Below are 576,716 nucleotides of genomic sequence, written 5' to 3' on the forward strand. Positions count from 1 at the left end.
TCAGAAGTTTAACAGAAACCCTTTTGTTCTTTCATTTCTGGGGATTGAGAAGGAGTTGGGGGAGCTGAGGTAGCAGAGGATACTCTATGTTTGAGCAAAATGGTTCTGACCTGAAGGAGCAAAACACTCAACAAAAAACTATGACGATTATTGGCCTCACATAGAGATAACTCAAGAGACAGGTCAAGTCCAAGATGGGTCCAGAGACTCTGCCATGTGACTGAGGATCTGAGCTTTTACCATCTTTCCCTCTCAGTATATCGGCTTCATCCTTAAGCCATCTTGGTTACAGGTGGCAGACGCAGTTTCAGGTGTCACATGAAGACACAACAGCATCTAGCCAAAAACTAGGGGCATCTTTCCTAACGCCACTTCTTATTAAGGAGGAAATCCTTTCTCAGATGACTCAGACTGATCCTGAAGTCCTATTGGTCAGAATTGGGTCACATGTTCACATTCTAGCTGGAAGGGACCCTGGGAAAGTGTTGGCAGTTTGGGCCTTTCTATAGGAAAGCAGACACTGTCAACATGGAAACAGCCGCGGGAAGGAATAAGTGTGGGAAAGAAAGCCCCATCAGCAGTATCTGCTGCAGATAGCACCTGAAAGTACCCATCTCTGACTAAAAGTGCTCAAACAATAAAACCGTCTGTTATCTCACTTAAAATGTCCGGAGGAAGGCAATTCCAGGGTTGCTTCAAAGGCTCACTGGTGTTATCGAGAACCTACTCATTCTGTCTCTTAATCCTGCCATGCTCAGCGTCTACAGTCTCTACCTTCTTGGTTACAAGATGGCTGCCATGGTTCCGAGCTTTATGTTCACACAATATTTCCAAAGCCAGAAAGGAACGGTAGCTTCTCCTACATGTCAGTATGTGTTTATTGTGGAACTCCATCTTTCCAAGACACACTCAGCCCACTTCTCCTAAACCAATCACTGACAAATGAAATGGCCCTGATAAACTTAGCTCACTCAGACATCCTCTGCCAGGGCTGGGAGTGGATAGTATAGCAACTGGACACATGGCATTCTCTGTCCTCTGGTTCAAGCTATATGAAGGGCATTTTAAAGGACAGGGCCCCACCCCAAAAGAGGGTCAACCTCAAGTTGGCTCTTCAGCACCACCTTTAAGAGGCCTTTAAGAGTTTCATCAGGCAGGGATGCCTGGGTGGCTCAGTTGGTTGGACGACTGCCTTCGGCTCAGGTCATGATCCCAGAGTCCTGGGATGGAGTCCCGCATTGGGCTCTCAGCTCCACAGGGAGTCTGCTTCTCCCTCTGACCTTCTCCTCGTTCATGCTCTCTCTCAGTCTCCCTCTCAAATAAGTAAATAAGATTTTTTTTAAAAAAGAGTTTCATCAGGCAGAGGGTACTTGGCTAGTTCAGTGGGTAGAGCATCAACTTTTGATCTCAGAGTCATGAATCAAGACCCACATTTAGTGTAAATTTTCCTTTAAAAAAAGAAAACGTTTTATCGGTACTTATGTACTTATGGAGAATGAAGTATCATGACAGGACCCATGGATCCTGTAGTCACAGGCTTGTCATTGCTACTCTGCCATAAGATGAGTCCCTTGATGGCAGAACCATATTATGTAAGATCCCACCATAGCAAATTAGACAGTCTCTGAGCCCTCAGATTGTGGTGCTGCCAAGACTCAGTGGGCAAGACTAGCATATCCATACACAGACTTTGTATCAGCCCCAGTATAGTCCAGTAACTGCCCTACCCACTGGTAGGAAGAAAGCCCTGGGGTGGAAGATTCCCATTTGCATACACTGCATACATATGAATGATATGATATGTTCAGGGCACCAGTAGCAGCTACTACAGGTGGGCAATCAATTGTCTGCCACTTATCCTTTTGCTAAAAAAAAAAAAACTGGAATGTATTTCAAGGAATTTTCCAGTTACTGAATTTCAAGGAAAGAATCAGGAGAATTCTAGGAGGTCTTATAGTCCTGTCTTTGCAAAGGAAGCCCTTCTTTGCAACACCGATATCAGATGTGGAAGGAATGTGCGTGGTAATTACAGGGTCAGATATCACAGTGGGATACCCTCAAACCCACTCTAGACTGTAAAGATCTCTAAGGATTAAGATTTTTAATGTCTGTGTCCTCAGCGACACTGGATTTCATCACCACTATCAGCACATTCTTTCTTCAATGTAAACTAATTTAATTTTGTTTCACTTTAATGATTAAGAACCTACCACTTTCCTTGTGCTTCATATTCATGAGATAAGTTAAAGTCCTCTTTTACTTTTTATTTTCGAGACTGAACAATCTTTTCTTTTCTTTTTTTTCCCAAACGCCCTATCTCTATCCCTTTTATCATTTTTATTGTTCTTATCCATTCTTCATCATTTGGGGAACAAAACATAATACCTAAACTTTAATGAGGGCCTGACAATTGTAAAATACACTGAAAGAATCAATCTCCAGCCCTTACTCACCAGAATCCATTAAAATAGGCTAAAATTAATTAGCCTTTTAAAGGAACAACACAGGGGCGCCTGGGTGGCTCAGTGGGTTAAAGCCTCTGCCTTTGGCTCAGGTCATGATCCCAGGGTTCTGGGATAGAGCCACGCATCGGGCTCTCTGCTTAGCGGGAAGCCTGCTTTCACCTCTCTCTCTGCCTGCCCCTCTGCCTACTTGTGATCTCTGTCTGTCAAATAAATAAAATCTTAAAAAAAAAAAAAAAAAAAAAAGAATGCAGGAGCTTATTAAAAAAATAAAGTAACAACACATACTTTCTCATTCCTAGCTCATTTTGATTAATGATAGTTTCTAGTTAAAGCAGTTAACATTTATTAGCTACACATTTGTATATGTCTAAAAGTCTCTTCAAATACATTCTTGGGCTTGACTGCTGCTCTGCATGGGTGTCTTTGCATAGATAGTTTTAAATATATTTTTTAAACAGTTTATCTTTTTATTTGAGAGAGAGAATGAGAGAAAGAGGGAGAGAACATGAGAGAGGGGAGAGTCAGAGGGGGAAGAAGACCCCCTACTGAGCAAGGAGCCGGATGCGGGACTCCATCCCAGGACCCCAGGATCATGATCCAAGCTAAAGGCAGTCTCTCAACCAAATGAGCCACCCATGCACCCTAGTCTTTTACATTATCTTTATTAAACTTTTTCCGTAATCTATCAATTCTCTTGAATCTCTGTTCCATTTTATATATGTAAACAAGATAATTGCAGAGTCAAAGGTGCTCTTCAGACCTTTGTAGGATAACTGGAAGAAAAGAGGAAGAGAGACACTTTTGGATGGAGAGATCAGGAAGACAACTCTTGGGAGGTGACACCTAAGCCCTAATGAGGAAATACCTGATATTTTTGGCAGAAAAATAATCTTCCTATCTACCAGAGCTCTTCTACCAGAGACTAGGAATACATTCTTATATCCCGCGGACTTGACCTGGCCTTTTTAGAAATCCTGTCCAGTTTGCAGAGTCAATAAATATAACATGGAACACAGTCCTATCATCTAAAGGTTCATTAGATCTTGCTTTGTCATTTAAGGTATTTAACTTAAATGTCAAGTGTTCTGTGAGGCTCTCAAGCGAAATTACCTGTCCCATTTTCTGTGTTTTGTGTGTGCCATTGGTTTGTCAGGTAGGCCTCTTTGGGTTCCAAAGAATAAGAAATGGAAATTAAACTTGCTTACGCAAATGGAATTTATTGGCCTACAAAATTAAAGGGAATTTATTCTGCCCTCAGGGACAGCTTGATAAGGAACTCAAAAGAAATCAGAAAGAGCAAGTTTGACTCTCGATTTGGCAAGTCGGCTTGGGTGGTAACCATGTTTGAGGACCCTGGGGCAGCAAGATGGCTGGAGACCCTGCAGACTCCCGGCCCACTGAAAATTCAGCCTCTTCGCAAAAAATCTCATTTCCTCTTGAGGTACTAGGTGTCCCTCCCTGCCCAAGCTGCGTGCCCGGAACACTCTGCTCTGGCCTAACCCCCCTGACTTGTCCCACCCTGGGATCCTGGAGTGGAGTTCACCAGTCCACACCTCAGAAGCACTGAAGTAGTGTGATGGGGAGACGGATGGAGATTCTCCACAGGGAAATCAGAGTGCGGCTACTAGTATAGACGAAAAGAGACCAAGAACACCACCAGCAGCTTAGTGCCTCTTGGTTCAATGTATGGCCAGTTGTGTCTTCCTCTTTCTCTGACTCCATGATGAGCTGTTTGAGAAGAAACACATCTTCAGCTTTCAATCCCCAAAATCTACCCAATGTGTTGGTAGATAGAACCAACCACGCTAGCCACGTTAGCTTGGTAAATACATGTTGAATTCGACTATTGAATACCATACACGCATGCATACGTTTGGAGGGCTCTGTACACAATGCTAGTTTACAGTACCTTTAAATTTCTCACAAAAATTCAAACTATTTCTTAGCAGTTTGATGGATAGACTAGCTTCACACTACATTTACTTCCATTATTTCATTTGTGACAGCTTGCATTTATCTTAGGTTTCATTCTTTCCTTCATGAATTCATACCTATGCATTTTTTTTCCTACATTTCAATCCACATTTGATTGACCATTTCATAAGCCTTTTAATCCCTTCCAGTCTACCCCAAGGGTACTGTATGCAAAGGCGAGGAGCTCAAAAGAAATGCAAAATCTCAAGCCCCAGCCTGGACGGACTAGAACCAGATCTTCATTTTAACAAGATTTTTCTTGTTAAATCTTCATTTTAACAAGATTTTTCAGGAGATTCACAGACACATGAAAAATTGAGAGTCACTGGTCTTCTACTCTAACTAGTGCCTTCCACTGGAGATCTAATGGAAGCCACATATGTGATTTTATATTTTCTGGTAACCACACTTTAAAAGTACCAAGAAAACAGCCAAATTAATTTTAGCAACAGACTTTATATAGCTCAATCTGTCCCACCATATCACCATTTCATCTTATAATCAATATAAAAAATTATTAATGAAATACTTTTAGAGGGTGCTCTTTTATTTTTTTTTAAAGATTTTATTTATTTATTTATTTATTTGAGAGAGAGAGAGAGAGAGAGCATCAGAGTAGAGAGGTCAGCAGGAGAGCAGACTCCCCGCCAAGCAAGGAGCCCGATGTGGGACTCGATCCCGGGACTCCAGGATCATGACCTGAGCCGAAAGCAGTTGCTTAACTGCTTTAACCGCCACCCAGGCACCCAGGGGGGGTGCTCTTTTAAACCGGGTGTTCATTTTATACTTAGAGTTGACCTCAATTTGGTTTAGCCACCTTTCAGCTACTCAATAGCCACATATGGTTAGTGGCTACTGTATTGATCAGCAGAGCTCTGGAGGGTTAGATGTATGAAAACAATACACCATGTCTGTTTCACTCCCCCACTGTATTCCAGGACCTAGCCCAGTGCCTGACAGGGAGGAGACATCCAGTGTTTGCTAAATTAATCAACTGACAGGACAGATATTTAAAATATTTAACAGCATGGCAAAAGCACTGACCAAACATTATAGGTCCCTGTACCAATAAAAACCAACACAGGATGTGTCATCCAGTCTACTACATTGGTGGGAACTGATACACTATCAGCCAAGAGTAGATGACCTGGTCCAAATCGTTCATATCTCAAATGAGAACACAGCGTCCAAAAAGGTTAAGCGATTTGTGCATAGTCATACATTCTTTATTGCAAAGACTAGGACTAGACAACCAGGTCTCAACTTCCCACCAAGAAAGGCTTCTGTGATAGTCATTCATTAGTAAGCACCTACTGTGTGCAAAAACACCATGTTGGGCCCAGTGGGAGAAGAAACATAAAGAAGAATGATATTCATGTGCTTCCAAGAACACCCCAGCCAATTAAGATCATTTTCATTTTCAGTGGGCCAGATACTTTAACTCAAGCTAATTTAAATTTAAAAAGGCATTGATTCAGTCCTGTCATTGAAACCCCTAGAGTTTCCTTTTCTTGCAGCTTCATCCAGACTCAGTTGTCAGCAGGCTCTTCAGTTTTCCTGCCCCTCTGGGCTGTCTTCCTTCATGGGTTGACTTCACTAGCTCTAAACTACCCTTCCTCAAATTGCCAAATTAAGCCCAACAAAAACCAACTACCTTCTCCAGAAATCCTGGGAAACATCTCACATTGTATTGGCTGTGATAAGACTAGTCTGCTATCATTACCTCAAAAACAGCTCTGTGTATAGGGAGATAAAATATTCTTGCTTGAGTTAGTCTGGGTCCATCCCCAGGGCTAAGTGTGGGGCCACCAGTGGTCGGCAGCACGTAGTCTTAAAGTCAGGAAGAACTTGGAGTGAACTTACCTCACACGGGGAAGAGAATGCTGATGTGCAAGACACAGCAATGCCTACTCCAGAACCTGTTTTTTAATTTAATTACCCCATTTTCAAAATGGGAGAAGTCAATCTGAAATGCCCCTTCTCTCTCTTATTTCTCTCCTCTCCATTTTTCTTGCCTTTCTTCTTCTCATTCATTCTATCTTTTTTCAAGATTTTACTTATATATTTACTGAGAGCGAGAGAGAGAGAGAGAGAAGGGAGGGTAGACAGAGGGAGAGGGAGAGAGATAAAATCTCAAGCAGTGGGGCACCTGGGTGGCTCAGCGCGTTAAGCCTCTGCCTTTGGCCCAGGTCATGATCTCAGGGTCCTGGGATTGAGCCCCGCATCAGGTTCTCTGCTTGGCAGGGAGCCTGCTTCCCCTTCTCTCTCTGCCTGCCTCTCTGCCTACTTGTGATCTCTGTCTGTCAAATAAATAAATAAAATCTTTAAAAAAAAAAAAAAAGAATCTCAAGCAGTCACCACACCAAGCATAGAGCCCAATTCCAGACTCAGTCTCACGACCCTGAAATCACGACCTGAACCAAAATCAAGGGTCAGATGCTTAACCAACTGAACCACCCAGGCGTCCCTCTTTCATTCTCTTCAAGGCAGAAACACCAGGCAGACAGAATTGAGAGCTACAATTGAAATCAAAACAGAGAAATCATTTTAGTGTTTCTTCTTTGCTCTTTCAGATCTTGACTTGAAAACCTTTATTATTCGTATTTGTCTTATTATACTAGAGTTTTAGTCCAGTAGGCAATGCCATACATCTGACTTAAAAAAAGAAAAACTACACTTGATGATTGTCTATTTGCACTTTGCTAGTTTATTCCTGTTCACACCAGATCCCTAATGATCTTGTATACATTTCTAGGCTCCATAAACAAATCTGAAAACATTTTATATGTTTTATATTTTATGTTACATTTCTATTTTATCTGATATATTTATCTTTCTATGTAATTTCTAAGCCACCAGACTCTAGTATTGATTATAATATCACACCTTGCCTTAAAGCTTTTTTCTTAAACTGATGTAATTTGTGAACGTAGCAAAAGTTAACTAAAAGTATAGTGAGTATACCTAATTTATTTAGGAAAGCCTACCCGTGACCTTAAGACCTTGTTATTTAAAGTGTGTTTCTATGGGCTGGCAATACCAACAACATCTGGGAGTTTCGTAGCAATGCAGACTCTCTGGCTCCTCCCCAGACCTACTGAATCTGAATCTGCATTTTAACAAGATCCCTCTTTAACAAGATCCTGTGAGTTTGAGAAGCACTGATTCACCACTGGCATCAACTTATCCACCACCAGTTGTAGATAACACTTGCCACTGAGCTGGGCACCAAAAGAAGAAAACCATTGGCCGGGAGAACAGATGGAGCCTCTCTGATTTCTAGTGCTTTGGCCCTCTAAACAGGGACATAATGGAGCTTTCCACAGATGAAGGAAGAGCTGACATAAAGAAAATGGAAGGACAGACCTGAAATTTATCATGGTCGTTTGCTATTCATCCAAAAAGCAAGAGTTCCCAAACCCCCTGAGCTGCATTAAGGGGGATGTTTGAAAGAACCATGTTTCTCCAAAAGTGACCCAGAGCTTTCTTAAAGACAGCCTTCCTGACTCCCATGACGGCACGGGCCTGAGTGATGCTAGCAAACACCCACAATGTCAGAACATGTTTCCCAACCTCATTTTATACCAGTGTTGTTAATTCAAGAAACTCAATGTGATCTACCACACCTGTGTTTTAACTACAAAAATTACAAATTGTCATTTACCCACTTTTCAATCAGCTACTTCTGGCGAGGGCAGAAAGAAGTGAACCACCACATGGACAATTAGGGAGCATTTTTTGCATTTGATAAGCTATCCTAATATAGCCACTTTTTAAATAACATTAAATATTATTTTTTTATTAATCTCTATGCCCAATGTGGGACTTGAACTCATGAGGGCAAGTCACAAGAGTCATAAGCTCTACTGACTGAGCCAGCCAGGGCTCCATCCAATGTAGTTCTTCTTATTGCCACTATCAAAGCAACTCTGAAAAAGAATAGTTTCCCTCAATACTTTGGGATATTTAGGTAATGATGTGACAAGCATACTCTTACAGGGGTTAAAGACCTCCATACATAAAATGTCAATGCTCTATTTTAATCTACAGGATCGCAGTAAAATTCTAGCTAGATACTAACAAAAGATTACCCCTAGCACAAACATTTGTCATCTCCTCTTCCCAGCAGCCCTTCCTTTCTAATAAAAGCCACCACCTCCCGTTGGGAAAGGGCTCCATCCCACTGTGTTTCTGGCCACAGGGCTTGTCACCAAGCCTTCCCTACACTGGCCACAGTCGGGACTACAAAACCCAACCTGCCAATCAGAACAACCTGTCGCTCAAGCCATAGGTATTGGCTCAAGAGCAGTCACGTGATACAGGGAGGCCCAATCAGAGTCCATCCCTAGCATTTTTTTTTTTCCAGCTTTATCCGGGGAAAGAGGCTGAATTGGGATGGGTTGTGCCTAGAGTTTACCAAGTCTCCGTCGAGTCTCTCTCAGAAGCCATGAGGCCAACACAGCTTAGGGAAGAGATGGGGTTGAGAAACCCCAAATCTGGTGGGTTTTGAGGTCAGCTCCTGCCCACCACTGTTTTGGCTGGTAAAATGAGTCTCTGTGTGTGTGCGTGTACGTGTGTGTGTTTGTGTGTGTGTTTGTGTAAGTTAGTTTGGGTTCATTCACAACTCAGACGCCCTAGTATACAAACAAGAAAATGATAGGAGGACTTTAAAATGAAATGTATTGAAGCTTAAGAAGGTAGCTTGTTCCTGTGGCGAAACTGAGGTTGTATCTTTAGTCAACAGAGTCGTTCAGCCTTTACCAGGAGTCTGCATACCTTCTATCTCCCCATCTCTATACAGCAGGAATCCTATTTCCAGGGCTTCCTTTTCTTCCTGCACTAGGTCAGGCCAGCTCAGGTTTCTGAGTCAACACAGCAAAAAAGAAGAGGAAAGCAGTGTTTCCTTTTAGGCAGATCTACCTGAATCACTCTCTCTTCTATCCTGGTTAACTGGATGAATGGTGTGAAATTTCCATGGACTACTCTCTAAATCAAAATGTTGAGATGGAAAGATAGCATTTGTGTATTGAATCAGTGTTTTAATGTACATATTCCTTTAATTTTTAAAATAAATACCCCGATGGCACTAACACAGCCATCCTCCCCAGCCACAGGATTTGAGCAGCAGGGTGGAAAACCTGGGAAGTCAGTGTGACATGGCCCACTGAGTGCTTTGTCCCACAAAAACTCTCAACACCCTGGCAGCTCAACCCTCCCTATTCAGGCTTGGTGTACGAAGATTTCCTGCCCCTCCTCGCCCTTTGAAACTTGCCTAGCCTGTATCTCGTTACCTGCAGGCATAGTCTCTGTTTTTGTCATCACTTAATCCTTTAATCTTATGACAGACATGGAAAAGTTTCTAAAATATATTGCTGTTTTGTAAGACACATAATGAAAATGCAGAGAAAAGGACTGGGAATGTATACCACATAATGAGGGGAGGGAATGGAATGGGGAGATTGTGGGACGAGGGCAGATTTTCAACTTTTGTTCCTTCTATTTCTGTGTTTTTTAATCTTTTACATGAAACCCATGTTTGTATATTAGTTACATAGCTTTTAAAAAGTGAGTGGGGGGAGGAAACAGAAAAGCTATAGTTTTGTTCCCATTTTCACCTTTTCACTTTCATTCCCTTTTTCACCTTCTTTTTTTTTTTTTTTTTAAAGATTTTATTATTTGAGAGAGAGCGCACATACAATCAAGGGGGGACAGGGAGGACAGTCTGGAGGAGCAGAGGGGGAGGGACAAGTAGACTGCACTGAGCAGCAGGGCCTGACTCAGGCCCAATGTGGGGCACGATCCCATAACCCTGAGATCAGGACCTGAGCTGAAATCAAGAGTCGGATGCTTAACCGGCTAAGCCACCCAGGCGCCCCATCAATAGTGACCTTTTGGAGAAGATTGCTGAGCACATAGAAGGTTCAATTTCAGAGATACCTCGGATTAGGTGAGAAGGGACGTGTTTCTGAAGTTGGAACTTAACCTTTAGTGCAGATGTGGGCAGACCCTATGTAATCACAGTCACTATCCCCCATATAGCCAACATGCAAAAGAACGCACGCTGAATAAAGGTAGCCTCTGGAGGGGAAGGGTCAAGTCAAAATCAGGGGACTTTTTGTCTTTTCTCTAATATTTCCATTTCTATAAGAAGAATGTATTAGTAATTAAAATTAATATAAGACAAAGTCAATTTTGAAACATTTTTTGGTGAGTGAGAATGGGATGGGGACTAGATATGCCCCATCTAAGTGGGCCATAGTTTGAAACCCACCCCTCCCTCATGGGTATTCTTTCCTCTGCTACATGCCCAGAGGGTCAATGACCTTAAGCCCCAAGGGTCACTGGGTGGAATGATTTGGGTGGGAGGAAACACATCCTTGTCCTAGGACCACAGAACCAGGGGCCTGTCTACTCACTTTTTTCTCTCTCTATTTGCTAACCATCCTGATGGATGTCAGTACTAATAAAGCCTTTTCAGGTTGAAAGCGACAGAGAACCAAATGGAATTACCCTTTCCAAAAAGGAGAATTTATTTTATCATGAGAAACAAAACAAAACAGGCTTGGCTTCACACAAAGTTGGATTTGGCACTCAAACATTATCAATTTGCTTTTCTGCTTTGCAGCTCTTCCTCCTTTTGCCTGGGCTTCATTCTCAAGTCTTTTCCCTCATGGAGACCACACTGGTAACCAGCCATGCAGGTTTATAATTCTTCCTTATATTTGCATGAAGTAACCTCACTAAATACAGAAAATCTCAGTTTGGCTCCGGAGAAGATCCAGGTGTTAAGTGTCACTGATCTGAACCAATATGCCGGGGAAAAGAAATGGAATGCTCTGACTGGACAGGCTGAGGGCATGTGTCTACCAATGGTGTGGAAGCCTGGGATCAGCCCCATCTAAACCACAGGGATTGAGTTGGTGGAGAGGGGTTGGTGTCCCAAAAGACACACCAAGGTACAAAGGGAAAAACATTGCTGGAAAGCAAAAACAAGGAATGTCTCCTAGTTTCCCTGACAAGTAGTCCCACAGAGTAATCTAGTTTCATTATCATTACTCTCTTTTTAATATCTCTAATGTCTGTCTAATATGCTCTGATTTGGGGTTCTCAACCAATTCATCTTTTCTTTCCAAGTCTCAAGGAGCTCTTAGGGCACTGCTGTTAATGCCCAGAAGGATTGCCTACTAACCCTCTATGATTTGGACCGAGAAAGAGTAGTTTTCCTGGCGAGGAGCATTCATTCAACATGTCTTTCATTCCTTCTATGTATCAAATTGCTTGACCCAGTTCCTACCTATAATAAGGAGCCTCAGGATGGTGCTATCCAAGAAAATCAGTACTAAGACAGCATGATAAGGATTAGAGTTCTGTACCCTACTGATAAAGCTGATAAAAGAAGGCTATGAAGGAGAAGCTTCAAAATCAGCACACAGCCATCAGGACGTGCTTCTAAAAGAAGATATGCAAACTATTTCCCTAAGGACTTAGACAGGTTCAGCAGAGAGGTGAAGGGTGAGGGGGTACGTGGACATTCTGTGTGGAGAGAACAGTACGTGTCAAAGCACAAAGGCAAGTTGGGCCATGATGCATTTTTGGAATTATAAACTGGCCAGGATGACCACAGCTCAGGGAGTATGTAGCAAACTGGCCTGAAACAAGGCAGTAAAAAACACAAATGAACTTGTCACCCATGTCAAGCCTGGATGTTTGAAAATTATCTTGCAAACAATCATTAGCCACTGAAAACTTTAAGGCAGAAGAAAATTATGACCAAATGTGGTTTTGTTTGTCTACTTTCTGGAGAACAGATTGCAGAGGAGTAAGCCTGGGGGCAGAAAGACAACTGGTCCGGGTAGGTTTTGATAAGGAGGAATTAAGCAAAGCACAATGGGATAAAGAAGATAGGGAATGAGACAGAAAAACTAGAAGAAAGGGAGAAGAAGAGAGAAGAAAAGGGGAGTGTCCAAGAGAGTTCCCAGGTTTCTAACTTGGGTGACTGGCTGGTGGATGCTGTCATTCCAACAGAAATGAAGGTTCCAGAAGAAGATGATGGATACAGTTGGGGACATCCAGTTGGAGTTGTATAATGAGTCTAAGAGTTGTCAGGACTGGAAATGGAGATATCATCAGGGACTGGGGGTAGTGAAACCATGTTTCTGAATGCGTCAAAGGGGTGTATAATATGAAAAGGGAAGTGGGAAGAACAGAATCCCAGGTATCACCACCATTTAAAAGTCCAATAGAGGGGCGCTTGGGTGGCTCAGTGGGTTAAGCCACTGCCTTCGGCTCAGGTCATGATCTCAGGGTCCTGGGATCGAGTCCCGCATCGGGCTCTCTGCTCAGCAGGAGCCTGCTTCCTCCTCTCTCTTTCTGCCTGCCTCTCTGCCTACTTGTGATCTCTCTCTGTAAAATAAATAAATAAAATCTTTAAAATAAAATAAAATAAAATAAAAGTCCAATAGATGAAGAGGAGTCAAAAAGAAGACCAAGGGGAAAGGACTAGACATGGAAGTTGCAGTAAGGATGCTGCTCCCCAGGAAGGGCATATTCCCTTCTTGATAACCATTTGTAATTTTCTTTAAGAAAACTACCCCATCTCCTCCCCACTCCACCTCTTCACTGCTAAAGCTATAGATTGGGGCTGAAGATAAGAAAAGGCTTTGGGGTACCTGACTGGCTCAGTCAGTAGAGCATACAACTCTTGGTCTCGGGGTTGTGAGTTCAAGTCACACGTTGGGTGTAGAGATTACTTAAAAGCTTTTTTAAAAAATGCAGAAGCGCTGCAGCCTCAACACTACACCCAGCTTAGTACTATAACATCATTTTACTCACTTCTGTCCTCCCATGTGTTAACAGGTAATTTTTGCTCACTTCTGGATTTTTGGCTCTCTCTGGATGACTGAGGTGGCAAATACATGAATCATTCCATTGACATTTTCAAGGCACAAATTACCTTCACAAATAATCAGCTGGACTGGAGAAAACCCTACTTAGTTTCCCTTCAGAACCAGGAAATTCTCCTTTACGGGACGCATAGGCCCTTTTCCCTGCTATCCTGGATCTGCTGCTAGAAAGAATGGATGTCAGTGTCTGGGTTATCTTGGTAGACCACAGATAAGAGAATCCGTGTATTGTTTGTTTAGCTCCAGGGAAGGACTAAGACTTGAATCCCAGCCCAGCTCTGTCAGTTAGTAGCTATTGACCATGACTAACCCCCTGAGCCTTACTTTCCTTAATTGTCAAATGGAGATAATAATTTTTATGTCATAACGCTGTGTGAAGATGAAGATGACACGAGATCATCGAACGGGTAGAGCTCCTTGTTTCATGTCCCAGGTTCCATGTGAAAAAAATAGAATAATTATAAAACAGATTTTTCTTTTTTTTTTTTTTTTAAAGATTTTATTTATTTATTTGACAGAGAGAAATCACAAGTAGGCAGAGAGAGAGAGAGGAGGAAGCAGGCTCCCTGCTGAGCAGAGAGCCCAATGCGGGACTCGATCCCAGGACCCTGAGATCATGACCTGAGCCGAAGGCAGCGGCTTAACCCACTGAGCCACCCAGGCGCCCCAGATTTTTCTTTTTATTTTACTGTAGTAAAATACAGACACCATAAGATTTGCCACTGTTACGTGTGCAATTCAGTGGTCTAATTACATGCACAGTGTTGTAGAACCACCATAACCATCCATTTCCAGAACCTTTCTATCACTCCAAATAGAAACTCGGTACCCATCAAGCAACTCCCATTCTCGTCTACCCCCCAGCCCTTGGCAACGTCAAATCTACTTTTTGAACCTATAAATTTGCTTATTCTAGATTATTTCATGTAAGTGGGATCATATATGTGCCCTTTGTTGTGTGTGGCTCATTTCAGTTAGTACAATGCTTTCAAGGTTAATCCATGTCATAGCATGCATCAGAACATCATTCCTTTTCATGGTTGAGTAACATTCCGTGTTCAAATAGAGGGTTTTGTTCATCCATTCATCTATTGATGGACACAGGGGTTGCTTCCAACTTGTGGATATTGTGAATGATGCTGCTATGAACATTGGTGCACAAGTATCTCTTTGAATCCTTGATTCCAGTTCTTTGGGATAGATACTTAGGACTGAAACTCCTGGGTCTTTAATAATTTTATGTTAAACTTTTCTGAGGAATCACCAAACTTTTTCACAGCACCAGCAATGTACAAGGATTCCAGTTTCTCCATTGCCTCACCAACACTTGCCATTTATCTTTTTTTTTTTTTTTAATTATAGCTATCCTAGTAGTTGTGAAGTGGTATCTCACTGTGGTTTAATCAGGATTATCTCTTCCAATGAGTGAAAAAAGTTCAAATAATGAAATCAAGCCAATGGTCCAAAGATTACCTACATGAAGTGTTGTAGTGTTTCAGTATTATTTGAAGGAGTCTGTGTCACACAAGCCAAGGATAATTATCTGGTTTTAAAAATACATTGAAAAGAATAAAGGCCCTTTCTCCTTTTCACTGCCATCCTGCTGTGTGTGGCTGATTGTTCCTTGCCATGTCTTCTCACAAGACTCAGAATCAAGCAATGCGTGGCCAAGAAACAAAAGCAGAATCATCCCATTCCCAGTGGATTCAGATGAAAACTGATAACAGAATCAGGTAAGACTCCAAGAGGAGGCTCTAGAAAAGAACCAAGCTGGGTCTCTAAGGCATCACACATCATGAGATGATGCACCTAATTGGCACACATATTTAAGCTGCATGAAGATCATATGTTCCTATCCTATCACTCTGTAAACATCCCTTCTACCTGACCTATAAACATGTTTTATCAGGGAAATTATTTTTCTCTGTCACTATGCCTCTCCAACAGTAGGTTCATTCAGTAATAAATGTGAGACCTTTCAGCTGAAAAATAGATATTAAATGAAAATAATTTAATAACCTAACAAAATACCCTATGTACATATATGGCTCAAAAGAGGCTAGAAGCTGGTCACTGGCTGTGACCCTCACTGCTAATTAATCTACAGTGGCCCCAGGTTGATCCACTATGGCATGTCAAGATAGGCTGAGTGCTGGTTCTATGGTTGTTGTCTTTCTGGTTTATGACTTCTTCAATACATAAAGTTAATTATTTTGTTTCAAGAGACTTAACAGGGTGTCTGGGTGGCTCAGTCATTAACCATCTGCCTTCGGCTTGGGTCACAATTCCAGGGTCCTGGGATGGAGACCTGCATTGGGCTCCCTGCTCAGCGGGAAACCTGCTTTCCCTCTTCCACTCCCCCTGCTTGTATTCTCTCTCCTCACTATTTCTCTCTCTCTGTCAAACAAACAAAAGAAGGAGACTTAACAGTTTCAATCATTGAGACTTGAAAAGTAATAGCAGCAATATTAATAACATGAACTAAGGAACAGAGGAAGTAATGCTGAATTTGAATCTGTAAGGGGCATAAAATTTACAAGGATTGGACTGACCCTGACCACCAACAGATTCATAAGCATTTTTGGGGAAGATAGCCAATTAGACTTATGTGATGCTCTTGAATTTATAACACCTAGAAAGGAAGGATCTTATTTATTTTAGCTCATTTAATAGTCAAAAGAACTCTACAGTAGGTATTACTAATGTCCTTGTTTTACATGATGAAAAAATAGTGTTGGAGAAATTAAGTTACTTGCTCAAATGATTGAACCAAAATCAAGTCAATTTGACTTCTGAGCTGCCTTCATGGAAGAAGGAAACATGTGCTGAAGGGAGAAGGTGCTGTTGGAGTAGCTGTGTTGGTTTTCTGGGGCCACAGTAACATGGTACCATCAACTATACAGCAGAAACAACAGAAATTCATTATCTCTCAGTTCCGGAGACCAGAAGTCCAAAATCAAGGGGTCAGCATGGTTGGTTCTCTCAAGGGCTGTTTGGGATCTTCTGTCCTAGCTTCTGGTGGCCTTGGGCATTCCTTGGCTTGTAGATGGCATTCTCCTTGCATCTTCACTTCAATATCCCTCTATGTCTTTTTTTCTCTATGACCCTAACTGTCCTTTTTATGAGAACACCAGACATGTTGGATTACAGCCCACCCTGATGATCTCATTTTTACTTGACTACCTCTGGAAAGATTTGATCTCCTACGAAAGTCACACCCTGAGGTACTAGGGGTTAGGACATCAGTATATTTTCTTTGGGGAGTTGGGGAAGTTACACAACTCAACCCTTAACAATGACTTACTATTGAGTTGTTCATACCTCCAAATGGGCTTGCACTCCGGTCTTCTTGTAAGTTTATAGTGTCCGAAGGACATGTTAATGTATTTTAAGTTATAAAATATACGAATGTATTTTTAAGTTCGGGGGTGGGGGGGAGTGTATAAGTTTCTAACTGGGAGCCTGCAGAGTATTCCCTTAGTTACTTAAGAACCTCACCACATACTTTAAGACATCTGTTGTTACAATCTTTTCAAACTATGAACTCTTAAGTTTGGTTCACAGTGCCTGTGGGCCTGCTTAACTTTTAGCATAGGTTCAAAAGGAAAGTCCTCTTTTTTTTCCAATTGCTTCAAGGTTTATTTTGGGGGAAAAAAAAGTTTCTATTTCCTGTGGAATTCACAAAGTTTAGGGTATCTGGAAAAGAATGCCTTAGGTTTCAGGAATATATTTTGGAACATAGACTTATGTTTCATTTACCCCAAACAAAAATGGTTTGATGTTTCAATTCTTGTTTTGTCAGCGAATAGGACCACCTTGTGTCACAATTTTTGTAGGGTTTTTGTTTTGGAGGGGGGTTGCTTGTTTTTTAAGATGTAGCTGAGTCTTTGATTTTCACCTGGAAAAGCTGTAGACAGAGGCTAGGGCCGAGGACTTGCAGGATGGCTGGTGAAGAAGGAGGGATTGTGGGGGATGCGCTGTGCTCCCCAGATCCCTCCCCCACTCCCTCAGGGATGAGGGATTTGTTTCCTCAGCTGCTGGAAATGTTGGCAGCCCACAGCCCTCAGCTGTCAGCCGTCTTTAGAAATTGGCTGGACTGAGTCAAAGCCCAGGGACTATCTCCTCCAGAGCAGCCAGCACCCAGTGACCGGCCCGCAAGGAGATAATCAGGGCTGACTCAACTCAGGAGGACTCCGAAGAGCTTTCTCCACGTCAGGACTCTCTGTGGGCTGAGGCCTTGTTGCCTCAGCATGACAACCCACCTTCTCCCTCTGCCCGCTTGCCCATTCCCTCCCCACAAACCCAGATGTTGATCTCAAGGACGTTCCCTAAGAAAATTTACCGTGTGATAATCTCAATGTCTGCTTCTGAGGAACTCAGCCTGAGACAGGGCCCCGAGTACTCAGACTCTGAGGAAACGAGGCAACCGTGGGAATAAAAAAGGAGCCGGATTCCAGGCAGTGGCTTCAGTGAGAGAGGAAAAGCCATGTGGGAAGCTGCTTCCAAAGGGATTGTCTCATCCAGCACCTCAAGGAATATTTCTGGAACCTAAATGGGGAAAAATATATACATATTCCTCCAAAAACCCAAAGAGAACTCAATAGCAATACCCCAAACAAAAGAATGGTGAGGGAAGGTGATCCAGGAAAAACTTAACAGGCCAGGATGCAGAAATAAAGCAAATGGCTAAAACACGAAAAGGATAGCAGTAAGCATCAGAAAGGATTGTTTCACGGCTCAAGGTTGGGGTAAGCCAACGGAGAACTTGGAACGGTATTTGTAATTCAGCTCAACAAAGACCTTAACATTGTCTCACTGGGTGAGGAGATGTCTTGCACTTGAACCAGCTGTTGAGTTTAGTAAACGAGACGAGTTCAGAATATAGCTGGGAAAGCCCAGGCGGTGAGAAAAGGCCAGCAGTCAGGGACCTGGCTTTGATGCGGACGTGGTCTGTCTTTATGCCCTTAGGCGGTGACAGTGAAACCTGGTCAGAGGCCATAACCAGAAGCCTGACATATGTGCGTGACAGTGTATATGTATCTATGTGTACGTGTGTGTATGTGCACGTGCTTGATTGTGTGTCTGTGTGAGCATATGTGTGCCTGTGTATATGCATGTGCACACGTGTGGGGAGGTGTGGGTGTAACATGTGTTGTGTATGGGCATGGGTTCGGATGGGATCACCTACCACCGGGAAGGAGGAGTCTGCTCCTTCTAGATAAAGTTGTATCGTCCTTTGTCATTACCTTGGTTTGGGTCTCTCCGAAGACAGAAGCAGGGTTTGAGGGCAGGTAGTTTGATTGAGAGGCGATCCCTGGAAGCAGGAGTGAAGGACAGAGACAGGAAAAGAGGAAATGCCAGTAAGAGAGTAGACTTCTGTGGGATAAAAGGGATCAGTTCCCCTTGGACCTGTTGAGCAGTATTGTAAATGCCTCCCGGCATTACCCACGCAGGGGTGCTGGGCGGCTCGTTCAGTTTAGCACCTGCCTTCAGACCCCAGGTCCTGGGATCTGAGCCTTGTATTGGGCTCCCTGCTCGGTGGGGGGTCTGCTTCTCCTCCCTCTCCTTTTGCCTCTCATCCTACCCCACTCCTACCACACCTGCTTTCTCTCTCTCTCTCTGTCTCTCTCTCAAATAAATAAATAAAATCTTCTTTAAAAAGAAAAGAAAAGGACTGGCCACCTAAAGGACGGACATCCGGAGCATTTCTTCATAGGTTTGGCTCCTTCCTTGCCTGAGGGTTGCCCCTGTGGGCACGGACTCCCCGACCATCGCAGGCTGTACTTGCCGGCTGGGTGAGCAGCCTCCCGGCCTGGGAGAGGGCTGTGGGGCACAAAATGAATGACACAGGGTACCTGCCTGAGGTGGTAGGGTTTGATCCACCTTGGCTGTGGCTGAAGTCATCAGGGGTGGAGGGCAGTGATGTAGGCTGCCAAGCACTTCTATCCCGCAGTCATAAACTGCCAAGGGCCCTCGGAGAAGCAGTCACATGTTTTAAAAAGGACATCTCGATAAATCATTGCTGAGCACTTACAATGCAAATTGCAATATTAATGAAGATGTTTTACGCTGAGTTTCTTTGACGTGGTAGTAAGCCACGGGGGTTGCTGAATTTTAAGTAAAGAAGGTTATGGACGCTTTGTATCTGGGGAATTTTAAGATGTCAGTAAATAAAAACACCTCTTTCTTTCCTTACGGAATTCTGAAGCATCTGGGAAATGAGACATGGGAGACTAAGGGTTGAAGGGGAAAGTGGCAGCTGATTGCAGAATATGGACTTATACCTGCAGCCAAAATCCGGCAGAGCTGGCTAATGATCTGTACGCATACCATGTGTGAACTGTGGAGTCGAGCCCCTGAGCAGATCCACTCCTTCTGAATCACTGCCTTGCTCTGGCCGGGCAGGGGAAGAGGGAAGAGCGTCGATCTTTGGTGCTTTGCACCCTGGCAGATTTGAAATAGATTATTTTTACCCCATGAAGGAACACGCACCATTTATCGTGGGATCCGTGTCATTCACCGATTAGAAAACTCATTTCTAATACAGGCCCATTACTCTGATGGGAGTTCCTCCATGTGGAACAATGAAGCAGGGCTAAAAAAGATTTCTCCAAACAATGGTAAAAAGAAAAAGGAATCGTTGGAAGAGCCTGCACTCCAGTAGTTCGACTACTCCTGAATTCTCATGGTTGACCGCATTGCATTTGACATTCAACTGTGTTTGTATAATTTGCTTTGATGACCAAGGATAGAGATGTCTTCTATGAATCTTGTTCCCCAACTGTAATGTGGACTCAGGAAGGGTCTATGTCATTCATTCTTTCATGGGATCCAGAAAAGAACTCTGGGCTGGGGATCAGGTCAACCTAAGTTCTACTCCCAGGCCCCCAGTAAAACACAGTTCCATCACATGGCACTGTAGACCCATTCCAGGTCCCGACATCAGTTTCAGAATAACTTACAAATTGAACTGAATAGACACTGATATGATGAATGGCGTTAAATGTGACCTAAGAATGAAAATAAGACTTGATGTTTGCTAACAGGGTGTACCTATGGAAGAGAGAAGCCCTTGGAATAAGCATGGCTTTGGCATTGGACAGATCCGGGTTTACATACTGGTTCTGTCACTTTATATCTTGAGAAACTTAGTTTGCCTCTCTATGATTTCATTTTTTCATGGGTAAAATCGTAATTCCTACCTTGGAGGTTTGTTGCAAAGACTTAATAAAATAAGGTAAGGAACATAAATAACACACTGTCTGCTAGGTGTTCCAATAAACGACAGTGGTTACATTGTTATCTAGAAAAGAATTTTAAAGTACCATGGAAAGACCCTTAGTTTGAAAATTGGGGCTTCCCAAGGATTATCTTTGAATAGCTAACAACCTTGAAAACCCCCAGGCATTTCTAGATAAGGGTGAGTAGAGTTATAAGCCCATTAAGCAGAACTTAGCAGCTTTCATATGAGCAAGAAAATTTTCTCACAGTTTTCTTCTCTGCTCCCATAACCTCTAAGCATCCTACGTACATGGGCTCAGCTCTTCCAACTAGGCCCAGCACCTTCCTTCTGTCCTAATAGAAGAGAGGGTGGAAAAGCACAGTATCTGGCGCATAAATATATACTGGATGAGCAAAGGAATGAATAAAGTAATGAACTGTTGGCTGAATAAAATACATCAACAAGAAAGAGCACAGACATCTTTTTTTGCCCTATGGAAATGGCTGGAGAGAGCAAGCTACCCTGGATGACTCCCCATTGAAAAGCAGTCAAATAGGCTGTCATGTTATGGGGAGCTTTTTTCTACATCTATGTGTCTCCTACTAAAAGGCTTCGGGAAAGAAGAGTGGAGAGGAAGGGCATCACTTGCATCTGATGATTGCCACTTCTGCTTCCATTAGCCCATCTCCTACCATCAGGGATTTCACCCCCACCCCAGGGATCAGTCTCATCCCTGGGAAGGAGAGGGGTCATTTAAGACTGTGCACATGTTTCATACCCTTGGCTGCAGAGAGTGGTTCGGGGGTGGACATGTTGCATGATTTTGGTCAAAGATTGTGCATTTGACAGCTTACTAAGGAGCTAGTTACCCTGGAAGGCGTGAAGAGGTGAGATCTTAACAATGCTGCCTCCACATTGCCACCTGGAGCTCCTGGGGTGGGGGGAGTGGGACGCCCTGGAGAACCAACGGGAAGATGATTTCCTTCCGGTGACATTGTTTGAATTGTCAGCTCAAACCTTGTCTGAATATTACGTATCTTAAGACTTTTAATGTGAGTCAATAAATCCTTTTCATTGTTGAAATTAGTTAGAGGTGTTCTTCTGTCACTTACAAAAACTTCTAAAGAATACAAAGAACCTTCTTCCCAGGGCACCTGGGTGGCTCGGTGGGTTAAAGCCTCTGCCTTGGGCTCAGGTCACGATCCCAGGGTCCTGGGATCGAGCCCCGCATCGGGCTCTCTGCTCAGCAGGGAGTCTGCTTCCCCCCCTCTCTCTGCCTGCTGCTCTGCCTACATGTTACCTCTATCAAATAAATAAATAAAATCTTTAAAAAAAAAATCTTCTTCCCTCCATGCTGGATGACATGGTACTTATGTGCTGACTCCAACAGAAAATCCAACTGAAGTCAACGTCTGAGGACACCCCATTTTGAAAGAGCTTGGTTAAGGTAGACTAAGTTGCCAGGGACACAAGTTCTATTCGAAGAGGGTTTCCTGCAAAATCCTATGGAAATTTCTTAGTCTGACTGGTTCATTACTTAATAAATACTTAACAAATCACTAGAAATTGTATATAAAGTATTCGGAACTACACACGTGGTATTTCCCAGTGTTTTATACTACATCGAAATCTAGAGACATGTACATAAAAGCAATATGTACATTTCAAACAACTGTTTAATTCTGGAAACCCAAAAGGAGATTCCATAAATGACTAGAAACAGAATGTCTTTGTTCCCATAAAGAAGATTTTAAGTCAAAAGCTACAGAAGAAAATAACTTCCAGCTCTGACGATTATAGAGTACAAGCATAAATATTAGGAGGAAAAATAAAAACCAGACATGTTTTTTTAGGAAAATATATTTAAAAGCTCCTACCATGAAGATGCAGGATCTAAAAACTTCATATTCAGTGGGAAGAAAACTAAAGAGGTTTTTTGGTTTATTTGATTTTATTTGATTCAGATATTAAATTTACATCTGATTATGATCAAACTACCAAGGTTTACAGAGCATGAGGGAAATAATCAAATTGTAAACCATCTGCAACAAATTCATATTATTTCTTACGGAATTTTCATAAGATCACTTAGATTTGATTCATAATTTTCTTCCAAGAGAGCCTTTGAAGTTGAATAAGGATTTCAAAAACACAGGAAGTTAAATTATGAGAAATGGAAAGTTAAGAGCTATTTTTTGGCTGTATGTACCATGAAATATACATTTTAAAGCCATAAAGGTAGCCCCATTCTTTGTTCATGAGTTAATGAGTAATATTAAAACATTCCTTCATCCCGAGATATAGATAATAGACCCACAAGCTTGGAAGAAAGTAATGGTGTACAGGAAAGTGTACAATGATAAACTGGTCTTGAACTCCTCTGGGGTGCTTTGTATCTTGTTTCACCGCTCAGTACCGAATTTAAATTTACCTAAAGAGATGGCCATTCAAGTAATGTTGGTTCCCTCTCATCCTAGATGGTAGTAGTAAATCAATCCAGAGCTTATTTTCTTCATTTAAGGAAGCATTGCTTTTTCATTTTTGTTTGAAGTTGTTTTGTTTTCGGCCTACCGAAGTATGTTTCTCCTGTACTCCATGGTATCTTGAGGAGAAGGTGGGTCAATGTCCATGAAAACCTGGCAGCTTTTGGAAACATGGAGAGGCTCACAGTTCCTACTTTTGGGGGGTTCTTATCTCCCTGAGGGACTGGAATGGTATGCAAGGGGAATCTGCCAAGAAGGAAAGGGCAAAATTGCCTAGACTTCCTAAGCCCAGTATCAGGGCTTTGGAAAAGTCTTGGCATTAAACATTATCATGGACCAAAATGTGCCATACTAATGATAAGCATTTAGCACAATTTGAGACTGAAATTTAGTACAACACTATGTTCTAGATCGGTCAGTCTTAACAGTTTGCCTGCTGTATTTGTAGTAACCATTTTCCTCTGGACTGTTCAAGCAAAAAAGGTAACTAACTCCTTCATTGCCTTTGCACTTACTTGGAAATTTTAGTTATAGTGTTTAACTGGCATGTATTGGTAGAGTTGGAGTTTTATTTTTAAGAAAAATTCACAAGCTAACTTCCACTTAATCCATTACCCTTTATTTTATTGAAAATGTATAGTTAAATTAACTGAAGAAAAGATTCTTGGGAGTATGTTGTCATAACATTTTAAAAGGTTTCCCTTCATTTAAGTGACTGTTTTCTGTCGATCTGCTTATTTCTGTGTACTTGTCATGACAGTGCTTGCATCCTATTTGGTGTACTGAGCAAATAAACTTTCCATTTTAAACAAAAAAAAAAAGAGCTTTTCCAGCAGAATGAATGGCTAGTCCTGGCAAGAAAGATGTGCTTTGGGAACTACAGCTGAACATATATATGTATAAACCAGGGGCATTCATAGAAGCAACAACCACAAAAAATGTGAGAGCCATCAGTGGACTAATCGTATTCTTCAGATTCTGTAGGCAAGATGTTTGGAAGCAGGACCGGTCCAGCAGGGCTGTGGAACCTGTTGGTCTTCTCGAGAGAGGACCCCAAGGGAGAAAGTGGACTCCTTGCACAAGCCAGCAAATAGGGCCCCATTGATTAAAGGGAGATGTGACCCTAGCTGAACCTTGAACATGATAGAGCAGGTTATACAATAGCAAGTAATACAATGCTATGATCTCAGTGGATGCTGGATACTCTGCAGCTATTATCATGTTAGATCCATAAATGACCAAATGGCTATGTTTGTTTCAACACCACTGTCCTGTCTGTATTTATGGCCAGACTACAATAGAAGGTAGTTAACCTTTTAACACACATAGACGTGTCCAAAGATAAATAAGTTACTAACCTAAATTAGTATACTTCCATTTGTTTCTTTTTAACTCTAATAAAGACATGATATATGCCGTCTTTATATACTACTTAAATACCTTAATATTTCTCCCTCCTTAATGTTTTTTACTATTTCAACTAAATGTTTTTAAGTTTGAAGTTTTTGCTAAGACAAACTTTTTTTTTTTTTTTAAGATTTTATTTATTTATTTGACAGAGAGCAATCACAAGTAGATGGAGAGGCAGGCAGAGAGAGAGAGGGAAGCAGGCTCTCTGCTCAGCAGAGAGCCCGATGCGGGATTCGATCCCAGGACTCTGAGATCATGACCTGAGCCGAAGGCAGCGGCTTAACCCACTGAGCCACCCAGGCACCCCTGCTAAGACAAACTTTAAAAAGGCAACCACTTCATATCTTATTTCTTTCTTTTTTTTAATTTTATTTATTTATTTGACAGAGATCACAAGTAGGCAGAGAGGCAGGCAGAGAGAGGAGGGGGAAGCAGGCTCCCTGCTGAGCAGAGAGCCCGATGCAGGGCTCGATCCCAGGACCCTGGGATCATGACCCGAGCCGAAGGCAGCGGCTTAACCCACTGAGCCACCCAGGCGCCCCCATGTCTTAATTCTTTAAAGCGATTTATTTAAACTCTTAGCCCTTTTGCATAGAAACTTCTAGAACCTTCTTCCTGTAGGATAAAACTGTATATTAATCTTTTAAAAAGTAGCGCTAATGTATTTCTAATCACAATGAGTTAAAAGTATAAAGGATACGTTAAATTTTATTAATGTGATACATTAATGGAACAAACTCATGTAACTATATAGTAGCATCATTAAGTAAAAAATCAGTTTATTTAATAGTTTTAATCAATTTTCCCTCTGGTCTCCTATATCTATTATTCTGTAAGTTGTTACATTGTTAATATTTTCCAGTATTTGGAGTAAATTTTTAAAAATGTTAAATGCTTTTTCTTTTTTAGATTTTATTTTTATGCAATCTCTACACCAACGTGGGGCTCAAGCTCACAATCCGTAGATTCAAGAGTCGTGCATTCCACGGACTGAACCAGGCAAGTACCCCTAAATGCTCTCTTGTTAAATTTGTACATTTAGTTAATTCTTCAGGTAAAACTGCATTACACAATTTTTATTTCCCCTCATTTTTTTTTTAAGAGGTTATTTATTTGACACAGAGAGAGAGACAGCAAGAGAGGGAACACAAGCAGGGGGAGTGGGAGAGAGAGAAGCAGACTCTCTGCCCAGGAGGGAGCCTGATGCAATGATGCGGGAATTCATCCCAGGACCCGGGGATCCTGACCCGAGCCAAAGGCAGATGCCTAACAACTGAGTCACCTGAAATGCCAGGCGCTTTTGCTTTGTCCTCAGCCAGCCTCCTGCTCCTTTATCACCCAGACACTCCTCTCCTCAATTTAAACTTTGGTGAAAAGATGCTTCAGTTGATAACATTAGATTATCAGGGTAACAAATTCATTTTGAATGATAATTGGGCTTTTTTGTTATAAAGCAAAGTTACAACTTTTCTCTTTCTCAATTACTTTTTGTAGTCAAAACATTACTTTTCTTGAAATGATTCAGTCACAAGTTTGATCTCCCAGGAGATGACTTCCTGTGGGAATACCAGTATGTGTCTGAACTCACTTGTCATTAATATTTCATTTCCAATTCAGGCAAAGTGTAACCAATTTACCCAAGGGGGTTTATAACTGAGTTCTTATTGTATTTTACAAAGAAAACCAATGTTGGGTTAGGGAGATATTTAGACAGATAATAGAAAGACAGAAGTCCTTCAGCAAAATACCAAAGGTCATATTCAGTGCTTTGAGGCTGCAGCTGGGGAGAGGAGTAGGCAAGTGAAAATGGAAACTCAAGGAAGACAGGATGAAAAGAATATTCTGCTGGATGCTTCACTTTCCCGCATGAGTCAGCTGCAGGTCCAAGCATCTCACCAAAATGTCAGTTTAGATGACAGGGCAACAAGTCATTCTCTCCTTTGTCAAAAGAGGCACTCTAATCTCACTGCAGTATGGTTCATTAGCAAAACAAAGACTCTGCCTTTGTGACCTTAAGGTCTAGTATATACACGTGAATGTATAAAAAAAGATAAGGTTGGGACGCCTGGGTGGCTCAGTTGGTTAAGCAGCTGCCTTCGGCTCAGGTCATGATCCCAGCGTCCTGGGATCGAGTCCCACTTCGGGCTCCTTGCTCCTCAGGGAGCCTGCTTCTCCCTCTGACTCTGCCTTCCACTCTGTCTGCCTGTGCTCACTTTCGCTCGCGCTCTCTCTCTGACAAATAAATAAATAAAATCTTTAAAAAAAAAAAAAAAAAGATAAGGAGCGAAAATTTCGGAGAGGTTTAGCCTGGGTGGGGTGCGTGCAGGGCAGTCCGCTTGGAGAAGGTGACTTTCAAGCCAAGAGAAAAAGGAGGCAAGATTCCAAGCCAAGAATTAAGTCCAGAAACCCAAGCAGGCAGAAGCCTGTATTTCTTTGCCAGCATTAGTATCTTCCATCCAATCTTTCGGGCTTCCCTTAAGGACCTGTCCTCCCTACTTTTCCCTCCCTTTAGCTCCACTGAAAAATGAAAGAGTAAGGCAATTACATATCTAAAATGAGTCATAATTTTAGCTAGAAGAGAATGAGGTAAGAACCACCATGAGCTCCATTCATCCCGGAAAAAGTGACTGTTACGTAAGGCTGCAGAGAAAAGCAGGACCCATTTCTCTCCCATGCCAGACCAAATGAAGGCAAATGTCCCCAAATCCCTCCTGTAATGATCTCTATGTAGTCACTGTGGTGATTTCTTTTTGTTTGTTTGTTTGTTTTTTGTTTTTTTTTATTTTTCTTTTACTGTGGTCCTTTCTTGATGGTTTCTCTGGTCTCCTTGTCATCTCCGACTTCTTGAAATCAAGCCTCTGGAAACTGGTTTCTGATGGGCTTTGCCATGGAGGGCGTTTTCTGTTTAGTTGTGGGACGTGTGCAAGTGTTGATCCGATCCTAAGGGGAAAGGTCTTCTACCCACACAGGTTTTGTCGGGTTCTAGGTCAGTGTTCATTGTATCAGAGATTTGGTCTTTCCCAGGGTAACCTCGCTAAAAGGCTCTTCCGCACTTGAACTTGTGAGATCTATAGATTGTAAATTGCACAATTAAGCAAAGTTGCCAGAGACGGCAGAGATAGATGAAGGTGGCAAGTCCCACTTCAAGGAACGGGAACTTTCAGAAGACCGGCTTTTACGGCTTTTGACCCTGTTTATACAGCTGTTTTTCTTGTTTGTTTCTACTGAGGTATAGAAGGCAAATCTGGTGAAGATGTGGTTAAAAATGTCTGCCATGATAATCCTGTAGAAAATAAAAGGACATGAAAATCGATCACATAGATAAAACCAATGTGCTAAATTTGAAATTCAGTAGTTTACGTGGTGAAATAGAAATTACCTAACGAAGAACAAAGGGATTCACACACACACACACACACACACACACGTGTATATTAAGTATTAATTATATATATAAAGTGTTAACTGTGATCCAGCCTATATTAATAATGCAAGTAATTCCATAAAAAGAACATCATTCTATATGCTTGGGACTCCTTCCTCTTACTTTTTCTAAGCAAAAAACTTAAACTGCTTTGCTTAAAGGAGAGTACCCAAAAAACCTTTATTGAGCGAAATAAGTCATCAGAGAAAGACAACTATCATATGATCTCCCTGATATGAGGAAGTAGAGATGCAACATGGGGGGTTAAGTGGGTAGGAGAAGAATCAATGAAACAAGATGGGATTGGGAGGGAGACAAACCATAAGTGACGCTTAATCTCACAAAACAAACTGAGGGTGGGGGGAGGTTGGGAGAGGGGGGGTGGGATTATAGACTTGGGGAGGGTATATGCTATGGTGAGTGCTGTGAAGTGTGTAAACCTGGCGATTCACAGACCTGTACCCTTGGGGATAAAAATACATTATATGTTTATTTAAAAAAAATAAAATAAAATAAACTATATTGCTTTGCTAAAATAAGAAGACTGATAATGGAAATACCATTTATCCATCTTAGGCAAGTGTAATGATTCAAGATATGAGAAATAATATCAAACACCAAAAGCACAGTTAAGGGGCACCTGGGTGGCTCAATGGGTTAAGCCTCTGCCTTCAGCTCAGGTCATGATCTCAGGGTCCTGGGACTGAGCCTGGCATTGGAACCGGCACCGGCTCTCTTCTCAGTGGGGAGTCTGTTCCCCTTCCTCTCTCTCTCTCTGCCTGCCTCTCTGCCTACTTGTGATATCTCTCTGTCAAATAAGTAAAACCTTAAAAAAAAAAAAAAAGCACAGTTAAAAGACTGGATCAGGAGACATCCTTGGTGTCATACTTTGTGTTTTGAAGCAAACTTTAAGCCTGATCAATATCAGCAATAAATTATAACAAAACATTGGAAAACAAGAGTATCCTCAATAAACCACAAAAGTTGAAGAATCACCGACAAATGGCCCTAAGGGTCAGCACTATGGATTAATGAACAAAGGAAACAAAGTTTAATGTTGGAAGCAATCCCAGAAGAGCTCCTTGCTCAGAGGCAATGGATGTGAGGAGCCACAAACACCGAGGTTGATGAATGCGGGGGTGAAGCGGGATCTCCAATATGATTTCTCCAATCCACTCTCATGGCTCCCCAGAACATGAGATATGACTGGTAGGTGGCCAGAAATTTTCAGTACAAGATCAACAGAAACCAAGTATCATCAAGTTTTTAGGAAGAAACACTTCCATAAAAAGATACCAAATTGAATAAAAATAGAATAAATACCTCAAGAAGTTCTGTTATAAAATTCTGTTATAAAAATTAACATCCTCAGAAAGATTGGAGAGGATATCTTGGAAATTTTAAACATAATAGATAAGTATTGGCAAAAGGACTGAATACAAAAAACTAAAAAGGGAATATGTATGAAGGAATGAAAATCTAGTCTGCAATAAACTTGCAATGCTAATTGGTGTTGGCCTTCAAGGGTATGGTACATTCCCTCCCTTCATTTACATCACTTACCTCTTTCAGTTAAAACTTGTAGTTTTCTTTTAAAATATAAAACAATAGAAGAAAATAACAAGAGAATGATTTTATAATACAAACTTCTTTCCTATTCTGGGGCTTTACCAAAGATATCAGTGGTGACTTGCAAACGTTTGAACCATAACCCACAGAAAAAGATGTGTGCAACCCAGTGCATATATCCACAGATGTACAAAGGTTTCATAAAACACCTATTTTCCATTTTACTCTATTTTCTAAAAGCCTTGAGGGTTGCTTGTTTGTTTGTTTTTTTTTTTTTTAAGATTTTAATTATTGATTTGAGAGTGAGAGAACACACAAGCAGGGGAGATGGTCAGGGGGAGAAGCAGACTCCGGCCTGAGCAAGAAGCCCGATATAGGACTCGATTCCAGGACCCTGGGATCACGACCTGAGCTGAAGGCAGGTTAACCGAAGGAGCCACCCAGGTGCCCTGGTTTCACTCTTTATGCCTTTTAGATTTTGAGTTATCCGTGGCTTTTTATGAATCTGCGAAGACCGTATACCATAGCAACATTCATTTATGATACCAGGAAGCTCGTCCCTGGATCTCAGTCCTCTGCGTTGGAACAGTGAGCTAGCCTGAACAGGAAGCCTGCCCCTTAACACAGGTTTTCTTCTCCCACTCAATATGCAGCTCTCCATAACCCTCCTATTCTAGTGCTACTAGAAAGAGGAGGTCGTATAAATTGGTGCAGCCTTAACACAAGCGAACTGCTACTTCGGCAACTAGCTATGGCAAGGCGCACGGCATCATTTCTCTAGGCCAGCAATTGCATTCATGCATCCATTGGTTACGCCCAGAGAAAAGAAGCATGCTATGTGATCTAGGGTTTTTTCACCTCAGCAATCATAAAGGTGTTTTGCTGATATCCTTATTAGAATTAATAAAAACCTGGATCCTTCAAATTCCTATGTATTGCCTAATTCTTGGAATTGCCAGCATATTGTCCTAATTCAGGACAGGGCAGTGGTATCCGGGACTAGAACTGCCCGCCAGAGGTCCATGTGAATAAAGGGTGGGGGGGCCTCCCCCTGAGAAAGTCTCTACTAAGGGAAGAGGGAGCCACGCCTAAGAGGCTTAACCCAGGGGCGCCTGGGTGGCTCAGTCCATTAAGCATCTGCCTTCAGATCAGGTCATGATCCCGGCGTCCTGGGATCCAGCCTTGTGTCGGGCTCCCTGCTCAGCAAGGAGCCTGCTTCTCCATCTTCCTCTGCCTGCTGCTCCCCCTTCTTGTGCTCTCTCTCTCTCTCTGTCAAATAAATAAATAAAATCTTAAAAAAAAAGAGGCTTAACCCAGGAGCAAAGTCCTCAACCCAGGAGAGAAGGAGAAGAATGCTTCCTGGGAAAGCACCAAGCCTCTTGCTCACATCTTGGTCTGGTGCAGTCTCCATGGTGACAATCCATCTTACAGAGTCAGGGAGGAAGGGGTGGGGTAGAGAGGGGCTGTAAGTTAAATACAAAACAGGTAGTTCAGTAAAACTTCCTCGAGATAAAGAGGCAACACACTGTCGGGTAATTCTGGTTTTAAACCCCAAAATACCAGTACAATCACATACTAGTTTCAGAACTTCATCAAGCTGATTTAAACCTCCTATGCCTCAGTTTCTTCATCTGCCAAGAAGTGTTAGTAATCGTACCTGCCTTGTTGCTTATGACTAAATGAGATATGAAAAACAAGTATTTAACCTAGTGCCTGACACAGAAAATCATTTAGGAGGTCGAATCTGTCATGATTAAGAATTGTACGCACTGTTTGTACGGGAGCTTTGTCACCTCAAGGTCCCTGTCTGCAACAGGAGACAAGCAAATAGGGTCCAGGAGAAGGAAGAGACGAGGTATGAGATGAAATTCAGTTGTCATTAAAATATAAGATCCATAAGGAGGGTTGTGTTATTCAAAACTGTATCTACATACAGCATCCCAGGGACTCAGAAAGTGCTTGTTAGATAAACAAATGAGTGTCTAGGGGCACCTGCAGTGTTCAGTTAAGCTGGCTCAGGTCGTGATCCCAGAGTCCTGGGATCGAGCCCCACATTGGGTCAAGCTCTCTGCTTAGTGGGGAGTCTGCTTCTCCCTCGCCTTCTGCTACTCCCCCTGCTTGAGTGCTCTCTTTCTCTCTCAGTCTGTCAGATAAATAAATTAAAAATCTTTAAAAATAAATGAGTGCCTAGGGGAATGAACCAATGGATGAATGAAAAGTCTGAGACAAGCTGTGGCCGGGAGCACGTGTGAAAGCCATCCTGCAACTTGGGGGGCGCTCTGGAGGGAGCTGGTGTTGAGTGGCAGCTAAGGGGCTAATACTGCTTGTGGAGCAGGAACAGTACCAGTGATTACAACAGCAACGACTTCACATTTTTATGCCCGGCCTTTAATCTCAGGTGTGTACGCCATCTTCAGCATCAACATCAATCATCGGCATCGACACTTCTTTGAGGTTACCTTGGTGGGTAATTTTACTATCCTTTTTATGGACTGAGAAGCTACAACACAAGTGTAGTGACTTGCCCAGGGTCATGCAACAAATTAGAGACTAAATCCAAGACTCCTAAATCATTCTTTCAGGCTTGTAGGCATTCATCCTCCTGCCAGTTAATACTAGGGACATTCAGGTCATGGAGCATATTTGATTAGGTTAGCATTTATGGACCCTCATAAACATCTTTTTTTTTTGTTAAGACAATGGGTTCATTAAAATTAAAATTTAAACAGCCAATGTATGCTTTTTCAATATGGATAATCATGTGCTGTCTGTAACATTTTACTACCTTCTTTTTTTTTTTTTTAATACTTTCTATCCACCTTTTCTTTTCTTTTTTTTTCTAAAATTTTATTTATTTGTCAGAGAGAGCATGAGCAGAGGGAGAGGGAGGGACAGAGGCAGAAGCAGGCTCCCCACGGATCAGGGAGCCTAGTGCAGAACTCAATCCCAGGACGCTGGGATCACCACCAGAGCCAAGGGCAGGCGCTTATCCACCTGAGGCACCCAGGCATCCTCATTTTCTTACATTCTATCCTCATGTTCATTTCATTTTTAGTTGGTAACAGAACCTCTGTAACTAATGATATCAGCACATGATATAACAAGGAGGAAGAAGGCAGAGGAAGAGGCAGCCTGTAATTGAAGAAAAATGTACTTAGGGGGCTTTGAGCTGAGCCACAAGAAGAATGGCTTCCTCCTTGAACCAGGATCTCCCCTTCACCCTTTTTCCCTTCCTTCTGTTCTTCCTTCTAGTCAAGAGGCAGCCTATGAACTGCTGGGTTCTTTAGTGTGTTTTATTTCAAGAGAACTGAGGTATGGGCAAAAAAAGCCTCAGCTGGGCAAGACATGTAAGTTCTTGGGGGCTTCAGTGTCTCCAACTTTAAGATGACAAGGCTGGTGGGTTGATGTCAGGGGTCCCTCTGAGCTTGGCCAACCCAAGATTCTACCTCCCTTTACCTCTTCTTGACATCCACTTACGTCCCATGCTTTGAAAGAAAGGCGTGTTTTATCCCTGTCAACAAAGATACTTTGCCTGTGTATTTATTTGAATGTTCCTTGAGACCAAAACTGTCTGATGGCCCAGGATTTACTTAATTTTCACTTGTTTATCTCTCTCTTTATTTCCCTTGTTCATAGAATTCCAACAGTCTAAGAATTCAGTAATCAAGACTCTTCTCAGATGTCTGCATTGTACCTAGGTTATATGAAATATATTCAAATAGGACTTTTTATGTGAAATAATAGAGGGGTCAAAAGAGACTGGTTTCAGGGGTGCCTGGGTGGCTCAGTGGGTTAAGCCTCTGCCTTTGGCTCAGGTCCTGACCTTGGGGTCCTGGGATCGAGCCCCACATCAGGCTTTCTGCTCAGTGGGGAGCTTGTTTCCCCTTCTCTCTCTGCCTGCCTCTCTGTGATCTCTGTCAAATAAGGAAATAAAATCTTTAAAAAAGAGAGAAAGAGAGACTGGTTTCCTCCAGGGCCATCATCCTTAATTTTGTCATGTTCCAGACTGTTTCCCTCCAAGAATATTCTTACAAATGTCACAACCAACTTTCCTTCTTTCGCATTAGGATTAACCGCCTCCCTCCTGTAATACTTTCTAGTGATTCTCAAAGAGCAGTATAATCATGGATTTCTTTTTATATAAAACAAATTATAGGAAGTGACGTCTTTGTAATCAATCCTGATGCAAAACTGTGAATGGCTTAAACAAAAGCACATCTCATTCAGATTGTTTTAAGTAACTTGTAGAGGTACAAAAAGTTTCCATCCAGCATGTTAATTACCTCAAACTCCTGCTGCTCTCTACTCTCTCACCGAAGAGGCTATAGCATTTCTGGGTTCCTTTCAAGTGCCCTTTTGAAGGTTTATTGTGAAACTGCAGACTTTTATGTGAAATCTGTACGGATTTTTGTTGGCGACATACTTAGTTAATGTTCTAAATCCGCCTAACACCGTGCATTAGTTATGTAAACAGAATTAATGTTAAAACAATGTTCATTTCGGTAGACACCAATTATATTTCTTCTTTTTAGATAGTAACCATTGCAATCATTTTATTTTATTTCTGCAAGGTGTTGTGTTTGTTTTTTTGTTTTCGGTTTCCACACTGGCATCTCTAAAATGCCTTTAAATCTGTAAACAGGGATGCTTGTGCTGAATTTTGGAGGACACCTAATTGTCCAGGAATAGATAAAATGTATCAAGCAGGTTTGTGTTTTATGTAAACTCTAGGGGGGGGGGGGCAGGAGCTGAAGGGCTTAGGCTTTGTTCTCTAATCTATTTCAGGATCATTTTTAGGAGAGCCAATGACCTCTATCACAAAACATGGCAGTGATTGAAACGCGGACCATTTGGACGGGAAAATGCAGAGCATCCTGGGTCTGGTGGAAAGGACAGGGAGAAGGGTGTAGAAGACTGTTTATGGGAGGCAGTGAACTTCTGAGTGAGACAAACCTGTTCTTTGTTCAACAGTGCCAAGAGGAACACGAGCTTCCGAAACAGTGACTTGAGTTAGTTCCTGGAACCGAAAGAAAGATGTTTTACAAACTGTATTGCTAAGTCATGGGTACCCCTAGCTGCAGACTCCCACTGTACACGGACCTGCTGCGTTCCCTTTCTCCCCAGTGGTGAGGCCAGGGAGAGGACCTCAGCCTTCCGCCCTCTTTGTTTTTCTTTCGGTCCAGATGAAGTCAAGGGCGGTGCTGGCAGCCCCAGGAAGCAGGCAAGCCAGTGGTCGGCTTGGTGTAGGAGCCTTTCTGAAATGTTATAAAAGCGGGTCTGACTCAAAGGCTCTGACAAAGAGATGAACCACCCAAAACAGGTGGGACTTGTTTTTCCGTGCATGGCCCAGCAGGTAGGAATTCGGTTTAGGAACCCAGTGCGTGTATCAATTTATTTCATGGAAAACAAACACCTTCTTATGTGTCACAGTCCTTCTTCGGAACAGTTTCCTGTGAATTAATGTCACTCTCGTGGGCGCTTTTCCCTTTTCAAGCTGTGTTGGGATTAGCAACACCCATGCTGCATAGAAAGCAGCGTGAAATAATTCGGAGAGGTACAAAGAAGGAAATAAAAAATTGCCTTTACTATTCTCACACAGAAATAACCACTGGAGGCCCTTGGGCTTGTTTTCTTTCTGATTTATTCTGACTTCTTTAAAGGCTTCCTACAGTTTAACTTCAGAACATTCTCTCGAATGTACTTAGGTCAGGAATTATGTCTATTTCACTGATAAGGAAACTGAGGCCCAGTGAAATCCCATGACCTGGCTAGTGGGGCCACAGAATCCGGCCAGAGAGTGTAGGTTGGCCCCACAAAGCCCCACAATGTCCCTCGGGCCACTCTCCTTGCTTCTGTGGTGGGTTGTGTTCCTCACGTGGAGAGAGGACATCTTTTTTTCATCAGTGATGACAATTACACTTACTCCTCAGTATTCACAGGTTCCCTACTTGCTAAAATTTACTCTAACCCCCCAGTCAATATTTGCCGTGTTTGACCTACTCGTGGACAGGCAGCCAAAAATTCAGAGTCACTCTTTGCACACATTGTCAGCTGAGCTCAGACCAGGGGACACTCTGCTTTCTTGTTTCAGCTCTCAGACTGGAAACAAGTGTTCTTTCCGTGGTCCATTTAGTGCCACCTCGTTTGAAGTTTTGGGCTTTTGTTATTGATTTTGCTTAAATGGCCACCGAGTGTGGTGCTGAAGAGCTCCTGAGGGTCCCTAACACGGAGAGGACCCCTGTGTTAGATGTGGTTCAATCAGGCATGGAGCTCTGGACTGTGAGTTCACGCGTAAAACCAGTCGCATACTGATTGGTTGAAAGAAATCTTACCAGAAGCTCATAGGAATATAACCACATATCACACCTGAGCGTAGTGGTTCAGGATTTGCTAACACAAAGTTTACAGTGACTTTGTAGAACCACCATGAATAAGTAGAAACAGCTGTATTATTATTGTGGCTACTGCGGTCATGGCCTGATAATAAATGCTGTGGCCTCTCAGAGAATTCCAGCTTCCTTTTCAGCCTTCCACAAGAGGGTCAGACCTTCCGTTTATACTTCTTCCTGCCGAGGATGCTGGGGAGCTACCATTCCACCATTAGCACCGTCAAGAGGATTCCTGGCCCCTGCTAGCAATTCATCATGGTTCCAAGCTCTGACACCTGACAACTGAGGTGCTCCTGTCTCATGCCTGGTCTTCCGGAAGCACCAGGCCGGCCCACTTACAAGTTCAGGCAGGCTTGCTCCTGCTTTTGCTTTGAGAGCGGTTCACGTCAGAGCCCTGAGGGCCTGGCCATCAATCCTACTTTCATCACTGCTCCTCTCAGGAGATCTAGGGTCACCCGCACAGATGTCCCTCAGGCGGATATGCTGGTTAGACCTCAAGCCGACAGTGGTCTTTAAGAGATCAATAGCCCACTGCCGATGATGTGGATGGAACTAGAGGGTGTCCTGCTAAGCGAAATAAGTCAGGGAAAGACAAATACCAGATGATCTCACTCATAAGCGGAATTTAAGAAACAAAACAGGTGAACATAAGGAAAGGGAAGGAAAAATCAAATAAGACAAAAACAGGGAGGAAGGCAAATCATAAAAGACTTTTTTAAAAAGATTTTATTTCTTTGAGAGACAAAGTGAGTGAGAAAGAGAGCACAAGCAGGGGGAGCGGCAGGCAGAGGGAGAAGCCGGTTCCCCACTGAGCAGGGAGTCTGATGCCGGTCTCAGTCCCCGGACTCTGGGATCATGACCAGAGCCAAAGGCAGATGCTGAACCAACTGAGCCACCCAGGAGCCCTGACTCTTAACTCTAGGACACAAACAGAGGGTTGCTGGAGGAGTGGGGGGTGGGGGTGGGGGGATGGGGTAACTGGGTGACGGGCATGAAGGAGGGCACTTGAAGTAATGAGCACTGGGTGTCACATGCAACTGATGAATCACTAAATTCTACCCCTGAAGCTAATAATATACTATATGTTAATTAAATTGAATTTAAATTTTAAAAAAGGGAAAAAAATACATCAACTTGTACACAGGTCTCAGAACTCCAGTATATTACATGTTAAACAAATGAAAACATGGATACCTTTTCTTGCCCTTTAAAGAAACCTTAGTTCTAAATGGAAAAATTCAATTGGTAAAATATCTAACGAAAAGGGGAGACTATTCAGAGAAACAGCTTTTCTTCCCCTCAGGAAATACTAGACTCTATTTTTTTCAGAGAAATTCCAAATGGGGCTGGTGATGGGCATCTAACATAGAATGAAGTAATTCAATTGGTTATAAATAGATGTTTTGTCTTTATTTCATGTGACTTCCAGTTTCACGATAAGGACAGTCATGTTGCTCACCAAAATAACCATCGCTAGTGAAAGATAATTTCTTATTCAGTTAATCTAAAAAAAAAAGCAAACTAATTTGGAAATAAATTACAGTCCTCTTGATATGTCTATTTTAAAGATAATTACTTAGGCTTAAAATATATGTATCTTTATGATAACCATGAGTACTAAAATGACCAGATCCTTGTGGCAAAATACAAAATATGTGAAAAGCAAACCTTTGTAGGAAGCCACTCTAGTCATCCCTCTGATGAAGCCAAAAGAATCCAGTTTAATGAGGAAATCATAAGAGCTGTCAACATATACGGATATCAGTCTTAACCATGGTAAGAACGATGTGAATAAAAACCGTACAGAGATGAACTTTTTTTTTTTAAACCCACCAAACTGGCAAAAACTCACAAGTTTGACAGCCTGCTCTGCTGGTAAGGCGATGAGGGATTAGCTTCTCAGACATCGCTGGTGGGAGTGTGGTAGAGTAAGTTAGCAATATTTAACAAAATTACAGTTGGATTTACTATCCGCTCCAGAATTCCCACTTCTGAGAACGTGTCATATGTAAGTGCCAGCAGACTTAGGAAGTGACATATATTTGAGGCTACTGGCTGTAGCATTGCTTGAAAAAGCAAAGACTGGGAGAACCCATGCTTCTGGTAGGGGAATGATGTCACAAATAATGGTATGTCTGCACAAGAGAATACTATGCAGCTATAAAAAAGAACAATGGTATGGAGCGCCTGGGTGGCTCAGTGGGTTAAAGCCTCTACTTTCAGCTCAGGTCATGGTCTCGGGGTCCTGGGATCGAGCCCCGCATCGGGCTCTCTGCTCAGCAGGGAGCCTGCTTCCTCCCTCTCTCTACCTGCCTCTCTGCCTACTTGTGATCTCTGCCTGTCAAATAAATAAATAAAATCTTTAAAAAAAAAAAAAAAGAACAATGGTACAACATGGGTGAACCTTGAAAACCTCATGTTACAAGGAAGAAGCCAGTCACAAAGAACCACGTATTCTATGATTCCATTTGTAGGAAATGCCCAGAAGAGAGAGAGACAGAAAATAGGTGAGTGGTTGCCTTTGGTAAGGGGATGCGTGGGAAGTTTGGTGAGTATCAGCTAAGGAGTGTAAGATTTCTTTGTGGGGAGTAATAAAAATGTTATAAAAATTGGTTGTAGTGGGGCGCCTGGGTGGCTCAGTGGGTTAAGCCGCTGCCTTCGGCTCAGGTCATGATTTCAGGGTCCTGGGATCGAATCCCGCATCGGGCTCTCTGCTCACCGGGGAGCCTGCTTCCTCCTCTCTCTCTCTGCCTGCCTCTCTGCCTACTTGTGATCTCTCTTTCTGTCAAATAAATAAATAAATAATAAAAAATAAAAAAAATTGGTTGTAGTGATGGATGCACAACATTGTGACTATACTAAGAGCCATTGAATTGTACACTTCAAATGGGTGAATTGTGTGGTATGTGAATTCTATCTCGATAAAGCTGTTTTTAACAAAGAACAAGGATATTCTCCTTATACTGAGGGTTCCATGTGGATGGAATAAAAGACCAAAGTGCTGTATTATTATACATTATTATTATTCAATATATCATATATTTTGAACTTATTATATATATATATTATTATATATTATCCAACTTATTATTATATATTACTTTGAGAAGGAAAGTGGGAAAATAAAAATGTCTCCTTTTCTTCTGTACATAAAGAAATGATGAAAGGTTTACACAAAATTGATAAAAAGCTCTCACTAACGGGGAGGAGCTGTGCTGAAGGTTTAGAAGAGTCAAGTGCCCATATATTTGTCACTGAATTTCTTGGCTGAGGATATTAACTTGATGTCATTTGTTTAGCCGACATGCACATTCACTGCTATTTTTTTTTTTTTTATTTGAGAGAGAGAGAATAAAAGAGTGAGCATGAGAGGGGGAAGGTCAGAGGGAGAAGGAAACCACCTGCTGAGCAGGGAGGCCAGTGCAGGACTCGATCTCGGGATTCCAGGATCATGACCTGAGCTGAAGGCAGTCATCGCTCAACCAACTGAGCAACCCAAGTGACTGACTACTATTTTTTTTTATTATTATTATTTTTAATGTAAGCTCTATACCCAACATGGGGCTTGAACTCAGGACCATGAGATCGTCGACTGAGCCAGCCAGGAGCCCCAATTCACCACTACATTTTAATCTTGGGACCATATTTGATTTTATTTCATTTATTTATTTTTTATTTTTATTTATTTTGAGAGAGCTCACAGGTGGAGTAAGGAGCAGAGGAAGAAGCAGACTCCAGTGAGATGAGGGGCAGAGAGGGAAGGAGAAGCAGACTCTTCACTGAGCCGGGAGCCCAACACCTGGTTCCATCCTGGGACTCGGGGTTATGACCTGAGCTGAGTGTATTTTATTTTATTATTTTATTTTTATATTTTAAAGATTGTATTTATTTATTTGACGGAGAGAGACACAGCGAGAGAGGGAACACAAGCAGCAGAGCAGCCGAGGGAGTGGGAGAAGCAGGCTTCCCGCTGAGCAGGGCATCTGATGAGAGGCTCCATCCCAGAATCCTGGGATCCTGACCTGAGCTGAAGGCAGATGCTTAATGACTGAGCCACCTGGAAACCTTCCCCCCCCACACACTCCGCCCGGGGCCATATTTTAAATTATGCAGATATATAACACATTATTCTTCCAAAACAGCTTGTTGTAGCAAACTGCCCTGATTGTGCCCTTGTTTATTCTGTTAGGAAATCACTTGGCACTTGGATTTATCAAAATGGCAGTAAATGTCACAACCAAAAACACAGGAGATGCGCTGGGTGTGAATGAATTGATGAGCTATTTGCAAGGAGCACCTGTCCCCGAGCTCCAACGAGGGTGGCATTCAGCCTCCATTGTGACACCTGGGCTGTGTGCACGGAATCCCTCAGAAGAGCCCCGCGAGGATCCTCAGCCCCCGCACACTGTCACCCACATGTCTGCTGCTGTGACCTGGAAGGCAGACAAGGGCATGACACAGGGAACAGATCCACCCGCTGATAGTGCTTTAAGGCAACAACAGCTCTGAGTTCTGCCTCCTTCCACACTTCCCGAAGAGTTATATTTCACAGATTTCGAAATATTAATACAATCTTGGCTCTTTCAACGGATTCTAATCCATCTCCATCACAGGGACAATGAGAAGCCGGCACTGCATGCTGTCACAGCCCCTAGCTGGTGAGAGGCATGCATGGCGTCAGACCACTAGCTGCGGAGGGCATCTCCACAGTTAACGTGGACGATGACCCATGAGTTATATTTTGGTGTGTCTCTCTAGGACTCTCTGTCTTCAAAGACACTAACTTGGAATGCCAAAACTTGTCATTCCTCTTCAGCCACTCAGTAAATTGTCTAATCCACAAGGTTGGGATACAATAAAAACAAATTCAAAAGAATTTTAATAGTAATAACCTCTTTTTTTTCTTTTTTAAAATTTTTTCTTAAATAGGAAAAAATTCTCCACATCCAACATGGTCAAACTCATGACCCTGAGATCGAGTCACAGGCTGCACAGACTGACTCACCCAGGCACCCCAATAACATCTTTTATATTTTTAAAAAACCCATTGTAAGTGCCAGAAAACTAAATATATAAAATCAACCCTCATATCAAAACTCACTTGTACCCTAATGCTTTTGCGGGAAAGAAAAGAAGCTCTAGGACAAAGACCTTATTGTCATTTTTAATTTATTCATTCTGCTTTATCCAAACTATACTACAGGGTCTGAGAAAAATCCACCACTCTTAGATTAAGGAAAATCAACATTAATTTTGCTCTTATATTTTTTCATGTTACTGTGTCTAAAACATTTTCCTGCCTACCTTCATCTCAAAGGTCAAAATATTGCCCATAATCTGAGTGTTGCAGAATAATTTAGGGTGATGCATCTATTCCAGACAAAATTGACCCAGAAAATTTTCAAATGAAAAAGGTATTATGTTGGGACGCCCTGGTGGCTCTGTCAGTCAGTTAAGCCACTCCCTTTGCCTCAGGTCATGATCCCACTGTCCTGGGATCAAGTCCTACAACCAGCTCTTTGCTCAGCAGGGAACCTGCTTCTCCTTCCCCCTGCTTGCACTCTCTTTCACAAATACAGAAAATCTTAAAAAAAGAAAAAAGCACTATGTTATTTTTAAAAAGCATGATTTTTGTTATGCTTGGAAAAAAGACTAGAAGGAAAGCATATATCCAAGTCTTACCAGTGATTACCTTTGGGGATAGAATAATTTAACTTTTATTCCACTTATCTGCATTTTTATAGTTAGGATAATTCTTTCTATAGTCTTAAGAAATCATATTTTATTTTAGAAAACAGACCGGAAATGTAAGAAAAAGTAGGCTGATGAGTATTAATGCAAAACTGAATTTCTCTTTCTAGGTCTTTCCGTAAAAATGGTAGTCATGCATGAGTGAAATAGATAGTGAGGCATGGCACGCTGATGACTGATTTCTTGTCATTATTTCTAAAGAGCAGTTTCAAGAAATCAATTGATTGCATTCTGATACACAGCAAAGATAACTGACAGTTGGGCAGTTCTCAGAATAAAAATAATTAAATGAAAAATTTACGAAAGTATTTCCCAGGACTTGTATCTTAACATTTGCATAACACCACAAAATTTCTTAGTAGTTTACATTTCCCTAGTTGCATTTAAAATCTTAGTACTTTGTATTCTAGATTACAAACACTCCATTGGAAATACTTAATTGTTTTCTTAGGTAAAAGAAAATAATGTTTATCCAAACCTAATCTTTGTTCTGTCTCCTTGGTTAATGTGCATTAAGTACATTAACCTCCTAAGGTTCTAGAAAAATCTATTTTTAAAAGGAAGACTTTTTTATGGCTTAAGGGGAAAATGTTTACTAAAATTGAAGTGAATTTTCTAGTGGCTGTGATTTAAGTGCAGCAAGAATATATGTCTAATCATTTATGTTTGGCCTAAGAAACAAGAATGCCATGCTGTCCTTGATGAAGAGCACGAAAGACTCTATCAGTTCATGATGTACTCTTCCATTATTCACTCACCCAGTCAGCTGTTGAGCACCTGTTCTTGCCTGGCCTTGGAGCTAGAGTGGTGAGCAAAACTCTTCTTGTCCCTTGACTTTGAAGTAAGCCATCCCTGTGGACTCTTGGGTCCAAGTCCTTTTCCTGCAGCTGGTTGGGATACAGACCCTGAATTGGCTCCATGTGTCCAACCTTGCAGTCAAGGGTAAGGATTCAGGTGAGGGAATCCTCGCTTGGGCTTCTACACCCCAAGCAGTACCTATGGCAAGAGCTTGCGCTGGTGAGAAAAGGCATTGAAACTGACTAGCTATTTTATTACCATTCATTTGAGGGCATTTAGGAAGCCCTAGGAGGAGTTCTGGAGGGGACAGGTTTGAGGTTATCTTTGGATAAACCTCACTCCCATCCCCCTTACTGATCGGGGCCTTATCATCATTACCGTCTTTAATGGTGTTTAACTTCACTCCAGTTGGATCAAAAGCTTTAAGAGGGCAAAGGCTACGCCTCATATTTCTTTGTCAAGAGCTTACTTAGTACATGGCTTTCGCATAGCAAGGGTACAACGAATGTTTGTCTATGTGATTTGCCTTCTTTCAGAAAGATAAAAGGCATGTCAGGCAAGATCAGCCAGCTGCATGAGTTAAGGGTCAGAATCATGCAGATAAGTCTAAGGAGACTTGTATTTCATCCTACTGGAGTTGACTGCCTGAGCACTGAATTGTACTTAACCTCCTCTGTGCACCTCTCTCATAATCCACACCCCCCCATGCAATACACACAGACACACAGATACACACACAACTCTCAGCGGATCTAAGAAAACAGTACAAGTTCAAATTTCTAGGTTAGATCCTTTCTAACAAGCTCGTTATACTGTTAAAGATACAACATTTAAGAAAATATTTGTTATTTCCCCTTAAATAAACTTCTTTTTTTTTTTTAATTTACTTATTTGAGAGGGAAAGAGAGTGAGGGAGAGAGAGAGCAGAAGCCAGGGGGGAGCAGCAGAGGGAGAGGGAGAAGCAGACACCCTGCTGAGCAGGGAGCTCAATGCAGGGCTCGATCCCAGGACCCTGGGATCATGAAGTGAGCCTAAGGTAGATGCTTCACTGACTGAGACATCCAGGTGCCCCTTAAATAAATTTAAGCCTTTCTTGAATAATGAAAATAACTAGTTTCTCTTTATTAACATGACAACCACCTCAAGAAAGTAATCACAAAATGGCACACAGGTAATAACCTGTAAGACCTGAAAAAAAATGTCCTCCCTATTAAGAATGCAATCATCTGGGTGCCTGGGTGGCTCAGTGGGTTAAGCCACTGCCTTTGGCTCAGGTCATGATCTCAGGGTCTTGGGATCGAGTCCCGAATCGGGCTCTCTGCTCAGCAGGGAGCCTGCTTCCCTTCCTCTCTCTCTGCCTGCCTCACTGCCTGCGTGTGATCTCTCTCTGTCAAATAAATAAGTAAAATATTTTAAAAAATAAAAAGAATGCAATCATTTGATATAATGATATGATTTCCAAAATTACATTCTCATTGTCAGGCAATAAAATGAAGTCACATCTTACTAAATTAATTCTTAGATCACTGGATGTACAGCAGTATGATTATCTGAGTTTAGAAAAGGGAAAGCCTGAATTGTGTGGTAGAAAAACACTTTTCCACGGACAACAATTTGCCAGTAACTTCAGAAGGGTATGCAGAGCTTTTATTTCCAGAACACAGTAACAGGGTTTCCTTTACATTGCTTGTCTACATTTGAATATGAAAGGCTTTTGCAAGCCCTTGACTCTAGAATGAAGGCCAACAGGCTCTGTGAGGACATGGACCTGTGCTGCCCAACATCCAAATCCCTCAGCACATCAGAGGCTCTTGGATAGGGATTGGGACTGGACACAGTGGCACCCCTCTGAGAGATTCCCACTATGGAATCAAGTGCCTTCCTGCTGCCATGTTCTTCAACCAAGTGGTAGGTCAGTTCTGAAAGGAGCAGTTACATGAAGTGACGGAGCACTTTGGTCCAATGGGCTACACCCTGGCCCAACCTACACCCCCAGGCTTGCTGGGGATCCCAAAGCTCCTGGTGACTCAGTACAGATGAAGCAGATGGAACACTAAATCCCCCGACACCATGTTGAGTCACCTCCTAGGGGAGCAACTCTAAAGAACTGGCTGGGCAGTAGACAGGTTGGGATTTTCAGGGGACCCAATAGAATATCAATCCACCCCATTTTTTGCATATTGTTTAGAAAATTGGAATAATAGAAAAGAAAAGGAGGAATTGCATTTCTGTCCAAGTGCCACTCAGAAAAAGTTTCCAGTGTTTTAGTCACTAGAATTAAATTAAGTCATCAATCATCCTGTTTCTAACCTAAGCCTACTTGTCTTTAAGAATTACGATTATTTTTAAAGCAAATAAATGGCAGAGATAAATAGGCAGAGAGTTAGTCACCAAACCACTAGAGTTTAGAGTTCTGTGTCTGTGTGTGTGTGGTTTTTTTTTTTTCTTAAGGTTTTATTTATTTACTTGACAGAGAGATCACAAGTAGGCAGAGAGGCAGGCAGAGAGAGAGAGGGAAGCAGGCTCTCCACTGAGCAGAGAGCCCAATGCAGGGCTTGATCCCGGACCCTGAGATCATGACCTGAGCCAAAGGCAGAGGCTTAACCCACTGAGCCACCCAGGCACCTTGTGTGTGTATTTTAACAAGGCCAAAAATTGCTAGCTTTTAGAACTTTCAAATAATTCCTTTCAAAAGCAGTATTTGGACAATTCTTTGCAGAAGGCAGAAAGCAGATGGCACTAAGTTCAAAAGGAAGAAAGACTTCAGTGGGAGCGTTTGCCTCCTGGAGCCCAAGAAGATAAGCTTTGGGCAAGACTGTTTTGGGGGAGAAAGAAGCTCAGGGGAACGATGATGACTGTCTTATACATTCAAGGTAGCATTAACTTGAGCCATCTGCAGTTCCTTGCTGAGCTTTCAGAAAACTTCGCAGCAGTCACAGAAATCCATTCTAACGAAATGAAGCATTCTTGAAAATGATCTCTGAAGCCTGGGTCCTCAGCTTCCCATTAGGTAAAGGAACTGCTTATCAGTCGGGTTCTTATTTTAATACGTTTTTGTTAAAATTTTCCCAACCAGAAAAAAACAAGGCCTTTGACACATTAAAAGCAGATTTCAAAGCTGAGGTTCCCCTACGGAGTTTCCAGAGGCTCTCCAGAGTCTGATTACCCAACACTGCAGGAGCAAGGCTCTCGATTTCCAGCTCAGCTCCTTATGCCCCTGCCCGTGGGTCCAGGACGACAAGCACAGCAAGGATCCCACAGGCCCTGGGCCTCACACCCCGGAGAGCATCTAGCATAGAGGCTGCACTCAGTAAATATTTATTGAATGACAAAAGAATGAACATCTGCTCTTGGGCAGCCTGGAGCCACTTCTGAGCTATCTGGTTCAGTATCTACACTGCCTTTCCCTGATGTTTCTTCATGTCTATGTGTCAAGGACGGCAGTGCCAGTGCGGCAAAGATATCCTTCCCCAGAGCAGTTCTCACATCTGATGGTGTAACTCATGCCTCACCGTGGGTGTTTTGGCAGTGGAACACCACACCTTCTTGTCCCTAGGCAATTTTCCTAAATGGCAAAGCTGATGTTTTCACGGTCATTTATGGTGCAGACGGGAGAAAGTGGTCGGGACCTCCTTCTTAGACTGAAAACTTTGGCGCCGTGAAAGGAAGTCTCTCTAGTGTCATCATCAAGGTAATCCAGGTAGTTTGTCATTACAAGGCCAAGGAGTGCCTGGAATTTTCATATTACACAAAGCCCAGAAAGGAAAATACAACACTTGGTGCATATCAAAGATCACGTGGGGCGCCTGGGCGGCTCAGCGGGTTAAAGCCTCTGCCTTCGGCTCAGGTCATGATCCCAGCATCCTGGGATCAAGCCCCGCATCGGGCTCTCTGCTCAGCGGGGAGCCTGCTTCCTCTTCTCTCTCTGCCTGCCTCTCTGCCTACTTGTGCTCTCTGTCTGTCAAATAAATAAATAAAATCTTAAAAAAAAAATCACGTAAAAAAATGGCTTTTTTTTTTTTTTTTTTTAAGTTAAAGCACTAATTATCCTTTGGATTTATACTCAGAGCCAAGTTCTGCTTATACGACAAATATTGATTCTAGTAACAATGAGCACAGCGGGATATTGGACCAAAGAATGCTATGAGAAATGAGACTTTGTTGCAGAAGTGGAGGATGCATCCAGATAGCCCAAATGTGATAGCAAATTCACTGATAATAAAATATTCCCTTTTTTCTCAGGACAAGGTGACATTGGGGGAAGCATGGTAGAGGTTGGGCTAAGCCAGGCTGCTTTTTAATCTTTAATGAAAGTTCCTTGAACTGGGGACTAGCTCCAGGTTGCTTCTAGATAACGCTGACTGATGGATGGAAAGTTTCATATATTGTCCCGTAGATACGCTGAGCCCCTGACGGCCAGGAGACAGCAATGTTCGTAAGCCATAACTGTCAAAAGTGAAGGCTGCTTTCTTGAGTACATGCTAACACCGCCCTGAATCAGAGGGAGAACAGAAGAAAAAGAGAAGAGGGAAAATGGGAACATGAACACAAGAAGAAAACAAAGATAGGAGAGAGAATGAGGAGCATTTGGAACAAAACAGGAGCTCTTGGGAAGTAGCTGAAAGAATGGATTTAGCCTAGAAGTGCAGTGTTCAGAGAGCATGAGTTTGGTGTTTGGTATTTCATGATGGATAGTCAGGCTGGAGTCCAAGACCCAAGATTGGATCAAACAAACGTGTAAGCTGCACCAGGAGCAGGAGTAGCACATAGCTGATCTGGACAGCCAGTGGTGGTCAAGTTCATGGATGGAGGCAAAGGACCCCAGAGACCCAGCGAGGTCTTAGTTTGGGCCCCATGCAAAGACCTGGATTCAGAAACATTGCAGTACTGTCAGATATGAGCCAGGGTGGGTAGTGAGGAAGGCCCTTGCACCAAGGTCTGGGTCAGCTCTGAAAGGAGGCAGCAGGTACATCAATCTCGGTCCTCAGCCAGCCTCTTCCATGGCCAGCAAGTAAGTCCACTGTGGATGTGATGGAACACACTCCAAGGTTCACTGAGATGGAGAAATATGGAGACCCTCTGTGGATAGCTCCTGCGGAAATGGCCAAGAGACAAAATACTGTTGAGTCAGGCAGAGGTGGTTTCCAGTCCCTTATCCACCATTTGCCAGCTGTATGAGCTTGTATATAATCTGCTTAATCTCTCCAAATCTCCCCTTTTTCACCTGAGCAATGGAATTTGGGGGGCTCCTCCTCAGCCCTCAGACACTGGAACGTTGTTTATGGTCAGTGTTCATTATGATTGATCAGCACTCAAACCCTACCAATCGTTATGTATTTTGAGTATTACCCTGGGAGTAATAATGCTACCTTGTGGAGTTATTTTGACAACCATAAATAAGACACATAGAGCAAGCTATATATTGCCCAACACATAGTAGATACTTAAAAAGTCACTGCTATTATTTCATTAAAAAAAGTTATCACCATTGCTAATGGTCCACCAACATTATGTTTCACCCCAAATTCATGTTGAAACCCTCACCTCCAATGCGACTGTATTTATAGATAGAGCCTTTAAGGAAGTAATTAAGGTTAAATGTGGACATAAGGGTAGGGCCCAAATCTGATAAGGATGGTGCCCTTACAAGAAGGGAAAGAGATATCAGGGCTCTCTCGCTCGCTCGCTCGCTCGCTCTCTCTCTGCCCTCATACCGGAGAAAGACCAGGATGAAAGCAGAAATCTACAAGCCAGGAAGAGAGGCCTCACTAGAAACCAACCCTGCCATTTTATTTGAAAAAAATAAGAAATCCATGTCTACTGTTTAAGCCACCCAGCCTGTGCTATTCTGTTACAGCAATCCAACTGACTAATTAATGCACGGGCTGATTGATTCACATTTGTAGACCAACGATGACCTCCTTATAATTGCTGCCGGCAAAATCCCTGACTGGTTTGTGCCTCACGATTTAGAGCAGGAAATACTCTGAATAGATTTTATTTTATTGTGTCTAACCTCAGCAGGGATGGAGTGTGTCTTTTCATCTATGGATCATAAAGACTATCCTTCTGTAGAGAACTCTACACGGATCAGAAAATCTTGGAGGGAGCCTCACGATCTCACATAATCCACATAATGACCACTTCTTTCTCCTTGGGCACAACGAGGATGGTCTTTTACTGGGGTGTAAATCTCGTTTTGTTTTTGCGGGGCTCAACCCAATGTTCAGAATACAGTCATATATAGGAAATCTCTGGACGTATATGCAAGAAACTAGTAATAGTACCTTTCTTCAGAGGGGGAATTGAAGGCAGGGTGAAATTTTTTTATTATATGTCTATACTTTACGCTTTAAGGAGAGTACTTTGGCATTTTAATCTCAGTAAGTTTTTTTTTATTAAAGTCTAATTGATACACATTGTATTAGTTTCAGGTATGCAACATAATGATTTGGTATTTGAACGTATTGCAAAGTGATCACCATGATCAATCTGGTTAACATCCTTGTAACATACTATTTTACAGTATTTCTTTTTTTGTAATAGATTTTTTAAAAATATTTATTTATTTGACAGAGATCACAAGTAGGCAGAGAGGCAGGCAGCGAGAGAGGGGGAAGCAGGCTCCCCGCTGAGCAGAGAGCCCGATTCGGGACTCGATCCCAGGACCCTGAGACCATGACCTCTGCCGAAGGCAGAGGCTCAACCCACTGAGCCACCCAGGTGCCCCTATAGTATTTCTTTTTATACCTCTTGAACATTGGCCATATCCAGAAATAACATTTTACTGAAGAAGGAGAAGGAGGAGGAGGAGGAGGAAGGGAAGGGGGAGGGGAAGAGGAGGGGGAGGGGAGGAAGAGAGGGAAAAGAAGCGGAGGAGGAGAAGAACGAGGAGGACGGAGGACGGAGAGGGGAAGGGGGCGGGGGAAACGTTATCTTGGAAATAAAGAGAAAAAGAGGGTTTTCCAAAGAGTGATACAGCAATTTTTGCCCTGGGTGCACATTTTTCACATAAGGGGATTCTTCCCCCTTATTAGGGAATCTTTTTGGGAAGAGCAACAGATTTTGAAAGAAGACAAACGCAGCTGGCTGTGTGTTCCATGGATGACCTGCTTTCCGGCCCCTGCTCAGACCCCCGAGTCTCCCTCGCCCACTAACCCTTCAAGAATCCTCACGCCATCTTCATCAGCTTGACATGTTCCACCCCAAGAGTCATTCTTTTTCACATTTACATATCTCCGGGGGAACCTGGTGCTGAATCCACACATTCTCCACCCGAAGGCAAACAGGCTGTATTCAGAAAAGGCGGAGGGACTGTCACCGACCAGAGAAATCCTCCGGTCAAGGCCACGGCCGGGCTTGCTGGTATAGAATCGGCTTCCAGAGGTGGGCGGAGTGGCCTGTGGACAAGGAACAAGGGCTTAGAAACTCCCCTTTTCAGTTGTTAATACAGTTTGGCCTTGATTCCAATCCTTGTCAGGAAAGCCATGTGATAAATTAAGTTATTGCAAATAGAAGTTGTGGGCATTAGGAATTTGTGTTTAATTGGCTGCAAGTGTTCAAGACTTGGCCGACACTTCCACGGGCAGCGAATGGAACTGTGCACAGTCGGGAGCACACAGTGTCCAGGCACCATGGCCCCGGTCAAAGGCAGCAGTTTTGTTGTTCACAATTCCCCTGGAATGAGGAGACAGGGCTTAGGCACCCGCTGTCCTACTTACAGTGATGAGGGGAATGGCCCCAGGGCCCAACAAAGAGAAAGGGCGGTCCTAGCCCAGGACTCGCCACTTTTGTCCCATTTCCCTCCAAATCATGTCCCTGTTAGGAAAGATTCATGAGGAAACTCCTTGTCTCCCTTTGAAAATTGAACATAGAAAATAGAACATAAACAGGGAACAAAAGAATAGCTTCTGCTCAAATATCAATGGTAGGGAAATAGTTCTGAAGTTGATTTCAAGTGACTTTTTTTTTTTTTCTTTAAGTGGGGTCATAGGATCTTTCATTTTTACTGAATGGGAGATTGAATAAAAGCAGAATTCTGTAAGGCTGACTTTGGTATCGAAATATGTTATACTTCATAAATTCGGAACAAATTGTGCTAACTAATTTCATTTTGAAGCCAACAGGGAAATACAGTTTATTAGGTTATGAGGTGATACCCAAACACATGTTTTTTCAGATTTTATTTATTTGAGAGAGTGTGTAGGAGAAAGAGAGCATGAGCAAAGGGAGGGGCAGAGGGAGAGGGAGAAGCAGACTCCCTGCTGAGCAGGGAGCCCACGTGGGACTCGATTCCAGGACCCTGAGATCATGACCTGAGCCAGAGGCAAATGTTTAACTTACTGAGCCACCCAAGCACCCACAAACACATCTTGAGCTGCTATCCACCTTACCCGTGTTTATAAAGTTCAGGTACATATCCCTGTTTGGAACAGGATTCTGGGCTCTGGCTGTTCCTGTTCCGCAGCTCTAACATGCTCTGGTGAGGTGATCTCTGGCAGGTCCTTTAACTTTCTCAGACTTCATTCTCCTCTGTAGAATAAGGAAAATAATACACTAATAGGATCATTGTAGATTCCCTGAAACAATGCTTGGAAGCCCCAGTTTCTTATGGGATGCGAACTATTACCAAAAACAGCAACTCAGGCTCACGCTTCCCAAGAAGGCTCAGGAAATGTAGCCTTGACCCATGGCTTTTTGAAGCATCTGCCTTGAGTATGTCCAGCTTTCCTTCAGAGTTGGAATTCGTGGTAACTCAGAGAAAGCCCGTCTCCGTTTGAAGGACGGCCCCGCATGAACAAACGGAGGAAAATCATCAAAGCAAGGAACAGAAGAGGATTTGGCATTGTGAAGTCCAATCCTAAACAACCAAGACGCAAACCTGCGTGGACAGATTATGGACATGTATTAAGGGGGGGTGTCAGGGGGATGTGACATTAGGGGGTGAAGTACCCAAGTCAAGCCAAGCTCTCGGCTGCTACTCATGTAAAGATTTGCCTGTTCTGGATGTCTCATATAAACGGAATCAGATGGTATTTGTCCTTGGTATTTGTCTTATTTCACAATGCGTGTTTTCAAGATTCGTCCATGTTGTGGAATATGTCAGTACTTCATTCCTTTTTAGAGCTGAATAATATTCCATTACATGGATACACTACAATTGGTCTATCCATTAATCAGTTGATGGGCATTTGGATTATTTCCACCTTTGAGCTATGATGAATAATGCTGTTATAAATATTTGTGTACAAGGTTTTGTGTGGACACATATTCCCTTCTCTCGAGTATATATACTTGGGCGTGGAATTGCTGGGTTATATGATAAATCTATGTTGAAGCTTTTGAGAAACTGACAGACTATGTTTCTTCTAGGGTCTCTTGTCTAGGGTAGTAATCCCACTCATGAGGGTTCTGCCCTTATGCCCTAATCACCTCCCAAACACCCATTTTCAAATACCCTCACTCTGGGGATTAGGTTTCAGCATATGAATTTTGGGAGGACACAAGCCTTCCATCCATACTAGGAGCCAAAGCAGGAGATGAAAGTTTTACTCACCGATGAGCACCACGGGTGAGTCTGATGCGGGACACAATCCCAGAACCCTGGGATATGACCTTAACTGACTGAGCCACCCAGGCACACAAAACCAGTGAATCTTATAGTCCAATAAAAGCTTGCAGTCCAGTGCTTATGGTTTTTAATCAGAAATAACTTCAGTTCTTCTCATCAGCCCCATCTACAGACCACAGTAAATTTTAAAAGACCTGAGACTATGTCATCCTTGGTGGCAGAACCCAACCAACCCAGTGCGGCTTCCATCAGAGGTGGATCACCTAGGAGCGTCCTTAAGATCTCTTTGTTTTCCAGCATGACTCTATTTTGTAAGAGTACTCTAAAAACAATATGTATTCAATCAGAACTTTTTATCCTCTCCCCCTTATTTTTTTTTTAAGATTTTATTTATTTGATAGACACAGATCAAAAGCAGACAGAGAGGCAGGCACAAGCAGGCTCCCTACTGAGCAGAAAGCCCGATGTAGGGCTTCGTCCCAGAATCCTGAGATCACAATCCAAGTGGAAGGCAGAGGCTTAACCCACTGAGCCACCCAGGCGCCCCTCCCTCTCCCTTCTTTTAAAAGATTTTATTTATCTACTTATGCACAAGCAAAAGCAGGGAAGTGGAAGGCAGAGGGAGAAGCAGGCTCCCCACTGTGCAAGGAGCTCAATGTGGGACTTGATTCCAGAGCCCTGGGATCATAACCCAAGCCAAAGGCAAACACCCAACTGACTGAGCCACCCAGGCATCCCTTTATTCCCTTCAGAATAGAGGGGAATAACAGAATCTTTCTGTTCAACAGAATCTTTCCCCTCTAGAACCAGCATCTGTCAGTTGGTTTCAGTAAATTCTTTCCCCTTCTTCTCCCTCCCCCTTGCTCTCAGCCGTTTGCACTCTCTCTCTCTCTCTTTCTCTCTAAAATAAATAAATAATCTCAAAAATAAATAAATGGATTTTTTAAAAAAAGAACAAAAAACAGAATTTGTATCAGATTGAAAGGAGGAATGTTGAAACCAATGATCAAAACTATGGAAATGGAGCTAAAGAATGTTCCAGAAAATGAATTACTATCGATGAGAAAGAAGGAAATAAGAGCAGCAAAGGAACAAACAATTCTTTCACTGAATAAAGTATGAACACTTCTGTGAGCCAAAAGAGCAATAGGAAACCAGAACATGTCATTCCCAAATCAGGACACATTTGTTTAATTAATATTGGTCGATGCCCTGAATCACTTCGCTTCCTGTTAGTTTAATCATAGAAATGAAACAGGATACGAAATGTTCTGAAGACTCTATTATTCAAATTAAGTATTTATCTAGGCAGTGAGCCTCTTAATCAGTGGCATTCAAACATTATTTGACCCTCAGCCACAGTAAGAGATGTATTTTACATCAAAAGCTCCCTCTCTCTCACCCCCCCCCACACACACACAAAAGCTTCACATTGCCTTTACTATAGGCAATGTGCTCTGAAATTTTCTTCCTGGTCTACTTTATTTTATTCTATGTCTTGTTTTTAAAATGCTGTCAGAGCCCCACTATGTTTATTTCATGATGCGGTCGTGGGTTGCAGTTCACAGTCTGAGAAGTATTTATCAAATCAGCCTGGTCTACAATGTCCCAGTTTCTTAGGACAACCTGGGACCGCTGCTGCTGAGAACCTCAGACCTGCCTTACAAAGGCAGCTTTCTCCAGCTCAAACCCACAGCCAGAGTCCCTGGAACATGAACCGGACTTCCCAGCGACATTTCCAGTGCTTTTCTCCCATCTCTTACGGGGATGTGGTTTATGTCCCTCCTCTAAATTGCCTGTGAAGCCAGTGCTCTCACCAAAGCAAGACGGCACCCTCAGGATAACTGTCCCTTCTCTTCACCCATCTTCCTTTGGTGTTGTTGCCCTTAGACACTACCAAGACACAAGGATGGTGTCTGCATCCACGTGTGGTAGAAATTGACCTTAGCCTTGGTTCCATTCTATCAGAATTGCTCCCTCTGGTTCCAGCGCTGACCCAGGCATCCCTGCTTCCCCAGGACACCCTTCCCAGTAGCCCCAGTGTGGCATTCCCTCTCCCCCCTGGTCTAATACATGTGTTGACAGAAATGTGTGGGATCTATTGCAAATCCCCCAAACCCTCTTCACAGGTCCTGGACCAAGGAACATAAGCCCTAGTATGCCATGAGCAGTGAGCATTTGGAACAAATATGGATCTGGGTATAAAAGGCCATTAGTTGCAAAATTGCATTAGAATTGCTACATAAAACTGATTTACAAATAAAACCATCTTTCCTTACAATAGCATTGTTGAGAGATTCTAGTGTACTGTTGAACTCTTGGTGCAAAGTTAGAGGTTTTGATAATCTACATATACATGGTGTGTTTATTTGTTTTGTTTTATTTTGTTGTTTTTGTTTATGATTTGATTTTTTTTTTTAAGAATTTGTGTATGTATTTGAGAGAGAGAGAAAGAGCGCAACCAAAATGAGGGGGAGCAGCAGAAGGAGAATGAGAAGCAGATTCCCCACTGAGCAGGGAACCTGATGCAGGACTGGCTCCCAACACCCTGAGATCATGACCTGAGCCCAAGGCAGTTGCTTAAACGACTGAGCCACCCAGGTCCCTCATAGAGTGTTTAATTTTAACATACCACCATCTACATAGTGAGTACTCAGAAGGATACTTATTGATTAAATACAGAAAAATTTGAGAATATTAAGCTAGCTTCTGGACTTAAAAAATCTTGGGGTGCCTGGGTGGCTCAGTGGGTTAAAGCCTCTGCCTTCAGCTCAGGTCATGATCTCAGTGTCCTGGGATCGGGATCGTCCTGCTTGGCAGGGAGCCTGCTTCCTCCTCTCTCTGCCTTCCTCTCTGCCTACTTCTGATCTGTCTCTGTCAAAGGAATAAATAAAATCTTTAAAAAAAAAAATCTTAAGGTTGGAGTGACTCTAGAGTTAATCTAATTTGCTTCCATTGTTATTTGCATTCCACATTTCTAGATTAGTTAGGAGTGCATGTGGCTGAAAATAACAGAAAAGTTGACTGCTGTGGCTTGAACAAATGAACAAGGATGCATCTTTCTCCCCTAGTAGGGTATCTGGAGGCAAGCAGTTGCTGACTGGTTTAGCAGTTCAGCAATGTCAGGCCAATTCTCCCAGAGTCTCTTGGCTTCTTTCTTATAATTTCAAGACAGCTTCTGCAGCTCTTAACATCACGTCAGCATTCAAGACAGAAGGAAGGGTGGAGGCGGCCACCAGCCTTAAGTGTTGTTCCTTCTTACTAGGAAATCAGATCTCACCCAAATGCCCCAGCGGGAATTTCTCCAAGGTCTAAAGTACTGTAAGGTTAGAACTGGGTCACCTGCTCACCTCCAGGTAAAACTGACGTGTGGTTAGAAAGGAGGAAGTTCAGGGTGGGTATTAAGTAAGCGATTGGGAGTGATGGCCAACGGCCACTTGTCCTTGCTTGAACATCTTTGTCCCATTTTGGTAGTTCTAGAATGCTTTTTTTTTTTTTTTTTGAACCAGAATTTGCTTTTTTGTAACTTGTCCTTATGGCTTCTGGTTCTGCCCCATGGAACTCTGAAGACAAACTCGAGTACTTCTTCTTGGTGACAGCCAAGGGTTCTTTCTAAGGCAGCTCAAGTTTGTAATCTCTTCTATGCACTGTGCTCCTGCTGGTGATTCAGCCAAACAAAGACCATAAATCTTTTCCACCTTTCTTCTTCCTTTCCTGATTCATGTGCACTAGGGATCATAGGGCAGGATTAAATTTATTATATATGGCATTAATAGCATTTGCTCTGACTTGTATTTCTAGTTTATTGGGTCTACCTCAGATTTCAATTCTATGATCCAAGGCATCAGTAACTCCTCCCAGAATCACACTATCTGCAAGTGAGATGAATTTATGTTCTTCTGAACTCCATTTAAATCTCCATTAAGTACGTCGAACAAGAAAGTCAGGATAGACTCTTCCAACCTGCCACCACTGAATTCTTTCTCAAGCGGAGCTGACCGCCCCTTAGCTGGGGCCCTTCAGCACATGGTGAATTCTCCTCGTGATCATTCTGTCCACACATCATCTTTTGTCTTAAAGATATCATGAGATCCTCTTTCAAAGACTGCAAAACTTCTGATCTGTGAAAGCAGTCTCCCCTATCAAATGATATCAAGTGAAGTTTATAATCAAGAACTTCTACCAATGAATCCATAGTAGCCCCTAGAGGCCACTAGCTGCCCTTCTGAGCTCCTCAGATTAACCCTTATATACTCTGGTCTAGAACACTTTATGACCATATTGCCTTTTTTTCAAGATTTTATTTATTTATTTGATAGGAAGAGAGACAGCGAGAAAGGGAACACAAGCAGGGGGAGTGGAAGAGAGAGCAGCAGGCTTCCCAGCTCCAATGTGGAGCTCGATCCCAGGACCCTGGGATCATGACCTGAGCCAAAGGCAGCTGCTTAATGACGGAGCCACCCAGGTGCCCCACCATATTGCCTTTCTTGTACTGAAATCTGATGCAAAATTTGGAGCTGAATTGTAACACCAGCTATGAAATTTCCCATTAAACCAGGGGTTAGCAAGAGGGCAAAAAGTGTGTGTCATTAGTCTTTGAAAATCTCTTTGTGACTCACAAAGACGAGTGTGCATGGTGCGCTTTGTATAGTAAGCCTTCCCTGCAGCAAAGCTTGAGCACTACTGAGTTCCACTAATGAACGGTACTCAAGGAGGCCCATCATCAAATATTTTAGCAAATCCATCTCTCACAGTGAATGAAGGAAGATTAGAAGAATCTGAAGCACACTGCTTATCAGCAAGTTTAATTAGTGCTATTTTCATATTAACCTCTTATGGTCTTAATGTACAGTGATAAATTGTTTTGTTGGTATGAGGATTAGAGTAATTATGAAATTATCTAAAGTCATTGTCTATGAAATTATCTAGTACAGGGTCTGACACCTAGTACATTTGAATCTAAATCATTTTGAGTAAATACTAAATAAACTATCGTTTGAAAGTTTGGAGAGAAGACCTTGGCCACTGACATTTATTTTTCCAAAGCAGCGCCTCTCTTCCATGACCTTAGGCATTGATCCTATGATGATCTCTTACTGTAAGTTGATCCATGTGATTAATGCCTATAATAATGAATTTGTGGAGGTGAAAGGTGGACTTTGTTTTAAAAATGGCAGTTAGCTCCCCCACCCTCTGAAAAAAAAAAAGTGGGGAGCATCTGGGTGGCGTAGTGGGTGAAGTGCCTGATTCTTGATTCCAGCTCAGGTCATGATCTCAGGGTTGTGAGGTTGAGCCCCGAGTCAGGCTCCGTGCTAGGCATGGAGCCTGTTTAAGGTTCTTTCCCTTGTGGCACTTGGTGGCTCAGTTGGTTAAGTGTCTGCCTTTGGCTTGGGTCATGATCTCAGGGTCCTGGGATAGAGTCCTTCATTGGGCTCCCTGCTCAGTGGGGAGCCTGCTCCCTCTGCCTTTGCCCCTCTCCCCTGACTCCCCACTATGCTTTCTGCTCTCTCTCTCAAATAAATATATACAATCTTTTGAAAAATAATTTTCTCCCTCTCCCTCTGTCTCTAACCTCTCGGTCCCCTTCTCTAAAAATAAATAAATAAATAAAATGACAGTTTGTTGGCATGACTGACTTCATCATTTTTTAGTTAAATGACCTTGTGGACTTATTTTCCTCTCCTCAGGAAAGGTTATTGATAACTGTGTCAACAATTTAAGTCCTATGTGTAAAGTACCCAGGTGTCTATGTTATCTATCAAAGTCATGTTTCAGGAAGAGACTGTTCATTTCAAAGAATTAGAAAGGGAAATAACTCTACAAGCATTAATATAAAAAGTCCATATAGGGACCGAGCCTCCCAGGGGCTTAACCGACTGAGTCACACTAACTAACCATACTTAACCAACTGAGCCACCAGGTGCCCAGTACTGGTTTTGTTTTTGTTTTTGTTTTTTAAAGATTTTATTTTATTTGTTTGACAGAGAGAGACCCAGAGAGAGAGGGAACACAAGCGGGGGAGTGGGAGAGGGAGACGCAAGTTTCCCGCATGGGAGGAAGCCCGATGCAGGACTCAGTCCCAGGACCCCAGGATCAGGACCGGAGCCGAAGGCAGATGCTTAATGCCTGAGACGCCCCAGGCACCCCCCCCCCACCAAGTACTGTTTTTAAATTAGATATTTTTTGTCTTTTCGAAGCTTAAAAGCACTTTAACATCATATAGATTTTTAAAGTAGTAATACGGTGATTGGCTAACACTGATTCTGTCTTTGATCTTTTTTTTCATGTTTTTCCATTCTCAGCCCACACTCCTTGTATGAAGGCAGGAGAAAAGATCCACAGGTTAAGCATCTGCCTTCAGTTCAGGTCATGATTCCAGGGTCCTGGGCTCGAGGGCCACATCAGGCTCTTTCTTCAGCATATGCTTGCGCTCTCTCTCACACCAAATAAATAATTTTTTTTTTTCAAAAAGTAAAAGTCCATATAGGTAACCAGAAACCCAGCATTTAGTTCTTTTAGTTCTTTGTATCCATTAACATTGTCCCTAAGTAACAGTTTAAATAAGCAACCGTTTAAAATGAATTACATATATAATAAAAAGTAATGAAGTGTTTTGTGTAATCATCCTTTGCTTTAAAATTCTGACTTGGGGTGCACTCATTTCCAAGGGCTGCCCTAACAAAGTACCAAAAACGGGGTGGCTGCAAACAACAGAAATATGTTGTCTTCTAGTTCCGGAGGTTACAAGTCTGAAGCCACGCAATAGGCAGGGCCATGCTCTCCCCCATGCCTCTAGAAGAGGATCCTTCCTTACCTTTTCTAGATTCTGGTGTTTGCCAGTGACCTTGGCCTCGCTCCGCTTGCAGGCCATCACTCCAGGCACATGGTTATGTGTCCTCTCCTCTCTGCCCTCTGTGTGTCTGTCTCTGCATCCAGATCGTCCATTCTTATAAGGACATTGGTCATATTGGATGAGTTATCCTTACACTTCATTACCTTTGTAAAGATCCTATTTCCAGTGAAGGTCATATTCTGAGGTACTGCCCTGGGGGTGCGGTAAGGGGCTAGAACTTCCACACATCTTTTTTGGGGGACAAAATTCAACACATTGCATTGGACTTGAGTGAAGAATTCTGGCATTGTATCACCTGCATGAACACGGATAATGGCCACAGAAGCTGCCTTCAGGAGGTGGACACTGGGCAGACGGGGAAGGTAGAAAGAAAGAATTTCCCATGCCCACTTTGGCTCACACGATGTTTGTAGGGGAACATGGAAATGCTCATGGAGGCTGAGAAGTGGCAGCTTTTTTAAAGCCTTTCAGTCTTGTCATGTTTTACCCGTTCCATAGTAAAGAAGTCTTCAAGTGTGCATTGCTTTTTTTTTTTTATGAATCTCAGTGTTTATATAAATTACAAGAAATAAGACTTAGTATATCTTTTCTAGCCAGAGTCACAGCATAACCAAGCACTGATTTATATGTGTTCATAAATTACCAAAGGAAGTGGATTGGAACATATAACGGTTTGACGGGTAATGAGCACGTACGCCAATACTCCATGAGTGTTATTTCTCTCCCTTCTGTTGACTGTCAGCTCCTCAAAAGATAATTTTATTAGATTTAGCATAGCAAGAAAAACACTATTTTTTTTTTTTTAGATTTTATTCATTCATTTCACAGACAGAGATCACAAGTAGGCAAAGAGGCAGGAAGGAGGGGAGGGAAGCAGGCTCCCCCTGGAGCAGAGAGCCCAATGCAGGACTCAATCCCAGGACCCTGGGATCATGACCTGAGCCCAAGGCAGAGGCTTAAACCACTGAGCCACCAAGGCGCCCCAACAATACCTTTTTTAAAAAAATATTTTATTTATTTAGTTGACATAGAGAGACACAGTGAGAGAGGAAACACAGCAGGAGGAGTGGGAGAGGGGAAGCAGGCTTCCCACAGAGCAGGGAGCCCAATGTGGGGCTTGATCTCAGGACCCTGGGCTCATGACCTGAGCCAAAGGCAGACACTTAACGACGGAGCCACCCAGGCACCTCAGAAAAACACCACCTTAATAAAATACACAGTGTTTCAGAAGGAAGATACCAATGAAGGCTATTTATAGGATCTGGGTTTGAGTTGGGGCTCTAATGTATAGGAATTATTTTTCAATACAGGGAGCCAAGTTATAGTAGGCATAGTTTATAACATAATAGTTTAGGATTGGTGGACACAGCAAGGTCAGGGTTTTGATGAGTAAGTTGTTGCCTAATAGGTATGCTCTTTTTCACAGGTGAGCATTCTATTTCTTGATAGGAGAGCCCTTTTCCAAGATAAGCAAACTATTTTCGTGGATAAATCAGTTTGTAGGAATCTCCTGAAGCAAAGAGTTATTTACTGGTTTACACTAACTTATCTTCCTGTGCAATAATTTCCAGAACATATTAACACGGGGGTTGCCTCTTCTCTCCTCCCTCATATTCTTGGACACAACCCCCAAACTATCATATTTGTAGAACTTAAATTCAGTAATCTGTAAGGGGTAAAATGATTAGTGTTCTTTAAAAAAAAAAATGTATTTATTTATTTATTTGAGAAAGAGAGAGAGCACATGCATATTAGTGAGAGCACCAGTCTGGGGGGCTAGGGGGACAGAGGGAGAAAGAGAAGCAGACTCCACAACTGAGCAGGAAGCCCAATGTGGGGCTCCTTCCCAGCACCCCAGGATCATGTCCTAAGCCGAAGGCAGATGCTTCACCAACTGAACCACCCAAGTGCCCCTGATTAGTATTCTTTAGAGAAGTATTTTCAGTAGGGAAGAGAAGTTGCCTCTTTTTGTGATAGAAAGACCACAGACATACCTATAGGCCTACTTGAAGAGACATAATCGTGTGGCCAGTACATGGTGCTAAGCCATCATGGTCGTAGCTGGGCAGGCCAGGGAAACTTTTGCTGTTTTATGACTCTCATTATGGCTATAACCCCAATTTTTCATTATGAATGCCATTAATCACAAGAGACCAAATGAAAGAGATGAAAGAATTATTGAATGAGGAAAGTCTATCTCCATAATTATAAACAAAGATCACAGTACATAGCCTCCCAAGAGGCATTTCTTAAAAGCTTAGCATATTGCCCAAAAAGCCAATATTATTTCTCAACTGCTGTCAAGGTTTACTGTAGACCGTGTAAGTCAACTGAGTTCAGAAATATTAATAGATGGCATTGAAAGAAATCTCCATTATTGGTCCCAGATATCACAATTGAAGTATGTGGGAAGCAGGGCTAAAAGACAGGTGTGAAGCTGCCAACTTAGGGAACTTTTCTCTAAATAAACAGATGATGCTGAAACTGCAACTTTCCCCCGATAGCAGATCAGCATTTCTTCAAATCCCACTGCCGTATTCTCTGCAATAGTGCTCCCTGCTTTGATGACAAGCATCCTTCCTGGTTCTCATTTTGAGAGGAGTTATATTCCACTGGAAAATTTCTAGCAGGGGAGTGTATGTTTGGTCTAATATTTTGTTGCCACTGAGACTGACAATAAAGACCAAAGAAAACCAAAGTCTCTCTGGAAAGAATCGTAGCAATGCTACCTCACAGCTTTCAGGAAATCTCTTACAGAGCATCCTCAAAAGCTTCATTTTCATATAATCACCTCTTTAAAGGCTTAATGTTCAAGTGTGGTTAGGTTCTCAGGTCCTGGGGGTTAGGATTTCAACGTGAGGATTTGGAGAGGAATCCTAGACTTTTCGGCAACAGAGTCCAAGGCCAGATGCTGTAACTGGGAAGACCAGTTTCTGCATGAAACACACGCGGAGAGGTGAAGGGCAAAGGGCACTGAGCATCGAGGCATGTGGCCAGGACAATCCAGAGAAGCCCAGGCAGGGTCTGCAGCAAGAAGAGGTAGAATAATGATGAGCAAACTCTGCCTTGAGTTTCAGACGTGCAATGTGTGCAGGAGGATAGCTCAGCCGCCGACAGGAACTGGGCACAAAGTGACGGTCCGAGGGTCTATCCTTATAGACGCTGAGGCTCCTGGAGCCTCAGACTGTAAGTCATCCATCGTGGCATCCCCAGGGTCCAGGGGCTGGAAACAGGGAAGGAACACAGCAAAGCTTGTTAAAGGAATCGATGAGCCTCTTCATGGAGATGTGGAAGGAATTTTCAAATCATCTGTGAACTGGGTCACTTTGTAGGTGGTTGATGGCATCTGTTGTATTTTTCTCTTGTTCTCCAAGTCAGGTTCCTGTTCCCACCCCCACCCCCAGGTGTGCATGTGTGTGTATACACGCACGCTCACACACTTACAACAGTTCTCCGGCTAGAGTGAGAAAGAGTGGCAGAATCTTCACAGGGTGGTACACACCTGTTTGTCTGAAGGTAGGTCAAGTCAAAATCTCCATTGGCCTATGAGCTTTTGTTTATGAGAGTTGTTAATACCAACGGGTTATACTCTTACCTGAAAAACCCCATGCTTATTCTGCCCTTTCTTCCTACCTTCCCTACCGCTCCTTTGCCTCAACAACTGCAGAGGGTTTGGGAGGTGGCCATCTTGGCTACTCTCAGGACCTGTGTGCGGATCATGCTCTGTGTGTTTCAGGCACCACTTCCTGGCTCACTGTGTTAACTAATCACAGATTTCCATTTTTTCAGCCAATAGAATCGGTTCTTAACACACACTGCATACATGGTGTAGCCAGAACATAGGATCAAAAGTCATCAGATGGGAATGTCAAGATGAACTCTTTTAATTATGATTGCTGGGATGATAGAATGACTTGAGAGGAAACATGGTATCCAAATGAAGTGGGCAGGAGGAGGGACAGTTGGCTGGTCATGTTTGGCAGGGTGTTCCCTCTCACGTCTATACTGTGGAGGCCGACAGCCAATCAGGTAGCCAGCCAATCATCACACTGTCCTGGAGTGCAAATTATTGCTTGTGAAGACCTCCGGTCACAGGGGGAAAGAACAGTGTCTTCACAGGTGTAATATCCTCAGTTCTTAATGCTTTGACCTTTACAATTATATAGCTTAGACCCTTATAATCCCAATGTGTATCCTCTCAACAGTACCTAGAGACAGGAAAACAAATATCATAATCCCCATGAGTGTGGGCTAAATGGTGTCCTCTCACCCCAACTCCCACGTTGAAGTCTCAAACCCTAGTCCCTCAAAATATAACGGGGTTTAGAGAGATGGCCTTTTAAGAGGCAACTAAGGTAATGAGATCATTAGGGTGGGTATTAATCCAATCTGATTGCGCGCTTGTGAGAAAAGGCAATGAGAACACACACACAACGTGGAGAACGGGAAGAAACACTGGGAATGTGGGCGCTCAGAGAAAAGGCCCTGTGGGGACAGAGGGAGAAGGTGGCCATCCAAAAGGCAAGAAGAGAGCCTTCAGGAGAAACCCAGGCTACCAACCCTTTGCTTTTGGCCGCCTAGACTCAAGAACAGAGATAAATTTCTGTTATTGAAGTCACTCAGTCTGTGGTATTTTGTCATTAGAGCGCTAACAAACTAATACACTTCATTTTACAGTAAGTGATTGCCCAAGGTCCCAGAGCAAGTCAGACTTGGCCCAAGAACATTAGACGTTAAATTTTGTTATTTGGCCTCAATCTATTACCCCCTTCTGCTTTTCAATGGTAAAAAAGAAACATAGACATTTTGTGTAACATTTACAAAGTAACCTTTATTACTTTCTTATTTTACTGCAAATGTAACCATTGTAGAAAATATTAACTTTAGACTCGTTAGGATCACTGGAAAGAAGAAAATAGAATCTATCTGTAATCCCATCACCCTAAGGTTATAGCCACCGTTCACGTATTGGGACTCCCTTTCCCTGTTGGTAGGAACTCCTGTTATCTGTGGACAAAAATTGTCCCCTGCTGAATGGTCCCCTAGCATTTCTGTATTTATATCCCCTGTGCCCAGAAGCAAACCTCTCACACTCTTTCTTTCCTTTGCATGCCACCCTGCTGATGAGCTTTGTGAAATCATTTAGCTAGCACTGTGTCCAGCAACCCCCTCCCGCCAGCAGCCTCCCCAACCACGCCCCCATCCACTGCACCCACCTGTCTGGTATCTGATTGGTGGAGGAGGGGCCGTGGGGGGCGGGGGAGGACACAGCACTGTATTCCAACAGGAGGCTTTGCTGCAAACAGACACTCTGACCTTTTCCTAACCCACCCACATCTCCTGAAACATAGAGACCATTATGCGACATTAAACAGAAAGGATGAAGAGAAAGCACAACATTGAGAATGATTTACAACTCTTGTTCTCACACGTCACACCTAAGTATCTTCAGAATTGTCAGCTTTGAGGCATTTGAGCAGGACTTGGGATCTTGGAGGGGACTGGGGAAGAAATGGGGGTGGGGGGGTGGTTCTCTTCATATAGTGTGGGGACATCAACTGAAATGGGAAAAAATACCATCTGTGTTTACAGTAACTTCTAAATATAATTTATATTGCTTTTCAAATATCACGTAGACAACAAATCGAAGCAGAATTAGCAGTGTCTGTCACTTTGTCATTAACAGAAATCACGGACATTTTCATACCAAATTAAAGTTGTAGATACCACTAGATGCCATTTACTTTGATCACTTTGAAATAACAGTAACTATTAGACCCATCGCTAAGTCTTGTTATCTCCTGCAGTAAAAGGTATGCCCATTTCTTTACCACCAATTTGCTTTTTAAAAATATATTAATAACTATGTTAATAAAGTAGGTTTCTTTTGTAATCTTATGTATTTTACTCCATGCATCAAAAAAAAAAAAAAAAAAGTTTTTCTGAGAAGTCATCCACAGGCTTCACCAGAGTGCCAAAGGGGCCTGGCATGAAGAAGGGTTGGGTCCCCACTGCAGAGTGAAGGGGCTGAGTCCCTTGAGAAGCAAGAGAAGAGGCACAAGATGGGGACACTCCAGTGACTGCCACCCAGAGTGTTGCCTAGGGGCACACGTTTGGATGCTGATTTGGGACTCATGGAAATAACTGGATTATAAGTAGGATTCAAGTTTTTCATGGGGCTGGTGTGGGACTTCCCATCCATCGTGGTTTGGCATAAGTGAATATGCCGAAAGTTGTTTCTTTTTTCTCACACGTGGGGCAAACTTGCGTCAGCCCTGGCAGGGTCTTCGAAAGCCTGCCTTTGCAAATCTGGCACATCTGGTCCACCAGATTTTTTTTTTTTTTTTTTTTTTTTTTAAGGAAGAAGGGAAAGCTAAAAGGTGTTGGGGGGCGACTGGGTGGCTGAGTGGGTTAAAGCCTTTGCTTTCAGCTCAGGTCATGGTCTCAGGGTCCTGGGATAAGCCCTGCATTGGGCCTCTCTGCTCAGCGGGGAGTCTGCTTCTCCCTCTCTCTCTCTGCCTGCCTCTCTGCTTACTTGTGATCTCTCTGTCCAATAAATAAATAAAATTTTTTTAAAGGGGTGGGGGTAGGCAGGTGATGAGCATGCTCTTGGGGACAGAATGAGAGATGAGAGGCGGGCAGGAAGGGAAGGGAGACACAGATACCTCTGAGAAGGAAGTTCTGAGATACTTCTGAGTATTCTGAGATACTTCCTGAGAAAGAAGCACAGATACTTCTCAACTACAATGTCTTCTCTGGAAACAACTGTCCTTCAGGATGCTCGGTAGGGTTGGTGGTGGAGCAAGTAACCCAGAGGATGCTGGTCCATTTGGGGGGAAGGGCTCCCCAGGTGGGACTCTGCCCCTAGGGAGATCTCACCTTTGTTTGTTCCCTTGCTCCTCTAACCACGTGGTGGGGAGAGGGTTTGGGAGGCAGACAGAGAGGCCCACCCCACCTACAGGATAAGCCGGCGCAGGGCGGGGAGGGAGGTGGGTAGAGAGAACACGGTCAGGGCTGAGTGGCAGCAGCCCAGGATCTGAAAGAGGAAGAACGAGAGACTGGGGAGCAGACGAAGCCCTGAGGCAGGGGAACGTGGTCGCAGGTTGGATTTCCTTCCCTGCTCTTCGCTGGATGGAACAAGATAGTGAAACTGGGTTTTTGTTACTTTCAGGTCCTGACTTGTGGTTCAGTAATGTGAACTTTTTTTTTTTTTTAAGATTTTATTTATTTGAGAGACAGGGGGGGTGGGCAGTACAAGCAGGGGGAAGGAGGAGCAGGAGAGGGAGAAACAAGCTCCCTCTGAGCAGGGAGCCCAACCTGGGGCTCCATCCCGGGACCCAAGGATTATGACCTGAGCCAAAGGCAGCTGCTTAACCAACGGAGCCACCCAGGTGCCCCATGACTGGTCCTTTTTAATGTGAATCTGCATGTAGCCTGAACCACAGAAAACCTTTCGCTGAAGTGGGTAAATGGTATGATCAATACACATAAAAGAAAAGATTACTTGCTAATATTTTAAAAATATAAATCAAGATGAGATGCTCAGTTCATCAACCAGATTGACCCAGCAAGGATGTAGGGAAATGACCCTTCACAGACATTACTGGTTCATAATCTTGTGGGGATCAATTAGGATTATTCACCTTTCCAAAGGCCTTAAAAGTCTGTATATCATTTTATTGCTTCGGTAGTCCCTTATGTCGAAATTTATCATAAGAAATGTATCAGTGATGAAGGCAAAAATGTACCACTAAGTGTCTCTATTATAAAAATGAAAAAGAATTTTTTAAATCCAGAAACAACTTAATTCCTGCACACAAGGTATTAAATAAATAAATTATGGTATAACGATATAAAAGAAAAAGCCATTTAAATGATGCTAAAAGCATCATGTCAGTATCATGTCTCAGAGGATGCCTGGGACCTGGTGTAAGGAGAGGGAATGAATGCTTAGGAACCAGAGCAGAGAACTTTTTAAGGCGAGGAACTATCCTATTTCTTGTGCATGGTGACAGTTATAAGACTGTACACAATTACCCGAAGTCATCAAACTTCACACTTACAGTTGGCTAATTTTATTTTACATGATTAGTGCTTTAAAAAATGAAACAGAAAAAATTGACGCTTTAGAATAGCTCATGGAAAGAAAAGATATCAGTAACCTATTAAGTCTGAAAAATTAAATTTTAAACCAGTTTGTACAGCATGATTTCACTTTTATGTTAAAATTCTCATATATAAAGGGAAATAATATGAGTTAATATGAAAAGTGTTCACTAAAACGCTAACAGTTGTTATTGCTAAATGGATGAAACTAGAGAGGAGTTTTGTTTTTTAAATTTTGTGTATTTAGGGACACCTGGGTGGCTCAGTTGGTTAAGCAGCTGCCTTCGGCTCAGGTCATGATCCCAGCATCCTGGGATCGAGTCCCACATCGGGCTCCTTGCTTGGCAGGGAGCCTGCTTCTCCCTCTGCCTCTGCCTGCCACTCTGTCTGCCTGTGCTTGCTCTCACTTCTCTCTCTATGACAAATAAATAAATAAAATCTTTAAAAAAAAATTGTGTATTTATTTTTTTAAATCAACATGTCACATATTATGTATTATTTGTTTAGGGGTTTTATTTTTTATCACAAAATTTTTTCTATATTTTTCATTGTTGATCTTTTTTTTCTTTTTTTAAGATGTTATCTATCTGAGAAAGAGAGCACAGGTGGGGGGAGCCGCAGACTGAGAGGGAGAAACAGAATTCCCGCTGAGCAGGGACCGCCCCCCCTCCATGTGGGACTGGATCCCAGGACCCTGAGATCGTGACCTGTCCTGAAGGCAGACATTTACCCGACTGAGCCACCGAGGTGCCCCCAGTTGTTTCTTTCTTTCTTTTTTTTAAAGATTTTATTTATTTTTAAAGATTTTATTTATTTATTTGACAGACAGAGATCACAAGTAGGCAGAGAGGCAGCCAAGAGAGAGAGAGAGAGAGAGAGAGAAAGGGAAGCAGGCTCCCCGCTGAGCAGAGAGCCCGACTCGGGGCTCAATCACAGGACTTTGGGATCATGACCTGAGCTGAAGGCAGAGGCTTTAACCCACTGAACCACCCAGGAGCCCCCAGTTGTTTCTTTTTTAAAGTTCAGTGCAGAAAAATTCCCTTAGTAACATAGAAGGTTTAGTAACTGGCACAGCCTCTGTTTTTCAACCCGAAGAAAATTTTCTGAATATGGGAAATACAATCAGGAAAAAGTAGCTGAACGCTTTGAGCCAGCTCTGCTTCTCATTCAGCCGCGACAATCCCCATTTGTCTCTGAGAGCAGCAGGCTGGTCGAGACAGTGAGTGTGACAAAGATTATTGGTTTCCTTCCCCCGCTTGTCCTCCTTTCTCACGTACTAACCGAATCTTTGTTTTTCACTTGGACACATGATATCATCCATTATTCTTGGGTAGGTATGGTGACGTGACTAATTTCAGAATGTAAGGGCCTATTTAGCCAGAGACGCTCCATCTCCGTTGAACAGCCATTTTGTTGTTTATGCAGTAAAACTTAAACTGATCCTGCCCCCACCCCCACCCCCAGGGGACTTACTTAAAAGCAAGTCCCGGAAACTAGTAAAATAGTCCCAGGTAACAGAGCCCAAATACAAGGGCGGGTCAGGCCAGGTGGAGATAACAGCCCAAATGCAGGGTTGAGTCGGGTCAGGTGGAGACATCCGATCAGTGGGGGTGCATACTGTCTCCCTAGCTACTAAGGAGTGTGGGCCCTGCCTTTTGGGCGCCAGTTCTGACCAAGGTGTAGGCTAGTTCAAATAGACTATGAGGTGAATAGTAATTCAATTCATCACCCGTCTGGGACCTAGCATGGCTGTGCAGCTTTCTCTGTGTGTTATAATCTCATTGGCCACCTGTGTGTGGCCAGGCTCAACCACATTGCCTTTGCCCTTTAAAAGTTAGTCTGTAAGGCTGGAAGGGGTTGCCCTCTCTGTAAGAGGTGGCCCTGACGGGTCGGTTTGATTCTCGATGCTTGGCGCAAAATAAAGCTTTGCTTGACCTTTGCTTTGTATCGGTCTCGCTCCTTTGATCATGGACCTATCATAGAACAGTGAGACACAGTAAAAGCGACTTCAGAAGATTCCTAGTCATGCCCTTGAAGGAGTTATTGCTGTGTTTCCTATTTCTCTCCCACGGGTTGGGATTGTTGGAGCTGGAGTAGCCATCTTGGACCATGGATTGGAAGCCTCATGTTACAAAGAGCAGAGCAACAAGGTAGAAGGAGGCCAGTTCCTGGAGATTATGGAGTCACCATGTTGTGTATGTAGTCCGTGGATTGTATATCCTAACTTTTATGTGAGAGAGAGGAAAAAAACATTTGTCTTATTTACTCACCAGTCTGACAGTGTCTGGTACAGCATTAGAATCAATATGCCCAACCAAACCTTCATTCAATCAGAATCAATTGAAAACATAGAAATGTATTAATTGAAGGTCCTTAGAGTTCAAGATCTAGGAGAATTCATTCCAAAGAATTTCAGAGTATCATCTAGATTTTTTTTAAAAGATGTTATTTATTTATTTGATAGAGATCACAGGTAGGCAGAGAGAGAGGGAGAAGCAAGCTCTCTGCTGAGCAGAGAGCCCAATGTGGGGCTCAATCCCAGAGCCCTGGGATCATGACCTGAGCTAAAGGCAGAGGCTTTAACCCACTGAGCCACCCAGGCACCCCTATCCTCTAGCTTCTTAAGGAAGGTTCTTATTGATAGAGAGTGACATCCCATTGCTTATTTCCAGAGATCTGATTTTTAAAAATTAGCTTCCTTTAATCTTGTTTTTCATTATTGAGTTTCTCTAGAACCTCAAGTCCAGGTCTACGATGGGCAAGCCTGTGGCTTCTCCAGGGGACCCAATGAACTCTGGAAAGATTCAGACCTGACTCAGGATATCCAGAACTTTTACTAATATATTATTATTTTTAAAGATTTTATTTATTTATTTTACCGAGAGAGAGAGAGAGATCACAAGTAGGCAGAGAGGCAGGCAGAGAGAGAGGGGGAAGCAGGCTCCTCGCCGAGCAAAGAGTCCGATGCGATGCGGGGCTCGATCCCAGGACCCTGAGATCATGACCTGAGCTGAAGGCAGAGGCTTAACCCACTGAGCCACCCAGCTGCCCCTTAGTAATATATTATGATGCATGTGATATGGAGCTATCCTAATTGCAAATATTTATTGAGATCATAGATGTGCAAATGTTGTGCTAAATGTTCTTATGTAATAACTCACTTAATCCCAAAACATCCTTGGGAATGGGCTGGTACTTAAACTATTCTGTCTTTTTTTATTGAAAAAAACTGAGACTCAAATAAGTGAAATCCCTGACTCAGGGTCCTACTGAAGGAGTCTGTCTCCAAAGCTCTGTTCCTAAAAAGTTCTAGAAGCCACCTTGGCCCAGGGGCAGCCCTCACCTAGCACAGAATCCAAAGGCCTGACCAAGTAGGGCAAGGAAATCAGCTTTTGCCCAAATTCAAATCCCATCCTCAAACTGCCCCTTGGAATCTGACTGGGAAGGAAAAACAAGCAGCAATTTGTCCCATTTTTGTTGAAATGTAATCGAAATGGCTCATTGGGTTTTTTTTATATCTGAGTCCCCCTGCGAGCTAACAAATTGCTAGCTCACAATTGAAAGCAGTAGTAATGCAAGGACGGAGAAGTTTGCATGATAATAAGATGGAACAGTGGCTGGTAGGAAGGATTTAGAGGGCAGTCTTGCAATCTTAATTGTCAATAACGATAATGAGTTCACACAAGGACATCGCCTTGCTCAGAACCCCGCATTCGTTTTCTCTTCTGAATCTCTCAATTACCTATTTACTTGCTGGTATTTTACCATTTCCTTTAAAAAAAAAAAAAGAATAGGATTTCAGTAGATTAACTATTTTCTTTAAAATATTAAATATTGTGTACGTCGAACTGCTATATTTTGCTATCGCTATTCAGCATCATTAATGCTCCAGATAAGAAATGGGAAAATGCATGGAAGTTCTAGTTCTCTTGGCCAAAGTTAGTTATTAATAATAAAGTTTAGAAGTCTTCCCATCCCTCCCCTGTAGTGCTCCTGCTGTGAATTTTGGAGTATCTTTAAAACTAAAGCATAGTCCAGCATCCCTCCCAGCCACCCAGCTGTGCCACGGAGAAGCACTTGCATGTGATGGGCACTGAGGGGGGTTTGGAGTAGTTTGCTGGGAGGCTGTGGTATGGAAGGGGAGCAGAGGGCCTTCCAGCCAGGAGGACCTATATAAACCGAAGCATGAGTTCAGGGCAGGGCCTTATGTGTGCCTATTCCCTTGGCCATACTGGTAGGAAATACAGAAATATGATTCTGGTTACCTCTTAGCTGTGGAATCAGGGACAAATCAATTTCATCTCACCATGCACCATCTTTTCTTAGGTATACAAATAGACTGCTGCATTTTTTAAAAATTAAATTTATTTATTTTCAGCATAACAGAATTCATTATTTTTGCATCACACCCGGTGCTCCATGCAATCCGTGCCCTCTCTAATACCCACCACCTGGTACCCCAACCTCTCCCCCCCACTTCAAAACCCTCAGATTGTTTTTCAGAGTCCGTAGTCTCTCATGATTTTTTTTTAATAAGGAAAAATCACTTTTTAAAAAGTGCATGGCATTTTGGGGAACATGGATAGAAAGTGAAGGGGTCAAGATGAGGAGGAGGGGCAATAAGCCTGAAAAGGAAGCTTGGGCAGGATGGCCTCAGACTCCTCCCTGAGTTAAGGAGATTGACCTATATCTGAGCGCAGAGGTTCTCAACCCCAGCTGAGGAGCTTGGAACTTACTGACGCCCAGGCCACGCCCAGAGCAGTGCACGGTAAATGTCTGGGGTGGGATTCAGACCTCAGTAAACTGGGCAAGATACGGCCAGACCCAGAGAGTCCTGACTCAGTGCACCAGGGGGTAGATCTTGGAGGCTGTGAGACCAGGAGGGAGAGGGGGAGCCCCAGGAGGGCAGTGCCCACCGACATTTTAGGGTTAGGAGGGGGAGGACTATGACAGACGAAGGAGAGGGGAAAGAGCATTACCTCAGAGCCTGGAGCATTTGGAAGAGGCAGGAAGCAAACTTGCGATTAGAACAAGGTGCCGACAGGGAAGCTTGATGATGGTGGGTTTAACTTACTTAACAATATCTTTTCCATGAAACCCTTGGCTTCTTATGCAATAGGTGGTGATTTTTTTGTTTATTTGTGCCACGAATCTATTGTGTACATGACTATTGAATTATTGATGTTTATAATTTTTTTTAGATTTTTATTTGTTTATTTGACAGAGATCACAAGCAGGCAGAGAGAGAGGGGAAGCAGCAGGCTCCCCGCTGAGCAGAGAGCCTGATGTGGGGCTTGATCCCAGGACCCTGAGCTGAAGGCAGAGGCTTCACCCACTGAGCCACCCAGGTGCCCCAAATTATTGATTTTTAAATAATTGCATCTTCCATGCTTCTGATACATGGAGTCTGGTGGTGAGTTCTAACTGACAATGTTTGTAAGATACGGTTTGCTTTATTACACATAATTATGTTATCATTTTAAACTCTAGAGTCTAGGATGCCTGGGTGGCTCAGTTGGCTGAGCGACTGCCTTCAGCTCAGGTCATGATCCTGGAATCCTGGGATCAAGTCCTGCCCTGGGCTTCCTGCTCATCGAGATAGGGAGATGCTTGCTTCTCCCTCTGACCTTCCCCCTGTCATGCTCAATCTCTCTCATTCTCTCTCTCTCTCTCTCTCTCTCAAGTAAATAAATGAAATCTTAAGGGGGAAAACAAAAACAAAACAAAAACCTGTAGGGTCTATTGGGTTAGAGCAAATTCTCCACCTCAGCACTATTGACTTTTTAAACTGAATCCTTCTTTTTTTTTTTTTTTCTTTTCTAAGATTTTATTTATTTGAGAGAGAGAGAGAAAGAGAGAGCATGAGAGTCAGGTGGGGCCAGAGGCAGAAGCAGACTCCCTGCTGAGCAGGGAGCCTGTGAGGCTCAATGAGGGGCTGGATCCTGGGACTCTGCGATCATGCCCTAAGCCGAAGGTAGACACTTAACCGACAGAGCCAGCCAGGTGCCCCTGGGCTGCATCATCCTTTCTCGGTGTTCCCAGCCTCTACCCACTAGCTGCCAGTAAAATCCCCACCTCCTCACCCTCCCCAGGTGTGACAATCAAAAGTGGCTCTAATCTTTGCCAAATGTCCCTTGGGAAGTAAAGTCGTACCCCATACCTTACCCCGAGGTGCAAACCACTAGTCTAGAGTCTGATTCCAGACCCGTTCTTCTCAAATTCTGTGTGTGTGCGCACGCACGTATGAATCCCCCAGGGATTCTTGTTAAAATGCAGGCCTGGATTCCGTGGGACTGGGGTACAGAGCCTGACATTTTGCATTTGTAACAAGTTTTGGTGCTGCTGCTCTAGGAACAAAGCTTTTGAGAAACCTGGCTTTAAACCCTGCAAGTAGCAAGTGCTAAAGTTAAGTGCTGATTTCAATGGGAAATGGCAGCTTTCCATTGATGCATTTGAGAATTGGCTGTGACCCCTGAGTATTTACGGGATCACTTTATACCATTTTATAGAATTCATGAACATGGGGGTGCACAGATATATGGAATGCCATGATCTTGAAGCCTGCACCCTGCATTACTCTTGGTGGTAGTTTTATTCACCTGGAAAGCTTTTTCTTTAATTGCCACATTGTTAATCATTTCAATTGCAAGAAATGCCATTGTAATTTGATCTTCACTGGAAGCCAATGCTTCATGCCATCATGTGATACCATTATGGCCATTACATTCTTTTTTTTCTTTTTTTAAGATTTTTATTTATTTATTTGACAGAGAGAGATCACAAGTAGGCAGAGAGGCAGGCAGAGAGAGAAAGGGGGGAGCAGGCTCCCTGCTGAGCAGAGAGCCCCATGCAGGGCTGGATCCCAGGACCCTGGGACCTCGACCTGAGCCGAAGGCAGAGGCTTTAACCCACTGAGCCACCCAGGCGCCCCTGGCCATCACATTCTATTCTCCAATCAAAGTCCCTTTTTTGGATCATGGGTAAAGTGTCCCTTTAAATAGCCTAGGAGTCTATCTAAGAGCCATGCATATGCAAATCGTCCACCCAGATGAGCCTCCCGTGATGGAACAGATGTGATGCAGAAGAGTTGAACTGGAAAACACGGTTCTCAAAATTAAATATTTTCTCCCATGTACATAATTGGAAGTATATTTCCCTTGAAATCATACCCTTCAAAGACAATGTCCAGGAGAGTGTCACTGCTAAGAATCTGTCCCCCAGTCCACAGATACCTACCTACTGATCCCCTTCATGGGGGCAGACAATTGCAGGAGCTGGTGGGAATGGTTCAGCAGATCCCTGGAAGGAAAACAGTGATGTGATGATAACATAGGGGAGGGTCACACAAGAGGGAGACGGCCCCGCGGAGATCCAGAGAAGGGACATTTCGGAGGGAGGCAAAGCCAGGAGATATAAGAACAGCGGACTAGAATTCAGGGAGAGCCAAGTGCCAAGTCGAGAGGCAGAAGCGATGGGCCCTTATGCAAAGGGACTGACAATAATCCCCAGGTGATTCTAACGTGCACAGTAGCTGGAGGGCCCTGAACCAGATTACAGGTGAGGTTCCATCCCACTCCCGCCACCCGCAGATGTAGGACCAAACCCCTGGTGATGTTAAGTGACCACAACTTGTCCCGGCTCCCTGGGCCTCTGTGTCTCCAGCTGCTGGATGTAGGCAGCTGACCTGGATTTCTCTCTCTCCTTTCGTGTTTTTATTATTCTATGACATGGTTAGATTGTTTGCTTACTTAACCATAGGGCTGAAATCCCATCTTGGGCCAGCCGTCTTTTTCCCAGCTGGAGGGGGTAATGTGATATTCCCAGGAGGGTTTCTTTCTGTCTCTTCGCCTCTGCAAAGCAAATGTACTTTTCCATCCCTTTTGGCTTGCGCTTGAAAAGGGGACTACAGTCATTACAGGCGTTTTTCTTTATAAGTGGAAGCTCTCAGCTCACTCCTCAGGTAAACTCGGGGCAGATGTAGAAATCTCAAACGTGGCCCGACATTTAACAAAATGGAGTGAGGATAGGTCTATTTTGTTCCTTGACTATTTCATCCCTGTCCTTTTTTAAAATTCCGTAAGATATAATCCAAAAAGACAGGTAGTGTTTTCAAAGGCCAAGCTCCCTAAAGGGTTTAAGTCTGTTAATGACCGAGGCCGCTAATTTCCCGCTAAAGCAGATTAGCCACGTTAAGTGTGTGGTATTAGGGTCCGCTCTAACCCCCGGGCCCACAGAGAAGCTGTCAGCCCTCCTTCCACAAATCCTCCTTAAACTCCCAGTAATAGCAACTTAATCTATGAAGAGAGCAACAAAGAAGAGATCTAAGTACAGCCTGGGCTGCTGAGCCGTCCTCTAGAAACAGAATGTGAGCCACGCACGTCGGGTAATTGAAATTCTCCCTTAGCCACATTCAACAGGTAGAAAGGACGAGAGGGAATTAATTTTAATTAATACTTAATTTTACATCATATGGCCATAAAATCAGTTCAACACATGACCAATATAACAACTTCATTAATGAAATGTTATCCTCTTCTTAGCAAGTTTCCAAAATACCATTTGTATTTTATAGCCCATCTCAAGTCAGACTAGATTGGTTTTAAGCGTCAGTGGGGCCCCAGAGGTGTCCATGTGTTCCAGCAAGGGGGCAGCAGGAAGGACAGGTTAGAGGCGGGAACCCAAGAAACAATTTTTTTTTTTTTTTTTTTAAGGTAAGCTCCACACCCAACCTGGGGCTTGAACTCATGACCCTGAGACCAAGAGTCAGCACACTCTTCTGACAGAGCCAGCCTAGCAATGCTCCCTCACCCTGTATATATTTCTTTAAATAAATATGAGACCTAGGATCCTATCCAGGAAAACATGGTGTCAAAGTTATTTCTTTGTTGCAGAGGTGGTGTGGTGAGCTGAAACGAAAGAAAAAAAGAAAAAGGCATTGGGGTAAATGGATCCAGGTTCCAATTCTACCTGTTGAAGTTAAAGTCGTGATTTTAGGCCAGCTGTTTACCTTTCTGGCCCTTGATTTCCCCAACTGTAGAATGAGGGAAATCCCTCCTTATCTGACTCAGACGAGAAGCTATGAAAACAACCAGCAGAGCCCCATTCACAAATATGTCCTGGCTCGTAACTGGTCTGAGTTTGTTGAGCTCCCTCTAAAATTGTGGTGTGAACAGAAGCACCAGCTAACGCTTCTTACTAATAGAAAACTCGGGAGCCTTCGGTCATACATGTGGAAATAAACCTAAATGCTGTTCATCTCTACGTGCTTTTCTGTAACTTCTCTGCCTTTCATACAGGAACTACTACTTGGAGCAAGTTGCCACATCCATTGTTAACATGGCTCCAAGATTTTAGTGAATTTTTCTTTAAATTTTTACTTCAGTTTTGCTTTTGCATGATCTGTCTTTACTAACCCAGAAGGCTGTCCTTTTCTTATCTCTTAGGGTTGAAGAAAACCAACCTTCCTCCACCGGAAAGTCCCCTGATCCTTCTGAGAGCCCAGTGTGCTGAGCCCTGTGGACCGGTGGAGAATGGAAAAACGTGAAAAAAGATCAAAGACAGAATCCGTGATAGTGAATCACCGTGTTACTACTTATAAATCTGTATGATATTAAAATGCTTTTTTAAGTTTCAAAAAGACAAAATATATCTAATTTAGTAACAGTGCTTGGGTCGTGATCCCAGGGTTGGAGAATCGAGCCCCATGTTGGGCTCCCTGCTCCTCGGGGACCTTGCTTCTCCCTCTCCCTCTGCCTGCCACTCCCCCTGTTCATGCTCTCTCGCTCTGTGTCAAATAAATAAATAAATAATCTTTTTTAAAAAAAATAAATAAAAGATAACAGTACTGGACGCCTGGGTGGCTCAGGGGGTTAAGTGTCTGCCTTCAGCTCAGGTCATGATCTCAGTGTTTTGGAATCGAGTCCCTCATTGGACTCTCATCAGTCCCTCAGCGGGGAGTCTGCTTCTCCCTCTTGGTCTGCTGCTCCCTCGACTCTCTCTCTCTCTCTCTGTCAAATAAACAAAATCTCTAAAAAAGTAAAATTAAGGGACACCTGGGTGGCTCAATGGGTTAAGCCTCTGCCGTAGGCTCAGGTCATGATCTCAGGGTCCTGGGATGGAGCCCTGCATTGGGGGGGCGGGGTCTCTGCTCAGCAGGGAGCCTGCTTCCCACCCACCCCCACCCCCTGCCTCTCTGCCTACTTATGATCTCTGTCTGCCAAATAAAAGAATAAAAAATCCTTTTAAAAAAGTAAAATTAAAATTAAGGAATAAAAACAGTATTGGCAGTGGGGTCATTGATGGTGAGGGAGACCATGCCTAAGGGTGGGGGGGACTAGGGGGTACATGGGAATCTCCTGTACTTTCTGCTCAATTTTGCTGTGAAACTGAAGATGCTCTAAAAAATAAAGTTCATTTAAAAGAAAGAAAAAAAACAGTAGGTAAAAAGTAAGATCGTAGGTAAAAAGCCAGAATATAAACATAGAATAATACAATAGCCACTATGTTACATGTGTCATTTCTTTCTTTTTTTCTTGTTTTTAGCCATAGTGAGACTAAGCAAGAAAGGGGCTTCCAAGAAATCAGACAGCTTAAACTAAAGGGACACAGAGGCAAAGCTTAATGAAGAATTGCAATTAGCAAGTCAATAACATTCGGGTGTCAGCTTGTATAGCTGTGGTTTGGCCAGACTTAGAGCTAGCAGGCTGGAAAACAAGACTAATTCAGTGTGTCCGTGCAAACCGGTCAGGGTATGATCTCCAATGCCTGGATCCTCATATTGATTTAGTAGCTAATAAGACGGACAAGCCACCAGAGTTAAACTGTAGAGAGTCCTACTTTTAGGCTCCCTCAAAGCAGAAGCCGAGACAACTTAGGGCAAGTACTTTCTTGGGGAGGTGCTTTCTGTTAAGTGCCAAGGAGGGAGCAGGAAAGACAGAAAAGCCCATAGATACATGGCATGGACCCGAGCAGCTTTCTTCTGGGGACCCTCTGAGGACTCACATGGAAGCTTCTCAGAAGGGTGCCACCGAGAGGGCAAGCTGGGTGTGTATCCACGGGCTCCTTGCCCTCCTCCGCTGAGGGCTGCCCCTGAGCTCAAGTTCCTGAGTATTCCTGGCCTCCCTCTGAGCACACAAACAGAACTGACCAAAAAAACCCCTTTGTGCGAGAGAGAAACTTCCGACAGAAAAGCAGAGGGTGCCCCCCTCCCTGTGGGAGCTCCTCAGTGTGTTAGAAACTGTCCACCGAAGCCGCCAGCAAACTCCAGGGGCAGAGACACGATGGGGAGGACAGGGTGGGGAGGGAGGAGGAAGTCGGTCCCTAGCATGTCTGTTTAGTAAACACTTGCCAATAGGTGCATTTTGTTAATTTATAACGATGCCCTGGCACTTTTTGTTGTGATTTGATTTCCTCTCTTCCTCTCCTCTTCCCTTCCCTTCCCCTTCCCCTCCCTCTCCCTCTCTTTCTCCCTCTCCCCCTCCCTCGTCTCTTCTCTTCTCTTTTTTTCCTAAGTAAAAAACTCTTGAGCTTTGTCAGACCCTCCTACTTCCCTGGGCAAAGCCTACGCATCCAAATTGGCTCATCACCACCTGGTGGCAGCTTCTGGGATTGCAGGCAAAGAGCTTGGTATGTTAACAGCCTGGGTACCATCAATTTAAACCTAATTTATTTCCTTGAAGAGAAAGGCTGCTGAAAAGAAAGATGAAAATAAAGGCTTTTGTTATGGAACGATACTTTGTGTGGTTACAGGAATTTTTCTATCCTTTTAATACCTCGAGTTTCCTGATCTGTAAAATGATACCACACAGGAAGATGAATGAATTCAATGATGGCAGCATCATAAAAAATAATCCTCTATTGAAGAGGATTAATTTTGAGGGCCATGAAGAAATGGAACTGAAGTGAAATGGAATATTTTATAGATCCAGGGCAAATGCCGCAGCAGCACTCCTACTGAGAAAATCGAAAAACGTCTCTTTTATTATGGGACTTGGATGTTGTATTGGGAACTTGTGGGCAGGGAATTTGGTTTGCAGGTTTCCAAGGATTGACAGTGAGGTCAGTCAACAACTCCTTACCGATGGTCTTTATGTCACTATCTGGGCATACCTGGCCTATAAAATGCCTAGAATACATTTGAAGCAAATATTTTCTTTGCTTTATGAAATGATAGAAAAGTTCAAAATAGGCGTCTAATCTTATATCTGCAGATATGTGTGTGTGTATTTTTTTTTTTAAGTAAGCTCTACCCCCAAAGGGGGGCTCAAGCTCATGGCCCTGAAAGCAAGAATCACATGCTCTACCAACTGAGACAGCCAAGCCCTCTTATTTCTGCTTATATTTTTAAAAAGAGTAATCATTTTTTAAGATAAATAAAGTACACTTGTTTGCTCAAATTTTACTGTTGCTTTGCAGGTTTTATTTTTTATTCTTTGTGATTTTTAGAAACCATACAAATAGGCTAGATTGAAACTTGTCAACCAGTGATTGATAAACTGTTTGGGCTTGACTTTTTCACTTGCGTTTAGCATTTTTCATCTCACCAAATCTTAATATAATATCATTCTTTCTACACAATCTAACCACCTCATTTTGGATTTGAAAAGAGAAGAATAATTGAAGTCCTAGGTTTTATTTTTTTAAAAGACTTATTTATTGATATAAATATGTAATAATGGGGCGTCTGGGTGGTTCAGTGGGTTAAAGCCTCTGCCTTCAGCTCATGTCGTGTTCCCAGGGTCCGGGGATGGAGCCATGCATCAGACTCTCTGCTCAGTGGGGAGCCTGCTTCCTCCTTGCTCTCTCTGCCTGCCTCTCTGCCTGCTTGTGATCTCTGTCAAATTAAAAAAATTCATCATCATTACTTAAATATATATATAATATTTATAATATATAAAATATATATTATATATATTTATTTAAATAAATAAACATTTATTTATTTATTTTAGAGAAGGGGGAGAGGCAGCAGGTACAGGGAGAGAGAGAATCTCAAGCAGGCTCCCCACTGAGCACAGAGCCCGATGTGGGGGCTCCATCTCATTACCCTGGGACCATGACTGAAACCAAAAGTCAAATGCCTGCACCCCCCAGGCACCCCTGGACTTCTGTTTCTTACAAGTAGTGGAATCTATACTTAGCCATGGTCTTACCTCTTTAATTTCAGAGGCTTTTGAGAGGGAAAGAATTGGGTCATAGGGTTTTTGCTGGTGTAGATTGGGTCCCCATTTACATAGGTGAAATTAGACCTAAATGAATTTGTCTTTCACAAGTTTATTATTAGAAAAATAGCAGTTTTAAAAAAGAAATAAGGGGGTGCCTGGGTGGTTCAATGGGTTAAAGCCTCTGCCTTCGGCTCAGGTCATGATCCCAGGGTGCTGGGATTGAGACCCACATCGAGCTCTCCGCTCAGCGGGGAGTCTGCTTCCTCCTCTCTCTCTGCTTGCCTCTCTGCCTACTTGTCATCTCTGTCAAATAAATAAATAAAATCTTATGAAAAAAAAATAAAAAAGAAAGAAAGAAGTTAGGGTACTGAACTATACACTTAAAAGCAATAAAAATGGAAAATTTTATGTTATGTATATTTAACCAGAATAAAATTTTAAAGAAAGGTGATAGATATTAAAGACAGAAATTTTAAAACGTTTAAAAAGTTGCTAGAAGCCATGAACTATCCAAACATATCAAATTTCACTTCCTTTAATGCTATCGTACTTCTAACATCTTAGAGGGGATTCGTTTACTCTCTTTCTTCAGGAAAAGATGTTCTAATAATCCAGTAAACCAAATCAGAGAGACTGTCACATTGCTAGATTCAGAGAAGACAAGTACTTTGTAAACATGCTGACTGGTTAGTATTTCCATCTATTCGTCATGCCTTGAGAATTCACTTTTAAAATGTCAAGTGGTTATTAATCACCCTGTCAACTGCTGATCAAGGGGAATGAAGCTTGTTTTGATATGTGTGCCTAAAAGCAGGCCCACTGATAGAGCAATAATTTATTTTAATGTCCAAAATCCATGGGCATGAGATTGATTGATTGATCACATTGGCTGGAGAAAATGAAAGTCCTGTTTCGGGAACTATCCAGCCTGGCCTAATTTCCCTGTGGAGCCGGAAGCTGGGAGAGTCGGCTTGGTACAATGCCCTAGTGTTGTGCTGGGGAAGTTCAAGGGCTGGGGAAATTCCCCAGAGGTGTGACAAGAGAATGGGCGCGGGAGTCAGGGAGCCCAGCTCTGATGCCCTGAATGGCCTCCGACTAACATCACTAAGTCATTGTTCGTGATCCAGAAAGGACGGACCATTGTTGAAGATCAAACGAGACCCCAGGAGAACTTTAGTCTCAGTCATTCGGAGAGCCACCTGTCTGAACAATAGCTACAATTGGGGCTCCTGGGTGTCTGTCAGTTAAGCGTCTGACTCTTGATTTCAATTCTGGGTGGCAATCTCAGGGTCGAGGGATGGAGCCGCATGCCTGGCTCTATGCTCAGTGCCGAGTCAGCTTGAGATTCTCTCTCCCTCTCTGAGACTCAGCTCCTCCCCACATCCCACTCTCTCTTTCTCTCTCTCTCATAAGTAAATAGATCTTTTTTTTTTCTTTAAAGATTTTATTTATTTATTTGACAGAGAGAGATCACAAGCAGGCAAAGAGGCAGGCAGAGAGAGAGAGAGAGAGGAGGAAGCAGGCTCCCTGCTGAGCAGAGAGTCCGATGTGGGGCTCAATCCCAGGACCCTGAGATCATGACCTGAGCCGAAGGCAGCGGCTTAACCCACTGAGCCACCCAGGCGCCCCGTAAATAGATCTTTTAAAAAATGGTTACTATTATCATTGTCAAACAATTCTCTACCGGTCCTCAGCCTGCACACTCAGATTTGCATGGCTTTAAGCAGACTTGTACCTCGAAGACTCTGTTGTGATCCTCTTCCAGAACTTTCATCCTGCTTTGTGCAATGACCCATGGCAAAGAGGAATTTACAGTCTGTCTCCGTCGCCATCAGACTTATATATATTCGATATGTATCTCACCGGCGCTTCCCATTTTTGTTCAGAAGGACCTGCTGATTGCGCATGTGAGTGAAGCCGTTCTCCTCAGTCAGGCCAACAACTAAATTCAGCTTTGTTTCAAACTGCTATATGGTGATCTTTGTTTCTTTCTTTTCCTCACCGCACAATATCAGGATACCTAGTGTGGAATCAAAGACTAGCTACTGTCATTGTTTCAGGGGCACTTAAACAAGTGGTTGCAAACTCACATGCCTTCAGGGACCAGGCTGGGAACAGAGACAAGACAAGAGGCAGCCGCAGTACCAAGGGGATGGAGGGCACTGGACACAACATGCTACGTGGGGACCTCTCCTAACGAGGAAGCGGATTTTCAGCTTCAAGAATTGTGGCCCGGGGCGCCTGGGTGGCTCAGTGGGTTAAAGCCTCTGCCTTCGGCTCAGGTCATGATCTCGGGGTCCTGGGATCGAGCCCTGCATTGGGCTCTCTGCTCGGCGGGGAGCCTGCTTCCCCCTCTCTCTCTCTCTGCCTGCCTCTCTGCCTCCTTGTGATCTCTGTCTGTCAAATAAATAAATAAAATCTTAAAAAAAAAAAAAGAATTGCAGCCCCTGCTAACATGGCGTGTTAGTCTTCCGCTGGACCATCCTATGACGCTTCCAGAGAAGCTGTGACTCTCCGTTAATGTCAACATTCTCAGTGTTTAAAATAGCTAAATAAGACACAGCCATAGGCCAAGCAAGGTGTGTGTTTCAGGCTTAGCATGTTTTAGACACTGTATTGGGCAGTTCCCATAACAGAAAAACTTGTAGCCTACAGAGGAAACCAAAATGCAGGTGTTAAGGAATAAGGTAAAATGCCGCAATAAAGAACTGTTTGAAGTTAACAAGAGGCCCAGAGGATTAGGAACCCTGATAAGATCTAACCCTGTTTCATCTCAACTTTGCAACAGGTGTCAGAGTGTTGATTAGAAACTTGAAGGTGTGGTGGCGCCTGGGTGGCTCAGTGGGTTAAAGCCTCTGCCTTCAGCTCAGGTCATGATCTCAGGTTCCTGAGATCGAGCCCCACATCAGGCTCTCTGCTCAGCAGGGAGCCTGCTTCCCTTCCTCTCTCTCTGCCTGCCTCTCTGCCTACTTGTGATCTCTGTCAAATAAATAAATAAAATCTTTAAAAAAAAAAAAAAGAAAGAAACTTGAAGGTGTGCAGGCTGGATGCAGGTGGACAACATTAGTACAGGAATAAAGAGTCCCAGGGACACCATCCTCTAGTCCCGTCCTGTTTCCCACTAGCACGTTCACCTTGTTGGCCTTTCGTCCCCCGTGAGCAAAGTCGACTCTGCTAAAGATATAACACAGTGAAAAAAAAAAAAAAAAGATATAACACAGTGCTCCTCCACCGGGGACGATTTCTGCTTCCCAGGGGGACACATGGTGATGCCCAGAGACATTTATGGTTGTCACAACAGATGGAAGGGGAAGACGCTGCTGGTGTCTGGTGGTCAGAGGCCAGGGACGGCACTCACCCCACCCTAGCACACAGGACAGCCCCCCTCCGCAAACAAATATGTGGCCTAAAATGTCCGTAGCGCCAAGGGTGAGAAACTTTGGCCTAGAATTTTACTATGTCGTTTCCTTAGAGCAAATATTACTACGTCGTTTCCACCTGCACCTTGAGGTACCGCGGCTGGCGGCTGTCGCTCTCTCTCTCCTTCCTCCAGCAGTGCCCCACCTTGCCTGGTCCCTTCTTTCTTTCTTTCTTTCTTTCTTTCTTTCTTTCTTTCTTTTTTTTTTAAGATTTTATTTATTTATTTGACAGAGAGACAGTGAGAGAGAGCATGAGAGAGGAGAAGGTCAGAGGGAGAAGCAGACTCCCCGTGGAGAGGGAGCCCGATGTGGGACTCGATTCCAGGACTCTGGGATCATGACCTGAGCTGAAGGCAGTTGTTTAACCCACTGAGCCACCCTGGCGCCCCCCGCCCCTTCTATTACATGGAGAAATTCTCCTTTCCTCTTGCTTCTACTCTCAGGCTGACACACACAAACCAATTCATAGCTCAGCGGCACCGCTGGCCTCCTGTTAACAGAATTCGGGCACCATAAGAGGCAGCTGACAGACGTTATTATAGCTACTTAGTAGTATTCGTGGGATCGCATCCTCCCAGCCCAAGGTGTTTATCAAAATCTTTCTTTCCAATAAACAAGGTGCTTTCCCAAGAGGAATTTTGATGAATATGATTTTTTTTTAAGATTTTATTTATTTATTTGACAGACAGAGACCACAAGTAGGCAGAGAGACAGGAGGAAGCAGGCTCCCTGCCAAGCAGAGAGCCCGATGCGGGGCTCAATCCCAGGACCCTGGGATCATGACCCGAGCTGAAGGCAGAGGCCTTAACCCACTGAGCCACCCAGGCGCCCCTGAATATGATTTTTTAAAAATATTTTATTTACTTGAGAGAGAGAGAATGAGCAGGGGGAAAGAAGAGGCAGAGGTAGAAGCAGAATCCCTGCTGAGCAGAGAGCCCGATGTAGGGCTCGATCCCAGGACACTGGGATCATGACTTGAACTCAAGGCAGATGCTTAACTGACAGAGCCACCCAGGCACCCCCTGATAACAAGATTTTCTTTGACTTCTCACTGGTTGTTTCAAGAGACTTTTGTAAACTTTGAAGTCATATTTAACATAAAATGTAGCCTATCATTGTGTGGACCTTTTGTCAAAAAGTGGGGCACCTGGGTGGCTCAGTTGTTAAGCATCTGCCTTCAGCTCAGATCATGACCTGGGGATTCTAGGATCGAGACCCACATCAGGCTCCCTGCTCAGCGAGAAGTTTGCTTCTCCCTCTCCCACTCCCCCTGCCTGTGTTCCCTCTCTCTCTCTCTGTCAAATAAATAAATAAAATCTTAAAAAAAAAAAAAAACTGTTACGAAATTCTGATTTCGTTATTTTTAAATTTAGGAATTTCAATATATAAAACATATTGTAAGAATGAAACAGCTCACACAACTACCCATCAGACTAAAGTGAACAAATGTGCTATTTTTCCCTGTTTCTAAACAATGCAGAGTCTTGTGAAGCTGCCCCAGTTTTTCTCATTGCTCCTCGTTAGTTTTTGACTAAGGGGAGGTTAGAAGGATGTGGGCAAGATAGGGACCGTGTGTGTGTGTGTGTGTGTGTGTGTGTGTGTGAGTTTTCTGACAGAAGAGAGATAAGACCCATTACCTTCATGGCTGACAAGACAGAACACTGGGCATATAGTTCATACAATATTAAAAGAAAGCATTCACAAGTTAGAATTCAAGCAAAAAGTCCAGAAGTTCATCCTGATCTAGGTTTAGAGAACTGGCCTGAAGGGTTACAACTGCCAACTCACAGCTCATTCATCACCTGTCCTTACATCCCTCCTTTTCCCGTGGTGACTTTCACTCAGTGAATCTGTGATATGAAAGTACAGACTCTTCCCTCCTCACTTGTGAGGACGGAAACCGACGGGATTTCTGGTGCCTGTGTTAAATAATACCGGGATGGGGCATATTGTCCCCATGGCAAGAACTATTTTATCTACATGTTGCAGTTAATAAATACTTGCTTCTGGAAGATAAGACTATGAGCTAACTAGAAGAGCTTACTTAGCAAGACCAGTAGTTTTTGTTTTTGTTTTAAGATTTTATTTATTTAACAGAGATCACAAGTAGGCAGAGGCAGGTAGAGAGAGGAGGAAGCAGGCTCCCTGCTGAGCAGAGAGCCCGATGCGGGGCTCGATCCCAGGACCCTGGGATCATGACCTGAGCCGAAGGCAGAGGCTTTAACCCACTGAGCCACCCAGGTGCCCCAAGACCAGTAGTTTTTTTAAGAAGACCAGCTTCAAGATGGTCACTTCACTGTGCTCAACGATCCAAAGTTATCAATGCCAACCAGTGACTCAGCTTCCAAGACCTGCCTTAAAGTCGCCAAGACCAGGCATATCCACTGACTTTCCCTTTCCAGGACTCTGTTAAAACCTTTAAAGATATAGTAATCTATCTTTCTGTGATAGACTTTGTAAAATTGCTTTGATTGGTCAACAGGTCTCTCTGGTCGTTTTTTGGTTGTTTTTAAATTTTTTTTTTTAATTTATTTGACAGAGAGAAATCACAAGTAGGCAGAGAGGCAGGCAGAGAGAGAGGGGGAAGCCAGCTCCTCGCTAAGCAGAGAGCCTGATGCGGGGCTCGATCTCAGGACCCTGAGATCATGATCTGAGCAGAAGGCAGAGGCCCAACCCACTGAGCCACCCAGACACCCCTCTGGTCGTCTTTTGAAAAGCCAACAGACATGTACTTCTTCTTCTTCTTTTTTTTTTTAGATTTTATTTTATATTTATTTTTGAGAGAGAGTAAGAGAGAGAAAGTTGGAGGGGGGAAGGGGCAGAGACAGAGGGAGAAGCAAACCCCCCTGAGTGCGAAGCCTGATGCGGGACTGGATCATGGGACTTCCAGATCATCATCTGAGCTGAAGGCAGATGCTTAACTGGCTGAGCCACCCAGATATCCTAGAAAGCCAAGAGTGTCATGTACTTCTTAAGAAAAATGGGGAAGAAGAATGAAGTAAATACAGTTCTCTTCTGGTTGAATATGATTGGTTGTTCAAAGTTCAGAGATAGGAATGTAAAATGATGTGGTCACCATGGAAAACAGTTTGTGGTTCCTTAAAAAGCTAAACTTAGGGGGCGCCTGGGTGGCTCAGTGCGTTAAAGCCTCTGCCTTCAGCTCAGGTCGTGATCCCAGGGTCCTGGGATCGAGCCCCGCATTGGGCTCTCTGCTCAACATGGAACCTGCTTCCTCTTCTGTCTGTCTGCCTCTCTGCCTACTTGTGATCTCTGTCTGTCAAGTAAAGATATAAAATCTTGAAAAAAAAAAAAAAGAAGCTAAACTTAGAAATGCCATGTGATCCACAAGACCATCCCTAGATATATATCCTAAGGGATTGAAAGAGACTTGAACAGATCTCTGTGCACCTGTGTTCAAAGCTGTACTAGTCACAAGCGCCAAAAAGTGGAAGCAACCCAGGTGACCATTGATGGGTGAATGGATAAACAAAATGTGTTATATCAGTTCAATAACATTTTATTCAGCCATAAAAAGGAATGAAGTATGGATACCTGCTACAACACAGAAACACCTTGAAAACATTCTGCTAAGTAAAATAAGCCAGACACAGAAGGGAAGACATTGTGGGATCACACTTATATGAGGTACCTAAAATAGGCAAATTCATAGGGACAGAAAGCGGACTGGAGGTTACCAGAAGCTGAGTAAATGGGAAGAAATGGGGAGTTCCTCTCAATGGGCACAGAGTTTCTATTTAGGCGAGGGAAAAGTTTTGGAAATATAGTGGTGATGGCTGTACAACACTGTGAATATAATAAATGCCACTGAATTGTACACGTAGAAATGGTTAAATAGCGATTTTTGTGTTGCGTATATTTTACCCCAACTAACAAGAAGCCTAGAGGGGCACGTGGGTGGCTCAGTTGGTTAAACCTCTGCCTTCGGCTCAGGTCATGTTCCCAGGAGTCCTGGGATCCAGCCCCACTTCCAGTTTCCTTAGCAGGGAGTCTGCTTCTCCCTCTCCCTCTCCCCTCATGCATGCTTTCACACTGTCAAATAAATAAATAAAATCTTACCAAAAAAAAAAAAAAATAAATAAGAGGCCTAGAGTGCCTTCTCTCTTGACCTGCTTTTTGTCTATACCCCTACCTTCATAGTCCTGCAGGTCAGCCTTTAGGGACAGGAGAACACTGATCTCCTGAGCCCAGACACTTTCAGGGGACCAGACAAGTACCAAATAAGTGACATCAGCCAAGTGTTTACAACAGGACGTAGCAGGGATGGGGGTAAAGTAGAGAACGTAAGTGCCCTTTCTAGGAAGCACACCTACGACCCATCTCCGGAAAACTGTTGTCATGCAGAAATGTGGACCCAGCGTTGCCAGGTTTTCTCATTTTTCAAGAGACACTAGGAATTGGGATTTATATGAACAAGTTTCCATATAAAACCCTCCTGCCGGGACGCCTGGGTGGCTCAGTTGGTTAAGCAGCTGCCTTCGGCTCAGGTCATGATCCCAGCGTCCTGGGATCCAGTCCCACATCGGGCTCCTTGCTCGGCAGGGAGCGTGCTTCTCCCTCTGCCTCTGCCTGCCATTCTGTCAGCCTGTGCTCATGCTCTCTCTCTCTCTCTGATAAATAAATAAAACCTTTAAAAAAAATAAAATAAAACCCTCCTGCCACGTAGAGCTGGTCCATGGGGCAGATCTAAAGGGAGACCACCTGTTTGCTACTTCTGCTGGCTGACCCGACCCTCAGCGGGCAGCTGGTCCCCACATTAGAGGATCATCCGAGCCGGGGAAGTGTATTTTTCTGAACTGCATATATCAAGTTACCAAACTGGATGACAGGGAGCTCCTTGTATTTTTTAACAGCCCTCATTCTTGTTTCCTCTTGGGCTTTGCAGATGAAATGGTCAGGTTGGGTCCTGTTCTGTGTCCACCATCTTTCCTGACAGAAATCTACAGCTGTGTTTCACAAGTGATGTGAAGGAAAGTGCTGTGCCGCCCGTGGCAGAGGCCGGTCAGAAGGAAAACGGAAAAGGGGAACACGGAAAAGGAAAAGGGGAACACAGTGGAGGGAGAGAAAGAAGAGAAGGGGGGAAAGAGAGATGGAAAAAGACAAAAAGGGAAAGAACTAGAAGAATCTGGATTAGAGAGTGAACATGGCTCCCAGATAAAGACCTTTCACAGACATGGTCTCAATCGTTACAGAGCCTTGGGAAGCAGAACTTCTCATCTTCAGTTTGCAGATGGAGCAAGAGAAGCCCCTGGAAGTTTCCTCTATGGTCCAGCACTTAGTGGGTGGACAAAAGGGTCCCTAGGTGCATGCCCCACAGAAGATGTATAAGAGCAAGAGAGAAAGAAAGTCTGAGGATGGAAAGGTGGAAAAGGAAGTACATATTTGTTGGAAGCTGGGGAGCCTGCCACCAACCATTGCTTTCAGAGCCTAAAGGGCAAAGGGCTATTGACCAACTTCTGTAGTATAATGGTTCCTGCCTATGAATACTTCTCTACCAGCTTAGCTTTCCTAATTACGTGAGTCTTGATGCCATTGGTGGGACCACACAGCAAAAACACGGTTTCAGAGACTCTTAAGATTAAATACACAGTTGAAACTGCAAAGGGTGTGGGCAGTGTGCTGGGTTTCACACAGCTCTTTGGCAGTCAGGGTCCTCGGAAGACGTTCTCCACGACAAATGAACATCAAGAATCACATGGAGTGAGGCGCCTGGGTGGCTCAGTGGATTAAGCCTCTGCCTTCTGCTCAGGTCATGGTCTCAGAGTCATGGGATCGAGCCCCGCATAGGGCTCTCTGCTCGGCGGGGAGTCTGCTTCCTCCTCTCTCTCTGCCTGCCTCTCTGCCTACTTGTGATCTCTCTCTCTGTCAAATAAATAAATAAAATCTTAAAAAAAAAAAAAGAATCACATGGAGCACTGGATGTGGTACATAAACAATGAATTCTGGAATTCTGAAAAGAAAAAATAAATAAAAACTTAAAAAAAAAAAAGAATCACTATTCTCTTCTGCCAAGAGGCATACAGGGAATGGTTCATAATATCAATGTGGGACGAAGAGTGAGTTTTCACATTCCTTAATGTTAGAAGTCTCAGAAGGAGAGGCGGAGGAAGGACATGGAAGGTGGTAAGTAACTACACTAAGTGCCTGCTACGTGCCAGGCATCCTTGCAGACTTGGGAATGTTTACGTGGCAGAGATTTTTATAAAAAAAGAAAAGGCTGGGGCACCTGGGTGGCTCAGTGGGTTAAAGCCTCTGCCTTCAGCTCAGGTCATGATCTCGGGGTCGTGGGATCGAGCCCCGCGTCGGGCTCTCTGTTCGGCAGGGGGTCTGCTCCCACCCCCCACCCCCCACCTGCCGCTCTGCCTACTTGTGATCTCTGTCTGTCAAATAAATAAATAAATAAATCTTTAAAGAAAAACCCATGGGAAAAAAATAAAAGAAAAGGCTTTTTTGACTCTCCCTCTGTGTGCTTTATTATTTTTTTTAAGATTTTATTTTATTTATTTATTTGACAGACAGAGATCACAAGTAGGCAGAGAGGCAGGCAGAGAGAGAGGAGGAAGCAGGCTCCCCACTGAGCAGAGAGCCCAATGTGGGGCTTGATCCCAGGACCTTGGGATCATGACCTGAGCCGAAGGCAGAGGCTTTCACCCACTGAGCCACCCAGGCACCCCTATTATTATTATTATTTTTAAAGATTTATTTATTTCAGAGAGAGAGAGCATGGGGTGAGGGGCAGAGAGAGGGAGAGAGAATGTCAAGCAGACTCCCTGCTGAGCACAGAGCCCACCATGGAGACTCGATCCCATGACCCTGAGATCATGACCTGAGCTGAAACCTAGAGTGGGATGCTTAACAGACTGAGCCACCCAGGCGCCCCTCTCCTTGTGTTTTCATCCTCTTTTACAAGTTGCTGTAGGGATCCCATTTCAGGGAATGGAGCTGAATGGTTGGATGCTTTTTATGCCTCATCTCAATTTGGTCTGCATCTTTGCCTCATTTTGCTGCAGCCACCTGATACCTAGGCTCAACCACATCATGCCTTTCCTGCTTTCTATCCCAGCTTCTCTGCTCCTTTTCTGGCCATGGGACTCCTGCTGGAGCTCACTTGCCAGTTCTGGTGCATGAACAAAACTGGAAGTGTGAGAGTGTGTGAAAATTATCACTTTCTGGTATAGTCCTTGACCAACTGAGGGTGTTGGTAATTTCCCCCTTTTCAGTTGGACAACACAGAGGCCCAGCCTACAAGGTTCCCCAAAAAGTTCTCCATGGGATGAGCAGCTCAATGATGCACCCTTGCATTAACTTTCGTCTTCTTCATGCTCCTGTTCCCTGAGGTCACATTCCAAAATAAACTATCTGCATGCAAGTCCTTGTCTCAAGCTCTGTTGGGCGCAGACTGGACCAAAAGAGGGCCAATTAAGGTACTTCTTCACAGCCGATATTAAAAGAGGGTAATCATGTCCCTTGATAACCTTTTTTCAGTCACAGTCAGGTGTTTTAGATTCTTATTATGTCCCCATAAAAAGAAAAAAAAAAATCACCCAAAGAGAGCTGGTTCTTAAACTTGAGCACACGCCTCCAGAGTCAACTTGAGGGTTTATTCACAGACCCTACTGGGCTCCAATACCAGACTTGCTAGGTCAGTAGATCTGTGGTGGGACCTGAGAATATGCATGAGAAGCCACTTCCCAAGTGGCCCTTGGATCTCCTGAGGAACCACTGATCTAGATTAACATTATCCAGTAGAACTTTCTGTGATGGTGAAAATGGTTTATATCTGGGCCATCCAGGATGGTAGACACTAGTCACATGTGTTTATCAAGCACCTGAAACATAGCCAATGAGACTAAGGAAATTAATTCGTTTATGTAATTGAATCTTCATTCATAATGAATGAACATATCCACATGAACAAGTGCCTACGGTGTTGGACAGCACAGGGTATGGTAAAGCCTGCTACTCCTAGATGTGCTCTTGGACCAGCACTGGCACTATCAGTAGTGCATTAGAAACGCATATTCTCGGGACCTCCTCTCAGACCCACTGAATGAGAAACCACGCTTTAATGAGAGGTTCAGGAGACATGTATCTGAACTAATTTAAGAAATAGTGGCTTGGCAGTCAATATTTTCCCAGTGCTGCACCAACCGTTCCAACCGTTAGGGGTTAAGTGACGTCCCCTTCCCTTAGTCTCCCCATCCCCGGCCTCAAATATCGTGAAACCCTAATTCCTGTACCTGTGAATGTGATGTTTGGGGGCGTGGGGACTTTGCCGATGTATCCAAGTGAAGATGAGGTCATTAAGTCATCCAGTGAGGTCATCCAATATGACTGGCATCCTTATGAGAAGAAGGAAATCCAGACAGAGGCACACAGGAAGAAGAGCATGTGATGACAGGCAGAAATCAGACGGATGTCACCACAGGTTAAGGAGAACTGAGGGTTGCTGGTCACCCACAGAAGCCCGAAGAAGCCAGGCTCCAGAGGGAGCAAAGCCCTGTCCACACCTCGATTTTGGACTTCTCTCCTCCAGAACTGGGAAACAATGAAATGCATTGTTTGAAGGCACTCAGTTGTGTGGCACTTTGTCATGGCAGTCCTAGGAAACCAACACAGTGACCTGGAGTCTATCCCTTAGCTTTTCTGAGCCCAAAGATTTCTATCTGTGCCAAAGTTGGGCATTCTTTAGTTATCTACTAAAGGAGATGCTGCAAGTTTCAAAAAGAACATCAGTGATCCCTGGAGAAACGATCTCCAAGGGTTGTTAAAATTTGACAGAGAATATGGAATCGGAATATACCACTCTGACTTGAATGCACGAATTCAGCAGCTAAGAGGCTGCTCAACCACAAGCCACAACTTTCCTCGTGTTTTCAGCTTCATTTCCTAGTTTTCTAGGATGTGCAGTTGTGGCAGGTGCAGGTCCGAAGAAATGGTAAATGCACAGTAACCACGGCCAATAAAGAGAAATAGACTTTTCCCTAAACTCTTTCTGTTCCTTGATAATCTGACCTTTCCCCTCATGCTAGCTAGTCCCAGCAACTCATGAATTCCCTACTGTTCTGGTCATCTCAAGTTCAGCCAATAGCCGGCTTAGCTCCCAAATCCTTCCTCACTGGCAATTGGAGGAGCAGTTGCAACAGATGGTTTGCCTGACCAATAGGCACACGAGCCCGCTTGGAGGGACGGCCTTCCGGTATTAAAGAACTGATGTGATGAGAACCAGAAGAACTGTTACTTACGGTGCCGACTGAGGAAGGGGGGCGGTGATTCAAGTCACTTCTGCGTCTCGATCACAATGGGGGAGAGTTCCCTAAAAGGGGATGGGTAGTGTTTTCCACTAGAGAATATATCATTTGTGCAGTACTGATGGAGAAAAGAGATGCTTTCCTGGGCACAGTCTGGAGGAAGAGTATTACGTTAATAGATAAATAAAAGCTAAACAATGCCATCTAATAAAGTAACAGATAATCCTGGAAATAAGCCATTTAAGAGGTTATAGAACTCAGCAAAATGAGAGATGGAAAACATGTCTGGGGAAAAGTGGAACACTGATAACATATTTATTTATTTATTTATTTATTCTACTACCCTCTACCTCTACAAAATGATTTTTAAGAGTGGGAGGATCCCTGACATTGCAAAAGCCATGTTAGGAAAGGCCTAGAATATGTATTTTGAGTGCCTGGATAGTGGAGCTGCCTGCCCTTATACACAAACACCTTTTTTTCCCCTTAAAAATCAAACACTCCCTCGAGTTAAATGATGGGTGGTTGGGTCATTACTTCTATTTTCAGCAAGTTCACAGAAAGAAGTCAGTTGAGGTGATCAGGAAGGGACAGAAATGTCAGGTGGATATTAAGTCCTTTAAGAAGTGCTCCAGCGTGGGGCACCTGGGTGGCCCAGAGGGTAGAGCCTCTGCCTTCAGCTCAGGTCACAGATCTCGGGGTCCTGGGATTTAGCCTGCATTAGGCTCTCTGCTCCGCAAGGAGCCTGCTTCCCCCTCTTTCTCTCCACCTGCCTCTCTGCCTCCTTGTGACCTCTCTCTCTGTGTCAAATAAATAAATAAAATATATTTTTTTAAAGTGCTCCAGAAAAAGTATATTGGCTGAAAGTCAATAGTAACCTAACGCTGCGAATGTCCAAGTGCCTACATCATTCCCATGACTTTATCTTATCAGGTAACCTTTTCTCATCTCATACCATCACAAGAAGGATGAGTACAAGACAATAAGACATTTTGAGAGAAAGAGAGGCCACAATCACATAACTTGTATTATAATATATTGTTATAATTGTTCTGTTTTATTACTACTTATGTGGTTAATCTCTTACTACGCCTAAGTTATAAATTAAACCGTAAAGGAAAAAACAGTGTATATATAGGGTTTGGTACTATCTGTGCCTTCTGGAATCCACTGCAGGTCTTGGAACATATACCCTCAGGGTGAGGGGTTGCTACTATATAACCTATTAGTTCTGTTTCTCTGGAGAACCCTGACATCTATATATATGAAATCTCTCTGGAAGGGCACACACCAGGTCGGTGGCTGAAAGTAGAGACAGAGTTTTCACTGAATGTCCTTTAATATTTAAAATTTTGGATGTTAGAAATATACCACCTGCTCAAAAAAAATGTAAATTTAATAAAATTTGCTATGTTCAGTTATTAGTTACTATTCTGCATTATGATCCCATAAAGAATGCATTGTTAAAATATGCATTTCTGAAAATACAAAAAACCTAAAAAACCAAGCCATTTTTTTTCCTTTTTCAATTTTTTATTTAAATTCCAGTTACTTAACATACAGTGTAATACTAGTTTCAGGAGCAGAGTTTAGTGACTCAGCACTTACATACAACACCAGTGCCCATTACAAGTGCCCTCCTGAATCCCCATCCCATCCCCCACCCACCTCCCCTCCAGTAACCCTCGGGTTGTCTTCCATAGTGAAGAGTCTATGTTCTGGTTTGCCTCTCTTTCCCGCCCTCCCATGCTCATCTGTTTTGCTTCTTACATTCCACATATGAGTGAAATCATATGATGTTTGTCTTCTCTGACTTATTTCACTCAGCATAATACCTTCTAGTTCCATCTATGTCATTGCAAATGGCAAGATTACATTCTTTTTTTTAAAAAAAAAATTATTTATTTATTTGACAGATAGAGATCACAAGTAGGCAGAGAGGCAGGCAGAGAGAGAGGAGGAATCAGGCTCCCCGCTCAGCAGAGAGCCTGTTGCTGGGCTTGATCCCAGGACCCTGGGACCTGAGCCGAAGGCAGTGGCTTTCACCCACTGAACCACCGAGGTGCCCCTACATTCTTTTTTATGGTTGAGTAATATTCCATTATACATATCTATACCACATCTTCTTTATCCATTCATCAGTTACTGGACACTGGGCTCGTTTCACAGTTTGGCTATTGTTGAAATTCTATATCAAGCCAATTTTTAAAATTTTTAAACTTTTTATTTTGAGATCATTTTAGACATAGAGAAAAGCCACCAAAAAAATGGAGAATTCCTGTGTGTCCATCATGCATCCTCCACTTACAATGACATTGTACATAAATGGAGTATTGTTACCAATGCCAGAAAATTAATACTGATACAATATCACTAACTAAACTTTTAGCCAAAAGTATTAACCTTGATGCCCCTCTAAACATTTAGAAATTTCTTTGCTGATGACAAAAAAAAAAAAAAAAGTCCAGAATTTAAAAAATCAACTAGAAAGTTTCTAAAAGCATCTCTCTCTTTTTTTCCCCCATAGTAACACTCAGATAAATTTCTGTAATTGTCTAGGTAGGAGAAGAGAGCATTATGATAATCAACTGCACTCTCTTTTTTGTTCCCCCACTGTTCTTAGTCCTCCAGCTTCTCTGATTTCTTGTTCACTCCTCAGTACATGTGCTTCCATGATTTCAGTCCTCAGTTTGTTTCCAGCAGAACCCAGGCAAAGTGGTTCACCTTCGCCTTCTCTCTCCCACCTTTTTTATTCTGTGACTTTCCAGTCTAAGCTCCATCTAGGCATGCCGCCTTCTTAGGGAAGTCTCAGGGTGGATGGTTCTGCGGTCCACCTAGACCCACCCTGTTCCCCCGCTTCTACACACCCTTCCAAGTCAGTCTGGCCTAGCCTCCATCTCTGATGAATAAATCTGTGATAAAATGTTGGTGCTGGCTTAATGTGCTGCTCCAAGAGGAATCCACTTGCCATAAAGAAATTCTAGAGACAGCATGATATGCTGAGACAGTGCTCACGGGGGAGGGTGGTGGCCATAAGGAAACCTGAATGTCTGCAGAGCTGTCACTAATCAGCTGTGTGGCCTTGGCCGTATCACTCAACCGTTCCAAGTCCCATTTTCCTGTAAAACAAGGGAATGAAGCTTATATGCATTTTTAAAAAATATTCTTGACATTAAAGGTAGCTTTGAAAATCTGATAAAATAAATAGACCATACCCTCAGAAAAGTAAACATCGTGCCTACATATTTTTTAATATCTCAAAGGGACAATGATATGATAAAACAGGAGGTCACAGACTTTCCTCATTTCACACTCCAAAGAAAACAAGAGTGTCTGTTATACTTTTCTTGGGACCTTCGTCATACAGATCAGGCTAAAGTGTAGAAAGAAGAATTGGAAGTAACAAGAGAAACTAGATTGACTTACCTAAGGGTCAAGGTGCTAATGGGGAAGATAAATAAGAATAGATCTGGCTAGATAAAATGTACTTCACTGGGGCACCTGGGTGGCTCAATTGTTGAGTGTTTGCCTTCCGCTCAGGTCATGGTCCCAGGGTCGAGCCCCGAATCTCAGGCTCCTTGCTGGGCAGGGAGCCTCCTTCTCCCTCTCCCACTACCCCCTGCTTATGTTCCCTCTTTTGCTGTGTCTCTCTCTGTCAAATAAATAAAATCTTAAAACAAAATGTACTTTACACAACTACAAACTTTTTTCCTTGCAAAGACATCATCAAGAAAGTGAAAAACAGCCTACGGAATTGGAGTAAATATTTGCAAATCATCTCTCCGACAAAGGACTTGTACTCAGAGTATATGAAAAACTCTCTCCATTTAACAATAAAAAGTCAAACAACCTGATTTAAAAATGGGCAGGAGACTTGACTAGAAAAATCCCTAACAAGGGTATGCCTAACAAGAAGATGCTCAGTATCATTAGTCATCAAGGAAATGCAAATCAAAACAAGCATGAAATACCACCTGACACCCACTAGGGTGGCCATGATTTAAGAAAAAAAAAAAAAAAAAAGTGGGCAACAGCCACTGTTGGCACAGATGTGGAGAAATCTGAAAGTATTTACACTGATGGTGAAAATGCAAATGTGTTTCAGCAGCTATGGAAAAAAATTTAGGAGGAGATTTCTCATGTCCAGCAATTCCACTCTTAGGTATAGTCTCCAAGAAAATTGAAAACACAGAAAAAGCTGTTCACAGAAAGGTTTGTGTATGAATATTCATAGTAGCATTGTTTCTAATAGTCAAGGAGAAGAAACAACCCAAGTGGCCATCCTCTCATGAACGGATAAGAAAAATATTCCATACAATGGAATATTCTTCAGCCATAAAAAGGAATGAAGGATTGATACGTGCTATCATACATATGAACCTTGAGGATGTCACACCGAGCAAAAGAAGCCAGCCACAAAAGGCCACATAACGTATGATTGTATTTGTGCAAAATGTCCAGAAGGGGCAAATCCAGAGAGAGTCAAGAGGTAACTGGCTGTGGCGGGGGGGGGGGGGGTGTGAGGGAAGGGATAATGGGAAATGACCCCTAGCGGGTACCAGTTTTTATAGGGTAAGGAGAATGTTCTGGAAATTAGTGGTGATGCTTGTACAACCTTGCTAATATGCAAAAACTCACTGAACTGTATACCCTTTAAAATAGTGAATTTTATTGTGTGAGAATTATATCTCATTATTTTTTTTAAAAGAATAGGCCAGGGATTAGAGGCAGGAGAGAAGAAATGAGGACGAAAGGGAAGCTGTATGGGTCAGAGTTTGGGCAAAAAAGAGAAAAGAAAGTTCAAGACCCCTGCCTTGTATAAAATGTGGGACAGATGAATGGGTTAAGAGGGTTTTGGGAAAGTTTGATGTGTATTTGGGAAATATCCCACTCTCTTTTGTTGCAATCTTCAGAAATTATATATTTTTTAAAGAATTTGGAATTGGATTTGTGGATTTAGGGATGGGATGGTGAATTGAGATTTGTTCCAAAATAATCTGCTTAGTTTTAGTTTACACATTTATTCAGTTGACTAATGTTTATTGAGCAACTGCTGAGTGCCAGGCCCCTTTCTGGGGACACTGGGGTGCATTGGTGAACAAGACAGAATGAGGTGCTCTCCTCCTGGAGCTTTATACTCTAGAGGTGTGTGTGTGTGTGTGTGTGTGTGTGTGTGTGTGTGCACGGGCACACATGTGTGCAGCTCAGGCATAAGCTTGATGAAAAAAATAAAAATGTGCTACCTTTTCACTAACTCCTTCAATTTAGTCAAAGATGTTTCCTGAAGGTCCACTGTGCCTGAGACACTGAGACAGACACAGAGAGCCCCACATTTGTCGGACGCTAAAACTGGAAGGATCTTCAGTGATGACCTAATGTTGACTTCAATCTCTTCATTGTATAGAGCAGGAAACTGATATGCAGAGGCTCAAGTAACTTGGCAAAGTTCCCCCAGTTTGCTAGTCACAGAGCTGGGATTACAGTCCCGATGTCCTAATTCCAGGTTTAGTCAGGAGCTTTCACTTAAAAATAATGGATATGTTAATGGAAGATTGTCTATTTACTCAGTCAAGGACCTATAGTTCCTTCTGACACAATTTATTGTTCTTAATGCTGCCCCTACCAGTTAACAATAATGAAACACCATTTTGTTTGTTGGTCTTTATCCATTCATTCACTTCTCAATGAAACAATGCATCCCTTCTTAATTCTGTTTTATCGGTTAACAATGATAGATTTTTTTCATTCATTCACTAAGCATAATCTTAGGCACCATGGGGAATGGCAACATTATTCAGAGAGAGCCCTGACCTCAGAAAGCTAAAAATCTAGATGAGGAAATAAGACAGAGTCACAGATAATTATGATGTGGGGTAGATCTTGGTGACACTATTACATATCATGAGGTTTCAGAGGAGGGAAGTCATGTCTGCTTGAGAAAAAGGAAAGCAGAAAAATATATTCTGACTTCACAAAGCTTAAGAGGAAGAACTTCTGGAGTTCATGGAAATTGTTCAAGACTTGAAATGCAAGTTTTCTGTTTATTTAAAAAATAAACTATAGGGGCGCCTGGGTGGCTCAGTGGGTTAAAGCCTCTGCCTTCGGCTCAGGTCATGATCTCAGGGTCCTGGGATAGAGCCCCGCATCGAGCTCTCTGCTCAGCAGAGAGCCTGCTTCCCTTCCTCTCTCTCTGCCTGCCTCTCTGCCTACTTGTGATCTCTGTCTGTCAAATAAATAAATAAAAATCTTTAAATAAATAAATAAAATAAACTATAATGGAAAATCAGCAGTTTCCGGAATTAGGTTTTGTTGATTACTTAACCCATCCTTGGGCAAATATATACAGCTGTACCCACACTGCCCTCAGTTGGTTCCTACGTACAGTAAGATTAAAGTGCTTAAATTCTGTTCTAACTGGATACCTTTATCCTTCATGTTTTAAGGCCCCTGTAACTGTGCAAGGGCCTTTTTTAAATGATAGGGTTATAGGATTTTAATGAGACTTGATAGTTTGAAATGAATAAAAGCCTTTTAAAAAAAACAACTTAGGTTTAGTAAGTTATAATTTAGGTGTAATAAAAATCACACTCTTTCAGTATGTAATTTCCATGATTTTTGACAAATGGGATGCTTTTTATTGTGAGTCCCACAGTTAGGTTAGCACAGTAAGGAGAGCCAGAACTGAATGGAAAGAAGCAGTATAAATGAAAAGCAAACATTTCCAGCATTCTCTTTACATGCATAACCTCAGCTATGTTTCCTATCCCTGTAGAAAACGTGCTTTTCTAATCTCTACAGATAGGAACGTTGCATTTTGGAGATGCCAAGTTTCTTGGCCAGAATCACAGGCCGAGGAGGTAGCGGCTCCCCAGGAGGGGCAACTTCTGGCCTCTGTCATTCATTAGTTTAGGGATTTGGGGAAATTCCTTGGGCCCTTTAGGGCTTTGTTTTTCTCATGTGTATAAAGGGACTTCTGGATGGACCTTCTGGTCCCCCGAACCCCTCTCATGGAGCCCCACCATCTTGGTTCACCAGTAGAAATAAAATGTCTGGCCAGCCGTGGCCCCAGGCCTGAGGGACTCAGACAAACAGCCTCAGAAGTTAAGGAAACAAGTAGAAATAACGCACACGCTTGGACGGAGCCCAGCTTTCCCCCACAGACGCTTCCCCCTTTTCTTGCCAGAAGCACCTGGCACAGCGGACAAGCACAATGCCATCTAGAGGAGTTCAGGAGGCCAAAGAAACAAATGGTGAGGAAGCACGTGGGCCCTCGGTCCCGCAGAACAATGTGGTCACTGTCTTCCGTGCTGGCTTCTCTGGTCTCGTCACATCTCCCCGGCCCACAAATAAAGAGATTGAAGCTGGCCGAACCACCCTCCTGTCAGCTTCCAGCTCTGTGGTTGCCAAAGCGTTCTTCCATCACATCATCCCATTCGCTTCCTCCCCCCACACCCCCTCTGAGCAATCAAAGCTCATTATTGTCCAGTAGATTCAGAGGGAAGTGTAAAATAAGACTGGAGAGCTGGGGGTAATAAATACGCCTCTTCTGTCTGCAGCACAGAGTCAGGGAAGACCCAGCTCCAAATTCTGACTCTGCCGCCAAATGGCCGTGTGACTTGGGACACGCTACGTAAATTTTTTTTTTTTTTTTAAGTTAGGACTAAAGTCAAGAAGTAAACTTTATTTTCTGTATAATAATGTTCTCTTGGGGGGTCCCAATGCTGAAAGACCTGGGGAGGAGGATTACGTCTTTCTGGCCATTTAACACCCCCGTACTTTAATCACTATTTAAAGCAGCCTTTACCCATGTGAACCAACAGGATATCATGCCAGGGTGATGGGTCCCGTGTAGGAAGAGCTTAGAGGCCATCCTAATAGGCTTAACCCTTTTCTCATTTTTGCCTATTTCTGGCCTGTTTTGGGGGGGATTTCAGTTGACATGTTCTTCCCTTAAGCCTTTAAATACATAATAGGTACTCAGCAAATGCTTGCTGACCATTTGTCAAGGAATCAACAGATAAAGCAAAAATGGCCCAAACCTAGAATGGGTGACTAAAATTTAAAAATCAAGTTGTATAGGGCAAAGTTCTTTTTGGAGTGGTGCAATGTCTGACTTTTTTTAATCCCCAAATATCTAACTTATCCAGACACTCGGTGTCTACTGAGGCTGAGGATTTGAAGGATGAGATTCATAATAAGGCCACAATGTTCCTGCAAAAACCAAGAGAGCAGGTGCACGTAAACGCAATGTGTAAATCCTAAAGCATGGTTTCCGGGCACCTTCTACCCAATGGCACTCAGAGTGAAGGATTATATTTGTAGAGGGCATTGAGGGCAAATCGATAAGGCAGCCAAGAAGGGGTTCTCAACTGCCCCAAGGACGCCAGCAGCCCTAGAAATGCCTACCATTCCAGGCCCTCTAAGCTACCCGGAGGGCTGAGGGAGTCCAGAAGTCATCACAACTGCAATATCTGTGTGTCAAGCCACACTTCTTGAAAAGCTGTTTTAAAGTTTCATACAAGTGTACAAATGTCACAGAATGATCGTGCTGATGTGAGTCCATCATTTTACTTTCCTTCACTCAATTACAACGGGGGACACTGCCCTATAGTAATCGGGGCACTGCCCTATAGTAATTAAGGCAGTGCCTTATCATATAGCAGACCCTGAGATAGTGATATTATTTATAAAAATAATATGATGACATATTTGGACCAATAATGAAAACAGGAATGATTCTGTAGCGCAAAATAGAAAACTTGCTTTTTTAATTCTTGCATAACAAGGAGGCATGAGTTTGTTGTTGGTATTGGTTTAACATTTATTGCTGCCCCAGCTTTGGATCAGTGCCTTCAGAAATTCCTCTGGCCTTGCCCTTGTGGTTTCAAGATGGCCACAAAGAGCTCCAAAATGACATCCCTTTGTCTAAAGGCATCACGTGGAATCTCTCTTTCAATGCACCAACTCCTTATCAGGAAGAAAAACACTTGCCAGAGGTCCCTGACCAAGACCCTCATATATTTCATTGACCAGAACTGGAACACGTGGGAACTCTTAGCTCAGAGTAAGACTGAGGAAGCAAGTATCTGACCCGTTGAGCAGTGCAGTGAGCGGGTGTCAGTGAGCGAGACAGGGTTTTGAGAAGCTGATCAGTAGAAATGCTCTGCAAAGCATTTCTGCTTATAGCTCAACAGGAAAACCACGTCATCATTTCCCAAAATTATCCAAACAAAGTGACTTCCTATTATTAAAATATATGAACAATGGAAAAAAAAAAACCAGAGCATCTATGATTTTTATAACATCTCCCAACTCTCTGTAGATATTTGGCAGCTTGGTCTATAATGGTTTGCTCAGATATCTTTTTTTTTTTTAATTTAATTTATTTATTTGACAGACAGAGATCACAAGTAGGCAGAGAGGCAGGCAGAGAGAGAGGAGGAAGCAGACTCCCCGCCGAGCAGAGAGCCCGATTTGGGGTTCGATCCCAGAACCCTGAGACCATAAGACCATGACCTGAGCCGAAGGCAGAGGCCCAACCCACTGAGCCACTCAGGTGCCCCTGCTCAGATTTCTTAAAATGCGAATTCTCACTTTCCCTCCTGAAAGTTCCTGGACTCTCAAATGCCTTCATGTCTTAAGTCTGCAAAAGTCCCTCATAAACTTCCTCTTCTCCCTGGTCCATCTGTGAATCTTCTCACTAATTCACATAGAAGCTTCTCATGCATTTCTATCTCAACATCTTGTGAAGAAGTACCCTTGTGATATGAGATATTAACATTATAAAATATTTTAAGGTATATATAAACTATTTTAGAATAGTATTAAAACCAATAAAAGTCTTAGAATGTATTTCACTGTTACAGGCATGGATTCGCAAATCCAATCAGCAAGCCAAGTAAATGGCTCATAAGGAAAAGCAGCCGTCTCCCCCCTCAGCTCCCCCCACCCTCCTCTCCCACTTCTGGAGTCAATCATTTTCAGCTCATTTACCTTTTCCTTTATGTATTTATATCTACATTCTAAATTACATGCCTTTTACAATTTTTAATTTTTTTTTAAGATTTCCTTTCTTTATTTGACAGACAAGAGATCACAAGTAGGCAGAGAGGCAGGCAGAGAGAAAGGAGGAAGCAGGTTCCCCGTGGAGCAGAGAGCCCGATGTGGGACTCGATCCCAGGACCCCGAGATCATGACCTGAGCCAAAGGCAGAGGCTTTAACCCACGGAGCCACCCAGGTGCCCTGCCTTTTATAATTTTAAAAAGATTTTATTTATAGATTTATTTGAGAGAGAGAGAGCAGGATAGTGGGAGGTGCAGAGGGAGAGGGAGATGCAGTCTCCCCACTGAGCAACTCCCCCCACAACTGGGGGGTCCATGAGGGCTCAATCCCAGAACTCTGCGATCATGACCCGAGCTGAAGGTGGGCGCTTAAGTAACTGAACTACCCAGGCGCCCTTCTCTTCAGTGTGAGGATCTGGCTCCCTCATACATTCTTGTGCCTATTTTTGTCCTGCCCCCGTCACGCTCTATAGTTACGTCACTTTGTTTTTCTACACACTCTTCTTGGCATAGCATTCTGTTCTTGTTTTATTGTTACAAAATGGTCTCATCTCTCTAAAGGTATAAATTACCATTTTCTGAAGTTTCCTTCCCCTGGTTCCCTCTCTCTCACATTCCTCATTTGTTCGGTCTCCCGTTGAAGCCCTTCTTGAAAACTGTGGTGATTGTTCAATGTCCTTTACTGACACCAGAAAACTGACCAGTGGCTCTGTGAAAGTAGTTTATTCATTGGTAGACCTCAGTAGATCATGGCAGATGGAGACTCCCCCAAATTAGAATCTGTCGGTTGGTGGGTTTCCCCAGAGAGGAATCATCCATTCTCCTGTTGGGGCGATAGAAAGCTGGCTGCTGAGGATTGTAGGAACACGGTGTGGGAAGGGGGAAGGATGGGAATTACCATTCAAAATGGAGGCTGTCACTCAACCGGCTTTAGAGTCGCCTCACCACCTCCATCCCTCTCTTTGAGCCTGGCATGCCAGTTGAGCTTCTCTAGAATTTCCAAGAGCAAAACTCTTGTGCTCTGCTCAGGTATGCACAAGCTGCTCGAGTTAGGGCAGGCAACCTGAGAGTCTGCTCAGACACCACACGTGGTGGCCTCCGTGCCCAGCCTTCCTGAGATGATCCTGCGGCCACAGCCACTTGCTTCCGACAGGACCCTCTCCCTCCCGCACTCTTTCCGGCAGACGGTTTCTGCTTCTTCTGTGCTGCCAACTCACTCACCACTTGTCCATCTGTTTTTCATTTTGCAGAATAGTGTTGACGTCACTTTCTCCTCTTACTCCTCCCTGTTCTCTTTGGCTTTTCACCACTTTTATTCCTTTATTCTCACTTCAGAGGAGTTTCGTGAAGAAGTCAAGATTAATGCGATTCAACTTGTCACGTTTAACGGAAAGCTGTGGATGTTTCATTTGTAGGTGTCCGATGGGAGCTGGGCACACACCCACCCAGCCACTGATGTAGAGATGGGGGGGTGTTTTTAGAAACAAGAAAAATATATATATTGATATCTCTTTTTCTTTTTTAAGATTTTATTTGTTTGACAGAGAGATAGCGTGAGAGAGAACACAAGCACCGGGAGTGGGAGAAGGAGACACAAACCTCCCCCAGAGCAGGGAAACCGATGGGCAACTGGATCCCTGGACCCTTGGGATCCTGACCTGAGCCGAAGGAAGCCGCTTCACTGACTGAGATACCAGGTACCCCTATATACTGATATCTTAGGTGAGAGAAAGACTACACTTCCCAGCTTCCCTTGCACTTGCTGTGCCACGTGACTAAGTTCAGACCAATATAAAGAAAGCAGAAATGCCGTGTGCATTCTGGAGCCTCAGCCTTCAGGACTCAGGGCTTCTCCACCCTCCTCATTCTGTTCTCCCCGGGGGGCTAGCATGTGGAGGTGCAGCGGCCAGCTTCAACTGTGCAGACAAGGACAACACCAGAGGGGGGATGGCCCATGACAAGTGGAAGGAACTTTGCTTTTGAATAAACACGGTCACCATCCTGGACTGTTCACCTCCAAACTATAATGTGAGACAGAAATCAATTTCTTCCCATCTCCGTGGTTTGCGGTCTCCCTGCTACAGTAGCTTAGCCCCTGCTCTAAGGCAACCTCCTTTGGTAGCTCCCAAAGCAAGTCTATGCATAAGAGGCAGATCTTCCATGTGGGGTGGTTTACAAAGATAACAGAATCCCAGACCACGTTTCCCCAGATTCTGCTTCAGCCCGTCTGGTGTAAGGTGCAGAAGTCTGTTTCATTGTTTGTTTTTTAACCACTTTGATTTTTCTGATACATCGCCAAGATTATGAACCACTGACCCTGCCCGGTTTACATAAAACACTTTCCTCACATTCCCATGGTTTTCCCATTTCTCATTTATTTCCTTTGAGTCTCCATATTCTCTTCCTGACTCCTTTGTTAAAAGTCAAATGTGAATGTTATCGTACCGGACAATTATTTTTGTCTTCCCGGAATCCATTCACCCTGATTTCCTTTGGGGAACCACTTATCCTTTATTCTCTGTCCATGTGGTTCAGAAAGCCAGTGGCTCCACAATCTCCCCATCTCTAGGGCAGAGGCCCTTAACCACAGAGCCCAGGCGAGTCAGCATATTCCAACCTCTTGACCACAAGGATGTGTTCAGGGATTGGACACATGATCCAAGTCAGTTCAGTAAGACCCAATTCTAGGGAAAAGAGCAGTTCTTTTTCCTTTGGGAGTGCTGACCTAGTAGGATGTGTGCCGGCAGCTGCTGGTGCCTGTCTGACACCAGGAAGGTGAAGGGAGTTGGACAGTGAAGTCAACACAGTGGGAGAAGAGAGATGGAGCAGGACTGAGTTCTGACGATATCATCTGAGCATCTGGATCCATGCCTGAACCCCTAGACTCTTTAGCTGTGGAACTCAGATTTCTTTTATTAGGAGGGAGAGAGTGCTATTATGTATAAATATGTATATAGTATTATCTGTATAATTATATGCACATAATTATATGTATCTATTATATGTAATATATATGCTATATATTATGCTTTAGTTGTATTATATTATGTATGTATACATACGTACATAATAATACTTTTATATTTACATACACATACATATAGCATAATTATAAAATTAACTATAAATTTCAAAAGAGAACATGCAGAACATTTCTAAGGGGATGAAAAGGTAACATTTTAGAAATAGTTTCAAAAAGAGGGGCACCTGGGTGGCTCAGTGGTTAAAGCCTCTGCCTTCGGCTCGGGTCATGATCCCAGGGTTCTGGGATCGAGCCCCACATCGGGCTCTCTGCTCAGCGGGGGGCCTGCTTCCTCCTCTCTCTCCCTGCCTCTCTGCCTACCTGTAGATCTCTGTCTGTCAAATAAATAAATAAAATCTTAAAAAAAAAAAAAAGAAATAGTTTCAAAAAGAATAATCATTCGAACAATATATCTAAGATACCACTCTTCTGTTTAACTAGTACCAAAGGTAGTATTATCTCTGAATTTTCATGAAGCTCATACAAACAGACGTTTGAGCAGCTGTGCAAATGTCTATGTTATAGAGTCAATAATTTTCGAGTTTCAGTTCTACACTCCATTCTAGAGTTTGTTTGTGTAGGTCTGAGCCAGTTTTGCAGTCATTATAGGGCAATTTAAAAGAAAATGTGTAAAAATATATAAAGATCTCCTGGATATCAGCAGTACAGATTTTCTGAGTTAAAGGGACCTGGTAGATTTAATGTGTTTATGACAAGCAACATGATTTGGAAGCAGAATTTGCTTGCCGACCTCAGGAGAATTAAAGTTGGCTTCATGGGTTGAACTTGTCATCACTTTCCGGTATTTTATATTCAAAGTACAGAGCCTATTTGCGGCAGAATTATGGTGTCCCGCCACCCCCCAAACCATTCTCACCCTCCTCTGGGATCCACAAACTGAATCAGGTCAGCCTGCTGGTTTTATATACCCTCCGAACTAAGAGTGGTTTTAGCTTTAAATGGTTAAAGAAAGATCAAAAGAAGACTATTTCATGAAAATTACATGAAATTCAAAACTCCATGTCCATAAACAGAGTTTTATTGGAACACAGCCATGTTCTTTCATTAATTATCTCCAGCTACTTTTGCACTATAATGAGGGAGTGAGTAGTTACTGGGTAAGATATTTCCCATCCTGGTCTTGATTGGGGAAGTTTGCTAAGCTCTGCCATAGAGAATGGAAAGTCAGTTGTTACTTTCCCCGCCTTATTTGTAGCTGGGTGTGACCCACGACCCATTTCTGACCAATGAGATATCAAGCAGAGTTTGCCAGAGGGATTCTGCGAAAGGTAGCAAGGATTCTAAAAAAAGTCAAAGAAGAGAGAGGACCCCTTTCATCTTCCTGCCTTAAACAGACATGTAGTGGCTGAAGGTGCGGTGGTACTTTTTGCCTCCATGATAAAACAAGCATGAGGTTGGCCTTTCTCGCTGCGGTTTCACTGGCTATGTCGGTCAAAGATTAAATGCTTTCCTGAGTCTCTGGAGTTGGAATTGATTTGAAGCAATCTAGAGCTTTTCTAAATCTAGTCTCAAGCATAGTCACTGTGGAAAGAATAATTTAGACAGATGCTTCTCATGGGAAACTCTCTGTTTCTTTAGGAATTTGATTGTGGTCACGTAACTCTGGATTCCACTTGAGGGGAGTTCAACTTCAGCCCAAGTTTAATCTGCCAAGGTACTTGAAGTGGGAAAGATATAAAAACAAATTTTATTTTATTTTTTTAAAGAGTTTATTTGTTTTGTTTTGTTCTTTAAAGATTTTATTTATTTGACAGAGAGAGAGATCACACGTAAACAGAGAGGCAGGCAGAGAAAGGGGGGAAGCAGGCTCCCTGCTGAGCAGAGAGCCCAATGTGGGACTCGATCCCAGCACCCTGAGATCATGACCTGAGCTGAAGGCAGAGGCTTAACCCTGAGCCACCCACATGCCCTAAAAACAAAATTTAAAACTATGTTTCAACCTCGGTGGCTCAGTTGGTTGAGGATCTGCCTTTGGCTCAGGTCATGATCCCTGCATTCTGAGATCGAGTCCCTCATCGTGCTCCCTGTTCCATGGTGAGTCTGCTTCTCCCTCTGGTTCTGTCTTTCCCCCTGCTCATTCTCTTTCTCTCTCTCAAATAAGTATATAAAATTTTTTTTAAATCCTACTAGTTTTTTTTACACTAAAAAAAAAACTATTTCAAGATTAAATATGCTCATTTAACTGTGGCAAAGATATAAAAGTATCAGTGATCGCTAGTTTCTTTTGTTTGTTTGTTTTTAAGCAGGCTCCATGCCCCTTGTGGAGCCCAATGTGGGGTTCATGCTCCTGACCCTAAGATCAAGACCTGAACTGAGATCAAGAGTCAGACGTTTAACCGACTGAGCCACCCAGGCGCCCCCATGATTTCTAGTTTCTACTACTCAATGGATCTTCTTGTGTAGGAGAGATAATTTTATTATTGTAAGTGAATGCTCAAAATGTTATGTTCTTATATTCAATTCTCATTTTTATTAAATTTCACGTGATGAATAAGATTCTCAAATCTCCAACAGAATTATTCCATCTATGGTACTTTCAGGAACAAAGCATAAAAAAATAAATAAGATTTAAACATATATGTATATATATATTTTAAAGATTTTATTTATTTATTTATTTGAGAGAGAGAGAATGAGAGAGAGAGCATGAAAGGAGAGAGGTCAGCGGGAGAAGCAGACTCCCCGCTGAACAGGGAGCCCGATGTGGGACTCGATCCCAAGACTCCAGGATCATGACCTGGGCCAAAGACAGTCACCTAACCAACTGAGCCACCCGGGCGCCCCTATATGTATATTTTTAACAAGTAAAAGGTAGGGGCGGAAAATAAACACTTAAAGTTTATGTAAAGATTAGGGCATTTCCTAACATTTCAGATTTGAGTTTCAGGGTCTGAGCATCCCTTCATTAAAAATATTTTAGAAACCCATTACAGGAGAACATAACTTCTCCTTGAAGAGAAAGAAACTGAAGTGCAGAAGAGTCAGTCACATTCACACATGCCCACAACCCTCTCCACAGGACCCAGATTCTTAGGGAACAGTCACTGTCATTAGTTTCGAGGCCCCTCACACAGGACAGTGATTTAAGGAGAATTTATGAAAAAATCTCCCTCAAATATATGGAGAACTTCCAGAGCCTTGAGACTGCCGCTCACATGGAACTCACAGAAACTGAGACATTTCAGAGTATCATATGATTATAGAGCTGAGTTGGATATTCGTTTTTCAAAAATTAGTTTAAAAGCTGCCCTCTGGAACATTAAATAGAAAAAAAAAAATGCTTCCCTGTCACCCCACCCAAAGGTAGACAGAGCGGCTAGCTGTGCCCGCCACACCAGGGCCATGTGGTGCTGTGCCTTTCTGCCTGGGTTGGGGGGAGTCCCACTTGGCCTAGACTTAGGGGGCTTCCCAGGACGGAAGCTTTCACTGCTAAAGGCAGGAAAGTTCGGGGCCAGCTGTGACAAGTTGGTCACCCTTATCCTGACTCCTCTGCCTAAGCTTTCCCTTGGCGCTCACCTAAGCCTTCTTTATCTTGAAAGCCTCAGTGGATCCTGCTCCCTCCAGAGCTCCCCCATCTCTTCACAACTCCTGGCTGGAGCTGCTCCTGTGACCCCCATTTTCCTCACTCTCCAATGAGATAGTTTTCTAAGTATGGTCCCAGAGTGGGCAGTGCATGGGGCCTGCAGCTTGGTTCTTTCCTCCAAGTCGGTGCTTGATCACGGTCGTCCAGCTGAGGGGCACCTGGGTGGTTTAGTTAAGCATCCGCCTTCAGCTCAGGTCACAATCCGGGGTCTTGGGATCGAGCCCCACGTAGGGCTCCGTGCTCAGCGGGAGGTCTGCTTCTCCCTCTGCCTCTGCTCTTCCCCTCGGCTGGTGTTCTCACTCTCTCTCGCTCGCAAATGAATAAATAAAAAAATCTTTAAAAAAAAATATTGTCCAGCTGACTGGGAAGACGTTCAGAATGACTGGGCCCTGCGCATCTTCTTCCTCACAGGACCCAGACTTCTTGCATTTACTGGCAACAACACACCTTGCCGCCCCCAGCCTCCAGCCCTCCATGAGAATCTTTGAATCGCCGGGAGATGCAGGAAATTCCAACTGAATCTAGTAACCACAAACAAAGCTGAAAGCAATTCTTCAGTGGATTCTTGCCAAAGAATCCTGGCAGAGACTATCCCTGATGGAACTCTGTGAATGAGCAGAAAACACATTACATACCCAGACAGAGGATCAGACCAAAGCTTTTGCATTCCTGTTTCACAGAAACGAGAGCCCAGAGCAAAGAGAAATCCCGGGTGGGATGGAAGAGAAATTTCTCCTTTGAAATAAAGACCCTGGGGCAGTGTCTAAGCCTATCAAGATGTGGAAAAGGAAATAACCCTCACAGGGAAGTTAGGCCGAAAGGATGTGGTGAGAGCTTCAGAGCGATTCCAAAGTGCAGTCTCCACAGCTCCTTATGAAAAGCGTTTTCCTCCGGCCACAAATGACCAGCAGGGCACACAGCTTTGCATACAGTCTGTCATCTTCAACACTGAAACTCAGCTTTGTAGCCAAATCATCCTGACGGTGTGTTTCACGGAACCCTTCAACAGGAACAGTGGAAACAGACAGACGTACTCAGATTTGGACGTAGCTATAATACCATGCATCAACTTGGCATAGTAACGGGGGCAGAAAGGGCTTTCCGCGAATCCCATAACTTTCAGCTACGATCTTCCACGGTCGAGCTGCCTACTTAGGTGGAGTCATGACGGAAATCAGACATCAGCAAAGAGCCTAATCATGGCGTCTTGGTAAGGATAAGGAAAGGGTGAACTTCTAACGCAAGACCTACTCTCTCATTACCAAGAAGGGGCTCACATGAGGACATAGTCTTCCTTTGGCCGAATACCTTTTCCGAGAGAACATCTCTCTTGGGCTGTCAGTCCCAAACGTGTTCCTGTCATCTGTCACCGAAAAGAAGATGCTCTGGGACAAGGGCACACCGTGGAGCGAACTGGGAAAGGTCTCTGACCATCACATGTATAATGGTAAAGATGTCTCTCTCTTCCATCCTGCGGTCCTTCCTCCTCTGAGCAGGGACCTTGCTTCCTGTTCAACTTTTCCCTACTTCCACCGTCCTTGACCTTACCTCTGCTAGAAAGTAAGACTTCCTTAGTTCCTTCCTGAAATTCAACTTTTCCCTTCGCTTCCTTTTCTTTTTCTTTTTCTTGGATTGTGGGAAAAGCAGAAACCAATGTGGAGAGGAAAAGCTAAAATTATAGAAGAAGGTAGAAAAGGGGAGGCATGTGGGTCAACGTCCCTGGTTGAGAAGGTTGAGAAGGGCATTCCTCCCTCTGCAACTGCTTTTAAGACCTGGATAGGCTTGGGTCCTGGTTTGGAATAGTGTGTTGCTTCCAGCAGAAATATCACGGACTGTCACTATGTTACACTTCCTGCATTTATTTGCAGTAATAATGACACTAATTTCAATCGCCTATATATTATTCAAAATGTAAATCGAATGCATCTTTAAAAGCACAACTAGCTCCCAAATAAGCCACATTTTCTTTTCTTCCCCATGATTTAAATTTTCCTTTATTTGGGTATTCTTATTTCAATAACAGCAATGCAGATGTATCTACATATCAATGACTCTATGACTTAACATTCCATATTTACAGGTTCAATGTTATTTTAAAGTTAAGTGAATTTGAAATGACAAATTATATGATCCTGCTGTTATGGAATCAAGCAATCTAAGAGCGATCACGCATTCCTTTCCTTCAGCATTACACAGAAGATGTCATGCCAGGTCAAACTGAAGATCACATTTCCTTTCCATCTAGAGTGTTTAAAGATGTTGCTGGTGAACTGGAAGAGGCAGGCAAGGAGAGGTCAAACCAAAGACGTTTCTTCTTAAATTTGGAACATGCGGCAACTGTTTTATGAAGAAAACTTTTAAGAGGTACTCGGAAATACACACATACATATACGCAAGAGAAAGAAAATAAAAATTTTTTAACAAGGATAGCTTTTAGATTTTATATATTTTTGAGAGAGAGAGAGAGAGAGAGAGAGAGAAAGTGCACGTGCAGGAGCTGGGCCAGGGTGGGAGGGGCGGGTGGGGGGGGAGGCAGGCTCCCCGCTGAGCAGGGAGCCCAATGTGAGACTCATCCTAGGACCCTGGGATTATGACCTGAGTAGAAGGCAGACACGTAACCGCCTGAGCCACCCAGGTACCCAAAATAAAATCAATTTAAAAAGACAGTTTGGGGGTGCCTGGGTGGCTCAGTGGGTTAAGCCGCTGCCTTCGGCTCAGGTCATGATCTCAGGATCCTGGGATCGAGCCCCGCATCGGGCTCTCTGCTCAGCAGGGAGCCTGTTCCCTCTCTCTCTCTCTGCCTGCCTCTCCATCTACTTGTGATTTCTCTCTGTCAAATAAATAAATAAAATCTTTAAAAAAAAAAAAAAAAGACAGTTTGGAGAAATGAGCTTACCCCAGCTAATGCTTCATGCAACCACAGCTACAATCAATCAATCAGTCAACACTTTAAGCTAGGCAGGTGTTCTTAAGCTAACATTTTAAATGATTAACTTTGACAATAAATATTAGCCCACTTATGAAACTTTTTTACCCGTCCTTCCGAGGGTGGCCACAACACTTTGCCATCTCACAACTGGTTCTCCGGGTTGTTCTCAGCGCAGGCGGGGGTGGGGGACTCCTGTGTCTATTAGGTCTGTGTGTGTATATGTGCTGGGGTTGGGGAGAGGGAGCAGTGTTTGGAAATGTCGATGGCTTTAGAGCAGAATCACCAGCAGATGGACCCATAAAGAACCTTTGTGGTCATGTTCCACCTTCTCATTCCATAGGTCAAGTTCACTTCCCCGAGTTAGTGACAGAGATGGTGGATACCCCAGGGCTCCTGAGCCCTACGTCCAAAGCAAGGGCCCTGGCCAGAGGCCCTGGCATCCCATCTGAACTCCACTACCACCATGAGGGTTATCTTGAGCAAAGTTCTTAGCCCCTCTGAACTCTAATTCCTTATGGGATAAAAATAGTACTGACCTCACAGGGCTATTTTAAGAGTTAAATGTCATAATGTACTTAAAGTCCCTAGTTCTGTATCTGGCACATTGAAGGTGGTTAATAAATATTAATGGTTTTTAAAGGATAATATTTACTTAGTATTAACCACAGTTTTGTTTATTTATATTTATTTATATATTCTAACTACAGTATTCATAAAATACTAGGAAAAATTAAAGTCAAACAGTATTTTTACACAATAATAACTCAGCATTTTCTTTGTTCTTTTTTTTTTTTAAGATTTTATTTATTTATTTATTTGACTCAGAGAGAGAGAGAGAGAGAGAGAGAAAGAGAACACAAGCAGGGGGAATGGCAGAGGGAGAAACAGACTTCCCACACTATAGGTGGAGCCCAGTGCAGGACTCGATCCCAGGACCCTGAGATCATGACCTGAGCTGAAAACAGACGCTTAACGAATTGAGCCACCCAGGCAATCTCAGCATGTTCTTTAGCCAATAAAATATCTTAAAAGAGTATTGCAAACCCCTATTTTGATAACAGACACCAGAAACACCAACAAGTCTCAAAAATCAAAATGTAAACTTTGTCATCCAAAACGCATCCATAGGAGGCAATTTCACTCCTGACATATAAAAAAAGAAATTGCGTTTTTAGCTTCTTCTGTTATTTTGCCAAGTGTATGACTGACTCGAGTGTACAAAGCCACTTTATTGAGATGTAATTCACATATCGTAAAATCCTCCCATTTGGAGAGGGGTGTTTGGTAGTTTTTGGTATATCTGCAGTGTGGGACAGCCATCATGACAACCCAATTGCAGAACATTTTCATCACCCGAAAAGAAATCCCAAACCTACTAGCGGCGATTCACTTGATTTGGAATCTATCCATTCTTCTACGAGTTTTTGAACATTTCCATATCTGACAAGTTTCACTCCTATTTCCACCGCGGCCCCTCCCCGGCTTGTTTCCTCTTCCTGCCCTCTGCTCCTTTCATCTGGCACATCTGTCTGCACTTTTCGGTTAGCCCTGCGCCCCTGCTTTGTTTTGTCTTTTCTCCGTGGAGAGGATCTCCAGGCCTGGCTCTTCAGGCAATACCCACACCACCACCGCAATTCCCTTGCCTGAATCCATCCCCAGGTCCGAGCGCCTCCAGCCTTGGCAAGGCATGGGCAGGAAAACCATCCCACTCAGCCAAAACACCACGCCCACACAGTTACAACTCTGGCACAAAACACATATATTGGTCAACACTTTAGAAACCAAGAGCTTTTTAAAAGCACACGGCAACACATCCAAAACAGAAAATATAAAAATTCACCATCTCCTAAAAAGATGTTAACAAGAAATAAACTGTTATTTCACAGTTTTGAGCCATATAAAGGAGACCACTTCGATAAATGTCTCCAGTTTTTATTTATAGAGAACGAAACTGTTTCTTAGGAACACCATGCCTAAAGGCCACTGTGATGCTGGAGAAATCTCCATAGCAATTTATGTTTTCCATATGCTAAGGGAGGCAGTCATTTGAACCCTCTGCGTGTCCAGAGGAATACAAGGGAGGATGGCAGAGGAAAAAGAAGTCTACGGATAAATCTCCATCTCCTGCTGGATGTTATTACCATGAGAGAATGAGGGCCAGGCAGAGACCACAGAGACAGAGTGAATGGGACCTTGGAGATCATTCACTCCTAAGAAGGAGTCCAGGTCACCCAGCACTTAGTGGAGGACCAGAGGCTAAAGGATTATTTGAAACAGAAGCCCCTGGAAGGTAGAAAAAATAGCACAGTTGTGTTTTCTGGTTGTCTCTGCATGACTGTACCCCACACTGGACAGTTGGAATCCAACCAGAAAGACCAAAGGCTCCAAGTGGGTCTGGAAACGGAGGAGAGGAGAATTACATGGCTCTTGGGAATACAAGGTCAGATTTATCTTTATTCTCGAGAGAGAGCCTAAGAAAATTCTTAACCAGAATCTAAGAGCTGTAAAATAAAATAAAATAAAATAAAATAAAATAAAATAGCACCCAGCTGAATGATGCTAGAGCCAGAATGGGATTAGGGCTGTCAGCAAGGTGACAGACAGAAGATTTGCTTCCACCGCTGAGTAACGGAACTGCTCTGACCTGTAATAATGGTCACGTGACTGAGAAGTAAAAATCCTCTGCGGCTCTCACGGGGACATAAAGCACCTTGCCTTATCCTGCTACTCCATACACAAGGCTCTAGTGGCTTAGCTTGTTGCTGAAAACCTTGGACGTTACCCAGTGCACATCCCCAAAATAGCTCTTGCAGAAGGGAAAAATCAACAATGCAGCCGACCAGTCTCAAAAAAGAAAAACGTTCCAGGTCCCAAAAAAACAGAGCTTGCTTCAGGGTTGTTAAACCCTTTGCATTTTGGGAGTATCTTTAATCGCGCTCCATGTTTGGATACTTTGGTTTTACGGGAGGATTCACAGGTGGGTTCATCAACAATCATGGAAGAGCCGTATCTCCTCCTGTTCCATCAGGGCAGAGGAATATGATCATGGAGTCGGTGTCAAGCCACGTTAAGCTGCTGGGGTTCAACTGCTCCATCTGCAGAAGGACTCATGCCAGACACAAAGCCCCTTTTGGCCCTAGAACTTGACTTCCACTGACACAGTCTATCAGACTTCTGGGTTAGAGCCATAAGCATTCGCTGAGAGAGCACCGGAGGCCTGCGCTCCGTCGGGGGTGGGATCCAACCCAGCCAGACACAGATTCCACCAACGCGGAACCCATCCCGTGAGCAAACTGTGGACAGAGTTAGACCTTCGCCTTCCCATACATGCTGTGAAGGCACTAGGCTGTGAGTGTTTGGGAAGGATTAAGTAAAATAACTGACATATAAGGTATTTGACAAACCCCTTGGTTTTAAATATAAAAAACTGCTTCAGTATTTGCCATCCCAGAGAAACTGGCACAACCAGTTGGTTATATAGTAGTTGCCTTGTTGTTGTTTTTTTGCTTTAAAAAGATATACAAACTCTATTTGAAGTACCTCTTCCAGCCCCAGAAAGACATTTTATCACTTAGTTTAAAAAGACCGATACAGGGACACCTGGGTGCCTCAGTGGATTAAAGCCTCTGCCTTCGGCTCAGTCATGATCCCAGGGTCCTGGGATCAAGCCCCTAGTCAGGCTGTCTGCTCAGTGGGGAGCCAGCTTCCCTTCCTCTCTCTTTGCCTCTCTGCCTACTTGTGATCTCTGTCTGTCAAACAAATAAATAAAATCTTTAAAAAAAAATAAATAAAAAGACAGATACAACTGGCAATCATGGGTTACTGGAAAACAACAGGAAGGGATTAGCGCATACCAATTTTAGTATATGTGCTGCCGAAGCGAGCACGGATTAGCGCATACCATGTATGACCCACACTTGTGCTATAGCAAAAATTCATGTCCAAATCTTCATCTGTAATCTCTAGGACTATAAAGGAACTTCCTACTATGCTTTGACTTTATGAAAGGACTTCTGGCTGGATTAAGACCTCTGGAGACCCAAAGAAAGAAAAAGAGATAAAAATCCCTAATTTGTACCTAAAAATAAGATTTTTACAGATGCCAAAATTAAAGTTGCTGATGTCTGGGTTTTAGAAATGGCAAAATTCGAGGTAAATTCATCAGAGCAAAACTTTTCTCATTTTTAGTGTCTCTGTTTCACTACATGTGGGCTTTAACTGCTTCCTCGATAATCCAGCTAATGCTGGGGGTGGCGGTCAGCTTGGCCTCCACCACCAAGTAGGAGATTAAACATCATACCTTCATGAAAGAAAGCACATGAAATCGCCACTATGGGTCATAAGCACTTAACAAACTTCTCTAAAGGAAAGAAATTCATGCTTTTAAAAAAAAAATTTTTTTTTAATTTACCTGGCCCAAATTCATGGGTTTATTATTATTATTATTATTTTAAGATTTTATTTATTTATTTGTTCGTTAGAGAGAAAGCACACAAGCAGGCAGAGTGGCAGGCAGAGGCGGAGAGAGAAACAGGCTCCCTGCCGAGCAAGGAGCCCGATGCAGGACTCAATCCCAGGACCCTGGGATCATGACCCAAGCTGAAGGCAGTGGCTTAACCAACTGAACCACCCAGGAGTCCCCACAGGTTTTTAAATAACTTGAAAGTCTTTAGTTGTGGTGGTTAATTGGCCTTGCGAAGACTGACCCCTAACCAGCTAGGGTGTGTCATTTTCCATAAATGGTGCTCCTTTATGCCTTGCTAGTATTGAATAATACCAAAAAAGGATTTACAATCCAATTTTCTGCATCTGTTGAAAACAGGTTGTGTCCTCTTCTCTGCTTTGATTATAAAATTGGTCTAATTTGAAGGCCACGGGTCAGTGGACTCCAGGATTGCTCAACGAGCGTGAAGCCCGAGTGATGCTGGCCAAAATCACCTCAAATGGAACCATGGGGGAGGTTCACTTTTTCCTCTGTGAAATGCTTTCCTCCTCAAGACATTACCCAGCATGATTTTGTCTGTCTGATGCTGAACACAGTTTAGGCTCTAGCCCAGGGCTTGACGTTTTAACAATCAGAGGCCTGAAGATCTATTAAGTTAGAACTCAGTGAAGGTGTCCTCAAATACTTAGAGTGCAGCAGCGAGAGAAGCAACAAGCAGCAGTGGAGGTCATTTGGAAACTAGACATTCTTCTTCCTTAAGGCAACTGACAAGACTGACTGACTGACTTGTCAATCACCATTCTGAGACAAACAGATCCAGCACATTCTCCCCTTCTGAAAGAGGCTCTTGTCTATAATACGTTCGTCCTATTGTAAATAAAGCTTTAAAAATTCTTCATCTTAAGGCAAAAATGTTTGTGGGTTCATCTATAAATACATTTAGTAAACAAGCACTTATCTTGTGCGGGACCCAGGCACTAGGGAGAGGTCAGTGAACAGGAGGAACAGGGTTCCCACTCCCGTGGACCAGACAACTCTAACTGGACACATTACAACCAGAGAGGACACTTTATTTCATAGCTGGCCTTACTCAAAGAGGCCATTTGGGAAGGAAATTAAAACCATTTCTAATATCATGAAAACCTTTTGGAATTTTAATGTTCTAAAGCATGTCTCCCAAAAGACCTTCTTGTCTATATAGCAAATGAACATATAGCAAATGAACATTTGCTCAGAATTTCTGAGCAAATGACAAGCATGAGCATTTCTAAGCATGAAGAGAAATGAGGAGACGTGCTCTCATCCACATGGGTTTCCAGATGGTAGATTCATCCTGTTTCAAAACCTGCACAGAAATTCTGCAGTATTGTATAAAAATGTGTTGGGTGAGAGGACCTAAAGGATCAAGTTATCTAACTCTGAAAAGTAATGTTATTCACCCAAAAAATTCTCCGTTCAAGCAGGGGAAAAAAAAAAAAAAAAGAAAGAAATGATCTCCTCTAGCTAGGTATGGAAAATTACTTGACACACTGTCTCCTAAGTGTTTCAGCTGTGCTAAACAAGAGCTGTGATACTTCATGAAAACACCACCTTAAATTCTTGTGATTTTGGTAAAAGGGTCTAATTTTTTTAATTTTTTTTTAAGCACACGAATAATCCTAAACCTTTTCTTAACCCGGGAAATGCTTGCACGTTCCCTAATGAGGATCACCCAAAGGGTTATGGTCCTCTGCCTCCTTCTCCTACAGTCACCCACTGTATTTTTATCTCCCACGGATAGACATTAACATTTGTCACCATAAATAATACTTTTCAGTTGTAATCTTGATTCCAGAGTGAAAGAAAAAAAAAATCCTTATTTAAAATGATGTATCCTCCAATCGGATATTCTCTCCTCCTCTGTATGCCTTCTAAGAGTAGTTATCTAAAAATGAGAGTTTCGTGCTCCGAGATGCCATATTTCCTTTTGTGGGCCTCAAATAGCTTCCTCAGCTCTTCCATATAGGTCTGATGCAACTCCTCAATCTGCTCTGGGCTTGGGTGCAGGGTCTGAGGCACAGGGATTGGACGGCCAACTGCAAAAAAAGAGAATGCATCTGAAGTAAGGAAATGAAACCACTGCACCTGCACCAGCTGCCCCTCACGGACTGGACAGACGGCCCGGGGGAGAGAGATCGACCAATCAGAATCCGCCTGCTCTAATCCCTGGTTCATTTCACTGGCTGCCTCCAAGAGTCACACCATCCCACTTGAGAACCAATAAAGAACTTTCCTTCTCCGCAGTCGCTGCAGGGGAAGGCCTCTGGTGGTTTTGACTCTGAGTCAAGTGAACTACTGGACTGAGCACAGCTGTGAGATAAGAGGGCATAGCTGTGTATGAACGTCACCAGCCCTGTCCCTCTGGTACAGCTGGCAGCCCGGCCACAGTGCCCTATTGTGACCGACTGCGAAGTCTTGAGTCATCAGGCATCGGCCCTCTCCTCTGACTCTTTTTAATTTAAGGAATGTGTATCTTCACAACTAAGAATCCGTAATAGAAGACACACACAATCACAAGAGTCCCACTGTTTGTTAAGAGTGGAAAACAAAACGAAGCAGAAGTCTCCGTAGAAAATTTCTTAAGTAAACCACAGAACGTTCATGCAACAGAATCCTAGACAGCAGTTTTTTAAAAAATGAAATTATATGTGTACACGCACACACACACACACACATCGAGGTCTAAAATGTAAGAAGTGGGGAAAAAAGTTGTGAAATAATACAGTAGGATCCTATTTATGAAAAGACATTTATATACCAAGGTGCATCATAAGCTTTAGTGCATTTAAAAAAATCTAGAAAGAGAGACTAATAACCATTACTTCTAGGAAGGAAGGAAGGTAAAGGTGGGAGACTTTTCACTTTATCTGTATTGTAGGAATTTCCTACAATGAGAATGCATTTGTGTTTTACCTATAATGAAAAATGAGCTAATTATTATTTAACCTGGCAACTCTATACATATTTAAAAAGGTGTTTAGGAGCACCTGGGTGACTCAGTAGGTTAAGCCTCTGTCTTCGGCTCAGGTCGTGATCTTAGGGTCCTGGGATGTAGCCCTGCGCCAGGCTCTCTGCTCGGCAGGGAGCCTGCTTTCCCCTCTCCCTCTCTGCCTGCCTCTCTGCCTACTTGTGATCACTTTCTCTGTCAAATAAAGAAATATATTTTTTTAAAGATTTTGTTTATTTATTTGACAGAGATCACAAGTAGGTAGAGAAAGAGGAGGAAGCAGGCTCCCCGCTGAGCAGAGAGCTCGATCCCAGGACCCTGGGATCATGACCTGAGCCAAAGGCAGAGGCTCAACCCACTGAGCCACCCAGGCATCCCTAATTTTTTTTTAAACATCTTTTAAAAAGATGTTTAGATTGTGTCTCAAGACTGTTTGAAACTATAAGATACAGGTGGCTTTGGCATCTGCTTTCCTGGGTCCTCCCAGCTCACTGCAACCCCTGCTGCTTACAGATGCCAAGAGTTGAAAACCTACAGATGTTCAGTAACCTGCTGGGCAGCAAACAGCTTCTCTATTCCCCTCTATTAACTTGGGCATGAGGCCAAGTGGGGCCGTGGGTACTAGAATGGAACTCAGAGGGGAGAGAGGAGGTTTCCTCTGGCCTACCCTAGCTTGTTCCATGCTACATCCAAGGTTCAAATCCATGTCAATAACAGAAGGTGGTGAGTTAGGAGAAAACCAGGCAAATGTTAAGGCACAGAGAAAGAAGGAAGTGATAAATGAAATCAGTATGGGACCTAAGGGGGCACAGAGCAGTGTGATGTATGTATATATAACATATATATAGGTTATATATATGAAATACATTTTGTTACATATAACAAAATGTATTATTAAGAAGATTATCTATCTAATGTTGCAGTAAGGAGATATACACAGACATACATGGTAGATACATATCGCCTTATTGCAGTATTAATATTCTCCAATTGCTATGTTTTTAAACAGATCCAGTCTCAAGAATCTCCCATACAGTTCTCTTTTGATAGCCTGAACGTCAAATTTACATAGAGTAGACATCAGTCCTTTGTAACCCAACAGAAAGAACTGGAACTGTCTTGCTGTCAGTTGTGGTTGGAAATACAGAAGAGGGGAGGCTAATGGGGTGACGGGGTGGAACAGGAAGGAGCTGGTCCAAGACAAAGACCGCTAGACTAGACCAGCACACTGAGCTAGGCAGTAGCTTCCTCTTTGGTCTTATCACATGCATAGGATAAAAAAGTAGAACTCAATGATCTCAAAGCCTCCTCCTCACTCTGACCTTTTTGTTTCAAGAGAAAAAAAAAAAAAAAAACCCTGAGATATCTACATGTGAATTGAGAATCTATTAGGCAATAGCAATCTACTAGCAAATTCACAGTTTTATAGAACTAGCTTCTGTTAAGTGAAATTGACGAAAAAGAAAGGTCAAGTGCAACTATTCAGAGTGGGAGTGGGGGGGGCCTTAGAAAGAGAGGTCTGAGGGACGCCTGGGTGGCTCAGTCGGTTAAGCTGCTGCCTTCAGCTCAGGTCATGATCCCAGGATCCTGGGATCGAGTCCCATGTGGGGTTCCTTGCTCAGCGGGGAGTCTGCTTCTCTCTCTGCCTCTGCCTGCTTATGCTTTCTCTCTCTCTCTCTCTCTGACAAATAAATAAATACATTAAAAAAAAAAAAAAGAAAAAGAGGTCTGAGAAGATGAAGTGTGTTGTTCTCAGCTTAATTAAGACTCATGAATTCTGAATTATTAATTAATTTTTACTTCCTATGAAAGAAGAAACTACTTCCTCGTTTTATACAACTAATTTCAATCCTGTTCTTTTCTTAATCATGCTCTCACTATATTTCAGACGGTTCTTCCAGAGAGCTCAAATATGCCCATGACTTCTCTTTTGAAGTGTGAGATGGGCAGTTTCATCCTTGCCCTTCTCTTGTTTACCTGTAGAGAAATGGAGATGCTGGAAATTCCCAAACTACGCCAAAAGAACTGGAATTCAGGAGGTAAAACTGGTTCTCCTACCCCTCCTACTAATCCAAAATCGGACTAGAGAGTAAGAAATCATTCTCAATTACTTTTTAGGAATAAAGACCGAGGTCACAAAACAAATCTGAGAAGAGTCCCCAGAGCCCTAGAAAGACCAGTATTCTCCCCACCCACCCACTGCCAAAAAGGAGATTTTTTTTTTTACTACTAAGGAGAAGAAAACGAAGCTAAGACTAAGTTAGCTGCACATTGCCCTGTAACTCTCTTTACAACACAAAGAAAAAAAACACACACACAAAAAAACCCAGCCTCATCACACTGCTCTTAGAAACAGAACTCCTTGCCCTGGAAAAATCAGCCCACATCTCCTCATGGCAGAGTCAGGAATCATCATGCTCCTGTTTCTGTTGCAGTGCTTTATCTAGCTGGCATGCCCATTTGTTCCTTTTTCCAATTCCATCAAGCAATTCAAGATTAGTTATGCACTTAGGGCCTCACACAGCAGCCTTGCCCTCATTTCTATGGTGCTGTGTTGTATTTACCTAAGATGAAGAATGAGCAGCTTCATGGGGCACTGCGCTCAGGGCCGTAGAGAAATTTGGAAAGGGGCATCATTTTCTTCACACCGAGGCAAAGATTAGATCTTTTGCAATAAGGAATCTTTTCTCTATTTTTCGTTGATTATGAACATTCTACAGTTTATAGCTCTAACAGTCCCATACAGGAATTAGGCTTTTCCTGGATGCTACACAGCTGTACATGAGACAAAGGCCAGTCTGTTGGCACGGGTTTGGGAAGAGTCAAAATGTGGGTGCCAATGAAACATGGGTTCACTGAACCTCAGACTCATGGTGCAGGCTCAAATATGCCAGATGTGAGGAGAGAGAGAGAGAGTATGTATGTGTGCTTCCATACACATACACACTCAAGAACATTTATTGAACACTTAATGGGCTGTATTGGGTACCATACTAATCCCCCTAACATTTTTATCTCCTGAAATCCCTACTTTACATTTAAATTTAAATTAGGTTCCCTTTCCTTTCTATTTCAGAGAATCCCTTGGCCAGCTTCCCCACCACCACCCCCGCCATCAGAATATAATAATGACTTGAAATATAAGGGACCACTTTGGTCCTTAAGTGTTTTCAAACCAGTTTTATTTTATTAAAGTACATTCCTTTCCCTATCTTTATGTTAAAAAATTCAAAATTACAGAACAAATAATGCAATAAGTACCTGCATACTCTTCCTCTAGACTCACAGGTTCGTAATATCTTTTGCACACTGCCCTGTGTGTATATACATATGTATTTTTATTTTTGTAGACCTGTTTGATGATAAGCTGTAGATGTCAATTGTTCAATAGCCTTATCCTCTCTATTTCGGCATGAAGTAACTAAGAGCAAAAACACTGTCCTTTTTTTTTTTTTTTAAATATTTTATTTATTTATTTGACAGACAGAGATCACAAGTGGGGGGGAGGGAGGGGAAGCAGGATCCCTGCTGAGCAGAGAGCCTGAGGCGGGGATCAATCCCAGGACCCTGGGATTATGACCTGAGCCAAAGGCAGAGGCTTTAACCCACTGAGCCACCCAGGCGCCACCAAAACACTGTCCTTTTTAACACTATTATCATACCCAAGGAACTTAACCTCTATGTGATATTCTTTTGTACCAAATCTACATTCAAACTTGATGAGTTGTCTCAGTGATATCCTTACAGTTGCTTCTCCCTATGACAGCTGTTGTGTCTTTGGGTACTCTCTCCTTTTGGTCTTTTACAACGTTAGTATTTTTTATGAATCCAGGCCAATTGTTTAATACAATGTCTCCTAATCTGGGTTTGTCTGTTTCCTCACAGTCTGATTCAGATGAACACTTTGGCAAGAATACTTACACAGGGAGATGGAAACACATTTAATAGCTCCCAACAATCTGGCCAGGCCTCCTGCACCAACCAGTGCTCTCTCAGGACCTGGGGCGTATGGAGCACTTCCCCACACACCATGTCATCTGATCCCCAGAATAACCCTAAGACAAGACAGGACAATTATAAGAGTCTCTCCTTCAGAGATGTAAAATCTGACGCTCAGGGACGAGAAAGGAAGCACCCTGAATCAGGCCCCAAACCCACATTACCTCCATCTGTAAATTTTAGCTGATGTATGATAAACAGCTTCTTAATGCCAATACTGATTTCTTTATGTAGCTGGTGCCTGAGCGTAGCGGCTACCATCATATTGAGCCTGCAGTGGAAAGAATCAATTTCCTAATGGCAGTGATTCTATCTTTCAATTTTGCCATAAGTATAAAAATGAAACAAACACTTCTATCACATCCATAATCAAAAGGCAGACTGAGGAGTTATGAAGTCAGGGGACATGGTGAGGCTGGACAGGACGGGATGAGAACCCTTCCCATGCCACACGCACACACAGCTGATAAACCTCCCTGGATATCCAGAATTCAAATAATCTAACACTGGGAAGATGGACAGCCAAATAATTAATATAGAAGGAATACTAGAGCCAGAAAATCACCAGTTTGCAACCATGACTTCCTTAATTGATTCAGGCAAGGATTATCAATGGCTATTAAAGCCATCAAGTAAAGTCTGATGAACAGAATAATTACACAGTGTCTAAGTGACACCATCCCCAGGTTACTTGTTCATGAAAAGGAAAAGTCTTTATAAACATAATATAAACATAATATATATAAACATAATATTTAACATAATATATGTAAAAATTTATGTAGATAAAAATTTATGTAGATAAATCTTTGTGATTTAACTTTATAGTAGAGAAACCTGGCAAACACCCCACTCAAGTAATCAAAATGAGCATCACCAACAATGGGACAAATTGACAGCAAGAGCCTCTTGATGTGACATACTGAGGATGACACATCATTTCTGTGTAATTCTTGCCACATATGCATAACTGGAATATACTCATGGTGAAACACACTAACCCAAGTTGACCTACAAACCACTGACCTACACTACTCCAAATTGCTCATGTCATAAAGACAGAAAGGAAGTTGAAAAATTAATGCAGTTTGGGCGCCTGGGTGGCTCAGTGGATTAAGCCGCTGCCTTCGGCTCAGGTCATGATCTCAGGGTCCTGGCATCAAGTCCCATGATCTCAGGGTCCTAGCATCGAGTCCCGCATCGGGCTCTCTGCTCAGCAGGGGGCCTGTTTCCCTCTCTCTCTCTCTCTCTGCCTGCCTCTCTCTCCATCTACTTGTGATCTCTCTCTGTCAAATAAATAAATAAAATCTTTTAAAAAAAAAAAAAGAAAAAGAAAAATTAATGCAGTTTGAAGCAGGCTGAAGAGATGTGGAAACTAAATGCAATGTATGATCCTGCTATGGGAAAAAAACACTTGACCCCCCCGCCCACCCCTGATACCCACCAAAAGCACAGCTAACAAGGAAATTATTATGGCAACTGGTGAGATTTAAATACACACTGTACACTGGTTAACAGTACTTTATCAACGTTTGATTTCCTGAATTGCACTGACATTATAGATCAGAATCATCTTTTTTTTTTTTTTTTTTTTTTTTTTTTTTTTTTTTAAAGATTTATTTATTTGACAGAGAGAAATCACAAGTAGACAGAGAGGCAGCCAGAGAGAGAGAGGGAAGCAGGCTCCCTGCTGAGCAGAGAGCCTGATGCGGGACTCGATCCCAGGACCCTGAGATCATGACCTGAGCCAAAGGCAGCGGCTTAATCCACTGAGCCACCCAGGCGCCCAGATCAGAATCATCTTGCTCTTAAAAGAGATACATAGGAGCAAATGTCATGTTTGCACACACTCCAACAGCTCAGTGATAACTGGAAAGAGTGTATTTATCACACCGTTAAAGAGAGATAAAAACCGTAGCAAAATGTTACCAACTGGTGAGTGTGGGAGAAACGCACACAGGAGTTCATTTTACTGTTCAGGAAACTTTTCTGAACCTTTGAATAGAAACCTCCCCCTTTCAATGGCAAATAGCCTTGCCTCTTACTTTCTCCCCAAACACGTAACTTCCCGTCATACTACCTGTACTGGCTCTACAACTTGATTTTAACTTTAGCTTCCCTTACAAATTTTAATGGGTACTTGTTAGATATTTGAAAACTTACAAATCAGAAAGGCATAACTGAAGAATGATTTGTTTACAAATGTGTCTGCAGCCACTACCCACGGGGCACGGGGAATACAGCAGAGAACAGCAAGACAAAATCCCTGCCCTCCTGGAGCTCTGTATAGTAGAAACAAAGTAATTTCAGGAGCCTGCAATTCCTTGCACATTGTTTTTCGAGTCTAAACTTCTTTTAATTATCCCTTCTTGGGAGGCACCTGGGTGGCTCAGTGGGTTAAGCCTCTGCCTTCAGCTCAGGTCATGATCTCAGGGTCCCGCATCGGGCTCTCTGCTCAGCAGGGAGCCTGCTTCCCTTCCTCTCTCTCTGCCTGCCTCTCTGCCTACTTGTGATCTCTCTCTGTCAAATAAATAAATAAAATCTTTATAAATAAATAAATAAATATAAAACTGACAATAACAAAATATGTAAATTGCATACTATTGTGAAATGTGTAAATATATGGTATATCTTATTTTACTTTTTTATTAAATGTTTTACTTTAATTCCAGTATAGTTAACATACAGTGTTATATGAGTTTCAGGTATACAATATTCACCAATTCTATACAGTACTCAGTGCTCATCATAAATGTACTCTTAATCCCTATCACCTATTTCCTCTACCCCCTCCACCGACCTCTCCTCTGTTCATTCTCTCTAGCTAAGAGTCTATTTCTTGGGTTCTTTTTTTTTTTTCTTTTGCTTATTTGTTTTGTTTCTTACACTCCACATATGAGAGAGATCATATGGTATTTGTCTTTCTTTAACTTACTCTGCTCAGCGTTATACTCTAGCTACATCTATGTTGTTGCAAAAGGCAAGATTTCATTCTTTTTTACAGCCGAATAATATTCTGCAGTATATATATACCACATTTTCTTTATCCATTCATCTGATGACTGATACTTGGGCTGCCTCCGTAACTTGGCTATTGTAAATAATGCTGCAATAAACACAGGGGTGCATGCATCCCTCTTAATTAGTGTTTTTTGGGGGGGTAAATACCCAGTAGTGCAATTGCTGGGTGATAGGGTAGTTTCATTTTGAACTTTTTGAAGAACCTCTGTACTGTTTTCCGCAGTGGCTGCACCAGTTTGCATTCCTACCAACAGCGCAAAGCGCTCCCCTTTCTCTACATCCTCACCAACACTTATTGTTTCTGGTGTTTTTACTTTAGCCATTCTGACAGCTGTGAGGTGTTATCTTGTAGTTTTGATTTGCACTTCCCTGATGATGAGTGATGTTGAGTGTCTTTTCACCAGTCCATTGGTCATCTGTATTTCCTCTCTGAAGTAACATTCTTTCATGTCTTCTACCCATTTTTTCATTGGACTGTTTTTTGGAAGTTGAGTTGTATAACTTCTTTATATATTTTGGATACTAACCCTTTATCAGAGATGTCATTTGGAAATATCTTCTTCCATTCAGTAGGCTGTCTTTTAGTTTTGTTGATTGTTTCCTTTGCTGTGCAGAAGCTAATATATGGTATCTTCTTCACAAATTATTTCCACTGAGTGACCCTCAGCTAAGGGGAAAAATGGGTGGCTTAGTAAGTTAAGCAACTGACTTCAGCTCAGATCATGATCTCGAGATCCTAGGATTAAACCCTGGGCTCCATGCTCAGAGAGGGGTCTGCTTGTCCCTGTTCCCTCTGCCCTTCTTGTGTCTGCGCACCCTCTCTCTCAAATAAATAAAAAATATCTTTTTTTAAAAAAATATCTTTTTTAAAAAATAGGGAAGATGAGGGGCACCTGGGAGACTCAGTGGGTTGAAGCCTCAGCCTTCAGCTCGGGTCATGATCCCGGGGTCCTGGGATCGAGGCCTGCATCAGGCTCTCTGCTCTGCAGGGAGCCTGCTTTCCCCTCTCTCTCTGCCTGCCTCCTTGCCTATTTGTGATCTCTGACTGTCAAATAAATAAATAAAATGTTTTTAAAAATAGGGAAGATGGTTTTGATGGAGGACACAGAGAAACCTGATGGTTTAGCAAGGTGTAGTGTAAGAAATATGCAGAGAGGGTAAGCGTGACCTCATGATGGCACTTTTATTTTTATCTATTTTTTATTTATTTTTTTAAAGATTTTATCCATTATTTGACATAGGGAGAGAGAGAGAGAGCATGAGCACAAGCAGGCAGAGTGGCACAGAGAGGGAGAGGGAGAGGGAGAAGCAGGCTCCAGGCATAGCAGGGGAAGCCCGATATGGGACTCTATCCCAGGACTCCTAGAATCATGATCTGAGCTGAAGGTAACAGCTTAACCAACTGAGCCATCCCAGGTGCCCAAGAACACATATTTAAGAGGATTTAATTAGTAGGATATTAACAGACAAAATCCCTAGTGTTAATAATTCTCACTAGTATTCAAGAATCACTAACACTGAAATGAATGCTCTGAGGTCACTGAGGAAGTGAGGTCTCCAGGCATGTGGGGAGACTGCAGGATGGAGAATCTGAGCATCTCCAGACAGCTGTGGTTGAGACGGTTACAGAGGAAGTGATGATTTACGATGGACTGAATTAACATTTACTGATCTGAAGAGGGAGAGGTAAGTTCACAAACTCTTAACTAAATGGAAGGGGAGCAGATGGGCCATAAAATAACCTGCTGGTCTCGACTCTACCTGATCTGCCTGGGCTATGTCAGGGAGTCAGCAAAGAAACAATTCGGGGTTTGCAGTGCATTGATTTAAAATAAAAATGAACACAGAGGGGCGCCTGGGTGGCTCAGTCATTAAGTGTCTGCCTTTGTCTCAGGTCATGATCCCAGGGTCCTGGGATCGAGCCCCACATCGGGCTCCCTGCTCAGCGGGAAGCCTGCTTCTCCCTCTCCCACTCCCCCTGCTTGTGTTCCCTCTCTCACTGTGTCTCTGTCAAATAAATAAATAAAATCTTAAAAGAAAGAAAGAAATGAACATAGTAACTTAGATCACTGTTACCATATCGCATTGCATTGGATTGAGACATAGCTTTGCTTCTGTTTATGGAATAAATAAAAGTCTCCATTTTATTTATTTATTTTTTTAAGGAGGCTCCATGCCCAACATGAGGCTTGAACTCATATATCCATAGATTGAGAGTTGTGTGCTCTACCAACTTACCAGCCAAGCATCCTCCAAATGAAAGTCTCATTTTAAAAAAAAAAAAGATTTTATTTATTTATTTGACAGAGAGAGGCACAGTGAGAGAGGGAACACAAGCAGAGGGAGAAGGAGAAGCAGGCTTCCTGCTGAGCAGGGAGCCCGATGCAGGGCTCAATCCCAGGACCCTGAGATCATGACCTGAGCTGAAGGCAGACACTTAACGACAGAGCCATCCAGTCACCCTCAAATGAAAGTCTTTTCTGCACACAGTCTGTGAGGGTCTGGTTCACCCAAATCCGGCTGCTCTCAATCATCTGACTCCCACTCTACCGCCATAAAATCAAACTCGTGGCAGCTGAGATTTTATGTAATAAACATTCATATTCTCAGCTTGGTTTTTAAGAGGCTTCAAGGAACAGCAGGATACTGAGGATGCTAGAGACTAGATATGGTATTTCTGATGTTAATCATTTGGGAGGTAAGTGGAAGGATAGACTGAAGCAATTTTCTCTTATTCTAACTCTTGAAGTTAGAATGTTAGCATGTTAGATAGGCACAAGTGAAAACAAGAGCTCTAGGTTTTCTAGTCTCAAAAACAAATTCGGATTCAATCATTTTTATTTGACCCCTGACCAATTATTTGTCAGTAGAGTTATAACTAGGCTGCTTCACATGATGACCACTTAACTTAATACTAGAGTTAAAAAAAAAAAAAAAAAAACACTAAAGTTCATCCCCACCAGGCGATAACTATAATCATTTAAATCAACAAAATACACTTAGCTTTCAACATCAGCAACTAACTTCATACGTGTATGAGTTGCACTTAATCAAACTTCTAGTTCCTAAAAATCATGTCTTTCAATTCTCCCTATATCCCACAAAACGCCAATTATAGTACTTTGCCCATAAGGGACCAAAAATGACTATTTAATATTACAACGAAGAAAAATCATGGTCTAACCATGTTGATTATCTGGTCAAAAAAATATACATTATGCCAAAGAAATGTAACCAGCTTATCTTGGAAAAACACAACTGCAGACTTATCTCCCTGTTCCCATTACACTAACTAATCAACAGCGTTAACATTCCATTTGAATTAAATACGGGATTTAAAAATAGTGTCACGTGACTGCACAGGAAACACAAGGCTCTCAGAAACGGACAGTAAGTGGTAAAATCCCATGCGAATGAAACAGATCTAAAAACATTCTGAATGTCATTTAATGGACCATCCACAGTGAAACTGTTACTTTCAGTTTCAGATCAAGCACACAGTTTGGTTAACGGTGCTATCAGCATCTGGCTCTGTGCTGTCTCCCACTCAGCAATCCAGGTCACTTCCAGTGTGAAGAGCTCATTACTCTGCGCCTTGCTCCTTCTATCAACAGTCTGTCACCCTCCTCCCCCATCTCAATTCCCCCCAGTATACCACTTTTTGAAATAAAATCAGCTCATATTAGAATACACATAAAAACAGCGAGTGGCCCCCCCAAAATGCTTTTGCCACAGAAACCGGCGCATGTGAATTACACAGAAATCTGCCTCTATTAACAGACTGATGTAATGTGTTCATCAAAGAACTGCTATGTTCCAATCTGCTGGTACAGAGAAGTAGATTCATATAGAGTACTAGGAACTTTATGTCTAAATTGGATTCTCCCTGTTGTAGTTCAACAGTAGTATTCCTGAAAGTAATCAAGTCCCAAATGGAAAATACAGTCATTTCTTAGCCAGAAGGCATATCGTAAATGTAGCTCAAATAACATCTATAGGATTCTTATTTTAGGAAGGTCTTATTCAAAGCCCCTTCTCTTGCATTAACACTGCAATCAGTAACAATAACATTGCTCAAAGGAAGGTAATACTTTTACTTATTCTAACAAGCCTTTAGTCTTCAATATACATACCAACAGTGTGGATAGGTTTCCTATAGGGCATCAGGCCAAAATTGTATTGAAAAATTCCTCTGGCATGGAACAGCGGCAAAGCAAACCCCATGATCTTCTGCAGTTTCTCCTGCACAGTTCGAAGCCAGGAGCCTTCAGGGTTGTTAACTTGTTTAAATAGCTCATTTTCTCCAAAAGAAAACACCGGGACCAAGGAGGCGCTACAAAGAACAAAGCAGAAGAATACAAAATTTTTTTTTAAGATTTTATTTATTTATTTGACAGAGAGAGATCACAAGTAGGCAGAGAGGCAGGCAGAGAGAGAGGAAGGGAAGCAGGCTCTCTGCTGAGCAGAGAGCTTGATGCGGGGCTCTATCCCAGGACCCTGGGATCATGACCTGAGCTGAAGGCAGAGGCTTTAACCCACTGAGCCACCCAGACACCCCAAGAATACAAATTTTTACGGAAAACAATTTAAGTGTTTATATTCTATTCAGATGACTTTTGCAACATATCCGAAGAATTCTTCTTTTCTTTCCTTTCAATATTTTTATTTATTTATTTATTCAGTTCAACTAGTCATCATTAGTTTTTGATGTAATGTTCAATGATTGGGCATGCGTTTTGATGGGTGTTGTACGTAACCGATGAATATGTGAACCAAGAATTTTTCAGTGTTCCCATGTCTGTCTACACTGTTAATTTCATGTTCCACACAATGCGACTGACTTATACTTGAAATCCTTTGGGGCGGTATTTTAGCCATTTAGTGATCTGCGGAATTTTATTCCACAGAAAAATCAAGGGTCCAGGAAGTTTCTTTCCCACCTATAATTCAGGCCATGATTCATTTGTTCATTTGGCTGGAAATTTATACTCCGTGTATAAAATTTCAGAATTTTTGCTTGCGTTTTTTTTTTTGAGAGTTTATTTATTTACTTGAGAGAGAGAGAGAGAGAAAATGAGTGGGGAAGAGAGGGGCAAGAGAAAGAGAAAAGCAGACTCCTCCCTGAGCAGGCAGCCCAACGTGGGGCTCAATTCTAGGACCTGGGATCATGACCTGAGCTGAAGGCAGATGCCCAACTACCTGAACCACCCAGACACCCTGTTTGCTTAGTTTTTAAAGGTGCGTTTAACTTCTGGATGCAACAGAATTGAGCTACCTTAGTGGGAAGGCTGTATACCATTTCCCATGAATATCCACATCTGCTTTTATTGTAAGGTCGACTAAGAGGAAGTCTGTCTTTAAGGACTAGAAAAATTACTTTCTTTCTTTGTGTTCATTTAATAACATCTTAATTTCTCTGACCCAGGTACCTGAAATGAGAAGTTACTTACCCATGGGTCAAAGCAATTTTAACAAATCCTTTCCGCTGGCGGATGAACAGAGTGAATTTTCCAGGATGGGCATCCAGTGATTCTTCTGCACCCCCAAGAACAATGACTGAAATGTTTCCACCTCCCTCCTTGCTCAGCACATGGGACACACTTTTCTTAGAAACTGAGACTGACCCTTAGTGAATAAAACAAAAGGCTAATTATTTATTTTAAAAATTAAAAAGTTTTTATCATACTATTGAATGGCATCAGTGAACATTTAACAAAATTCCCTATTCTGCTTACATTTGGAACATCTTGTAGTTTATAATTTTGTCACAGCTGGATCTTTGGTAATATATTCCATTAATAAAACAATATTTTGGCAGGTGATGGGTTAGGTCTTTAAAATATCACTTGTTTTTAGATCTATCACTTATCTGGGTAGGTTGTATACTGCTCAACTCTATGGACTCTATTCACATTGCACTATAAGTGAAAGATGCCCTCTGCCCTCTGCAGGTTGTTCAGTGCACAACCTGGATAGCTGTATATGGTGGCCTTGATCACTACCCTGGTGAATCCTGGTTCAGAACCAAAGAGGTTGCACTGGACCTTCTGAACACACAAGGACCTGTTTTCAGATATTTTATGTGGATTCTTATTTCCCAAATCTAGATTTATAATGTAAACGATTTTAAAAATTCAGACATCTGACAAATAATCAGATCTTTACATGGTTCCAAAATATCTAGTCTGACTTTGATAAATTGTTTGTTTAAGATAGTTATATAATTGTTCAGTCTTGTACCAGGCTTTCCCACATAAAAATAACTTTAAAGATTCCTTGTCAGATTTTGAATGTACTAAGTACTTTTTCCTCGTGGAGGAAAAAGTCATGAACTCTTAAAGGAAAAAAAAAAAAACCAAGCCACTCATGACCTGTATTACAGAGATAATTGCTTTTTAAAGTCTTATTGTTTCCTTCCATTCATGGCTTTATCCATTTTTTGAGTCATAAAAGAATGTGTCAGGCAGGCTTTATTAAGACACAATACACCTCATTTCTTAAAGGACAGTTATATGCTCATTTTATTATAAGTGCCTATTACTGGGGGAATATAAAATAAGGCAGGATTCTGAGTGACCAACAACTTACTAAAGAGGCAGAGGGTAGAGAACCTGAGTCTCAATGGGTTTGAACTTCTCTTGAGTTCAAGACATTGCCATTCTGCCCTGCATGCCTGGAGTGGGAGCTGGAGGCATTAATTCCATTGGAAAGGGGGGCCTTCTGAGTTTCCAGACACCAGCTCTCCTCCGGCCACTTCTCAGTTCCCTCTCTGGGCTCTCTTTATAGACCATCCTTAAATGCTGCTATGACTTAGAGCTCTACGATCTGCATATTTGTATTCCTCGAAAATTTCTATGTTGAAACCCTAATGCCCAGTAGGAAGGTATTAAGAGGTAGGGCCTTTGGAAAGTAACTAGGTCATGAGAACATAGCTCCCAAGATGGGATCAGTGTCCTTACAAAAAGAGGAAGAGAGGACATAACAAGATGACTATCCATAAGCCAGGAAAGGAGCTCTAACCAGACACCAGATCTGCCAGAGCCTTGATCTTGGACACCAGCCTCCAGAAGAGTGAGAAATAAATGTCTATTATTTAAGTCACCCAGTCTATAGTATTCTGTTACAGTAGGCTGAACTAAGACAGGCTCCTTCAGAGTCTCTAATATCTTCTAATGTTATCTACGAACACGGATTCAAGTACCACTTAGTGTGCTGAACTCTCCCAAATCCATCTCCTGGGACATTTTCCTCCTGAGGCTCTACACCCACACTTCCAATGGCCCAATGGACATTTCTACCTTACCAACTCAAAGACACCACAAACTCCATGTTTCCAAACCCAATGCACTGTGTTCTTCTTGCAACATTACCTCTCAAGGTGAATGGGACCATCACCTATCTTGTCACACAAATCAGAGGTATAGGCTCCTCCCATACATACCCCCCTCTTCTTAGCAACCATGCTGACTCATCACTCATTCTCTCATTCAAAACACTTCTTGAGCACCTACTACAGGCGAGACACGATGCTAGATGCTGATGATACGACATATATAGTTGCTACCTTCATGAGGCCACATCAGTCTGTAAGTCTTGTCGAATCCATCAGCTGTTTTTCATAGCGACCTCATCTGGGCTATATACGTGGCTGTTGTGATCTGATCTCTGCTACCTGCTGAGCCGTACTGGGCACATGGGAAGGAACATGAGCCTTGAAACACAGAATGTGCCCTGGCTGATGAGCAGAGATTCACCAAAATGGACCACAGAGGAATAGTTTGGAGGGGAGACTTATGGGGACTTACAGTGACAGAAATCCCTCGGGTAAGAGTAAAGCAAGCACTGGTCAGCAAAGGACCTCTGAAACTCTATTGCTGCTGCTGCTGCTGCTTTTTTTTTTTTAAGACTTTATTTATTTATTTGATAGGAGAGAGATCACAAGTAGACAGAGCAACAGGTAGAGAGAGAGGGGGAAGCAGGCTCCCTGCCAAGCAGAGAGCCGGATGTGGGGCTCGATCCCAGGACCCTGAGATCATGACCTGAACCAAAGGCAGCCGCTTAATGACAGCCACCCAGACACCCCTCTATTGCTTCTTTACTGCATAAGGTTTGGTACACATGTCTGTCTGTCTTTCACACCCAGAGAGAGAGCCACCAATCCAGGCATAGAGTAGAAAGGCAGCCTTGGACTAGGGGCCATCCTGGAAGCTGGTTCTAGTTAAAAATTGAGAACTCTCCAAACTTTGAGATAAGGACACCCTAAGGCTCTACCAGGTACAAATTTGGATATTTTTATTTAACTTTATTTAGCTTTATTTTAGCTTTTATGTAGCTACAAGTTTGGATATTTTATTTAGCTTTAGTCTGGATATTTTTAATCTAGCTTTTAGAGATAACTCAGGTGATGGCAGAAAGGAAAAGATCCCATGACGTCATAAACCAGAAAGAACAGACAAGCTTAATCTCAGATGCCATCTCAAGCAAATGGCAATGACTCCAAGGGCACTATATGGGAGAAAGACTCTTAAGGTTGACTATATGTATCTGACATGGCCACGGAAAGGGGTGTTCGTACATCTCTTGTACCATAAATTTGCCACACCTGCTCTCAGTTACCACTACCCAAACTCCCTTGCAGCTTGGAATCAGAAAACAGTATATTGGAAATATATTTCTGTGCCTTTTTTGAAATTTAAAAAATTTCCCTTTAATTTTTTTTCCTCTTAAAAAACTAACCCAATCAACGTCTACAAAACAAGGGAGGGATTTTTTGGCCTGTATAGTAGTTTGGAGGTTTGGTGCGCCCTCTAGAGGCCACATGCAGTGACAGCCAGACTGGACAGAGAGCCCAGGGCCCTATGGGTGAAGGTCCGTCTGTATGCAGCACCTGAAAACCCAGCCAGGGATCCCAGTCCTCTGGTGGTTAGTGATTTCCTATCAGGTATACAATGACAACAGAGACTTGAGAGATTAATAGGAACTAATGAAAACCTGGGAGACCCTGGAAAATTCTATCTTTGAATATGCCGCTTATCCTGAAATTACACATTTTCAAAAAAAGGCTACCCACTTTTCTTTATATCCCTGAAATGCAAGACAACAATAGTTAACGTAGATGATGATGATAAACATAAAGCACTTTGTAAGATTCTGTAGTTCATGCTGAGTCAATAAGTTGGTCGGGTTAAAAAATCAAATAAATTGAACCCCTCAAATCGACGTGAGAGCTATTCACACAAGCTTAGCCTCTGTACACACTCATATATGTCTTTATAGTATTTCAGCTCAATTTTATTCTTGGAATTGGTAGAATCATGGTTTCATCGATCAAAGAGTCTTCCACTAGTTCAGAGTAGCAGAGTAGAATGAACTCAGTTCTGAGCCAAGTTCTACTTAATCTGGGAAGAAAAATTCAGACTGAGTATGCTTCATTTATGCACGGCTGTTACTTCAAGACATATTGGAGGCTATTTTCCATCTCTAATGCTAATAAACACAGGCAAAGTGCTTCTCCAAAGGTGCAATCTATCACTTGTTTGACCCAAGATTCTTTCTTCCATATCTGGATATACAAAATGCATTCATCAATTTATTCTTGCATTGAATCAACATCTATTGAACAGTCCTATATCCCAGGCCCTATGCTAGAAAGGAGTGGGGAAAAAAGGAAATAGTCTGGGTCTTCCTGAAACTTCCAGTCCAGTGGGGGAGACAAGAAACATCTAAGCAGCATGGGAAGAATCAGACAGGGATACAGACACAGGGCTTAACTAAGAAACTATAAACCTGGGCACCTGGGTGGCTCAGTGGTCTAAGCCTCTGCCTTCAGCTCAGGTCATGATCTCAGGGTCCTGGGATTAAGCCCCACATCAGGTTCTCTGCTTGGCAGGAAGCCTGCTTCCCCCTCTCTCTGTTTCTGACTTGTGTTCTCAGTCTCTCCGTCAAATAAGTAAGTAAAATCTTTTTTTAAAAAAATGAAAGAAACTATAAACCTGTGTTTGGGAGGGAACATCCTGTGTGATCCCACCACCCTCAAACACTGGAGAAATAAGAATCTGCCTTCACTTACCACTGGTCATCAGATAGTCTCGAAAGAGTGGACAGCGGAACCAAAATGGGAGCACATGAAGATACGCAGTGAAGCCAGGAAACAGCTCCTCGAAGTCTGAATAATTTGTACAAAAATTTCCAAAGGCTCCAGCAACAAGCACTCCGTGGGGGTGAAACCCAAATATATAGTTGTGACTTGGATCCAAATCGAAGGTTTTGATAAGCTACCATATATAGTGAGATTTAAAAAAGAAAAAAAAAGGTTCAGATTAGGTTCCAGTAAGAAACCAAGAAACTCATGATTAGTTTTTATGTCAAAAGGAAACAGAGGAGCACCTAGGTAGCTCAGTCAGTCAAGCATCTGCCTTCTGCTTAGGTCATGATCTCAGGGTCCTGGGATCCCACACTGGGATCCCTGCTTGGTGGGGAGGCAGGTGGGGAGGTGGTGGGGGGGGCTGCTTCTCACTCTCCCCTCTGCTTGTGTTCTCTCTTGCTATCTCTCTCTCAAATAAATGAATAAATAAAATATTAAAAACAAACAAACAAAAAAGGAAACGGAAAACATGACTTGTTTAGTTCTCTGGGTTAGAGCTGTTTCCAAATGTGTAAACTATTTCTTGAGCCCAGAGTCCCCCCGCACATAGCTTTCAAAATGGTGTTACTTTAGCTCAGATCCCATTTAGAAATTTGGGCTGATCTGTAGGCTTTCTCCCTCTGCAAAGAGAAAAGCTTGAACTATTTATGATGAAAACAAATTTCCACTCTTCTCCCAGTTCAAGATAGTACAACATAAAACAATTCTACTCACGTGAATCGGAAAATAGTCCTTAAAATATCTCCAAACGGTCCAGCTTCTGACCCAATTGGATCTCCTTCCCCCTTGCTCTGGGGTATTCCAGTCAAAGTAAAGCCATGTCATATAAGGGACATAGAGGAACCAATAGTTGTATACGATCAGTATCACGATGACTGCAATGCACACTTGTGCTGTAAGAAAGGAAAAGACCTCAGGAATCAGGGTCAGTCAGCATCTGCTCACTGTACAATGGTCCATGGCAGGGGGGGTTAATTAATACACTAGGTGCGTTAAACTGAGCCTAAGTCCAAGTGAGGTAATATAACAAGACAGCAATGATACAGTATTATAACATTTATTGTCTATTGACTATATGCCAAGTACTGTATTATGTATTCTCCCAAAATATTTTCATGTAGCCCTTGCATAGCTACAGTATCAACGAAGTGGCCACAGACAGCCCTTTTTGTAGAAGAGAAAATGGCATAGAGAGGTTAAGTGGATTGCCCAAGCCCCACAAGAAAGGAACTGGTTGATCTAAATCCACAGTCTACTCTCAAAGCTGCTGGTCTGCAAGCCTCCCTGACATGATATATGGAGGAATCATTACTGAAAAAAGGGATGCAGGAATTCCTACTATAGGTGTTTATCTTGCTGAGCCACCATTATTTATGTGTCCACAAAGAGGGAACATTCTAGCAACAAACTATTTTCAGGAACTCTGTCGCCAGAGACAGAAATAGCGTAGGAGAAACTCTTTACATCTTAGTTCATCTTTCACTACTTACAACATTTTATTTGACAAAGCAAAATCCAAATTGTTTATGCACCAAATGACATAGCTTCAAAATATATGAAGCAAGAAAACTTGACTGGGTAGTAGTGACAAGAATGTTTGCCTTAAAGTAATACATTAAGCTAAGTCAGATTTTTTTTTTTTTTTAGATCAGTGCTCTCATACTAAAAAATATTTATAAAAAGAGAAATATGAGGGTGCCTGGTGGCTCAGTGGGTTGAAGCATCTGCCTTCGGCTCAGGTCATGATCCCAGGGTCTTGGCATCAAGCCCCGCATCGGGCTCTCTGCTCTACGGGGAGCCTGCTTCCTCCTCTCTCTCTCTCTCTCTCTGCCTGCCTCTCTGCCTACTTGTGATCTCTGTCTGTCAAGTAAATAAATAAAATCTTTAAAAAAAAAAAAGAGTAATATGGATGGTCTGGGTGGCTCAGTCAGTTAAGCATGTGACTTGATTTTGGCTCGGATCCTGATCTCAGGGTCCTGGGAGGCCTGGGTCTTGATTCCAGGCTTTGTGGGGAGCCAGCCTGCTTAAAATGTGCTCCCTCTCCCTCTTTGCTCCCACCCACCCACGCCCTTGCTCTCTCTCAAATAAAGGAATAAATCTTTAAAAAAAGAGAGGGAGAGAAATACTAATGAGAAAGGAGGAGGGAAGCATAAAGTCATAAAACTTGGCACACAGTACGTGCCCAATAAATACCACCCGTTACCTAGGACTTTAAGGACGCCTTTGTCTCTTCTTCTGTTATGATCTGCAGTCTTGGTTTTAGAGCTGACTTCAGTTCCCCAAACTCCTATTCACTTCCTATCAACTGCTACAAAGAGTTCTGTTTCCAAACTATCCGTCATAGTATCTGATTAATAGAACTTTGACCTATCACAGTTTTGTAGGTACAATTTTTTTTTTTGCCAAAAACAGAACATATATTTATATTTCTGGAGTTATATAAATCAGTAAATATCCTGGTATAGATTTAACCTAAATATAGAATTGACCCCCATAAGAGCACAGACCTGCTTTCTCCAGGATAGGTTAAGGTTTGTAAAAGGAAAGTACATGCAAGGTTAAGGAAGAACGTGCCCTCTATCCCTCCATGGGGTGTTTTGTTGCATTCTGGAACAGCCAGGGACGTTTCCATGACTCCAGGAGTACGGCCAAAGAGAGTGTCCTCTGCCCTCATTCCTATCAGGGTCATTTCATTTTGCTTCACCTGCTTCCCTCTACCCAGGTCTGAGTGCTGACAATTTACCACTGTTGGTTAATTTTCTCTTTATTTTACTACCAAGTGTCAATTATGTACAAGAAACTTCCATGTGTCAATTATGACACTACCATGTGTCAATTATGTACAAGAAACTTCCAGAGGTCTCATTAGGCTGCACTCTCCACTAGATCAGGTGAGCTAAGATGCAGCAGGGAAGGGAGAATCAGTTTCTGAGTGATGACCACCTCCCCCAGGCAATGTCATTTTCTCTCCTCCCACCCCTCAAGGTACACAGTACTGTACCCATTTTGCTGATGTGGCAACTGAAGCTCAGGGATTTTTAGGGTCCAAAGGACTTGAACCTGGATCTGCCTAATTCTTAAACCCACACACTTTTTTCAATTTTTTATTTTATTATTTTGTTTATTTTTTTTAAGATTTTATTTATTTATTTGATAGACGGAGATTACAAGTAGGCAGAGAGGCAGAGAGAGGGGGGGGGAGGAGGCGGCAGGCTCCCTGCTGAGCAGAGAGCCTGATGCGGAGCTCGATCCCAGGACTCTGGAATCATGACCTGAGCTGAAGGCAAAGGCTTTAACCCACTGAGCCACTCAGGCGCCCCAGACACACACTTTTTTTAAACAAAACAAAACTAAACTAAACTAATCATAGCTCATGGCAAGAGCACCATAAACTTACAAGTATTTATTAGAAACGCATAGGCAGCCTCATAAGCATAAGAAGTCAGGCAAACGGGAGGGTCTGTTTTCCTTACTATAATGATGGAGAAACTGAGACCAAAAGCATAGTAACTTAATTTGAACCATAGGAGTCAAGAGCAGATCCAGAAATAAAGTCCCCGGGCTACGCATTCAGTGTTCCACTAACCCACCCACACACACACTAATTGAATACATACTGCATCTCTCTTCAACAGCCACTAAATGTTCTGCTTGGATGATAGTTAAAACACGGACCTGGAATTGGACCGCTCATGTTGGAATCTGCCGACTAGCTGCCTAACCTGCAGCGAGTTCTTTTACTTCTTGAACCTTAATGCCTTTACCTGTGAGATGAGCTAATGACAGCACCTGCCTCCAAGGATGACGGGGAAATAAACATAGACACGCCATCATGCCTAGCACACTCTTGACTAATGGGAGTGGTGTTATAGTGATGGTGTTTACTATCACACGTTTGGAAAATGCAAAAACTAAAAGCAGATAAAATAGCACCCACATTCTTATCACTCAACCAGAAGTACTGTTAAAATTTTCCTTGTGTCTTTTTTTTTCCTATGAACAGTTATGTTTCCTTAACATGGGTGATCACTTTTTAAGGTTCTGTATTGTATCTCTTATGATGATCTCACACTAGCTGTTTTATTTTATAAATTTGGTATTAAAACCTCTTCAAGGGATGCCTGGGTGGCTCAGTTGGTTAAGCAGCTGCCTTCGGCTCAGGTCATGATCCCAGCGTCCTGGGATCGAGTCCCACATCGGGCTCCTTGCTCAGCAGGGAGCCTGCTTTCCTTCTGCCTCTGCCTGCCATTCTGTCTGCCTGAGCTCTCTCTCTCTCTCTCTCTCTGATAAATAAATAAAATCTTAAAAAGAAAAAAAAAACCTCTTCAAAAATGGTCTCTTGGGGGTGCCTGGGTGGCTCAGTGGGTTGAAGCCACTGCCTTCAGCTCAGGTCATGATCCCAGGGCCCTGGGATCAAGCCCCAAATCTGACTCTCTGCTCAGCAGTGAGCCTGCTTCCTACCCTCTCTGCCTGTTTCTCTACCTACTTGTGATCTCTGTCTGTCAAATAAATAAATAAAAATCTTTTTTAAAAAATGGTCTTTTTGATGACTGATTCACATTCCATTGGATGGCAATACTAATTCAACCACTCTTTTCTTTTTGAAAATGTGGGCTTCTCACAAATTTTCTCTAAAAACATAAACTTGTATAACATTTGCCACATTTTAATTAATTTCTAGAGGACAGTCAGGAAAACCCTGGATCACCAAGCAGAAACACCTCTGTCACTTGATACACTCTGATTCCTCACCATCCAAAGGTGCTGTTCTAATTTAAACTCCCACTGCACACATTGCATGCATTCTTTAATATTTCATATCATTTACAGCACCAAAATAGCTTTTTAAATCCCATGATCCTACATTGGACTGAAAGAAGAAAACGCTTAAAAAACTAGGTGACCGGATCACCTCTCTTCTCTATTTTTATCTCAGTAAGCAATCCAAGGTAACATGATTCCTCTGAATGGGAGGTCAAAGAGAAAAGATTTTAAAAAGTCTACTCCAATGTACTGCATGGTTCCCCAAATTGATACTGATACCTTTTAAAAGCGTCTTGATCTACAAACCAAGTTGCACAGAAGGCATAAATTTCAGTTGATGACTGAGGTATATGTTGAATGAAAAACCAAAAGCCAGCCTCTATCATTCACACTCTATTATAACTTCATGCCCACAGATTCTACTTCCTGTACATCATCAAGAAGCAGCCTCCCCCTCACTTCATTTTTAATTGCAGTGAAACTCACATAACACAAATGAACCATTTTAAAGAAATCGATCTGGTAGCGCTTAATACATTCACAATGTTGTAATTCTACCTAGTTGCAAAATACTTAGATCACTCAAAAATGAAACCCTGAGCCCATCAGGCAGTTACTCCCTATTCCCTTCTTCTCTGTCCCTGGCAACCAGCAAGCTGCATTATGTCTATGTCGAGAGATTTCATATGAATGGAATGATCCAACACGTAAGCTTCTCTAGACTTTTACTTAACATCAAGTGTTTGAAGTTCATCTGTCTTGAAGCGTGTATCAGTACATCATTCCTTTTTAGGGTTGAATAATATTCCCCTATATGACTATATCATGATGTGTTCACCCATTCATCTGTTCAACGTTCACCATTCAACATTTGATTTGTTTCCACCTTTTGGCTACTATGAATAGTGCTGCAATGGCCCACCCACTTCAACAGTACTAAGAGAAACAAAGAGCGCTCAGCCAAAATGTATGGCATTGTCATTAAATTTAGCAACACCAATAAAGGGACAAAATGACATGACGCCTCTTGATATGATCTAATGGGATATAAACCTCATTACTTTTGTGGTCTTTTTGCCAAAAACACTCAACCTGACTCTAATCATGACAACATAATTAGGCAAGTCCAGACTCCGGGACATTCTATAAGATAGTTAGGGGGGGCTATTCAGAAAATACCAGAGTTCTAAGAGATTAAAAAACAAATAAAAGGTGGGGCCCCTGGCTGGCTCAGCCGGTTAAGCATCTGACTTTGGCTCAAGTCCTGATCCTGGGGTACTAGGATCCAGCCTCGTATGGTGCTCCCTGCTCAGTGGCATGTCAGCTTCTCCCTCTGTCTCTCCCTTGCTGCTGCCCCCTCTCTCTCTAACAAATAAATAAAATCTTGGAGGATAAAGAAAGGTATAGGAGCTGGTCTGGCTTTAAAGGAAAATTTGAAGACAATTAAAGAAACCTGAATATGAGCCGTATATTAAATAAGATTTTTGTATCACTGACAAATTTGGGGGGTATGATATTGGGATTGTGATTATGTAGAAGTTCCTTGTTTTCAAGAGACACATTCTAGGGTGCCTGGGTGGCTCAGTGGTTTAAGCCGCTGCCTTCGGCTCAGGTCGTGATCCCAGAGTCCTGGGATCGAGTCCCACATCGGGTTCTCTGCTCAGCAGGGAGCCTGCTTCCTCCTCTCTCTCTCTGCCTGCCTCTCTGCCTACATGTAATCTCTCTGTCAAATAAATAAATAAATAATCTTTAAAAAAAAAAAAAAAAAAAAGACACATTCTATAGTATTTATCATGAAGTGCCACGATGTCTACAACTTACTTTCTTACTTTCAAATGGTTCAACAGTAACAATAATAAGAAAGTGTATGTGGAGGGGGACAGAGAGAGAGAGAGAGAGAGAGAGAGAGAGTGTGTGTGTGTGTGTGTGTGTATGCATTCAAATGTGGAGAAATGCTAAGACCTGGTGAATCCAGGTTGAAAAAAAAGGCTTACTGAACTATTCTTTCAATACTTCTGTAAGTTTGAAATTTTCCAAATTAAAAAATGGGAGGAAATACATGACCTACACATATAACTGATCATAGCAGGTTAAGCACTGCTATCTGGCTGGGAATGAGCTGGAATCTCACAGAGCCAACTCTGCATTTGCAAAAAAAATCTTGACTTCCAACCTTCCACTCGTAGAGGGAATCACTGAATGAACCACTTGGAACCTTTCAATGCTGCCTGTAGGTTTCCCTAGCTTTACAGAAAAGAAGTGTTCTAGCAAAATCAGGGGTGAAGATTACATTTTTCCCATGAACTGAAGACTTCTGGCAAGGAGGGGTGGCAAGGTGTGCGCTCTGGGGTGGCGAAAGTCCCTCAGTGCTTATGTAGACCCATATGTCATTTTCTGCAGCATTAAGTAATGACCTTCCTCTGCTGTCCCGCGCCCCTTCCTGACTCCAGTGCACTCATCTGGATGCTGACAACAGTTCAAGGGTGCTGATCTAGAAAGCACAAATGCAAAGGCATTGTCTGATCCGGGCAAAACGCCCATCAATGCTGGCAGAATTTGAAAAGTCCGTGAATCCTAATGAAATATTTTACCTATAGGCACTTCTTCAAAGACCTGATGCATATAAACTGATAAATCCTTTAAGTTCTCAGTGTAACTTTATCAGTTGTTCAAGATATCAGACGGTTATATTTAGAACACAGAAAAATAATTGGTTAATAAAACTTAGAGAACACATAGGCTTTCGAATAGTGACAGCAGACTGGGAAACTCTCCATAAATGTTCTTAGCCACCACTGACTGCTTGAGACCTTCAAAAACACCAATGGCAAACGATTCACTCCAAAATGTTATTTGATTTGTTCTCCAGTGTGCGTATTACTTTAGTAAAAGTAAGTTTTAAAAAATAGGTAAACAGGAGGAAAAAATACACCAAAATATTGATAATAATTACCTCTGAATAAGAATATGGAATTTCTCTAGGGTCTTTAAAAGCCCTTCTATACACTTTTTCAATTTTTCTAATAACTAGTCAAGATTATTTTTTAAAAAGAAACAAAATGGGGCACCTGGGTGGCTCAGTCTTTAAGTGCCTGCCTTCAGCTCAGGTCATGATCCCAGCCCCGCATCTGGCTCCCTGCTAAGCGGGAAGCCAGCTTTTTCCTCTCTCACTCCTCCAGCTTGTACACCCTCTATCACTGTCTCTCTCTGTCAAACAAATAAATAAAATCTTAAAAAAAAAAGAAGAAGAAGAAGAAGAAGAAGAAGAAAGAAACAAAATGGCTTCACTAGAAAGAAATAAGAAAATAAACTGTAGAACAAATCTACTTATGTGAGAATATTCTCGTCTTGAACATGATTCTATTAAATTTCCATGAGCAAACAGGATCAGAAAAATATTGCAAAAAACTACTTAAGTTTTATGTATTTGGATTAAATAACGACCAATTATTAAGAAATAATTGGAAATGTTTAATTTGTATGTGTATCCTTCCCACTTGTATCCAGGAAGTTTTCATTTCTCCCCTATGAAAATTGTTTCTATACTTATTTTAACCATGCAACAGAGTATGGAAGAAGGAAATGGAATTCAAAGTTTAGCACATCACATTCTCTTCTTTCCTGTTCCTGAGGCACTGTATTTCAAAACACAATCAGAGCCATCTGTTGATTATAAGAATGTAAGCGTAACATTCTTCTGATTTTTAAAATTCCTATTTAGGGAACTTACCTCCCAGAGTTTCTTAGGATGGTACTAAAAGACAAACCTCAGATCCCTCTGCAGAATTTTGCATCTCAGTATTCCTCATACATGGTTCCGTTCCACATTGCTTTTAAAATGTTTTAGGGAGAGGGAACTGCCTTTTTCTCGTCTAAAAGCAAATTCATTGTTGGACCTACTTCTTCACCTAATGAATGCACATAAATTATCAGGATCCAATTGAAACGAGTCCCATGTTCCTAATATTTCTGAAATGTTTAGCATTTGAAGGACAAAATAAGCACAATGATTTTGTATAGCTACAAACTGAAAACCATAATTAAAGAGAGACATAACTAAATACAACATGTGGGTTCCTTTGCTATAAAGGACATTTGTGGGGCAGTTACCGGAATATGAATAGGGTCTGTGTATGGATTAGGCTGATGAACGTACCAGTTCTTTTTCTCATTTGGATAATTGTACTGTGGTTATATAAGAGAGTATTCTTGGTTTTAGGAAATATACACCAAAGTACTTAAGTATAAAGGAAAACCAAGTCTGTAACTTATCCTTAAAGACTTAAAAAAAAAAAAAAGTATCTATGCATGTGTGTGTGTGCACGCTCACATGTGTGTTTGTGCAAAGAGAGAAAGGGACAGAGAAAGAAAGAAAACATGGTAAAATGTTAACATTTGGGGAATCTGGTGAAGGAATACTGGAATTTTTGTAATTTTCTGGAATTTTTCTTTTCTTTCTTTTTTCTTTTAAAGATTTTATTTATTTATTTTTGTGAGAGAAAGAGTGAGCGAGCACGAGGGGGAGAGTGGGCAGAGGGAAAAGCGGACTGGGATCATGACCCGAGGCAGATGCCTAGCGGACAGAGCTACGCAGGTACCCAGATGCCCAGAATTTTTATTTTCTACAGTGAGTATTTCTGAAATTATTTCAAAATAAAAAGCTTAAGGGCGCCTGGGTGGCTCAGTGGGTTAAAGCCTCTGCCTTTGGCTCAGGTCATGATCCCAGGGTCCTGGGATCCAGCCCCACATCGCGGGGAGCCTGCTTCCCTTCCTCTCTCTCTGCCTGCCTCTCTGCCTGCTTGTGATCTCTGTCTGTCAAATAAATAAGAAAAAAAAAAAAAATATATATATATATATATATATATATATAATGGCCCTTCCTGAGACCTACAGAATCAAAGTCTCTGGGTAATTTGCATTTTAACAAAAATCCCCAAGTCATTCTTAAATAGGATCTAAAGTTTAAAAACTTCTGCTATAAATAAAATCACACAGTGGAAGACTCAGTATTTTTGAGGTATCAATTTTTTCCAAATTCATCTATAGATTAATCGCAATTAAAAAAAATCACTTCCAATGAAAACCCAATGGGCATTTTGTGTGTGTGTGATAACTGACGAGCTGATTCTAAAGTGCAAATGGAAACACAAAGAATTTATATGATTATCAAAACCACTCTGAAAAAAAAAGCATCAAGTTCTGAGGGCTAACGAGATCTGATTCCACAAATTATTATAAAGCTAAAGCAATCACTACAGCATTGTACTGACATCAAGACAGACAAACAGATGAATGGAACAGAACAGAGACTCCAGAAGTAAACCCACCCATATACAAATACACAGGGCACTACAGTAGAGAAGGGACAGATTCTGGTTTGGTTTTGTTTTTTAAGACACAGGACAGGAACTAGCTGGATTACACATATGCCAGAAAAATGAACTTAGACCTTGCAGCACATACAAAAAGTAATCTCAAATGGATCACCAACCTCTGTATAAAACCTAAAACTATAAAACATGTAGAAGAAAATATAAAAAAATTTTTTTGGCCTTGGGTCCCTAAATAAAATACCAAAAACAAAATCCACAAAGAAAATATGGATAGATTGGACTCTGCCAAAGTTAAAAACATCTGTTCTTTCAAAGACAGTTTAGAAAATGAAAAGATAAGCCCTAGAGTGGAAGAAAATTCTATACAAAGTATATACCTGACAAAAGACTTGTATCCCAAAGAACACAACCAACTCTCTAAAACCCAATAGAAAGAAAACAAGCAACCCAACTAAAAATGGGTGAAAGATTTCTTCTTTTTTTTTTTTTTTAAAGATTTTATTTATTTATTTGACAGAGAGAGATCACAAGTAGGCAGAGAGGCAGGCAGAGAGAGAGAGGAGGAAACAGGCTCCCTGCTGAGCAGAGAGCCCGATGTGGGACTCGATCCCAGGACCCTGAGATCATGACCTGAGCCGAAGGCAGCGGCTTAACCCACTGAGCCACCCAGGCGCCCTGGGTGAAAGATTTCAACAGGTACTTCAAAAGGAAAAATACACAAATAGCAAATAAGTATATGAAAAGAAGCTCAACTTCCTTAGTCATCAGGGAAATGCAAACTAAAACCACAATGAAACACTACTGCGCACTCATTAAATCCCAAAATTTTAAAAAATGGGTATATCAAGTGATGGCAAGGATCTGGAGGAACTGGAACTTTCATACACTATTGGTATGAATAGAAAAATGGTACAACCGCTTGGGAAGAAAATTTGGCAGTTTCTTAAAAAGTTAAACCTGGGGTACCTGGGTGGTTCAGCTGGTTAAGCATCCACCTTCGGCTCAGGTCATGATCGATCTCAGAGTCCGGTCTCAGGCTCCCCTCTTCCTCTTCTCCTCCTGCCCGTTTTTCCCCTCCCCGCCTCCACTTGTGCTCTCTCTCTCTATCTCAAATAAACAGACAAAATCTTTTTCTTTTTTAAGTTAAACCTGCACATACCATTCCGTGACCAGCCATTCTGTTCCCAGGTTTGGAAATAAAGAATAAAGAAAGCACGTGTTCATACAAAGACTTGTAGGCAGAAATTCACAGCAGTATCATTCATAATACCTACAACCCAACTATTCACCAACAGATGAACAAATTGCAATGTATCCCTTCACTAGAATACGCCTTCAAAACAAAAGGCAGTGAACTATTTATACACAAGATCCAATCTCAAAATAATGATGCTGGGTGAAAAAAACCAGACCAAAAAAGAGTACCTATGGCATGCCTCCATTTATATAAAACACTACGCAACCCAATCTGTAGGAGAGAAAACACAGGAGATGAAGGGCAACGGAGAAGGAAGGATTACAAAAGGGGTAGGACAAACCTTTGGGATGATGTTTATTGTCTCACTGTGGTGATGTCTCAGGGAGATACATGTCAGCTTATCAAACTGTACACTGTATCATATCAAACTGTATACATATCAAACTGTATGTCAGCCATGCTTCAAGAATGCTCAAGTAAATAAATAAACCCACTCAGTAGAAGATCATGGGCCAATCCAATGCCATCTAAGCAAGACACTTAACCTCTTGCGTTCCAGTCTTGTCATCTAAAAAAGGAAATCTAGTCCTCTCTGCAACAGCAGTTATAGGTAAAAGACGGTCAGTAAACGTTGGCTCTCTGTCAGCTTCCTACTTTCCAGTTAGCAGGCTGGTAGCCCACAAACTAGTAGGTAATGTTCAGTTTCTTGAACATTAAGATCGGATGGCTGGGGATCCAGCAATCCCACTCTGGGAATTTATCCAACGAAACAAAATCACCATCTCAAAAAGAAATCTGCCCTTCACCCCCCACCCACCGTGTTCACTGCAGCATGGCTTACAGTTGTCAAGACATGGAAACGACATTAAGTATCCATGGATAAAGATAGGTATGTTATCCGGCCACTAAAAAAAAAAAGGAAGGAAATCCTGCCATGTGTGGTACCATTGGACAGACATTGAGGACATTAGGCTAAGTGGAATTAGTGAGACAGAGAAAGACAAACATTGTATGATCTCACTTGTGTGTGAAATTTTAAAAACAAAACAAACAAAACTAATTCATAGGTGTGCCTGGGTGGCTCAGTCCATTGAACGTCAGACTCTTAGTTTCAGCTCAGGTCATGATCTCGGGTTTGGGAGGTTGAACCCCCACATAAGACTCCATGACCAGCGTGGAGACTGCTTAAGATTCCTCTCCCTCTGCCCCTCTATCCCTCTACCCATCCCCCCACAAAACACAAACACAAAACCAAAAAATGAATTTGTAAAAACAGAGAACAGATTAGTGGTTGCCAGAAGCAGGGGATGGAGGGGTAGGCAAATTGAGTGAAGAGGGTAAAAAGGTACAAACTTCCAGTTATAAGATAAGTAAGTGCTGGGGATGGAATGCACAGCATAGTGACTACAGTCAACAATACTGTGTGTATATGTGTGTGTGTGTGTATTTTTAGATGTTATTTATTTATTTGAGAGAGAGCACAAACATAGGGAGCAGCAGGCAAAGCTAGAGGGAGAAGCAGGCACCATGCTGACTGAGCAGGGAGCCTGATATGGGACTCAATACCAGGACTCTGGCATCATGACCTAAGCTGAAAGCAGCCATTTAACCGACTGAGCCACACAGATGTCCCAACAATACTATATTGTATTTGAAAGTTGCTAAAAGTTCTCATCACAAAGAAAATATATTTGTGGGCGCCTGGGTGGCTCAATGGGTTAAGCCTCTGCCTTCGGCCCAGGTCATGATCTCAGGGTCCTGGATCAAGGCCTGGACTGGGCTCTCTGCTCAGCGGGGAGCCTGCTTCCCCCTCTCTCTCTGCCTGCCTCTCTACCTACTTGTGATCCTTCTGTCAAATAAATGAATAAAATCTTAAAAAAATATATATTTGTAATTATGTATGATGATAGACATTAACTAAACTTATTGTGAAAATTATTTTGTCATAAACACATGTATCAAATCATTATTAATGTCATCCACCTAATACTAATACAATGTTATAAAACTGGATGACAGGTATAAAACATTTATTTCAAGGAAAGAATGAAATGTTCTGAGATTTTGAAAATACATTTCAAGGGCTAATAGCTTAAACTCTTTTCCTGGAAAGGAAAATGCTTTCCAAGATTTTGATTTAGAGGTCTTAAAATAGACAGTTAATAAAAACTCCCTTGACACCACTGAAAGTAGCTTCTACATCTACTCCGTCCTTCAAGACTGATAATTAAATGGAAAGAAAGAAGTAAGCTCTTATCCTACCGTTCCAGTACGAATTGAATTGCAGTGTAGTCAAATGGCCCTAAATGATGGAGAAAAATTATTCTTTGCACAAATTCTAGCCAGTAAATGACAGAATAAGAAAACTAGCATTTTGCAGTCCCACGTAGCAGTTGACTCAGGCAAGGATCATTAATGCAGTCCACTAGGGTCAGTGGAGAACTTTTACTTGCACATGCCAATTACCGGCCCTCAGATTACTTCCTATCTGCACCCACCGATCACACTTAGACACTACTAATGGGACAACTGGACATTGTATACACCCTGACATAATGCAGTGTGAAGCACACAGCAGTGCCTGGGGAAGAGGCCTTGCCACAAAGGTTTCATTTACATTGAATCAAGCCTTGGCAGGCCAGGTGGCAGGTTAAGCCTCTGCCATTGCTTGAGGTAATGATCCCAGGCTGGAGTTGGCTTCTCCCTCTCCCTCTGCCGCTCACCCAGCTTGCGTGCTCTGTCTCAAATAAATAAAAATCTTAAAAATAAATTTAAAAATCTCATTAAGTCTTAGATCTAACTTCCACTGTAGAAGAAATACAGGGTAGAAAGAAAGAAAGAAAGAAAGAAACACAGGGTGTTGGGGGACAGGTTAACATTACAAAAGAAGCAATCAGGAAAACCAGGAAGGGAGACACCCTGCAGAACAGGTAATCTCCTTTTTTTTAGCAGTTCGCTGACAGTTAAATAGGGAACACTGTTCTAAATTAAAAGACACGTAAAGACCAACTGCAACACAAGGATCTTGTTTAGAACCTGGTTCAAATAAATCACCAAGAAAAGTGTACTTCCGGCACAGTTTAGGAAATATGCACTTAGTTTAAATGATTTGAAGCAATGATTGTTAATTATGCTACATGTGTACCATAAATATGTAAAAAATACTTAATCTTATATGCGCATACCAAAGTATCTAGGATTAAAATATACGATTTTAAATGTCTTTGCAAAAACAATAGATAAAACTAATATGGTAAATCGTTAAAATAATTATAAACCCAGGTAATGGGTATATATGAGAATTCACACACTTCTCTCTACTTTCTGCATGTTTGAAAGTTTTAAAATAAAAATTACCGCTACTGGGGCGCCTGGGTGGCTCAGTGGGTTTAGCCGCTGCCTTCGGCTCAGGTCATGATCTCAGAGTCCTGGGATCGAGTCCTGCATCGGGCTCTCTGCTCAGCGGAGAGCCTGCTTCCCTCTCTCTCTCTCTGCCTGCCTCTCCATCTACTTGTGATTTCTCTCTGTCAAATAAATAAATAAAATCTTTAAAAAAAAAAAAAAAAAAAAAAAAAATTACCGCTACATATAGTACAAAATAATACGCTCCTAATAACAAAAATGTCAAATGCATGCAGTAAAAGGCATTTAAATGGTCTGCAAGCCACTCTAGCCTTACTCAAATTAAGAATCATTAGTCATACCTCAGTCACTGGTTCACTCACATTTGACACCTGCGGCTCCCCCACCTGTGACCTTGAGCAACTGACTTCACCCCTGCACCTTCATTTGTAAAACAAGTATGGGGCTGGGCCTACCTCCAATGGTTGCTGTGAGGGTGATGCAGGTTAATACAACTAGAGACACAAGGGAGCGGAGAGCCTCCCTTCTGGGTGACACAGTGGAGACAGTCATTCCACAAGTATTTACTTTGTGCCTTTCAGGGGCCAGGCTCCCACATTGAGCTGGTGGACAAGGTTAGTCATGCAGACCTTTCTCAAGTAACCACAGACATACATAAATACAAGCAATGACAATGACTGCCATAAAAGGAAAGGACTGTGGGCCACCAGAGGTGTGCGACTGATCAGCAAGTTAGTCTCCAAGTTCGAGCCATTGGAGTGGGCGGCACAGTGGTTAAAGCAGGGACCCTGGGTAGAATATTTGGGATTGCACCCAGCTCCTCGCACTCCGACCAGCTATGTGACCTCGAACAATTTACTTCACCTCTTAGTTTCCTCATCTGTCCAGTGATTGCAAGGACACACACTCCTTGTCTCATAGAGTTGTTGGGAAGATCACAGGGTTGATACTGTATGGTGCTTAGAACAGGGCTTGGCACACACTAAGCCCTCAGTAAGTGTTTGTTATGATGTCAATGTTGCGATGTCCTTTGCTCCTTGGACTGTAATGCCGCCACACCTGTCTCGGGGTTTGGCCTGTGAAGACTTAATGAGTTACCGGTTTGAAGTTCCTTTTTCAGTAAACCCTAGCTGTACCCTAGAGTCACTTGGAGAGTTTGTGTGTGTATACACACACACATTTATATAGTTACATAGATACACAAAATATTGATCCACGGGCTCCATTCTGTAACGAACTTATTAAAGATACTAGGGATGGAGCCCCAACACCTGTATTTTTTAGACGCTCCCCCAGTGATTCTAATGTGTAACCAGGGTCAAGAACCACTGACACAGGCATTCAAAATATGAAAGCATTTCCAAACTGTAGACTTCTACAGTGCAAAGAATTTATTATTATTATTATTATCATTGTGGCCTCCACAGGGTAGAACCCATGATCTTAACATAGCATACAAATGCTGTTAGCCTTCAGAACAGCGCAAGTTTTCGGTAATTCCTCCCTCGTTTCATACCATCCACGCCCCATTTACTGAACAAACATCCAGGGAAAAAAAGCGCTCGGGTAACCCAACCCGCTCCATCTAGCGACAGCCTCAAGGTGCCTTTCTCGATGGGATTAACTTGGGAACCCGCTAGAACACACCCTTGGGTCGAGTTATTTACCTACAGAAGCCACCCAAGCAAAACCGATGTTTGCTGCAGACTTCCTTGTACAAAGGTACCTTTCTGCAACTGAGGGATCTTAAACACGGAAACGCGTACACGGCTATTTGTCACGAGGGAGGGATGAGGAAGGAATCAGGCTGTAAATACTCGAGCATTGTTGTTGTTGTTTTTTTTTTAATCAGTCGACAATTCAGGAAAGGAGTTTACTAACTTTGCAGGCCTATAGTGCAATGTTCCATGGCTTGATTGGATTCTGGTGACATCTGAGTGTATCCATTTGCCAAAACTCATCAAGTTGCATAATTATCATCAGTGCCTTTTACTGTAGGTAAGGTAGGCATCAATTACAAAAAAAAAAAAAAAAAATCCCAGGGAAAACAGTTGCCGAACAGTCCTTTGCTACGAGGTGCACGTGGGGAGAAAAACCAAGAGTCCCAAGTTAGCTCTCCAAAGCCCTCTCTGACCTTCTTGTTGTGACTTACACGGAAAGAAGGGCTGGCGGATCTAAGCGCGTCCTTGGACAAGGAATGTCGGCGAGGGAGGAGACGGAGACCCCCTGCACCGAGTAGACTGGCCTGGATCTTGGCGCCCGGGAGCGCGCGGGGTCCTTACCGAGCAGCAGGAAGGACAGGACCCACTGCAGCACCGCGGCGGTCTGCAGCCGCCGCGCCAGCGGGATGTTGAGCGGCGCAAACTCGACCTTCATGCTCCGGCCCCGGACAGGACTGCGCCGACTGCGGGCGCCGGGTTGATTCGCGGCGCCTGGGAGGAGTGAGCGGCCGGATTCCGGCCCCGCGCGGGACTGCCCCGGGGCGGCAAGGGGGAAGCGGCAGCGACGCCCGGGTAGCAGGCGGGGGCCGGACTTCGTCGGGGGTGGGGTGGGGCGGGAGGGCTGAGGCTGGGGGCTGCCAATCGCGCGTGCCCGGGCCGAGGTGCAGCTGGCGCGCCCGGGCGCGTTGGCCCCAGCGCCGGGGCGCTGATGAGGGCGCGCCCGGGCGCGTTGGCCCCAGCGCCGGGGCGCTGATGAGAGCGCGCCGCTGTGGGTACTAGGGATGGCGAGGGGTCAGCTGGGGGCCTAGCCGAGCTCGGCAGCCTGGCCTTCTGCAGCCTTGCGGAGGACCTGGGATCTCCACTGGGATCTGATCGTTGTTCAGCTACTCGATCACCTTCAGTATCTGCCCTTAAACCCACCCCTTCCTCGGAACACTCTGGCTGGGGAAGGATTAGTTCAAGAAATCGACCACCAGCTAGAAGGAGGTGCGGAACATTGCTTCTGTGTATTCTGTGTGTTTATTGGTGTGTGTACCCTATCTCACCTTTTAACTCCGGCGGGAGAGGAGAGGCAGAGATCCGACTTCCTCCTTTGGATACCCAGATCCCTCCACTAGTACCGGAAACCTTTCATTTATTCATTCCTTTAACAGATACTGACTGAATACCTCCCACAGGTCAGGAACCATTCTGGGCCCTGGCCTTACACCTGGTTACCTAGACACTCATTGATTCGGCTCGGAGTACAAATTACGGGCGGAGACAAACATGAAGCAAAATAACCACATAATTGGGTGTGTAATTGCAAAGTGAAACCCTACTGTGAATGGCTGTAAGAGGGTTCTAAGACTTAAGCTGGAGGTCAGGGAAGTCTCTGAAGAAGTGACCTTGAGCTATAAAGGTGAATCTAGTTAACTGAGGGAGTTGTCCAGAAAAAAAGGAGCACATGTGCAAAAGTCCTGTGGCGAAATTCAAATAAAATATATTGGGAGCTCAAGGAGAATATTGGGGTGGAATGAGGTAAAAATGATGGCCAAAGTCCAGACCTTTGCAGCCTGTGTTTATTTTTTTTTTTTTTTTTTTTTTTTTAAAGATTTTATTTATTTATTTGGCAGAGAGAAATCACAAGTAGATGGAGAGGCAGGCAGAGAGAGAGGGAAGCAGGCTCTCCGCTGAGCAGAGAGCCCGATGCGGGACTCGATCCCAGGACTCTGAGATCATGACCTGAGCCGAAGGCAGCGGCCTAACCCACTGAGCCACCCAGGCGCCCGCAGCCTGTGTTTAGATTCAACTATTTACCCTGAAGTTTGCCACCGAAGGGTTTGTTATGATGCGTTAAATGGTTAGATTCTGAGTAGTTGCCTAATCCTTGTGAGCACTGCTACTTTTTTTTTTTTAATAAATACTACCTAGGGCGCCTGGGTGGCTCAGTGGGTTGAGCCGCTGCCTTCGGCTCAGGTCATGATCTCAGGGTCCTGGGATCGAGTCCCGCATCGGGCTCTCTGCTCAGCAGGGAGCCTGCTTCCTCCTCTCTCTCTCTCTGCCTGTGTCTCTGCCTACTTGTGATCTCTCTCTGTCAAATAAATAAATAAATAAATAAAATCTTTAAAAAAAAATAAATAAATAAATAAATACTACCTACTGTATGGTTGAACAACTCCAAGTGGCACGTGACTGTTAAGTCATTGCTAGAAGGGATCTGCAACAGGGCAAAACAACAAAGTTGACTAGCCACCCCCACCATCATGTCTCTTTCTCCAACAATTCTTATAGAAAGTTGGATACAAATGAATACTTAAGGCAAAGTAGTTCATGGTAGTTGTGACTTTTTGTATGCAAAACTTCCTGGTTTGTGGGTTTTGCTTTTGTTTGTTTGTTTGTTGTTTTGTTTTGTTTTGTTTACCTAGTTGAGGATTCATATTCTTCTTTTAGACTTCTTCCCTGAGCCTTCTCCCAGTGCCAGTGGGGATACTAGGTGTACACACTGTCTCAGATGTTGTGCAGAGCCCTTCACTCATCCTAAAGCAACCCTAGAGCAATAAGCACTAGCTTATTGCTCATTTTGCAGTTAATGAAATTCAGGCTCAAAGTCACACAGCTGGCAAAGTGGAAAAGATTCAAATACAGTTTTGTCTAAAACCCAGAGAGGAGAGTCATCCTTTCATTAAATGAATCTTAGCTGGAACAAATGATTGCTCGCTTTGCATCGCCGTTGCCCATGGTGTTGATGGCATGAGAGTAAATTAAGACATGGTCTCTGAGCCTTTGAGCATTCATTCATTGATTATTTATGAAAAGGCTTCTTGTACTAGGCACGAGCTGGGGAGCAGGTATGGGCTATAACAGTGAATAAGAGGTCTCTGTCCTGGAGGGGCTCACAGCCTCCTGGAAGAATCAAAGTAACCACATGGGTGTAGAACCAAATATATGATAGTGCCTGAAAGAAACATGCACGTTCCAGTGATAGGAAATAGTGAGCATGTATTTAGAACAGATTGGAATTAACAAGAGTGGGAAGCAGGCAGACCCTAAGGAACCATTGTAGGGTTGGCCTAGGAGATGGTGGTGTGGTCTGCTGTGGTATTAAAGGAGGATAGAGATGGATTTGGAATATGCTCGGAGATATAAATGGTAGAATTGGTTAATCAGATTCACAATTTTTTGGTAAATAAGCAAGACATCCAGACTTTTCCTAATCATTTGGAGTTTACTGTACTGAGTCATGCTCTTGTCACTTTCCCAGGCCCTCAGCTAGTAGTAAACAGCTGTTACACTCTAGCATAGCACACTGAAGCAAAGCATGGCCCCGCCAAGGCACAGTCTATCACCATCCTAAGTAACAAATCACTCACTCATTTAATATTCAACACGTGTCTGTGTATATATTGTGCCCCAGGTTATTGTAGCTAAATGATTACCAGCATTAAATGGCGAGAAAGCTTTATCAAGCTATTCAAAACAACTCTTCTCAGATTTCCAGAACTAAAACTAACATGAAAACATGAACTGTAAACATTATCTTTCCAAACTACACCTTTCATGGAATGGGGAGTTGAGAGCAGGGAAGTTAAGTGATTTGCCCAAGATAACCCAGCCAGTTACTGGCAAGGAATAGACCGAGCTCTCTTCATAGCCTACTAAAATGGATGAGGAGAAGCAACGTGGTATGGGATCATGGTTTCAAACTTTGACTCTAGTAGAGGAATTTTTTTTCAATCTTCAAAAGATCTCTGAGTGATAAATCCAAGTGAACCTGTTCTTATTGGGAAAGAAGGTGAGGAACCCACTTTCTCAGCATCTCCTTCCTTCCCATAGCGACTGTATTTGTCACAAAATGAAATTGATATTAAACAGTTTCAGAAGCTCGTAGGGTTTGGCAAAACCCGGTTTGGAAGCTTATTTTGCTTTTTTTTGTGTCTGGGTATCCTAATATTTGGAGAAGTTCAAGGTCTGAATGTGGTTGCAGTTAAAAAAAAACAAGTATGGGGACGCCTGGGTGGCTCAGTTGGTTGGACAACTGCTTTCGGCTCAGGTCATGATCCCGGAGTCCCGGGATCGAGTCCCGCATCAGGCTCCCAGCTCCACGGGGAGTCTGCTTCTCCCTCTGACCTTCTCCTCGCTCATGCTCTCTCTCACTGTCTCTCTCTCAAATAAATAAATAAAATCTTTAAAAAAAAAAAAAATAAAAAAAAAAAATAAAAAAAAAAAAAAAAAAAAAAAAAAAAAACAAGTATGTCAATATTACTAAGTGCTTACCACCTAGCAAGTACTGTGCTCATGCTTTATCATTCTGTGTCTGATGTAAACCCCCCAGCAGCTCTCCAGTCTAGGTAGTATTTATTATTTTTAACCAATGGAGAAATTGAGACACAGGTGAAACGAATTGTTCACCTATTAAGTAGTAGAACTAAGTGTCTGGTTTTTTTTTTTTTTTTAAGATTTTTTATTTATTTATTTGACAGAGATCACAAGTAGGCAGAGAGGCAGGTAGAGAGAGAGGGGGAAGCAGGATCCCTGCTGATCAGAGAGCCTGATGTGGGACCCGATCCCAGGATTCTGGGATCATGACCTGAGTCGAAGACAGAAGCTTTAACTCACTGAGCCACCAGGAGCCCCATCTGTGTTTTGAAAAAAAATTTGTTTCCAGAGTCCGCGCACATAACTGCTGTTTCTTGAATGATAGCACAAGGAAGGAAAGGGATGTCATTGAAATGGAGAAGTCATCGAACTTCTCTGAAGAATGTCTCTGAAGAAGTCTCTGAAGAATGCAGAGGACCAATTGTGCCATAGTTTGGGTTGGGATTAGTTATTCATTCAATCAACAAATATTTACCAACCACATACTATGGCTTTGGCATTAGGTATCTGTGAGCAAATAAAACATAAATACACTTTCAAAAATTCAACCACAGTATATCAAACACCTGTGCCGTGGCAAGTCCTGATGAGATCATAAGGAGAGGAAATCTACACTGTCCAGCTTGAAGATCTGAGATTCCACTAACAGAGGATGGTTCCTCTTTCTAGGTCTCAGCTCCAGTTTAGGAATAAGAAGATGATGGTTCAGATTGCCTCATAGGTTACAAAACCTATGTGTGGAAATGACTACTTTAAAATCACTTCCTTGTTTTTTTCCGGTGCATTTCATGACAGGTAATTTCTACTAAAGGGAAGAGAATGTTTCGCCATAACATGACATTTTACTGTAGCTTAAGCTAATATGTTCCCATCTTTTAGTTGAAAAGGAAATAGTATTTTTCCCAGATTGAGAGTTCTCAGAGGGGATAGTTTAGAACAAAGGTCACTGTGACAGTTTTCTTAAGGGGCGTTCATCATAAAGGCAAATACTCTCTTTCTCTCTCTTACATACACACCCATACATTCATGAAATTCAAACATCATGGTTACTGTAAGTCACTGAGAGTGGCCAGATCCGGTTAAAGTCAACAGAAATCCATCATAATGATAGTTTCAATGGAATGTCCTTCAAGAAGTTCTGTTTTCAACACTCTTTTGAACTAAGTTCAAGAAATTTGCTCTGGCCCCTCTGTTTTCTTATTGTCCTATCAATTAACGTATTTTATCAGTCTGATAAGGCTCGAGTGTTTTTGCTCTGGGCAGAGCTGCAGCAGTCTTGCCCAAGATACCAAGGCTTTGTAGCTGCCATGATTTCTCTTCTCATGACCCTCATCCACGTTTCCATTCGTTCTTGGTCTGGAAACCTATTTGAGGTTCCAGCAACCCAAGTGAGGGGGAATGAGGAGAAAGATATTGGAAAGGTCTACAGCTACCAACCTGGTCTGGACCAGCTCTTCAAAAGAGGCAATCAGCAGTGTCCAACAACAGTGTCCTTGGAGAAAATGGCACAGACTCCACCTCTTCCAGTTTCCAAGAAGGTCCAATCCAATGGGTTTGCTTGTGCTTGTGTTTGTATCTTTCTGGTTATTTATGGCTACTTGGTATATGACCTGTTGATTCTTCCGGTCTATTATTAAACCTTTTGTTTTCTTTAAACACATGCCATTTCCCCAGTCCTGGCTGCTATCATTATTCCCCTCCATAATTGCAGCCTCCTAACTGGTCTCTCTGCCTTGAGTTTTGCCCTCTGAACGGACACCCCTCATTCCTTCCCCATAATGCACCCAAAGTGATCTTTCCAAAATACTTCATTGATCATGTTGTTTCTCTGCTTGAAGTCTTTGAATTTCTTCTCATTGTTTTTGTTTGTTTGTTTGTTGTTGTTTGGCTGGGTTTTTTTTTTTTTTAAGAATGAGAGAGAGAGAGCATGAGAGTAGAGAGGTCAGTGGGAGAAGCAGACTCCCTGCCGAGCATCTTCTCGTTGTTCTTAAGATAAAGTTCAAACCCTTTCATGTAGTTTGAGCCCCACATTAAGGGGCGTCTGCTTACCTCTTGAGTCTCAGGTGTAACCCTCCACCTCTCACACTTTAAGGTTTAAGCCATCTGAACTTCATTCAGTTGAGGAACCAAATTTCAGGAAGAAGAGGGAGACAGCGGGGGCTTAAGAACACCCATTTAAATGCATTCAGGTTTCTCTCCACTATCTTTTCTCTTGGTGTTAGTCTCTTTTTATCTCTTTGCAGATTAGTTTCTCTGAGCGGTGGGAAACGTGACCATCAGTGACTCCAGACTTGTACCTTGCTGCTTCCACCACTGAATAACATGGAACTCAAGTTCTCTGCGGTCTCAGGTCCAAGATCCAGCTTGGATCAGGTGTTTACTCCTGGTATACCGGCGTGGGATACTGGGTCCCATTGCTTTAGCATGGTGACTCAAAGGTTTACTTCGTGCAGAGAGAAATAAGGCATGCTGGGTGAATTGTCCCAAGTTTACTCAGTCGTAACCAGTGAGAAGAGAGTGATGAAGGAGGAGTTGGGTCAAGTGAAATATGTCTGGCCTGGGTAACTTGGCCGATGATGGTGACTTTGAAAAGGATAGGAAGCACACAAGGTAGAATAAGCTTAGGGATGAGAGGAAAGTTCAGTTTTTGAGTTCGACATGCCAGCCCGTTGGACATCCACATCCAGATGTTCAGAAGTTGGTACAAAATATGCACAGAAGAGAGAGATGGGCTGGAGGTTAGAATGGGCACCATCTGCAATTAGGGAGTGGTGGAAGCTGAGACTGTTGGGGAAAAAGATCTTCAGACATAATTCCAGAAGGTATCCTACACTGAAGGCAGGGTAAAGGTAGTACAGGAGGGAGAGGAGGCTGTGAGGGTTAGTATGTATCAAGTACCAAAACCTAACATGAACTCTTAAAATTTGCATAAGCACCCTATGGCATACCTGTGGTATACGTTTTATTATTACCTTCACTTCACAAAGAATTGAGGTTTATCAGTAATCAGTAATTGGTCCAAAGTCTCTGTCTGCAGTAAAAAAAAGGTTTTAATCTATTACTAACTTGGAGAAATCTTACCACTACAGTGTACTGTCTCTCACATAGCAGTAGTAGAAAAAGTCCAGGGAGCTAAATGGAGGAATCTGGAGTCAGAAAAATTAAGAAGGGAGAATTTCAAGGATGAGGAGATGGCTAATAATAAAAGAGACTATCAAGTCTATTTTTAAAATACAATTTAAAACAGCTATTGGTTTGACATTTGGGAAGTCGATACCAATCGACTTGACTCTTGGCAGGTCTAGCAGACCTTCTTGGTTCCAGATAGATCCATCAGTAGAAACCCAAGAAGAAAGATGGACTTTGGTCATGTCCTAAAAGTTTCAAGGTCACCTGCAAAGGGATTAGAGTGTCCTGGAAATTTATAGGAAAGACATACAAGGTTTTAGCCAGAACAGAACCAGTTTTGCATATACCACAATTAAAACAAGGCTGGTTATGGTAAATTGTATCATCTATTCCCTGAGCTTAAAGCCTTGTCTCATCCCCCTGGAGGCATCAGCTCCAGTTTTACTAAGCTTAATATGAGAGCAAATTTATAGTATCAGATCACTGAGTTATTACCTTGAGTATAAATATCTAATACTTGCCGGTTGCAAATCATTTCCAAATACTTTATCCCCACTCAGCCGTCTGCTGAGGTTCTGTTTGCATTTTACGGATGAAGAACCCGAGGACAGTTTGGATGATTTGTTTGGTGTGCCGCTTTAAACTATCTGCGGCCAGAGTGCGAAAGGTTGTTAGACACAACTGCATCTTTAGGATCTATGTTGGAAGGATTTCAGATATTATTACATTTCTTAACTAGTTGCTGCCCAACCCAAAAGCATTATAGGAAGGTGGTACAGTCATCTCAGAAACTTTCACTACGTGCTACCCATTTTAGGGGCAAAAACATTTGTGCGAGCACGGGTCTACACAGGATCCCATCTCACATAGCCGTGATAGAGCTGGATTTTCTACACCTGTCTGATAGACAGGGAATGACACGTGATTGCGTTTTATAATAACCTTGTTGTTTCCCCTCATAACAGAAGTATTCTTGATAATTTCAGTTCTGTTAAGTACAAAAGGTACAGTAAAGGAAATAATCTCACCACCCAAAGATAACCATGGTTAAGAAAAATATTAAGGAATAAGGGGAAGCCTGGGTGGCTCAGTTGTTAAGCATCTGCTTTTGGCTCAGGTCATGATCCCAGGTGGGATCAAGCCCTGCATCGAGCTCCCTGCCTGGTGGGAACACTGCTTCTCCTTCTCCCACTCCCCCTGCATGTGTTCCTTCTCACTGTCTCTCTCCCTCTCTCTCTATGTCAAATAAATGAATAAAATCCTAAAAAAAGAAGAAGAAGAAGAAGAGGAGGAGGAGGAGGAAGAAGAAGAAAATGTTTGAAAAAAGGAAGAAAACTATAAAAGACAAAGAAAACAAAGTTAGCACTTTGGTGTATATCATGCCAGCTGTTGCAATTTTATTCACATTCATGTACATGCATTTAAAAAAAAACCAAATTGATCGCTTTAAGTCTATTTAGTATCTTGTTTTCATCTAATGTAGAATTTTTTCCATGTTAAAAAATGTAGTTCTCCAAAATCATTTTTTTTCTTTTCTTTTCTTTTTTTTTTAGGTAAAGCAATAAAAGTTTATTAAGTGAATTTTATTAAGTGAAGATACAGAAAAAGCTCTCAAGAGTGAGAAGGGTCCCAGCAGGGCTGCCAATGAGGGCTTTTTGGGTTGGTCTTTTATAGAAAGCTAACCAGCAAACTTAGATTTTTTTAACATCTCTACTGATAACACCTTCAGAGGCTGACTTCCGTTTTAGGGGCTGGTTATTCTTTGTTGGTCACAGGTGATATTCATAAAGACAGCCCTCTCTCCCACAGGCCTAGGGCAGGGTTGTCCTCCACCCCTTCAGTATCATTTGTAATGACCTATACTATTCCACTGTATGGCAGTATCAGACTTTATTTAATCAAGCCTGTATTGTTGGACATTTAGGTTGTTCCAAGATTTTTTAATATCACAAACAGAAGAATACCAGCTTATTTTCTTAAAATAATTCCAAGAGTGGAATTTCAGGATCAAAGAGAATGCATTATATATACGTGTATATATATATACACAAATGCATTATATATACATATATATATACACACATATATATATGCACGTATATATATACGTGTATATACATATATATGTACATGTATATACATACATATACATGTATATACATATGTATATACACATATATATACATGTATATATACACGTCTGTCTGCCTGTGCTCACTCTACTTATACGTGTGTATATATACGTATATATATACGTATATATACACACGTATAAGTATGTATATATATGTATATATATGTATATATATATGTATATACATATATATATGTGTGTGTATATATATGGATAGCTTTGTTTTTACATCTCAAAGTGCTTTCTCAGCCTGGAGAATACTGACCTCCTTCACCTTCTAATTTTGATGATACATTAACTCTTCCAAACATTAAAATGCATTATAAAGCTGTAATAATAGGTGCCTAGGTGGTTCAGTGGGATAAGCCTCTGCATTCGGCTCAGGTCATGATCCCAGGGTCCTGGGATCCAGCCCCGCATCGGGCTCTCTGCTCTTCGGGGAGCCTGCTTTTTCATCTCTCTCTCTCTGCCTGCCTCTCTGCCTACTTGTGATCTCTGTCTGTCAAATAAATAAATAAAATCTTAAAAAAAAAAAGAAAGCTGTAATAACTAAAACTTTGGTACTGGTAATGAAATAGAACATTTAGTAGGCCTAAATATGTATAGAAATATAGTATACACTGATAAACCCTGGGTGTTATTTGCAGCTGATGAATAACTCTACATCTGAAACTAATGATATACTATATGTTGGCTAGTTGGATTAAAAATTTAAAAAGAAATGTAATACTCTACATTTATTTCAAATCTGTGGAGAAAAGTCTTAGCAAATTGTGTTGGGCTAACTAGATTGTTATTTGAAAACAAAATAAAGCTGGTTTACTCACTTGCTGTGAAACCCAAATAAATTTCAACAAGATCTAAGATTTTTTAAAAAAATTCCAAGCCCTTTAAGAAGCATATGTGATTTTTATAAAACAATCTTGAGGTGGTGAAAGACTGTATAAAATGTAACCTAAAGCCCAGAATCTATAAAGCAAGAGAATTATAAATGATACTAAAACTTTTTATTTAGGGATGCCTGGGTGGCTCAGTTGGTTAAGCAGCTGCCTTTGGCTTAGGTCATGATCTCAGCATCCTGGGATCGAGTCCCACATCGGGCTCCTTGCTCCGCAGGGAGCCTGCTTCTCCCTCTGCCTCTGCCTGCCATTCTGTCTGCCTGTGCTCACTCTCTCTCCCTCTCTCTCTGACAAATAAATAAATAAAATCTTAAAAAAATAAAATAAAATAAAACTTTTTATTTAAATATTCATTAAAAAAAAACCCAAAGTCAACTATTCCTATTGTTTTCTTAAAGGTCATCAAGCATTTGTCCCCCTCGCCCCCCCAAAAATGCCACCTTCATCTCTTGTTTCTTACCTTCATTTTTAATTTCTTAAAATATGCCCATGAGGGGCACCTGGGTGGCTCAGTGGGTTAAAGCTTCTGCCTTCGGCTCAGGTCATGATCCCAGGGTCCTGGAATCGAGCCCCACATTGGGCTCTCTGCTCTTCGGGGAGCCTGCTTTTTCCTCTCTCTCTCTGCCTGCCTCTCTGCCTACTTGTGATCTTTGTCTGTCAAATAAATAAATAAAACCTTAAAAAAAAATGCCCATGAAGGTATGCTAAGTAAAACAGAACCTTACCAATATATTTTCTTAAGATTTTATTTGTGAGTACATGTGAGAGAAAGAGAGAGAGAGAGAGAAAGGGAAAGAGAGCATGAGCAGGGAGAGGGGAGGACAGAGGGAGAAGCAGGCTACCTGATGATCAGGGGCTCAATCCTAGAACCCTGGGATCATGACCTGAGCCAAAGGCAGCCACCTAACCGACTGAGCCACCCAGGTGCCCCCATAACATTACCAATATTTTTGAAATGATTTTGAAACACTCCCAGGCTACGTCAATTCTACTCCACTCTGAACTAACTACTCCCATATTTTATAATCCATTTTATTTAGTTTTACCATCTATTTATGTATGCCTAAACAATATACTTTCTAGGTTAACCTGGTTTTTGTTTTTATATACATGACACCACACTGTGTAGATGCTTCTGTGGTTCACTTTTTTTTCTCAATATTCGGTTTTTATGACTTATCCAAGTTAATACATCAGCTGTAGTTCATTCATTTTCACAGCTGCATGGTGTTTTGTTGTATGGATTTATCCTAATTATGCATTCTAGTATTGATGGAAATTGGGTTGTTTCCAGTTTGGGTTGTGGGTTTTTTTTTTTTTTTTTTTAATAATGGGCATTTTAATTTGCTCTTTCAGGGCACATGGGTAAGTTTCTCTGGGGAATATTCTTGGGAGTGTAACGGTAGTCAGGTATGCACGTGTTCTGCCTTTCTAATTAAGGCCCTATTTTCCAAAGTGGTTGTACCAATTTATATTCCAGATTCTTGCCAACATTTGCTTGGGTCAGACTTTCACGTTTTTACCAATCTGGTAGGTATGAAAATGTACTTCATTATGATTTTAACTTGCTTTTCCCTAATTTCTAGTGCGAGAACTTCCTTTATGTGTATTGGCCAGCCCATTTTTCATTTCTAGGAAATGCTGCCATCTCTGGCTCTCCAGCCATCCCTAACATTAGACAAAAGCAACACCTACCTACATTGTGATCTACTATCTCAACATTTTCTGAATGTCTTCCCTATCAGTCAGCTGAGCACTTGTGATGAGTGATATAGTTTTCTTTTTTCCGTTAGAATCTTTTAAACGTTCAGTACCAGAGCAGGTACAAAGATGAAAAGCAGGGTGGATGCATTGGGGGATATGGGAAGTTAAAACCAGAATGCCCTGCTGGTTTGAGACCAGCAGGAAACTGACTAGGAGGGTAGATGACTGACAGCTGCTTTCCAGGACCTAGGACATAAGAACTGTATTAATCATTCATGAGGATTTGTGATCCTTAGGATAATTCTCTAAGGTGTATATTATCCCTTTTATAGATAAGGAAAGTGAGGTTCAGAGGTGACAGAACACTTTGGAGTGCCCAGAGGAGAGCAGGTCAGCATGCAGAAACTTAAGAAGTCCTTTATTCACTGGGAGGTGAGTACCAATTTGGCAGAAGATTTTATTGGGCATTGGAGATGTTTGCCATTGATGGGGCCTCTGCCAATCTGTTATGTTGGGCACTGAGGAGGGATTCTCTGTGTCATGGAGGGAAGCTAATGTAGTGCAAACCTGCCTGAATGGTAGTCAGATAGGCCCAAGTTCCACCCACCTACTGCCCCCCACCCGAATGGCTTTGGAGGCCCTCACTCACTGTATAGAGGAAGGTTAAGAGGAAGGTCTCTGCCCATGAAACTGCCTCAGCTCTGCCTTGAGAGTTGAGTGACTCAGCTTGCGCCTCAGTCTCACCATCAGTAAAATGGGAATAATGATCACCTACGTAGGGGTATTTCCTTCAACAAATAATCACAAACTTGGTGGGTTAAAACGAGTTTATTCTCTCACAGTTGGGGAGGTCAGAAGTCCAAAATCCGTTTCACTTGGCCAAAATCAAAGTGTATGTAGACACTGCAGGTCTGCTTTAGAGACCAGAGGGAGAATTCCTCATTGCCTCTTCAGTTTCGGGTGGCCCCTGGCATTCCTTGACTTGTGGCTACATCATTAGAGCCTGTGCCTTCTTGGTTATACTTCCTGCCCCTCTTCTGTCTGTCCGATGTCCTTCTGCCTCCCTCTTCAAAGGACGCCTGTGATTGCATTCAGGATCCATCTGATAAGCCAGGATAATCCCTCCAACTCCAGATCCTTAAATTCACCTGCAAAGACTGTTTCCGGGGCGCCTGGGTGGCTCAGTGGGTTAAGCCGCTGCCTTCGGCTCAGGTCATGATCTCAGGGTCCTGGGATCGAGTCCCGCATCGGGCTCTCTGCTTGGCAGGGAGCCTGCTTCCTCCTCTCTCTCTCTGCCTGCCTCTGTGCCTCTATGCCTATTTGTGATCTCTGTCAAATAAATAAATAAAATCTTTAAAAAAAAAAAAAAAGACTGTTTCCACATGAGGTAAAATTTATAGGGGTCAGAGCTTAGGACCTGATTATCTTGGGCGGGGTGGAGAGGCATTCAGCGCATTACATTCAGGGTTGCCAGAAATAGGAAACTTGCTAATGCCGGCGGAGGACTGAGCCCAGCCTCGGCCAGCAGACAGCACTGAGTATCAATTTCTTCTAAAGTCGCTAAAGAAACCTTCCTTAAATGGGGGCTGCTGCAAGGCTACAACCCAGGCATAAAACTTACAGGGGACAAGGGAAACTATGTAAGCACGAAGAATAAAGCCCAAACTGCGGTCCGGCGTCCACAGCTCATATTTGCACACTTTCCCTGGTAGGATACCGCAAACCCCGCCTGCCCGCTTGCCTTTTCCCCACCCCACGAGAAGACGCGCCCCCAAAGCCCCGCCCCTCTACGTGCTGTCCCTGGTGCTTCACGTACTAGTGGGTCGTATTCCGCCCACCGTGGGGTTAGACGCATGAGGGCCTTCGCGGTCTGTCCTTTCTACTGCCTATCGAATCATAGCACATTTTCTACCCAATTTTTGCCTTCTTTCTTAGACTTAAAGTCATTCATACAACTAGATGGATTTAGAGAGTTTTTTTGTGGCAATGTACTTGCCTCCAGAAGAAAAACGAGGCAGAAACTATTGGAAGAAGGCTGGCAATATTTAAGAGAGCCCGTCCACGTGGTGCCGGGTCCTACGCGCCTCCGCAGCTGAGCGCCGGCCGGCTCACGGCGCAGGCGCAGTGGGGTCTGACTCGCCATGCCGACTGTCAGCGTGAAGCGAGATCTGCTCTTCCAAGCTCTGGGTCGGAACTACAGTAAGTGCCGGCCCCATTACCTGGCTTTGTGCCTGGCCTCAGCGGCCTGGAGCTCCCTCAAGAGGGCTTCGTGGTGGTAACGTTCATGTTGCCCGGCAGGTTTTGGCCTCGGGTGCTCCGGGTGTAGACCGGGATGGCTGCGCTGAAGTAACCTCTCGCAACCAGCCATGCCAGGGCTGTCTTTGCATCATTCGCGCCTGTCCAGTTCGTCGTGTCGTTCATTCAGCCATCTCCCAAGGAGCATCTGCCGCGTGCTTGCTTGGTGCCAGGGGGTCGAGTGGGAATGAAGCCCTGGGTTGCAGCCTGAGGGCAGCTAGTGGAGTGCAACCAGAGCGCTATAGAAACTCCATTTATGAGGGAGTGGAAGGAGAAGTTGGAGCAGGAAGGGGTGGTATTATGTCTGTTTTATTAATGGTTCCTGAGCACCTGTTATGTGCCAGGCACTGTTCTAAGCGCTCTGGGAATATAGCGGTGCACGTGACACATGACCTGAGGTCCATGTTCACATTCTAATAAGGGAGGCAGACGATGATTACCCCGCACATTAATAAAATGATTCTGGATTACATTAAAGGCTATCAGGGAAACAAAAATACTGTGCTAAGAAGAACCTTTGATGCCGTAGTAACATCTGAGCTGAGACCCGAATGACGACGAGGAGTCTCCTGGGTGGGCTGTCTTCATCTCATACACACTTCGTCTCTCCTTCAGTTCCAAAAACATCCCCACTTAGAAAAAAGATGAAATACTAAGTACAATTATCGGAGACCATATGGATGTAGCAGTTGAAATGACATCTGCCTCTCCTAGTTATCAGCTTACATAAAGGCTGTGGCAACTGGTTTGTGAGAGCTATTTTTGGATTTTAGGGCTCAGTATGATAACAGACCCCTAGTCGGTTTAGCAGGTACTCCTTCCTAGAATGAGATGTTACCTGAAAATAGTTAGCTTTTAAAATGTTTCTGAAGATGTAAATTTAGGTACTATGTATTCTTCAAGTATTCCTTTTAGGGTCCTGCCCTATTCCTTAAAAGTAGAGGTCATGCTCTTGAACTCTGAATTCAGCTCTAATTCTCTATACTTTTAAAATTTTTAAATACTTTTTATATGCTTTTTTTGTGTGTATATTTATATTAACCCATTCTCTTTTTTTTTTTTTTTTTTTTTTTTTAAAGATTTTATTTATTTATTTGACAGAGAGAAATCACAAGTAGATGGAGAGGCAGGCAGAGAGAGAGAGAGGGAAGCAGGCTCTCTGCTCAGCAGACAGCCCGATGCGGGACTCGATCCCAGGACCCTGAGATCATGACCTGAGCTGAAGGCAGCGGCTTAACCCACTGAGCCACCCAGGCGCCCCCCCATTCTCTTTTTTTTAAAAAAGTTCTTTTTTACTTTTTCTTTTCTTTCTTTCTTTCTTTTTTTTTTTTTTTTTAAGATTTTAGTTGTGAGAGAATGAGTATAAGCAGGGGGAGCAACAAGCAGAGGGAGAAGCAGGTTCCCTCCTGAGCAAGGAGCCTGATGTGGGACTAGATTCCAGGACACTGGCATCATGACCTGAGCTGAAGGCAGATGCTTAACGACTCTGTCTCCCAGGCATCCCCTTAACCCATTTTTCTAAACCATATTCTCATATGTCTACTGGTGTATGATATGTCTGAATTGCAAAAGATGGTATGGGGCAAATATTTGTTCAAGACCTCTGTGATTAGTTACTACCCAAGTATTCATTTCTGGGAAAGTAAGACATTCTCTAGGTTCCTATTTACTTTATTAAAATTTTTATTTTTTTAAAGATTTATTTATTTGAGAGAGTGTGTGCACAAACATGGGGAGGGAGGGCAGAGGGAGAGGGAGAGAAATTCGAGCAGACTCCCTGCTGAGTGTGGAGCCCATTGTAGGACTGTATCCCACCACCCTGAGATCATGACCTGAGCTGAAATCCAGAGTTGTTTAACTGGCTGACACACCCAGGTGCCCCTGTTCTAGGTTTTTAAAATGGTGAGATTTGGGGCGCCTGGGTGGCTCAGTGGGTTAAAGCCTCTGCCTTCAGCTCAGGTCATGATCTCAGGGTTGTGGGATCGAGCCCCACATCCGGCTCTCTGCTCAGTGGGGAGCCTGCTTCCTCCTCTCTCTGCCTGCCTCTATGCCTACTTGTGATCTCTGTCAAATAAATAAAAAATTTTAAAAAATGGTGAGATTTATAACCTATTTACTGTCATTTGATGTTTTAATATATTCTCTAGCTGCCTCCCCTTTTTTTAAGTGAGAGCTTTCAGACAAGCTTGATCCCCCCCCCATAAGTACCCATCAGCTACTAACTCTAAAAACATCAGTCAGAAAGACTGATGTTATTGAGATGTACTTAAGACAGTCAGAAATAACTTATTAGTTTACATTTCATGTTCTTGAAACTTTTGAACTTAATTGGGTTGAGGTCACAGTTGGAAAAGCATGTTGAACAAAGTATCTAGTTTCCAAGTAGTGTGGGTCCATCTCGTTTCTTACCCCCTCTTAATCAGTCTTCCTCTCTATTTTCTGATTTTCTATTTTCTGTACTAACTCTTTTGTATCTCTTTTTGTCCTAAACTCCATTGTTTCTTCCAGTCCATCCCTTCCCGCCTTCCCTTTCAGTCTCTTTGCTTACTAGGGATATTTCTCAAGCTGCTTTAGTTTTAGTCATTTTGCTTCTCTGGGGCAATTTTCTCTCTTTCTACCTTTTTTATCCCCCCAAAGAATCTGGCAATGTCTTTTTTTTCTTTTTTTTTTTTTTAAGATTTTATTTATTTGGGAGCGAGCACAGGAAGTGCCAGGCAGAAAGAGAAGCAGGCTCTCTCCTGAGCAAGGAACTGGATGTGGGACTGACCTCGGGACCCTGGGATCATGATCTGAGCCGAAGGCAGACACTTAACTGACTAAGCCACCCAGGTGTCCCTCTCAGTCTGCCTTTTTATCACCTCCGGTGTTTTCTTGTTAACTGATTATTGCTGTTCAGTTCTGGTCCTGCTCTGCCTTGGCGTGACTTGCTGACAGTACTGTCAGAGCCACCTGTGTATGTCCTACAAACCGCTAAGGTATAGGCACTTAGGTGCATCATTTTGTTAGGATTATTAATTGCAATTTTGTTGGTTCTTGTTTCTAAGCACATGAAATACAGCTAAAAGGAGTAAAACTGTATAATTAGGATTCATTGAAAGATTCAATATATTTTTTAAGATTTTATTTATTTGACAGGCAGAGATCACAGGTAGGCAGAGAGGCAGGCAGAGAGACAGAGTGGGAAGCAGGTTCTCTGCTGAGCAGAGAGCCCGATGTAGGGCTTGATCCCAGGACCCAGGATCATGACTTTGAGCCAAAGGCAGAGGCTTTAATCCACTGAGCCACCAGGCGTCCTGAAAGATTCAATGTTTTAATAACTACATAGTTACTGACCAGATTGCAGTCTGTTACTGCATAACGAATTACCCCTAAATTTAGCAGCTTAAAACAATCATTTGTTATATAGCTTCTGAGGGTCCAGGATTGGGAAGTGGCTTAGTTGGGTGGTTCTGGCTCTGGATCTCTTACTACCGTGTCATAAAGGTGTCAGGTCTGTAGTCCTCTCAAGGCCCTAAATGGGGTTGAAATCTAATTCCAAGTTCACTCAAGTGGTTATTGGCAGGTCTCTGTTTCTTGCACATTTTTGGTAAGAGACTTCAGTGCCTCCCACCTTGACCTCTCCTAGGACTGCTTGCAATATGGTGGCTTGTTTGTCTCAGAATGAGAGGACCCAAGAGAGCAGGTAATTGAGTGTTCGGAATGATAGAAGCACAGTTTTCAGTAGTATTTCAGAAGTGACATTCACAGTGTGGACGAACTGCACAAGGGTGTGAATAACAGGAGGCAGGTAGTTTGGGAGGCTGACTGCCAGTCTGCCCTCTGGCCCCCAGTGATTCATGTTCCTCTTACATGTAAAATCTACTCACCCCTTTCCAAGGATTCCAGAAGTGTCATCCCATTACAGCAGCATCTCACAATCCAGAATCTCCTCTAAATCAGGTCCAGGTGTGGATGAGGCTCTTTAGGTGTAGTTATGTAAGTATAGCTGTTTGAATATAACAGCTTTTTCAAGGCATTTGAGGGTTTGATTTACACTTTGCTCAAAGACCACCTCCTGATTCTCAAGCCATTCCTGTTCCCCCCCCATATTTTGTGAGGGCAGCACTCCACTTCCAGGAACTGAAGTCTGTATTCTCTGTTGCTGCATGACGAATTACCCCAGTACACAGGAGTGTATAAGCAAGTGATTATTTCAGTTTTGGAGAGCAGAGTGGAGGAGTAGCTCAGCTCGGTGGTTCTGGCTCTGGGTCTCTGACCAGGTTGCAGGCAAGCTGTCAGCTGGACCTGCAGTCGTCTGAAGGCTTGGCTGGCTGAGGAGTAGGCTTCCAGGATCACTCCTGCGGTTGCCTCAGACCTCGGTTTACTCAAGGGTGTGAATACCAAGAGCAGGGATCACTGGGGACATCTGTTGTTCCTGCCCTAGTTGACCTACGCTGGAGACCTGGGAGTGCTAGATTCTTCCTGCTCTCATCCTTTCCACCTCCCATCCGTCGCTGAGCCTTACAGATTCTGCCTTTTTGATGTTCCTCACTTTCTTCCTTCCTTGTACCCACTGCTGTTCCCTCAGGCAGGTCTTCACTGTGCCTCCCCCGTACTGTTGCAGAAGCCTCCCTGCTCCAGTCCATCCACCACTTGTCTCCATTCTTCAAAGTGCAGATCTAATCATGCTTTTCTCGGTGGTAAATCCTTCAGGGTAACTCCCACTGCCTGAGCACATCCCAGGGCATGTGGGTTCTTTCTGCTTGCTGCATTGTGTCTCTTTCTGACTTTATCCTTATGCTGCATCCCTGTTGACCTTTCCAAAGTTTCCTTGCTGTTGTCACATTCCCCACAGTCTCTGCCTGGTGAACTGAGCCTTTGTGTGAAGCCTTAGCGGACAAGTGGAGCTGATTACTTTCTTTGTGCCACCTCTGTACCTGGCAGTTAACATAACTGTATTTACACCTCTGATTTCTTTATTAGAGTAGGAACTGTTTTATTTTTGTAGCCTTGGCACTGAGTATGGCTCTTGGCATATAGTAGATAACACTTTTAAGTGTCGCATTGAAGTCCATTGTCAGGGTCAGAATTTTTTTTTTTTTTTTTAAAGATCTTATTTATTTATTTGAGAGAGAGAGAGAGTGAGAGATAGCATTTGAGGGGAGAGGGTCGGAGGGTGAAGCAGGCTCCCCATGGAGCTGGGAGCCTGATGCAGGACTCGATCCCAGGACTTCAGGATGATGACCTGAGCTGAAGACAGTCGCTTAACCAATTGAGCCACCCAGGTGCCCAGGGTCAGAATTTTAAGACCATCTTTTCACTAGAATATACTAGTAATGATGGTTTGTGTTCAAATTTTTTTAAAGATTTATTTAATTTATTTATGTGACAGAGATCACAAATAAGCAGGGAGGCAGGCAGAGAGAGAGGGGTAAGCAGGCTCCCTACTGAGGAGAGAGCCCGATGCAGGGCTTGATCCCAGGACCCTGGGATCATGACCTGAGGTGAAGGCAGGGCCTTTAACCCACCGAGCCACCCAGGCGCCCCCTTTGTGTTCAAGTTTTGATTATGACGGAATTCCCCTAAATGCTGCATGAGGTAGCAAAGTAGAATATAACTTCAAGGACGAGAACGATAATTATCGGAGATCTACTGTGTTTTGGAGTGCTGTGCAAGTCCATTACCTGCATAATGTCATTGAAATCTTTCCCAGAGTTCCATGCTAAAAAATGGCTGTAAAATGCTACTTTATGGATGAGGCCTAGGTATCAGGAAGTTAATATAAGGTGTCAAGCTCTCAGAACTAATATATGGAATAGTCAGGAGTTCAAATTTTGATTGGCTTGCCTCCAAAGCCTATTATCAGGCCTCAGAATTTTAAATGCTAAGACTTACATGACATTATCCCATTGTGCTGGATCTGTGTTTTAGAGCCTACTTTACGTTTGATAGCTACCTAATAGGTTTTTCTGAGTAAATGTGAGTTTCCCACTGCATGTAACCTAATTCTGTAGTTGAAATTAAGGGAATCAGCCCTCAAATAGTTGTTTCTTTTAAGGGTTTTTGTTTTGTGTTGGTCCCTTTTGTTGGTTTTAAAATGGTACTATCTGATGCCTGATACTAGCTTGGTCTTGGACAGTTATTAAGAAAATGCAGTTTACATACTATCATTTAAACTGAGCAGATTAAAATTAGCAATCTTTTTTTTTTTTTTTTTTTTACAGCTGACGAAGAATTTGATGAATTATGTTTTGAATTTGGTCTGGAACTTGATGAAATTGTATGTATTGAATATTTTTTAAATGTTTCACATAGAAGCGCGTTTTTCAGAGGTTTACTGTATTTTGTTACTGTATGGCTAGACTAAGATGGAACATTTGTGGGCTCTTGTGATTTCTGTGCTCTTGGTGTTAAGGGGTTAAGCTCCAGTTCTAAGGGTATCTGTTGCTTTCTTTAAAATCTCAAGAGGTTCATGTGTTAAGTTATATGCAGTCACCTAAGTTATCAGGCTAATGCTATGGAGATGGATAGACCATCTTGAGTAACCCAGAATGAGTGTGTGCTCCCTGGCAGTGAGGTGTCTTTTTACAAATCAATTATGGAAAGGGGCCTGGGGAGCAATGGAAATGTTGCTTTAGCCGGAGTTCCGGGGGCCTGTGGCTCCTCCTCTTTCACTTCTGTGCTCTACTGCCTTTCATGTTTCCTGTGTTTCTGTTTCACCAGTGTTAATTCATTCCTAATCATTTTTGTATACATTGACCTTGTAAAGTGATCTTTTAGTTTTTGCATTTGATCTTAATGCATTTGATCTTAAAGGCTGAGATGATTTTCTAGATTTTGAAGAATTGCTTATAAAAATCATTATGAAGCATTTTCCTAGTTTTTTAATTGAATAATTAAAATACTTTTAAAAAGTTTACTTGCAAAATGTTACTAATGATCACATAAGACATTATATTTATAAATAAAATAATAATTTTGTATTTCTGTTGTAATTAATTTTTTTTCTTAAGTCTTTTGTTTTCTTGATCTATTCAGTGTTCTAACAGGAGGCTTAGGTTGACAAAAATGTGCATTGACTCGCCTTGTTTTTTCTGCTGCTTTTTTACTGGTGTTATAGGAAGTTTTTTGTTGTTGTTGTTAATGAACATCTTTATGCTTGAAATTGGTTATGATTTCTTCAAGTTGCTGTTAATAGTTAGACTTCAGTTACGTTTGAGGCTGTATGATATCTAAGAGCCTTAGACTGGATATCAGAAAATCTGAGTTCAGGGTCCCGTATTCACTAGCTATGTAACCATGGATAACCACATTGCTTCTCGGCCTCCTTTTCATCTGTGAAATGGGGCTGTGGATTATGATCCCTGAAGATCCCTTTTAGCTTTGAAAGTTCTGTGACCTTTTATTTCTATAAGGATTTTATCAGCCCTTACAGACCCAGTCTAAAGATAGTCTTATGATGAATTGAGATACTGAGGTGAAAGATTTAAGCTGGTGTATCTTTTTTGCAAAAAGGAGTAGGCCTTTTTTCTTTTTTAATTCAGGTGTCTTAATTTCTCTGCTTACCACATTTTCTCCCCTTTGGCATATGGGTCTCTCCTAAAATGCCTCATCCCGCATGATGAGGGAGTGAGAGTATGACATGAAAGGAGGCAGGAAAAGAAGGAAGAATTAGAATTTAAATAAAGTTCAGTCAAAGGGGTCCGTAGAATTGCTGCCTTTTTAAGTTGAAGAATAAGAGACCTATCTTCTCTCAGGCGTGTATCATAGTGATTCTTGCCAAATGGTTATTTTTATTTTTTAAAGATTTTATTTATTTATTTGACAGAGAGAGATCACAGGTAGGTAGAGTGACTGGCAGAGAGAGAGAGCGAGCAGGAAGCAGGCTCCCTGCTGAGCAGAGAGCCCGATGTGGGACTCGATCCCAGGACCCTGAGATCATGACCTGAGCCGAAGGCAGCGGCTTAACCCACTGAGCCACCCAGGTGCCCCCAAATGGTTATTTTTAAGAAAATCTGTTATTCTCTGCTAGAATATGATGACTGAGGTATTCTAAGCTTTTGACTACTGCATTAAAATTATACTATTGTTTCTTCTATCTTTTTGGTTGTCTTTATTCTTACTGTTCTATACCTTTACTGTTAGGTTGTTTCCCATTGTGCCTGTAATCTCTGCTAATTTACACCACAGTTTTGATCTCTTTAGATGTTTGTTTTTTGTTTTGTTTTTAATATTATTCTCATGTTGCTTCGAGGCTTGGGAGCCTACTGAATTTAGCTTTTAGAGTCATTGTAAGAAGTCCCATTTATTTGGTGAATTATCTTTATTTACTTTGCCTCTTTGACACTTTTTGTTGTTGCTGCTCTGCATACTTGTTGGTGGTATTTTCTTTTAAATCTGGTTTGGATAAACTTTTTTATAGGGGGCCAGATTGTAAATCTTGTAGATGGTGTAGTCTCTATCACAACTCAGCTGTTATGGTTTGTAAGTCACAATAGATAACATGTAAACAAATGGGCCTGTTGATGTTCCATTAAAACTTAGAAAAAGAGGTGGCCAGTGGACCATAGTTTGCTGAACTTTGCTGTAGAGGAGTTATGCTGTTATGAAATATCTGAGGATACTAGATGTCTGAAGTCAGCAAAAATTTGTGTATTTTCTGTTGCTGTGATAATAACAATATTTTTGTTGCAAGTATAATAAACACGTTTTATTGCAGGAAAAACATGTATAATGTCACTTTTTTTTTTTTTTTTTTTTAAATTAAAGATCTACTTTGGGAGAGAGAGAGCCAGGATGTGTGTGCACTCAAGTTGGGGGAGGGACAGACAGAGGGAGAGAGCCTTCAAGCAGACTCCCTGCTGAACAGGGAGCTTGCTCCAGGGCTTGATCTTATGACCTGACCAGTGAGATCCTTACCTTTGCTGAAACCCAGAGCCAGATGCTCAACTGACTGAGCCACCCAGGTGCCCCTTTGTAGCACTAACAATGACTTTTTCCAAAGAATTTGGATTTGTTGGGACACCTGGGTGGTTCAGTGGGTTAAGTCTTCGGCTCAGGTCATGATCTCAGGGCCCTGGGATCAAGCTCTGCATCAGGCTCTCTGCTCAACAGGGAGCCTGCTACCTCTCTCTCTTTCTCTCTCCCTGCCTTTCTGCCTACTTGTGATCTCTGTCTGTCAAATAACTAAATAAAATCTTAAAAAAAAAAAAATAAAGAATTTAGAATTGTTTCACCTTATTTTTTTGGGCTTGTTTTAGACTTCCGAGAAGGAAATCATAAGTAAGGAACAAGGTAATGAAAAGGCAGAGGGGGCCTCTGATGTTGTTCTTTACAAAATTGACGTACCTGCCAATAGATATGATCTCCTGTGTTTGGAAGGATTGGTTCGAGGACTTCAAGTCTTCAAAGAAAGGTAAGAGAATATGTTTATTAAAAATGAAAAAAAGAGAGACTATGTTTGTTAAATAGTTTGCTTAGTTAGATTCTTCTGCCTGTTATTATCAGCAATGCTGTTTTAAGTCTTTAGAAAAGAACTTGTTGGGCAGGTACACAACTTTAGGTTTGAATAGAGGGACGGTTGGACCGGAAGGTTAATGTGGATTGTAGCCATTTAAAAATTTGCATATTGAGTCCTAGCCTTCCATCTGGGGAGCTATTTAAAACTGGAGTAGTTAATGATTTTATGGCTTCTTACAAAGTTTTTAGTGGGTTCATGTGAATTTCCTCAGTAAGCCAATAGCAATAGATGAGTAGTTGGATTTGCTAAGTTTTGGGAAGAAAGTAGAGGTGGCAAAACTTAGTATGCGTTTGCTCAAGAGCTTTAAAGAAGCTCAGGAGTGGAGCTTCCTGACTGGAAAGCTGAAAGTCTTATGATGGCTCTCAGATCTTGCTCAGGTTAACTGACCTCTATTTCAATCTTCTAATTTTTTGGTTTTTGTTTTTGAGAGGGAGCATTTGCCTGCTCTTGCCGGGGGAGTGGGGCTAGAGAGAGGGAGAGAATCTTGAGACTCCATGACCCAGCGTGGAGTCCAGCATGGGGCTCAGTCTCACAACTCTAAGATCATAATCTGAGCCAAAACCAAGAGTCAGACACTTAACCAACTTAGGTACCCAGGCACCCCTCAGTCTCCTAATTTATAATGAGTATTTTTAAGTCCCTTTCCAACTATTCATGTAATGAGTATAGAAAGTAATGAGTATATGAAGTGGAAGATGTGAAACTCCTATCAAAAATAATTAGCTTTGCTTTCAATGACACATTGTCTGGTCAGCTGCAGAAGGAGAGCCACTGGCCGATGGGCTAGACTCTGAACCTGTGAGGTTTCAGGTGACTGATGGGTATTGGTGAAAGGGTGATAGTTAGGCATTTGACTTAGGTGGTTAAAATTTGGAAGGTGGTTCGGTTGGTTCTGTGTGACAATCAGACCCTCACATTTTAGGGCCAGGGATGATCCCTTAGAGGCATTCTCCAGACCTGCTTCATTAGAGTTTTCTACTCCTAGTGTCGTTTTGGTGATCAGACAGGATTAGGAAAGTAATTTAGCCATTTTGCTACTTGAAGTGTGGTCCATGGATCAGCAATTTAGCCATTTTGCTACTTGAAGTGTGGTCCGTGGATCAGCGTCCTCTTTATCATGCAAGAGCTTGTTAGAAATGCGGAATCTCAGCCTCTACTCAAGACCTATTTAATGAGTCTGTGGTTTAACAAATTCCCCACTTGACTGTGAACACTTAAGGTTTTTGAGAAGCACTGAATGAAAACAGTAATTCCCAGTCTCTCCTGGTAAGAATTACCTGGACTATGCCTCAAAAGGTACTGTTTCCTTGGCTTTTCCTTTGAATATCCTGATTCAGTAGGTCCAGAAGGGACCAGGGAATCTGTATTTTTAATAAACCTTATTTTTCCTTAGAAGTTCAGAATCTCATGGTTGGAATAAAACTTTAAAGGTTATCGAATCTAAAAAAAAAAAGTTAACAATTCTAGTCCCTCAGCTGATACAAATGCCCCCTATATGATTTCTTACTGGTTTTCTAGCCTCTCCTGATCCTCAAGTGACCAGACATTTCTTACCATGAGGCATCCTATACCATTTTTGGACCACCTTAAATGTTAGAAAGTTTGCATTTTAATATTCAGCCTAAATCTGATTTGCTGTAACTTCGGCCTATTGTCTTAGCTCTATTCATTTTCTGTACTTTTATGCAGAATGCAGTTTACCAAATGTTTTGGTTAAAAATCAAGTTTAATTTTTAATTAATTTTAATTAAATTAATTAATTTTAATCCTTTTAGGATAAAACCTCCAGTGTATAAACGGGTAATGCCTAATGGAGAAATTCAGAAATTGATCATCACAGAAGAGGTAATAAGGATAAATTCTTATTTTCCTTTTTAGAAAGTTTCTTTTGAGTATATATTTATGAAGTGGGGAGGGAAAAGGTACGAAGCTGATCCTTCTGCCAAATACAATTTTCTTTGACATTTACCAAAAATGGACATATATTTATCTTCTAGCTCTTAAAAACTATCAGTTTGTTCCCTTTCATTTATTGGTGAAAGCAAAGCATTCGTTTTTCTGAATAATTTTGGAAAATAACACCCAAGTGTTTGTTTAAAACACTTTGAGATAGAATTAAGTTCTGGTATATTAATAAAGTTTAAAGAAATTTTGAGGGGACATTGTTTTGGTGAAAATATCAACTATGAGCAGGTTAACCTTAACAGGTTAATTTTTTCTGTTTAGTAAATATTCAGAAATTTTTACTGAAATGTACATTCCACGAGAAAGTTAACTTTGTCTCTTGTCACCACTATATCTTTGAATGAAATATATATGCTTGTTTGTGAATTTGTGATAGTATGGACAATCTCTAATCATACATTGAACTTCAGACAGCTAAAATACGTCCTTATGCTGTGGCAGCAGTTCTCCGAAATATAAAGTTCACTAAAGATCGATATGACAGCTTCATTGAACTCCAGGAGAAATTACATCAGAACATTTGCAGGTGTGTAGTTGTATTTTCGTTCCTCCTTGCCTTCCTCTGTCCTTTCCCCTCTCTCTCTCTTTTTTTTTTTTTAACCTTTCTATTTCCCTCTCTTTCCTTTCTTTCTCTACAGATTTTTCAGAGCATTTCTAAGTTAATATGTGAGAATAACAGTTTAAATTTGCGTAACTAATTTAAGTAAGTTTACATTTTACCAGATAGTTATCTGTTACTGTTACTAAACAGTGCATGCATGGAAAAATAAGAGCTCTGGGCGCCTGGGTGGCTCGGTGGGTTAAGCCGCTGCCTTCGGCTCGGGTCATGATCTCAGGGTCCTGGGATCGAGTCCCACATCGGGCTCTCTGCTCAGCAGGGAGCCTGCTTCCCTTCATCTCTCTCTGCCTGCCTCTCTGCCTACTTGTGATCTCTCTCTCTCTCTCTGTCAAATAAATAAATAAATCTTTAAAAAAAAAAAAAAAAAAAAAGAAAAATAAGAGCTCTATTTGGAATACCACATAGACAAAAAGTCTCTTGTCCTAGAGATTTTCTTGATTTTTATGTTTGCGTTTTTGTTGTTTGGTTCAAATTATTAGTAGTGAATTATACTACTAAATGTTAAATGATGGTAGTTGAAGTATGACCTGTTATTTTTAAAAATGGAAAAATTTTTCGTTTGATGTCACTTTTTGCGTATAATTATAAATTTACAGATGAAACTTAAGACTTTCAAATAACTGTATTTTCTTACTCCTATTTGACCTTACTATCCATCATTTCTCATTGGCTCCTTTTAATGCAGTGATCTTCAAACATAATTCCTGAACTCCTAAAGGTCAAGGACGGTAACAATGGGAGTCTTTGAACTAACTTCATTATTTAAGAAATCCTGATGGAAATTATAGATGTACTGATAAACATTAAGCTTTAACTAACATGTCAAGTTTTTTTGTGTGTGTGTGTGTATTGGTCCTAAAGTACATCAGCCTATCTCAGGCTGATCGAAAGTTATGATTAATGGTTATAGATATCTTGAATAAAAATAGAAAATTTTTATTAATTGTAATTGCAGTTTGGTAAACGAGATTGAAAAGTCCTCTATGTAAGTAATGGGCTAGGGACAGGGATGGAGGGGACCTTGGATTTTTTTCTTCTGGGGTGGAATGTTTTAAAAATAAAACACCAGTAGGTCTCTATTTCCAGAAACATCTTTGCTTATGTGGTAAAAGAAGCTTTTTCAGATTCTAAATAATATTTATTCCTGTTCTTTTATATAGTCTATTTGTTAGCTTATGAATTACTAAGCAAAACAATAAGAATTTAAATATAATCTCAGATGAAGAACAAAATAGGTTTCTGACAAGCTAGTAAGTGGTTGAGGCCGATTATCTATTTTGAACATAGTTTATTTGAAGAATCTATTTTTATCTGAATTGGAAGGTGTTTCCTCATCTTACTCAGCTTTAAGCTCTGTTATTTGGTATTTCTGGAAGTCATGAGCTTTTTGAAAGGGGAGAAATAAATCCCTGGTTTGCCAGAGTCCTTATCTGTCAGTAAATCCTAAATAACCTCTTGCATGTGCTTTGGAAACTTGTGTTTTTCAAGGAATATATGCCTTTTGTTTTCGTTAGCAAATGTATTGGCATAAAGTTGTTCACAATGTTCTCTTATTATCCTTTTAATAACGAGTATCTGTAGTGATACCACCTTTTTCACTTGTCTTTTTTTTCCTTTGATCAGGGGAGGGTGGCTAGAGGTTTATCAATAAACTGATCTTTTCAAAGAACCAGGTTTTGGCTTTATTGGCTCTTTTCCCCTCTCCATTGATTTAAGCACTGTTCTGTGTAGGGCTAATTGCTAATACTGAGGCAAGACCCTTCTGCCTACTTGATCCATTCCCACAAGAAGTAGTGAGGTTTTCCGTCTATAAGAACACTGTTCCTCCGATGAATCTATTTCTTCACATGCATGCACTGATCAGGATTCAGCCAAACACTTGGAGTGGGGTAGGGGAACCTCTGCAGATCTCCAGAATTCTCATAGCTCTGTCCACTTCAGTATCCTTTCCAGTGAACCCCCGCTGTCTTGGGTCTCCTTAGACTCTCAGGTTTCTCAACTCAGGGAGTCTGCTGATCTTCACTCTTGTCCCTCTTTCCTAACATGCAATGTGGAAAACCCTCCAAGCAGTAAGCTGAGGCAGTTGTGGGGCTCACTTCATTTATTTCCTTCCTATCAGAGATTGCTACCCTTTATTGCCTGATGTCCAGCACCACCCATGAAACTGTTTGCTGTATTTTGCCCCTTTGTGGTGGTTTTGGGCAAGAGCGTAAATCTAGTCTCTTACTCCATCTCGGCTAGAAGTAGCCAATGAATTTTTTACTTCAGTTATTTTAGTTTGCATCTTAGAATCCATTTGGTTTCTTTTTGCAAGTTTCTTTTTGTGCTGTTACTTCCTCATCTGTTCATTATGTGCGTATTTTCCCCATAATTTTTGGATATTTTTTGTGGTAAGAACTTTAAAATTTGTGTGGTGATTTAAAAATCTGGGTCATTTTAGCATTGGATTGTATGGACTGGTTTTGTCTGGAAAAGAAATCCTATTTCCCTGTTCTCATGTCCGCTGCTTTAAAAAAAAAAAAAAAAAAAGCAAGTTATTTAAGCAATCTCTACATCCATTGTGGGGCTTGACTTTAGGACTCTAAGACCAAAAGTTCTATACTCTCCTGACTGAGCCAGCGAGGGGCCCCTCATGTCCATCGCATTTTTGATTGCACATAGAATGTTACGTAATGGATAAGGCTCTTGATTTTCTAAGGACTGGTTTTTGTCTTACAGGCAGAGACTATTGGATACTTAGCTAGATTTGAAACTTGAAACAATTGGCTAGGCAAGGTCTCTGAAGTTGGCAACAGCAGAGTGTGTTCAGTTCTTTCAGCTTTGTCCTGCTTTTTCACAGCAAGCCTTTAAAATTTTTGCCAATACAATAGCTACAATTTTGATTTCTGACTTGTTTTTAGTTTGCGTATTTTCATATGTCTGGGATATCAGTCTTTTTCTGTATGTAAATTACAAGTCTCTTCTCAGTCTGTCTTGACTTTTGGGGTCTTTGGCTATGTAAAGTTTCCAGTTAGATAGTCCCATTTATCACTCTTCCTATGACTTTTTTATTTTGTGTCAAGGGTTATCCTCTAGTTTTACACATTGTTGTTCTGTATTTTCTTTAAATAGTTTTTGTGGTTTCTTCTGGGTGTATATGTACATTTGTGTCTTGTTTTTTCAAAATGCATAGCTCTTTGATTCATCTAGAATTTGTTTTTGTAATTGGTTTGAAATTGGAATTTAGTGATCTTTTGTGGGAGTACTCTTTTAGGATTAATAACTATCTTTATTAATATTAACTCTTAGGATTAATAACTATCTTTAGTTATTTAGTTAGTTTATTATAACTAAAATAACTATTTTGGTTATTTAGTTATTTAGTTATTCAGTTATTTAGGGACCATAACTATCTTTTAAAAAACAAAACATGGACCTTCTTACTTGTGGTTTCATCAGTTGTTAATTTAGCTACACTTAACTGTATATTTCAACCTCTGGTATTTCTGGAGTTACCTTCTGTAAGTGTGTAAATCATTGAGTAACACTTCTTTCATGCTCGTTAACAGTTTTTTTGAGTTAATCATATTTATTAAAGTTCTTGTTACCAGTCTTGAAGGATAACTAAAAATTATTTCTTACAAATTTTGAAAACTATTTCATAATTCATGTAATATGGACTTCAATAAAATCCTTGATTACTGATGTATTTTATCTGTATATAAAGATATGCATTTAAAGCATAAATACTCAAATATATTTGTACATACATCTAAAACTAATTCTAAGAAATCTTAAGAATGCCATAAATTCTGGCCAAGTTTCTTTTTGAATTCTCTTTTAGAAAGCTTAGGGCAAAATTTATGATCCTGTATGCTAAGACTGTAGGCCTTTAGATTCTTGGTATTAACACTGTTCCTGGCTCTGTTTTATATCCCTACTCTTTCTTTCTCTCCTAATCTTAACTTGCTATAAGCTCCCAAAATTACCTTAAATTCTTTTGCGCATAAACCGTAGAACAAATGAAATTAATAGCTTTTGAACTTCCCTTACACATTAAATTTTAACTGTAATTCAGTTATTTTTTTCTATGATTAAAGTAATACAGCTTTGTGACAGAAAATTTAGGAAAATACACAAAAACCAAAAAAAACAGAGCAATTTGGTAGTTTATTCTAATAAACATTTGTTTACTTGAGGACCCTGAGAGGAAATGGGTTAAAAAAAGGGAATGTTCACTTGGAAAATGTCCTAGTTAACACAGTACTTGGGAAGGCATAGTGGCAAGGAACTTACTGTAGCTACTGAAAAAATGTGTTTTGGACAGCTTTTAGAATTTCTCATTACTTTAAATTCTGTGAGAATGTGTTCCTTATACTCTTCTAAAGTTGCTTTATAGTAGCAGGCTATTTTAGGGAAGTGTCAAAAAAATCTTTTTTTTTTTTGGTCTCTTTTTTTCTCTCTCCCTCAACATTTAGGAAAAGAGCCTTGGTTGCTATTGGTACCCATGATTTGGACACTTTGTCAGGCCCTTTTACATACACTGCAAAGCGACCTTCAGATATCAAATTCAAGCCTCTGAATAAGACCAAGGAGTATACAGCCTGTGAACTGATGAACATATACAAGGTAGATTTTTTTTTTTCATATTATGCAAATAGCTCTCCATAAATCAAGAAAATTTCTTCAAAGTCAGGTCTTGGAATTCAGGAGATGTAAAGGAGTACTTTTTAAAAACCATGTCTGTGCTCCAGTCAAGAGCTACTGATCCATTTGATGTAGAGTGGGGCCTGGACAAAGTTTCATTACTTCTTAAACCCCTTGGATGATTTTAATGTACAGCTGGAATTGAGAACCACTTAAGTAGAATATGTCACATTATAATATTCATATGTGGGTATAATTATAACACATGCACAGTATAAAGAATAAGATTTAAGAAGTTTTTTTGGTGGGAACTGGTATTAGAAGTGTCTGTCTTCTACTATTTAACATTTTAGATTACAGCAGTTAAAATGATTGCATAGTCACTTAATGGTGCTTAAATAATAAAAGTAGTGTGTATCATTCTGCAAAAAAAAGTTTTTATCCTTGGCCTGATTTGCCAGTGTGTTCTTCCTGTTTCTGTAAACAGTTCTGTGATGGTTTGAGTTTTCCTTGAGACGAGTCAGACTTACCAGTGCAAATTTATTTTTATTCTTGGAAAACGACTTAGCTGTGTTCTCATCTCTCCCCAGTAGGAGATGAGGTATATAAGGATATTAAGATATTTAGGAAATCTTACAGATCTAGGACTTTCTGTAATATGGGGCTGTTTTATTGTTTTTCTAGCTTTTCCCCTTTTTTTGTACTAGATAGGTATATAAAGTAATTAGCTTTAGAAATAGAAAATCAATTTTTTTTTTCAGACTGACAACCACCTTAAACATTATTTACATATCATTGAAAATAAACCCCTGTACCCAGTTATCTATGATAGCAATGGTGTCATCCTTTCAATGCCTCCGATTATCAATGGTGAGTTATTTCTTAAACATCAGATTTTTTTTTTCTCTTATCCTTCAACATTTCTCTAAGAATTGAATTCTAGACTTGGCTAATGGAGTCAAATAAATCTTAATCTGGAATTTCTGGTTTTTGTAGATTTTATTGTAGTAGTTCTTTTTATTAACAGTTTACTTGTGATTTTTATATAACTTTTAAATGTATAAATATTTATAAGTACATAGATATTTACTGGTGCCACTCTCTGGAGTCTGTTATATTCCTCCAAAGAGCATTGATATTTTTTGGTTTTAGCCCATGACTCAACTTGGTTAAACTCAAATTCTGCCTTGCCTGCTATTTTATAGTTAAAACTTTTAAACTGAATTTTACCTTCTTACCTCCTTTCTGAAGGCTCTTTTGAGGAGGCAACTTACATGTATTTACAAAATTTAATAGTGTCATAGCCATAGATGTTGACCATCTGGAGGTGAGAAGGGAGGTTGAACTCGAATTGTTAACAGGGGTTCAGAACCTGAGCTTCGGAGTAGCCAGACCAGACCTAGAGTGTAGCCTTGCTGCGTAATAGACTGAATCAGGATTAGTGAGCTGAAGCTCTGAATCTTAGATCTGCCTCTAGCTCTGTCATAGGGTTGTGGTGAAGAGGAGATGAGACTGTCTCTTGTTAGGCTGGGTGGAGCAACTCTGACACACTGAATGCAGTATTCTCCCACTTGTAGTGGGGGCTTAAAATACATGTTGTGTTATCACCTTATCTCTGAGATGTCCATTTATATGGTACTCTAAGTGAAAATGTAGTTTCTGTTTTGGAGAACTTTTTTAGTGTACCTATGTTTCTGAAACTGATTGTATTATTTTGTGTTTACTGCAGGAAATCATTCTAAAATAACCGTAAATACTAAAAATGTATTTATTGAATGCACAGGAACTGATTTCACTAAGGTAAATAAAACTAATTCCACTTTTGTACTGTCAGACAGGACATTTTAGTTGTGGGCCAAGACTAGGTGGCTGAATTTTAAAGTGTTTTGTAGGTGGGAACATATTTCAGAAATTTAGAAAATTAGAAAGATACAGATATTCTATACTTTGGTTATGGTGTGTTTGTTTAATCAACAAATCTTTAACGGGCACTTCTGTCTTTCCAGTGCTGTGCATTTAATGAGTTTCATGTTTCTTGACTTGAAGGAGCTCATTCTAGTAGGAGAATTCGCCATATACCTAACTGTAAAACTGAGAATGGATTAAGTGTTTTATCCATTGTTTATCTTAGTTGGCTTAATTTAAATGCTGAGAAATTTGGTACCTTTGTGTTCTTGGTAATAAAAGTTTAAAAATGAAGCGGTTTATAAATAAGTGTTGTTTGGCAAATTGATAAAGGGTTTGTGTAACGGTGATACCTAGAATATGTAGAATACTGGTTCCCTCACATTTAGTAACTATCTCTATTGGATTGTATTGCTATGAGTTTTTTTTTTTTTTTAATGGCATAAGATTTCTTTATACATTTTAAGGCATAGGGTAATGTGGCAATTAAGCAAATTAGTCAGGTAAGCTTGAATGGCAGAAGAAGGTTGGCCTGTAGAAATAGGGCCATAAATGGCATTCAGTACATCTTACAGGATTGGACACCATTGTAAGGTATTTCATTTACAACTTTTATGGGCCATACTTGCCTTTAGAAATACTAGAATAATATAGCATATACTATTTACAAATTTTTAAAAAATTCATACCTTGACCTTAGATACCTTTCCTGAAGCTTATATTTAAACAGTGATGTATATATAAAAGCAAACCCTATATATATCCTGCTAAGGTTATTGTGTTTTTTCCCAGGAATATGTTTCCAATTAAAAACTCGAACAAATCTATACAGTCCTTACAGTTTTGCTAGGCATTGCTCATATATTAAGACATTTAAATCTCATAATAACCAAATGGGATATAGAAATGTTTATAATCTCTACTTAACAGATGAAGATGCTAAAGTACAAAGATGTAAGTAACTTGCCCAATGTCAGATTATTAGTAAGTGCCTGAGCCAGGAGTCCCGCAACTGGCTGTAGAGATCTAGGAGATTGATAAGGTCTACTCCCATAGTCAGCTATTTGTCTCTCTTGAAACTTGGTGAACCCAAGGGAGAGGGCCAGGGGAAGTAAATGATTTGTTTCAGTCATGGATTGTTAATTCTCAGGGAACCGAATAAATGCAGACCACCTGAAGATAAGGCTAGGCTACTTTAGCCCATAAGTTTTTATTCCACTCCTTTTTTAGAATGTGTATATATGTTTCATTTTTAGATGTTTGAGGGCTAAATTTTCCATCTGAGTGAAGAGAGTGTATTTTTAGATTAAAATATTTGTCTCTCTCTCTCTCTTTTTTTTTTTTTGCAGGCAAAAATAGTTCTTGATGTTATTGTCACCATGTTCAGTGAATATTGTGAGAATCAATTTACGTAAGTTTGACAACTTTATTGAAGCCTGTTGTTCCGAAGGCAAAGCACTAGGGCCTTATACCGAATATAAAGATGAAAAATGTGGCTCCTGTGACTAGAACATATCCTCTCTTTGCCGGGGGTGGGGGAATGGGGCTTAGACCTATGCATAACTGTTTAAAATCAATAGGATTACTGTATTTTTTCCAAAGCTTATTTTTTTATTAAATTAATTAAAGATTTCACTAAAAGATTTCACTAAATGGTCCTTGCTGTGTACTGGCATCATAGTTTATTATAGAATGTTAATTATAATTCAAAATAGCAGTATTACTGCAGAGTGCAGGACTGAAATTGTGGCAGGGTCCGTTTTTTAAATTGATTTGCCTATTACTGGTTGCTTAGTCAGCTTTCATGGTGTAACACAGCACCCTGGTAGAGCCTGGAATGTGTATATCCATACTGTCAAGGAGTAATAGAGGATGCATGTTTTGTCACACTGAGAAGTAAACATTAGATGTGTGCTGTCTGAAGAGATGTGGGAGCCACAGGGAATGGAACAGAAGGGTGGGGTTGTGTTTAGGAGGATTAATCCAGGCAGCAGTGTTGGAACGTGCGTATATTGATTGTGTTGAGGTTACTGTTGTATAATAAGTGAGAGATTTGTTAACCATACACATTTCTAGAATTTATGGCCCTTTTTGTTTTTAATATTTCTGGCCTTTTTTTTTTTTTTTTTAAAGGGTTGAAGCTGCTGAGGTCGTTTTTCCTAATGGAAAATCCTATACCTTTCCAGTAAGTATTTAAGAAGTGGATTTGATGATAATAGTAATAATAATGGTTATAGAGTGCTCGTCGTATGTCTGTCCCTCCATCCACCCACATGCCAGGGATAATATGTGCATTACCTGGATTTAATCCTCATCGTAACCCTATGAAGGTGGGTGCTATTTGGCCTTTTCATACATGGAGATAGAGACCTTGAGATGTTAAATAGCTTACCTGTTACTTTTAGTGGTAGAGCTAGGTGATAGTCTGGCTTCAGCTCCAGTGTGCTCCATTATACCACTTTATTATATAGCCGTAATTCCTCTGACTTACTCTTTTTATTTTATTTTTTAAAACTTAAATTCAGTTAGTTAACACAGAGTATATTATTAGTTTCAGAGGTAGAGTCCAGTGATTAATCAGTCTTAAATAACACCCACTGCTCATTACATCATGTGCCCTCCTTAAAGTCCTTCACCTAGTTATCGCATGCCCCCACCCCCACCCCTCCAGCAACCCTCAGTTCGTTTCCTATGGTTAAGAGTCTCCTGTGGTTTGTCTCCCTCTCTGATTTTTGTCTTGTTTTGTTTTTCCTTCCGTTCCCCTATGATCCTTTGTTTTGCTTCTTCAGTTCCATATGAGTGAGATGATAAGTGTCTTTCTCTGACTTACTGCACTTAGCATAATACCCTCTAGTTCCATCCACGTTGTTGCAAATGGCAGGGTTTCATATTTTGATGGCTGAGTAGTATTCCATTTTGTGTGTGTGTGTGCACGTGCACACGTGTGCGCGTGTGTGATCACATCTTTACCCATCTGTTGATGGACATCTGTGGATTTTTGGATTTTTTTCATTGTTCCTCTATTGCTTAAGAAGTGAATCATAGCCTGGAATAGTTTCTACTCTTTTTTTTTTTTTTAAAGATTTTATTTATTTATTTGACAGACAGAGATCACAAGTAGGCAGAGAGGCAGGCAGAGAGAGAGGGGGAAGCAGGCTCCCTGCTGAGCAGAGAGCCCAATGTGGGGCTTGATCCCAGCACCCTGGGATCACGACCTGAGCCAAAGGCAGAGGCTTTAACCCACTGAGCCACCCAGGCGCCCCCTATTTCTACTCTTTTAAATAGTATTTAAAATAGATAAAACCTGCCAAGATCAAAACCTTTCCCTTCCTGAAAACATGAGCATTTAGTGTCATACTTTATTCTAGAATATTGATTATAATTCAAAACAAGTGTATAACTGTGGAAAACTTAATTGAAATTATAGGCAGTCTCCATTTGAAAAAAATTTGTAGTGGTTGTTAGTTTTTGTTACATAATAGACTAGATACCCCAAGACTTAGTGACTTAAAACAACAGTGATTTGCTTATCATGATTCTGTGGGTCAGCTGGGTAGTTCTGGTTGGGTGGCTTGGCTAACCTTTCTTGGGCTTGCTTCTGTGTAATCAGCCAGTTGGTAAACTAGCATCTAGGTGTCCTGGGATAGATAGCCTCACTCACAAGTCTGCTTACCCTTAGAGTTACCAGGTTAGGTGTCTGTCATCATCCAGCAGGCTAGCTTGGTCTTTGTTACATGGTGGTGGTTGCAGGATTCCCAACAGCACAAGAGCAAGTCCAGTGCTTAAGTATTTTTAAGCATGGTGTCCTGTTGGCCTCAATGAGTCACTTTGCTAGATTCAAAGAAGGATGAAATAGACTCCCATTTCCCAATTCGAGGACCTGAGGTACCTCATTGTAAGGCCTTGGGTGCAGCAGGGAAGGGAAGAATGCGGTCATCTATACCACAGTAGTAGTTGGGATTAGCCAGAGATAGCTTTTTAGTCTATTTTAAAATGATGTCTGATTTGAGAAAAGTTTTTTTCTTTTTAATATGAAGAATTGTCAACTATTAATAGAAGTGAAATATTTACTTTGGGGAGGAAAAAGATATCTTAAAGTTTGGTTCACTTTTCTCATGTAGATAATTCCTTGAAATCGTTTGCATTATAAAGAGCTTTCATAAATTTGAAATGGTGGGATTTCTGAAAAGGAGTATTGTGTCAGTGTTGTTATTTGTTAATCTGTTTTCTTCTGAATGTGGATTAGAACAGCTCTTCTCAGGTTGTCTCCCAGAAGAGAATGATCCTCTGAGGAACTGATTCTTCCTCACATGAAATAGTTTATTTTTCTAAGTACTTTGATAGTTCTTTTCTAGTCTTCTGTTATTTCATATAGAAGAATGGACTTTGGAATAAGAGGACCAGATGAGAGAAGTGGAAGGTACTCAGAGAGGAATGGTTAATGGTGTGAGCTTCGAAATGAGGCTGCCTGAACTTGTTAACTCATTAATTTGTTCATTTGTTACTTTCTGCATTTACTCTTTAACTGCATATAGAGTGTTTATTATCTGACAAGCATTTTTGTAAGCACTAGGGCCCAGCAGTTTATCATTGCTGGGACTTGAGAATAGTTACTCATCTACTACAGTTCTCACTTCACTGATAAGGAATCTAATAGTATTTGTTATGAGGGTTAAGATTATCTTGAAAGTGTTTTTTTCATGGTTAACTGCTCAGTAAAGGTTTGTTTCTGTTGCAATCGTTAGCTTTTTTTTCACTAGCTAGTTTTGCACTTCCTGAACCCTAATGTGTAGTTACATCGCCTCAGGATCTTAATAACCTTTAGTTCCAGATTCAGTAAGTCCAATGTCACTGCTGCCAGCTCTAGAGGCCCTGCCTAGAGCCTGCATTTCTAAGAGGTACTTGGGTGATGATGATACTTCTGCCTGAGAGTTGCATTTTGAAGGGCAAGGCTCTGGTCTGTACTTACTTGAGTCCAATCAGATTTTTAGATTTATAGCCTTTTTGCCAGTGGTAAATATACCTTTGAGAGTAATATAATGATAAGAAACATTCATAGATATGTTTGCAAAGGTGCTCAAAAGCCTGGGTTTTTTACATGTTTGTTCCTACCTAACATGGTAAAGCTATATACTGTTTGAAGGAGAGTACCAATATATGAGATGCTTCCAGTCCTGCCATCTCCTGGAGCAGATTGATGATAGCTAGGATGGCCTGGGGGCCTGGTGGTGTTCCCCCCACCTGGATAAATGACAAGAAAGGAATTTCTTCGTAATACTTGGGCTTAGTATAATGGTGATAGTTGATAGTACATGGAGATATTTGAATGCTGATATTTGAATTTTTCTTTCTTGGTCATAAATACCTGCTTGCTTGTGAGGAGACTGCAAATCCTAGGATTTATAAGCATCTTAGAAATGATGTAATGCACCAGGCTTTTACTGCAGAGAATGGTGATTGGCCATCTGAGAGAAAAGTGTTGGACATTTTCTATTCTGAGCAGTTCCAGTTGTCTAGCAAGTACAATGTTCAGTTATGAGCCTGTTTTTTTTTTTAAAGATTTTATTTATTTATTTGACAGACAGAGATCACAAGTAGGGAGAGAGGCAGGCAGAGAGAAGGAAGCAGGCTCCCTGCCAAGCAGAGAGCCCTATGTGGGGCTCGATCCCAGAACCCTGAGATCATGACCTGAGCCAAAGGCAGAGGCTTAACCCACGGAGCCACCAGGCACCCCAGTTATGAGCCTGTTGTAGCAGATTTACTGCTCCGTAATGTTTTGAAACTTTACATTTATTTTCAGTGTCTCTCTTTAACAACTGTTTTTTGGGAGGGCAGTGAAACTGCCACAACGAGAGGAGGTAAAGTTAGAGCCTAACGCTGTAGCTGACAGGGACTCACTTAAGCTTCTCAAACTTTTTCTCTTTAAAGGAACTGGCTTACCGAAAGGAGATAGTGAGAGCTGATCTAATTAACAAAAAAGTTGGAATCAGGTATGCTTTGAAAACATTTGTTTACTGTTGGAGAGAATTCAAGAATGAAGTACCCAGAAGACTTTAATTTTTCCTGAAAGAATGCTTATGCTTAGAGAGGGTTTTGGTATCTTTTCAGAGTGAGTAAATGATAATAAATCGTCTGTTAGGCTGTCTGGTGTCTCATGGAATTCCGAAAGGAAGGTGATATTTCAGATAATAGAATATTTTAAAAACAAAATATGAGTGGATTTTAAATAATCCAGTGACGTTTATGGAATGTACATTCCTATTTCAGAGAAACTCCAGAAAATATTGCCAAGCTTCTAACCAGGATGTATTTAAAGTCAGAAGTAATAGGTGATGGGAATCAGATTGAGATCGAAATCCCTCCGACCAGAGCTGACATTATCCATGCATGTGATATTGTAGAAGATGCAGCTATTGCCTATGGATATAACAACATTCAGATGATGCTTCCAAAAACCTACACCATAGCTAATCAAGTAAGATTGTACCCTTAAATAAATACTCTTTGTTGTTAGAAACTGATTATTGAATGCCAGGAAGGCTTCGAGAAAAACAGCACATAGGAATTAAGTAGTATTTGGACATGCTGTGCTATGAGAAGCATTTGGGGGATACAAAACAGATGCCCAGTGGATTAGAGTAAGTTTAAAACCTGTGTTGACTAGTATTTGAAGAAAGACAGGTTTTGAGTTTGGAGATCTTCTGACTCTTGAACTGGGAGATTCATTTTTCAACCTGACCTGTAGGCAGAAGTTCGTTGTGGGAGAGGTGAAGTGGAGGGTTAGTGCATGTGTGTAGGAGTATTGGGGTAGTGAGGCAGTGCACGGGAGCGGGTGGCGAAGTGGTGGTACTAGCAGTATTAGTAAGGATGGAAGGGGGGTTTGCCCTTTAATGACCTGTTCTGTATAAACCTTTTCTTGTAGGAAATTTTACTGAAGTGCAGTAAAGTTAACTATCTTTTTTTTTTTCAGTTTCCTCTTAATAAGCTCACAGAACTCCTAAGACATGATATGGCAGCTGCTGGATTCACGGAAGCACTTACCTTTGCCCTGGTATGTTTCATGTGTGGTCTCTGCAGCTGATTGTTGACACTGAATCTCTGAAGTACTCTGATTCCTTACATGAATTTATAAAATCTAGACTGCTAAAATTTCCAAGTTCTAGAAGAATAACCTTTTTTTTACTTAAGATTGTATAGTCCAGTAAAAAGTTTTTTTTTTTCAGTCACAGAAAATCTTGAAGGACAAAAGTCCTAAATGACACATAACAGTGTATTTTTTACTTTTATGGAAGTGTTGAGGGTTGAATTTACAACAAATTTCATAATCAAATTGATTAAGTTGGAATGTTTAGTCTTAATTTGGTTGTATCTATGCCCACTAGATGCCGCCCTAGTTAAGGATTTGTGGACTGCTCCACATTAAACTTTTTCTTTGAACGTGTTCACATCATTTGCTTTGCGTTGGAAAGCTGACATAAAAGGCCTGAATTAGGAAATGAATTTTATTACAAAATTGAAGGAAATGCCCTTCCCCCACCAGACTGACCATTTGAAAAGAATGAAAAGTCTGTGCCGTTTATAGTTTCCTCTTGCTGAGCATTTGTGTGGTGCCTACACTGTGTAGTTCTGGAGTCTTCAAGTAGGTGTCAGGTTAATGATGGAGGGTGAAAACCAAAACCACACAAAAACAAAATGACTTCATTTTCAACCCCCAGCTCAACTCCAGAAAGACAGGGAGAGGGTCATCAGAAAGGAGAGGAGCCTCTCTCCTGTTATTGAGCATTTGTCATTCACAGGATGCTAACCTCAGAAGGAACCTTACAGATTTTCTAGCTCAGCATTGTCCTTTTTTTTTTTGACTCAGGAGTCCTTTATTCCGCATTTACAGAGCATCTGTTGTATGCCAGGCACTGTAGGAGTGAAGAAGCCTGAAGTCAACAGGATAAGTACCTAATGAAGTGTACACAGACAGCAGGAGAACCAGGACCAGAATCCTAGCCTTTTGGCTTTTAGAGCAGTGCTTTTCTGTTGTCTCGGCCTGTGTATGCTCAGTTTATAGTATAGGTCATTCATCTATGCATATACTTATACAGTCTTGAACATCAATGAAATACAAAAAAAAGCATTGAGAATATATTTCGTTTTAAAAATTAAGTGACATAGGATTGATCTGAAAAGATTCAACCTATACAGAAAGAACCATGTAGAGTGAACCATGACTGTTCCGCTCTGTTTCCCCTCAGATTCCAACCCTGTTTTCCTCCCCAGAAGTAACTGTGGTTCAGACTTCGGCCTGTGTATTTCCCTGCCCTTTTATAGAAGTGTAGTGAGTTTTAAGCCTGTAACTGTGGGTAGCCCCATGTGTCTCAGGGGAGTGCATACTCTGCCTGACCAGGGCTGCTCTGCAGGGGTTTATCCTGTGTTCAGGCCTTTTTGCGTTTGATTCCCTCTCTGTGCAGTGCTCTGAAGTAGGTGTTTCTGTCTTACACAGCAGGTAATTTAGGTAACTTGTCCCATTCCATACAGCCAGTCAGCTGTGGGGCAGGATTCCAGCCCAGGCCTATGTGCACCTCGGGCCCGTGATTATACTGTCCCCTAGGGATGCCAGAAACAGTCTGTTCAGCTGTTCTGTTAGTTCAACACACATTGTCACTGGGCGGGGGAAAGGAATGAGGTGTTAGAGCTTCAGATACACAATGACAGTTTTCTTATAGGAGTTTCAGTGTCAGAGGTATTTATGTGACATAATTAGCAAACCTAAGTATCTCTGTGCCTTATGTCTAGTTTTCAATGAAACAGCCTTTTCTAAAACCTAGCCCTTGATTTTTCCAAATGCAAGTAATTGTTTCCATCATTATGATTTTTATCTGTCTGCTTACTAGTTGTAATATTTTAAATTAACTCACTTTTTTTTTTAAAGATTTTATTTATTTATTTGACAGAGAGATCACAAGTAGGCAGAACAGCAGGCAGAGAGAGAGAGAGAGGAAGGGAAGCAGGCTCCCCGCTGAGCAGAGAGCCCAATGTGGTGCTCCATCCCAGGATCCTGGGACCATGACCTGAGCTGAAGGCAGAGGCCTTAACCCACTGAGTCACCCAGACACCCCTAAATTAATTCATTTTTAAAACTAAGTATCTACTTTAGCCTTAGTACAAGAATATTCATAAAAATCAGTGAATACTTACTATACTTTTCTTATAGTAAGTAAAATATTTACTCTATTTTTCTAATACTTTAAACATATTAACACTGAAAAAAATATTTATATTTTTTACTAGCTACTGCCACTTAAGATTCCCTTGATTTCGAACTGCTTCTAATATCTGTCCCTTTTATTGTCATGATGAAGTACAAAGCCACTCAGATACCTTACCTCCACTGCCCTGTGTTTGTGGAACAACCTTTCTTCTACACACACAGTACTACTTCTATTTGAGAGTTGATTGCATCATTGAAATTGCATTTCCTAATTAATCACATTATATCATGTTAAAAAACTCCTCATTCTGAGGAGAAAAATTGGTTATGTCCAGCGTGCCTGCTACCATTCTCCACCATTCGCCTCTATAGCCGTGGCAGATCAGGGAGCCCTTTTGTTCTCTGTCTGGATGTGACTTTAGTATCCTTCCCAAGAAAGCATGGCAGGAATCATTAGAACTGACATTGACCTAAAATCTAAACCCGTGTATGTGTGTGCTTCTCTAAGAAATGCAGACTAGTCCTCGAAGTCCACTTTGTAAAATAGTGCAGTAAGCAACGTGACCTAATGTTGGAAAATTTTTCACTAATCTGATGGTACATCAGTTTTAATTTTTTTTTAAGATTTTATTTATTTATTTGACAGAGAGCTCGCAAGTAGGCAGAGAGGGTGGGTGGGGGGAAAGCAGGCTCCCTACTGAGCAGAGGAGCCTGACATGGGGCTCAATCCCAGGACTCTGGGATCATGACCTGAGCTGAAAGCAGAAGCTTTAACCCACTTAGCCACCCAGGTGCCCCATCAGTTTTCATTTTGTTTTAACTCCTTTGCAACAGTTAGCATTAATATATGTGATAATTCTTAGTATTTATTAATCACCATTGTTAATATTTTCTTGAGCACTTAGTTTCTGGCAGGCACTTTATTTGCATTACTTTGTTAATCATTTATTAGATGTGATGCATCTAATAGTTTTATTTTCATAACTTCTGTCAGTCATCCTAGTTGTGAGTGCAACAGGTATTTTTTTCTTTTCAGAGCGAGAGTGCTTAGGAGTTTACTGCTCAGAGCTTTATCCAGCACCTATGCACAGAAATTAAATGGTCAAGTAGAAAGAATATTGGGCAGAATTCAGGCCACTTGAGTTCTGCTCTTATTCTTACTGTTCTACCACAAGTCAGTGTGGACTTAGCAGGGATTATAATGGTAATCAAAGCCATAGGAACACCAGGGTGGGGAGAGTGAATTGACAGAAGTCATTAGGAATATTTTTATGGAAGTGTAGAGCTGTCATTTAAGGTAGAGCCTTGGGGGATGAGAGCAGGTAGGGAGGAGAGGCTATTCGGTCCTTCCTCCCCTCCTCCCCTCCCAGATTTTCTTTGGGGCACCTGGGTGGCTCAGTCAGTTACACGTCTGCCTTTGACTCAGGTCATGATCCCAGGGTCCTGGGATGGAATCCTGCACCTGGCTCCCTGCTCAGCGGGAAGTCTACTTCTCCCTCTCTCCCCCTGCTCATACTCTCTCTCACTCTGTTTCTCAAAATCTTTAAATTAAAAAAAAAAAAAAAGATTTTTATTTATTTGACACAGGAAGAGTACAGGCAGGAAGAGAGGCAGGGAGAGGGAGAAGCAGACTCCTGCTGAGCAGAGAGCCCAACGCAGGGCCTGATCCTAGGACTGTAGGATCGTGACCTGTGCTGAAGGGAGATGCTTAACCCATTGAGAACCCAGGCACCCTGAGACATTTCTGGTGAACGTAAGGAAGAGTGTAAGAATCAGGGAATGGATAGTTAACTGTAAGGAACTAGACTGGTAAGGTGAATGGGAGACTAGCTTAGGAAGGGCCCAAATACAGTTATACCACCATCAACATGGGAAAAACTTTGCTATGTATCATAGATAGAACTTGTAAGAGAACTAACTGTTAATGTTAAATTATATTTGCTGTGGCCCTAATTAGTTGGTATAGTTGTTATTTTTAACCTCTTTATATAGAGAACCTACATTGCTTTGAGACTATAAGTTGACTTACAGCATTAAATACGTTGTATATTAAATTTAGTCATTGTTTTTCTTTATTTTGCATATACTTTTTAGTGTTCCCAAGAAGATATTGCTGATAAGCTTGGTTTGGACATCTCTGCAACAAAGGCAGTCCACATAAGTAATCCCAAAACAGCTGAATTTCAGGTGAGAATTTTAAATCGGTAAGAATTTGGGTAAATACTGAGAGGCAGTACATAAGTTATACTTAAGATGACAAAATCTAAGAACTTGTTAAAAATCTCTTCTTAGATAAGATTATGGTTGGTTCTTACATAAGTGCTGATGAATTTTTTTTTTTTAAGATCTTTAAGATTTATTAGAGCATGTGGGAAAGGGGCAGAGAATTAAAAAAATTTTTTAATTTTTAAAATTTTTAAAAAAAGATTTTATACTAGTGAGCATGTGTGTGCAAGCGAGAAAGAACAAGAATTGGGGCAGGGGCAGAGTCAGAGGGACAAGCAGACTCCCTGCTGAGCAGGGAGCCTGACTGGGGCTCGATCCCAGAATCCCAGAGTCATGACTTGAACGGAAACTGGGGGTCAGATGTTTAACTGACTGCACCATCCAGGTGCCTCTTGTTGACGAATTCTTAACACTTTTTAGTCTTTTCTTGATTGGCCTGGTTATATTTTGTTTGCTTTGCTTGCCTAGTCTTGTCTAAACTTTCCATTTCATTCACTTAAAATCAGTTGACTGTAATACTGTTTTCAGATTTCATCTTTTCTACCCATTTTGTAATAAATGAGTTAGCAACTGTTCCTAGTACCTCCATTAAGTCATTACTTTAAAAGTAGTAGTTAACACCAGTTCTTGACTGCACTGCCTCCATTTTTTTTCATGGTAATCCTATAGTTCAGTGACAGTTTCACATAGGGTGCAGGGATATTTCAGTGAGAATACTGTCTTAGGGCGTGCCTTGGGTGGCTCAGTCGTTAAACGTCTGCCTTCTGGGGTCCTGGGATGGAGCCCTGTCAGACTCCCTGCTCAACGGCAAACCTGCTTCTCCACTCCCACTCCCCCTGCTTGTGTTCCCTCTCTAGCTATCTCTCTCTCTGTCAAATAAATAAATAAACTCTTTTTTTAAAAAATTTTATTTATTTATCAGAGAGAGGGGAAGAGAGCGAGCACAGGCAGACAGAATGGCAGGCAGAGTCAGAGGGAGAAGCAGGCTCCCAATAAATAAAATCTTTTTAAAAAAAAGGGAGAGAATACTGTCTTAGAAAATGTTAAGTGATTTACATTATTAGAATAGGAAATTACTTCCAAATGTTGTTTTTATAGTTTATAATATCTTTTTAAAAAAAATTTTATTTATTAATTTGACAAAGATCACAAGTAGGTAGAGAGGCAGGTGGGTGGTGGGGGGAGTAGGCTCCCCGCTGAGCAGAGAGCCTGATGCAGGGCTCAATCCCGGGACCCTGGGATCATGACTGGAGCCAAAGGCAGAGTATTTAAACCACTGCTTCCCACCCACACACCCCTATATCTTTATTAATAACTTAGACCATCTCTTTCTTACTGGTCAGCTCTTGTTCAGTTTTTCTTGCACATGCAGTTCTTCATGATTTTCTTTAACCCTCGCTTAGAATCAAGGGGAATCTTAGAATTGGGAGGAAATGCTTTCAAGAAAATTAATGCTTGGGGCGCCTGGCTGGCTCTGAGAGTTAAGCCTCTGCCTTTGGCTCAGGTCATGATCTCAGTCCTGGGATTGATCCCCACATCGGCCTCTCTGCTCAGCGGGGAGCCTATTTCCCCCCGCCCCGCCTGCCTCTCTGCCTACTTGTGATCTCTGTCTGTCAAATAAATAAAGTCTTCTAAAAAAAACATTAATGCTTTATAATATGTGAACATTTGTGACTTGAGTTAGCTTCTGTGAACCTTTTTTTTAATTTTTAAATTTTTTTATAAACATGTAATTTATTATTAGCCCCAGGGGTACAGGTCTGTGAATCGCCAGGTTTACATACTTCACAGCACTCACCATATCACATACCCTCCCCAATGTCCATAACCCCACCACCCTCTCCCTAACCCCCTCCCCCGCCACCCTCAGTTTGTTTTGTGACATTTAGAGTCTCTTACGGTTTGTCTCCCTCCCAATCCCATCTTGTTTCATTTATTCTTTTCCTACCCCCCGAAGCCCCCCATGTTGCATCTCCTCTTCCTCATATCAGGGAGAGCATATGATAATTGTCTTTATTCGATTGACTTATTTCGCTAAGCATAATACCCTCTAGTTCCATCCACATTGTCGCAAATAGTAAGATTTCATTTCTTTTGATGGCTGCATAGTATTCCATTGTATATATACACCACATATTCTTTATCCATTCATCTGTTGATGGACATCTAGGTTTTTTCCATAGTTTGGCTATTGTGGACATTGCTGCTATAAACATTCAGGTGCACGTGCCCCTTCGGATCACTACGTTTATATCTTTAGGGTAAACACCCAATAGTGCAATTGCTAGGTCGTAAGGTAGCTCTATTTTCAACATTTTGAGGAACCTCCATGCTGTTTTCCAGAGTGGTTGCACCAGCTTGCATTCCTACCAACAGTGAAGGAGGGTTCCCCTTTCTCTGCATCCTCGCCAGCATCTCTCATTTCCTGACTTGTTAATTTTAGCCATTCTGACTGGTATGAGGTGGTATCTCATTGTGGTTTTGATCTGTATGCTTCTGTGAATCTTGATTTTCATATCTCTGAAAGTAGGGGAGGGGTTCTCAAGTTCTAAAAATTTTTAAAGATCTAAAAATGTTAAAATTTGGATTTTTTTAAAGTTAGATTTAAAATGTACCACTAAAATGGTAGATTAGGGCTCGCTTGCTATTTAAAGAACTAACTGGTAGTAATACTCATCAAGTACACAAATTGTTTCTCTGTATTCAGTGTAAGAACTTTAAATTCTTACGCCATTTGGAAGGATTGTGAGAAGGTCCACTCACTTTCCTACTGCTCTTAAAAGATGCCCTGTTCTTTTCAGTGAGAGACACTCAAATTCGTTTGGGTAGAGGAATTTTTCAGTAAATCTTACTGGATTTTGATTTGCTTTTATTCCAAATTTTCCTTTTCCTCCCAGTTTCATTTATCAAGCTTGATAGATTTCTTAAGATGTGGTAATGTTCTGTAGGGTTTATATCCTGCTTTCTCTACTTTAATAAGTAGAAGGAAAATCACAAACACATTAAATAACACTATAAATAGCTGTGGATTAGCACACTTTCAGAATCTATATTTCTGCATAAAACACATTAAATGAGTCCATCTTTTAGACTGGACAGACTCTATATTTTACTCCTGCTTTACCATTACATAGGTCCTCCCATTACTAACGTAGCTAACAGAGTTCTGTTTGTTTAAATATAAAGTTGTTTCTGGAATAGTAACCCAGTTTATTGTTTATTCTTTCTCTTGGATAATTCTTAATTTGGGGCTGTTTTCTAACTAGATATGTTAGAGAATGGATAAAAAGAAAAATGTCAGTAAACATGTAGATTTTATAAACAAAGTTACAGAATATTACCATGTTCCCCCAAATTAGCAATAGTATTCCTTAATATTTTTAAATGTTCAGTCATTGAAATTTTCTTAATTGTCTAAATTTTTTTAATAGACAATTTTCATGAACTTCATCTGAATCCCAAGTCAAAGTTGATAATGTTTCTTATGTCTCTTATTTTTTTAAAAAGATTTGTTTATTTATTTGAGAGAGAGATGTAGCGAGAGAGGGAACACAGCAAGTGGAGGACTGGGAGAGAGAGAAGCAGGTTTGCTGTTGAGCAAGGAGCCCGAGGCGGGGCTCAATCCCAGGACCCCCGGGATCATGACCTGAGCCAAAGGCAGCTGGTTAATGGCTAAGCCACCCAGGTGCCCCCTTATGTCTCTTTTAATCTACAGATTGCCCCCCAGTCCATCTCTCTGTCTCTCTTCCTTTTACTTTCTGCATTGAACAAACTGGGTCATTTGTCTTAGAGTTCATGCAGTTAGGATTTTGTTAGATACATTCTAGTAAATTAGCAGGTAGATCTAGAAGCTTGATTAGATTCAGGTTTCATTTTTTGTATTGCTGTGAGTTTTTAAACAAGCAAATAAGGCTGATCTATAAAATGGAAAAAAAAAAAACCCACTAGGAAAAGCTATTTACATAGGTAGCTTGTTTATATTCTAGTAAGTTAAGCTTTCTTTTAACATTGTACTTTTATTTCTGTGAGTGGTTTGTGCACTTGCTCTCCAGTTGTGAAAGTAAGAGATATTTACAAAAGCAGGGAGTTGAAGACTACCAGCAGCAGGTGACAGAGTGAATGTATTCGGAAAGGTTTTCTCTTTCCCTCAATACACATTGTATAAGCAAGTCTTCATAGGGGTTTACTGTTATGCCTGTAGGATCTAGGAGGGGCTGCTGTTTTAGCCAGGGGGGTCAGGGCAGGCCTCTGTGGGGACCTTTTGAACAGAGACCTGAAGAAAGACAGCCACATGTGAACCCAGAAGAAGACTGTATGTGGTAGAGGAAGGAGGGAGGCATGGGGGCTTGAGATGGAACTGCTTGGGGAGTGTGGCTGAAACCCAGTAAACCAGCGGGAGCGGCAGGCATGGAGTGTGGAGAGGAGGCCCGGGCCAGATTCAGATAGGACCCCATGCAGGGCATGATTTCATTCAAAATTTGATGGCAACCTATTAGATTTTTGAGCAGGGGAGTGTCATCTGATGTAGGCCTTAGATCATCACTTTGTGTGGAGAGCAGGCCATAAGGCGGCAGGAGTGGAGGCAGAGAAACCAGCTTAAGCTCCTACAGTAGTCTGGGTGAAGGGTAGTGGTGCTGGTGTCTGCTGCGAGCCCAGGATCTTAAGGGTGGTGCCCTACCACTGCTGTTAAAACTTCTGAGAGTAGGGTGTTGACAGCTAACCTATCATATAGCTTAGAGTGAGAAATTTGAGATAGAAGTAGGGAAGTTGTTTTTTGTCTTTTTGTTTATTTTTAGAACTAGCATGTTTGTTTTTATTTCTTTGGCCACTAAGCTGAAAACTATGGTTACAGCTTGCCCATAGCAGCTGCATAATTTTTTTAGTGCTTACATATTTGTGTTCTGTTTTCTCATTGTGATACTGTAATTGCATTTACATTTTCCCTAGTCTTGGTTTTTAAGAATTTGATTAGCTCATATTTAATCTCATTTAAATACTTGAATTTCTTGTAATCTCCTTCAGTTACTTTATAAAATAAAGCAGGATATCAAAATTTACATATTTGTAATCTTAAAAGCTAACTTTAATTTTAAAAATGATCATAACCAATCCTAGATATAGGCATTTATTTATACTTCTTAGTTTTTGATCAGACTTTATGATTTTTTTATTTTGTAAGTTTGGGAGCCAGGATATTTTCAGTTTTTTGTCTTGGAATTGATAATTAAAAATGATTTGGACATTTACTCATTGCATTTTCCAGAAGAGTCTTACTACTGTGAAGCTGTCGAGTTCTTTTGGCCTTGTTTTATAACCAAGTCAGTTTGGGTTATTTTTTGGTCATTTCAGTTTCATGTCTTCTCCTGTAGGTGGCACGCACTACCCTTCTTCCTGGCCTCCTAAAGACTGTAGCTGCGAATCGGAAGATGCCCCTTCCTCTGAAACTGTTTGAAATCTCTGACATCGTAGTAAAAGATTCTAGCAGAGGTAAGAACAAGTCATCTTTGATTGTACACTTAAAGCATTTTATTATGAGAATCTCAGCTCTATATAAAGGTGTGCAGTATAACCACCCCTGTGAATCTAACACCCACCTTCAGCAATTATCAGCACATGGCATTCCCCCACGTTAGTTTGATGTGATTCCTAGACATCCTGCCATTTCACTAGCAAACAGTATGTACTTCCAAAAGATATATATATCTAAAAGATAAAAGATACTACTTTTGTTTTTAAAAAATAACCCAACACTATTTTATCATCAAACAGCCAGCTAGTGTTTAAACTTTCCTAATTGTTTCATAAATTTACTTTTCATGATTGATTGATATAAATCCATCCAAGTAATACCTTCAGATATTTGGTTGCTTTTATTTCTTTTAGTAGAAAACAGATCTTAAAGAACTTAACATTTATGAAGAACCCTGTTAAAACCTCAACTTGAAAAGTACAGTGAAACATTTTTTTAAAATCTTGTGATTTATGTGCATATCATTTTAAGGTACTTTGTCTTGTCACTCTAGTTTAGCATTAGCTATTTGTCATTATAAATGTGTTTGACCAGTTTTTGCCTCAAGAATAGGCTGGACTTGTTAGTATAGCCAGTAGCCTGGTCTACCATATGGAACTCAGAGGTTATTTGGTGAACATATTTAGGTAGTACTTAAACCTGATTGCCAAGGATATCTGTCTTACTCAAACTTCTGTCTTCAGACTGACACAAGTCCTTTTGGAGCTGCATATGGGGTCATTTCTTGGTAGCAGGGCCATGAAATGACTGAATTGCTGGCAGTATTTCTCTTGTTCCCTGAGAACCAGGGAACAGTTCCAGTCCTAACCATGTTTATACAGGAGTTTCATTCCAGATTTTAAAACTGAGTATGTGCTCCTGAATCACTCGACAACAGCAACGGCCTTTTCCTTAGTTATTCCTGAAGAGGATAATGTGGCATTATTCTGACTACCCAGAGCCGTCAAGAACTATTGACTCTAAATCAGTCTGTCTTAGGAAACAGATACCATAGGCTTGCCCGCTTGACTATATGTGGACCTTCTATAGCAAACTTTGCAGCCAAAGCTGGATTCCATCTGCTCTCTACTATGTAGCCTTCTTTTCAATTAATAGCATCACCTTGCATCTGTGTGGTGCTTTGTACTTTATTTATTTTTTTTTTTTTTTTAATTTTTTTTTTAAAGATTTTATTTATTTATTTGACAGACAGAGATCACAAGTAGGCAGAGAGACAGACAGAGACAGAGGAAGGGAAGCAGGCTCCCCGCTGAGGAGAGAGCCCAATGCGGGGCTCGATCCCAGGACCCTGGGATCATGACCTGAGCTGAAGGCAGAGGCTTCAACCCACTGAGCCACCCAGGTGCCCCGGTGCTTTGTACTTTAAAAAATTTTTAAAAATATACCTTTTCTCTTGGGATTGTTAATCTCTCTCCTTGAGGCAGATTGGACCAAAAAATATTGTCCCTATTTAATTTGTAGGAGAACTGAGACAGAAAAGTAGTAATTTTCCCAAGGTTGCATAAATTTTGGACTTAGAGCTAGGGCCAGAATTTGGTCTCTGTGCATATATCCTTAGAGAATAAAAGTTTATTTTCATACCAGTCTATGTAGAATTTCCTTTGGGTGGTCAATCTGGCAGGAATTGGAAAACATTTTCAGTGCCAGCTGTAAGTAGTTCTGTAGTTCTTGTGCCTCAAATCCTCCACTGGTACAGATACCTAAGAATTTGTTATGATTTTAATGTCAGATTTTTTCTGTGAACTTTGACTTCTTTCCTTTCATTTTAGGTCTTTGAATTGTAGGTTTTGATCCTTGGCGATCCAAACGTATTTATAAATACAGGATTAGGTTTAGGTTAATTATACTAAGTTTCCTCAAAAGTTCTATATATTTGGGTGTTCCCAATTTGGGGGCATAAATACTTGTTAGATCTTCTTGTTGGACCCCTATATTATGATATAGTGCCCTTCTTTGTGTCTCATTATACTCTTTATATTTAAAATGGTTTAAAATCCAGTTGGTGTAGGCATGGCTACTCCAGGTTGCTCTTGTGATGTCCATTAGCATGATAAATGGTTCACTGTCCCCTCACTTTCAATCTGCAGGAGTTTTTAGGTATAAAATGAGTCTAAGTTTCCTCAAAAGTTTTATAATACTATATCATCAGTAAGCCTCCTCCCTCATGGTAAGGACTCCCTACAGGGCTCTGCAGAGCTAGGCTTGCTTGTAGGCGATCAGCTCAGAGTCTGGAGAGTGAGGAACAAGCTGGGGTTCCCCACAATTGCCACGGGCAATTTTCACAGTAAGCGCGGAGCACTTGACTGTATTGCTGTCCTTGGTATGGATCGCTTCACTGTTTTTTCTTTCATGTGTCTTTTGGGAAGTCCCAAACATAGACTCCACTGTGCCCCAAGGCCCATGCTAGGAGATAACCTCGGCTGTTGAGAGCGAGCTATTGTACAGGGCTAGGCTGTAGGCCATCATTTAATAAGTCACCCTGGTGAAAACCCTAGAAATCCAGTCCCTATACTTTTAAACTCAGATTAGGATTTCTTCTGCACTTTGTTTCATCAGAAAGAATAGTTTTCATTCTGTAGCAGACCTCTTTTATTTGGGGGTTTAGTTGTGATTATTCTGTGGTTTTCCCTGTGGGAACATTTTTATCTGATACTGCTTTTGCCTGTTGTCTTGGAATTACGGTTTTCTTCACAATTTTTTATGCCATTAATGGGATTTGAGGAATGAGAAGAGGTAAGTGTGCTCAATAAGTTTATCATCTTGAAAACATAAGTTTGCTTCGGAGTGGCTTTTCTCTTTAGGTAGGCCTGGATTTTATGTCCTAACAAGTAGCTTTTCTGAAGGATTATTGTACATATGTTCAGGCAGACTCCCTACTTGTCATTTGGTGTACATAGAGGGTTCTATGGGAAAGGCAGCATAGCACATGGATTTAAGACTGTACAGCCAGACTACTCGGTTTTGAGTCATGGTTCTGCCACTTTTGAGCTGCTGAACGTTGGACAATTTATGTAATTTCTCTGTGCTGTTTTCTCATCTGTTGCAACAGGGATGATCATAGTACTTACTAGATTTTTGGTAAGAATTAAATGAAATTTTTTTTTTTTTTTTTTTTTTAAAGATTTTATTTATTTATTTGAGAGAGAGAGACAGTGAGAGAGAGCATGAGCGAGGAGAGGTCAGAGGGAGAAGCAGACTCCCCATGGAGCTGGGAGCCTGATGTGGGATTTGATCCTGCGATTTCGGGATCATGACCTGAGCCGAAGGCAGTCGTCCAACCAACTGAGCCACCCAGGCATCCCTAAATGAAATTTTTTTTAAAAGTTCGAGCCACATAAGAAATACAGTTTGGTGTCTGCTCTTACTGTTAGAGTCCCTAAGGCCAGATACATAGCATCTTGGTTTTTGGTAATTTTCTGTGAGAGTGACTTAGAGACTTTTGGCTATTAAAGGTGACTCGATGCCACCTTGCTGACACTAAAAATGAGGCACTTAGGGCTCATTTTTATCCTTAATTTGACTTAATTGGCTTTTCTTCTGTTGTGCACTATTTTTTTTAGGTTATGAAAACCAAAATGCAAAATGTACTGATGGGGCAATTTACTTAAAAATAGGAATGTGGTTTTTGTTTGTTTGTTTGTTTTTATGTTTTGTGGGGTGGGGCGGCATTGTTTTTGAGGATTTTTTTTTTTTTTTTTAAAGGAATGCTGTGTTTCTAGTAATTCATCACCCACTTCTCTTCAATGAATTGAGCACAAATGTTTTTACTGCCTTTCAAGCCAGTCAGCATTTTTCTGTTGTATTTATATTAGCCAATTCCTCCTAAGTATTCAAACTGTTTTAGAAAAAAAAATGTAGTCCATTAAAAGTGAAATGATAGAGGAATTTTCCAGTTATGTATAAATCCTAGATTTTCATTAGTGGGGGCCATACCCAAAGGACTGGTTCAGAAGGGGCAGAGATGTGTGGCAGCAGTGAGCAAGACAGTCTCATTCATTGCACTGGGAGAAAAGTCTTTTTGAATTCCTGTTCTTTGCTATGGTCTGCTTGGACTATGAGAGAGTTTCCTGTCTTGAGAGAGACTGATGGTGAGCAGATTTTTATAGGTAGTACTCTGAAGGAATGTACGAGGGGCCCTGAGAACACAGAGGAGTGACCGTTGCCACTGAGTCATTTTCTAACATTAAGGAAAACCCTGACTCTCAGCCTCCTGTCAGTTTTGTGTAGGCATATGTATCTTCCACAGTGGAAATGAAAAGGAATCTATGCTGGATTTCAGTATGCCTCCTACAAATTTTGTTTGACTTAAATTCCTATAAGTAAGTGAAAGCCCACTGGCCCCTGTTTTCATGCTTGACCTCACTGGATAGTTTCCTTTGCTCTTGTGGACTTCTTTGACTGACTGTCCATGTTGTGAGACTGTCAGTCCCACTGCCTATCTAGTGACTAAGTCAGGCACACTTCTTGGATAGTAAAACTTCCACTTGGAGTCCTGCACATTCCAGTTCTTTAAGGCTGAGCCAATTACTACATTTATTGAGCTGTAAGATCCAGAGTTGCTGCTGCCTTGTTAAAAATTAGTCATGACTCCACCAGCTAAGCTGATTTATCCCTTTTGGGCAGAGTGGCATGTGTCTTTGGAACGAGAAGTTAAATGCAGACTCTGCTGTGGGGTACATTTTCAGCTTTATGGCGGAAGTCAGTAGAAGCGGCCCTGGAGCTATCAAATCAGGCTGCTGTGTGAGTTCTTGATTGGTTTCAGTTGTTCCTACTTCGATGGCAAGATTAACTAAACTATAAACAAAATAGTAAATTACTGAGGGGAGCAAAGTACCTACTTGTAAACTGCTAATCTTTTGTGCCCAGAAAAGCAACTATATTTTGCAAAGTCCAACATTCCGGCTTTTTATTAAAAGCACATTGAATTCTGCCATCACAGTTTATTCCATTATGATTCCTGAGGCTGTCAGCATGCCTAGAAGCTCACTGAGATGGCAGGAGAAAACACATCACCGTGTTGAGTCTGAGTTTATGTTTTTATTTTTTAATTTTTTTAAGATTTTATTTATTTGACAGAGAGAGATCACAGTAGACAGAGAGGCAGGCAGAGAAAGAGAGAGGGAAGCAGGCTCCTTGCTGAGCAGGGAGCCCGATGCGGGACTCGATCCCAGGACCCTGAGATCATGACCTGAGCCGAAGGCAGCGACTTACTTAACCCACTGAGCCACCCAGGTGCCCTTGAGTCTGAGTTTAAAGGGAACCACAGCTTAAGAAAGATGACTTAGTTTGGCTTTGTAAAGTGTACAGGGTCGGTTAGATTTAGCATGATACAGTCGTCCAGTTGTTATTCTGACGTGTATCTGTAGAGAATCTTTTTTTTTTTTTAAAGATTTTATTTATTTATTTGACAGAGAGAGAGATCACAAATAGGCAGAGAGACAGACAGAGAGAGAGATGAGGAGAAGCAGGCTCCCTGCTGAGCAGAGAGCCCTATGCGGGACTCGATCCCAGGCCTCTGGTATCATGACCTGAGCTGAAGGTAGAGGCTTAACCCACTGAGCCACCCAGGCGCCCCATCTGTAGAGAATCTTGAAAATCAAATCACCACGTACTTTAGTTTGAACTAGACACTGAGAGACTTTTGGGTTTTGATATTACAGTAGATGAAGTAGGCTGCAGGCCCTTCACCACTTAGAGGGCTCCAGCTGCCTCACTTGCCATAGGATGCGTGCTCACTCCAAGCCTTCACTTCTTGCTCAGACCATTCCTACTTTCTCCAGAGCGTTGCTACAGTCTTGGTAACGAGCTGCATTTTCTCTGCCTACCCCCTAGATTATTCTACTAGTTTCTAGAATTTCACATACTTCCTGAAGCTTTTCAGATTTATTTATTTGTGGGTGAGGGGTGGGAGGTGGGAAGGGCCCAGAGGTGTGAGCAGCGGTAGGTGCAGAAGGAGAGGGAAAGAATCTCTAGCAGTGTCCCTGCTGAGCATAGAACCCACTGTGGGGCTCAGTCCCCTGAGCCCGAGATCATGACCTGAGCCGAAATCAAGAGTCGGACACTTAACCAACTGGAGTCACCCAGGTGCCCTTTCCTGTAGCTTTTCTAAATCACAGTGATCTACTTTTTACCCTGACTTGTTTGAATGTGGAAATTCAGAAACTCTTTTAATGTTAATCGCAATATATAAGATTCTTGTTCCTTTTTCCTCCTTGGGCTACCATGGCTGCATAGAATATAAATAAGTTACTGCTATATGATTTGGTTTGTTCTTCCAGTTTGCTCTCTGTGCCATTCATGGATCTGTTCCATATTGTAACCTACTGAATATGAGGGCCAGGTCTTTATAGTTTTTTTTTTTTTTATAATTCTTTGCTTGATAAAGAGCTTAATAATAAGCATTTTCATTATGAGCTTGAGAAATACTTAAGCTCTGAGAAATTGTCCATTAATCCTGTAGCCATCAAATGATGGAAGATTATCTAGCATCCACATGTGGAATGCAGTTTTCTGAAGAGAGCTTATGTCATCAGTCTGGATTAATTTAATTTTACTACTTCATATTTTTGGCATGTAGAATTTTCAATTAATAACTCAAAAAATATGGGTGTAAGGAACATTGACATTAACAATATTTGATAGCATCATTCTCCTATATGATGGCATCTTAACTATAAATAACATCATTTTTAATATGGAAAGTTATTTTAGTACATTTGGTTCCACATAGTTAAAATCTGCAAACGTGAGTATAATATGCTCTGTCATGCATTGCATACCGTATTTTTTTAATAGATAAAAATCTATTCCAGGTTTATGTTAACTAAAAGCTAACTCAAAGTTATAACTTTTTCCTTCATGCACTGAGAAGGTCATAGATTTTTTCCCCTTCATATTAATTTCTTGGCTTTCAGCCTTACCTTAAAAAAAAAAAAATCTGTACTTTGGTGTTACACAGAAATTTTAAGGAAAATTGTTCTTAAGTTTTATGTTCATAAAATTTGTACCACCTTTAAGGGCTTTCATAGATATATATTAAGAGCAATTCTGTTCTTTTCACATTAAAAAAAAAAAAACATGTATCTAACTTCTCCCTAATCCTGCTCTTACAATAAGTTGCCAGATATTTTCTTTGCATATACAACCATATGTTGTCCATTTCTCTGTAAGCCATAGATACAGATAAATACTTTCTAGTATTGGGGCACCTGGGTGGCTTAGTTGGTTAAGCATCTGCCTTCAGTTGAGGTCACGATCCCGGGGTCCTGGGATCGAGCCCCACGCTGGGCTCCCTGCTTAGTGGGGAGTCTGCTTTTCCCTCTTCCTCTGTCCCTCCCTGCCGCAATTTCTGCGCTTGCTCTCTAATAAGTAAAATCTTTACAAAAAATACTTTCTAGTGTTTACACAAATGGAATTATGCTTTACCTGTCCTGTGTTTTACCTTTTCCCTATGAGTACATTCTGTCCATCTTATTCTTTTTAATGGCTGTATAATATTCCATTGTATTACTGCATAATAATTCAGACTGTTTTGAATATTTAGATTGCAACCAGGTTTTTGCTAACATGTCTATTGTAATGAATATCCTATACCCTTACTTATTTGTATTTGTAGAAATAGAATCGGTCAGTCCATAGGTAAGCATATGAAATGATTGCTGTCTTAAATTCTCTTCCAAAAAGGATTTTTTTTAAAACAAACTTGCAGCCCTGCCACCAGTGTGTAAAGATTCCTCTTTCACACATTAGATAGTTTTTAAGGTGTGTGTCTTCACAGGATTTTTGTAGCTTTTTTGAATCATTTACTATTACACTGAAATTCTTCAGGAAATATGAAAAATTTGCCATGTTAACTGTAGTCTCTTGGGTACTAATGTTAAAGAAATGTATTGGATGGAATTAAAATCAGGTGCTTCATTTTATTTTCTCAGTCTTGGCTGGATTACTAATCTCATGCTCCCTATTAGCCACTGATTACTTTGAAAGCCTTCTTGGCTTTTCAGTAGGCTTTCTTCTAGCATCTATGTTTGGGCCTTCAGGTGAATATGAGTATAGATATGGAGTCATTTTCTCAGACTCTGCCCTTTTCCAGGCAGTCCATATATAATAACGTAACCTAACACCCTTCATTTGTTTCTTATCATTGGTACTTTGGTAATTAATTTGGTTACCAAGTAGGAGCCCATTTGAAAAATTTGAGTTGTAGACAGTAGTTTTACTTCACTGAGGAACATCATGTACCATTCCTTTTTACCTCCTCTTTAAAAAAAATCATTTGGCATGTTCTTTCAGCTTATGGAATTGTAGCCAGCCTACCCCACCCACCCCCCTGCCCCCCTTGGGTGGTTTAGATCAGCCTCTCCGGGCAGTACTTTGAAGTCTGTGAAATACATTGGTAATTTAGGCTGACATACTTGGCAGGCCCATTTAAAAAGCAGAATTGTTTGATGGTATGACACAAGAGGTCTGTTAACTGAGTTATAAAGAACTGAGGCATTTCCAACAAACCCTTGTTTTGGCATGAAATTTAAATAGTTCTTACTTTGTGGCATGCAGTGAGTGAACTTCCGGTGATGTAAATATAGTCCCTCAGTGCAAAATATAAGGAAATGAGAATTTTACTATACCTAGCAGTTTTTCCAAGAAGGAGTGGGTGGAACTGAATATGTGGTTATTTCCTCCTTTAATTCAGTTTGGCTACAGCAAGGGGAGTATCTTAGCGAGATGGGAAGAAGCAAGTCTAGAGGGAGCGGTAACGCTTGGGAAATGTGGAGAAAATGGCCAATCAGTGGTGGGAGTAGGAAGGGCAGCCTAAATAGCTTAATTCGTACAGTGGATTTAGTACAAGGCCCTAAAAATCTCTGGGTTTTCTTAAAAATATTGCAGAATCGAATCCAGAAATACACAGGTTATTTGTGTATGTGTGTGTTATGCAGACATCCTGAAACCTTTCTTGACTTGAGTATAATTTAAGTCCTGTATTTTTTACTCTAAGCGCATCATTTTGATTATCAGAATCACTCAACTTGTTCTAAATTCTAAGTCTTTAAACCAGATGTTGCTCCTCTTATCAGTAAGGTAAGTTTTACACAGTTTAGAGATCAGGGAAGAAGTATTCCAAGGTACAAGGTTACCAAAATAAAGATTCAGTTTATGTTGCTAAGCTGTCTGAATGCTGGCATTACTGTTGGGCTCTTCTTTCCCAGCAAAAATGGAACAAAGTAGTTTGAATACATGTCTGTGTTAAAGTGGAAGCATGTGACACCAACAAATGGGTACCACATGGCAAAGATACCCAGGAGCAAGTCAGTAATATGAAAGGGATAATTTAGTTCTGTTTCATTTCATTTTTTTCCCTTCAGGGAGTATGCTTGTATATGCAAGCGTGTGTGTGTTCCTACGGAGAAATCAAGCCTCTCATTTGAGTTTATGCATGTGGTTGGTTTAATGAGGTTTTATGCCTGCCTGGTTTTAATATTAATCTTTATTCTTACACCTTTGGTTAGAGCATTTAGATACCAGATTTCTTTATTCTTGCCAACGGAAATGATAGAGTGACAGTGGTACAGAACTCCCTTTTCCTACATCAGTGAGTTCTTGTGCTGACTTAGAATGTGGCCCACTGACTGGGCCTGATCTTGTTTAATAGTTGTGTGTGTGTATTTACCTCCTTTTCCAGGCTTTATTCATTTATTCAGAAATTAATTTTTTTTTTTTTTTTTTTTTATTTATTTATTTGACAGAGAGAAATCACAAGTAGTCGGAGAAGCAGGCAGAGAGAGAGAGAGGGAAGCAGGCTCTCTGCTGAGCAGAGAGCCCGATGCGGGACTCGATCCCAGGACCCTGAGATCATGACCTGAGCCGAAGGCAGCGGCTTAACCCACTGAGCCACCCAGGTGCCCCCAGAAATTAATTTTTGAGAGTGTAGTCTGTGCAGACCCTGTGCTGGCTTTGACTCTGTCCCTCCAGGAGTACCCAGAGCCGTGTGCCTTGATCGTAGTAGGCACTAAGAAATGTTATATGGCAAGAACAGTTATTTCTCTCAGTCAGAAGTTTCACTCCGAACGCTTTCTATGAATTACAGTGTTGTTGATGGCTAGAGACTTTAGTTTAAGGACTTCAAAAATAAAACACTTGAGAATACTGAAATATGTGTCCTGTCAAAACCATTAGCCAAACCGTATCTTTGGCTAACATTAAGTAGGTATATATCTATCGGTAAGTTTGTTCTTATATTGTTTGTTTTCATCTAAGTCCTTCAGAGACTTTCTCCTCTAAATCCTTTTGAGACTGAGATTTCCACTGTTTAGTAGAAAGGTGTGTTTTAGAGCTAAATGACACTGGTCAAATTCTGCTTTTATAACTTACTAACTGTATAATCTACAGTTAGCTCTAGCCAGTTGGCTTGACGCTAAACAGTCTTTCTGAGCCTTTGTTTCTCCATCTTATTTTTCCTATCCTATTTTATAGGGATGATAAACCCATTTTACATGATTGTCTTGAAAATTAAGATTATATAGGTGCTAAGTACCTACCACATAGTAGATCATCAGTTGTTAGTTTCACTTTTCACTCCATTTATGTGCTTACTTTTATATCACTTTAGTAGTATCATGTCTTAAAATTTGTGTTTTATTTGGATATCTGGAAGGTAAAAGACATTTTATATTTTGTCATTGGGAATGGCTACAGGAATAAATCTGTGGAAGAGCTTTTGCTCAGTACATGCTAATACAAAGTTATATAAAGGTTATTTTCAGTTACCCCCAATACTAAATTGCTTTTTCTTTTTGTAATTTGAACACCAAAATGAAGTCTGTATTTATACAGTGTTTGTGTCAGAGCAGTTGTCTCCTTTGGAATTAAAGGGCCACAAGTGTATATATCTGTTAAGATTAAATGCTCACTGTTGAATTTGAGTTTACCTTTATATGCTGTACTTTTTTTTTTTTTTTGAAAAGAGGTTTTAATAAAGTTTCAGATCTCTTTTTTTTCTTTTTAAGATTTTTTTTTTTTTTCTAAGAGAGAGAGAGGTGTCACAAGTAGGCAGAGAGGCAGGCAGAGACAGAGGGGGAAGCAGGCCCCCCCACCGAACAGAGAGCCTGATGCGGGGCTCAATGCCAGGACCCTGAGATCATGACCTGAGCTGAAGGCAGAGGCCCAACCCATTGAGCCACTCAGGCACCCCTTCCCCTTTTTTAAAATTTGACACAGAGAGAGAGAGATCACATGTAGGCAGAGAGAGAGAGGGAAAGTTCAGATCTTTGTAACCATGGCTATAAGATACAGATCAGCTCTGTCACAACCAAAACCTACCTGTCACATTTTTCCCCCACATCTGAAACCCTGGCAACCACTGTCTGTTCTCATATGCTGTTGTTTTGCCTTTTCCAGAATGTCCAAAAAATGCACTTAAATGTAGCCTTTCAAGACTGACATCTTTCATTCAGTAGGATGCCCTTGAAATTCATCCAAGATGTCAGGTCTGTTAATACTTTGTTCCTTTTTATTGCTGAGTAGTATTCCGCTGTGTGGATGAACCAGTTTATTTATCCGGTCACTGACAGGGTTCTTTTGGATTGCTGCAAGTCTGTCTTAAAATAGTACATTTTGTAAGTTCTGATTTCAAGGTAGAATAATGTATACTAATCAAGGAACAATTGGAAAATAGGTAAGACTTGGAGAAAAGAGTGTCTGCCCAAATATAACCTCTGTTGACATTTAGGTATATTTTTCTTCAGTCTTTTTCCTGTGTGTAGAGGTTTTTGTTTTGTTTTGTTTTAGTTTATTTTTACATTGGTGTGGTTCTTCTCTTCCTTTATTGCTGTTTTTCATGTTTTAATTATGAGGAGTGTCTGTAATATATGGTTTAAGAAGACTGTAATGCAAATACTACGGTAACCATCCAAACTAATAGAATATTGCCAGTATCTTAGGCGTCTTGTGAGGCTCTTCCCCTTCATATCACTTCTCTTACTAGAGTAATCACTATCCTAACTTCTGTCATAGTTATTCCCTTCTTCACTTCATGGTTTTCCAACCTATGTATGTTCTTCAAACAATATAATTTAATTTCGACCTTTTTTGAACTTAGTGGTCTCTTTTTTTTCCTCCCAATTTACTATAAGTAGTATTTGCTCTAAGTTTCCTAAAGATGCCTTTTAGGCTCACAGTACTTTCTTAAGTAATGGTCACTGTGGCCTTGTGGCCAATTCTTTTATTTTTTCAGATGTAGGTGCAAGAAACTACAGGCATCTCTGTGCTCTTTATTACAACAAGAATCCTGGGTTTGAGATAATCCATGGGCTGCTGGACAGAATAATGCAGTTGCTTAATGTACCTCCTGGTGAAAAGAAGGGTGGATATGTGATCAAAGCATCAGAAGGTAAGACTGATCGGCCGAATCCAGAGTTAGTGATAATGTAACGAAGAGTCCAGCTCCGTTTTGGTATTTTTTTCAGTTTGATTGGGGTGGGGAGGTGGGAAATAGAACTTCATTTAATTGTTAGTATTTTCCAGAAAACATTCCTTTTCCCTGAAGCATCTTGGGAAAATGCTTGTAGAGTCTTCTAGGTCTGCACAAAATACTTTTGTTCTAGCGGAGTGTGGTAGCCCATAGTTATTGGCACTGTCAAGCCCCCAGCCCCAGGGTGAGACTTCTGAACTCAGGAGTCCAGACTGGATGCTGGGAGAACCTGACCTGATGATGTGCACTCAGAAGCTGCCTGTCTGAAGTGATTAAGGCAAAGGAAACACCTGAAAGTTATCCTGAGAGGCTTCACATGTAATTAAGTTCTAAGGCTAGCTGAGGAAGAGTGAGCTTCTTCCTGTCTAAAAGCCCAAGGGCAGTAAAATGTGTTGGGGAGTTTCAGTTAGGCTAACTAGACGGAGTCTGTGTACTATTGATGTGAGGCATTCTGGAATTTTTGCTTTTAGTATCCCTGTAGTTTGCATCTGAGTTTGTTTTGTTAGACTAGAGATCCAGAAACAGCTTCAAAGAAATATCCAGGAGCTTGTTCCTACTGCTTACCTGACAATTTTTCATCATTATTTGGCCTCTTAAACTTATGACACAACATTCTTTTTTTTTTTAAAGTGTTATTTGGCAGCTACATATAGTGGTGTGAGGTTTGTCGGAAGACCTGTTTTTGTTTTTCTTATATTTATTTTTCTTAGTCCTCATAGATTATTTTTTATTGTTGGTTTGTTTTAATGTTTTGTTTTTATTTGAAGACTTCTCTGAAAATGCAATAATCCTAAAACACATGGGCCTTTTTTAGGTTGAAGATGTGTGAGGTTATTTATTATTTTTTAATGAAGTTTGAGAGATTAAATATGACAGGGAGTTACTGTTCTTCTACATCTCTCATTAACAATCACCTACTGAAACCTGTGTTACCCTTCTAACCTCGGCAGTGGTAGAGCGGGATCTGGGAGTTCAGCAAGTCCCGTTCCCGGTTTGACAGGTGAAGGAACCAGGACCGGACAAGTCGAGTGAGCTGGACTGTGTGTCAGCTGGAGAACTGAGGGCTCCTGCCACCCAGTGGCCCTCCCACAGCACCAAGTTGCCTACCTTCACAGTGCCTTTACTTACTCCTTCACGAGTTTGCTCTTCTAGAATTCTGTATTAAGATACAGTCCTCCAAATGAATAGCAGCCTGAAAGCTGATGTGACTCATCTTCACCTTCTGAAGTCTTAGCATCTTCACTTCATAAACAGATTAACCGGATAAAAGTCAGCTCTGAAACAGATTATGCCATGTATATGAGATATAATTTTCTTTTTCTTCAAAGGTTGCAAAGAGCTGAAATGGTAAAATAATTGATAAATGATAAAATAATCCATAATTGATTATGGATAAGATACTTTAAAATCTTTTTCAAATTAACATAATGTGGGGTACAGGTCTGCGATTCATCAGTCTTATGTAATACCCAGTGTTCATTACTACACAAACCCTCCCAAATGTCCACTACCCACTTACCCCATCCCCCTAACCCCTCTACTCCAGCAATCCTCAGTTTATTTCCTAAAATTAAGAATCTCTTACGGTTTGTCTCCCTCTCTGGTTTCGTTTTACTTCATTTTTTTCTCTTTCCCCTATGATCCTATGCCTAGTTTCTTAAATTTCACATATCAGTGAGATCATAAGATATTTGTCTTTCTCTGACTTCTTTCACTTAGCATCATACTGTCTAGTTCCATCCATGTTGTTATAACTGGCAAGATTTCATTTTTTGATGGCTGCGTAATATTCCTGTGTGTGTGTGTGTGTGTGTGTGTGTGTGTACAAACCACATCTTTTGGACAGGATACTTTTAGGTATAACTTTTATATTAATGATGTTTCTGTAAACCACAAACCAACATCTTCATATTATGCCCCTCTAGCTTTAGTAAGCTCCTTAGACATTTATTTCTTAGAAGAATCTGAGATCCTAGTTAATGAGGCAGGTTTCAGGAAGACCAAGATGAAGACAGGCCTTGCTGTCCAGGCGCCTGCGGAGGGCAGGGGGGAGCACAACAAACCGACTTTCGTACCACACTGCTCCGTATGACAAGTGCCTTAAGGTTTCCAAAGAGGGAAGTAGTGCAGCTGAGGGCATCTGGGAGAGCATTAATGAGCTTCTGGGCAGTCAGATGGGCATTTGAAGGAAGAAGTAGGTGGAGACAGAGCAAGCAAAGCAGGCTGCATGAGGAAAGACAAATACGATGGCATATGGGGCCTGGTGCAGTTTGGTTTGCCTATATGATGAGGAGTAAGCTTAGGACTATATTTAGCATCCTGGATGCTAGAATAAGGGATTTTAGCTAATTAGGAGAAAAATACTGAAGGCTTTTTTTTTTTTTTTTTTTTTTTTTTCTTTTTAAAGCAAGTAAGTGATATGACTTAGATATGTGAGTCCAAGGGATTAATCTGGCAGCAATATGGAGGTTGGGTGGCATAGAGAGTAGGGGTAGAGAGGATGGTTGGAACGTATTGCAGTGTGTATACTGTGATAGAGTAGACACTGAATTATAGTAGTGAGGGTGTGGACTTGAACTTCAGTACTAGGCATAGCCATTCCAAGGAGAAGACTGATTCAAGGAACTTCTGAAAGGTAGAAGCTGTAGCACTTAGCATTTGGAAAATTTCATGGTATGTGCTGCTTGGAACTTTTTTATAATAACAGCTAGTACATATTGATCTTCAGATTTTTGTAATCTAAACCTGTCGCAGTATTTAAATCCTTTATTATTTTGTTGCTAAAATATGTAATGCTTCTCACTTAATTTCCCTAATATGTAGATTCTGTTTTGGTTTGGAGTTGTGTTTTGTTTTTTTAATTAGAAAATGCATTCATAAATTGTAACCATTTCATGTGGTTGTAAATCTTTCTGTTCAGTTTTTTAGACCAAGTTGTTACTATGGTTTTGATTTAGTATGAGAACAGAGTCAATAGTCTATTTTCTTTTTGAATTTATTTAGGGTTTCATAGTAGAATATTCTAATATTTTAAAGTTTTGATGTCCTATGAAATCTCCTAGATTTATATAATTTAAAAAGCTATGGTACAACTTCTTTATATATATGGGTGGCCTGGACCAGTACGTATTTCAGTATATCTAAACTGGCTATTCTGGGTAAATAAAACAGGGTATTTACTTCTAGTGTCCTTATCACCAGCTTTGGCCACATCTTTTTTTCTAAGCGCTTTCTGTAAGAGCCATCAAACCAAAGAGAATTACTGTCATTCTAAATAATAATTCCTCATTTCTAGTAGGCATTTCTAAGTCTATTTTGATTAATGACAAACATGGACTTTTTTATGGTTAAAGAAGTCAACACTTAAAGTAAGTGGTTTGTCAGAATAAGTCAGGAGTAAAGCTGGTATTCATCTAAAATCTCACATATATATTATATAGATCATATAGATATATGTACATATCTCCTAAGTAAAAATGTAAATATAGGAATTTGATAGTTGGAGCGTGTTTAGCTACATCATTTCCACTGATTTACTATTATTTTGTATATAGCTTTTTCTGCAAAGAAAAGGTCTTGAAAGTATCCTAAAGAATAGAAACGGATTAAGAGTTACCATTTCCTACCATTCTTGATTACTGAGTTGTCTTCTGTTACTCTGGCATATGGTTTCCTTTTTAATAATTAAAAGTCCCTGGTGGCTTTGCATTTATAATTGAGCTAAGTCTGTTTGCCAGAGATCCCTGCTAGTGTCAGTTCTTCGGCAGTTACACTTGATTTCTTCTGTGTTTTCTATTGAATACCATGGACTTCCCTTTGTGCTGTACTGTTTGGTGGTGATAAGTGGATAGAATTTGATTCCCCTTTGAGAAATGTGGCCCTGTCCATTGTGAGAGAAATCCGGAAGCTCATTTGATTGATCATTGCATTGATCCCAAGGTGTTCTGTTGACATCAGAGGGTAACCATGTTTATTTTGTTTTTTTATTTTTTATTTTTTAAAGATTTTTATATATTTATTTGACAGATCACAAGTAGGCAGAGAGAAGGAGGAGGAAGCAGGCTCCCCACTGAGCAGAGAGCTCGATGTGGGGCTTGATCCCAGGACCTTGAGATCATGACCTGAGCCGAAGGCAGAGGCCCTAACCCACTAAGCCACCCAGGTGCCCCGGTAACCTTAGGTAGCCGCTCGCTACAGCCTGAGGGTTCTGTGCAGGAGCACGCAGGGCTCGCGGCTACAGCTGGACTTAGAAGCCATGTCGCTTAGCTTTAGAGTTTTCCTTGCTGAGCACCTGTGCACTTAACGTAGCATGAGACAGAATATGGAGTTGGTGATAGAATAAGGGCAGTTAATGGGGGAGGGAGTACCTTTAACGTTTTAGTGGACTGTAGAGCCCTTTGAGGGTTTCAGAAGGGTTTGCTCAGTGTTTTAGTGGCATTTGATCAGATTATTGCAGCATATATATTGCCTTCCCCTCCCCCCCCAAAAGCTTCTTCCCTTTTGTGGTTTGTTGCAAACTAAATTATGTATGTCAGAATGCATTTATCTTTTTCAGAAACCACTTTTGGGCAAGAAAAAAAAATCTCAGTGTTTTTGTGTTTAGGACAGTTACATGGTTGCTGGGCAAATCAGTGGCAAAAATAATTTCTTGTAGGAGGTGGTGGGCTTTTGTGTGTAGTTGGCTGCATTGACTTTAGCTTTTATTTTTTCCCCTTTTTAACTTTTTTACCGAGTTGTTTGTTTTATTTACAGTTCTCCAAAACACTTCAGTTTAACTTGAGATAAGACTCCTAAGAGACCGGTTTTACAGATTTTAGTTTTGACCATTCTAGTTTTCATGCTGCTCAGAATTCATCTTGTGAAATGAATAATGACCGTGTAAGGAATACACACATTTAATCCTGCACCATATGTGCTGCTGGTGCTTCTTTAGAGACCTTCTGTTACAGTAACACCTAATGATCATCGACTTGACCTGTAGGTCATGACCTTTTCCTTTTTTAGGACACCTGTGAAGGATTTCAGATGCTAAAAAAATACAGGTGAAACTGAGGTTTTTCTAGTCTTCACACTGGTTTTTAGTGTAACTTGAGCTTGGAAATACAGCAGGTCCGTTGAACAACTGTTGAAGTGGAGGTGTTCCGTTTATGGTTTGATTTACATAATTGTTCTGGACACCAGTAGAAGTGGGATCCATATGATGTGTCCACACTAGTTGCCAACAGAGGCATCATTCTTAAGGCATCAGGCTTAAAAGAAAAAAGGTTTAGATGTGTTTGAGCTTTCTGACCTTATTACTCTGTGTAAAAACAGTTCTTCTTTCCTCTGCTTCTCTTTTTTGTGTTTGAGGCAAGCCTTCAAATACAGCTTTTGTTACCTTCTTGGAAAGGATTAAAGAGCTGGAGCCAGTGTCACAGCAGCCATGATCCCCACGCAGGGAGCAGCCCTGTACCAGGGGCCACGATGCTGACGCTCTAGCCATTAGCATGCAGTTCACTTAGCCCCATGGTTTGGAGTGTTTTTGCCTCCTTCTCTTACATGGGCCAGACAAAGTTCCCTGCACTGGTGCTCTTTTCACTTTGTGCGGTGGGGGGCGGAGGGGACTTACTTGATGTTCCAGAACTCAGCAGACTGGTGTGTTGGACCCTCCACTTGGATGACTCTGCTCCATTGTCCATCTGATAGATGTTGTCCCGTTTCTCAGCTTGCTCTTATTGTCTCTCCTCTAGCGAACCTTCTTAGACCTTTTTCTATTTGCCCCTGCATATTACGTACTTCCATGTAGAGCTGTCCTTCATACATAAAAGGAATAAGTATGAACCTTCTTAAAATTGAAGGTTAAAAATAGCTGAAGTTCTAAATGAAAGTTTGTGTCTATTGAATAACTTTTCAGGTATATTTACTTATACAAATAATAGTGTGTCAAATTATATACAAGCCAATTAATCACATTTTGTCATTTAAAACCTTTTTTTCAGAAGTAAAACAACTGAAATTAATTTCTTAATCATTAGTGAATTTAACTTTTCCTTGAGAAGAAATAACTAGCTAGTAGTTGGATATTGTCACTGTTTCTTCTTTTTGGCACATGATGTAATTAATGACGTGTTGAATAACTTTTTGAATTAGAAACTTTCTTTTTCTCAAAGCCTGAGCCATGCACAGAAGCTCTTGGAGTCAGACATGAACATCATCTTTAAGGCAGCTGACAGCAGCCTCTGCGCGTGTGTGGGCCACCCCTGCACATGGCTTCATGAGCTGTGGCAAGTCTTCAGCCGTCTGTCGCTGTGGCTGTGTCGTACTGACTGGTCTTGTGTACACTTGCTTTCTCTCCCATGTCAGTGCTGCTCCTTCGATGCCCAGGACAACCCAGTGAGAGGAACTGAATACTGAGGAGTGAGATGGTTGAGTTGGATTCGGCTTTGGAGGGCCACAAACCATTGTAATTTATAAGATTTCTTCACCCCTCCTTTTCTGCCCCCAAGACCTAGTATTGAGCCTGGTGCGGTGAATGCGTGTGTTCTTCAGAGTTGCTGCAGTCCAGCTGTTTGTAGTGGGCAAAAAGTCTTTGCCACCTTGTACTCCTCTCTTTCCTGCTTCCAGGCTAGAACCTGGCTTCTGCTCTTCTGTGGAAAAGGTCATGGCCCCAATACAAAGAAGTTCATTTTTAGCTTATTTCAAGTGCCCAGATGCTGAGAATTAGAGGATTTGGGAAGTAACTTGGACGACTCCATTTTCATCTCACGTATAAGACGGCTTTACTTTCCTCAGGTCACAGATTTGCACATTGGTCTGACTTCGGTGGCGGCTGGTTTTGGCACGTGGGTGTGCTGCCGTGTGTTGGTTATGAACACCGTCCGGTGAATTCCTAGGGAAGGATGCGTTCTGGCTGACTAAATCTCAGCCCTCTCAGTGGCCAATCCAGAAGGTTAAAAGGATGGATGGATGGGTGGGTAGAAAAGCAGCGGGACACACTGAATGAATCCCTACGTGGGTTTAATGTGGAGTAGTCAGCGGAACGTGGGCGTTCAGAATAAAGGCCTATTTCCCCAGAGCACTTAACTCTGCCTTTGATGCAAACTTCTGTGTTCTTTAAGCCATTGGTATTCAGAGTTTTCTTTTCTCAAGGATAGAACCAATCCTGACTTACAAGTTATAGTTTAATTTCTACCTGCCTGAACTCCTTGGGAGAATTGAGTGCTGTCCCGCTCTAAGGTGATGGAATCAAGTTTCCATCTTGATGGAAGTAGTCTTCTAAGTCATCTTAAAATTCTTAGTAAAATCATTTGTTCTTTCTCTTAGTTGCTGTGTCTTTTTATTTCTGACTTTTGAGCACAATTTCGATGGCTCACTCTCCTGTCCACATACGGAGTGTTCAGTCCAGGCACCTTCATGGATATTCCTCTCGTGGACGCACTTACACCTTGTTGGTAATCACTGGCATTTCGTTCCAGTGTGCGTTTTTACAGCTGATGAAGACCTGGGCCATTCCCAGGGAATGTGTTGTGTGGGAATGGCTTTTACAGTGTCTCCTGGGCTGCTGTGAAACAACAAACCATTTGTATATATACTTCCAAGTAAGATTTGAACAAAGCATCCCTGTTTAACCCAATGAGCCACCCAGGCGCCTAAAGCATCCCTGTTTAAAAAAGAAGTTTGAAACCCACCGTGGTAGAGAAGCAGGAAGTTCATGAATGCTGTATTGACGATGGTTAGATATTCTCACTCCTGACTACATAGTTTCACTTGCTATTCTTTTACATGCCCTGGCTAAGAGTATCTAAGATTCTAGTAACAACAGGCCTCCTGTCACATGGAGTGGCACATTGTGAAGAACGATTGCTGTGAATCCAGCTTCTTGTAAGTCAGCAGTGAGATGCCAAGACTTGGGTGCCCTCCAGTTCTAGTTGTTCAGGAAGACCAGGTACCTAACGGTGTCTTAACACTTCTGGGTACTGGAAATTAAGGATATTTTTCATTAACACTGACTTAAAAGGGAAAATCTTCCAAAACATTGATTGAATTTACATTTCTTAAGTTCTTTGATAATTTGAAGAGTTAATGATAGGAGTTAATGTAATATGGCAGTCCCTTTTTAGTCTGATAAACTCAAATTACTCAACACAATTAGTCACTTAAAATAATGTGTGATGTCTAATATTTTGTCAGGGTAAAGGAACAAAATGAAATAAGGTGTTGCATTTCCCACAACAGGAAATATTATGATAGAGAACAAAACACGTATGCATATATTTAGATAGGATATTTCCTTCTTAAGATCTGTCCAACCATCAGTCCATCTACCCATTGGAGTGACTCTGAAGAGAGTTGTTGTTTTAAGATTTATTCATTTTTGGAGTGAGCGTGTTAGTGCCTTCCTCAATTTTTGGGTTGTCTGTAGTTTTCTCACTGTTAGATTCAGGTTAGGCATCTTTGGAGAAATATAGAAATGCTGCTGTCTTCTCAGGTGGCACCCAGTCTCCATTTATTTCATATCTGATGCTGTCCACTTTCATCATTAAGGTGGTAGGGACTACGGTATCCTATAAAGTTGTTCCTTCATCCGTGTGGGAGATCTTGGAAATTATTTAAGTGTCCTGTTCCAAATGTGTCTTCCTACCTATATCTGTATGGACTCATTATTTCTTATTCAGTATTTTAATCCATTATAACCATTTCTTGTGATGCTCACATTGTCCCCAGTTTGGCAAGTGAGTGTCCTTCAAGTTGGCTTCTGTGTCCTTTTTTTTTTTTTTCTTAAAGATTTTATTTATTTGACAGAGAGAGAGGGAGCACAAGCAGGGGGAAAAGGCGAAGCCGACTTCCCGCCAAGCGGGGAGCCTGATGCAGGGCTCAGTCCCTGAGATCATGACCCGAGCCAAAGGCAGATGCTTAATGACTGAGCCACCCAGGTGCCCCTTCTGTGTCCTTTTAACATGTTCCTGTTACTTATTACCCTTCCCTTGCTTTGGGCACAAGAAGATGTTCTCAGGCTTATCTGGAACTTTTCATTGCCCCATTTCTCCATCCTGATTCTATTTGTTAGGGATTGGTGTAAAAGCCAAGATTTAGGGTGTGTTTATTGCTCATAGGGGTAAGATTTATTTGCATGCCTATGTGCATGCACACACACATTTTCTTCTATTTGTAAGTATTGTGAAGACCGTAAGTCCACAGCAGTTCCTCCATTCCATGTAGACCTTCATGGTTCATTCCAGTTTTCTCTTGGTCCATATTTGTTTGTCTTTTCACCAGAGAAAAACGTGGCTTCTGTTATTCCTAAGTTCTTTATTTACTTGAACAGTGCCCCGTTTGTAACCTGACTCCGTCTTTCCCCTTGCAAGTTTGCTCTGCTCATCACTCTGCCTCCGCATCACTCTGCTTACCTGTGCATACCCTCCCCAGCCCCTTAGGTTCTGAAGCTCCTTGCTGAACTTTCTCTTTCCTGATCTGGGGGACAGACGGTGCTTAGGGTGGGGATTTCTGCCTGAAAAGTTCTGGAAGAGAAGGGAAAAGACTATAAGTCTTGAGAAACCTTTGTCAGGATGTTCTTACTAAAACGAAGAAGGGGAAATGGTTGTATACAGGACATGGAGGAGGCTTTTTCTAAAGCTGGTGATAATATAGAAAACATTTCTGGGCTCCTGTGTATTTTTGGTGGCAGACCTGGAAGCAGGTGTATCTCCAAGTGGCCCTGGTTCCTTTTAGTGAGAAATCTAATTTAGATTGCCATCTGGGTGCTGAAGTTGTACACTGCTACTAAAGAAGTTGTTTCTAGGACTTTGGTGTGTAGAGCTGAGGAAATCGGGTTTTTTTTGTTGTTGGTGGTGGTGGCTTTTTTTTTTTTTTTGTCCTCTTTTAAATGAGAAAACATTGAGTTCATATGGATATTTCCAATTTATATTTAGGATTAGAGGATTTTTACTTATACTTGGCTTTATATTTATAGTTCTTTCCTTTACATGGAAAATCTCGGTTCCTAATGAGCTTATGTTATTTGCTTATTCTATGTGTTTTTCTTTCTTTTTTTTATTATGTTAGTCACCATACGGTACTTCATTGATTTTTTAATGTAGTGTTCCATGATTCATTGTTTATAACACCCAGTGTTCATTACAACATGTGCCCTCCTTAATACCCATCACCAGGCTAACCCAGCCCTCCACTCACTCTGCTCTGAAACCCTCAGTTTGTTTCCCAGAGTCCATAATTTCTCATGGGTTGTCACCCCTCTGATTTCCCTCCTTTTATTTTTCCCTTCCTCCTTCTTATGTCCTCCATGTTATTCCTTATGTTCCACATATAAGTGAAACCATATGATAATTGTCTTTCTCTGCTTGATTCATTATACTTAGCATAATCCCCTCCAGTTCCATCCAAGTCAAGGCAAATGGTGGATATTCATCCTGATGGCTGAGTAATATTCCATTGTATATATAGACCACATCTTTACTCATTCATCTGTTGAAGGGCATCTTGGCTCTTTCCACAGTTTGGCTGTTGTGGACCTTGCTGCTATGAACATTGGGGTGCCTGTGCCCCTTCTTATCACTACATCTGTATCTTTAGGGTAAATACCTCGTAGTGCGATTCCTGGGTCATAGGGTAGCTCTATTTTTAACTTTTTGAGGAACTTCCATACTGTTTCCAAAGTGGCTGTACCAACTTGAACTCCCACCAGCAGTGTAAGAGGTTCCTCTTTCTCCACATCCTCTCCCAACATTTGTTGTTTCTTGCCTTGTGTATTTTTGCCATTCTGACTGGTTTAAGGTGGTATCTCAGTGTGGTTTTGATTTGAATTTCCCTGATGGCTAATGATGATGAACATTTTTTCATGTGTCTGTTAGCCATTTGTATGTCATCTTTGGAGAAGTGTCTGTTAATGTCTTCTGCCCAGTTTTTGACTTGATTATTTGTTTTTTGGGTGTCATCCTACTACGTGTTTTTCAAAAATGGATCATATGATTATTACAATAAATTAAATGTTATCCTCAGTTTTCTTTGTACTTAAGATATAGCTTACAAAATGAAGTGTATTTCAAGAATTCTAGCTTCCATTTCTATTCCCATCACGCTGTTCCCTCACTGCCTGTATAGGTTATGATTTTTATTAGTTTTCAGTTACCTTTTACAGTTTTTTTAAAATGCGTGTGTGTATTCTCCACGTTTTTGACTCGGGAGTTAAAACTTTACATAAGGTTTTTTCTGTACCTTGTTTTTTTTTTTTTAACTTAATCTGCACCTGAAGCTCACTGCAGCCACACAGGGAGGGAGATCTGCTGCTTTCTTTTTTCAGAGCGCTGCTTTGGAGTGCCACAAGTTGATTTGGCTAGTTCCCTTTCGATGGACGTAATTAGGGTCTTTCCAGTCTTTGCTGCTGCAAATAATGCCGCAGTGACTAGCCCTGTGCATATGTTATCTGGTATTTTTGCTAGTGTTTCTTTGGGACAGATTGCTAGAAGTATGGGATTATTGGGACAAAGGGTAAATTCATATGTTTGTTCGATACTGCCAAATACTCCTCCAGAAGGCTTGTGTTCTGGCGTTGTACAAACCCAGCAGCACTGGATGAGAGGACCTTTTTTTCCTGAACTGTGTTCACAGACTTGTCAGACTTCTCTATTTGGGGGACAGTCTTTCAGGAGGAAAATTGTATCTACTGTAGTTTTAATTGGTGCTCTCTTATGAGCAAGTAAACATATTTTCGTGTTTTAGGACATTTTTATTTCTTTTTCTGTGAGCTGCCTGTTCCTGTGTCTTATTTTTTCTTCAGGTATGTTGGTCTTTTTCTTCTCTGTTTAAAAATTTTTTATGTGTTTAGGGATATTAACCCTTTGTGATGTACATCACACCATTCTTTATAAGTTCTTAAATTATCTTTTTTTTCTTTTGGTTTTTGCCATGTAGATTTTTATGTAGTAAAATTTGCTTTTTCTGTATTGCCTATGGATTTTGAGTCCTAAAGTTTCTTCTACTCCATGATGAGGGAGGAATTCCCCATGCTTCCTCTAGTGCTTAAGTGTTTCTTTATTTTACATTCACACCTCTTACCTGTTTGTAATTTATCCTGAGTACATTTGAGGAATAGATCCAGTTTTCTCTTTTTCCATATTCTTTGGAGAGTTTGATACATGCTGTTTTCCAGTTACCGCTCGCTTGCTTGCTTTCTTCTTCTTTTTTTTATTTTATTTTTATTTTTATTTATTTTTTTTAAAGATTTTATTTATTTATTTGACAGAGAGAGATCACAAGTGGGCAGAGAGACAGGCAGAGAGAGAGGAAGGGAAGCAGGCTCTCTGCTGAGCAGAGAGCCCGATGTGGGACTCGATCCCAGGACCCTGAGATCATGACCTGAGCCGAAGGCAGCAGTTTAACCCACTGAGCCACCCAGGCACCCTTCTTCTTTTTTTTAAATGATACTGCTTACCTTCCTAAATTTAGGGTAAATGCTTTTTTGGAATCCATGAAAGAATAGAAGAGATCTGAACTTCTATCTTTGGTATCTTTAAAAGATAGAATGATTTTTGGAAGTCCTCTGTTAGAGTGAACAGGTACAGAAGAAAACACGAGGATATCTGAATGGGTCAGACTATTTGAGGAAAATAAAACTTCCATTGTTCAACTCTTGGGAACTATTTTAAGAAACTGGCAAGCACAATCAAAGTTGGCATGATAGTCTCCTTAATCAGCCCAGCCCTCTTAGTCCATTAGCGGTCTTTTCCAGCATTAAAATAAATGTCTTGTTTATATGTAAAGGTAGATAATTAGAAATTGAGGTGAGACCTTAATCATGTAATATATTGATAAGATTCAAAGATATTCCAAAAGGAAACATCTGTATTGTAACTGGGAAGTATATAAAACCTTTAGCTGATGGTGTATTTATATGTTGGCCTTATTTTGTAATTGTTTGTATCAAAGTAGAGGACTCTGAATGTGGTCGGTTTGTCCTGGAGCTGGAGCAAATGTTGGTATCCATCATCCTTTCAGAGCACTTTGCAACTTAATAACCAGTTTCCCACCCAAGGACTTTGTTTAGAGTGATGTATTTGTGAGGTTGTTGATTTTTGGTTTGGTTTGGTTTGGGTTTTTTGCTTCTGTCCTTTTAGAATAACAAAGTCATTCCACTGGATGCCAGCACCTTTCTCGCAGCCTCGGTTTTGCTCCCTCTTTGCTTAGTTGAACCAAAGGTATAGTTTGATGTAGTAACTCCCACTGTTCGGTAGCTAATAGCTTACTGTCTGTTACGGCTTAGGAAATTAAAAGGTTGTTAAAAATCACTGACCAACATCTTCCCTTTTTTTAGCAAGCAAGACTCCGGGATCCTTAATAGCCTATTGCTTGCTGATTTTTATTTATTATTTTTGAAGATTTTATTTATTTATTTGCCAGAGAGAGAGAGAGCGCACAAGCAGGCAGAGTGGTGGCAGGGAGAGGTAGAGAAGCAGGTTCCCCGCTGAGCAGAGAGCCCTATGCGGGACTCAGTGCCAGGACCCTGGGATCATGACCTGAGCCGAAGGCAGCGGCTTACCCCGCTGAGCCACCCAGGCGCCCCTGCTTGCTGATTTTTAAATATCAACCCATAATCTGCTTTGTTTAAAGATGAGAAATGCATATTTTACTATCACTTTGGGGCACTGGGGAAGCCGAACCATAATCATATGTTCGTTAGATATCTGTCTCCTCCAGAGCTTCTTTCGTCCGCCAGCACCTTTTCTCTCTCCCCAGATTTTGTTTAGAGAGACTGCTTTCTGCCATTTAGCTTAGTCTTCTGTTATCACTGATTGCAGGAATGCCACAGATCGACATTCAGTGTTCCAAGCTTTTAAATAAATGATAGAAGGACAAATCAACTTCGTCAAGGTCCCAATCGAGAACTTGGATCTTGAGGAGTTACTTTGCTTTACGCTGGTGTTGAATAACTCTGGCCTCATCTTGACCCGTTTGAGAAAGTGGCGCTCTCGGTCACGAGGGTGACGTAGCTGTCGTCTCCTCCCTCCTGGAAACAACTCTGAGAACTGCAGGCGCAGGCGGGGTGGGGGTCAGGAATCTCCTTGCCAGGCGTTATTGTAGGCCCGACAGGCCAGAGGTGAGGTCGCAGCTAGTGTTCGAGGACCCCTGGCCTCGCTGTGCTGCAGCCCTTGCAGGCCGTCTGTGCCGCGGGTGTTTGCCCCACTCGCCCTCTTGCTCTTCTCTGTTTCCTCTGTTCCTTGAGAAACATTTTTCTTCTCAGGAGAGGATCTGACCTCGGTTAAATTGGTGCAGATCAGTGTGAACTTAAGAGATGCTTTGATTTTTAGCTGCCTTTCTAATTATGAAGGAGCAGAAATATGGTCCCTTTATAACAATTTCAGGTATTAACACAAAGAATGGGGGCTAATTTGGTGGAATAGAAAAATCTCCCTGCCCTCTGACACCGTGCCTTCGTGAGAGCCATGCTCTTATGTGAAAAATGCATATCAGGAAGAGGTGGAAGGAGAAACGTGGGCCCACCACACTGCCCAGGATAACAGCAAATACAGGCAGTTGTTTCTTTGCCGTACTGTAAAGGAAAACCATGACTGTAGCTTCAGGATTTTTATTTCTTCTGAGTTGATACTGAAGGCCATAAAGAGTAAGCACTGGAGCAAAAATATCAGATAAAATGCTTTGCCCTGAACAGTTCCAGAATGTCCTGTTTCTACGGTAAGACCTGTTTTGCTGTGTCTAACGTTCGTCAGTAGCTGGTTTGTCTCTTATCAATGCTGTGATCTCAGCCACTGAACTTGGCACTCACCGTCCGGAAGAGAAACGTTTCTGATTATTCTCTTAACTCCTAAAGGCTCCTGGCTTGTTTGAATTACATTCTCTGAACAGAGACCTTCTCTTAAAATTATTTTCCTCGGCTGCTTTGAAGCATTTTGTTTTCCCCCACCAGGAGAACTAAACAAGGTAGTAGTTGGTACCATGCAAGGGAAAGTATTTCTTAATTGGTGTCACACAAGATGGGATCCGCATAGTCCTTATTAGTGTAAGTTTGGGGTTTGTTGCTACCATTGCTAGAAGTCTGTTGTTGAACACTTTGATATATAATGAGCTAGACAAGGATTCGATTTTTTTTTTTTTTTAACTTGTGTGGTATTACTTTTGGCCAAGGGAAAGAAACCAAGAAAGAGCAAGAAGCAATGTATTGTAGAAGCCCTCTGTGTAACAGTGGGTAATTGGAAATGACTCCAACATAACATTCTTTTAGAGTCTGGCAACACTATGGCACATACAATGGAAATGCTAAAAATCTCTTTACATGTATGAATATAAACTAAGTTGAAATGCAGATCCTGAGATGGTAGAGACACCATTTAAAATGACAGGAAGAGTACGTTCTGTTAGACCCTCGGATTTGTGGTCAGCTGTGGCACAGTGAAGACAACCCTGGATGTTGCTCCTGGTGATTTAGGACTCAGTCCTCTCGTGGCAGTGTCTTCATCTCTAGTGGGAATGGTGGGGTCTGTCCGCCTGGACCACAGAGCTGTTGAGAGTCCGGTAAGCTTGGGACAGCATTTTGGAATAGCTCCTCTCCAGAGTAAACCCAGGGCAGATTTCAACTCTGCCCTTCAGCGAGGTAGCCCTGGAGACAAGAGTCTCTGCCCTGCTGCTGCCTGGCTGGGTGATTTTCCTCTCCTCTTTGGTACCGTTTTCTCATCTCTAAAACAGAGCACGGACAGGGTCTTCAGAGCCCTCGCCAGTGTGCAGACCCTGCGGGAGTGTCTGTGCCTCAGCAGCAGGCTCTGCCGCGAGTTCGGACAGACCTGCCTTTCTTTCTCGCCTGTTTAGTTGGTGTCGCTGTGGTGCTGACTGAGCTGCTCACGTTATTCTAGCTTTGTCTCGAGAATCTGGAGTTTATTCTTGAAGGGTGCCTGTGTTGTGTGAGATCAGAAAAACGTAGTTCTCTTTTCCCTGGAAGGCCTGGGGGTTTGTTTCGTTTCGTCAGTATTATGTTGTATTCATAATTTTATAGAGCGTACTTTGCATGTCCTAAGGTTAGAGGTTGTCAGGTTTTGTTTTGTTTCATTTTTTCCCTCTCAAGTTTTGTTTATTTATTTTATTTTAAACCAGAAGGAGTTTGCAAACATGAAATGGACAGCTTGACCAAAAGGTTGAGAACACTATCCTGTAGGCCATCTGTGCCTCTGGGCCCCACACAAGGAGGCACCCCTGTCCGTGGCCGCGGCACCTTCAGCGCGCTGTAGCCGATACTGTTGCTCGCCTTGGGCAGGTCTCCTAATCTCCTTGTGCTTCGCTTTCTCCCCATCTGTAGCTTGCTTGTCCTCAGGGGCTTGGCCAGGGCTGCGCTGGGACTGAGGAGGCACTGCCTTTTCTGGGGATGGAAGGAGAGGAGTAGAAGGCCGGGTACTCTGGCTTTAACAGTCTCTGTTTTCTTTCCGTTTTCTCCTGCATTCCCTACCTGTCAGCAGTAATCAAATTCTGCAACTAAAACCCATCCAGCATAATTACACATTGGAAGTTCTGTTCACTGCACTGTGGCCAAAGGTCTGAATTTGAATAGTAAGTTAACTAATTGTGAAATTATAGATCTAATCTTATTTATTCCATATTCCCATTTTTCCCCAATTAGCCCTGTAATAATCTGTTATTTCACTATAATTGTGGAGAAATTAATAAAGTTGTTCATATTTGGCTTGCGAAATTGTCTCCTTAAAGGATTTTATAGGTGAAAAACTAGAAAAGAACCATTTTATCGGCCCAGGAAGGCAGGTGATCCATACCTTTTATTTCTGAGACTGTAATTCTAAAACCATCCTATGAGTGTTTAAGAAATGTGACAGTTTGGGGGAAATTACTTACATGTCAGATAGTGGCATTATTTTAGAATAGGAATTCAAAACCAGTAGAGGTAGGGCACATTTTAATCTGGAGTTAAAAATCCTTTAGTTTTATACAAGTAAATTTGAGCCTGATTTAAAATCGTTATTGGATGGATCACATTTAAATTCTTCAAACATTGCTGACCACCTTCAGGTTTTTAAATATGAATGTGTATGAGAGGCATGAAAGATTAAACTTTAAAGTAGATCTTAAGAAATGTTAAGTGATATCCATGGAAATAAATGGCACATTTCTCTATACAAAATAAAACTGGGAAACTTCGGAGTTCTGATTCTAAAAACTTATCATAAGGTTGATTGTGGTGATTTATTTTAAAAGGTGCTTTATTGAAGACATTTCTCCTTTTTATTCGAAGACTAGATAATCTGGGCTCTGCTGATTACTTTTTAAGAATAAAGTCTCCAGGATCCAGTAGGGGTTTTGTCTGTCCTGTCTCGATAGGATGTCGCCATGAGCACAGGTGTCCTCCCTGGTCCCGTGCTGTGGGGCTGAGCGGGCACCCGGCCTCCTCATGTCCGGTTGCCTTCGCTTTAAGAGTTAATGATGTCTGCAGGTGTGTTGGGATTAGCACTGTAAAGTTGTGTAAGGGCTTTTTCTTTCTTTTGATCTTCTGAAAGGGATGAAAGATAGCCATTAAACTCAAGGGATTAGGTCCCTTCTCTTTAAAGACTTTAGGTACCATAAATATTTCACTTCAGATGTGAGGTGAAGAATTGTATACATCTGAGGGAAAATGGGTGTTTTATATTACCAGTTGGAAATTATTCAGTCTCCACTTACAAATTAAGTGATCTTTGTAGAGGTATTTTCTCCCAAACTGTAGTAGACTGAGATTGGGGGAAATAAATTATGCAGGCATGTATCTCAGTTATTCTGATTGTTTTCTGTTCTATTCCTTTTTTTTTTTTTTTAATAAGTTAATATGTTACCCATATCGTGCCTCCCCCTTGCCCCTTCGGTTCTCCCCACTTTGTATAACTCTAATTGTACGCTCAAAAACTCTTGCCTTGAAAACTTGGAGAACAACCAGCCATGCTCCATGTTCAGTTTAAGTGTGTACCCAGTTTTTGTGTGTGTGTGTGTGTGTTTTAAGCCCTTTATTTTGTCCTTCCTCTTCCTTTAAACTGACGCTACTCAGAAAAGGAAAGGGAGGGTTGAGGTGCTGGCAGCAGAGTTAGACGGTTGTGGTTACTCCACACCCAGAGAGCTGGTGGGAAACCGGGAGACGCGTCCTGTGTAGGGAAAGGAAACATGGTTTGAGCCCTCTTCTACTCTGACCTGTGTCCCACTCTGTGCCGTGCTCTGCTGGCTTCACTCGAGAATGGAACACTGGGGATTGTTTGTCCTTTGTGTTTTTCCTAGGATGGACTGTTGCACCATGGAATGGATTATTTTATATATATCTAATTGTATTTGGAATTAAGGATTTAGGACAGGTAGGCTTTGGTAGGACCACCCCCTAGGACCAGCCTGTCGAGTGATTATTCCTGTTCTGTTATGCATATTACATCATTGGTCATTTAGAACAGATTTAAAGCACACTCAGTTGACCCACTGGTCCCTTGTATCAATAGAATTATGCATTTTGTATTTATTTGTATTTAAGCTGACAGTGATGGTTTCTCTTTTTTGCTCTGACACATGAGATGTACACTCAGTCCTTTCTCCGAGTTCCTTGCCTCTTTTCATTTTGTTCTTACCTTTCTTTGGAGAAAATCGGGGTGATGAAGGCAGGTAACAGTGTGTAGATTTGAATCCCGAAGTGTCTCAGTGATGTGGAGAGAGGGAAAAATAAAACTGTAAGTCAGATGGTTATTAGAGATGGCGAACTTAAGTACCAGATGAATTAGTTGAATATAGCCAGTGGCAGGGGTTGAAGATTAAGGCATTAAGGGCCTCATGCTTGATAACCTGTGCCGCGTTCGGATTAGGGGTCTGCTCAGTTACCGCCCAAAACCTCTACTTCCGATGCTTCATAAAATTACAGGAGTGACTCGTTGTGGAAAGCTTATCCAAACTTTGGGCCTATAATACGACTCTAAAAGAAAGACAGGGGAAAAAGAAACTGTGAAAGGTGTTTGGCAACGAGCAAGAGTGGGAGCTCACAAACTCTTTGAAGGTCAATTAGCCAGAAAATGTGCTAAAGACTGGGTGCTGGGCTGCGGTACTGGCCGAGAATTACCCCCAAGGTCCTCAAAGTGGTCCTGCCGCTCGAGCACAGAGAGACAATTATAGACCTCGAGGAGATGCTACAAAAGCTTTAATTAAGGGACTTACTTACACCCCACTAAGTTTTGGAAATTAAATTCTTGCTTGTGCTTAACTGATGTTTCTTTTGTCTGGGCTTCCACATGGATTTCAGCAAGAGAGTGCTATTTTCCCCCGGATCTGTTTTATGTTGGAGGCTGTTTCACTGTGATGGATACCAGCAAAGCGGAGCGCTTAATCCGTGTCAGGAACCAGGTGGAAAAGTGGGCTGAGGGGCTTTGTGCCATGGAGTGTTGGGGGCACAGGTTGAAAATTGGAGTCTTTTCAGCAAACCAGGAACTCTTTTTGGGCTTAGATACCTGAAGAGTAGGCAACTGTATTTTTTAGAATTTGAGTTTTAGATTTCCCATTCATAGGACAACATGGTTTTCCTTGAATTGACAACTTTGTCTCTGGACCCAGCAGGCTGCTCTTTCTCCAGAGGCACCTGTTTGGTTTTTGTTGAGGGGCTTAGAGTGGCATCTGACTGCCATCCGGGTGTGGTTTTTCACAAGCCCAGACCCAGACTGTGGCTCTATTTGGATGTGGCTTCTTCTGGAAAGGCTGGTTTAAGTTGCCTCCTGTCCCAGCTCTAGAGTGTTAGGATCCATCCCTCCACCCGAGTTACTGAGCACAACCACAATGCTGCTGATGGGAGATGCCCTTGTCTTTGAACTTGGGCCGAATTGCCTTAGCAGGTGTGTGCCTTTGTTTCGGTAGTGAAGCAATGCTCTCTTGACTGCCTTCTTCAGAGCGGTTCCTTTCTGCTGCAGAGTTTGTTTGCGACCACTCAGTCTTGTATTTTCTTTCAGGATTTCTAGTCCACACCCATCAGTCAAGTCCCTTCTGTGTGCCTCTCAACTTGTGCATGTGAAGAACAAAATTTGCAGCCTCACTCTAACTAAACAGAGAGGAAGCAAATCCTATCATCATCTGACTTTGTGAGAAATGAAAAATGGCAAGAAAATGATCATGGTCGTCATAGGCTAAAGTGTGCGGTTTTCAGCAAAGTTTATACAGAAATCCATTAGTGAATGTCATTGTTACATGCGGGGAGGGAGGGGAGGATTAGCACTGGTTGAGAGGCCAGAGGACCCCTCTGATGCCCTCTCGGTTGGGAAGCAGCTCCTCTGCAGTGAAGGCCCTCCAGCTGGGGTGATTTGGGGTTTGACAGGGGCTCTGACAGATCTGTGTGCGGGGCGGAGAGCTGTTGATATTGACATCAGGTAGAATACTCTCCTACTTGAGTATGTTTTAAATAATGCAACATACAGATTTCAGTTTTCTTTGCTTTTCTTCGGAAAGAGGGAAAATTGTATTGAGTAATAGAAACATTTTGTTTGATTGAGACCCGACTGGTTAATGAGCTAAAGCCAAGTGTGGCCCAGACTTCTGGAGAAAGGGGCAGAGATGGCATTATCATGCCTGCTCACTGAAGAAGAAGGTAACTCGTTGCGCTAAAAAGTGCTGATTCAAAAAGTTGTTTTATGAAGTAAAAATTCTAAGTTCTTATCTCTTAAGCTTTATTTTGCTAACATTGTTAGAACTAGCACATCTGGCTTAGATTCTAAAATAGTCTGGTTTTATGCTTCAGTTAAAATGAATCCAATCAAATTGGAATTTGTAGATAAAAAGGAAGGATTTTGAGACACACTGAGGATTCTTAAACATGGCAAGGTTACCAGAGAAGACCTTAAGCTTCCTTTCTGGATGACCTTTAAAAATAGGCTGGTTTTGTTTTTCGTTGTTGTTTTTTCCAGTTAGCGAAGAGTGTTTCGCTATAGTTCTGTAAAAAAGGGGTGATGCACGGTGAAGTGAAGGTTTCCTGATTCTTGGTTACACTGCTTAGCATTAATGCTTTATATCAGCTTCACTTTTTTGTCGTTTGAAGATTTGGGCCAGGGAGAGGGGCAGAATTTTGTAAATTGGGTTTTTGTTTTGATAGTGTTAAAACAGGCCATCTTGGGACACCTGGTGGCTCAGGTCATGATTCCAGGACCTTGGGATCGAGTCCCATATCTGGCTGCATGCTTAGCCGGAGCCTGCTTCTCCCTCTCCCTCTCCCTGCTGCTCTCCCTGCTTGGGCTCTCTCCCTCTGTCTCTGACAAATAAAGTCTTTAAAAATAAGTAGACCATCTTTAATAGATTTAGTGCTATTCCTATCTCACTAAGGCTCTACATTATCAGTCCAGTTGGGTTTCTGTGTTTTTTGAGTTCCCTCTCTGCCTTGTCCCCAGATGTGGAGTAAGGTGCAGGGCCGTCTATTTCAAAGGCAGTGCAGTGAAAGTCTTGCTTTAATAAGACAGTGAGGCAGAATTGTTTAGTTTGAGGGATTGTGGGGAACAGGCCACCTTCTGTTCCAGCTCAGGGTGCTTTGGGGGTTAAGAATGACAATTAAAAATGTTTTTCAGAAATATAAACACACATCGTCCTAGGCTGACTGTGAGGTAGGTGGAATTGTCCTGCGTCTTTACGGTGTGGCTGGTACCCATGACTTGTTAGCAGCATGCGCTCCCCCGCTAGTGCTGGATTTCTTCATCCTGCTGACCTTGGAGCCATTAGTAGAGACTCAGCAGTTTATTCTTTCATAAATAATGCACTCACTCTGAAATGGCAGGCTGCAGGCTTGTGGCCCAGCCCTGCTGGATATTTTTAGTTCATTCCAGTAAAAGTTTTGGTTGAATCAGTTGGGAGCTGTGGGTCTGATCCCTTTTCAAGTTGGTGGCAAGTGAAATGAGTCAGCCTTTTTTGAATCTTGAGTAGGGCACGAGCATTGAAGCATTGATGAACTCTTATGGCCCTCATCAGCGAGTATGGAGTGGGCCTGGATGGTTGCTTGTTTTTAGCTGTTTGGACCTCCATAACAGTTCCTGGTTCGCTGAGCCCTAGCCCTGTGCATTGATACCCAGAAGAAGAGAGCACTTCCCACCTGTCTTAAGTAACTCGGGGCTCACCCCAGACTGGTTTGGTGCTCGCCTTTGCGAGCGTGGGTTTTACGGAAGGTGCTCTGAAACTGAGAGAGTTCTTTCTCCAGCAGGAATGTTGGTTGCATTCTGGTAGCAAAGCTTGAGCCTGCCAGTGACCATGCAGCTTGTTTCTCTGTGTAATAAGGTAGAAAAGTGAGTTTTGAGTCGTAAATGGATTCAGGGTGGACTTTTTATCCAGCAGGTAGGACTATGGAAAAACCTGTTTCAAAACAGGTTCTTCCCATGTAAGGTCATCAGTGTTATATTTCCTTTCTCCCCTTTGTCATTCCTCCCTGCGGAGCTCCCCGAAGACTTCTCTAGCTGTGCTCCTCCAGCCTCTTCTGCCTTCCTGGAGCCCCATGATTAAAACAAACAAACAAATAAAAACACCCACAAAAACAAAAACCTAAGCAGGGCCCTGACTTTCATATTTGCCCTTAACCTTTTCCTTTTAAGAGTTTCTTGCTGTAATACCAAATATTTCAAGATTAGAGAGTATGAGGATGGCACTTTTATTTCTTAGCCAGTGGTTTAAAGAACTTACTTTTCCAGCAGCCTAATGAAAAACTTAGGTGTTAAATCTCTGTTGATGCTTTTGCCAGGAGAAACGTTGATTTCTGTCCTCTTTTTCAGGCCCTGCTTTCTTCCCTGGGAGATGCGCAGAGATCTTTGCCAGGGGTCAGAGCATCGGGAAGCTTGGGGTCCTTCATCCTGACGTCATCACCAAATTTGAGCTGACCATGCCCTGCTCCTCCCTGGAAATCAATATTGAGCCATTTTTGTGAAGATGGGGCTCCGCTGTGTGACTCTCTCCCTGAGTGTCCCCTTCTCCTTCCCTGGTGTCCTGTAGCCCTCCCCACAGAGAGTATCCATTTACGCTTTAATGTTTAATAAAGTAGAAAGCGATTCTGGCTCGGTGGATAAATGCCGCCCACTCCCTGCGTTAGGCCAGCTTGTGCGAACACGGTGTCCGTGAAGCTACATGGTTAGGAAAAGCCCAGAGGAGCACAGGACCGGAGGCTTAACGGATGAAGCAGCAGAGAGCGGATTTGGATGCAGGGCGCATGAGTAGGAGAGAGTGGAAGATTTCCAGTCAGTGCTCACATTTGACATTCAGCATTGGGAAACAGTATTTTTAGGAGACCATTAGGAAGCAGTGACAGTCTAGCAGTTAGTCTTGCAGCCGTTGAAGTTATTTTATTTTATTATTTATTTATTTATTTATTTATTTTAAGATTTTATTTATTTGACAGACAGAGATCACAAGCAGGCAGAGAGGCAGGCAGAGAGAGAGAAGGAAGCAGGCTCCCTGCTGAGCAGAGAGCCCGATGTGGGGCTCGATCCCAGGACCCTGAGATCATGACCCGAGCCGAAGGCAGCGGCTTAACCCACTGAGCCACCCAGGCGCCCTTGAAGTTATTTTAAAGTGAAAAAAATGTTGCAAGTATTTGAAATATTCGAATGTGCAGAGGTGTTTTCACTCCCTGATATCCTGAGACCAAGCACCTGCTGCATAGCTGTGTTCTGCCGGCGGAGTTAAACATGGTGACAGCAGTGCAGCGGGAACATCGGAAACAGTGAAAAATTACTTTTGCCCTAGGCCATACATTTCACTGTAATCAGTATTATAAAATTGTGGTGTTAAATATTTAATTGAGCAACTAGGTTCTGTCTTATAGGGAAGTATTGGATCTCCTCTGAAGCTAATTTTCTGTCAGTCCTCCTTGTCTTGCCTTCTGATTTACTTTTATACTTTGATCTAGACTCTTCCAGTAGATACTGAGAGTGAAAAAAGCTAGGTCTAATGTTTAAGTTCTTAGTTACTGTTAAGATGACATGAACACAAAATGTAAAACCTTAAATTCCAGTAGAAATAGCTAACGGAGTGAGGAAGGGCTTTGTTTCTGGAGCTCTGCTGAGCCACTGTGAGGAACCCCACCCAGTTACGGCCTTGAGTCAGGGCAACAGCGTCCAACCTAGCAAGATCTGTGAACATACAGACTATCCTGTTCTTTCCCAAATCTGTTGTAGGCAGAACCTAACAGCATTTAAAGGAAGTGAGATATGTTCACAAAAAACCTCAAAAGGTTTGTATCCAGCATACTTAAAGATTTAAACAGATATTTCCCCAAAGAAGATACAGGAAATAAGCATTTGAAAAGAGGCTCACCGTCATTAATCATCAGGGACATGCAGATAGAAACCACAATCCAAATTAAAATGGCTAAAATTTGAGAGACTGGTTCATACCCAGTATTGGTGAGACCAAGGCGTGGGACCTCCATGCCGCACTGGTGGGAACAGAAGAAAGTTATATAGTAGCTACCACCAAATGTTCATTAGCAGCTGAGTGGATAAATTCTACTACATCTATGAGTATTTCTTTTCTTTTTCTTTTTTTTTTTTAAATGAGTATTTCTTGGTAATAAAAAGGAACTGCTGGGTGCCTGGGTGGCTCAGTCAGTTAAGCATCCAACTCTTGATTTCATCTTAGGCCATTCATTATCTTATGGTCATGAGATCGAGCCCCATGTCAGGTTCTGTGCTATGCATGGAGCCTACTTAAGATTCTCTCCTCCCCCTCCACCGCTGAAAAAAGGAGAGGGGAGGGGGTGAACTACTGAAGAAGATGAATGGTTCTCAGGGCATGCTCAGCAAAACAAATAGACCCAAGACTACCTGTGATTCCACATACATGAAATTGTAGAGAAGTCAGATGCAGTTTGGTTGGCTAGAGCTTGTGGAAGGGAAGGGACTGCAAAGGGTACAGAGGAAGCCCTTGGGGACGATGGAAAGAAGCTAGTCCCTAAGAATTTTATACAACAGATAGATGCATAGGGTAAAAGAGCATGAATGAATTTTTTTTTTTTTAAGAGCATGAATTTTAGAATTGGTATGTCTGCTCAGAGTGGCTTACTGGTCCACTGCTATGAAGGAGATACTTTGCCCCGGTTTCAGGTGTGCTGTGGGTAGTCCTGGTTTGTGGGCCACGTGATCACCGCGGTTGAAGCGAGTGGGGCCATTTGCTCCGTTGGCAGCCAGCCACCTGGGTGTGTTTCGCTTGGTCAGAAACTACTTGTAATGAAAACCCGCTCATCCCTGATTGTGATCCCAGCATGAAAGGGGAAAGATCAGCTCCATCCATCATGGGGAAGTTTCTGCCCTCTGAAGCAGGAAACCGTAAGAAGAAACACCACGTCGGGTAGTGAGAAGAGATGGACCTCCAGTCTGGGCCTTGAGGTTCCGCAGGAAGATCAGGTTACACTTGTCCTGGCAGAGGCGTTTGGACTGGAGCCGGGGCAGTTGGTGGGCTCTGCCAAAACCTTTGCTGGAGAAGACACACGCCTTCTTAGGAAAAACCGGGAGCCGTATCAAGAGGGAAATTAGAATTGGTGTCTTGTGCTAGCTGACAGAGAGCTTCCACTGAAGCCTGATGTTCCTGCATCGCTCTTCAGTTTACCAAGTATTTTCACATATGAACTTGTTTCAGCATTATTATTATTATTTTTTAACAATTAGAGGAGGTAGTCAGAAATAGGAATTCTTGCTGATTGATGAGATGAGAACCTTAGCCCTCAGAGAGATTAATGATGTGCCCGAAAGTCCCATGGTAATAAATGGGATTGTGACCATGAGTACAGATTCAGTAGATTACAGTGTTCTGTGTCATTTTCCTACTTTTCCAAAATGTTGAAATTTGAATTTTCTTTATAGAAAATTACTGAAAACCATAAAAAGTTAAAAATATTAACTACTTTAGGAAATTGTACAAAGTAAAACCTTCCCAAGCTAATCTACCCTTCCTCCTCCAATCTCCTACTAAAGTAACTAACCCCTGCTAATAATTTAGCTTGTGCTCTTTCTGACATTTGTCTTAGTTTAGACCGTCACACCCCTTCTCCCCCTGACACACACGCACGTGCTCTTGGTTTTTGGGTCATACACTACTGATTTGCGACATGTTTTGATTTCTATTTTACATGGTATGTCTCACGACATTTCACTTAGCATGTCCCATTTTACTAGGTCAGTCCCTCTAGACCCAGCTCCTCGTTTTAAATGATGCACTACTGTATGGCTGTCCATAATTTGTTCAGCTTTTCCTCTGTTGACATTCTCTTGTTTCCAACTCTGTAATTACAGTGACCAATGGACTTCCATATGCCTCCCCCTAAACCAGCACTAGCTTGGAGGCCACAAAACCCCAGCCCTACTGGCTATGTAAACCTCCACATTTGGTGTTTGGCAGACACATTCTGAGAGGCATGGGGCTGCTTAGATAGTTCTTAGATGTGACTTCTGCACTCGAGCAGTGTCTTATCCTAATAGGTCAGAGTCCTAGATGTAGCAGATGCTCAATTACTATTACCTTTTGAACAGGAGTAGCCCAACTAGGAACCAGCTTGCCCAGCTGCCCTTCTTACCTTCAGCCGTTAGGGAGCTCATCAGGTAGGTAAAAGAGCTCTGCTTACGATCTTGTGTCTCAGTCTTAGCTTCCGTTCATGCTTGATGTTTTCTGTAAATACCACAAACCCCAAGTTCCTGAGTTGGCTCTTTGGTCCATTTTATCCAAAATTGGCAGACAGTTGCCTTAAAGGGACACAAGTGCCTTAAGTGAAATATGCCGTGAACACAACAAAAGCACTGAACACATCAGCTGTCTTCCAGGTTGTGGCTTATAAGGAGCTGGAGTAATATTACTTTTAAAATAAATAAATAAATAAATAAAGGCTGTCATAATAGTGAAATTTGATGTGGCAGTACACCTCTGGGACAGTCAGCAAGCAGCTCCCAAAGGCCCCCGAGCAAAGTCAGCACGAGGCAATGGGCCTCCTTGGATAAAGGGGGAGGATCCAGGCAGCCAATCCTTCACAAACAAGCCGGGCTGCGGGAAGGCAGAGCAGACCCAAAGTGATTTTAGTTTCCATCACTGCCCGCTTTGTTGTCAAGTATCATAGTCTCTAACTTTCTAGTAAACTGAAAAGGATAATTGCAGACGTGACAGCCCCACTGTGGGTTGAACAAGTATCTCCAGCAAGGAGTTCAGTTGAATTGTGTCTGGCTAAAGCCCTGTACGACTTTTCTCCCCCCGTGTGACTGATGGCAGCGTGCTAAGAATATGCTCACGTTCTCCATTCAAGTTTTACACTCGTCTGTAAGGTTTGGCCTCTGTCATCTCTTATTTAAGGGACAGGAGTTGATTCTCCATTAGAAAACATTTTGAATTGCCTCCCGACCCTTGTTGTAGGAGGAGGCCCTTGTAAGAGATAACCACTACAGTGTTCAAATTACACGACTTCCCAGCCATTCAGAGCAAAGCTGTCTTTAGGACAGAAGAGTGAAGATATGAAGGAAAGGCACTTGTTTGATACCAAACCTCATATCAAAAGAAATTTCCTGCATTCCACAAGGCACAACTTTTTTGTCATGAGGCATGAAAGTATGTCTGAAAACACCCCACATGCTTCGGGCCAGTTGGAAGGCAGCTGCAAAGGGTGCAAACCTGGTAAACCCGAACGTGAATGCTGGACATAGAATGAGAAGAAGGCCAACCACAGATGGACGGGTGTAGACATTTCTCGGGTATGCAGAACACCTAAACAGAGAGTTTGGTGGGGGGGACAAGGCGGATGAAGCAAGATCAGCCAGATGGAAAGGCGCCCTGTGAACAAGCTGCGCAGTAGGGAAGAGAAGGACCCCGTAGGAAAGATGCCTTCAGGAAGTCACTAGACCCAACCTTCTGCAAAGGCCCGTCTCCAGGGGAGTCGCGGTCAGCCTGTCATGTCTCTTACAGAGGAGAAGGCCTCTAACCATCCACAGAGACCTGAAGGAACTGACGGAACATTCCCAGAGCTCACTGAGGCCAGCCACAGCTAGAAAACCTCAGATGTCACAAGGCAATGCAGAGAAGTCCCAGAAGGATTTTGCCTCAGTAGTAGGGAAAACCAACTCTAGACCAACCGCCGCTCCAGTTCCACCTCTTAAAGCTTAAAAACAAGACCCAAAGAAACTTTGCAAGGACTGAACTGCATCCCAGAACAAAGCTTAAGAATATTTACAGTATCACTAAATATCCAGCACCCAACAATGTCAAAGTCACAGTATTTGGCATCCGATCAAAAATTACCAGGCAAGCCAAGAAGCTGGGAAATACAACCAATAATGAGGAAGGGGTGGAGGGGAGAATCAGAAACTGACAGGGCATAGCTGATAGAATTAATAGAGAGGATATTCTTATTTTTTTAAAAAAAGATTTTATTTATTATTTGACAGAAACACAGCAAGAGAAGGAACACAAGCAGGGGAGCAGCAGAGGGAGAAGGAGAAGCAGGCTTCCCTGCTGAGCAGGGAGCCCGATGTAGGGCTCGATCCCAGAACCCTGAGATCATGACCTGAGCCGAAGGCAGACACGTAATGACTGAGCCACCCAGGAACCCCAAGGGAGGATATTATTCTAACTGTATTCCATCTGTCCAAGATGCTAGAGGAGAGACGAACACGTTCATAGAAGATACATATTTTCACCTTCTAGACATAAAAACTAGGAGATAAAGGAATAAAGCGAAAAAAAAATAGTCCCAATACCTATATAATAACTGCAGAATTGACTTCATGAAAAGTTGACATTACACTATGGTTTTCCATTCACCACAAGAATAACTTTCCAGTGATGTATTCTTACTGGCACCAACTTAAGATGGCTCACGAGGGCGGTTCGGTGCGCCCCGGGCATCCTTTGTCCCCCTCACAGCACCGCTCAGCGGGTCCCCACGTGACGGAGACACACCGCAGACCCGAATCCCAGGAGGCCCCAGCCCTTTCAGATCGCGGCTGCAGGTCCAGCGCCTGAAGGCGGCGGCCACTGAGCACCCTGCCCCGGCCTCAGCCATTTGATGCTGGCTTTGTCAGGAGGCACGTTCTTTGAACACCTCCACTGGGGTCCCCCGGCAAGGGGACCCCACTGTCCTAGCAGGGAGCAGCAAGGCCAGCAGCTGTGCTTGAGTGTGTGCATTAAAGGAGCGTCACAGCCGGAACTCCTCACTGCATCCTTGCTTTTCTTGTTTGTTTCTGCATGCCACATAGACAGGCGTGGAAAAGGAAAAAGGATTTTTGGCTTCATAGAGCTCCCTTGTCTCATGTGGCTACAGTTTTAAAATGTAACATTCTATTCATGGTCCGCATCCAACCCTTACTCTTCTTCATATGCGTCCTGTAAATAGTCAAGTCTGTACTACAGGTGCGCCCCGCTGTAAGAGAACAATGGACACATGGTGTACCCCGAGCAATCCATTGAAGAGCCTTATGTTTACAGAAATGAAGGATTGCCATATGATTAAAAATGCCATTTATAACCAGCAAATCCCTGGGTGCACTTAAAATTCAAGTTAAAAAAAAAAAATCGAAACAGCTTTTAGGCAAACATCTATCCTCTAAAACTAGATACGTCTACGCCACTTGGTTCTGGTTAGCCTCTCATTAGATCCCGGATAGAGGGATGTGAGCGAGCACATACACAGGTCTCTCGAAGAGCCAGGGTCAAGGTCAAATACTTTTAAATCAAGTTCCACAGGAGAAGTTTGGGGAACTGAACCAAGAGAAGAGGGGGAATTGGACCAAGGACAGGGAAGGAGTTCCTAGCAGCTGTCACCTCTGCTGAATGCCGAACAAGAGGCCCCGGGAGTGAAGCTAAGCCTGAGGGGCCAGGTCCAAGATGGCGGAAGGGGAAGGTGCCCACTGCCGACTGTTCAATATTGGAATAAGAAATGGTGGAGGAGACTAGGAAATCACCTCTGGGTGTCACCTCTTCTGGAATGGTACCACGGGGACATAAAACGGACTAAGGGGCTGTCTCACCCTTCCTTCCTGTTCTTGTGATTGGGTTCTGCAGGGTCAAGCCCCTGGCTCATCCCTTGTTCCAGCACCACATACAGTCGCCAGCCCCTGGGTTCGGTTTGGATTCTCCTTCTAAGAGCTGCAGGTGTTTGGGGGAAGTGTCTCTGGCAAGCTGCCCCTTGCCATGGAGGATCCTCTCCTATCTACTTCTCATCACGTCCCTGTGCACACCCCATCTGCTCCGTAAGCCTGGCTCACATACTGCCTCTCCCCGGAGCCTTCCTTGAGCTGCTGTGGGCCCTGGGCAGGAATTAATCTCGCCTTCCTCCCCTCTTCTCCTTTCCCTGAGCCACAGTCCCCTCTCTCCTGGAAGAACTACACAGGGCAGATCAGGTCCCATCCAACGTCCCATGTCCACGGTACCCAGCAGAGCAGGTATTAAAAATACAAATAGGCTCCTGGCCCTGACCTTGCCAATGAGGGTCAGCTCTCTGTACCATTTTAAGTAGCAAATCTGGGATGCTTAAAGACAGAATATATCATTGTAACCGTGTGAATATGAAATCGGGTCATGTTCATCTGGCTCAGCAGTGGACTCATTCATGAAAACCTTTAAGTTACCCTTAACTAGCAACACCGTAATATTAACTTTTCAACACACAGTAACGTTTATCTCTGACGACACTAAGGTAAGCCGATTCTTTTTAGCATCAAGGAGTTATGGGAGGTGCTCATTCCTCTTCCTGTTCACATCGATGGTGGCCATGAGACTCCCCAACATCTGCACGTGATTGAATTAGGACAGCAACATAAAATTAGATAGCCTGACGTTTCTTTTTTGCCACTTCTTCTCAACTCAGGTCCACTGAACCCTGAAACTCAGGTCCACTGAAACCTGAAAACCCTGAAAAGTCCAGGGGAAAAATCCAAGGAAGCCCAACATTGGCCTTTGAAACATTTAATAAGAAGTCATAATCAAACACAAAATGATTTTATTTTAAAAAGAATAGATTTACATACAGTACATAAGCAAGACAGCTGAAAGCTTCCAAAATAGAAACCAGGAGCATATGGCCCCGAAACACCACATGCTTTGATTACACCCGGGAAGCAGGAGATGCCTACTTGGGGGAGAAAAATCCCAGGTTACAGTGCGACCTTCAGGCATGTTGTAGAGTGACTTCGGCCACAGTCATTTAAAGGTTTTTAGTTCAGGGTCCCATCTGTGTTTCCTTCTGCATATTCTGTTGTGGTGCAGGCCTGAGCAAAACCAGTAAGACAGCTGGTTCTAAGGACGTTGCAGGAGGGCCTGGCCCAGAGTGGGAGGGGGCTGGGAGGGCCTGCCCGTAAGGACGAGGGCATGTTCTGCTGAGCTCCTGGAGGTGCCAGTCGTCTTGAGGGCTTTGAGGGTTCCAAATGCAGGGTTGGCCAGACCCCAGGTCCTAAGTTTATCTTGGATACATCATGGTGAGTTTGACTTTTAAGTCTTAATCTCCAAGTCTCCGGCAGGAGAGGGGCTCTGGACCACAACTGAGGCTACGCCAGCAGGGGGCAGTCTCTCCCCAGAGAGAAAATCCAAATGTCTCCAAGGAGCCAGTAGGCCTGCTCTTGGAAGGGACAGGGGTCGGGTGTGTGAGAGAGACCTCAGGCCTGGGAGGGTATAACAAGTGCCAGAGGAGGGCCAGTGAGCAAGAGTGGGAAGCAGGTAGTGACTTTTCCAGTCCGTTCCTGCAGAGCAGTGGAGCTCAAAAACTAAAATGGTCTTCACTGATATACACTCTTTTAATTTTCCAGTTGCAAAACGAGATACTTTAAAAGACTGAACAACCACGTTCTTTAAGATCCAAAGCTAATCATCCTCCATCCAATCGTGTAAATTCAGCCTTAAATACATTATCACAGCTGATTGCTGTCCTATTGTTGGGACTTAAAAGGACAGCATTAAAAATCTCTCTCACACACACACACACACACACACACACACACACACAATTGAGTGAATTGCCAACACCCACTGCTGTGACAATTATGGCCCCTCCTCTCAAAAGATGTAAGTGGAAAACCCTGATCCTTTTGCTAATTAGCTTCAGAAAAAGCAACTAAAAATGATGCAGGAACATGCCTCGTCCGCGGCATGGATGGCGGGGGCTGGCCCAGGGCAGGGATGCCTGTACGTTGCCCCCCACCCCCACCATGCTCCATCCTGGTGCCACAAATACTAGGCAGAGTTTGCTGTAAGAACAGTCAAATAAATGTCCTTTTGATTCCTGCCTCCTCTAACCATGAAAAATGTCAGAAGGATTCGAGGGAAAAGCAGAATGGTTTCCTCAACATTGTTCTCGGCAGACTGGAGCACTGAGCCAAATAGCAAAGGGGACCTCGACAGAAAGCTCAGGGGCCTTGTTTGAAATCAGGACCAATGGGGTTTTTGGTTTTCACACTGGAGGCAGAGGGAAGAGCCCAACCCTGAAGTGCGTGCCCAGAAACCAGGTGCTGGGATTCGAGTCCCTGGTTTCAGTGGCCCAGGTACCACACTGCAGAAGAGACTTCCTAACCACGCCTTTCTGCTAACTTTTCAGAGGACCGTCGATGCGTGCTCCTGGTCCTTCAGAGTGGAAGATGTGCCCCCGGAGGGCGTGCTCCCCTAACACGGCCTGCCTACGCCCCGTGAGGACACACGCAGGCTGAAAGGCTGTGTTGTGTTTGGTCAGCTTGTCTTCCCAAGAGAGGCTGACCCCGCTCTTGCATTAATTACATTAATTGCATTAATTAACACTGCCGCAAGATAGGTGGTGGGGAGATGGAAAGGGAGCCCCCGATTCTATTTAGTAGGTGAAAAAATCGGAAAATCGGTTTACAAAAAGTAACAGAAATGCAGGAGCAAGGTCCTGGAGGCCACTTCCCTCCTTGTCGGGGCCCAGGGAGCATTCAGTTCACGGGCTGTATGGGGCCACTCTTACAGGCAGATGATAGCGCCTCCCTAGTTTGTAGGGAAGCATGAAACACCCAATTACGCCCCAGGTCACGGTGAAGCAGGAGAGAGCAGGACACCCTGGGAACCCCGATGTTCAGAGGTGCAGGCAGCTAGTGGGTTTCTTGGATCAGAAGAGTGGGGAAACACGACCCAGAGTTCTGCAAAACTCACGGACACAGACATGCGGATGCCCCCAGAAAGCGGGACTCCGGAGGGAAACAGGCTCCTGCCCACGATCTCCCACGGGTGCTCCCGTCTCTTACCACCCCATGGTGTGGGCCACAATGCTCTTGCCACCCGTGTGGGCACAGTCGAGTCATAACAAAAATGTCCTCCTGTCCAAGGAAGGCAGTTCTACACGACGCCACCCTTTCTCCAGACCCTAGTTCCAAGTTTGGACATGAGGCTCTGTGCCAGGCAAGGTCATAACGGAAGAGAAACACTGACCTCCAGCCTCTCAGATCATGCCTGTCTCTTCTGGATCGCCCAAACCAGTTCCTGCCGGCCCACGACTACGCCTGAAGTCCGTGGAACAGGGCGGGAGGCCCTCCAACAACAGACTGCGGGGTTAGCCTGGCTTCCCCTGCGGCCAGATGCTTACAGACTGATGGTCCTAGAACACAGTACTTCCTTTCACACGGCAGCAACATTGATCTCAGCTATCAGCAAAACGGACATGTGACTTAGGAGGTTTTTTTTTTTTTTTTTTTAAAGAAAAATGTATTGTCAAAACTTGCCCACCTCACCCCTTTCCTGTTTGGGCTCCCTGGTCCAGGGGACTCCCTTCCAACTCTTTGCGGTTCAGAGCAGTCCCAAAAACCTGTGCAGCATGGGCACAAAGGTCGTAGCACAGAGTCCCACAGACGTGTAGGTGACGAACTTATAAGGCACTTCGATCTCTAGTCTCCGCCTGGCCTCCTTGTTCCTGGTGACCACCTTGAAGCAGGAGTACAGCACCTGCAGGGAAAGGTTTTGTACCAGCTGACGCACTAGAAGGATCAACACGATCCCCACGGCAAATTTGGTCAGTCCCAAGACCAGCATGTTGGCGGTGAGTGGCGGAATGTTCTGAACGACAGGGAGAGCCTCGGTGGGTGCGGACGCGAGCTGGAAGAAGTGATTGATCCAGAACCCGAGAGTCACCCCCGCCCCTGCGGCCAGAATGGTAGTGGTGTCCGCTCTGGTGGGGCTGTAGCAGTCAGACACGGGGTAGTTGTAACACAGGAAGAAGGGCACCACGATGACACACACGGGGAAGAGGGGGCTGGCTGAGTCCAGGCGGTCGATAAGGGTCCAGGCGGGGTAGGTGAGGACGATGAGGACCGCAGTGACCAGGATGCCACCCAGCACATCCTGTGGGAAGGAGAGGAAAGAAGAACGTAAGCCCCCGTGGTCCGGCATACCCGAGTCAAGTGCGGCCGCTTTGACGTCGGAAGTACAATTTTGGCATTGCTTTACTTGGCGTTGCTTTGAAAAGTATAAAGCTGCAAAGATTTGAGAATGGGAAGAACACCTGTGGTGTTCACGTTGTGTACTTCCCAGTTTCTTCGTCCTGTGGGCAGATGTTTTCATAACGCGCAGCTCTAATCCCATTTTTCCTCCATCTTCTATCATTTAACTTTGGGTCGCAGGGTTGTCACAATCTTTGCAGGGGTGGTGTCACCCTTCCTTGGCAGGCCAGGGGTGCGGGCTGGCGGGGGGGGGGGGTTAGCTGCTGGGGGCGCCATGTGCATGCCGCCAGCGGCTGCCGTCCCTTCTAAGGTACATTTATTGGGGGTGGTTTGGGAAGACGTTCTGGATGGGGTACTGCCAGAGCGCCACCTGCGCTGGCGCCATTTTCAGAGATGGAATCTCAAACAGCACGCAGGCCGTTTCAGTGAATGGCTGTACCAGGCTTGGTCTTCACTAATCCTTCTTTAGGACATTTTAGATTGCGGTCTTCTTCCTTCCATTCCTCCCTTTCTCCTCCCCCTGTGCCCTGCCCCACTCTATCCCGCCTTTCTTTTCTTAAATGCCTATTTAAACATCTTTAGGGGCGCCTGAGTGACTCAGTTCCTTAAGCGGCAGCCTTCGGCTCACGCCACAATCCCAAGGTCTTGGGATGGAGCCCGGCACCGGCATCGGGCTCCCTGCTTGGTGGGGAGTCTGCTTCTCCTCTCTCCTGGCTTGTGCTCTCTGTCGCTCTTTCTGTCTCAATCTTTCAAATAAATAAATAAAAATCTTAAAAAAAATTTAAAAGCTGGTGGACTTTTTTTTTTTTTTTGCTATTACTAAATGCCATTGTTGGGTGTCTGCTGCTGTGTGTCAAGCAGAGACCTGGACGCTTACAGGCTCCCCGTGTACCCCTCCTCCGCCGCCCCGCAGTGTGCAGGGACTGCACCTCTCGCCTGCAGGCTGTGACAAACCCAGAAGCCTGAAAACATTCTGTGGATGAAGCAATAGAAGGGAAAGGGGACTCTTGTTCACGCAATTGTATGAATGCAAAATGGCACAACCCTCATGAGGAGGAAATTTTGATTGAACCTCTGACCTAAAATCTCTCTCTGGGACTTGACCGTAGAGATATACCTGCCCGCATCCAAATGAGGTGTGTATTTATAAGTGGTCCTTGTGGCAGTGTCCGTGCTAACCAGGGACGAGAAAAATGGCACGTTCCCCTGAGAGGGACCGGTTAGATCTCACCATGGTATCATTGGTCACGCAGGGCAATATGTTCTGTCACTGTGACATGGATGAGGAAGTTTCATTTGGGACATAGGATTTTTTAAAGGACTTGTTTATTTATTTGAGAGAAAGAGCAAGAGAGAGAGAGAGAGCGAGTGCATGAGCATGTAAGGGAGGGGCAGAGGGGGAGGGAGAGCATCTCAAGCGAACTCCACACCGAGGACAGAGCTGACGTGGGGCTCCATCTCACGACCCTGAGATCACAACCTGAGCTGAAACCAAGAGTCATAAGCTCAGTCAACTGGGACCCCCAGGAGCCCCTCTGATGTGGGATTTTTAAAGGCATGGTGCAGTGTGTGTGGATGCTACCATTTCCATTTTTTAAAGGACAGGAGAATACAGATACATTCTTTCTTGGATACGCCAAAAGTTCACTTGACTGGCAGAGGACACAGTGGGCAAGGAGACTCTTCACAGGATGCCCCCGTGTGCATCTGGACCTTTGTCATCATGCAAACACATTGCCTCCTTTAAAAATTTTAAGTGAAATAATTCAGTCTCCCCTCTACCAACAGGATCTGCCTTGGATTCCCATATGAAGTGGGGATCCCAGGTGAGCCCAGCTGTGTCCCCCACAGGGGCCTTGGTATACTTGTGAATGGGGGGAGGGGGAAAGAAACCACCCACCAAAATGTCACTTGCTGAGGACTGAGAATACTTTGTGTGTTCTAAAGGACACATGTTTTGAGGGAAGGAGGAGACCCAGGTACAATGAATTCATTGAACTCAACACCCCAAACAAGCCTTTACTGTTAGTGGGGAGAGAAGATTCTACCACTCAGAGGGTCTCCTGGCAGCCCCACTGATGTCCCATCTGAGCTCTGAAGAAGTCAGGACAAAAGAGTCCTTTTGTCTCAATTTATAAAACTCAGACCTGAAGAAGGCTGTTTTGGGACCACTCTGGCCAAGGAATCTTCAAAGGGCAGAATCCATCCGTGCTCACATCTCCAGGCCCCAGAGCCCCACGTGAGCACTGGAGGGATACCCCTTGGCAGGACATGGTTCACGACGGCCCCTGAATCTGTCTCGGGCACGGACCACCTGGACCTGAAGGGGTGGCGGAGGAGAAGCTGGTGACGGGCAGGCCAGCAGGGAAGGGGGCTGACAGGGCAGGGCCACGGTACTCAGAGTAACACACGCCTCTCCTGGACCCCCTGTGGGGCAGTCACAGCCAGGAGCTGCTGAGCCCCGAAGGCAGTGGGCAAGCCCAAGGTGCTGGAGCTCATGGACCGGCCAGGAAGCAAGGATTGCAGCCAAGCCGTCCCGAGACCACCTGCTGACAGCAAGGAGGCACGAGGGGGCTCAGACCCGTTCAGGAGTACCTGCCAGTACTCCAGAAATACTTCGTGGGGGGCATTTCAGTTAGGGGTGGGGACAAAATGCAGTTTTGCCGGGGCAGGGGGTGAGGCGTGGAGTGATCCTGTAGGTGTTCGGGGAAATTCGCATGATCCATATTGCTACTGGGGTGCCCCACTGCCCCTGGCCACGGAAGCTCAGAGCCCTGCTGGCTGTACCCCCTCCTCCCTCCTCTCACAGCCCACCCCCCCCCAACTACATTCCAGAGACTCCTCCTTCAGTGGAATCCCTGCTCTGCTGTCGCCATCCAGAGCTTGACCCTTCATGCCCCCTCCTGCCTGCCACTCTCCCTCACCCAAACCTTCACGGACTGTCCTGAAGGCTGTTTCAATAGCAAATGTTTTCTGATTTTTCCATGCTTTGCAGTCACCCAGAAGGATTACTAAAATGCAGATTTCAGGGGTACCTGGGTGACTTAGTGGGTTAAGTCTCTGCCTTCTGCTCAGGTCCCAATCCCAGGGTCCTGATATCCGGCTCTCTGCTCAGCAGGGAGCCTGCTTCCCCCCCCTCTCTCTGCCTACTTGTGATCTGTCAAATAAATAAATAGAATCTTTTTTAAAAATGCAGATTTCAGGGCACTGAAGTGGGCCCAGGGGTCTGCACTGAACACCTGCCCTAACACTGAGGCAGCGAGCCCAGATAAAAACCCTGAGAAATACCAGCTCACAGATCGAGAGAGTCCAGCAAGATATGGGTTTGATTAATCTATCATTCTAGGGCTTTCACTCACTGCTTTCCCATTTGAACTTTTCCACTGCACTCGGATAGAGCTGCTTGCTTTCCCCAAACATGCCCGGTACAATTCAGTCACCCCAGGTTTGCATTCCTTTTATGTCCTATACACTTTAACCATCTCTATCAAGATCCTATCAGTGCATCTAAGGCTTGGCTCAAAAGCTATTTCCTTTCCAAAATATCTTCGTGCATTGCCGCAGCTGGAAATAACCTCTCCCTGAACTGAATGCCGAGGGCCTTGCTCAACATCACTCAGAAAGCTCTTCCCTTCTCTTGCCTTTGCTGCAGTCCTGCGTCCACATGCTTTCCCCTGAGTTGATTACAAGACTCTTCAACAAAGGTGCGTTCTCTTGCACCTTGGCATTGTCCTCACTTCTACAACAGAACCCAACACATAGCAGATTCCCAGTTGATAGTGATTAGGAGAATTTAATGCCTTTCTCTTATCCTGAATATCCCTAATCGGTAATACTCACTGTTTTGATACATAAAAGAAAATTTGCCTCTCTTCCTTCCTTCTGTCTTTTTTGCCACTGCAGTTACCAATTCCCAGACATCTGGTTGGAATATTCTTCATAAGCTAATTCTGTTCCTCTTCAGTGCATCAGGAGACTAGACACTTTTGGTCCACAGCCCTAGCATTTTCAGCAAAAATAATCTTTGCCAATATGGCTGCTGGCGTGGAGTTTTTTTCCTTCCAGCCACATGGTTGGATTTTCTGCCATAAAAGGTGATATTGTAATAAAGACCTTTAGTTTTTTTTTTGTTTTGTTTTGTTTTTTTTTAAGAAAAATACTTGAATCATCTCAAATGAGCTTTCCCATTTGGGGCTCTAATGGTCTAGTAATAAAATGATCCCAAGGTCTCTAATGTTTGAAAATTCAAGAACAACTTTTTATACTATTCTCAAGCTACTCAAACTACAGGGACTGACAAAGCTTGCTATCTCAAAATTGCATCTGCTGTTTTGATGTGAGCACATTCTAAACAAAGAGGGGATTTCTTTGGAACCTCTACCGTTCGGCACAGTACACGGGGCCAGAGGGAAAACAGTTCCCAGGTCTCGGGGAAGGCGAAGATGGGCTGTGCGCAGAAGTCAGTGCAGAGGGCACAGGGCAGAGGTGGGGAGCTGGCAGCCAGCCCTGGCACAATGCTGTCCTGAGCAGGTGGAGGTGACAGGCAGGGCCGAGAGAAGAGAGGGAAAGGCATGTGCGGTTTATGGGGAGATGTGGGCGGCACAGGAGATCGGGGAAAGGGAATGGGACTAACACACGGTAAGGAAAGACATGACAAAAATGGCAGAAGAGATATTCCTTACTTCGAAAAAAAAAAAAGGTTTAAAACATTTTTCACAGACTATAATTGGACTGTGAAGTGTACAAAATATTCACCACCTTGATCCAATTATTCCACTCCTAGGAGTTTGTTCTAAAAAAAAAAAAAATCAAAGAAAATAATAAAGCTGTTCACAAAGATTTGTGTAGAGGAATGACTCTCATTGGGTTAGTTCAATTTGTACCAATTAGTCCAAAAAGTAACAGTGCTCCACGACAGAACAATTCAGGAACCAATCAAGCAAAAATAGCACAAGGAATGGGGCATGCATCAAAATAAGAAAAATAATCTAGAAAGATATAAAATCAAGCATACTATAATAAGATAAAATATGTAATAATATGCAATAAATAAATAATATGTAATAATATAGCATGAATATTTGAGAGGATACATTTCTGGAGCCTTATTTTTTATGGTTTCAAAGTAACCCAAAGTGAGATAATATCAAGCAGAATACATACTTTGCAGAAAGGATGCTCGTAGTTTTATAGAAATACATACTTGCATGCATGGGTAAAATATCAGAAGGAAATCAACTAAAATGTTAAAAGCAGTTTTTTTCTGTTGGCATATTACAGATGATGATTGTCTTCTCTATGCTTTGTAGTATTGTATAAATTTTCTGATCAACACCTAGTATTTTATTATAATAAAAATATAATCCAGGTGAAGAAATCAGGATGTTAAAATCAGACTGTTTTGAAATAGATGAAGACAGAAATAATTAACTGGTGCTTATAAATGTTCACATGATGCTAAGAAAGGAAGCACCCCAAGCACGATATGACCGTCTGCATTACCATTCCTCCAGGATGTAACTATGTTTAAAATAAGGCCTGTGAGATCCGTAGTCAGGGCTTCCCTGTCGAGCACATTGTTTGAAATATAATGAACCTTTAGTTTCATTTACCATCCTGGGTTTGAACAAAACCTTTTCAATTATTTGCAAAAAGTCATTACACGAGACTAACATTTTCCAAGTTAGAAGGCAGAAGGACAACTTTTGTACCTATTCCCATTTTCAGTTATAAAACTTAGTACTTAGATAAAAGCTCAAGATTTATTTTGTCTCATTACAGAAAAACAAAAATAAAGATCGGCAATCTGGAGCATTCAGGAAAAGAATGCTAATCAAGCTAGCCCAAAGCACCAGGACAAACTCCAGCCAGTGCTTATAGAAACACATAAAATTGTGTTTTTATTCTTAGCCAAACAGAAACGCTCCTCCTGGTCAGCACCTCCAGATATTTCAAGGCATAGGCCCCCACCCTGCGAATGGCCAGCGTTTATGAATTCTGACCCTACAGCGCAATCCCAACGGCAGCTTCCTGCCGCAAACTCACATTCCATCTCCAAACATCTTCACTGAAGAATGCTACTGAGCAGAACAACACAAGGTTAGCTAACTAGAAAGAAGCAGGGAGAAGAAACCCATTCATTCGATTGTTAGGAAAGAATGCATTCAGATCTCGGAACTATTTATGCCGAGAACTCTACTCTGGGATTCTGCCATCTTTCCCTCAGCCAGGTCCCCCGCTGAGAATGTGAAGGGCCCTCTGCCCTTGGCTGCCTTCACCGAGCAGGCTGCAGCCAGGAGCGGAAGAAAAGCCAAGACCGCTCCTTTGTAGGCACAGTGAATGCCCTCAGTGCGGGCAGACCCCTACGTTACAACAAACTGGGGAAAAAAAAAACCAAACTCCTACAATCGTTCTAGAAAATAACGTTTAGTTATCGATCAGCATTTCCTAGTTAACACACTCTGAATACGTCCTCATTTCCATGCTGGCTCACAGTTAGTTCAATTTCTGAGAATAATGCAGATGAGATTCAGCAGAAGCCAAATGGCAAGAGGGAGGCAACACTGTTCATGAATATGAATATGAATGATTATGGAGAGAAACCTACATGTTATGTGATTAGCATATGTATAGGGGAGAAAGAGCGAATGCATAAATTCAAAAAATATTAATTTCCCATTGAAACACACCAGCGTTCACAGGGACCAAGCAAAAGCAGGAAGATTGACCTCGCCACATGGTGTGAACATAAGCGGTCGACTCTCCTGATAGTCATGGCTCTTTGAGGGGGAGCTCTGTCGCTGATTCCCCCCGCCTTGCCACGACTGTCTCCTGAGCCACCTGACAGCCAAGCACAAATCTAGGACTAAGGGTCACAAGGCATGGAAATCTATGACCATAAAGAGAAAGCTCTGAAAAGGACCTTCTGAAAACTCACCAAGCTCGGGAGTAACTATGTGAGACAGAAGAAAGCAAGCCACCTTTCACCTTCTGCAATTTTAAAATAAATGCTCACTTTCTAAATGAGCACATTTAAACCCTCATTAGAAATTATGTTAATTTTTTTTTTTTTAAAGAAAATGGTTTTCTGTAGGCGTGTTAAGAGAAATGATATAAAACTTGGGCATGAGGCAAAAACAAAAAACCAAAAAACCAAAAAAACTAAAACCCTCCTTTCAATGTCATATGCCAGAAACGGCCACCCAAGGATTACAGAAGGGTTGGTACTCTGTTCACTGTTTACTACTGATTGGATAGAGGTCTCGGACTTCATGATGGGACCGGCTAGTTGATAGATTTTTGTTTGTCAGAGATGCAAATAATTTCTGTCCAGTGGAAAGGATAACCTCAAAGTTGACAGTTTGTTGCCCTACAGGACAGTAACCAATTTTGTATATAACCCAGTAGTCTCAAAGTAATATTTCTTTATTAAATTATCTATAAATATTTCATGCCATATATCTTGTAGTTTCCTTCATTAACTAATCAGTTGAATAAAATCTTTGACACGTATTTTTTGTTTGGGCAAGAGTTAGGATTATACCATTTAAGATGATACCCAGGCAAGTAAATAATTATTTCCATGTTTATTCATTTGATTAATTATCTTGGATGACTGAATATGTACATTCCCTATACCGACCACCACTCTTACCTCATTTTACTTCGTCTATCTCTTAAGTAAACAAGTAAAAATGGCTGGTTCCGTGTTTCCTAATGTGATGATGTAATAAGATACTATTGCATGCTTCTTAAAATACTAACATTAGCTAAATAGATACTTAGGTATGTATCTCTGAACTTCAGTCCGCATGCCATGTGATTTAGGAAACAATCACTTGCTTGTCTAGGCTTCACAGAATCTAACAAGTCCAAACAGCAGATCTTCACGGAGCAGACAAAACTCCCCCACCCATAATTCACATTAATATGCACAGCTCTAACTATAATGAATCACAAGGCTTGGCAGGTCACTGGGATTATGATAGGAGATCAAGCAAGCTTCGAGACAGGTTATAACATCATTTTTGACAACTGCTAAGCAGCCTGTTAGAATGACAAGCATAGGGAAGGGCAATCTGCTAGAAGACACAAAAGGCACTGTCAAACATTTAAGCGATTTTTCTCCAATCTGGGTGGGCAGAGGGGCCTCTGAGCAACAAGAGAACAGAAGAAAGTCATGTTCGATGTAATATAATTGAACAGGCCCATGCAGGTTGAAATTTAATGGGCATTGTCCCCATATTTGCTAGGATATCGTATAGAGGCTGTTATGGTGCTTTTCAAATTGTATCCTGCATTAGAATCTGCTGTGAGGCTTCCTAAAAGGCATTTCTGATTCAGTGGGTCCGGGTGGGGCCTGAGAGTCTGCATTTCTAACCAGCTCCCGGGGATGCTGAGGCCGCTGGTCAGGGCCCAGTCTAACCTTGCTCAACCCCTGAGGCCAACGTGGGCTTTTCTCAGTGAATATAGCAGGTCAGGGCTGCTGGAGGGCTTCTTTGAAACACACACAAAAGACTAAAACTTCTGGATTATAGGAGTACCATACTTGAAAGTGAGAGTAGAGCTTTTCAAAGTCCTAAGGTGATCCTCTGATGTAGAAACTCTTGTGTATAAAGATGTACGAGAGAGAGATCTGAGAATTCTTTGTTGGTTTATTAACGGGGTGCTCACAATTGGAGGGAAAGAAAATGTGTCCCAGCCCTTTGTCACTGACCTTAGGAAATACTGGCTTGAATTCTCGAGTCCTGACTGCCTGTGCAAACACAGAAGTTCTAGGCATAGCCTGTGGCCCTTGCATCACGGTAGGAACTAGAGATTAGGAGCCTGGAAAAACACGAGTCTTGCTTTGCAGACTCTCCAAGTGATGTCAAATACAGCCCCGCAGTGTCCTTGATGAAGCTGGACGATCCCAACTACGGGATTTCCACTTCCTCGTCACTAAGTATGTGCTAAGTGAGAAGGAGGCAAAGCCATGTCACTTTATGAGAAGTGAGAGCCAGGATACAATGAGGCACAAGACTGGTATATGGGCGACCCTTTGTTTTCACAAGTGTGGGGAGAGCTCGGGGTATGGTACAGAAAACAATCTATGCACATGAAATAATTTTATGGAGGTTTCCATCTTTTTTTTTTTTTTTATTATTTAAAGAATCAAATTGGGGCACCTGGGTGGCTCAGTTGGTTAAGCGACTGCCTTCAGCTCAGGTCATGATCCTGGAGTCCTGGGATCGAGTCCCGCACTGGGCTCCCTCTGACCCTCTCCCTTCTCATGATCCCTCACTCTCTCTCTCCTCTCTTAAATAAATAAATAAAATCTTTAAAAAAAAAAAGAATCAAATCAATTACTGCACTTACAGGAACACTTGAGTGCATTAAAAAATATGATACATGAAGTATTTACTTCCTTTCCCATGTGAGCATGTTTTAAGGAACATTCCCACCACAGAAATACCTTAAACACGGACCCCAGTGGTGTTTTGAGATCAAAATTAAATTCTGGAGCTTATGCTGATTTTCAGAGGACAGGATGCAAGGCAGCTCCTTGACTCCTCTCTATCTATCTGCTGTGGCCCAGTTGGGTCTGTCAGATCAGCAGCAGGACAGACTTGGCTCATAAGACCAATTCTTGGGCAGTTTTATGGCTGTATTGGATAAACACCCCCTTTGCCCTTTATGGCTAGAGAAACACTGCTGTGGCTCTCTGCAGGCAGCGTTGTCCAGCTCAACTCAACTCTTTGAGGTGAGCTTCTCATTTTGAAACAGCATTACAGAGAAGGGCTGGGTGTATAGTAACTCTGTTGAGAAGTAGCTTCCCTTTGTCAATCAGATTTGGGAGGTAGGATTACAGCAACTAAGAGGAATTTTGTTAATCAATGGTTTGCCAATTTGATTGATTCTCAAACAATAAACGGATAAGAGATGTAAGCTCTTTGAAACTCACGTATTTGTTTCATTGCCAAAATCCATACTAAGTGTTGCTCCTTGAAGAAAAAACACAAAAACCCGAAACCAGACAGTGCAGGGGAATACTAAGAAATGCAAGTACCCAGTCAAAGAAGTTATTGTTCATGACAGTAAAGTCTCAAACTTCCCTTCCAGGAAATCCTCATATAAATAATAACAGAGCTCAAATATTTATTATGCATCCATTTAAGAGCAATCATGTGCTTTTATTTTCAACTGGCTACTACACACCAAGAAATATAGGAGGGTAGAGGGAGAGTAAAATGCAGTCTCTGTGCATTAAACAAAAATAGCTTTACAGTTTTTGTCAAAAACAGTATTACAAGTGCATGGCAGAGGCCTCTGTCCATAACCACCCCCAACACACATGATTTCACAACTAATGGAGCCATACTTTGTAAGCTGTTCCATGGAGTTCCAAAGCTTTCTTTCATTGACAATATGTCATACACATCTTTCCATAATTACAAGAATGTAATCATGAAAGCATGACTCATTAAAGCATTACTCCAATGGCTATAGAACACTCCACTCTGTGGAAACACTATACGTTACTTAACTAGATCTGATCGATGGACATTTAGTATATTCTCATTGTTTGCTTTTAAATGCATTAATAACATCCTGGAGGGGTAGTATAGAATGGTAATTAAAAGCATGAATTCTGAAGTCAGACTGCTTGATTTTCAATCTCCGTCTAATCTCTTACCAACTACAGAACCTTGGTCACGTTACTCAACCTCTCTCTGCTTCCTCTGTAAGCCTGGGATAACAATAGCACTTCCCTAGTAGGGTTGCTATAAAGTAGTCAACTGTCCTGTGAGGAAGTCAATGCATGCAAAACATTGAGAATGGTGCCCAGTAGGTCATAAGCACCTTATAAATGTTTGCTATTGTTTTCACTTTTACACTTGTGCGATTATATGCTTTAGAGAAAACTCCTAGAATTGGGCTAGAAGCCCAGAAGATGAAGAATGTACACTTTAGACATCCATATATTCTGCAAAATGCCCTCCAAAAAGCCTATACTGATGGGTTATCCATAGCTCTAAAAATAGTCCTCCTTGCTTGGCAGATATGAGATCTGAAAACTCACTGTTATCTGACCAAGCCAGTTATACCAACTTAGTCCATATTGTGGGCACATGGAAATGGCAAGAATCCAGTTCAGGGACACTGAAGGAGAGGACACAAAGAATTCTATACCTAGCAAAAATATCCTCCAAAGAAAAAAACAAAAGTGAAACAAAGCCTTTTCCAAAAGAAACAAAAACTGAGAGGAATTCATTATCAGCATAACCATGCTGGAACAAACACTAAATAGACTAATGGAGGCAGAAAGAATGAGATGCCACATGGACAAAGAGCACTGTAGGAAGGAATGAAGAACAGAAAGGATAAATACACAGACAAACCTAAATACATGTTCACTATGAAACAGTAAAATTAAGTTCTTGTGGGCTTTAAATCTACGTAGAATTGAATTTCATTTAATGACTCACTCCTCCCAGAGAGTGGGGAGGTACTAATTTGCATTTGACTCCCATAAATCAAGGATGGGTGTTGTAATCTCTTGGGTAACCACTAAAAGAACTGTGAAGACTTTCTAATAAGCCCACAGAGGATCAAAACCGGGAGAGTTACAATACTTGACTGAAGCTGGTGGACTTTTACCACCTCACATCAAGACTTATACAAAGGTACAGAAAAGAGAGAGATGGCATTTGGATGAAGACAAACACAAGAGAGTGGAGTGTATAGACATAGGGAGTGTCAACAGTCATTTGATTTATAACAAAACTGATGCTTCAGTAAATGGAAAAAGGGCAATCCTTATCAATGGTGCTGTGCATACTGGGTATTTCCATGGAATACAGATGAATCAAAAATCGATTCCAAGTAGACTGCCCATCTAAATAAGAAAAGCCAAATAATAAATCTTCTCAAACACAAGAGAATATCTTCAAGACAGTGTGGTAGGCCAAAGTATCTTAAACACCAATACAAAAAAATTGTAAACATAAGTAAAATTTGATCATTGGGCTATGTTAAAATTAAAAATATCTCTTTACCTAAAGATACCACCAATAGAGCCAAAAGGCAAACCACAGGATGGGAAAAAAAATTTCAATACTGTACATATATCTGACCAGTGACTCACCAACAGAGACAAGCAACCCAGCAAAAAAAAAAAAAAAGAAAAGAAAAGAAAGTCAAAGATAAAAGGCACCCAACAAAGGAGGCTATATAAATGTCCAATAATCACATGAAAAGGGGCTGAATTATTATTCATCAGAGAAATCAAAATAAAAGCACAATGAACTACCATCACACACCCAAGGGCATGACTACAATGTAAATGGCTGACATCGGGAGGGTGGGAAGAGATGCCGAGAACTGGACATCTCATAGACCACCAACAGGAGTGAAAATTGGCGTTAATTCTTCAGAAGACACAACGGTATATCCTAAAGCTGAGCCTACCTGATGACTGAGCAATTTTACTTCTACATTTATACTCCTAGTCAGACGTACGTACTTGCTCTAAAAGCCACATCAGAAGCGCCTGGGTGGCTCAGTGTGTTAAGCCTCTGCCTTCGGCTCAGGTCATGGTCTCGGGGTCCTGGGATCAGCCCCACATTGGGCTCTCTGCTCAGCCGGGAGCCTGCTTCCCCCTCTCTCTCTGCCTGCCTCTTTGCCTGCCTGTGATCTCTCTGTCTGTTAAATAAATAAAATAAAATCTTAAAAAAAAAAAAAAAAGCCACATCAAAGGAAGCTCAGAGTAGCATCATTTACAACAGCCTCAAGCTGGAAACAATCCAAAAGACCCATTGATAAGAGAAGAGATAAAGTGTGATATAGCCGTATGTTCTAATACTATCCAGCAACGAACAGTAGTGAACTAAAGCTACATTCAACAGGGGTGAATATCAAACAAATTAGTAAGTGAAAGAATCCCAAGGCAGAAGAATGTCTAGCATGTAATTCCATTTACAGGGAGTTCCACTAGGGGGTGGGGAGGACACCTGGGGAGGGGGTCCCTGGCGAGGTACAGTGTAGAGGGCATGGGGGGGCACTTCTGAGATACTGGTAATGCTCTATGTACTGCGACCTGGGTGGTGGTTACTTGGGGGTGCTTACTTACCTCTCCCTCTCTTCTAGATGCTACTTACACACCTATATCCAGGCCCCAGATTCTCCGTGAAATTCTCAAGTGCGTTAGGAACTACAGAACCTTCTTCCTCATCCTTGACTGTATCACCATCCTATTTGCTCACTGAAACGTGGGAGGTACTGAGTGGCCTGTCTTCAGACCCCCTTCCTTCTTTCCTAAGAACTGGGCTGTCAAGGAGCCTCAAAGCTTCATGCCGTTGAGGCCTGTTCCACGGTCCCTTCTCGCACAGCGAGACGCTGGCCGCATTCGACTCAGAGAGTTCGAGAAGCTGGAAATGGAGCAGCCGTGCGTACACGGTATTTACTGTGGCAGGGACACACCTAATACCTTGTTCACGAGTTTATTCTTTCAGGTAGAAGGAAATAATGTTGAACAAATAGGAGATGATGTGAGCTAGACTTCTACGGTGAAGGCAGTATTCAGACTAACAGGTGAATCTTGTCAAATCTACCTCAATAAAGTACAAAGAAATAAAAGAGAAAAACATTGATTTAGGAACTGATTACAGATGCTATCCCTACCCCTCGATGTTTACTGTGCACTTACTGCCCACTGGCAGGCACTAGTGGGCATTGCCAGGAATGCAACGGTGAGGAAAGTAAGATTCTTAGCCTCAACAGCCTAATGGTCGAAAGGATGAACACAGCCAACACATGCCTGTATCTTAGCTTGCTCTTAACGGCTAATAAAGTGATCTTTACACATCCAAATGCACACTGACCTAAGACATTTCGGATGAAAATCTCTCAGGTGTCCTTAAATCTATGAAATAGAAACATTTGTAGATGAGTTAAAAGAAAGGTTGGGAAATTCACATTCCTGCCTTTTCTGTTGGCAAAACGTGTTTCCCTAGGAGGTGCACTTCTTGGAAATTATCATGAGCAGACTTTTTCAGAATCTGCTTAATAGAATCTAGATGACAGTGGGAACAAGGATCACGAAGCCCGATGGAAATGGTCAGCTGGTCTCCTGGGTCATTCCCACCTCCTGCGGAACTGGGGACATGGAGAAGGTAAAGGTGCCGTCCCCACAGCTCCTCTGGAAGTCAAGTCACCCAGCCAGTGCACTCACGGGGAAGCCACCTTCCTCTGCTGCTTCTGTGACCTGGTGAAGTCCCGGCAACATTAATTGAAGCGGCTGGTCTAATGATTCCAATGTCTAGTCCCCGGCTCCTAGTTTCTAGAAGCATCTCTGGGCATAGTTACAGTGGTGGGAGTCAGCCTAGCATCTGTTCATGAGGTTGGTGAGTCAGTGTGAGACGTGGGGCTCATGAGGGGGTCAGTGGCGTTGTTACCAGCAGCCCTAGGCTTCTGGGGGCAGCAGCAGCTACGGGCTCTCTCTGCCCATCGAGCCCTTCCCATGTTCTGTGAGCACCACATTTCCCTGCTTAAATTCCCTTCACTAAATATCTAGAGTTGATTCTGTATTTTTCACTCCAATATAGAGTTTTAGGTTGTGCTTTTGTTTCCAATAAAATTTTACTGTTTAATTAGCAGTTACCAAGTGCCCATCAATAGATGTCAGGACGGAGGCAATCCAGGAACGTACAAAGTAGCACAAACAAATCATACTCAATTTGAGATCAGAAACTTCCACAGAAATAATTGAGAGTTGGCCAGAGAGAGACCTAGAATGCATCTTAGAGTAAACACTTAGGATTTCCTTCACCATAAGGGCACCTGGGTGGCTCAGTCGGTTAAGTGTCTGCCTTCCGCCCAGGTCATGATCCCAGGGTCCTGGGATTGAGTCCCATATCGGGCTCCTTTCTTGGAGGGGAGTCTGCTTCTCCCTCTGCCTGCTGCTCTCCCTGCTTGGGCTTTCCCACTCTCTCTGGAAAATAAAGAAAAAGAATTTCCTTAACTGTATAAAATGGGATAGAGCCCTGGGTGGGTGAGCCATGTTAAATTGGTTTCTTTGACTTTAAATGTTTAAGAACCTCGGTAGACTCACAAACTGCTTCTGGGATTTTTTTTTTTATTCTTACCACAGAATCTCATGGGACACCTGTTCCACAGAACTCTGTAAGAAGCAACAGCAAAGAGTACTCTGTTTTTTTCACTTGATACATATTAACAGATTTCTGTGTTCTAGAACTTTAAAAAAAAAAAAAATTGGAGTCTCAACCTTGCCATTTGCAATGAAGTGGATAGAACTAGAGGGTATTTTGCTGAGCAAAGTAAGTCAGTCAGAGAAAGACAATTACCCTATGATCTCCCTGATATGAGGAAGTTGAGAGGCAGAGTAGAGGGTTTAGGGGGTAAGGAAGGAAAAAATGAAACAAGATGGGATCAGGAAGGAGACAAACCATAAGTGACTCTTAATCTCACAAAACAAACTAAGGGTTGCTGGAGGGAAGTGGGGTTGGGAGAAGGGGGGTGGGGTTATGGACATTGGGGAGGGTATGTACTATGGTGAGTGCTGTGAAGCGTGTAAACCTGGTGATTCCCTGGGGAAAACAAGACATTATATGTTAATAAAAAAACAATTAGAGTCTCAGAGCTCAGTCGTTAAGCATCTGCCTTTGGCTCAGGTCATGATTCTAGGGTCCTGGGATAGAGCCCCATGTAGGGCTCCCTGCTCAGTGGAGGGTCTTCTTCTCCCTCTCCCACTCCCCCTGCATGTATTCCCTCTCTTACTGTTTCTCTCTCTGTCAAATAAATAAAATCTTAAAAAAAAAATTGCAGCCTCTTTGGCTTTTATTCCTCGATGAGTATATTTCTCCCCTTCTCTCCCTAGTCTGCCCTTCTTTCGTATTTCAGAGTATAATATAATTTTTAAATTTACATCTACTAAAATTCACCTTTTCGAGTTCATAGTTCAGAGGTCTGACCCACGCATGGGCTGAGAGAACCACCACACACATCAGGACACATGGCGTCATCAACCAGAACCCTTCACACCACTCCTTTCCAGAGAAGCTCTCCTACATCCCCAACTCCTGGCAACCACTGATCTTTTGTCCCTCACTACAGTTTTGCCTTTTCCAGATGTCATATACAATACACAGCCTTCTGAGTCTGGCTTCTCTCAGTGAACATAATACACATGAGAACCAACTGCTAAGAGTTTGTTCTGCATTACTGCTGAGTATAATCCATCCTGTGGAGGTATCCTGGTTTGCTTATCCATTCACGGCTGAGGGTATCTATCTGGGTTGTTCCCAGTTCTTAGAAATTATGAATAACTGCTTTATCAATAAATACATAATTACATAATGTTAAATAATTGGATGTTGTCCCAGGTCTTAATGGATAGTTTGTTTAATTGAGCAATTCCTTACTGCTGCACATTCAAATTATTTTTCATGCTGAAATATCTTTATTTTTAAAATTTTTTAAAAGATTTTATCTATTTAGTTGAGAGAGCAATAGCAAGAGAAAGCATGAGCAGGGGTTGGGGAGAAGAAGAAGCAGACTTCCCTCTGAGCAAGGAGCCCGAGATGGGACTTGATCCCAGGACCCTGAAATCATGATCTGAGCTGAAGGCAGACACTTAACTGACTGAGCTATGCAGGTGCCTCAATGCTGCACTATTTTTTTTTTTTGAAGATTATTTATTTATTTACTCGACAGACAGAGATCACAAGTAGGCAGAGAGGCAGGCAGAAAGAGAGGAGGGGAAGCAGGCTCCCCGCTGACCAGAGAGCCCGATGCAAGGCTCGATCGCAGGACCCTGGGATCATGACCTGAGCTGAAGGCAGAGGCCTAACCTACTGAGCCACCCAGGCACCCCTGAACTATTTTTAAAGAACACTACCCCCAATATGCTCAATGATTCTTTAGGATAAGTACCTGGAAAAGTTATGCATTGTACCTTTTACTGCTTTTGATACACATTAGATCAAAAGGTTCCCTTATGAGAATATACTATTACTTAACTCCTTATCATCGCTGATTTTATTTTTCACCAATCTCACAAACAAAAATTTTAAAATGACATCTCATTTTCACCTGTCCTTCATGACTTCTATTACATCCCTGTAAATAGCGGTGAGATTGATTCCTTATGCTTATTGGACATTTTTATTTTTTTCTTTCAGGAATTGCCTGTTCTTGTGATTGCCTGTTCTTGAGTCCTCATAATAATTGTTTATCATTTACTACATTTATGGTTTTTTTTTTAAAGATTTTATTTATTTATTTGACAGAGAGAGATCACAAGCAGGCAGAGAGGCAGGCAGAGAGAGAAGGAAGCAGGCTCCTGGCTGAGTAGAGAGCCCGATGCAGGGCTCGATCCCAGGACCCTGCGATCATGACCTGAGCCGAAGGCAGCGGCTTAACCCACTGAGCCACCTAGGTGCCCCTACATTTATGTTTTTAATGACGAATTTCTTTTTTAAGATTTTATTGATTTATTTGTCAAAGCGTGCACGAGTAGGGGGAGAGGTAAGCAGAGGGAGAAGCAGGCTCCCCGCTGAGCAGGGGCCCAATATGGAACTTGATTTCAGGATCCTGGGATTGTGACCTGAGCTCAAGGCAGATGCTTAACTGACTGAGCCACCCAGGCATCCCTTAACGATGACTTTTTTTTTTTTTTTTTTTTTTTAAATATACAGAGCTTTAGTGCATGTAGTCAGCTCTTTTAACTTTCCTTTGTGGATTGTTACATTTCACATCATGACTTTTTCTATTTTAAGCCTCCATAAATATTCATTAATGTTTTCGAATCTTTCTGGTTTTTGAGACAGTGTGATGAGTAGAAGAGACTTCCTGGTTGAGACCAAGTCACCTCACGTTGAGCACCCTGGATTTGCTTCTGCCCCTACAGCTCTGAACTACTGATAATGTGTAGGATTCTTCTTTTCTAAGGGGTACGTCGGTCATCTGAAGGTGAATAGTTTACTGAACTAAACTGAATTTATTTTATGATTCAATTTGATTTAGAAATAGGCTCCATCCTCAGCTTTCAGGGGGTTAGCTGAGGATCACAGCAGATTTCATTCTCCCTCTCCTTCCCTTTGTTCCACTGGTAGGACAAACCAGTAACCATGTAGAAAGTTGCAAGGAGAATAAAGTGTGTCGGCATGTGCATGTCAACATTTTCTGGAATGTCACAGCAGCAGTGAGCATTATGGGAGAAATATATATATATATGTGTGTGTGTATGTATATATATATATATACATACACACACACATACGCACAAGGGGCCAAAGAATATCTTTCAAAAATCCTGTAAATAGAGGCACCTGGGTGGCTCAGTCAGTTAAGCATCCACCTTCAGCTGAGGTCATGATCTTAGGGTCCTGGGATGGAGCCCTGCATCAGGTTCCCTGCTTAGCAGGGAGTCTGTTTTGCCCTCTCCTTCTCTGTCTCCCTCTACCTGCTCGTGCTCTCTCTCTCTCTCTCTCAAATGAATAATAAATGAAATCTTTTAAAAAAATCATGTAAATAAATGGGAAGGTCTGACTCATTTTACAAAAGCTGATTGTACAGATTTTGAAGACTGTGGGTTTTCTGAGAAGCATTCAATTATAAGCTTATAAAAACACTTCACCCTTCAATGAAACTGTAACACACTGTATCATCACAAAGGCAAGTACCTAATAAAAGAAACAGGAGGAGACTGGGCTTCTGCGGAAGGTTTAATCCAATCTCTTCCTCTTACATTAAGAGTAACTGGAACTCAACCTAAAGCACAAGTGTATCCGTGTAGTCCTAGATCTCAGTGCTGGGCTCCGTCCCTGGATGGGGTTGTTTGTATTTATTTGGCACAAGTGAAAGCATTCTCAACACAATCTAGACTTTAAACATTTTATCCAAGCTCCCTCTTTAGCAACCTGGGTTACAGGGACACTTTTGGGATGCTGTCACTGGGGTAAATGACCTTTCCCCATGGCCACCTTGCCTGGCCCCCTCTACTTCAATGGACCATCTCTGCAGCTGCTGGCCCTGTCCACTTGGCTTGGCTGCCCAGCCATTAGTCTCAGAGAGTCAGGCTAATTGTCAGTTAATTGTCACGGGCCCTCAGGTCTGACAACCTACAACACTGGAACAGCTTCTGAGGCCAACTAGTTTCTTCTGCAGCATAAGGATGGACCTGACTTCTGGTCCGAGGCCAGCCGGCCCCATTCTAGTCCATGCCTGCCTGCTTCATCGCTTTACGTTTTTGCTCACAGCCCGCAGGGACCTCTGGGCTCTGCACGATTCTAGCGCGTGGGCGTGGACCACCTTCTGTCTTTGCCTGTCTTCTGTGGGCTGCATGCAAGGGTCAGGCCCGCTCCCCTCCTGGATTCGGAGCACTCCCGCCTAGCCCGCTCACCCAACACGCACAGAACAGACAGAAAACTGAGCCGCAGCTGTGGCTTTTTGGACAGTGTGGAGAAAGCAGATGAAAAATTAATTTACCTACATTTATTGTTAGGAATACATATTGCAAGCAGCTCTTGCTGGAAATGCCCTACCTTCAGTTTGATTAATGCAGAAGCATATAAAGGTCATCAGTTTCCCTTTATATCATCCTAAGGAATGGCTGTCGGGGCTTCTACAGTGGTTAACAAATAATGATTTATTTCATCTTAAACAACAACAACAACAACAACAACGCAACAACAGCTTTAAAAACAACAGAGGTTGAATGTTCTACCCCGAGTCCTTAGTAGGAAACCAGAAATAATTCTCTATTTAATAAAAGTATAAAAATAAGTCTCTCCAAGGTAAAGAATGGCCGATGTGCATAGTAAGGGGATGCTCAGAAACACAACCAAATCTCCTTTTTATCTCAGTAACTAACTTATCCTACAACAGAAAGTAAGGCTTGGTTGGTTATAGTTCATACTATAATTAGCTTTCTTTTTCATATTAAAAAAGGGAGTTTAGAGTAAGGGGTTTTTTATTTGTTTGTTTGTTTTTAAAGTAGTTTCAAAGAACTTGGGAACAAACAAAAACAAACACACCAGGACTGCTTTAGTCCAAAGCCAGAACACAGTTTTGTATGGGCTGCAGATAATTTAATATTTGAGAAGTCTTTTCAACGTTCTCCAACTGCAACCAAAACTAAAGCAATAGTTAGGGGAACAAAATAAATGAGTAAGCCAATAAAACCCAGTATCTATATAATTATCCACAGATCAAACAATTTAGGGACAATAAAATAGAACAGCATTTCAGCTAATTCAAGTTCAAAATAATGGGACAACCATTCACTAATCTAACAACAACAGCAATTCTGGCTAATTTTACTGTTAGCATATTGGGGATAATTGCCTTATCAGTCAAGAGATTTAAAATCAGAGACGCCTGGGTGGCTCAGTCGGTTAAGCTGCTGCTTTTGGCTCAGGTCGTGATCCCAGGGTCCTGGGATCGAGTTCTGCGTTGGGCTCTTTGCTTTGCCGGGAGCCTGCTTCTCCCTCAGCCTCTGCCTGCCACTCTGCCTGTTTGTGTGCTCGCTCACTCTCTCTCTCTCTCTCTGACAAATAAAATCTTAAAAAAGAAAGATTTAAAATCAATTCTGTACAAGTTGACTTATTTCAGGCACTGAAAACTGAGCATGAAACCTTCTTGACTTGCTCTAATCCTCCTTTCCTCACGTAAACAACCATAATATGTCAGTTTTTGAGTCCCTGAAAGAGCAGGAAAATGCAATAAAGTCAATGTAGAAAGGATACCAGTGGGGGGCTTTGTCTGCTCTCTTCTTTGGCAACACACCCATTTCATTTTGGAGAACGGCCCCTCCCACAGGCCAACCCTAATCCCATACCTAACCATCACTGCCCATGGTGGCCCTTGCCCCCACAGGCTGGCTCCTGACCAGCGGGACCAAACCACTCACATAGCTATTGGTGCAGCAAATGGGTTCACTGTCCAGGCCAAGCCATCAGAGACTTTCTTGAAATTTTCCCTACTATAATCCTTTCAGGAATAAAACAAAGAACTGAAGCCCAGAGCTCCTTGGGTCTCGCTGCAGAGAGAAGGCAGCCCAGGAGCATGGATCCATCATGTGAAGAGATGTACAGAGAAGCTTAAGGAAGAGTGGGGGGGGGGGGACTTCTAGCAAAGATCTAGACCTCAAGTCCTGTTCTCCCAACGGCGACTGGACTTTTGCCCCTCCGACAGTGTGTATCTAAAAGCGAATACACTTTCCTTTAAGCTTAAGTGAGTTTGAGCTGGTGTCTATTATTTGTACTCCAGGAGTCCTGATCCATGCAGACGGTTACCTCTTGGGTTTGGGAATTCTCAGGAGTGAACTTACTGAGTTGTCTTTCTAGTCCCTGTTCCTGGGGCACTGCCTTTGTGGCCAAAGGGGTGACTTATGGGGTCATGTTTCTGCTCTGGACACTGTTTCTCTCCCTGAGCCTTACTGGCCCAAGGGTAGCATGCAGGGCAATCAAGGTTTCACCTCTGGAAATTAAGGTTTGGATTTGAGAGGTTGTGGGGTTCTTTGAGCAGTGGTGCTCCAGAGGGACAGGAAGGCATTCTCCGAGACACTGTGGTTCTGGCTCCTTCAGAGCTTTAGTCACTCAGCCCCATCCACACTGAGCTCCATGAGCTGCCTCAGTTCAAGACATTCTACCCTCTCTTCCTCCCCCTACCCCCTGCGCTTCAGCTGGCTACAACTGGTTTTGTCTTCAAACCAAGAGAACATGAAATTTTACACACAAAAAATTATTTCTATAAATTATTGGTTAGGATATTTTTGACCATGGGAAACATAAGACTTCAATAAAAATCAGCTTGAGCAATAACAAACTTTTTACCTTGAACAACAAGCCTCGAGGCAGTAGCCCCAGGCGTGGTGAATCAGCAGCTCAAGGATGTCATCAGGGCCACCATGTTTTATTTCCATGTTTTGCCAGGAAGAGGACTGACTTCTCTCACAGGTTAGTCCACCTAGAATTCCCAGATGGCTGCCACCCACAGTTAGCGCTTCCGGGGTCATCTTTCCCATTGAGCAGGGGAAGAAGACACTCCAAACATCCTGGCGGTGGTGGGTGGTGAGAGCAGCTCCAAGGCATTTTTAAGTCAGAACTAATTCAGCGTGATGACTGCCTGGCTGTGGGGCGTGGGAAGGGAGGAGCTGGGGCAGTGCCCGGCTTTCTTGCTGAGGCATCTTGGTGGATGGAGACACCCTTCTCTAAGGGCCCTCCAGAGCCAGTTTGGCAGGACAGTGACACCGTGTGTGGGTTCTCTGCCTCTTCAGACTTCTTTCAGGCCTGTCGAGGAGTCAACTGGGGCCTGTCCCCAAAGCCTTGACATCAGAGAGCAAACCACTCACCTCTAACAAGGCGTAATTTCCTGAAGGGGGAGCTAAGTAAATTTCTGTTCTCCTTGAACTGCTTCCGCTTCATGGGCAACCATTTACATAAAGCAGGCAGCCCCTGAGGAGGGCATGACGTTCCGCTGTGAGTGTCCTGTCCCAGCTGTGTGCGATTAGAGGAGCTCACATTACGGACATGGTGGGTGTCTACATGGCATCTGTCTCCACCTGCTTTTCACCTTCCTGCTTCAGTTTGGTTCAGGCGCAGGCTTGTGGCCGGTCCTAAAGGATAATTAGTCTAATCTCTGCTCTCCACCCTGGCTGAGCGCTGAAATCTCCTGAGTTCTGAACAAATACCAATGCTTACCATATAGGCGTGTGTGCATGTGTGTGTATGTATGTGTGTGTCATTTCCACTCCTCAGCTACTGTGAATAATGCTGCTGGTATGAACCTGGGTGTCCAGATGCCCCCACGGATATTTTTAAAAAGCTTTCCATGGGATGTGGAATATGCAGTCAGGGTTGAGGACCATTAGTGCGTGGCAGTCCCTGGCGACCACAAGGAGTCTGGGTGAGAGGCCTGCCACCTTCGTCGGCCCGATGCAGCTGCTCCCTGCTAATTACAGTACTCAGCAGAGCCCATAATCAGCAGCTCCCACATCTGTCAGCATCCACGCTCAGACGCCCAGAAGGGCGAGGCAGGTTTTGTTTACTTCCACATCTCAGTGACCGACTCCCACCTGGGTACCCCACAGGAAACGATTGAGTTGCTGCTGTTGAAGGAAGAAGACTTCCAATCCCTTGTTCAACCGGATCCCCCATCAAAGTCAACTGCACCCCTTCTGCTACTAGAAATGATGTGCCATCAAACCCTCGGCCATGCATCTGGCCCCACTCGGGCCTGGGCCTGAGTCAGGGTCTCAGACCTTTATAAAATAAAGATGCCCATGTGGAAGGAGCCCCAGGGGGTGGTGGGGGCCCAAGGTGGGGTGTGGGTTGCTGCGGCCTCGCTCCAGTTTCTTCTGGGACAGATGTTCCGAAAGGAGCAGCTGTGCCCATTCCTTGCAGCTGAATGAGATGCTTCAGTAATCTTCCCCACAAATGCCGGCTTCTCTAGCCCCGTAACCCACTTGAAAAAGAAAAACGGACACGACGCTGTGTTTTTCCTTGAGGTGGGTTTTCCGTGCTCTCTACTCACGTCTGCAACCCCATGTCCGTGTGTTTACACTGCTTTTCATGTCGGCCTGAATTCTCACAATCCTTTTTTTTTTTTTTTTTTTTTTATTACAGCCTATGGAAATTAAAAAAGTAGCCCCAGATAAAAGAAATGCCAGAGCACCCGCGAGACTTCTGCCTGGTTCCATTTTTAAGTCTGCGGACGTATTTGGAGAGAACCTCTTTCTAATGTGAAGCAGGAGTGTGGCAAATCGAGAATGCTCTCCTCTCTGTTCCCCTGTGGGCTCAGAAGCCAGATGCGCCGCGTGACAGGACCCGGACAGCAAGGACGCGGCTTGGGAGGGAGACGAGGAGAAGGAGGAGGCCCCTAGCTGCTTCTGCAGTGTCTTCTAGATCTGGTCAGGCCACGGTGTGGATGGGGCAAGAGAAGCAGTGCATTTGGGGGCGGAGCTGGTCTTCATTGAAAATGTGGATTTTTCTTTTTAAAAGATTTTATTTATTTATTTGACAGAGGGAAAGAGAGAGAGTGCAAGCAAGCAGAGCAGGAGGCAGAGGGAGAAGCAAATTCCCCGATGAACAGGGAACCCGACGTGGGGCTCGATCCCACGACCCTGGGATCATGGCCGGAGCGGAAGGCAGCCGTTTTAACCGATGGAGCCACCCAGGCGCCCCAGATGTTTATCGTAGAAACTTTTCGCGTTCATTTTGATTTTTGTAAGTACTACATTAAATTGCTTACGTGGGTCATGGAGCTATCTGGCACACCTTCCATTTCGTGTCTCACTTCCCTCACCTTCCCAGCCCTGACTCGACTGGCTCCCAGCTCCTCCTTGCTTTTCCTTGAGTTAGGCTGTGTTTTCATGAGGGAAGCAAGATGTCTCTCTCTGAGTCTTGTGCAGCCATGAGCTTGTTTCCTCTAGGCTTACTTCCTCCCAGGCCTCTGCCCCTGCTCATTTTGACGAGCTCTCGTGCTGCCTGTGTTCACCTCTGCTGCTTCTGCCCTTCCAGGCCGCCCCTCTCGGGACCGCCAACACCAGGAGGAGAAACAAGAGGGTGGCCTTTCCTTCCCGGGTCTTTTGCTAACACAGATTTTGAGCTTCGTATGGAGAGTAACACAATTAGCAAGGGCCCGTTCCTCTTTAGAGATGTTTCTTAGGCCAGTTATGATGAGGAGTACAGCCTTGTGGTAGACCACGGGCAGCCTTGTGCGCTGGAACGTCACGGCAGCTGGCTGATACACCAGAAGCTGAGCTCTGAGGTAATGTTAACTGTGCTAACCAGAGCAGCCCTGGAAATCAGAGTTCGGTAAACGGGTAGCTGAACCTTTACGTGCAGGCGGGTCTCTCTGTGCCCCCCACCACCTCCGGCCCAGAACAGTATGGAAGGAAGCGAGCCCATGATTCTGGGCTCTTCTGACACAACAGGACTCCTTCCCTGAAAGGTCAGCTGAGATCTTTAAAAATCTAGGCCTGATTCTGTGAGGGTCTCAGTGAGGAACCCTATCCACCCACCCACCTCCTTGACCCTGGGTGTTTTACCTGCACTGTTTCTGCTTCATCAGTAAACCCACATGAACCTAAATGACGGGGTCACTGTTGCCATTCTAGCCGATCTTCCAAGTCATGAGGGTCTAGGCCAGCTCAGCCTCCTTGATATCATCTTGATGATTCATTATTATAATTAAGCCACAAAATAATGACTTACCTCAATGGCCTGAAGGGAAATATAATGACACACACAAACAGCTTCAGAAGTAATACAGCATGAAGAACACACTGAAACAGGGGCCACAGTGTCATAGGGACAGTCACCCGAAGGCCTGACAGCAGGACTTACCAGCACCGTGTGCATCCCGGTGTAGAGTCTGCTGAGACACACCAAGGTGGAAAACACCACAGCCATCAGCAGTCCCAGAGCAAAGGGATACTGTGGGGGGAGAAGGGAAAGCAAGGCCATGAGATCACGCGTGCACAGTTTGATGCTGTGGGAGGAAAAGTTTCCCACCCAGTGACTGCTAGTTTCAACCTCAGTTTCCCTAGACCAGCAGTCTCAGGGTCTCAAACCATTTGAAAAGTGGGAAAAAAAGCAAAGAGAAGGGGAAGACATCCACAGCCATGGCTCTGGGAGGAAGCTTCTCACCATATAAACCTACAAATCAGACACAGTTAGGACTTGGCATTAGGTCTCATGACCACAGACACGGTGCTGACAGTTTTCGTGAAATAAATCATTCTTTATTTCAGACTATTCTTAGCATAACATGCATGAAGGGTACAGTATGGAGCGAGAGGCAAGGTAGAGGGACAGTCCCATCACCCGGAAGTGCAACTGACAGCTTCCCCATCGAGGGCTGGGTGAGCCCAAGGAAGCCCAGCCCAGGCTAAGAACGGGCACCTTTCCATACAGATGTTGAGGCAGAAATCCAGACTTTACTACAACTCAACGTTTGCTGGTGGGTAACAACAGCAGCCAGAGGACTCAGGCTACTGCTGAGTCCTATAGGGATATCCTGCTTATAAATGAAGATACAGAGATGTAATCCATATGCTTCAAGCTTGAACACCTGTGCTGTCCCCTGGTGAAGAGAATAAAGGCGACAGAGAGCTGCCTGCATTACGGGAAGCACTCTAGAGCCCCATGCTCCTCCCTTCTTCACACAGCCCTATGAAGTGGGTTCTATCATTAGTTCCATTCCACAACCGAGGAAACCCTTAACCTTGACAGTTACTGTTAAACTTAAGCACAAAGACGCTTTCCCACCCATCATCCCATTTGATCTTCAAAGCAGCAGCTGGCCCCAGAGAGGTCAAATGATCTGCCCAAGGTCACACAGCTTGTAGAAGGGAAGAGTAAGAACCAGAAGCCACCTCTTCTGAATCCAAGCCCAGCACGTTCTTTCTGATGTAAGATGGAAGAAAAGTCACACATGGTCGTAGGTCTTCTCTTAACATTTATCGTTAACTGGGTCTCAGAATTTAATTTAAGAAAAAGTGTTAAAAATGAATGAGTGAATGCATTCAGAAATTAGAGTTGGGGCATTTGCCTGAACACACAGTCATATAAATAAACCATATTTAGGACTGTTTACAGCAAATAACCCAAAAAGCTAAATATATTTATCATTAAAAATTGAATAGGAGAGACGTCTGAAAACTGCTGCATCATATGAGCTGAAAAGAGTTTTTTGAGAAGGACCAGGCGGCCTTGAAATAAGTCTATAAACGGTGTTGTTGCTGTGTTCTTGCAGTCAGCTGCTACTTGGGGCTTTTTTCCTGCATAAGGCCTCTCTGGATGCTGAGAGCAGCCCAAGGGGACCTGCCCTGGGCCCCCCCATGTCCTTCTGGGGCAGATACCCCCTATGACATAGCTCAGAAATCTGCATTAACTGAACTCAGACAGTGCTGGAGATCTCGGACATCTCTAATCCTTGCAAGACATGTAAGTAAGTTACGATAGAAGATTATACCTAGTTGGCGTATTCCTTAGACTTGTCCCATTCCCATCCAGGAAACTGAGGTCTGACCCCCCCCCCCCCCCACTAGGTGAGCAAGCATAAGACTACAGAGGGAGAGCCAGGACCCAACCCTAATCTTGTCCTTGTCCCCTAGTTCGGCACCAGCTGGAGCACAGAATATCCGTGTTTCGAGGGTAAAGGGATGAGGCGAAACACTACTGTCATTTACATACAAGACAGCTATGTTGAAGTCTAAATTGTTCAGAGAGTAAAGGGTAACACTTACGAAATGAAACTCACTTGGAGCAAAATTTGTCAGACAAGTGAAACAAAACCTCAGTGCTGTGCAAATGTAACTTTTTCTTTTTTTTGCGAATGTAACTTTTAAAAGGTCTGACTGTAACTGGCATCTAAGCAGATATTAAGTGAAATTCTTCTATTTGCAACATTTATCAATCTGCTGTCAGAGAGTCCTCTAGAAAACACGGAGCCATTGTTTCTAGGGGTTGAGCCCCAACCAGGGGCAGAGGCATCCTTGGGAGTCAATCTGGGACACACTCTTTCCTGCCCCAGGCCCTGGGGAGTCTAGCAGGAGGATTTATCTGGGGAATCATCTCAGCCCGGGAGGATTATTTACGAGGATCATCAGCTCCTCGCGTCTGCTGCAAACAGAAGAGGAGAGAATGGATGGCGTGCTGTCTAGTCAGGCAGCTCAGAGTGACGGTGCAATTCTGGGGAGACTCCATACCTGTATCCCAGGACTGTCCATGTTGTCGCATTGTGGGGGTGTTGTCACCGGGATATCACTTTCACTATAAAGCACGGCCTCATTTGGACGCTAAGCCATATGTCACTTTCTCTATGAAGAAATTGTCACTGATGGCTCAATACATTTCGATCCCCCATAGTCTTCATTTCGTAAGCCTCAAAGTCCCTCAAAAAGGAAAATTCTGAGGTAAAACCTCTCTTTGCTGCCTCCCTACATGGATGAGGTTACATGGGGGTGGGGCGGGAGAGGAGTCAGGCGGCCTCACCTGGTATCTGTCCATAGTGGAGAGGAGGAGGGTGAAGGATATGACGGTGGCTGCCATGGCGTGGGTGGACGGCATTCCGTACTCATCAATCACCCTCTTCTCCAGCTTCACCACCGGAGGGGAGAGGGGGCGGGGCCACTTCAAGATGTCCTTGGCCACCTGGCCGATGTACATCACCAGCTGAAAAACCAAAGGACCGGGGTGAGTCCAACCAAACAAGTGAGACCCTCAGAGTGCGTGAAGAAACCAGGGAGTTTTGCTGCAAAATCTGTGGCTGACGGTACCATGGCAACACCCCAAAACCCAGGACAGTTTTCAAATCAGACAGCCTTCATTTTTAAGTTTTAACCAGAAAAGTGACTGTTCTCACAGAACTTCTGCTTTAAAAAGTTGTGAATTCCTGATGCAGGTAGGTAACATACTGGATAAAATTTAATTTCTTTCAGTCATCAGAGGCATCAGTAAAATACACGGCATGAGTATTTTCAACCCTACAATACAGAAAACTCATGCTACAGTTATTTTTCAAATGATGTTTCATGATGGTATGAACAAAAAGACTGCCCCCCTTTCTTTTTCTTAAAGCACAAGGTAGAAATCAGAATTTGGCTTCTCTACCCTTCAGAGAGGAACAGGAATATAACCACAACTCATTTTGTCAGGGAACTTTACAGGATGATTTCAGGATCAGTGATAAGGAGGGAAGAGCACTCATTTCCTCACATCTGCCTTTGCAGCTCCAAGTGTGGTCTGAGGACCAGCAGCGTGTGCGCCACCTGGATGCTGGTTTCAAAGGCAGAATCTCAGTCCCCTGCCTCCTGGACAGACCGAGTTAGAACCCCTTGTCACAAGACTCCCAGATGGTTCATGGGTGCACGAGAATTTGAGGAGCCCTGTTTGACCCTGTGTCCTTGCCCAGGCCCCTTGTCCCTTGTCATGGACTTTAATCATAAACCTTCCCATCATCTTTCCGCGACTCTATTGATTTTACGAGGGCTTTATTTAGCTCATGATGGATGGAGTTACCTCGCTTTGGAACAAAACCCACGATGAAGGACTATTTCAAAATAACTTTCATTAGTCAGCCAGAGTGCTTTGGGGTTTCCACATTCTCTTCCTTTAACTCATTTAATTCAGAGCATTAGTCCAGCATACACACATTCCCCAGAAGGCGCTACTGCTGTTTTGTGCTCTGCTGCCATTTTGCTCAGGTTAAGAAACCAAGAGCCACCGTCTGTGCACAGCAGGCCAGATCCACAGGCTTTAAAGCCTCAGTGACAATCACTGAATTCCATAGCTGTGATTTCTAATCTGACTTTGAAATCCAACCTCTTTACCATCCCCTTATTACCAGGAACTACTGTCCTGGAAACCAACTCACTCTTTTATGTTTCCGCCTCCCTCCTGTGAACCTGTAAAAACCACATCAGACTGACAATGATGTGTGGAGTTGAAAAACTCGCAGCTATCACTGACGACCAGGAATGTCTCAGAAGCTGCTTGAGGTGGATTTCTCAACACTGCCCCTTCCCCACTCACCGGCTGAAATAAAACACTGCAGGCATCATAACTCTGGTTTGCTCAAAAATTCTTAAAATCCTCAGACAGGGACCCTTAGAATCATTAGGTGAAGACAGCCAGGGAGGTCTTCAGACACAGTTTTAAATTTCCTTGACGTTCACAAATCCCTCTGACTTCACTTCTATTTTGCCTTCTGTGTTTGAAGGATGCTTTTAAGAATTAGGACAATTGTTCATTTCCTTTCAACAATATTACCACAGCATCACATTGTATCTGATCAATAAATTTCAAGTAACGATTACGGTAATGACAGCTCTCTTTAAACAGAAAACAGGGCTATATTCTTCAAGTCATAGGAAAGGAGGACCATTCATGGCTTGGGAAGTACTGTCACTGTCTTTGTAGTCACTAGAGTGAAGTGATGATGTGCTCAGGCCCATGTTAAGTTCCCATCCTTAAGTGGAGGAAACCATCGCATAAAAAGAAGACCTCATCATAATGCAAATATGCTTTGAAAAAAATTATCTAACAAATTCTCTGCATATGTATATCTGCAGAAGCAGAATGAAGAAACCGAAACAAAAACAAAGAAAAAAGAAGCATATATTATATAATTCTGTTTTTATAAAATTCTTGAAAGTGGTTTAACCTTATGGCACAGAAAACAGACCTATGGTTGCCAGGAAAGGAGGAAAGAAATCACAAATGGGCATGAGGATACTTTTAGGGTGATGGATATCTTTTTTAATAATTGTGATGACTCCAGGGGTATGTCAAATATTCCGACTCAGACATTTTTAAATGTGTCATGTTTGCGAACACACTAAGAATTATGGAATTGGACATTTTCATGTTCTTTTTTTTTTTTTTTTTAAAGACTTTCATTTGTTTATTTGAGAGAGAGAGAGAGAGAGCGAGAGAGTGCACAGAGGGAGAGTGAGAAGGAGAAGGAGGCTCTCTGCTGAGCAGGGAGTGTGACGTGGAGCTCGATCCCAGGACCCCGGGATCCTGACCTGAGCCAAAGGCAGATGTTTATAACCGACTGAGCCACCCAGACAGCCCGGAATTGGACAATTTTCAATGGGTGAACTGTATGGTGTGTGCATTATACCTTGATAAAGCTGTTGAAGACATGCAATTTACTGTATGTCAATCACATCTTAAAATGTGGCTGTCATAGCTTGGGTTGCCATAACAACCAAACATAGACTGGTGGCTTATAAATAATGGAAATTTATTTCTTACATTCTGGAGGAGAAAAAGTCCAAGATCAAGGCACCAGCAAATTTGGGGTCTCATGGGGCCTGCTTCCTGGCTCACAGCCAGCCATCTTCTCACTGGTTACTCATGTGGCAAAAGAAGTGAGGGAGCTCTCTGGAGTTCCTTTTAAAAGGGCACTAACCCTATTTGTGAAGGCTACACCCTCATGACCAAAACACCTCCCAAAGGCCCCACCTCCTAATACCATCCCATTGAACACTGGGTTTCAACATGTCAACATTTTGAAAGTTTTCTCAAGAATGAAGAGGTGTTGGTGGGGTGGGCCTGGCTGTGAGACACTGTATGGAAGGCCATCTGGAGCTTCGGTCCACTTGGTGGTTTGGGGAAGAGGTGTAGGCAGACCTGATCTGTCCTCTGGGGTCATGGACAGAGTGGGAGCAAAGACATCAAGACTAGATGAAGAGAGACCAGGTAAGAGCATATTGCAAAATCCAGGTGAGAGATGAAGGTGGGTTCAAGGTCAGCAAAAGTGAGGCAGCAGACAGATTAAAAGAAATTTTTGTTTTAAACTGGAAGAATGCTGAATAGGTTTATAAGTCTTGGAAGAATGGCAAGTAGAAATTATTTAAATAAAAAGGAGGGGGAAAAGTCCTCAGAAATCAATGGACTAGGAGCCCAGAGGTGATTGTGTATGTGGAAATCTTTAAGTTCAGAACAGCTAAACCACTGGTCCTCACAAAGAACATATGGTTTCCCTGGAGACACACTTGGTTAGCTCGAAGATGGTGGGCACCGCCAGCATGAAGAAAGAAGTTCGGGTCATAGTGTGCCATTCAATGCACAAGATGGTACCATTCTAGAACATCGTTTTCTGTTTCTAACGTGACTCTTGAGGAACTCCACCATTCGTGTAGGTGAACACCTATCTGTAATCCTCTGAATGGAGGGACTAAGTCTCTGTTACAAGTCAACACCAAATGTTTTCTTGCAAGGTTTGAACATGTTCTGAGAACATAAAAACCAAGTAAACGGAAGAAAGACTGAAGTTTGATTTATTTGGAACTGTATCTAGAATTGCTCACCATTTAGAGAAATCGGGTCACCACTGGAAATGCTGTTTGTTACATTTGAGACTCTAATGCCACATGCCTGTGTCCACGCCACCATAGCTGACACACAGGGACCCTGTTTATATGTTCAAGGATCCTACTACCCTACGTGGACAGGCCTAGAATTTGCTTATTTTAAAAGCCACCCTCTTATGACAAGGCAGATTTTTAGGAATTATGCAAGTAAGTCATATTTTCTATGAATATCACTTAAGGAAAGCAACTACAATACATTTAGGGTATAAAAGGAGGTAATACTATGCTCAGTTTAGGAAGACAGACACAAAAGACTACATACAAATGATTCCATTTATATCCAGAAATATCCAGAATAGGCAGATCCAGTGAGACAGAAGAGAGATTAGTGGTTGGCTAGACCTTGGAGACCAGATGTCTGTAATCAAGGTGTCAGCAGGGCCACACTCCCCGGGGTTCTAGGGTAGAGTCCTCTCTTTGTCTCTTCCAGTTTCTGGTGGCCGCACCCCCTGTGATCACATTGCCTCTTCCTCTTCCTTCTGTCTACTGCTCTTCCGTCCATCTCAGCTCTCCCTCTGCCTTTTTCTCATAAGGGCACTTACCATTGGATTGAAGGCCACTCACATATCCAAGATAATCTCATCTCAAGATCCTTAACTGAATTACCTCTCCCACTACTCTTTTTCTAAAAAAGATAGCATTCACAGGTCCCATACACTAGAATGCAAACGTATCTTTTTGAAGACTACAATTTAATCCACTATATTCAGCAAATAGTGTATGAATGACCAGGCACTGTGCTGGACTGGGGATCACCATGAAGAACAAGATAGACCAGATCTTTGTTCTCAGGGAGTCTATGAATCAAAACATGAGCAGGAAGTATGCTTAGCTTCCTTGCATTTCATTTACTTCAATAAAACAACACTGTCCTGCTTAAAAAAAAAAAAAAAAAAAAGAAAGAAAGAAAAAGAAAAAGATAAAGAAAAAAGAAAAAAGAAAAAACTCCGCTCGGTCTGACAGAATCATAAAGTCTAATATATAAAAACTTTACCGCAGATATAAGCATCACATCATTAGGGAATTACAAAATAAATCAATGAAATATCATTACACATCTACCAGTACAGCCCAAATCTAAAACACCAACAAAGCTAAAGGCTGGTGAGGGGGAGCAACAGGAATGCTCATTCTTTGCCAGCGGGAATGCGAAATGGCAGAGCCACTTTGGAGAACAGTTTGGGGGCTTCTGACAAAACGAAACAACCTCTTACTGTGAGATTCAGCAATCACACTCCTTGGTATTTAATCCAGATGAGCTGAAAACTTATGTCCACACAAAACTCTGCACATGAGTGTTCATAGCAGCTTTATGTATAAGTGCCGAAAGTTAGATGCGACCAAGATGTCCTTCAGTAGGTGAAAGGATAAATAAACTGTGGTATACCCAGACAAAGGAATACTAGAGCTAAAACAAGCGAGTTTCCGAGCCATGAGAAGACATGGAAGAACCTTAAGTCCATACTACTAAGTGAAAAAAAAAAATCTGAAAAGGCGACATACTATAGGATTCCATCTATATGATATTCTGGAAAAGGCAAAACTGTGGAGGAGTAGAAAGATCAAGGGTTGGCAGATACTGGAGGGGAGGGAAGAGGACTAGGGAGAGCCCAGGGGATTTTTAGAGCAATAAGACTACTCTGTATGGTACTGTAATGGTGCATGGAAGTCATTAGACATTTGTCCAAACCCACGGAATATTCAACATCAACAGTGAGTTGTAGACTATGGACTTTGTGGGAGTATCACATGTCAGTGTAAGCTCCTCAATTCTAACAAATGTACTGGTCTGAGGGGGCGATGATCATAATGGGGAAGGCTGTGCTTGGCTGAGGGCAAGGACTATATGACAACTCTCTATATGTTTCATTCAATTTTGCTATGAGCCTAAAAGTGCTCTAAACAATCAAATCTATTAAAAAGAACACTATGGCAGGGGTGCCTGGATGGCTCAGTCAGCTGGGCAGCTGGCTCTTAATTTTTGGCTCAGGTCATGATCTCAGCCAAAGGGGATTCTGCTCAAGGATTCTTTCTCCCTCTCCTTCTCTTCCTGCCCCTTGGCGCCCCCAGCCCCGACCACATGCTCTCTACAATAAATAAATCTTTTTTAAAAAAAAAAAAAAAGAGTACTATGGCAGAAGAGAACTATTTCTCCATTTAGTTTGCAGTTCAAGAGTATAATGATTAACTTGACATGGCTGGCCCTAAATGGAAGGTTTCATTCTGTATTGTTGAAGGGTCCTCCTACCTAAAGGGACCAAATTAAGTTTCATCATCCATCATGTTCCTTTGGGCTGAGGCCCCAAAGACCTATATGTGAAGGAAAAATCCATGAGACACAGCAAGGCAGGAAGTAATTATAGATCATTAACACCTTAGAAAGCTGTCTGGGTCCCCCGTACGGTGCTGGGGCCCTGTGGCATTGGTGACAAGGAATTAGTCTTTTTTTTTCTTTTTTAATACTTCTGCCCTGATTACAAGAGAAAGGAAATGTATAGGTGAGGGGATAAAATCTAGTTTTCTGGATAGGCTACTGTTGATCCCAAGCAGACAAAAGGCTTTTTCTAGGAAACCAGTTCTGTCAACACGAAATACGTCTTGCCTGCATGGAAGGACTGACAGCTTGGGGTCTAATCTTAATATCTGGGCTCATCTGGGGCACTCAGAGAAAACAGTGCATGCTCTCTTTGTGTGGTTGTCCTTTCGTGTTATTACAATTCCACTGACAACTCCACTGTGTCTAACACATCTCACATTAACAAGTTAATGTTAATGTTAATGTTACTAGTTAAATAAAACTCAGATAGTTTTGAAAATAGAGGATCCTTGCAAGAACATTATTACTAGTAAGGCAGTTAATCATTCTTTTTTATACAATGAGATTATCAGCTCCCCCATTTGTCCTCCTCCTCTGGAAGCATCCCCATCCCCATGGTGTAAAGGCTCCACTGTTGTTATAATAAAAGCTAAATTCTTACGTTCCCCCAACCATCCTCCATCCAGAAGCACACTTTGATAAACTTTAACATCTTTCCTCCTTCCTCCTATACCCATAGCTCACAGTAACATAAAATTACAATAACAAAAACTGTGTTCCTTAGGTCTCATGGGACAGAGACATTGTGAGTCACTGGGATTTATAGCTCACCTATCCACGGATTTATTTTTAAGAAGTCAGGTATTGAGCTATATCATTGTTTAACTGCTGGAGACTAGAGAACATTAACATGTAATCCAAAGACCACAGTTTCTCTGGCCATACCTACCCATCTTGTCCAACCAAATTAAGCTCATTCCTCTGCTGCTCATTACTGATCTGATGATTTGGATGAAGAAAGACCAGACACCCAATCATTCCACTTCTAGTTATGTACCCAAGAGAATTGAAAACCTATGTCCTCATAGAGAGTTGCCCATGAATGGTCTTATCATCATCCTTCACAATAGCCATGAAATTTAAATAAACAACCTAAACATCCATCCACTGATGAATGGAGAAACAAAATGGGGTATATCCTTACAATGGGATATTATGTGTTCATAAAAAGCAATGAAGTACAGAAACAGTCTATAATGTGGACGAACCTTGAAAAAATTATGCTAAGTGAAAGCAGCCAGATGAGAAAAGCACAGATACTGTATTATTCCATGTATGTGAAATGTTCAGCATAGGCAAGTCCGTAGAGACAAATTAGATCAGTGGCTGTCTGGGGCTAGAGGGGAGGGGAGTGGGGATAGGAGGCTTCTTTTAGGGAAGATGAAACTGTTTTGAAAGTAGATCGGGGTAAGGGTTGCACAACTTCATGAATACACTAGAAACCACTGAATTACATTCCTTTAAAAAGTGGATATCATGATATGTGAATTTCAACACATTTTGAAAAGAGAGAAACTAGACATCAAAATGGGTCCTTGAAACACCTCTTCTTTGTGTCCTTGAAGTCCTTTGCTGCCAAGTGTTACTGACAACGCCTTCCAGTACCGATTCCAGAGAAGCCCTAGGGGGATTACTAATATTCTCTGCTTCAGGAGCCCCGCCCAGCTCTGCCCAAACCGGGTACTGCAGGGCAGCCAGGGGGTGACTACCAAGGCCACACAGAAGGCTGCTGAAAACCCACCTACTCCAAAGTAGGAGTAGGGGACTCACTTTAAAGCATTTAGCTGCGGAAGCTTTCCAGATCAACACTTTTTACAAGAGGCTGGCCGCACTGGGCTGTGTTCCTGTTGACCCTGGGTACTGTCCTCCCTTCTTCCTGGAAGATGCGGGGATGGGGGTGGGGTGGGGGTCTCTGTGGCAGCTTTAAACAGCTCTTTGTTATGGTTATTTCAGAACATTCTAGAAGCCCCTGCCTACCAGCCAGCCTGAGTTGTTTTCAGCTAGTGAATGTCGTCTTGTACTTGTGGCATGGCTTTATTTTATAAGCTCATTTCCAGTGTGGGGTGTGTGTGTGTGTGTGTGTAGTGGGGGTGGGGTGGGATGGTGAGTCACTGAGAGAAGCAACTGTAATTTCAAACTAATAAGATTTCATTCCATGCCTGAAGCACCAAAACAAAGAAATTACAGAGCAAACACCATAAATCACTGAAGACTGACAGAAAACTGATCTTTACATATTCAAGGTCCCTTGGAAATGGAGATATAATAACTAAAGCACAAATGACAGGTGAGAAAAATAAAATAATTAAGTTACAACATTTGCTAGTTCTTCCTAATACTCCATTTTTTTTCAGCTCAGATCTGCTTCTGAACTTTTTGAAGACATATTAAAGGCATAAAGATTAGTAACTAAGTCATAGACATATGAACACCTTTAGAAAAATTACTTACAACCAACTGAGCCTCCTATTCATTATTAAGAAGGAGCTGGGTTCAGTAATAACCTAATATTTGTACAGTGATTTTTTTTTTTAGAGTGCATTTTCAGAGATCTTATTTAATATTCTTATCATTCCTACTTTACAGATGGGGAAACTGAGATGGTGAATGTCTTGAATTTTGTTTTCTGATTCCAAATCTTATGGTCTTCTCACCATATTCCACCACTAAGCATCTGACGATTAATATATTCAAACAAATATCTTTCTGTAGGAGCCCAAATTCCATGATCCTAACCCGTTACACGCATGTTCACAATAGAGGTCACTTGACTACCCTGGGACTAAGAGATTATGATGTCACCGTTGACAAGAAAATTACCAAATTCATAGCTGTACCATTCCACCAATGAACCATCCAGCAGAAGGCTGGGACCACAGCATCCTTTAAGCACTACTGGAGAGATGTCACCTCCAAAATGGCACCCACTGACAGAATAGGTGTCTTCAGTTCTAATAATTATAGAGCACATACAAAAGCTAAAATCATGCATAAACCCATACTCCTTCAACCAGTGAATCACAAAAACTTGGAAACTAAATATCCATGACAGACCACTGGTTAAATAAATTATGCCACAGTTCAAAAAGCATTATGAAATAGACAGTTAAGTGAAAAAAAGCCAGAGTCTGCAAGAGTACATATTGATCCTATTTGTATTTTTTTAAAAATGTGTTTACATATAAATGCATGTAGGTGTGTGGGAAACTGTGTATAGCAGAATCACAGGCTGGGGTAGAACTGAGATCTGGGGTGGCTACCTTGTACACTATTTGAGTTTTTCATACAAATAAAAATACAAAATAAAAATTCCCTTCAGATAACAATGCAACCATGGCAAAGAAAATTCCTTTTTATGAGACTCCTCCCTCACATTTTTAAGTATTTTCATTGTCGGCCCTGCTGACTATAGAAAAACAAACTGCAAAATAATGTTGAAAGATCAAAACCTTTATTTTTATAGACCCCTGAAAGCAAAAATGCAATAGATGTTAGTCCCTCACCATGTTCAACTTTCTCATCTGATTAAAACCACAAACTACTTGCATCTTCAAGCATGCACTAAAGTGCTGTGCGTGTAACCCAGCCAGGCAGCCTAGGCTATCGCAAAAGAAGAAGAAAAAAATTCTTAGAATTTAAGCTGGAAGGAAACTCCACCTTCAGTCGTGGCTGACTGACGACTAAGCCCAGACTCTTCCTGCTCTTGCCTGCATCAGAAACAGTAAAGCCTGCAAAGGGACTTTCCCACAGGGTGGAAACCCAACAAATTCAGGAAAATCACCCCAAGCAATCAAAACCAAGAGCCTAAAAGAATTCTTTGGCAATCAGCTTTACCAATCAGCCAAGCATCATCCTTGGTCTCTGTGGGGCAAGGCCAGCCTGAATGATTAGCTTCTTAGTATTTTCATGATTGAGTTGGCATTGTTTTAACTGGAATTTGTCTGGACCTCTGTTGTGACCCTTTCTGTGGCCCTCCTACCCAGCTAGGTTTGCGGTCCCCCCCAGGTCAAACTCTTATTAGCATTTTCTAAACGACAGTCAGTTACACACCACCTTCTAGATTTTGCTGCATTCATGGACGTCTCATGTTATTAAATACTGGTCTTCAGAGTGGCTTACTCATTTCTAATAAAACATTTGTGAAATCAACCTGATTGTTGGTTATATTTTACAACATAAGTAGAACTCAGATATACATATTTAAAACAAACAAACAAACAAACCTCCCCTTCTGACGTACTAGGCACTCTGGGAATCACAGTTACATAATTATGAGGTTGCCGATCGCCACTAATTTTCATACGATTACCTCTAGATTAGGCTATGCTTTTTTTTTTTTTAAAGCTTTTATTTATTGAGAACGAGAGAGAGAGAGAAAGAGAGAGAGAGAAAGAGAGAGAGAGAGCACGCATGTGTGCAAGCAGGGGGAGGACCAGAAGGAGAGGGACAAGCAGACTCCCCACTGAGTGTGGAGCCAGATGGATGCAGGGCTCGATCCCATGATCCTGAAATCATGACCTGAGCCAAAATCAAGAGTTGGACACTGAATCGACTGAGCCACCCAGCCTCCCTGGCCCCTGCAACAAGCCTAGGTCCTGAACGCATGCAGCATACAGGCAAGCAAACAAGCAGTAAATATGCATGTATCCATCACTAGCCAAATTCTTGTTTTCTGAAATCTGAAGCTGAAGAGACAGAGGTAAACATGTGGATAAATTTCTTGCTATCAAACCTCCTGCCACTTGCCATCTGGAACTCAGGAACCAAATAGATTTGAACAAATCATAACCCTTTGTACTCCACCTTGCTACCTGGACTTGGCCTAAAATGCATTAATTCCTTTTTCATGTTTAAAATTCACACAACTCTCAGTTCTTCCCCACTCAATAGAAGCTTCACCTTTTTTTAAAAATTAGATTTATTTATTTTAGAGCGAGAGAGGGAGAGAGAGAGGGAGCGAGCATGAGCAGAAGTGGGGCAGAGGGAGAGGGAGAGAAATCCTCAAGCAGACTCTCCCCCACTCCCTGCCCCCAAGCATGGACCCTGGGCTCAATCCCAGGACCCTGAGATCTTGACCTGAGCCTAATCAAGAGTCAACCTCTCAACCTACTGAGCCATCCAGGTGCTCCAGAAGCTTCATCTTTTTATGCGGTGCTGGCCACATCCTTGTCACGATGGTAAAAGTTAGATTAAAGGGATTTGCCTGCTTCGGGTGCCTTGTCACCAGCCCGTTTCCAAAGTGGCCATTGTGGCCATTAGTGATTCCCTTCCTTGACCTTGATAACATGGGCTACATGTTAGTAAGTGATTCTACCCTTAGCAGGTGCAAGGCAACATCAGGGCTGAGAATGGGAACCTGACAGCAGGAATTCCATCCCCATTTTTCAGAAGCAAGATCCCACCAACATCCAATGGGCTGATGTGCTAAATACCTCATAGAGGCCACTGCTATCTTTACCATCTTACGCAAGGCAGGTGCTCACTTGAAAGGTGAAGACAAAGGATTATCATCCTGAACCCCTGTGTTGATGTCACAATGCTCAGAAAGGGAGATAACTGTGACAAGGACAACTGCTTGAAGACTGTCAGCAATACCATCTACAGACCTAGTGCTCGACCCTCCTGGCCAAGGTTATCCATGACGACTTTGGCAATGTAGAGGAGCCTAAGGCCATGGTCCATGCTATCACTGCTCATGGATCGTGACGGTTCTGTGATGATCATGGGTGAGGATCATAATGGCCCTTCTGGCATGCTGTCATGTAATGTCCATGATCATTACTCCTGAATCCCTAGTCCTGCCAAGGCTGTGTGCAATGTCATTGCCAAGCTGAATGGGAAGCTCACTGGCTTGGCCTCAGTACTGTTACCATTTCTAATATTAGCTTCCAGAATGAGCTATCATCTCCCTCCAGAGCTCTTGTGTTTATCAACAGCAAGCCAGAGCTTTTCAGCACAGAGCATTAATAATAAGCTGCTGCTGCCTTTCCCTAAATCCCTACTTGCTTGTATATCCATCAGCTTGGGAGCCATTTAGAGGTTACAAATCAACATTGCTAACAGCAGCCTATATATGGTTCATATGATAAAGCAAATATAAGATATGCTCCAGCAAAAAGTCAGGAAAGCACTGTCTTCTATCTTCAAAGGACTCCGGGAAGTCATTCTCTTATTTTTCTCCAGAGATATAATGAGAAGGGGAGACCAGTAGGTAAATTTAAATTATGAATTTTTGAAAAATTTTAAAAGATATTATTTATGTATTTGACAGAGACACAGTGAGAGAGGGAACACAAGCAAGTGGGAGAGGGAGAAGCAGGCCTCCCGCCCAGCAGGAAGCCTGATGCGGGGCTCCATCCCAAGACCTTGGGACCATGACCCGAGCTGAAGGCAGATGGCTAACAACTGAGCCACTCAGGTGCCCCAAATTATGAATTTTTTATCTCAAAGTTTTCCCAAAACATTTTCACGTACTACCCTAATACCTGGTGATTTTTAAAAACTTAATTGAGCAAATCTCCTACCTCACCTCGGCCAGTTTCTCTGTTTTGTTCATCTTTTACAAATGTTCCCACAATTCTATCAGTCGTGTTCTAGAAGTGGGCCTAGCAAATGGGAAAACTTATGAGAGTGACACAAGGAATGTCTAACCAGAACCTTCTTCAAGCTCAGGCCAGGCTAGGGACACCCAGTAACTTCTGCTTCACCATAAAGTATCTGTCTTAAAAATTGCTGGTCATAAAAACAAATGTTCTTACATGTCCCCTTTCAACTCCACCCAACCCCAAACATTTAATAAAACAAAAACAGCTGTGTAGACTAAAGCATTTGCCTTTCTATAATGTGTGTCAGAATTTTCTGAAGAAAAAAGAAATCAATTGGAAAAAGCGTAGGTACTGTTTAAATGGGATTCAGGCTCACTAGATCTTGAGATATCTTTAGCCTCAGAGGGAGTCTAGTCTTAAATTGGAGACAAGAGAAAAAAATCTATGTTCTACGGCAGCATCTGTGGAGGAGGGAGTCTCTGGGTGTGGGGAAGTTGGGGTGGCCATCATGCTGATTTTGACAGACCCTGAGCCTAATTTTAGGCTAATGGTCTGATATTAGACCCCTAGTTTTCCAGGCTTTCCTCACACATTTAGTCAGAGTTGGGTCATTTCAAGTTGGCTTCCTGTAAAAGAGAGGGTCTTGAGGTTTTAGAACATTTGGAGCTAGAGGTTGCCTCGGTGGATTTGACAGCCTGAATGCCTATACAACTCAGAAAAGCTCTGAATGGTGGTCACACAAGAGAAATTTTAAAAAAATAAAAAAATTAAAATTAAATAAAAAAGAAAGCTCTCTTTCTGGAAGGATTAAAGACTTCAAGGAGTCAAGCCTGCAGCCTCATCCGTTCAAGTTCTGAGTGCAGTCAGCCACGTCTCGGTGGCTTGCCTTTCCCAGGACCACTGAACTGTGCTGCACAGAAAGATACACGGTTAATGGCTCGGGCTCAGGGAACTCCTGCTGTAACCCGAAGGGATTACAACCCTCTTTAATCAGGAAAACAGTGTGCTAATGGCCCTTCTTGGAGGAAGTTCAAGGGTTAGGGGCCGTCTGCTTGCCCAGATTTGTTCCCTCCACATATGTCCAAATCTTCCTCAGCAAGGAATTTAACATCGAGCTAACTGGGGTGAGAACAGTGGGTGACAGTCCCCAGACCTTCAGGTCTGGGTGCTCTCTGTCTCTGAAGGCCGGTACCGCCAACTACATTTCCTCATACTCGAACAGCCACACCTTCGCGCGGAAGGCGCGCTTTCTTGATAAGGTGCCTTCTTGTGCTGCAGTCCCTGAGCAAACGAAATTACCAGTTAAAAGGCTGGAAAGGAAATGGAGAGCTAAGGAAATGCATAAGAATAAAAATTCAATATGCAAGCTAACAAAATTATGGAAGCCATAATCATAGGATGTAAGGAGGAAAATTCACTTAGGACAACGTGGATGATGTCAGTTTGGGGTGAGGGCAGCCTGGCTATGTATCTACTCAATGAATCAGGGAGAACAGTCAAATGGTCTCTTCTATTTTATTCTTTTACACAACGTTTATTTCCACTCTCAGGCTGACATCACTGGCTGAGCTATCAGCACCGGGCAAAGCCAATTTCATACTCTTATTCATGTATTTATTTGACACACAGAGAGAGATCACAAGTAGGCAGAGAGGCAGGCAGAGAGAGAGAGAAGCAGACTCCCTGCTGAGCAGAGAGCCCAATGTAGGGCTTGATCCCAGGACCCTGAGCTCATGACCTGAGCCGAAGGCAGAGGCTTAACCCACTGAGCCACCCAGGCGCCCCTCATACTCATGTTTGAACAACTATCATTATTTCAAATGACTATGAACGTTAGGACCCACACAGTCAGGACTCTGCTGCTCCCCTCCCCCACTATCATAGCCCTGGGAACAGCAGCTTGCCATCCCACTTACCAAAGTATCTGGTCCTGGTCTAAGACTTAACCTTACTCCTGGGAAACATCTGAACCTTGGATAGCCTCTTCTAGAGAGGGGAGAGTACTTGAGCCCCCACTCGACATCCAGGTGGAGGTTTTCATGCCTCAGGCACGAAACCAGTCAGCCAGACACACTGGGTTAATTCCTCTCCAGGTGACATCTTTCTGCCAGCCAAATAGTTCAGACCGACTCTGAGCCAGCCTGACGTGGGAAGGTAACACTGTAAGTTTTCATGTCAGCCACCGGTAACCCTGATCCTTCAGGATCTCTGCCAAGAGACCTCTGGTTCTAGTGAGCTCTATGGAAGGGCTTGCTTGGTGTAAACATAACAATACCAACCCCCAAAACACAACTCCCACCCCCTAAAAACTGAGATGCCACTGCATCTGACAAGGGGTGGTAGATGTGGAAATAGGCTTGAGCCTGTCATCTCTGAAAATCAAGTTTCCTTTTCATTTCGGCTGCAAGAATGTCTTTCTTCCAAAAAACTGTTTTGTTTTTGTTTTTGCTGTTGTTTTGTTTTTCCCCCTCATGTCCTGTCTTCCCTGCTTCCTCTGCCTCTCCAGAGGAAGGCTTCATTGCAAGGCTTCTCCAGGCAGAGAAGAATTGGCCCTCCTCCCCTGGAGCTAGACGACTCCCCAGAAGCACAGATCTATGAGCAGGAAGGGACAGACTCCCAGAGGGTCCCCAGCCTGACGCCTGCTCTCTGCAGGAGGCAAAGGAGGGAGTCTGGAGGAGGACGGGCATGAGGGACACAGGCTCCACTGATTTTCCAGTTGGCCAGTGAGTGATTAACTCTATTAGGGGGGGGCTGGGGATCACACAGTCAGCAACCCCCAAATGGGACTGCAACCAGCGCTATAACCTCCCGGTGACCCTTTGTAATGGGAGAGGCTTGAGAGCTGGTGTCTGCTTTCTGGGCCAGCAGGCACATCCATGTTCTTCTGGATGTGCCTTGTCCCTCACTTGCACCAGCCACGGGAAGGCCACAGTCCATGCAGTGGTGGGCAACACAAGCCTTTGTGCAAAGTTCCACAAAACATCTTAGAGATTTGAATCACAGCCTAAGTTTGCTTCGAAGATGGAAAAGACCCCCTGGAAGGTGGCTTGGAGCTTTTAAAAAATCTTCCCATCTTCTAGCTTCTTCTTCGGGTCTTGCTTGCCAGGTCGTTCAGACTTCTTGAGAACCGCGGTTTCCAAATGAATTCCAAATGAATACAGACATTGTGGATATAGAAAGACCACTGCTGGGGCGGCTGGGTGGCTCAGAGGATTTAAGCCTCTGCCTTTGGCTCGGGTCATGATCCCAGGGTCCTGGGATAGAGCCCCACATCGGGCTCTCTGCTCAGCAGGGAGCCTGCTTCCTCCTCTCTCTCTCTCTCTGCCTGCCTCTCTGCCTACTTGTGATCTCTGTCAAATAAATAAATAAAATCTTTAAAAAAAAAAAAAAAAAGAAAGAAAGACTGCTGCTAAGTGTGAAACATTCCAGATTTGCCACAATTTGCACGTGAGCTCTAAGTAACTACGTGTCAAGTCAGCCCTGTGCCCCAATGCTACCGTCTGGGAAAGACCTTCCCTGACCCCCTTCCCTAACACGGCTACCTCTCCCCACACCTTTTTATGTTTCTTCATAGAATTTTACCCTGCCTCGATTTAGACTATGTATTTTTACTTTCTTGGTCCCACCCTCACCCTGAGCAATGCCCCGCCTTACTCGAGACACGGAGTCTGGAACAGTGCCTGGGTCAGCGGGGGATCCTTGCCCTTTCCACCTGGAAATCTCTGCCCCAGCCTCCCACCTGGCTGGCTCCCCCCCCATCCTTCAAGCCTTGGGTTAAGTGAAACAGCACAAAGCGGGTTTTTTTGTTTTTTGTTTTTAGATTTTATTTATTTGATAGAGATCACAGGTAGGCAGAAAGGCAGCCAGAGAGAGAGGAAGGGAAGCAGGCTCCCAGCTGAGCAGAGAGCCCAATGTGGGGCTCCATCCCAGAACCCTGGGATCATGACCTAAGCTGAAGGCAGAGGCTTTAACCCACTGAATCACCCAGGTTCCCCCAAAGGGCTCTTTCTTGATCTTTCAAGTAGGTCTCTGCTCTCCCCCTAGTTGTGGCCCAAATGATAATCAGACCATCTCGACTGTATCAATTTCCTTATTTCTATTTTGCCTCCATGGTAATCCCAGGAGGGCATCTGTCTTGTTTGCTGCTCATTCCCCAGCACTTAGGTTAGTGTCGTCAGATATTGGTTAAAGGAATAAATGAGTGACTAAGATTCGAGTTGTTGCCCAACAACGACAGGGTAAGAAAGTGACCCTCTTTTTAAAAAGCAAATGAAGTCTGGTTTCTGATTTGACTATTTATGAGGTCAGAAACAAATAAGAATTAGTAATCTCATACTGAAAACACCTTGATGGAACCCCGACCAAATGTGGGTCCTGACTTTCCAGCAGGGACACTGGAGAACCATTCCAGATGGTGTGGAGGAATTCCACTTGGAAAGCTCTCCAGGGCACTACCCCAGGATTTTGTAGATTTTGAGAGTACCTTAAGTACACTGAACTGTTCGATACTTCTTTGCAGGTCTGTCCCCAAGAGGGGACAACTCTTAAGTCATCTTTGTAGAAACAGCCTTTATTTATTTTACCCAATTATTTGAGTAGCTACTATGTGGTAGCTTTGAGGGACAATAAGGAGCCATCTAGGAGGGAATGCACATACAAGATCCAGGTGACTTTTCTAAAGATGAAGCCGGTGCTGAGTCTTGCAGCAAACAGGGGCTGGGGACATCATGAGAGACAGCGGCAGTTCTGGGAAGGAAGCATAAAGCAGAGCAAGGTATGCCTAAAATGCATACCCTGAGATGGGAGTGTGGGTCATCACCAGGATTTCTGCAATTCCAGAGAACGGATAGGAAGAAGGACTAAAGGTAGAGATTTAGGCAGGAATCTTGTAAAAGGCCTTACAGGTAGTTTTAAGGTGTTTGGACATTAATGTGTTTTAAAGAGTGGTGTGTAGTCAGATTTGCATGAGAGGTCACACTACATGCTGTGGGTGTGGGGGGGAGGGGGACATTTAAATCTCTGGAAGGAGATTCATTAGAAAGTTAATGCAATGGCGCTAAATAAAGATGATGCAGGCTTGCACTGAAGGCATATTTCCAGAAATGTGGGAAATATAAAATTACAAGGACACAGTATAGAACAAAAATCTCTACTAAATGAATAAGTGCATTGCTCATGGTTCCCTGGAGAATGGCTCTGCTCACTGCTTCAGGAAGCAGATCAATCTGAGACGTGAGGACCCAGTGGACATGAACAGTTTTAAGGCGGCTCGTGTTTATTTTATAGCTTTTCTGTTTCACAGCTCCCTGTGTGAAGGGAGATCATTCGGATGTTTTGATTTAAAAGTCCTACTCTTTGGATCTACCAAGAAGCTCATGAAAAAATAAAAGTCAACAAGTCGAGCATATCGGTAAGTAATTTAGGATTGTAGCTTGTAGCCAGTGCTCTAGGACAGAACTGAGAATCTACGTACAATGCTATGTAACACCTTCTTTGATACTGTGTAACTTGTAGGCTCACCTACTGAGGTGAACAAAAAATTGTAGGATTGATTACTCCAGATCTGATCCTACATCTCATGAGATCAAGGTCCCTGAATTAACCAGCATGTTGAGTAGAACACACATTTGATAAAGCTGAATCAACAGCGCACATGACCTAATAGAATTAGTTTTTCCACATATTATTTGAAAGTGATACAGCACTCTTTAAAAATCCATTATCTCTGTGAACTATTTATTCACTTAGAAACAGTAATAAAACAAGTTAATAGACTGTCTGCACCCCATGGAGAAGGGGGTATTAGAGAGCAGGTTCTCAACGGTTCTCATGAATGCTGCGAAAGCCAGCCCTAAAATAAAGGGGGAAAACATACAGAAATAATGCAATGTTTGGTTGTGGAAGATGCTTTTGTAATTACATTTGAATATACAGTTGGTCCCTGAAACAGCATAGGGGTTAGAGGCACATGGAGAAATGTGGAAAATCAGCGTGTAACTTAAAAACGCATTTTCTTTTTATTTTAAGTAAACTTGATACCACACGTAGGGCTCAAAGTCACAACCCCGAGGATCTCTAGGGTCCCGTTTTCTACTGACGGAGCCAGCCAGGCACCCCTCGAATGTCATTACTAATAGCTTGTTGTTGACTACAAGCCTTACAGATAATAAAAACAGCTAGATAACACATTTTTTTTGTATGTTCTACGTGTTATGTATGGTATCCTTACAATAAGTGAGCTAGAGAAAATGTTATTAGGAAAATTGTAAGAAAAATGCATTCACCTTTATAGCGGTAGGCTGCAGTTACTGAAAAAATCTGAGTGTACTGGACCTGCAAAGCTTAAACCCATGCTGTTCAAGGGTCAACTGCCTCTCTTATAATCTAATCAATCCTAGCTAATGCTTGTGATTGGACACTATAAAAATAAAGTTAGGAACCTATTTCCTGTTCAAGCAGCAATCTTTAGATCTCTATCTGGTTTCCACCACTAGTCCAAGTGAGGCTAAATACCAGCCTGAACAAGAGGGCCCCGTTTCCTCATTTAGTTATTTGCATGTTGCCTTAGTTAGAGGAGAAATTCAAATGCCTTCCTGAAAGTTTTTCTGCAACACAAAACACTGTATGTGGCATAAGGGCAACAAACACAAACTAAAATTTGCCACAAAATAGTATTTGGAAGAAAACGGTAGTGCCGCCCCACACAGGTATTTATTCTAAATACCTTGGAATACCTTGGAATTCTCCAAGCTTCTTCATTGCCTCCATCAAACAAACAAAAAAGTCCTAAATGTGGATTCAGGTAAGGAGAGATTTATTGGAAAGGATTCTTGCAAGAAATGGAGGGGACTATGGCAATCAGGCAACCTCTTTGACTGGGAGATCTATGAGCATTCAAAGATTAGTCAGAGAAGGGCTTTCCTTTACTAGGAAGGAATGAAGACGTTCCCCGGGCATGGAGAGGTAGACAGGACAGTAGATCACAGCATATGGACCCTGAGCTCAATTTATTCTCAGGGGGGCCCTTCAGGAGGGGCTATGTGCTGTATGGGGCAAAGGTGGGTCAAAGTTCAGGGGTGTGGGCAGGGAGAGAAGTTCCAAGTTTGGTCAAGTCACTTATTGTCCAGACTGGTCAGGGGAGACAGGGTTCAGATCATTGACAAGGCAAAAAATGGGAGTTGAAGGGTTGAGTCTGGCCTTGTCACAGGTCGATAAGGGGGAAATCTGAGTGTTGTTGAAGTCACCTGGGGAAGGGTGGGTCCTTGTAGTGAGTCATTTCCTGGAACACAAAAGAGGGGAGGATTGTCTTCCGGGTTTCAGGTAAAATTCAACAGATATGCTCCTTCCGGGTTTCAGGTAAAATTCAACAGATATGCTCTTGGCTTAAAAAGAAAAGAAAGGGAAGAAGATATTGAGAACTTTACCTAAATGGGTTTTGCTTTGTAGGAGAAAGTGTAGGTTTAAAAGAATTTTGGTGAAAGTACTTTGAGATCAGCTCTGAGGTTGCAAACCCATTTAAGGCTCTCAAACTATCACCTTAGATTAAGAACAAGCTGAAGAAAACTGCCAGGAACTTTCAGAGAAGCTGACTTGCAAAGTGAAACCAGGACTTGGGTCACTGGGTGAAAAGGTACAAGGTTTCCTTCAGAAGAAACCAAAAGATCCAGTCTTGACCGAAGGTTTAGAGGTCTTGAAATCCTGCTCTTTTTATCCCATATATGTGGTAGTGACTCATTATATGATTGTTTTTCTTTGAACTTTCCTAAGAGATGCCTTCGCCCATCCATGAACATTCTCTCTACCACCCACAGGCTAACCCACTGGGCCCATTCCAAAGACTCTTCATTTCCTCCAAAACACCCTTTATTTTAGGCTGGACACAGTATGAGGACATGGGAAGGTGGCCGGATTGGGCAGGATCATCAATGTCACATCCTTCATTTCATCATATGTAAATGTAGGTATTAAGTATCTTATCAAAATGATGTTAGATTGAGATAAAAATATGTTTGGGGTGGGGGGAAAGGAACATATTTGGAAGTGTTATGCCATCTGTGGGCTTGTAGGCTTCTTTTTTTTTTTTAAACATTATTTTTAGAAACAATGACTGACTCATGGAACTTCTATTCCATGTGTGGAACCTATCAACATGCTTCCAACATCATATTGTAGATAAAGAAATGCAACAGTTCCTATTTCTACAGCATTTGCTTGTGTCCCGTGGTTTCACACAGCAGGCATGAGATCAAATTACACTCCGGCACCATCTCATCATCTTAAGAGAAAAGCACATTTTAATCTGCTTTTACTCACCCAGGGGTCCACCTGGACATAGCTGAGGACCAAAGTATTGGTAGCAATGACTAATGCGTTAAGTTTATGGTCACAAGATCCCCAAACAAAAAACTACAGGTAGACACTCAAGCCTGATGTCTCTCCAAGAACCCAAGAGGCAGATGTTTTAGGGAGACGCCTTGCTTGTCTTCCCACTTGTCTCAATGTCTGGTGTGTAAATGCACATACTCCCAGCATTTCAGGTTGCAAAGGGTGAAAAATGGCCAGGGGACCACAACAGAGAATTTATCCTGGGGTTTTGCTTTGGGTGCCTGTCCATTCACCTTGGCTTTTGTAGGGTAATCGCAATCACAGAAGCTGCTGTTCCATTTTTCAAGATTACTTTCTGAACCAGGATCCATCTCATGAATGGTGTTTAAGGTTTTAATCTTAAAGATGACCCCCTAAGAAGGCTCTAGGTAGTTTTATTTTATATTGTTTCATAGGTTTTCTTTAAACTATATTCCTCATGAATGTATAAAATTACCCAAGATCAATGTTCATTAGAGAGCTAGGTAACCGATTAGCACACCTTCAACACTCTTGTAGGTAAGGGAGAGGTTTTTAAACATAGATGAGCACCTGGTTTTCTGAAACCCAGGTTCTTGGCAGTTTCAATTATTTAATCCATTCAATGTTAATCATACCCTTTTAATTGCCCCCCGGGGCGGGGGGGGATAGTCAAACATTCTTTGTAGATTAAGCGAAATTTTTTTAAGCATAAAATTCAGTCTTACACATTTGAAAAGCTTTCTACAGTACAAATTTAGGTTTCTGAATTTCTGAATCCAGGCCCCAATAAGCAAAAGCCTCAAAGGAACATTTAGCGAGTTGGGAATGCTTACTTACCCAAGTGAACAGAACAAGTTTCTGGTTTTTTTGTTTTGTTTTGTTTTTGTTTTTAATGAATTCCAATGAAACAGTCACCTTGTGAGTTTTGTTGGCTAGAGAAAAATGGAGACTTTCAATCCACCCCTCTCCATCCCCTACCCCCCGCCCCGGCCCCGTGTCCCCTCTTTCTAGCTAAATGTTTTTTTCCAATTATGTAGTCAAACACTGGAAATTGCTCAACCTTGATCTGTTTCACGGCCCCTTCTTTACGAAGCCCTCTTGGGGTGTGGTCAGGCGGGGATGGGCTGACTTCCCACAGGCAGCCCCTATCCCACCCGGGTGGATTGTAGCGTTAGTATTACGTGCAGATTCATTTTCTCCTTTGCCTGCACCTTCTATTATGGCCTCATAAAAGAAATCAGCTTTTATTTCTTTCACTGAGCCTTTATTGGTATAGCCGTGTTAGTTTAAAAGGAAGCCTGCTTACGGCTGCTCACAGCTTGTTAATTTCCAAGTTAAGAGTTTCTGGAAAAACCTTCAGAACGTCATTTCCCATCCTCTAGAGTCAAACTGCTCTGTGTTTGAAAAACATTTTCAAGTTGAACAAAACATTTTTTCCCCTCTGATTTCAGTGCCTGTGAATGCCAGAAGAAATTTAATTTTGAAAGAACAAAAACCAACATCTTTTTCTAGTTAAATCTGCGCATATGCCATACAATGAATTCATACGTGCCACAGTGCGCACGCGCACACAGAAGCTCAGAGCTAGATTTGCGCTTGATGTCTGCCATTGCCATTGTGCCCAAACCAGGAGGAGTCTTGAACCTTCAGTGAGTCTCTCTGTCCCTCCTCGGCCTGAAGGCCAAATGGTTCCTAGGGACTCAGACTTGGAGTGGCTCCACTAAGGACCCTTTTCATAGGGAACCACTATAGCTCTTCATGGGCAACCCCAGAAAAACCAGTAGGAGCTAACCCAGTCAAGGTGTAGGGGGCGTCTCTCCAGGGAAATATTATGGGGCCAGATGCATTATCAAAGTCAGATCTTAGGATTAAAGACTGTTTTCTGGAAAGACCATCCGCATCAATATTTTTTATAATTGCAAAACTCTCAAAATAAGAGGAGCCCTGTGGTTATTTTGTTCAAGTCCATATTTCATAGATGGTCAGACAGGCCCAGAAAGGTCATTTGAGGAGCTACTAGTAAACTTTGGACTACCATAGGTTGCATACCTCGAAGAGGCTGCAAGCTAGGAGCCCCTCTCAGCTTGCCGAAACCCACGCTGTGTTAAATAGGGAGCAATTTTCACTTGGATTAGAATCCAAGTCTCCTACCTCTTAGGGCAAACAAACCATCCTCTCATTCAATTATTCCTTTTAAGCTGAAAGATTCCTGAGTCATCCCGACCCGGTTCCCTCTTTTTCTTCTGTATTCATGCGTGAATGTTGAGCCCTTTTTAATGTTCTAAGCAGTACACAAACCCTATACTGTGGTCAAATATTGTGTGGCTGGGGCGGCAAAGAGATGGAAGGGGTGAACTGGCCTCCAATCAATAAAGGAGGTAGAATTTAGGAAACTTTTTCTTATTTTCTACCTTTTTGTATTAACGGAGTTTGCTACTTATAAAATGAAAAAAATAAAATTGAGCATGTTAAATACATAAAAAAGTGGAGGTACACTGAACGTATTTAAGGGAAAAGGCTAGTGCAGATGGCAGTGGCTCGTGGCCAGGATTCTGGGATCAGAGAGTCATGGGTTCAAACCCAGTCTCTGCCCTCACTGCTTCTTTGCCTTTAGAAGGAGTGCCTCTAGTGTGCTCAGTAATGTCTGTAAGTCCATTGTCTGCATCTAGCAGAGTTGGTACTTGACAAACGATGGCTGTCATCACGCTGAGCCATCATGGTCTTGAAAGCTGGCATGGAGGCTGTGCTTCTGGGAGGAACACGTCGCTTACGCTTCTGAATTTTCGGCTGTCATGTATTCATAAGCACTCATACTGTGGCTCCTTGAAAAGTATATATTCTCTCCACCTCACAGGGGACAAGATAAGAACAAATGGGCTGCACCCAGAGGACAGACCCCCGAGGACAGTGCTGGAGTGGGGCTCCGATGCCAGCAGATGGACCGGAGTCAGAGCTGGGGCCTCTGGAGTCTGAGCAAGCCTCAGTCTCCCAGATTAACCTTCAGATGACCGAGGTCCGACTCCCACCAAGCAGGCCTAGTGCCTCCTGGCTGCTGTGTGTGCCTGCAGAAGCCACCAGAGCAAAAGGGCCCGACTGGGGCTGGTGGCAGCTGGGCCGCCCACTGGGGAGAGTCTCCCGCGCTGTCTGCCCTGGGGAGAAGAGGCTACAACTGCCTCCTCTGGGAAGCTCTGGTGCTGCGCAGGTGAAAGGGCAGGGAGGAGGAGAGAGGACAGCCAGCAGGTTAGTAAGACTGGGTTTGTCTAGCAGGTCTCAGGCTTCCAGAAAATTCCGGAGGCCTAACTAAAGCATGACCTTCCAGCTATAAATAGGTAGAGCACTTAACTACCGAAGGCCTCTCCTTCCCCTTCCCAGCAAAGGTGAAATTTCCCGACCCTCAAAAGCTCTGGGAGAGCTGCTGAGGAAAGTAAGACTCCTCATCCTCGCACTGAGGGGCCCATAGGCGCGAAATGCACTGCTGATGAAGGTGCCCGGAGACCACAAGCCTGGGAAACACAAGGCATGCAGGGCATGATGGTGACAAGAAAAAGGCTGGCCTTCCCCAGGAGGTTGTCTCCTCAGGCAAGGATAGCCCCCTGAGGGTCAAATCACCATCTCCTTGTGGGATAAAGGGCCACTCTTATATTCGCTCCTCCTTTTCCACTTGACTGCTCTGCACGCTAGGGCAAGGACGTGGAGAGTGGGCCCAGGTATGACAAGCCCACGGGGTCGGCAGGCAACAGACCTCAGGCTTCCAGCCCTGAAACAAAGCTACCAAAGCCCTTCTCCACCCTCCTGGGCTCCAGGCCTTCTGGAAAAGTGGAGCAGATCTGGGGCACATGGTCTGACCAACGGGTTATTCACAGGGACCCCTGCACAGAGAAGTGAGGGGTGAATGTCTGGGAAATCTGTGACAGGGCTGTTGTACCCCACAGGGCACTTGTAAAGGAGACATTCTAACCTCACAGGCCCAGAGTGTTTCCCGAAGAATTGCATTTCGTGGGTGGGTGGGGAATGAGCCAAGTGCAGCCACAGTTCAAGCAAGAGGAGAAGGACCTGGAGTCTGGAGCTAGAACCAGGGATGAGCCCTCCCTGTGTTACTCACTGGTTCTGTCCCTTGGGTTAAGTCACTTAACCCTTTGGGTTTCGGTTTTCTCATCTGCAAAGTGGGGTTCATAGATATAAAAGGTCTGGCGTGGAGAGGAGGGTCTATAAGCAGACCCTAAGCAGACCCATTTCAAGAATACAGCTTTGTAAATGGAATTGATTGGTAGGAAAAAAAAATGAGTTTTGTTAAGATTTAATTTGAAAATTTTATCTGAAAGACTGCCCCCACCACCACCCATGGCCTGTGGATTAGGTGACAGGGAGGGAATCTGGGACAAAAGTCCCATCCAGGAGGGTACTTTGTAAAGCCCTGCAGGGACTGTCTCACAGGCAGAGGGGCGCAGCAGCTCCCGACCCTCTTCCCGGGGCCACTCCAGTGAATTCGGAGAGTCCCAAATGCCTTTTGCTCCTCCCTGCCTGACTGTTTCTCAGTTTCTGCTCTGGACAGGACTTGGAGAATACTATTTGGTTTTTTTTTGTTTGTTTGTTTGTTTTTTTTTTTTTGGTTTGTTTGTTTATTTTTTATATAAGACTTGAAATGCTTCCAGGAAACCAAAGGGAGCCGATAAGGACTAACCGCACACAAAACTCTATGAAATATTTAGTGTTTCGCATTATTTTAGGAGCTCCATAAAGCTTGCCATTTGCAACAATGTGGATGGAACTAGAAGGTGTTATGCTAAGCGAAATAAGTCAATCAGAGAAAGACAATTATATGATCTCACTGATATGAGGAATTTGAGAAACAAGACAGAGGATCATAGGGGAAGGGAGGGAAAAATGAAACAGGATGAAACTAGAAAGGGAGACAAACCGTAAGAGACTCTTAATCTCAGGAAACTGAGGGTTGTTGGGGGGTTGCGGGGGAGGGATGGGGTGGCTGGGTGATGGACACTGGGAAGGGTATGTGCTATGGTGAGTGCCATGAATTGTGTAAGACTAATGAATCACAGACCTGTGCCCCTGAAACAAATCATACATTATATGTTAATTTAAAAGAAAAAAAAAAAAGCAGCGGCTCCATAAAGGCATCCTACCTCCAGGCCCCTGGGGTTTCTAACAAACAACTTCATACCTAACTAAGCTCTAAAGCCATCACGTACCCACAAGATAAATTAAGTGGCATATTTAGAAGGGGATACTTGGAAAGGGGGGCCACTATCTCGAAGGATTACAATTCTGCTCAATCAAAACAGAACCAAACTGAATCCAGTACTGCAGTCTTAAGGGGCAGGGAACAGGGACAGTATTGGAGGGCAGGGTGGCAGGAGGAGTAGGGAAGAATGTGGGCACATTTTCCAGGCATCATATGGGGGGGGTCATTTCTCCAGTAATGAGAATGACCCACGATCCAAAGAGAGACCCAAACTATCTGTTCACCAGTTTTAAGCTTTTCTTTTTTTTGAACCCAGACTAAAACCAAACTATTTCCTTACTGCGTTTCAAAACCAAACCAATAGAGTTTGCAAAAGAAACCCCCTAGAGCCATTTACTTAATATTTAACTAAAACTAAATTAAGAGATGCTACTTCAGAGAAACTGGGCAGCATCTCTGCCGCCTAATTCTGCTTCATTCAATGCAAATTAGCGTGGGTTACAATCTGGCCAGTGTTGAATACTTTTCAAGACTCATTAATCTCAGGCAAGAACCAATTTAACGAGCAGGGCAATCTTTTGAAGTGAATGGTGGTAGTGGTTTAAACAGAGGATTAGGAGTTAATCACATTTAAAGTCATCTCTGGGCACTAAAAGTGACCCTGGACGAGGGGAATGAATTACAGGGACTGGGCGGCCGTTCCCCTCTTCTTCCTTACTCCCCTGTGGGACAGCCAGATGGCAGCCTGCCCACGTCCAGAGACAGGGCTCCATTCTGCCCACTGCGACAGGTTATCACAAAGTTTGCCTCTTAACCAACTGATGGGTCAGCTTTATAAAATATTACTCTAGACTCCATGGCCATTAGACACTGTCTAGATCACGGGCACAGTGTAAGTGTAAATTTCAGGTCTTTGAACCACAGATATCAGCCAGCTAGTGTTCAGTAATCAGCATGTGAGCCACGTGAAATGCATCATTTCAAACTTCAGCTCTCCAGTGTGAATATGACTGAAAAGACTAGGAACAGAAGGGCCTGGCAAAAAGAAATCTGTTCAGATTCCTTTTATATTCACCAAGCAATTAAGCATTTTCCTTTAAAGTGTTCCTTCGATCCTGTTGAACACAAACAGCGGGCAGCCCAACAATTATTCGGCAATGGATTGGATATGGATGTCAACTGCACTAACACTGACGGGATTCACCGCAAAGAGACAAAATTAGTAAAGCCACATTAGCATTCGGTCTGCAAAAGAGAGGACATGGGTTTGGTTTTTGTTTTTTTAAATGTGATCTGGCCCAGCACTGGCTCTTTTGCTTCTTACTCCACACCATAGCTGAAGCTCTTCTAAGGGTCACACAGCAGACATACAAAGAAGACTCAGGACCGTGTTGTGTTGCAGGCCTCTGAGTATCGTCTAGCTGAGTCCTTCCATTTGAGAGCTAGGGGCGCTGCTGGCGGGAATCCTCACCCGCCTTGCACAGGTTTCACTGCAAGGATTATGGTTCAAGTCTTGATATTCTGACCTGGCCCGTGGCTCTGTGCCTCAATTAACTGTCTATCCCCACCCCAAAAGAGCTGTTTGGACCAAGTTTGACTGGCACGAGATGGCTGGAATCATGAGACTTACTGAGCTGGGTCCGTTGGTCTTGAAAATCTAAAGGAAAGGACCATTGGGAGGTGACCAGCTGGCAACAGGAGGTGAAGCAGCAAGTACATGGGGTCCCAGCTTCATTGAGCAGAGGACCACACTGTCCACAGGAGTCTGGCCCTGTGACATTCTGTCTCTCAGATTCCCTGGAATCTTACGCTAAGTCCCCCTTTTCCCGAGCAACTTTGAGTGGGTCTCTCTTTCTGGGAACCAAACAACACTACCTATAAACATCAGCCTGGTGTTCCTTTCATGGTATTACAGGACCAGATCCTTCTGACCAGACCTCAGAGCTAAGGATGGAAGTGGAAGGAACACCCCCGTCCTACCCCCCACATGCGGGCCTGGCTTCCAATCAGGGACGTCAGCAGAAGCCATGGATTCTTAGAAGAGAGATGAACTCTGCCTGAAAACATTCAGAAGCAGCCATCAGAAAAACTGTCAGAATAGTTTAGATAGGGTAATAATTTCTTAAAATAGTCATACTTAAGGGCGCCTGGGTGGCTCAGTGGGTTAAGCCGCTGCCTTCGGCTCAGGTCATGATCTCAGGGTCCTGGGATCGAGTCCCGCATCGGGCTCTCTGCTCAGCAGGAAGCCTGCTTCCCCCTCTCTCTCTCTCTGCCTGCCTCTCCATCTACTTGTGATTTCTCTCTGTCAAATAAATAAATAAAATCTTTAAAAAAAAAATAGTCATACTTAAGTAAGAATGGTGGGGAACAGATCTTTTGATGTTAGGAAAAAATCTGCAAATTTTCTCATGTGCAAACGTGCTGTGTTTACAAATGAGAAGAATGTTTACAAGTAGAAAAAAAGGCAAGGAAAAACTCGAGACAAATTTTAACTTTACTGGAGTTCAGGCATCAGGAACCAGGTTTTCTAAGGGCCGGTCACTGAAGTAAGCTATTTATGGCCAGAGAAACTATTAGTCAGAAAGATTAGGTGCCTGAAATTAGGAATCCCAAATTCAAATGCCTGAAAGGGGCCAGTGTGGTCACAAAGGGTAATACAACAGGGAGTGGTGAGGTCTGTGCCCAAACTGAATACCCAGTAGAAAAGCACTGAAATTCAATTTTTGTAAAAGATTTATTTATTTTAGAGGGTGGTGGAGGGGCAGAGGGAGAGAGACAGAGAATCCTCAAACAGACTCCCCGCTAAGCATGGAGCCCAGACATGGGCCTCAATCCCAGGACCCTGAGATCATGACCTGGGCCAAAATCAAGTCAGACACTTAACCAAAGGAACCGGTGTTGTTCAGGTTTAAAGGGCTTTAAGTCACTATTAATGACACCATAAATTTAAATACCATTTCTCAAAGTCTCAAACTTCTAAAAATCTTATTTGTAAAGATACATGGTCTCTGATACATGGAAAAAAATCAATAGCTCAGTATCATTTTTATAACTGATGAAAAATCCATTTAAAAACTAAAGCCTCTCTTTAAACACACACACACACACACACACACACACACACACACTCTCAAAAGGCAGAATAACAATTCACAGAGGAGTTCATACAAATGGTTAATAAAAATCTGAAAAATGCTTTCATCTTCACTAAAACTATATGAAATGAAAATTAACTGAGATAACATTTTTTTCCCATTGGTGAAATTAGCAGTGATTTAAAAATAAGAATGCACAAAGTTTATGAGGAAATGTCAAAAGGGGTACTCACATACGATGGGGATGCTTGATACCAAATTATTTCTAGGAAAATAATTTAGCAACAGAGCTCAACGATTCTATGAACTCTGTGTCAGAAGAAGTTTTGCTCCCTTAGGAATAAACCAAATGTTTCCTAGTGGATGTAACTGAATTTCATTTTGGTTTGGTTAGGACAAAGTCAAAGACAAATTTGTGGCTCAACTTTGAATCAGTAAGCTACATTTCATTTCAGACTAGGCCTTTATCTCCTAATTTATCCATATTTCCCCTAATTTTGCTTTTCCCATTTTACTTCCATCTCATTTTGAATGCCAAGAGATATCTTAAAAGAGCAGTATAGAAATAAGTAACATAAGAGCAGACAAAAAGGAGCTTCCCAAGGATGAACTGTGGTATTGATATTTGCACTGCTATTTTACTAAATGGAGAATAACTTGACTTAGCAGAAAGTGAGATTTTGCCTCACGTTACAAAGCCGACCACCATGCAGACTCAATGAAATGGTCTCTCATCTTTTTGAGACACAGCAATATTGTTTTAAAGCCTTTATTTTTTGGTAGGGGTGCCACCACACCAAAGTGGAAGACAAGAGATGGGACAGTAACTCTGGATAGTGACTCTTCCTAAAGCACGGTCTGCCATGTCTTTTCATGAGAATCTAGGTCAATTACCATTCACAGTCATCTCTGCTCCATGAAATCCAATGGTGGAATCCAATGCCAGGTTAAATACCCTGGTAAGTGACAGAAGAGGGAAATGATGACTTGACAGATGTCTTTTAGCTAACTAAAAAGGCTCGCTTGTTTAAATTTTCTGGGATGAAATACTCTGACTTGTCAAGAAAGTTACATAAAAGACACTTAAATAAAATACAGAGTTCATAAATGTCAGATGGGCAAACCTGAAACACAATCATAGCAAATATGCAATAGAAGGTAACTTTGGGGGGCACCTGGTTAGCTTAGCTGGTAGAACAAACAACTCTTGATCTTGGGGTTGTAAGTTCGAGCCCCAGGTTCTATGTGGAGATAACTTAAAAATAAATCTTAAAAAAAAAAACAAAAACGAGGGTAACTTTGGGCAAGTGATTTTAATGCTTAAAGCCTTGGTTTTAACACCTCTTAAAAAAATTAAAAAAAAAAAAAAGAGGAGAAGCTCTTCATATCATTTAGCTCTGTTCTAAGAACTGACAGCAGCAGCTGCCTCCAGCCCACGAGGCCCTGGATGCCAGGATCAAGTCCACTCAAGCCAATGTGATCATGGGTGAGTTATTCAGTCTTTCTAGATACCAGTTTCTGATCTGTAAAATGGGCTGGCAAGCACCACCTCTCAGGATCACAGGCAGGGTTCAAGGAGGTAAAAATATGGAAGGCGTCATCTCACGGAAGGCGTAAGTTGTAGAACGACGCTGATGCACTCAATGTAGGCTATGGCTCAGTATTATTTGAAGCATTACTCTCCTGATCTATAAAATGATGAAAATGATACTCACCCATTGTTATGAAATCAAATACGATAAACAACACAGATGCCAGTAAAAGCAATAGAAGATGTACTGTGTGGGGGGGTGGGGGTGGGGGGATAGTCAGGATTGTGACGAGGAAGTGCTCACTAGAACCATAAATTCTGCTAAGCTACCTCAGATGGTATGAGTCACCCCCATGATAACAAGTAATTTTTTAATGCAATAACACCTGTTGGGATTCCATCCAAGGAAAACCGTGGAACGGACAGAAAATCTCACAAGAGGTTTAGCGCTCCTGAACACAGTTGCCTTTCCAAGCCTCTTGGACGAGAGAAGATGTTTAATGCTAGGAGGCTTCGCACTCTGCCCCGTGTCATTGGCGTGGCTGCATCCTCACTCCCTAAAGACCCATGTCCCTTCTGCCAGAGAGGCTGCCTCAGAGGAAGCTGCTTCCCGGGGAGGGCCTCACTGTGCTCCATCCTGCCATCCCTCCTAACCTCCCCCACTCCCACCAAACCCACCAGGGACTCCCCTTCCCTTCCTGCCTTCTTCCCAGAGCCAAACCAAGCATCTTTTATTATCTCTGCCACAGGCACAGAGCTCCCTCCTCCCCACCTCCCAACATACCTTTCCATCTAAGTCTCTTGGGCTGCTCTCTCTCTCTCCCCCTCCCCCCTCCTACTTCTCCCCCTCCACCTCTGCTTGTCCCTGTCCCTCACTGTTCTTGTCTATCTCCTAAATGGCCTCCACTGTCTGCTCACAGACCTACTAGGAATTCACTGCTTCGAGGATCTGACTGACCACACAGGATGTGGAACCTCGAGCCCGGTGGCCTGTGGACCTGAGCGCACAACCCATTTTTTTAAAAGCAAGGAACAGGTCACCAAAGCACAAGACAATCTACTACTCAAAGGTTGCTCTTTTCCTTTCTCAGGAAAAGATCTGATCTACTCACTCTCTGACAAAAGACTGGTAATTCCACCTCACACACGAAATCCTTCGGGCACTTTGAAAGGAAGACGTGACAACCAAACGGCAATCAGGGAGTCCCCTGACTACCATCCGGTGTAAAGTTTCTCTCAGCTGCTCAGGAAAAACAGACCACTCTCAGTGGGGGATACAGCAGGCCTCGAGCCGATGGCATATGTGAACAATTATAAAAGGGTTTAACATCATCTGCCTCCCTCAACCACCACAGAAGTTGGAAAACTGATATATATTCATATGCACACACATATAGAAAGTAAATGAATGGGAGGAAACTCAAGCACCCAGTCCCTTTGCTGCATTTCAGAAATGCTCCCTGCCCTGCCCCCATGCGCGCTCCTTGCCTTCCCAGTGCAGCCGGGACGGCCCTGCTCTGCAGGTCTCGGAGGGACAGCAGAAAGAGACATGCATGACTGATGACACCACCTTTCGCCTTTTGCAAGAAGCCTATGCTTTTGCAGAGTCTCAGGTCATACAGGAGCTAGATTTCAGAAGAGGACTGCTTGGGAGACAGGGATGAGGAAAGGAACCAATGGCTTGTCGGTTTAGAGAGAAAAGGAGAAAAAAAAAAAGTTGGGAAGAATTTGGGGCCAAATAATCATAACCATAAGCCCTGGAGACCTTAGTGGTTAAAGCTGTAGGCTAGAGGCTTCAAACCAGTCCTCGTACATGTGGACTTCAAGGATTCTTTGTTCAGCTGATGCATAATGTTTTAAAGATGTATGCCTACATTTAAAAAATGGGAGGCTTTCCACGAAAAACAAATCTAACAGCTCCAGCCCAGTTGCTTCAGGGCGGTCACAGGTGGAACTGAGAGGCGGCTGCTCCCCAGTGCCCCTAGTGGCCACACCGTGACTCTCACTAACACCCCCACTCCCTCTACTACCCCTAACCATCCCCACCACCCTCCCCACCTAGGACTTTACCCTTTGATTTCCCTTCCCCTGTCCTAAAGGACATGTGACGTTATGGTTTCTGACTGAGGGCCCTAGAACTTGGTCTACAAACGAGAAAAATAAAACCCAGAGTGGTGGAGTCATTTCTTTAAGATCACACAGCTTTTCAGAGCAGAGCTGTGCAAGAACCCAGATCCTTTCACACAGCCAAGTGTTCCTGAACCCCCGTTTTCAGCACAGAATCTTGAGTTGTGGAAACAGCCATGCTGGCAGCCTCGCTCTGATGTGCCCCTGCCCAGGGAAGCCGTCTGACCTCTGAACTGGCTGACCATTAAAACTCCTTCACCTTCACAGACGAGTTGCTAAGCATTACCACATTCAAGCAGCGATGGGTAGCGTCCTCCCACATGCCAGGCCCCTAGTTCTAAGCCTCTAAGACCACTTGGAATGAATGATCATTCATTTTGGGTCAGATTGTACTAAAATTGGCCTCTTGGGGGGATGCATTTTTACGCCCCTACATGGGTTCTCAGAAACGTCCTTTCTTCTCTGCACCTCACATCTTCGCTCTTCTGGGTTTGTTCCTGCAAACAGAGGTGTGCGCCAGTGTACATGCATCACAGGTTTGTCTGGTTTTTGCAAACAAAACAAGTTATGTCCACAGCTTTTAAATATTTCCAAAGTAAACCATATAAAAATTTAACTCTAAGTGATTTAAAAAGAAGAAGAAGAAGAAGAAGAAGAATAACAACACATATGCAAAGTACTTGAATTCCAAAGCAGGTGGTTGTTGTAGGCCTCGTTGCGGTTAGTAGGTAATAAGCATACTTACAACCCATATGATGATCAGTCTTCTGGATAAATAAGGATCAATGTTCCAGTGAGTGAACGGAAGAAATGTGATGTAGAAGACTTCTTGACCCAGAGCAGCAGAAAATCGGAACAGGTAATAGTAGAAATAATTCTTCACAATGTACTTCTGTACATAAGCCTAAAAGACAAAAGTTAGAAGACTCTGAGTTCCTCCCGAACATGTCACTGTAGGGCAAGCTTTTTAAAACTTCTGTGTAAAACTCATGCGCTCTCAACTGCCAGGGTGTTTCCATGATGTAATTACAGTAGCACTGCTATCCGTGTTCTCAACCCTGATACAGAAGAGGTTAGTTCTTCATAGAATTAAGTAGCATCATGACAGGCTATCAGCAGAAGGCAAGGCCAAGCCTCAATCTTGTCTCCTTTGTATATACAGAAGGCAAATGCTGTGAAGACACTTTCTGGGTTTAGGATTATAGTAGGTAGAATAACATAGCCAAATATTTCCCCATCCTAAGGGATCTGTGAACTTGCTGCCTTACGTGGCCAAAAGGACTTGGCAGGTGTAATTAACAATGCTGAGACAGAGAGATCACATTCTCTTTGGGCTCAGTGTGACCACAAGGATCCTCGCAAAATGGGAGAGGGAGGCAGGAAAGTCAAGGAGAGGGTGATCTGAAAATGGGGAGAGGTCCATCGGGCAAGGGAGGCAGGGCACCCCTGAAAGCTGGAATAAAGAAAGGGAAGATTCTCCCCTTGAGGCTCCGAAAGCTATGAAGTCTCAGTGATGCCTTGGTTTTGTCTGAATATGAACCATTTTTGGACCTTGGACCTCCACAGCTGAAAAAGATACATCTGTGTTGTTTTGAGCCACTGAGCGAGTGGTGGCCTGACAGAACTGCAGCAGTCACAGATAACGAACACGGGACTTTAGAAACATCACTCACCAGTGAATATTTTTAGTTTACCTTTTTTTTTTTTTAAATTTGAGAGAGAGACCCAGTGGAAGGAGAGGGAGAAGCAGACTCCCCAGTGAGCAGGGAACCAGACTTGGGGCTTGATCCCAGGACTTGAGCCGATGGCAGATGCTTAAGTGACTGAGCCACTGGGGCGCCCCTTGTGTTTACTTTTTAAATGGGATTAGTACAGTCAACCCAGTGGAGGGATGGTATAAGAAATACATCAAGGGGGTGCCTGGGTGGCTCAGTGGGTTAAGGCTTCTGCTTTCGGCTCAGGTCATGATCTCAGGGTCCTGGGATCGAGCCCCACATCGGGCTCTCTGCTCAGCACGGAGCCTGCTTTCCCCCCTCTCTCTGCCTGTCTCTCTGCCTACTTGTGATCTCTCTCTGTCAAATAAATAAAAATCTTAAAAAAAAAAACAAACACATCAAGAACATTCAGGGTCTGCTAAAATGCAAACCTATTTTCAACCATTCCTTCCCTCCTTCTTATCCTGGCAGCAGGCAGGGGGAAAAAAAAAAGACTTAAGGGGGTTAAAATAGGAATATGCAATCTATTTTAAACTGTGACAAATGTCCTTAAATTATGGTAGATTAGTAATGAGTTAACAAACAAAAACATGGTCACCCTGTTAAATCAATCTAAAAAATAGAGTTTTCATGCTGCTTTATATGGTAGTCATAAACTTTATAAAAATAAAATCAAAGCAAAATGTCAAGGATGAAAATAGGGAGAAGATGCAGACCTATGGCAGGGGCAATGGTGTAAAGGGACTTTTGTAGGTCTGCATTTTGGCTCTGCTTTGTTTTACACCAAGTCTGAGGTGCTCAAATCCTGGGGGAATTCAGAGAGTAAGATGCATATGCATTTATTCTGCAAACACTCATTCTGTGCCTATTGCAACTGAGAACCCGTGCGTGCCAAGGATATTCAGATGAACCAGGCACAGTGCCTGGCTTCCAGGCACTCTTGTGTGTGTGTGGGGGGTGCCAGAGAGTACTGTTTGGGGGAATGAAGTTTTAAAGGACCAATATGGTGTTCGAGGCTTTGAAAAAAAGCCAAGGTTACTTTTATATTTAAGGAATAAAAAAAAATGACCTTGGAAATTGCACGAATATTAACTGTACTTGACACTGTTGGCTGCCTGCCAAGTATGCATTCCTCTCTTCTAAAAGGTTCCCAATTTTATTCCAACATCTCCACCTCCCTCCCACCCCCTGAGTCACAGGACTCAGGGGGAAGTTGACACTGTTCTTAGCTCCAGTCATGAGAAGTTCAAGGCTTTGGCCTCAAGCCAAGAAGTGCATGGCACAACCCAGAAGAAAGTCACTGGTCAGGGGCAAGCACATGCTTTTAGCTAAACACTGCATGTCTCTTCAGGGACAAAATTTACTTCTAAGTAAATTCAAGTTAGGATGGCGACAGATCCATCCTAAATAGGGAAGACAATAATGCCCACAATGAATGAAATAAGGAAGCGTACAGAGTTTCATCTCTCTGCCAAGATATTAGGGCTGGATTTGCAGAATAAGAACCAATAAAATAAAATTGTGACAAATAAATGACAAGCTCCTTCCCCTCCCTGATAGGAGGACTTAATCCAGCGGCTTCTGTTTTATAAGTGTACGTCCTACAGGCCCGTCCTTGAGATAAAACCTGTAAAAACCCCTTTGTACATAAAGATTTGTTATTTTAATCCACCAACTACCAGTATACCCAGGAATCTGTCCTGCCTTGAAGCTTTACAGGGAGGAATTTCCCAGACTCTGAAAAGGGTCCAACTCCTCCCTGTGTCGTTTCACGATACCGAAAGGTTATAGGACGTTATCAACACTCAGCAACGACCATTTCCCTACCCCAGAGATCTCTACCTGAGACCAAGTTCAGTACCTTAATCCTGGTAAATAACTGGAAGACTGTCAGGGACGACAGCAAATCACTTTCGTGTGACATACTACTAATTAACATCTTTCGACTTGCTTTTTACAATCTCTGAGGAATTCTCTTCTTTGGAGGAGAGTTAGATATTCTTTAAATTTTCTTAGGAACAGAAGAAGCAAAAGTGAAACTAAAAATATCAGCACATATATAGGACACCCGAAGGAGTTTTTAGATAACATCTCTGAATATGTAATTAAGTAGTAGCAGGAGAGCCAATATCGGTCTCCAAATTCTTGGGAATTAGATGAACCTAAATAAAAGAGTTCTTGTCTTTTCCGAACCAGAATCTACATTTCCCTTGTAAGAAATCTCAGTGTAGGACTTCAGTATATCTTTGGACATAACAAGAATGCCAGTGCCTGTGTTGGTCTCAGTGGGAACAATTAGAGGGAGCGGAAACAGGGAATGGTAGATAAAGCCAATGGCAGAGAGGAGCAGAGTTGAAGCTGGGAGAAGGGAAACCAGGTCCCAGGACTCTCCTCGATTTCTGGAGAACCAGCCACTCGCCAGGGCTGACACGCCAGGCTGTGGGCAGCGTCTCTGGTCCACGAACCCAGGAGGCAGGAATGAGCAGCTAGTTTTTACACAAAAGGTCATAAAGGCATTGGATATTTAGGTGGGTGGAGACCTATGTGTAGAAATCGACTATTTCTCAGTAAGCTGCTCATCTGTCACAAAGCCAAATGAAGAAGTTTCTAGTCAACAGGGAGGATAAGACAGAAAGGCCCACATATCCATTATTACTAGTGGCAAACGTCCTGGACATTCCTATTTGCATGTTTTGTTTATTGCTTTAGTTTTCGGGAACTTAGAAAACAAAAAGTGTTTCCACAGGTGAAAACAAATTTTCCTTTCACGGCATAATTTTCTCTAACACAGGCTCCCGAGATGGGGCTGTTAGGAACGGCCTTTGGGGGGAGAACAGCTGCTGTGTTTTGCTGCTGCGTGTTCTCAGCAAGGCTGCTTTCAAGGCATAAATAAATCAGAAGGAAGGGGAACCACACGGGGTGACTGCAGGCTCTTAGGGAAAGGGCACACAGGTACAGGATTTCTGGACTTGGCTCTCCCCACGCCCCACCCACCCTCTACCCCTGAACACCTTGAATGGTGTTTGGTTTTTCAAATACACTCTGAAGAGTCCTACACAAAAAGGAAATCCGGCCAGGTCAGCACCGCTGGATGCAGTGAGGGCTGACCCAGACAGCAGAGGAGCGACCGACCGTGGAGTGGGCCTGGCAGCTGGCCCAGCCTTTGAGCTTTCAGAGGAATACAAGGAATTGCTTTTATCCGAAACAATACGTGACCCTGGGGAGGTGAATTCGCCCTTCTGCACCTCAGCAGCCTCAGCAACAGAGGATGGAGTCTGGTTAGCTCCGTTGCTTTTTTCTTTTTTTTTTTTTTAAAGATTTTATTTATTTATTTGAGAGAGAGACAGTGAGAGAGAACATGAGCGAGGAGAAGGTCAGAGGGAGAAGCAGACTTCCCATGGAGCTGGGAGCCCGATGTGGGACTCGATCCTGGGACTCCAGGATCATGACCTGAGCCGAAGGCAGCACGACTGCATAGTCTCCCACCAATGCCATGATCTCCCAGGGCCTCAGTTTCCCCTTCTGTAAATGGGAATAATAAGAGCACTTACCCCTTGGGGACACTGGCAGGATTCAATCAGTGTTGCTGATAACGCCCGCCAAGCCCTCGGCACCAAGAAGTGACTGAGCGGCCCGCCATGACCGGGACGGTAGCTGGAGAGATTTCCCAGAAAACACTTCGCCGTTCTAGCGGGCATGCGCCTCACCTGGATCGGGGCCGCACGTCCTCGCGAGCTCCCACGTGATCCCGGGGCTGCCATGTTGTGCAGCTGCGAACTTTGAGTAGAAAGGCCAGCCCACTGAGGAGTTTTTAAAGACAAAAGTCAAGCTCTCAGATTGGCAGGTGTAAGAGATGCTCCCCGTGGGGTGCCTGGGTGGCTCCGTGGGTTAAAGCCTCTGCCTTCGGCTCAGGTCATGATCTCAGGGTCCTGGGATTGAGCCCCACATCGGGCTCTCTGCTCAGTGGGGAGCCTGCTTCCCCCTCTCTCTCTGCCTACTTGTGATCTCTCTGTGTGATATAAATAAAAAATCTTAAAAGAGATACTCCCCCTGAAACAGCAGCCAGATTGAATAACCAACTGATTATTAAGAATTAATAAAATTCTTATTTTATTAAGAATGAAAGGAAAGAAAGAGAGAGAGAGAGAGAAAGAAGCAAGCAAGCCCGTAGGCATTTGGGCTCCTTGCCTTCATTGGAGAAGGGTTTGTTTAAATTCCTGGACGACAAATCCAAAATTAGTGAGGGAGTCCTGAAGTTTCGAAAACACGCCTCACCTCTCAGGGCATCCCAACAAAGAAAAACAAACCTATTTCCTTAAAAAGAGCTTTTGCCGCGCTGTCAGACTCCTGTAGGATCCTGGCTTGAAAACTAGGTTCCCTGACCTCTGCAGGCCTAAGAATCTGTCTTTGGGTTCTCCGTTACAAAGGAGGTAGCAATTTGCCTTTTTTTTTTTTTTAAAGGAAAGATTAAAAACTAAGAGGAAAGTATCCCATATCCTATTAAAGCCGATGGTCTTTGGAAGTTCTGAATTTTTTTTAACACAACTTTGGAAATTCTTTGTCATTTCTCCTTATATCCGCATTCCCGTGCATTCAGCCTGCACACTCGTCCTCATTCATTTCCGAAGGTTGCCCCCCGGCACCCGCTTGCCCAGGATTATTTTTCAAGATTGGCTACTTCTTCATGTGCTTGGGATTGTGGGGGAAGAGGAGCATCAGCCTCTGGTGTCCAGATTTTTAGCCATTTATGGAGACTGGGGGCTCCTCAGAAAAATACCTTCCATGGTTAGGGCAATGCCTCAAATGCCAATAGATTCAGGACTAAAATTCCACCTAGTCTTGCTGTCATACCCTGCATATATTCAGCCAGAATTTCTGATCTAGAGCCCAGAGATTGGGAAGGGCGAATTCAAGGAACTCAATGCCTTTCAATAGAATCTATGATTTGCAATTTTATGTCCTGCCATCTAGCTCTGAAAGACTAGGCTTGGGTGGACTTGTCCTTACACCCTGGAGGAATATTTATAAAATAAACTCTCTCAAGCTATCATGAGACACAACTACCTAGCATGTTAACACACCATGTACAAACCAAGCAAGGCCCAACATTTCAAAAGAAAACTGAAAATGGCAAATCTTTTCTCCATGTCTCTGTAGACGAGTCATTCAGTGTTTGCTCTTTGGTGATGGAAAGTTGACAATAAGCAAGATTATTTCAGTCAGCAATGTGAGGAAATTAAAGCGAATAGTGTGATACAAAGTGGTATGTGTGTTTTAGGGGTTGCTCACCAATCAGGACCCCTTCGAGCTGAGCCCCTGACGGGAGGTGAGCCAGTTCCTTTGGGGTCTGAGGGTCAGAGAGACCGCTTACTAAGACCCTGAAACAAGCAACCAGGTCCGTGCATCGGAACATGGCAGGAGAGAGAGTTGGGGAGAGAGACAGAGAGGGAGGTGCAAAGCAGGAGCGGGGTCAGGCCAAGCCTTGGGGTTTTAGGCTGGCAGAAGTGGTAAATTGCTGAGACAGTTTCATATAAGAGCATGATCTGATCTGCTCTGACAAGACTAAAACAAATTTTGGCTCAGAGAAGTGAGAAGAAGCCCTGCTTTAACTCTTTGGTGTTTTGATTTCTTAAACGTTGTGGGAAAATATCATTCATTAACCGCCCTGAACTTAAATGGGGGGCGGGGGTCCCACTGTTTCCACAGTCAGGTAGACTGGTGGTGTCCTAGATTCACGTCTGTTTACCAATACGCTCCCATCACTTTTAATTACTCTTATTATTATATTTTTTAAGTTCAGGGAATCAAGACTGTCCAACCGACAGAGACAATTAAATGATGATTACTTAGCAAGCCTAAGAAAGATTGGCAGTGTCCCTTGAAGGGGAAACAGAAGGAACAAGAATGAGCTAGGGTTTCTCCTTTCATCTTGAAGTCCAGATAGAATTACAAGTTGGGTGAGCTCACCTATGTCTGCTCAGGGCTCAGTGATTAAAATTGCAGGATGGTGACACTGAGAGTCAATAAAATGGAAGGGCAGCTTCCTTGAATAAAAGAGCTTGAAAGAGAACTGCCCACGAACCCCTTTCATCTGCTTGGCTGGCATCTGCTGGGATCCCTCAGTCTGTGTCCCAGAATAAGAGAGTGGCTGGAAGGGACTGGACCCGATGCGGTATTTGACAGCAGGTTCTAGTGGGGTTTGAACTTTGTTTTTTTCCCTCCTGCCGATCCATCACCTTTCAGCCCATCCTCTGGGGATTTGATGTCTTCTTTTTCTTTTCCTCAAAAGTTGGCTGTCATCTTGGGCACCAGCAGAAGGAGCGGACCAATAAGTATCACAGATTGTGAAACTCTCTCTCTTTCTCTTTTTCTTTTTTCAAGATTTTATTTGTTTATTTGAGAGAGAGAGTGCACAAGCAGGGGGAGTGGCAAAGGGAGAGGAAGAAGCAGGCTCTCCACTGAGCAGGGAGCACCAAGCAGGGCTCGATCCCAGGACCCTGAGATCATGACCTGGACTGAAGGAAGACACTTCACCCACTGAGTGCCCCGGGCTCCCCAGATTGTGAAATTCTTGAAATTGTGACAGTGACCCACCAGGGCAACAATGCCCCGCCTGAAGCTAGAAACGGGTCCTACAACTTGAAAGAACGCAGTCTCATCATCACTTCCAGAACCCTGTGCCTGACACACACGATTATCTGCTTCGAAGCAAATTGAAGAATCAGAAAGAGAGAGAGAGAGGGAGGGTAGGACAGCGTTTTGCAAAGCTGAGAGATGTGGGCCTCTACTCGGAGAATTCCCTCCCCAGGCAGTTAAGAGCAGCAGAAGTCACCACAAAGAACAGAAATAACCATTCCCATTTTTAAGGGTGGGGGGGGAGAACCAGCTGCCCTTTAAATTCTCAAAATGTGTTAAGAACTTAACTGTTTTTCAAAACATTTTGGATCTGCTAAAACCTGAAACACATTGTACCAAACATTCTTCCGCTTAATTGGTAAGCCCTTGCGTATTCAGGGGGGATTTTTGGTACAGATGTTTCTGATTCATTTATATTAACTTATCAAAATGACGTTTGGAAGAGCTGTATGTGCAAGAAGGAGTCTTATAAACTTGGAGTTCATTAGTTTTAATCCGGGAATTTTATCCCTCCTGCCCTGATGCACACATTTAGAATGTGGACAGGCTGATTTAGTCCTAACAGGCAGCATGAACTCACCCATTCCTAAGTCCCTTCAGAAAACATTTTCTACAGCATTAGAAGGCACCACCAAAACGTAAGAAAATTACTTGGGTCCGTGGAAAGTTTTCTTCTTGGTGATCTTTTACTTCTAAAGACTTAAAAACATATTTTAATCAGACAAAAGGAAAATAAAGCCTGACCATTTGGCCACTGAAGTCAAGGGGGTTTTATCCAGAGGCTTTCGTGCTCCTTTCTTGTTTCGCTGGGCCAAACAGGGCCTGTCGTTTTTAACTTGGAGTTTTCTTTGTCCAAGTCTACGGTTGTAGTGCGGGCCTGTGAGTCCATGGAGAAGACAGAAAGCAAAAAATCCTTCTCTTCGCTGCCCCTCCCCAGTTAAACCCAGCCCTCGACTTCTAGAACTCTCCAGGAATCCAAGATGGTGAAGATAGTACTTTGGAACAATTTTTCTTTCTTGGTCCACATCCACTCCCTGGGGCACTGTCAGTAAGGGGCAGTGGGCACGAGAGGGAGTGGGGTGGGAGAGATCCAGGAAGGACTGACGGACCTGGGGAGCATGCTTCCCCAGAGACTGGCTCCTTCCACGCTCTCCCTAAGCCTTGCGTGTGTGGGAGGGGAAAATCCATCAATTTCCACCATGTTTTCAAACTGCAGTTCCCTCTGGAAGGTTCTCTCTGAGCCAGTTTAAAGCCACTGGTCAGAAAAATAAACTTAGGAAAAGCTTTGAAATTGTGTGCACACCCTTGAAAGGAGATGAAGAAGAAAGCCACGCTGGGTCGGAACAATGGTCCTTCCTACCCAGCTTGTCCCTGGCACACTCTGGTTTCTTTGTGCCTTTGGAAGGCGGCTCTTGTTTTGTTTTCATCTTGTTTCACTTTTAATATTTTTGAGTTAAAGTTCTGGGTTTTTTTTTTTTTTAATAGATCACTTGCTTTTTGTGTTTTTTTTTTTTTTCCCTGATTATCTGATTATCACTTATGTTTTTTTCTGATTAACACAGTTTGCCGGGGAATATTTGGGAGTCTAAAAACTACATAAAAATAAAGTAAAGATGCCGCCTTGTCCCACCCCTGAGACTCAACCCCTTTGGATATCTCCACTGGTCTTTTTCTTACTTGTAAATGAGATCATGTGGTGACATGTATTCTAACAAAATTCAGATTCTGCTCTTAAATTATTTTTTGAAGATTTTATTTATTTGTCAGAAAGAGAGAGCGCGCACGAGCCGGCGGGGGGAGCAGCAGGCAGAGGGAGATGCAGGCTCCCCACTGAGCAGGGAGGCTGGTGTAGGGCTCCAATTTAGGCCCCTGGGATCATGACCTGAGCCCAAGGTAGATGCTTCACCAACTGAGCCACCCAGGCCTCCCTTAAATTCCCTTAAATTTTTAAGTATTATTTATTGTATTGTATTTCCCTAGGTCCCTAAATATTATTTAATATCACGATTTTGGCTGTCAACTTTTTATTTAACTTATTGATTTGACAGAGAAAGAGCGATCACAAGCAGACAGAGGGGCAGGCAGAGAGAGAGGGAAGCAGCCTCCCTGCTGAGCAGAGAGCCCGATGCGGGGCTGGGTCCTAAGACCCCGAGATGATGACCTGAGCTGAAGGCAGAGGCTTAACACACTGAGCCACCCAGGTGCCCCAGGCTGTCAATTTTTTACAAGTGCTGCCTTCATTGTGTTCCAGTTTTTCACTCACCCATTCCCATGGCAGATCCCCACGTAGACTGACGCAGTAAACAAGTCTGAAGCTTGGCCTGTGTGCGTGTGAGCAGGAATCTCACCAGCCACGCTGTACGGAGTTCCCTGCCCACTTCTGTGGGGGCACCTGGAGGCACCGTTCCAGGAGCCTAGGAGTCTCTCTCTTCATTCATTTCCTAACCCGACCAAATAAGCATCCACACCTATGACATTCCCTGCAACCCCCTTGTTTAGAATTTTTGGTACTACTGTTTGCTTGTTTTGTCTTCCCAACGACTTAAATTCTCTTTGCCAGATTATGCAAAAGCTGCAGGGATGCCCTTTAACGCCATCCAAGGGCTACAATGTGCACTGCTGGAAAAATAGAGAATGAGGGTACACGGGTGGCTCCAGTTGGTTAAGCATCTGCTTTCAGCTCAGGTCATGATCTCCCCTCCTGGGAATCCAGAGGCGTGCGTCTGGCTCCCTGCTCCAAGGAGGGAGCCTACCACTCCCCCACTTCTGTGGCTGCTCCCCCTGCTTGTGCCCTCGCTCTCTCTCAAACAAATAAAATCTTAAAAAAAGAAAGAAAACAGGGACGCCTGGGTGGCTCAGTTGGTTAGACGACTGCCTTCGGCTCAGGTCATGATCCTGGAGTCCCGGGATCGAGTCCCACATCGGGCTCCCAGCTCCACCGGGAGGCTGCTTCTCTCTCTGACCTTCTCCTCGCTCATGATCTCTCTCACTGTCTCTCTCTCAAATAAATAAATAAAAAATCTTTAAAAAAATTAAAAAAAAAAAAAAAGAAAGAAAACAAAAGAAAGAAAAAATGGCCTGGAGATGAGCATGAGCCATGACAGTCCCTATGCTGAGGAAGAGAAACAGTTCCATAATCCATCATGCAAGAGGTAAACCCAGGCCTTCCTGGCTCGGAAAGTCCTAGGGTTTGCACGCAACCCAGAGCCCTCCTTCATCAGCTCCAGCCACCTCTGGTTGAGGTAAATAGATCTAAATGGAACCTAAGAGGGTCTGGGTATTACCCAGTCTTAGGTCCAATGACAGATCTGCCGGGACCACTCTGGGGAGGTTTGAACTTTCTCACCTGTGCAGGAAGTATGTTCTCACCTGTGCAGGAAGTAGGGCCTCACCTGTGCAGCAGGTGTGTTCTCACCTGTGTGGTGCATTTAACACCAGCTCCCTTGCAAAGATGTTTGGAAGAGGAAATGAAGTCCCTTCTATAAACCACATCATAGCACATCAGACACTCAATATATGTTCAATAAGTGGTAGTTGTATTTGCATTGTTTTTTTTAACAGTATAATTAACAAGAAATTGTCAGAAGTATCCAACTACAGTGGAATACAAGGAGGGAAAGAAGTAAGATGATTTAAAAAACAAAGACATCAGGGGCTCCTGGGTGACTTGATTGGTTAGTCTGTTGACTCTAGATCTCAGCCCAGGTCTTGATTTCAGGGTCATGAGTTCAAGTCCCGTGTTGGACCCTATGTTGGGCATGGAGCCTACTTAAACACAATAATGAATAAATAAAATAAATTCAAAAAATCATAGAGGAGGCAAGTAAGATGTCCCAGAAGTATGACTGTGACTGTGACAGACAACAAAGGGAAGACAGGCCTTCAGCCGAAGGGGAAAGCATGAGGAGAGCCACGGGGGCAGCCAACCACAATGTCCCCGAGTGGGACACGTCCAGTAAACCAGAGTGTAAGGTATTTACAAGGGGAGCTGCTGGTAGCTGGGCCAGAAGAAGGCCAGAGCCAGAAAGAGGAGTCCTAAGAACCTGACAAGGAGGTTGGGTGACAGGGGGCCGCAGAGAGAGAGCCAGAAAGTGACCCATCAGGGATGTGCCTAAATGGCCACCATATGCTTGCAGTCCTGTCCTTTCTGATGAGTTCCCATCTCTTGCAGCTGCAGAATGTCCAAGAGTTATTCACAGACAAGCTGCCTGGATCCACCAAACCCCATCCCATGCTGTGCTCTTAGAGGGCATTACACCTGGCCTCTCTGTGCCCCTGCTCTCCACAGACCCATGTGAGCCTCCCTGTGATCCCATTTTGCATCTGAAGGAAAAGCTGAACCCTCTGAGCGTCTCCACAGGCCATCAGGGAAGATGAAGACAGCCTGGTTTCTGCTTCTGCCGTAGCTTACTCATGTGGGATCTGATGATACAGTTATTTAACAAGAAACCACAGGAACAAAAACAATTTGATGAAACCCAGAGAAAGTGACTTATTCCATGGACAGCGACCGAATGACATGGGCCGGGTGAGGCCCCACCCTGAACAAAGCCAGAGGCTCCGGGTTTCAGCTCATCTCTGTCACCGGATCCACGGTTCATAGACCCAAGGACATAGAACTCGCTGAAAACACCACACTCGCTGAAAATGTGGTTCTCATTTCTTTTCACGGAACACAGTTTCCAGTACGCATGGCATGATCAGAACCGATGACCTTGATGCATCGGAGATGGTCAGAGAAACATGGGTGTGCAGCCCTGATAAGCCAGGGAACCAGACCAGGCTGAACACTGCCCCAACCACAACCCGGCGGCATCACTGCTGCTTATCCGGGGCCCAGCATACAGCGGGGAGAGCGCAGATCTGAAGATAGAAGAGAGGAAAAAGAAAAAGGTTGGGGGGTGTGTATCCTCCCACCCAGATTTCAGAAGGGTAGTCAGAGGCCCACGTAGCCCAAGCCCCGCCCACTGCCTTGTGCAGACACACGCGCGCTTCCCGCGGCTTTCTGGGCGATGAGGGGCGCCTTCCCCACTAAGACAGTCCTCCACGCGCTGTCTGAAACGGAGGCTGCTCCGGCTAAAATCATGCCTCAAGCCTCATCCGTGTCCTTCTTCTTGTTTGAAATTTAGGATTTGAGGCCCCACCCCGGACCTACAGAGTCACCCACCACGACTTTTAACCCGACTCCCCAGGTGATTTGCACGTGCATTAAAAGGCGAGAAGATTAATGTTTGGGAAGCACTGATTCATACTCCTGAGAAAACATATAAAAATGTTTGAATGTACTGAAATTACACTGTTCTCTCTGGGCCCAGACACCATGAAAGGGGAAACAGTTTGAAAAGCACAGAATCATGCCATGAAGACCAGACAAATGCGTTGAAACAGAAAGTAGACTCGGGGAGGGGGGGGGGGGGCTTGGGTGGTTGGGTTGTTAAGCATCTGCTTTGGCTCAGGGCATGATCCCAGGGTCCTAAGATGGAGATGGTTCTCCCTCTCCCTCTCCCGGTGCTTGTGTTCCCTTTCTCGCTGTCTCTCTCTGTGTCGACAAGTAAATAAAATCTTAAAAAGAAAGGAAGGAAGGGAGGAAGGAAGGAAGAAAGAAGATTGGGGGTTGCCTAGGGCGGGGATTGAGGGGAGAGAGTGCTAATGGATACGGGTTTCTTTTTAGGGTGATGGCAATGCTCATAGACTGATGGTGGTGATGGCAGCGTAGAATATAGGGAATATACTAAAAATGAGTAAAATCGGTGAACTGCATGGTATGTGAGTTATATCTCAATAAAGCTTCAGAATCGAAATAAAAACACTCAAGAGATTTGGAAATACCAAACTAAAAACTTCTGATTTCTGTAACAAAGACCATGTGGAGAACTGGATCTTGAAGGGTAACTCAAGAGAGACTCTTCAACATCCCCGCTTGCTGGTTTCGACACAGAAGCACTGAAATGGTTAACTTGCTCTTAAAAGATTCAGTGCTACCCTTAGAGCTAGGCCACCAGGGCCCATGCTCTGGACTCTATGATTTGGACGCCCCATTCTGACCCTCCTTGAGCCATGTCCTTTCTCACAGAGCAAGGGAAGAGGTCTAGACTTCTAGATTGTTCTCCAGGCACTTGGAACCCCAGCATTCTTGGCTGAAATGCCCAAGCACCTGCCTACAGGGCATATGCAGGTGTCCCCTGGAGGTCTGTCCTCCCTAGTGTGGATGGGAGCACCAGTGTGCACTCCTCAGACCTGAGCGCTAGCCATTGGTGGTGGGGGAGGGGGACATGGACAGCCCAGGCATAGGGTGGGGGGGATGGTAAGGGAGGTTGGTGGGTATGGGGGGGCGGAGAATCTTGTAGTCCTGGATGGGTGAAGGGCTGGCTTCCTGAATTTGCAACATTCCAACCTGGAACTCTGGGAGCCCAAGAATTCTAAACATGAACCTGGCTTTTCAGGATACAGGAAGATATATACGTCAAAGTAGGAAGCCACAACATATCATATTTAATGCATAAATTAGCTAAAGAAAAAACTTTAGAATATGTTGTTTATGGGATCTCTGTCTCCATTTGTGACTTGTCCTAAAACACTGCAATTTTAGAGGTTGGTTATTTTTTTCTTCTAAGTTTATCGAGCAATGAGTATTTCTGGTTTCCCCAGCATGTCAGATTTTATAGATAAATATAAAATATTCATTAAAGGCTATCTCATCTTTTCATAACTTCATACATAATAAATACCAAAGATTTATTTTTGCTCCGAAACACTGCAAGAAGCTTTAGGATAAGAAGCATCTTAAATGTGTTTGTCTTCATGTATGCCTCCTATTTGCAAAACCTGGTGGTTAAACGAAAGAGGAGGGGGACCCCCAGGAAATAAAGAGCAATGAAAACAGGCACTCCTGAGCTGCTTTTCTTCTTCTGAAGAATAGAAAAGCCCACCACTACCCCCCCCAGGAGCAGCATAACTGGAACTTTGGGGAGGGGGAAAAACTTAATGAGTTTAAGCACAAGAGTCTATAGAGCCTCTCATGGCTCTCTGATTCTTCTTGACTGGTAGTTTGGTGACAGAATCCTGGAAGGGACCATTTTGTTCTTGTCACACACAACCCACAATCTGAGCCGGAGAAGCAACCTTATTTTCGTGGCCTCCAAAATATTCTGGTTTTGGAATTACTTTTATTCCTTGTGAGCTGTGAAGCCGAGGCCAAGCTCGTGACTTTCCTCTGCCCTCCCGGGAGTGTACAGATGTCACCCGTGCCTGGTACCAACCAAGTTGACTCCCACTCAGATGTATTTCCAGAACAGGCTCCCCTGTCCCTTCTGCCTTTCCCCCAATCCTGTCATCTGGATTCCTTGTGGGAACACTGCAGCTTTTTCTTTGTAGTGAAGATTAAGTTTAAATACAACAATTTGTATAGCATATGTTTGAAAATTTCAATCATTTTGGAAACTAGGGAGCTAGGGGACATGGGGGATACGATCTCAGATAAGACTGAATTTGTAAGTTGCCATACAGCTGCTCCATCCAATATGGTAGCCATATGTGGCTAATTTAAATTTAAATTTAATTAGATAAAAAATCCAGTTAGTTGTTCTAGTCACATTTCAAGTGCTCAACAGCCCCATGTGGCTAATGGCTACCAATTTGAACAGCACAGATATAGAAAGTTTCCATCCTCACAGAAAGTTCTAGTGCATGTCCTGAATGAACAGGAAGCATTTTCATGTTTTCTCTGTAGTTCCCGTCAAGCCTTCTCTTACTCACTCTTCTGTTGGCACTGTGATTTCTTATCCTGTCACATTTTTGCAACTTAATGCAAATTATTCTTAAATTCTCAAAGTAGATAGCGGTGATATATTATCTCCAGAGATACGATATCTCTAGAGCTATGATATATTGTCTCCAGAGCTGGGCGGTTGGTTCATAGCTTTGTGAATAAATGAAAAAACCACTGAACTGTACATTCTAAAAGGGTGAATTCGCTGGCATCTCAATTTAAAAAGTAAGGCCTAATTGGCCAAATATCAAGTACTAATTTCATAAATCCTCCCTGTCAGATCTCCTCAGAGCAGCCCAAATGACCTTATACAAACGTAAATCCGTAAATCTGAGAGAACCCATTCATTTGGGAAAGCTAACGAAACAAACAATGGCTCCCCCTGCGATGGCTCCCCAAATGTCTCCCTGTTGCACTTGGAAGTCCACATGCAGGTTCCTGGTCAAGGCTGGAGATCTGACCGCTGTGCACCTTTCCGGCCTCTCCGGAGGCTCACCTCCCTTTTTATGCTCCAACCACTCCGGCCTTCTTTTAATACTTGTTCCTCGAGCGTGTTACAGCCTCGAGGCCTTTGTACTGAGCCTGGCTCTGCCTGGCTCGTTTCTTCCCATTTCTGAGATGTCAGCCCCTCAAAGCTTCCCCTTAGAGATGCCTTCTCCAGTCCCCCGCCCGGTGGCTCCATGGCAGGACCCTGTTCCGCTCTCTTCATAGCTTATCCCACCTTGGAGTTTCTCACTCTTAGACCTGCTTGTTCATCTGCACCAGACGGCAAGCTCTTTGAAGACAGCAAGCCTGACCAGCGCCTTCCTGTGGGACCCCCAGCATCCAGCACAGTGGTTGTTTTCCGCCTACCCCCCAGCAAGCATCCGATAAACACTTCTTAAATGAACAGAGTAATGAGGACTGAGCCTGCCGTCAGCATACACTCTGAATGGAAGGGGCCTTAGAACCATCTAGAAGTTCTTAGTAGCCACCCAGAGAACTGAAGAAAACACACATGCCTGGACCTCACCCCTTGAGTCAGTCTGATCTACCAGATTGGGAGTGAGGCCCAAACTGGTTTATTTTTTTTTAAAGCTCCACTGTTTGATCCTATTGTCTAGTTTTCAGAGGAGGTGACTGAGACTCAGGCCTGATGGGGTTTCAAGCTAGTCAAGCAACAAGCCTAGGTATCAAGTCTGAGAAGCTCAACTCTCCAGGAACAAATCTACACGAACTTTGGATCCCCTGTACCTGTGAAACCTCTGTGGCTCACGGCGAGGAGAAATCTATTCCAAATCATGGACTGGGAAGACCTCTTGTAACAGGCCACCTCAAAGGTTATCACAAAGTAGCCACATTAATCCCGAACTTGCCCCTTTCTCTCCCACGTTCCCCTGGCATCAAGACTTCCGCCCTGGCAGAGCCGTAGCCCAGGTCACCTTGGCTGCTCTTCTCCAGAGTCTGACCCCCAGAGGAGGATATAAAACACGGGACCTTGGCAAACAGGAATAGCCTCCACTGAGAGCCAGCACGGATATATTTTTCCTTCTCTCCGTTAGAAAGATAAAAGCCACCAGGTTCTCCCCACTTTCCCTTTAGACTCTTAGCAGGTTTAAGAGAAAACTCCCTGATTTGCATTGACAAAAAAGGCCTGAGGTAGAAAAGGTCTCATTCCTGGAGGTTCCAAAGGGACCTTTACAGAAGAGTGTCAAGTAGAGCAACGTGTTCACAAAATGAATGCCCTGTTTTGAAATACCCGAATGGCCTTTGGCACCCTGATCGGAAGAGGCAGGGCAGCACCGTGGCTAAGCACTGGGTTGTTTCTCCGTACCCTGCCACCCACTAGCATGGTGGCCCTGGCTCTGTGCCTGGGTCTGCAACTCTAGAAACTACAACATCAACCATCCAGAGTTGCGAAAACGAAACGCATCAATGTGCACGGAGTGTTTAGAACAGTGCGTGCCGTGTAGAAAGTGCTGAGTGAACGTCTGTCAGCTGTTGATGATGGAAATGACCGCTCACCCCTCCAGGCACTCAGCAATCACCGCTAGGCCCTGGGTTCCCACGCACACCTGCTGCCACGCTCACTGGTGGCGAGGATACAGTTTTAAAATCAATGTATCACTCTTCTTTTATTTTTTTTTTTAAAGACTTTATTTATTCGAGAGGAAGAGAGCGGGGAGGAGAGGGAGAAGTAGACTCCCTCTGCTTTATATTGAATATTATATCATTTTATATCAAATATTATTTTGTGAAGGGGTGAATGATTCCTTTTAGATCAAAGCATACAAGATTGCCAATATTTGATAATTATTGCTCTACAAAACAGCAGTTCTTTGGGCTCAAACCATGAATACAGAGGTTTGCATTCTGAAGGAGAAATTCTGCTGCCTCAAGTCCGGGTTTGAAGTTGGAGAGCTGCTCATCCTCCTCCTGGCCAACAGGGCCCGGCAGAGCAGAGGTCACAGGAGAGGGCCCTATCTGCAGAATTATGGCCCAGAGATATGCTCATTCTAGCCCACATGTGACTGGCTTTTAAAATATTTGTGGGCAGGGGTGCCTGGGTGGCTCAGTCATTAAACGTCTGTCTTCGGCTCAGCTCATGATCCTAGGGTCCTGAGATTGAATCCTGCATTGGGCTCTCTGCTTAGCAGCGGAAGCCTGCTTCTCCCTCCCTCACTCCCCCTGCTTGTGTACCCTCTCTCGCTGAGTCTCTCTCTCTGTCAAATAAATAAATAAATAATTTTTTTTTTTTTTAAGATTTTATTTATTTATTTGACAGACAGAGATCACAAGTAGGCAGAGAGAGAGGCAGAAGCAGGCTCCCTGCTGAGCAGAGAGCCCAATGCAGGACTTGATTCCAGGACCCTGGGATCATGACCTGAGCCGAAGGCAGATGCTTTAACCCTCTGAGCCACCCAGGTGCCCCAAATAAATAAAATCTTTAAAAAACAAAACAGTGGCCAGAATTTTCAATCCCCCTACATTTTGTTCTTCTTTTGAGAATTGAAGGCTAATAACAGGATAAGTGGCCATAGGCCTTGTGAGGAGACTCACCAGGCCTCATACAGGGCTGCCCTGTGTCCTCCATGCTCAGCCGCGACCTCGACTTGACCATCCCCGCCTCTCACCTGACCCAGGTGGGCTTCTCGGTGCAAAGTGAACTAACCCAATTTTTCATGTGTCTCACCCAGAATGCCCAAGATGGGTTAACCAGGAGCCCCTTATCTTCTCTGCAGACCACCCTCGTCCTTCCTGGTCTTTCCAAGAAGGGGCGCTTGGTTACGAGCACCACATGGGTAGAAAGGGAGGGACAGGACGGAGAGCACAGCTGGAAGGCTCCGTCGGCAGCAGTCGCACACCCAACACCACGTCTGCAGAATCTCCATAGACGGGGCTCCTCCAACTCTTCTCTCTAATCCGGCCCTAATGTTCAGCAACCTTCACTGTCAGGAAATTCCGCCATAAATAACCCAAATCCTTCACGCAGCTTAAACCCATTTCCTCTTTACTCTCTGCTCACTGGAGATGGGGAACAGCTGGTCACCGTTCTCTGTACCAAGTTCTTTGTCAACGGGATGATTGGATTCTGGCTCTGGACCACTGTCATAATTAGGAGTCTGACCAGTTCCATATTGTGCCGTCTGCAAAAACATGTCAAGCGGGAAGATAAAATTTTGAGCATGCTGTGCTTCAGAAATGTGCCATCAGGAGAACACGGGCCCTTGCCATGTCACCGGGCTGTTTGCAGTTTATAAATTTGTGGCTGTGAAGTCTCTTACATGGAGACAAAAAAGATGTCTTTCAGAGGCTTGCTCTGCATTGTGAGCATTAACATCGAAGGGTGCCAAGATTCTCCAGAAGCCACCACAAGTGACAACTCACACAGTGAACATGTGTTAAGTGCTGCCCGTGGGCCCCAAACCTGCATTGTTTCAGGTGCTCTGCATAGCAAGGCACTAAATTTAGCTGCATAGCAGGCTAACTCGCCCGAGGGTATGCACTTAGCAGTGCTGGTTCAAACCCAAGTAGCTGGAGTTCGGAGACTGGGATCCCTTCACCGTGTCTCCATCCTGCCCATAAACTGGGGCTGGCATGCCCAGGCAGCTCATGGCAGGGAGTGCGGTCTTTTTGTTCCAACAACCACACTTGGCCTTGGCCAGCGGTGCCCAGGAAGTCACGGCAAAAAGCGAATTCCCAAGTCTGTGCTCCAGAGCCAACCAGGATCAGGGTCCAGGCTCTGCTAAATGCTACCTGGTCATTGTGGACATCGGCCCGCCTGCCTCAGGGCCCTTGGCAGTAAAGTGGGGTGTGGGAGGTGCACCTCTCCCCTCGTCCAGCTCTGTGTGTCCTCATGGCATGATTTCTACCTGACATGATCTGCTTCCCTGGTTGGTATTGTGCCTCCTTTCACTAGTCTGTGAGCTCAGAAGTGCACAGGCTTTGCCCGCCTTATTCATCACTGTGACCCCAGTGCCCAGCCCTGCCATGGGAAGCCCTCAGTAGTATTTGGAGAATGATTCAGGTGTCATTAGGAGGATGAAATCAATCCACCTCTGTAAAATGTAATAAAGATGAGAGTTCTTCCCACTTCCCACAGTTGGCTCCTTCAGACCTCATAATCTGCTGTTTAACTTTGTCCTATGTGTGTGACTTGCCAACTTGGCTCCTTCTGTGGTTGTGCAGTGATCTTTCTGATCTTCTCTTCCACCATGTGGCCCCGGCCTGGAAACCAGGGTTCCTTGCTGTCCCCAGCAATACCTCCTGAATGTCCTGATAACTCAGCTTGTCAAAGCATAGCATCAGAGACATCATGAATTGCTTACTAGATGCTGCCCCATCCCCTTTGGCTTGTTAGCAGAACCCAAACTCAGGTTGAACCTTAGGCAACAGGGCAAGTCAATCTGGACAAATCTCCTCTCTCCTTTCTCAAGCTCACTTGCAATTAGGGGTGGCCACGTCATCCACTCCAGCCAGTGAGAAGTAAGGAGGTGGGGAGGATCTTCTGTTTTCCTCATAAAAACAATAGAGACAGCTGTCATTACCTCCACCTCCTTCCTAACGTGAACATGGCTAGATGCCAGGAGCAACAGCAGCCATCTTAGCATCATGAGACAAGAAGCCTGCAAGCTAAAGCTGGAGGAGCTAAAAGCAGCAGCATGAGTCCTTGATGATATTGGGAAGCAGCTGAAAAAATGTTGGCATTCACCAACACTGGACTTACTGCTACATGAGAAAAATAAAAATTTTAAGCAACTATTAGGGCTTACTGTTACCTATAGCCAAAAAAAAAAAAAAATCTTGACTGATCTACTGTGTCTTTTTTCACAACTGCAATTCTTCCTGTTTCCATATTTTCTCATTTATGTCAACAACATAGTCATTATGCTCCAAATTCTTCAGGCTCAGAATGCTGAGTTATCTTTGGATACAAATGGCAAAGAAGGTATCCATCTCCAAGTCCTGCAAATCCATTCAAAATGTCTCAGTCAAATCAATAAGGATGTGCACACAAACATCTATTACAGTGTTTAGGTAAGTGCAACAGGTTTAGTGCCTGTTAGCAGAAAAAGTGGAAATGATCTTAGTTGGCTGGCAAGAATAAATCATGACAAGTAACAGATAGAAAATGGGATATTATGTAGACATTAAAATACTGTGAACAAATATTTGTTGATGTGGGACAAAGTTCTAGATATGTCAACTGGAAACTCAGATTAGAAAAGAGTACTTTTTTTGTAAACAGTATTTTTAAAAAGATGTATATAATATATGCACAGGAAAAGTGTCCAGCAAGTTATACCCCAAAATAGTAACAACAACTATCTCTGGGTGATCTGGGTACTGAGACTGACCATTTCATTTCAAGCTTTTGGTTACTTATAATTTCCACAGTAAATAGACAACGATCATGTAATAATAAAAAAAAAAAAGTTTGTCCTTTGGTTTTGGTGCCTCTGACTCATCCCAATGTCTCCCTTCTCCAGTCATTACCAGCATCCAGGGAAAACAGTTCAGTCACTACCTCCAGTGGTCCCCACCTCCTGTCTCTCACCATTTCAGCCCCCAAATTAACCTCCTCATCATCTGCATTCTTCATCCATCCCCCTGTTTACAGTGAACAGGGGCGAGTTCTATAAGATTAAGCCCCCCGGTCCTCAGCCTAGAATTCAAGAACAGATTAAGCAGCCAAAGAACCAACTTTATTTTCACCTCACTCCCCTGCTTTTGGGGGTCTGGCTTCCTAACTGTTCCTTCTACGTAGCACATTCATTCCCACATTGATCCATGGTTCCCTCCTTCTGGAATGGTCTTTCCATCTCCTCTGACAATTCATATCTTCTTCATTCTCAAAACCCAACAAATCCTTTCAAGCCTCATCTCAGAATGAGGATCCTGGGCCAGGGCATGGAGGAGGCAGGTGACGGGTCCATACAAGGCTGGTGCTGGGAGGATTCCAAGAAGCCAGAGCTCATCAGCCTTTCCACCTCCACTCCCCACAACAGCAGTAGATTTTCACAGCCCAACCCCTCCACAGTGATTCTACTTCCTGTGCCACTTCAGAATGGCTTCCACCCTAAAATAGTTAATTTCCTATCAATTCCTGGCCAAACACCTGGCCCAGGAGAGCCAGGTGTTTGGCCAGGAATTGATAGGAAACTTGACCCCCATATATTCAAAGTTTTACCATATTACTCAGGCACACAAGGTCTTTTCCCATTTTTAAATTCTCTTAACTTATGATACTCTAGTCTTAAGCATGAAATCTATACATCACATACTGCAATTAAAAAAAAAACCCTCCAGGAATATTTTTCCATATGACATCACATTTACTGTTGTCTAAGATCTGAGACTGCCAGCTGTCCTAATTCAAAATTTGGTAAGTTTTGGATTCTCTTCATGGGTCCATCAGAAATCTTAGAAGCAACTTCTTTCAAAATGTTCACTTAGAGTTTTCCAAAAGGAACAAGGAAGAATCTGAGAAAGGAAGATCTTGTCCAACCGAACCTTGAAAATCTTTGAGATATGTCTTTTCCCACCACACGTTATGTTCATCAATGTACCCATCTCCCAGATAGACTGACAGCTCTTCAAGAGCAGGAAAAGTGAGGCAAATGCCTTGCTGAGTGCTCAATGTACAGTTCAAGGTCTGGCACACTATTTCTTTGTGTATTAGGCTGAGCACTGACAGCATTATGTCAAAGCAAAAAACACTCCATGGTATACTTTCTGTAACTCAATAGGTTCAGAGGAGGGGGAGCAGGACCTGGGAAAGCATTTTTATGGCCAGGGATTGGATACTACAAACTTTCAAAAGGAAGAAACATAAAACTAAATGTACTTCAAGACAATTTAATGTACATTTGGCCATTTTAATGTACATTAATTAATGTACATTTTAGGGTAGAAGCCATTCTGAAGTGGCACAGAAAGTAGATTTGATGACCTGTGTGGTCCAACACTCCTCTTGCCCCACCATAAGAGAGGAAATCTATTCCAGAAGACCTACTGGAAAGAAATAGCAGTAGGGTCATTAGGACGAGTAGCAGCATCGGTGGTGTAGACAGTTGTCGTCTGATGTAGACAGATAGTGTCTTGATGCCAGACACAACATGATGCTTGGCACTTCCAGTGATGACCTGATTCATATCTCAGAACACTAGGAGGTCAATGTGATTATTTCCCCCATTTCACAGATAAGGAGAGCAAGGCAGTAAAACTCACATCATATGCCCAAGGTGATGTGGTTTGGAAGTCTAAGAAATAAAGGTTCCATCTTGGTCTATTTACTACACTGCCTCCCACCAAAGCACTACACAGGCACGGAACATACAGACCTTTTACCAGGGCCCTGGCAACCATGAAGGGCTGGCCACAAACAACATCCCTGTAGCCCATAGCTCAAGTTAACACCACCAAAACCAGTGGTGAGAAACCTAAGAACAACAGAATTACTGCGACACCTGTTCCTGGCCCAACACAGATCTCTCAGGAACCACCGTGGGAGGGGCAGTAGGAAGGACCAGCCATCTCTGGGGCTCCTTCCCTCCCTCTCTGCTGGCTCCTCATGCATCCTTTCTGTCAGTAATAAAATAAACCGATTTTTTTTTTTTTTAAATGAAAGAAAGAAAAAGATTCACAGAGCAAAGCCAAGGATACTTTGATTTCATGATGCGGTACTTCTACCTCACAAGACAACTGATGTGTGGACGATATATTTTCAATTTTAATTCTGTGACTCTTGAGGGGAGAAAGCCCGACCATGGTCATTTTCCTTGGAAGTGTGGGAGTTTTAGAAAGGTCCCTACATGCAAATGTGCCAATTCCTTGGCACAATACTGTGATTCAATGTTTGGTCACTCTGAATTCAGGGTTGTTCGCTCAGGCTCCACTCTGAGGGATCATGCCAGGCTCGTGGGCGGAGACATCGTGGCTCAGAGTGCTACCAAACAGTGGTGGCGCGGAGGGAGAAGGAAGCCAAAGGCCCCCTGCGTCACATCTTTCCAATGTGGTTTCCTAGATCGCTACACACTTCAGAGTTCAAATACTACTAATTCAGAAGCACGTTGCAAAAAGAAACTACTTTTTAAAAAGACAGCTTGGATTCTTAGCTGAGGGAAACTCATTTTTTATGTTCAAGGATCTTTACATAATTAAGCAAATTTTATGATGCATATATCCAATGTTCATGGACACAGGAAGATGAATGGCGTCATTAAGTTGTCCAGTGTTTTTCTGTGCTTACGAAAAATGTCACCCAACAAAGCCAAAAAAGGTGAGAGAAGGGGGCTGGAGGAAGAGGCTTTTAAAATACACCACTATAAAAAGTCTATTAGATAGCATTTTTATCATAGCTGCTACAAGCAGTAAATGTTTGCTATTGATTATATCATGACAATGACTCAGTATATTCCATAAATAGAAGTTTGGTTCAACAAAGAAAATCTCTTTTAACTTACCTTTTGTAAGATTAAAGGGCTTTAAAACAAAACAAAACAAAACAAAACAACCCACGTATGATCCTCTCATTAGATACAGAAAAAAGAGTCAATACAATTCAGCCATAATTCATGAGTATATCACTAGGCAAACAAACCCTACCAGGGAGGGAAACACTACATCAAATATAATACTTAAAGGTGAAATATTAAAACCATTTCCTTACACTCAAGAATAAAACAAGAAAGTGGACCATCACCACTTCTACTCCAGTAAGGTAGAAAAAAAAAAAAGAAAGAAATGAAAGGAATAAGAATTGAAAAGAAACACAAAAAATCTGCTTTTTGACTGTTTTCATAGCAAACACAAAGAAACGAGAGACAATTTGTTAGAATTAAAGAAATTTGGAAAGTTTGTGAAATACACAAAATGCAACTGCGTTCCAACACAACAGCAGAACACCAATTTCAAAGTATTATTTTAATAGTAACAAAAACCTAAAGTATCTAGGAATAAATCTAGCAAAAGAGGTGGAAGATTTTAATGGAAATAATTATAAAACTCTGCTGAAAGATATTTAAAAAAGACTTAAGTAAACGGCAAGTCCTAACATGTTCAGGGATTAGAAGACTCTGTATCATAAAGATGTTAATTATCTCCACATAAACCTACAGATTAAATATAACTCAAATTAAAATTACAGTAGGGGCGCCTGGGTGGCTCAGTGGGTTAAAGCCTTTGCTTTTGGGTCAGGTCATGCTCCCAGATTCCTGGGATAGAGCCTCACATCCAGCTTCACATTGGGCTCTCTGCTCAGCAGGGAGCCTGCTTCCTCCTTTCTACCTGCCTCTCTGCCTACTTGTGATCTCTGTCTGTCAAATAAATAAATAAAATCTTTTTAAAAAATAAAAACAAAACACTGGCTATTTTAAAAAAATTACAGTAAAATTAATATTATGTAAAAATTATTTTACATTTCTTTAGGGAAGTAAGGAATTTTGTTACTTTTAAAAAGAAAATATCCATTCATTTCGTTTTTGAAATTGTAATTATGCTTTATTTTAAAATGAAAACTGATAAATTATATTATTCAATTAAGAACCACACCAAACAACGGGCAATGGTGGCTGTGATGTCCCTACGCTACACTGAATCCTATTTTGGGTCCCTGTACTTTTTTTGGGGGGGGGTTGTCCCATCACTTTAAACACTGTCATCAGATTAAGAGAAACTAAGTTGCAACACAGAGCAAGCCCAGGATACTGCCTGCTGGTGACTCAAGAACTAAAACCACTCACAAGTGTTTGGATCTATGACAATAAAAAGAGATCTTCCCAAACAACTTTTAAAGGAACAACAAAAACTACCTGCCAAAAATCGCCTGACCGTGGGGGGGGGTGGTGTAGGGGGGGGGAGTGCTGGGAGGGGTAACTGCCGCATCTGCTTTTCTCAAGACTTCCTGGACTCTCTAATAAGACAACTTTGGCCAAGGAGAGAGGAGATCTTTTCGGGGCCAAACTCTTTCAGTGCATGAAGAAACTCCCATGAGTGTGTTTTAAGCTCAGGCATTTCATGCGGCTGTTTGGACAGGATAGGAAAAGGTGTGCTGTAATTTCATGTGGGGTCTTTACCCAGACAGGGAGGGAGCCGTTTTGTTTCATTTAAGAAAGCTTTGGAGTACTTCCAGTGGTTTAATAAATATCCCCTCAAGGTAGGAACACAAGCAAAACTGCTGATATTCAGAACTTTGTTGCAGAGATGCCCATGGTAATTTAAAAAAAGTTTTATGCGGAACAACCTTAGTAATCTTAGTAATGAAAATTCCTCAAAACTACAAAACATCCTCAGGGGAAATTTTTTTTTTCAGTAAAACAAAAATAGTTTAATTCTCTCTAAACATAAAACCACTACTTTTTAATTGTATAAAAAATGCAAAATATAAAAACATGAACAAAATAAAAAGCGTTATTGAAGAAATATTTAAAGATATTCAGAAAGAACCACTGGTAACATTGGGTTCATTACTCCAGATCCTTTTCAAAAACACATTCAAATATAAGCTTATGTAGTTTTGAAATTTGGGTTATATTACAGATATTGTTTTTAAAATTTGTTCTTTTTTTTTTTTGCATTTCCATGTCTAGAAATATATGGAATTTTAATTATTTTTAAGATCTCCTTTGGATGTCATTATTTAGTTTTTCCCTTTGTAGAACACCGTTGAGAAAAACCTTTTCAGTTAGATATTTGAAAACACTTTCGGGTGACGAAAACCACCTGTGGGAGAAGGGCATTCATCTACTAAACAGACACAATGGGTTTACTACTTGGCAAATGGCTTGTTGACCTTGTGGTTGACCTTGAAACCAGAAAAGGCAGCCATTAAAATAGGAGTTTGTGCTTTCATTCAACTCCCCTGGCCATAACTTCAGCCATGGCCCTTTTGGAAAACAGTTGAAATAAAGAAGAAGCTGCTTTACTTTTTATATATATTTGAAGGGACTTCCCTTTTCCAATTTTTAATTTAAAATTAGCTATTCTCAATGAAAAGGCCAAAGGAAGCCTCAGAAATTATATATTCCACTAAGCAGTCTCTCCTGGTTTGATTTCACTGTAGTTTTTACTGGGCCAGCTGAGGCCACATTGCCGGAAAATTATGGATGAGAAAGCATAAAGAAGGGTAGACCTCAGATGACTCTTTGGAGATGCTCATGGTTCAAGAAAGGCAGGATTTGTAGCTGCCAGGAACACTGTGGCTGAAAGGAGATGCTCTGTGGTGTGTAAAGAGGAGGTTGAACATTTTCAGCATGTTTACAGATTGAGAGAAAAAATAATTGGAGGAGAGACTGAAGACACCATGTGTGAACTTGACCTACTGGCAACACCCTTTGGAAGTGACTTCCCAGAATAAAAAACAACAAAAAATATTAAATGCAAAAACCCTGCAGCTATAAAGCAAACGAGTTGAAATAAAGTTAAGGATAGATGTGCTTTGAGACCCCCAAATACTTCTCTGTTTCTCCTTGGTCAGGAAACTAGGGTCAAGGGCAGGGTTACAACCCAGCCCTACAGCTCTGGAAACAGATTTAGCAGCATGACTGGCTCACACTCAGGAAGATCTCCCAAATTCTGCTTTGTGTTTCCTGTGGGGTACACAAAGAGTGCCTTCATTAAAAGCCGTGGGAAGGGTAGCAGGACCAATTTTTAGAAGGCAGTAGTATTAATTTTTTGAAAAAGAAATTATTTTTGAAATAACTGTAGATTCACAAGCATTTGCAAAGGAGGGGCAGAGATGTACATATCCCCTTCGCCTGTTTTCTCACAATGGTTCCATACGACATAATTATAGCACAATATTAGCTCCAGGAATCTGGCATTGGGACAATGTGTATATACATTTATGTGCCATTTTACTACACCTGTGTAGACTCCCTAGACCCATGTGACATCACTGCCATCAAGGTACAAAACTGCCCCGTTATCAGAAAGATCCCTCTTGTACAACCCCATTATTGTCATCCTCTCATTCTTAACCCCTGGCAAACACTAATCTGTCTTCCGTCTTTATAATTTTGTCATTTCAAGAATGTTGTATATAAATGGAATTATACACCATGTGATCTTTTGGGATTGGCATTTTCACTCAGCAAAATGTCTTTGAGATCCATCCAAGTTGTTGGGTATATCAATAATCTATTTTTTTAAAGATTTATTCATTTGATAGAATGGGAGAGAGAGAGCACAGGTGTGGGAAGCAGCAGAGGGAGAGGGAGAAGCAGGCTCCCCAGTGAGCAGGGAGCCCGACACAGGGCTCCATCGAAGGGCTCCAGGATCATGACCTGATCTGAAGGCAGACGCTTAACCAACTGAGCCACACAGGTGTCCTTCATCTATTCTTTTTTTACTGCTGAGTGGTATTCTACGGTATGGTTGTGCCACAGTTTATTTAGCCATTCATCTAGTGGGGAGATTTTGTCTATTTCTAGGTTTTGGCTATTACAAACAAAGCAGCTATAAGCAATAATGTACAGTTTTTTGTGTCAATAAATTTTCATATCTCTGGGATAAATTCCCAAGAATGTAATTGTGGACTGCAAGGTAAATATATATTTAGTACTAACTTTTAAAAATTAAATACATAAGCTCTTAAAGTTTAAATAAATAAGGCCATTATCTATGCAGATAGACTTGTCTAACCCTGGAAGTACTCAGGATGAGTGTGGGAAGTCCCACTTCCATCCCTGCAGTGGTACCAGGGAGGTAAACATGAAGAAATCAAGGCTAGACCATTTATAGCCCAACATGTTAGAAAAATTCAGATAATTCTGTCAGGGTCAAAATTTTTCAGATGATAAAAATATGACTGAGGCATTAGATGGGGTTAGATAGAGGCAAAATTAAGTGATCAATGGACATTAGTCCCTCCTTTCCAAAAGTGATGGTTATCAGAATTAACGTTACTAAGTGAATGTTGGGGATAGTAATCCATTCATTCTCTTTGAGGACACGTGTGGCATAATAACAGCACAGCAAGAAAGCAGCCCAGAAGCCACCTTGGGAACCAACCAAGGCTGGGAGAGCTCAGAATTGTCTGTTACCCTTTGCAGTGCCCAACCGAACGAATTCTTTTACTGCCTCACTATCACACCATCACAATATGGGGGTAACACCCTCGAAGCTACTGCCTTTCCCGCTCAGGGTTGTCAGGGATGTAGGCTTTCCCTAACCTTTCAGAACCCCCAACCCTTGCCCCACGCTACTGAAATATCACAAGCCTGTCACAGGATGGGAATGATGGGCTTTCTGGACCTGGCAATAACAGGTAGAAGAACAAGGAAACCCAGCATAACTTACCTAAGCCCACAGATAACTAGAGGGAAGCTATTACTTCCTCTGTAACTCCCTTCTCCTCAGACTCCAAAGGTTTTCTCTTTACAAGGAAGGATTAGTCACTTATTGGTTGTGAGCTTATGTTAACCGATGTATAGTGGAAGATTTTGATGCACAATGGATGAACTACAAAAGGACCATCCAAAATCAGTAGGAAAAACACCTCCACTAAAATCACAGTGGGGGAAAAAATAAATAAGCCTCTAACCAGACCATTCCCAAAAAGGGTTAATACAAGTATCTGCTAAACAGAAGAAAAATATTCAACCTCATTAGAGATGAAAGCAATACAAAATTAGAATAATGAGATGCTTTCATTCTGCTATCAAATTGGCTGATCACTTTTTAAAGGATTATGTCACTAATGGAGGACAAAATTCATGGATGATGAAAATATGCCAAGAAACAAGACATTTACGATGTGTCTTAATACCGGCCTACAGCATACTTTTTATTTATTTACTTATTTTTTTACAGATTTTGGTTTTTTTTCTTTGAGAGAGAGAGCTTGTAAGCACAAGCAGGGGGAGTGGCGGAGGGAGAGGCAGAAGCAGGCTCCCCACTGACCAGGGAGCCCGATGTGGGACTCGATTCCAGGACCCTGGGATCATGACCTGAGCTTAACTGATTGAGCCACCCAGGAACCCTACAGCATAGTTCTTAATTGTAAAGAGAAAAACATTTACCTGGAAGAAACCACTTAACGCACGTTTAAAGGTGTTTGAAGTTAAAATCACTGGTGATGGAATAAATCAGCATTTTGTGCCTCTTGATATGATGCACTAAGAATACGATATCTTGCCTTAGTGTTCCCCACCTCCGCCCCACCCAAACTACAGAACCTAAGTGTCATCATGAGGAAACATTGAACAAATCAAAACAACATTATACAGGGGCGCCTGGGTAGCTCAGTGGGTTAAGCCGCTGCCTTCGGCTCAGGTCATGATCGCAGGGTCCTGGGATCGAGTCCCACATCGGGCTCTCTGCTCAGCAGGGAGCCTGCTTCCCTCTCTCTCTCTGCCTGCCTCTCTGCCTACTGGTGATCTCTGTCTGTCAAATAAATAAAATCTTAAAAAAAAAAAAAAACAACAACAAAAAAACGGCATTATACAAAGTGGTCTGAAATTTCTAGAAGTCAAGGTGAGGAAATGCAAAGAAAGACTGAAGAATTTCCAGAATGGAACAAAGTCCACAGACTGCACACTCTTTTCTGTGCTGTGGCTATATCTGATGCTAACATTAGGAAAACATGGGTCAAGAGCACATAGGAATTTTTTCATAGTGTTCTTGCAGATTTTCAAAAATCAGAAATTACATCCTAAAAAGTCAAAAATAAAAGATTTCTGAAATAATTTCTGAAATAATACTTAAGAATGCCTGGGTGCCTTAGGCGTCTTGCCTTCAGCTCAAGTCATCTGCCTTCAGCTCAAGTCATGATCTCAGGGTCCTGGGATGGAGTCCCGCACTGGGCTCCCTGCTAGGCTCCCTGCTCCTACTAAAGGGAGAAGCAGATCCCTGCTTCTCACTCTCTCTTTCTCAAAAAATAAGTAAAATCCTAAAAGAGAGAGAGAAAGAGAAGAAAAATTCCTTAAAAAAAGGAGTTAAAAAGTACAAAAATTAATTTCAAAATATTTAATGACTTCCTACCCGAAAATCATCAAAAGATCAAAATTCAGAATATAGGGGTAAAAAAAAACTCCACAAAACCCAACTTCTAACAGAGCCACTTTTCACTTGTCATGTCTTTAACAAAATCTTTGATGTATATTTCATGGCCACTTTGTAAATCACCTTTCAGGAGAAGGCGATTTTTTTTAACTTCAGAAAAATGTTATCATGTTTACCTAAGTCCCTTCTCCACCAATTAAATCCTGGCTTCTCAGCTCCCAACATTTTACCCAAGGAAACTTTTTTTTTTTTAAAGATTTTATTTATTTATTTGACAAAGAGGGAGAGATCACAAGTTGGCATAGAGAGAGGAGGAAGCAGGGTCCCCGCTGAGCATAAAGCCCGATGTGGGGCTCGATGCGGGGCTCAATCCCAGGACCCTGAAATCATGACCTGAGCTGAAGGCAGAGGCTTAACTCACTGAGCCACCCAGGCACCCCTCAAAGGAACCTTCTTATTCACCACCATTCCCTCTCCCTCGTACCCATAGGAGCCCTTGCTTTGGTGGGCTGTTTCCCATAAAACCCTATGGGAACAAAGATTTTGCCATGTAGAAAAATCAAAACATACTTGAGAGGGCATTTCTCCAGCAGGCATGCATACCAAAGAAACAGCATTCACAGAAGCAAAAATAAATCTGATGGTTTGTTTTGTTTTATTAAACAAATAGGTATAAAAATGCCAGTGAGCATTTGGGAGCCTGCAGGCAATTATTCAAAATGGTTCAAGGAAACCATGACTCCTTTTTCAGCCCTCCTTTCAAGATCTCAGGTGGTTATTTCCTTCTCCTTTCGGCCACTGGGGCTTGCACTTAAGGATTGCTTGCTTTGATTTTTAAAACACTTGGCTAATTAGTTCATACTGTGTTGGAAGCAGGAGTGAGGAGAGAAAAACATGGGTCACGCGGTCTCCACTGGATTTTTCAATATCTCATTTTCTTTCTATGTGCCATGTATCTCACCAGGCAAGCAGATAATAAAGGCCAGTGGATGCCCCCAATTTTAGCATTTTCATAGATTTCTAACACAGATAGAAACACTCAAAACGTGTTGCCAGGAAACCGTGACAGTATTTTCTCCCAGGAAAATTCTGTGCCAAACAAAATGCAAGAATGCCTTTGTTGGAGACATAATTCTTATCAGGAAAACAGAGGATTAAATAATTAACAAAAACTGTAACAACAGACGTGCAAGTGCTTTTTTTAAATTTAAAAATGTTGACATCTTAATTATAAGTCAAGATAATTAGAATTAAACAAGGCTTGCTGTCAACAGCTTTCCTAAACATAGTAGCTTAATCACATTTTAAAAAAGTTGACAGGTGTCTGTTTCACCCTGACGAACTTCTAGCCATCCCCAAACTCCCTTCACAGTGTCCAAATGAAGAAAGCAAACTCATAAAAAAAAGTTATTCATTAATCAAAACCTTTCATCAGTTTCCCAGATTAAAAGGAAGGAGCTAACACAAAAACAAAAACAAAACAACAACAACAACAAAAAGTTGGGCTAAAAGAACACATAGCCAGGTAAAGTCGTCAGGGATAAAATGACCCCATTTTATTGTATTTCTGCCAAGAAAGAAAAGGTTGAGTTTAGCACAGCCTTACATGCTTCGTTCAACAGGTGGTATTAAGTAGCTGCCATGTTTGGCCCTGGGGGTGCACAGGAGAAAGAGGGATCCGGACCCCTGCCACTACCTACCCGTCCCCATTCCCAACTACACAAAAGTGATAAAACTCATGATCTGATCGAAGTTATGGGCACACCCTCGAAGCAGCAGGGGACCAGCGCACACCACTCACAAGGAAAGACCCACACAGGCCTCTTCCAGGGAGAGGAGTCTGTTCCGTGATGCCTCAGGAAGCAACGAGATGTGCTCAGAGGCCATACAACCAGTCACCATCCCTGGGCACCACCCCCCCTCCGCCCCCAGCTGTTCCATCCCGAAGGCCAACAGTGCCTCCAGCACCTGCCCTCCGAAGTGGAGCCAACCACACTCAAGATGGAGCTGCTTTCTCCTTTTGGGAGTTTTCTCTTCGACTTACCATGGCCGTGGAGTTGCTGCTCTCCTCAATACTGTGAGCTTCTTCTTCTTCTTCTTTTTTTTTTTTTTTTTTTAAAGATTATTTATTTATTTATTTGACAGAGAGAGAGATCACAAGTAGGCAGAGAGGCAGGCAGAGAGAGAGAGGAGGAAGCAGGCTCCCTGCTGAGCAGAGAGCCCGATGCGGGACTCGATCCCAGGACCCTGAGATCATGACCTGAGCCGAAGGCAGCGGCTTTACCCACTGAGCCACCCAGGCGCCCCGATACTGTGAGCTTCTACTTTCCTACTGCTTTCTCTGGCTGAAGGGTTCTGCCTGTGGCCTCCTTTCTCTCTCTGAAACTCACCACCACTCCACCATTTCCGTCCCTATTTGTGGGTCCTGCATTCAGACTCCTTCCAGGTGCAATGCGATTGGTGCCATCAGTCACTCTCCCCTGGGCAATGGCCCACTTGGGTGAGGTCCTCACCTCAGGCCACGTCATCAGACATTGAACAGCCTATAGAAAGCTTCCAATGAGTAGAGGGCTGCTCCCCAATCCAATCAGTTTGGAGCCATAATGATGGGGTCCCAGAATGGGTCCCATTGCCCCAAACTATGGTATGAAAATTGGTGAAAGGAAACCTCCTTTGGAATGGAACCAGTGGAGTGCAGGAGGAGCTCTCATACCCTACCACTCTTCAGCCAATTGCAGACGCAACGCAAAACAAACCTGCAAGTCCAGACCACCCCAGCAAGAGGAAGAAAGGTTTTCTCCAGGCCAAGCAACAGCCCAGCCAATGAGAGCTGTCACAACTCAGACAATGAAAAGCCACTATATTTCAAACTTCTCGTTTATGCCAATGGACTTTTTGTTTCTAACAGCCTTCCCAACCCCCCTCTAAGCTCTGTAAAGAGTGTTCCTCTCCTCTGTTTTGTTGTAGTTGGTTTTGCTGGAGTTTCCTTGTCCCAAATTGCAATTCTTTTGCTCTTCCTGAATAAAACCATTTTCGTTACAAAATTACTGTTTTATTTGTAAGATTAACAAGACAAAAACCTATGTCTTAAGAAACCATTAGTGCTCTCTTTCCTTCTAAGAGTTTGTGGGTGAAGGTGCCACTCAAGGGTATCACAAAGGAATCCAAACAGATATTAAGGCTTGATTTCATGTTCAGGCTCCAGCCTAAAACTCTGGCTCAAGCCCCAAACTTCAGCTGGTAGAACCATCCCAGTTTCTTTATGCTACCCGGCGCTGGATACTTCCCATTTGTCCTTCTGGGTCCACCCTACACCCTTCTCCACGGAGGCTGACCTTCGTGTGGGGCCATGGGCAGGCTCCCAGTCTCCCTGGCTTCTGATTGAATTTGGCCCAAGGAAGGCACTGGCAGCATAGGAGCGGGTGTGTGGAGAATGACTTGGAGGTAGAGTTCCTCTACTCCTTCAGCCTGGCTGTGGCTGTTTCTCTACTAAAGGCAGCTCCTGTCAGGGGTCTCTCTCTGACAGCTAATTGCTCACTGAGGCTGGCCTTACCAGAACCAATGTTCTCCTCTTGCCATTTTAGACTGACAGTCATCTGCTCCTAGATGCTAACCCTTCCTTGTTGGTTTTTCCAACACCACCTACAACTTTGTAAATGATTCCATCTTTGAATTTCCTTCAATTACCTACCACCTTTTAGAAAAATTTAAAGACTTTTAAATTTTTATTTAAATTTAAAATTTTATTTTAAATTTTATTTAAATTTATTTATTTTTAAAGATTTTATTTATTTGAGAGAAAGAGAGAGAAAGAGGCAGTGAGAGAGAGCATGAGCAGGGGTCGGGGAGACAGAGAAGCAGGCTCCCTGCTTGCAGGGAGCCTGAAGTGGGACTCAATCCTAGGACCTTGGAATCATGCCCTGAACCGAACACAGACACTTAAATGACTGAGCCACCTAGGTACCCCTAGACTATATATATTTTTTAAGATTTTATTTATTTATTTGATAGACAGAGAACACAAGTGGGCAGAGAGGGAGTCCGAGACACAGAGAGGGGGAAGCCAGCTCCCCGCTGAGCAGAGAGCCCAATGCAGGGCTCTATTCCAGGACCCTGGGATCATGACCTGAGCTGAAGGCAGAGGCTTTAACCCTCTGGGCCACCCAGGCGCCCCTAGTTTTTAATACAGTTTTCAATTTGCAGAAAAATTTATTGATGCATTTTAATTAAATTCCTTACTTTCTTCAGACTTTGTTTTTACCTAACATCCTTTTTTATCTATTCCAGGGTCCCATGGAGGATACCACAATGACCTTTAGCTATCATGTCTTCTTGGACTACTCCGGGCTGTGACATTTGTCAGACTTTCCTAGTTATTTACAGCCTTGGCAACTTTGAAGAGGATAGGCCAGGTATTTTGCAGGATGCCCCTCAACTAGGATTTGTCTGGTGTCTTTCTTGTGATTAGGCTGAGGGTGTGGGTTTTCAACAAGACCACTCTGGTGAAGTGCCATGGTCAACGTGTATCAAGAGTACATAATTTCGACATGCGTCAAGAGCACACAGCATCACCGTGGCTTACACTCTTGACCTTAACCGTGATGACCTGGCTGAGGGGGTGTCTGCCTGGAGTCCGTACTGTAAAATGACTCCTCTGTGGCCCACACTTAAGGAGAAGGACATTATATTTCTCCTCCCTGAAGTAGAACCTATGGATATTTCCTCTTTCTTTCTTTCTTTCTTTTTTTTTTTTGAGGTAAAATATGCAAAACATAAAGTTTGCCATGTATTTATTTATTTAAAAGATTTTATTTATTTGTCAGAGAAAGACAGCACAGCAGGGGGAGCAGAAGGCAGAAGGAGAAGCAGGCTCCCCTCTGAGCAGGGAGCCCAATGAGGGACTGAATCCCAGGACCTTGAAATCACAAACCAAGCTGAAGGCAGCTGCTTAACTGAACGAGCCAGCCAGGCATCCCCAAATTTGCCATTTTAACCATTTTTTAAGGGCTCAATTACCCCTTAGTCTGTTTCCTGCTGGGAATCTTACTCTTCCCAGTCTCAGTGTTTCACTCTTCACCAAAAATGGCAAGGTGCCTTTATGTTTTATCACTTAAGATTCCTAGGTAAGGAAAGGAGATTCTCATAGTTTCTTTTTTTTAAAGATTTATTTATTTATTTATTTGAGAGAGAAAGTGCACATGTGAGCAGGGGAAGGGGCAGAGAGAAAGGGCGAGAGGAAGAATCTCCAGCAGACTTCCCACTGAGCACGGAGCCAGACCCTGGACTGAGCCACCCAGGTGCCCTGAGATTTTCACATTTTCATCTGTTTGACTCTTATTGCTCTTTTAGTCCCCACTCAAGACTTCATGAGCTCCTCCAGGGATAGTGAGCTACTCCTGCTACTGTCTCCCTGGCCACAAACTTATCCTATTATTATTATCAGCCTATCATTATTATTATTAGCTTCATATCCTAATATTATTATGAGCCTACATATTCTATTCTTGTATTCTTTACATTGTGTCATTTTCTTTGTGGCTTTCCTCCGACAGGAATTAGATCTTATTTATCTTTGGATCTTTAAGGATGAGGACAATCCAAGAATCAAGAAATTAATTAATTTATTAATTTTATTAATTATTAATTAATTAATCCAAGATTAAGAAATGTTGGCTGGCATATGATCTCACTCATATGTGGAATTTAGGAGAGAAAGCAGATGCACATATGGGAAGGGGGAAAAGAAAAAATGGAAAGAGGGAAAAAAACATAGAACACTCTTAACATAGAGAACAGACTGAAGATGCCTGGAGGGAGGTGGGTGGGGAAAGGGCTAGATGGGTGATGAGGAGGAAGTAGGGTGCTTGTTAAGTGATGAGCTCTGGGTGTTACATGTAAGTAATGAATCACTGATTTCTACTCCAGAAACCCTATTGCATTATATATTAACTAACTAAAATTTAAATTAAAAAAAAAAAAAAAGAAATGTTGGTTGGAAATAAAGGAAGATAATATGAGATAAAAGCGAAAGTGTCTTATTGGAGTGCCTGGGTGGCTCAGTTGGTGAAGCATCTGATCTCAGGGTTGTGGGATTGAGCCCCACATTTGGCTTCACGTTCAGGGCAGAGTCTGCTTGAAATTCTCTCTCTCCCTCTCCTTCTGCCCCTCCCCCTGCTGTCACATGCTCTTATTTTTTATTAAATAAGTAAAATCTTAAAAAAAGAAAAAAAAAGATGCAGGGGTGGTCTATTTTCACCAAAGATTAAAGAGGGTGTTAGTACGTACTCGTGGTGAGGGGCTGGAAAAACCTGCACTCACAGTTACTTATCTTAGTACCCCTGTTCTGCGGACAGCTTAGTGTTGAAGGCCATAATACGTGTATTTCTACCCAGCAGTCCCATGGCTGGAAATTTAAATTAAGAAGACAATCAAAGACTGAAATCAGTCTTGGCAATGATTTTTTTGGATTTGACACCCAAAGCAAAGGCAACGAAAGCAAAAACAAACAAGTGCGACTACATCAAATTACAAAGCTGCTGCACAGCGAAGGAAAACATGAACAAAATGAAAAGGCAACCTACCACGTGGGAGAAGATACTGGCAAATCATATAAGTGATAAGGGGAATTGTTTTTCAAATAATCCCATTAAAATGGGCAGAGGATCCGAATAGACATTTTTCCAAAGAAAACATTCGGATGGCCAACAGACATGCAAAAAGATGTGCAACATCACTCAGCATCAGGGAAATGCAAATCAAAATGATGATGACATATCCCCTCACACCTGTTAGAAGGGTTATTATCCGAAAGGCAAAAAACAACAAGTGTTGGCAAGGATGTAGAGTAAGGGGAATCCTTGTGTACTGTTGGAGAGAATATAAGTTGTCACTATGGAAACAACATGGAGATTCCTCAAAAAAACTAAAAATAGGGGTGCCTGGTGGGCTCAGTCAGTAGATCATGCAACTCTTGATCTTGGGGTTATGAGGTCAAGTCCTATGTTGGATGTCAAAATTACTTAAAAATAGAACCTTGAGGGGCACCTGGGTGCCTCAGTCAGGTAAGTGTCTGAATCTTGATTTTGGCTCAGGTCATCCTCTTGGGTCATGGAATTGGGCCCCACATGGGGCTCTGTGCTCACCAGGGTGTCTTCTTGGGATTCTCTCTCTCCCTTTCCCTCTGACCCTCCCCCCTGCTCTCTTTCTCATAAATGAATGTCTTAAATATAAAAGAAAATAAAATCTTTTTAAAGATTAAAAATAGAAATACCATATGATCTAGAAATTCCATCTCTGAGTACTTATCTGAAGAAAAAGAAAACATTAACTTGAAAAGATATCTGCACCCCCATGTTCATTTCAGCATCATTTTCAACAGCCAAGATTTGGAAACAACTCTAGTATCTATGAGTGTATGGATAAAGAAAATATGCCACACACGCACACACACCACACATACACACACATACCCCCACACCAAACACACCACACACACGCACACCATACACATACACCCAAACACACCACACACCACACACACACCACACACAAACACACACCACACACACACACCACATACACACCACACACACACAGACACACACACACATACCACATACATACCACACACACACACACCACAGACACACCACACACACCACACACACACACACTGTAATATTCATCATAAAAAAGAAGGAAATCTTGCCATTTGTGAGAATATGGGAGGTGGAACTTGAGGGCATTATGCTAAGTGAAATAAGTCAGAGAAAAACAAATACGGTATGACCTCATGTATATGTGGAATATAAAACAAACAAAAAACCTGCACTCATAGATGAGGAGAAGAGATTGGTGGTTGCCTGAGGTGCTGGGGGCGGGAGTTGGTGAAATGTGTGAAGGTGGTGACAAAATACACCCATAAAGTTACAAAATAAATAAGTCTTGTGGGTGTAACATATGGCACGGCAACTACAGTTAATAATGTATATTTGAAAGTTGCTAAGAGGGTAGATCTTAAAAGTTCTCATCATGGGGCGCCTGGGTGGCTCAGGTGGCTAAGCGCCTGACTCTTGGTTTTGGCCCAGGTCATGACTTCAGGGTCTTGAGATTGAGCTCCTTGAAGGGCTCCACGTTCAGCTCGGAGTCTGCTTGAGATTCCCTCCCTCCCTCTCCTTCCCCCTCAGTCCCTCCCCTGGGTTGCATGCTCTCTCTCTCTCTCTCTCATTCTTTAAAATAAATAAGTAAAATCTTTTAACAAAAAAGTTAAAAATAACACAAGAAGGAAAAACTGTAATTATGGGTGATGATGGATATTAACTAGACTTGCTGTGATCATTTCACAATACAGTATTTACAAATAATGAATCATTATATTGTACACCAATAATTAATACAATATTATGTGTTAATTACATCTCAATTAAAAGAGACAATCAAGATATATGGAAAGATACTTATATAAAGATGTTATTTTTAATTCAAAAACTGGAAAAAACCTAAAAGCCCAGCAAGAGGCCAACTAAATTATAGTTTATCTATGCTATAGAGTAGCAGACAGCCTCTAAAAATCAGGTTGAACATTTACTGCATGATTACCTTTGGGCAGTGGTATAATGGCCATGGATTTAATTTTTTATTTGTCTTTTTCCAATTTTTCTCATCTGAACAGTATCTGTAACTAGAAAAAAAAATCAAAGGTACCTTTTCAAAGTGGCTTATTTTACTGTTTCAAACCTGAACATCAAAGAAAATCAAAACTTGAAGTTCAGCCTGTTGGCCAGTGGAGTCATAAGCCAGAATGTCCCAGTGGCCATGACTGCTGCCTCCAGTACCACCATTCTCATCCTGAACACACTAAGTGTGGTGGGTCCCAGGAGAAGGGAGCTTCCCACCTCTGTCTGCCATTTCTCCAGACCCCACTTCTCACCTGGACCCTGGACACTGGTTTGTTGTGTTTTCAAGGTTCCTCTGACTGATTATATTGTGCAGCCACAGGTGGAAACCCATGGTTCTATTCCACTCTGCCCGTCTACAGATGAGACCCAGAGAAGTTCAAGGTGACATGAAGGTGGAGCCAGATCCAGTTCTCCTGATTGCAAAGATGGTTCTTTTTACTGGAGCACGCCAACAAAGGAAGGGTGGCTTTTTGTAGATTGACAGACCTGGGGGTCCCCAAATATTTCAAAATAGGGATGCAAGGACTTCTCTAAATACCTCAACCCAACTGTAGAACTATGCCTGAAAAAATAGTTATCAAAAGGTATTTATGGAACACAGTACAATTTGGAAAGATCACTCCAGTCTAACGTAATGATAGGGAAAGGCTCTGCAAAGTCTGTCTTAATGCAACTATGTTGAGTAAGCAAAGATGATAAAAATCAAAATACCATTCTATCCTGGATTTACCCCAGGACAAACAAACACTATTCTAACCAGAACTTTGCCCTTCTCCTCGGTCCCAGGATCCCTGCTTCTTGATCTTGGCTACTGCCAGGAATGTCCTCCTATGGTTACCCTTGCAAACCAGTTATCCTTGTACTCTGAAAGCAACATGTTCCCTTTCCAACCAACCTCTGCCCAGCTCCCAGCCATGCCCAACACCTCACACCTTCACAATGAGACAGATAAAACAAAATCCTGGAAGGTGCACAGAAGAGAGCAGTTTAGACCTGAGCATCAAAAGACCTGCTTGTGTGAAAGTCTGGGAAGTCCTCAACAAAGCCTTTAACCCTTCAGGACTCAGATCTGTCCGTGAAAGGCAGGACTAGTGAGCAGCCTCTGAGGTCCACTCTGGCTTATTCAATGACAGCTTTGTGCAATCCCAGCCTAGCCCTGGTTTGTAAAGGATGTAGTTAATCTTTAACTTAGCAGTGCATGGTGTTACGTGAAAATTGGTCCCGGAAGTCATTACTTGTTTCTGCATTTGTCCTGTTTTAAGGATTAAAATAAATACAGCAAATGTGCGAGGTGAGAAAAATTAGATGTGTTGCATTCTGAAGTCACCCAAATGAAGAAAACAATTCTCTACTGTTAGGAGGGTCTTAAATCAGTGTCCACATGCTTCCTAGGCTACATGGAAAACATTTGATTTTCCATAGTTACACTTCAATTTAAAAAAAATCTTTAATCTCTTATTTTGAATTTTTAGCTATCTCTTACTTTTTCATGATCTATAGTGAGTGAAGTCGTGTTTGGGATGGGAAGGGGGAAACCCCTACCACGCTGCTTGCTGAAGCAGCAAGAAGATGAGTCTTTGCAAGAAATCTGCTTATCTTGCTTTTTACAGGGCAGATTTTATATTACAGTCTGCACTCATTTATTCCCAAAATTCACTGAGCTCCCACGTGAAGAAAATAATGAGCACACCAGGCAAGTTTCCTGCATTCTCAGAGCTTTTCACCCACTGGAGAAGACTGACGATAATCAGGAACCACCCCCCTCTCCAAAGGCATATTTACATAATGTGATAAACGCTGTAATGAAGAATCACTAGAAACAAAGAGAACCTCTAAAACATGGAGTGAGACTCAAAGGTGAGCAAAAGAGTCTCTTGAAGAGCTGACCTTTGAAACTGAAGGATGAGTGGGGTTATTTGAAGAAAGGAGAGGCAGCTCAGGCCTGCCACAGGTTGGGCGGAGGCCAAAGGCCACAGGGAAGAATGGCTTGTTGGAGAGAAGTTTCCCAATTGTCCCCTTAGAGTCCTATTAAGGATCCAAGACAGCTATGTAATCATTTTCCTATTGAACCCTCTCTACATTTGCAAAATATTAATCTCCCGAAGTCACCTGAAACAGACCCGCCTTTGAAAACATTCACTAGGGGCGCCTGGGTGGTTCAGTGGGTTAAAGCCTCTGCTTTCGGCTCAGATCGGAATTCCAGGGTTATGGGATCGAACCCCTGCATCGGGCTCTCTGCTCAGTGGGGAGCCTGCTTCCTCCTCTCTCTCTGCCTGCCTCTCTGCCCACTTGTGATCTCTGCCTGTCAAATAAGTAAATAAAATCTTTAAAAATAAAAAAAAAAAGAAAAGAAAAATAAAAACATTCACTAACCTCTCATGTACCAAATGCTCTCCTGGGCTATTTTCCCCCATCATACACCAATACAATGACTTCTCACCGTGAATCTTCAGCTTCCTCTCAGTGTTTCACCGTCTATGGTGAGAAAGGTTGTGTGTTGGATGGGAAGAGAGAGAGACCGTTGCTATGTGGCTGGGGGCACAGGCTTTTTAAGCAGGTAGAGGTAACCTCTCTGCAAGATATCTGTTTATCTTGCTTTTAAAGGGCAGGAGGAACCTTTTCCAGAATTGAGGTAATGTTTGAACAGTTGGAAAAGCATTCGCGGGAAAATGCACCCTGCTTAGCTTCTGGAATTGAAGAAACAGAGAGGAAATGTGGGGAGAGAGCATCAGAAAGCCTCTGGGGCCCCTCCCTGTGTGTTAAATGGTACGTACGTGTGTGCACAGAAGATGCCCTGCCACATTTCAGGTATGTAACTGGTTCTTAGATCCTCACTCTGTCCCATTTTTAAGACAAGGCAAGAGGAAAGCGGAAGGGGTGGAGGCAGGTCTCAAACTCATCTAAAAGTTACTAGCTGTCATATGGGACAGAGAAGGAACAATTGAAAAGAAAAGAACATTATAGAGGATTTCTCTGGAGAGGAGCACACACCCCACCCTCACTCTCTCAAATAAATTTTCTAATCCAATGCCCGCAATATGCCATCCCACACTGAAGCCAGGTCTCCATCATTCCTCAGTTAGGAGATCTGGAAAGCTACACGTGAATAAATGTCACCTCCCTGTCACCGAGACAGCTCTTCATCCCTCCCCAACCCCCGCCCCCAACACAAGGAGTGGGAATCGTCAATACATTGCTTCCTTCCTCCAGTGCCACACTGTGAGCTCTCCCAGGCCGAGGGCAGCTTCTGCGGGTGGCAGGGCCGATTCGGGCAGCCCTCCCCCGCGCCGGGGAGGCCAGCAGCCCTGGCCCGCTAGCATCTGCAGCCTGTTCGGTCCCTCCTGCCTTGAGTCTCTGTGCACCGCGATGACAACACACGCCGGCTCCCCAGAGCCGCAGTGGGTTGTATAAGCACACTCTGAACGCCTGGAGGGGAGCGCGGTGAGCTTCTCTCTCGACAGCATCTGTTCAAAGTCCCTGGTGCCAGTCACAAGAGACCCACCCGGCAGGAAGGGGATGGGGATTCCGCCCCGGTGCGGGTAGGGGTGCGGCTTGTAGATCTCTCCAGGCGCAACTGAAACCTGAAGTTCTGTCCTTAGAGCTGGAAATGCGGGACAGTGAAGGGCACAGCGGGCCCTGCTACACCCCTTGAGTGCGGATCAGGCCGGGGGGAGGTGAGTGGGGGAATGGGGCGAAAACTCAGGAATCCTGCGGGAGTCCTCAGAATTTCTCCCCAGAGAAGCCTCTAGCGAAAACGCCAAGGACATTCCCCCCCGCCCTTTTCAATTACGTAACTCTTAAACACATTTGGGAGAAAGCTCAGCAACATAAATTTCACTCATGAAAGGAGAAAGTCTAAAGACTGTGTCTAAAGCTCCTGGTGCATCTGATGTCTGAACGGACGTGGGTGCTACTTGGCAGCCTAAGGGATGGCATCCTGGTGACTGGACTCCCCGCCCCCACTCCCCTCCGTACCCGGCGCCCGCAGCCCGGTCGCTGCCGGGGATGGCGCTCGCCGGTCCCCCGCGTAGCGGAGTCCGCGGGACCCTCAAGTCCGCCGGCTGCGGCGCGGGCTGTCCCCTCCCCCACCCCCCGCGAACACCTGACCGTGGTTACCTGCGGGGCCGCGACTCTCCGCAGCCCGTTGGCCGGCCCCCCGCCGCCCTTGCCGTTGGCCGCAGGGAGCTGCCCGAGCCCCGGCGCCCGCGCCGCGCCCTCCGCGGGGCCCGCGCCGTTCTCGCGGGGGCCTTCATCCGGCGCCGGGAAGAGCCCGCAGCGGCGCTGGAAGCGGGCGACGAGCTGGGAATCCTGCAGGCTCCGCAGCAGCTCGGCCATGGTGCTCCCGGGGCCGCGCGCCAACACCGCCACGCCGATGCCCTCGGCTCGCACTGTCCCCGCCGCTCCCGCACTCGGCGGGCCGGGCACTCGGGGCGGAGGGCGGGCGGGGCCCGGGGCGCCAGCCAACAGGTGCACCGCTCGGGTCCTAGCGCCGCCCCGCGCGCGCGGGCGCCCAGGTGGCCGCCTCCACCTTGCGCGGGGCACGTCGGCGCTCCTTGCCCTCCCCGCGGGCTCGGAAGGGCTCGGGCGGTCCCTGGCGTCCCGCCGGCTCGCAACTGGGCGGAGGCGCACAGGTGTCTAAACCGCGCCTCTCTTTGTGCCACCGCCCCCCCCCCCCGGTCCCTTCGGGCTGGCGCAGAAGTGCCACCTAATGGGGAGCGGCCGAGCACGTGGAGACCTGCGGGAGTCCTTCCTGCCATGCGCGGGCTGGTCCCGGAGTGACCCCACTTTCACTCTTGAGCCCAAGGTGAGGTCGGATTTCTTTGCAGCTTCTAGCACCCAGGCGCCTACTCCGCTCTTTCTTTGCCCGCTTCCTGGAAGAATGAGTCCTCTAAGGAAGATTCCCAAGTTTTTTCCAAACTGTGATGCAATGTCTCCCCGGAAGCCCGACCCCCTCGACCTTGCTCAAGAACTGAGGAGGTTGAAAGTATGCCCTGAATCATCCTGAGTCCTTGGTGCTGGCTCTCGTGATTGGGCAATTGGTGAACACTTTTAGACGGGTGTGGAGGAAACGCTACTCTTCCTCAGTATTCTGCATTGGGAAAGATGATGCTGCCCCTCCCTTCTACTTTTTGTCTGCTCTGCCTCTAATTAGGAAAGGGCACTGACGAGACACAACAAGATCGTTCACGACCTTTAGGCCCCAAGCGAACCAGGTGAAGGGCGAGGAGGAGGATTAGACATCTCACCGCACCCTTGCCTGCTTTAAGGATCTCAGCAGAAGGGGAGCAAAGGAAACTGCGATTCTCCCACGAGGGCCTCTGCACTTCTGACAAGGAGTGAGAGGTACAGTCAAATTAGGCTGAGCTGCTCAGCCTGCAACAGAAGTGCAATCCTAGTCCTGTCCTCAGTTGACAGCCATAGGCTGCGTGCTACTGGCAGCCCATGCAAAGCCTACTGAGTATTTGGTTGCACAAATGACTATCAAAAAAAAAAAAAAAACAAAAAACAAAAACAAAAACAAAAAAACAAAAAACAAACACCTGCCACTTTCCCGTTTATCCTTTTGGATCAGGATGTCTTTGGGATGTAGCTTTCAAGGATGATTTGGTCTCCCTCATGCCTTGGTTTCTGTTCTCCTTCCCAATCCTGATGGAGAGCAAGATCAAGGTGACAGAGCAATGACACTTGGGAGATACTTAGTTTACAGAAGCAGCACAGGGCTACTGTCACAACCCAGATGTATGACACATGGAGATATCCTGTCCTGGAGGCAGAGGGCTCTTCTCCCCCACATTGCTGTCATTTACAGACCCTGGGACCAAACTCTATCCTTTAGTTTTAAAAGCTAAAGTTGGACCAGTGCAGAACCTGTTCTTTTTATGTGCGAATGAAATAGGTTCTCCCATGAAGACACTTGAGTGGTGTATCTCTGAAATTTCATGCTTCAGTTTTCCTTTCTTTCAATTAGACAGAAGTAGCAAAGCGAGCATGGCTTAACGTAAGACCAAAGAATTGAGCATTCAGATAATGTACTTTGTCTCCTTGGAGGACCAAGTAATGGTTCCAGCTTCCTGTGACTTGTGATGCCACTGTGTGCCTTGGTTTTTTCATGTGATCAAATAATAATCTGCACTTCTTATCTTATAAGGCTATTGTGAAAAATCTTTAAGTAAGCTCTATAAGGCAACCTGGTGAGATAGCTGTAGCCTTCTGTATTGTTCAGGAGCCATTCAATTTGGGAATGAATCTTCAGGAGGATTTGGCTCTGAACAATTTGAGTGAGACTGAAAAGCCAGGGACTTCTGGCAGTGATCCATAGGCTTCCCCAGATCCTCTCTTCTAGGGCATAGGCTGATGTTCTGAACGTCCCATCTAACAGAAATCAATGTCCTCGAGAAGTGCTAGGCTGAAGGACTGCTCTAGCCTAACATTTAGTGGAGAAGTTACAAAAAGTTACAAGCCTGAAGTCATGCATATAAATAAATGACGTTGATGCAGAAAAATCACCTGTAGTTGTAGTTGTTGGACAGTTTAACATTAGTCGTGCCTGGGAAGAATAGATTTTGCTGGTCCCCACCCCCTCCATCCCCAGGGCAGAAATCCAGTTATTAGCACTTTGGTTAATTGTGCATATATAATAATTACTAAGTGACATATTTTAAAGGGACAGCGATGGATGTATTCATTAAGCTGCTGCAACAAAAAGACCCCAAAATCCAGTGGCTTGAAGAGCACAGCTTTTTATTTCCTTTTCATATAAGAGTTCCAAGGTGAGAAGTCTGGGTTAGTGGAGGCTCTGCTCCATGAAAGTGCACAGATTCTTTTCATCTTATAACTCAGATTCTTTTCATCTTGACTATCACCCTTCCCTGTCCTCCCCCGCCCCCGTCCCATCCTGCAACCAATCCCAAGGCCACTTTCTTCTTCTGCATGATTGAAGCTGGATTATGGGCACATCTGAAATCTGTGAGTATCCTGAGCAGCTGCCTGTGCTCCATCAGTAAGAACAAAGTCATATGTCCCAAGACAGGCTTGGAAATGTCATCTCTAGCAGGGCAGCCTATGTCCAGATTCAACTACATTTCTATGAAAGCAGGGAGGACAGATTTTTGGCAGACATCAGTTATGGAAACCAAACCAATGTTGGTTTAAATGTTGTAAGATATAAATCTATGTTATAATTCAACCCATCATCTGCCCAATTTTATCTAGGCAGTCTGTCTTTAATTTGACACATTCTAAATACGCATGTGCAGATACAACTTTTTAAAAAGAAAGTGCTAAAAATAAGTAAAGTGAAAGGGAAACCTATCATGTCTTTGTTGAATCAAAATGAAGAAATTATAGGTGAGCCTGGTGGTGGGTATTAAGAAGGACACAAACTGCTTGGAGCACTGGGTGTGGTGCATAAACAGTGAATCTTGGAACACTGAAAAAATGAAATTTAAAAAATTTTTTTAAAAATTAAAAATGAGGAAATTAAAATAAATTGATGTCAAAATGCCTTTTAAATGAAAAGGTTTGATATTAATTGCATTATCCCATTTTTAATTCTGATTTAGAGTTCTCTGTCTACAGAGAAGGTTACTTCCAGATTTCAACCAAACCGTTCAGTTTTTAAACTGACAATATTTCTTAGATTAAGACAAATATCCAGGGTTGGGATTCTGTATTGGTTACCTATTGCTGCGAAACAAATTATCCCACTAAAAGTGGCTTAAAATAGCAGCGTTTATTATCTTGAAGTTTCTGTGGGTCAGGAATCCAGAAACATCTTAACAGCGTCCTCTGGCTCTGGGTTCTGCACAAAGCTGCAGTCATCTCAAGGCTCAGCTGAAGGTAGATTAGCTTCCAAAATCACGTAAGTGGTGGTTGGTAGTTTTCCATTCTTTGTGGGTCATTGGCCAGAGGTCACCATCTCTTCCTTGCCATATGGGTCTCTCCACAGGACAGTTCACAACCCAGCATCTTCCTTCATCAAACAGAGAGAATCAGAGACAGAGCAAGATAACGCAGTCATCTTTTATGATCTGATACTGGAGGTCACACCGCAGTATCTTTTGTCACAGTCTACTTATTAGAGGCCAGTCCATAAGTCCAGCCCACATTCAAAGGGAGAAGGAATGGGACTAGAGTGTGAACAGTAGTATGTAAGGATTACCAGGAGCCATTCTGGAAGCTGCTTACTACAGGTTCTCACACCTACTTTAACTTTCTAACTTCATCTTTATAATATCAATATTTATTGTCCCCCCCCTCAAATGATACAGAGCCTTGGCCTCAAAGAGCTTCCATCTATTACCAAAATAAGATGCACATACACACAAAAAAATGTGCTATGACATGAGTCATATATCCAATGGTACAATGGAAGACCTAGGGCATCAGAAGACTAATTTCTAGTAAAAAACTGCATGTGCCACAGTTATAATTCCCAAATCTGAGTTCAGAATTACCTTACAAATCTGCCAGTTACAGACACCTTAAAGACAATTGAAAGACAATTGAAAGCAGAAATTCTTAAGTTAAGAAAGAGAAAAACAATGAAACTGATAAATAAATCCAAAAGCAGTCTATGGAAAAAATTAACAAAATCTAAAAACCAGTAGTATGGCAAAGAAAGAATAAAAGGGAAAAAAGATGAAAGCTTAAAATTAGAAATGCTAAGGAAAAATAATCATCAAAAGCAGAGGAAATTTTAAAAGTGTTTAGAGGGCACTTCCCATGCCCCTGTGCAAACAGATCTGAATATGCAGATGAAATAGATAATTTTTTAGAAAGAAACAACTTACCTAAAATTGGCCCCAGTAAAGAATGTCTAAGAGAGCAATTATCACAGACCAAGATAAAGGGGTTCAAATTCTCCCCCATAAAAGCACTTAGCCTAGATGGTTTCACAGGGAAATTCTATCCAACCTTTAAGGAATGGATAACCTCAGTGCTACTTATTCTAGAAGAAAGAATTTTTCAAAATTCCTGTTATTAAAGCCATTATGATATTGATCTTAAAATTGAAAGAGCACCAGAAGAAAAACAAAAGAATACTCTCACTGGTGAGTGGGGTTCAAAATCTTGATATCAATAGCTGAAATCCAACAGTCCATTTAAAGAGGAAGGTATTGTGGCTAAATGCAATTGGTTCCTACCATAGCATGAATAAGCGTTGTTAAATAACCAAAAATCCACCAATATTATCCATCATATTAATAGTGATAAGAAGAAAAGTCATATGAGTTATTATATACATTGAATTGTGTTTCCCTGCCTCCAAAAGATAGTTGAAGTCCTAGCACCCAGTACCTCAGAATGGGACCTTCTTTGGAAATAGGGTCTCAGCCGGCGTAGTGAGTTAAGATGAGGTCATACTGGAGTAGCACAGGCCCCTGATCCAATGTGCCACGTGTGCTTCTAAGAAGACAGGCACACAGGGAGAACACCATGGAGGATGAAGGCAGAGATTTGAGTTACACAGCTGTCAGGAAGATGGCTGTCAAACCACGAGAAACTAGCAACCAAAGGGGTTTGGGAAGGACAAGCCCCTGCCAATACCCAGAGCTCAGGCTTCCCCCATCTAGAACTGTGAGTTAAAGAATTCTATTGTTGCGGGGCGCCTGGGTGGCTCAGTGGGTTAGGCCTCTGCCTTCGGCCTGGGTTATGATCTCAGGGTCCTGGGATCGAGCCCTGCATCTGGCTCTCTGCTCCGTGGGGAGCCTGCTTCCCTCTCTCTCTGTCTCTGCCTGCCTCTCTGCCTACTTGTGATCTCTGTCAAATAAGTAAATAAAATCTTAAAAAAAAAAAAAAAAAAAAAAAGAATTCTATTGTTGGAAGCCACCCAGTTTGCAGTACTGTGACAGCAGCCCTGGGAAACTTGGACAGGCTCGTTTGGACACATGCAGAAAAGTTATGTGACAAAAGTCAACATGCGTTCTTGTCAAAACCCCTCAGTGAAATAGAAATGGGTGTCGTGTCTGGGTTGGAAGGTCCTTGTGTTTGGTTGGAAGAGAGAGTTCCCATATTGAGTAATGGAGTGACGTGAGGAAGAGAAATTGCATCCTGAGGTAAGTAGGGGGGCCCAAATGGCGATTAAAGTTTGTGGTAGATGTGGGGTGCCTGGGTGGCTCAGTGGGTTAAAGCCTCTGCCTTCGGCTCAGGTCATGATCTCAGGGTCTTGGAATCGAGCCCCGCATCGGGCTCTCTGCTCAGCAGGGAGCCTGCTTCCTTCTCTCTCTCTCTGCCTGCCTCTCTGCCTACCTGTGATCTCTGTCTGTCAAATAAATAAATAAATAAATAAATAAAATCTTAAAAAAAAAAAAAAAAGTTTGTGGTAGATGTTTGACATCATGCAAAGCAACTGGAGAGCAAACGAAGAACCTGTGAAAAGCTGTGTTTCCAGACGATGACTGGGGAGGCTGGCTAGGAGACGAAGGGCAGCTGAGGCAGGGAGAAGCTGGGGCTGGGAGCTTCGTCCCAGGATCCTGTCAGGAATTCAGATTTCCCAAAGGACTGTCTCAAGTGGGATTTTACTTCATTGCATAGACAAGCAAATGTGAATCTACGGTTTGTTTTTTTGGATACAAATAGTCACATTCCTTACATAATGTTCTCAGTCTTGCTTCTTTTACATATTATATAACTAGAGATTGTTCCGTATCAGTGGAAGAGGCGCTGTACTTTACCAGTCATCCACTGATGAACATTTGGGGTGCTTCCGAACAACGCTATTCTTTTTTTTTTTTTTTTAAATATTTTATTTATTTACTTGACAGAGAGAAATCACAAGTAGATGGAGAGGCAGGCAGAGAGAGAGAGAGGGAAGCAGGCTCCCTGCCGAGCAGAGAGCCCGATGCGGGACTCGATCCCAGGACCCTGAGATCATGACCTGAGCAGAAGGCAGCGGCTTAACTCACTGAGCCACCCAGGCGCCCTCGAACAACACTATTCTTGACGTGGATGTCATGTTCAGCTCTGGTCCAGTGTTCACCAAGGTGCCAGACAGAGCAGACTCTGGTCCCGGAGTACCTTTGGAAGCCCGCAGGACAACCGTGCGGGTAGAGAAAGGGACCAAACCTGGTCTGAAAACCCTGTTCCACCCAAGGTGAACTGGGAGGGTATGTTCTCAGAGCAGTAGAGAATCTTCCCAGTAAAGGCAGTTATAGGATGACTGCTCGCCCTTGTCTACCAAGGTTATTGTAGTGAGAGCTACATTATTAACGCAAATAATAATAACCTCCATGGATCGAATAAGTACTGTGTTAGTTTCCTAGGGCTGCTGTGGCAAATGACCATTATCTGAATGGCTGCAGACAACAAACATTTATTCTTTCCTACTTTCTGGAGGCCAGAAGTCCACAACCAAGGTGTGGGCAGGCTAGTTTCCTTCCTGGGAGCTCACAGGGAGGATGTGCGGCATGCCTCTCCTTGTTTCTGGTGACCGCTGGCAAACCTTGGTGATCCTTGGCTCATGGGAGTACTGCTCCAATTTCTCTGCCGTCGAATGGGTTCTCCCAGAAAGACAGTAGGTACACTTACTAAGATCAGACACTGTTCCAGGCTGGGGGGGTTCCGTAAGTTTAACAACAACAGCAACAACAAAGTCCTTGGATCGTGAAACTTATACTTTGGTAGGGAGCACAGCTAAAAAGAAATCAAGTAATATGTAGTTTTAGGGAGGGGTAGGTGCTGTGACGAGGGACAAGGGGCTGGGAAGGGGAAAGACATATTTAGGTAAGCTCGTTACCTCTGAGACTGGATATTTGTGTAAAGACCTGAAAGAAAAGAAGGGGTCTGTCCTACCAAAACCAGATAGGGCCATGTAGGCTGTCATAAGAAGTAATACTCCCACTCGACAGATGAGAAGACTGAGGCTTGGAGAGAAGAGACATGCCCAAAGCTCACAACTGATACATGGCAGAAGGAGGACTCAGTGCAGGGCCCGGGCGACTCCAAAGTGCCCTCTTTCTGTTACTACGTTCACATGCTCATCCCAGAATCCATCTTCACTCTTCGTGTTTGTATTAGAAAGCGTTTCCAGTGTGAATCAAGGGCTCAGTATATACTCATTCAATGAATGGTGATCAAGAGTAAAATCTCACCATTTTGAGAGTTTTTAGAGTTTACAACTCATTTTCAAATGGTTACAACTCATTTTCAAAAAGGCTACCACTCCTGGGGCACCTATGTGGCTCAGTGGGTTAAGGCCTCTGCCTTCGGCTCAGGTCATGATCTCAGGGTCCTGGGATCGAGCCGCGCATCTGCTCGGCAGGGAGTCTGCTTCCCTCTCTCTCTCTGCCTGCCTCTCTGCCTACCTGTGATCTCTGTCAAATAAATAAATAAAATCTTAAAAAAAAAAAAAAAAAGGCTACCACTCTGAGAGGGGAGTGGTTTTCTCTTCATTTTAGGGGAGGCGCCAAGATGTGATTTTCCCCCAAATTACAAAATGTATTAAATACTTTGTGCAGGGTCTGCGCAGACAGGCTCCCCAGGGAAGGCAGAAAAATGAATGGGAGGGGAGGCTACTAGTCAGCCTTGAGCCGCTTGGCTTGGCCTATCCTCCCCCCAGACCCACCCGCCCAGAGCCAGAGCTGCCTGGCCTTAGGCTGGACACTTGACCTAACTGGGGCTCCCCAAATGCTTTCTTCTTGGGAATTTGGATTCCAAGCCTCCTGGCAGCCTCTGCTGAATGAAAGAGAAGAAAACTTGGAAACCAGAGCTTACAACATGGCCCAGATACGTCCACCCTGTGCTGTGAGGAAAAAATGAGGCAGGTGTGCCGGGAAGCAGGCCAGGGGAGCAAACCACCCCTGAGACGGTTCCAAGGTGCCTGTTTCAGTCACTGTGAGGTCCTTTCCTGTGCCATCCTTGAATTCTTTTTGTTGTTGTTGTTGTTGTTTTTAAGATTTTATTATTTATTTTTTATTTGACACAGAGAGATCACAAGTAGGCAGAGAAGCAGGCGGAGGGGGAAGCAGGGTCCCCGCTGAGCAGAGAGCCCGATGTGGGGCACGATCCCAGGACCCTGAGATCATGACCTGAGCCGAAGGCAGAGGCTTAACCCGCTGAGCCACCCAGGCGCCCCAACCCTCGAATTCTTGGTATCAGATTCCCATTTCTGTTCCTCCCACCCTGAAGAGGTCTAACTCGGACATCCAGGAATTGGCAGAACATGGAAACTGAAGATCTCGGACTCAGACTTGAGCAGTTTCCCACCTTTATCTGGAGACTGGGCATCGCCAGGGGCCCACCCAGCTCTCACTGCAGGAGGCCGCTTCTTACTGCCATGGAAACCACAGGTCCCCCAACTTAGCTCCCCAAATCTACACACCCACCTGCCCCAGGCCCCTGGGGTGTTGGAGAAGGCGGTACCATCTGGGCTTCCTAAGATAGTCTGGAATTCAGTGAATCTATGGATAATATTTCCCCTCGAAATGAATCAAATTGCTTCCTGGGCTTTGCTGGAAATCTAGTCAGTTCATATTGGGGAATGCATTCTGAGATCCAAGGAAACTTTTGGCACACCACCCTTTCAGAATTTGCAAACTGCTATGTAGGATGAGGGCTGGCAGGTCTTTTTAAAAGCTACTGTATATCTTTGTATGCACATTATGTAAAGTACCTGAGGATTAATAGCCTCTGGAGACTAGGGATGACCGGTTGCTGATAAATTGACCAAAGCCCTAGGCTCTAGGACTCTCCTTGGTTCCGTGCACACCCATCTTGTGTGGTTCACGGAGCTACTCTTTTCTTCCAACTAATGAAAACCGTTTTTTCTGTGTGGATGAAAGCATGGACACTTTCAATAAATCATCCAACATAAATTCTCTTGAGGGGAGAACAAAAACAAAAACAAAAACCCTTTTGGGCTGGGAGAAATGTCAGCTTAAAACCTTGCTTTAAAAGAAAACAGTTGCAGGGGATGTTCCTGCAAAGAGGGGGCTGGAAGAGGAACGGCCTGTGTGCATGCTCTCATCAGGGTGAATGAATATCGCATAAGAGTTTGACTCCGGTTGAATCAATCCATATCATAAAAAAATACTTCTTTTTTTCTAATAACTTTTGATGGATTTTGAGCATTTTATGAGGAACAGTGTAAAGTTTAGCATGCTATATCTAAATACGGGATCCGAGGGATGGTAGCTATCCCTCCTGCCAAGAGGTTTCAGTCCTTCTCTTTGTTTGGCTTATGCTTTGATAAAACATGTCAAAACACTGAAAAAGAAAAATGAATAATTTCTTCCAATTCCATCAGGCTTGCATTGAGGTGGCTCAAGCTCATGTAATAAGTGCCCCAACTTAAGATAAAAAAAAAATGTATTTGACTCTTCACAAGTGGTATATTAGGGATGGTCATTCTTATTCCTAAAGAACATTCCTTATGAATATCACTCATTGTTGAATCATTTCCAATAGCCAGTTTCCTGGACATTTTTATAATACGATTCAATGTACAAATTCAGCGCATGTAACACTTTCCAAGGCTGTGTTTATTACCTAGATCTGGGTAGAACTATCCCACTTGGTTATCAAGATTTTAAAGCCTCTACATAAGCTTCCAAATCCAAGGCAAGCATTTTTAGTTACACTTCATGCATATATTTATGAATCATTTACAAGGTTTATAAAAGCTGGTCAGAAAACTTCACAGATATTCACCTCCAACACGGGGTCTAACACACAAAGCAAGTCCCAGAATAATACAGGACAGTACGTACAGCATTTTGCTATTTACCTTTAAGATATTAAGGTACGCAAACTATGTATCTGTGTGTGTGTGTATGTGCTTGTGTGTGCACATACAAAGGAACAGAAGATTCGGGATAAAAACACCCACTTGCTGATGCATACCTCCTGGCATAGGAGAGGAGCAAACAGGAGCTTTCTGTTGTAAATTTACTCTATGGGATTTGTTTCAGTTTTTCACAGCAATGAATTACTCTTCTGACTTAAAAAGATCTGTTTTCCTTTTAAAACTCTTCTTAACGGGGGTGCCTGGGGGGCTCAGTGTGTTGAGCATCTGCCCTTGGCTCAGGTCATGATCTCAGGGCCTGGAATGGAGATCGGGCTCCCTGCTCCATGGGGAATCTGCTTCTCCCTCTCCCTCTGCCTGCTGCTCCGCCTGCGCATGCTCTCTGTCAAATAAATAAATAAAATCTTAAAAAACAAAAACAAGAACCTCTTCTAACTGGTCAGACGGGGCTAGTGAGAGAAGCGCTTTTTCTAACACTTACATAAAAGAGATTATTGTGAGTAATTATACCAACGAGGTGACAGTCATGGAAAAGTGGCCACAAACCACCAGATAATCACAAGCTCGTCTTTCTCACACAGTTAACCATTCCCCTGTCACACTCACCTGATTGACAATAAAACAATTTGAACATGTGGTCTAGAAGCTTTTGGATTTTCGATTGGGTGATTTAATAGGTCATATTGTGGAGTGAAGGACTGTGGGCAATGAGCGGGGAAGAGGGGGGGACACAGAAACCCTCCGGCTCTCTATGTTCTTTATTGGTGAGGGCAGCTTAATAATGATCCTTTAAACCCAGGCATCTGTAACTATGTCTACAATGGGCAGGTGACCAATCTGGAACCAGCCTGAGCACACGGGACCAGCACCCACTCTCTCCAAAAGCATCTCCCAGCATCAGGCCTGCCAGGATAGGTTCTTGGATTCAAGGCCACGGCCCGCCTTCAGCAGACAGGCTCCCTGAGCACAGTCTCCAGACAAAAGTCAGAGCTAATCCACACACAGGAAGTGACGTCAAGAGCCTTCAGAATCTGGCCGTGATCTTAAAAATGGGCTTAATGGCCAACCTTTAAAAAACATCAGATGACTGTGTGAACAGTAGACATTTTAGCCTCTCTTTAAAAACTGGAATCTCTGGCACACTTGGGTGGTTCAATCGGTTAAGCAGCTGCTTTCTGCTCGGGTCATGATCCCAGTGGCCTGGGATCGAGTCCCACATCAGGTTCCTTGCTCGGCTTATGCCTGCTTCTCCCTCTGCCTCTGCCTGACACTCTGCCTGCCTATGCACGTGCTCTCTCTCGCTCTCTCTCTCTCTGACAAATAAATAAATAAATAAAATCTTAAAAATTAAAAATAAAAATAAAAAGATAAAAACTGGAATCTCTGATATCACTGGGCCAAGCAAGATTCCTTATGGCAACATTTACCTGAGCTAAGTATCTGGTGCTCTCCCTAGATGGGGAAACATGCTGGGGTTTTCTTCAGTTCTCCTCACTCTATATTATTTTGCACCCTCCCCTCATTGCTCATTTCATTGTTAGTTTGGTCCCTGAAGCATCTGGGTTTACAGTCACAGAATATAAATCACGGAAGGCCAATGCTTCTCGTTAACAATGCTGTCCATGGGAATACTGTCTCTCAAGGTTGCTACAAAAAGAAATCACCATCCCTTACCTGAAGGAATCTGGAATGCGGTAGGGGAGACAGGAAAGGAAGCTGTGTCATTAAATCTAGTAATAAATGTGGCTCCGAATCTTCTCACCTTCCTTAAGCATAGTTGGTAACAATCAGTAAATGATCCCATGTTTGACTTTCCTCATTTGAACTTCATCCGTCTGGACGTTTGTTGACTTCTATTGAGGGTATGTTTACATTTGGGCAATTTTAATAAGGACATTGTCTTGCTCAAATAACAAACACTTATCTCCCCAGAAAAATTAACCAGAGTGCTAATTTAGAACTTCGCTCATCATGCTTTCTCATAGTTGGCAGTCTTCTTCCCTGCGAATTCCCTCTCCCATTGCCAGTAATTCTGGGAGGCAGAGTGATCTGGCATATCCCTCATTCATATCCAGGCCTTTCATTTATTCTTTGATCAATTCTCTTAATTCTCTGAGCCCACGTATAACCCTTTGTAACCACGGGAACTATCATTTCATAGACCACTTTTTTTTTGAAGGGTCACAGAATTTTCTCCAGATCCCCCCATTTTGTCCGATCTGCATCATCATGGACTCAGCTACCTCTACATCATCATTTGGCTAATTTGCTCCATGAGGTGAGATACAGAGCTTTGTTGGGATCATGGACACACACGTGGCTGACGGGAAGTGCAGAAGAGTTGTTTTCGTGGTCCTCGAGGACCATGACAGGAGGCAAACGGAGTAACCAATCACACTTTGATTCCTGAACAGTGGGTGTTTCCTGTGAGCTCGACAGTCTCGAGTACGAACAGCTTCTCCAGTAGTTTTTATTGTTGATGTTGCGTCTCAGGAAAAGACCAGTGTATTCCTTGGTTAACAAATGCCGTTAGAGACTTACCAATCCACATTCTGGTCACGAACTGACTTTATGAACCATGGTAAATACCATTTGTTGACAGGAGCTCATTGGTATCTGTGGGTCTGTTGAATCGTAGGAAGAATGGGGGAGAGCTCTTTCAGTTGACTGGCAGGCTGCTTCCATATATGTGAGCTTTTAGTTCATAAGAGACAGGAAGTTGCCCCCTTTTCTTTAGTGGCTGTGAAATCCTCTTCCAAGTCTGGGTTAAATAGTCAGATTCAAGGGGCGCCTGAGTGGCTCAGTTGGTTAAGCCACTGCCTTCGACTCAGGTCATGATCCTGGAGTCATGGGATCGAGTCCTGCGTTTGGCTCCCAGCTCTGCAGGGAGTCTGGTTCTCCCTCTGAACTTCTCCCCTCTCATGCTCTCTCTCATTCTCTCTCTCTAAAAAAGAAAATAAACAAAAATAAATAAATCCTCCAGTTCTTTTTCTGGACTTGGCTAATCTTCACTTTGGTGATTGGTTTCAGGGGAGTAACAGCAGGATGTGTGCCAGTGCGGTGGGTCACGGATGGATGAACGGTGAACATCCCCCGTGTCTTGTGGCCCTTGAGGAGAAAGTGCCAGAGCCAGAGAATCCTGGGGCAGGAGCGCCCACAGCCCCTGCTGGCACCTTCACAGCTCAGATCGTGGGCCTTTGCTGGCCTTCGCTGTGTGGAAGGAAGAAGAACTATTGTTAGGTTATTGAAGTTAATACAATCTTACCTTAGAGATGCGTGTCTTTTCTCGGATTTTTTAAAAAAGCATACTTCTGAGTGCTCCCTTTATCCCAGGGCTGGAGGTCTCCAAACAACATTTCCCAAACTCACAGTCAGAGGCCCGGTGTAGAGCCCTCCCATGGGAGCTGCTGGTATGAAGCTGAAGCAGGAGTCGGCTTGTGCCTGCGGTTCCAGCAGCCTGGTGGGGAGGGCTCCACAGACGACAGATGTTGAGGTCTGGCCAACAGCTTCTGGGTGCCCTGCTGTGAATCACCCACTTCTCATGCCTCCCCATCCCAACCCTGCGATTCCAGGGGTGGATTCTTGATTACAGCTGGAGTCCCAAGAAAACCAGTGGTATCGTCCCGGTCTGACTCTGAAGGCCCAAGAACCAGGGGAACCCATGATGTAAGGTGGCATTTCCCACCTTACAAAAGCTTGGAGAAATTCCTACTACTCTATGTGACAGATGAGAACACTGAGATTTGGGAAGGCTAAATCACTTGCTCTAAAATAGAACTTGAATCCAGTATTAACTAGCATTATCCATTCATGAGCGGCCTAACCATTGACGAGCAATCCCGGGCTTTAGGGCAAAAAACGAGTTTCTTTTGTGAGATTAAGAGTCACTTATGGTTTGTCACTGAGGGTTGCTGGGGGGAGGGGGGTTGGGAGAAGGGGGTAGGATTATGGACATTGGGGAGGGTATGTGCTTTGGTGAGTGCCGTGAAGTGTGTAAACCTGGTGATTCACAGACCTGTACCCCTGGGGATAAAAATATATGTTTATAAAAAATAAAAAATTAAAAAAAAATAAAAATTAAAAACAAAAAAACAAAAAAAACAAAAGGAGTTTCTTTTCCACTAGGCCGATGGTGGGGGTGGGGGTGGGGGGGGATGTCCCATTTAATCCCTTTTCCCAGCAAAATCCCTTTTCCCGACCAAACCACTGCGTCCCCAATGTTCTGCACTGACGTGGTGAATAAATTTTGGCACAGGGTGAGGAAGGCACGATTGGACTAGTCCATTCTGCTGGGCTGTCAGGCCAACAAAGAGAAATCCGGTAAGGATCCAGCAGACAAAAGACAGAAGGCGCAGCATAAAGCAAAGCAGAAACAGAACGGTGTGGGAGGAAGTCAGGCAGTGATGTGAAGGGGAAGTGAGGTCACAGGTTGAGGAAAGAGATAGAACAAAAAATGGCCTGATTCTGACCTGCAGAGGAGGCCCGAAACAGGCCCTGTGCGGACGAAATTGAAATAACAAACCATTTACTTCTAGACAATAATCCAAATATTTTTCTGATTAGTAAATTTAATTATGAAGTCAGACTGATAAAATTTTACTAAATATTAACTTACAAGGAAATATGTGGTTACCAAGTGCTAGCACAGGCATTGAACCACATGGATTTGTGTTAAAAAAATGAAAGTGAAACCAGTTGTCATCTTAAGAAGTAGGATAGGTCTCCATGCAGTGGTTAAATATTTTAAAGAAGAATTCCAGAAGCACCACTGGGTTTATATTTCATTTATATTATATTAACATATACACAGGGTATGTTCATTTTTTTTAACTTTTTAAAAACATATTTTATTTATTTATTTACTTGACAGACAGAGATCACAAGTAGGCAGAGAGGCAGGCAGAGAGAGGGGGGGAGGCAGGCTCCCTGCTGAGCAGAGAGCCCAATGCGGGACTCGATCCCAGGACCCTGAGATTATGACTTGAGCCAAAGGCAGAGGCTTTAGCCCATGGGTTCATGACACCATTAAAATGAATTAGGATCTTTTTTTTCCCTCAGATGATTTGGCTCTGAATGCCTTCATTTCACAATATAAATGGGGCACTTGGGTGGTTCAGTCGGTTAAGCATCTTTCTTCAGCTCAGGTCATGATCCCAGAGTCCTGGGATGGAGCCCCACGTCCTCATCAGAGAGTCTGCTTCTCCTTCCACCCGCTTGTGTGGGTGTAAGCACGTGTGTTCTCTCTCCCCCCCTCCCTTTCCCTCCCCCTAAAATCTTTAAAAAAGAAAAAAAGAAAGAAATATAAACAAAGAAGAAAAGCTTCATTGTATCAACTTTAATTAGGTAGACAAATATTACACTAGTAGATTATCTACCTCTGGGATATTATTTAGTAAGACTTGTGTGGCTTAAGAGAAAGAGTAGCCCCTCTAAAAATTATCCTAAGGAAGAAAAACCCATCTGATGACAGCAGCAGAGTTCCTATGGCAGCTGATCAACTAATGGGTCCTCAAACTGGCAAAGAGATCAGCTTCTGCAGATGAAGGAGGAAGCATAATCATGTTGCTAAAAATACACATCCGTGTTTGGCTCTTAGATATCAAATGGCTCACCCAGTACAAAATGCATGAAGCTAAGAGCACCTTGCAAAATAGCTGTGAGGACATGCCCAGAATAGAGACAGACAGTAGATCGGGGGTTGGCTGGGACCGGAGGAGGACAGCAGACATGGGGAATGACTACTAATGGGATTTCTTTGGGGGCTGATGACAAGGTTCCAAAATTAGATTGCAGGGATTGTTGCAGGACTCTGTGAATATATTATACGGCAATGAATTGTATGCTTGCAGTGGGTGAACTTTCTGGTATGTAAATTATATTCCAATAGAACTGTTTTGTTTTTTTTTTTTAATTCTTTAGAAAAGAGAATCACAGCAATACCAGCCCACAGCCCTGATATTTAGCTGCTGAACCCGTGTCAGCAACAGTGTACCTACAAAAAAACTTGTTGGGTGAAAAATAATCCTGGCTTTTATTATTTTTTTTTCAGATTTAATTTATTTATTTGAAGGAGAATAAGAAAGACAGAGCTTGAGCCGGGGGGAGGGTCAGGGAGAGAAGCAGATTCCCTGCCGGTCAGGGAGCCCAATGCAGGACTCAATCCTGGGACTCCAGGAGTATGACCTAAGCCAAAGGCAGTCACCTAACCAACTGAGCCACCCAGGTACCCTAATCCTGGCATTTAATGACCACTATTAGGCAGGTTTTCTGTGCCTTGCTGTCAAAGTATTCCTAACTAGGAACACCTGGGTCGCTCAGTCAGTTAAGCTGCCACTCAGCTTGTGAAGAGTGGAAGATCATGACCTTCCACTCAGGTTATGATCCCAGGATCCTGGGATCGAGTCCCACATCAGGCTCCTTGCTCAGCAGTGAGCCTGCTTCTCTCTCTGCCTCTGCCTGCCACTCTGCCTGCTTGTGCATGTGCTCTCTCTCTCTCTCTCCGATAATTAAATAAATACACAAATAAATAAAATCTTTAAAAGTATCCTAACACATCTGAATTTTTTATTCTACTGATACATATTGAATGCGTTCTCTATGACATGTATTGTGCTACATAGTAGAGAATCAGATTGATGTGCACTGCATTCCCATAATGTGCCAGGTGATTTATATCATCAGTGTCTCCTGACAGCCTTGGAGAGAATGGCCTATCCTTTCAGGGCTCATAGGGTGTCAGGAATTGTTTCTCTCCAGTGGTCTATGGACCACCCACCTCCTAGCTCTCCAATGGTATTGTTGACAAATGCAGATTCCTGGCTTCACTCTGGACTTGCTGAATCAGATGTCCTGAGGATCTAGCACGGGCTGGTTCTCTGTAAAGGTGGTGCATTAAACACACCTGTGCCTCAGAAAGCATTCGACGTCAATCTGCAGTCTCTGCAATATGCTCACTTGAACAGAACTTCTGACAGAGGGTGCACATCGCATCACCTTGTGGTAGGAAAAATATGTGTAAGGCCCAGTCTCTGTCCTCCAGAAGGTGAGGTGGGCAGAATTCCCAGCCCCTGATGGACGCACACCTTCTCGAAATATCCAGTGAAACGCTAATCCAGGTATGGCTGGGAAGGGACCTACAGATGTCTTCAAGGTTACAAATCAGGTGAAGATAAGACAGGGAGGTTGTCCTGGTGGGCCTGACCTGATCATGTGAACCCTTTAAATCCGGGTCTAGAGGGACAGAGGAAGTCAGATTTGAAGCATGAGAGGGATTTGATGTGTGAGAAGTTGTCCATTGCTGGCTTAACTATGAAGGGGCCAAGAGAGGGTCTCTGGGAGCTGAAGGTAGTCCCTGGCTTATGAACAACAAGAAAATGAAGACATCAGTCCTACAACTGTAATGAACTGAATTTTGCCAGAACTTCATGGGCAACCCAGCCAACATCTTTTTTTATTTTTTTTTAAATATTTTATTTATTTATTTGACAGAGATCACAAGTAGGCAGAGAGGCTGGCAGAGAGAGATGGGGGGAAGCAGGCTCCCCACTGAGCAGAGAGCCCGCTGTGGGGCTTGATCCCAGGACCCTGAGGCTTTAACCCACTGGGACACCCAGGCGCCCCCAGCTGACATCTTGATTTCAATCTTGTCAAACCCTCAGCAGAAAGCTCAGTTTAGTGGTGCCAAGACTCCTGACACAAATAAGCTGTGAGGTAATGAATTAATGTTTCAGATTGCTAAGTTTGTGGTAATTTTTATGCAGTAACACAAAACTAATGTAGAAGCAAGCTGGGGAAGACAACGAAGTCAACAACTAATAGAATACTTAAAATGAGAGAGTGGGAAGAGCCAGAAATGGCTTCCCTATATCGAAGTACTTCTATGTCCCGTAATGATATATGTTTAAAGGTCATGTCCATAAGGAATGCTTTTGGTAGGTAAATGGAAGGCCCAGCCACTACTAAAGAACACTGAGCAGCACAAGCAATTTTTCTCTCAGAGCTAGTGTGGCTACTCAATGATGTGGCATAAGTCCTTTCCATCTTTCCGAGTTCCCACCATTTTTAATATGTTACCTTTTGATCTTCATGTGTCAGTGATGGAACATACCTCTGGGTGTCTCGTGTTTTTTCTTGTCAGGAAGAAAAGGATGGACAAAGGGTTTTGCCAACTGAGTCTGATCTTTTGTCTTGAAAAAACAAACTTTTCTGAAAGCCTACTTAGAAAACTCATCTACACCTGGATTACAAGGCCACCCTTTGAGCAATTCGGGCCAAGGGGAATGAACTTACCAGCACCGGTTTAGACCAATCACAACTCAACCCATAGCCTGAGGATAGAGATACCTGTCACCACCTGAACAAATCAAGGTTTTCTTCACAAGAAGGGCAGAGATAAGAATGGATATTGAGTAGGCAGCAGACGGTGTCTCAAAGGGCAATTCATCACTAACTCAACAGATTTTTACTGAGTGCTTATTAGGGTAAGGCCCAAGGTTTACAAAGATGGTGTATGTGTGTGCCCACATACACGTGGGTGTGTGGGTGTGCGAGTTGGGGAGAGAGGAGGACACAGGCATGTGAACAATGATTACAATGAGAACTGCTTTAATTGCAAAATGAAAGGTCTCTCCTTCTGTACCAACCATAATGTACTCCTGACCATAGATACATCAGGTGAATCATGGCAACAGCAATAATAGGGCCCAAGAAAGCATCTATTGATTAGTGCTTTAAAAAAGAGAAAATGTTTTCATTGGTAGAAAATATATTCAGAGCAAATTTCTAAGAACTATCGAGCTAAGTATGAATCAATACCTCGAACTAAAGCTGGACAAGAGAAGTAGCTCTCATTTAAAATGCAAAAGTGATGAGCACACAGGTGTTCAGTGCTCTCTGAATGAAGTGCTGCAATCTGTCTCTTTTATGGCAACTGTAACACTGAGTTTAATAGAATTTATGCAAGATTCACAGGTGCACCACCCCTTTTAATGTACTTTGTTTAACAATTTTATTTATTTATTTGTCAGAGAGAGAAAGAGAGAATAAGCAGGTGGCAGCAGCAGGCAGAGGGAGAAGCAGGCAGAGGGAGAAACAGACTCCCTGCTGAGTGAGAGCGAGATGTGGAACTCGATCCCAGGACCCTGGAACCATGACCTGAATGGGAGGCAGACACTTAACTGACTGAGCCACCAGGTGTCCCAATGTACTTTGGGATATCTATCTACCTATCTATCTATAGATAGATAGATTTTTTTTTTTCAAATATTCAGCCTTGGTTCACCAACTCATTCTTGTGCAACGTCTTTATGGAAATAATAATGTTTTCCAAACCATAATTTGAAGATAAGGAATATGACACTTGATCTTACTCATATTCGATAAATTAATCCACTAACGAATTGTTCTGACATAAACTTGACTTTAATCATGATAACTGGTTCACACCAGCATAATTAACCAGACGGATTTTGCTCTGACTTCCTTAGCCCCTACAATTACTGAAGATGTACTTTAAGAGCCATGTTAGCATGCTTCTCTACTCCATGTTGCTCTTTAAAGAGTTCTGTAGGGGTGCCTAGGTGGCCCAGCTGGTTGATTGGCTGCCTTCTGCTCAGGTCATGATCCTGGAATCCTGGGATCGAGCCCCACATCGGGCTTCCTGCTCAATAGGGAGTCTGCTTCTCCCTCTGCCCCTTCCCCTGCTCATGATCAGTCTCTCTCTCTCTCTCTTTCTCTCTTTCTATCAAATAAACAAATAAATTCTTTTTAAAAAAGAATTCTGTAAAAATAAAAATCTTTATTACAATGACTGAGCATAAGCATTGTGGTGGTGTTCTCTAGGTCCTTCTGATTTTCCACCCCAGCTATCTGCCAACTGCACCATTTTGCCTTCTCTCCCCTCTGCTAAGCACTGCATTACTCTCTAAGACAATTCCTGGTTCGAGAAAGAGGAATCAGCATCAGTATCAGTTCCATTTTGCTGTTGGTTCACAAATCCCCTTTAGAGACCATTTCTCGCAATGATGAACTTTTGGGCTCTGGTGACTCCAATGGGCAGTAGCTGGGCTTCTAAACCTTCCGTTCCTGCAGCCTATCCCAGCCTGCAGCTTCTGGCCTCACCAGATTCATCTGTTTCACCAGATGCAGACATTCACCACAGATTTCTCTTTTGTAAGTAGTAACCTGCTTCTTAAGGCGAGGGTATTTTTCATCAGTAATTCCAGCACGTGGGAAAATTCCACCGTTTATCTAACTAGCCCACAGTTGCTGGCCACTTGGAGCTGTCCCCAGCGTTTGCTCTCAGAAACCAGGATGCCGTGAGCATTCTATGATACTGCTCTTGGTGCAGAGTGTCTCTGAACATCTTCTGGATCAACTGCTGGGGTGAACTTGCTGGGTCAAAGGGCTGTGCATTTTTAATTTTGAAAGATATTCCAAAATTATCCTGCAGAGAGATGTCACTGATTTCAAGGCCCTCTAAGAACATATGAAATTCATGGGATGCCTGGGTGGCTCAGTTGGTTGGACGACTGCCTTCGGCTCAGGTCATGATCCTGGAGTCCCGGGATCGAGTCCCGCATCAGGCTCCCAGCTCCGTGGGGAGTCTGCTTCTTTCTCTGACCTTCTCCTCGTTCATGTTCTCTCTCACTGTCTCTCTCTCAAGTAAATAAATAAAATCTTTAAAAAAAAAAAAAAGAACATATGAAATTCCTTTCCTACTCAATCAATGCTATTAAGCATTATCAATATTTTAAATATTTGCCTATTTGTTATGTAAAAAGGGCATCTCATTACCTTAATTGCTTCTTTGTAATTAGGAGGGTTTATTGCCCTAATGTAGCTCCTTTATTATGAACTGCCCGATCATTTTCCTTTGCTCCTTTTTTCTATTTTTTCCATATATTTTTTTCAGTTGCTTATGGATTCTTTGTACTACCAGAAAAATGGCTATTTTTCCATAATACATGGGAATTTCCCCTATTTTATCTCTTTACTTGATGTTATTTTTGCCATTCAGAACTTTAAAATTTTATATGGTCATGTTTAGCAATGTTTTTCTATCATGGAATTGGTTTGGTGTTTTGTAATATGCTTTAAAATGTCTTCTATATGCTCCTATTATTTTTTTAAAATCCACCCATATTTTCTTCCAGCACTATTATTATTTCAGCTTCTAAGTTTAATATGGATCCACCTGGAATTTATTAGAGTTATAGGGAATGAGGTAGGGATTTGCTCTCCCAACCCAGTTTGGATTTATCTTCCATCTCGGCCTATTTCTCACTATCTATTAAGACTGGGATGGTTCTTATACATTAACTACTAAGGGCAGAAGCTGAGACCACTTGGATTCAACTGAATGAATGTATTAACCAGCTCCTTATCCATCCCCTCCCCTTTCTTTTTCTCCATCCCCTTCCCATCTTCCTCCTCCTGCTCCTCCTCCCCCACCCCCTTTCCCTTCCTACCCTTCCCCTCTTCTTCCTCCTCTCCCTCACCTCATTAGTTGCTGTCCATAAGTGAGAAGTGATTTTGCCTTCATGCTGCAAACTGATGATTCTCAAGCTGCAGTGGGACTGGAGGAAGCATAGCATCCTAGAGTCTGGGCGGGGCATGGTCAAACATAGATTAGAAACAAAGTGAAGCTGGTATCTCAGTGTGGTTTTGATTTGAATTTCCCTGATGACTAATGATGATGAACATTTTTTCACGTGTCTGCTAGCCATTTGTATGTCTTCTTTGGAGAAATGTCTGTTCATGTCTTCTGCCCATTTTTTGACATGATTGTCTATTTTTTGGGTGTTGAGTTTGAGGAGTTCTTTATAGATCTTGGATATCAGTCATTTGTTGGTAGTGTCATTTACAAATATCTTCTCCCATTCTGTGGGCTGCCTCTTTGTTTGGTGGGTATTAAGGAGGGAACCTATTGCATGGAATATTGGGTGTGGTACATAAATAATGGATCTTGGAACACTGAAAAAATAAAATTAAATTAAAAAAAAAAGAAACAAAGTGAAGAGCTAGACTAACTGATTTCATTTGTGTATATCATAAAGGAGGGATAGAAGCTTTATGTTTATGAAAGGGTGGATGACTTTCAGAAGAAACACCACTTTCTAGAATACCTACATCACATGCTTAATCATGTCTCAGCAGCATTCATGCAGCTCGAGTGTGGCTGGATCTTATGTTCCCTCCCCTTTCAGCAATGTCCTAAAGCTTTCTTTTTCCATCAGCTTCTCTCCTGACATCAAGGTTTCAAAGTTCTCCACTACAAAAGTAAGACCTTGTGGATGCTGCTGCCTATCTTGGTATCTTCCCAATTTCTTCCATTGTCCAGTTTCCTGACTCAGTGTCCACCTTTGCTGCTGCCTTATTGACTCAACCTGTTCTCTCTTTATCCTATGCTCTGACTTCAGTGTCCACTGCCATACGAAAAGTTTTTTTTTCTTAAACATTCTCCTTTACCTCTTTGTTTCCAATTCCTTTTTTTTTTTAAGATTTTATTTATTTATTTGACAGAGAGAGATCACAAGTAGACAGAGAGGTAGGCAGAGAGAGAGAGAGAGAGGGAAGCAGGCTCCCTGCTTAGCAGAGAGCCCGATGTGGGACTCGATCCCAGCACCCTGACATCATGACCTGAGCCAAAGGAAGCGGCTTAACCCACTGAGCCACCCAGGTGCCCCCCCCCCTTTTTTTTAAGATGAGGTCTTTTTTGTTTGTTTGTTTGTTTTGCTATCTTATACCCAAGTGGTTCTCAACAGGGTGGTGGGATTTTGACCCCAGGAGACGTTTGGCAATGCCTGGAGATATTTTTGGTTACTATGGTGGGAGAGGGGTACTCCTGACCTTGACCAAGAGAACGCCAAGGATGCAACTAAACATCCTACAGGACACAGGATGGCCTCTGCAACAGAGGACCCTCTAGTCCAGAATGTCAGTCTTGCCAAGGTTGGAGGTTGGGTAATCCTGCCACATAATCAGTAGTAGAGTGCCTGGAGGGGCATTCAAAAATGTGAGGAGCAATGGCCATCATTTTGGTCGTTACAATGGCTGAATGACTGGAGCTAAAGATGCAAAACATTCTGGGGAGCTACCTAACCCAACATGCAAAGAACACACTTTTTTTTGGAAATGAGCAATCCTGTTGTACCTCTACTCGCTTTCTCTATTTCCTTTATTGGTCTTCCCCTCTTGCCATATTTGTGAATGTCATTCAAGCCCTCAGTTTCTCTTTCTACTTCTGCGAGCTCATCCTATCTCTTGATTTACTCCAGTTTTAACCACCCAGCAATGAGGTTGGTGATATTGGGCTTCTGTGGATGACAGCACGAGTTTGGCATCAAGATAAAAGCTCGGAGTTATCTTTCTTTGCCTGAAAGATGTCACTTGATTTTGTTCTGGCCTCCACTGTTTCTGGTGATGTCATCCACTATTTGTATTGTGCCTATTGAATGTGATGTGTCTTCTCCTCTACCAGCCTTTAAGATTTGCCTTCATTTTTGGTTTTGTTATTCTGTGCTTACATGTGGATTTTATCGTGCTTTGAGTTTAGGATCTGCGAACTCATATCATTCATCATTTTTGGAGTGTCCTTGACCTCTTTTCACACACTTGTTTGCCCCATTCTATCTGCCGCATTTCTGGGAATCACATTTCGTATGTATGAAGCTGAATGATGTTGTCACACAGATCTGGAGACACTCTCTATTCTGTCCTCTCCCCCACCAGCTCTCCTGTGTTTCAGTTTGTGATTCAAATGCTCATCTCTTCCAGAAACATCCTAACAAAAATATCCAGAAATAGTGTTTTGCCACTATCTGGGCATATTATCAACCCAGCCAAGTTTCTCATGAGCTGAACCACCACATTACCACTAGACTCTGTATGGTATATCTTGTGCCTCCAACACCATCAGCCCTGATATTGGTTTCTACCTCTGGAAACTCCATACGGTTGTCCCAACTGCCTCTCATTGCCAGAATGGACTCTGCATAGTATTCATTTATTCAGGTGACAGATAGCAACTGAGCATCTACAATATGACTCTTCTAGGGGCTGCAGAAACCCCAATAAGCAACCAAGACTCCTGCCTTTGTAGAGCATATATGCAAACTAAATAAACAACTTGCCCAGTTTTTCTGGACTTCCCCAGTTTTAGCACTGAAAGCCCCACATCCCAGGAAATCCTTTAGTTCAATGGCTACCTGGAAGAAGAGCATTCTAGGCAGTGGGAAGAGCAATAACCTTGAGGTGAGTGAGGTTCTGCTATTAGAGAGCAAAGACCACAGTGTGGCTCTGGTGGACTGAGATTTATATATTAGATATGAAATTAAATAATTCATAATGATATTAAATTAATAGTATCTCCAAGTTTTGGTTTCTTCATTAGTAATTTGGGAAAAATAGACAACATTTGCTAATTCCAGAGAAGGATCATTATACTCAGTTTCACAGAAGGCTCTTTGGCAAGATTAGGCATATGACTCAGGGATCCCCTTGGTCATCTCACCAGAAGCCAGGAATAGATTTGGGATCATTCAGGAAAGATGGGTGGAGGAACCTCTTGTCTAATGGAGTAAATCTCAGTGACAAATGAAAGAGACCCACAATTTGGTTAAGAATGTTCTACCATCACAAACACTGCCAGTTTGGATAGTAAGGTATAGAGAGAGAACAAAAGGAGAGAACACTGACACACTTCTTAAATTCTACAGACTGGAAATTTCCTGATAAAACTTTTAAGCTACAGATATGTGTTACCTTTCATGAAAAAGGAAGGACAGGGTTGCCTGGGTGGTTCAGTTGTTGAGAGTCTGCCTTCAGTTCAGGTCATGATCCCAGGGTCCTGAGATCGAACCCCTCATTGGGCTCCCTGCTCGGCGGGGAGCCTGCTTCTCCCTCTCCCACTCCCCCCTGCTTGCGTTCCCTCTCTCGCTGTGTCTCTCTTTCTGTCAAATAAATAAAACAGAACCTTATAAAAAGAAAGAAAGAAAGAAAGAAAGAAAGAAAGAAAGAAAGAAAGAAAAAAGGAAGGACATCTTCGAGTGCAGAGCAGGGAACGCAGAGGGCAGAGTTGTTTTTCAGAAAACTGGGGAAATGTCCAAGTTGTAACAGTGTTTTAAGAAATGAAAACAAGATATGAATACAACTTTGAAGGCAGAGAAAACTTTCAGCTTTAGCTAGAATAGACACATTACATTCTATGTCATAAAATCTGCAAATAAAAGGTCTCAATTTCAATAATATAATAATAAAACATACCCCACCTTATTTTAAAAAATCCTTTTTTCACCATAAATGTGTAAGCTATATTTGCCAGAGTATAAAAAGCTGTGTAGTTAATATTCTTTTGTCTTTATTTAATAAACAAAACATTTATTCCTTAATTTAAAAAGCACATCCTTTTCAGGTCTCAATGGAATATTGGTCTCCTGCCATCTTTAATTTAAGTGGGTAGGATATGAAACTTATTTGTAGGAATGAGTAATTCCTGAAACTCTATGAAACTGACCCTAGGACCAACTGAACTAAGAAGTCTTGTCTGTGTTCAGTTATGACCTTAGGCTGAATGATTTTAAAGTAGTTTTAAAATGACTACTGAAAAACCTTCCATAGGAAGAGACTTCTCAAAGCCTACCAGAGAGAAGCAAGCAAGAAAACTCTGATTTTAGGGGCGCCTGGGTGGCTCAGTAGGTTAAAGCCTCTGCCTTGGGCTCAGGTCATGATCTCAGGGTCCTGGGATCGAGCCCCACATCAGGCTCTCTGCTCGGCAGGGAGCCTGCTTCCCCCTTTCTCTCTGCCTGCCTCTCTGCCTACTTGTGATCTGTCTCTGTAAAAGAAATAAATAAAAATAAAATATTAAAAAAACACAAAAAAACCCCTCTGATTTTAAATGTAATTTTTGGCCCCTGGGTCTCATATCAGTTGGCTTTCTTTTGTTATTATGGACCTCATAAGCCAACCTAAATAAAAGATAGTAAATTAATTTGAAGTGATTCATGTTTCTAATGCAAAGAGGATATAAAGAAACCTAATTGTCCAAGACTGGTTGAAACTACTAGGCTGCTTCTCATCATAGGAAAAATAAAACCAAACCCTTGCAAAGAAACTTTTGGAATATACTTCTTAACTCCTCTACAACAGGAAAACACCCAATCACAGATGAACTTTGAAAACCCTGAAACAATGCATTGCTCCAACTCACAATATTACCAGCCAAAGAGAAGAGGTTTAGGCCTTATGGTCTACAGAATATGTTAACAAAGGAGAGAAGTACAAAGAAAATAAAGAAATCCAAATATGCTTTCCAAGGACTAAAATAGAACCTCTCCAAAAGATGGGAAGGATTTCTCCATCTCATGGAAAGGCAGTGGTCCGTAGCATTGCCGACTTTGTGGGGTTGAGGAAATAACTCTAGTTTATTTTAATGTACCGTGTAATCTGGCTCATTTCCCATATTGTTCTGTGATCTTAACTGTGCAATTCAAAGGAAAAGTTGGGCCAGCGTTTCAAATGTCATCTTGATACGACCTTTCCCATTTCCAAGCCCACTTCAGTAATTTGCTTTCCTTTTCCCCCTTTCTTATTCCTCTTAGGAAGTTGCGCCAATGATAATAAAATAAATAGAATCAGACGACAAGGAAAGAAGTTAGCACAGTACATGAAGAGCTGGGGTTCATAGGAGTTGGAAGGCAGATTCCTGATCCTTGTGACACACTTTCCAGTACACTTACATGAGAGGCATTTTACTTGAACTATTTCTTGTTGGTAAATGTTTCACTTTCAACTCCTTCTGCTTTTATTCCGTTTCTCCCTAGAGCGTCTAGGTGTGTTGTACCCCTTTGGAATTTGGGTGGGGTAGGAAGGTTACAGTTGACACAGTTCAGGCTCTAACTGAAGGTCATTTTCAACAAAGGAATTCTGGCTTGTGTTTGTGTACAGCAGAGCTGAACTTAGCAACATGTGAGGTTGAGATAAGGTCCACCAGCTGAATGGTGCTCTGTTCAGGCACAGTGAGCCTTGGCAGAAGAACACCCCAAAACCCCAAATGACTCCTGAGAATAGAGTCTATCCCAACAGACTGTGACCTTGGCCAAGAAGGACTGAGGTGATTTCTAAAACCCTCTACTTGGGATTTCTATCTGTTTTGGACATAAAGAGATACTCTCAATGCAGAGAAAGGGAAACCCTCTTACACCATTGGTGGGAATGCAAACTGGTGCAACCACTCTGGAAAACAGTGTGGAGGTTCCTCAAAAAGTTAAAAATAGAACTACCCTATGACCCTGCAATTGCACTGCTAGGCATTTACCCAAAGGATACAAAAATACAGATTCGAAGGGGCATATGCATCCTGATGTGTATAGCAGCATTATCAACAATAGCCAAACTATGGAAAGAGACCAAGTGTCCATCGACTGCTGAGTGGATAAAGAAGAGGTGGTGTACATACACAACAGAGTATTACTCAACCATCCAAAAAATGAAATCTTGCCATTTTGCAACAATGTAGATAGAGCTAGAGGGTAATATGCTAAGTGAAATAAGCCAGTGAGAGAGAGGCAAAAGCCATATGATCTCACCCATGTGTGGAATTTAAGAAAGAAAAGAGATGAACATGTGGGAAGGGGGAAAAGAAAAACAAAAAGAGAAATGGAAACAATCCCTAAGAGACTCTTAATCATAGAGAACAAACGGAGGGTGGCTGGGGTGAGGAGGGCAGGGCCCTGGTTGGGTGATGGGGATGAAAGACGGCACGTGTGATGAGCCCCGGGTGTTGTATGTAAGTGACGAATCACTGATTTCTACTCCAGAAACCAATATTGCACTATATGTTAACTAACTAAAATTTGAATTTGAAAAGAGAGAGAGAGAGAGAGATACCCTCAGATAGATAAATGTGCATCTTCAGACATAGGAAATGGTGTTCTTGGGTATGAAGAGAATGACTATACATAGGCCCCCAAAGTCTTTGCATGAATCCTTGCCACAATGAAGGCAAAGCCTTTTCAACATCAAAGATTTGCCTGCCATTATCATCAGGTGATTTGACAGAAAGTCTCACCTCCCTTGTAGTGGTCTAGAAAATAATGTGTTTCTACGCTCTAAACTAAAGGAGCACTTTTCTCTTAACGAAAAGAGCCGAATCACATGTTCTGTTTCTTCATCAACATAAACTGCAGCCTCAAATCATTTCCCATATTCAATTACAAGAGTCAGGATTTGGTCCAGCTCTAATTGACTCCAGGAATATTTCATTTTTTCATTTAAAAGATAATTTAATTCACCACCATATGTTTGCTGGAGTCGTTCACTGGTCTTGGCCTCAAGGACGCCTCTGTCCTCATTGCCAGGTGTGGGTCCAAGGAACGCCGAGACCCCTGCTTTTTGCTCTGGTCTCCACAGTTTTCACTGTCTAATCTTCTCTGAACAGAATTTATTCTTCTGTGGGTTTTTTTCCCCTCTTTTTTTCCCCTTTTGCTTTTTTTTTTTTAATCATGGAAATACTCACGCTTGAATTGAAATAGTGAAGTCAGCTTCAAATGCTAACTCAAAATATCAGAAAGGAGCTACCAATTTCATGGTTCACAAAATAATGGTATCAATCTGTACTGTTTAAGAGATAGCAGAATCTTTTGACCCAAATACAAACTCCAGTGGCCTTGAAATAATTTTTCTCATATTTGATAACAGAGGAGTCATATTAAGGTTTTGCTTGGAATTTTCCAGGTCAACGACTATCATCACTGACCTTCATCCTTAAACGGGCAGAAATAGGTGGGGGGTGGGGAGGGGAAGTTTAAAAGAATACCCATTTGAACTTGAGAAGATTCAGAATTACATTTTTCTGGAAAAATCAAGTACCTTCATCCAACTTATAAGTTCATGTAACTCACTTTTGTGCAGATATAGGATGGCCATTGATTAATTTAGGTGTGGGATCCATCTTCCCCTCCACATCTGTCAATTATTATTTGTGTAATGAAATATCTCAAAACTTAAAGGCTTAAACCAACAGTCATTCATTACATCTCTTGAGTCTGTGGGTTGACTGTGTAGTTTTGCTGACCTGGTCTTGCTCATGCTTCTGTGGTCAGCTGTCTGGTTGGCCAAGGGCTGGCTGGTCTAGGATGGTCTCAGCCAATGACAGTTCCCTTGCGCATTTGCTCACACAAGGAGGCTACCTTGTGCGTGTTCTCTAGGTGATGGCCCAAGTATGAGAAGGAGGGCTCAATTGTGTAAGAGAACAAGAAGAAATCACACACTTCTCAAGTCTGCTTTGTCAAGTTAGGTCTTGTCCCGTTAGCCAAAGAAAGTCACATGGCCAAGTCTGGGGCAGTGTGGGAGAGTCTGACCAACAGACATGGACACAGGAAAGCAGGAAAAGCTGGGGCTATTAATACAATCAGCCTGTCATCCTTACCCAGATATAACTAGAGCATGACAGCTCCAGAGGCCTACTGATGTGCAAGCACAGGGGAGGAAGGCCATGGAAGTAAAGTCCAAGGATGCCAAAATAAAGTTTAAATCCAAATCAGTGGGTCAAACAGGAAATGAAACACAAAATTGGGGTGTGCTTCTATAACGAAGGGTTCAAAGAGACAGAAAAGCCTAGAATGGAGACATGGAGTATACAGCCATGAGATATTTTACCTTGCCTGGGGGAGCACATTTGGAAGAACCTGGATGCAAAAGCTTTGCACATTTAAAAGCATGCAGGACATAACCTACGCAAAATGGCCATTAAAAGACTCCAACACCTATAGGCGATAGAAGCTCTCAAATTTCTATGCAAAGGAGTTAAGGAGTTTTTGTTTTGCTTTGAAGAAATAGCTGCTATTATGCCATTTAGAATACATATTCAGTCAAAGCCACAATATAAAGCATTCTACAGGACATGGGACCAGGTTTCTTGAAGAAGTCAATAACCCAGAATAAATATAAGTGGGGAGAGACCATTTCTGATTAAGAGTCAAGACAGATCTTGTTTGGATCTTGATATGTACCAGTTTCTTGATATGTACAGTTTTCAAGATGTTTTTTAGCAAATAAGAATTTGCTATAATAAAATAGAATTTTATTATGGTCAGTGTATTAGATAGCATTAGACATTATCATTAGCTTTACAATGCATGGCCATGCAATGCAGTTAAGTAGGAAAATGCTCCTTTTTTGAGATTCATGCTATAGTACTTAGGGATAAAATAACCTGATTTCTGAAATTTGCTTTAAAAACTTGAGAGAGGGAGAGGAGTCAAGATGGCGGAGAAGTAGCAAGCTGAGACTGCTTCAGCTAGCCGGAGATCAGCTAGATAGCTTATCTAAAGATTGCAAACACCTGAAAATCCATCGGCAGATCGAAGAGAAGAAGAACAGCAATTCTGGAAACAGAAAAACAACCACTTTCTGAAAGGTAGGACCGGCGGAGAAGTGAATCCAAAGCGACGGGAAGATAGACCCCGGGGGGAGGGGCCGGCTCCCGGCAAGCGGCGGAGCAACCGCGCACAAAATCAGGACTTTTAAAAGTCTGTTCCGCGGAGGGACATCGCTCCAGAGGCTAAACCGGAGCGAAGCCCACGCGGGGTCAGCGTGGCCTCAGGTCCCGCAGGGTCACAGAAGGATCGGGGGTGTCTGAGTGTCGCAGAGCTTGCGGGTATTGGAACGGGAAAGCCGGCTACAGAGACAGAGCCGACAGTAAGCTCGCAGCTCCGTGTTACCTTGAACCGGTCGCAGGCTCGGTGAGCTCGGAGCGCAGCCGGAGGTCAGGCAGACGGGAGTAACTGGGCGCTGTTCTCTGAGGGCGCACTGAGGAGTGGGGCCCTGGGCTCTCGGCTCCTCCGGGCCGGAGACCAGGAGGCCGCCATTTGTATTCCCGTCCTCTGGAACTCTACGGAAAGCGCTCAGGGAACAAAAGCTCCTGAAAGCAAACCCGAGCGGATTACTCACCCCGGCCCCGGGTAAGGGCGGTGTAATTCCGCCTGGGGCAAAGACACTTGAAAATCACTACAACAGGCCCCTCCCCCAGAAGATCAACAAGAAATCCAGCCGAGACCAAGCTCACCTACCAAGGAGTGCGGTTTCAATACCAAGGAGAGCAGCAGAATTCCAGAGGAGGAGAAAGCCAAGCACGGAACTCATGGCTTTTTTCCTGTGATTTTTTTTAGTCTTGCAGTTAATTTAATTTTTTCTTTTTCATTTTTTTTTTTTTTTTTCTCGCCTTCGGGTAAAATTTTTTTTTTTTTTTAACTGTTACCTTTTTCTTTTTTAACGATTTTTTACTAGTTTATCTAATATATATATATATTTTTTTACATTTTTCTTAGGTGTTTTCTTTTTTAAAAAAAAATTCTTTTCTTTTTTTTTTTTTTTTTTTTTTTTTTTTTTTTTTTCTTTTTTCTTTCTTCCTTTTTGAACCTCTTTTTATCCCCTTTCTCCCCACTCACGATTTTGGATCTCTTCTAATTTGGCTAAAGCATATTTTCCTGGGGTTGTTGCCACCCTTTTAGTATTTTACTTGCCCCTTCATTTACTCTTATCTGGACAAAATGACAAGACGTAAAAATTCACCACAAAAAAAAGAACAAGAGGCAGTACCGAAGGCTAGGGACCTAATCAATACAGACATCGGTAATATGTCAGATCTAGAGTTCAGAATGACAATTCTCAAGGTTCTAGCCGGGCTCGAAAAAGGCATGGAAGATATTAGAGAAACCCTCTCGAGAGATATAAAAGCCCTTTCTGGAGAAATAAAAGAACTAAAATCTAACCAAGTTGAAATCAAAAAAGCTATTAATGAGGTGCAATCAAAAATGGAGGCTCTCACTGCTAGGATAAATGAGGCAGAAGAAAGAATTAGTGATATAGAAGACCAAATGACAGAGAATAAAGAAGCTGATCAAAAGAGGGACAAACAGCTACTGGACCACGAGGGGAGAATTCGAGAAATAAGTGACACCATAAGACGAAACAACATTAGAATAATTGGGATTCCAGAAGAAGAAGAAAGTGAGAGGGGAGCAGAAGGTATACTGGAGAGAATTATTGGGGAGAATTTCCCCAATATGGCAAAGGGAACAAGCATCAAAATTCAGGAGGTTCAGAGAATGCCCCTCAAAATAAATAAGAATAGGCCCACACCCCGTCACATAATAGTAAAATTTACAAGTCTCAATGACAAAGAGAAAATCCTGAAAGCAGCCCGGGAAAAGAAGTCTGTAACATACAATGGTAAAAATATTAGATTGGCAGCTGACTTATCCACAGAGACCTGGCAGGCCAGAAAGAGCTGGCATGATATTTTCAGAGCACTAAACGAGAAAAACATGCAGCCAAGAATACTATATCCAGCTAGGCTATCATTGAAAATAGAAGGAGAGATTAAAATCTTCCAGGACAAACAACAACTGAAAGAATTTGCAAATACCAAACCAGCTCTACAGGAAATATTGAAAGGGGTCCTCTAAGCAAAGAGAGAGCCTACAAGTGGTAGATCAGAAAGGAACAGAGACCATATACAGTAACAGTCACCTTACAGGCAATACAATGGCACTAAATTCATATCTCTCAATAGTTACCCTGAATGTGAATGGGCTAAATGCCCCTGTCAAAAGACACAGGGTATCAGAATGGATAAAAAAACAAAACCCATCTATATGTTGCCTCCAAGAAACACATTTTAAGCCCGAAGACACCTCCAGATTTAAAGTGAGGGGGTGGAAAAGAATTTACCATGCTAATGGACATCAGAAGAAAGCAGGAGTGGCAATCCTTATATCAGATCAATTAGATTTTAAGCCAAAGACTGTAATAAGAGATGAGGAAGGACACTATATCATACTCAAAGGGTCTGTCCAACAAGAAGATTTAACAATTTTAAATATCTATGCCCCCAACGTGGGAGCAGCCAACTATATAAACCAATTAATAACAAAATCAAAGAAACACATAAACAACAATACAATAATAGTAGGGGACTTTAATATTCCCCTCACTGAAATGGACAGGTCATCCAAGCAAAAGATCAGCAAGGAAATAAAGGCCTTAAATGACACACTGGACCAGATGGACATCACAGATATATTCAGAATATTTCATCCCAAAGCAACAGAATACACATTCTTCTCTAGTGCACATGGTACATTCTCCAGAATAGATCACATCCTCGGTCCTAAATCAGGACTCAACCGGTATCAAAAGATTGGGATCATTCCCTGCATATTTTCAGACCACAATGCTCTAAAGCTAGAACTCAACCACAAAAGGAAGTTTGGAAAGAACCCAAATACATGGAGACTAAACAGTATCCTTCTAAAGAATGAATGGGTCAACCGGGAAATTAAAGAAGAATTGAAAAAAATCATGGAAACAAATGATAATGAAAATACAACGGTTCAAAATCTGTGGGACACAACAAAGGCAGTCCTGAGAGGAAAATATATAGCGGTACAAGCCTTTCTCAAGAAACAAGAAAGGTCTCAGGTACACAACCTAACCCTACACCTAAAGGAGCTGGAGAAGGAACAAGAAAGAAACCCTAAGCCCAGCAGGAGAAGAGAAATCATAAAGATCAGAGCAGAAATCAATGAAATAGAAACCAAAAAAACAATAGAACAAATCAACGAAACTAGGAGCTGGTTCTTTGAAAGAATTAATAAAATTGATAAACCCCTGGCCCGACTTATCAAAAAGAAAAGAGAAAGGACCCAAATAAATAAAATCATGAATGAAAGAGGAGAGATCACAACTAACACCAAGGAAATACAAACTATTATAAGAACATACTATGAGCAACTCTACGGCAATAAATTTGACAATCTGGAAGAAATGGATGCATTCCTAGAAACATATAAACTACCACAACTGAACCATGAAGAAATAGAAAGCCTGAACAGACCCATAACCAGTAAGGAGATTGAAACAGTCATTAAAAATCTCCAAACAAACAAAAGCCCAGGGCCAGACGGCTTCCCGGGGGAATTCTACCAAACATTTAAAGAAGAACTAATTCCTATTCTCCTGAAACTGTTCCAAAAAATAGAAATGGAAGGAAAACTTCCAAACTCATTTTATGAGGCCAGCATCACCTTGATCCCAAAACCAGACAAGGATCCCACCAAAAAAGAGAGCTATAGACCGATATCCTTGATGAACACAGATGCGAAAATACTCAACAAAATACTAGCCAATCGGATTCAACAGTACATTAAAAAGATTATTCACCACGACCAAGTGGGATTTATTCCAGGGCTGCAAGGTTGGTTCAACATCCGCAAATCAGTCAATGTGATACAACACATCAATAAAAGTAAGAACAAGAACCATATGATACTCTCAATAGATGCTGAAAAAGCATTTGACAAAGTACAACATCCCTTCCTGATCAAAACTCTTCAAAGTGTAGGGATAGAGGGCACATACCTCAATATCATCAAAGCCATCTATGAAAAACCCACCGCAAATATCATTCTCAATGGAGAAAAACTGAAAGCTTTTCCGCTAAGGTCAGGAACACGGCAGGGATGTCCATTATCACCACTGCTATTCAACATCGTACTAGAGGTCCTAGCCTCAGCAATCAGACAACAAAAGGAAATTAAAGGCATCCAAATCGGCAAAGAAGAAGTCAAATTATCACTCTTCGCAGATGATATGATACTATATGTGGAAAACCCAAAAGACTCCACTCCAAAACTGCTAGAACTTATACAGGAATTCAGTAAAGTGTCAGGATATAAAATCAATGCACAGAAATCAGTTGCATTTCTCTACACCAACAGCAAGACAGAAGAAAGAGATATTAAGGAGTCAATCCCATTTACAATTGCATCCAAAACCATAAGATACCTAGGAATAAACCTAACCAAAGAGACACAGAATCTATACTCAGAAAACTATAAAGTACTCATGAAAGAAATTGAGGAAGACACAAAGAAATGGAAAAATGTTCCATGCTCCTGGATTGGAAGAATAAATATTGTGAAAATGTCTATGCTACCTAAAGCAATCTACACATTTAATGCAATTCCTATCAAAGTACCATCCATCTTTTTCAAAGAAATGGAACAAATAATTCTAAAATTTATATGGAACCAGAAAAGACCTCGAATAGCCAAAGGGATATTGAAAAAGAAAGCCAACGTTGGTGGCATCACAATTCCGGACTTCAAGCTCTATTACAAAGCTGTCATCATCAAGACAGCATGGTACTGGCACAAAAACAGACACATAGATCAATGGAACAGAATAGAGAGCCCAGAAATAGACCCTCAACTCTATGGTCAACTAATCTTCGACAAAGCAGGAAAGAATGTCCAATGGAAAAAAGACAGCCTTTTCAATAAATGGTGCTGGGAAAATTGGACAGCCACATGCAGAAAAATGAAATTGGACCATTTCCTTACACCACACACAAAAATAGACTCAAAATGGATGAAGGACCTCAATGTACGAAAGGAATCCATCAAAATCCTTGAGGAGAACACGGGCAGCAACCTCTTCGACCTCTGCCGCTGCAACATCTTCCTAGGAACAACGCAAAAGGCAAGGGAAGCAAGGGAAAAAATGAACTACTGGGATTTCATCAAGATCAAAAGCTTTTGCACAGCAAAGGAAACAGTTAACAAAATCAAAAGACAACTGACAGAATGGGAGAAGATATTTGCAAACGACATATCAGATAAAGGACTAGTGTCCAGAATCTATAAAGAACTTAGCAAACTCAACACCCAAAGAACAAATAATCCAATCAAGAAATGGGCAGAAGACATGAACAGACATTTCTGCAAAGAAGACATCCAGATGGCCAACAGACACATGAAAAAGTGCTCCATATCACTTGGCATCAGGGAAATACAAATCAAAACCACAATGAGATATCACCTCACACCAGTCAGAATGGCTAAAATCAACAAGTCAGGAAATGACAGATGCTGGCGAGGATGCGGAGAAAGGGGAACCCTCCTACACTGTTGGTGGGAATGCAAGCTGGTGCAGCCACTCTGGAAAACAGCATGGAGGTTCCTCAAAATGTTGAAAATAGAACTGCCCTATGACCCAGCAATTGCACTATTGGGTATTTACCCTAAAGATACAAATGTAGTGATCCAAAGGGACACATGCACCCGAATGTTTATAGCAGCAATGTCCACAATAGCCAAACTATGGAAAGAACCTAGATGTCCATCAACAGATGAATGGATCAAGAAGATGTGGTATATATACACAATGGAATACTATGCAGCCATCAAAAGAAATGAAATCTTGCCATTTGCAACAACATGGATGGAACTAGAGCGTATCATGCTTAGCGAAATAAGTCAAGCAGAGAAAGACAACTATCATATGATCTCCCTGATATGAGGAAGTGGTGATGCAACATGGAGGCTTAAGTGGGTAGAAGAATAAATGAAACAAGATGGGATTGGGAGGGAGACAAACCATAAGTGACTCTTAATCTCACAAAACAAACTGAGGGTTGCCGGGGGGAGGGGGTTGGGGAGAAGGGGGTGGGATTATGGACATTGGGGAGGGTATGTGATTTGGTGAGTGCTGTGAAGTGTGTAAACCTGGTGATTCACAGACCTGGGGATAAAAATATATGTATATAAAAAATATATGTTTATAAAAAAAAAAAAAAAATAAAAAAAAAAAAAAAAAAAAAAAACTTGAGAGAGGAAGAACAGAGGAAATTAGTGTGGGAATTGATAATGGACATTCATGGTGGCTGCCGAGTCCTGGGATGATTGAGTGAGTTTGTGATATTTTCTATTTCTGCATAGTTTTTGGAAGTTTATATACTACAAAGTAAAATTCAGTGTAATTTTTTAGTGTAATTTTGTAATTTTAGTATAATTTTTAAATATTACATAGAAAAGAGTTTAAAAGGACACGATACTTTCTTTTTTCAATTTTAAATATTCTTATTAACACCTTTGTTGTTTTGTTTCTAATTATAAAAGTAACACGTACTCAATATTATAAAAACAGAACAATACAACAAAGAGCAACGAGAAGATGAAAGTCACATGAAATCATAGATAGATGATTTGAGGAGAAACAAAAGAGATTACCTGAAGAAATAATCATACATCTCTCTCTGGTCTTTTGAAATTATTACTATATTTACTTACTTAAAGAAATAGCTCTGAGGTCAGCTATGTGCCCAATATATTTTCTTTGACTCCTGGTTGGATTCTATTCAATGACAAATGGTTGGCATTTGATAAGAACCCCAAATGTTGGGTCATTTAAGTCATGTTGCTTCCCTACTTTAGCAACTGGGAATGTTTCCAAGAAGAGGCCCAGAACATTGTAGATGGTCAATAAAAATGCTTTCTTTTTTTCTACTTCTTCTCTTCACTTTCTTTAACTTTTCTTATTCAACTTCAGCTTATTTATATTTATTTATTGAGACAGAGAGGGAGAGGGAGTACATGAGTGGAAGTAGGAGCAGAGGGAGGAAATCCTCAAGCAGACTTCCTGCTGAGCACAGAGCCCATCACAGGGTTCCATCCCATGACCCTGAGATCATGACCTGAACCCAAACCAACAGTCAGTCACTCAATCAACTGAGCCACCCAGGTGCCCCATCAATTTCAGGTTCTGATTAAAACAATACCATAATTTAGTAATTTCTTTGCAAGTGGTAATGGGAGGAAGTTCTCCTTTTATTTTGTAGTAAGTAACTACCTATTTCTTTAAAATGGGAGAGAATGGATAGTTACCAATTTGATCAACAGAAGTTATCCATCAGTTTGACTTTGCCTATATAGAAGGCTATCGACACAACTCCAAGTGAGGTAGAGCAAAGCTGTTAGAATTATACCTATCAGCATTAAAATTTAGAACAATGGCCAGATGTGGCTGTAATTTGGAGAGATAATCTCCCCACAACAAAGTGGGTGCTACTGTTGGGTGTTGGTCAGTCTGAATATGAAGGATGGGTATCATCACTTGTCACCAGTAGTGTCCTACAAACCCTGGTAACTGAAGGGTGACCTGACACTAAAATCCAGGGGAGATGGTACCTGGAGGGATGACATCAGCAGGAATCTTTCTTAATCTACATGTAATCAGGTTCAAACGTCAGCCTTCTATTGATGTTATGGGCTTTCTGTTTTTTAGGGTCTTTTTTATTATTTTATTTTTTTTACTGGGGTAGGGCACAAGCAGGGGGAGCAGGACTGGGAGAAGCAAGCCCCTTGCTAACCAGGGGAGCCTGATGCAGGGCTTGATCCCGGGACCCTGGGATCATGATCTGAGCCAAAGTTAGCTGCTTAACTGACTGAGCCACCCAGACACCTCAGGGGTTTCTGTTGTAATGTGAGGGAAGTACCCAGTATCATCTATGACGTTTTCCTGACAAAACAACTAAACTGAATGTAATCAAGCTTCCAAATCTTCATTATCTGCTTTTGCTGCAGACCAGATCACCCCAAAACTTGGTGGTTTAGAATAGCCATTTATTATTTCCTATTATTCTTTGGATCAGAGAGATGATTCTTCTAGGTTGAGCTTGCCAGATAGTTGACAATGGCTTCACGCTTGACGTTTGCCGGGAGTATGGAGATGTTGCCACATGTTGCTCCTCAGCCAGCAGGCTGGCCCCACTCAATCACAGGGCCCCCAAGAGCAGTAAGGACTGGAAAGTCCTGCCATACAAGCACATTTCAAGCCTTTGCTTCTGTCACATTTGCTAAGGTCACATTGGATAAAGCAAGTCACATGGCTGGGCCTGAAGTGAAGGGGAGGAGAAAGAGACTCTGCCATGTAATAGAAAAAATATTGTCAGTCCTACAATATAACCACATCTAACTGCTAGTTTATATAAACACAGTCTGGAGAGGAACAAGTTAAATTATATCATAAGGAAATAATTAGTCAAATCTAAAATGTGAAGCATTCTATAGACAACCTTCCTGTGTTTTCAAGAAAGTTAGTGCTATGGGCGGGGGGAGGGGGGGGAGATGGGTGGCAGGTCAGGGATAGACTATTTTAGATTTTTTTTTTTTAAGATTTTTTAAGAAAGAGAGAAAAAGCATGAGTAGGAAGGAAGGGCAGACAGAGAGAGAGAAGCAGGCTCCCTGCTGAGCCACCCAGGTGCCCTTGAGACTATTCTAGATTTTAAAAGACTAAACGGACATGAAAACCAAACTCAAGTATGAATCTTATTGGATCATTATCCAGGAAAATATAAAACAGTCAAAAAATTCTCTGGATAATTGGGGAAAATTGAATATGGATTAAATATACAGAATATTTTATATTTTCTCAAATGTAATAATGATATTAAGATTACATAAGGTTACATTCTTATTCTCAAGAGATGCAAAGTGATGTATTTAGGGGGCACCTGGGTGGGGAAGCTATTTGAATGTCCACCTCTTGGTTTCAGGCAGGCTGTGATCACAGGGTCATAAGATAGGGCTGCTTGTCTGGCTCTTAGCTCAGCACAGAGTCTGCTTAGTACTGTCTCTCCCTTTGCCCCCTAACCACTTTTTTTTTTTTTTTATTAAAGGGGATATATTTAGGAATGAAATGTACTAATGTCTGTTACAGATTTCAAATAGATCATCAAATCATCCGTATATTTATTTATATATAGTAGAAAGAAATGGGCTGAATTATGATCTCCCAACATTCCTATGTTGAAATATCTTCACTACTAGTACCTCAGAATATGACTGTATTTAAAAATAGAGCCTTTAGGGGCACCTGGGTGGCTCAGTTGGTTAAGCGTCTGCCTTCAGCTCAGGTCATGGTCCCGGATTCCTGGGAGCTCAGCAGGAAGTCTGCTTCTCCCTCTGCCTCTCTCTCTGGCTTGTGTTTACTTTCTTGATCACTCCCTCTCTTTCTCTCTCTCAAATAAATAAAATATTAAAAAAAAAAATAGAGCCTTTAGGGGTGCCTGGATAGCTCAGTTGGTTGAACTTCCACCTCTTGGTTTCAGCTCAGGTCTTGATCTCACGGTCTGGAGATCAAAGTCCCATGAAGGGCTCATGGTCAGCATGGAAGCAGTTGGAGATTCTTCCCCATCCCTCTTCTGTCCCTTCTCCTCCACTGCCCTTCACTCTCTCACTCTTTCTCTAAAAAAGATAAAATAAAATCTTTAAAATAAATAAATAAAAATATGGTCTTTGAAGAGGTGATTAAGTTAAAATGAGGCCCTTAGAATAGGCTCTAATCCAATCCGACCAGTGTCCTTGTAAGAAGAGATTAAGATATAGACATATCCAGGGAGAAGGCCATATGAAGACAGGGAAGATGGCCATCTATACAAGCCAAGGAGAATGGCCTCAGAAGAAACCAACCCCATCCACACCTTGATCTTGACCTTCTAGCCTCTGGAACTGTGAAAAAATAAGTCCCTGTTGTTTGAGTCACCCAGTCTGTGGTATCTCATGATGCCAACACTCGCACTCGAATATCAACTGATATTCACAACAAAATGCTGTTAATTGTTTAATCTGAGTGTGGAATATACAGATCTTCATTGTGTTACATTTTTTGACTTTTCTGCACGTTTGAAAAAATTTTTTTTGAAGATTTTATTTATTTGACAGAGAGCGAGACCACAAGCAGGCAGGGAGGCAGGCAGAGAGAGGAGGAAGCAGGCTCCCTGCTGAGCAGAGAGCCCAATGTGGGGCTCGATTCCAGGACCCTGAGATCATGACCTGAGCTGAAGGCAGAGGCTTAACCTACTGAGCCACCTAGGCACCCCACGTTTGAAAATTTATGTATTAAAAAGTTGGAAGGACAAAACCTTCTAGGACATTGTCTTTAGTCAATGGGCTCTTAAGAAACTATTTTCAATCAATTATAATTGAATTCTGAAATATAGAGGCTTGGCTGCAACTTTGCTTATAGAAGAGATGAGGGGTTGGAAGTCTGACAAATTAAATGAGAAAACCATTTCTCTCCACACCAGCAGTTCCAATGTTTCAGATTTCAAGCCATTATATCTAGAGAGACACTTAGTGACATGATAGATTTGGAAATTGTTTTGTTCAGGAGAAGAAAAGAACAGTGCAGCAGTTGCTTTGAGTTCCAGCTCCAAGTTCTTCCAGAACAGCAGCAATGGCAGTTGGCACAGCCTGGGACATGGTGACACGGATAAAAACAAGGTCAAGCCTGGAATTATCCAATGGGTACATTAACTCTGTCAGTCTGCCAGCAGTTCAAACAAATATTTCCTGATTAAGTTTTATTACTTTTTGAGTAAACAATTTGGAGGTCTTGGTCATCAGATTTGACTGAAGCAAAAAAGCAGTTCATTTTGTATATGAAGCCTGTATTCTTTCTTTTTTTTCCTGCGCTTTCCAATTGTTCAGACACCCATTGTCCTAGCTATTTTGCTTCTCCTTGGGATCAATTAAATGTAAAAGGTGTTATGATTATATATGTATATATATATTATTGGTGTGCTATTAGTATACTATTATGTATTTAGGCATATTAGTATACTATTGGTATACTATGCTAGTATAGTAGACTACTATACTATACTACTAGATATATTAGTATACTATTAGTATTAATATATTATCATATATTTAGGTGTTACTATTCCTGATGGGTGTTGGTTTGCTTAACAGAAGGGTTCTCAACTCTGACGGCAAATGGAATCACCAGGAAGATTTAAATAAAACAAAATACCAAACAAAGACCATGATGATAAGACAGACCCTTAAACATTCTGGTTTAGTATGTTCTGAGTCAGGACCTCAGCATCAGAATTTCTTGTAAAAATCTTCCCAGGTGATTATAACGGGCAGCCAGGTAAGAACACTTGTTCTAACCTATAGAGAATTCCTAACCTCAAGTCCAGGCACTTCTTGGGGTGGAGGGGCTCTGAAGAACCTTTGCAGGGTTCTTTAAATTATCTCCAAAATGATCTTTTTCTTTGACTTAAAAATTCGTCTTAAAGAAATTATGACTAAGTGTGCTATTAAAGTATTATTTCACTCAAAACAATTTTAAGGTATTTGCCAGCATGGGAGGCTGTTGTGCATAAAAGGGTAAAAAAGTCTAATGATTGTAGTTACCAAGCTATGACATCTAAAATATTTCCCCCCGTTGACAGTGTGGATTTCTAGAGAGCCCAGACCTTGATTTGTAAGTAATAGTTTCCACTAAAGGGAAGCAGGGCTGCTTAGAGAAAGGAGCTGTTTCAGGTTTGGTGCATGGAAAGTATACTGTAAAGCGAACATCTGTTTGCCCTCAGGCATGAAAGCACTCAAAGTCGAATGGGGATGTTTCAAAAGGGCTCCAAAGCCAGAATGAAGGAGCTCACATTGGCTAAATTTAGGACAACTGGAGAAGCAGAAGGAATAATGACTATACAGTGTTTGTAACAAATAAATAAAATCCCTGGTCCATATGACACTCAAACTTAAACAAAAAGAAGGAAAAGAACAGGGGGGAATAAAAGAAGAAATTCACTTGCCACTACTGGAGGTGATTACTGATCACAAGGCTTTATTCTGGGAGGGCAGGAAGAGACAGTAACTCTGACCTTACAGAAGGAACGGAGGCTCATCTCCAGGTAATGAAAGAAAGCTCTTCTTTCTAGAGATGCTACCTAATAAAGAAGAAATGGAGAAATCGTCAGCTATGCCTTTAGTATGACCTGCCATGGGATCACTTTGTATTGCACTATCACCATCAAAGAATTCAAACAATACCTTTTATAATCCCCTTTTTGACATACAGAGACCACTGATAACTTCAGAATGAAATCTGCAAAGTAAAACTTCCACTAGGAAAACAATCTCAATATTCTTTATAGAGATGGAACTCTGTGATGCTTTGTAGAACATCTATACCTCCAGCTTTGAGGAATAAATGTATGTGCTTTGGGGCTCCTGGGTGGCTCAGGTCATGATCTCAGGGTCCTGGGATTGAGCCCTGCATTGAGCTCTCTGCTCAAGCAGGGAACCTGCTTCCCCCTCTCTCTCTCTGCCTGCCTCCCTGCCTACTTGTGATCTCTCTCTGTCATATAAACAAATAAATTCTTGAAAAAAAAAAAAAAAGAAATGTACGTGCTTCGTGGCTTTCTACCTAGGCAAACACTGGCGGAAACTGCCAATTTTCCTGCATTAAGACTGGTGGCCCGCTGTCATGGAAGACTTCCACTTCAGAACCTCAAGTCACCACTTTTTGAGGAGTTAGTTTGAAACAAGAAGGGCATCAGAAAATAATGTAATTTTCTTATATACAGAAATATGCTGGATTTCTGGAAGATGGGTCTTCAGCCCCTGAATGACCTTCAGGAAAACGAATATGTTGCAAGTAAAGGAATATTTACTTAAGACAAGTGAACATGGATGACTTTACTCATGGCTTATTGGTGGATACTTTTGATCAAATCAATGAAGTCATTCTTTCCACTCAAAGTCTTACATTCTATTAGGAAAGCTGCTAAGCCTCTCTTACCACAACTGCTCCTCTGGAAAAGAAGACAGGAAGAGGCAATCACATTGACTTTTCAATGCTAGAAAAAATACTTCTTTAGGCTGAAATAGAGAGTGATTTTTCTTTTTCAATTTTTCTGCAGGCAAAAATCTCTAGGCACCTGGAACCCTATAGAATCCTTTTGATGGTTATTTCTACTCCAGTGATCTTGAAATTAAATGTGTGTTCATGACCCTTAACTTGCTGACATCAAGCATGCAGGCAATGCCAAAAATGACCTCACAAAGGAATTGATGCTACATGGATTAACCCAAAAGAGTCCTGGAAAAATCTGACTCAAGCCTGCCCTTGTCTCAAAAAGCGTGCGATGGGAGCTCTGATTCTATTACTGCGTTAGTGAGCTATGTTTGTGAACAAGAATTTTTCATCACTTGCCGACCAAATCAAAAGACAGAAACCACTGAACGTCAAAGATGGCATTTGTATTTTATCTCATAGCGCTCCACAGTTTCATCCTTTCATTCAAGCTCAACAGCAACAGCTTTGCTGTTAAATTCACTTTGAGTAGATGAAAGCGTATCTTTTATTGGTCTGTATGGAAAACTTCACATTTGGAAATCTTTGTAAGAGTTTTGCCCCCTTTTCAGAAAATGACCTTAATCACCAGAAAAATGACAGTGAAGTTCAAGCATAAAGAGTGTTTTTATATTCTGCACAAGAGTAAAAAGTAAATTTCCTTTGTTGCAAATGGTGTGAAACATGCTTTTTCCTGTGATGCACCCCACTACTTACCTTGGTTTCTCAACGTGACACTAAAACCTGAGATAGCAAGGAACTCTGCTAAAGGATGCAGCTCCAACTGGATTTCCAGGCATTGGTCAGTAGCCGGAACAGGATTCATCAAGTACCCAGCTCTTTCCAGTGGCCTAAAACCTCACCATTAAGGGGGTCTCCTCCATCATCTCTTGCACAGTGTACTTCAAGAAATTAACAAAGAAATAATATGGAAAGCCAAAAGCTGATCATTAAAAAAAAAATCCAAACTTAACTCCTTGCAAAAGTGACTCAGAAATATTATGTTTGGGGCACCTGGGTGGCTCAGTCAGTTAAGCATCTGCCTTTGGCTCAGGTCAGATCCTGGGGTCCTGGGATCAAGCCCCACTTCGGGCTCCCTGCTCAGTGGGGAGTCTGCTTTTCCCTTTCCCTCTACCCCTCCTCCTGCTTGTGTGCTCTCTCAAATGAATAAGTCAAATCTTTAAAAAAAAAAAAAAAAAGATTTAGGGATGTCTGGGTGGCTCAGTCAGTTGGGCATCTGTCTTTAGCTCAGGTAATGATTCCAAGGTTGTGGGATCGAGCCCCATGTCGGGCTCCCTGCCAGCAGAGAGCCTGCTTCTCCCTCTCCTCACTCCTTATGCTCTCCCTCTCTCACTATCTTTCTATCTCAAATAAATAAAATCTTAAAAAAAAAAAGATTAAAAAAAAAGCCAAGAGGCTGATAATGTTCTTTTGGAAGTAATAAGAGAAATTGGTAATGTGATTAGGTACAAGATAAATACATGAAAAACCTAGAATAATAATTTTATCTGTAATAGCAATAACCAGTTAGGAGTAGAAATGGAAAACAAGTATTCCATTGGTATTAGCCAAATCAAACCAAATAAACAAAAGCCCACAACACAAGAGGGGCATGGGACCTGTATTTGGAAAACTATCAAAACATGAACTAATAGGGAAATATTTCTTGATTCTGTGTAGGCAGTCTTAATATTAAGAAGGCCAGTCATTTCCCAATGGTTACAATACTTTAATGCAAATGCAATAATAATACCAATGTTTTGAAACCAGGCGAAATGAACATAACATGTATATGGAAGGCTAAGTATCTGAGAATAGTCAATGGTGTTAAAGGAAGACGTGTGTATGCATGCATGGGCCAGTGCACATGCGAACATGCAGAGCATGGGTATCATCTTGCTTTGCTAAACATCAAAATTTATTACAAAACTACTCTGATAAAATGACATCCTGTCCATTAGCCTAAAACATTTTATGTTTTAATGTCTATGGGGCAATACTGAAAGAAATGAAGAACACTTGGCTCCTAGTAAACAATACAACATAATTATTTTAATTTACTTATTCCAGTAGAGAACACTACCAAGCTATATCACAGCGTATATTACTAGATCAATGAAATAAAATAGAGAAAACAGGAACAAATCCAAAGACAGGTAGTAGCTTGAGGCATAACCAAGTTGGCATTTCAACTCAAAGTAATAGATGACTATTTGAATAAATAACTTCAGCACAATTTACTTTCCACCTGAAATAAAGTTGAAAACAATAAAGTGATTTTTTAAAAATATTTTTTAAAAAATAAACTTATTTTTTTAATTATGTGAGAAAATACTGTAAGTTGAAAAGTAAATGGTAGACTGGAGCAAAATAATTGGCATTGTATGTGACAGGGCAAGTGTCATTTCCCCTAATATACAAATTCTTCCTATTAATTCATAAGAAAGACAAATAACCCAGTGAAAAGAATGGGCAAAGATATGAACAGGGTAATTGCAGACAAAATGCAATCACCAACAAACACTTGAAAATATACATAACTCTATCAGTAGTACAGAAATGTAAGTTAAGCAAGACGGTGTTTCAAGTTAAGATTATCAATTATTAAGAGCAACAGAATCTGATGTTATTTAGGGTGAAGTTGAAACTGGCAATTTCATACATAGCTGATGAGAATGCTCACTGCTACAGTCTTTTGTGAAATTAATCTGAAAATAGCTACTGAAAATTGAAATATCCGTATGTCTAAAGGGTTTCACTTAGAAGAATGTAGCCCATAGAAATAAAAAGCAATATATAAGAATAAATTTTAAGAATCTTAATTATGGTGGCGCCTGGGTGGCTCAGTTGGTTAAGCGACTGCCTTCGGCTCAGGTCATGATCCTGGAGTCCTGGATTTGAGTCTCACATCGGGCTCCTTGCTCAGCAGGAAGTCTGCCTCTCCCACTGACCTCTCTCCTCTCATGCTCTCTCTCTTTCATTGTCGCTCTCTACCTCTCAAATAAAAAAATTAAATTAAATTAAATAAAAAAGAATCTTAATTATGGCATTATTTGTAATGTAAAAACATCCACCTCTAAATGCCCTGAATGTACATTGTAAGGAACAGTTGATTAAATTGCTATACCTATAACGTGTAGTATTATGCAATTAGTAGAAAGGGTGTTAGGTGTACATTATTCCTTTGGAGATATCCATGATATATTACTAAGTGAAAAAAGACGTTGTACAATAACGTGTGTGATGTAATGCTATTTGTAACTAACAAAAAATCCCAAACTCTCCTTGCATATATGTGTGTGTGTATATGTATAACCCATGATCACTAAGTGATCATGTTTATATATATATAAACATGAGCATAGAGACACAGAAGGTTGCACAGCAAAAGGTTACATTTATCTTGGGGGGCAGGAGTAGAGGGCAGATTGTTACATTTCTTAAATGTTTCTGTATTATTTGACTTGTTATATCATGTCACTTTTGTTATTTAAAAAAATATAATGGGGCACCTAGGTGACTGTGTTGGTTAACTATCTGACTTGATTTCAGCTCAGGTCATGATCTCAAGGTTGTGGGATTGAGCCCTGTGACCGGTTCTGTGCTGGGCGTGGAGTCTGCTTAAGAGTCCCTTTTTCTTTCTCCCTCCAGTCATCCCCCTCTAAAATAATCTAATACAGTTTAAACAAAACACCAATAGGGAAAGTGTTCCAAATATTAGCACTGAATCACTTTACCTGGACAGTTCTAGGATAAGTGCTTCCCAAAACCAAAATACCATTAGCATTAGTAACTGAGTCCCTGGGAATATGATCACAGAGACTCTAGAATTCGCCAACTGTCTTCAAACAAACTGGAAAGACTCAGAGAAGTGACTCTTTAGCATTTTTCTTTAGTAAATTCCATTGCATCTTAAGTATAAATATCTAAATTTCCTATGAATTAAAATTAGTGGTGAGTGACTCTTTTTTTTTTTTTTTAAAGATTTTATTTATCTGACAGACAGAGATCACAAGTAGGCAGAGAGAGAGGGAGGAGGAAGCAGGCTCCCCGCTGAGCAGAGAGCCCGATGCGGGGCTCGATCCCAGGACCCCGGGATCATGACCTGAGCTGAAGGCAGAGGCTCTAACCCACTGAGCCACCCAGGTGCCCCGGTGAGTGACTCTTTTGAAACAACTAAGCAGATTTGAACAAGTAAAATGTAGATAATAGAAGGATGCTCCCACATTCTAACAAAAACTTACTCTAAAATATTCAAAGACTAAGCATTAAAATTATTTGGAAAGAACTTAAATTTCTACTTACAAATGACAAGTTAATGTACAATGAAAAATTGTGTTATGATGAAAAATTACATTGAGAAGGACCTCATGAAAATTTAGAAAACACTAGGGAGGGATAGTATATGATCTTTAAAAAGTATAATACAGGGACGCCTGGGTGGCTCAGTGGGTTAAAGTCTCTGCCTTCAGCTCAGGTCATGATCCCAGGGTCCTGGGATCGAGCCCCACATCAGGCTCTCTGCTCAGCGAGGAGCCTGCTTCTCCCTCTCTCTCTGCCTGCCTTTCTGCCTACTTGTGATCTGTGTCTGTCAAATAAATAAAATCTTTAAAAAATATAAAAATAAAATAAAAATAAATTAAAAGTACAATACAGGGGTGCCTGAGTAGCTCAGTGGGTTAAGCCTCTGCTGTCAGCTCAGGTCATGGTCTTGGGTCATGGGATTGAGCCCCAAGTCGGGCTCTCTACTCAGCGGGGAGCCTGCTTCCCCGCCCCCCGGCTACTTGTGATCTCTCTGTGTCAAATAAATAAAATAAAATAAAATAAAAATAAAAATAAAAAGCACAATACAAAATTCTGTATGCTTATGATCACAACCAAGGAAAATGACAGCAACAATAATATAACTTTTGTTTAGTAAAAAGACCAAAAGGAAATAGACTAACACGTCAATAAGTGATCGTCTTTGGAAGTTGTATAATATGGGATTTTCTGTCTCTTCTTCTATTTTCTATATTTTCCAAATATTCAGAATAATTGTTATTATTATACACCATTTTATTTTTATAAGTGTATGAAAACTTTATTTTTAAGTATTCATGTATGTGTCTTTATGTACTATTACATCTAGCTTATTTTATACTTAAATAATACTATTAGTAGTAAATGATTACTAGTTGCTAGTACTACAAGAATAAAATACTAATACAACTATGTACTAGTAGTTATATAGGAATAAAGTGTTATATAATACAATGAACAGAGTATGAAATTCAGATAGTAGATATTTGATTTCTCTTAGCAAGTTCTATATGATGGGGTGCCTGGGTGACTCAGTTGCTAAGCGTCTCCCTTTAGCTCAGGTCATGATCCTAGGGTCCTGGTATCGAGTTCTCTGCTTGGCCAGAAGCCTGTTTCTCCCTCTCCCACTCCCTCTGCTTGTGTTCCCTCTCCTCCTGTGTCTCTGTCTGTCAAATAAATAAATAAAATCTTAAAAAAAAAATAAGCTCCATACGAGATGTATAATGACTTTATTTATAATAATAATTATTACATATAGTACTCTACTCCTTATTATTGGTAACAGCTATTTTGTAAATAATAATTATTGAGGGATAAATAAAGAGCTAAATATTATAAGGCAATAGCTAATATTTAGACAGTTGATTTAAACCTGTAATTGTATAAGAGATTTACTTCCTAGAGCTCAAGGCTGAGACCTCAGACGTAATTTGCTTCAACTCTAAAATCCCATGCTTCACGGGCAGTGTGGAAGTTCAGCCCCCTTTCACTATGCCTGCAGGTCCTTGTATGACATTCCTGTGCCTTAGCTTAAAGCAGTTCCTGTCAATAGTGTTCAAGACTTTTGAAAAAATCATATTAATAGTCAATAAAGAAGGGCTATTATGTCAATCCAGCGTGACACACGCCACCACCACAGATCATCACAGAGAGGCTATATGACACCGAATAACGGCGACGATACAGGAAAGTGTTGGGGGAAACAGGCGTTTGTCTCATGCAATCTTACTGGACCCTCACTTAGCATCCCAGAGCCTTTATCCTCCAAACTGTCGACAGATACCATGTCTCTAAGTGATCATGCTGGTTAGAGGAATAATGATATATCAGTAAAGAATATTCCTATTTCTGGGCACCTGGCTGGCTCAGTCAGAGGAGCATGTGACTCTTGATCTCGGGGTCATGAGTTCAAGCCCCATATTGGGTGTAGACATTACTTAAATAAATAAATCTTAAAAAAAAAAGAATATTCCCATTTCTGACTCCTCCCTTCTGCACCTAGTTGAATGTTGGCGCTGCCCTCATCTTGCCCATTTGCCAACCAGCAAACTTGGGAGCGTTAAAGAAATGGGTGAGCTAATGATGCCAAGGATCCCAGTCCCTTACCAGTAACTCGCCCTACATGTCCCTTTTTTTGGTGAGGATCCTCTACTCACCAGAATAAGAGCCACTGATATTTATATGATGTTTTGACTGTCATTAGCTTCTAAGAAAGAGTTTCCACCCTGAGTCAACAGGAAACCCAGGAAAGTTATCAAGTAAAAAGGAAACCATTTTTTCAGCATCCACTGTGCACCAGGCTCTCGGGGTTTTAAGGCACAGAAACCCATTCACACGAGGGTACGTATGATGGGGAGGGAGGTGGCAATAATTCAGGGCATCAGGGAAATCTCCCAGAACGGAAGGGTCATCGGTGTGCATGAGTCTGGAAACAGAATCGGTTCTAACAAGGCCTTGTCCCCTGTCAGGGAAGCCTTGTTCACTGACTTTGCCTGAGCCTCACCTGTGTCTCACTCAGGTTGTCTCGGGTTCTCATGCTCTCCCTCGCCTCCCTCCTTCTGCATTCTTATCTCCTGCTTGGCCGATTCAGCTGTCTCAGCCTTGCTCGAAATGACCTTTCAGCCTTCCATGGATTAAAATGTCCCCTGGGTCCCTTAATTCAGATTCTAGACAGAGGGAATGTGATCCCTGAATCCATGGCTGAATACAGGCATGAATGAGTCAATCAATAAATCAGCATTCCTCTCCTTTGAGTTAGAACCATTATAAACAATCTGCTGAACTCACATATTTGCCCAAAACATCCACAGGTAGAAATTTGCAAAGAGGACTCTAGGCAAGCATGTTAAGCCATGCCTTTCATCAGGAAGGAAATTCTGTATGTAATATTTTGATGTTTCTGTTGTGTTTACCCTCCCAAACCATATGTACCAAATAGCATCATGTTGAGTAATTTCCATTAAAATGTAACAAAACTTGTATCTTTTTAAAGATATTTTATTTATTTGTCAGAGAGAGCACACGGCTGGGGGAGCAGAAGGCAGAGCAGGCAGAGGGAGAAGCAGGCTCCCCGCTGAGCAAGGAGCCCAACGTGGGACTTGATCCCAGGACCTTGGGATCATGACCTGAGCCAAAGGCAAACACTTAACCACTGAGGCATCCCCAAAATCTTGTATCTTATAAGTTAGGCACTTGTCAAGTACTTTATTAGTGATTTCATTTAATCTTTACAATACCTAAAGAAGAGGTATGATTATTGGGCCCCTGAATGAAAAAATTTGGGCTCAGAGGGTTTAGAAATCATCTTTACACTGTCAGAGCAGAGAAAGGATTCCCATAGGGTCTCTCTGACTGCAGCTCCTGTGCTCAGCCCTTGCCCTGTGAAACCTACTTTGTTCTACTAGGTGAAAAAAAGACGTTTAAGCCCTGTGTTATATAAATCTACTTAATACAGACATTTTGCTAAACTTTTAGCAGTTAAGCACTGTAAAGAGTCAGCAGTTACCTTGAAAATATAGTAGAGTTGGCAAAATGAAAAGCTGACATTCGTCATCTTTAAAGTTTCTTTTCAGCGCTTGAGATGTTTTAAACACTGGCAATTGATTCGGAACTCTGCATTTTGGAGGATGTGCATGTCAGCCCCACACTGTTATCGGTCAGCATTAGTGGGACAGAGCTGAAGTTATTCCTTATTCACAGTGAATTGTGGAATTGTTCCTGACTTGCAAAGTTTAAAATAGCATTTCTAGATTCCATCTCTAATTGCCCTATCATTTAAAAATCATTAGCCACTACTTTAAAATGGACATAAATTCACATAATTTAAAAAGCCAAATCCAATATGTAATGTTTAATGGGTACTTTCCTTTGGACGGTGATTATTATATATTTTGGTGTTCTCACGTATATACTACTCTGCTGTTGTCGCCAATAAACTGCCATGTCACTGCTTATCCAGTTCTATGTTACTGCAAACTAGGACGCCTCTGGCCGTATTACGTGAGATCACAGCAGCCGTCCTTCAGTGCATCTGCTTGTCTCCATATAGCACTTCCACCCATCACAGCTGGAAGACTGTCTTTCCAGTCATCTGAATCTCCAACAAAGAAATATGGGTCTTTGTTATCTACACAATGGCCTCAATTCTCCCTTGTCCTCTGGGTACGAATGCTGCCTCATACAGCTTTGCCTCATCTGGAATTCCATGTTGTATTTCTTCAGTGAGTTGAGCTCTAGATGCAGCACAGGGGCGGGTGGAAGGTTCTAGGAAGCCGTACTTCAGTTCTCCTTTCATTCTGTTTTTTTGCCCTGCTTGGATCTTGACTCTAGGGTCATATTCAGGTGCAGCCTCTCATATCATCATGGCATCTTACTCCACTAAAGTTTTCTTCTCTCTCATAAAGACAGTTTCATTGGCCAATATTACCTGGGCATGGACCTGGCCCTAATAACTTCCCTAGGCTTATAGGGTTTTTATTAACCTTGTTTAAACTTCAAATATACCTTCAGTTTTGTAGAGCTATTTCATAGAGAAATCAAAGGCAAATGTGGCTTTGAGATTTGAATACAGGGCAAAAGTTTTTGCAAAACTGTCGCTGGCGTTTCTCCCTTCCTTCCTTCTTTCCTTTCTTCCTTCCTGCCTTCCTCCCTTTTAACCTTTTGATCCCCTTCTCCTATTAAAAAAAATCTTTGGCAGAACACAGGCAGAATCTATCTGAATTCATCATTCAAATCTTTCCATTCCAATCAACTGCAGCACAAATCTATTTTGCCAACAACTTCCCTTTCTTTCTTTGAATAGCGCAGACAAAATACCAATATTCGACCCACAAAGCACAAAAAGAGAAATCTTCTTAAAGATTAATTGGCTCAGTAGAAAAAGATATATGGAGGAAAATAATATTAGCTGATAACATTTCCCCTAGGTTAGGTGTTTCTAGCAACAGGCTAAAGAGAGAAAATCAGAGCTGGAGGATGGGTATACAACAGAGCCTTTTGTGAGGGCTCTGTGGCTCCTTGCTGCTGTGCCTATCACAAGGTTTCTAGAGATGGCAATTCTAGAGATGGCAATTTCACTCCCAGCCATTAATTAAAACAATAATTGAAATAACAAGACAAGCTATATCCCTTGTTCCTGGCTCCCTTGTAAATTGCACTACATGAAGCAGTGGTTCTTTGCGTCTGCCTCAATGCGCTATGGCTCCCCCACGTACGTCAGTTATCCTATAAATTAGGAACCAGCCATAACCATTAAGCACTACATTGTTATTCCTTATTTTGATTAATTCTCTTCCTCCAGAGCACATGTCAAGATGATGGCATCTGTTCTGAAGAGTTTCCATCTGGAGAGCTACAGTTCTCGTTTCTTTCCATCTACGTATGTACAATTCATTGTCATGAAATGGGTTTTAAAAATAGTATTAAATATTTTATTTAATTAACTTGCAGAAAATGTCAGTCTTTTAAAACTTCAAACTGAGGAAAGGAAATGTGAGATTAGTATAAGTAAAGCCGTTCCATCCTTAAAAAAAAAAAATCATATGTCTAATACTGTCAGTATGGTTTGGATTTGTAGCAATAATTGATTAATACAGTCTGCATATCCTGCCCTTCCCAGAGTGGGATCCTATTACAATGGGTGTTCAATAATGTACATTGTAATTAATGATTTTTTTTTTCTCTGAAACCAAAATGCCAATATGATTGTAGTGCATTTGCTGAGGACAGAGTTCAGCAGAGCCTCTCAAGAAGAGAACTAAAATAAAAGACAACAGCCCACTTACAGCAAAAGACTTGTGGGTTAATTAAACCTGCTCCCTTGGAACATTCAGTCTTAGGTAGAGAGAAGGGTTTCTGGACTGAGCCTCAATTTCTCCATCTGTAAAATGAGCATTCAAGGAGACATTTTCTGTCAGGTTCTACACAAGGAGTTCTCATTCCTAATGAGAACTTAATTGTTTTATATTCAAACACTCTGGAAGTTTATCTTTATTCAGTCTTCCGGGTGAAATGCGTCATAAACGTCCTAGCTTTTCTACACATCTATAAGTTTTTAAATGAAGGCAGGATGGAAAATCCTTACTTTTTTTTTTTTTTTTTTTTTGATTCACCATGGCAGCTACATGCTAAGCGCGAATTTTTCATTCTCTTCTCTGTGGAAATCCCATTAAAATAATAGTACAGGAATAAAAACAGGAATAAATGCGAGCTATTCAGAGGATGACCTTGCAGATGAGAGAGTTAAGCAAATTTCTGGAAGAAAGACAGCAACAGAGAGAAGTTTAATAGCTGAGGAGGTGGCAGTTTAGAATATTCTGGGAAGTAGCTGCGGTGGAGAAGGAAACCATTCTCAACACAGCTTCAGGGTGGTTTTGGGTTCAGGTATGACAGACACATATGAGAGAGGAGCTAAAAATATAGGGATAGGGATGTCTGGGTGGCACAGTCAGTTAAGTGTCTGACTTCAGCGCAGGTCCTGATCTTGGGGTCCTGGGATTGATTCCTACACGGGGCTCCCTGCTCAGTGAGGAGTCTGCTTCTCTCTCCCTCTGCCCCTCCCCCAGCACATTCTCTCTCTCTGGCTCCTTTGAATAAATAAAATCTCAAACAAACAGAAGACATAGTACTCATAGGAAGTACTTACATAAGGGGACCCTCAGAAAGCAAGAACGAAACTTCAGGTCATAGGCCAAGGCCTGGGGTATGTAATTAAAGCACGGTGACTATAGTTTACAACATTGTATTGTGTAATTTGCAAGTTGCTAAGAGAGTAAATCTTTAAAGAGATCATCACAAGAAAAAAATTGTAAGTATGCAGTAATAGATGTTAACTGAACTTATCAGGGTGTTCATTCCAGAATACATACATATATCAACTCATTCTGTTGTACACTGTAAACTAGTATAGCATTATGTATCAATTATATCTCAGTCTAAACAAGGAAACAAGAACCAGCTCTTTGAAACAAGAAAATCTGGTAATGATTTAAATAATTTAAATAATTAAAAAATAATAATTTTAAAAATAATTTAAAATCAAAGGAATAATTGGAAGATAGAGTCAAAGGATTCCCCTCCCAAGGAAATAACAATAAAAACCTCAAAGAAAAAGATAATAGGAGGAAAAAAGACACAGAAGATCAATCCATTCCACTAATAAAAAATCTAATAAGGGGGAGCTTCACGAGCCAAGGAGACTAAATGAAAAGGGGAATATCTGATGTTTTATTTCCATTATATTATTTTTTATGTCCCTTCATGTCTTAAATATGTCCTAATTTTTAAAGACCCAGACTCTGATATCTGGGGTGAAATCTGGGGACACCAAGAATAAGAGAATTTTCTAAATTTTTCAGAAAGCAACAACTGGTCACCCACAGGAAAAAATAGCTGCCTTCTCAGCAGCTAATTTCTGAGGAAAAATAGTTTTGAATCAAGGGTGCCATACAAACTCTATCAAGTGAGAATGGGAAATGGTCATTTTCCTTTTATGAGATGCAAGAACTCACAGAGTTTAGATCGCACTATTTCTGAAGAATTTACCTGAAGCTGAACACCAAGACAGAGGATGATGAAGATCTAAGAAACCATGTCACTAACCAGGCATTTAATGAAAGCACACGTCAAGGTGACCCTTGAGGAGCTATTCTGAAAAAAAACATCAGTCCATGTTAGAATGTGAAACCAGACCACTCCAAGGGGACACTCTCCAAGAGAGAGGAGAAGGAGAAGAAAAAATCCAATCAACAGAATCAATAAGATACGCAAATAACAGTGAATAAGGCCCATTATTTTCCATTCACCAACAAGAATAAGAGAGAAAGCAATCAGAAAGTAGGGAAAGAAGTCAATTAAAACTCACAATTCAGGGGCGCCGGCATGGTTCAGTTGGTTAAGTGTCTGCTTTCTGCTCAGGTCATGATCTCAGGGTCCTGGGATCAAGGTGTGTCCGGCCTCCTACTCAGTAGGGAGTCTGTATTTGCCTCTCTCTCTACCTGCTGCTCCCACTGCTTGTACTCTCTCTCTCTCAAATAAATTCTTAAAAAAAAAAAATCACAATTCAAATATACAGCTACCAAACTGGAGTGCGGTTCTGAACAGGATATAAGAAAGAAGACATTCGACCTTGATGCCTAGAACATTTCCCTTTGGGGAGGTTCAAGTTTCATGACAACGAAACCACAAAGAGGTATGTTCGAAGCACGTGACAGGGCTCTGTGATAAACCACTCATGACTCCTAAGAGTAAACACTATTTTTTTTCTATTTCAACACATAGAAGCAACCTATAGACAAAGTTAATTATGATTACAACAGAACATAAATTTACCAACACTGATATCATAAAGGTTAAAAAACAGTGAACAGAGGTCAGGGAGGGAAGAAATGTGGAAGAAAGGGCAAGGGTGTTAATATTCTCATCAAAAAAAGAGCAATCATGAGAGCCTTTGAAAACCAATGGAATAAGACATAATTTTTAGCATATTTACCATTACAAAGAAGCTAAAAATAGAAATACAAATATACAAATTGGAACAATGCAGGAACTTAAATCCTCACCCACAATAGCAGAAAATCAATATTTAATATCCAAAGTTGACAGATCAAGAAGTGGCGATGTAAGAAGGTAATTTAGAGATGCATTAGGTAACCGCTAACAGAACTTACAGCATAAATGATTAACGGTGGCTGCTTTGGGAGAAAGAGGCTGGGAGTGAGGAGCACTGATGTAGGGTCTTTTTTCATTATAAGTTGTTCTGAGCTGCTTGAATTTTTTAGCTACGTGCTCTACGGCTTGGATTAAAAAAATACATTTTAAAAGTCTAAATTATGGTATTTTACTACATTTACAGAAAATAATTTAACAGGGACTCTAAAAACTCTAGGCCTCTACTAAGTACCTATTCTCCACAACTGTAATGAAATAAAACTGAGGTTCAAAATCATGTAGATATGCTTTTTTTTTTTTTAAAGATTTTATTTACTTACTTGACAGAGATCACAAGTAGGCAGAGAAGCAGGTAGAGAGAGTGGGGGAAGCAGGCTCCCTGCTGAGCAGAGAGCCTGATGTGGGGCTCGATCCCAGGCCCCCGGGACCATGACCTGAGCTGAAGGCAGAGGCTTTAACCCATTGAGCCACCCAGGTGCCCCTGTAGATATGTTCTGAGATACGGATATGCCTTTGTGAATGAAAAATAATACCATTTTCCAAACAGTTTCAATGTTGAGTTTCATCTTTTTATTTAAAAAAAAAAAAATTCTTATTTATTTACTTGACAGAGAGATAGAGCAAGAGAGCCCAAGCTGGGGAAATGGCAGAAGGAGAAGGAGAAGTAGACTCTCCACTGAGCCGGAAGCCCCACATTGGGCTCGATCCTACATGACATGAGCCAAAGGCAGACGCTTAACTGACTGAGCCACCCAGGTGCCCCCTGATTTTAATTTTTAAAATTTTTGATTGAAAACATATGATGAAGACAATGGCTCCTCCCTACCCAAATATTTAATTAAACTAGATCTTTTTCCCCCGCACAACTTCCTGTGAATTTACATGGTCCTCAAAGTTTGGCAAAATCAAAGAAAATATTTCACTCTGATTCCTAAGAGAAGCAATAAAGGGAATGGAGGTGGGGGAAACTGCACTTTGTTCATTTATTTATTAAATAGGGCAGGCTTCATGAATTTGCATGTCAGCTGCCGCAAGGGCCTTGCTAATCTTCTCTGTATCATTCCAGAAATCTGCACTTTAGAACATTTTTTAATATTATTGTGCAAATACACAGTTTAGAATTTTTCAATGTGATATCCTTATTTTTAAATTAAAAAGAAATCCCTGTATAATTAAGACACAGTGTTATATTAGTTTCGGGTCTCACAATATCTTATTTTTTCAAAGGAAGAGAAGGAGTCCTACGTCTGTTTTTGTTTTTGTTTTGTAATGAATTAAAAAGTAGTTTGCAAGTTGAAGGTTTCTTCTTACTTCAAATAGGCCGATCAGAATGTAACCTCATGATACTTATCACAGGGTGGGTTTTCCAGAAGCAGATACTGAAATGAAGGTTGGGGTTCGAGATGTTTACTGGGGATCAATAGTGATGAAAGCTTGTGGGAAGAACTGGGCTGAGGGAAAAAGGAGCTGCAGGCTTCATAAAGCCCCTGGACTGGTGGGGAACTATAGAGCACGCAATGCCTAGGAAAATTGTCCCTCAGTGGGGGGAGCTAGCTGGGTCTCCATATTACCTCTAGACGCAGGCTGTCTAGGGCGGCCATGGTTTTAGGCCCAGCTGCTGTTTGCGGCCCAGGGAGGCCCTGAAGGAGACATCACCTGGGAGCTGTGTGGTGATGGACCTCTCCACAGCTCAACGGGGAACCTTCCTTGAGCGGGATATAGGTGGCCCATCTCCGGGTCCGTCTTCCCACTGACTGGTGATAGTGTGATAGCCAAATGCAAAAAAGCACCCATCTTGTTACGGAGAAAACACATTCGGTAAACAGATCTTGGGGTTAGCTGTTCCAGGCCCCCCAACAGCTGCGGGAGATGGCCTTGCCAGTTGTTCTAGCCATCCTTGCTTTTGCTCAAAAATTACTTTCGCATGTACACCACCATGTACTTCGGAAACATCCTCTTATGGGCTTCTGTTGACTTTGCCTCCTTGGGCTTTGGATCTTGACTCTGCATATGATGGCAGAATTTTCTTGGCTTAGTCTCCTCGGATCCACCACCTCATCTTGGACTGTTGCAAAACTGCATGCAACCCACCTCACCCGAACAGGAGGCAGAAAGCTGCAGATCGCCAGATGGGTTCTGGAGCACCCCTCCCCATGGCCCCATGCCCCCAGCTGTCAGGAGCCAGGCCTCAGACATGCATGGCACTGGGGCTGGGCAAGTCTGAGACCTGAACAAAGACAAAGCAAGACTGCCCTCAGTGAGAAGCGGCTCTAGAGTTCACTGAGCCAACCACCCGTTCATCAGTTGTTTCTGCCTGCAATCCTGCTTAGGGGAACAACTACCCCCTTTCACAGGCCCATGGGTCAGTGAAGCTGACCAGCCCAGATGGCCCGAGGTGGTCCTCTGTCTCAGGTCTAGCCAGACAGATGTTCTGGATGCGGCCATTGGGTCAGAAATGGACACTTGATCCATCCAGGGCAATAAAACGCTCTTGCAAGACTCATTATTGTAAGTGATGCTATCTCTCTGTGGACAGTGCTCCATGGAAGGCTATGTGAAACTTCAGTTCAACCACACTTGAAATGGGCATTTCAGCCACAGGAGCCAATAAGTTCCTAACTATGCCTAAACTAGTTTGAAATGGGATTTTCTATTTGCACCCCAAAGAGTCTGAACAATACAAAACCTATGACAATCTCCTCACTGAGTGTTGGTATAGCCAATTTGACGGCGAACTCACCGCTCTTGCTGGCACCAGATCAAAAGCCTCTTTGTAAGTTCATCCTTTATTCCCATGGAGCTGTGGCAGGCAGAGGCATTCACCCAAATATTGTATCTACATCGGTGGTTCTCAAACTTGGCAGCTCATCAGAATCAGCTGGGAAACTTGAAAACTGGAGATTCCTGGGCCTCACCCTGGGTAGAATTCTGTAGAATTCTGATTTTACAGAATCAGAATTTCTGGGTATATTGTGTATGTGTATTTTTAAAAAGCTACAGAGATGATTTTGACCCCAAATTTAAAAGCTACTGATACCCCCGGGGCACCTGGGTGGCTCAGTGGGTTAAAGCCTCTGCCTTCAGCTCAGGCCATGACCCTAGGGTTCTGGGATCAAGTCTCACACTGGACTCTCTGCTTGGCAGGGTGCCTGCTTCCCTTCCCCTCTCTCTCTGCCTACTTGTGATCTCTGTCTGTCAAATAAATAAAATCTTTAAAAAAAAAAAAAAAGAGCTACTGATCCCATAATGCCAAGTAATTATTCTGTTAAATGTAATAAACTGGCCAGCTAAAATACAGCCATGTACACGTCTCCTACACGTTTGTGTCATATTTTCTACAGATCTGGTCCTTAAGTTCAACAAGCAAACAGGCATTCCTAAGGAATTCCTTAGGCATTCCTAAGGAAACAGCAGCAGCTTGGTGGAAGAAAATTGGGAGTGGACGAAAATGAAGAAATGGATTTACCATGCAGCTAATAAACTTGAAGTTTCATTAAACTTGAAGGCTCCTCATGGGAAGCACCTGTATGTTTTTGTAGATGGCCATATGTTCTTGTAAAATTTATAGGTTTTTAAAAAATTTATGTGTGTAACCACACATGGCTGGGGCCAGTTTCTTTCCCACTACAGCTTCTCCTCAGTCATAGTTCTCCTTGTGTTGGGTTCTACAGGAGGAGCCATGGGCATTTTGGATCATGACTAAGGAAGCTGATGGGGTTACATCTAGTTTTGGCTGAGTGGGATATTTATGTGTTTCACAGACTCTTCTGTGTATAGTTTAGTTATTTATAGTTGCCTCCCTACAGGAAGAATTGTTAGTAATAGTTCTAACACCCAGTCTCCCAACGGAGCCCACCTTGATAAGCGAAGGTAGAAGGTCTGATGTGACCATCATAATATGCCCCAACATGAGGGGCCCCTGAAGACAAGCTGGTCCATGAGTGTTAACCATTCAGAAAGTATGTAAGATTCGCTTCTCCAACAACAAACCTCTGAAATGCCTTGAAATCCTATAGCTTGCAAGTGAAAGACACTTGAGAGAAGGTTTCCTAAAATTGATAACATTCCTAAAAAATGTACCAAGAATAAGAGGTGAAGCCAACAGAAATCTTTCCACACTATCAATCACCAAAAAAAAAAAAGAAAAGAAGAGAAAAGAAAAAAATCATTTCACTCAGGGAAACAAAGCAAAACAAAAACATCATTGCATCTGCCATGATGACTCACCACCAATCCATTATTGGATTGATCCAATCCAAGAAATTCTGATTTCTCTCTCTATTCTCTCTGTAGAAAGCTGGACAAAATCACCGTTGCAAGAATGGGCCATCAAGCATATGCAGATGAGGATTTTATTGAGTCATCTATCAAATAGCTAAGTAGTAAATATGTTTTTTCCTAAATTTGGAGATCTTCCCAGAGTTTATCAGGTCTAAGTGTTTTGCTGTTAGGGTGGTCATTTACATGATGATTCTGAGAGAATATTCAATGTCATGTCTGAGAGTGTGAATTACTTAAAAAGGGTCTCCAACGAGCGCCTGTTGGGGACCCTTCGGCTCAGGTCATGATCCTGGAGTCCCAGGATCTAGTCCCACATCAGGCTCCCTGCTTGGTGGGGAGTCTGCTTCTCCCTCTGACCCTGCCCCCTTCTTGTGTTCTCTTTCTCTCAAATAAATCAATTAAAAAAATATGTATATATATATATATAGAGAGAGAGAGAGAGAGAGAGAGAGAGAGTCTCCAAGGGGTGCCTCAGTGGCTCAGCGGGTTAAAGCCTCTGCCTTCGGCTCGGGTCATGATCTCAGGGTCCTGGGATCTAGCCCTGCATCTGGCTTTCTGCTCTGCAGGGAGCCTCCTTCCTCCTCTCTCTCTGCCTGCCTTTCTGCCTACTTGTGATCTCTGTCTGTCAAATAAATAAATAAAATCTTCTTTTAAAAAATTGTTAAATAAATAAATAAATAAATAATATAAAGGGTCTCCAAAACTGTCTGAGCTGCAGGTCCACAGATGCTCCCTTGGTTGGAAGTGACCACCTCGCCCCTGTGTGTCAGCAGTGGGTGTGATATCTTCTCATGTATCTGCCCTCTACCGCTTCCTGAGTCTCCTGAAAACTAAATCTGCTGATTATTAAGTCAGCAAATGTGCCATTGATGGATTTAATGACTCTGTAGAAATGAGTCAGTAATGACTCTGAAGGAATGTGTGTGGCCAGACAGATAAATAATACATCATTTAAAGGTTTCTGAACTCTAAGTGTTTTAGAAGAAGCCATTCCTTAAAAGAAATTAGGAAGGAGAATATATCATGGCCAGGGAGAGAAATACATAAACAACCAATATGATTAATCATGCTGAATGAAAGGTAATTTGTTTTGCTCTTATTTTGCTGTATTGAAAACACTCCAAATCATTGTCATGTGAAGAGGTGATTAAGTAGGTCTCATCTCACAGATCTCGTCTGGCCTGGCTCAACATAACTGCAGAATCCATTCTCTCTTTTTCAGCAAGGGCATTGCTGCAAATAGGATGGCACACGGTTTCATGCACAGAGCATATGGAGGAAATGGTCCAGTTTCTTTATTATAAACACGCCCAGGCTTCCATGCATGCTGACTGTCACCCCAGGTTTAGCTCCTTATAGGCACGAAGGGAGAAATCCATCCTGTGCTAGCTGACGTGCCCCTGTGTCCTATGCATCTCGTTTCCAGCACCACTCTGAAGAAACTCAGTATTTACAATGCAGCATTTAAAAACTGTTCATCTATGGGCACCTGGGTGGCTCAGTTGGTTAAACACCTGCCTTCAGCGCAGGTCATGATCCCAGGGCCTGGGATAGAGACCCATATTGGGCTTCCTGCTCAGCGGGGAGCCTGCTTCTCCCTCTCGTGTTGCCCGCCCCACTGCTTGTGCTCTCTCTCACTCTTACTCTCAAATAAATAAATAAAATCTTTTTTAAAAAATAAATAAAATAAATAAACACTGTTCATTTAAATTCTCTGCTCTAAGTGCCTTTAGACATACCTTAGATTCATGGGACAGTAACAAAGTTTATTAAAACAACAACAACAAAAAAAACTGTAGCCATAACAGTTTAGTAAACACTGGTTTATACAAAACTGAACTGATTTCTTTATATATCTGCAGCAGGATTTCTCAGAGTTTTTAACAATGAATCTCTAAGTGCAGGTTACAAAAGAATGCAGTTTGCAATGCTTCCCAAATTACTTGATCATAAAATGTTTTTTTGAAGAACCAGTATTACAGGGACCATAACTTTGGGACATGCTGCTTTGGACTAAAATAAAATGACATAATGGACTATAAATGCATTATACAACATAAAAGCTAAACAAATTATATGATACCATGGCTATCACTATTATTATTGTTATTACTAAAATTACTATGCTCTTGGGGTGCCTAGGTGGCACAGTTGGTTAAGTGCCCAACTTTTGGTTTCGGCTCAGGTTGTGATCTCAGGGTCGTGAGATCGAGCCCTGCATGTCAGGCTCTACTCAGCAGAGAGTCTGCTTGAGATTTCTTTCTTCCTCTTCTTCTGCCCCCCCCCCCCCGCTCACTTGCGTGCGCGCGCTCTCTCTCTCAAATAAATAAATAAAATCTTAAGAAAGAAAAAAAGATTACTGCTCAAAGGAAACAACTGATTCTCTCTTTCCTTTCTCCTAAGGGCCATTTAATCTGTAGAGATCTGAAAAAGAGACAAACTAAGACAAATACATTTACTGGTATAATTTTCTGCTGTGATAGTTTTATTTTACAAAGAGGTTGAGAAAATTATACATGCTTCAGTTTTATTTTACATGAGGTTGAGAAAATTGTACATGCTTCTAGCTTCTGTCTACTGCCTTGGTAGCTTTCATGACTTTTTTGAGTTTTTTCACTGCATTTATTACAGAACAGTGACTGTCTGGGCAATCTCTATCAAAATTCCCAGTGGCATTTTTTTGAAGACATAGGAAAATTCATCATTCATCCTAAAAGATGGAATCTTAAGGAGCCCTGAATAGCCAAAACAATTTTGAAAAAGAAGAAGAAAACTGGAGGACCCACAATTTCTGATTAAAAAAAAAAAAAAATCATAGGCATGCCTGGGGAACTCTTGATCTCAGATTAGTTCTTGATCTCATGGTCATGAGTTCAAGCTCTGTGTTGGGTTCCATACTGGAGTTTATTTATCTTACTTAAATAAAAAATTTAAAAATTACAGAGCCACAGTAATCAAAGCAGCATGGTACTGGCATTAAGACACATGAATAGACAAACACAATAGAATAGAGAGCTCAGAGGGGTACCTTGGTGGTTCAGAAGGTTAAGTGTCTGCCTTCAGCTCAGGTCATGATCTCAGGGTCCTGGGATCGAGCCCCACATAGGTTTAGCAGGGAGTCTGCCTTTCCCTCTTCCTCTGCCCCTCCCCACTGCTCGTGCTCTCTCTCTAATAAAGTAAATTAAATCTTTAAAAAAAAAAAAAAAGAACATAGAGATCAGACATGAATCCTCACATATACGGCCAAATGACCTTTAACAAGGGCGGCAAGATCAACCGAGGGGGAAAAGACAGTTTCTTCAACAAATGGTGTTAGAAAACTGGATGTGCCCATACAAAAGACTAAAGTTGGACCCTATACAACAATTAAATAAAAATGGATTAAATCCCTAAACATAAGACCTAAAACTATAAAACTCCTAGAAGAAAATAAAGGAAGAAATCTTCATGACATTGGATGTCACAAGGATTTCTTGCTTATCACACCAAAAGCACAAACAACAAAAGCAAAATAGACAAATGAGACAACATCAAACTGAGAAACTTGTGCATCAAAGGACATACTAATAGAATGAAAAGGCAACCTATAAAATGGTAGAAAATATCTTCAAATCATTTACCTGAGAAGGGATTTATATCCAAAGCATATGAAGAATGCCCCCGGGCACGTGGGTGGCTCAGTCAGTTAAGCATCCAACTCTTGATTTTAAGTCTTGACCTCAGGGTTGTGCGTTGAGCCCCAGGTTGGGCTCCACATTGGGTATGGAGCCTACTTAAAAAAGTAAATAAATCTGTAAAAAGAAACGATAAAAAAAGAACACCCACAATTCAACAACAGGAATCAACCAATTAAAAAATTGGTGAGAGATGTGATCAAACATTTCTCCAAAGATGACAGTATAAAAATGGTCAACAAGAATTTGAAAAGATGTTCAACATCACTAATATTCAGAGAAATCCAAATCAAAACAATAAGATATCATCTTATACCCATTAGGATGAAAGAAAAAAAATACCAGAAAATAACTAGTGTTAGTAAGGGTATGGGGAAATTGGAACCCTTGTGTATTGCTCGGGGTTGGAAGGGGGGACTATAAAATGGTATAACTTCTACAGAACAGAAATTAAACTAAAAGAGAACTACCGGGGCACTTGGGTGGCTCAATGGGTTAAAGCCTCTGCCTTCAGCTCAGGTCATGATCCCGGGTCCTGGGATCCGGAGAGCAGAGCCTGCTTTCCCCTCTCTCTGTCTCTGCCTGCCTCTGTCTACTTGTGATCTCTGTCAAATAAATAAATAAAATCCTTAAAAGAAAAAAAAAAAAAAAGAACTACCATATGAGCCGCCATCCTATTTCTGGTTTATATCTAATAGAATGGAAAGCAGGATCTTGAAGAGATATTTGCATATCCATGTTCATAGCAGCCCTATTTACAACAGACAAGATGTGGAAACAACCCAAATATCCATTGACAGATGAACAGATATACAGAATGTGATACATTAGGACGCCTGGGTGGCTCAGTTGCTTAAGTGGCTGCCTTCCGCTCAGGTCATGATCCCGGGAGCTTGGAATCAAGTCTCGCATGGGGCTCCTTGCTAAGCGGGGAGTCTGCTTCTCCTTCTGCCTGCTGCTCCCCCTGCTTATGTTCTCTGACAAATAAATAAATAAAATCTTTAAAAACAAAAAACAAAAATGTGGTAAATACATACCATGGATTGTTAGTCAACCTTAAAAGGGAAAGATATCCTGTCTATGCTACAACATGGATGAACCCTGAGGCTGTTAATGCTAAGTGAAATAGGCCAGTCACCGAAATACAAATGCTGTATGATTCCACTCGTATGAGGTATCTAAAGTAGTTAAATTCAGGGGTGCCTGGCTGGCTCATTTAAGTGTCTGCCTTTGAGTCAGGCCATGATCCCAGCATCCTGGGATCAAGCCCCACATCAGGCTCCTTGCTCAGTGGGAAGCCTGCTTCTCCCTCTCCCCCACTGCTTGTGTTCCCTCTCTCACAGACCTGTGTCTGTTCAATAAATAAAATCTTCAAAAAAAAAATAAAGTAGTTAAATTCATAGAAATTGTAAGTAGAAAGGTGGTTACCAGGGTCTGGGGGGAGGGGGCAGGTGGGAGGTTGCCTGTCTAATGGGTACAAAGTTTCAGTTTTGCAAGATTAATAAGTTCTGGAGATCTGTTTCACAGCAATGTAAATATTCTGAAAACTATTGAGCTGGATATTTAAAAATGGTTAGTATGGTAAACTGTGTGTTATATTCTATTTTACCACACAAACACAAAAGAACAGTGACTGTCCTAGAACTACTCACAGATGAATCGAGGTCATTTACATCCAGACATTTTTCGTGCTTCTTCTGTTTACCTTTCTTCACTTCTGTTCTAACCAAATGTAGATATTCTTTTTAAAAATTTCTCTTAAAGCCAGAATTCTTAAGAGATTATAAATTGACTATACAGGTGTGTAAAACAAAAGAGTTAACGTGAGAATTTCACAATGGGTCTGAAATGGTTTTTTAATTAAACTTAATTTAAATTAAATTAATTAGCATACGAGGTACTATTAGTTTCAGAGGTAAAGTTTAGTGATTAATCAGTCTCATATAACACCCAATGCTCATCCCATCACGTGCCTCCTTAATGCCCGTCACCCAATTACCCCACCCTCACACCACCTCCCCTCCAGCAACCCTCAGTTTGTCTCCTATAGTCAAGAGTCTCTTATGGTTTGTCTCTTATGATTTCATCTTATTTCTCCCTCTCTTTCCCTACGATCCTGTTTTATTTCTTAAATTCCACATGTTTTCATTTGAAATTCCCTTTCCTTTCCAATTTTGCAGTTGGAGATTGAACTCATCAAGTAACTGCTTGGTCATCCACTGTCTGGGAAGCCTTTTGCTACCCAGGACTCTGCAAAGCATTCAATAGACTAGAGTCTCAGAAGCTGGGCCATCTCCTTAACACCCCCAGTCCATGAGCACCCACAATCCCTCTCCTTCCAGTGAAGGTATGCTTAGATATTGTGTGTACAGACTCATACCATCTTTGGCCTTTATTGTCCCTAGAGGTCAAGACAATCTGTAGTGTCAGGCTGGGAATCCCAGTGTCTTATATTTTCCACATTTGGGCAGCCTTCAGAGTCTTGGGAGTCACTGCAGTGACAGAAGCATTGGCACAGACACTGGTCAGAAATGCAATACAAGGGTCGCCTGGGTGGCTCAGTGGGTTAATCCTCTGCTTTTGGCTCAGGTCATGATCTCGGGGTCCTGGGATCGAACCCCACTGACAGGAACATTTTCAAATATTACAAAAGAAAGTATTAAAATGAAGACCTAAATTCCTATCACTCAACTTAAGGAATTTTTATACATAGTGACAACCATGTATTTCTTCTATTCTCCCACTTTAAAAGAATATATATTTTTTATTTATTTACTTATCTCAGAGAAAGAGAGAGAGAGAAAGCAAGGAGAGGAGCAGAAGGAGAGGGACTAGCAGACCCATACTGAGCATGAGCCCCACACGGGACTTGATCCCATGATCCTGACTTTAGCCAAAATCAAGAGTTGGACGCTTAAACCACTCAGCCACCCCGGCGCCCCTCTCCCACTTTTAAATTTATTTATCTATATATTTATTTTTGCTGGAGTATATTAAAGCAAATGCAAGACATCACACTCCCCTACAATACTTTATTAGAGAGGATAAGGAAGTTTTTCATAATCCCACTGCTATTATTTTTTTTTAAAGATTTTTATTTATTTGACAGAGATCACATGTAGGCAGAGAGGCAGGCAGTGACAGAGGAAGGGGAAGCAGACTCCCCGCTGAGCAGAGAGCCCGATGCTGGGCTCGATTCCAGGACCCTGAGATCATGACCCGAGCTGAAGGCAGAGGCTTTAACCCACCGAGCCACCCAGGCGCCCCAATCCCACTGCTATTATTATACCAAACAAAATCAATAATAAACCCCTCATACTACCTAATAACAAGTTCTGAGGCTCCACTTCACCTGTCTGGGTTCATTGGCACAAAGGAGGGAGCCAGGACACATTCGTCTGACACCTTAGTCTCTTGTCCCTTCTCCCTGCAGACCCCTCCCAGGCTAGCCTTACCTGAGCTCCTCATGAAGCCTCTTTCCCAAGGTGGTACTGACCCCACCCACTTCCTTAGAGCCAGAAAGGCAAAGCAGTTCATGGGAACGTGTGTGTGTTTGTGTGTGTGTGCACATGTATGTGAACATGGAAAAATATACTGGTTTTAGTTTAATACATTTATGTTATTCCACATTATCCAGTTAACCTGTGTTTTCCACAGGTTATTTTCATGGTGCCACATAAACGGTGGACCACAGTTAAAACAAATAATGGGAAATGAAGTATCTTCTCCAGTGACAGGTGCAATATTATATGCTCCTGATTTATAAGCCCTCCTCAATTTTTCTTGAAAAAACAGCAAAAGAACCAACTTAATTTTGCCAATAATTCAGTCACTTCTTTTTCGGTTTATAAATCCCCTTTTTGGGGTAATAGCTCTGTCAGTTCAGGACTCTGGCCTTCTCTCTCCTTTTACTCCGGACAACATCTGGGGCCAACGAAGGCAGAGGCAGGAGGTAGAGAGGAGCAAGTGGGTCCATGCTGGCCTCTCCTCAGGAGACCATCATCCCATCCGGCCTCTCCTCAGGAGACCATCATCCCATCCGGCCTCTCCTCAGGAGACCATCATCCCATCTTGGTCCCTGGTGCATCTGAGGCTCTGTTGCTGGGGCTTCCTCTCTCAGATCCATCTGCCTCTTCCCTCTCCCAACCACAATCTCCCTTTGGACTGTCTCAGACACATCTGCTCCCCACTCAGGCTCAGGAAGTTGTGTGTGCTCTCCTGGAGTGCACTGGGGCATCAGGCATCTTGAAACTGGGGGGTAGAGTGAGCTGTGTCTAATTCTCTCCACATGGAACTGCCCCTGCCCCACTGTGACAATATACTCTGGGGCTTTGGGGTGCAGCTTCTCTTAGGGACTTGGAATCTTCCCAGGAAATGCTCTAAAAGTGAGAAATAAACATACACATCCTGAAATCCCCTAAAATATATCTAAGGGTTACTACTACCCTCACTCTAGTTTTTAGTTCAACAAGAAAAGCTTTTGCAAATGTGTCTGAACATTCTTTTTCTGCTCTCCCTTCTTTTCAAAGCTTTTCCCCATATCTTTTTTTTTTTTTTTAAGATTTTATTTATTTATTTGACAGAGATCACAAGTAGGCAGAGAAGCAGGCAAAGAGAGAGAGAGAGGAGGAAGCAGGCTCCCTGCTGAGCAGAGAGCCCGATGCGGGGCTCAATCCCAGGACCCTGGAATCATGACCTAAGCCAAAGGCAGAGGCTTTAAACCTCTGAGCCACTCAGGTGCTCCGCTTTTCCCCATATCTTAACTTATTTCCTGGTTCCAGAAGTGAACCAGGAAATAAGACAAGAGTGTGATCCCAAGGGAACACCAATAAGAGGGGTAAGAACAGGAAGCAGGAAAGGGAAGCAGCCGCTAAAGGGTGCCCTGTAGAGTCAGTTCCCACTGTGAGTGTCTGGAGCTTCACTCTGCTGGGGAAACTGAGAGCAAGGAGAAAGCACATGCCCCAGAATTTACTTGCCTGAGGAGGGATGAGGGAGCTGGTGTAGGAATACACCAGGTCTCATTCGTCCTTGGTGGAGGGCTACTCCAGGGGGCATTAATTCAATATGCCAGGCAGCAAAGGAGGCTCTGGTTGAAGGAGAAATTTCCCAAGGATGGAAATGTGGATGCTGGATTCCTATGACCAAAAACAAAAAACAAAACAAAAAACAAAAACCCAAAACCAAACCAAACCAAACCAAACCAAAACAAAACCTGCTTTTACATTATTATATATATTTTTAAAGATTTTATTTATTTATTTGACAGACAGAGATCACAAGTAGGTAGAGAGGCAGGCGGGGCGGGGCGGAGGAAGCATGCTCCCTGCTGAGCAGAGAGCCAGATACAGAGCTCCATCCCAGGACCCCTGAGATCATGGCCTGAGCTGAAGGCAGAGGCTTAACCCACTGAGCCACCCAGGTGCCCCTACATTATTATATTTTATGGCAAAGTTTCCTAACTGGTCTACTGCAGCCCACTGTTGGGCTTCTCTCAGCTCTTTTGCAGCTGAGTGGGGGCTGGGGCAGATGCAACGTAAGGACCAGTCAACAGTTGTGAGCAGCTTTACTGGGGCTGCAAAGCTTATATGTTCAAGAAAATAACAGCCCCTAAAGATGTCTGCCCCTGAATCCCAAGAACCTATGCATATCTTACTTTACGCACCTGCAAAAGGCACCTTGCAGTTATAGAGTTTGACATAGGGAAGGTATCCGGGATTATTTAGGAGAGCCCAGCACAATCATGGGGTCCCTTTAAGTGGGAAGCAGGAGAGTTGGAGTCAGAGTTGGAGGAGATATGAGCTTGGAGGGAGGTGGCCATGGGGCAAGGAATGAGGGTATCTTTCAGAAGCTGGAAAAGGCAAGGAAATGGATTCTACCCTACAGCCTTCAGAGAAATGCAGCTTTGATTTTAGCTACATTTACTCCATGGCTTTGGGGTAAACAATTTGGACTTCCCCTGGTCTATATTAGCACCCTTAATGTGAAATGGGAGTAGAAAAACAAAGAAACTGCCAAATATTGCCGCGAAGATCTACAAATTTGAGGGAAGAAAAGCATTTTTCAAATTTCTTAATTAAGGAAAAAAACATTTTAAGACACAAGAATCTGATGCTCTGACCGTCTCCCATCTTGTTTAGGACTGATTCTGTTTTGCGTTGGGACGTAGACACTTGACAAGCCTTGGTGATGGCCAGCTGACACAGAAACCAACCATAATACCAATCACTCTGCCAGCTGGGATAAGCTCTGGGACATTAGACACTTCCTAGGTTTGCATAAACAATGGGAAATACACAGGGTTAGGAACCCCAGAAGCCTCTGGTTCTTTTGGGGGGCAGCTCGAATAATCACATTTAGAGAAAGCTAAAACTTTTTTTTTTTTTTTTTTGACAGAGAGAGATCACAAGTAGGCAGAGAGGCAGGCAGAGAGAGTAGGGGAAGCAGGCTCCCCCCTGAGCAGAGAGCCTGATGTGGGCCGCAATCCCAGGACCCTGAGATCATGACGTGAGTGGAAGGCAGAGGTCTAACCAACTGAGCCACCCAGGTGCCCCTGGAAAAGCTAAAACTCTCAAAAGCAACTACTAAGAATCCCCGGGGAGTACAACAGACGTGCATTTTCTTGCATAAGCTACAGTTTAAGCTGAGTACTAAAACACCAAAAATCCGATGAAACAACAAAATATATGAGAAATGGAGTGAATTTATTATGTTAACTACAAAACCTACCTGATTATTCTTTCTTTACTCATATCTTGCTGAAACAAAATTAAAACAAGCAACAGGAAAAGAAATGGTTTTATACTTATAATAAAGTTCTTGAAGAGAAAAAAGTTATTCTTTTTGAAAGAAAAAACAAACTCCTCCTTCATAAACACAAATATTGACAGAATAAAAGCAGTTTCTTGGGTGATCAAACGGTTTCTAAATAACAACTCAAACTGTCAAAGGATAATTAATGCCTAATATAATGTAAAGTCATCCAGCTAATACATTTTGCAAATTGCATTTTTCAAGGATAATGGTCTATAAAAATTCCATGTCTGAGATTTAGTCTTAGAGAATTAATCCAAAAATACAGCCAAGGCTATATGTTGAATATTTTAACTGCCATAGGATTTATAGGAGCAAAATATTCTACCTAAATACCCACTGATGAAAGAATGCTTAAGAGGGATGCCTGGATGGCTCAGTCAGCTAAGTGTCTGCCTTCGGCTTGGGTCATGATCCCGAAGTCCTGGGACCAAGCCCCACACAAGGTTCCCTGCTCTGCAGGGAGTCTGCTTCTCCCCCTCCCACTCCTCCTGCTTATGTTCTCTCTCTCTCTTATCTCTGTCAAATGAATAAATAAAATCTTAAAAAAAAAAAAAAAGAATGCTTTAGAAAATTATGGTAGAGGAGCACCTGGGTTGTTCAGTGGGTTAAGCATCCAACTTTTCGTCTTAGCTCAGGTCTTGATCTCAGGGTCATGAGTTCAAGCCCCACATTTGGGTCTGGAGCCTACTTAAAAAAAAAAAAAATGGAAAAGAAAAGAAAATTATGGGAGAGTAATAGGATAAAAAATAGGCTAAAATAATAGTAATAGGATAAAATGCTAATCACCCATTCAAACTCACTTATTCTTGGGGCACCTCTGTGGTGAAGTGTCTGCCGTGGGCTTAGGTCACCATCCCAGGGTCCTGGGACTGAGCTATGTGGCAGGCTCCCTGCTCAGTGGGGAGTGTGCTTCTCCCTCTGTCTCTCCCCCTCTCCCTACTCATGTTCTCTCTCTCTTACACACTCTCTCTCTCAAAAAAAAAAAAAAAATAAGTAAAATCTTAAAGAAAAAAATCACTTCATTCAAAAATATTTTTTGAGTGTCTACTGTATGCTAGGTACTAGTCTAAGCATAGCGCTAGGGCAGAGAACAAAACACAAAAACCTTACCCTGCACAGACTTTACGTGATTATGAGGAGGGACAGACAGTAAACAAAACAGCTAGTTAAATATATGACATGTGTAAGCAGGGCTGGCTTCTCAGGCTTGTGACAGGGTCCTGTGCCCCGAAGGGACTCCCACTTGCTCTAATGCTCTCTGGCAAGCTTCTTGACTTTCTTTTCTTAAAAGGATTTTATTTATTTATTTGAGAGCGAGAGCCTGAGCAGTGAGGGGCAGACAGGAAGAAGGAAGGATCTGAGTAGACTCTGCACTGAACACAGAAGCCCCATGTGGGGTTCTATTCCCCCAACCTCGAGATCATGGCTTCAGCAGAAACCAAAAGTTGAATGCTTAACCGACTGAGCCCCCCTCCCCCCCCCCCGCCGGCACCCTAAGCTTCCTGAAATTCTTTTTTTTTTTTTTTAAGATTTTATTTATTTGACAGAGATCACAAGTCACAAGTAGGCAGAGAGGCAGGCAGAGAGAGAGGGGGAAGCAGGCTTCCCACTGAGCAGAGAGCCTGATGCTCGATCCCAGGACCCTGAGATCATGACCTGGCAGAGGCTTAACCCACTGAGCCACCCAGGCGCCCCAGCTTCTTGAAATTCTTAATAATTTTTTAACAAATGTTCCACATTTTTAATTTGCATCGGGCCCCAACGATTGTATTTCAGAATGAAATACAGCAGGGTAAGAACAGGAAGTGGGGAGGAGGTTCCAAGTTGGGATTGGATGGTCAGCAGCAAGCATCACTGTTACTGTATTTGAATGAGGAAATGAAGGATGTCCTGATTATAAAAAATATCAATATCATGGAAAAATGCTTATTGCACTGTTGTTAAGTTAATAATTGCTATTGACTAAAACAGGTACGCTGGAGCTTTTGGATTTAGGACAAAAGTCCTGGAAACATCCTTGGAAACGGTTCTCAGTCCCTCGCTCTCCACATCCGCGAGTGCCGCCAGCCTCATGTTCATGTACAGGACCCAAGCAGTCCCAGGGAATTGAGCACCTTCCTGTATCTAGTTTTTTTTTTTTTTTTTCTTTTAAGGTTTTATTTATTTACTTAACAGAGAGACACAGCAAGAGAGAGAACACAGGCAGGGGGAGCGGGCAAAGGGAGAAGCGGGCTTCCCGTTGAGCAGGGAGCCCACTGCAGGGCGCGATCCCAGGACCCTGAGATCACAACCTAAGCCGAAGGCAGATGCCTAACAACTGAGCCACCCAGGTGCCCCCTCTAGCTAGTTTGTTAACCAGAGTCACCTACTCAGGTTACCTGTTTCTAAACTTGCCCTCTAATCTATTCTTCACACAGCAGTGATAGTGATTCTTTGGAGACCTAAAGCAGATCCTGTACTTCTCTCCTCAGAACCCGTCAATGGATTCTCATTTCATTCTAATTAAAAACCAAAAATCAGGGTGCCTGTGTGGCTCAATGGGTTAAGCCTCTGCCTTCGGCTCAGGTCATGATCTCAGGGTCCTGGGATCAAGCCCCGCATCGGGCTCTCTGCTTGGCAGGAAGCCTGCTTCCTCCTCTCTCTTTGCCTACTTGTGATCTCTCTCTGTCAAATAAATAAATAAAATTCTTAAAAAAAAAAAAAGACTTTATTAAAAACCAAAAATCATTAAAATGTGCAAGGCCCTACACGATCATCTCCACTCTGACACCTACTGTGGCCTCATCTCCTGTCCTTTCCCCTACTTCACTTTCCTCCTGCTATTGGCTTCCTTATTGTTCAGGGAACATATCAAGTATGCTCTTACCTCAGGACCTTTGAACATGCTCTTTACTTTGCTTGGGGCACTCTTGGAGTAGCACATGGTTCTATCCCTCACTTCCTTAGTGTCTTTGCTCAAATCTCACTTTATTAGGTGAACCTTTCTGGTCTCTTTATTTAAAATAGCAACTTACCCTTTTGACACCCTAATATTCCCAGTCCTCCTCTCCTGCTATATTTTATTTCATAGCAGTTTCCACTTCTTAATGTTACCTATTTATTTATTGTTGCCTACACACACACACACACACACACACACACAAGAATATAATCTTCATGAGGGCAAGCATTATGTCTGTTTTCTTCACTGTGTGTTTTACATTGTCAACCTGGAAAAACACTGTCTGATACACAGTAGACACCATAAATAGTAATCTGAATGAATAAATCAAATTAACGTGAAGCAAAGTACATACTACTATTACAACTATATAAAACACATGCCTAAGTGAATAAATTCAGTGATGGAATAGCTATGCTAAAGTACTAGGTTATAGGTTATTTTAAAATTGTCTTTTCTGGGGTACCTGGCTGGCTCAGTCAGTGGAGCGCACAACTCTTGATCTCAGGGTTGTATGCTCAAGCCCATAGAGATGACTTAAAAAACAATAATAAAATTCTCTTTCTTGAATTTTCTTCGAAGTAGTTGAACAGTTATATTCATTTTTAAAAATTACTATTAACTGCACATCATAAAAAGTATTAAGATACTCTAATGCAGTAAATACTAAATCTAATGTTTCCTTGTAAAACTTTTCTTTTTTTTTTATTTTTTTTTAAAGATTTTATTTGTTTTATTTGACAAACAGAGATCACAAGTAGGCAGAGAGAGAGAGAGAAGGAAGCAGGCTCCCTGCTGAGCAGAGAGCCCGATGTGGGGCTCGATCCCAGGACCCTGGGATCATGACCTGAGCCGAAGGCAGAGGCTTTAACTCACTGAGCCACCCAGGCGCCCCTCCTTGTAAGACTTTTCAAAGCCTGGTTACTAGATTTTACCTGAAGTGATAGGGATGCACAGTAAGCAGACATGTCTTAATCCCCAGGGATGTTAGTTGTCTTGTGATTGCAAATCTCCATGAATTGACCACATTTTAAAAAAATAAACTTTTTATTTTAGAATAGTTTGAAATTTACAGAAAAATTACAGTGACAGCATAGAGAGTCCCATATACTCTGTACTCAGCTTCCCCTATTATTTATATCTTATGTTAACAAGCCACATTTATCATACCTAATGAACCAGTATTGATACATGGTAACACGAAATCCCATGATTTATTCAGATTTCCTTAGTTTTTGCCTAACGTCTTTGTTGTTGCTGTTCCGGTATCCCATCCAGGATACATCGCATTTGGTCATCCTGTCTCCTTAGGGCCCTTTTAAGGGCTGTGACAGTTTCTCAGACTTTCCCTGTTTTTCATGACCTTGACAGTTTGGGGAGATCCTGACCAGGTGTTTGATAGAATATCCTTCTGTTGGGATCTCTCTGATGTTTTCCCATGCTTAAACTGGGGTTATGGGGGGCGCCTGGGTGGCTCAGTGGGTTAAACCTCTGCCTTCAGCTCAGGTCATGATCCCAGAGTCCTGGGATTGAGTCGCACATCGGGGCTCTCTGCTCAGTGGGGAGCCTGCTTCCTCCTCCTCTCTCTCTGCCTGCCTCTCTGCCTACTTGTGATCTCTGTCTGTCAAATAAATAAATAAAATCTTAAAAAAAAACCTGGGGTTATGGGTTTTTGAGAGGAGTATCACAGAACATGCCATTCTCCACACATCATATCAAGGGTACATGTGATCAGCTTGACTTACTGCTATTGAAATGAACTTTGATCACCTGGTTGAGAGAGTTTTCATTATGAGTTATTTTTACTTAGCAAAAAAGAAATGATAATTTCCCTTAAAAAAATCTTTTGGGTTTTTTTTTTAAAAAAGTTTATTTACTGGGGCACCTGGGTGGCTCAGTGGGTTAAGCCGCTGCCTTCGGCTCAGGTCATGATCTCAGGGTCCTGGGATCGAGTCCCGCATCGGGCTCTCTGCTCAGCAGGGAGCCTGCTTCCTCCTCTCTCTCTGCCTGCCTCTCTGCCTGCTTGTGATCTCTGTCTGTCAAATAAATAAATAAAATCTTTAAAAAAAAAAAAAGTTTATTTACTTATTTATTAGAAAGAGAGGGAGAGCACGTGTGCCCAGAAGCGAGGTCGGGAGGGGCAAGAGAGGGAAAGGAACAAGCAGACTCCTTGCTGAGTCCTGAGCCTGAAGAGGGGCTCAATCTTATGACCCTGAGATCATGACCTGAGCTGAAATCAAGGGTTAGATGCTTAACCCACTGAGCAACCCAGGCACCCCAGAAAAAGAGTATCTTTTGAATCACTGCAGATTAGTCCTGTTTGGTTAGCTTCTTTTCTTGACATGTTTGTAGCACTTACCATGTACTAGGCACTGTTTGAGGTTGAACAAAGATTAACTCATTCTGACCCTGCAACAACCATATGAAGCCCATATGAAGTAGATACTACTCTCCTATTTTACAGGAGAGAAACTGTAGCCACAGAAACTGAGGCACAGAAAGGTTAAGTAACTTTTCTAGGATTACACAGCTAGTAAGCAGCTACTAGTGTTCTTAACCACTAGACCATACTGTCTGTACACAACAGGAGAAAACTTATCACCATAAATGGAATACATTAATTCTTTAAAAGTTATATTTTTGCAGTATATAGAACAATGAGATCTAGTGCCTAAAGTAACCTTTTAATTGATACAGATCTCTCCTGAAAGTCAATACCAACTCTGGCCCACCTACCACACCCAAGCTCAACCACCCAAGGATACTCCTGCCCTGTGTTGACTGTGGACCATCCAGCTGTCTACGGAATTAAGCCCAACCCTCCTAGTACAGCACTCTCGGTTTCCCTCCACAGTGTCCTACACACAGCATACTCTCTCTGAAGCAGGCCACTAGCCATGCCCTTAACACACTGCTTTCCCTGCTGCTGCCTTGAATGCCTTTCTCTCTGCATCTTTCTAAACCCTCTACAAATCACTGACCATGAGCCTATGGAAACCTCTTAACTCCCTAGAACAGAAATAACTTCTCTCTCCTCCTTATTCCCAGCAGACCTTGTCCCTGGACCACAAACTTGCCTCATTCTGCCTTCGAGTTCTGCACACATTTAATATCCTCTATTAAAGTCTTAGTTTCTGGAGGCCAGGTGCCTTATCACATGGCAATAATGCCTGCCAATAATGTCTAATTGAATCAACCCGGTTTCTAAAAATGTCAACTTTTTGATTGACTCACCTACTACTTGCTTCTGAGGGGCATTATCTGTCTATACATCTATTCTTCCAATATTACCAATAAGACTTCACTTTGTCCTCATATTTTATGCACGACTTTATTTATTACAACTAACAGATCAATAATATATGGTTAAATTCTTAGGTCAGGGTTCCTCCTCCTTGTCTTTCTGACTGAGATGCTAAATGCATCTCTATCTCTGAAATGATGGGAGACTTGGTTTAGAATTGCTCTGTCGCTACTGGTTTGTCACCTTGAGCTGGTGACACAAACCTTCTGGGCTTCTCTCATAGGGTAGTTGTGAGGACTGATGAGATCAGGAATAGCAACACCTGACAGAAACAATACTGAGTGTTAAGAGAGGTCCAGGGGTGGGGGTGCCTGGGTGGCTCAGTGGTTTAAGACCCTGCCTTTGGCTCAGGTCATGATCTCAGGGTCCTGGGATCGAGCCCCACATTGGGAATCTCTGCTCAGCAGGGGGCCTGCTCCCCCCACCCCCTGCCTGCCTCTCTGCCTACTTGTGGTTTAAGACCCTGCCTTTGGCTCAGGTCATGATCTCAGGGTCCTGGGATCGAGCCCCACATTGGGAATCTCTGCTCAGCAGGGGGCCTGCTCCCCCCACCCCCTGCCTGCCTCTCTGCCTACTTGTGATCTCTGTCAAATAAATAAATAAAATCCTTAAAAAAAAAAAAAAAAGGAGGGAGGTCGGGAACTCTGTGTGTTATGTGTAGAACATATTCAATCTTCACAACAGACTTATGTCACTACTCATCTCCATTTTAAAGTTTGGAAAATGGAAGCACAGAGAAGCTAACTAGCCTATCTAATGCCACACAGGGGGTGAGGAGGAAAGCTTAGCATTTGGACCCAGGATGATTAATCCTAAAACTAAAACACACTCTCTCTCTCTCTCTCTCTCTCTCTCTCTCGATGGTTGATGGAGGAAATACATGTAAAAGAGTACCTGAGACTAGTGGTGTCTTTCATTTATTTAGGTCTTCAGAAAGAAAACAATTCAGCCAATACTGAGTATCTAATATATTCAAGGCTTAAACAAGATTCACAAGCAAAGCCAATTCAAATCCTGATGTGAATATTGAGTTTCTTCTTTCTGGCTTAAGATCCGTTTCAACACAGTTTTCACCACAAAGAAAGCATAATTCCTACATGAATGACCAAACTTCACTATTTACTGCTGCAGGAGACATGGTAAGCACTGGGCCTTAACAGCTCATTAATGCCAATGCCTGTGGCCTACAGCATCCAAACTCACACTCTTCAGGTATGTTGTGGCTTCTCATTGCACAGACAAAAGCCCCCATGTGACACCTTTATGAGACCTAAAAATAATTACTGGCCCTAGGATATAAATGAATGGAGATACTGAGTCCCTTTAAAAGCCATCCAAACACAGAGAGTAAATTCTAGCATTGCTAACTGAATCCTGGCAATTGTTTATGATCCTATCAGTAGAATGTATGGACCTCTCAAAGAGGGTGCTAGGGTATCTAAGGGACCATGAGCTGTAGAAAAAATGTTGGTAGCTGCTAAATAATTACCTCCAACTCCAAGGCTATCTTCGCTTGTACCAGTTAAAAGCTGGAGAATGTTAGTTCTTTTGGTCTCCCCATAACCAAATATGTGACTTTGGTAGAGACCTGTGATTCTCCAGCAGGTTTAAGTATACCCCCCAGGATGAGTTTACCCCCACGTCACCACTGGGAATGGGCTGATACTGACACCAAGTGGGTAGAGGCCAGGGATGTCACGAAACATCTGACAATGCACAGATCAGCACCACAACAAAGAATTCTCCAGCTCAAAATGTCAATAGTGCTGAGACAGAGCAACTCTGCTCTAGCCCCATGCTCTATTTCTCCATTCTTCCATCCAATGCTGAGAATCCATAATCGAGTGAAAATTTAAAATCTTCCATGGTTTTGCCCAGTGCAGACATGTGGACCTTCTGAACACTTTTTCCATCCCCCTTTGGCATGGAAGCTGCATATGTCCTAGGAACTGGGTGGCGGGAAGGACAAGTCATAAATACACACTAGTTCTCCTATTTCTGTGCCTATTTTTTCCCCATGTCCTGTTTTTAATTGTTTCCTACATCAGCATTATGTCTCATCTCAGCAAGGGGCGATCAAGGCTTAAGTAGAAGAGGGGTGCCAGGGTGGCTCAATGGATTAAGTATTTGCTTCAGCTCAGGTTATGATTTCAGGGTCCTGGGATCAAGCCTGAGTTGGACTCCCTGCTCAGTGGGAGTCTGCATCTCCCTCTGCCTCTCCCCCTGCTCATGCTCTTTCTCTCTCAAATAAATAAATAAATAAATGAAATCTTCTAAAAAGTAAGAAATAAAAAATTCAGAAAGGGCTTGAGTAGAAGAACCCAGTTTAAAACTGCACATGAAATGCATGATTCTAGGGGTGCCTGGGTAGCTCAGTTGTTAAGTGTCTGCCTTTGGCTCAGGTCATGATCCCAGGGTCCTGGGATTGAGTCCTGCATTGGACTCCCTGCTCTGCAGGAAGCCTGCTTCTCCCTCTCCCACTCCCACTGCTTGGGCTCCCTATCTCTGTCTGTCTCTGTCAAATAAATAAATAAAATCTTTTAAAAGATGCACGATTCCAGGCTCATCACAATCATACATCTCAAGGAGGGAAAGAGGACAGGCACCCAGTTCCTTCACTGAGTGGTTGGTTTGCATAACTTTGTAATATTCCAAGGCCAGATGAGGGCTTTCTCCTGATGTCCCATCACCCTGTCCTCTGCTCATCCTAGCCCCCATCACAAAATGATATATTTTAAGAAGAAAGAGTTTTACCCCAAATCATATTTATAAAATTTGAAACTAGGAAATGAAAGCTAAAGGGGTCTTTAATGAGTTTTCCTAAGATCCCTCACACTTAAGACATCTATCACATTCATTATTCACCAACAGTAAAAAGAAAATTTACTTTCGAATGTCATGGAAACTTACTAGTTATTTATGACAATTCCTGCATTGGTGGCTTCTCAGTTTCTTTTTGTCCTTTTCCTTCATCTGCTTCCCCGTTCATTTGTCCTTTCCACAAACATTCTCTGGAGCATCTTACTGCCTTCCGCAGAAAACCTGGAGAAAAAGTGGAAACATTCCCATCTCTTAGGAACCCAGAGAACCATCCTTTTACTCTCCCTTCTGGTTCTCTCTTCACAAGGGAACGTCCAACCTGGAGAAACAGGGAACAGAACTTTGTGGTTAGGAATATCTGAACAGCACCTTTTGGATGGTCCCCCCAAACCACTAGTCCTGTATTCTACTGGGTGTTCCTTCAAGAAATACTGCTTCTTGCTAACCTGCCCAGCGCAGCTTCCATTAGCTGTAATAAATCAGGAAGATCCATCCTAGGTTACTCAAGAAATTCTGGGCTCTCTACGTTTGCATATTAAAAGTTTAAGTGGATGAAGGTGGTGAATGGTGCCAGGGGCTAGTTTAACCCGGGCTTTAAATTCCGAAAACCTGTCTGACAATAACATTTCCCCCTGCTGCCTTCATAAACGCCTGCGCACCAGCGAAATAGCTACCTCCTCCCCTGTGGTCAGCGCCAGAAAATCAGCAAGACCTGGCTATGAGTCTGTGTCTCCGTGCCTCCTTAAATCTCAACAGGCAATATTTCACGGGGAAAGAAAGATACCGTTTAGCTCCAGAATTTCCTCCAAATGGTGAAATGAAAATGCCAGCCCGCCGCTTCCAGCCTGTGAATGCTGCAGGGTTACCGGGGCTTTGCTAATGCAAGTGGAAAGTGTAAATATCTGGTTGATTACTGGCTTTCGCCCTTGGACAGAGAAATGAGATCACGATTTTCACCAAGGACAGGAACCAGCGCTGCCTCCACCGCTGCCCAGGCTGCTGCTTCCCCTCCCTGAGCCGGTCCCGCATTACATCACCGGTGAGCTCTTGCTGGTGGGGGGAGAGGAGGCTCCGCCAGGGACTCAGCCCCAGACCAAGGGGAGTAAACACGGAATAAGAAGGATAAAGGGGGAGGAGGGCGAGGAAGCGGAACAAGGAAAAAGAAGGACCAGGTTTCCCACCACCACCCGCTGTCCGCAGGGGAGGGGGAGGAGGGTGTGTGCAAGGGCGGCACATCCTTAAGCAGCCGCACCCCAAATTTCGTTCCTGCACCGCCCCCCTGCATCCCTCCACTTCCAAGTCCAAGTCCAACAAAAACTGACATCCAAAGGGACCAGTACAGTGGCCTTGAGAGGCTCAAGAGGGACGGCAGAGAGACGCCAGGGCACTGGGAGTGACCGAGGCGCCCGCGCCTTGGCGCAGCGGGCAGGGAGGGGGTGGGAGGGGAGGCGGTCGCCGCGGCGCCCCCGCCCGGCCCAGCTAGCAGTGCCTCCCCCACCAGGCGACAGCAGCCCGAGGGGGGAGGCAGAAGCGCCTCCTCCCCGCCGGGAGCCGAGGCGGCGACCGAGGGGGAGGAAGGCGCCTCACCTTGCCCCCGATGAGGGGCGGATCATGCCATGGCAGCGCCGGCGAGCGACAGCGGCGGCGGCGATCGAAGCCCAAGCAGCAGCCCCGGGAGCTCGGCAGGAGCCGGGGTCGCCGCGGTGGGAGACCGGGACAGCGGGGACGCGGGAGCTCGGAGCGCCGCGGTGACGGTCCCCAGCCTCCCTCCGCTCGAGGACTACGAGTGCAAAATCTGCTACAACTACTTCGACGCGGACCGGCGCGCGCCCAAGCTGCTGGCGTGCCTGCACACCTTCTGCCAGGAGTGCCTGAGCCAGCTGCAGCTCCGCGCTGCCGCCGCCGCCGCCGCCTCTGCCAGCGCCGCGCCTGAGCGCCCGCTGCGCCCGCCGCCCTGGCACGGCCCGCCTGGCGCCATCGCGTGCCCCGTGTGCCGCCACCGCACGCCTCTGCCCGACAGCCGCGTGCACGGCCTGCCCAACAACACTAAGCTCGCCGAGGCCTTCCCGCTGGCGCTGCGCGCGGCGCACGACCCGCTGCCCCAAGACCGCCTCCCGCCGCTGCCGGCGCGCCGCGTCGCACCCGCCGCCGCCCCGACCCCGGCCCAGCCGCCGCCGCCCGCCGAGGACGCCGCCCCCGGACCCCGCGCCCGCGCGGGCCTGCGCGCCCCGGGCGCCTACGAGAGCTGCCAGAACTGCAAGCGCGCCGCGCTCACCGCCGGCTGCGTGTGCGTCGTCTTCTCCTTCCTCTCCATGGTGGTGCTGCTCTTTACCGGCCTCATCTTCGTCAACCACTACGGCGGCGGCGGCGGCGGCGGCGGCGGCGGCGGCGGCGGGGGGGTACCTCCCGGCGGCGGGGCGCCCCCTGGCGCTGCCCCGGCAACCGGGTCGCCCTCGCCTTCGCCCGTGGGGCCCATCTGCCTGTCGGTGGCCAGCATCCTGGCGCTCTTCTCGGTCGTCGTCACTTGGGTCATCTGCTGGCTCAAGTACCGGCCCGAGGGCGCGGCCGCGGGCTCGGCTGGGGGCGGCGGAGGTGGCCCGAGGGCTCGGGCTGCGGCGGGAGGCGGCACGCGGAGGAGCGACACGTAGTCTGGCCGCAAGCCGGGGCTCCGCCGGCACCTCCAGCCCCGCGCCGCCAGAGAGGAGGGGGTCTCCGGCTCCGCGCGCTCGAGCTTTGCCCTTTCCGTGCGGGCCCCGGACGCCCGGCCACCTCCGGGCCTGGCTGTCGCGCCTCTCCGGCCTCCCACGCCCCGCCTCCTCCGCGCGGGGTCGAAGAGGGAAACCGAGGAGGCGGGGATCCTGCCGGGGAGTCCCGTCTCCACAGACTGTGCAAGGTCAACCGCCGCTTCGCGCACCACCCTCGTTCTCGCCAGAGTGCACGACCGTCCCTCCCCAGAGCCCGAAGATTTGCCAAGAGGAGGGCAAAAGGCGTGGGACCCCCCCCCCCCCGCCCCCAGGCCTGAGAGCTGGTTTTCCGGCGGCCGCGACCAGAGTTTAAGGGAAGAGGTGCGCGCGCGCGCTGTTGTGAAAGGACTTGAATTGTCCAGAGTAAGAATGAATGAGATGTCAACGTGAGGGAAGGCTTTCCCTGCTTCCTGGCGGTCCTGGACGGGGAAGGAGCCGGGGCGCGGAAGGCGAGGTCCACCGCCCAGTGGCACGGAGCAGGAGAGTGGGGCGGCGGCCCGCGACAGCCGCTCGCAGCGGGGCGACCCCCCGCCCCCACCCCCACCCGGCAGGTGCGCAGCGCGCGTGCGCGCCCGGGCTGCCGCCGAGTCCGCGGAGTGGAGAGGTGGCGGCTCGCGCTAGGCGGTGGGTCCTGCAGCTCCTAGCGCGGCGGAGTGCAGAAGTCCTATCTCCTGGAAACTTATGGTGGTTTTATGCACGTTGTTACTACCAGGAAGTCATTTCATCTTCTGTAACTGGACTCAGGGAGCTTAAAGAGCCCGTTCTCTCTTCTCCTCTCAAAACTGACTTACTGTTGCCCCCACCTGGAAGATATTGAAAGCTTTTCACGCAGAATATAAGCTGTAGGCTTCCTCCGCCTTTTTTTCTCAATTTCATTTTTCTAAAAATAATTTATTTTAGGATGTATTAATCTGGAAATTTTGTATATTGAAATTTCCAGGAAAGTGTTTGATAAACAGTAATATTTCTCCCATACCTCCAGTCCAAGTACATTTCAAAATAAAGAGCAGAAAATAAAGGCGTGTTGGTAATTGAGTCAAGATTTTATACTGTGAAACAACTACTGACTTTCAATTATCTGTAAAATAGAAACTAGCTCCCCAAAACGAAACTTACAAGTCTTAACTGACAAGTCTTTCTTCCTTTGATTACAAATATATATCACACTTATCAGGAAAATATTATTTTGAATTTAACTGTCATTGTTGGAAATCACTGAGATGTTCACATCGGTCACATTAGATGAAAAAGAATACGTATCTACCTGATTTTGTAACTAAAAAGCTGAGTTGCGAGTGTATGTTGCAAGCAGATTAGATGCCTTTTTAAAGAAAAAAAAAAACAAAACACTGTTCCAAATGTATTTTATATGAAAACGTTCTATATTCCATCTTTTGAAAATTGGAATAAGACAAAGTTTTCATGTCTAGAAATCACAGAAGCTATTGAGAGTATGCTATTATTCCTCATGTGTTTATGCAAGCTGTCTGCATGATATCCCGACACTATTCTATTAACTGAATTTGAATGGAGCGTTTGTGTCTATCATAGAGTGAAGTAATTAATTGGTCATTGATAAGTGGTATGGCTGCAATTTAGGAATTGCAATATGGTGTGTTTTATCTCTGCACTGTCTTAATAAAAGCAAGAAGAATTTATAGAAAAACCTGTTTTCATGCTCCAAATTATTCGTATAGCATTTTTCTTGAAATACACATTCCCATCCAAATCCTAATCTCACATTTTGAATGGGGCTGAGAGAAATAACTCACACATGGGAGAAACATCCATTGCTAGGGTGGGCATTTTATGGCATTATTTCTAAGGGTTAACAGGACTCCTGAAGGGGAAGGGAGATCTGTTGTATTTTGAAAGAAGCAGCAGCTTACCCACCCACTAATACAACGTCCACTAAAACTAAACTCTGTTGTCCGATTTTGTTCTCAGTTTCTGATGAATGTTTTCAGGTTCCTAATGGTTTTATGTTCCTAATACTAAGAGGCGCATCTCAGAGACTAGTTTTGATTAGTTTATACCTCCGACAAATGACTTGGGTTACTTCCATGTTCATTTTTATCTTTTACTTTTGTTTACTTCCAATGCTGAGGTTGTTTGTATTCACAACTGTTTTGTTGCGCAAGTGTAACCACACATCTAGGTGTGCACGTGTACTAGTAACAGAACTTGGTTTTGTGGATGTAACAATGTGTACATGTGTGCACACACCTTTGTTATTTCACTCCCTCAAACTGGCAACCTGGAAGTCTGTCTAAAGTTACTCGGGGACCAGCTTGCTTTCTAGAGTTTATTTATGTTCCACAGAGATAGATACACCAACAACCTAAAGTGAATTATTCCTCGTAAACCAGAAAGATATATGAATTGCCTCAGTCACAAGACAAGCCACATTTCCCTTCTTTCATAGGCTGCACATGTAAATTTCTTGTAATGAGAAATTTGAGTTAGAATTATTTATTTATTTATAGATTTATTTGACAGCGAGAGAGAGACAGCGAGAGAGGGAGTATAATTAGTGGGAGTGGGAGAAGCAGGCTTCCTGCTGAACAAGGAACCCGATGCAGGGCTCAATCCCAGGACCCTGGGATCGTGACCTGAGTGGAAGGCAGCCATTTAATGACTGAGCCACCCAGACGCCCTGAGTTAGAATACTTTAAAACAAAATAGATGCAATTAGTAGTTCAGTACCTAAACAGGGTGAAGTTTTTTGTTTGTTTCCTTCTTTCTTTCTTGGCTGACTTTCTATCATTGCTAATTTCTGACTTCCTTATCAGGAATTAAATGACAGGTCATGGAACATGTTTGGTCAATTTCCAGTGTCTCCCATTTTGCATATGTGCTTTAGTCATTCCTACATCATCTGATACACCAGAACCTTAGGTAGACAAAACGGGAATTTAAAAAGTAATTGTTGAAATGGTCAGTGAGTTGTAGAGAGGGCTCGTGGTGGCAACGGAGTGCTTTTCTCCCTTCTCATGGAATTTTCATCTTCTTGTAGGAGCTTGACTCAATTCTGGACACATCTCCAGCTCATGGGTGTTAACTGCCAATAAAGTCGCTATAAAAAGCCAGCCCTGGTCTGGTTTGCACACCTGCTCAAGAGCTCAGGATTTCCATGGTCCAGGCTCTACTTAGGTTCTGGAGCTGCAGGTCAGAGTTATCATTGTGATTCAAACGGTGTCCATATCTAGAAAGAACATTAAGGCCAGGTCTAAAGACTGGTAACAGCACCCAGGAGATGTGAGTCAATAGGGACTCTCTCCTTTCTTGGAAAGACTTCGGCAATTAATTTAATCCCTTTGAGACTTGGACTCATTTGCTACAAGATGGGACACCAAGTATCAGCCCTGCTTTCCTCAATGGGGTGGGTTTCAGGACTTGTAAGCACAAGAGGACATGTAAGTAGAAATGCTTTGGAAACTGAAGTCCTGTGTGGATCCATGGCCTTGTTTTCCTTCAGATTTCCTAGGGTCTAATATGACCTCCCAAGAGAGGTCTGCCCTGACCTCTCTGTTGCAAAGAACTATCCATCAGTTTTATTTTCTTCTTAGCACTCATTACGGTCTGTAGGGATCTTCTTTCATTGTTACAGGCTTTATCTCAAACTCCCACAAACAGAATACAAAAATAAGAGCGGAAACCTAGTCTGGTCACGGATTTTTCCCATAAAGCCTTACTGGGCCCTCAGCATATGGTAAGTGGCAGATAACTAGTCTGTTGACTTGGCTGCATGGGAGCCCCTGGACTAGAATGTTAAGCAACTTGGCTCCCCTTACTCAAACTACCACTTAATAACTCAACAGACCCTGTGGGGCTTAGGTAAACAGTTGCTTCCCCCACCCCTCCCCGACTTCATATTGATTTTTGAAATGTGAAAAAATCTATCAGACAACGACTTTGATTTTTGAGAAAAATCAGTTCATCACAGTAAGTATCTTCAGTGCGTTATATTCAGTGACAGAAGGCACCGGAGAGACTGAAGAGCATTTGGCCTCGATTTCCAATCATTTTCTGCGTTGTGAGGTTTTGAGGTGTAACTCCTTTCGGCACCTGCATTGATGGGACATGTACACGTTGCAGTGAAATTTCCCACAACGTTGAATCTAAATTTCTCATCATTTGTTACTTTCCGTTTAAATCCTTCAGTCTTTGCCATTTTAAATAACTTATCCTTCGCTGATTTGTTAAGTTTATAATCTTAATAGCTGAGTAATCCCCCATTAATCTGGGATCCAGATCACCCTCTTTAATCATTTCTTTCCCATTAGCTAATATTTGTGTTTTAAATTTCTGCTATGATGCAAAGTTGATTAAATTCATGTCTTAGGAAATGAACGGCATCCTTGCTATGTATGCATTTACATTTTTTCCCCTTTGAAACCATCTGTTTTTATCGTATGTGTTACAGTGTAAGTTTGGGAATATCTAATACTTACTGCAGGAAAAAAAATTCTAAAATAAATGTTAAGAATGACTGCAGCCGATCTTAATCTAAAGTCCTATGAGTGAAGAAAGTGTGAGAGAGATTTTATCTATCTTTGGCTAGGTCTCTTTAGATTGTCCATTTAAGAAAATTTTGGTATGTATACCATAAGCGTGTTTCTCTCCACCGTTCAAACTTCGAGCTTCTGTTCTTTTATGCAAAACTAAGATGTGCAAGTTTTTTTCTGTGATAAATTTACCACCATTCCTGATTATAAAATACATTCGTGGAAATAAAAGTATTCAATATCTAATTTCCAAGAATATTCCTAGGAGCTCAGGAAGAATGTGCACACTTCCTTTAGAAAAAAAAGTCTTTGCATGTAAAATTGGATTATCTTTGGTTTAGAAATACCGCATCTCCATGGGGTGAAGTGGGGGAATGTTGAAGTGAGAAGAAAGAGTTTATGCAAAAAGCTTCTCCTAGCTCCTAATATTAAAAAAAATTTTTTTTTCCAAATAAAGAGGAGAGGAAGTGTTTAATCACTCAAGGACAGAACACTATTATTTTGACAGTTACTATTTCAAAAACCACGGCAATTCCTGGGTAGCTCAGATATCTCTTAGCACAATGACGGAGTTATCTGCATCATATAGAAATAACACATTTATACGTCTGTGTGTGCATTTAAAAATATTTTATAGTCAAACTTAAGTGGTAAAGAACAATTGCACCCGACTTGTAGTTTGGGGGAAGGATTAACTCCAAGTGATAAGTAGACAGTTACTGCTTAGGAAGAATGTTTGGGACCAATCTCTGCAAGGCAAATGATTTGTCCACAGAGCTCATTTCTTACTAAATTCACATACAGCAAACTTATTGCCTGATGGGAACCTTAGCAGAAGTTCTCAACACTGACCACTGGCTAGAATTACCTGAAACTTGGGAGAAAAAAAGAAAGAAAGCTAAAGCACTCGACTGGCCCCCAGAGACATGTATTTAATTGGCAGGGAGGGGAGGCGCATCAGTATTTTTAAAAGGCACCCCAGGTGATTATACTGTGCAGCAAGATTTGAAAGCCATTGTATTTCACAAGGTTTTTATTGAAATGCGAACTTCTCCTTAATCTCACTTTAATGAACTAAACCCCACCAGGTTTCTTAGAAACTGGGAGATGGTGGAGCAATGCTGGGATTTCCCAAGTGGTCATGATTTAGATAACTAGTTGGATAACTTATGCAATCGTTGCTTTGGTCATTGATTTTCCCCCACGCCCACTCCTGTTGACTTTGTGTTCCCTGGAAAGTTAAGCAAATATTTGCATCCCCATTTGGAGTGCTATGATCTTTCCTAACGAGGGCGGGGAGATTGGGCTGCGTCTCTGGGCCGTAAGGGACTCTTCTGTGGGCTTCCCCCACTTCCCGCAAAATAGGTGAGTGCTTTCCAAAGCTCCTGAGCCATCGAAATTCAGCGAAAATGAGGGGATTTGGGGGCAGATTATGTGGACAACCAGGAAAGTCTCGAGGTTAAATGATCAAAACCTTGCTAGTGACAGCTGTGGGTGTCATTGCCAGGGACAGCTAAAGGAGAATCTGCTGGTCGCCAATAGGATGGATGTTTGAGCAGATCTAGCAGAGTCATGTTTTCAAACATTCACTAGGAGAGCTTTTAAATGCTTTTAAAGGACCCTCCTGAGCAGCCGTTCAGCGTGCAAATTAATTCCACGCGCTTGGATCCAGGTGTAAATGGATTTCCTCCAGACCCAGTTGGGTGGGAGGTGGGGGGATTACCACCATTTCTCTTCCTTGGACGAGGACGCCCGTGGTGGCTCCCTGTTGAGCCAAAGTACTCTCAGGGGAAAAGCGGGTTCGTGGGAGCGCTGATGGCTGTCCCGGCTTACTCCGCGAGAACGGCCCCGGGAACCGCCACCAAAACCGTTTCCCTGGGGGCGGCTCCCGGGTCGCCAGGTGGAATCCCGCCTCCTAAAGCTAGCCTTTGTCCCTTATCTTCCTGCAGCTTCCTGGGCTGCAGGGGACCTGAGGCAACTCGAGGGTGACAGCCTGATACCCAAACGGCTCGACCAACCAACGACTGGAGCCTGTCCCCTTCGAGGCCCCTTGCCCCAGTCCTCCGCCCCGCAATCCGCACGCACTTGTGACCCAGAAGGGCAGACACCGGCCCGGGTGGAAATCGAAGGTGCAAGGACCCTCTCAGAGGGCCCACTCGTGTGGCACGGGTGGGATGGGGACCGGCTTGCACAGCATCTTGTCATCCCCACCCCGGCACCCAACATCTCCGCTCAGCTTATTTTGTTTTGTGTTTGTCTGGAACCTGGTCTTCAGCCCTACTGTCCCGGATTTTGTGACTGCTTCGACCCTACTGCAGGGCCTGAAGGGTCTGTGATTTATGATCCGATGGAGTATTTACAGTCCCTCAGTGCCCACGGAACCTTTCCCGCGTTCGGCTCAAAGCTCTGAGTTCAAAACTATTAAAAAAATAACGGAGAACCCCCAGATACAGGGGTAAAGAAGAGAAGAGACTGGGAGTGCGGTGGCTTTGTAGCCTGCGGGGGATGCAGAGACGTTAGTCCAGCCTTTCCTTCTTTCTGGGCTTTCAGGGCTTTTGGAAAATCCGCCCCATTCCCCCTTCACGCCCTCGCACGGCTTTCAGAGACAGCAAAAGGTGTCAGGACAAACCCTGCCCTTGTCCGGTGGGCAGACCAGAGCCAGGTGGACGTGAGGGGATTGAGGGGGCACTTGGGAATACCTTAAGAGTCCCTATCTTTCCCTTGTCAATTCCTTGGAGTTCCTTCCCAGCGCTAGGCCAGCTTCCCACCCCAGACCTTCCAGGACCACCTGCCCAGCAGAAGGCCTGGTTGGTCCCTGGGTTAGACGCCTGGTAGAAACTCAAGAAGCTCCAACAATAACACGGTCCAGAGGCAGAGCCAGTCTTCAGGGAGTCAAGAAGAACTGGATTCTTTCTGCACATCAGCACATCAGCTGGCCTACTGCTTGTCAGGCCAGAATTAGAGGCAGATGGATGATGCCAGTCTATAAATTTATTTTTAAAAATTTTTTTTTAAAAAAGATCTTATTTATTTATTTGACAGACACAGATCACAAGTAGGCAGAGAGAGGAGGAAGCAAGCTCCCTGCTGAGCAGAGAGCCCGATAGGGGCTCCATCCCAGGACCCTGGGATCATGACCTGAGCCTAAAGCAGAGGCTTTAACTCACTGAGCCACCCAGGCAACCCTATTTATAAATTTATTTATAGGCTAATAAATTCTATGGGGGGTTGGGGAAGAAAGGGGGCTTGTTTAGAATAAGCAAAAATTTAAAAATGGGATTATATCGTTGAGTGTGTTTTAAAAGAGAAGACGGAGGTGGAGTGAATTTCCAAATTCTTTTCAATAGAGGTAAGGTAGATCAGTGCCTTCCAGAAACATTAAAGGTAACTTAAGTTGGAATTTATTTACAACCAGAGCAAAGCAAACAACAGAGAGATAAAGTATTTGGGCAGCTCCCAGATCTCATCCCTTTGGGGTCTAATCAGAGTGGTGGAAACCTAGGGCTTTTTTTAAAAAAAAAAAAATCATTTTTTAAATGTTATTTTTTAAAAAGTAAACTCTACCCCCAACATGGAGTTCAAACTCACCACTGGGAAATCAAGAGTCACATTGTCTACCCACTGAGCTAGGTAAGCAACCCAGAAATCAGGGCTTTCTAACTGAACAGGACTGGCAATATAATGTCCTGGGTTTATCTTAGCTGCGAGGTCATATGGGTGGCTCAGTCGGTTAAGCTGTGACTGCCCTCAGCTCAGGTCTCCCATGGGGCTCGCTGCTCAATGGGGAGTCTGCTTTTCCCTCTACCCTTCCCTCTGTTTGTGATTTCTCTCTTTCTTTCTCCTGCTCTCTCTCAAATAAATAAGTAAAATCTTTTTAAAAAATGTTTAAAAAATTAATCTTGCCCTGTCGCTTCCTAACTGTGTGATTAGGGCAAATTAATTAACCTCTCTGTGACCTCTTTCCCTCTTTTTTTTCTTTTTTAAGATTTTTATTTATTTATTTGACAGAGATCACAGGTAGGCAGAGAGGCAGGCAGAGAGAGGAGGAAGCAGGCTCCCTGCTGAGCAGAGAGCCCGATGTGGGGCTCCATCCTAGGACCCTGAGATCATGACCTGAGCCAAAGGCAGAGGTTTTAACCCACTGAGCCACCCAGGCGACCCTCCTTTCCCTTTTTTAAACTAGATATAATCTGGTTGTTTGGAGAGGTAGGTAAATTGTAAAATTGTAAAGTGCTTTGAATAATGCCAGCACCTTCAAAATGCTCAATAAATAAAAGCTATTGCTATTATATAATATATACATCACATTTTTAAACATATAAGAGTACTGTCATATTATAGTAATAACCATAAAATAGTAATCTAGTGTGATTATATAATATTACTATTATATATTTATGTGATGATAATGTCCTAGTGTCACTGGTCAAAGTGAACTTAATGTTTTCCCAAATATATTTACAGTTCTCCCAAAATAGCTTGAATCCAAGCAGCTGCCTCAAGGTACACCAAGCCTTCTGAGCTGTCATGTTGCCAACCCCAGGACACTGGACATGTCCTCAGAGAAGTCTCCTGGAAACTGTGGTCTGAATCCTGGGAGGGAGGCTGAGAGATGGCATACCTACCTGTGGTGGTATGTGGGGGGTGGGTGCAGTCCCTCTCCCTGATTGCCCTACCCTGGCACTTTCCTAATGAGACTTTATTTGTATTTTTTTTTTTTTAACATAACAGACTTTAAAAGGGTTTGTCTTGAGGGTTAATTTCACTTATATCCATCCTTCCTTACATCACCCTGCACTTCTTCAGTGTATAAACTGGCAAAACCCAACCTCTATTTCATTTATTTTTAACATAAAAGAACATGAAAACTTTGAGAGCAAAGGACATAGAGTTATTCTTTTTTTTTTAAAGATTTTATTTATTTATTTGACACACAGAGAGAGATCACAAGTAGGCAGAGAGGCAGGGGGGGGGGGAAGCAGGCTCCCCGCTGAGCAGGGAGCCCAATGCGGGGCTGATCCCAGGACCCTGGGATCATGACCTGAGCCGAAGGCAGAGGCTTAACCCTCTGAGCCACCCAGGCGCCCCTAGAATTATTCTTTTTTTTTTTTTTAAGATTTTATTTATTTATTTGACAGACAGAGATCACAAATAGGCAGAGAGTCAGGCAGCGAGAGAGGAGGAAGCAGGCTCCCCGCTGCGCAGAGAGCCCGATGCGAGGCTTGATCCCAGGACCCAGAGACCATGACCTGAGCCACCCAGACGCCCCCGCCTCAGAATTATTCTTAAGTCAGTAATATTAAGTAAGGGTCTATGTGACATATCTTGCACATAGTAGGGTTACAACTATTGTACTTTCTGTCCTAATATCCTTTTCTTCCTCTCAATCCCCTATATCCTTCTATCCCCTCATATACAAATATGCCCTCCATGCCCACATATTCTGGACGGGTGAAGTGGGGATTCAGATTGCTTCCAGTACAAATGTGTTTTCCAAACTAGAAATAGTCATTCATTGTTGTCTAGTATGAACCCACCTTGACTGGCATCAATTAGGATTCTTTTTTTTTTTTCCAGAAACATCTTAGTCATACTGTTTCTCCTGCGTTTGGTCATACTCTCTTTTCTTCCCTCCCTCTCTCCCTTCCCCCTTCCCCCCATCCCCCTGTTCTTTCCTGCCTCTCCTTCCATTCCTCCTCGACCCTTGCCAGTCTTTCCAGGAGTTTTCATTTTCTTTTCTTCAGTTTTGTGTCTCTCCCCCCCCCACCCCCACCCCCCCCCAGCCCCCCACCCCCCGCTCCAAACCTTTCATTTCTATCTCCCATGGTGACCCGCCATTCTGTTCCTGAATACCCCAGGGTCTGGATCTTGCCTTCCTGGGTCATCTACCCAGATGAAACCACACTATTTGCTCTTCGGAAATTGGGGGTTCCTCACCAATCAGAGGAGTAGAGTGCAACCGCAACCCCTGCCCTCATCCCAGGGACCTGAGGGACCTGAAAGTATCATTTCTATTCTAGAGGGGACTCATATGACCCCATTGTGACAGGGCAGCCTGGGCTTTCTGAGAACCTTCTCAGCCAGCTTTGAAAACAGAGAACTCAGGTCTGGAGATGCCATTGGGATTCCCTTTCCCATGAGACTGCTCACTTTGGCCACAGCTACAGTTTCTGTTTTCTCTTCTGCCAGGGAGCTCGAACATCTCGTCCAGTTTTGTTACATCAGTAGTTTTTGTGACAAGTAAGAACGGCTAACCCTTTGGCTGGGCGGTGTATTGGTACACTGTTCTGAGAGACCTGTGCCCTCTTTTCAAGCCCCCACTGCAGGGCAACTGGCTGTTGCCTCCACTTTATCTGTTGGGTCCCCTGGTCCCAAATCTTCTCAGGGAAAATGTTCTCAAAGCCTTTATATGAGTAATTTTGTGGAGCCTTGTGAAGACTCTCTCCTGAATGTCCCTGCTTTCTTTTCCATTTCTCTCACAAAAGCCACCAGCTGGAAAATGATGGCTGGTTCTCTAGGATCAGAATGTCCCAATCCCCTGACCTCCAACAGTGACATCTGCCTTACTCCCAGAGGCAGAGAGAGGGTTGGCCTCTAAGAAGTCTCCACCTGTTCCTGAGAAAATTCAGTCACTGATTTGGTACCCTGAAGGAAGTGTCTTCAGAAAGAGGATAGTAGGGGAACTTCCAGAGGGATGCTGAGTCCAGAAGACCCCAAAACTGCCTCTTTACTGGTAGAGCATATCTATAGGTTTGGATGGCCAGGGCCTGTCCAATTTGCCAGGACTTCAGAATGTCCACTGGACAGTTGCCTTTCACTCTGGTAGTCAACGTATATAGCTCCTTCACTCCATCGCTTTGGACTTCTCCACCACATGCTCCTTCCTACCCTCCCCTCTCTTCAGTAAGTCACCTAAGAGGAGCTGCCCAGACTTCTCTGGTTGAAATAGCCCCCCACCCCCCAACTCTAGTGGTCCACGCCCACTCCTTCCCCTCTTCTCCTCCCCCAAGTCCTTCAGCTTCTCCAAAGCTGAGCCTCATCCTTGCAACCACCAATCTTCTGACCATTTATGTTCTTTTTAGCTGTTTTCCGGACCATCGGCTCTGTCAGGAGGAGAATTTCGGTCTGTTTCATTTCCTAGTGTAGTCCCAGCTCTTGGAGCAGCATGGAGTAGAAGCTTAATAAGTATGTGCGGAAAGAATGAAAGTCCTTGCGTGCCAGTCCTGTAAGCTGCTCTGAGGACACAGCTGAAGACAACTGACCATTCAGCTGGAGATAAGAGGTAGAATAAAATAATCAAAACTTTCTCAGGGAATGGTTGTAAGAGCTAGCTTTGCAGGTGTCTCAGGTCCTGGAGGGGACAAGAGAGCAAAGGAGCCTCAGCACTTAATGAGAATTTTCTGAGGAGTTAATGGACGATTGAATGGGATAATGTTGGACAAGAAAGTGTTTCCAGCTTGGTCTTGAAGAATGCAGTGGGGAACAGGGCGATGCTCCAGGCGCTGTGGAAACTGAAAACCCGTAGGAGGGTGGTGTTAGCCTGCTACTAGCTTCCACACCTCTTGACTGGCCCAGAACGGCCCAAAACAGCAAAACAGGTTGGGCTGGCCATTGGGTCCTGGAGCTAATGCGACTTTCCACTTCCAGGGGAGACTTCCTGGGGCCAAGGGTGTCCAAGAATGCAAGGGTGGACAGGCCAGTGCTTTGGGGCCCAATCGACTGAGGTCCAGACCTCGGATACCAGGCTTGACACTGCATTTATAACTGGGCAGTAAAACCAAGAAAGGCAACTAGGAACGGACCCAGTGTCTCTCGGGTTCTGATCCTTGCTGTCAGAGCACCGAAGGCTCAGAAAACCATTGAAGAGGCTTGCACAGCTCCTAACTCATCTGCTACGGCCTTGGAAATCATTGTTCCATTACATTTGTATCCCAAAATGCCCACTTTTTTTTTTTTTTTTTAAATCCAGCAGAATCTTTTTAAGGGGATCCACTGGAAAAATCTCAGCCCCTCATCATCCAGATTCAAGGTAAGAGAGGACTGGAGCAGCAAGTCGGTGTTGGGGGGATGGGGGTGAGAGGGGCTCGGGCTCTGACCAACCCCCGGCCACGTGGGGAGGGGTGGTTACAGGAGACATACCTTCCTAGGGCACTCTCCAGAGTGAGCACAGGGTCCTTGCCCTCAGAGGTCAGCGGGGCTGCCGGAAAGGAACCTGAATTTGTCCACTGCTATCTCCAGCCAGCTTTCCCACACCTGGTCTGGAGGCTTCAGGCTTTCCGGGGTTTTCCTGCCAAGAACTGGAGCTTTGATACCCCACCCTCACCCAACCTGCGAAACGCAAGCGTCCTCAGGCGCCCTCGGTACCCAGGAGTAGTGGGCCAACTGCAGGACTTCTAAGATCGTCCCCACTGTACCCTGGGGCATCCTCCGTCGTTGGAGTCCCTGGACTGGGTTTGCTGTCCCCCCCTACCCGTGTCGCCTCAATGCAGGAGTAAACTGATGGCCCCAGGAGTGCTGCTCGGTGGGGATTTGGGCTCCGCAGAATCTAGTTTTGTCCGGCTCCTCCTCGGAGTGTCCCAGGGAGGAGGGTGGGGAACTGTGTGGGGCTGGCTAGGGAGTGGAGGGTTAGGGCGGAGGCAACGGGTCTGGGGTGTGGTGGCACCAGTATGTGTCAATTTTCGTACGTATATAGGAGTGAGTGCCCGGATGAGGGAGGGACAGGAGTGGGGGGACCTTTGGGCCCGTCGGGGCTCTGGGAGCCATCGGGCTCGTGCTCAGCGGGCTCTGGGTTCAGGGAAAGACCATGTCGTGCAGATCCTGGAGCCGCGACTTTAACGCGAAAGGTGGACGTAGGGAGGAAATGCCAGCTTCTCAGCTCCATCTACAAAGGCGCTCTGGGAAGGGATTAGGCGCCCGCTGTACTTTCGCTTTGGGCGCAATTGATGCGAACGGCGCTCTGAGCGCTGCGTAATTAATAAAGATTACGCCCGTTTTGTCGAAATGTCCCTCTTAATTAATGGACAGAAGAGCGCGAAGGGTGATTTATTTGCATTTGCAAAAGGCTTTCGGCCGCATGGGCTTCGCGTTGGGGGCGGCTGCTGGGACCCAGGACTCACTGGCAATCACCCGGTTGAGGCTGTCCAGTTACCGATCGAAGTGTTCCTAGTCCTGTTCCCCTCGCCTCGCCGTCTACGGGACCTACACCAAGGGCCTTACACCTCCACCCCCTAACTCCGCCTGAAACCACCGTAGCTCTGGGTGGGCTTGCATCCCCCTCAAAGGACGGGGCGGGCCGTGGAGGGCACTTCCCTCCTCACACGCCCCGCCGCCCCGCGCCTTTAAATCACCCCCTTTCTAGCACCAGAGGGGACATCCAGGAGATCTGGTCGCCGATCCTTGCGCGCAGCCCAGGCTCCGGTTGGTGCTGTCAGGGAGGGGGTGCGGGATGGAAAGAGGGACTGGCTCCATGTCCGTGAGGCCAGAAGCTCTCAGGAAACTCTGGAACCTACCCTCTGCGTGCGCATGTATGTGTGATCTTGTGTGAAAATGTGTGTGAACGTGTGTGACTGTGTATGTCCCTGTGTGAGTCTTATGTGTCTGTGTTTTCTAAGTACGTGAGGAGAGAGTTTTGCTGAAATAACACTCTCTCTCCGGTCTTGCTGTCCACCTGCTGCTACAGCGCAGGAAAAAAGTGCCGCCTTTCCCTTGAGCGTCACCGCGTCTTTCTCTCCATGGGTGGGGAAAGCAAATGCTTTCCACGAAGTAGGGGCTGGGGGTGGATAGGTGGAGGAAGCCCGTGTGGCCAGCGTGGAGGGACCAAGAGCCAGGAAGAGGCTTCAAAGGTTTCGGTAACGATTCTTCGGCCTTTATTTATGCCCCTATTAATACAATATCCATCATGTAGATATCGATCTTTATCCTTTAAACTGATACGCTAGGAATCAATTAGCCATGCAGATTACATTTCTTACATATCCAAATGTTAATCTTTCAGTCTCTGGGCCAGTGATATATATATTTGCAGCCAGATAGTATTAGATTTCGTTTAGAAATGGGAAGAAAAAGGCTCCCTGAAGTTCATTCCTCTTGGGGCTACTTGTCTTAACTCTCAGTATGGGCTGGGCGTTGGGGGTCTGAGGGGCGGGGTACCCCTCTCAGAGTTTTCTGGAGGAAAGAAGCAAGACCGCTAGAGTGACCAGCATGCAGGGCCACCAAGGGGACATGGGACAGCTTTCTATGACAAGGTTCTGGACTGCTGGTTAGCCCCAGGTCTGCACTTCGGTCCGGGGTTCCCTCCTGCTAAATAAAGTACCCGGTCTGGCAGGCTCCTTTCGATCAACCATTCTGGAATGGTCAGTTTTCATCTTTTCAGAATTTCCCCTCCAGGTTCCTCTCATCTCCGAGATTCTAAATCGAAACTATTCTCCCACTGCTCACTCTAAAACCCAAGACTCATTTAAAGATCCATCTCCTGAAAGAAAAACCTAATTTAAAGCATGAAATAGCTGCTTTTCTGGGGATAGAGAGATGGAGAGAAAGTTTCAGGTCTACGAAGGAACATAACGGAATTAATGATGTGCAGAAATTGGAAGGGCTGAGGCATTCTGTTCAGCCTGTGGAATTTCTTTTTCTATTCTCCTTTCCCTTCCTTTTCCCTTTCTTTCCTTTTTCAGTCTTTTCCTTCTCCTCTTCCTCCTTCCCAGCCTTCTTCCCAGCCTTCTTCTCCTCCCCTACAAAAGGCTGGTGGGGTCAGGTAAGGATGCATCCCAGGGCGCGCTGTCCCCTCCTCTGGTCTGTTCACGGAGAGCCCGAAGGGGCCGCCTGGAGGAAGGGTGGGTGCTGTATGTTTCCTGTGATTTTCCTTCTGTCCCCTGCCTGCGCCAGCCAGTCTTAGGAGACTCAGCCTCTTCCACCTCCCCCACCTGTTGTGTGTACTATGCGAAGTTGGCTGTGCAGTCTCTCCCTTGGGCCCAGATTTTAATCCCTGTGGATTGTGGGTCCTGGGTTTACTCAGAGCTCTGCAGTCTTGGGCTCCCGTGCCCTCACTGTCACTTGCATCCAGGCTTAACTAGAGACCCAGGTTTGGACAATCTTCCCCCAGATCTCTCTTTTCTTGCTCCTTGCATCCCTCCCTCTGAAGTCCACCTGGGAGAAAAATTTCCTGTGGGGGTTGAAGATATTTCTACTGGGAAGCAGCATCGGCTCAGGGCTCTGACTTGGACACTGGAGCCACATGAAGTCAGAGACCTGGCCAGATCCAAGGGAAAGGCCTGTTAGCTTTCCCCGACCTTGCCTACTCCTCCCACACAACATCCATCTCCCCCACCCTACCCCAACTCAGGGCTCTGCCATTGGAACCCAGTTAGGGTTCCTTCCATCCTAGCATGCCCCCAAACGCCCAGGGATGGGGGGCAGGAGTTCCTGGAGTGGTCATTTGCCTTGCTTTTTGCTCCAGACTTCAAGGAAACCCAACAGACCCTGGAGTCTCCCCACACCTCCCCCCCTCCATTCCCATCAACGTTTTCCAGCTCTACTCCCTCCTCCACCTCTGGTCTCCGCCTCTTCCCCAAGGCTCTGGCTGCCTCCAACGCGAGACAATGCCTCCGCAAGACCCCTCAGTCTTTACCTCCAAGCAAACACAGGACCGCCCCCCCAAAGGCACACAATTTGATTCTCAAAAATAAAGCAGTTGTTTGATCTCTCTTCTAAACTTCAATCTCTCCACCCGCCCCAATGGATTCTACCGAGTTGGGCACCTATTCTTTTTTTTTTTTTTTTTTTTTTGCAAGATGCTTTCCCCCCAGGGAGAATTGGGCTCTGTCATCTTGTCTTCCTTATTTGCATAAAATATAATTTTTGCAGAGCCAAACAAATGTCTGTAGGAGACAATTTGCCGTGAGCTTCATTCTCTCCCTCCCTCGTTGCCCTTTAAAAAATATTTTTCTTATCCATCTTCTTCCCCTTTCTTCTTTTCCCTTTCCTCGCTTTCCTTCTTTTCTTCCTACAAACCATATGTTCTTTATTGAGAACCCGCTCACACGTTCTCAGCCCACTCCCCCAGCTGCAGGGGCACCGTAGGGGCACGCAGGGGCAAAATCAATGGGGCTGGTCCACACACCACATTTCAGTGCGGCGCCCAGATCCCCATCCAGTCTCTAAATCCGACCTCATCCCGGCTGATTTTCCAGTGGGGAGAATAGCGGCGCCAAAGCTTTTGACAAACAACCGCGGGGGGCCTAATGAAGGTCGCTTCGCCCGGCGCTGCGCTGGGCCGCGGGTTTAACCCAAGCATTTACCAATTCGGTATCGTTGCATCCGGCCAAGAAGCGCGTGGTCAAGGGCTCGGTCCTTTGATTTCCTACGCGTGAACGCGGGGCAGCCTTTTTGCGGAGTCGAGGGCTTCGTGGTGTCGGCTCAAACCACAGACTGCATCCTGAGCGATGCCTGGGACCCAGCGAGCGGACAGGCGCGTCTCCGCCAGGCCCTCCAGTTGGGGCAAAAAAGGCCGGGGTGGCAGACGTCTCCCCACCCCTGCAAGTCAGAGATATTATTTTACATAGATCATAATTTTCTCTTAAGGCCTGTGTCTGGCTAGAAATGAGGTCACCTCTTAGAGGCCGCAAGAAGTCCATGGACCACGAAGGGCTCATGCCTGGGTCCACAAGCGCGGAAGCTGCGCTCTGCGGACGTCCGGCCGCCCAAGCAGACGCCACTCAACAACCGTGGGACCGTGGATCCACACATCCAAACTCGGGAGCGGAAAAACCTTCAAGGGAATGCTCGCCCCGGGCTCGAACAGACAGCCGGCTGTCTATTTCACCTGAAGTTCCTCTGAAACTCTGGGCAGAGGAGGCATCAGCAAGTTATTCCGCAACCCCCTTCCCCGCCAATTATCTTACTATTACCCTCAAGGCTTCAGTCGTTTTGCACGTGCACAGATAGCGCGGATGGACACAACCTTCATTCTTAAACTGTGGCCGGGACTCTACTGTCTGCTTTCTGGGTAATTTGTCAGCCTGGGGGTATGAGGCTGCCTCCCAAACCCGTGTTCAGGGCTGCAAGGCGCGGGCGCTTGCCTTCCAAGCCCCACTATGGGGCCAATCCTTTGTTAATTAGCGCTCGTAGCGCGCCCAGATTCCCCAGGGAGACTCTGGCTCACAGGCCCGGGACCCGGGAAGGGGCCTGGGTGGACACTCCCTTCCGGCTCTGGGGAGTGGGGGCGGGGGTAGCTTCTCTTTCCGGAGGGACCTTGGAAAGAAGGCGAGGCACAAGCTTCGGAGATAGGGAAAGAGTGGCTAAAGTGTAGAGCCGGCGTTCGTTTTCAAAATCAATCTGGAAAATCCGGAACCACTCTGCCCTCGCGCGCGACCTGTTGCGCTCGACTTTGTCCAGCCTCGGGCTCGAGCCTGGTCTGATTTAGCTGCGAGTGGGCGCCTCAAACAGCATCGCGGTCCTGGCCTTCCGGGGTCAGACTTCAACTATACTAAGTTCGGGGAACCTGGACTCCCCGAGGTCTTTAGATCCAAAGATCTACTGGCCCAGCGCCGGGAGAATGAGGGTGCCCTCTCACTCTGTCCTGGGTCTCTGGGGTCCTCTGACTGCCGCCTGTCTGGAGAGGGGCCGAGCTGATCTCTGGCTGCAGAAAAACCTCAGAGCGCCCCGGCAGGGCTAAAGCCGAGAAGGAGAGACCCTGGAGCCTCAGGCCTCCAAATCCCACACACCCCCTCGTGGTCTCTATTTGTACATTTTAGTGGTCGTGTTAAGGATGCTTGTACTGGACTGGCTCTCGTGGGTACTCCAGATCCAGTTCAAGCCGCAGTTCTACCGTTCCGGGACCTCCCTGGGCCTGCTGCTCACCGTGACTGAACGTGCAACCCGGGAGAACGAGACCGCGACAAGCGCGTCCCTTCCGGGATCTGCCAGCTCCGGCGAGAAGAGCGCCGGGTCACCGCCGACAGGGTTTGGCGATGGAGCCCTCCGCTCAGAAGCAAATAAGACTCAGTCCTGGATGTTTCTGGGGTCCTTTCAGCGGCGAGTTGAGTCTGCATTTGTCGTCTGAAAATACACTTTGGGTACTTCCCTCTCCCAACTACAGCTGCCCCTAGAAAATGCCCTGTCTGCTCCGCTCAACCTTCTAAAGACGGAAAACTTGAAAAAAATTCTAGCTCCCGAGATGCAGTCCCTGAGAAGTGGTTTAGTAGACTTTGGTGACCACCGAGTTTGCAGGAGGGAACTGAGAAAGTTTTCCCCCTTGGCAAATTGAATCGTTTTACCTAAAATCAGGTTAAATAGGGCTTCATTCTAAGCAGCGTCTCTCCTTTGTACTGTGAATGCACGTGGGCCCTCCCCTCTTGGGCGGGTGAGGAGATGTCCAGACTTTTCCCGTGGTTCTAGAGGCCTGTCAGGGCTGCTCCGGAGGTCAGTCAAACCTTTTCGTGTGGAAGCCCAGCCGAAAGCTGCCTGCTTTTCCCACTTGCGAGTGGATTTTTAAAGGATCAACTCCAGGAGGGCTGAATGGCTATAGGCTCCCGGCTACCCCCACCCCGTCCATCTTCCCTTCTGTGTTTGCCTTAATTACGGGGTGGGGAAGTGGGGTTAGGGTCTGAGTTCTCTTAAAAACTGTCAAAGGAGTTGGGGGATGGGAAGCTGAGAGAGAGAGAGAGCGAGAGCGAGAGAGAGAGAGAGAGAGAGAGCGAGAGAGAGGTGGAGAAATGGAGAACTCCAGCACAGGAAAAATTTAAAAATCGTAAAAGGAAAAGGGGGAACTTGAAGCCCAGAAGTCATTGTTTCCTTTATTTCAAAGGGGGAAAACCTGCCTGATTCTCATCCTTTTGATTGATTAAGGCCCTGAATACCTCGCAGTCCCGGACTGACAGTCCCTGAATAGAACTGAAGCGAGTAAAGCGCAGTGCAGAGCGCGGGGCTGGCACTCGGGGGTGTAAAGGAGGCGAGTTCTCTGGCACTTACCAAGTTATAAATAAAAGGCTATGCACAATGGTACCTTCTCTAAGGACAGACAGTCTTTACAACACTCCTGGCGTCATATCCTGCTGGGGACACTTCAGCTCCTAGCCAAGACTTCGCTCCTTTTATTTTTCCAGCAGTTTAGTCTGAATACCATAATAAATTCCTGAGAACAAACGCTGCAGCCGGGCAAAACTTTAACATATAGACACATCTCTGCTGTGGCATTGGGGACCTACACCTCGAGATTTAGAGCTGCGGCTTCCCAGAGTGGATTTTTCAATCAAGAGGAGACAGTTTTCTTCTCCCTCCCCTTCCCAGACTTAAACGCTTGAGTCCTAGGGCCCCCCATGGCTGCCTAAGCTTCACACTCACGACTCCAGCTCCCAGACTGAGAAGACAAAGGAACTTATCAGTACACCCTGGACTCCTCCTGGGAGGAACCCCACCGGGAGGACCCCTACAAAAAACCTAGGCCTAAGGGGTATTGACCAGAGGAAGGCGGGCTGCACATGTCCCGACCCTCCCAGCGCCTTCTCATTGGAATTGCGCCCCCTCCCGTGGTAGTAAACCAAGAAAAATGAGAGAGAAAAAAGTCACAGGTAGAAAAACAGAGACACAGACAAGGAGATGGGACGAGAGGAGTAGAATCAGAGACAGAGAAAGACACAGAAATACGCACGGAGACAGAGACAAAGAAATAGTTTCAATGAGAGAGAGAGGGACACACGTAGAGTGAAAGAGAAATAGGGACTCCTCTTCTCTCTGCAGCTGCTATCTCCCTCGGGCTGTCTCTCCCGGTTTCCACGGGTCTGCCCTTCTCTTCCGGGGAAGGGGCGCAGCGTGGGTCCCTCGCCGGGCCGGCCAAGGCCTTGGCACCGCCGCGGATGGGAAGAGAAAGTGGCCGCTGTCGCCCAATCAGCGCGTGTCTCCGCCACCCGGGACGGTCTCCCCGTCGGCCAATCGCAGCTCAGGGCTCCTGACCAAGCTTTGGGTGAAAGAACTAATAAATGCTCCCGAGCCCGGATCTCGGCACTCGGTGTCACGACGGGAGGAGACTCAGGCCGGCCGCGCTCCCGCCCCCACCCCCCCCCTCCCTGGCTCGTCGCGGCGCTCTGAGCCCCCTCCCCAGCGCCCCCAGACTCAGGGCCACTCGCTCAGACTCGCACCAAACTTTTCCGCCCTGGGCTCTCGATCCTGGACTCTGGGGCCTCCCTGCCCGCCCCTTTCCCCGGTTGCTTCTCGAGCCTCGCTCTGGACTAGCAGTCCTCTTCCGCGCGTCCCTCCCTCTCTCTCCAGCCTTTTTGGGGAGGGGCTCTCCACGCTCCGGGGAGTTTCCGAGGGTCGCCAAGAGCCGCGCTTGCCTTTCCATTTCGCCTTCACCTGGATATAATTTCCAAGCGAAGCTGCCCCCAGGATGACCACGCTGGCCGGAGCTGTGCCCAGGATGATGCGGCCAGGCCCGGGGCAGAACTACCCGCGCAGCGGCTTCCCTCTGGAAGGTAAGGGAGGGCCTCGGCGCCGCCCGGAGCCCAGGGCCGTAGCCGGGCTGCTCCACTCTACCCAGGGTCTCCACTGGCTTCTTTGGCGTGCCCAGGGAGCCCATCCGCTGGGCACCCTTACCCCAGAAGCTAACAGTCGGTGGAGATCTCCACTCGATTTTCTCCCTGCAAACAGAGCGCAGTTCTTTGGGCAAACCCTTGCGGAGCCTGACGGCCAGGCCTGTTCCAGGCGGGTCCACTTTCTCCTGCTGTTTTGGAAATGCTGTGGTGGGGAAGGGATGAACCAGCTCCTGAGCACCGGAAAGCAACTTCTCTGAATTTTGTCCAACCCAAAGCATCTCAAAATGGTCCCGGCAGCACCCATATTTGCTAAGCTCTTGTTAGTTCCGAAAGAATTTTCTTACCAGTGCAAAGTGTAGGGGCAGACATTCCCTGGCATCCTGCTGGGAATTTTTAGTATTAATTGATTAATTAATTAGAGTTCCATTCATCTCAAGTGGCATCTTGAAGTTTCCATAACCCTTTTGGGGAACTGCCTTTCGGTCATGTGGAAGTGACCCTCAAGGCAGGAAAACTTGCAAGCCTGAGTGCTTCTGGAGAGTTTGCGAGGCTGGAGCGCCTGAAGGGGATTTTGATCCAGCCGCGGGCCCTTTAGGCTGGGTCTAGAGTAAAATGTCATACCCAGAGCATGAATGGAGGTGAGGGGGTCTGTGAGCAGACCCACCTGTGGGCTCTATCTCAAGGTGTAACAGGTGACACGTGCTGAGACCTGAAGCCTCCTTTTAGGCCCCTCTTTGACCTTTGACTTCTGCGCTCTTAGCCAGAAACCCCAATGGCTGTCATTTCCTCCAAGTCCCTTAGAAAGGGAGCCGTTCCAATTGAGCATGGTTTGGTGTGAGTGGAGGTCCAGAAGGCCAGCGTCAGGGTCAACTTTTCTCTCTGCCAGGACGTTGTTTCTTGAGCAAACTTCAAGATACTGACCACAGGTCTCCCCATCTCCCAAAGTTGCCAGATTCTCTGGGCCCAAAAGGAAGACAGTTTCTCTGAGGCAAGTTATTTTGCCATTGTTGGTCCCTTCACACAAGATTATGTGCCCCGGAATTGATTCATAATTTGAACAGATGTGATTGGAAAAGGATCTGGGGCTGGTAGCTGGGTGTCGAGCCATTTCAGCGCTCTGACTGTGACATGTTGATTGTCCAAAAGTGTGCGAAATTATGTGGGCTCGTTTTCCAGGCTGCTCTCTGTTCTCTGAAAATGACTTTCCCTCTGCCTCTCTTTTTGCCTTTTGTGCCCAGTGTCTACTCCCCTTGGCCAGGGCCGTGTCAACCAGCTTGGTGGCGTGTTTATCAACGGCAGGCCGCTACCCAACCACATCCGCCACAAGATCGTGGAGATGGCCCACCACGGAATCCGGCCCTGTGTCATCTCCCGCCAGTTGCGTGTGTCCCACGGCTGCGTCTCTAAGATCCTGTGCAGGTACCAGGAGACTGGGTCCATCCGTCCCGGTGCCATTGGCGGCAGCAAGCCCAAGGTGAGCGCGGGCGCCTGGGCCTGGAGACCTCCGGGTCTGTGGTCTTCCGCCTTACGGAACATTGGGCAGGGGGCAAGGACTGTCATCTAGGGCTTTCTAAGGAGTTATTTTTCAAGACCGGGAAGGGTCCTTTGGGGTGTATGTGCATCTATGCTTGCGTATGGTGGGGGTGGGAGGACTCCGTTGCTGCCTGGGCCGCTGTTCCTCCATGAATGCTAAGGGGAAACTCCAGCCTTTTTGCAAAGGAGATAAAGCATTGTTAAAAATGTATCAGAACCCTAGTATACTCACCAAATTATTTTAATAGGCAGACACCTAAAATACACAGTTGTATGTGCCCACCTGTTGCTGGTTTCTTCCCCAAGAGTCTCCCCAGCTCCCATCCACTGCACTGCCCTTGCCAAACCTAATCTAAGGAGCTGCTTTTGGCTTTCTCTCCCACCTTCTGTCCCCAATCTCCTCCTGTCCAAGTTGTCTTCAGGGAGTCAAAAGTCAGGGTGATTTGTTTTCTTTGTAAGGAGAAGATGACTTGGCATTTAAAAAGCAGTTTGGTACAATCCTCAAAATATTTTGGTTCCTTTTAAAAAATGAAAGAGTCACACTGGCTAAGGCTCAGTAGGAGGGATTACACAGGGTCTGTCTTTTCTTCTGGACATGGGGAAAATCCAGTTTAATTTCCTAGTTGCCACAGGGCAGAATCAAAAGGAGGGTTCTGGTAAACTGCAGACTTCCAAATGCCGTGTTCCCCATCTTCTTCCCGCCCCAGATCCCCTTGCAAACTCTCCAAGAATCTCTGGGAACTACTTTTATTGAAAAGAAAAGAAAAGAAAATAGCTACTCTCTCAAATTATCCATATTTGTTATCCATATTTGATTACTTTTTAAAGCCTACATAATTAGTTTTTGCATTTAATTCTGTTCTTCAATTTAGCCAAAATCTTGTGCTTTTTTGGGAGAAGTACAAGTTGCAGATCTAACTTGATTTTTTTTGCTTCTCTTTCAAACATTCCCCCTTGTTAGTTTCATTTTCATGTTGTTTCTGTGTAAGGAGTTGACTTTCTTTAGTTTTAGGGATTGGAAAGTATACCCTTTGCCCACCCCCAAGATGTTATGAGTTTTCTTAATTTATCCTGATTGTCTAAGCTTACCTAGGGAAGATGAGGGTCCCCCAGGGGTAGGGCGATCCCACTTCTACTTCTTCCTGAAAATGAACTTCTTCAGAGAGTTGGGGTCCTTTTGCTGACAAGGGGCCTTCCCCCCCAGGGTGCAGGAAAGAGCATCCCGCTGGGTCTGGAAGCCGTAGGGCCCCCACATTTGGCCCAGAGTACTGGGTACCAACGCCTGCCTGCCTGTTCTCTTAAAGCAGGTGACAACGCCTGACGTGGAGAAGAAAATTGAGGAATACAAAAGAGAGAACCCGGGCATGTTCAGCTGGGAAATTCGAGACAAATTACTTAAGGACGCTGTCTGTGATCGAAACACTGTGCCCTCAGGTACCAGGCCCATTAACGTCTTCCTGAGGCACGGCCCTCAGACGCTATTCCCCAGGCGGGTCATCCGAGCCACAATACCCCCGAAGATCGATCTGGGCGATCGGGAGGCAGCCCCTCCCAGGGCCCTGAAATATTCACGAGCCAGACGCGCTCGCGGTGTTTTACCGAGAGGGGGCTGAGCTGCTGGTCCTGGGGCTGAGAGACCGCCAAGGGCTCCCCAAAGAGGAATTCTGTTGAGGAGGCAAAGGCAGGAAGCGCGAGGCGGAGACCAGGCGTTTATTAATATTGATGTTCCCTTTTAAAGAGAAACAAATGTTTTGGTAACCCCAGCCGAAGGGAGATGGGGCTGCGCCAGCCGAGGCTTTCCCTTGTGCGCAAAGGAGGGAAGGCTTCAGCAACCGCCCGGATTTTTCCCGAGAGTCCCAGGGACCATCCGGCGCCCCGGGCATCCGGGGGGAAGGCGGAGGGAGAAGAGGGACAAACGCAGGGGCGAGCGCGCGGGCGCGCGGGAGAGTTTGTTTTTAATTAAAAGGAAACTCCCTTTCCCCCCTGCGAGAACGAGATATTTCAAGAGTATGGATTTGTTTACCAGACTGGAATCTGGAAAAAATAAATGGGGGAGAGTGCATTTTCTTTTGATTTTTTACAATAGGAAACGATTCTGCAGTTGAAATTTAAACCCTTTATAGCCTCAAAAAAAGCTGCATTGCAGGGGACGGGTCCTCTGCGGTTCTTCCTCCCTTAACGCCAACCGCGGAGGCCCAATACCCAGGTGGTGGTAGGGGATGCTGGGTGGGCTGGCGGGAGAAGTCTCTTGGAGTCGAGATCTAGAGCCCCGTCTATAGAGTGAAAAGGGGTAATGCTTTCCGCCGGGACGAGAGGGACAGAAACGGCGGTTCTCTCGGATCTAACTTGGAGGTGAGGATTTGGGGGTGGGGGCAGGGGTTAGAGCGGGAGGTTGAAGGGGTGGTGGAAGGTCGAGGATGCCCCAAGATGCAGGAGGAGACAGGCCAACTGTGCAGGGCAGCCGCTCTAGGGTCTGGGCTGGGGATTCGAGGCTCCTTCCTGCACGGCGTGGCAAGGCTCAGTCGTCCGCGCTCTCACCCTCCTCCTGCCCCCAGTGAGTTCCATCAGCCGCATCCTGAGGAGTAAATTCGGGAAAGGCGAAGAAGAGGAGGCTGACCTGGACAGGAAGGAGGCCGAGGAGAGCGAGAAGAAGGCGAAACACAGCATCGACGGCATCCTGAGCGAGCGAGGTAAGCGGCGGCGCGCTTGAGAGGCGCGCTCAGGGCCCGCGCCTCGGCGGCACCCGCGCTCTGACGTCGCGGGCCCGAGCGCGCTGCCCGGCCCCGGCTCGGGTCAAGGTCCCTCTTCGGTCGTATCCACTGCACCCGGGAAAGAGCATTCAAGTGAAAGACTAGAGGCGTACTTGAAACTGAAACAAAAATATCTTTTCTTTCTTTTTCTACTTACAAGTCTTTCTTCTGAACCAGCCTCAGCCGCTCAGAGTCTAGAACTGCGAACTGCGTTTTGGTGTAGGGCAACCCTCTTGCCCTCAGGTGTGCGGGGCAGGGCGTCTCAGAGCGCTTGAGGGGCTGGGGGAGCAGTCTGTGAGCCTCTGGAGGTTGAAGGAACTTTTGCGTCCTAAGGGAAGGCCCAGATCTCTAGATAGGTTCCCATTATTAGAGGAGGGGAGCGGAGAGGAGGACTCAAAACTCTTTGGGGGCAGTGCGGCCCCAGAGTTGCACCACCTTGACTGCCTTATAAATACATACAGAGTACATCATGCATATATATATACATATATATCTGTATGTATATATATATATATATATGTAAGATGGTTGTTTTGTGCTTTAAATTGGTTTTCTGATGCGATGGGGTTGGATTGTGTGTGTGTGTGTGTGTGTGTGTGTGTGTGTCTAGGAAGGAAAATCAGCTTAAGATGTGGGTTCTTGGGGCTGTGGTGTTGGTGCCCTGTCTCCATCCGAAGGTGCAAGCCACCTGCTCCTTGTTAGCTCTGACCTGTCATCTTCAAGAAAAAGTCTCCCCTTTGGAGCCATAAGAGCAGCCTATTTCCCTTATACCTGCCACACTGGGTCTGGAGAATCTAAAGGTGTCTCCCTCTTCCCAAAAGGAAAGCCAACCTGTGGAAGTTGAACCGGAAAGGGATCCCTGCAGCAGTTTTCCACTCTGCAGTTTTGGCCTTGGGGATGATCACACCTCTTCAAAATCGCAGAGGGTCAGGAGGCGCCTGGCACCCCTGCCACACCCTGAGTTGCCCCCTTCAGGGCCCGGGACTTAGGTGGGTTGTGTTAAGTTTTGACTTGTCCTGGAAGGGCATGAGGCTCCTCAGGTGGGCTTGGACACCCGCTGTGACCAGCTGGGTTTGTACCCTCAGCAGGTGTTCTTCAGGGTAGGACTGTAGGTAGAAAGCTGGTCACACCTTTTGCTTTCATTGCCCAGCCCAGGTGGATGGCAGCAGCCAAGGCAAAATCTGTCCACAACCTTGAAGAGACACTTAGATTTAGATGTGACAAACTCAAACAGCTGATTTCAGGGATCAACAGAAAGTGTCGATGTTCTGGGACACATGGGCAATTAGGAAAAGACACCAAAAACCAAGGCTCGCTGGGCAGGGAAATACATAGGCTGTTGTTTTCCTTAAAAGCAGGGGACTCACAGGATCTTAGCCTAAGCCCCTCCTTCAGGAGCGGCGTTTTTCTGCTGTAGTCTCTCAGGAGACACCCCAGCTTTTATTCCAGGCTTAGATGCAGCAGAGGGGTACTGGGGAGGGAGGAAGGAGAGAAACCAGCCAATCCCAAACCCAACGGGCCCCTGCGGGCAGAGGGGCAGGAAGCCCAGAGCTATCAGAGAGGCTCAAGAAGCAGCGTGGGGGTAGCACAGCTTGGCTACTTGTTGCTGGAGGCGCCTGGCGGCAGACTGGCCGCTCCCTCGCAGCACAGGCAACCGAGGCCCAGGAGACAAAACGCCCCAAATGAGCTGGTCAAACATTTGTACAACTTTTCCAGCTTTTACAAAGAAGGCCTTCTCTACACAATCTACACTTGGAGATGAACTTGGGAGACAAAGCCTGGAGAGTCCATTGAAACTCACACTTTAGCTCGGCCCAGACAAAGCTCCAGCTCGCAGCAGCTTGATGTGAACAAAGGAAGGCAACCTTTTTATAATTCAAGGAGAAAAGAAGAGAAAACAGCTCCACAAAGGGCCGAGAATAGACATTATGGGCTTGCAATGAGGGATGAATTATTCAATGAGCTCCAATAGCTGCTGCGCCAGGAAGTTTTATGGACTCTCCAGCGTGGAAAAAGTGGCTATTTCACCTACAAAATGTTTCTAGTCTTTTGGGCCGTCTAGCTGGGCCGGCTGCCATTCAAGGGCAATTGCTACCATTTTTAAAATCAGAGTATTCTCCGCAGCGGGGGCTGTACCGCTGAAAACACACACACTCCACAGAGCCTGAAACCTAATTTAATTTGGGGTTGTCAGAGAAGATGCAGTGTCCCTCTCTTTAAGCAGCTCTAGCTCCCTTTCCGGATAAGCCCTGGAGGGCAAGAAGGGCACAGAGAAAGGACAGAGTGAAGGGTAGTTTAAAGCGAAGTCTAGAAACCTCAAAAAATTACCCCTGTTGTTTGGGCACCAAAAGTCAGAGGCTGCTCCACCTGTAAAATAGAGTGACTGTGGATAAAGTGCCGCGAGCTCCCTAGCCCAGAGGGAGGAGGCTGCCTGAGAAAGGACCTTTGGGTGCCCTGAGCAGGGCAAGGCGCTCTCTTCTAGAGGTTCCAGCTTCCTGGGGGGTGGGGGACTTGGAAGGAAAGGGGATGTTAAGACTGGCTTTGGTGGGGGGGACATCTTCCTGCCTGTCAGACTCTAGGACACAGAGAAGCACCCTGAAAGATGTCAGAGCTGCTGTCATTTTTCTGTCCAGAGTTTGGCCTTTCTCCTAGGTGACCCCGTTTACCTTCTCACTTTCCCTTGTCCCTTGCCCAATCCAAGAGCTGCTCAGCGTGCAGACTCGGCGCGCTCAGGCCCCTGTGCCCTGGCGCGCACTAGACGCGGTGCCCCCTTCCTGGGTCCACCCTTCCAGCTCCTTTGCTCTGGTGGAATGAGAAGGTTGGGAGGCCGGGGACAGCAAAGCGCCCCCCCCCCCCCACCGCCTGCGCCTGGTCCCGGGCCACCGGCCAGCACCGAGATCGGAACAGGCGCAGTCGGAGGAGCCAAGCCCCGGTCGCAGCATCGGGGGCCGTGGGTACAGCCTCCTCTGCGACCACTCAATGGGCGCCTCTGTTCCTCCCCCAGAGCGGCCGAGCGGGCCCGCGGGCGCCGCCACAATGGGTCGGCCCCCACTCCTGCGCCCTGCGCCAAAGCGCCGCGCCGCGCCGCCCCCTCCCCTGCGCTCCGGCCCGGCTCGAAGCTTAGCTCGCCGGGCTGCAGCCGACTCAATTGCCTCCTTTATGTCCTTCTCACTTTCATCTAGACACAGCCCGCCTCCCCCCTCTCCTTCTCCTTTTTTTTTCCTCTCTTGCCTGAGGCTCACATTAGTGAAATTTCTGCAACCTCCCCCCATTTTTTTTCTTATTTTAAAGAAAGCCCTTAACACAAAAGCAGTGACTAATCAATAGAAACTGCTCCTTCATCTCTTCTTCCTCCTCCTCCTCCTCCTCCTCCTCCTCGTCCCCCAGAAGGGTGACGCTTTTCCTGTTTGTGAGTTTTGGGAAACATTTTTGCTTTGTGCCGTAATGGAATTAGAGGACAGATGAGGACTGTAAGTGGGACACGCGACGGCAAGACTCTCGCTTAAATATTTAGATGCAACGTTACAATTACTGACTTGTTGCAGCGGCTTTGAAGTGGCAGCTCGGGAGTGCAGGGGGAGAGAGGCCAGATTGCCCAATTGATGTTTTGACTGGGGCTGGAGATACACTTTCATAGGACTTCGCTTTCCTCCTTTAAAAATCACTAGTGAGCGTGGGGAGGTTTGCAATGATTTCAAAGATGAGGCTAAGAGACCCCAACCATAGGTCGTTTTAGGCTTATACTCCGTTCGAATCTCTCGCTTCCTATTTGACACTTATGAAAAGCAGGTCTTTTTTTTTTTTTTTTTTTTTTTTTTTTTAATTTGAGAAAGTAAAAGTGACAAAAGTTTTGCAGTCCCGTTTTGTTTGTAAACTTGTGAGCTTTTCTTGAAATATCTAGGACGACGTCAGCTTTTCAGCGGGGCATAAGAGAAAGCAATTAAAAACGCAGAAATATTTTAAAGGCCCTCGAACTATTTCATTTCCAATGGAATCACGAAAAGAGCACTTTATCATTAGCGGGAGCTACTGAAGTCGAAAGGAACGGAAGGCCGTTTCTTCCCCCCGACTTAGCAAGGAAGGACATTTTGGCGCGAGGGAGGCAAAGCGAGGGAGGCGGGGTGGGGGGGTGGAGGGGGGAACTTTCCCACAGACTGAAATCATGGGGTATAAGATCTTAGGTTTGTGGCATCGGAACCTTTATTAAAGTGGACAGCCCACTCTCCAAGTCCATTTGTCAGAATCCCAAATTTGACCCCAATGTCGCCTCTAGTCTTTTGAGCAAATTTTGTTTTCTGAAGTCCTTAGGTTACTCAAAAAGGAAATAGCACCCATTTAAAAGTGTATTGGAAATATCAAAACTTCAATCAAATTAAAACACCACCTTGCGTTCTTTTCAAGGACATAGTGTTAACGATTTTTTCTGTTGGGATGGGAAAGAAAGAAAGAAAGAAAGAGAAAAAGAAAGAAAGAAAACAAACCACCAGAATTTGGGTCTTGTAGGTTTTTCTTTTTTGCTTATTTGTTTTGTTTGGTTGGCTGGGGCATGTTGACTTTCTAGCCTTATTGAAAACATGCAGATTTTCTAATTAATGCTTGAAATCGTATGTTTATTTTGGGGCTTGATTTGATTGTTGATAGCACCGGAACAGGGACCTAGGGGCTTCAAGTGCGTAATAATTACTGAAGGGTCATTTAAGAGTCCCCAGGGCTTCGCAATAAAACCCACCGCGTTGAGGCAGAACCAGCAAGTGCTCCGCGGTTCAGAAGAGAGGGATATGCTGAAATCAATCAGGTGAATAAGAGCATTGCCACTAAAACCCAGTTGCAATATCCATGAATAAATATATCTGAAGACAAAAAAAAAAAAAAAAAAAAAAAAAGAATCCTTCCTAACCATGAAGTTAAATGTTTAAATCCTACGAAAGTAAATGGCCAATGAAAATTACAAGTTGCAACAGCAGCAACAAAGAGTGAGACAGAGTTTGTCCAGGACTGGGAGGGGGGACAGAGAAATTTCAGTTCGGTGGGGTTCTAGACAGGTAACTTATTTATGCGGGTAAATAAAGATTAAGGAACCATTAAGAATGTACATATATAACTAACACGACACTAACAGACAATTAAGCAGTCAGTTTAATGCCTTATCTCACTGGCTGCTCGGGGGTTGTTTTACAACTAGGAATTAAAATCTGAAAAGGAAGTTTTCAGCAGCTCTGGCCAAATATTGATTAAGTAGCTGTTTGTTGATTGCATTGTTACGCATTAAAAGGCCGGGATCCCGGCCCCTCAGTGGCCATCTTCTATTGTGAGGGATTCTTAACCACAGAGATCAAAGCGGGATCATTTCAATTTATCTGTCTTGGAAAATCCTCCTTTTCCTCTGAAACCTCTAAGGAGGATTGACCAAATTCTCTTTAAGAAATAGGAACCCAAACCAGTTACATGTCGTAGGTTTGTAGAGAAGAGATTCATGGGGTGTTTTTAATTATCCTATGGTGATTTCTTGTTTAGAGCTTAGGCTAAGACGGTGAATTTATCATCAAATAGATTCTTATTTTTGGAGGGTGGCCGGAGGCATGGAAGCTACTATCTGCATGTCCCTAAATTTTTAAATATGGAACTTTCTTTCACCGAAGTTGCCTTCTAAGCTGGAATTATGGAAGGGAAAGATGTCAGATTTTTAATGTAAAACTGGGTGGGGAATAATTAAATACATGGGAAAGTAGGAGTTATACTGACTACATTTCTCTACATGTGTTTCTATATTTTTGTGTGTTTATAGACGGTTATATGAGTCTCATGTATATTTTTAACCCCCTACAATGTAGGCATATACATGTATTTGTGTGTATAGTTTGTGCATCGTTAGAGTTTATAAGTTCGTCACTATGAATTAAACTGGCAGTAAACTATTTCCAGTTGCACAAAAATAAAAGCTCATTTGTCCAGTGGATTACACTTCTAGAGTCATCAGAATTTGAGGTAACAGCATAGCCTCCCAATTCTTATTAAGCACTGCTGTTGAATGCTAGGAAAAAAAAATCTTCCCTTGAATGATTTTATAACTGCTTGGCTGTTGATTTTTAGATGAACTATTAGCCTTTTTTGTTTGTTTGTTTTAGCTTTAGAATTCAATATATTTGGATTGATTTTTTTCTTTTATTATGAGAGCTAAAATTCCTACAAGGGCTTTTTTTGAAATACCATTTCTGTGCTTAATTTGCAAATGCCAGCAAATCACTCTGAGGTTGTGAAATTTATGCCAGATTCAGGCTTTGGATATTCAAATGTGCATCATGGATTTGTCTTCCTGAATCCCCTTCTCTGACTGTGCTCATTACAGTACTAAATAATTGTGCATAGGACTGTATCTTTATTTCATTTTGGTTTTATTCTTTCTTGTTCACTCCTTTTTTTTTTTTTTTTTAAGATTTTGTTTATTTATTTGAAAGAGAAAGAGAGAGAGCAGAGAGGTCAGAGGGAGAAGCAGACTCCCCACTGAGCAGAGAGCCCGACTGGGGACTTGATCAGAGACTCCAGGATCATGACCTGAGCCAAAGGCAGTCGCATAACCAACTAAGCCACCCAGGAACCCTCTTGTTCACTCTTGAATAAGAGGAGTCTTGACATACAGATATTTTCTATATGTCATATCTATATCTATATTTTCTTGATGTAGTGGATATTTTTAATATATTCTATTATCATCTCCCAATTAATATTCTACCTATGCTCAAATGTTTTTTTGATATAACCCAAATCATTTCAGTGTAGAGCAACTGTCTGAAATGGATTAAGCTGGAAGGGTGAGTCAGCTCAGATCTGTTTCGGTTACCTTGTCCTGGGTCCAGATGCAACATTAGAGAGTTCTTTGCTGGTATTCCACATGTACGTGTATATTTCATATACGTATGGAGTTAAAGTAACTTTCCCCTCTTGGGTATCAGGCTATGTGTTCATATACTGTCAGGGAGGGCAGCAGAATTGGGCTCTAAACTAGGTCTGATCTCAGTACCAGGGAAGAATTACTGACTCAAGAACTGGCTTATGTCAATTATATCTCAATAAAGTAAGGAAGATTAAATATGATTTTAATATTATTTTAAAAAAAGAAGAAGAACAACAACAACAACAACAAAACAACAACAACAACTGGCTGCCTTTAGCTGAGGAACTGTGGCCAGAGAAAGAGAAAGGGAATTTTAGTAGTTGCCCTTCTCTTGGAAGATTCATACCAACGTGGGAACAGAGGACCATCTTCTGCTCTGTTGGGAAAGCTTTTCTTGCCCTGTTGCTCCTGGTCTCTGGTAGAGATTGTCACAGTTCAGCTCTCAGCTCTGTCTTGCAGTGTTGGGCCAAACACTGAGCCCCCGTAGCATTGAATTTTTGCTGGAATTGGGACTTCTGTCTTCTAAGAAAGCTTTCTCTCAAATTATCTGTGTTAGGATTATGCTCCTAAATAACCAGAATATATATAATTTCCAGTTTGTAACTGGAAATGCCCATTAACATTACAAAACATCTATTCAAGGGAGATGAGTTAGAAACTTCACCATTGTTAAAAGAAATATGAAAACCATAGAAATTAGTTGCTGAGAATGATTAAGGAAGTGTTCAATGAATTCTTACCTTCAATGTCTGTTTTCCTAACTTCCTGATAAAAACTAAGAAATGACGAACAGATAACTTCTATTTTTAAAGAAGAAAGTATATATTACTAAAGGGTGGTGTACAATTTAGAGTTTGATTTGATGCACATCTCTCCTAGGAAGGAAAATCCTAAGAAAGAGTTACCTTGTACATTGCATGCAGCAAACTTTGTAGCATTTAGATTTTTGCTGCAGGATTTTAAGTAAACAACAACACAACAACAGAGAACCTCTTCTCTTTGGGGTGAAGCAACTTGATTAAAGTAGTCTGAGTTTTTATGCCCTCCTTACTGCAGTGATTGGGAAGTCAGTCTTTCTCAGTAAAACAAATTAGAACTTATGACAGGCAATAACAAACTAGCTGGCTGTTTCTCTCCTTCAACCCACTTAGGAATTTCGTGACTGTAGGTACTTTTCTTTGGCCAGATTTAATGCATCGATAGCAGTAGAGTAACAAAATCTCGGTTCTAGAAGCTCATCGATGGATTCCATTTAAAAATAGCTAATCAAAATACTTGTGACAAGGATGGGAGACTCTTTTTGGCTGACCAACATGGAACTAAGGGAGAGGAAATACCACTGATTTTTAGCATTAAAAAATGTCTAAGGTCATATTGTGAGTTCAAATAATATAGTTTTATGGAGGCTTAAATGTAAATTTTGAGAATTTTTATAATCGGCTGGTAGGCATATTTCTGGAAACAACTGCAGAATTAAATGTCCCTGCCTTTATGTCATTAGGTGGAAACAATAAATAAGTTAGAGTAAGATAGTTAAGAAAGGAAAGTTGATTGCTGTGCAGTTTATATGGTAACATGGGACTGGTTACATAGTGACATACAAATTTGCATTTTTAATAGAAAGCCTACATTTGTACATTTGTAGGCTGTTGATTTTACAGGTACACAGATATGTAGATATGTAACAGTACATCCAACATACCCCTCTTACCTTTTTTTTTTTTTTTTTGGCAAACCCTAGTGTAGACATAATTTCTCCAGCCAACAAGCACTTGGGTATTGTATGGAGACGCTAATATGTTTCTTATTTCCCTTATAGGGCCTATCTTTCTAAAGAAAATTTTATTTTAAATAATTGTAGGCTTAGAGAGTCTATCTTCAAACGTATTTTAAAATTCTCCCAATATTCTAATATGTTATCTTGATTAAGAAAATCTTGGCCAGTGGGGGTGAGTGAGTGTGTGTGTGTGTCAATTACCATGGTTGAGCTTAACCTGAACTAAAGAAAATTAATTGGTCCAATTCATTTTATTATAAGAAAAGCAACAGGTTTCTTCTTTCTGAATCCCTACTTGGCCAGTTTCCTGATTGATGTCCACTAAAGCATTTGAGTGTTGTCTGTTCTGACTTAAACACACCCTAAGTCCCTCTTCCTGCCTTTTTGCTTGCTCTGTAAGAGCCTATTACCCAAGGCAAAAGTGGCTTTTTCTTGCATCCTTTATTTCACTCTAAAATTGTGACCAAGCACATTTAGGTGTGACCCCTTGAACTTCAGTTTTGACATATGTAAGATGGGCCACATCATACCAGCTTCCCAGGGCACTATGAGAAGAAAATGAGAAGAGGCAAGTTGTATGCAAATTACATGTATCATAGGAAAATTCAAAATCTTGGGGGAGGAAACCCTCCGAACATGCAGAAAGTGACCAGCCTGCTGGCAGATGGGCTCAGCCCAAAGGCAGATAAAAGCTTAATTCAGAGCTTAGGAACAACAATGAAGGAACACGCACACATATACACAAACACACACACACACTTCACTTTCACTGCGTCAAAAAATGGAGATTGTGAGCGGCTATTTAATATAATAGATTTTATTGACTTACCAGATAAGAAAAATAGCAAAATTCTAAAGCCATTCATTGAGATGTCAAAAGATACTTCTGAATTATTTTTTTCTCCTAGTTCTGCAAAGATTACTCTTCTCTCTTAGATTAACTTGGCTTTTTCAGAGTCCTCCAAATTAAACTCTCTTTCTTTCTTTCTTTCTTTCATTGTTTGTTTTTCAACAGGTTCTTCTCACTCTATCAGACATTGACAAACAGGCTGCTTTTTGAAAATAGGTCTCATGCATGCGTGCCTTTGTACTCCTGAAATTCTGTCGAAATGCTTCATTTTATGGAATTGCTTTTGCACAATTTCTCATTCTGTGCCCTCTTCAGGCTACTTCATTGTTCTTAAGTATCTTCTTAGCTCCCCATGTGAGGCTGTGTACATTCCTCTTTCTTTGTGCATGATTCTACTTAACCCCCTCTCCTATCAAATTTGAGTTCACCAATATTAAAGAAACTTTCCAAAATAGGATTCGTTAAGCTGGAGGATACATTTCAATGACCTTTCTACTTGATTTCCCTCCATCCAGTTCCCAAAGCTGGGGACTTTTGTGTTATCCCGGTGCAATGCAAGAATTGAAAATAAAGTTGCCTGGCTTGTGAGGTTTGGGGAGCTGGAGAGCGCCTGCCCCCGAGTTTCCCCTGCTGGAGCTGCTTACTGGTGCAGCCACTGCAGAGAAGGAAGGTTGTTTTCTTATCCCCGCATGCACTGGTCTGACCTGTCTCCGAAATAGGTCAGGCTGGGGCACGGCAAGTTTATGCAGCTGTTGGGGCTTAGGCTCTCGGCAGGCAGCCCGGGAGCCTTGCTTGGCGGCCCCCAGTGAACTGATGAAAACTTGCTGGCCAGCCACAGGGCCTTCCTTCTGGACCTGTGCTGCCTCCCCACCCCCATCCCGAAGGCTTTGAGGTGCAAGAGGATCCCTGGATTATGGGGGCTGATTCTCAACCTCAAAAGGGAAGCGTTCTTTGATTCTAGGGATTGCCCTCTTGTGGATGCAAAAACTCGAAAGAAATGTATACTTCATCAGATTCCATTTTTAAAATCATCCTATTTATTTTGGCTGGGTAAAACCTTCGCTCTTATATAATTCCAAAGATATAGGGGGATAGACAGTAACAGGTTTTCTTCCCGTAGTGTCCCTCTGTATCTTGGTCACCTTTCTAGAGTCTACACATAAATAAACAATGATATTTCACTCTCTCTTTAAAAAATGTTCTCTCCTTTTGTGCACATGGTAGCCCATGATAGAAACTGTTTTGTGCCTTGCTTCCTGCACACCACCCCCCAAGGATGTATCTCAGTGATTACTCTGCATCAGGGTCTGGGGGCTTCCACAGCCCCTTTGTATGGCTGTGTAGTATTCCATTGCATTGGCAAATGATGGTTTATCTAGTATTAGGTAGTTTCCAATTAAATGACACCATCTGGCACATGTGTGCGTTTATTTGTAAAAATAATTTGTCCATGATAGGCACAAAGGGAAGACATTTGAAATTTTGATAGTTTTGGTGGAATTTTGGTACTATGTTGAGAACAAACAGGGGAAGGCTTGCTTCGTAAGTGCGGAGCAGAAACATGTTTGTCTGTGTTCACATGCATGAAAAAAACGAAACAATTTTCTCTACCACTGTACACGTATTGGAGAACAGGTTTTGAAATCTCTGCCTAGGGAGTTGTTCTGCCAACGTTGACTACCCTCTGGAAATTCCTCTAAGCAGTTATTGCTCCAAAAGGAACAGTCTCTAAATCCAGAGAAAGCTTTTTTTTTTTTTTTTTTTTTGACTTTTTGGTTCCTCTTTGTATTCTTTTTTTTTTGTCTATTGTTCATTTCAGTCCCCATATCTCATCATATATTAACATATTTGCGATAAACATTCTTAGCTGTTTTTCTTTCTGTGCTACAAAAATTATGGACAATTTTATAGCAATTTTGAGGCAACTTATTTTGATTGTTTAGTTACAAGAGAGAAGCTGTCTGTCAGGGTCACCAAATCAGGGTTGAACTAGTAAGAGAGCAGGCCATGAATAATAAAACAGGGTCTTATATTTCTAATTTTTGAGAAGTGCTGGCCTGGGTTCTTGGGGTTTCTTGAGTTTGGGAGAGGCTGATTTTTAATTTTACAAACTTTTAAGGGGCATGTATCCATTCCCTTCTATGCACAAAGGACTTTTTATGGTTTTGCACATACCTTGCCTCCCTCAAATCGTTTCAGCCTATTTTCCCTTAAATCTGATGCCCAGGAATTCAGTTCTTGATGCTGCTGCGTACCTGGCCTACCTAAGCTGAAGTCCGAGTCCGTGAAATGAGCCAGGAAGAACCGTGTTCCAACCATAGGAGAAAAACAACCTTCTCCAAACCCTCCTGGGAAAGCGGAAGATGGAAATGCCAGTAAATATTACGAAGTGAACATTTCAGGTCATTCCTTTTGAGGAGTGGGCCTTTCAGAAATAGGAGAATGAGCTGGGAGCTAAGAATTTATTTTTTGAAAAGCAGGATCTTGATTTGGCTTAAAAAAAGAAATAACGGAAAAACAAAATCAATCTTCTGTCTTGACTTTTCTTGCCTCCAGTTTGAGAGCACAGTTGTGGCAGGCAGAGGAGGGAAGGTCTGCTCTCTTCATACTAGGACTTTCGTCTTGGTTTCCCTAGAAGGCAGCTAGATGAGTGCTCTGGGTTCTCTCCCTGTTTCCCCTCTGACTTGCTTACGGAAATCTGAAGGAGTCACTTTGGACATGTAAACAGGCCTGGTGTTAAGAGCCTCTGTAAAGAGCTGAGAAGAATCAATAGCAGCTCCCCCTCCCCCGCCACCCTCTCTGCCCAGCTCTGTGCGTAATTTGGATTGAATCAGACCCGTCATTTGTGACATCTGATTACTACCTGCAGAAGGATGCAGCTCTCAACCTAGGGAGGAGGGCCAAAGAAGGGTTAATGCTGAAAGAAAGTTTGATTTGTTTGTCAGATTGCTGTGATGTTCTCAACAGAAATTTAGACTGGAAGAAAATACGTAGTAGTTTTCAGACCCACGTTGGCCACGTAACCACCCTTGAGATTCTGACGTTGTTGTGCTCCCCTACACAGGTGAAGAGAGAGCCTTGTCCAGGGGCTGGCTCCTTGTCAGCAAGGACGGACTCAAGTGTGAGAGCTGCTCTCTCTCCTGACTGGTAGATTTGTTGCTTTTTAAAATTAAGAGGGTGGCGGGGAGCACCTGGGTGGCTCAGTCCTTAAGCAGCTGCCTTCGGCTCAGGTCAAGATCCCAGGGTCCTAGAATCGAGGCTGAGCTCTGCACTGAGCTCCCTGCTCGGTGGGAAGCCTCCTTCTCCGTCTTCCATTCTCCTGGCCTGTGTTCCCTCTTTCGCTGTGTCTCTCTGTCAAATAAATAAATAAATAAATTCTTCAAATAAATAAATAAATAAATAAAGAGGGACCCATGGATTCTTTGGGGGAGACAACTTTACATTTCATGATTTGCAAATGAGTGGGATCTCAGTGTCTGGAATCATTGGTTCTCTTTGAAAAAGAGGAGAGCTTCTACTATCTTCTGGGAGCATTTCTAAAAGGGCCTGGGAGTCCATGTCAGGAAGTCCCCCCAATAAACAGGGTCTCCTCACAGCATCTTGGGGGTGGGGTGGGGACTAGCAATACCCCAGAGAAGAATAGGATTTGGGAAGCTATCCAGTGTGGAAACTTTCCAGGTGGTAGACTTGCTTGGCTTTTGTGCAGACAGGGCACATCCGGGGCTGGTGCGCGCACGACGCGCATTCCCCAGAGGGTGGCAGAAAGGCAACTTCTATAATTTCTTACTGGAAGCCAATGTCTGCTTGTGGTCACTGGCCCTGCCAAGCTCTGAATAGTTACTGAATTTTTGTCTGAAGAAAAGATGGCAAAGGGGAGACTGGGATCTCAGCATCAGGTCGAAAACAGCAGAGAGCCAGGATGAAGAGTCCAGGGCATGGAGGGATGCCGGGGTCTTGGCAGGTCCCGCATCATCCAGGGATTGGGTTCCAGGAAGGAAGCCAGGGTGGAAATTCAACTGGCCTAATTGGGATTCTGCTTCTGGGCTCTTCCAGTTAACTTTCTGGGCCTTGACTCCTCAGTGTCTTCTTGCCTGTGGAAAGTACCAGCTGGTGTGTCTCAGGGCATTCCTGAGCCAAAAGCCAGTTGGTGGAAGACCACCTCACCTTGTTTCCTTCAAAGGCTCAGTAAGTGGTCAGTGGAGGGTGGGCACTTACAGATCTTCTGCAGGTGGCAGCAAGGACTCATTACCTGGCACACTCTGGTGTCACGCAGTCTCTCCTTTTTCCAGGAAATTGAAACCGAGTCACTCCCCCGGGCTTTTCTTTGTAACGGAGTATTGACATATACCTTGGGCTGATAAGAAGAGGACCGATTTCCTTATAACAAAATACAAATGACGTAGAAAACCAAATTTGGTCTGAATTTTGTTTGCTGTCTAACTTTATCATTTTATTGAATTATTATAATTTAATGTTACTGGTTTAAACTAACAATTCTTCCCCTGAAATGAATCCTTTTTATTTTTTTTTTAAATTGAGAACCCAAATTAAATTCATTAGGAAAGACAATGACTATCTTTCACATTGAAATTCCTAGTACTTGGAAAATCCTTTTGGAAAAGCTTTAGGAAAAATAGAACTGTCACTCAAACTATAGTTTATAGGAAATATTACCAGAACAATTTGGGCTTTTTGCAGGGATGTTTGAAAATCTCCCTACCCTCAGTGCTCTGCCTTTGAAATCCTTTGAAAATGTTTCTCCTATTTTCCTTTCACAAAGGCCTCTCTGGGCTGACCTTGGGTAAAAAGAGGGAGGTCTGTTTCGTATGTTCCCTGTATCCCCCACCCCTGTCCTGCTTCCATCTGGCTTACCTTCCTCTTGTGCACCCCTACCCTACACACACACATATAACAGAAGCTTCCACCAAGCTCTTCCTCATTCACAACGAGACTCAACTGGTTACCTCTCCCTGGGATGTTGGCAGTTTCCAAGAGGATGCTCGGAGCTGATAACCTAACACGGAGGAACCAATTCCTAATGGCAGAATTCCAGGTATCCACGTAGGAAGGAAACCTTGGAAGTGGGGCAAGGAATAGGTTTCAGTTGCCACTCAAAACACACCCCTGCAGATCCTATCTTCATGGTGCATGGCAAGACTAGTTCTGAAATGAGAGAGCTTCTTGCTGGTGAGTATGACCTCCCAGGGCATTGTACACTGGTGAGCTCTCCAGGCGAGGCAGGTCCAGGTGAGGCCGAGAGCATTCTCCATCACAGATGGATTCTCCACACTTACGGGGTGCCAGAGAAGAGCCTTGGCTTGTGTTTTTTGGTCTTCTTGGCAAAGAGCAGGGCCAGAAGAACATGAAAGGTCTGGGAGGGCACTGTGGGACCCATTTGGCCTCAGAGCTCAAAACCCTCCCCAAGGAACAGACATCTGATCTGAGCCCTCACACCATTTTTTTTTTGTTTGTTTGTTTTTAAGATTTATTTATTTATTTCAGAGAGAGAGAAGGGAGATAGGGACAGAGGGAGAGAATTTTCAAGCAGGCTCCCTGCCAAGCACAGAGCCTGATACAGGGCTCCATCCCCCGATCCATGAGGTCATGACCTCAAGCCCAAACCGGAAGCTCAACTGACTGAGCCACCCAGGTGCCCTGAGCTCTTATACTTCTCGTGGTACCTGGACTGATGTCAGAGGTTAAAAGAAATGAGGCTCCCCTCCTCAAGGGGACTAGGACCCAAGGGGCAATCATGATGGATCTGCCGGCTGGAAATCTTCTGGAAAGTGCACTGAAGCCCTTCCAGGAGTCTTTTGGAAGGCCAGTGACTCCTAGACTCTCAGTGCTGGGGTCCTGGAGAGCCTCAGCAACACATTGTTCTGGAAGATGTAAGCCATGAACCTCCCAGTAGAACAGCTGGGATTTATTCTACCCTTGATATATGGGGTTCTGAAACAGCCTGTCATGTCTGTGAACTCTTGAATGATCTTGAATTCCTGCTGAGCCCCCAATGCTGGCACTTAGACTTGATTGATGTTTTATAAGTATTAGGTAATGACAGCAGACACAAGCATGTAGAAACAGTCTACATCTCCCCCTGGTCCCCTCAAGTGGAGGATGAAAGAGGAGTCCTTGTTGGAGGTGAGCTCATCATGGAGGGAATGAACCTTGAGTTCTAGGGATCCTCACCTGTGTGGGCCCTTTCAGACTCTGGAAGGGACCCCACGCATCTTCATGCCATTAGGTTTTTGCAAATGTGACAAAATGAAGATACATTGGTTTTTACTTTTTTTTTTTTTTAAGATTTATTTATTTGACAGAGAGAGAGAGAGATCACAAGTCAGCAGAGAGCAGGCAGAGGGAGAGGGGGAAGCAGGCTCCCCGCTGAGCCAGAGAGCCCAATGAGGGGCTCGATCCCAGGACCCAGAGATCATGACCTGAGCCGAAGGCGGAAGCTTAACCCACTGAGCCACCCAGGCATGCCTGGTTTTTACATTTTAAGAAGGGCTCCCTTAATTATAAAAGCTTTAGGTCCTACAAAACTGTATCTATCCTTGTCCTTGTTCAGTTTAGGGGAGGAAAGGTAGAGGTGCGGAGAGGTGGTCCCTTTGCATGGTGAAGGCCTGGCACAGACGTATGTGAGAGCAAAATAATAATGATGATCATGATGATAATAATAATAATAATCGTCATCATCATCATCATCATACTCAGTCCCCCTCAACTATGTCTTGGATGTTCGGGTTGCCAGGATGCTTCCTCTTTCTCAAGCCTTACCCTGTTTACTTATGGAGCCAAAGTCGGTCTGGCAACCCACCGCTACTGAGAATTTACCTGTGTGGCCCTTAGACTGCATAGGAGTCTTTGTCCTTGCAGGGAACCTCTTAGAAGGATCCTGGACAGATTCCTTACAAGAAGATAAGGAACATCCATCCTCTTATGGGACATGGGCAGGTGGGCAAGAGCCTTCATTTGGGCATGAGAATGGAGGGCTAGGCTTTGATTTCCTCAGCTGTAAAAGTTGGGTCAGGCAATTTTCAGATGTTTCCTGTAGGTCTCCGGAACCGTGACTATGACCAGGTTGCTTTTCCTCTCTGGGCCTCACTCTCCCTTCCTCTGGGAAACAGAAGCACTAGCGAGGTGAAGGGTATGGTCTCTCTCAGCTCTGGCGGATGTGGCCGCTACGGTCTTGTTCTATTCTCAGCAGACTCTCGGCCACTCCAGGCAGTTGTTGAAGAAACAGTGAGGCCTCCAGGCAGCTGGAGATACAGGGCAAAAATGGAGAGGCCTGGGGCCTTTCGATATCTTAGTGGATGAGGTATTCCTACCTGTCTCATCTTTGAAAGGAAGGACTTCAGGTGCTGAAACAGCGAGGGTGAGGACAGAAGCTTGCTGTGTTTTGGGGCAGGTGGACATGGTCTTCTTCCCCACCCACGCTGGGCAATGGATGGTTTCTTGAAGTTCCTGTCAAAACTGTGGCTTCTAGAAGAGTCTGGAAACGGGTATTGTTTAGAGAACTTCCCCTTAAGTTAGAGTTGCTTAAGCAGGACGGTAACATTCTCTCTTTCAAATCATCTGTGTCTGGACATTTTTCCCAGTGACCAGAGAAGACAGGAGATTTCTGGGAGTCGACCAAGTCAAAGCTAGAAACTGGGCTTGAGGAGAAAGAATCAGATGATGGTACCTTCACTTCATCTGTTTCTGCTCTTGTGTTTTAAATGTAAAGTAACTCCCTCATTTGTAGTTGTCAAAAACGGAATCAGATAAATAAGTTTGTTTGTTTGTTTTTGCCTTGGGTTAAAAGACATGCATAGAGGCTCACGAAAAAAAAAAAAAAATCGGATTTGAATCTATTAAAATTTTCCATGAAAAGCAGAGTTTGAGATAAAACTCTAAACAGTAGGTAATATGAAGTCTGAAAACCTACTGTTTTTGCAAGGACTTTACAATTAAGCATTTCAGGGGCGCCTGGGTGGCTCAGTGGGTTAAGCCGCTGCCTTCGGCTCAGGTCATGATCCCAGGGTCCTGGGATCGAGCCCCGCATCGGGCTCTCTGCTCGGCAGGGAGCCTGCTTCCTCCTCTCTCTCTGCCTGCCTCTCTGCCTGCTTGTCATCTCTCTCTGTCAAATAAATAAATAAAATCTTTAAAAAAAAAAAAAAGATTTTACAATTAAGCATTTCAGAAACTTGAATATAAGAAATGTTTTTGTTATATTAAAAACAATTCAAGGCAAGAGGTCATAGCCTACCAAGAAGAGGTTTTAATAATTTTTTTTTCTTCACTATTTTACTCTTTTATTTTTGTGGAAGAAAATGATTTCAAAAGTCAACATCTACATGTTGACTTTTTTAGGTATATATTCTGCAAACAGACTATGAATCATTCAGATGCAGCAAACCTTAACTGCCAAGGCCAAATGACAAAATTAACAATGTAAAATGCATTGTAAAAATTTATTTTTGGAAGAATTTTTAGAGCATATAAAATATCCAAACTGATCTTTGCGTGCATAATTTTTCTTAGGTATCCGGTAATCTATGGCTCAAGGTTTCTTATAGTTTCCTTTATCTTAAACAAACAGATTTGAGGAAACACATGTGAGCAAATATTGCTACAAAATATCTACTAATCTTTTTGACATAGAAGCTGAACATTATAAAATGAGAACATCAGATAGAGGAACTATACCTCTTTATACATTCAGAATAATAAGTACTACTGTTTACCATATGAAAGAGTTTGTTTCTAGTTTTCTTAGTGATTATCCTATACTCAGATCAAATGTATTGCGATTTTGAACTTTGAATCGCAAATTAAAATTTTTTTTTGATAAGAGAGAAAGTCACTACTTGACCTGTAGATTAAAGAAGAAATCTGATCGTAGCTACTTTTAGCCACCATTAGAATTTTTGTCTGTAACTTCATACAAATCAAAACAATTCGAGTTGTCGACTCTCCTTTCTGTGTCCATAAGCAAACCTTCGACTTACACCGCAGCCCGAGTTTATGCTCCCCGGACACATTTGAAGAAGGAGAATTGGTGAGAGTTATGACATACATTTGTTTAATATAGTTCGACTAGTAAGATAACAACATAACTTTTAGAACGGCAAGCATTTATAATGCTTTGCCAAGCATTGGGGTGGTGAGTAGTACTCGATGTGAGTATTTGATTTCCTCTGCATATTTTTTTTAATGTTTTCTTAGGGAAGTGCTAGTGGAGAGTCGAAGAATTGCCATTCTATTTAACTATATAAAAACATTAAAGCATTTTAGGGAATGCAGAAATACATATGCTTCAGGTTAAAATATTGAGACATCTTGGATATTTTAATAACATTTCCACTATAAAGTAGCAAGAGCAGACTTATTTTTTAAACTTCTTTTATACAGGAGGTTACAGTTGTTGATTAAAGTAATTTGAACACTTTGGAAGAACACTTCAGCTTTCTAGTGGTGAGACATGGTCTGTTTTCCCCTCTGCTATTAAAGGACGTGTTTTTTATTTATAAGTGGAGCACTATTAGGATTATTTTTTGCTGTTGTTAAGAGGGGTCTTAAAGTCAATATGAATACAGATTTATATGCATTAAAGAAATGAAATTAAATGCTAAAGCTAAACTGTTGAATGGCATTCTGTAAAATTTAGAGATCCATTCCACTGAAATTATTTATATTAATGATGTTTTAAGACTGTTGTACAGTTCATTTTGGATGTTTGAGATTAAAAAAAAAAAAAAAACCTCTCTAGAATTTGGAGAAAGTGAAAGTGTTGCTGTGTGCAAGGAGAGGGTCCAGCAGAGCAGAACACATTCTAGAGAGTACTTACCCTGAACATTCTTCAAGCACTAAGGACTCTATTTCACTTCTCAGGTCGGTTGCGAAGTTGATTTCTCACGTTAAGATTAAAAAAAGTGTTTTCCCTAGAAAGCAAATAAACGCCAAACTCCAAATTCACCACCAAAGGGGGGAGTATGGTTTAGACTTGCTTTTATTTGAATGATAGGAATTTTCTAATGAAGGAAATGAGTTGACAAACAAGTTTAAAGAAATTGTAGCACCTACTTTGTCATATTGTGGTTGAATTTTAATTCTCTCATAGTCCCAAGGGCTGCCAAATTATTAAAAAGAACAATGAGTTTCTCAACAGAAAGAAAAAAAAAAGAAAGAAAAGAAAAGAAAGAAAAAGAAATTACCCAGGGATGCTGTAACTTACAAAACAATTGTTCCTGCTAAGCTTTGTGCAGCTTTAAATACAATTGAATATTAATTCTATCAGACCTAGTTGACTTAAAAGCTAGGATGGATCAGGAGCTGATTTTTGGCATTCCTTCATTTTTCCACTCTTTTGTTCACTTGACACACAGCTTTTATACCCAGGCTTTGCGGGAACCAGTGGCGTGATCTCTGAACAATCTGTTCGAGGAGGAAAGGGCTCCTCCAACCAGCAGCCAGAGTTTTAATTAAATACTGTTCATCTTGTCTATCTCAAACAGCTGCAGAAATAGCTGTTGGCATAAAGGTATCAATGAACTTATGTTCTCTGGTGTTAATAGTGCAAAGAACCTCCTTGACGCTTAAAAAGCAAAACAAAACAGAACGCACACATGCAACCCCGCCCCCCCACAGTCATGTCATTATTATTTTTAAGTTAAGAAGAATCACATCGAAGAAACGGTCCTGTCCTGTGGAGCCAGACTCAGTATCCCGTTGTAAGGTACATGCAGGTTGAAGAAATTATTTTGTTTATTAATTCAGGTTACATGTCCTGCCTGGCTGGCTAGAAGAGAAAGGAAAGAGAGGTGTAACTTTCAGCACACACACTGATTTGTTCTTATTACATAACAAAAGTCTATTTCTTTATCATGTTATCATTCAGTTAATAAAAATTAGCTACAATAACAGCATCAACTTAAAAACCCCTCAAAGTCCAGGGGATTTTCTTTCACAATGAACATGAATACTGTTCAGAAATACAAACAGTCAAAGGATAACTTTAGGTCTGAAAGAGAAACCTGGCAAGGGTAATTGAATAAGCCTGGGTCCCTTGACTGTGTCATGGTGAGGGCAGTCAACATGTCATAATTAGGTTTATTGAGGGCCATTCCAACAATCTGCTTCTATTCTTCCTGCCTTATTGTCCACAGCTAGGCAAATAGCCAAGGGACAAAAGGAATCAAGTGCTGACAAAACATGAAAGAGGAAAAAGATTTAGCTGCTTTTATCAAAGAAACTGAGAAGGACTTTGTGTAAATAAAATAAGTGACTGGCCATCCTGCATTTAGGCAATGCCGTTTTCATTAGAATTAATTCTTGACATATTGGAAGAGTTCCAAGGGAAGGATTTCTACTTCTGACAAGTTTAATTTGTAAATTAAAAACAGTTGGTTAAACATGAGCCTCCATCAACAAAACTTAACCAAAGCCATACATGGCAAGGGCCTAAGCAGGTGAAAAAGAGAATGACTTTGAAAACAGTCTTCCCCCAAAATTATGCAAATTCTTATTACTTCATAACAAATGTTTCCCATTGAAGCCTACAGCAGGATGTCTGCTCCTGGAGGTTTGTTTAGATCGCATTTTCTTCCCCTTTAAGCCTCCGAGGTTGACATAACACTTACTCCTTGTTGGTTCCTGGGAGTAGAGACGGCAAGAGTGGAAGGGACAGACAGACGGGACTTTTATTTTTTTTAAGAAGTCAAGCGAGTAGGACTTGAGTAGGACTTCTGTAAGTCGACACGTCTCAGGACAGGCTGCTCCGCTTTTTTCTTCATTGAAGGTGAGCGTTTCTTACAGGCGTGCTTCTGAAGCCTAATGGGGAGAAAGCCGAAAGCGTGGACGGTGGAGGGCAGTGGTACCTGTGCTAAATATTCGTGAGATCTCCGGTCCAGGTCGTCCGGCTGGAGGTTCGCACGCCACGCCGGCAGCTCTGTGGTTAGGACTTAGTGATAGAGACAAAGTGGAAACCTTCGGTTCGGAGGTCCAGCTGGCCTCTGGACAAGACTTTCATTGAAGTCTAGGGAAGTCCTTTCAGAAAACAGCTGCTCGTGAAGTGGGGCCGCCGTTCGTGTTGCATCCTTGCAGACGGTGGCATCAGCTTCGGAGAGGGGTCTTTCGGGATGCCCTGGATTTCAGAAGTCCTTTTCTAAGCTGTACACAGGAAGGTGGCTAGAGGAGAGAATGCTATCTTGAACGATTTGTCCCTTGGGAATAAAAATTTTGCTTGAGTATCAAATGTCCCTCGGTTCTATTGAGAGTTAACATGGGAAATAAGAAACCTATTACTCAGGCAGCTTCAGGGACCAGGCTGTTCAGATTTAAGAATTTCACATGGCTTTACTTCTCCCGACACCAAGGCATCCTGGAGATGTGCATTGCCTTACTCCTAGGCCCTTGAAATTAAAGTGAAAACATTTTTCTCATCTCAAAGAAAAAAAAAAATCACTTCATTCCATCAGGTAGCGGGTATGAGCACGCTTTATGGGTAAAGGCCTGGACAAATGCAAAAATAGAATCATTACCACTGGTATCACTACTATTGCTCTGTTTGAATGGAGCTCATCAATGGTTCCATTTGTACGGTGTTTCTAGCATCCTGGGAAGCACTGAAATACATGGTCCAAATGTTTCTCTTGTGGCCCATTACATTGAACTTGCAGTGTCTTGAAGTTTATTCTACTTGTGGGTTTTGGAAAAAACCAGAGCACCCCACTGCACAGCCCCAGTGTCGTTCTGCATCAGATGTAACTGTGATTTTCTGAAAGGCTTTGGGGTTAGAAGACGTTTGCTTTTTGCTCCAGTTTGCTCTCTTAACTAGCTGTGATATCAAGGGAACCTCCCCAGCCACTCTGGGCTGAATTCTTCGGGAGTGGAAGTGATAATATTTGCTCCCCTACCTCAAAGGATTGTGGTGATGTGTCAGTGGTCCTGAACGCGTTCGATCTTCTAATGGATATGGAGCCTTATTTACTTATAATCTGCTCATTGCTTTTGTACTTACTGAAACAAGATTTGGTAGCTGATTGGGTCGCCTTGATGCTTTCTCAGAGTACAGTTTAATAAGAATTAAGTGGATCTTCCTGTGGTCAGTCCAAAATACACAGAATTCCTTCTGTATCCAGGATAGAAGGGACCTGGTTGCTGAGATCACGTTGCTTTCCTGCAAAGCAGCACCCTGGTGCATATCTGGTGGGTAAGTGGGTTTGGGGGGAAGCTGCTCTTAGGGTTTTGGACTTGGGCAAAATAAGGCTTTTGAGTTCCACATTGTTCTGATGCCTGTTGGCTCATGTCACAAGATTAGAAAGCCCAGCAGGCCAGGAAGGAGTTTCTCTGGAAGGAGCTGGAGATTTATGCAGACTGGCTGACTCTCTGACATTTATTTGCTGCCCTTTTCTCCCTCTGTTCTGGCAACCATGAACCAGATGGACAAGCTCATGGAAAATAAGGCCAGTGAAGAGAAGATGCTTTTGATTTCTTCAAAGATAAGACAGAACTCGCTTTCTCTCTTTCTTTTTGACCTGGCAGGGGCAATTTTATGTGCACGAATTCAAAATGGGCCCCTTAGCTTTTGGAGACCATTTGAAACATTTGAACAAGGACCTTCCTTGGTATGTTACTGAGAGTAACATAAACTCTGTTGATCAGGCATCAGCCGAAGGGAGAAATGTCCAGGGGATGGGTCAAATGTTATGCCTACCAGAGGTCAACCGTCCACCTTGTAGCCGGGCACCAAGGATGTCGTCTGAGCTTTAGCTAAGATTATAATTCAGTGGGACTGAATCCTTCCTTAATCATCAGCCTTTCCAAAAGGAGAATGATGAAGAGAGGAAGCATGGCTTACTATTTCACTCTGTAATCATTTATGAGTTGAGCTGTATTTTACCTTCTGTTGACCTCTGGTGCTGTTGGTGTCCTCATTCTGTAGTTGCAGCTACAGTGTTACAAGGGGACCACGTGGTGATTTCCCTGGGAGAGCTCTGGTTCGGTATATGGACAATTGATAGATGTGTTCATCTAATTACATGCAGTTCATAAAGCATCAATAATTTTAACACAAATGTTTATATCTGGAGTAATTGTGTCTTGAGCTCTGGGACATTTTTTCTTTTTTTTCAAAAGTTACAGGTTTCCCGTACATTTTAAAGTCATCACAGTTTCCCTCTGTATTACCTGTGGTGCAAAATTTCAGACTGAAAATACTTCATCAGGCATGTTGTTGAGCCCGGCCCTTGGAATTTCAGTGTTGAAATATGGGATTAAAAATGGTGAATGGATTTGCTAATTACATGCAGTTTTTCCTTTCTTTCTTTCTTTTTTTTTAAGGAAGGAGGGGAGGGGCATGTGCGGCTCACGAATTTAGCCTTATTATTTATTTTATGTGGTCGCTGTTTGTAGACTTCTTCTTCTTCTTCTTCTTTTTTTTTTATTTGTTTACTCTTGTTTGTTTGAACTAATCACTACTTAAGGAAAAGACCTCTCCGGACAGCCTCCCCTTCCCCAAGCCTTTAGCCGGGGTGACCATTCAGGCATAAAAACGTGCTTATCTGCAAATGAATGGCAGCTCTTCGCTTCATTAAAGCCCCTTTCTCTTTTGGCACTCGCATTGTGACCCTTTGATATTAATTCAAAGGGCAATTAAAGAATGCGGCCCATCTTTGAAGTAAGGCATTCAGAGCAAGGGTAGGGATGAACCTGGGCCTCTGATGGACTGTGTGTATTCAACAGGCCTTTTCAAGGCAGTTTGAAGTGAGTCAAAGAAAATGGGCAGGAGAAGGTCAAAGAGAAAAAAGAGGCTAAAGAAACAGTCAGTATTTGTTCGGAGTATTAGCCAAGCAAACTGCAAATAGCAACAAAATGAAACAGTTAATAGAGCAGCCAGACAGAGCCATGTCAATCACTTAACTCGGACAGCATTAGGCCCACGGAGGCTCCCTCCGCTGTGTTACCTAATTATCTTGGGAAAGGCAGTAACTGGAAGTAATGGTATTATATTTCTTTCTGCTTACTGCCCAGAAAAGGTGATAAATACTCACTGCTCCATAATTATGCAACATATATACATAAAGGAGGAGGAGGGGGGTGGGAGGGTGCTGGAAGGGGGCGGGGGATGCATTGAAGTCGAGTTCCTAGTAAGAAGTCCAAATATGGCACAAATATGGCATTTTCAAACATTAGCATGCTGGAGAATCACTTAACTTGTTTCAGCTGGAGCTGGCTGAAATATGCAGGATTTCTTCTCTTAACAACCCTTAAAGACAAACATGTTTACCCATCTAGGAAAGTTCCTTTTTAGAGAGAAAAAAAAAATTCAGCCAGCAAAAGCTGTGCTTAAATCATATGGAGGATTTGGCTGACGCCCCATCCTGCCCCCGTGGAGAAGAGGAGAGGCAGAGGGAAGCTGGATTGTCTCTGAGCTTTCCCCATTGTGCCTGACTGCTGGACACACCCATGGTGGGGGGGAAGGCGGTAGCCGTCCTGGTTGCCCACGTCACCTAGATAGGCCAGGCCAAAGGCAGGGGGCTAGGGGTCCGATTGGAGGCTGTGTCAGTTTCTTTTAGTGTGACGAGGAGGGATAATTTTAGATTCCACTTTCATTTGTCATTAGGAAAAACAAAAACACCTCATTCATTAACCAAGCACTTCTTTGAAAGTGTGAGCAAACGGACTTAAACAAAGATTTCCAGGCTTCTCCAGGGGGAGGGGGAGAGGGATAGGTAAGGGATGGGGAATAGCCCAGGCAGCCAGGGAAATGTCTGCGGATGGGTGGAATGGTGTCACTGAATTGCACAGAAGTTGGCTTCTAAAGAGACCCCCGAGGACTCTGTTCAGATTATTTGTAACATGGGCTGTTGGAAAATTGTTGTTTGATGTTGCATTCGTGCATCATGGGTTTTGTTTAGAGGGACAGTAATAGATCTGAAGGATCTGTTATGCAGCTTTTTGACATACTGTTCCAGAATGTAGCTATTAATATAAAAAGTTTCTGCTTTGTAAAAAGTCCATTTATTGAAATAAGTACTCAATCACTCTTTCTTTTGACACACCGACAAATCATCCCCAAATCAGGATTTAAAAAAAAAAAAAACACAACTGTTTAAATTTAAAATATATATATATATTTCAAAAGATTTTATTTATTTGACAGACAGAGATCACAAGCAGGCAGAGAGGCAGGCAGAGAGAGGAAGGGAAGCAGGCTCCCTGCTGAGCAGAGATCCTGATCCCAGAACCCTGGGATCATGACCTGAGCTGAAGGAAGGCAGAGGCTTTAACCCACTGAGCCACCCAGGCCTCCTTTGAAAACTATTTCTTATGTATTTATTTGCAAATCCTTATGTATTTATTTGCAAGAGGGAAAGCTAGAGACAGAGCATGAGTGGAGGGGGAAGGGCTGAGGCTGAGGGAGATGCGGACTCCCCACTGAGCCCCGGACTTGGGGTTCCATCCCAGGACCCCAGGACCATGTGACCTGAACAGAAGGCAGACACCCAACCCACTGAGCCACCCAGGCACCCCATCCTTTTTAGAAAAAAAAAATCCTGATTTGGGGGTGATTTGTTACAAAACTAGAGAAACAAATTAAATGGTTAATTTTTGAATCTATGAATAACTTCAGCTCTTCAGTAGAATCTACCGAACTGTTTTCCCTCCAGTCCTGTTTACTGCTACAACAGAGCAACGTTGGAGGGAGTAAGAAGCGTTTCCACCACAGAAACAGTCAACAGAGCCTTAGCTGCTTAACTAGAAGAAATCTACTACATGAATTTGCAAATTCTCTTAGGTGCCTTGCGAAGAAAATACTACAAAATGCCCCAAATAATAATAAAAACCTAAGTCAACAATAATTGTAAAATAAGGGAAGCTTAGGCAGTAGAAATCGAATAAATTCACTAGGACGTTTTCATCAGTAGTAACCAGGGATACTTTTTTACTTCTAGAAGGAGGGCATTTCTTTTTTCCAAGTAACTTTTTCAAAGGACTCATTGAGAGGCCCTTTTTCAGGGTGACTAAAAATCATAGAATCCGGAAATATTAGGAAATGTCCATGATCCTGGAATATTGAAAACACTGATGCATCTTTCAGATCAAAATAGATTCTACTGGGAAGACTGAGAGCTTTTGCTTTCATGGCGCTCTACCCACTTCTGGGTGTTTTTCCAATTTCCACCATGTATCCTTCTAGCCTCTTTTTTCTTCCTTCTTTCCTCACACAAACCCCCAATTTTTGTTTCAAGAAGTGATGGCTTGGAAACAGTGAAGATGAAGAGCAATTTATATTCCCATTTTCCTCCCGTTTTAAATCTGCCCAGCTACCCTAAATTCAGAATTCTGTGCCACCTCTAGGCGAGACTGTGGCTCTGAAAGTCCAGATGAATTAGGTAATGGGCTCTGCCTATCCCTTGGTGAGTTTAGATGGAAGGGCTTACAGAGCAGATACACTGTAACTCCTACTACAAACAGGTTCAAGGCCATGTGCTTTCTTAGCTTTAGGATGCTCCCAAGCCACTTCTCTCATTCCAAAGCTGCTTCCTGGAAGTATGTAGGGAATTCTTAGAATCTGTATGATCTCTGGGATCTTATGGTTTTAATGGTTTTCCTAAATTACAATTTACCCTTGAATTGACAACCAACCATTTAGGGCCCAGGCAGATAACAACAAACAACAAGAAGAATGTACTTCTTAGGGGGGCCCTGGTGGTTCTTTCAGTTAAGCAGTTAAAGGTATGATCCCAGGATCCTGGGATAGAGCCCCCCATTGGGCTCCCTGCTCAGCAGGGGAGACTATTTCTCCCTCTCCCTCCCCGTGCTCATGCTCTCTCTCATTTGCTCTTTCTCAAATAAATAAATAAAATTGAAAAAAGAAAAAAATGATGTGCTTCCTACCTTATAGCTAAGGATGCAGTTTAGAGAGACTGAGGAGTGCCTCTTGTAAAGGCAGAGCTGAACTAGGATCCGGATTTGTCTGACTTTAGAACTTGTGGTTCCAAGTGCCACTCTATGTAACTGGCTTGTGCCTTCTGGGAAGAGAAGCTGCATTAAGCAAATATTGAGATGTGGCTCCAGTGCCTCCGCAGCTGGGAGGTTTATGAAATGGGACTGATAATAGTGTTTGGCTTATAGAATTATGATTAAAAATTTTATGACAGAATACACAGAGACATTTTGTGCCCCTCAGTAGGCATCAGATATTATCTTTGCTAATCTTATCTGTGGGGTGTGGCTCAGAGGTGGGATTCCCAGGAAGCTAAGTAAGTTTAAAGTTTAGGGCTCTTAAATGTTTGAACCCTGAGAGCGCTCGGAGTTTCCTGGGCTTTGTTAAGTGTTCTAGGAGGGGAAAGGAAACCAGGATGCAGTCACCAAATTTGTTTTAAAACTTTTTCTTTCTTTCTTTCTTTTTTTTAAAATTTTATCTATTTATTTATTTGACAGAGAAAGAGAGAGGTCACAAGTAGGCAGAGAGGCAGGCAGAGAGAGAGGGGGAAGCAGGCTCCCCGCTGAGCAGAGAGTCTGATGTGGGGCTGGATCCCAGGACCTTGAGGTCATGACCTGAGCTGAAGGCATGGTCTAACCAACTGAGCCACCCAGGCGCCCCGACCAATTTTTTTTTAAGATAGAATGTATTTATTTGAGAGAGAGAGAGAGAGAGAGAAAGCAGGAGCAGAGGGAGGGGCAGAAGGAGAGGGAGAAGCAGGTTCCCCACCAAGCAGGGAGCCTGATATGGGATCCGATCCCAGGACTATGAGCTGAGGGCAAACACTTAACCAACGGAGCCACCCAGGCGCCCCAATCATGAATTGTTTCTGTGTAAGCATTCCTTGTAAATTTCCTGGACAGATACACACAAAAGGGACCTCCAGTAACTTACCATGATTTTTTTGTTTCCCATTCTAAGCAAGTATTCACTTTGTACCAGGATTCTGTAGTTGTAAATCTATTTTATTTTATTTTTTCAAGTTTTTATTTAAATTCCAGTTAGTTAACATATAGTGTAACCTTAGTTTTAGATGTAGAGTCTAGTGATCCACCAGTGACCATGATTCACTTACATACAACACTCAGTGTTCATCACAAGTGCCCTCCTTAATGCCCATCACCCATTTAGCTCCCCCCCCCCCCCACACCTCGCCTCTGGTAATCCTCAGTTTGGTCTCTATAGTTAAGAATCTTTTTTCTGGTTTGTCTCTCTCCTTTTTATCCCCCCCATGTTCATCTGTATTGTTTCTTAAATTCCACATATGAGCGAAATTGTATGGTGTTTGTCTTTCTCTGACTTACTTCACTTAGCATAATACTCTCTAGCTCCATCCACCTAATTGCAAATGGCATATTTCATTCTTTTTTATGGCTGAGTAATATTCCATTACACACACACACGCACACACACACACACACAACACATCTTCTTTATCCATTCATCAATCAGTGGACAGTTGAGCTCTTTCCATAATTTGGCTATGGTTGATAATACTGTTACAAACATTGGGTTGCATTTATTCCCTTCAAATCAGTATCTTTGGTATCCTTTGGGTAAATACCTACTAGTGCAATTGCTGAATCATGGGGTGGTTCTATTTTTAACTTTTTGAGGAACCTCCATACTGTTCTCCAGGGTGGGTGCACCCATCTGCATTCTCACGAAGTGTTAAGAAGGCTCCCCTTCCTCCACATCTGTTCCAACACCTGTTGAATCCTGTGTCTGTAACTCTATTTTAAAAAGAGAGTCCCTCAAAACCTAGGTCAATTAGTGGATCCTTCCAGCACCTTTGTGTTGGTCCTGCTTTTAAACTCTGGGGAGAGGGGCACCTGGGTGGCTCAGTCTGTTAAACAACTGCCTTTGGCTCGGGTCGAGCCCTACCTTGGGCTTCTGCTCACGGGAAGCCTGCTTCTCCCTCTTCTCCTCTCTTGTGCACCCTCTCTTGCGTGCTATCTCTCTGTCTCTCAAATAAGTAAATAAAATCTTAAAAAATGGAAACAAAAACCCCTGGGAGATACCCTCTGTTGGCACTGGGAAGCCAGGTTCTGGCAAGAAGAAAGAGATGTCTTCCTTTTCTGATTGGTTGGCTAAGAGTTTGATTCATTCACAGGCATGAACTGAGAATTCTAGCTGTTCTGTCAGATTATATGCATATGTGCATGAGCTAAAGATATCAAAACCATCATCCTGTTCTGGAATTGTTTGAAGTCTGTCTTCCCAAATGTCCTAACTCCTGGTATTCTGAAAGAGAAGAAAAAGCCTTTCTCCACATATGAGGGGTCCACACATGCTAACTTAGTACTACTGGGAAAGCAGAACCTGGAGAATCGGAATTCATTGTAAAGTTAGGACATCAGCTTGTGTGTGTGAGGAGACACTAGAACTTGTCCAGACACCAATTCGTATTGTTTTATGAGAAACACACAACAATCTGCACAAACCAACTACACTTATTGAATGCCTACTCTGTGGTAGTTACTGGAGAGAATAATGATGAACAAGATATGCCTCCTCTTCTCCAGAAATCTATCACCTGGGGTGGGGGTGGAGGGGAAGATGCTCATATGATCAGATCATGCCAATCACCTGTTGAGTTGCTTGGAAAGTCCAGGGTTCTGTGGGAATGCAGGGGAGGAGTGTTGGCCATCCACAGGTTCAGGGATGCTGCATGGAGAAGATATGAGAACTGAATTTTACAAGATGACTAGGAGCTGGCCAGAGCGAAAAGCACAGAGGAGGAAAGGCATTACCGGCAGAGGGAACAACATGGGCAAAGGCAGAGAGCAGTTAAACCCATAGTGTAGGCTGGCAAGCGGCTGAAGACAAAATAGGGTCCGGTCACCAGAATTCCTCAGTCTTAAAATGTGAAATAAGCTCCTCTCTTTTTGTCCCTTTCCTGTTAAAAAAAAAAAAAAAAAAACAACAACCACATTGTCCAAAGACTAAGTCGGTCACTTTCCCCCACCAGCTTTATTGAGATATAATTGACATATAGCATTATGTAAATTTAAAGTGTGTATTGTGATGATTTGATACACTTATAAATTGCAAAATGATTACCACACTAGCTTAGCTAACACCCACATTGCATCACATAATTACTATTTCTTTTTTTGTGGTCAGAATATTGAGGATCTACTTTCTTAGCAACTGTCAAGGATATAACACAGTATAGTTAACTATGATCACTGTTCTGTACATCAGATTCCAGAACTTATTCATTTTATAATTGGAAGTTTGTACTCTTTGACCAGTATCTCCCCATTCCCCTCACCCTCCAGTCCCTGGTAACCATCATTTTGTTCTCTGTTTCTAAGAGTTTGGCCTTTTTAGGTTCTACGTTAAAGTGAGATCATGGGCACTTGGGTGGTTCAATGGGTTGAACCTCTGCCTTCAGCTTGGGTTCTGATCTCAGGGTCCTGGGTTCAAGTCCTGTGTCGGGCTCTCTGCTTGGCAGAGACCCTGCTTCTCCCTCTCTCTCTGCCTGCCTCTCTTCCTGCTTGTGATCTCTCTCTCTGTGTCAAATAAATAAATAGAATCTTTAAAGGGAGATCGTACAAATTTTTATTTTTGTCTACTTAGCTCACTGAGCATAATGCCTTCAAGGTCTATCCACATTGTTCCAATAGGTAGGTCAGTTTTAACTTTGGTTATTAAGTGTTGTTTGAAAAGAAAATGAATTTCCCAAGTTGAGTTTTTTTTTCTTTTCTTTGAATTGGACAAAAAATTCTCCAATTATGAGTGCCCATTTTGCTGGAACATTTTCAGGAAGAATAAAGCGTAACGTACAGAAATGGGAAGTCTTCTAGAATGTAACAAACTTAGGCTGACTCTTCTTTTATACTTTGTTCAAGGAGGTAATCAGAGCATGGCATAACAAACCCATTAATTTTTTATAGTCTCCTTTTTTGTGTGACTTCAAATTTATTTTTTTGAAATTATCATATAGTAAAATAGACTTCTTTGGATTTCCTGTAATTGTGAAAATCAAATAACATGGAACAATTCAGTAGTATTTAGTACATTCACAATGTAGTGCAACCACCAGCTGTGTCTACTCCTAAAGCATTTGCATCACTCCCAAAGGAAACCCTGCACCCTTAAAGAAATGTAAAAGGAATAGGATCATATCCTCTAGCAACCATGACTGTGTTCCATCTCTATGGTCTTAACTATTCTGATCATTTTATATAAATGGAATCATATGATATATGACCTTCTGTGTTTGCCTAACTTAGCATGTTTTAGAGGTTCATCCATATTGTGACGTATATCCATACTCCATTCCTCTCTGTGGCTGAATAATTGGTGGACATCTGAGCCTTTTGGCTATTATGAGTAGTGCTGCTATGAACACGTGTGTATGTGTATTTGTTCTTTTTTGGAATTTTAACATACATATAAATTCATGTAACCGCCATCCCAGGCAGGACAGGGAATAGTTCTGTTGCCCCCCAAGTTCCCCCTGCTATCGCTTTCAAATCACACCCTCCTCCGACCCCTAACTCCTGGAAACCACTGTTCTGTTCTCTATCAATGTTGTTTTTGCTTTTAAGAATATCCTATATATGGGGCACCTGGGTGGCTCAGTGGGTTAAGCCGCTGCCTTCGGCTCAGGTCATGATCTCAGAGTCCTGGGATCGAGTCCCGCATCGGGCTCTCCGCTCAGCGGAGAGCCTGCTTCCCTCTCTCTCTCTGCCTGCCTCTCCATCTACTTGTGATTTCTCTCTGTCAAATAAATAAATAAAATTAAAAAAAAAAAAAAAAAAAAAAAAAAAAAAAAAAAAAAAAAAGAATATCCTATATATTGAACCATTCGGTATGTAACTTCTTGAGATTGTCTTTTTTGACTTAGTAGAATTCTTTTGAGATTCACCCAAGTCATTGCATGTGTCAGCATTTCATTCCTTTTTAATGCTGACTGATATTCTATTGAATGGATGTGTCATAGTTTGTTTATCAATCATACCTATTGGGGAACATTCGGGTTACTTCCAGATTTTGTTCATTATGAACAGAACTGCTATAAACATTTGTATAAAGGTGTTGTGTGAACACAGGTATCATTTCTCTTGAGTAAATGCCTAGAAGTGGAACTGAGTTGCCAGGTCACATGTTAAGTGTATGTTTTAACTTTATAAGAAACTGACACATTGTTTTCCACAATGCTCTGCAATATATGAGCATTCTAGTTGCTCTGTATCCATGCCAGCCCTTGGTACTGTCAGTATTTTAAAAGTTTAGCTTTTCTAAAGAATATGCAGTAAAACCCAATATATATATATATAAATATATATATATATATATTTTGAGAGAGTATGAGTGGGGGCAGAGGAAGAGAGAGAGAAGGAATCTTAAGCAGGTTCTATGCTGAGCACAGAGTGCAATGTGGGGCTCGATTCCACTACCCAGAGATCATGACCTGAGCCGAAATTAAGAGTCAGACACTTAACTGACTGAGTCACCCAGGAGCCCTGAATCATGGTGTTTTTTTTTTTTAAACTATATTTAACTTTTTTTTTTTTTAAGATTTTATTTATTTATTTGACAGAGATCACAAGCAGGCAGAGAGGCAGGCAGAGAGAGAGAGAGAGAGGAGGAGGAAGCAGGCTCTCCGCTGAGCAGAGAGCCTGACGCAGGGCTTGATCCCAGAACCCTGGGATCATGACCTGAGTCAAAGGCAGAGGCCTTAACCCACTGAGCTACCCGGGCGCCCCCCTGAATCATGGTTTTAATTTACATTTTCCTAATGCCTAATGATCTTGAACATCTTTCATGTGCTTATTTGCATATAGCCTCTTTGGTGAGTGTCTGCTCAACTTTTTTGCTCATTTTAAAATTATTATTATTATTATTATGTTTCTTATTGTTAAATTCTGAGAGTTCTTTTTTATATTCTGGATACAAGTTCTTTGTCAAACATGTGATTTGATAATATTTTCTCTCTGTCTCTAGCTTGTTTTTAAAATTCTTCTAATAGTGTCTTTTGCAGCACAAAATCTTTTGCTTTCAATATAGTTCAGTTTGTCAATTTTTAATTTTATGGTTGTGCTTTTTAGCAGCACATCTAAGAACTTTTTGCCTAGCCTCTGGTCATGAAAATTTTCTCATATAAAATACAGATTTTACATTTAGGCCTATGATCCATTTTCCATCAATTCTTGCATGTGGTTTTATATTTAGGGCAAGGTTTGTTTATTTATTTTTTTGCATCTGCATGTCCAATTGTTCCAACACCATTTGTTGAAAAGACTGTCCTTTCTTTACTGAATTGCATTTGTTCCTTTGTCAAAATCAACTGGCCATATTTGCATGGGTCTGTTTCTGTACTTTATTCTGTTCCATTGATTTATGTGCCTATCCATTTACTAGTACCCCAGTGCCTTGATCACTGTAGTTTTGCAGTAATTCTTTAGATCCAGTAATGTGATTCCTCCAACCTTTTCTTCTTTTTCAAAAAAAATTTTTAACTATCTGTTGCTTTTCCATATACAGTTGTCTGTATCTACAATTCCTTTGGGGAAAAATGGATTTATTGAAAGCTATTTTGTTGTGCTTTTGAAGAGTTTTGGAAATCAGAGAGTGATAAATGGATCTACTTCTATTACATGTAAAATTAATAAAATTATCTACCAAATTGGGGATGTTGTTCTATTACCAATTCTTCCTCTGTGTAAGTGTGCTCAGTTTTAGCGTTTGGCTGTAAGCCAGAGAAGCTGAAGAAAGTCATGTCTACACCAGAGATGAACTTGGAATCACCACATGTTTCACCTCCTTCCTGCATTTGTCATGCAACCCTTAAAATCAGTCTCAGAGAACAAGGAAGGCATTTTGATGTATGTTCGAGAAAAACAGGTCAATCTGCCCTTGGCTTTTAAAAGATCATTTATTAAATATATATGGCTTTAAGTCTTTGGGTCCTTCCAAAAACACTTGCAAGTGTGCAATATTGTAGGGTTTCCAGGTCAATGTTCTGGCCCATGAATTAAAAGCTAAAATATCAGGAACTCAGAGCAGGAAGAGGGTAGGAAGTTTTGCTATTTTCTCTTGCTTTGAATGAAGAAAGAAAACCACTCTTGCTCACTTCAGAAGGGATGATGAGAAAGATGTTGTAATCTTCTTGGTATCTTTTCCTCCGAGTCTAGAATTTCATTGCCAAGTTCCAACGAACTTTGAATGCCCTGTCCTCATGTTTTATAGAAACTGACACGTGTGCTGAGTTTTTAGCATGTCTTTTCCTACCCATTTTCTAACACTGAGAGTAGAATTAACATTCATTTTTTATTTTTCTAAAAGATTTTATTTATTTATTCATGAGAGATAGAGAGAGGGAGGCAGAGGGAGAAGCAGGCTCCCTGTTGAGCAGGGAGCCCAGTGTGGGACTTGATCCCAGAACCTGAGATCACAACCTGAGTCCAAAGCAGAGGCTTAACCCACAGAGCTACCCAGACACCCCTAGAATTGACATTTAACACTTACTGATGAGTCAACACATGAATCTCAAACATAACTGAAGATTCAACATGTGAATCTCAAATTGGCAGAGATTGCCTATAAAACTCCCTGGTTTTCAAGGGAGGTTGTTAAAACCAGTCATCCTGGACATCTTGGCAGCTTCTTCTGTGCGTACCAGGTCTGCCAGAATAGTTCAGTTTGTTGATCTAATTTTGGAAAATTTGGAGTAAATAAGTCTGCTTAATTCAGGGGACTCCTTAAAAACTGTATATTGAGATGAATATCCAATGTTCCAGTTTATTGGCTAAGTAATACTAGGAGTTTTGCATTGAGACTGCCCATGTTCGTGGCTACTTGAGTTCAATTTCATCATTAATACAGAGTTTAGGTGGTTCTATGTACTTCTTCAATGGTCCTAAGAAAAGTATGACTCTTAAGTGTTATGTGGTCAGAAATACTTTGTTCCTCAACTAAGACCTTATGGTGTTAAAATATAGCCACATGTAAATGAAAAGTAGTTACTTGATTTCTTAAAGAGACACTTAGGAATGTAGCTTAGTAAAGCTCTCACAATCCAGCAATGGCAATTCCAATGCTTTATTTTTCTATCGTTCTCTTACATGTAGTGTTTATGGGCCACATCAGTGTTGCAGTGGTCTGCAGAAGGGCACTGTTCTCCTGTCTCAGAGATCAATGAGGCTCTGAGAACTTCAGTGACTGACCCAAGGCCACTGCTGCTAGGAAGTAGCAGAATCAGGATGAGAACCGCATTCCTGAGGCCAATGTGAAATGACATTTTATTCTTAGATAAAAGAAATGTCTCCTGAATATCTGTGAGAATGATGACTCCAAAGTACTGAACTACTGTAATATATTTATTTCATATATTATTTTATGAAATAAAATATTTATTCATATAAAAATTCATATAACATAATCCATAATATATTATATATTATATGAATATATCAATATATTTAATATATATGAATATATATCAATATATTCATATATCAATATATTCACATATATATTCAATATATACATATATTCAATATATCAATATATTCATATCATATATCAATATATATCCATATATTAAAATATTCATACAATATATAAAAATTCATACAATATATGAATATATGAATATATTAAATAATAAACATTTCACGTGCTATATGAAAAAATATTTCATATTTCATATACTTAAATATGGGCACTTGCTTTTTTTTTTTCTCGAAACACAATCAGTGTTATTTCCCAGCATAATTTCTGTGTTTGGGCTAGTAGTTATAAACCTCTTTTATTTTGATGTTCTTAATAGATGTTGATCGGTATCACACTATGCCTAGTCTTTATATTTGATATATCATATAGTACCTGCAAAGTGCTTGTTTGCTTTGTATAATCTTTTGGTTTTACCTTTTGATCTAGATACAAAACAGGCAGAAGCAATGTGATTCCTGTCTTTAATGTAACATGATTCCAGAAATTCCAAATTCCATGTCAGAATGCAGCCAGAAGTAGGGAATAGGTTTATTCAACAATGATGTTTTGTTGGATAAGTTGTGTTGGTTGCTTCCAAGTGTGTGTGTGTGTGTGTGTGTGTGTGTGCACATGTGCATGTTCAGCTAGAAGCAGTAAGAACAGGTTTTTCCTTTCCAATAAATCATGCTTGGAAACTAAATCTCAGCTGCTGTAGATAAAGTAAAATATAGAATACATTTAGTTCATGAAAATTTAAAATTTGAGATGAATTTTTTAAAGGAAGCTATAGAAGTACAATTCTGTGGGACAAAGTTGCCTGATCCAGTTTTCTTGTCGAGGTCGTTTTACCCGCTTACTTCACACTATGCCTCAGGGGTTGAGATTTTTATAGTGTGTGTTAAATCAGCGCTGTGCAGTCAATCCCAGATTTGACCCAGGAATACAAGACTCAGGAAAAAAAAAAAATCTCAGCGTTACCAGTAAGAGAATTTTTTTTAAAGAACTGAGTTTCAGATCCACATGTTAGGAAGATAGAGTCAGCAACCCAACACAACTTAGAATGAAACAAATTCTCCCTCTGCCCCAAATACTCTCACATTGCAAACAATATACAAGGTTTAGGAATCAAGTCTAAAGGTTAAAGGTTCTTGCTGGCAAGCCGAAGAGGGAGGAAAGAGGTATATTGAAGCATGTCAGTTTCCAGATTCTGGGGTCAAGCTGTCCTTCTTGAGGGGAACAAGGCTTCTTCAGAAAAATGTGATTATCAAACAAGGGGTCAAAGTTTATCTCTCGGTCAATGAAAAGGGGTGGGGGAGGGCCATCCTTCACGCTCTGAATATAAGCTTTGTATTTAGATGTTTGTGGCAAGGTACTCAAATGATTGTTTCTTTTAAATTACCCTCTACGGTTCACCAGAGATTATTTAATAATGGGATAAAAATTGTTCTCACTTATGATTAACATGGGGTAATAATAATAATAAAATAAAGCTTCACATACATTTTGTAGTTCAGTCGTCAAAACAATGTTGTGAGGTAAATATGCCCATTTTGCCGATGAGATACTTGAGGCTTAAGACACATGAGCATCTCTTCTAAAGTTGTAAATAGCAACAGATAATTGCACTTTCTTCCATTACTGTAGTTCCTCAAAAAAAAAAAAAAAAAAAATGGTGGGGTTGTCAATTAGTTCTAATTTGACTGAACATAAAGTATAAATGTGCTCCAGAGCATTCGAGAAAACCAAATCGGTATTAGGATGGAAAGGAGTCTCTCAAATATTCTTCTTCCTTGACGCCGCCCTTTTTTCTCCTCTTTCCCCCAAGAAGGGTCTGCGGTTGGTCGGGTCCCGTGACAAAGCTCCTCTGTCCCGCGCCTGGGTTCCCATAGCGGGCTGGGGTGGGAACGCTCGGAGCGGTCGGGCCCAGGCCCGCAGCGGCTGGCGGCGCCGGCGGCCACGGCGGAGCCTCGAGCCTCCCAGCCCCGGTCGCCCCGACTTTGCGAGGCGCTCAGAGGCGAAGTTCCCCGGAGTCACCACGGCTCCCCATTGTTTCTTGGGAAAATACAGCCGGGGGATTTCTGCATCTGTGGCCCGCAGCGTGCATGCCTCTAGGCCTTCCCACCGAGGAATCCAGGCAGGTAGTTTATTTGATGAGGTTTTCTACCCCAAAATGAAGGATGATTTTGGAACAATGTCTGGAAAACAGGCAGTTTCTCAGGGGAGAGCTTTGAGAACAGGCGTCTCCATAATTAGCGTGATAAAGCCTCAGATAATGATTTAAATATTCACAAGCTACACAGGTTTTCATTTTTCTGGTGGCTGGGGGTGGGGGTGGGCTGCGAAAGAGTTGTTCTTGGCTTGTACTAATGCTTAAAACACGAAAGTGTATTATTCATGGGCCCTTTAAGTTTGGCTGCATGAGTTAAAAGCGAAGGAAAATGAAATCCATCTTGAATTACCATGATGTGCAAACTCCAAGAGTCGGACAAAGAGGGTGAAGAATGAGAAATCCTGAAGGTCGAAACATGCTGAGCAATTTACTGAACAAATATTTATTGCATCCCTGTTGGGAGAAGGCTCTCGGAGACATTTAAGTAAGTGTAGACAGTTTAAACTGCGTATCTTTGTGGATGATCATCCCCCGACCCACCGATCGCACTGTGTACTGTTTCCCTCACCAAAATTAGCCTGCGGCCTGTTCCTCTTGTGTGTGCTCCTTCAGTGAATATTTTCCACATTTTACCAGCGTATTATCCAGCATGTTATAACTATTACTAGTTATATTTACTGTCTCTAACTCGCCTTATTAAATAAAACGATCTCACAACCACAGGGTTTGCTCCAATGATGCGGGGTGAGCCGAGGTTTAGAGTTTGGTGTTTTGGCCCCCCCCCCCCCCCCCGCCCCCGCAGGCATGCTTTCAGAGGGAGAGTCCGTCTAGGGACAGTGTAAAATTTCAAAATGGAGAGCCAGTCCGTCAAATTCAATGACTGCTTTCTGAGACGGAGTCAGGTTACTTTCCCCGAAAACAAGTTGCCTAGCCGAAGCATCCCATTAAAAGTTCTGTATTTGTATGCCCTTTCGGATTTTTAGGGGGAGGAAATTGAAAAGATTGCCCATGTAAACGCCAGAGTTACATATCGTATTTTATGCTGTATTCTTGAGAAATGGAGACTTCCAGGCTACTAGGAAAGAACAGTTAATTCCTTGCAGTAGAGAAATCAAAGAGCAGTTTCCGAGTCTCCCGGGCTGAGCCTGGAGGAGGTTAGGGGGTCTTTGTGCCTGGGGGATTGTCTCGGTGGGAGTGGAGAGGGGAACGGGAGGGATCAGGAAGTGCCTTCCCTGGTGTGAGCCAAGGGATCAAGGAGGGACCGCAGGGGGCTCTGAGAGGGAGGGGTGGCATTAGCAGCCCAGAGGTGGTCCGGCAGGATCAAGGAGTCTTCCAGGGGATGGTGAGCAAAGTCCTTGGGTTGGTTGGAGAGAAGAATGGTTTTCTGTGAGCAGAAAAAGTCCTTCATGGAAGCTCTGAAAACACTTAGGAGGATGCATCTGCCTGCCTGCCAAGCTGGTTTGCCCCCTTGGAATGTGATTGGTTCTGGGATAATCCCAGTTCCTTCTAGGACTCCCAGTCCCAGAAGGAAGACGAAGAGTCCACAGGCTCTGATGCTTCCAATAACGGGCTGACACAAACTGTAGGGAGGTCATGGCTCATTCTCAAGTTGGTTCACAGCTGTGGGCGAAGAGTACCATCACTGCCCTAGTACGGACTTTTTCTCAAAGGTACTTGAGGAAGAATGGCCATAATCACAGCTCCATGCATACTAGGAATTCTGATCCTTGTTTGACACATGAAATCGTTGGGCTCAGAGGACATTCAATAACCTGTCGAGGGCCATGCTGTGAGAAAAATGACTCATCCACAATTTGCCCCTCTGCGTTTTACTCCAAAATCCAGCCCCATGGCTCACCAGCTTCATGGAATCTACCAGTCACACATAAGAGAATGGACTTAGTATATATAAAATGCTCCGAACGTTGACCGACATGGTGAATGCCCGACAGGTGTCCTAACTATGACAATTAATTTCTGGGCTCCTTGCTTAAAAGCATATTGCTAGGATCAATTTCAGGTGCTTTTGATTTTGCAGCTCTGGGGTGCAACTTAGAAATCATTTCCCTCAAAACCTCAGGTAATTCTGGGGCACCTGGGTGGCTCAGTGGGTTAAAGCCTCTGCCTTGGGCTCAGGTCATGATCTCAGGGTCCTGGATTGTGGCCCACATCGGGCTCTCTGCTCAGCGGGGACCCTGCTTCCCCCTTTGTCTCTGTCTGCCTCTCTGCCTACTTGTGATCTCTCTCTCTCTCTATCAAATAAATAAATTTAAAAAAAAAAACCGACCTCAGGTAATTCTGATGCAGATGCTGGCAGACAATTGGGACAATATTCCCATTTAATAGTGATGCTAAGGCTTTGTCACCCAATGACAACTCTCTAGCAAGGAGCTCCTGATGCCCCTTCACCCATCTCGAGACCTTGATCATATTTAGATTTTCTACCAGATGCCTTGAGAGTCGGAGTACCTTAGTCATTCTCAGTATTAAAATCAGATCCTGTGACTCATGTTTTTGAAGACTATACATTCCCTCTTTCTCCAAAGAAATCTGTCAAGGAGTCTGGCTATTGAACCAAACAAAATCTCTATTTCTAATAATGTTGCATTGTGCTCAACCTATCTGAGAATAGAATATTTGATAGTAAACCTTAAGCATATGGGATTCTATGATAAATGTGTGTGATATTAACTGAGATGTTTGATGTGCTTATACTATAGAGTGATAAGAAAATAAAGTCTGGAAGAGATCTTTGAGTACTCTCTTACATCTGAAGTAATCATGGCATTGATGTCTCCATCACTTTAGGGGCAGACCCAGAGATGGGTCTCTGAGATGCCTTTGAGATAAAACAATATTCATAGACTCTGGGAAAATCAGATTTCCAAAGGTCTTTCTGGACATCTAACAGAACTTGAATTTCAGACCTTCAGGGTATAACTGATGGTACTTATTGCAGGAGGAAGCATGTCAGAACAGACACGCTTATTTCAGTCCAACAAACCCAATGTAAATGTAAGGGGAGACAAGTCTGAGACAGCTACCTCTCCCCCACCCCTGTCCCACTCCCTGGCAAATAACATATCCACTGAACAGAAAATGGGATTAGAAGTCCAACTATTATCTGGTTAACCATCTAACATGTCTGACTGAAAACTTGAAGTGAAACTCTCCATTTAAACAAACAACAACACACATTGGCAATTGAAATTTCCTGGAGACTGGATGTCAGAATTTAAAAATGTAAGGGTGTGAGCTCCCTTCTGCTCCCCTTTCTGCATATATTATGCTTTGCACAGACTTGGACATAGAGTCGGCACTAATTAGCATTTCCTCAATAACTGAAGGTAGAATTAGAGGAAAATTTTGTGATGGGATTTTTAAAAAACTTTGGCTTCCTTTTTTTGCTCTGGAAATGAAAAAGTGTATGTCTAAACATATGTACGGTGTAGGTTGTGTCCCATTATGTAGACTCTGGTTATATCTTTGACAACTTGTCCTACTGTTCATCCTGATGGTGCGTCATCTGTCATCTAGGTTGACTCCTAGAGACAGTCAGGGTCTTCATTAACATGAAGTGTTGGATCCCTGAATCGAAATCCCAAAATGTCTTTAGTGGTTGAGGAAGTTAGCATAATAATGTCATACTAGGATGTACATTTGATACTTCAACAATGTAGCTTACCTTTATTTTAGATTTCTATAGTATTCTCCGTTTTTCAGAGTTTGTTCATACCCCTGTAAATTTGTTCCTCATGATCATCTGTGGATTGTTATTACTTCTTTTTTTTTTTTTTTAAAGATTTTATTTATTTATTTGGCAGATATCACAAGTAGGCAGAGAGCAAGGCAGAGAGAGAGGGGGAAGCAGGCTCCCTGCTGAGCAGAGAGCCCCATGTGGGGCTTGATCCCAGAACTCTCAGATCATAACCTGAGCCAAAGGCAGAGGCTTAACCCATTGAGTCACCCAGGTGCCCCTGTTATTTCTTCTTTACAAATGGGGAATATGAGAGCAATGCAGCGTAGGCAACTTGCTCAACAGACTGTCTGGGTTGAGATGAGAATCCTGGGAATAGAATACCACTCCTTTATTTTGTGCTGCCTCTTACTTCCTTATTTACCAGATAGGTAAGTTTGCTGCCATGGTTATGGCTATGTAGATAGAGAGGATGGGAGTGGTGTATGGGGCATCAGGACGGAGGATTAGGGAGTGAGTTGACAGCTATGGTTCTAGCATTTCTGTGGGTGTAGCCAGTGAGTCGTTCACGGCAGAGTCCACCACGGCAGAGTTCTCTGTTCATGGCAATCGCGTGGAGATCCAAGATAATCCAAGAATCTGAAGTCAAAGCAAGGTTCAACATTAAACTAAAGTAATCATGGCAGCAAGACTTCAGATCATCTGGAAAACCGTTGTCCAGTTAAAAGAGTTTCCTTATTTTCTGTCTTCTTGTGAACTGAGCAATGGCATGTTCCTTGGGTGTAATTAATCCATGGGTTACACTTGGCACCCACTCAATAAAGTGAGCAACAGCATAGAGACTGGGGCTCTCATGGGAAAAAGCCCCCCCCCCCCAAGTCTGGCTTCATTCATGCCAGGACATAGGGAAATGACAGCAGCCAGAGAATGGGCAAGGCATCGCTCCATCCACACTGCAGAAGGACTAGGACTTGTGTCATGCTATGGAAGCATGTGAGTTTTGAGCTCTACGTTTTGCCTGCCCTTGGATGGTGGTAGTGATGACGGGTTTTAGTTGTGACAAGGAATGTGGAGATGCAGTTGGCACAGAATTTATGAACACGAGTATCTACATACATTATGTCAAATCCACCTCCACTCCATACTAGCTATGTCACTGTGTCTGTTCCTCAGTTTTTCATCTGTAAAGTAAGGGATGATAATAGTGTTAATTGGAGGAGGAGATGAATGAAAGCAAGTCAAGATGTCTGACATGGTACCTGGTGCAGAGTGAGTACCCATACAATGTTGGTTATTGGTTAGGCCAGGTAATTTTTTTTTTTTTTTTCCCTGTAAAGGGATATATGAGTGAGTATTTTGGTTTTGAAGACCTTTGGTCTCTGTCAGCTCACATTTATAGCACGTGATCATAAAAATACACAAGTGAATGGGTGTGGCTATGTTCCAATAAGCTCTATTTATGGACACCAAGATTTAATTAAGTGTTCCTGTGCTGATATCATTCTTTTTTCGATTTCTCCCCAACCATTTAAAAATGTAAAATCCGGGACGCCTGGGTGGCTCAGTTGGTTAAGCAGCTGCCTTCGGCTCAGGTCATGATCCCGGCGTCCTGGGATCGAGTCCCACATCGGGCTCCTTGCTCGGCAGGGAACCTGCTTCTCCCTCTGCCTCTGCCTGCCATTCTGTCTGCCTGTGCTCGCTCTCTCTCCCCCCCCCTCTCTCTGATGAATAAATAAAATCTTAAAAGAAAAATAAAATAAAAATGTAAAAGCCATCCTTAGATTATAAGACATGCTAATACAGGCAGTGGTTTGTGTTTGGCTGATTCCTGGTAGAGACCTTCCTGTGTTCAATATGGAAGAAATTATTTTATTCCTTAGCACCACATCTGTGTTTGTGGTGGTGCCCATCATTCAAGCTCTTTCTGTGGGCAGCTTCTGCTTAGGCAGCAAAGCGTGTGATGGGATGTCAACAGTCTTCCTCACTCACCCCAAATGGGCTCGCCAAATGGAACACTTCTAGAAGACAACCGGAGTGATGGGGTCAGTGGTCCATAAAGGGAAACGTGCATTTTCACTTTTGTGGAGTCTTAGCAAAGTCGGCTCCAAGTTTCATGTTTAGTAAATCGTTCTTAAATGATATGTTAGGAGTGTGAAAATAAATTTGATCTATTTGCAAGTGGGAAGAAAAGTAAAGAAATCTAGTCCCAAGTAAGTCTTTCGGGGGAAAGCTATGTGAGATCCTGTATCATATTCAGAATTCAAGAGATCTCAGATAAGAATAAAGCCACATCTTCAGATGCAGGTAAAGATGTAAGAAATGCAAGGTAATATTTGGGTAAATAGAGCTCTAACACCCTAGTGCCTGAAATAGCCAAGCAATTGAATGAAAAGCAGTATTTTTCTTTTTAACTTTGTGATTATCCCATTTCTTCCACTTCAACTTCTTTCTCTCTCTCTCTTTTTAAGGTTTTATTTATTTATTTGACAGAGAGAGACACAGAGACAGAGAACACAAGCAAGGGGAGTGGGAGAGGCAGAAGCAGGCTTCCAGCCAAGCAGGGATCCCAATGACAGGCCTGATCCCAGGACCCAGATCCCAGGACCCTGGGACCATGACCTGAGCCGAAGGCAGATGCTTAACGACTGAGCCACCCAGGCACCCTTCCACTTCAGTTTCCAAGAGCATTATATCTTACCTGAGTCTGGTGCAAGTCTCTTTTTTCACAATATTTTTCCAAGTCTCTGTGGTGCAAGTATTTCCAAGGCAAGATTTATAAAGTTAATTACATGCACGACATTTTCGTGGGGCTGTTACTATCATTCTGATATTTTTTTCAAGTTCAGGACGTGCTAGTGGTGCCATCCTTTAGGTACAACAAGACTTCACACGCTGGCTAAAAATGTTGCATTGACTCACAAGGTTGTTTGCAAATTCTCGTATAAATACCCAAGCTTTTTTTGTGGATACTTCTCAATACTGGAACTGTTTCCATTATTATAAAAGTAATAATGTTTATTACAGAAAAATATTTAAAATGGAACTTCCCAAATCATTTCAATGCATTCCTTTTGAGGCCTAAAAAATATCAGCGACATGCATGGGGAGGTGTCACACTCATGGTAGTGATTTCATGAGGATATCTCCACACTCATGATGTTGCAACCTAGGGTGTGTCCCAGGTTCCAAGATACTTCCTTAAAGTTAGAAAACAAAGGTTCTGTGAACTATCTATGATGTGCATGTCTCCACTGTTACAGTTTATAGGATAAACTTTATTTATAGGCTGAGGAAGTGGCTACCTCAAGGCTTGATTTCAGCAGAATTGGGGAAGAAATGCCATTTCTTCCCATGGAAGACTCTAGGTAGTTTATAGTCATGAGTATGGGCTGACTTGTCTGTCCCTGCTATTTATGGTAGAATGGGGTGTCATTGTTGCTGTTGAGGGATGTTGACACCTTTGATGGCAGGAAGGGTGGATGTAGAAAGAGAGTGTCTTTCTGTTGTTCATTACATTTAGGGCCTCTCTGGTTTGAGTAGAGGTTTGTGAGCAAAAGTGGGTTTACAATGAAGCAGACTTCAGTGACTTCTCTGTTAAGGACTCCTTTCAAATTCCTGCAAAGGGCCCCAAAAATGTGTCACATGGTCATGTGATTTTGTAAAGCATGCAAAACTAAGCTAGTTTTTCTTTTTTAAGGACCACCCCCCCCCCAAAAAAAAAAAAAAAACCTGTAGAAGCTGTAGGCTCCATGAAATATTGATCTATTTTTGGCTGTATATTTTCAGACAGGACTTACTCAAACTTCTTTGGAAGGAGAGAAGAACATCTTTGTTGAGAGACGTGTGGGATTCTGGATGTTGAGAGTGAGTTAATCTTTTCTAAGGCCTAAGATTGAAGAAGAAACTGTGAAAAGGAAAGATGTTCTCTGGGAAAGGAACTTGTAGACACTGTGGGTGTCTTCCTGTATTCAAGGAAAATTGAGAAGTTTGAGGAAAGAGAGTGGCAAGCGTCTTTAGTTGATCAGAGAAGAACTTCTTATACACTCAAATTTTTATTTTCCAGAGAAAGTGAAAGGCTTAATATAATGCCATTTTAATTTAAGATTGGTGGGGTACCTGGGTGGCTCAGTGGATTAAAGCCTCTGCCTTCAATTCAGGTCATGATCTCAGGGTCCTGGGATCGAGCCGCACATTGGGCTCTCTGCTCTCAGGGAGCCTGCTTCTTCCCTCCTCTCTCTCTCTGCCTGCTTCTCTGCCTACTTGTGATCTCTGTCTGTCAAATAAATAAAACCTTAAAAAAATAATATTGGCTAATACATTTTATATAACTGGTGCTATAGTATCTACTATAATAATGACTATATTATATAATGACTGTGTGGTGGTGATGGTGATGATAAAAACATGTATGTTTTGTGAATGTTACAGTTTACTACTGAATACTTTCACATATTTTTCTCTCATTGATAACTACTGAAGTCAAGAAAGGATCTCTTTATCTATGGCCCCTGGATGCCTCTCAGATAAACTGGAATCCTGTGAAAGATTGAGGTAGAATAGTCTCCGTGCTTTTCTCAATTATTCTTTCTTTATTTTGTGATAAAGCCACGACACCGTCACCCATTTTCTCTTCTTTTGTCAGTTCTCCAGCATCATGGCCATCAAAATAACCATTGAACTTGGACACAAAAAGCCATTGCACTTAGAATGGCCTCTAATTTTTCACTTGCAAAACTACTCAACTGGCAAGCAAAGAACCAAGATCCCTCCAAACCTGCTCTTAGGCAGTGTTTGCATTTGTTAAATTTGTCTGTATGAACTTACTCGTTGCTTTGCTGACCTCTGACTATTTGACCCTTGAGATGAAAAAGCACTGCTGGGACCCACAACTAAATTTATACAAATTCAAGGAAGTGGTCAGACTTACAAATGTGGGGTTGTAAAAGAATTGACCTCGAAGTTTGGTCAATGACAAGTGCTGAATGTATGGAAAATATGACATGCTCTTGAAATACAGAGAAGGGAGAGGTAATGATGAGTCAGAGGTTCAGGGAAAGCTTTGTGGACATGGCTTTTGAGGTCTCAGTGGGCATCATGTCAAGATGGGCAGGAAGGCCATCCTGGTGGAACAGTTAGTGAGGGTGGAAAAATTAAGATATGACCAAAGCTTGGTCCATTTGGGCAAGCACATGGGATTCTGGAAAGTAGGTTTGTTCAGATCCATTGAAAATAAATTCCACTCAGTGAACTCTTGGTAGATTTCTTTTTTAAATTTTTTTAAAAAGATTTTTATTTATTTATTTGACAGACAGAGATCACAAGTAGGCAGAGAGGCAGGCAGAGAGAGAAGAAGGGAAGCAGACTTACCGCTGAGCAGAGAGCCTGATGCGGGGCTTGATCCCAGGACCCTGGGATCATGACCTGAGCTGAAGGCAGAGGCTTTAACCCACTGAGCCACGCAGGCGCCCTGGTCAAGTCATTTTAAACATGCTGAGTGTCAGCTTTATTTTTAAGAAAAGGATAATGATGTCTAACTCACGGAGTTGTAATAAGGATATAATGAGGTAAACAATGTTAAAAGTCAGGAACAAAACCAGCATCATGTAATGGTTAGACGTATATAGAATGGTCGGGAGGCTAAAAGTTTATTTTCACCCCCCGGCTCAATTTGAGTCTATAGTGCTTCATCTTGTTTCAGCTCATTCTTTATTTCCTCAAAAGGTATTTTATTCATTTATTTGTTTGTTTATTTATTTATTTCAAAATAAGCTCTACACCCAACATGGGACTTGAACTCACAACCCCAAGATCAAGAATCACACGCTTTACTGACTGAGCCAGCCAGGTGCTCCTCCTTAGTTGTCTTTAGATTCAGTGGTTCTGGGAGTGGGACTCTAGCTACCATAGCTGACTGGAAAATAGAAGTCCATTCAGCCACAGATCCACAGAAAATTGTGAGTTGACAGTGTGATACAGAGGTAAGAACCAGAATTCAGAATTCACAGATCTTGAATTTTGAGATTTAACTCTGCCACTAATAAGCCCGGTGTTGACAGAGGTATTCTGCCATCCATTTGAAACTCAGTTTTGGTGTGTTTTTCATCTGTAAAACACGGTCTGGTGGTGATTTCAAGTGGTTTCTTGCTTTTCAAGCTCTTTGAGAAGCATCACGATTAATAGAAAACATGACCACTAGCAAGTAGTGGAAAAAAAGATGGTAAGCAGTGACATATTCCTAATTCCCCCCGCTGCAATTTATATTATTATTTACCTGGGATGTTGTCTTGCTGTGCGTTGGCTTGTTTTCTCCTGTTGGTTTTCTTCTCTAGCTGCTCTCTGTCTCTGTGCACAGTCTTATGCTTAAATATTCACACACTCTCCCTGCTCTGGCGTCTATCAAAGAGAAGGAAGCATTTTACTTGCTTCCTCTTAGTTACAGCCTGGTTAGAAATGGGGATAAGGATTGAGAGGAATGGTCAGTAAGGCAACCATCTCTGATGCTTCAGGACTTAATCTTTAATTAAGACTGATTTATTTATAGTGAGATGTATGGGAACAGCTTCTGTGTTTGAATGAATTATATGCCTTCATCGTGTGGACACAATGTGAATACATGCCATTTATCGTGGTCCTCGTATAGAGAGATGGGCAAATGCTCATATTTGCACGTTCAAATGTATCTACAGGTGTATATGAGCAAACTGGAAGGGATAGTGTCGCATAATTTCAGAACTCAAGTTAAATTTTCACACATCAGTAATACTATCAACCAAATTTATTGTTAGAATTAAAACAACAAAGATAAATTTATCTGAATACTTGCTGGAGGGAAGAGCTTCATTGACCTTTTTAATGTGTAGCTAATCAAGAAAGAGTTTTTGAAAACTTACATTTTGTTTATGATATGCACAAAACAAAAGAATGGAAAGAAAGAAAGTAAAGAAGTTTGGTCAATCTGTATTTGACTCTTACTTGCTCCATCCACTCATCCATCCATCCAATCATTTATTTAATCTAAGTCCCTAATTTAAAAAAAAAAATTATTATTTTTTAAATTACTTTTCAGTGTACTAGAATTCATTGTTTATGCATCACACCCAGTGCTCCATGCAATACCTGCCCACCACAATACCCACCACCATGCTGGCTCAACTCCGCCCCCGCACCCCCACCCTTTTGAAACTCTCAGATTGTTTTTCAGAGTCCATAGTCTCTCATTGTTCATCTCCCCCTCCAATTTCCCTCAACTCCCTTCTCCTCTCCATCTCCCCATGTCCTCCGTGTTATTCCTTATGCCCCACAAATAAGTGAAGCCATACGATAATTGACTCTTTCTGCTTGCTAAGTCCCTAATTTAAAATCAATAGTGATTGTTTTAGATTCTGGGATTATCATTTTTTTTTTAACTTGTAGGCACTGCCCAAATTTTATTTTATAATGTAATGTACATTTATAATGTGAAAACAAACATAGACAAAAAATAGGAAATATATTTTGTCCAAGAAACTCTTCTTAGGAATAAATTTATGGTTGGGTAGTGAAGAGCAGGACTTGAGTTTGAATTGAATTCAATATTGGCATTGTCCCGACGTATTGATCCTTGGTCTGCATCCAAGAGGGTCTGTAATTTATTCAAAACTGCCAAGGATCAGGACATGTTTTCAGACCCTCACTCTTCCCACTCCTGTCCCTCAGAGCAGGCTTTCCCAACTCAAAAGGACTTGTCATCAGTCTTTGGGGAAAGGAGTGCCTGGGCGTCAGCCCACTGACTCTGAAATCACTTACTGCATTATGACTCGTCTTTGCCACGATGGAAAGTTGACCCTTTTCTCTTTCCTTCTTTCTTTTCCCCTCTCCATTACCCTCTGCTACCTAGCACTTCCTTATTCATTTCCCTTCAGTTCTGAAACACTGTTCCTAAAAAGGCAAGGCAGTTGTCCAGTCATTCATGTAGCAGTCGGCTACTGAAGAAACCCTTGGTACTTTTTTTTTTTTTTTTTTTTTGAGAGGGGGTGTCTGACCTATTCGTATCGGCTGTGGACACCGATCAAAATGATCAGAGAGTGAATTGCTCAAAACTATATTTCATTTTGCTCTTCAGACATGTATTAATAGACACAAAAGAGGAGGGAAATTTGCCTCCAAGCAAACAGTATTCAAAGTTCTTTCCCATGGAAACCAGAATGAACGTTGGCATAAAGGAGAGGCCAAGTATACTTGATTTCTCTCAGGCTAGTTGCCTGATTTTTGTTCAGTCAGCCTTCTTGTTTAGGCCCTGAGGTACTTGGGGGCACAGAATTTATTTGCTTTCAGAACTGCCTACATCATTGATCCCACAGCACAGGCACGCGTCCTAGGCCAGGAGGAATAGAGTGCCCTGGCCAACATTTTGGATTTTTAAGGGAATTGGATATTGGAGCAAGAGCTGAATATCCTCTTAAGTAGATACATACATATTGGCTGATTATGGGCAGGATCTCCAGAAGAGGAAGCAGATGACACCGTGGATGAGGAACTCATTTCACAAATTTGGGAATTCCTGCAAAGTTTCGGTGATCATTTTTCCCCTGGTCTTAAAATACAGAGATGATTTTTCTCATGTTTTTCCTTTGTGCCTGGTGGGCTTGGACAGTGTGGAGGTGAAGGTAGGCAGAAGTTGCTGAGGGTGTATTGTGCATTGGGAACTGTTCTGTGCTTGACATACTATCACCTTCCCTTTAAGTCAGCCTAGGAAGCAGGTGTTTTAAACCACATTTATACCAATGAGAAAACTGGTTTGGAGGGATAAGCAGCTCTCCTCAAATCAGAGAGGAAGTGGCCAAGTGGGCATCTGAAGTAGATCGACTTGTCTCCAGAGCATGTGACCACCACGACATACGTCTTCGTTTGCCCAAATCTCTGGAATCACCTTTTTTGAGTTTAATCATGACTGTTGCTCACACCCAAAGAGAAGAACACAAAATTTCAAAAAGCAACTGTCCCTATTTAAGGGTGGTGATAAATCATTCATATTATCTACTTAGTCATCTCAACTGGTTTACCAGTCCCCCACACCTGAGCCTCATAACTTTGCAGGACGATGGGGAGAAATCACTGTCTCTTCTTCATCATCCCTCTCCTCCTGGCCTCTGGTGAAGTCCTTGTTCAGTGGAGATTCCGTGAGAGATTTCTGATGGTGACCTTGATGTTGCTACTAATTCCTGTGCCAGCCAGAACGAAGCTGAGCCTTCTCTTTTGCCTCCAGGAAAAGAGTTTCCTCTTTCATTTGTATCCAGTTATTACTTCTCTACCTTCCAACAACCCGTAATTGACCCAGATAAGATTTGGATTTTCAAAACAAGCTCCCTGAGCTGCCCCCTTTGCCCGCTTATGAAATCCCATAGAAAATGAAAAGCAAAGAAACAATCTTGAAATATCATATGGGAGGTGTCAGTGAAAGCATTTATGTATTAATTTGATCTCTATATTAAAGATCACAGGCTCACAGACTCTATGGCTGGGCTGTTTGGTAAATAATGTATCTAGGTTTTTCAACCCGGAGAGGCCATTTAATCCTCCTGTTGCTGTAGGGCATGGTTGGATTATCTTCTATATATACCCCTACTTTGCCTCCATGGAGAGAGCACTGCGGTGGGAGCTAGGTGATTTGAGTTTTACTTTGAGTTTAAGCTCTATCCATTATTCATATTTGCATCCTTGGTGCCATAAACAGTATCAGCCACATCTGAGGCAGCCCATAACTGTTTATGGAAGGTCTGTGACTTGGGCCAACTCTCTTTGCTCTGTGGGCTTTAGCTACAAAATGCACGCACTGGCCTAGGGTTTCTGATGATTCTGCAGTTCTGTAAATGCTTTGCCCTGGTATATCCAGTCTCTTGGTCATTGATCTCTTAATAGAGAACTTCATGGAGATTTCTGGCACAAAAATTGTAGTATTTAACTTCCTTCTTAAATCTGCCGTTCTTCTGTTTCTCCAAACATCTCCTGTCATGCGAATCTTGGCAATAATCTAGTTGTCGATAAAACTATTTAGGTTTTGTGCGTCTTTGGTAGTCTTAAGGAGGGTGGCAAAAGCATTCTTTTGTTTCCTCTCCCCTGAAAGGCTCTTTGTGTAACTTGTTACCTCTTTTTTTGTATCCCAATTGGGTTTATTTGTTGACTTAAACATGACTGGTGCACATAATAGCAAAAATATCCAATAGTGGGAAATAAAGACGAAGGCAGGGTGGGTCTTCGTCTTTGTCGACCTTGTCACGAGTCTAATTGTGTCTTATTGAAGTTGTGTATATATAGCTAGGGTTTACATTTCATAGCCAGAAATCTCTGTTAGTAACTGTGCGTAACATGATTTTCACATCCTCCAACCGCCACTGAGAATACCACTCACCTTTTATGGTCATGTTTTCACAACTGATTTACAGGGTTTACTGTGACATCTGAGTCCTGGCACGGTAGACCAGGAAGAAAAAAAAAATGTGATGATATTGGCTACAGTTTTTCTTCCAACCCCACATCAACCTTACTCCTCAAATGGCAATGTTAATTAGATCTTATATTCGACATAAGTGATCTTATATTTGGATAACCTCTCTGAGTTCTCATGGATCAGTTAGGTCACATTACTCCCTAGACCTCATTTTTTTTTTTCTTTTTTCTTATCTGTAAGATGGGGATGACAATACGGGTTTTGGGAAAAATGAAAGAAAATGGACATCATGGATGAAGGAAACAGGAGTGGGTGCTATACTAGAGCTCTATACTAGTGGGCTCTATACTCTATACTAGAGCCCACTCCAGGGACAATAGTATATAGAATATATAGTAGAGAGCTATAGAGCTCTCAGTGAGTCTGAATAGCAGCCTTTCTTATATAATTGTTGAGTTGATCTTGCCCAGAATGTTGAAGGAGCCATCACAAGAAGGGCTTTGAGATGTTTTGTCTCTAGTTAACCATTTACACAGAAATGATTTCTGAGGTAAGTTGCTCTGCATGGCCCTGGATGAACCACTCTTGGACCAAAAAATGTGGTTTCGATTGAGATGCGATAACAAAAACATAAGCTAAATCTCCTCATAAAGCAAGTCTTTTGCAACACGGTTTTTCTTTCCCTATTAGAGATCCTTTTCCAAAGGAGGAAGGTGGCCATGTTTGGGGGAAGTGCAGTGGCTACACACAATTATTTCTTAAGCTGCTTAGTTTTTGTTCTGATATCATTGGTGACATTTATGGTACTCAAGCCAGAATGAGGGCAATTTCTAATATTCCCCAGTTCTGAATAGATAAGGTGCCGATGGAGGAAAGGTACATAATTACCACATAGAACGTGATCTTGTGGTCCCGTTCTCAGGTTTTTTGTTTGTTTGTTTGTTTTTCCATTTGTATCATCTTAGAAATGACTGTTTCACCAGGAGAGATTAAAAATGCCCATCGCTCTTTCACATTGTTCTCAGTGTTCTGATTTTTCTCCCCTAAGTCCATTCTGCTGAATATCTAGAAGTTGTCACATTTTTAGCAAGTAATAACCGTGTCTAGCTGTGCTGACAAAATGTCCCAACATAACTGTTAATAAGCATTGTCATTTTAAGCATGAAACAGTTTAGCTAATGATTTATCTCTTTTAAGGCAGCACTCGGGGCAGCTGTATGATTGGTCTCTTTAGCAAGTCAAGTCATTTCTTTAACAAAATGTTAAGCACAGATGGGCCATAAGCTGTCAGCTAACGATTACTGTGTCTGCATCTGCTTGCTTTCAATGCACTGTTTTCTGTATTCGGTCAGTTACTTAGCGGCAGCTCCGTGAAAAGCTGAACCTACTCTGATTGGCAAATAAAACGTTCATTTGTCTCTTCTTCCTATTGTTTTGTTTTGGTAACACATGTCAGCAGCTCAATTACCCAGTTCATTAACAGCTCCCAAAGGACATGATGGCCAGCCCATGATAAGAGGGTAATTGTGGCCCATATGGTCAATAATGGCCTCTCTCTTGGCAATTGTAAATAAAAGTCACTTGGCTCTTACCCTTTCAGGAGAACTACTGTTTTCCTGTTCCCCTTCAGTGTGCAAATTACCTTTTTTTGCACGATGCAGTCCAGTCTTGGTGACTCAGAGCCTAGCTCCCTGCTTTGAGGGTCATGGAGACAGAACATGGAGAGAGCTCTGGTTCTTAATTTTAATTATGACTGACTTTTAAGCTCTTGAGGGGGAAATTCTTATCACGGGAGACTATTCTTAGAAAGCTGTTAACTGATTAATTAGTTAACTAATCAGTTTTCCTAATTGAATAGCAACACATTTTCTTGGGGCTTTCCTCCCTTTTTCTCTTTGAAATGCTCTGGTGGCAGTTACCATGGAGTTTTTAAAAAGCCATTTAAAAAATTGCACAGACACACAAAATCATGTGCAGGCAGGGGTGGGGAAGGGAAGTGGGCCTTCATCTTTTCTTGTTGAGAGAGATTCATTCTGTAAAAGCCGTTCTTGTCACACGCAGGTCTTAAAGGGCTCTAGAAGCCTCTGAGTTCTTTGGGGACAGCCTCAGGGTCTCTGAAAAAGTAGTGATTCCTCCTTCCTGCCAAGCCTTTGCAAGGAAGTGCTGAAACACAGAATTTGGTTGCTGCTCTGTCAGGGGAAGAGAAGGGGCACGAACACGTTTTTACTTAAATGTAGCTGTTTTTTAAACTAACAATCATCACTAGCAGGGCTGTGATGAACGAAGGGAAAGCAAGGCTTTCTTTCCAGCTTCCTTGTTACAAAGGGGGCCTTTTCAGGGATGCCTGGTCAGGTGATGGATGCTGGGACCCCACTCCACCCCAAGAAAGGTTTCTCAGTGTAACGTGGGGAGGGATCCAGCTCGCACCTGAAATTCAAAGTTATTGGGACCTTAGGCCCTGGGGGGTTCTTGGGGGCCGTGCCGCTCCAGGCCTCGGAGGCAGCTTGGCCGCGTCTGCCTGCTCGGCTTGTCAGCCCTTATCTTAAATAAACACCCAACGGGCCCGGTGTGGCGCACTTGCCATCTCCGGCGGGCGGGCGCGCAGCACACGCGGGCTTCCGGCCGCCCCCGCGCCCGCCATATTCATAACCAATCTGTACTCTCCTCCCAGGGCAGCAGGCACTCGGGGAGTTGTTGAGTGTCAGGGTTTATTTGTGCTATTTTGATTAGCACCAACCTGGCAGGAGCTTATTTTCCTTCTAATGACCCCGTGCTGGGTGAAGGCGGCTTCCGAGGGAAGGACTTGGGTCAGAGGGGAGGGGAAGAGCGTTCCATTGCTCCAGCCCCGCAAGTGGGGACCGCGGGGGCAGGAGCAGGAGCGCGGAGAGGGCTGGAGGCTCCTAATGAGATTTCGGGTTCTGAAAAGAACCTTTCTGTCGGAAAACCCACAAATATTCTTGCCCTAGATGGTCCTACCTTGTTTTGTTTTGGTACTTGTTAAAGATTCTTGGCTGGCACATTTGGAGATGTCCTAGAGGCCATGGGAACAAGGACCCCCCCCCCCCCCCCGGGCCCCCCATGGACCACTGATAAGGTTATAAACCATCTCTCCTAGTTTGTGACTCACGACCAGCTCCTCAAATCCTAGCTGTGAGTTAGGAATTCTGGGAATGGCTTTAAGGCTTGATAACTGTGTTAAGTCCCACACACTTTCTAGATCTACCTTCGGATTCTGTCCTTTCAGAGGTGTCTATCTTTCCTTTTCTTGACATCTATACAGTTGAAACACACTTAAAAAAAAAAAATCATGTCGACGATTACTTCTCAGCTTGTGAATTAATGTGGAAGAGAAGATTCCAGGTGCTGAAGTCTCTCAACTGGCTTGGATTAACCCCTACTGTGCATCCATTTCAACCTCTCCCCCTACCCCCCTTCTTTAGGGAGAAAAAAAAAAAAAAAAGAAAACCAACCTCCCCTTTCTCATCCACTCCCGGCTTTCTTTGTGTCTGCTGCTCCCTGCCAGGCAGGTGTCAGAGCCCTGAATGAGGGTAAATGCTCCGTTGATGGATTCCACAGATGGAGCGTGGAAATCGGTAGAATAGGCCTCAGCCACAGGCCATTTCTTGGGATCCAACAAAAGCCTCCAAATAAGTCAACAAAAATCCCAAAGATCACAAAGGGAAAATGTCATTTGTCATTTACTCTGGGCCTGTGAGGGAATATCAGTCTTGCCTCACTCCTCCTGGCTTTCACCCGAGTAAACACGAGAGAGGTCATTCACATCTCTCTCGATGTAAAAGGGCCACTTCACATCAGAAAGCAGTTAGCTGTCCCATGGCCCCCTTCACGTTGGACGGTAAAACTCACAAACACAGGAGACGTTCTGCGATTAGCTGAGCAGGTGCACCAAACTTCGAGTTGACCTATTAAAGATTTTGTGGAATATACCTGCCAGATACCCTAAAACCTTCAGATCGGGGAGGAAATGATTTCAGGGAGCGCTAAGGCGTGATTCCTATTTTTATTTTATGATTTTTTTTTGAATCGGTGAGACACAGCTTTAAGTACCGATGCTGCCAGGTCTAGCTTACCAAGATTAGTAGAGATGGAAGGACCATCTGATTTGGTCTGGGGTTATCTTCTAGTAAATGACCGATGACTAAGGACGTCAGCCTCAGAGCCTGCAGAGAGAGATCCCCCCCCACCTCCTCTGTGTCTGTAAATTGCATTGTATTATATCTGGGACAAACATAGAGTTTAAATGGTTGTCATGTTTTGATTCTTTAATTATTCAAATGAAAGGTCTTGCTGAGAAGAAAGACAGTGTGCCAAATTCATGCTTGTGAATTATTTTGTTTCTCCATTTTTTGCCTGTCTCCCATCTCTGAATTATATTGGTCTGGAAACCAATAATTATAGAATTCCACGTGACTAAATCCCTATAAAATTGAGGTAAGATCTCATGTATAATAGCGTTAACTAGGATGAAATATTTCTTCAGGCTACAGAAGAGTTCACAAGGGGTTAACGGACAAAGACATACTCTCTAATTCTGTAATTCCTTCTTTAATTAAACTTCATGGTTGGTCCGCTGGTGGTAATACTTCTGCCTTCTCCTCCCGGTTTGATTTGTTTCTGAGGGAAGAATTTGTAATCCTGTGGGGTACGATTGTTATCTATGCTTGATCTTTTTTCTTTAATTTTTATTTTTTAAATTGATCCTGTCCACTTCCCCAAGGTTAATCTTAATATTAAATTATTGGGGTAATGAAAAATTTGTTTCCTAAGACCTATAATTAGCTTGATATAGAAAAGGAAGAAATGTACTTTCTTACAAAACACAGAGCTGAAACATTGAGGTACCTGGAAAGAGACAGTATTTTCCTGTGATCACTCTGGGGCATCTGCTGAATAACTTGTGAATATGCCAACAGAATTTGAGTTATTTATTCTCACACTTTTGTTTGATAATAGTTCGAGGTTACTTTACAGCACTTGAGATCCTTTCACTAACATGTTTTTAATAAAAAAAAGAAGGATGTAGTAAAGATATAAAATGAGGAATCAGTTCAACTGCTTGTGATCAGTAGTCGTATGTTCTAGATGGATCTAGGATCTTAGGACCAGGAGTCGGTCATGATTAGGACCAGGAGTTGGTGATGATTCTTAAGAGCTACTGCAAATGGTCACACTGACTATTTTGTTTTCTTAAATAAATTCACTCAGTGTCTTGGCAAACTGATTCATTTCTTAGAGGTTTATCCTTATTTAACAACTATACTTGAAGATGCAAAGAGTTCCATGTTCGTTGACTTGAATTAAATTCAATTAGAAAATTGTTTGACTTGGTGTATAAGATTAATCAAACTGTTGTGTTTTCATAAATTTTATTTGATTCTAGGACATTTTTGAAAATCTGGGGCAAATGGGAGGGGTAGGTGGCAATCAGCTGAATAATTTGCATTGGAATTCCTGTTTGGATTTGTTTCTGGTACTCCTCTTTAGAAGGATTCTTTGTTGTGTGTGTGTATGAGAGAGAGAGAGGGAAAGAAACTCAGCAGCACCTATTTGGAACATACCAGGGTAGAAGAGAGAAAGTATGTCTTCTGAAGCATACACCCATACACCAGGGTCAAATCCTAGCTTCCCCAATCGTGTGATTTGAACAATGTCTCTAAGTCTCAATTTCCTTCTTCTGTAGAATAGCGTATTTATTTCACAGGATTTTTGTGTAGTTACATTGGGAAGAGGGAGAAATCCTCATCTTCTTGGAAAGGTTTGCTCCAGGTTCATTGGAGACATCGAGTTACATGAATGTCTAAGTCAGAGAATGGATGGTGAGGAAGTTTTGAAAATAAAGTAAAAACTTTCAAAATCTGATAAGAATATGGATTGAGATAAAATCTGAGAATCATTTAATTTAAAGCAATACAATCTTCACTTAAAAAGCTGTGTGTTATATGTTAACATGGATTAAAAAATTTTAAAAAAGTTTAAATTCAACATATATTATATGTTAAATATATGGATTTCTTATGAGCCCTATTTTGGTATTTCAAATTGGGGAACAATATCTCTATTTAATGAATAATAAAGCAAACTTTGTGAAGGCATGTGTAGAATTTTTATTTTGAGTAACTTAAATGTAATTGAAAATTTCCCCTTAATACTAGGGCCGGACAGTAGAAATAATCCAAAGAGATTTTACCAAAGAGATCGTATTTGATCTTGTTGCTGTATCTTCACAATCTATGAACTCATTTAGATAACTGTCTTGCTGGTGGTGCTTGCAATGTCCAAGTCAGAACATTAGATATTCTGTGCAGAGACAAATATAATTTATTTCTGTGGAGCTGTCTGGAAAAAAAAAATCTTGTTTTTTTACTTTGGTGTAATATTTAGCAAATGAGGTGCTTTGTATCAAGGATCTAATGTTGAATATGTAAAATAGATGGACTTCAACAAAATGATTTTTTTGTACTATTATAATGGAATGTAAGTATCAGGTTTATTTTTGATAAAAATAGAATGATTCAAGTTCATGACATTATCATGTTCTCTGTAAATCTTATTTCTATTGAGTGACATTAAAAAAAAAAGTAGTATTTCCATCTTTAGAAATAGCTAGTAGTTCCTAGCTCATAGATTAATCTTGGGTCGCTGACTTAACATATTTTAAAGCCTACATCCTTTTGGGGTGTAAAGATGGAGGAAGGTCAGAAATCACTTGTGCAAATCACTTGGCTTCATATTGCCAAGAAGGATCAGTTGGTTCAGATAAATTTCCAGCAGAAAAGTCAGGCAAGTCATTTCCTCAGTGTCTTTTGAAATGATGCTTTATGGAAGTTTTCTTAGGGAGGTGCAACTGTCGCTTTTGCATAGCAGTCTAGAAATACAAGTAGTGATTTGTTAGCTTGTTAAAAAAATTTTTATTTTGGGTGGCGAAGGCTGTCCTATTGAACTCCCAGACATTCTGAGTCTTTTTAATCATTAGCTGTTGGTGATTCTTCATTTGTTTTTTTTAAAATCACAATCTTCTGAAAAAGTTGATAATTATTTCCCAGAAATATTCAGGTATGCAAATACTTGCAAAATCTTCCTGAAATTTTTTTGAGGATTTACAGACTCCCAAATCTCATTTCAGTAGTTGTTGGGAGTTCAGAAGGGCAGAATTTCCATGTAAGGTGTAAAATAGGGGAAGAGAAATCAGTTAAATTCTTAAATTCTTAAATACTTAAAATCTTAAATTCTACCAGGCATTTCCATCCTGTCAATTGTGTTTATTAAACACCTACTATGTTCCAAGATGTCCAGCAGGGCACAAGACAGAGAAAGGCCTTGAGCTCACTAAGCTTACATTGTGGGGGATGTTGTTAAGGTGAAACATGGTGGTCTTGACCCTCAGAATTAACTCTCACTGGTACTTGTACATTTCAGGAGCCCCTTTTCTTCAGAAACTGAGACGGTTTTGATTAATTGACCTGACAGTGCATGGCACATCATATTTACTTGGGAGGATTTAATAACCTTTGCGACTCCCAGAGGAAACATGAAAATTTCCACATACTATTATCCTAATGGGATCATAGTAAGAGAAAGTGTAACCAAAGATTTAAGGTTCTCACAGGCAAAGGAAGCTTTGGGTGAGTCCTTAAATGCTATTGGGCTTTTCACCTGAATTCACAGAAGATAGAAAAGTCAGGGCAACAGAAACTGGGGGCAGGGAAGGGAAGCATTTTATGGTGATTTATTATCTTAAGGGAATGAATAATCTGGGAAGTATACTATTTAAAATTTAAAAATATGTATGTGGAACCATTGTTTTGATAAGTTACAGCAGGAAATTTTTTAAGTACTTGGGAATTTTGGGAGAGAAAATAATAATATGGATTATCCTATAGAGGTAGTTCTCAGAGGATCATTTAGGACCAGCAGACTTGGTATCCACCCCCCCCAAAACTATAGAAACTGTAGAAATTGGGGGGGGGGTAGCAGTCTGTGTTTTAATAAGCTCTTCAGAAGGTTCTGATGCTCTAAAAGTTCAAGATCCACTGCTCTACAGTGATGTGCAAATTACTGCTTTTTTAATTTGACTCACATTTATCAAACACAAACACATGTAAGTTGTATTGTGAGCTTTTGAAGTTTATAATGCAATGCACATTTCTCAGCATGTTAGTTTTCCTTTAAAATATTCCCACACTTAAAGCAAGTCTAGTTTCATTTTTTTAAGTATCCTAAAATAAGATTTATATCAAATTAGACCATTTTATATCAAATTAGGCAACATAATTGAAACACCAAACATAATGGTTAATGTACAGTAGATGTACTGTATATCATAGTTCCCTTTTGCTTTTATCTATAAGCACTTGTTTTTCTTTAATTTGTCATATAGATTATTAATTTACTCTTTTAATTTTACAGTTTGAATGTGAATAAGTTGTAAAGTTTTAAATATTAAAAGAACTTAGAATTCTATTTATGGGTTATTTTGGATGTACACCCCTTTGGGCAGCTTATACTATACTATAATGTACTGAAGTAGAACGAAATTTTAGATTTCTGTAGGGCAGAGTTGAGTTTGCGTTTAAATAAAAGAGAATGAGGAGTGTAGGAAATACTGCATTTTGACATTGCTTCTGGTAGCACCTGAATTTCCCCAGGTCCTACAGCCTGAGAGTGCAAAGGAGTTTTACCTTGACAATGACATTAATAATCTACAATTTTCTGGATTTCCTTCCCCATTTGCCAACAGCACATTTCAGCCCCTTCCCCGGAGGATCCCCTATTTATCTGGGGAGTTTTCAGAGTGTATTTGGATATGCTTAGGAGCATGGCTGGCCGGGCTCCCGAGTTCTGCTCAGAGTAGGTGCCCGAGAGCTCTCTGATGGCCCTCGGCTACTGCCCTGATGTCCAGGGCCTCTGGGAGAGGGCTGCTTTCCTGCCCAGTGCCCTGTGTCTGCTGTGTGCTCAAACCTCAGAACCTTCTAAGGTTGACAGGTACTCAGTTACTGAAGGAACTCATAGGAGCCATATTGTATCACCAGTGTAAATTCCTAACTAATTTCCCAGTCCCTCCTTCTTGTCTGTAGATACTCACCCACTAATACGCAGGACCTCCTTCCCTGATGCGTGCTGACACAGGCAAATTCAAACTTTGCGGGGAGGGGCCTGCAGCAGGGCTGGTTTCTGGGACATGTGACCTATGTAGTCTTCTACCCACAGCCCGTGCTTAGAAGGGCTCTGTGTTTGGTTTTTACGCTGTGTGTGGCCATCCCAAAATTTGCAATAATTTTTGAACACAGGAACTTGCATTTTTATTTTGCACTGTGTTCCTCAAATTAGGCAGCAGTTCTGGGCAACTGCTCACCATTCAGCAGAGACCCAGACTCTGACCTTCGGTTTAGGGACAGTTTGCTAGACTATGCCTGCTTTTTCTCGAGTCTGTTCTTGAGGTTCACAGTAACAACGTCTCAATATGTGGTAATAAGATCATGAATTTAAATATGATTTCTCTTATGGGAGTAGAGTCTATAAATCTGGAGGAATCCTGCAACACTTTACTATTATTGACTTTTTAGATATTAGGTCAATTTTGGAATTAAAAAAAAGTCACATTTGTTAATGGATTTCCTCCTGTAAAAGATGGCAAAAGTTTATTTGGAACCACACTAAATTTGATTCATTCATCAAACACAAGTGCTAAGCACGAGGGCCATAAAAATGGAATCATGTCTGTCCCTGTTTTCTAAGATCTCGTAATGGACCTAGGTGACAGATGCAAAGAACAATGATTTCTGCCTTGGGGGCTTGGAGACAAAATAGGGGAAGAGATTAAATATCATTTAATAATGCGATACCGCACAGAGGGGCTTGGTGTCTGTGCGAAGACACTGGGGATGTACTTCAGGATTTGAATCATTCAGTCTTGGTCAAACTTGTTTTTTGACTCCTGTTTTACTACTTTTCCTCTCCCGTGCACTTAGCCTCAGCACCCCAGTCAGATGAAGGCTCCGACATTGACTCCGAACCAGATTTGCCACTAAAGAGAAAACAGCGCAGGAGCCGAACAACTTTCACAGCAGAACAGCTTGAAGAACTGGAACGAGCTTTTGAGAGAACCCACTACCCTGATATTTATACCAGGGAGGAACTGGCACAGAGGGCAAAGCTCACCGAGGCTCGAGTTCAGGTACTGACTCTAAACATCCATGCCCTGATTAAATCCGGACAGGAAGCAAAGTAGTGTCTTCTCATCTCAAGCAGATTTTACTTTATTTAAGATTTTATTTATTTGAGAGAGCGAGCATGAGCAAGGGGAGGAGGAAGAGGGTGAGGAAGAAGCAGGCTCCCCGCTGAGCAGGGAGCTGGATGTGGGGTTCGATCCAGGACCCTGAGATCATGACTTGAGCAGACACAGACATTTAACCCACTGAACCACCCAGGCGTCTCTAAAGCAGATTTTAAATCCAGAGAATAAATACGTTAGGAATGGCATTTCATTGTGAATTGTAGCCTTTAGTAGCATAAAGTTTCCACCACGTTTTCTCTAGTGTCTTTTCTTTGTCTTTTGCCTTGTCCTGATGGCACTATCCTGACCTCTTTTTAATTTTTATTTGTATTTGCCTGATCACACCCACCCCCACCGAATTTCTTTTGTTTTTAGGTACGTCTATTGTATTATTGTATCCAGCAGTATTTTACTTTGCTAACCAGTCAGACAATTATTTTTTTTTTCTCAATTAAGAGGTTGGTAAGTCTAATTAAATTTATCAATGTGATCAGTATGTTTGGCTCCTTTTCTGTCATGCTGTTGGATACAAGTATTTTATGTAGATCAATTTTAAAATGACCTATTTGTTTGCTTTACATTCTTAGGGTTTTGTTGTTGTTGTTGTTGTTGTTGTTGTTGTTACTTAAGAAAATGTGCATTCTTAGTTTAGCCTTTGGTTATCATTAATAGGAGAAAACAATTATGTCCGATATAAGTGTGTCAGTTCCTGTTGGTCACTCCCCATTTCGTGAGTCCTTGTTACACACGGGGCACTATATGGACTTCAGGCAAAGCAAGCAAATGCGAGTGGTCCTCTTGTGCCAAGCACTGTTCTAAGTGCTTTATGGGAATTAACCCATCTCCTCGTCACTAGAACTGTAGGGTGATACTGTTATTTACCCCCCGTTTTTTGGTCAGACTATTGAAGTGAGCACCCACAGTCCTAAAACTAGTTAGTGATAGATGTAGTTGGATTCTATATACTTGCTCTTGATGGCTTTTCAATTATGAGGATGGGCAAAGGTGTACAAAGAAAAATTCCTTCTAAGGCTGTTATCGTCCTGAAACATTTCAAATAACTATTATTTTAGGAATGGTTTGAAGGATCTTCTGAACTCTTAGAACGACTCTGAACTCTCTGGAAAGACTTCGTTGGTTTAATAACTTTCTATTGATAGAGTAACATTTTCAGCATTAATGAAGATAGTAAAACACTGTTTGAAGGCTGAAAAATGTCTTAGGGTATCCTGAAACTCCTCAAGTTAAGCTGCTTTATCTAGAAATGTGTTCTTTCCAGCTACTTGACTTTCATCGTCAAAGCGAGCCTGGAGACTCAGAGGTAAACCGATCGGTTGATATGGTTTCTAGATTGATCATTCCTTTCTTCTATGCAGCTCTCTACCTCTCCTATTCTAGGCTTTTACAGAAATAGCCTCTCCCAGGGTACAGAGCCTAGTCAGAGTGATTGTCTTATTCAACCTGACTTGCCATACATCACCGTAGAGGTAAGAAAGTGAAGGAAAGCTAAGATGCATTAAGGCAAGTCTCCCAAGGAGCTCCAGTCTAGTATTAATGAGTTAATGAGGTAAACACAGATAGTTTAAAAAGCCAGTTATGATAAGTAACCTAAGAGAGAAACAATGTGCAGTGGGAGTTGAGAAGAGGAAAGAATGAGATCTTGCTGGATAACAAGAGAAGCTCACACAGAAGGCAGATTTAAGATGAACCTTTGAAGCTAAATAGAAATTCTCTGGACAGGGAGGGTGGGGAGAGTGTTAGTAAGAGGGAATACTGTGGGTAAAAGCGCAGGGAGTTGGATGCATGTGAGTCACATACCTGGTGATCCTTCATTTTTGCTTGTGTCAAAGGAATAGGGACTAGTTCAGTTTGGTTGGAGAGTAGGAAGAAGTAGGGTGGTGGGAGGAATATGGTTGGAAACCTAGGCTGAGGACATCCTGTGGTGGGCTTGGGTTTCAGGCAAGGGCTCTCACAGTTGATGTGAAGGGCAGTGGAGGCTGTGGGCATGAGTGGGTTAGGGGCTATGGGAACAGAAAGAAAGGGCAGTGGCAAAAGGTGGAAAGTAGGCAACAGGTTGGGTAAGCTGGAAGTGGGTGGAAGGGTGAGCAAAGAATGGAGTCACAGATGCGTGGAGCCTTACAGTACAGATGTTTTACAGCGGGGAGTATTGACTCTATCTACCTGTTACATTGGGATATGGTGTGCCTCTCCAGAAATGACCACCACTAACCACAGATTATGATAACTTACATACATAAATATGGTATGATAGAATACCATATGTGGTATATGAATCATGATATGATCTATAACAATGTTATAAATATTGTATGTATCAAATCTAATTGCTTTTATTACAGTTCTGTGGACACCTGGCTTAAATCCGAAGTCAGATCTGTTCACACTCTCCATTCTTCCAGCAAACCTTTATAGAGCGCCCATTGCATTCCAGGATTTGATCCCTATATTCTTTGTCTGGCCAAGCCCACATCCCGAGTCCGTCCTTCAGACAGATAGGAGATCAGCTCTGCACTCAGAGTAAAAAAAAAATAAACATTGATTTTAAAGAAATCAAACAAAGAGAGTGATGGAAAACTGAAAAGGTTCTGTGTTGTCCGTCATACCTGCTTTTGCCAAAAACAAAGATGGGGGACAGACTAAATCTCAAACCCATGCGGCTTGTGCAGTGCCCAGCATTCACATCTGGCTCAATGAATATCCGAGGAGAATAAGAAAGGCCCATTAACTTACAGAGGACACGGGATCAAACCAATAAAGAGTGGTTCATATTTTTCTATACAGTGACCTCCTCTCCAAAGCAGGGCCCTCATTAACCTAACAGCTGTCCTAATGTGGCTTTAACCCGATGACTCTTTACATTCCTTACGGCTTCATTAGTTCCCTTGAGACACATCATGTCCTGCACCACAGCTATGATCTACGGCCTAACAAATTCCCTACAACACCCGGCATATGGATCTTTTACTTAACACAGCAGGAAAAAGAAGGAGTAGTTAATCACTGATTAAAATGCCAGAACAAAATCCTTTAGTTTTTAGAAGGATCTGGGAAAGCAGTAGCAACGTCAGCTCCATTTGAGTGATAGCCAGAAAGTGTGAGTTAGTTTAATTTGGGGCACCTGGGAAAACCAAACACCCAGTGGAAAAAAACCCTCAAACAGGTCTACATTCTATATATTTTTTTCCCCTAAGTAAAATATTTCTAAAGTCTTCTGGGTAGAGATGGCACTAATATAATAACTTAGGCCTTTGTCAGTATTTCCTAAATATTTGTTTAGCTAGTAGCTCTGTTGTGTTTATCACAGCCAAATCTGAGGACACAATCTGAGAATTATTGTACACCAAAGACTAATTTGCCTAATTTACCTCCTGGGTATTATTATGCAAATAATGGCAAGCCTCAAAGTTTGTGGGGAAGAATGCAACTATTTATGATGTGCCACAGTTTTAGTAAATATTCCACCTAAGAGCTCCACAAAGTAGGGAGGTAGCCCTCTTTTATCCCCAGGATAACGAGAGAGAGCAGAGGAAGCTGTTTGAGGAAACAGTATTGAAGCAGGAGTCAGAAGATGGGGGTTTTGGTTTCAGCTTGCCAAATGCGTTCTGCTAAGGAAGTCACTGAACTCTGCTATAATCTTGCTGGTTTCAGATTGTTTTTCCTTTTAATTTTAAAATATGGGATAGGTTAGATCAGATGATCTCAGTCTGGGTTTACAGATGACCAGGATAATCATGGATGGACTTCAAGAGGAGTCTTGAGATTTGTACACACAATTTTGTGCCTTTGCCTCTGCTTCTGTGTGTGTGTGTGTGTGTGTGTGTGTGTACACAAGCGTTAACGGGTGGGGGGTATCCCTGGTTTTGTCATTTTCTCAAATACCACGGCCCTCTTTCCTATTCCCAATTAAAAATAACTAGGTGCATGACTTATCATCAGTAATTGAAGGTTCTCACAGAAGCCCAGTAGGGATGGATTGATTAATTTCAATTCCAGTACAGTGAACATGCAATGATTTATTAGTTTCAGGTGTACAAGAGAGTGATTCAAAAATCCTACGTATTATCCAGCGCTCACTCATCACGATAAGAGTCCTCTCCGTTCCCATCACCTATTTCATGCATCCTTGCACCCGCCTCTCTTCTGGTAACCGTCTGTTCTCCATAGTTAAGAGTTTGTGTTTTTGGCTTTTCTCTTTGTTTTGTTTGTTTTATTTCTCAAATTCCACATATGAGTGAAATCATATGACATTTGTCTTTCTCTGACTTATTTCACTTGGCATTACATTTTCTGGATCCCTCCATGTTGTTGCAGATGGCAAGAGTCCATTTTACTTTTAGCGCTGAGTAATAGTCCATTGTATATATTTGCTCCATCTTCTTTATCCATCTATGGAAGGACATTTGTGCTGTTTGCATAATTTTGCTATGGTAAATAACGTTGCAATAAGCATAAGGGTGCATATATCTTTCCAAATTAGTGTTTTCATATTCTTTGGAAAAATATCCAGTAGTGGAATTACTAGGTCGTATGGGAGTTCAATTTTTAATTTTTTGAGGACTCTCCGTACTGCTCTGCATAGTGGCTGCACCAGTTTGCATTCCCACCAACAGTACACGCGGGTTCCTTTTCCTCCACATCCTCGCTAGCACTTGTTTCTTGTGTTTTTGATCCAGTGGGGATTTAAAGTCATCCAACAGATCTGTATAGTTTAGAAGTGAAGATAGGTATGGAATATTTGGCCCTGAATTCCTTAATGATGCAAAAATACGATCATCCTGAAATTTGCTCCTGGAGTTTGCTGTTGGGAATGAATGAAGCTGCAGTTGAGTGTGCCTGTGTGCCACGCTTGGACATTCCTGAAAGCATGGAGCTTCTCCTCATCAACCTTATGCGTTCTCTCCCCAACTTGCTCCTTGTACAGCAGTCTGAGCTGGAGAGCAGCAATGATAGAAAGGCTGAGAGAGTGTGATGTGGAAAGAGACGGGATATAGAGTGAATGAGAAGGCCCAGGGATAAGCAGCTGGTCCTGAGTTTACCTACTTGGAAAGTACTATGTTGGGCATTGGGCATCGTCACATTAGACATTACTGAATCTAGTGTTTATCAAGCATTTTATTTTATTTTTTAAAAAATATTTATTTATTTATTTTAGAGAGAGAGAGAGTGCATGAGAGAGAGACAGCATGAGTGAGGGGGGGCAGCGGGAGAGGGGAAGCAGACTCCCCACTGAGCAGGGAACCTGATGCAGGGCTCAGTCCTGTGACCCTGAGATCATGACCTGAGCCGATCTGGACACTCAACCCGCTGAGCCACCCAGGTGCCCCTAATCAGGCATTTTAAATTTTGTGAATTCTCTTTTTGAGCATTAAGCATTTCATTCTCTCCCCATTTTTCAAGTTGCATTTGAAACAACCCATCTGGACTAATGCAGGTCAGATCGCCTTTGGGGACCACACCAAAAGGGGGAACCAGTAATTTCTCAATCGGCAAAATTAGGCTTATACTGTGGGACAATTAGCACTAATCCATGAAACTTGGAAGCAAATTTGACCTAAGTCTCCATCGAAGCCAAACTGGCTTTGAATTTATTTGAGGTGTTATGTGGGCACTTTCCTGTTTGTTCATGGGCACAAAAGGCTTTGGCTATAGACCACAGAGCTAAGAAAACAAAGCGAAGCTTTAGTTCTTGGATGGCTAAGACAGAGATGGCAACGTGACCTTCATAATCAGTAGCTACCATTTATTGAACACTCTATATCTCTTCGGTGTTCTTCTGAGGGCTTTGATCGCATTGTCTCATTTAATTGTCACAACAATCTTGTGAAGTTTTTTTTTTTTTTTTTTAAAGATTTTATTTATTCATCAGAGAGAGAGAGAGAGAGGGCAAGAGAGCGAGCACAGGCAGACAGAATGGCAGGCAGAGGCAGAGAGAGAAGCAGGCTCCCTGCCGAGCAAGGAGCCCGATGTGGGACTCGATCCCAGGACGCTGGGATCATGACCTGAGCCGAAGGCAGCTGCTAACCAACTGAGCCATCCAGGCGTCCCTCTTGTGAAGTTTTTATTCCTCCCATTTAATAGATAAGAAAGCAGAGTCCCCTAAGTAGTAAACAATTTGTTCAAGGTCACAGAGTTAGCAAAGTGGGGGGCCTGGGAGTCAACTTTTGCCTGGGCTGCATTTCATCTATGTGAATAAAAAGTATTACTACATTGTTGGAAGTACAAAGTTTTCAGGGCACCAGGGTGGCTCAGTTGGTTAAATGTCTAATTCTTGGTTTTGGCTCGGGTGGTGGTGATCCCAGAGTCCTGAGATTGAGCCGCATGTCGGGTCCGTGCTCAGCAGGAAGGAGTCTGCTTGAGATTCTCTCCTCCTCTTCCTCTGCCCTGTCCCCCCGTTCATGAATTCTCTCTCTCAAATAAATAAATCTTAAATCAAGTACAAAGTTTTCCCCAACTCATATTTTTGAGAGTCTGAACACATTGGTTACTTTTTTGACCCAAGAAGAGAAAAAATGATGAAAACCTTATTATTATTATTTTTTGTGAGTCTTATCCTTTTCCCCTAGTTATCGTGATATCATGAGGATCTTTCCATTGAAATTTTGCTTTGAAAATTTATTGGATATTATATTACTTCAGAAATGGGTCTGAAGATCATTTCCAAAAAGCACGAGTACAGCTTTGTGGAAGGGCTCTGCAAAGAGACAGATGAGTAGGGAGATATCCAGGGGCAGGTGAAAATGAACCAGGTTGCAGTTTATCAATTAAAGTTAAAAACTTGCTTTGTGGGAGGGTTTTGACATCGTGTGGTATATAGGCAATTATCAGCATTTAACTGTAGGTAATAGTAGTTATCGACCAACATCTGCCTCTTGCCCTGCTTGTTAACCGTGTTAACTGTAGTGTGGAAGGCCAGGTTATGTGTGGGGAGAGTGGGATTACATTGAATTATAGGTCCTAGAATTACATTTAACAGGTGATAGCGAACTTTGTAAAACTTGCTCTTTCTGCCCTACTGGCTAAGACATTGGCAGAACACTCATACTCTCCTTTAGAACATCAAGGCCAGTTTGTTTGGTTGAAACCAAAGAGAAGTTTCTGGTAGTTGTAACAACTGAGTTATAATGCCTTCCACCCAGTTTAGATGAGCTTCTTTGGTGTTACACACTCAAGCAGCTCGTTTAGTAGACTATTACTGATTGTTAGGAATTAGTGAAACAATATTGAGTTATCAAAGACCTCTGGGTACTAAAGGGAATGCCCTTCAAGTAAAGACAGGGTCATAGCAGTATCCCAGGATCACTGTGCTTGGTCAGTTTAGATGGTTAAAACGGAGGTTATTTCAAGGGCACCCTTTTCCTTTTAAAAATAGCAGATATGTCTTTTATGAGTTTCAAATTATAAAGAAGGCAAGGACCTCTTTCTGATTTGTAGCTTCAGTGCGTGTATGTATGTATTTATGTATGTATCTATCTATCTTCAATGCTACTTTTGGCAGACACAGCTGGTTTTAGGAGATGCAGAAGGCTGACAAGGCAGGATGATAAAAAGTCTGCTTAAATGCCCAGCGACAGGAAGAAGAGTCTTCACTCCTCGGGAGTCTCTGGTTCTTTCAGGACTAAATAGCCCTCTGGATTTATTTAGCCTAAATTTAAACATCAGTTGAATTCCTTCCACTGGCAGACTCTTGAACCTCCTGTTGAAAGTTTGTTTTTTAGTAAAGATTTGTTTCTCAACTATTTCTCTTCAGCTTTTCTTGTAGGCATAATCGATATTGTATTGTAAATGTGAGAACTTTCCACTGCAATTGCTGGTGGGTTTACTCAGTGTCTTCAGTATTTGGATCATTTTGGAAAAATGAAAAGAAAACCCCCAACACCTTACATCCCCAGTCTCTTGGATATTTGAAGCTATCTATAGAAAGTTATGATGTTTCTTCCAATCTATTACTTAGGCAAAGACATGTCTGATATATAAAAAAAAAAAATTGAGTTATGGAGGAGTGAGAATGATCTTGGATCAACAGTAGGTTGAGATCAATGAAGGTGATCAGGCATAGCCATCCACTGGGTAGATCAAACCTGGTTTACTTATCTAAGGGTTACAGGAGGAAGTTGGCCCAAAGAGATCCGAGGCATGTTATTTAAACGATGGAAGTGTGAGCTCTGGGTTCTTCCTAAAGGATCTCACCAGTAGAATCGAGGCTGGTAAGTCTGAATGAATGAAATCACATCGAAACTCTGGAAAATTCAAGGCTCTTCCCAGCCGAAAGCAGGAGATGCCCTGGGTATAGGTTGGTTGAGATCAGTGTCGAAGACTGCTACCTCTGAGCTGGGGGTGATTGATCAATCTCAAGGTTTTTAGTGTAAACTATGACCATGGTGTGTGATACAACACAGCACACTCCAGGCACGGAAGCGGCCCATTTACTACCCTCCACGTCCTCATCCCAAAGCAGCTTGTTCCAGACACTTGGGCGCGACCTGGTTACAGACGCTCAGATTCACAGTGAGCAAACACAGTTGCTGCAGACCTGAAATGGAGTGCTGGCTTGTTCAGGGGTCTATTATCCCAGGTGGCAATTTATTAAGTTAAGTAAAACTCTAACTCAATTATGCACCAACATGGAAAAATATTGACTTACCTTCTTTTCCTGTTGGAAACTTAGAGTATTAAATGTTAGAATTTTGAGGAAGTGCAAACAGCTTTATTTACCAGTATCATATGATGTGCCTGGAGAAGACCAGACTCCTTTTCAGACAAGTGCTTGGGTGACTAGCAAAGGTTAAGCAGATGCTTTGGCGAGGTATGTGTTAAACTGGGCTTTTTTGCTCCCAAAGGGAGAAATTCCTGCCTCTACTCTTTCAAGAGTTTCCACGATTTCAGAAAAATTCAGTTAAGTTGTAAAATTGTTAATTTTGTTCTATAAGGAAATCATGTCTTACCTTTCCTTAGACAAGTTGGTCTACTTCATTATCACCTCCATCTAGAGTGACCTTTTGTTGAAATCATGTCCATACTCTAAAATGAGTTCAAACTCTCTCTCTACTCAAAACTTTCCCTGATTCTCTGCATTTCCAAATATGGAGCTTCTTCCTCTCATGAGCTCTTATTTTGGTTTCCTGGAGGACTCTGTGAATTCCAGAGGATAAGCCTGAAGGTTACTGGGGAGCAAGGTTCACTCCTTTATCCTTCTGACTGCAAGCACGATGTTTTATCTTTATGAAGTTTTCAACGAACTTTCCATATAGGAATTAGGATACCTTTAATTGGTAGAAATACTCTATAATTTTGGGAGAAACATCATAAAAGCACTCTCTCAAATCCTCTGAAGTTCCACATTTAAGCCGCAGATGTAAAAACTGGGCAAGGTGATGGGGTCTGTTAAAAGCCTAATATCACAATTCCTTAACATTTTAGATGTTCAGTTACATTTCTTACTCCCATTATCACCATTTCTCCCCAGCTATCTACCAAAATACACCGGCTTTGAATTCTCCAAAGGCATTTTATTATATTATACCATTTTTTTCTGAATGTACCTCCATACTTGGCACAGAGTATTATAGGTGCTTAAAGCTGTTGTTGGAAGAAATAATAAACTAATTATTTAAGGGATCTTCTTAGATAAAATGCTTTCATTTCTTGACATACCTCTTTGGTATTTATTTCCATTAAGATCAGAGCAATGTCTCAACTTTGAAAAGGGATGGTACAAGGCTCCATTTCTCCTCCTGGTCAGTTTACAGGACAATATAGGAGCTATGTCTGTAATGACCATAGAAGTGCAAAGACAGACTGATAAAAATATTAAATACAAAGTTAGTGTGATAGGCAAGACCCAGTTAGGACATAGGTCACGTACAGATCAAGGAAGCTCATGCACGCTCCCTACAGTGCTGTGATAGGTGAAGGCGTGTAGGTGTTGGTGATGGCGACCATGAGGAAGAGTTCCAGTGGCTTCCACTCTTGCTCAGCCATTCCTGCCCATGGTCATCCCGGGGCTTGTGGGGGCTCTGCAGGACCATGGAAGTTCCAGGAAGCCCCTTTCCTGACCCCTGACACTGAACTGTCCTTTCTCTCCGCAAAACAACACAGAAGATGGAGGGCTCTTGCATCTCTTTGCCCTGTCAGTCAGGGGCCTTTAATCTGTTTTAGCATGAAAAATTCATTAAGAATGTACTATTATTTCATCAGTGAAATCCTCAAATTTTAAATTAAATCCATAGGTTTGGTTTAGCAACCGCCGTGCGAGATGGAGGAAGCAAGCTGGGGCCAATCAGCTGATGGCTTTCAACCACCTCATTCCGGGGGGGTTCCCTCCCACTGCCATGCCGACCCTGCCGACATACCAGCTGTCGGAGACGTCTTACCAGCCCACAGCTATTCCACAAGGTACGGAGGGAGTGGAGGGGATAAAATAGAACTCCCCATTGCTTTCTCTGCTGCTGGGAGATCTTCCTCGATGCTGACATTGCTGTTGTTTGGGTGTTAATGACCTGATATCAGGCTGTCCTGGAGGTTTACCTGTCCCATTTCAGAAAGCTACATTGTTCGGTGACATAGCTGGATTGCCCTAGAAGAGCTATGTTATAACACTGTCTCAGTATTTTATTTTATTTTTTAAAAGATTTTATTTATTTATTTGACAGAGAGAGAGAGAGATCACAAGTAAGCAGAGAGGCAGGCAGAGAGTGAGGGGGAAGCAGGCTCCTGATGCAGGGCTCGATCCCAGGACTCTGAGATCATGACCTGAGCTGAAGGGAGAGGCTTAACCCACTGAGCCACCCAGGTGCCCCTTAGGTTATTTTAAAAAATATTTGAGAGAGAGCAAGAATGAGTGGGGGAGGGGCAAAGGGAGAGGGAGAAGCAGGCCCCCCACTGGGCTGGGAGCCCAACATGGGGCTTGTTCCCAGGACCCCAGGATCACAACCTGAGCTGAAGGCAGACGCTTAAACCCACTGAGCCACCCAGGAAACCTTGCTTCCGTATTTTAAAACAAAACAAAACAATAAAACCAAACCAAACAACTTTCCTAAATAAATATGCCATTTGCTTATTTTTGGTTAAAATTTTGCTTCTACCTTTGCACTCCTGTCAGCAGTTCACTGAAGTTCTGTGAGAGTTACTAACCACAGCAGCCTTAGAGCAAAGGTAAGCTTTGATCAGGTCACTGTTGGACGGCGCAGAGAGGTGAATGCGATCAGTGAGAAGACTGAATTCTCTGGGATTATGAAAGATAGCATTCCAGGCATTTCACATGAATATTTAGGTGCTTTGAAAGTGCGTTTGATACGAAACGCGAGACTTACGATTCTGACACTGGTTTGTTCTTAGGCGGATTCATAATATTCGCTACCCAAAATAGGTTCGTTCTCATTGTTCATGTGATTTCTGCATTCGTGTTCTGGGTGAGTCTGCCCTGAAAGTATATAAAGAAGTTACGTCCTTGCACTTTGGTGCAGTGACGCGGCTCTATTTGGAATGAGTGGTTCTCTGTGCATGGTAAGAAACACAGTTTCAAGTTCATCTTTGGTCTGAGCGACCGATACTCCCGGCGGCTCGGGGGTGCGAACTTTGGCCCCGCACTTTTCCTGCCAGCCTGCGAGGAGTGTTAGAGCTGACAATCTTCTTCATTGCAGCCGTGTCGGATCCCAGCAGCACCGTTCACAGACCTCAGCCGCTTCCTCCGAGCACCGTACACCAAAGCACTATTCCTTCGAACCCAGACAGCAGCTCTGCCTACTGCCTCCCCAGCACCCGGCATGGATTTTCCAGCTATACAGACAGCTTTGTGCCTCCGTCTGGGCCCTCCAACCCCATGAACCCCGCCATTGGCAATGGCCTTTCACCTCAGGTCAGTCCTGTGTTTCCAGACAGACGATTTGCTGTATCCCAGAACCAAACAGTCAATTCCCCTAGGCGGTCATATAATGAATTGCCAAATTTAAACCATAATGTATTCTTTATACAAGCCACATGATTTCAGTTTTCTGGTTTCCTTTCTCTCCACCCTTCCTACGGGCTGTATCAAAAGTTGTAGCTTGGGCTTACAATCCAAGTGATTTTTAATGTAATCAGGGAGAGTCTGTGTTTATATCTCATTGTCAAGGCACTGATCCAGTCCACTCCCTAGTTCTGAGCTTCGGGTCAGAAGCGTAGACACATTTTTTGTTTGTTTGTTTGTTTGTTTAAAAAAGTAACTGATCAGCTGATCTGGTTGTGAACAAAAGCACCTAGTAGGAAAACACCAATGCTTTATTAAAACAATTGGAGAGGAAGCAAGCAGGTTGTGTGGAGGGAGACAGGCTGATGATCCAGAACTCTGGGATAAATGAGTTATAAATGCACAAATTAGGAGAATTACTGCTACTTTGGGAATATATGGATACTTGAATGTTGTAATTGTTTTTCTAATTTGCATTGGACTATGAGCCTTTCTTGAGAGATCATATTAATAAATTGCCTTGATAATTGCATGTCAGAGGGTTGGATAAATTTCCTCCATGTGGCATCTGTCTGAGGTTGACATTATTAGCAGTTGTTTAAATACAGATCGCTTGATTTTATTAGAGAGCTCTTGGCCCAGGTGGCGAGGATAGTTGCCCACTAAATTTGGAGAAATGTCACAACGGGGTTGCAATCTATAATTGCGATCGAGAATCTCTTCAGGGCCGAGAGTGAGAGTTTCAACAGCTTTATCTTTTCTTAACCCCCTTTTTCCTCTTGGTGGTTAGAAAAACAGAGAGGAGCTCAGAATGACAGAAATGAAAAGTGAAAAGACAATTATACTCAATTACACACTAATCACTGACTATCACCGCCGCCTAAGCACCAAGAGGGCATTCTAATAGGCAGAAAATGAGATTTTAATGGCACAAAGGGTGGCCAAAATAACGACTCCTATATCTTCGCCTTCTTCGTTTTCTTCAACTTGTGGTTTGCGTCTTGGGAGTGCAGGTCCTGGGCTCTGCACAACGGTGATAACTCTGAGCAGCTGAAAAGTTCAAAGCCATCGGAGTTGAAAAGAATGAATAGCAAAGGCAATGAAATAAACATTTCTGCCTGGAGGCAAAAGTTCATAAATCCTTTTTTGTAACAGTCAATGTAATTAAGTTTCATAGATTCCTATAGCACATCCTGGGATAAGAAATAAGAGGTGGCTTTAAACCTTGGCTGAAAAATAACAACATGAAAAACAATAAACGTGCCTTCCTACAGGACTTTAATAAACTTAATTTCCAAGTGCTGGCATGTGTGAATGGGATTTTGCATGAATATCATGGACTTATGTTAGTAGATTCCTCTTTAAAATGACAGATTTATAGCATTTCTATAGATTTATAGAAGCCTCCTCCACAACTGAGAAGGCACATCAGAAGCAGTTATCTCTGCGGTTCTTAACATCAATTGTTTGGGGCCATAGCAGAACTTTTTTGAACTCGACTGGGTTGTGAAAGTTTTCATAAAAAGTAAACTAACCCTAACCGCTTCTGAAAGGTGAGACCCAGGACACCCTTGGTTTTCTTTCGTGTTGATCAGAAAAGAAATAATGACACGGATCTGTATTCTCGAAGTGAAAGTCCTAGCTTCTTGTAAGTCTATGAGCTCTTGTATGTTATAATAACCGTATTCTATTTCATTCTATTCTATTCTATTACTATTATGTAACTGAAGTCATTGGCACTTAATCTTGGAACTGTTCTTTGATTTTATGATCCCAGAGTTGGCAGTGGGGTGGGATTCATTCCAATATCAAGCAATGGAAAATTCCACAGGCAACCCTTCCTGTATTTCTTTATTATGCTCTTATATATTAATTCCCTACTTATTACTCTGTACGTATCCTGGATATTTTGCATTTTGATCCTATATTTCCTCCTGAAACCACCAGTAGGAATCTATGATGTCTTTGTCCTTGCCGAATGCTCAGCAAGTTAGAAAAGGGACAGACAGTATAATGAAGTTCCTCCTTGTTTCTTCTGAGGATTGCCTCTATTTAAGCAAAGGGGGACCAATCCTACTTTTGGTTGTCTGGCTTTATTTGGAATATCCTAAAGATAATTCAAAGATAGCCCACTCCAAACAGCCTGGTTTACCTCTGACTTAAAGAAGAGAGAAAAGAAAGGTCCTTCGGTCTTCCTGCTGATAAGATAGAAGGGCTTACGAATAGATTGGATCGTAGGATATTAAAAATGGAACTAATCTTACCATTTCTCCTCTTCTTTTCCTCCTCCACTTCCTCTGCTTCTCTCTGGACATCTAATCTGCAGACCAGTCATCTAGAAGCTCAGAGAGCTTGAGGCCTGCTGAAGACCACCAGGGGCTAGAGAGAGAATTGGGACTGGAACCTGGGACCCTTGGCTCAGAGTCTAGGATCGCCCCCATGAGAGTACGTGGTTGGGCAGAGAGGGAAGAGGTTTCATGAAAAATAGAGGCAGGAGGCATTCATCACATCTTAAAACCTTTTACTAGAGATGAGTTTTTAAAAGTTTTTGGTTCATGTTAAATGACATTCTTTTTGCTAATATGCTCTTTACATCTTTTTTGCTTTACACACTTTTCCTATTAACTTCCCTGATAATAAAGGTCCTGCATGGTTATTATAGAAAATGGAAAAAACAATTTTAAAGTGTCTTCAGAGTAGAAAAAAGAAATTTCCCTGGGCAACCTTTGTTAATATTTTTACATACTGTGTTCCAGCTCTTTTGGGTCTTACCTTTTAAAAAAAGGCCTTTTAAAAAAATATAATGGAAATAATAGTGTATATAGCTTTCCATGTTGCTTTCTATCTTAACACTTCAGCATTGGCCTTTCCCCGCCAGCTCACTTACATGGAATTGGATTTAAATTCTTTTGAATTCTTTCAATCAATTTATTTTAGGTCTTTTCAGTGGAGGCTGTTTGACCTGTTCAAAATAATGTGTGCATCGTGTTTGACTTTCTTCCTGGTGGGGCTGGCCATTCAGACTTGGATCCCATGAGACTTGTTTCTCTCTATGTGCGAGTCCTAGTTTTGGTTTTCTTCTGGAGTCTCGGACATATCTCCTCCCTCAAGCCAGGATTCCTCAGAGCCATCAGCCAGCCCCAGTGTATTTCTTAAATGTCCTGCTCAGTGCTTTTCTCAGGGAGGGTCTCAACTTCATGAGGGACAGGTGTGACAGAGTGACACAGAAGTCACACCTGTCCCGCTGGTCAGATTTGAGGAGCAATAGACTGACATGTATTTTGACAAAAGATTAGAATATTCACAAGAAATTTTAGAAACGTGGGTATCCTTCCTCAAGCTTCTCTTGTTCTGAGGGAAACAGTAGCTGTATCTGAAGAATTTGACCATTTTTCTTGTGGAAAAACTGAGACCATTGCCGCACAATGATCTAAATGGCAGGGTGAACTGCTGGCCAATTTCAGAGCCCAAAATCTCTCTCTTCCAGTTGTTACTAATTCTCATATAAACACAAACGATACATTTCACTTGCTGAGGAAGTGTAATGGCTTAGCGAGTCTTTCAGAGGTCCAGCACTGATATTTGACCTGATTTTCCTGCAGGCGTCGTCCAAAGGCTTCACCAAGAGGAGGGGTTGGCTTCACATTCTCCCAGAGACTGGATCTGTTGGGGAATCTGAGACAAGAGTCCCAGGGATGGGTGACAGAGGGGACAGGCTATGATCTCAGCCTTTTCTGCTGCCTCTGAACTGCCTTTCAACTGAACCACATACCCCGTGTAAGAGATGGGTCTCCTCAGACTGAATGGCAAACAGCTTCTGAGAAGACCCTACAAGTCTCTCTAGTGAGGGCTTTTTCCCGCAGTAGCAGCCTTCTTTGGGAAGGTTGTGTTGTCTTGGTGTGGGGACTGTACAGAAAGAACACAGAGAAATAGAGACCATGTATTTCCCCTCCAGACTCAGATGGCACGTTCCCAGCACCTTACTGCACATGGAGGAGAGAGGAAGGAATGCTGACTTGGAATACAGAGCGCCAGGGAAATCCTACCATATGCTTAAGACATGAGACTAATTAACATTTGGCCCATGTTCTTCCAATTAACTCTCCTTTGCAGGAAACACTACCCTTACTGCCCCCCCCCACCCCGCCATGTCCAGAACACACAGAACCAAACCCCCAAAACAAGGCCAATTAATTTAACAAACTTTTATCATTTCATGCCCCAGCCCCATCCCAGGGCTATAATTGCCACAGTTTTTTGTGACGGTTTCTAATGATTTCTTGAGTGAAATACAGTATCATTGGGGTTGCATGGTTTCTGGAAAGCTTTTTTTTTTTTTTTTACTATTATGTTGTATACAAAAATGGGCCAACTTGGCTGCATTCAGGGTTCATCAACCATTGCAAATGATTCTTCAAATGTTTTGGGTTTGGTAAAACCTAAAACACATTTTGCCAAGCACTTTTCCTCCTTAATTTTTCAAACTGTGTATTTTAGGGAAAATTTGATCCATATGGTTTTGATTCATTTACTCTTATATCATTGACATTTTTTTTTTCCTACAGAGCCATTTGATATCCAAGAAGCTTTCTGAGCCTTTCCTACGATCATTTTAAGCATTTTCCTCCTTAAAGAGAGGAAGTCCTCGTTGCAACCTTAGAGGCCGTAAATTTTGAGTACTCTCTCAATTCGGCAATACTTAAAAATACATTTGGCATAAATCTGGATTATTATGAACACATTTTATGTTTAGAGCAGATGGGCAGATTTTCGTTTCTGGTTTATGAGTGAAACCAACGACAAAATAAGAAAATGGGCTTAAATTACCAAAAAAAAGTTTTGTTTTGAGGAACGTCTAACTGTTATTAATAAATCCCTATGGTAAGAGCTACGCTCCGAGGCCTCATTTCAAATTTTTGTCCAGGTCTTGGATAAGCTGTAATTGAATAACCAGTACACCTGTCCGGTTTCATGAATAATCTACTGAGGAAAGAAAAAAACTCTCATAAAGCCTGGTGTACCAGGCTTAAAAACACTTGAATGTTTGTTTGCTGCTCAACACCTCAGGAACAAAGCGTAGGTCTGCACATCTCATCAAGCCTGTGGACCACGCATCTGTTCCGTCTAGTTGTGGGATCACGGCTTCATGGGGACGGATGGACCCAAGAAAGAGGAGGTAGATTGTCCTACTAACGAGACAGTGGTTAATGGCGGAGGACAACCGGGATCAACTTTTGTTCTTATCCCCATTTTACAAAAGAAAACCTTTAACTCAACCACCCATCCAGTTCCTTTTAAAGAATATTAAAATTGAGATTATTAGTGTGTAATGTATGTAAATTGGATATTTGGTGGGAGCCACGCTTATTAGGGCACGTCTTCATTTCATGCATATATGTATTAGACCGTCGTGGTTCCATTTCAAATCAGATTTCAATTGCTCAGCACAGTTTCTTTTGACAAACATTTGTTAATCCCGACACTTATTAGGGAGAAGCATTTAAGTGTTAATATGTGTATACAAAACTCAAGACTGCTTTTGATTTTGCTTGTCATTTTTTGCACCACGGTGTTCACAATGATCTCAGATTCCATAGCTGCAAGGCACAATGATGGTTCTTTGTCCAGAGGAGGAATAAGGGCTTACAGCAGATCAGCCTGTTAAGTGGAGGCAGTATCGTCATTAAGAATGGTTGTGATGGGTACTTTTCGGTGGCGTAGAAGAAGAAATCTTTTCCACTGTGGCGTGGTAATTCCTTGACCTTTTCTTGTACTGTTGATCCATGGAAAAGCGGTAAGATTTACCCTGGTCGGGGGTGTGGAGGCGGCTCCTGTTTCAGGAGAGCTATTTCTCTGGCCGTTTTTGGGCACGCGTGCAGAAGCTGCTCGATGCCCGGCCATTCGTCTTGTCCATTTCACACCCAGGTTGCAGGCTTGGCACCCTCGGCCCTCCTTTGTCATTGCGGAGAACCAGATAAGCAGGTGGCCTGCCACCACCAGTCCGTTTCCCAACAGAGGCACTTCCTCCCCTTGACACTTTCCAGAAATTCACCTGTGGAGGAAAAAAGGAATGATTTTGATTAAAGAGATTGGTTGGGTGTCAAACAAAGCTCAGACGGAGAGACAGTCCATGCAAAAGTGGCAGCCCCTCCAAAGCTGGAGCCTTCTGTTTCATTTCTGAAGCAGCCCATGAGCTCAAAGCCAGGGCTGCAGCCTCACGTGTTTATGAAGGCTCCAGGATGTTTATGATTATAAATGAGCCCATTTCAGCTACACCAGAATAACTATGGGCCATTTGCATGTTTCCATCCTGCTGCGCTATGTTTTCGAGATGCTCTGCTCCATGCTGAAAACGCTGCTGCTAATCAGCAAATGTTAATCCATTTGTTGGATCGGTGGGGGCTGTAATTGACCCGGTGCCTTTGGTTTTTCTCCGAAGGTTGTGGTTGCTCCCCTTAAAGAAGAGGAGGCAGGCCCTGGTTTTTGTCAGCTCTGGCCGCAGCCTCTTGAGTTTGTTACAGATTGGGAGAATTTTGCAAGAAAGGACGACTTGGCCCAAATCTCCTTTTTTTAAGGAAGGGAGGGAGCAGCATCAATGACTGAATCTTACATCATCTCACTGAAATGAGCCACAAGCAAACCTTTCTTGCTGAATTACATTTTTTGTGGGTCTGCTGTATTGATTTAAAGAGAAAGTCCATCAGCTACTTTCCCTCGTCTCGTGGGTTGGACAAATCGAAGGCAACAGCCTCATGGTTTTGGGGTCCATTTGAAGTTTTGTAGCTATTGGGGGAGAAAAAATTGAGTGTGATTGCTAGGTCTATCACTAAACTCCTAGAATAAAAAGTTTTTCTTTGTAGTCAGTAAAGCCCAGCAAAGCCGTGCTGGGTTCTAGTGTGAGGCCAGTGATCTGAATCGACCCTTTATGTGTGGTTGGAATGCAATGTAAAGCTTTTAATTTATTACCGCATTTGCAAAATGGCAATATCTACAGAAATCTGAATACTTGCATATTTATTCAATTAGGGACTGAATGTGTGCTTTGTACTGCAGACACAGAGGACTGGATTTACTCATTAGTTGTGTACTATTTTTTGTTTTCTTTTTTCTAAAGAAATCTGTTTCTGTGAAACAGTCTGGGTCTCATCAGAGGTGTGTATTTTTCAATGTACAGTACAATATTTAAAAATTACTCTTGACATTTAACTAAAGTGCAGTGAACTAGACTTTCTGAGGTTGGTGATTGCACTGTTCTCACTGATCAACGAGAAAGATGGGCAGTTGTGAGACAGTGCATTTTACAGATTCACAGGGTAGGAGTTCTACCTGGAAGGGAACATTTCCTACCTGGGACAGGACGGCAGCCCATCCTCAACCCTGAAGAAATGAAGGAGGTGGGCATTATTTAAAGAAATAACTTACCTGCTTATCTCACAAAAAACTGAGGTCTCATTTTGGGCAGCTTGCATTTAAAAAATCTAATTGAACTTTGGATTTCAAAACTGCCCGCAGGGCTGAGCCTCTCTCTATATGTGTGACTCCACAGGAAAATTTCTAGTTCAGTGGCAATTCTGCCATGACTCTTGCAGGCAGAACTTAGTCTTTTAGCCTCTCTTGATGTCCGTTGGTGTGTTCGTACCTTGTGAAAACACGTACCACATACCATGCTGTATTATATGATAATGTATCCATTCCCCTCTTTACTAAGAGCTTCTAGAGTGATAGTAGGCTCTAATCATCTTGGAACACCCAAGAACCAAGCACTGCCTCATCATAAAGGCTTGTTCCCCATAGTGGGCTCTTTGAAAGGTGGTTTGGGGTAAATGGATTCTGAATCAACCACTTGATAAATGTTACAAATTATATCCCTTTTTCTTCCAAAGTCCCAGGACACATTAGCCTACTAAAGGCTCTGACAAGTCTTGCAGTGTAGAAACATACTTGTTTCACTCCATGTTTTCTGATCTAACTATGGAGTCCTTTGGTTGAATTTTAAATTACCAAGTTTTGAGGAACATTTCCTAGGAAGAGCTGAATGAGAGAAAACCCAGTTGGAGACCTGCTCCTAATTTGTTTATGTTTCAAATGCTTCCCTTTATTTTTTTTTTTTTTTATGAATGATTCTTCTTTTTATGTAATGTCTGATGTTACCTTTCCCTTCCACACATTGTACCCCCCTCTGCAGAAAATCTTGGCCGGGAAAAGAGTAATTTTAAAGAAGAAGCTGTGAACTGCTTAGTACTATTTAGACAGGCAGATAGGGGCATAAAGAAAGGAAAGAGTTCCTGCTTAGTGACTTGATGGCAGTGTGGACGTAACTCATCAAGCTGAAGAAGAAGCCTCAAGGTCAAAAGCACCAGATTTCAAAACTTACCCACCACTTGCTAGCTGTGTGTCCTCAGGAAAGTTGCTTAAACTCTCTCCATTTCTGTTTCATCTTCTTGTTAAAGGGGGAAGATAACAACAACAACAACAACTTGTCCAGTAGAGCTTGGCTGAAAACACAGTACTTTGGAAATTTGAAAATGCTTTTTCATGAAGCAGTAATACGAATGCAATAGGACTTTCACTACTGTTTACTGCGAAATAGCCTGTGAACCTCTGACCAAAACCAAAAACATCACGTTTGTCCCTGCCAAAGACAAATGTGGAAACTGAGTGATATCAAAAGGATGGCAGTTTCTTGGTTGAGTGGAGTGTTTTCAGTTGTTCTAGTCAGATATTTTTTTTTAAAGATTGTATTTATTTATTTGACGGACAGAAGTAGACAGAGAGGCAGGCAGATACAGAGGGGGGGAAGCAGGGTCCCCGCTGAGAGCCTGATGCGCAGGACTCCATCCCAGGACCCTAGAATCATGACCTGAGCCAAAGGCAGAGGCTTTAACCCACTGATCACCCAGGTGCCCCCTATACAGACATTTTAAAGAATATTGGTATCCATTGAGAATGCAGGAATTGTAATGTGCCTGAGATACAGTAGTCCCAGAAGTATGATATATACAACTTGGTTTTGTTTGAGAAATTCAGATTACAAATACATAAAAACTCACTACAGCAAGAATGAGCCAATGGTTCTTTATTCCATGGGGCTAGGAGTGGGGAAAGAACAGGGCTATCCTGATAGTTTCCTTTCCTTATTCTTATTGACTTACTGAAATACAATATTGACATGGGTACATTTAAAAAATATCTACAGCTTCATAGTACTGAATACATCAAAGGTAAGTGAATCTGACAAATGCTAAGTTTCCCTCTTCAGTGAAGAGTAGAGGTAGCTAAGAGAACAGGTACAATGGAAAGACCTTAAAAAGTAAGGGACAATCTGACCAAACAACTTTGAGTTACCAATTGCGGAATATTCTTTCAATCACTAAATTACAAAGACACTACTTTGTCAAGACCTGTAGGAGCAGATGTGGTTTCTGCAGCTTAAAGACTCTATAAACGGTTTCACTGTAAACCCTAGGTGTTTCCAGCATAAACACCAGTCTCCTGTGTGATAGGAGACACAGCCGCTGCCCAATTTGTGATCAAGGACATAAATAAATTTGCAGGCAGAAAAGCAACACAACATCTTTATTGGCTCAGTGTCCCTGGAATTGAGTCAGGGAGAGAATCGAGGTACACAGGATCTTAGCTTAGTGGGGTAATAGCTTCTGGTTCTTGGAAGACTGTATTCTCAGACGTCCCATAGCTGTAGAGTTACTACAAATTTCCATGCATCTTGAATGGATGCTTATTCTGCCTTACCACAAAGCCTGTGAAACAGGCCAGAACACATTTCCTGGAGGATATATTCATTCTTAGACTTTTGCAAGGCTGTCCTCTGCTTTCCCGTGGTTAATAGAAATAGCCTTTGTGACATCTACTCATTAAATTAGTATCACTCGGTCTTAATCATTGATCCCTTCTTCTACCCTGAGAACATACCTTCTTTCCCATGAAGAGAAGGACAGGTAAGCTTCTCTTCTGTAACCTTAAGCATTTGTAGATGGCATCTTATGACCTTGACTTTGGCAGCCATGGAAATATTTGCCTACCTCACACCTGGCCTGGAAGAAAGAGGAAATTTCCTTGTTGCGATGGGCGGCTGTCGTCCTCCCTTAGTAGGCTGGAGTGTCTGTCCTTGGTGTCGGTGGGATGTTGGCGGAAGGGAAAATTTCAGGGGCAAGAGAATACAGTGTTGCCCAACATCTTTTGTTTCAAAGGGGCAGAGTTTAGCCCTTCTTTCTGAAAGCCAACGTGGACTTTTAATTTATTATAAGCTTGTGTGTGTGTGCGTGAATCTTAGACAGAGTTGGGCAGTTAAGGGGCTGCATTATGAGTGGTCACGTGACAGTGACTCAACGCCACAGTTCCCTGAATGCAGGTTTCCTGTATGGGCAATCAGCGACGAGGTTTTAATCCATCTCCCTGAAGTACTGTGGGATGCCCAAGTGTAAAGCTTTTCCCTTTCTAGATTTGGAATCCCAGGTCCCAGAGGGCCAATTAATATTTAGCAAACATGTCCAGAAGTCGTCATGAAATTAAAGCAAGATATATGTTTGATTTTCCACAGTCACGTGTTCAGACACGTTTTTGAAGTGGTGATGGGTTTGAGTGCTTACCTTTCCGAGGACTGCTGGGGTGGTGGGAAGAGTTAACAGCAGGTAATGCCATTCCTCCCAGAGAGAGTTTGAGACTCTCTGTGTTAAGTGATGAATGAGGGTATCTGACCCACATCTGTTTTACATTAGAATGGAACATTGCCCTGACATCGTTAGGAGCATTTGTCAAGATTCCCTGGACAGAGCTTCTGTAAATTACATGCTGCAAATGTGTCAGGGTCAGATAAGAGGATATCATTAACTCCCTCAAGTTTACTCAGGGCTCTGTCAGTCCATCTCAATATGCTAACAGCCAACAATTTTCCTTGAGCCGTTTTGTTGTATTTTTCATTCATAGAAGAAGAAAAGTGGATGCTCTACCCCTCCACCCCAATATTGCACATGTTCTTTTCTCATAAATCATATTAATTGTAGACATGGTCACAAAGCATATTAAATGCAGGCATGCGTAAATGAATTAAAACATATGAGAATTTTATTATGACCCATGGTGGGTCTAACAGTCAAATACCAACTGTATTAACTGGCACCTTTTTCATTTGGGTGGAATAAGCTCTTTCTTAATGGGCTATATTTTATTGATAATAGATGGACAGGATCATCATGGGCTAGAAGTAAACAAGATGTATGTGTGTGTGCATGTGTGTGTACATGTCATCATTGCAAGCCATTTCTATGCTGAGTCTTTGCCTGGATTTATGTTTTAGTCAGCAGTGCCTAACGAATATTGCTGTCAATTTAACAGCTTAGCACTATTGAGAAATAGGTACTCTAAAGAATTGAGGAAATAGAAGTAATTCTGTGATCGGTCATAGGGCTGGAGATTAAATCACATCTGTCACTCAGAATTGATCTGAAACAGGACTGACTATGCTCTTTACATGGAACTTAGAAGTCCATGTAGCATATGAACCGCACTTGTCTGGTACTCATACTCTTGAATCATGCATTAAACATAGCTACTTGCAAAATGTAAGCCAAAGAGTAAAATAAAAGAATACGGATGTGTTTAGCTGGACATTTTACAAACACTGGTTTTCTATCTGGTTAGGTAAAGAAAGGTCAGGCATGCCCTTCCCATAATTGTGGGTGTGGGTGAGAAGGTCACCATACTTACCTTAAAGAAACTTCTGCCCTCAGGCAACTTCCCTCTTACAGCTTTTAAATAGACAGGGCCAAAAATCTAATTATTTAGATTCTAATCAACTGCAGGATCATTCCTAAGGCATTTGAATCTGAAGGCAACATTCTGGTTCTTGGTTGTTCAAATTTAGGCTTTTCCAGACTCCAAGATACAGTCACTGAAATTTAACCATCAGACACACGACTCCTGCAGCATCTGTGTTAGCAAAACAGAAAACAAAACAAAACAAAACAACAACAAAAAAACCCAAACAAAACCAAAAACCAAAAAACTAAAACCATGTAGACATTCGAGTATTTTTGTTTGGTTTTGAAAATACATTATCCAAATTAAGAATATATGCAGTCAGTATATACAGTTTTGGAGGTGAAGTTAGAAGCTTAAAAAAAAAAAGCACAACAAACCCTTTATATCGTACATAGCTTTATTTCACAGCCATGTTTTCTAAAACATACAGAAATGTATATCATTGAATGCTAAATCACAAGTCTGATGACTTAAGAACAAAAAAGAAAGTAAAGACATGAACCTGGATTCCTACAGGAAAAAAGATGCACCAAGATGTACACCATAATTTGCCAAATTGTTTGAGATTTCTGATGAGCTGATGGCAAAACCATAACACTTAGGCTAAGACAAATATTTTCCAGACTCATTGGTTTAAACATAAATCTTCATTTGGCCCATAGTTTTTGTTTTTTATATTTAATCTCCCAATAGGAAAATTAATTCAAGAGAAATATGGCATGAAGCAATTGTAAAGAATTTTTTTTCCCCCTGAACCATATACTCTTCCAATCAGGATATAAACAACCTATTTGGAATTCTGAAACTTGAGAATGACCTAAAAGAGATCTTTCGAAAATGTCTGTAATAATTCGAAGGACGGAAGGATCAGCACATGTGTTGGCACACGATTCCAAGGCTTTGGATTTTTAAAGAGGTTACCCATAAAGCAATTTAGAAACAGTGTCTGGGAAGTGTTTTTGGAGGTAGTGATTTAGAAAGATGCTTAATAGTGGTTTTTTCAGATGCCTTACCTAGGAGTTGTACTCAGTGTGAAATCTTCCTCCTGCATCCATTCTCAGTGGGACAGAACAGAGATCTTTATTGCAGGAAAATTATTCTTGGTCATTGCATCTCCTGGACTGATTATCTGGCATTTAGTAAGAGTGTGGTCGGTGTTCTGTAGACAGAAATCATTAGCCCTGAGTTTATTTTTCTTTGAAATTGTTTGTGAAAACCAGGCAGTTATGGTTCCCTCAATGCCCCCCACACCCCCAAAATGCCAGTCTGTCGTAGAAACAGCTTACTAATGGTTTATGAGGGGGGAAACCTACCCCATTTTGCAACAAATGAAGATTTTATTTTAGGCTTTGAATGACAAATTGCTGTAGGAAAAGCATGTATAAAAGAAATTGGGATAATATTCATAGAAAGAAAATATGACTGGAAGACATTCCATAACCATATTGGGGGAGTTCTAAGAAGTTCGTTTACCAACCTCTTTGTGGAGCAAAAAGAAATTTCCATAGTTTCCCTTGAACCACATGAAATACAAAATAGTTTTTAAAAAAATGTACATAAAAGTGTAATGGGACCCTTCCATAGAGACTTGAGGTTTTAAATTATGTTAGGGGAAAGTAATCCGTTTTGTAGTGATATATTTGCTATTTTATTTTCCAACGCAGATTTCCTTTTCATTTTTTAAATTAGAAGTTATTAAAAAGATGTATTCTCAAGTTTTCTCCATGTGAAACATTGGAATAAATCATGTTAGTTTCTAATTATTTGTTAATCTCCATTTTGGGAGATTAGGAAACTATTAGTGTAGGAAAATATTAGTGCCTCTTGCCCATCTTTATATAATCTTGAGAAAGAAATCACAGGACAATATGTGACCACGACAGTGGACATAAGAACTTGAGGGAGAATGTCTGTCTCTTGGGCTCTATCGGGGAAGTCAAAGGGAGCAAAGTTGGTTGGTCTTTGGTCTTTTTCGGTTTTCATGTTAGCCACTGCAGGTACTGGGCTGCTGAGCTAAGGGCTCTTGCTCAGGTGGAAACTGTCACTGGCTTTTTGTGTGGGGTATGGGGAATACTGAAAGGAAGACCCCAAAGGGATTCCTCCTGTTCCATTTGCTCAGCAACCATCCCTCTTCATTGGGTCATGCTCTGTGATGTCTTCAGGACAATGTGTCCTGGAAACTTAAGGGACTATCTTTCTTTTTGCCCTGGAATCTGACTCTGGCAAATCCTACTGCGTCTTCTCCATCCTCCCAGAGATATTTTTCTAGGTCTTAGATTTAAATCTTGTTCTCAAGTATTTTCTAATTCAGCAACTGCACAAAGTTGTGCCATGAGTCATCAGCTGACCTTGGCTTGGAGGAAGGATTCATTTCTTCTCTTTTACGATCTTCATGGTTTTCTCCCATGGACAAAATTATTACTGCTTTCAAAGTTAATGCAAACAAGAAATATATGGCAGAGGATTAAAAAAATACATTTATCACAAAAATGTACGTGTAGCTCATGAGAGAGTGTGCATGTTTTGAATAACAGTTTGTTCTCGCTCTTCAACGATAATTGTGTATCGAATATTCCATTTCTCCCTTAAAAGAATATAACTAGGTTTCAAGTAAGTATTTTCAGGAAGGGTGCTATTAATTTAAATATAATTCCATTTTATCCAGTTCCATAGACCTTTTTTTCTTTTTGGGATTAATAGAATTACCAAATTGCTTCTACTAAGTGTTTGTTTTTACTTAGCACAGTTTACAATAAAATATTTGTGTCCATGTCATTATCCCCCCTCTCATTGCCACGGTCACATTTGTCATATTATTATTTTCCTCATCCATTCTTCTTCATCAGGCCAGTACACAAAGAGATAGCCCTGATTGGAAAGGGTAGGCTTGGCCCTGAAAAACCTCTATTTTAGATCGTTTTCTTCTAGTAGACATGCCTGCATAATTTGGCTGAAATAAAATATTTAACACATGAGTACATCAGTAATGATGAAGTCCCAGAACCTAAGTCAGGTTCGGTGGGGTGAGGTTCGGAGCTGATGACTAAAGAAAGAATTCTTAAGACATCTTTGGTGCAAAATGGTGGTTTATTAAAGCACGGGGACAGGACCCGTGGGCAGGAAGAGCTGCTGCCGCCCCGGGTTGTGAGGGGTGGTTGGTTATATACACAGGAGTTGGGTAGGTGAGAACAAAGGGGTGTCCAGAAGTGCTATTGGGGCAAAGAATACTATCAGGATATTGAAGGCTTAGTTGCTATCAAGTAAAGACAATTGGAAGTCTGGTGGAATGTTACATTCCTGCTATCAAGCATCCTTGTTAATGAGATTTAGGTTTAGAAGAAATTTAACTTTATTTACTTTTCCTTCTACCTCCGCCTCCTTCCGTTTTTCATGGAGGGGAGGGTGACATTAGGGCTTGAGGAACTGAGTTCTGTGTCCCTGGAAATTGGGCTATTGATAAGGTAACTTCTTTGTTGTAATCTCAAGGACATTTGCAAACCAAGGGAGACTCCTGTCTTGTAGGATTGTGATCTCAGCAAGTTAACTATTTATCATTTTATGGCAGTCAGGGGTGCCTGAGGAATGCTACACCTATGGAGGGGAGCAGATGAAAGGGGGGGTGCAAGGCGCCAGCTCTTGCTTTGTCCTCAGCCAGCCTCCTGCTCCCTCATCAGTAACATTTAAAAAAAAATTCCAGATATATGTACTATAAAATCATCTATACCAACTCAAAGGCAAGAAAAGAAAACAAACAAATATGGAAGTGGAAGAACATTCAGGAAATAATTTAAATGCATTCTGGTTTATGTTCCAGGTTCTTAAATAAGAAAATGAAGTAATTAACTTACTATAAACAGTGTGGGGGGGCCCATGAGAGCCCCACATCCTGGTGACTGCCTGCCATCCTAGAACTCCAAGAATCTACAGATTCTTTGTTTTGTGACTCTCACTTTTCCCAAATCCCCAGTAAAATAAAATGACACTCTGTCACACATGATTATTTTTTTTTTTTAGAATATAAGTAGTTTTTAAGTCTTTTAAAAAAGCTATTTCACCACACCACATAACTCAAGAAAATTTAGATTCCCTGGAACATCTTTAAAAATTTGGGTATTGCTGTCCTGCTTTCTACAAACACCCTCCCCACAACTACCCCCGTCCCTTGCCCCGGCTTCCCACGTGCTCACACATACAACTCAAACGAAAAGGCAGGTGAGAAAACACAGAATAGCTGTTCAGGGGAAAGGTGGGGGAGGCTGGTACCTTGTTAAAATAGAGGAAGAAAGGGTCACCTATAGAAACTGGTTAAGAAGATCTGCCCTCACTCTTGTCGGTTGGGGCTAATTGAACATACATCCGTTTAAAGCTGCATTTCAAGAAGATTTGGTTTAGATGGGAGCATCTGATTTTGGAATCTAATTTAAGATGTCTTTTCCAGGATGCAAGGCGAGTCGCTGTCTCCCACCTTGCGGGGAGCCCTCCATCCAGGCTTCTGTGGCCTGAATTGCCTCGGTAGACAGCATGAGGCCAGAGTCACGGCTGGGGGCTCACTGCTCCCCTCTCCTCTTGCTCTTATTTATAACTTTAACCCCTATATGCTTCAAACTCCCTCAAAAGCAGCAGGAAGATGCTGGCCACGTGTGCTGTTATGCAACCCCCCCTTGCTGAAATGCTTGATCAACAGGCTCTTCACAGAGTACCTGATTTTCTTCTGCCATTGTTTCTTGACCCCTGAAAAAGCTGGATGGTTCGAAGTTGAGAAGAGTCACTCCCATTCTCCAGTGGCAGTTTTCCAGCTGCCAAATGAATTAGCCACTTAACTTCCATCTCCAGGAGCTGTAAGGGTCAGTGAGCTTGAGTTTGCGAAACACTTCCCCGCGATCTGAAAGTTGTTCTGTTAATCACAAGGTGGTTGTGTTTTTGTTTTTGTTTTTTTGTGTTTTAAGTTCTCTCACTCTCCAGGGTTCTTTAGAAAATTGAACAGAGTTTTTAGAACATGCTTGCATTTCAGGTTTTTCTTTCTTTTTCTTATATATGAAATGTTTAGATAAGAAATGAAAAGGCAGGGCATGGAGGCCGTTACTTGGAGAATTGTTCACCACTCCTTCCTTCCTTCCCCCTCCCCCCTTTTTTCCTTCAGTTCTTAGTATGTGTCAAGTACGAAAGTAGGTGCTAGGACTATACAGGTGAGTAGGTTATCGACCCCAAAACTCTCATAATTGAAAGTAGGCGATCAACGTCACGGTTGCACAGTGGGAGGGATGAGGAAAGCACTCAGGAGCATCAGGGAGGGAGTAACTATCTCTGATTCCTTAAGGATGGCCAAGATAGGGAGAGAACTTTCTTGGAGGGAACACTCCGAGAATAGACGTAGGTCTCTTAAAATACACAAAAAGAATTTCATTTTAATCCACTGAACTTAAGAAAATATATATAAGTGAATGTCTGTTTAAAATCACATGCGGAACTTCCAGCTGTAATACACGATTAGCCATTGTTCTACATGAACACATATAATTTCTCCCTCCATCCTTCTGTCCTTCCTTCCTTTGAAATTCTAGGCCCATTTTATCACTGGAAGCGTGGGGAGGCTCTCTTTCCACCTCTTTTCCTTTCCCCTCCCCGCATTTCCTTTTCCTGAAGCCGCAGTCAGAGGTTATCACGGGGCATGGTGCGGGGTCTGTGTCCCTTGGCGTTGTGGTCAGCGCCTTCTGTCCCAGCAGATTTCCAAAGAAATAAAAATGGGACTTTTTCAGTTATCTTTTCAGCTCTCGGCTATGATCCGGTCCTCTCTGCATTCTTACTTCCTCCCAATCTGCCCGTTTATTTTAGGTAATGGGACTCCTGACCAACCACGGTGGTGTACCCCATCAGCCCCAGACCGATTACGCTCTCTCCCCTCTCACCGGGGGCCTGGAACCTACCACCACGGTGTCGGCCAGCTGCAGTCAGAGACTAGACCATATGAAGAGCTTGGACAGTCTGCCAACATCTCAGTCCTACTGTCCACCCACCTACAGCACCACGGGCTACAGTATGGACCCTGTCACAGGCTACCAATATGGGCAGTATGGACAAAGTAAGCCTTGGTCTCTCTGGGGCTAATTACCCCTGACAGGATGAAAAATCTCCACCCTTCCTTAAGAAAGGGGCGGCGGCGGCGGCGGCGGAGGCATCGTGATTAGGCCTGACATCCCAGTATCCGTTTTGTGGCAAAGCCCGCCGACTGTTCCAGCAAGGGCTCCCTTGTATCGTTATTTTCTTAAGTGATGTCAACAACATCTTGCGGTTATTAATTGCCGCGATGTGAAGGCTGATTGCCACTAGGTGAAACACGAGGGTTGGCCGAAATGAAATAACCCCTGGCATTAGAAACACATGTTCTTAATGAGGTCAGCTCAAGGATCATATGGGGTATAATCCCAAGGACACAGACTTGTGTCAAACTTGTCTCCGGAATAAAAATATTAGTCTCGATCCTTTGATACCATGGTATTAAATATGACATTGTCAGCCTGTAGCTGATTTTGCCCCTTGCTGTGAATTGTCCCAGCATGACCTAAAAAACTACGTGTGTTTCCTTACAGGTGCCTTTCATTATCTCAAGCCAGATATCGCATAAGTGAACTGTCCACTTGGAGCTAAAACTGGCCCTGTTTCCAGTCTCCACAGCCTACACATGAAGAATCTTTTCAGAAAAAAAAAAAAAAATCACCTTTTTGGGGGGCAGTCTCGCCAGGAGATGAAGAAGAGTGATTGATTTTTTTTTTTTTTTCTCCAGTAGTTGGTTTCAAATTCTTTTGAACATATTGGACAAAAGCAGTGGAAGAAAGGAGGGCCTGGAACAGTGAAAAGACAAATGCAACATTTGAAGGCAATGATTTAACATGGCTACACATCAAATACCCCGACTCTTCAGCGCTGATGATCAAGGAGCCCAAACATTCCAGTTGTGTGCACGTGCGCGTGTGCGTGTGTGTCTCTGTGTGTGAGATTTATCTGGATTGGTTCAGGCAAGCAGAATGTTCTAAAATATAGCCGGAGAGTACTCTAAACTCTAACATGTTTGATGTTCCATGCTGACACTTAACACAATTTTGAAACTGCTCCCGTCACGAAGCAGGAACGGAGGAATCCTTGACTTTTCTACACACTGGAAATTGATATAAAAATAAATGGCACCATGTTTTAGGAAGTTAGACTAGATGTAAAGGACCTCCCAAATAAATTATTTGTGATCTTGTCCTCATTTGTAACCCAGTTGTCAATAAAGGTCCCCGGGGCGGACAGCCTTGTGAACAGGATATGGGATAACGGGGAGAAAAAGCTTGTTTTCTTTCTCGGGGTGGGGAGAGGTATGGGACATTTTCCCAGCTCATTTTCATTTTGAAGCCAACCTGGCCGGGGTGGGGGGAAGGAAGCGCGGTGGAGAGGAAGTGACGAGCATTCCCACAGCTGCTTATCGGTGTGCAATACTGTGTACCTCACGGATGCTTTGGCAATGGCCAGGGCCGTAGAAACAGAACCAGAACTATATTTTTGCAGGTGCTTTATTTTCGCAGCCCATGATTCATTGCGGTAGAATGCATGATGTTCGCCATTTAATGGACAACCAACACCCGGCTTGCTCCCTTTGACTAGAGACCGTGTTCGAGAATCATGCTTTTACAACGACGACGTTTACATTCTTCTCTTTTCTATGAAAGGCAGGGCAAGAGCAGAAATGTCCACGTGGCTCTCATGTACTTTTAAGTTATACAAGGATATCCAATATGGAAAGATTATAGGAACCGAGGTTTACATACGTTTGTGTGGTGACATTTTAGAATGTCAATAAATTTGTTTTCTTCGAGCTGTTAAGAGGAACGAGAAGGTGGAAGGCAGTGTTATTTATTTCTTTCTCTTCTTGGAACCATGAACGAGGTAGGCACAAGTACATTCCCTTTAGAGTTAAGAACGATGATGTAGTGGGGTAGTGAGACTAGACGTAGTTCCAGTTTAGTTCATGCGTTGGTCATAGAGGGTGATGGGTCAAGAGAAGTGCTCTCTCTGTGTTGCGGTCTCAACCAACAACAATGTGTTGTAAAAATGTCTTTCATGTAAAAAGTGCAGTAAATATTTACTATTTATAATGAATAAACAGTTATGAAAACTTGCCCAACACTGCTTTTTGGGGGGAACTGGTGCACCTAGCATTAATAAAAACTTACGAATGGAAAACCTACAAACACATGCTTCGTTGCCAACGGGGCCTTTTGAATTAGACTGTAACCTCCACAGATAGGGTCACACACCCCAAAAGTGTGTTCTCTTGAAGAAGCTTGGTTGAACACAATTTTAAATGATAGAAGCTTTTATTTTTGTAGATCTGGTATTAACAAGACCCCTAAGTCCACCTTTCTCTCTCCGTGGTTCTCTGAGCTATCAAATCGCTTCACTGTCGTCTTGGGAGTATGTCTTCCCCCAGAGGACCTTCTCTGTCTTCATCTTCAGTGGTCGTCTCTACTGAAATTTTTATTGAAAGCTTTCGTATTCTGTCATTTGCTTTATTTTAGAGTCTTTCTTCACTCCTCATGGAAAACATGACTGCCTACATCATTCATTCTTTCTTCTTCCTCTTTCCCCCGATCCTTCTCCACTTCCCTCCCTCCCTCTGTCCCTTCAATACTTTTTTAAACACTTATTTTTTGAGAGTCTAATTGTACCCGGTATGGTCCTTGGCACTGGTGTTAGGACAATGCTTATAGCCTAGTGGGTTTTCCAGGGGGGTAAATGTACAGTTGCAATAAAGCACGAGGACTGTCTTTATCGAGTAAATAATCATAGTGCCGTTCCTTGCCTTAACCCATTTATTCCTCCCAACATCTTCTATGAGGCACGGTTGTTGTCATTGACATTCCCCTTTCACGGATGAAGAAACCAAGGCATAACGTGCTTATGTGAGCTCTGCCAGGGGTGAGCTGGGGTTTCATTCCAGGCAGACCGATTCCAGAGTCTACATGCTTCAACTCACTCTTCTGCCTCCCCAAGGCAGGAGAACCTTATAGTCAAAGACCCAGGAAGATGTGAAGGAGTGCTGTCCAGTTGAGTAAGCAGCTAGCCACACATGGCTATTTAAATTTACAATAACTCGGGGCACCTGGGTGGCTCAGTGGGTTAAGCCTCTGCCTTCAGCTCAGGTCACGATCTCAGGGTGCTGGGATCGAGCCCCACATCAGGCTCTCTGCTCTACGGGGAGCCTGCTTCTCCCTCTCTCTCTGCCTGCCTCTCTGCCTACTTATGATATCTCTCTCTCTCTCTCTCTCTCTGTCAAATAAATAAATAAAATCTTAAAAAATATAATAACTAGAAATAAAACTAAGAAGTCGGTCCCACAGGTGCACTAATGGCATCTCAAGGGGGCAATAAGCACATGAGGGCAGAAACTGTGGCATCAGGCATGTAGATCTGGAACATTTCCATCATTGCAGAAAGTTCTGCTCATCAGTGCTGATCTAAAGCATGTCTTCTTAAAACCCTAAGGACATGAAGTGCGGTATGCAAAATGTCCAAGTTCTTTAAATGTGTTAGATGTTCTTGCTCTTTTTTTAACAATTAGCTATTCCAAAATATTTTAGGAAGAGGAAAGGAAGGTAATTCCTACCAAACACTTTTGTTATCTTGTTTAGTCCTCACGAAATCCTGTGAGGTAGGGATTATTAGCCCCAAATGACACATAAATGGACTGAGGTCCAGAGTTGTTCATTAGTTGGGCCGAGGTCATACACAGTCAGAAACAATAGAAACAGGCTTTGAGTTCCACTCAACCTGATGGCAGAACCTGCCTTCCTTTACCTTTCCAAATCCTGCTGGTGACTCTTCCTTATATCAAGCTACCCTCATGCCAGACTCAAGTTGAAAGCAGGTATTACAAAACAGAATTCACTCCCAGTATGAGAGCAATGCTTCCAGGAGCTGGGATTACACAACAGAACTGTCTTTCATGTCACTTTCCCTCCCTTCCCAATCTCAGAATTTGGCACGTGTGTGTGTGTGTGGCTCATCTCTCTCTTTCTCTCTTTTCTAAAGATTTTATTAGAGAGAGAGCCCATGCATGAGATGAGGAGGGTAGCAGCAGAGGGAAAAGCAGCTTCTGAGCAGGCAACCCAACAAAAGGCTCCATCCCAGGATCCTGGGATCATGACCCGAGCTGAAGACAGATACTTAGCCAACTAGCACCCTGCTCACATCTCTTGTTGATGTATTTCTTTTTGCCCTTATTTCTGCATGTCTCTGAGATCTCTTGCTCAGTTCATATTTGTCATGTTGAAAATCTCTGTAGATCAATTTTTCCCTGATTTTTTTTTTTTTGGTTTGTATCTAATCCCTCTCCTTTGTCCATATAGTTATAAAATTTAATTTGAAAACTTAAAAGTAAAAACTGAAAATTAGAACTTAAAATGATTAAATCATGGATATACTAATGTCAATTGCTGAGTCATTCCTTCCTGGGCAGCCATTTTCCTAGGGATATATATCATTTCACATCTGTGATGGACACAAACATATTTTTTGGGTCCCTCTTGGAAAGATCTATTCACACACACTTGGTTATTTGGGGGAACATCCTACGTTAAGAGGGTTCTTCATTAGTGTTGACAACAGAACCAGCCAATGGCTCATGGCTGTGGGTTTATGACCAGTCTCAAATGAGGGAGAGGATGGATTAATTGATGTCCTTTGTGCACACATGCCACGGAAGACTCAATCCTGAGATTACACAACAGAACTGTCTTTCATGTCACTTTCCCTCCCTTCCCAATCTCAGAATTTGGCACGTGTGTGTGTGCCAATTACCACATGGAACCAGAACCAAAAAAATGTCTATTGAAAGGAAATCTATTTGGGGACGAAGGCTTGGGCCTCAATCATTCTGAGTAAATAAATGATTTTTGGTGTTGAATTATTTATGGATAAGGAGAGCTGGTGTCAGACATTGAGAGTAGAGCAAGTGACAAGTGGCAATGTTTATGTAGTTATCCACAAGGCCAGCCTCAGCCCTAGGCAAGCACTCACGGGTCTGGAATCAGTGTTGGATCATATGTGAGAGAAAGGGAAAAAACAGATTTGGGCTCAGGCTTCTTGTCAAATGCTGGTGATATAAGCTACTCTCTCTCTCTCTCACCCCTCCATTCTTCGGTATCACTGACCAATGTATCCCACGAGCCTCGCACTATGTCTGACCCATAATGAGTACTCAGTACCTGCCTGCTGAATAAATGAATGAATGAAGAGTGCATCTCTTGTACTGTCCTGACATGATCTTCTAAAGGAGTTCAACCTCAAGGGTGTGTGAATTGGATTGAAAAAATCTGATATTGCAATGATCAATTGCAATCTAGGTAGGGCACAGGCTAGGTGTCTAAGGTAAGACCTAAGGACCACAGATTGTCTTGAGATTGGGTTAATACAAAGCCTTAGGGAAGCCTTAGGGAAGGAGTGGGACGCAGGGGGCCCTGATGAGTCGCTTGAGGCCATATCTCTGGTGTTTCTGACTGATGCAGATGGCACAAGGCAGGGGAAGAACTGGTTGGGTGATTTCTGAGACCGCTGGTTCTAATTATAAACTAACTAATTATAAGAAACCCCGATGTTTGGACCTACCCAGACCTGTGACTCTGAATCCAGAGAGATGGGCACGGGGAGGATTAATGAAGCAAGAGCTCAAAAAGAAGCCTTGGCTGGATTAAAGCCTGGGCCACACTTGACCAGGGAACTGGCAAATCTGTTTTCTGGGCTCGAAGTTGTTGTCAGGGTCATTCATCACAGCACAGCTGAGAGGATAGGTCACTTCGGCATTTGGAGTCTCCTTAGCCTGATCTTCCACCGTTCTTGAGCCAGAGGGAAAGATGCGGAGAGGCAGCATGTCAGTGATGTTGCACAAGGGGGAAATCTGTGGAATTACTGTTGGACTGGCAGTGCGCTATGACTACATCATATCTCCAGCTGGAAATCTACAAAGCCCTACCACACAAAAATCAGCAGTGCTTGGGCTTTTCCCAACTGGTGTGTTGACATCTCATGCCCCAGGCTCTTGTGATCCTGTGGCATTCAGGAGAGTTTTAATCATGGGACTGAAAACACAACTTTCTTTTGACCCTGCTCATCTGGTCCCTCCCTCCCGCTCCGTGAAGCCAGCCTCCTGAGCTTTGAACAGAATCCCCATAAATGGCAGCTCCTTTTACTACTTGTAGAGTGAGGGAGGTGGGCAATGGTTTCTATTTCCTAATTCATTAATTCGTTAGATACTTATTGAGCTCCTTCTGTGTGTTGGGCAGTGGGTCTTCAGTGGAAGGTGAGACAAATCCTGTTGCCAAAAGACCCCAACTCTGAATGAGCTGGATCAGTGAACAATGTGTTGGGAGACAAAGCGATAGGTAAGGAAAAGTTTGCATGGAAGCACAAGGAGAGAGGGCACGACTCCTCCTGGCATTGGAACACTCTCCAGAGGAAGTGACCCTGCAGCAGAATATCTAAGGATAAACAGGAAGTTATGGGGCAGATGTGGTGCCAGGGAGCAAGTCGGTTCCATGTTTATATGATGCCAGCAGAGGGGGTGCCAGATGAAAGAAACCAGGGAGGTCAGTCAGGGGCTGGGCCTCTCAAATTCCCCAGTAAGTCTGTTCCACAGGCAGAGCCTTCTGGGAATCCCTAGTTTATAAAATTCAAAGGATATGAGATTAGGTTAAATGGGGCAATTATTTTTTCTTAAAAATGGATTGAGAGACTTCCCGCCTAAAAGGCCCGATAAGAATCTCAGAGGAGAAGGCACACGTATCTATGATTATTGCCCTTTTTTTCTTTTTAAGATTTTATTTACTTAGATAGCAAGAGCAGATGGGAGAGGAACAAGCAAGCTCCCCAGCCCAACCTGGGACTCAATCCTAGGACCCTGGGATCATGACCCAAAGCCCAAGGAAGACACTCAACCGACAGCTCCCCAGGTGCCCCTTATTATTGTCTTTCTAAGCAGACCCCAAAAGCTTGGTAGGGGCATGATGCCAAGGCTTAGTGGCCCAGCTGCATTTTCATCAGTGGAGAGCTCTTTGTTGGAGGTCTGGAAGCTGCCCTGCCTTTCATTACAGGCTGACAGGGACACCGATTGTTAGTAATTATCCAAATGTGTGTAATTGGGTGCTCAGCTGGGGACAGGCCCCCAGATCTCTGTGTTCAACCTTGAGGGGCAAAAAGGGGAAAGAAATGCCTTTCTTCCTTTTCTTTTTGACCCTCCAAGTTTAAATTCTCCTTTCAGACAAACTGTGCCTATCCCACCTTCCCAAACACATTCTCATGGGGCTCTTGGTTATGTAAAGGAGAACAGATCTCCTCTGCGGGTTGGCGTAAAGAACACATACTTGTAGGTACAGATGGGAAACGAAGTGGCTTTGTAGGAGGATGTGAAAGGCTATCTTTGTGGGTGCAGTTTTATGTTTGCACATTATATTTATTTGTAGGAAACCAATGACTTCTTTCTGGGTTGGAACAGTAGAAGCATGCTCAAAGGAAGTAAACTGTTCTTGAAAGCACAGTGGCAGGTTGGGAGCCCATATGGACACATGAGGGTCTGGGGGTGCTGTGCTCTCAGGCAATCATGATTTTGTATTTGTTAACAGAAAACAGATGCTACACTTGAATTTGGAAATTTAGAGAAGGTTTTTTTTTTTTTTTCCCAAAAGATTTTATTTATTTACTTGAGAGAAAGAGTGTGTATAAGCTGAATGGGAGGAGGGGAAGAGGGAGCAGGAAAGAATCTCAAACAGGTTCAACACTGAATGTGGAGCCCCATGTGGTGCTCCATTCCATGACTCTGGGGTCTTGACCTGAGTTGAAATCAAGAGTCAGCCAGCCAGTCAATTGAGCCACCCAGGAACTCCTTGAGAAGGACTTTTAACAAGGAGACTATCTATAAAGTTGGAGGGGTATAGGGCAATCATAAGAGATTATGTGGAACACTGGGAAGGAGACCTGCTATGGCGTGGGAAGGGACGACTTACTGCACCCTGGAAAGAGTGTCGTGTAGAACAGTTGGCTCTAGGAGTGACAACTTTTCAAAGTACACAGACATCCAGAGCCAACTACAAGGGGAGGGAGCCAAGGGAAAAATATCCTGGCTGCATTTCCCCCCTCTCCCAACTCTTACTTGGGTGGGGTCGGGGGGAGGTGCCATTGGCTGAACCCAGTTAGAAACCAGAGGGCAGGGATGCCTGGGTGGCTCAGTTGGTTGGACGACTGCCTTCGGCTCAGGTCATGATCCTGGAGTCCCGGGATCGAGTCCCGCATCGGGCTCCCAGCTCCATGGGGAGTCTGCTTCTCTCTCTGACCTTCTCCTTGCTCATGCTCGCTCTCACTGTCTCTCTCTCAAGTAAATAAATAAAATCTTTAAAAAAAAAAAAAAAAAAAAGAAACCAGAGGGCACATGAACCAAGCATATGGGCCCATTTGGCTCCTGCTACATGGAGTGGGAGGGGTGGAAAGTCTGGAGAGGGATCTGGGAGGGTCCACAAAAGGTTCAAGTGCTCTATTTTGCAATGTTTTCCTGTTGTTTCCAACTCTACAAAAGTCAGCCCTTAGCTGTCATCCTAGGGCATTAAGGGACGGGTCCACGCCCAAGCTGGGAGAAGGGTGCCCCCAAGCAAACGCCGTTTACCGATATGGCTGGGTTAAGAGGTGTCATGAACAGCAGCCGTCCAAAGTCAAGAGGGTTGCCTGAGATGGCAAGTGAGATTTATATGAGAGGTAGTCAGCTTCCAGGAATTCCCAGGGACATTTGGATGAGCGGAGTCTAGTCAAAGGCTCCACTTCTTGGGGTTAAGCTGTAGGCGTACTTGCATTCTAAGAGGCTGGGCGTAAAACAGAAAATGAGAATGTTCTTTTATAGTTACTATACCAAGAGATCTGGAACATCAGCCTTACCCATATAAATTTTTTTAAAGATTTTTATTTATTTATTTGATAGACAAAGATCACAAGTAGGCAAGAGGTCGGCAGAGAGAGAGAAAGGGAAGTAGGCTCCCCGCTGAGCAGAGAGCCCAATAAGGGGTTTGCTCCCAGGATCCTGGGATCATGACCTGAGCCGAAGGCAGAGACCTTAACCCACTGAGCCACTCAGGAGCCCTGAGCCTTCCCCATATAATTTTATAAATGTTTTAAACTTGTCTCTGTCCTTCATAATTTAAGTTTCTGGAAGATAAGGACAGTGACTTGGTTATTTTTGTGTTTCCAGCTTTATTTTGCTCATTGCCAACCTGCTGGATATGTTTATGGAATGGAATAAAATCATTGCTTACTATTTATGCTAGGTTGTTACGAAGCGCATGAATAATTCTTTATGCCTTAAATATGATCGGTTCACTGGTTTTCAGCTGTAATTGAGTTAAATACTAAATTCTATAATGTGTGTTTTACTCTTTGTAGTTTGCTGATAATATAACATGGATGGTCCCTTGTAAGTGGAAAAATATCAAGAGTGGTTAGGGTTTCAGTGAATTCATAGCATCTGCTCTAGTTCCCAGGGCTGGGGAGATTGAAAAGACAAAACAAATCACGATTCCTATTTAAAGAAGCTCATAAATACATCTATGGATGAATTTATAACCTAGCTTGTAAGACTATTTGATGTAAGCTAAATTTTAGTATACCTTTGTATTAAAATTGAAAAGGCACTTATCAAAAAAATTATGGTGTAATATGATTATACTGATATAATGAGCCTACTTGATAAAATCAGGTCTTTGAGCTCACAAAAGGAATCATTAAAGTATGAACAAAGTTATATGGTAATTATAACTCAGAGGAGCATGTATATTTCAGGTACAGAAATCTATACCCGGCAACATTTTGTTTGTTGGGAGTTTAAGTTATTATATATATTTGATAACAGTAAAGCTGTATTCCTTAAAACAAGTTCTATCAGATCAATTTTGTTCCTATTTTTAAAAAATAAAGACCATAGCCCAACTCTGGAGGAAGTTTGATAAATAGGTTGTTTCTACCAACATAAGAGACATTTTCAGCTTTGCATATTCTTTTCAATCTTTAAGTAAACCAACCTATTTTCATGATCATTCAGTTACATTTATATGAGTCAGTTTGAGCTGCTGTAACAGAACACCATAGACCTGGCAGCTTACAAACAACAGAAATGTATTTCTTACAATTCTGGGGTCAGGAAGCCCAAGATGGAAGGCACTGGAAGGTTAGGTGTCTGATGAGAGCAAGCCTTCTGCTCATTCACAGATGGCCATCTTCTGGCTGTGTTCTGACATTGGTGGAGTATGTGGGGAGAAGCGATTCTCTGGGGTCTCTTTCGTGAGGGCACTAATCCCACTGATGAGGGCTCCACCCTACCTCCTCCCAAAGGTGCCGCCTCCTGATTCCATCATGTTCATCATATGCGTGTCGGGAAGACCTATTCAGTCTATAGCAATGCTTAACATTTCTTTAAAAAACAGTAAAAGAGAATTTTAGAAAGAAAAAAAGGCACCATTTATAGCAGTTCCTTCCTAGTTGTCTCTTTTTCTATGTACCCACTCTAATTTTCAAGGATTGTGGTTACCCTCATGAATTAGTCTGATTACAGAGCTCCTTACGAGTTTTTTTTCCTTTTTGTGCCCAAACTTTCGCTCTGCCCACAGCATACATTAAATAAAATACTAATAAAAAATAAATTCCTTATATCTGTTTATTTTTTTTTTTTCAAAATCCAAAAACTTTTTAAATTTGTTTGCTTGTTTGGGCTTCTTGTCTGACCTCATATCTTTCCTTCTTCTTTGTCTTTACTCTCAAGTTTAACATTGGAAAAAGACATCATCTTGAGAATGGATTGTAAGCAAATGTCTCCATATGCACTTGCAGACTTTGTCTTTAATTGTTCAGTATCAAAGAGTTTGAGGTGTAGTATTCAAGTATCTGTGATGGCCTGTGTAAATGCTTTAGAATTTCAGGGAACATTCACATACATTATATTGATCTTCCCACTATCTTCATGAGGAAGGCAGATCAGGTATATAATACTTCATCTCCAGCAAGACTGTTAAGCAAACAGAAGTTCAAATGACTGTCCACAGTTTCACACTCTGCTGTTAATGGTAGAGTCAGGAATGCGGTTCAGGTTTTCTGCTTCTCAGTTTCTGATTCTCTGCAACCCCTTGCATCAAGCAGAGTATGGCCTCAGTGAGTTCTTGCACACATGCTCAACACTGTTGTCCGTCTCTGCTCACGTGATTTAAACTTGTAAGAGAGAAGTAGAGTCCTGAGTTTTATGAGGCATTAGGAGTCATTGCTTCTTCCCATCAAACAATACAGAGCCAGATATTGTCAGGGGCTGATGGAAAGTGAAGTGAATGCAGTCATTCAGCCTGAGAAGTACCCACGGCTCAGAACTGCTGTGTAGATGCAGGCTGGGGGTGGGGGTGGGGCGGAGGAGAGCAAGGAGAATGGGAGAAAGAGATTCAAAGCTGCCTGTGACACTTACGGATAAAAGTAACATCTGTGGTCCATAGGACAGAATGATGAGCTTGGAGAGGTGACTGGGGCCCAGTCCCGAATGTCATATATCATACCATGTTCATGGGTTTGGGTTTTCTTTTAAAAGGGAAGGGGAGCTGTGGAAGCACCCATAAGTAGCAGACTGACAATGTAGAATAGTGACTCAGGAAATTCCTCTATAATTACGACAGTTCTATTGAATGGAGCTTTTGCAGAAATGTACTATCTACACACCTTCACAGCAGCTCGACAATGTGGCAACATAATCTGATACTCAGGAAGTTCGAGTACCTTTTTGAAAGCCACAAGGCAAGCCTTGTTGCCCAGAGAGAGATTGAAGGTGTGGTGGAGGGTGAGTGATGGTCAGTGACAGAAGCGGGTGGGTCCTGGCGAAGTATGAAGGGGATGAGTATGGTGCAATGCAGATTTAGACAGACTGGCTTTTCCCAGGATAAAGAGCTTCCTTTTAAACCTTTTTACTCAAGTTAGGGAAGGAGGGAAGAACACAGACCTCTTTGCTGTTGGAGCAGGGAGGGCATGAAATTGCAGGAGTTCACCTCTGCTGCCTGTTGTCTCTGAGGCTGAGGGCAGCGGGGAGGGGACAAGCATTTCAAGTGGCCTCAGTGGAGCAGTGAGGGCTCTGTCTGGGGACACGGAATCTGCAGAGCAGCCTTGAGATTCAGGTGAGGGCGAACTGATTTTCTTCAGCTGCGCTTTGTGGCTCAGGGGGAGGAGACTGAGCAGCCTGGAGACCAGACTGGTTCTTTGGGAGGGAATTTGCAGTATGGCCAGCAAGGTGTGTGTGGCGGAAATGTCATTGGAGGAGGTGGCAGGGGCTGGGTCTTGCAGGGCCTCTGAGGGCCATTGAGACCATTGGAAGGTTTTCTTCTAAGCACTTGTGAGGTGGCTGTGCTAGGGTTTGAAAGCAGAGTAAAACACCACCTAAAATATATTGTTGGAAAGATCATTTAGGAGAACCACTTTTGGGGACAATAACCAAGACGGGCTCTGCTGCATGCCAGAGAAGAGATGAGCTCATCTCCACTCAGGGATCCTGCGGATACCTCAAGCTGCTGGATTTAGAAGGTTCCAGAGCGTCTGGGACATTTCTTCCAAGACAACCCACCCTCCCACTTCTTTGTGTCTTCTAAGTCCTCAGAACTGACATCATTCTAAGAGTAGTATTCACAAGTATTCTAAGAGTAATCTGTGGCCTAATGCTATAGATTCTGGGGACTCCACACCTAGGTTTGAAATTCTGGATTGGCTATTCAAAAATTTGTACTAGCTGTGTGATTTTGGAGAAGTTAACTTAATTTCTCTTAAACTAATTTCAAATTCTGTAAGAAAAGAAAAATAACAATGGTTACTTTAGCAGACTCTGTTGAGGGTTCCATGTTATCTTGCATCGCCTGGCCGATGGTGAGCTCTCAGTAAGTGTTAGTTACCTATTAGTAATATCATTTAATCACATTAATTATCATGTGCCAATTATACAACATGTTCCTCGGCTTTTAAACTTGCCCATTAACCTACCCGGATTATTAAGCTAATGGAGAGATTATTTTTAATGACCATGGATGGAAGAGTCACAAAATAGTTATTTTATGTGAATATCATTTATTGGGAAGATGTATTCATAGCTTCTTTTTTTTTGCCATATATGGTCATAGTTTTTAAAGGACTCTCTCTTACCACTGAGAGTTCCCAAAATAATGGGACTGAAGTTATAAACAAGAAAATAATAAACTGATCTCTGCTCCAAAGAAACTTCGCCAGTCCTGGCTTACTTACCACTGCGACTTTAGTTGTGAAAACAAGTGTGTTTCTAAGATCCAAAGAAAGAAGGGTAAGGATCAGTCTGAGCCTGTCATCTGCCATGTCCCCCACCACCTGGATTTGTCCACTGAGGACTGTCTCACTACAAGACTGATTCCTAACAGCGAAGGTGGCATGCGCAGGGGGATGTTTTGGTGGCGGTATCAGGAATCGCTTGGAGAGATGACTCGTTTTGGTTTGGATTTTACAGACTTCTGTCTTTGGAGAGGGGAAATTGTGAGTAGATTTTTTTTTTTTTTTTTTTTTTTGGTGAGTACATTTTGTAGGTACAGTCTATTGGCTTTGAACCTCATGGTCCAGGGAAGAAGGAGATCATTCCTTCTGTCTTTGCTGAAAGATCCCTGACTCTGTTCAGTTGTACCGCAGCCATGTGCTCGAGTCAGGTGGGCCTAGTGGAACCCAGGGCAAGGGTAGGAGGTGAGGAAGGATTGTGTTCCAATAATACCGTCGCTGCAATTTTAAAGATGAGTAAGAGGCAAATGCCAAGGGATGGCAGAGTGAGACCTGGGCAGGCCAGATGACCTTTTGAATAAATGCTACAAGTGATCTGAACACCTAGAATGTGAACTGGGAGACCTAACCTTTCTATTCGTTTATTTGGCAAATACTTTTCTAGACTCTTCTGCCAGCCAGGAACTGTTTTCGTGTCTTTGATGTTTTGGTCAACAACCCAGACTTGGTTCTTGTACCTTCTGAAGCTCATGCAGGAAAGGTAGATGTGAGTAAAAAAAGTGATTCTCTAATTAGACATTGTGCTGAGTGCGGGGAAAGAAAAGGACAGGGTACAAAGGGAGAAACACAGGGCTTTCTCGCACCGAGTCATCAGGGAAGGCCTGGCAGGAATGGTGAGTCTGGGGACGTGAACAGAGAGGTTTTCTAAGCCGAGGGAGTAACATATGCAGTGGTCCGAATTTGAGAAAGAGCTTGACTTGTTGGAGGTTCTGAAATTAGGTCTTTGCGTCTGGTATGCCGAGGGGGAGTAGGACCAAGGATGAGGCTGGCTGGGGCTGGGTCCCATGGGCCCTCCCATAGGCCACAGTAAGGAGCTTGGATTTGGTTCTATTTGCAATGGGAAGTGACTCCAAGCAGAGAAGGAACATCAGCTAACACTCAGCCTCCGTAGAGGGTGTGTTGGAAGGGGGCAGGATTGAAATGCCGGGTGGAGGCACGATGAAGATTGGCCCGTGTTTGTGTCGTGCAGAAGAGAGTCTGGCAGTGGAATTAGTCGTGTGTGGGGTTGAATCTGGTTTGATCTCCTGTTACTCATTTACTAATGCCCTTGAGGTAGTGGTTTCTCTGAGCTGCCATTTTCCAAATTAAGTACGTAATACTTAGCCCCCAGATAGTGAGATTAGCTGGGCTAATTTCATGTGTCTTACTTCAGTTCTGGTCCACATAGTGAACGTCCAAAAATGTTAACTTCTTCCCTCCATCTTGGGTGTAGATAAAGAATGTTATTTACCTCTTAAGGAAGAAAAGAGTGTGCAGGGTAGAGGCTGATGGGCTGGTGTTAAGAAGACAGAGAAAAGACATTCATCCTTTCCTGACAGGGTCTGCCATGGTGGTAGCCATATTTGTTCATTTTTGCTTCACAATATTAACAATTCATTTTCATTGTAAAAATAATGAAAGCTTGTTCAAGAAAAATAGAAAACAGAGCCAAGTAGGAAGATGAAAAAAACCCCGCAAAACCCTCGTCTAAAGAACCACTACCCAAACACAAGCACTGATACCATTTGGTGTGGTTTTCTTTGCCTCTTTGCTTTGGGAGTAACAGCACCAGATAGTTGCCTACTTGTTAGGGATGCTGAAAGAAAAAGAAAATAACATAAAGAATAATAATAAAAAAAGAAAAATGACGATATTTGTAAGAAGTTTTGAAAGTTTTGGATAAAAGATGGACGTAATGATAAAACACAGTAGAGTGTACTGCTGTCCCACTGTCCCTTGAAAATGATCACAACAATGATGCAATAAAAGTGTAAGTATTAGGGCCCTCTTCTGGATTGGTCAGTCTTTCAGAGCCTCAGGCATCGCCCCATCATTAGGGAAAAGAAGACATCTTGACTAAGAGGACTTCGTACCTCCTGGATTATCACCCTGGCAGCTAAATGGATTTTATATCTTTGGAGTACTTTATTTCAATTTAAGAAATAGCATTGACCATGGCAACATGGGGATGTCGTTCACTGTTGTTGCGGAGGAGAACTGGAACTTGTTGCTCTTTTCTAATGATAAGCCGTTAAACTGTGTTTCTGACAGTTGCTCAATGGAATATATTCAGGCACCAGAAAAAGAATTGGCTGAGCTGCTCTACGTCCCCAGCATCATATAAAACTCCATTGTCTAAATGACTAATATCACCCCACAGGAAGTCAGTGCTTGGGTGTAAATGTCTTCCAGTCTTTGGAAATACAGCGTATATTATCCAGTTACTCCGTCTGTGTCATGAAATATGAAAATAGTCTAGGAGAGACACATCCCCCTTGACCTTTGCAGAATGATTTAATAAAGTTAGCTTGATACAAACATTTGAAAGAGTATTGCCGATAAAAGAGGAATGGTGGCTTCCTTCTCTCACATCCTCCTTTCTTTGGAAACACTTCACAGGCTTTATTAACTCTTTAATGTTTTTGTAATTGGTGGCATTTGTCCCCGAGGCCACGTTCCCAGGCCTGGTTGGGTTCCATTAAAGGCAGAGATTCCGCATCTCCTAGATTTTCAGCCCCTTTCAACACTCATCCTGATATCTTTGTCTGTATAATTAGGCAAATATGTTTTCAATTGTTTTTATGTGTGTACACATTTCACCCCTCTTACTGCTATCTTGATTGATGTTTTATGGGATACATTTTCAATTGGGGGCCTCCTCCCCTTAGAGAGGTGCCAACGTTCACTTCTGTATCCACTTACTACTCTATCGGTTCCATCTGCAGGTGTAACTGAATATGGTCCTTCACTTTCCGGGGGAGGGCTGGACCTCCTGGGTTTTCTGAGTAGACTCCCTTACCCCAACGCTTTATCCACTGTTATTTATTTTATGGTGTTTTTCTGGTTTAAAATGAAATATAGACCTGCTCGAGACCATTTGGAGACTATGGAGTAGTGTAAAGAAACTTCTCTGTGGTTTTAGAAGTATCACTGTAATTACAACCATCAGACAAAGTGATTTCTTCCTCTCTTTGACATTCTGAACCAGTTACCAAGGTCCCTCCTCGAAACTCTACGCAGCTTTATTTTCACTGGAGTACACCTGCTGTATAAGATTACCTGATATCTTCTTGCTCATTTATTCATTTGTGTTAGTTGTGGAAGTGAGGATCTTGTCCGTCTTGTTTGATGGGACCTCCCTATGCCTGGGACGTATTTGGTCCTCAATAAATATTTAATTAATGAATGAACCAATTTATTATTTTAAAACAGATATTTCCCCTTAACATTTAAAAATACTGAAGAGTTCTTACCTCATTGCCAGTTTATATTTTTCTAACATAAACATGTTACATTTCTTTTCTATGTGGTATCAGCCAGGATAGGCTGCATGTTGCTGCCGTAAAAACTTTAAATCTTAGTGACTTAAAAGATGGAAGGTTTATTGCTTGCTTTCTCTACCTGTCCAGTTTGGGTTGGCAGGAGGGCTATGCTCATTGTGATCACACAGGGACGCTGGCAGGTAAAAGTTTCATCTCTGCCCATACTTTCAGTGTGGCTGGGACAGGAAAGGGGGATGGATGCTTTGGGCACTGGCTCTTAAAACTTCTGCCCAGATGTGACACCTTTTGTATCTGTCCACATTTTATTGACCAAAGCAAACCACACAGCCATGTCTCAAAAAGGGTGGGGAAATGCATTCCCACCATGAGCCTGGAAATAGGTCTGGAATTATTTTAACTGTAGTGTTTGTGATGACCAAGTAAGTTTGGTTTATAATAAAAATGAATTTAATTTCTTACTCTAGGTCTCCTAGTCCTTCTCTCTAGGGGAAGCCCCTTATTAGCAGGCTCTGGTATATCTTGCTCAAAATTTTCTCTTCATATGTGGTGTGTATTAGGCTATATGTATGTGTATCCCTTTTTGGGTGCTCAAATAAGAATATTCAATAAGCACTATTCTGCCTTTTTCTCCTCCCTTGGTTGTTACATTTTACCCCCTACATAATGTATGTTGAAAACCTTTCTCTATATATCATATAGTTCTCCATTATGTTCATTGTTAAAGATACCATAATACACCACTTCCTTTTTGATGGAAAAGTAGGATGTTTCTAATCTCTTCCTTTGACAACAGTGCTAACAGCACTTAGGTAAAAGGTCTGTGAGTAGAGTAACAAGAACTAGCTTGGCTTTGCTTCAGAAAGATCTGGGCTGTAATCCCAAATCCCACTGACTAGCTGAATAGGTGACTCATTAAACCTCAGGAGTCTTGGTTTTCTCAGTGAAAAAAAAAAAAAAAAGATATTAGCTCATCTCTCAGAGAGTTGACCTAAGAAATAAGCAAGGCAATTTTCCTGCAATAGAGGAGCTGTTCCATAAATCTTGCAAGCAAGGGTTTCAAGTTATTGAATGTGAATTTAAGGGATTACTGGTACCGAATCTTATTATAATAGTGGGTTGCAGTAAGCACTCCAATAAATGGATACTCTCATACTTTTCTCTATTCTCAAGCAGATAACCTGAATTTTAAAGAAGAGAAAGGAAGCAGGGATTTATTAATTTTATGATCTTGCATTTCCTAGGCCCACATGTCTGAGTGGAGGCTTGGGCATGAACATGTAACATGACACTATCATCAGGATCCTTGAATACTCCAGAAATAAGCATGGAAGGAGTGATCATGACCAAGCCCTTCAGTCCTGCCACTATTCTATATCCCATATGCGTTATAAAAGGCTATAAAGAAAGAGGACAAGGCAAATAAGTGTCAGTGGGAGAAGGTCTAGTGTTAGGTTGTGACCTGGGGATCTTCTCCATGGACTTACTCTCACTGCCTGTGCCTTCACTTGAAATGTGGCCAATATTTCCTATCCCATTATAGTAAACTGTCCCCTACTGGAAAGTTAAAGGAGATGCATTTGAGCAAAATATGAAATGTTATTTGTCAGCACACGCATGCATGAAGTCTTTCTCACTAACGTCTCTCTTACATCACTCATCCGAATGGCTGCACTTTTTGCCAAGTGTGCGAGTGACGTCCTTTGATATTTTCTATTCCATTCAATTCAATTCAATTCCGTGCAATCAGATTCTTTCCAACTCAGTTTTATCTTATCTGGTTCTACTAATTTCATTTTATTAAAGCAATTCTGGTCACAACCCCTATGTTATCTTCATAACTCTTAATTTCATGACCAGGATTCACAATTTGAAGACTCCTGCCCTCAAAGGTTTGTGCTGTGGTTCTGCTAGCCAGCCACCGAGTGACGTCACCCAGCTTCACGTCTTCACCAGAGGGGGACGCTTCACTACTTACTGCTCCTATGTTGCCACCTGGGGCAGTCACTGGGCCATTTTGACATTAAACTTGATGTATATCGAACAGAACTCAATATTCCCCTCTGCCATCATCTCATTCTATCCCATCGCTCTTCGTCTAAATGAATGGCATCACCGCTCCCCAGTTGTTCAAGCCTGAAAATTGGGTGTTGTTACACTCTTCTTTTTCTCTTCTGCAGCATTCAAATGATCACACAATTCTACAGTAGCCTTGTGTTAGAAATATATCCTAAATTCAAAACCTCTTATGACTTCTGCTGCTAACATTCTAGCGTAGTCTCCACCTTCTCTTACTTAGACCGCTACCTCAGCATCCCCCAAAAAGAACCTTCTCTCCTATACTTGTCACCAGGTCCCCCAAGTCTGTTTTCCACACAGCAGCCACCGTGATTCTCTTCATGTAGCTCACATCTTCTAGTGACTTCTTCTCACTCTTAGAAGAAAATTCAATCCGTACTTTTCAAACTGTTATTTGTGATCCCTGTGCCTATCTGTGTATGCATATGTGTCTATGTGTTCATGTACCTATACATGTAGTGCTTGAGATGCAAAGGTGTTTTTCTTACTTTGAATTGCAATAAAAACATGAAAACCCTATCTGTCCCTTGGGTCTCTTTAAAAGCTCTTTTGTTCTCTCTCTCTCTCTCTCCCTTTTTTTTTTTTTTTTTTTTTAAGG

At 42.8% G+C, this 576,716-nt stretch overlaps 5 protein-coding genes, 2 long non-coding RNA genes and 1 other non-coding gene across 16 annotated transcripts; 3 read left to right on the top strand and 5 right to left on the bottom strand.

The window, feature by feature from the left end:
* Positions 1–116,279: 116,279 nt before the first annotated feature.
* Positions 116,280–154,221, bottom strand: MOGAT1 (monoacylglycerol O-acyltransferase 1). The gene is made up of 6 exons (XM_059167908.1): positions 153,921–154,221; positions 137,695–137,873; positions 136,906–137,110; positions 132,287–132,461; positions 130,970–131,169; positions 116,280–118,905 (listed from the first exon to the last, which is right to left on the bottom strand). The coding sequence occupies exons 1-6, from the start codon at positions 154,012–154,014 to the stop codon at positions 118,751–118,753; spliced, it is 1,008 nt and encodes a 335-aa protein (XP_059023891.1). The 5' UTR covers positions 154,015–154,221; the 3' UTR covers positions 116,280–118,750.
* A 13,664-nt stretch (positions 154,222–167,885) lies between these two features.
* On the top strand, positions 167,886–239,144 carry FARSB (phenylalanyl-tRNA synthetase subunit beta). 2 transcript variants are annotated; one of them, XM_059167909.1, is made up of 17 exons: positions 167,886–168,002; positions 174,302–174,357; positions 177,338–177,492; positions 179,373–179,442; positions 179,973–180,088; positions 184,639–184,789; positions 185,569–185,677; positions 186,537–186,607; positions 188,062–188,123; positions 188,846–188,897; positions 192,641–192,702; positions 192,980–193,187; positions 193,683–193,763; positions 198,006–198,098; positions 203,507–203,624; positions 215,897–216,052; positions 238,867–239,144. In XM_059167909.1, exons 1-17 carry the CDS (start codon positions 167,945–167,947, stop codon positions 239,016–239,018), a joined length of 1,770 nt encoding a protein of 589 aa, XP_059023892.1. In that variant the 5' UTR covers positions 167,886–167,944; the 3' UTR covers positions 239,019–239,144. The 2 variants fall into 2 exon arrangements, with proteins under 2 accessions (XP_059023892.1, XP_059023893.1); XM_059167910.1 differs by lacking the exon at positions 174,302–174,357 and having other exon boundaries at positions 167,903–168,002.
* Positions 233,018–238,870, bottom strand: LOC131827398 (uncharacterized). The gene is made up of 2 exons (XR_009352002.1): positions 234,721–238,870; positions 233,018–233,630 (listed from the first exon to the last, which is right to left on the bottom strand). It is a non-coding gene; the product is annotated as an uncharacterized LOC131827398 (long non-coding RNA).
* An 8,889-nt stretch (positions 239,145–248,033) lies between the features above and the next one.
* SGPP2 (sphingosine-1-phosphate phosphatase 2) lies at positions 248,034–356,327 on the bottom strand. Of its 4 annotated transcripts, XM_059167911.1 has the most exons (5): positions 355,997–356,327; positions 312,346–312,504; positions 278,493–278,672; positions 275,841–275,930; positions 248,034–250,393 (listed from the first exon to the last, which is right to left on the bottom strand). In XM_059167911.1, the coding sequence occupies exons 1-5, from the start codon at positions 356,213–356,215 to the stop codon at positions 249,842–249,844; spliced, it is 1,200 nt and encodes a 399-aa protein (XP_059023894.1). In that variant the 5' UTR covers positions 356,216–356,327; the 3' UTR covers positions 248,034–249,841. The 4 variants fall into 4 exon arrangements, with proteins under 4 accessions (XP_059023894.1, XP_059023898.1, XP_059023897.1 ...); XM_059167915.1 differs by lacking the exons at positions 312,346–312,504; positions 355,997–356,327 and adding an exon at positions 290,189–290,207; XM_059167914.1 differs by lacking the exons at positions 312,346–312,504; positions 355,997–356,327 and adding an exon at positions 286,527–286,625.
* Positions 356,328–358,787: 2,460 nt separating this feature from the next.
* On the bottom strand, positions 358,788–437,801 carry LOC131827401 (uncharacterized). 2 transcript variants are annotated; one of them, XR_009352004.1, is made up of 6 exons: positions 437,699–437,801; positions 437,005–437,233; positions 420,983–421,153; positions 410,198–410,292; positions 368,298–369,567; positions 358,788–359,852 (listed from the first exon to the last, which is right to left on the bottom strand). It is a non-coding gene; the product is annotated as an uncharacterized LOC131827401 (long non-coding RNA). The 2 variants fall into 2 exon arrangements; XR_009352003.1 differs by lacking the exons at positions 358,788–359,852; positions 368,298–369,567 and adding an exon at positions 402,143–402,360.
* LOC131828419 (U6 spliceosomal RNA) lies at positions 414,072–414,174 on the bottom strand. Its single transcript, XR_009352429.1, has one exon. It is a non-coding gene; the product is annotated as a U6 spliceosomal RNA (small nuclear RNA).
* A 722-nt stretch (positions 437,802–438,523) lies between the features above and the next one.
* Positions 438,524–439,651, top strand: LOC131827400 (forkhead box protein D1). The gene has a single exon (XM_059167916.1). It carries the CDS (start codon positions 438,531–438,533, stop codon positions 439,560–439,562), a length of 1,032 nt encoding a protein of 343 aa, XP_059023899.1. The 5' UTR covers positions 438,524–438,530; the 3' UTR covers positions 439,563–439,651.
* Positions 439,652–460,217: 20,566 nt separating this feature from the next.
* PAX3 (paired box 3) lies at positions 460,218–558,439 on the top strand. Of its 4 annotated transcripts, XM_059167920.1 has the most exons (10): positions 460,218–460,632; positions 461,931–462,166; positions 463,530–463,659; positions 464,781–464,915; positions 527,136–527,341; positions 537,688–537,853; positions 539,101–539,315; positions 557,016–557,262; positions 557,771–557,801; positions 557,968–558,439. In XM_059167920.1, exons 1-10 carry the CDS (start codon positions 460,548–460,550, stop codon positions 558,032–558,034), a joined length of 1,518 nt encoding a protein of 505 aa, XP_059023903.1. In that variant the 5' UTR covers positions 460,218–460,547; the 3' UTR covers positions 558,035–558,439. The 4 variants fall into 4 exon arrangements, with proteins under 4 accessions (XP_059023903.1, XP_059023900.1, XP_059023901.1 ...); XM_059167917.1 differs by having other exon boundaries at positions 557,771–558,439; XM_059167918.1 differs by having other exon boundaries at positions 463,533–463,659; positions 557,771–558,439.
* Positions 558,440–576,716: the final 18,277 nt, after the last annotated feature.

The sequence above is a fragment of the Mustela lutreola genome, chromosome 3, assembly GCF_030435805.1.
Source record: "Mustela lutreola isolate mMusLut2 chromosome 3, mMusLut2.pri, whole genome shotgun sequence".
Lineage (NCBI taxonomy): Eukaryota > Metazoa > Chordata > Mammalia > Carnivora > Mustelidae > Mustela > Mustela lutreola.

Bases quoted from the DNA above. Each gene is read 5' to 3' on its own strand.
- MOGAT1 (XM_059167908.1), bottom strand. From the start codon at position 154,014: ATGAAGGTCGAGTTTGCGCCGCTCAACATCCCGCTGGCGCGGCGGCTG. The intron at 137,874-153,920 runs GTAAGGACCCCG...CCTTTCTTACAG, and splicing joins CCTGTCCTTCCTGCTGCTCG to CACAAGTGTGCATTGCAGTC. The intron at 132,462-136,905 runs GTAAGTGAAGGC...TTATTCACTAAG, and splicing joins AGACTATCTGATGACCAGTG to GGTCAGTCTCAGTTTCTAAG.
- FARSB (XM_059167909.1), top strand. From the start codon at position 167,945: ATGCCGACTGTCAGCGTGAAGCGAGATCTGCTCTTCCAAGCTCTGGGT. The intron at 168,003-174,301 runs GTAAGTGCCGGC...TTTTTTTTACAG, and splicing joins AGCTCTGGGTCGGAACTACA to CTGACGAAGAATTTGATGAA. The intron at 192,703-192,979 runs GTATGCTTTGAA...TTCCTATTTCAG, and splicing joins AACAAAAAAGTTGGAATCAG to AGAAACTCCAGAAAATATTG.
- SGPP2 (XM_059167911.1), bottom strand. From the start codon at position 356,215: ATGGCCGAGCTGCTGCGGAGCCTGCAGGATTCCCAGCTCGTCGCCCGC. The intron at 312,505-355,996 runs GTAACCACGGTC...TTTGTCTTTTAG, and splicing joins GGAGAGTCGCGGCCCCGCAG to GCTTATGTACAGAAGTACAT. The intron at 275,931-278,492 runs GTGAGGCCGCCT...CTCCCCCCACAG, and splicing joins CCACTATGGACAGATACCAG to TATCCCTTTGCTCTGGGACT.
- LOC131827400 (XM_059167916.1), top strand. From the start codon at position 438,531: ATGGCAGCGCCGGCGAGCGACAGCGGCGGCGGCGATCGAAGCCCAAGC.
- PAX3 (XM_059167920.1), top strand. From the start codon at position 460,548: ATGACCACGCTGGCCGGAGCTGTGCCCAGGATGATGCGGCCAGGCCCG. The intron at 460,633-461,930 runs GTAAGGGAGGGC...TTTTGTGCCCAG, and splicing joins CAGCGGCTTCCCTCTGGAAG to TGTCTACTCCCCTTGGCCAG. The intron at 537,854-539,100 runs GTACGGAGGGAG...TCTTCATTGCAG, and splicing joins GCCCACAGCTATTCCACAAG to CCGTGTCGGATCCCAGCAGC.